General features: G+C 47.0%; 1 protein-coding gene and 1 pseudogene across 3 annotated transcripts; both read right to left on the bottom strand.

Annotated features, from left to right (window-relative positions):
* Positions 1–109,144: 109,144 nt before the first annotated feature.
* nlgn3a (neuroligin 3a) lies at positions 109,145–559,503 on the bottom strand. Of its 3 annotated transcripts, XM_087992013.1 has the most exons (8): positions 559,385–559,503; positions 486,328–487,080; positions 479,636–479,695; positions 424,559–424,618; positions 419,896–420,045; positions 185,085–185,270; positions 134,212–135,001; positions 109,145–115,628 (listed from the first exon to the last, which is right to left on the bottom strand). In XM_087992013.1, the coding sequence occupies exons 2-8, from the start codon at positions 486,818–486,820 to the stop codon at positions 114,773–114,775; spliced, it is 2,595 nt and encodes an 864-aa protein (XP_087848139.1). In that variant the 5' UTR covers positions 486,821–487,080; positions 559,385–559,503; the 3' UTR covers positions 109,145–114,772. The 3 variants fall into 3 exon arrangements, with proteins under 3 accessions (XP_087848139.1, XP_087848140.1, XP_087848141.1); XM_087992014.1 differs by lacking the exon at positions 479,636–479,695; XM_087992015.1 differs by lacking the exons at positions 424,559–424,618; positions 479,636–479,695.
* Positions 559,504–573,408: 13,905 nt separating this feature from the next.
* Positions 573,409–573,618, bottom strand: LOC148148790 (Nuclear RNase P; annotated as a pseudogene).
* Positions 573,619–576,716: the final 3,098 nt, after the last annotated feature.

Genomic DNA, 576,716 nt, shown 5'->3' with positions numbered 1-576,716 from the left:
AGACTGTAGGGAAATAAATGGTGACATCTTGCAAAATGTCCAGATTACAGAGGAGGAAGTGCTGGATGTCTTGAAATGCTAAAAAGTAGATAAATCCCTAGGACCTGATCAGGTGTACACGAGAACTCTGTGGGAAGCTAGAGAAGTGATTGCTGGGCCTATTGCTGAGATACTTGTATCATCGATAGTCACAGGTGAGGTGCTGGAAGAATGGTGGTTGGCAAACGTGGTGCCACTGTTTAAGAAGGGTGGTAAAGACAAGCCAGGGAACTTTAGACTGGTGAGCCTGACCTTGGTGGTAGGCAAGTTGCTGGAGGGAATCCTGAGGGACAGGATGTACATGTATTTGGAAAGGCAAGGACTGATTCAGGATAGTCAACATGGCTTTGTGCGTGGGAAATCATGTCTCACAAACTTGATTGAGTTTTTTGAAGAAGTAACAAAGAAGATTGATGAGGGCAGAGCAGTAGATGTGATCTATATGGACTTCAGTAAGGCGTTCGACAAGATGCCCCATGGGACACTGATTAGCAAGGTTAGATCTCATGGAATACAGGGAGAACTGGCCATTTGGATACAGAACTGGCTCAAAGGTAGAAGTCAGAGGGTTGTTTTTCAGACTGGAGGCCTGTAACCAATAGAGTGCCACAAGGATCGGTGCTGGGTCCTCTACTTTTTGTCAATTACATAAATGATTTGGATGCGAGCATAAGAGGTACAGTTAATAAGTTTGCAGATGACACCAAAATTGGAGGTGGAGTAGACAGTGAAGAGGGTTACCTCAGATTACAACAGAATCTGGACCTGATGGGCCAATGGGCTGAGAAGTGGCAGATGGAGTTTAATTCAGATAAATGCGAGGTGCTGCATTTTGGGAAAGTAAATTTTAGCAGGACTTATACACTTAATGGTAAGGTCCTAGAGAGTGTTGCTGAACAGCGAGACCTTGGAGTGCAGGTTCATAGCTCCTTGAAAGTAGAATTGCAGGTAGATAGGATAGTGAAGAAGGCGTTTGGTATGCTTTCCTTTGTTGGTCAGAGTATTGAGTACACGAGTTGGGAGTTCATATTGCGGCTGTACAGGACATGGGTTAGGCCACTGTTGGAATATTGCGTTCAATTCTGGTCTCCTTCCTATTGGAAAAATGTTGTGAAACTTGAAAGGGTTCAGAAAAGATTTACAAGGATGTTGCCAGGGCTGGAGGATTTGAGCTATGGGGAGAGGCTGGACAAGCTGGGGCTGTTTTCCCTGGAGCGTCAGAGGCTAAGGGGTGACCTTATAGAGGTTTACAAAATTATGAGGGGCATGGATAGGATAATTAGACAAAGTCTTTTCCCTGGGGTCGGGGAGTCCAGAACTAAAGGGCATAGGTTTAGGGTGAGAGGGGAAAGATATAAAAGAGAGCTACAGGGCTACTTTTTCCCACAGAGGGTGGTACATGTATGGAATGAACTGCCAGAGGATGTGGTGGAGGCTGGTACAATTGCAACATTTAAGAGGCATTTGGATGGGTTTATGAATAGGAAGGGTTTGGAGGGATATGGGCTGGTTGCTGGCAGGTGGGACTAGATTGGATTGGGATATCTGGTCGACACGGATAGGTTGGACTGAAGGGTCTGTTTCCATGCTGTACATCTCTATGACTCTCTATGACTCATTAGTGAAGGAATGGCGATATATTTCCAAGTCAGGATGGTGAGTGGCTTGGAGAGGAACTTGCAGGTGGTGATGTTTCCATGTATCTGTTGTCCTTGTCCTTCTAGGCAGAAGTGGCCATGAGTGTGGATCTTTGGATCTGAGTATCTTTCATGAATTTCTGCAATGTATCTTGTAGATAGTGCACACTGCTGTTACTGAATGTCGGAGGTGGAGGGAGATAAGTTACTTGCTGCAGTATTCCTAGATTCTGACCTGTTCTTGTAGTCATTGTGATTATATAGTGAGTCCAGGTGAGTTTCTGGTCAATAGTAACTCCAATGATGTTGACAGTGAGGAATCAGTGGTGGTATCACCAATGAATATCAAAGGGTGGTGGTTAGATTATGTCTTATTAGTAACGTTGCCTGGCATTTGTGTGGCATGAATGTTACTTGACACTTGTCAGCCCAAGCCAAGATACTGTGCAGATCTTGTTGCATTTGAACATGGATTGCTTCAGTGTCTGAGGAGTCGTGAAAGGTGTTGAACATTGTGCCCCCACTTCTGACCTTATGATAGAGGGAAGGTCATTGATGAAACAGCTGAAGACGGCTGGGCCTAGGACACTACGCAGAGGACCTCTTGCAGAGATATCCTGGAGCTGAGACAACTGTACTCCTACAACTGTGACCATCTTCCTATGTGCCATGTCTGACTCCAACCACCAGGGAGTTTGCCCCTGATACCCACTGATTCCAGTTTTGTTAAGACTCATTAGCGCCATACTTGATAGAATGTGGCCATGATGTATAAGGCTGTTACTCTCACCTCACCTCTAGAATTTAGCTCTTTTGTCCATGTTTGAACCAAGGATAATGAGGTCAGGAGCTGACCAGCCCTGGGAGATCACAAACTGGGCATCAGTGAGAAAGTTATTGCTGAGCAGCTGTTGGTTGATAGCACTGTTGATGACAACTTCCATCACTTTGCTGATGATTGAGAATAGACGAGTCAGGTGGTAATTGATTGGGTTGGATTTGTCCTAATGTTTTGTTTATAGGACAAACGTGGGCAATTTCGCCATAGTCGGATAGATGCCAATGTTATAACTGCAATTAAAGAGCCTGGTGAGAGGAGTGACAAGGTTTGGAGCACAAATCTTTCATATTATTTGCAGAATGTTGTCAGGACCCCAATGCCTCCAATTATCTCTTGATATCACGTGGAGTGATTCGAACTGGATGAAGACTGGTATCTGGGATGCCAGGGGCCATATGAAGAGGCCAAGATGTATCATCCACTTGCCCTTCTGGCTGAAGATTGCTGAGAATGCTTCAGCCTTATTTTTTGCACTGTTGTTTTGGGCTCTTCCAAGATTGAGAATGGGGATATTTCTGGAACCTCCTCATCCAGTGAGTTGTATAATTGTCCACCACGATTCATGACTGGGTGTGACAGGACTGCAGAATTTCAATCCGATCTGTGGGCTCGCTCAGCTGTGCTACTTATGTTGTTTGACAAACAAGTAGTCCTGCTTGGTACCTTCATTAGGTTGACACCTCATTTTTAGGTATGTCTGGTGGTGCTGCTGGAAGCATTTCTTGGAACAATGTCTTGACCAATCAGTATAAACCTGCCTGGTTTAAAACCTAAACAAATATTGGCAGTTAACTGTCATCTAATATCTACGGTGGGGGCAGGGGGAGAATCAGGAAGCTCAGTTGTCCAGCCAACTGGTTGGCAACACAGAGTGATACCAACAGCATCAGTTCAACTCTCACACCAGCTTATATTAACATGAAAAATTCTTCTTCCCAACCTTTACTCACCTGAGGCATGGTTACCCTTAGGTTAGATCAGTAGCAGTCATCTCTCTCTCTAATGAGAGAGCAGTATGTTGTCTGGAAAAGCAATGGCAACTTTATATTTTTCTAACTTGTGCATTCTCTGTGGTATGCCGCTGCCAATCAGATTCCATATAGACAAGCAGGAGGCTGGATGAACTCAGCAAGCCAGGCAGCATTAGGAGGTGGAGACATCCACATTTCAGGTGTAACCCTTCTTCAGGATTGGGGGTGGGCGTATTTCGGGATCTGCAACCTAGTTCACTGCATTCGGTGCTCCTTACGTAGTCTTCTCTACATTGGGGAGACCAAGCATAAACTCAGGGTACATTCGCTGAGTATCTCAGCTAGGCCTGCAGTTAACCTGACCTCCCAGTCACCGCCCATTTTAATTTCCCTTCTCACTCCCTTTCCGACATGACCATCCTTGGCTTCCTCCATTGCCACAGCGAATCAGACCGCAAATTGAAGGAACAGCACCTCATCTTCTGCCTGGGATGACAACAGCCCGGAGGAGTCAAAACTGAGTTCTCCAATTGAAATTCACCTCTCTTCTCATCTCCTGAATCCCTTTCCAGCCCCTCGCCCTCCCTTCCATTCCTCTGAGCGATCCTTCCTTCCAGCTACCAACCAGATTCATTCCCCCCATCGACCAACCAGGTCGCATCCTCTACCTGCGTTCACCTTTCACTACCTCACCACCCCAACCCTCTCCCCCAACACATTCTTTATCTACAGCTCCCCACACACCTACCCCCAGTCATAAAGAAGGATTACACCCAAATTATTGACTTCTACGCCTCCTGATGCTGCCTGGCTTGCTGTGTTCTTTCAGCCTCAAGCTTGTCTACCTTGAATTCCAGCATCTGCAGTTTTTTGGCTCTAATCAGATTCCATATGCCAACCCATTAACACTCTCCTCTCATAAAGTATAAATGTTGTTTTTACTTTATATTGTTTTATCCTGCAATTTATCCTTATGCGGCAAAACAAGAGCTTCAACAAATTATGCCTTGTTCTCAAATTCTACACTATCAAGCAAGTAAACTATGTTTGTCAGCTAATTTGTCTTTACAAAAGATATAAAAGATCTTAGAAAAGGCCTCTCAGGAGTCACATAACTATCCTTGCAGATGATGCTGGTACTGGGACCAGACAGTTCCTGTATCAAGAAGAAATTAGAAGACAGCTTTTGTAGCTACTTGTATTTGAATTCCATTCCTGTCAATTGTTCCCTGGAGACATAAAGCTCCTCTTAATTCACAAAGCCTGATCAGGTTGGTAGCATTAAGCAAATGCTAAGACAGTTTAAAAGTTGATTATTTCACCAAACAGACAATGGAAGGATCTTTAGGCTTACAAAATATCTGGTATGGAAGCATCATTCAACAGTTTGTCAACAGTGATTCAATGACTAAGATGGCACCACAGTGTGACAAATTCCTGTCTACAGCAGATCACATTCTAACATATCTTATAATCATTCTGCTCTTTTAAAACTCAATTCTAAATCTGTCAAAGTTACTAACAATGTTTTCTTAGATCTACTTGCAGATCAAAGGATACTCTGATCAATGAGGCCCAGTTACCGATGCTGGATTTGCAAGCCCAAAGAAATACTGGAGTTTTGATTGGATGTCTTCAACATTAATATTCATCCCTTTCTGCATCTTCTCAGCGGTTGTAACACTGTACCCTGTACAGTGTGATTAACTGAAGCATTCCATTCTACCTATTGCTTACTGGGTTTTATTTGCCACCAATCCCCAATCTCGAGCATAAGCCTTTTATATTACAGCCTGCATGGACCTGGAATCTCCTATCAACTTTTTCTGAATGGGAAGAAAGTACAAATATTCTCCTTTGTTTCTCAAGTTGTTCAATTCCAGTTATGCAACATTCTCACATTGGCAGGGATCCTTTTATTTAATTTCTCCTATAAGCTGAGTCAATATTTGATCATCAAAACTGCCAACTGCATTGAGGATCCTCCTTATCTAGATTTGTCTGCTGAGATAAGTCACTTTCTGAACTTCACTAATGAAATCTGCAGAGCAGTACAAGTGCTGATTTTTCTAGGAGACATTAGAATCACCATCTCATCTATGAGGGATAAGTGTTAATGGTTAACCTGTTTGTTTTAAGAGAGTTCATCAAAATTCAGAACCACCCTTTGTTTCAGTGGCTCCAGGCTTTTTGCTTGCAAGACAGAGAGGTATGCTCATTCTCTGAGAAGCAATCTATCATTACCTGAGGCAGAATTTATATTGAAAATATAGTACTCTTTTCATCAAATTAACCCTCAGGTGAACTAGCAAAATATCTCAAATCATAACTAACACTGAAGACAGGATGACATCATGGATCGTTTACACAGGAGAGGTTGAAATTTTCAAAATTAAAATTTAAAGGCAAAATTTAATTCTTCTACAGGTACCCTTCTCAGTCAGTTTAAACAAGGCTGTGGATTTTCAATGCAAGTATGGGAAATGGAAGTTGGGACTATTTTCAGTTTGTGAACCTGGTCTTGGGTGAGGTAAGTGGGAGGCAAAACTGGACAAGCCTTTGAATTTCATAAGGGGTAAGGATAAGTATGGGATGGGAATGAAAATAGCACCATTTAAAAGAAGGTCTGACCTAAACTCACCACTGTTGTTTCTCTGTTGTGATTGGGAAAGTGAAGACTCGGAGAAAATCTGTCCCAGCACAGCCAACGTGTGTGTGTGTGTGTGTTGATGGGGGAGCATTCTGTCAGAGGGACACTGGAAGCTGTGAAGGTGAGACAGAAGTCCCATTCCCAGAGGATAGCTGGAGGAGGCCACCCTCACAAAGTTATTTAGTGCTGGGTGGTTATCACTGTAATGTCAGTGACAGAAGCCATGTAGGAAGGTCCAGAATCCACTGTTAGAAATGGGTTCAATCATCTCATACATTGGCCAGGACCTGCTGGAGGTGTATGTCAGTATGCTTCTGACAGGTACCATGAGTGAATCCATGAGGAAAGGCATCATCACCCTCATGTACAAGTGGAAAGGGGGAAGGGAGGAAATCAGAAATTGGAGACCAATCTCACTATTGAATGCGGATTACAAAATCTTGTCAAAGGTCATCGCCAACCGGGTCAGGTCTGCTCTGGGATTGGTGATCCACCCTGACCAAACCTGTGCTGTATCGGGCAGGAAGATTGCTGAGAGTCTCGCACTCCTCAGGGATATGATCGCCTACGTGCAGGACAGGGGGTTGGACACCTGCCTCATCAGCCTGGACCAGGAGAAAGCCTTTGACACGATATCACATACATATATGAGAGATGTTCTCTCCAAAATGGGCTTTGGGGAGGGAATCTATAATTGGATCAGACTGCTCTACACCAACCAAAAGAGATAATGCTGGAAAATCTCAGCAGATCTGGTAGCATCTGTAAGGAGAGAAAAGAGCTGATGTTTTGAGTCTAACTGACAAAGGGTCAGTTAGACTCAAAACTTCAGCTCTTTTCTCTCATTACAGATGCTGCCAGACCTGCTGAGATTTTCCAGCATTTTCTCTTTTGGTTTCAGATTCCAGCATCCGCAGTAATTTGCCTTTGCTCTACACCAATATTGTCAGTACAGTCTCAATCAATGGGTGGGAATCAGATAGCTTCACAGTCAGATCTGGAGTCAGGCAGGGCTGCCATCTCTCTCTTACCTTGTTTATGTGCTGCATAGAGCCATTTGCCGAGTCCATCAGGAAGGATGAGAGCCTGAGAGGGGTGACTATTCCTGGCAGCGCAGGGCCTACATGTTAAGGCCTCCCTGTACATGGATGATGTCGCCGTTTTCTGCTCGGATCCGCTGTCCATGGACAGATTCATGTGCATATGTGACCAGTTCGAACTTGTCTCGGGGGCCAAGATAAATCGAAGCAAGAGCGAGGCGATGCTGTTCGGGAACTGGGCTGACCAATCCTCCATCCCCTTTACCATCAGGATGACCACCTGAAAGCGCTGGGCATTTGGTTTGGAAGGGCTGGGGCATGCGCCAAGTCTTGGGAGGAGTGTATCAGGAAAGTGAGGCAGAAACTGGGCAGATGGAAGCTACGGTCGCTTTCCATCGCAGGTAAAAACCTGGTCATCAGGTGTGAAGTACTCTCAGTGTTATTATAAGTGGCACAGATCTGGCCTATTCCCAGAACCTGTGCCGACGCAGTCACCCGGGCCATCTTCCATTTTATATGGAGATCAAAGATGGACTGGGTCCGAAGGGACTCGATGTATAAAGATCTGGGCAACGGGGTAAAAACACATCCACACCCTGATGGCCACCTTTGTGTGTAGCTGCATCAAGCTGTGCGTGGATCCCCGGTACGCAAACACCAAGTGTCACTACGTACTGAGGTTCTACCTGTCCCCAGTGTTGCGAAGGATGGGCCTGGCCTCGCTGCCGCAGAACGCTCCAAGTAGTTGGACTGTTCCATATCACCTGTCCTTCGTGGAGAAATTTATGAAGAAAAACACCTTTGACCACAAGTCCATCAGGAAGTGGTCAGCACATAGTGTCCTTGAGACCCTTCGGGAAAAGGAGAGGGCGGATCCTGTCGAGCAGTTCCCTGGGCAGACTGTCAAAGCCATTTGGTAGAATGCTTCATCGCCAGAACTTTCCAACAAGCACCAAGACATGGCTTGGCTGGTGGTGAGAAGGGCTCTGCCTGTGAGATCCTTTATGCAGGCCCGGACTCTCTGCCGCACCACACGCTACCCTCGAAGCGGCTGCGGGGGTGACGAGACTGTCACACACCCCCTTCTGGAATGTGCCTACGCAAAGGAAGTCTGGAGAGGAATGCAGTGGTGCTTGTCGAGGTTCGTTCCAAGCAGCTCCATAACGCGGGACTCCATGCTCTACGGTCTGTTCCCTGGTACGCACACCGAGACAAACATCAACGGTGCCTGGAGGATCATCAACTCAGTGAAGGACGCTTTTTGGTCTGTCCGAAACCTGTTGATCTTCCAGCTGAAGGAGCTGACCCTGACTGAGTGTTGCGGACTGGCACATTCCAAGGTCCAGGACTACGTGTTGAGGGACATGTTGAAGCTTGGGGCAGCTGCCACCAAAGTGCAGTGGGGAAAGACCTCCGTGTAACGTCTGCCTGCCTAAGAAGAACAGGGGTCCCACGCAGTAAGTGGGCTCCACTGACACCTCAGCTAAATATATGGATGGTAAACATGCAGACCTGTATATATGAATGATTAATTCCAATCTCTGTATGTAAAGAAATGGTACGTTTACATATGTATGGCATGACCAATTGTATAGCTCATCAAAATATTTTATGAATAAAGTATATTTTAGAAATAAAAAAAAACATTTCACATATCTGGCAACCTGAATGCTACCATCAGCCCTCACGGAAGGCCTCTGGGTAATTCACCCTCTAGCAGACACACCAGGGAGGAGCCTCAGAGATCATACTGCCCCTAAACATGGATGGCTGTGTGTACAGACTACAAGCTGTCATTTCAGAATAGCTCAGAACCATAGTTGTGCTAGTCCCATTGTTACAGAAATGGGTAGCTTCCAATGAGTCTAAGCAGCTGCTCGCAGAGAGGACAGCGGTCCTCTGGTCCTTGTATGAGGAATAGGTTCATAATGCTCAAGAGATGACAGAGACTGACAGAGAGGTACCTCTGTCTACATATCATCACATCAATGAATGGCACTGGGCACCGCTACCATCTTTGATATACTTGGCTCCTCCGATGGAGGGAGATTCTGTACAGTGGGACTCAATTATAGGGGCTGCTAGTCTCTGGAAATTTTCCCATGGACATTTTTACAATGAGGATTGCTGGGGTCTCATTTCTCTGTAACTGGGATTTGTTTACCTTCATGAACACTATGAAAATGACATTTGAAGCTAGATTTATGAGGCTCCTTTTATTGATAACATGCCAATAAAAATGGTATGAACTGGTGGAGGAGATCAGGGCTTCTTCAACAGTGATGTCAAAACCTCTTAGTACATGCATATCCTTCACTGGTGATATGTGTTGACAAGTTCCGAGTTGCACTCTCAATTGAAGAGTCAGCACAGACACCTCAGAGTGAATTTCATATCATGCTGTTCTTCTGGGTCATTGAAGCTTAGTCGAAACAATCCCCAAAAGACAATCTCTGATATTCACATCAAGTTGAAGAGCTCCTCACTCGCTGTCTCATGTGATTTTCATAAAGTTCTTACCTTGGCCATGTTGTTTAGGAACTAAGAAGATTCCACCCTGTGTTTCTGCCTTCCTTGATATGGTTTACCTCTGAAAACGCAGATATATGTCCTCAAAAAAATCTCATCACCTGCATTAATGAGCTCTTAACGGCTTCCTCAACCTGTTGAATAGGCCTTAATTAGGAAACAGATGGGATTAAAATGTCTGCTCCTTAACCACCTCAGTGAATATGACCACTGCCAAAACAACATTGATAAACCAGCATGATATTTGGCCAGTGTATTTTCAAACGTTGGTTAAGTCCATTCCCATCATCTACAGGCCCTGGAAATCCAGCTATTATCTTCCATTTCCAGCACTGACATAATTTAAAATAGTATTATCCTGAATCACAAATATTTCACCTAGAGAATTATCTGAACACACAAACAAATGAGGAACTCTCTCCACTTGCCACAAATGAAAAAAAAAGGATGCACCACCAACAATCTTTCATCAACTAAATATTTTGGGCAGCACATCACAATTTGTCAGCTTACAGGCTGATGGACATAACACTTCCCCAAATGTGATGCTAGAAAATTACATTCACTTAATTATTTAATTTTGATACAGTCTTACAATGGAGCCTACCGACTACTTCCCATTTCCTAGTTTCTATTAGAGCTTCTCTCGTCAGAGGTTTTCAGTCAACTATGAAAAGCTATCATGCCCATTGAAAAGACCAAACTCTAGCTTTATCCATTCATTCATGGGATCTGGGTGTTACATCCTGGGCCAGCAATTATTGTCCATCTCTAATTGAGGGACATGACTATATCACTTCTGTCATCACACTAGTTGGTATTGTGTCAATGAGTCACATTGAACCAATAAGTAAACATTTTTCTAGTTGTAAAACACAAAAATGTCTTTTCATTCATGTCTTCATTACCTCTAGACATGACCAATCCAATGCAGTCTTGGTTGGTTTTCTAGAATTGTGATGGCTTTGTCTTAATTTATACCCTGTCTCCCTGAATTTTCATCCCTGTATTTGTTAATATATGCAGGCTGCAGGTCAAGCAACTCTTGATTTTAAAATTCTCATCCTTGCTTTTAAATCTTTCCATGGTTCTGTTCCTCCATATATCTGTAAATTTGTTAACCCACAGAGCACTCCGGATCTCTTTGTTCCTCTGATTCTAGGTTCTTGTGCATTGCTGAATTTAATCAATCCATCCATCCACAGTTACAAAGGTCTGGAATTCTCTCTACACTATACATCACATCCATCTTGTTATGCACTCTTTGAAAACTACCTCTTTGCTCAAGCTATATGTCATCTGTCTTAATATCTCTTTATTGCCTTGGTCTCATGTTTTGTTTTATAGTGCTTATGCAAAAAGCCCTACAATATTCTTTCTCATTAATGGGACTATTTAAGTAAAAATTGTTGTGGATAGATTTTGACTACATTTCTGTACAAGACACCAACTGGAATGACGAAAGACAGTATAGATGATGGGGGACGGCTAATTTAATAAGTTGTATGAAAAAATTACTTGTTTCCATTTCAGCTCTTGATTGACTCACCCAAGAGCTCTATTAACTGCCCATTTTTATTTTGCCTAAAGTTCAGATTGAGGTGGTCTTGTGTGTATTAGAGATTGAACTTTGTAGACACTCATCTTTGATCATATATTTGGTCCAGTTGGATGACAAAATATTTCTGTCTCCAAGGTCTATCCATCACAGTATTCCATGAAACCAGGCTAGATCATGAATGAACAGATGAACATGACAACAATACTAAATCATTATCATCAGAGAGGCATCACTCTTTGGTCAGACGCAGCAGTACAGCAAAGCTAATATCAGTAACTATTTTATGAATTATATAAGACACAATGTGTTTGTGGTTCACACCTAAACTATAACTGTCAATGAGCATGAAGATCATTTCCCAGAAAAGTCACATTCATGTCCAATTTCTCACAGGCACTTATATGAAAATATATGACCATCCTCAAAACAGGCACCCCATAAGGCTTGCATAATCAGCTCCTTACTATATACTCATAACTGTGTGGCCAAAGTTTGTCCAAACTCCATCTACAAGTTTGCTGATGGCACCACCATGATAGGCTGGATCTCAAGCAATGACAAGGCAGAATATAGGAAAGAGATAGAGTGTTTGGTGACATGGCGTAAAGATAACAATCTCTCCATCAATGTCAGCAAAATGAAAAAGCTAGTCATTGATTTCAGGAAGCAAGGTGGAGGGCACACCCCTATCTACATCAATGGTGCTGAAGTGAAGATGATTGAGAGTGTCACGTTCCTAGGTTTGATGATCACCAGCAATCTGTCTTGGTCCACCCATGATGTTGCAACAATCAAGAAAGCACAACAACGACTCTACTTCCTCAGTAGGCTAAGGAAACCAATAAAGACTCTTATCAGTTTTTGTAAATGTACCATGGAATGCATTCTATTCAGATGCATCATGGCTTGGAATGGCAACTGCTCTGCCCAGACAGAGAGTTGTGAACACAGCCCAGTCCATTAAGCAAGCCAACATTTCATCCATTGACTCCATCTATACTTCTTGCCACCTCAGAAAAGTAGTCATTATAATCAAAGACCCTTTCCACCCTGATTAGAATCTCTTTCATCGGACAGAAGATACAAAAGCTTAAACATACTAAAAGATTCAAGAACAACATTTCCCCTGCTGTTATTAGACTTCTGAATTAACTTCTCAAATTTTAAATTTACTGTGTATCTTGCCCTTTGTGCATCTTCTCTACAGCTGTAACATTGTATTTTTCATTCTGTTGTATTACCCTAATGTACGTTATATGGCATGACCTGCCTGTACTGCACACAAAACAAAACTTTTCGCTGTACCTAGGAACACGTGACAATAATAAATTAAATCAAATACTTAAAACCATAAGAACAAAAAGTAAACTATTAGATTTTTGAAATAGTTTCATGACATCCATTGGGCAATGTTTTAATAACTAGGTGGAAAAGGTGATCCAGAACAACTGAGTGAGAAAGTAATTTTTTTCCTTAATAGGGGTTACATTTATCAGCTTCAGCATTGCAACAATTAGAAAAAGATACTAAAGAAATTTGTAATGATATATTTTGAGCATTGACTTCAATAAATGTCCTGTTTAGTAAAGAACATTAACTGATGGAATTGGGCACAGCAGCCTTATAAAGAGACATTTTTAATAAAATGTACAGGATAACCTCTGAAATCAGTAACTTCAGATCATAATCCTAAACTGCACATTTAATATCTGCAATGCTATCAATCATGGAAAGGTCTGTGGATACTGCATCGTCACATTTCATGATCATTTTGGCATATTCTGGAGGTTTAAGTATGAAAAAAAACACAATAAATGTCAGTAGGGTTATTATTGCATTTTAGCAAATTTTAAATTCTGATTAGCTGTGAAATGGCACAGAATGAATTAACTAATAGCATGAAATTTACTGTGGCCAATTAAATAGAGAAATAAATAAGAATAATAAACGTAGGAAAAGCTAGAAATCCTCAACATATCAGGGAAGTATCTGCAGTAAGAAGCAGACTTAATGTTTCAGGCCTGTGATCTTTCATCAGACCTGCTGAGCAACAAAGCACTGCAAGAGAGATGAGTCTTTATAAACAAGGCAGGAACCAACGGGAGCAGCAGACCAACAAAGCGCATCAGGTGAGAGGAGGCTTTAAAAAAACCATCTGGAAAACAATTGCAATGGCAATGCAGCAAAGTGCATGAGAGAGAGAGAGAAGAGCCTTTAATAACCTGGAAAAAAGAGCAATAAACCACATCAGGAGCAAGGAGCTTTAAAAATAGAGCAACTAAACTGAGTGAGAGAATGGAGTAGTTAGTGAGAAGCATGGAAATATCACAATTAACACCATAGGGCGAAGAGCCATTTAAGGTGAATATACTGGTAAATCTTGAATTTTCATTTTAATTTAATTTTATATAAATTAACCTAGGTCAGTTAATTAGCATATGACTAAAGACAATTTGATAATTTACATAAATGTATAATTAATTAATCAAGCTGACGGGATAAAGTAAAACTAAATTCAAAGGGATAGTCATACAAAAAGTCTGTTGAACTTAAAGTAAGTAAAATCCAAGGCATTTTGAAAATAAAATTAAGCAAAAACATTTCAGTTCACAAAGCTATGAACTGTGGCTCAGTGATTAGCACTGCTGCCTCACAGCACCAGGGATCCGGGTTTGATTCCCACCTCAGGCAACTGTCTGTGTAGAGTTTGCACATTCTCCCCGTGTCTGCGTGGGTTTCCTTCGGGTGCTCTGCTTTCCTCCCACAGTCCAAAGATGTGCAGGTTAGGTGAATTGGCCATGCTAAATTGCCCATAGTGTTAGGTGGATTAGCCAGGGGAAAATATAGGAGAGTGGGTCTGGAGGGGTTGCTCTTCGGAGGGTCGGTGTGGACTTGTTGGGCCGAAGGGCCTGTTTCCACACTGTAGGGAATCTAATCTAAATTGATGTTGGCACAAGAGATGCAGCTAATTGATGGGTAGCTGTTGAATCTTTATTTATTTACTTTTTAAGTTTAATAAGCTAAAACATGGAGGCATTGCAAGGCATTTCAGAATGATGGAGTGTACATCCTGTCCATGCAGGAACTCCAAGACATTTTTTTGTAGCCTGTACAATAATATTTTCAGGAAGTGTTGTCAACCGCAGCAGACTGAGTTCTGGATTTTGAAGCTTGAGATGTAGCTGGTGTTATTGAACATCCATGAGATGCAAACCCGGAAGTGACTATATTTATCAGTGCAGAGGTAGTGCAGGCATCTTCTGAAGGCATCTCTCTCTCCAATCAGTATTCTATCCTGAAATATTGGTGAGAGTGACTTTTGTTTGGGCTGTGTAGTCAAACCCTAGCCCATGGCACTGTGATACAATTATACCAGGGGATCGGGAGGAAAACTGGAAATCACATTAAGAGATTCTACAATAGGAAAACAAGCACTTATGCAAGGACACCTATGGTTGAAGGTTGTCCAGGACAGGGTCAAGAACGTCTCTAAGTGGCTGCAGAACACTGTGTTATGATCAGTCTCTGGATGAGGTTTCCCAATTTGTTATAGTTACAGATGGGATGCCCCAAATTGTTAAACTCCTGGATGTGAAGGATGAATTGGCTTCTTTGGCTATTCAGCCTTCCCCACAATTGGTTGAAACAAGTGTTCAGGGAAAACGTAGATTCTTAGACTTTAAGGATTAAATGGTACTTCCATATTAGAAGTAGAAGGCAGGCTTTAACTTTATATGGAGTGAACTTTATGCAGCATAATGTCTTGTGTTCATGAGAATCCATATAAATTGGAGACAGTGTGTTTTCATTGTAAGAATGGCAGGGGAGGAGATAGAGTAGGACAGACATTGATAAAGGAACACACAGCAATATTCAGGACAAGATTGATTGTTTATACCCTGGGTGAGTGAAAGAGACCATAACACATTAACCTATAACAGAGGGACATCTGTTGTATTTGTTAGGTATGAAAAGAGATTGGGACATGGATAAAAGAGTGCTATAGTATAAAAACAATCAATTCTTAGTATGTTTTAGAGCCTTGCTTCAGATAGCTGAGGCAGATCCCTGCTTGCATTGCTTGAATAAAAGAGTTGCAAAAATCTATACTCAGTCTCCAGCAGTTGATTGTTAAAAATTAAGACAACACAAGGTTAATTTAATGAAAAGATCTTTGTAGGTGTCGTTCTTGCACACCAAGTGAATATATGTTTTAAAAGGAGCCAATTTATTCAGACATTCTTGAGTAAACAAACGAGTGATTTTATCAGTTATTAAATGTGAGATGTACTTATAATACAACACAGGTTAGAAAAATGAAGTGAGCCCCCAAAAAGTCAGGTTAAAAATGAAACATAGACCAGTCTCTGAGTTGCTTGTGAAAAGTATGTTGGAGGAAGTTAGAGCATTGCATGTTACAAGTAAGATTAACATTGGTAATTGGGCAGTCAAATTTCAGACAATTGGCTTTGCAAATTGACTGAAATTATTTTGTTTTGGTTTCTTTCAGATGTGACTAGCTGACAGCACTCACAGTGTAGTGGTGTATAATGACTGATCTCAAGCTGCGACTGTCACTGCATATTAGTCCATGCACTATCGTCAATAAAAATAGAAATTGTTGGAGAAACTCAGCAGGGCTGGCAGCACCTGTGGAAAGAAAGCAGAGTTAACGCTTTTAGTCCACTGACTCCTCTTCAGAACAATCAGGTTACCAACATACACATCCCAGGAATGGTAGTTAGATTTAATCCTTTTTTTGTATATCTTGGAAAGATAAAACATAAACATGTCTGGTGTACTATCAACTGGATGCTTTGTCCTAAGTGTGTTGAGCTTCCCAAGCATTGTTGGAGCTGCATTCATTAAAGCTAAGAAGGTTATTCCATCAGATATAGTTGGTGGACAGATACTGGAGAGAGTCAAAGAGTTCAGTTACTTGCCTTAGAATTTCTAGGCTCTCACCTGCTGTTGTAGCCACGGTATCTACATTGTTGCTTCAGCTCAGGTTCTAGTCAGTGGGTGGTTGAGTAAATGTAGTGCTGTTGAATGTCAAGGAGTGATGGTTAAATTCTCTATTGTTGGAGATGGTTATTACCTGATGGTTGCATGACACAAATATCATTTGCTGATTATTAGTCCAAGCTAAGATATTGCTACATATGGACAAGGATTTATTCAGTTAACTTCAGATGAACTTCAGTTATGTAGATAGATTGGAGAAGCTGGTTCTCCTTAGAAAGATTACAAGGAGATTTGAAAAATGTGTTGAAAATCATGAGGGGCCTGGACAGAGTAGATCAAGAGAAATGTTCCCATTGCTGGAAGAACCTGAACCAAGATTCATAGATTTCAAGTGATTGCAAAAAGCAACAATGGTGGCAGGAGGAAAAAACATTGTTACACAAGCAGGTAATGAGCATGTGGAACATATTGCTTTCAGGTTTGTTGGAATTCCAATCGCAACTGCTGAAATGAAATTGGGTATTTTTCTAATTTGTAAAATTGATAAAGAACTTGCAGGGTTATAGGAAAAAGGTGGGGACTAGGACTTGGTGAATTGTTCTTTTGAAGAGTCAGCATGGCCATGACAGGCCAAATCGCCTCCTTCTATGCTGTAATGTTTCTAAGGATCCCTGCCTTCAGATTTCCAGTATCTGCAGTATTTTTCTTTTGCAATTATTTCTATTTTCACTATACGTGTTGGTCACATTCAGGAAGGTAGACAGGAACTATATGCCAAAATGAAATATAGGGAGATGTGAATGGATTGGTAATCTTGGCCAAGACTAAGAGGAGAACAGGAAAGCAAAATATGAAAATCAGGTTGAAATGAATGGGAATCCAATATAAAAGCATGAAATTGAGCCTACAGAAGAGCAGCCCAACCTTGAGTGGATATAGCACTGACTCAGGGTTTTGTAAGGTGAGCAGTTCTGCTTGCCATTTCATTGTACCATCTCTGTACAGTAACATCATTGAATTGCATGGAAAATGATGAAGCCATGTCAGAGACAGCAGCTGACAGTTACTGCTACTAACCGTGCCAGGCATCTGCAGCAGGTTAGCTCCATGTGGCCTTGTAGCATGTGGCAGAGCTACATCTTACTCTCTGCTGATCTGCAGTCTGTGAAGACAGTTCCCCATGATCATTGTGTAACAAGGCCTGTAAACACATTTGGTTACATCTTGTTGTGTACAGTTAATTAGGCTAATGATTACAAAAGCAAAATACTGCAGGGGCTGGATATCTGAAATAATAACAAAAAAATGCAGGAAATGCAGGTCAGACAGCACCTGTAGAGGGAAAAATATTTCATAAAAATATTCCAATTCAATGACCTTATAAACGAATTATTATCCTAACTTTATCAATGCTTGATCAGTGTGCTTCTGAAGAAACATTGAACAAGAAGGCTGTGTTTAACTGTTATGTACATTACATATGCTATTATATACGTTATACACAAATTGGAGCATTCAGATTCACTATTAAAATTAGCTATGTCTGTGTGTCATGATCACACCAGTGCATCCTCAGAGTTGCCTACGAATGACAAATTTCTATAGCTTGCTTATTTCCTCCATTTTAGATTTTCACAGCAGCAATGCAGTTTTTTGTTTCAAACATAATAAAGGGTCAGTTTATCACACAGTATTTCCACATGTTATTAAGTAAAGAATTATTCATGGAAATATAAATATAAAGATTGAAAATAAGTAAGGGTAAAAATTATACATGAATATTGAAATTAGATCACCCTCCATCACCACTGCAGGCACAGTTTGCCTGCAGATTTCTCATTCCAAAGTAAAGGGTTTAAAATCATGTAGTTAGATTCAACAACTGTGATGGCTTTTGTCACAAAATAATTGGTATTGTCCTGTGCAAATGGACATAGCAGATCTGCAAGATTTGCAGTTAGAAAGAAAAAAGGTTCTTGTCCCTCATTAGTTCTTACAGATTGTCTGTTCTATTTCAGCAGAATAACAGTTGATTTCTGAATGCCTACCTCTGTGTTTTTTTTTATTGAGAACACTCTCTCCATGTTTGGACAACTGCAATTGTACTTTATATACTGGCTAGTTCTCCAAGGAGGTATTGTCAAGCAATGTCAGTTTGTGATTTGAGACAATTTAAACTAAGTGAATTAACATTTTTGTTTGACAAAAGTAATCCCATTTCTTTGAATGTCAAACATGATGGATGGAATCTTGCGGCCTCCACCATGGTGAGATTGATTGCGAGTGATACATTTAACCAGGTGGGACAGTGGCAGGTTCAGCCACTACCACCGTGCCACCTTCACCCCAATTAAATCAGGTGTAGGAGGTCCTTCTGATCCCACAGCAAACTGCGACAATAGTGACAATTAATGTCCAGTTAAGGCCTCAACTCGCAACTGCTGCTTTGACCCAGCTGCGTGCAGTTTGCGAAGCCAGAAACCTGGCAAACAAACCCTGATATCTTTGCTGCTGGGTCCCCAACCTGACGGCTGCACTTGCTCCATGGCTGAGGGGCCCAAAATCAGGAATGGGGGAGACTGCTGACCTCCTCTATCCCAAAACTTGCTGCTGATCTGTTTGTGGAGATTTTTAAATTCACTAGATTTAAGAGGGATCTGTATGTTTCTTGTTAAGTTAACAGTTACAGGGAGTTTCTTGAACATAAGGTGGCTATGTTATGGTGAAGTTTAGTGCACAAAATTTGAAAATGGCTTCATGGGTTACTAAGAGTTTTCTGCAGAAGGAAGATGTAACAATGCATTATTTTTTTAAGAAGTGACCAACCTGAGGGATTTACTAGATGCTTTGAAGGTAGAAATAAAATCAGGATCTTATAAGAATGAGGTACTTCAAGTGATTATATAATATTTAGAATTGGCAGAAAGGAAACCTGAAATTGTGATGTCACAGCTGGAAGATAGCTAAGGTACAGTTAGAAATGTAAATAATTGGACTTGGACAGAGAAAGAAAACGATTAAAAAAAAACTTGAAATTCAGGAAAGAGAAAAGCATAAAGAAATGGAATTAAGCAAACTTGAACTGCAAAATGATAAGGAAAGTATTGAGTTAATTAGCAAAAGAGAAACAATAAATAAGCAAGAAAGAATTAGCTTGTACAATGGTTCTATTTCCAATTAGGGATTTGATTTAACAAAAAACTTTTGTTTTGTGACTAAATGTAATAAGGATGGAGTTGAAATATTACCTCATTTGAAAAGGTAACTAGACAAATGAAGTGGCAAGACAAGCTTTGAACTTCAATGTCACAGAGTGATTTGACAGGTACCTTTACCTATATATGCCAGCTTATCAGAAGAACAGTGCGCAGGCTACAAAACTGTAAAAGAAGTACTACCAAGTGCATATAAGCTTGTGCCTGAAGCTTATCAACTGAAATTTAGGATTACAAGAAAGAAACCTAATCAGCCATTTGTGGACTTTGCAAGGGAGAAAGAAATGCTGTGGGATTAGTGATCTAGATCACTTAAACCAGAGGAAAAGATTGACAATGTGCGTAAGTGAAATTATGATCCTGGAAGGATTTAGAAATGGCATTCCTGCTAATTTAAAAACTTACTTAGATAAGCATCAAGTAATACAAATCAGAGAAGCGCTAATTTTGGCAGATAATGATGATATTTTGCACTGACAATTACAAGTGGGGAAATAGTCATTTGGAATCCATGAGGAAATTAGAGCAATAGAAAATCAATAGGTGGAAGGGGTATTAGTTTTAGAGACCAGACTAAAAGACATCAAAGTAATAAAGGAGAAAGGTTGGAACCAAATGTGATGTAAAGAAATTCACATCCTTTCACTGTAATAATTTGATGGATGTGGAATTTGAGACCGATTGCAGTCATAGGAAAACCTGAGAAGTCTTTAGATAGGGAGACATCAGGGGGAAAAAAAACAAGTCTAAACTCTATCAGTGGTACAAAAAGTAAATGCTTCCTTGGAATGTCGTCATCATTATTGGTGGTCCTTCACAGATGAGGATGACTCTCTTCCACTCTCAGGGTGAGTCCCTAGGTAGCTGCATAGGTTGATGCAGCTACCACAGGCTGTGTTATAATTTGGGTAGAAGGTGGTCACAGGAAGGGGTGGTGCGGCAGTGTGGACATTTTACTGTTTTCACTTGGCTTCCACGTTTTCCCGATGGCATGTCTCAAGGTGTTTGATGTCTTCCCAGATTCTCGTCCTCCACTTGGACAGTCTTGGGTCCGTGATTCCCAGGTGTCTGTGGGAATGCCATACTTTGCCAGTGACACCTTGAGGGCATCAGTAAAGTGCTCCATCTGTCCACCTGGGGCTCACCAACCATTTCAAAGCTGCAAGTAAATTCTGGGGATGTTGGCCTGATCAAGGACATCTTTCTTCCCAGTGGATTAGTAGGATCTTGCACAGGCAGCTTTGGCAGTACTACTTCAGTGCTTTGAGGTGTTTGCTGTGACGGTCCACGTCTCAGAGCCATAGAGGAGGGCAGGAACCACCACAGCTCTGTAAACCACGACCGTGGTGTTGGATCGGATGTCGTTGTTCTCAAACACTCTTTTCATCAGGCGGCCAAAGGAATGTATTAAGAAGTTGGTTCCCTACTTTCTAATCCCATTTCATTTGATTGCAGAAAATATATTTTATTTCATTTTTGTACACAGCTGCCGTAATTCAAATAATAAGTAGTTCACTGGAAAACGAAGGAGCCAGTTACAAAGGTTTTCTTCAATGAAAGAAAGAGGAACTTTATTGTTGACTAATCCTGAGAAAAGAATGATGTAAAAGCAATGTCAAATACACAAAAAGAAGTTCACACAAACATAGGTAGTAAATTTATAAGTGAAAATGCCTGGAGCAGGTAGAGAAAATAAGGTTTACACAGTTAAACATGCTTTAACTTTCTTGAGATGTTAGATGTTTATTCTATAAACAGTTTCATGGTTGACTTGAGGTGTCAGGAGTAGCAGAATGTGTAGATATCACACAAGTGTGAATCAACACAGGAGATGTCAATTTCCTGATGATGACTTAATTGCTGGGTTTTGCTTTAGATAAAAATGGTAATTCCAGTGGAGACAGCTTTGTTTATTTCACATGGATGTCATGAAACTTGACTCAATCTGTTGTCAGACAGCCCCTGCAGCCTGAAGTCCATATTTCTTCCCTGTAAAAATCACTTTAGTCCATAAAAGGCCTCATCTATAACAGTAAGACAATGAGGTTAAAATGATTTGGAGATGCCGGTGTTGGACTGGGGTGTACAAAGTTAAAAATCACACAACACCAGGTTATAGTCCAACAGGTTTAATTGGAAGCACAATAGCTTTCAGAGCATCGCTCCGAAAGCTAGTGTGCTTCCAATTAAACCTGTTGGACTATAACCTGGTGTTGTGTGATTTTTAAGGTTATAATGAGTTAGTCCGTTATTATCACTATCATAACAATAATCACTGAATGATATTCAACAGTTAAAGCCCAGACACCCTCTTCGCCATTTCTCGATCTGTCATTTGAGTCAATCAACAATGAGGGAACAAACATTTATTGCTGGGTGTGAGGAGTGTGGCTGTACTCAAAATTGGTTCCAGATTCTCCGAAAGTCTCATGTCTTGGTCAATCTTGGATATCATCTGCTGATCAAATGTCCTTGGTCCAGCTGCTTCACTAATGTTCATCACCAGGTGGAGCTGTTCACTGACAATTTGTTCTGTTCACAAGTCCTCTATAATGAGATCAGGACAGAACTTGAATATCAAGTTTTGGGCTGATAAGTGGCATACACCTATGCTATGAAAATGGGCAGTTATATTCCACAAGTCTGTTACCAGTATCAAATTTGATGACTCTCCAACCAAAACTCTCATTCACCAGAGACTTAATGTGAAGTGATCTCAAGGTTTGGTCAAAAGAATAGCAACGAGGTTGGTTGATGTATTAACTGTTTCAAGTCTACCCATCTGTAAGCTTCAAGTTGTGCTTGTGATGAAATATTCACCATCCACTTGGATGGGTATCGCTACCACATTCACAATAAGTCTGATTCTATTTAATCTTCTTGATCAGTAACACTACAATCATTATCTATTTCTCCACTGTTGGCGCAATGTGGCTATTATGTTCAGTGTTATTTAGGTATAAATTTTCTTTGATGAAATAAGATATCATTGCTCATACCCAGCTTGGTGAAGATCATATTATTTGCAAGTGTTTAGACTCCTGTCTATTGATGCCATTAAATGAATCTCTTTCTGGCTACATTTTCAAATATGCTAAGTTAACATAAATTTGAATGTATCTGTTTGGTTTGAGAACTGGCACCATATCAGAGCACCACAGTAATGGAAAGAAATTATCAGCCCAGGTGCATTTCCTATTTCTATTTCCTATTCCACAGCTCAGCACACCCCTGCATCCCCTCCCCCCCCCCCCACCCCCTTCGCTTTACAATTTGTGTCACATACCTTGTGATGCATTTTGCATCCAAATCCAATAAAATAGTATGGCACAGAAGGAGACCATTCAGTCCATTGAGCCTGCACCTGTGCTTCTGAACAGAAATCTAGGCAGTCCTACTACTGTTTGCCTCAAACTTGTTCCTTGCCTATTTTCTTTCTCTGAGTATTTATCTAATGAGAATCTCTATGAACCTCAATTGATACAAATTGAACCTGTTTCCCTTCACCTATATACAATCAGATATTTAAGAGATGGTAAGAGTGGAGATCTCTAAAACCCAACAAATTTGGATCCTAGGTTCATGTGATCTGATGTAACTATGAAAGCTTCTCATTCACTTGTTCAGTATTACTAGTGAAGGTATAGTTAACCCTTCAGAGAATGATCAAACTGTCTTCCTTTGTGTTACATATGACTCCAACCAATAGACAATTTTCCCTCTGATTGTCATTAACTTCAGCTTTGTTAGGGCTCTTTGATGCCACACTCAGTAAAATGTTGTTTGATGTCATGGACAGTCACTCTCACCTCACCATCACATGGATGCACTAGCCCGATTTTTTTTCTGGTGCATTTAAAGTGTAACCATGGTTAAGTATTATAGCCATTTTTGAATTTCAATGTTGAGTCCGTCAGTAAGATAACAGCACAGTAAAGTTTGTAAGGAGAAGCAGACAGGGAATTGTTTCCAGTATGTGTGGAGACTCCAGAAATTGCCATACCATAATGATGAATGCTCTCAGCCGCATTTCAGGATTAACAAGCCCTTGTTATGGAGACAACAACCACAGAGGTCTTAGTCTTAGGGTAAAAGGGTGCCAATTTAAGACTGAGATGAAGAGGAATTTCTTCTGTTAGAGGTGTGTGAGTCTTCAGAACTCCTTGCACCAGAAAGCTGAGGGGACAGACTCCTTGAATATATATAAGGCTATGATAGATAAATTCTTGATCAGTAAGGGAATAAAGGATTATGAGGAAAGGGCAGGAAAATAAAATTGAGGAGTATTAGATCAACTGTGGTCCCACTGAATGGTGCAGCACACTCAAGGGATCAAACGGCTTCCTCCTCTTCTTATTTCTTCTAGTTTAAGAAGCTAAAGCATAGTCTGAAAGTTCCACAGAGGAACTATTGGAGAGATTCATCGATCAGTCAACATCTCAACTAAAGCCTTTATGAAGATTATTTTGGGCAAGGAAACTTGCTATAGCATTGATACATTACTTGAGGATTGATGCAAGTTAAAAAGTCATTGTGGCAGGCCAATAGCAATTCATGTATTAGGTGTAGTCAACACTACAACCATGGTCAGCATGCCCAGCTTTTCTTAATATCTGGTACCAAAGCATATTGGGCATGTGTCTATTGGAAATTTGGTTCCATAGGACTAACAAGATTCCACAACAAAATAAAGATTACTAAGAAGACAGTAAAACATCATAATGCTGGCAGCAAGAAAAGTGCTAAGTGTTAAGTTGCAATTACCAACACATCAAATAGATTTAGAGTCAATCAAGTGAAAAGCAAATTTCCAATGATAACCAAGCTTTTCAATCTGTTAATTTCATACACTGTGTTGATGACATAAGGTGATCAGAAACTACAGCCATTAGTATCATATGTCTTGAAAAGGTGGGATGACGCATACTAAAAACTAAAATTGACACTAGAGCTAGTGCCACATATGACCTCAGGACCTATACCTCAGTAAGTGGCACTCTGTGGCATAATTTATGAGAGACCATTTTACAGTGTATAATGGATCACTAGTTCTATGCATTGGTACTATAATGTAATTGTGCTAATATACAAGCTCATCTTTGCTTCCTGAAATCTTCCACCTGGTAGTCTTCCACTAATGCTCTAATAGCGGCAGGACTAGCAGCACAGATTTCAATATTGTCACAATTCATGGGCTTCAAAACACACACATGTTGTAGAAGAGACCATGCATGACACAATTAGACAATCTCAAACACTCCTAAGACATCTTATAAGACATCTTATAATATAATCACCAATTTTAAAGGTGATGTGATATTGCATCTTGGGTATAATGCAATCCCATTTATTAATCCTCTATAAAATGCAATGTGCACATTCAGGAGAAGCTTCAAATGGAACTGAACCAGATGGAGCAAAATTTTATAATTTGGAAGGTTGACCACCACACAGACTGATATAGTTCCATCATGTGCATTTTAAAGAAAGATGGCATCATAAGAATAAGCCTAAATCCATTACAGTTCACATTTCATGTGTCCACATGAAATAGTGATGCTGGAAGAATTAAATCTTAAAATGGCCAGAGGAAGGTTTTTCTCCAAGCTAGGTGCGAAACATGGATAGTGGCTTACATTTTTTAGCAGAAGACACACAAGACATCTAGGATGCCAATTGATGCTACTGTGAGTGACAGTTACCATTTAAACACTAAATTATCCAGGTTATTCTAGCAGCTCATGGATATTATTATTGAGAATATAGCTGGTTACATTGTATAGCTGGTGATATCACAGTCATAGGTAAGATAAGGGCGGAGCATGACCCAAAATTCACTGAATAATGACAGCGCTAGGTTTCAGGTTAATATAAGTCAAATAAAGTTTTTTTGGTCCTATTTGCTCCATCCATAGAATCTGTCCTAATCTAGGTATGCTCAAGCATGCTAATCAAATGCTGACCCTGCAGGAAAAAGAAGACCTGTGAAGTTGGGTCCTGATATTTTTCAAATTCTCTCTTTCTATTTATTCCTAACTTCCTGAATAAGGTATTTTCATGGGGAGACTTGCTCTCAATGTCCTCTAAATGTATCTTTGATTCCTGTAAACAAGTTGCTCAAGAAAATCTTGCTTACTGCAATAATAAGACTCTAAGAAATTCACGATTATTGTAGTGGATGCATTCATTGCAAAATGCCCCATTGTCTTTTGCAAGGTAAGAAACATATTGTTTTTGCTGTGAAAGCCATGTCATCTGCACAAACCAATTATTACAATATGAAGCATGTGAGCTCTGTATTTGGCATGACATTGTTTCACACATATATGTTTGGCAAGAAATTCAGTTAAAAACGATCTGAAATCATTAGAAATGATAACCTGCAAACCACAAATAAGAGCTTCATCACATTTCTAGCTTTTCAAGGTACAAGGATATGAGTTTGAATGCTAAGAACACAAGCTAACAGCCAGAAGATGCATTCTGTCCAGATGTATGATATGCATGTTTGTCATTATGTGCAAAGCGACCTGACAGAAGTATGCTCGTTATAAGTTTCCCTGAGATCCAAAGTCAGTTGTTGAGGGGATGAAGTGGTGTGAGAGTTATATAGTCATAGAGTCATAGAGATGTACAGCATGGAAACAGACCCTTCAGTCCAACTTGTCCATACTGACCAGATATCCCAACCTAATCTAGTCCCATTCGCCAGCACTTGGCCCGTATCCTTCTAAACACTTCCTATTCATATACCCATCCAGATGCCTTTTAAATGTTGTAATTATTAGCCTCCACCACTTCTTCTGGCAGCTCATTCCATACATGCACCACTCTCTGCACGAAAAAGTCGCCCCTTTTTAAATTTTTCCCCTGTCACCTTAAACCTATGTCCTCCAGTTCTGGACTCTCCCACTCCAGAGAAAAGACCTTGTCTATTTACGCTATCCACGCCCCTCACGATTTTATAAACCTCTATAAGGTCACCCCGCAGACTCCGATGCTCCATGGAAAACACGCCCAGCTGATTCAGCCTCTCCCTATAGCTCAAAATCCTTCAGCCCTGGCAACATCCTTGTAAATCTTTCTGAACCCTTTCAAGTTTCACAATGTCCTTTCTATAGCAGAGAGACCAGAATTGAATGCAGTATTCCAAAAATGGTCTCACCAATGTCCTCTACAGCGCAACATGACCTTTCAGCTCTGACACCCAATGCTCTGTCCAATAAAGGAAAGCATAACAAATACTTCTTCACTATCCTATCTACCTGTGACTCCACTTTTAATGACCTATGAATGTGCATTCCAAGGTTTCTTTGTTCAGCAACATTCCCCAGGACTTTATCATTAAGTGTATAAGTCCTGCTCTGATTTGCCTTTCCAAAATGCAGCACCTCACATGTGTCTAAATGAGACTCAATCTGTCACTCTTCAGCCCATTGACCCATCTGGTCAAGATCCCGATGTACTCTGAGGTAACCTTTTTTGCTGTCCACTACTCCTCTAATTTTAATGTCATCTGCAAACTTACTAACTATAGCTTCTATGTTCACATCTAAATCATTTACATAAATGACAAAAAGCAGTGGACCCAGCATCGATCTTTGTGGCACACCACTGGTCACAGGCTTCCAGTCTGAAAAGCAGCTCTTCACCACCACCTCTGTCTTCTACCGTTGAATCAAATTGCTTGCTCTCCCTGTATTCCATGAGATCTAAGCTTGCCTCCATTCTATCATGAGGAACCTTGTTGAGCACCTTACTGAAGCCCATACAGATCATGTCCATTGCTCTGCTCTCATCAATCCTCTTTGTTATTTCTTTAAAAAACACAGTCAAGTCCGTGTGACATGATTTCCCATGCACAAAGCCATGTTCACTATCCCAAATCTATCCTTGCCTTTCCAAATGCATGTAAATCCTGTCCCTAAGGATTCCCTTCAACAACTTGTCCACCTCCGATGTCAGGCTCACTGGATTATAGTTCCTTGGCTTTTCCTTACCACCTTTCTTAAATAGTGGCAACACATTAGCCAACTTCCAGTCTTCTGGCACCTCACCTGTGACAATTGATGATACAGATATCTCAGCAAGGGGCCAGCAATCACTTCCCTAGCTTCCCACAGAGTTATAGGGTACACCTGATCAGGTCCTGAGGATTTATCCATTTTTATGCATTTTAAGATATCAGGCACCTCCTTCTCTGTTGTATGGACATTTTTCAAGATGTCACCATCTATTTCCCTTCATTCTATATCTTCCATGTCCCTTTCCACAGTAAACACTGATGTAAAATACTCATTTAGTATCTCCCTCATCTTCTGTGGTTCTATACATAGACTGACTTGCTGATCTTTGAGGGTGTTATGGACTAGGCTAGACGACTCAAAACATTCTTAAGCAGGCAGCCCAGACCATAACTTTGCATTTTGTTTTGGTAAGTGTACAGTGAATATTACATGGAGCAAGTTAGGTAGGTTGACTACTAGGTTTTAAAACAGACAGAAATTTATTCAGAAAAGTACACAATGAAACATAAAGAACAGAATAAAGAACCCCTAAAGAACTCTGTCTATCCAAACTAGACTTAATTATGCTGTTCCGATTATGCTCAACAGTCTAAATAAGCAAACTCTCTTAAAAAAAAAGTAAAAAGAAAGGAACAGATGCTTACAGGTTGAAGTTAGAAGGGCTGAAAGAGAGAGAGAGTTTTTACACAGGTCACTGCTGAACTCTTAACTAGTTGTGGACTGAACTGCTCAGCTAGAGAGCTGACCACTCCCTACAGGTCACTTCTAAGTCATGACCACTTTGGCCTGAAGTCTCATCTGTCTAGTTTCTTGTGGAAAGCAGAGAAGAATTAGAAGTGAGATAGAAATAAGGTGAGGTTGGGCGACTAATGAGATGCAAATGCTGATAAATAAAGGATGTCATATTTAATGGGGAGAGTCTGAATTTGACAGTTAAAGCTTAAGGAATATTGCAAAACTTCCTCTTGATGTCAATAAGAGTCTTCTTTATCTATTCTCCCCATATTTTCTCAACTTTCTTCCATTGTCTGTGCAATAGCAGGAGAGGGGAAACTTCCATCTATATTGTTTGTGCATAGTATTGGTGGTAATTGTCATGGTCCAAACAGAAAAGTTCGCTGATACTCAACTTCCACTATCCCTGGATCTGCACAAGAGTTAAAGATTTCATTAAATTACTCAGAGTTCCTCAATTATAAGTTCAGAAGTGAGATAGTTTTAAGCAGTAAGTGGTCAGCTAAGTATGATAGCTCAGGAAACACACTTGTTTGTCTGCTTGTGAACCAAAGCCTCAGGTAGGATCACAGCTGAAAACTGAGTTAAGCATACAGATGTGCAATGTCTACCCACCATATCCAGTATGTTGTATACCCTATATCTCAGGCAAAAGTAAATGATAAAGGAGAATAACCCATATCTTCCTAAACCAGGCACCATTAATCAAAGTCCCGACATCCACTCTCCTTGGAGAAACCTGACTTTCAAACTCCACTAAAGGTCAAACATTTATAAAAATGTTAAGAGTTTACCACAGTGCTGATTATCATTTTTATTCATCTGTATTATTTATGGCGATAAAGGCAATAACAAATCCAGCAATCAGACTCTCTCCTCAGTGCTTGCATTCCCCAAGGACTTATGAGCTTTGTTGCATGGCACTCATTCCATTTACTCTTGTAATAAATCAGACACAGGCCTTTCAACTACAGATTCACAGCCCTGTTGTCTGTCCTGTGCAGAAGCACACTAATCTAGGTCATTAACCCTCTGTGGTCAGCTCATTTCACAGACACTTGACTAGAAATGTAACACAGTAAATTCAGAAATATTTATAAAGGAAGCATTGATTTGGAGTGGGGAACAGAACTCCGGGAGGAATGGCAACACAAACAAAATCAATCATACTTATCTCGCAAATATAAGTTAGAAGATTAATTTATAAAATTTTATGTCTCTTACTTAGCCTTGTAATCATTTTGTTCTGACAATTCATTCCAAGATAAGTAAAATACTGGATATTACGGTAACGCTGGATGCCAGCCCAATAACCTTTGAAGTAGCTGTCAAGTCAAGAGTGGGGTAATACTCTTTACAGGAGGTGACAGGCATTTCAATGTAAATGGAACTGTGCAGAGAATGAGCAAGTGATGTTGGAAGAAATTCAGTGACCTAACAATGAGCAACTTAACAGTGTACACTCTTAGAATAAATTCGTGAACTGTTACAACTATTATAATAATTAAATGTTCTCTCTTACCCTGGCATTCCTTTGCATGTCATATACTGGTTTTGTGAGGTTCCACACCATCCAATGGATGCATTATTTTTCTCTGTAAGAGCAAATGACCCCAACATAAGAGGGAGAGGTTGACTACTGGAGAACCATCAGTATCTTTCATTCTCGGATCCCTTTCAAAGCAATCTTTGATGTATTATAATAAGTCATGGATGAGAAAGAAGAATCTGACGTTCTGACCCCTGTTTAAGAGTTTATCCTGCCTTACTGGCCGTCCTATTCGGTTAGACAGAACAGCAGCAACATGCAAATACATTGGCAAAGACCTTTTGGCAACAACTTATTAGGTTGTACTTCTAATAGTTAAAAATCTGTTAGATAAATGAGCAAAAAGTGAATTCAAATTAAAATATTAGAAAAATACTCCGAACTGAAAGGATGATAAACATTGGATTAAAACCAGAAAGGAAATCATGCCTGAAGATTTTTCTTCTTCCTTCCTTTTTATGTGCTTAGAACATCCTAATTTTACATTTATTTGTTATGGTTAAAACTGAATTGATTTGAAATATTTATTATCATTTTCATTTTACAATGAATAATATAGTAAAATACAATGAAAAGCTTCAACTGTTGGCACAATCTGGCTCAGTTTTGAATGGATTAAGTATAAAAAGATAAACTGAAAGAAGGTAAAGTCTATCTTCATTTCCCCTTCCCCCCTCCCCCCGCTGCCGCCATGAGTACTGAGTCCTTGCCAGCTCACCAACAACACCTGCGCCTCCACCACCACCACCATCTGCAATGTTGAAGTATCCACCCTTCAAATGCCATCTCTTTGCTACTGGGTGCACCTTGCCTATGCCGCTGACAATGCCAGGCTCTTTGCTGAAACCACACTCATCCTGTAACCAGGAATCTCTGACTCTGTTGCAGCTGCTGCCTTGTCAATAACCAGGAGCCCCCAGTTCCAGGGCTACCACAACCAGAAGCCCCCAGCTCCAGGCCTACCACAACCAGGAGCTGCCGCTGCTGCCTCACTGATAACCAGGAGACCCCAGCTCCATGCCTACAACAACAGGAGCTCCCAGCTCCAGGCCTACCACAACCAGGAGCTGCTGCTCCTGCTGCTGCCTCGCCATTAACCAGAAGCTCGCAGCTCCAGGCCTACCACAACCAGGAGCTGCTGCTCCTGCTGCTGCCTCGCCATTAACCAGAAGCTCGCAGCTCCAGGCCTACCACAACCAGGAGCTGCTGCTGCTGCCTCACCGGTAACCAGGAGCCCCCAGCTCCCGGCCTACCACAACCAGGAGCTGCTGCTGCTGCCTCACCGGTAACCAGGAGCCCCCAGCTCCCGGCCTACCACAACCAGGAGCTGCTGCTGCTACCTCACCGGTAACCACGAGCTGCCAGCTCCAGGTCTACCACAACTAGAATCTGCTGCTGCTGCTGCCTCACCGGTAACCACGAGCTGCCAGCTCCAGGTCTACCACAACTAGGATCTGCTGCTGCTGCCTCACCGGTAACCAGGAGTCTCCACTCCAGGTCTGCTGCAACTGCAATCAGGATCCTCTGGTTTCACTGCCACTTTGATGATGCAAGGGGTCGCCACTCTGGGCTTACTGAAACCAGGAGAACCTGGCTCCACTGTCAGGCAAGGCCACCACCTCACCAAGAATCCTGCTCCAGCTCTGAGAAGTCACCTTGGCAGCACTGCCACCTTGAATAGTTCACTGCCGCGCCACTTCTGATTGCTGGAGGAGTTGTACCACCACCACTGCCACTGCCCCCAACTGCTGGGAGGTTGCCACCATTCCATGCAGGGCCTGTTCGTGCTGCTATGCTGATGCTGCCAATTAATCAGCCCCAAAAGACTTTAAAGCAAAGGTAAACAAACAAAAAGAGAAAGAAAGAAAAGGAAAACAGCACAAGTTAAAAGAAAAAAAAGGAGATTGAGGGGGGAACCTGATTGAGGTCTACAAAATCATGAACGGTATAGACACGGTAAAGATAAGCTTTTTCCCAGGGTAAAGCATTCAATAATGAGAGGTCACGTGCTCAAGTTGAGAGGTGAAAGGTTTAAGGGGGATACACTCGGAAAATACTTTACACAGAGGGTGGCTGGTGCCTGGAACGCGTTGCCAGCAGCGGTAGTAGAGGCAGGCACAGAAGATTCATTTAAGGTGCATCTGGACAGATGCATGAGTAGGCGGGGAGCAGAGGGATACAGATGCTTAGGAATTAGGCGATAGGTTTAGGCGTGGATTTCGATTGGCTCAGGCTTGGAGGGCCGAAGGGCCTGTTCCTGGGCTGTAAATTTTCTTTGTTCTCTTTGTTCTTAAAAAAATTAGAAAGAAGGTAGATGAGTCCGAGTTCAAGAGCCCCACACAGCACTGCTACTCTATCTTGAACAACCTATTCAGGTAACCATATTTAATTGAAATATACATCACATTTTCCTCATTAGAATCATTGTATCATGCACATTTACAGCAGGGAAGGAGGCTGTATGACCCAGCATAACTGCCAGTTGAAATAGAGCTGTCCAACCTCACAAAAGACCTATCAGAAAATTTAACAGCTCATGGAATAAAAATGACAGTATGAATACAGCATTGACATGGATAAAAAATTAGACAAGTGTTAGGAAACAGAGAGCAATAGTTATTGGATTCTTTTTGGGCGAGACAAATGTTTGTTAAGTTCCGCAGGAGTTGGCTTTGGACCTTTTGTTTTTTTCCAATATATATTAATGATCTAGAACATGGTGTATAGCACAGAATTTCAAGTTTGTGGATAATACAAACCATGGAAACATCATAAACTTGAGGATGGTATAGAATTTCAAAAGGACATTGACATTTGATGAAGTGGCAGGTGGTAAATGAATTTCAATACAGAAAAGAGTGAGATGATACGTTTTAGTAGAATGAATACAGAAATGTACAATGTAAAGTAAAGAGGGCTGTCTAAAAAAAGTGCAGGAGTAGACTGTGGTGTGTATGTGCATAAGTCATTAAAGATAGCAGGCCGGGTGGAGAAAACAATTCATAAAGCATGCAGTATCTTAGGCTTTAGTACTAGAGCCATTGAACACAAGACCAAAGAGGTTATGTTGAACTTGTATCACATACTAAATTCATCTCAACTGGAGTATTATGTATAGCTCTGATGTCAGATTTCAGGCAAGATGTAACTAAATTGGAGCGAGTTCTGAAATATACAGGAATGATTCCAGGAATGAGAAATGTCAGTTGTGGAGATAAATGGGACAAGTTTGTGCAGTATTTTTTGGAGGGGTGAAGGCTAAGAGGGGATTTGAAAGAATCTTTCAAAATGCCAATAGGCCTGGACAGAGTAGATAGATAGATAGAAATTATTTTGACTCAAAAAAGGATTGAGGACAGGTTCAAAAGAATTTGCAAAAGAAGAAAATGCAATGTAGATTAAACTTTTTCTACGCAGTGAGTAGCTAGGGTATGGATTTCACTGCCTAAATGTGTGGTTGGGCAAGTTGAATCAAACACTCAAGTCAAGTTACCATAGACTTATCAGACCATCAGACCTAATCATCATTGAGGTGATTTAACCTGAGGGCACCACACCTCAGGTGATGGGAGAGGTTGAGAAGGAGAGTCCTTCACAGAAACCTCACTTGGTGTGGGAATTGAATCCATGATATTAGCATCACACAATATTCACAAACCATTCATCCAGCCAACTGAGGTAAAGTGCCCCCCAATCAAGCATTTGAAAGGGCATTCATTACATGATTACCTGAATAGAAGCAACATGTAGGGCCACTGAGGAAATAAAATCAGGAACATAGCCTAGTAGCGCTTCTTTAGAGAGCCAATGCTGACATCACGAACCAAACGACCTCATCTGCACTGTAACAATACAACGATTCTGTGACATCACTTTCCAGCTCTTGCTCCGTAGCTCTATAGATTACAGCCTTTCAAACACAAATCCAAGTCTTTTTATTTCAATATGTTTCTACCTCTACCACTATTTCAAGCTGTGAGTTTCTAATGCTCACCAGCACCTCCTTGAATCCTCCTCAATCTTTCTACCAGTTGCTTTATTCCTCCTCTGATTTCTCCACTGATAGAAATGGATTTTTGTAGGCACTCATAGATTCATAGAGGTCTATAGCACAGAGAAAGTCCCTTTGGCCCACTGAGTCTGTGTAGTAAAGATCAAAACCCTAACTATTCTAATCCTAATCTCGAGTACTTGGTCTTTGCCTTGTATGCCTTGGTATTGTAAGTGTACATCTCAATACTTCTTGAATGTTATGAAACTTTCTGTCTCTACCATCTTTATAAACAATATGTTCCAAATTCCAATCACCCTCTGGGTGAAAATAAAATAATCTCACATCAGCTGTAAATCTCTGCCCCCAGTCATTAATGTCTTCGCCAAGGAGGAACGATCCTTCTTGTATATCCTACCTATGCCCCTCAAAATCTTATACAACTCAATCATGTCCCCTCTCAATCTCCTCTGTTTCTTGGAAAACAACCCCAGTCTAACCAAAATCTCTTAAACTAAACACTTCAGCCCAGACAACATCTTAGTACATCGCCTCTGCACCCACTTCTCCACTGCAATCACATCCCTTCTATAATGTGGATTCCAGAACTGTACAGAATATTCTAGCTGTGGCCTAATCAACATTTTATACAGTTTGATCATAATCTCCCTGTTCTTTAACTCAATATCCTAGCTAATAAGCATCCCATAAACTTCCATAACCACTTCATCTACTTGTCCTGACAATTTAAGGGACTAGTAGATATGCACTGATCCTTCGTGCTTCCCAGGATCCTACCATTCAACATGTATTCTCTTGTCTTGTTTGTCCTGCCCAAAGCATCATCCCACACTTAGCTGGACTGGATTCCATTTGTTACTGATCAGTCCATCTAGCCAGGCCGTCTACATCCTCCTATGATCAAAGGCTCTCCTCACTACTTATCATTTGACCAATTTTTGTTTCATTCTTACTTACTGATCAACCCTTCAACATTAAAGTCTAACTCATTTAGATATACTACAAATAGCAACATTGATCCCTGCAGAGCTCTATTGAATACAGAGTTCCAGTCACAAAAACACAATCCCTCGACCATACTCTGCTATTCAACCGGCTGTGGATCCAATTAACCAAACTTCCTTGGATCCCACGGGCTTGTACCATTGCTATCTGTCTCCCGTGTCTCTCAAAAGCCTCAATCTTGGCTGCCCATAATTTTGTATACTTGATTGAATTTTCCTTCAGTCTCATCTAGTACAAACAATCCCAGCCTGTCTGATCGTTTTCATAGCTAAAATGTTTAATTCCTGGTAATAGCCTCTGCAACCTCCCGAGTGCAAATCTTTTCTTCCAGTAATTTTTGTGACCAGACTGTATGCTGTACTCTAGCTGTGACTTAACAAGCATTTAATCTAGTTTTCAAATAAACATTCCTGTGCCAACATCCTCTCAACCATAGTCAATTGTTTCAGGAAATCTGAGGAAAAGGGAGAAAAGTATTGAGATTTAATAAGACATCAATTTGATCCTTCAATAAAATCACTAAAATGTTGATGATCTACTGGTGGGTCAAAAGTGGGGAATCGTGGCTTTAGATTAGATTTACAGCTAATTCCTATTCATAATGTCTCCCCATTCTGGTCATTACTGACAGTTGAACAAGGGGAAACACATTTCTGAAAAAGAGCCAATTTGGCTGAAAAATATGACTTCTCTAAATGCCGTACTGTGAGGTTTCGGATTCTGTCCATATATCATTGGGCTATACTTCTCCTATTTAGAGACAGACAAGAGAGCCCCTGCATAGGACCTTAGCAACAGTGAGAATAACGTGAGTTAGATTCTGCCTTGGAAAATATATAATGCAAAATCTCACGCCCACAAGACAGAACCATGGCAACAAAAAAAGGCACTGAGGGAAATGAATGTCTCTAGTGTAAGTACAATGATTGAGCAATACACCTCATCAAAGACGGGCCCTGTTCATTTTGTAAATGAGGGCTCTCATGACTTTGCATATTAAATAATCACATTAAACTTCCCAGATATTTGAATGCAATAGCAGATGCCAGCAGCAAAACTAAGAAGGAAAAAGTCAAGTCATAAACTGAAATGCAAACACTGAAGTGTAGGGTATCAGGTCTGTGCATGAAGTTCCAACAATTACTGCAATGTGTAACAAATAAAAAAAAGTCAAAATTCATAGCCACTAGCTAAGGAGCCAGCATCAACATCATTCATCTAAACAGCTACCAACATAAGAATTCAATACAATACACAATACACCCAAACATTTAGTAGCAGAGCCAACAAAACAGAGATAAAACATGAGCTGTTATACATTCAGGATCCTTTCAGAGCCAGCAGCCCAAGGAGTCAATGTCAGAATCAAGAAACTCACATGACCAATTTCAGAATTGATCCAACAGATCAAGTTGCTATGTTATCTATCATCGTTCATTAACATATTAAGAATTCATGGAGCTGAATTTCTTTGTGTTATTCAGCATGTCTCCATACTGTGAAAGAATGATGTAAGGGATCTGCTCCATGTTGAAATTTACATAGAAATATTTCTGGAACATGTACAAATGTAAAAATGTCACCCAAGTTTTTCTGTGTTTCTGGAACTGTTTTTAGAAATGACAATATCATGCAGCAGTTTGATTCTCATCATTTTCTTCACTACCTAAGCATTTTCTCTTTGTGTCTTGTATTCATATTACAGATCTACAAGAAAGGAACTAAGAACATTATACATTTGGGACTGAAGACACAGAGAAAGGATTGGTATATTGAGGCTAAATATCTGGAACTTACGGATTGGCTATACTGTTTCTTATTGAAGAATTATTAACATAAATTATTGCAGCACCTATTTCATTTACTAAATAAATCATATGAGCAAATTGACCATTAGCAGACTGATTGAAAGGTAATTACTCTCAAAATGTGTATCAATGGTTCTTTTATTTAATTTCACATTATACCTCTTCTTCTAGCACATTCTAGTCAAGGATATTGGGTGATATGGAATCAAGTCAGCTGGATAGAGTTAGAATACAGATCAACCAAGATCTCATTGAATGATGGAACAAATTACAAAAGGAAACTTCCAGAAACCACAAGCACTGATACCAAAGGCTTCTATTAGTATACAAAAAAGAAGAGTTCATTTTTGGCCCTTTAGAGGAGGAAAATAGCAAGATAATAATGGGAATCTCTGAAATGGCAGAGATACTAAATCAATATTTTGTCCCCGGGGCCTGATGGCCTGCACCCTATGGTATTGAAGGAGGTGGCAGCAGAGATAATGGATGCAGCAGTTGTGATATTCCAAAATTGCCTGGATTCTGGAAAGGACCAGTGGATTGGAAACATGATAATGAAATGTTCCACAAAAAATGAAATCAGCAACAAGTGGAAAACTATAGACCAGTTAGTTTGACCTCTGAAGTGAGGAAGTTGTTGGAGTCAGTCAAAGAAGAGGAGTTAACTGAACACTTGAAAGAACAATTCACCAGTGTCAGCACAGTTTCATAAAGTCCATATTGTGCTTGACAAACTTGCTGGAGTTCTTTGAGGATGTAACCAGCCAGGTGGATAATGGGGATCCAGTGCATGTGATGTATCTAGACTTCCAGAAGGCATTTGACAAGGTACCACATAAAAGAATAATTGAGAAAGTTAGATCACAGGGGGCTAAGGGTGGAGTATTGGCTTCGATAGAGGATTGGCTGACTGATAGAAAGCAGGAAGTCAGGATAAATAGGTCTTCCTCCAGATAGTGATCCGTAACTAGTGGGATGCCGCAGTTCTCAGACCTCAACTATTTAAAGTCTACATATATGATCTGTAAGTAGGGACAGAATGTAACATAGCAAAATTATGATACTAAAACAGGTAGGAGAGCAGACTATGATGAGGAGATAAAGAGTTTACAGATGGATGTTCTTAGGCTAGGAGAAAGAGCCAGATTCTGACATCTGAAGTTTCATGTGTATAAATACAAGGTTATCCATTTTGGCCAGAAACATAAAAGGGAGAATTATTATTTCAGCGGGAATCAGATTCAAGGTGCATCAATGCAGAGGGATCAAGGTATTATTGAGCATGAATTGCCGAAAGTGAGTATGTAGACATATTAACAAAAGAAGCAAATGGCATCCTGGCATTTATTACAAAAGCACTGGATTATTAAAGTAAAGAAGTGTTGTTATAATTATGTTAAGGCAATGGCGAGACCATACCTGGAATATTATGTCTAGTTTTGGTCTCCTTACATGTGGAAGGACGTGTTGGCACTGGAGGCAGTTCAGAGAATGTTCAGTGGATTGATTCCAGCAGTGGAAGGGTTGTCATATGACAACTTTGAGGAGAAAGTGAGGTCTGCAGATGCTGGAGATCAGAGATGGAAATGTGTTGCTGGAAAAGCGCAGCAGGTCAGGCAGCATCTAGGGAACAGGAGAATCGACGTTTCGGGCATTAGCCCTTCTTCAGGAATGAGGAAAGTTGGTCCAGCAGGCTAAGATAAAAGATAGGGAGGAGGGACTTGGGGGAGGGGCGTCGGAAATGTGATAGGTGGAAAGAGGTCAAGGTGAGGGTGATAGGTCAGACTGGGGTGGGGGCGGAGAGGTCGGAAAGAAGATTGCAGGTTAGGAAGGCGGTGCTGAATTTGATGGATTTGACTGAGACAGGCTGGGGGGAGGGGAAATGAGGAAACTGGTGAAATCCGAGTTCATCCCTTGTGGTTGGAGGGTTCCTAGCCGGAAGATGAGGCATTCTTCCTCCAACCGTCGTTTCGCTGTGGTCTGACGATGGAGGAGTCCAAAGACCTGCATATCCTTGGTGGAGTGGGAGAGGGAATTGAAATGTTGAGCTACAGGGTGGTTGGGTTGGTTGGTCCGGGTGTCCCAGAGGTGTTCTCTGAAACGCTCCGCAAGTAGGCGGCCTGTCTCCCCAATATAGAGGAGGCCACATCGGGTGCAAAGGATGCAATAGATGATATGTGTGGTGGTACAGGTGAATCTGTGGCGGATATGGAAGTTTCCTTTGGGGCCTTGGAGGGAGGTGAGGGGGGAGGTGTGGGCGCAAGTCTTGCACCTCCTGCGGTTGCAGGGGAAGGTGCCGGGAGTGGAGGTTGGGTTGGTGGGGGGTGTGGATCTGACGAGGGAGTCACGGAGGGAGTGGTCTTTACGGAATGCTGATAGGGGAGGGGAGGGAAATATATCCTTGGTGGTGGGGTCCGTTTGGAGGTGGCGGAAATGGCGGCGGATGATGCGCTGTACATGGAGGTTAGTGGGGTGGTAGGTGAGGACCAGTGGGGTTCTGTCCTGGTGGCGGTTGGAGGGGCAGGGTTCAAGGGCGGAGGATCGGGAAGTGGAAGAGATGCGGTGGAGGGCATCGTCGACCACGTCGGGGGGGAAATTGCGGTCCTTGAAGAAGGAGGCCATCTGGGATGTGCGTTTTTGGAACTGGTCCTCCTGGGAGCAGATGCGGCGGAGTCGAAGGAATTGGGAGAATGGGATGGCGTTTTTACAGGGGGCAGGATGGGAGGAGGTGTAGTCCAGGTAGCTGTGGGAGTCGGTTGGTTTGTAGTAGATGTCCGTGTTGATTCGGTCGCCTGAGATAGAAATAGAAAGGTCGAGGAAGGGGAGGGAGGAATCTGAGACTGTCCAGGTGAATTTGAGGTCGGGGTGGAAGGTGTTGGTGAAGTGGATGAACTGTTCAACCTCCTCGTGGGAGCACGAGGCGGCGCCGATACAGTCATCGATGTAGCGGAGGAAAAGGTGGGGGGTGGGGCCAGTGTAGTTGCGGAAGATGGATTGTTCCACATATCCTACGAAGAGGCAGGCATAGCTGGGGCCTATGCGGGTGCCCATGGCTACTCCTTTCGTTTGGAGGAAGTGGGAGGATTGGAAAGAGAAGTTGTTCAGGGTGAGAACCCAAGCTATCGGACAGTGGAGGAGCTGTCGAAGAGTTTGGGGTTGTACTCGCTAAGGTTCAGAAAATTGAGGGGTGATCAGATTGAAGCATGTGAAATGCTAAAGGGGATTGATTCGGTGGACATTGAACAGATGTTCCCCCCTGTGGGACAATCTTGAACAACAGCTCATAGATATAGAGTGAGGGGAGGTAAATTCAAAACTGAGATGAGGAGAAACTGTTTCTCTCAGAGGGTTATGAATCTGTGAAATTCACTGCTCCAGAGTGCAGTGGAGGCAGAATCAATCAATAGATTACAAAATAGATATAGATATGTTTCTGACGAAAAGCCAGATATATGGTTATGAGGAGCAGGTAGGAACGTAGAGATGAGACGAGGATGAGATCAGCCATGATCGTGTTAGATGTTAGACTGGGCTTGAAGGACTGAATTGCTAGTCGTTCTCCTAATTCCTATCTCCTACGTTCCTATGTGACAGGCCTACTCCTTTCCTTATGTTCTTAGCTCATAGTTCAAGACGGATTCTTCAAACCATTTCCTCCACCACAAACCCACTCCCAACAACCCCCTCTCCCCACCGCACGTGCCCCCCCCCCCCCCCCCCCCACACACACACACACACACACATAAACACCAAAAAGGAATGAAACCAGAGGGACCACCTGATGCTGAAAAGTCCTCAATACCAAATTCTGGGGTTTAGTGGCACAATTGCGATGCTGTCTCACACCAATAGTCGAGCTACAGATTGGCATAGTCATACTCACAATAGCTCAGACAACACCATCACCACCACTGGATATGTCTGGTCCTACCATCAAGACAGACCTGGCAGAGGTAGCAGCACAGTGGGAGATAGTAAAGAAGTTGATCTTAGGAGTCCTCAACTTTGACTCTACACCCCACAAAATCTCAGGGCATCATGGACAAAGAAAACTCCTTTGGATTACCATGAACCATGCTCCCTCAGATGATGAATCAGAACTGCTCTATGTTGAACACCACATGGAAAAACACTGGGGACATCAATGTCCATCACCAAGAGTAAGTGAGGTCTGCAGATGCTGGAGATCAAAATTGAAACTTTATTGCTGGAACAGCACAGCAGGTCAGGCAGCATCCAGGGAACAGGAGATTCGACGTTTCGGGCACAGGCCGAAGAAGGGCCTGTGCCCGAAACGTCGAATCTCCTGTTCCCTGGATGCTGCCTGACCTGCTGTGCTGTTCCAGCAATAAAGTTTCAACCATCACCAAGAGTGTCTTGGTAGCACCACTGCTAACTGAGTTGATCAAGTTCTAAACAACATAACTGCTAGACTGAGACTGCAACAAGTGATGAAGGAACCAGTAATAGTGAAAAACATACTTATCTCAATTTCACTGAACTGATTGCCACAGATATATTTGTCTACGGCGGTATCAATAAAAATGATCACCGCACAGTCTAGTAAAGTCCCATTTTCACATTGAGAATACTGGACTCTCTATTGTTTTGTGTGGCATTATCAGAATGGTAAATGGGCTAGACTTGGAACAAATCTAACAAGTCAAGACTGAGCACCTGCGAAGTGCTGTGGGTAGCAGCGGAATTGTATGCCGACCTCTTGACCTGAAGTTTCTTCCACTCCAGCATTATCATCAAGCCAGGGGATCAACCTTGCTGAATGAATAGTGCAGGAGACCATGCCAGGAGCAGCAACATGCATAGCTAAAGGTAAGGGGTCAATCTGGTGAACTAAAAATAATATTTCTTGCTTTACAAAAATACAAGTAATACATAGGGCAAAGTGATCCCACAACAAACAGATCAGGTCTCAACTATGCAGTCTGGCCATATCTAGTTGGGAATGTTGACGATCAATGAATGAATTAACTGGAGGTACAGGCTCCACAAATATCAGTTGGGCAAGTCGAGTGCATCAGTACCAAAGATAATGCTGAAGCATTTGCAACAATCTTCAGCCAGGAGTACTACATGAAGGATCCATCTCAGTCTCCTCCAAAAGCCTCCAGCATCACAGATGCAAGTCCTCAGCAATTTAATTCAATTTACATCATATCCAGACTATGGTTAATGTAGTAAGTTGACAAATGGGTTAGGGAGTGATAGAGTGGGGTGGTAAAAAAGTAAGGACCGATGAATAGGTGAGCAGGTAGGGGAGAGGTTGACGGCAGGTGTGTGTGACATGACAGCCAATTACTGTTTGAGAGTCCAATGTGTGGGCAGATCAGCTGTTTTAGAGGTGGGGTTTCAATGTAAGTAATAGGGAGTGGGGGTCAGGGTCAATGTGAGTGATGTAGGTGTTTGTTTTATAGTCAGCAAAGGGTTAGAGCAGGCTGTAATTCCTCTAATTTATCCTGACTAACTTTAAAAGTCAAGACATAGCAACCCTCGTATGTCACCAATTCTCACTCAGAGTTGAGATTTCTCCCCAGAGCTCCTGAACGTACACCAAATCTCTGATTATTCAGAAGCTGGATTGCATTTCTCACACTCTCTCCTAGACTCTCGTTTCCCTCCTTTGTGTTCTACTTTTAACGTCTTCCTTTTACTTTATTTATTTCCTGATCTGAATGTTCTGCTGTTGATATCTAATGTTCTGCCATATATGACACAGTACCACTCTGCTGACTTCACATACTTTGAAACCCACAATCTCCATGGAGGTCAATTTAACTCCATTTGCTCCATTCTGCCAGAGCAGCGAGGAGAGAAGGAGGAGTGAAGCGAGGGCTGTCGGGAAGGTAAGGGCTTAATATATATTTGGGCAGTGGCTAAACTCGAGATACTACACGTGTAGTATCTCCCTCCAGCCCCCCTCCTCTAACCGGAAGAAAAAGACCCTGTAAGGTAAGGCTTTTATTTCTTGTCTTTCTTTTTCATTTATTTAAGTGCATTTTTTAGTTTCAGTTAGTTCATATAAAGCTAAGCTTACAATGGCAGGGGACCTCAGACCCGTGGCATGTGACCATGTGACTCTTGCTTGATATGGGAGCATAGGAACGTGTCTGACATCCCTGACTCTTACACTTGCAAGAAGTGTGTCCAGCTGTAGCTGTTGTTTGACCGCATGATGGCTCTGGAGCTGTGGATGGACTCACTGTGGAGCATCCGTGATGCTGAGCAGGTCGTGGATAGCATGTTTAGTGAAATGGTCACACCGCAGGTTAGGATTGCTGAGGGAGACAGTGAATGGGTGACCAAAAGATAGAAAAAGAGTAGGAAGGCAGTGCAGGTGTCCCGTGCTGTCATCTCCCTCCAAAACAGGTATACCGTTTTGGATACTGTTGGGGGAGGTGGCTCACCAGGGGAGGGCAGCAGTTGCCAGGATCATGGCACCGTGGCGGGCACTGCTGTTCGGAAGGGTGGGAAAAAGACTTGTAGGGCCATAGTCATAGGGGATTCTATTGTGAGGGGAGTAGATAGGCATTTCTGTGGCCAAAAACAGGACTCCCAGATGGTATGTTGCCTCCCAGGTGCTCAGGTCAGGGATGTCACCGATCGGCTGCAGAGCATTCTAAAGGGGAGGGTGAACAGCCTGTCTGTGAGCACCGGCAATATAGGCATTTGCTTTCACGGATTTGCTGTCTTGGTGCATATAGGCACCAACGATATAAGTAGAAAGCAATATGAGGTCCTGAAAGAAGAATTCAGGGAGTTAGGAGATAAGTTAAAGGGGAGGACCTCAAAGGTAGTGATCTCGGGATTACTACCAGTGCCACGTGCTAGCCAGTGTAGAAATGAAAAAATAGGCAGGATGAACATGTGGCTTGAGAGATGGTGTAGGAGGGAGGGGTTTAGATTTGTTGTACATTGGGACCGGTTCTGGGGAAGGTGGGACTATTACAAAAGGGACGATCTCCATCTGAACCAGACCAGAACCATTGTCCTCGGGGGAGTGTTTTGCTACTGCTGTTGGGGAGGCTTTAAACTAATGTGTCAGGGGGCTGGGAACCAGATGAGAAAATAAGTAGGCAGCGAAGTGGAGACTGGAGACTGTAAGAATTATGAAGATAGCATTAATAAAGGGAAGAATAGGCAGAGAGCAGGTGAGCGCAAAAGAACTGGTGGCCTGAAATGCACCTACTTTAATACAAGGAGTATAGTGTGTAAGGCAGATGAACTTAGGGCTTGGATTGGTGCCTGGGAGTATGACATTATTGCCATCACAGAGACTTGGCTGAAGGAAGGGCATGATGATTGGCAACTGAATGTTTCAGGATATAGACGCTTCAGACAGGACAGGGAGGAAAGTAAAAGAGGGGGTGAAGTTGCGTTGCTGGTCAGGGACGATATCACGGCTGGCTAAAGGAGGACACTATGGCGGTCTTGGGTAGTGAGACATTATGGATGGAGCTGAGAAATAGGAAGGGTGCAGTTACATTGTTAGGGCTGTATTACAGACCTCCCAACAGTGAGCATGAGGTAGAAGAACAAATAGATAACCAGATTATGAATAGATGTAGAGGCAATAGGGTAATGGTGATGGGAGATTTTAATTTTCCCAACACTGACTGGGATACACTTAGCGTCAGAGGTCTGGATGGAGTAGAATTTGTATGAAGTGTCCAGGAGAGTTTTCTAGAGCAGTATGTCAATAGGGGAAGGGGTCATATTGGACCTGGTACTGGGGAACGAGCCAGGACAAATGGTAGACGTTGCGGTGGGGGATTTCTTTGGGAACAGTGACCACAATTCTGTAAGTTTTAGAATACTCGTAGATAAAGAGAGTGGTCCTCAGGGAAGAGTACTAAACTGGGCCAAAGCCAATTATATCAAAATTAGGCAGGAGCTGGGAAATGTGGATTGGACACAACTATTTGAAGGGAAGTTCGCATTTGAGATGTGGGAGGCTTTCAAAGGTAGGTTAACAGCAGTGCAGGATAGGCATGTCCCATTGAAGGCAAAGGATAGGAAGGGCAAGATTCGTGAACCGTAGATGACAGGAGAAATTATACGACCAGCCAAGAGGAAAAGGGAAGCGTACATAAGGTCTCAGCAGCTAAGAACAGAACGGGCTATGGAGGAATATCAGAAAAGTAAGACAAGTCTTAAACAAGGAATCAGGTGGGCGAAAAGAGGTCATGAATTAGCTTTAGCTAGCAGAATTAAGGAAAATCCCAAAGCATTTTATTCTTATATAAGAGGCAAGCAGGTAACTAGAGAAAGGATTGGTCCACTAAAAGATAATGAAGGAAGGCTGTGTGCTGAACCTAAGAGAATAGGTGAGATACTGAATGATTACTTTGCATCAGTGTTCACTGAGAGGAACATGATGAATCTTGAGATTAGAGATAGATGTTTGATTAGTTTGGATCACGTTGGCATAAGTAGGGAAGATGTGTTGGGTATGCTAGAGGTTATTAAGATGGACAAATCCCCAGGACCAGATGGGATCTATCCCAGGTTGCTGAGGGAGGTGAGAGAGGAAATAGCTGGAGTCCTGACAGATATCTTTGTGGCATCCTTATACACAGATGAGGTGCCGGAGGACTGGAGGGTAGCTTATGTTGTCCCCCTGTACAAGAAGGGTTGTAGGGATATTCCAGGTAACTACAGACCAGTGAGCATGACGTGAGTGGTGGGGAAGTTGCTGGAGAGGGTAGGATCTATTTATATTTAGAAAAGAATGAGCTTCTCAGTGATAGGCAACATGGTTTTGTGCGGGGGAGATCGTGCCTCACCAAGTTAATAGAGTTCTTCGAGGAAGTGACCAAGTTGTTAGATGAAGGAAGGGCTGTTGATGTCATGGACTTTAATAAGATGGCGTTTGATAAGATTCCCCATTGTAGACTAATGAAGAAGGTGAAGTCACATGGTGTGTAGAGTGTTCTAGCGAGGTGGATAAAGAACTGGTTGAGCAACAGGAGACAGAGTAGTAGTAGTGGAAGGTGTTTCTCGAAGTGGAGAAAGGTGACCAGTGGTGTTCCACAGGGGTCAGTGTTGGGGCCACTGTTGTTTGTCATATACATAAATGATCTAGAAGGGGGCACCTTTGGTATGATCAGCAAGTTTGCAGATGACACAAAGATTGGTGGAGTAGCAGAAAGCATAAGGGACTGTCAGAGAATACAGGAGGATATAGATAGACTGGAGAGTTGGGCGGAAAAGTGGCAGATGGCTTTCAATCCAGACAAAAAAAAAGGGGTGGCATGGTGGCTCAGTGGTTAGCACTGCTGCCTCACAGCACCAGGATCTCAGGTTCGATTCCAGCCTCAGGCAACTGTCTGTGTGGAGTTTGCACGTTCTCCCCATGCCTGCGTGGGTTTCCTCTGGGTGCTCCGGTTTCCTCCCACAATCCAAAGATGTGCGGGTCAGGTGAATTGGCCATGCTAAATTGCCCATAGTGTTAGGTGCATTAGTCAGAGGGAAATGGGTCTGAGTGGGCTACTCTTCGGAGGTTCAGTGTGGACTGGTTGGGCCGAAGGGCCTGTTTCTACACTGTAAGGAATCTAATCAACTCATGTTGGTTTATCCTATATGTATGTAGCTTAACAACAGAAACCGACTATAAAATATAAGATCTGAGTATATTGGACATTCCAACTCACTATAGTTTATTAGATGTTGGTTAGGAAACTCTTAACCATACCCCCATTCCAGCTACTTCCCTGTTCATAGAATTACTTCCCTGCCCAATATGAAATCATTTTTGCCTGTTTAATTCTTCAACTTATACTTGACAATGCTGCTTCAATTCTAGAGAGATCTCTATGATTAATATCCCAGACAATTTCTGAGAATTTATTTTCTGCAAAACTATTGACCGGTTATACCCAAAGCATGGTCCACAATGTCTGTCTTGATCTGCACCAAAAATAATAGTCAAAAGTCAGAACTGGATCTGGAGCTGGAAATAAGAGGGCATCAGGAAGCAGATTTCAAAGTCATAACCCTTAGGTTAGCAAATCATCTGACACCTGGCATGTTCACATGACAATACCAGTATCATTCTTAATTTTTTAATTTCCTTGTTAGCAGACAAGGTGGAAAGCTTGCATTTGGTGACTTTCAATCCATTCACTAGATGTGATTCTCTCCATTAATGTCTTTATTTGAGATATCAGAGACCAGATACTTCATTGGGTTTTGCTGAATGAGCATCAAGAAAGGTCCTGTCCATTTTAACTGCTAAACCAGTTTTGTGACTTCTTCCCAGCTTTGAAAGTCTAGACTACTACAAACTAAGTTGCACTTTGCAACTTCACAACTGGTTGAGGTCCTGGTCCATTTTTCTACGTCATAACAGTTTAAATTTGTGAACAGTTTATGAATTAACTCCCCAAGTAAATAATATAGTAATTGAACATAATTCATGTGTTTTCTTGGAAATAATGTTTAAATTAACATTCAAAAACTACTTTCTGGCCTTTTAAAACAAACAAGTCACTTTCATCGGATTATAACTAAATATCCCATCTATCTCTGCTTTAAAACCCAGATTCTCAAGTGGTAATAATGCATTATAAAGCTTTATTGTAGTACATACAATGCATCTTATGCTTACACTGCTTCATTGGTCATAATCTGTCACTATTTACATTTCATTCAGAGGGCCACACAAAAAAAGATGCTCTGTGATTGGATATTAAAACCTGTTATCATGATAATTTGACTGTTTTTGTGCAAGGCTCTCTTGATGGATTTTGTGTTGTCATGGTGACCTTGCGTCTTTTCATTATTTTTTACCTGTGTTTCCTATCGTGTGTTGTACATTGTTCCATGTGCTTCTGCAGAAACATTTCAACATTTACTTTTCTTCGAAAGACCTCACATTAGTTTGGAGTGTTAAAAAACATTTTGTTTTTTGCATTCATGGAACAATCAAGGACAAAATGGAAGGTTGGATGTGGCCAGTAATGAACAGGGTAATTATCTGCACAATAAGTCCTTGGTTGAATGACATCGTGTAGTGAAACTGTGAGTTCTTTTCAGTTTCTCAAGAGTGAAGATATTTATTACATCTTGGGGAATTGTGTTTATGGCAAAAAAGATAACAGCCAGATTCATTTCTCTTTCATACAGCTACTGAGCAGCCATCGGATCACCAATCTTTATCCACTCTCTATTGTATAATTGCTTCATACTTAACTAGAGAAGAAATATCATTATTCCCCCCGTAAGGCCAAACAAGATGAAATCACTATTTTACATGTTCTAACCTTAATTCTTTCCCTCTAAAGGAATAAACATACAAGTATTTGGAATTCACTTACACTTGTCACTTATTCCATAACTTTGTTACTCTTTGTGTGAAACAATCCATTCAATTTCCCTTCTTACCACTATCATTCCTTTATGATATGTCTCACAGTCAGTATGTCAGTATACCTTTCAGAGACATAGTTAAAAATCACACAACACCAGGTTATAGTCCAACAGGTTTAATTGGAAGCACACTAGCTTTCGGAGCGATGCTCCTTCATCAGGCACAATCACCTGATGAAGGAGCGTCGCTCCGAAAGCTAGTGTGCTTCCAATTAAACCTGTTGGACTATAACCTGGTGTTGTGTGATTTTTAACTTTGTACACCCCAGTCCAACACCGGCATCTCCGAATCATTTCAGAGACATGATCATGATATCATCACTATATCATAGTGTGCGACCTGAGGGCATAACAATCTTAGTATCCATCCTACCTTGAGACATGGAACTCTTCTGGATGTATGCTGTTGTGTAGTAGCTTAATATTAGCCCAGATACTTATGGATCTATGTAATCTTTGTATATAATAGTTGTAATAAATGTCTATTGGGTTCTTTAATACCATGATATCCATATCCAGTTTGTTTAATGTGTCATAGGGTTTAACACAATCATTGTCACATCAGAGAAAACATGCTGATGGAAGAAAATTTACACCAAGTTTTAGTTTGGGAATTCCCCTAATGTATAAGGCTCTTATCACTGTGAACTTGCCTGAATCAGCTTTGATTTGGGGTTCAGAAGAAGGGTCATCAAACTGAAAATGTTTCTTATATTTCTGTCACCTCTAATGTTGCTTGAATTGTGAGTTCCTAAAACACTTCCCTTTTTATTTCATCCTTGGCTATTTACTTCCTGATTGTAAAGTGATCTCACCTTAAAGTCTCATGTTTTTAAAGAGAACAAGCCCATTTTCTTGAATGAATCCTCATGCTGTAAATTTCTGATAGGTAAAATAATCATTTTTATTATCAATACCTTCTCTAGAATAATAAGGTAATTTACTGCTGAAGACAGTTGGCTCCAATCTATGCAGCTTAGGATGTGGAGGTGGAAGTTTATAGGGTCTGAGCAAAGTGGGCTGTGGCAAGACTTGTGGAAGAATCAGTTGAAAGCTCCAACGGGGTCCATCATGACACCAGGAACAACTAGATCCATTGTTTGTGCATTTTACAAGTAGTTTTTCACTAGACTGCATAAAGTTGCTAATTAAGGGATATTGTTGATTATTAAATGTCTTCTTGATGACATAATTAATTTTCATTTTACTACCTTACCAAACTAACTCAATAAAACAGACTTTGAGTAAGGTCAAACATGGACATCAGAGCAAATACTTGGTGGAATTAGATGGTTGGGTGTTCTGAATGATCTCCATGTTATGCACAAACTTTAGCTCAGCACATCATCCACAGGCACCAGCTGCCACACTCTTCAACCACAAACATTGGCATTCTATATTAACCAAATGCTTAGAACCATCATAGCACCTTTCCAATACACCAGCAGTGCATTATGGACACTCAGATTTGATTGCAGTGTGCATTGGCAACTAGATGTGAAAGGCTGCAGCAAGAACACTTTACATATACAGGCACCCAACTGAAGAACTGGTTCAGGCTGCAGCTCAGGGCTGGTTATTTGTTCTCAAAGCACAATTGTAGCACACTCCTAGATGCTCACAGTATCCAGGCCTTGCGCTGCCAATTAGTGCAGTCATACAACCATACAGCCTGCCTTGTTAGCAGTCCTCAGTCTTTTTGTACCACACAGTGTTACATCAATCTTACACCAGCTTCATGTGCTAGCAACTTGTGCATCAAATAAGCAGCCAATACTTATAGTCTTAGAGGAGTCAGATGCCCACAATGGGTGACCTCAGTTGAGGAGTTCACAGTCCATGTTGTGGCTCTGTAACAGTCAATCTGGGAGCAGTTCACAGTCAGTCCTGTGGCTCTGGAACAGTCAATTTGGGAAGGACATATATGGTTGGGAAATGTACAGGGACCTTCAGAGATCTGAGCATTTCTCATTCGGAGCTGGCTATGTCATTCAACAAAATGAGCCAATGGAGGAAACAATTTGGGAAGAAGACTTGGAAAATTGTGTTAAGGATTAATGGCTGCAGTCTTTGGTAAAGGGAGGATTACAGTTGTGAAGGTCAAGAGGGGATTTTCACAGAGAAATATGGTAAAGCTGGAAAGAAGATAACATGGGAGGGAAAGGGCCATCAATGGTCAGAAGCACCCTGGCTTCACGAGGGCACAATAAATGACATGGTCACAGAATATGCCAGAGGCTGGGAGGGAAATGTGGGCAGGTGTAGATACATGTCGATAGGCTGGGTGTGAACCAGGGAGGTGTGCAGCCTATGGGGTTATGGGATCATTTAGGCAGAGGTTTCAAGGCACTGGCCAAGACATGCTTATTTTTGCCTTCCATCATGTTGGAAATCAATGTTGTATAAAAGGGAAGAGAATGATCTGTGACAGGGCAGATGACTCAACATAGAGTAATCACATCTTGAAAAGGGGATGGGTCCACCTAAGATGACCTATTCTAACCTCGTTGGGCATTGTAATCCTTGCCCTGTTACCTTATTGGCTGAATTCAGAGAACATTCCATAAAGAACCTGGCATCCATTCTCACAATGAAGATTCAACTGGTGAAGACTCTGTGTGAGACCTACCTAGATTATTTTATCCTCGGATTTTTTGAAGAGAAGCTTTAAGAGGTGTCAAAGTGTCTACTGGAACTGGCCTAATAGGTTAAGAACCCTTTTTTGACAGCAGTTGTAAAAATGGAAGGGGAATGACCAGTTCTCTCAGATCAGGCTTTCTACTTTTATTTAACTGAAGCAGTAGAAGCTGTTTGGCTCCCAGAAGAGTTGGAGCTTCAGTAAATGATTGCTAATTGTGACTTTCTCTGAGATTTCTCTTGATGTTGAATGGTATGTAAGAATCTATGTCTGAATTTACCTTTTTGCCAAGAGGTGTGTTTATGGTATGTTACTATATGGGAAAGTTAATTATTAAAGGGTACTGTGTTTATTATTCAGTTAGTTGTCCAATAGTTAAGTTATTCTAAATTCCTCTTTCTTTTGTTTGTATTTTAACTATAGTGTTTAAATAAATTGTGCCGAGTGATTTGACCAGTTGTATCACAACTGGAACATCCACTTCACATCTACCTGTAAAATAAGAAAAAGTTAAGGTCTAGGCTACCTTCTTAAAATATTTTGAGGGGGTCTGGTCTGGTCGATAACACATCTTTGTACTAAGAAGACACTGAGCAGATGCCTAGTTGCTGGCAGTCCTCCAATTGACAAGGCCCAGGGCATTTTCTCCTTAGCTGGTTATGGAACTGTCACAGTGAGCTGCTCACTAGATTGTGGTCCCATATTCTCAAAGCCTAAAGTTCCAACTGTGGTGTCAGTACCTAATCCTCTGTTGCCTTGGTACTTTTGCCTTCAGAGGTCAAGGAAGTGATTTCTGGGGGAGCTGGGTATTTCACCATGGAGATGGTAGAGATCCAGGCTGTAACTGCAAGAGACAAGAAGAAAAGGCATCATGGCAATGGTTAGAAGCAGTGTCAAGTAAACGAAAGGGGAGGTTAATGTCAGAAGTACCATGGAATGGAGAGTGCTACTTACTCGGTTAACAGGACATAGATGCCTCTATATCCCTGTCTTCTCCCGTGAGGACCAGGATTTTCTTCTCGTAGGGAGTGAGGAGCCAAATCTCAAGCACACCTCTGTCACCTATAGGCCTCTCACCAGACTATGAGCCATTTTCTCCTGAAAAGAGAGAAAGATTGAATGACGTGCATGTGGGTGGTATAGCTGTTAGTGCCGTAGCGAGGTATTCCAAGTAAGTGAGTAGGCAGAACAGAAGGCTTGAAGGTTTGATGGCATGTGTAGTGGGGATGTAGGAGTGAGTGACGGAAGATGCTGCAGGCAATAGAGGATGGGGAAGAGCATGAGCCTTGATGTGAAGGGTGTGCAGTAACAGAGATAGGATGACTGTGAGTGGTAAAGAGTAGCACATGGTACTTATCCTGCACATCAGAGAAAGACATTCACTTACTTTCAATATTGCTGACATTCTGAAGACTGCATTAACTCAAGTAGTAATCTTGGACCAGGTTGGCAGGATCTAGTCCTTATAGAAGTAGACTCATTTCCTTTGCACCACCTCATCAATGAAGATCGCTAGGTCTCTGTTGCAGAAGCATGATGCCATGTACCCCTTCCTTGACATGCTCAGACTCCATCTTTGACCAAACATGACAGCTTCGTGATACCAATGCGTGCTGAGTGCACAGCTGTCTTTTAAAGATGGTGCAAACGCTAATGATGGTGTTATTTCAGCAAATCCCCATCAAATGCTGAATTGCTGCAGGAATGGAGTCTGGTACAATAGGGCTGGAATCAGACATGATGAGCCCCATAGGAGCAGGTACTTAATTAATGCAATGGATTTTGTACAGTGTGGTGAAAAAATGCTATGGTTTTTGTTTAAAAGGCCTCCAAAATAATTGATGTAACTCAGACTTAGCCAAAAACATAAGAGTCAGCCCTGTGAGTATTAATTACAACAGCTTACCTATCAAAAATGAATCACTTAATAGCTCTAAAGGGATGAGCTTTAACCAACAAGAAGACCTTTTATTGTCCTTGACTTTTCTTCCGTTTTTATGCTCTTGGGTTTTATTAATACATGTGACTTACTCCATGCTGACTGTAAATGTAGGATAATGCAATAAAATCCATGAGCTGTGCTTCAGGGCGCAAGGTTCGGTACATTTTTGAAATAATTTATTTTTAAAAAGTTAGAGGCTAGAAAAGCCAGATATCTGTGGCTTTTGGGCATCAAATTCTTCAGTCATAACTACATAGGAAATTAACCTGAGAACGTGGGGAGTAATAGAAAATGTTTTTGTAAGTTCAGACAAGAGCAAGGATAACTGCATGCATCTAAAGTTTGCTGGGCACACTTATACAAATCATGACATTTCAGGGTATGTGCTGTAGTATGTGCTGAGTTGGAGGTGCACGTCAGGCAGGCTTTGATCACTTTTGAAGGTGTGCAGCAATGTCATTAGTGCATTGGCAGAGTGACATGGCAGTCCTGAGTCACTGGTGTCAGCACTATGGAAGGCTCTGCACAAGTGCTGACCACTGCATGTGCACAGATCTTTAATGTATTGGCAATATACAAGGTGGATTAACCCATTCACATACGGAATACAGTTTGTGTAAGAGCACATTCACAATCCTCTTCTAAATGCACTTTGGTTAGTTTGTGTGTATCAACTGTTGGCTACTGCATTCCCACATTGTCCTGCCTTACCTTAGCCATATAAGGACTTGCTGTCTGGTTACCTGTGATTACCTGTCTGGTTTCAATCAATTTGCTTTTATTAAGTTTTCCTGAGATTCAACGTAAATTGTCCTAATTGATGTAAATTGTTCTCTTCAGTGTGATTTTTTTTCTCTTCAGTTCAACTGCTGTCACTGTACCACATACAATCCTGCTCTGAGGTTGCAGCCAGTTTATTAACCCTTTTCTTACACAACAGATGATAGATTGTCATGCATTTTCCAAATCTATACAACTACAATGTCTCGGCAATTTTTAAGATCAAATGAACACTATTAAACTATTGATAAATGTGGCCACAGATCTTGATCCAGTGAATGGTGATCGTTGGAGGTCAACAGCATAATGTTGTCTTATTTGAGCAGAAGGCCAGAATTCTGCCCCTTATTCTCAGAACATGATGTTGGAAGAAAGGTGAGAACAGGCTGTCTTGCAAGATCTTTCAAAGATGCAGCCAACAGTGATTCCACATTAGGAACTATTTCCAGTACATTAAGGATTATCTTAACCCCATGAGCCTTCTATGTAGCATGAGAAAATGCCTATGGTTATCAGATACCATTCAGAATAAAAATGAGAATAGGAGATGGAAGACATTCCTAGGCATCTTCTCCAGTCCATTTATATAATTCTATGATGTGGTGACTCAAATGGTACAAAGTACTGCACATATGATTTAACCAAGGTCTGATACAAATTTAACATAATTTCTTCATCTTTCAATTCTATCCTTCTAGAAATCAACCCTAGTGCTTAGTTTCATTTTTTAAAAGTTTTATTAATTTGTGTTGCTAATTTTTATATTTTCTTTATTTGTACTACCAGATCCAATTGCTCCACCCCATTAAATTCTCATTTTCCAAGTAATATGTGACGTCCTTAAGGATCCTTATGCGTTGAAATTTATTTACCTGTCATATTCCCATTCTGCTCCTAAATTGTCAGTTCAAATTTATATTACAATTAAGGTCTTCTTTTAATGTGTTGTCGCAGTCCTTATTTAACCTAATCTCGTGTTATCCATAAATTTAGAAATTGCATTTTTGATTTCAAAGACTAAATGCTGAATATAAATTGTAAAGAAAATACAGTGGGGTCTCAGCGCATTCCCTTGAAGGAAATAATTTTTCACTTTAAAGAGTTAATCTTCACCTCAGTGCATTCCAGCAGCTGGTGGAACAAGTGTTTTAAAAAAAATCTGAAACTGAAAGTTACTCCCACTAACAACAGTCATAAAACTAAAATTGATTGTCATTAAAAATCCCTTTGGTTCACTAATGTCCTTTTGAGAAGGAAAAATTCTTTCCTTATGTGGTCTGGTTTAGGTGTGTCTACAGACCCACAACAATGAGGTTAACTCTTAACTACTCACAATGGCACATAGAGATAGGCAACAAATGCTGGTCTGCACCAAGCAAAGGGCACAGCCTTGCAGAATCCTTCATCATTATTCAAATGACTGTGTCTGTACACATACAATAGTGATCTTCCAATGGTCATGGTCAGGCGATTTTGATATCCAAATAAAAGGTTTCCCTGCCTCACATGCTAACTGCACTTGGTGATTGTCACTGGATCAAAATCCTGTAATTCCTTACCTAACTCCACCATAGGAATAACATCATGTAAGAACTCATGTTTCATGAATGAGAATGACCTCAGAGCATTAAATGCACTCTTGCCAGGATTGCCCACTTCCTAAGAATAAATGTAGGAGAATCAATCATTCCCTCCACTTTGGGACATCCAGCAGTCTAATCAAATTCAGCAGTACAGTTATGGTTTTACTGTTCTGTGGAAAGATGCAAATACTAGCCCTGTTCAATGATACATATGTTGTTATAAAAACACCCAAAGGTGATACAATTGCTACTGCTCTTCTAGGTTGGAAGAAGTTGAATTATAAAATTTGAGGTGTGGCCTCCTGGATGGCCTTTGACAATGATATCCCTGTGCTAAAGATTAGATGTACATCTTTTTGAAGTAAGTGGTTCAGCTCTGTAATTGCCTCATTGTGGATTCTGAGGCTGCAAGGCCATTTTCCTTCATCACTGTCAAGTAGCTGTGCCAGAGCACATAGAATAGTGATCAAATTGTGGCTATAGTTCAGGCCTTCTTGATATCCATAGTGTCTATTATTTGTTCTGTCCTAAATCTGTGGGTGCATTTACGTAGGAAATTAACCAAGTTTATGTCTAATTGAGAAAATCTAGAAGAGCTTATGACACCATGATTTACTTTGAAAAGCATAGACTAATATTCTTTGGGCAAATGCTCAGTTTATTTTTCATGAACATAGATCCCAAAAACAACAGTGACTCATTAATCCATCTTTGTTAACATAGTTTGAGGGAGGAATATTTGTTAGGATAGTGAGAAATCTCTCTGCCTTTCTTTGAATCTTAACATGAATCTTTATACATGAAAACGTAGATAGAAAGACCCAAAGGAAGGAGCCTCTACTCTATTATTAATACACCTTGGTAATGACTCAGGGGTTCATGCAGATGCCAATCTGGATTATGTCAGACAATGCACCATGAATCCACTGTATTATTATGTTGTTTTATATTTTCTAAGCTTAAGGAAGTTTTGTTTTTAAAAAAATCACCAAGCCTTGCAATTTTATTGATTTGAATTATAATTGTCATAAAAAGAAATAAATATGGGTAGGAATATTCTGATATATTCAAGGCCAATTTATGGATCTGACTTTATTGGATATTACCCCCAAACGTATGAACTCTACATATGAAAGAAATGTGCGGAGCCACTAAAAATGATTTCAAGTAATTCAAAACTTGGAGCTTGACAATTCATATCGGGTTGAGAAACAGATGTTGGGATTGGTTCTGAGTTTGGTTTCTGTTTTTGATATGGATAGCCTGTCAATTGACTGAACTGTAATTCGTAGCTCTGGGGGAATGAGACAGAGGTGGGATTTGTTACGGACTAAGCCAGACCACTCAAAACATTCTTAAGCAGGCAGCTCCAGACCATAACTTTGCTATTTGTTTCAGTAAGTGTACAGTGAAAATTACCCAGAGTAAGATAGCTAGGTTGACTACTAGATTTTAAAACAGACAAAAATTTATTCACAAAATTACACAATGAAACATAAAGAACAGAATAAAATAACCCTACAGAACTCAGGCTATCCAACTAAACTTAATTATGCTGTTCCGAATATACACAACAGCTCCAATAAGCAAACTCCTTTTAAAAAACAGTATAAACAGAACGTGTGCTTACAGGTTGAAGTTGAAGGGCAGAAAGAGAGAGAGAGAGAGAGAGAGTTTCCACACAGGTCCCTGTTGAACTTCCAACCAGTTCAAGACTGAACTAAAACTGCTCAGCTAGCTAGAGAGCTGACCACTCCCCTTTCTTTATACAGGTCGCATCTAAAGCATGACCACTTTGGCCTGAAGTCTCATCTGTTTACATATCAACAAAAGGCCTCTCAAAATCCTTTTCATCTCTGTATCAAACCAGACTGATCAGAGCCCGGTTTGGTTTATTGTCTCTCTGAAAAAAATTAAGGACAGAGTAGGAAAAAAGGGACTAGCTTTGTGGCAGATTAAACAAGTGTCATCATAACCATTGCTGTGATGCTGTTTGACTTAAAGGGTGAAAGCACTAGGGAATCCTTGAAGAGAGGTATTTGGTTAGGGCTGCCTGAGGTTCACAGATGCTGATCTGGAAGTCCTTCTTGAGGCAGAGAGGAGATGAACATCTTCCTTCTGGGGAGTGGTAGAAGAGGGCCTCTTCCAAAGCAAGCAGGCCAAGATGGAGATGCCTGAGAACATGAGCAAATGAAGTTTGGCCAGAATAAACTGGATTCAGGATCAGAAAAGGTTCAAATACCTTATTCCCTCAGGCAAGGTCAATGCAATGCCAATTTTAGAAATGTACATCCATTGACGGTCAACCAATAAAACTCTAGAATTGATTGAGAACTGATGATGCTCATTGGACTTTGTATATAAGAGGTGGGTTCTCCCTGACTATGTGCCCCTCTTCTGTGGCTACATTTGCACCTGATCATCCTTCTATGTCTTCCTCTTCTTCTTCTTCTGTTAGAATTTCTCAATCCAGGTCATCGCTATCTTCAAAGTGCACTTCTCTCTGGAAAACTATATTATGGACAGCGTAGCACAATAATGAGCAAGGTCATTGCAGGAGTACACAGTAGAGCATCCCTCAACTGGTCCATGTACGGGAACTGCGTCTTCAAATTCCAAATTCTTCAAATAGTAGTGATCTTTGTGAGTAAATGGCTGTGATTGTATTATCACTGTGCCATTGTCTTGGAGTTTCATAGAGAGCTGGAAAAATATTGTCAAGGAAACTCTGGTTCCCTAGAAACCAGTAAGAAATACTTGGGTGGAGTGAAGAGCTGCAGTGAAGACCTGGAATGATGGAGAAAAACCAGATTAATGCTCAGAGGATATGGGTTCAAATTCCAATCACAGCAACTGATGGAATTTAAACTCAATTAATGAATTTGGAATTGAAAGCTCGACTTATTATTGATGTGCAAATTATTTCCATTCAATTACATATAATTAATCTATTTCACAGGACCACTGAAGTTCTTGAAATAATGATTGGTTTCCTAGTATGTTACCACCTCCATGTTCCTTCCTCTGACCCAGCTTACAGCTCACCCTCCCTTGTCAATTCTCGAGTTGTATCTTAATGAGCATTTTGACTAACTTAATTAGACTTCTTTGTGAATCGGGCAGTTTCATGGATCCAGCCTGACAAAACTCACTGGTGGTGAGAATGGAAGGGGGAAACCTCATTCATTCTGCAGCTGATCTTTAAAATCAGTAGCTGGGGTCATTGTGAACAGTACATAAGCAAGGAAGATGATAGGCAATTTACCCCAAAATACATTATTTTTAAACCTGATACTGTTTGGAAGAAATTGCAAGTTGTAAGATCTGGCAAATCATAAGTTTCAGAGGGAAACTGAATTCAGCTCAACACAACTGACAGAGTGTGGGAAGTGGGTGGAAGGTGGGGGAGTTTATGAAAGCATTGAACAGTGACAGGAGGAGTTGAATATTATAATGCAGTGGTTTTAGTTATTTTTAAACCTAATACAAAACTTAAGCTTTTTGAATGAAATAAATGCCAGTAGAACTGTGTGCAGGTCCGAGGGATAGATTTACTGAAATGTTAGTATTTGCCGCAGAGCACCAATCTATTTCAACTATCTGGGCCACAGAGATTAACATTAGTCTATTTTAGACCATGGTTTCCATGGAGACATTAATGCCTTCAGCCATGCATGCACTTTCCATTGGGCACTATTAGATATTCTTAAGCAGAGAAATCTCGTAACTCACTGGTGTCCAAGCCATAAATGGCTTGATTGCTCTCTCTAAATCCCTTCTTCCTGCTAACAGATTGAGGTGATGAGTTCCTGCCTTCTTTGAGCCTCTATGAGTTGCTAAGTTGCCATGATGTGAAGTTATTCCATGCATTGTTTCTTACAACATGAACTCAAATTAACTCTGAAAACTAAACAAAAACAATTCATCATCACATCCAAAAATGTGCGGGTTAGGTGAATTGGCTGTGCTAAATTGCCCGTAGTGTTAGGTGAAGGGGTAAATGTAGAGGAATGGGTCTGGGTGGGTTGCGCTTCGGCGGGTCGGTGTGGACTTGTTGGGCCAAAGGGCCTGTTTCCACACTGTAAGTAATCTAAAAAAAATCTAGAAATGGAAAATCAGACTGGTTGTGTGACAAGTTTGGTAGGTTTCTCCAGAATGGGGGAAGGAAACAAGTTACGGCAGAAAATTATTTATTCATTCTTTACTGTAGCATAGACTCTGGATCATTTACATTTTACAAAATACATCTACAAATGCTGATTCTATTTCAGAACACTGAGGATCATCTGTTAAGTGAAACTCCATCCCTTCTGTTTAATGGTAAGCTAAATTTTGTTGATTTTTTTTTACATTACATGATATTTATGTCTACTCCATTTCTTACAACAGTTTTAATTGATCTGCAAATTCATTTGAATCAAATTGAGAGAATGGGGTTTCAATACTTCTTCCATATTTTGAAAAAGGAAGCACCCATTCTGAGCAAAGGTCCCCCTCTCTACACAATGCTAAATATTCTGAATAAATTTTGTTGAAAGTGCAGAATTGAAGACAGATCTATATGTTCTTGAACCATTTCTTTCCTTAACAGGAATGGCTGAATTTTCAGATTCAAGGACATTCTACTCACTGATATAATGGACATTGTATCTGTTGGTTCTATTATGTAGAGACCCTGACTGATTTCATATGGGTGTGGATCCTCAGACATATTTGCATCACTGCCATTGTACCTGACCAGGGTTAATAGGAATATAGATATGGCATCTTGCCAGCTGAAGAAAAGAAGAAAAATAAACATGCTTTCATTCTTTTTAATCTCTCTTCCTTTCAACCATGATAAATCATCCTGCAGTCATTATCAATTTATCTTAATAATTTCATTTTTAAGCAACCAGCCATGTTAACGATGTTAGATACCAGGAAACACCAGCATTCTTGGGTCCTCGGGTTATTAGGAAGTTAATGATGGAAAACCAAACTAACAGTCTCACAGAATTAACATCTTTGTTTGCATATGCCAGTGATTTCCAGTGGAAAATTCCATAAATGATAGCTGACTCTTGAAAACTAGGTGAATGGCTTCCTGGTTCATCACTCCACTTTAGTCTTCCTACTACCAGAGGCTTGAAGAGTTGCACGAATGCTTCCAACACAGAAACCAAACATGTTCTATGGAACATTTGATTATGCATGTTACTGGTCATCCTTGTATCCCTTAATTCATTCACAAACCAGATAATCATCCAACCGTTTTTAGAGTTATGAAGCAAAATTTTCAACAGATCTTCCATTTATTTTTAAATTGTCTTGTAACACCCAGGCCTGATGATTCAGAAAATGTGGCAAGATTCAGTATACTCAGATCCCAACCTACCTTTCAATCCCTAATTTTTTGATATCACTTCTGCTTTTGCTGGTGTCCACCCTAAAATGGGCACGGATATTTAAATTAGGTATTAATAAATAAATGATGTCATGCAAAAGCCTGCAGAAGACAGAGTGAAAAACACATTACCTGCTATGAGAAACATTCAGGTGTATCTGGTATAGGAGACTTCTTTTGACTGCCACATCAGTCAAAGCAGATTTTGTTTACAAACATTCTTTACTCTGTAAATAAAATCCTTAGCTAATTTACAATAGTAAATTTAATTTTAAAAGTCATCTAAGATGCAAGGGTAGGCCCAAAAAGTCCTTTTAGGACAATACCAGGCTTTTTTAGTCCTTTTAGGGCTATACCAGGCTTTTTTTCCATAAATTGTGGTGAGATTTTTATTTTATAGTATTTATCAGGCAGATGTTGGCTACAGAAATTGCAAAGCCTCGCCAATGTCACCTGTGAGAACGCTGAAACCATTTGCCTGTCAAGTCTCATTTTCATGGAATAGACAAGTTGCCCTTTCATATCTGATGCTGGTAAGAAGGCTGGCAGCAAGGACAGATGGGAAATCCTAGGGCTCACGGACAAAGCTGAGCTGGCACTAAAAGAGACAAGGAGGTGACAGTAGAAAGTAAAGCTATATTCATTTTTTTGGGAATGAGTAGGAACAATAATCCTGATCTTCAAAAATTTGAAATGTGACCTTTTCTGAGCAATATTTAGGCTGCTTAGATGGCAAGTAATATGATAAACAGATCCTAACTGGAGCATAGTCTAGAAATTAGACTTCCTTTGCAAACACCATTTTGGATATTTTGCCTTCAGGTGCATTGAGGAAGTGAAGGAGAAAGATGAGGCAAGATCCCCTCCAGTCTGAGGGCGATAAATAACTATTTCATATTGCCTTGTTCCTGACTTTGATCATTTATTTTAAAAAGTACATTACCACAAAACACCAGTCAGCATATTGCATAGACAGTTCTCTTTGAAAGTATACCTGAGTCAGCATTCTAACATTTGTTTCTTTTCTGTAATTGCAGATCTGCAAGTCTAGTCTATCAGTACTGCTCAGGGCAAGACACTGTCTTACAATACCTTGTAACTTCAAATCAATTTTTTATATAGCAACAGCCCAGCTGCACATTGAATAGGTAGCAACAGGTGAGGCACAGCATATAAGAGAGAAGCAAGTAGTGAAGCCTGAGTGGGAGCAGAATCTTCTGCCCAAGAACTGTCAATTTTGACAATTGGAATCAATTAATTTCCTGACCAGGCCTACCATTGTGTCAGTTATCCATTTGACATATCTTCAGAAAATTCCCTGTTGCATCTTTCAGAATATTCCTTGACTTATCTGGAAGAAGACAGAAGCAGAAAAGTTCTGAATAATAGTGGCCTGGCTCTTTTTGATAGTGCTGTCATTATGTTACTAGCAGGTGTTCGAAGAACAGCCTTCCTGATTGTAAGAGCCCAATATAGTTCTGCTTGACTAGTGCCACATTCTTCTGTTTGCAAATACACAGCTGATGGCATAAGGACAGATTCTAGTTGTCTGGCTGTTGTATTATACATTTTCTCAGTTTCTTTCTTCAGCTATCATTCGGCTACAAGCTACCTTTATAGCTACCTTTAATATTCTATTTTATGTTCACTTTGAACCAGAATGAGACTTCTACAGCGCTTGTGTTTGATGTTTTCTTACTCTGTGAACTGCAGTCAAAGAATAACTTCTATGGGTAATTTTCACATCCTTTTTTTATGATATTCTAATTTGCTAAATTACTGTAATTGCTTCACTTACAGTTGGTTTTCCAACATTTGGCTTTTGTTTCTACATGCCTAAATATCTAAAAGCTTAGAAAGCCATAGAAAAAAAAAGAAAAAGTCCTGCTATTATAAGAAAATGTTTATCACATACAGCCTTTCCACCACACCTGAGCACACAATATTCTTCTACCTTAAATAGGAAATAGAGCAAATTATTTCCATTCAATTACATATAATTAAGCTATTTCACAAATGTGGGGAAGCATTTTACGTTAGTTCAAAAATTATGCCAATTGATCACATCATTCCAAATTAAGCAGTAATGCATCAAAAATGTATCCCAGCCTGACTTTCCAGTCTCTGCACATCATTTCCACATTGAGGGGAAGCAATCCTGCCAGCTGGAAATCCCACTCTGCTGTGTCATTGAAGAACCGAAAATTTTCACTTTTCTATTTAAAGGCATAGAGAGATAACGATGTTATGATTTAGCCAGTACACCGAAAGAGAACTGGAATGGTGAGGTTTTGTAGTTTGAAAGAAGTTCATGATCGCAGTATCAAAATCATCAAAAGGACAAAAGTTAGGTAACAAGTGAAACTGGTTATTAACATGGAGAAGCCAAGAAAGTAGTTTAAACTTGTACGGAAAAGAGAGAAAAAGGAATTCATAAGGGAAAGAAAGAGAAGATAAAAGCTACTAATGTTATTTGGCCATCTCTTGTGTTCTATTTAAAGTATGTAGTACACTTTAAGCATGTTTATGCTTCAAGGTAAGGTATACATCTCACACCAATGATTCGCCTGGTATTAAGAATTCAGTCATTCATGGGAAATTGCTTGGTTCCCACTCTAAATCAGATGTTGACACTCTTTAAAATTCGCATTAGCTTGAAGATTAGCACATCGCCTGCTGATCTTTTATTGTTTACAACCAATTAGACATGTTAGAAATTCGAATCACAGCCTGTTCATTGTAATTTAACAAGTTTTAGAGCTGAGTTCTTGCATACTCAGGAAGCCAAGGTGTGTGTTAATTCATTAACTGTAGCCGATAATTAACTGATACTGTTATATTTTAGCTTTTGTTGAAGATTCATTGTTGTTATTTGATGCTTCATAAAGTATTGAATGCAATGCTTTTATATAAGATTAATTTGCACACTTAGTGAGGTTGAACTCAATAATTCCAACATTGAATAGCCATTTTGTGCTCTCATGAAACTTGGAGCTTTTTACAAAGATCAGTTTCACAACTTCATTTTTGACCTTGGATTTTAAGAGTAAATCTAATTATATGCAGACAGCTGTTTTATTTGTAGAGTAAGCATCTGCCCACTTGGTTTTCACTTGTTTATTTGAGTTCTCAGCCTCTCTGCCCAGATGATGATATACATGTTGGTCCAACAGCCTCTGCTCTGAACTGCACAACATTAAATGTGGTGCTGCTGTGGTACTGAGGAAAGCTCTCCACCTCCCTATGTAAGTTATCTGTCTTTCTTCAATTAGTATCCCTCTACTGAGATCACAAACTGCACACACAAGCAGAATACTGATCATGGTCCTAAACCTCCTAATTCTGTGGACAGGGTATTATTACTCCAGCATCCTCTACTATGATCTTATTTCCAAACTTCAAGCAATGACTGAAATCCATCCAGTACATTGGTCCATCATTTCATTGCCCTCTCACCTTAATATGAGCATTCATTCTGTGCTGACTCTGTCTCTTTAAGAGCCTTAATATTATTCATTATCATTGAACAGAACTCACATTCTGAGAGTCAAATGCTAAACACGCCCATCTCCACAGTGTAGAAGAATTAACGAAGCATTTGCAGAATGAGGTAGCAGCTGGTCTCAGCTTCATGCTAATGACAGCACTGACTAATTATAATGATGAATGGTTCCCAGATGTAGTGGTGAAACTGCCACCTGGCTGATATTAACCTGGATTCCATTTACATCACTTGTCCCCCTTACTGTGATACTGATAACAGCTACCAGCTGTGTGGTATTGTACTGATGGACTCTTGTACAGACACAGACACATATGTAACCTTATACATAAGCACAAACGTTCTGATGCTGAAATTCATCTTGGGCACCAGCGCAAGGTGGGTTATAATCAGCAGCCTGTTTTACACTGGACCTAATTTTCTTTCTCATGGAATACAAGATTGGGTTGATTGGAAACCAGGCTGCTCATTTGCAATTGATGATAATGGACAGCCACTTGAGAAGAGTTTCATCCCCATTGACTTATTCTCACAAGCAATGTGAGGTGGGGGCAGGTCAATCACATCTTAAAATTTGTAAGTGTTCCATATTTACTATAGTTATGTAAGTGACAAATAGCCCCAAACATCTTAAGTCATGACCTGTGTTTAGTTGTTTCCTGGCTGCACTGAAAATGTAGTTGAATGGCTTCTTTGTTGGAAGGTTTCAACTTGCTGAAAGGTATAAAATTAAATAAATTCCAGTTTAGTACCACAGCACTCATTTTTCAGAACTCTCATTCAACAGTGCAAGTGTGCTCCTCACAACCTCTGCCATTGAAGGTGTGGAGTCAGCTGAACAGCTCAGTGGTAGATTTTGAATATCACAGAATCGCAGCGTGGCCACAGCACAAAAGGAAACCATTCAACCCATTGTATCAGTGCCAGCTCTCTGTGAGAGCAATTCCTCAAGTCCCTTTCCTCTTCATTTCCACTGTATCTCTATAAGTTTTCTCTTCAAATAATGGGAAAGTTATTTCAATTGGGGCAGAAGTCAACATTCAAATCAGAAGCTTCCAAGAAAAATCTTCAGCACTTTAGTTTTCCCCCTCGAGGTGGCAAGTCAAGTATGTCATCAAACAGGTGGAGCGAAGCCCATGTGCACATAATGTATCTTGGTTCTACCACAGTTTACTGGAATTAAATTTGTCTTAACAATTATGGATAGCATGGAGGGTCAATGTGGACTCAATGGGCCAAATGACCTGCTTCCACACTGTGTGGGTTGTATGATTCTAATTAACTTCTATTCAATTGAGAAACTTGCACTTCAAGGAACAGACAGCAAATATACAGTAAATGTCTCCTTGTCAAGGCTCTATGGGGTAGAATGGAAGCCAAACCCTGCTATTCCTGGAGTCATCACAAAAATTCTCAAAGATTCTCCAATATACCTGAATTTCAGACCCAGGTGGATCACAGACCAGATTTCTAGAGTTAACAAAAATACTATTTTTGTTATCAAGTAGTTAGATTCTACCTGCAAGCAAACAATTATAGAGCATTGGCTATAATTTTACTAACTAATCCCCTTATAAGCTCCCCCTATACACACACACATAGAGACAAGCACTGATAGGGGAACAAACGTGGGTGTTCTGGACAAAGAGAAAATCTGGGAAGGTAAGTCAAAGGTTTATAAGATAATTCCTACGATTCTTGTGGTGGTTAGAATGTTACCTCTTGGTCATCCCTCTCTGGTTGCTTCCATTGCTTTGAAAGAGGCAAAGTATGGTTGGTTTACTAATAAAAGATCTCTGACACATTAATTAAAAGTCACAGCTTACAGCAACTGCTAAAATAAAGATAGACTCATTTCCTTCATGCTTTAAATAGCTTTTACTACAGACAGCAGAGACAGGCACTGAGATGTTGAAGACCCAATACCTTCTCTGTATCTTGTTCATAGACAAGTTGTTCAACTAGCTGAGAAACAATCACATCGTTGCTGGCAGGCAGAAGGCTTTTGATAACTCGTCACTAGTCTACAGACCATAAGCTACTTGTACCAACCAAAACTCCATCCGCACACAACTCCTCAGTTCCAGATTACTTGCAACTACATTTTAACCATTACTCAAACAAGCAACTGTGTTAATAGTGTTTACAATCAGTGTCAGGTTATGTGCTTTCAAAATGTTACGCAATCCTCAGTTTTTGATTTCTCATTTCAAGCAACGATCAAAAATACAGAAAAGTAGAAGAGACAATTTTGCAACCTGGTGAATCAAATCTCTTGGTCTACATGGTGTTAAGTAATCGTTTTTTCCTTATAGTAAGTGAGCTTTAAATGACGCTCACTGTCACTTGCACCGTTACTTTTCCAGATCCAGAATGTGTAGTGTTTATGATGGTTGGTCTCTGCCAAGAGGGTGGCTTCTACTTTGCACATCCATTCCCTGCTGCCTTCCTTATGTTTTGTTGCTGATGGGTGAAATGTGACAGAAATCAAGACCACTACTGCAGCGGCTGTACCAGAAGTGTATGTTTTACTTAATCACCAAAGATAGTCAATTTGTTTCTCTTCACTGAACCAAAGGAGACTTATTAAGTTCATTCAATACATTCAGACATAACTTATCTAATAAGAACAAACTTACACCCATGTTTGTTCCCTATCAGTGCCTGTCTCTATGTGTGTGTGTATAGGGAGAATTCATAAGGGGATTTGTTAGTAAAGTTATAGCCAGTGCTCTATAATTGTTTGCCTGCAGAACAAACTTACTGATTAGCTAACTGGTAAAAGAAGTTATTAACAAAGCCATTGTGCAAAATATATGAAGAAGGAACAAATATAGGCCACTCAGTCCTTCAATGGTGTGCTGCAATTCAATAGGATCATGGCTTGAGAGTAAGCTAGAGTAAACATAAAAGAATAAGCTAGCTAGTAGTATAAAAGAAGATTGCAAGAGTTTTTTTAGATATCTAAAAAGTAAGAAAGAGGCAAAAGTGGACACTGGAAAATGAGACTGGGGAAATAGTAATGGGGAACAAAGAAAAAGCGAAGGAAACGAATAGTTTCTTTGCATCAGTTTTCACAGTGGAAGACACTAGCAGCATAGGAGAATGTCAAGATAGTCAGGAGGCAGAGGTGAGTGTAAGTGGTCATCACTAAGGAAAAGTTGCTGGGAAGCTGAAAAGTCTGAAGGTACATAAACACCCAGACTGGATGGACTAAAACCAAAGTTCTGAAAGAGATAGCTGAGGAGATTGTAAAGGTATTGGTGGTGATCTTTCAGGAATCTGTTGAGTCAGGGAGGGGCCCAAAGGACCAAGAAGTGGCAAATTTAACATTTCTGATTAAGAAGAAAGGGAGGCAGAAGTTAAGAAACTGCAGGCTGGTTAATCTGACCTCGGCCTTTGGTAAGATTTTAGAGTCTATCATTATGGTTGAGATTGTGAAGTGCTTGGAAGTGCATGGTAAAATAGGGTGGAGTCTACACTGCTTCATCAAGGGGATGTCATGCCTTACAAATCTGTTAGAATTCTTTGAGGAGGTAATGAGCAATTTGGACAAAGAAGAGCCAGTGGACTTGTTCTATTTGAATTTCCAGAATGCCACATGTGACAAGGTGCCACATAGGAGGCTGCTAAATAAGACAAGAGCTCATTATGCTGAGGGCAAAATACTGGCATGGATAGAACATAGAAAGTAGAGAATAGGGATGATAGGGTCTTTTTTAAGGAAAGATGTGCTGGCATTTGAGGGGTCTATAACAGGCTTACTAGAACAAGCCTGGGGATGTAGGGCTTTTGTATGAGGAGCTGTTGAAGGCTCTGGGTCTGTACTTGAGTTCAGAAGGATGAGGGGACGATCTCATTGAAACTTACAGAATACTGAGAGATCTGGACAGAATGGATGTGGAGAAAATATTTCCACGATTAAGAAAGATTAGGAATCTGAGGGCACAGCCTCAGGGTGAAGGGACAATCCTTTGGAACTGAGATAAGGAGAAATTTCTTCAGTCAGTGTGTGATGATTCTATGGAACTCATTGCTGCAGAGGGTTGTGGAGGCCAAGTCATTGAGTGCATTTAACACAGTGATAGATAAGTTTTTGATTAGCAATGGCATTAAGGATTACAGGGAGAAGGCGGGAGAATGGGATTGAGAAACATATCAGCCATGATCAAATAGCACTGCAGACGCCATGGGCTGAATGGCCTAATTCTGCTCCTGTGCCTTATAATCTGATGTCTGATCTGATTTTAACCTCAATTCTACATTCCTTCATACGCCTGATAATCTTTCACCACTTTGGTAATGAAAAATATATCTACCTCTGCTTTAAAAAAAAAGTTTCTGTATCTATTGCCTTTTAAGGAAGGGAATTAAAAGGCTAACAACTCTCAAAGGGAAAAAAAAATTTCCTCACCTATGTCTTAAATAGGTGACTTAAGCAATCTCCTGCTAATCCTACATGTATGCATACACAGACAAGACAAGACATAGATATTATAGATTTGAAAGAAAAGGCAGAAAAGAAATATCACTCCTGTAGGTTTGAATTTAGAAGATGGGATGGTTGACTTCTCATAATGCCTTTGATTTCCTGTCAATGAGATCTGATTGTGGACAGTCATAGAATGATGGAAGGTCTTCAGACTAGGTTACAGATTCAGTTGGGAAACACTTAGGGCTTCTGATAATCAAAATGTTTTCATTTTTGTGCCAATTTACTTCACTAAGAGAGAAATATCACTTTAGCTGGCTTTTTCTTAAGGATTTTTCTCCTACTGACTGAAAGAGACAGCACTGCTTCTCCTTGCCCACCTTTCCACAACTGTCATATGTGTAGTGATAAAGCAGCTTTAGCTCAGAGACTGATGTTACTTCAGGACAGGTGCATGGGATTTTCCAAGCATGTTTGTTCAACACTTTAGTCATAAATCCACCTCTTGCTTTTTCTTGAAACACTTGCAGGACAGTCTTCAGCAAGTCAGTTGACTTTTGTAAATAGTATGTAAACCACTTTTTTCTTTGATTGCTTAACAACTATGAAGAGAGGTTGAGTAGATTAGGATTATTTTCAGTAGAAAGACGGAGGTTGAGGGGGGAACCTGATTAAGGTCTACCAAATCATGAGAGGTATAGACAGGGTGGATAGCGAGAAGATTTTTCCCCCAGAGTAGGGGACTCAATTACTAGGGGTCACAAGTTCAAGGTGAGAAGGGAAAAGTTTAAGGGAGATATACAAGTAACGTTCTTTACGCAGAGGGTGGTGGGTGCCTGGAACATGTTGCCAGCGGAGGTGGTAGAGGCTGACAGGATAGTGTCATTTAAGATGTATCTAGACAGATACATCAATGGGCAGGGAGCAAAAGGATAGAAACCCTTAGAAAATAGATGACAGGATTGGATAGAGAATCTGGATCAGCACAGGCTTGGAGAGCCGAAGGGCCTGTTCCTGTGCTGTAATTTTCTTAGTTCTTCGTTCTTTGTTCTTGTGTGCTTGAAATCATACTGTATAAACACTCTTCAACACAATAATGGCTATACAGCCCTATATTCTAGTTGCTCATATTCATAAAAATATTGGGTGAAAGTTGGGAAGACCTGGGGGTTAAGCAGGATGGGGAGTGATGCTGAATTTGCTAAGGCCTCATTCAATCTCCCTGAAGACAACTGATTCGTGTGCACAGGAAGGTGCACTGGCCAAGCTTTCACTACAGCAGGCAAGGCACACTGCCACCGTATGAAAGTCACGTAGCTTGCAAGGACCTGTTGTTAGAGTCACACAGGATGCAGTTTTGCATGGAATGCATGATACTTGGAGTGGACGCTGGGTGAAAAACATTGCAAAGTGGCATTTTCTGCTTGATATGACAGGACAGGCTGGAAGAGCAAATGTTTCTGTCTCAGAGAAAGATGGTGAGCTGCATGACATTACTGTCTGCACAGACCTCTTGAAAGGATCATAATGATAGCACAGATTGATCCTATCATTCTTCTGATTGTCTTACTGCTCATGCACTCCAATGACTGCAGTGGCAGGAGCCAGTACTGGCTACAGACCAGGCTGCACAACTGGGTTCACAAGGAACACAAGCATTGGTCCAAAACTGGTCTGCAGAGTTCAATGCAGCTATCTACAGATGACAGATGATATTTCCCCAGAAATGATATTTCCCCGGAACATGAGCTTGTGTTTCTTGATTATTAGATTTGTGATTTTATCAATGTACCATCACCTACTTTGCCTAACACAACACAAAGTTGCAGGCCTGACATACATAGCAGAGAGAGTCTGCTGACTGGCATGCCCTTGTGTCTGTGAAGACTTTGGCGGGTGCCATCTGTGGCCTCAGGATAAAAAGGAGGCCAGACAGGTCTCCTGCGTAGATGAACTCTCCTTGGCCTGACCTGCTATGAGCAAAATGGTCACTGTCAGAGAAACAGCACTGAGGTAAAACTCCCAGATTGCCTGTCTATCCAACCTCCTTCCTGCAGATGTCGACTGATACCAGGCAGAGATGGGTACTGCATATGCTGGAGATTAGAGTCAAGATGAGAGTGGTGCTGGAAAAGCACAACAGGTCAGGCAGCATCCGAGGAGCAGGAAAATCAACATTTCGGACAAAAGTACTTCATCAGGAATGAGGCTGGAATCCACCCTCGAGGCTACCAACATCATTCCCGATGAAGGGCTTTTACCCGAAACGTCGATTTTCCTGCTCCTCGGATGCTGACGGACCTGCTGTGCTTTTCCAGCACCATTCTCATCTTGAATCTACTGACAACACCCTATCATCATGAGAAGAGAAAGCTCATATGCATTGGAATCAGGCACACTCCTGCCAGTATGGAGCCTCTCCATCCTGATTTGCACCAGCTTGTCCTGCAATGAAGGAAAGTGTGTGATGGGCATGTGTGCATTGGCACTTAAAGAGTTTGTGGTGGTGGTGCCAGGTCATGAGCTCTCACCCGTATGTAAGGAAGATGTGTAGTGGTTAGATTGTTTTAGAAGACTAGGTGAAAGTGAGGACTGCAGATGCTGGGGGTTAGAGTTGAGTGTGGTGCTGGAAAAGCACAGCAGGTCAGGCAGCATCGGAGGAGCAAGAAAATTGACGTTTCAGGCAAAAGCCTTTCATCAGGAATGAAGGGCTTTTGTCCGAACTGTCAATTTTCCTGCATCTTGGATGCTGCTTGACATGCTGTGCTTTTCCAGCACCACATTCGCTGTTTTAGAAGACTGACAACATAAGGTGGGAGAGAGCCAATGAATATTATACATTTAGTGGTTAGCTTGCATGCCTATGAGATATAAAAGATAAACGTATAGTCACCATAGTCTATCTAGACTGTAGGGATAAAAGATGTGCAGGTTAGGTGGATTGGCCATGCTAAATGCGGGGTTACAAGGATTGGGTTGTTGGAGGGGTGAGATGTTCTTAGGGGAGTCAGTGCAGATTTGATGAACATGATTTGTGCATAATTTAGAGCCAATCTGGAGATTACTACCTTTAAGATTCCACTTGCTTCTTTGCTTCCTAGTCCTGAACAAGATCGCATCCTGATTTTTAATTATGTTGTTGTTATTGGCATACAGCTCAAATGCTGGCTATTCATTCTTCTAAGAGTGCTCTGCAGCTGTTCAGTCACATTCCTGAGCTTGCCATCAGGGAGACAGCTTGCTATCCTGGACTGAAATTTATGGCTGCAGAAACACTAACTGTTCCCCTAGCCATTGAATCCCCAATCATTGTCATTTCTTAAGTCCTTTTGTCTGCATCCCAGTACAGCTGAGACAACCACTGTGCCATGGACTTGGGTCTGACTGTTCTCCCCCGATGAATCATTCAGATGATTAGAGAATGAAATGCACTCAAAGGACTTGTGCTCCTTGCCTGATCCATTTTGACTGGCTGGCAATCACCTATTCCCTCTTTTCTTCCATACCTGCAATCCATGTAGTGATCACAATTAAACACATTCGATCCACAAGACTCACGGATGGGCTGCAGCCAGATACATCCCAAGTTCTGAAACCCAGAATTCATACCATGGAATGTTTTCTGAGGATTTTGTGGGTCACAGCATGAAAGGACCATGATACTCCATGGGTCCAGGCCCACTTGACTCTATTGACTTGACACTATATTCTTAGACAGCAAAATTTCAGAATACCTAAAGATTCACCAGCTACTCACCAATTATCTACTTATCTTTTGTAGCATCATGAATAATTAATGGAAGCTAACTAAAATGCTTTACTTAAAGTTTATTATATAGAAAGCTTGGTTTTTAATTCACTATAAAGTCCAGGACACTTTCGTATTACTGTTTTTTGTTATTTAACTCTAACTTTACCTTCAAGATCTGATTAATGGATTGAGTACTGATTGTGATTATAGTTCTAATTACATGACCATGTATAATTTGGGCTTTAATTTTTAATATTTGCACTTAGTCAATCAATTAATTTAGGTTTACTACAGATTTGATTAATTTAGATTGAGTGAAAAACTTCGTAAAATAATTGCCCCAGGTGGCTCCCTGTCATGTGACATTGTTTCAGTTCAGAGACAGCCCCAACCCTCTCAGATCTGGTTATTGGCTCCTGCTCTTATTCAACACCACACTGAATCTCTGCCATGCCTCGCTTTAAAATCCTGATTTTAAAAAAATGAATAGAGTCCTAATTTAGAGAGAATAAGGGACTGCCTACAAATCAATCATTTAGTTGCTTTCTTCTGACATCACACTTTCACTTTTTCTCTTTTGAGGATAAGTCAGGGACCAAATCAGACAGTGCACAGGTTGTCGGATGTAATACTGAGGTCATGGACATGGATGTTCTATATCTGCAGGACATTAAGGATTCTATCCTGCCTAGCCCCTCATCCTGTCCCTGCTGTCACTCTCCTGCAGCAGGTTCAAAATTAGTATTAGGTTTATTGTCACATATACTCAAGTACAGGAATAATGAGTGCAGCAAGAAGTGTACAAAGTACCCATTTCTGGTGCCATCTTAAGCTCAGAGATACTTAGATCTAAATCTTAGGTATAAGTTAGAAAAATAAAGAAATAAAGGTAAAAGTTCAGCATTACAGTCCTAAAGTTCTCAAGCAGGTAGCAAAGAATTGGTGTTACTCTGCTTCATGCCTGCAGACCAATAAGGATTCTGAAGAAGAGTCACCTGGACTCAAAATGTTAGCTTGCTCTTTCTCCATGGACGCTGCCTGTCCCACTGTGAGTTCCATCAATTTTTGTTTTCAGTCCAGATGTTTCCTAGCCAAATGCCTAGAACCTCTTAACCAAAGCAAAACAAAACAAAGATCTGTAGATGCTGGAAATTATGAAACAGAAAGAGAAATTGTTGAGATGACTCAGCAGGTCTGGCAGCATCTGTGGAGAGAAAACAAAGTTAATGTTTCGGAACCAGTGACCCTTCTTCTGTTTTTGTCTGCTCTTGTCCAATAAGTTATCAAATAATGTATATTAGCGCAGCACTCACATTTTCTAGATGAATTCCTCAGAAATGTTGAAATACGATCTGATACACTTTTGTTGAAATCTTGACATACTATCTCAGAAAGTATTACAAGAATTCCTTTTAAACTTCAGATAGAAAGTAAACAGTAAAATACCTTTAATCAGCATTCAGACTCCCATACAATGACTTATTTATTACCAGTCAGCCGGTTCCTTTGAGGTAAGGGGGATTAGTTAAAATGCAAGTGACCAAAATACCAAAAAGCTTTGTTAATGAGAGGAAGAAGTTAATTTAATTGTTAATCAGCTGTTAACTATCCTTCCAGCAGACATTCCTAGCAAAGCAGCATGTTTTAATGGATAATTGGAGCTCATTCTGGAGTGGGACCTCTACAAACGGATAGTCTACACCTGAACCAGAGGGGTACCAATATCCTTGGGGAGGAGAATTTGCTAATACTCTTTGGGAGAGTTTAAACTAATTTAGAAGGGGTATGGGAACCTGAATTGTCACTCCAGTGTACAGGACGCTGAGAGTAGTGAGGTCACAAATAAGGTTTCATGGTCGCAAGAGTGTACTGTTAGGCATGATGGTGGTTTGAAGTGTGTCTACTTCAACGCCAGGAGTATCCGGAATAAGGTGGGTGAACTTGCAGCATGGTCAGTACCTGGGTCTTTGATGTGGTGGCTATTTCAGACACATGGATAGAGCAGGAACAGGAATTATTGTTGCAGGTTACGGGGTTTAGATGTCTCAGTAAGAACAGGTAAGGTCACAAAAGAGGGGCAGTGTGGCATGTTGGTCAAGGACAGTATTACGGTGACAGAAAGGACGTTTGATGAGGACTTGTCTACTGAGGTAGTAGGGCTGAGGTTAGAAGCAGGAAAGGAGAGGTCACCCTGTTGGGAGTTTTCTATAGGCCTCTGAAAATTTCCAAAGATGTAGAGGAAAGGATTGCAAAGATGATTTTGGATAGGAGTGAAAGTAACAGGATAGTTGTTATGGGGTACTTTAACTTTCCAAAATTGACTGGAAATGCTATAGTTTGAGTACTTTAGATGGGTCAGTTTTTATCCAATGTGTGCAGGAGGGTTTCCTGACACAGTATGTATATAGACCAATAAGAGTAGAGGCCACATTGGATTTAGTACTGGGTAATGAACTAGGCCAGGTGTTAGATTTGAACGTAGGTGAGCACTTGGGTGATAGTGACCACAATTTGGTTATGTTTACTTTAGTGATGGAAAGGGATAGGTATATACTTCAGGGTAAGAGTTGTAGCTGGGGGAAAGGCAATTATGATGCAATTAAGCAAGATTTAGGATGTCTAGGATGGGGAAGGAAATGCAGGGGATGGGCACGATTGAAATGTGGAGCTTGCTCAAGAGACAGCTATTGCGTGTCCTTGATAAGAATGTACCTGTCAGGCAGGGAAGAAGTGGTTGAGCGAGAAAGCCATGGAGAAATTCCATAGCTAAAGAAGTTGAATCTCTTGTCAAGAGGGAGAAGGAGGCTAACGTAAAGATGAGACATGAAGGCTCAGTTTGGATGCTTGAGAGTTACAAGTTAGCCAGGAAGGACCTATAGAAAAAGCTAAGAAGAGCCAGGAAGGAACATGAGAAGTCTTTGGCTGGTAGAATCAAGGAAAACCCTAAAACTTTCGATAGGTATGTCAGGAATAAAAGAATGACTAGAGTAAGATTAGGGTCAACCAAGGACAGTATTGAGAAGTTGTGCTTGGAGTCTGAGAAGACAGGAGAGGCACTAAATGAATTTTTTCATCAGTATTCACACTGGAAGGAGAATATTGATATACAGGCTGTTAGACTAGACAGGATTGAGATTCATAAGGAGGAGGAAAGTGTGAAAATAGGTAAGTCGCTTGGGCAGGTTGAGATATATCCTGGGATTCTCTGGGAAGCTGAGGAGATGATTGCAGAAACTGGGGTCATTGAGAGTTCACAGAAGACAGTGGAGTGTTTTTTTAAACACAACTTCTGAGGAATCACATCACTGGTGTAGCTGCTCACTTCGCTGAGTCCCTGCTGGGCTGTTTTGAATAGTGAACAAGAGGGGTTCTTGTTTTTATTTCGATGTGCTGGAGGAAAGCATACTAAGAAGCTTGCTGTGAACTCCCGGATCTCTCCCATTTCTGAAACTAAAATCCTCTGTGTCAGTTCAATGTGAAACCTATTTGTTTTTATTTGAAAGAGTGTTTGAGAGAACATCTCAAAATTGTATCTCCGAAGCAAGCTGTGTCTACAAGACTTCAGACTTCAGAGACAATTGTGCACGATTGGTGAATAGGCACAACACTTTATCCTTTTGCCTTCAAGAATAATCCATAAGCCAGTGTTCTTTTTCATAAACCCATCTCTGCAGAGACATTCTTTTCTTTTTTTTTCCTCAAAAGTGTGGTGTTGTGTTTGAGTATGTGTTCTGGGGATATTTATACAAGCAAACATTTATACAAGCATATTACTGACTGCGTATGTTAACCAATCATTGAAATTTTTAATAAATAAGTTTTGCTTTGATAAAAAAACCAATAATTGTGTTTGTTTAAGAATTTAGTTGATAGATCTTCATGTTTAAAATTTGATATCAGTAAGATATTTAAGATAATAAGACATTTAAATAGTCATCTTGGTCACTATATAAAATATTATTTTTAAAGCTGCTAACCATGGAATGAGACTATAGCGATGGTGCACTCCTCCAGATTCAGTGCTAACACCATCTAGAAAGGCTGAGTAAACCACATATAACAAAGACTATGACAATATGATAATCGTGGTGCTGAAGCTCAGTTCTCCAGAACTAGCTCTGCTTCTGCTCATGCTGCCTAGTATTGTATCTGATAGATGATAAACGCTGTAACCAGGGGGTGTACCCATGATGGAAGAAGTTCAAATTTGAGGTAACGGATGAGGTGACAATTGTGCTAAATGGTCTTGAACAGGGATGCTCAACCTTCTCATGCGAGGGGTCACATTTCAACATGTTCTTACTCAAAGACCAATGAGCCAATTTCATAAAGATAAGGTTTGTCACAGTATTAAACATGATTTTTTAAAAAAAAGTTGGTGTGTGAAATAAACAGGAACAACTTGCTTAGGGAGAAAAATACATGTCAAAGCAACAAAAAAAAGCTAAGTAATTAACAAATATGACCATTAAAAAGTGCCAAACTAATTAATATAACCATTTTTAGTTTAAGAAACAAAGCTAGAGATAAACAGAACTAGGCCCCAAGTTCTGATCACTAGGGAAGAGAGAGATGTTTGGGGCTGAGCTAAAGAGCTGGATTAAACTAACACTGACCTTGAAAACATAAGATTTTCCTCCTCTCCATACCCACTATGTGGATAGGTAGCTTTGTGAGGGAGAGTTAATAGAAGGAGTTTATTTATTTGTCTGTTTGTGTGTGTTTGTCTCCCCATCTCTCTCTTATGCCCAGTCAAAGGGTTCTTACTCATTCACTGTCACTCACTCATGAACCCACAGTCACTGTTGAAATGTGAAGGTGAATATCTACTGATGCTAAAACCCCTAGACTGGAAATAAGTTGGTCACTCTCTCTCATTCTCACACACAGACAATCACATGTATACACAGAGACACATAAGCACAAGGTCTTGCATTTTCTCATGCTCTCTGACACAAATACTTACACACATTCTCTCCCATAATGTGCTACACACACTAGTACTCAATTACTTATAAAGCCTGGGAGTGATTGAGATTATTACAATGAGGAGAAGTTGGTGATGGTTGTGAAAGTAACAAGTTGCACCTCCATCCTGCCTATCTAATACTGTAGCTTTATTCCTTAAAGCAACCTTTATGTTTGCTCCTCAGTCCCTCTTCCCCATCCTCCCAGCCCTGGCAGGCAGCTTCCACTCTATCACCACCACTTTAAGCCTAGAGGGTGCTCTCATTTCATCCCAGCCCCCAGGAGGTAGCTGCTCAGTCCGAAGCTTTATTAAGTAACTCTCTTCACCCCTGGCAGGCAGCCTTTACTTCCTAATGCCTCTGGTAAACCCCACCCATCATAAAACCATAAGACATAGGAACAGAAATAGGCCATTTGGCCCATTAAGTCTGCTTTGCCATTCTCTTGTTTTCTCCATATAATTTTTGATCTCCTTACTAAGCATAACCTATCTGTCTCTATCTAAATTACACTCAATGATTTGGCCTCCCACAGCCCTCTGTGATAAGGAGTTCCACAGAGTCACCACCCTATGGCTGAAGAATTTCTTCCTAATCTTAGTTCAAAAGGGTCATCCCTTCACTCTGAGGCTGTGTCATCAGGTCCTAGTCCCTCCCACTAATGGAAACGTCTTCCTCATGTCCACTCCATCTAGGCATCTCAGTATTCTGTAAGTTTCCATTAAATCCCTCCCTCATTCTTCTGAACTCCATCGAGTACAGACCAAGGGTCTTTAACGGCTTCTCATATGACAAGCCCTTCACCCTGGGATTGAGTATAAAAGCAAAGAGGTCCTTCTACAGCTGTACAGGGCCCTGGTGAGACCGCACCTGGAATATTGTGTGCAGTTTTGGTCTCCAAATTTGAGGAAAGACATTCTGGCTATTGAGGGAGTGCAGCGTAGGTTCACGAGGTCAATTCCCGGAACGGCGGGACTATCTTACGCTGAAAAATTGTATACACTTGAGTTTAGAAGGCTGATAGGGGATCTGATTGAGACATATAAGATTATTAAAGGATTGGACACTCTGGAGGCAGGAAGCATGTTTCCACTGATGGGTGAGTCCCGAACCAGAGGACACAGTTTAAAAATAAGAGGTAGGCCACTTAGAACAGAGTTGAGGAGAAACTTCTTCACCCAGAGAGTGGTGGGTGTATGGAATGCTCTGCCCCAGAAGGCTGTGGAGGCCAAGTCTCTGGATACTTTCAAGAAAGAGTTGGATAGAGCTCTTAAGGATAGTGGAATCAAGGGTTATGGGGATAAGGCAGGAACAGAATACTGATCGAGGATGATCAGCCATGATCATAATGAATGGTGGTTCTGGCTCGAATGGCAGAATGGCCTACTCCTGCACCTATTGTCTATTGTCTATTACTCTTGTAAGCCTCTTATGGACCTCTTCCAACACCAGCACATCTTTCCTTAGATATGGGGCCCAAAACTGCTCGCAATATTCCAAATGTTTTCTGGCCAAAGACTCAGCTGTACATCTCTGCTTTTGTATTCTAGCCCTCTTGAGATGAGTGCTAACATTGCATTTGTCTTCCTATTGGCCAAATGAACTTGCATGTTAACCTGAAGAGAATCCTGAACTAGGACTCCCAAGTCCCTTTGCCCTTCAGATTTCCGAAACCTTTCCACATTCAGAAAGTAGTCTATGCCACCAATCTTCCGACCAACGTGCATAACCTCACACTTTCCCACACTGTAATCCATCTGGTATTACTTTGCCCACACTCCTGGTCTGTCCAGGTCCTTCGGCAGTCTCCCCCTTCCGCAACACTACCTGTCCCTCTACTTATCTTTGTGTCATCTTTATGTTAAGTGAGGCAGACAGCTGTCAGTCTTTTCTCACCCACCGTCCTTAAAATTACTGCGACTGAAGGTGTCCGGACCTCAGCCACACCCACTCATTGTTCACTGGTCCTCCAATCATAAACACATTCTCTCCAGCATTTTCTGCTGAGAAGCCCAATAATAAGCCTGTTGACAATAAACAGTAGAGAGAAATGGCTTACGATTGGAGGAATTGCTCCTTGCAGAAGTAGTCACTTGCTGTATTTTGAACATTGGTTCATACACCTGACAGCACAATGGCCAGCCAGTCATATGTTGGACAATGCTGATGTTGAATTCCTTGAATGTTATTGAAGTTCCACTGATTCAGGCAAGTGGAAACTATCTGGTCACATTGCTGACTTATCTCATTTGGATGTTCTCAGGAATCAAGAAGTGAGGCACTTATTCCAAAATACCCATCCAAAACCTACTCTCATAGCCATTGTATTTATGTGATTAATCTAGTTCAATATCTGGTCCACGGTAACCCCATGTTATTGATGGTGAGAATCTGAATGGTAATGTACTGAATGTCAAGGAAAGGCGGCTGCACTCTTTTTTTTGTAGGAGATGGTAATTGTCTGCAACTTCTATCTTGCAAGCATACTTGCCATGTATCAGCCCAAACCACAATATTAGGTCTGTAAGACCGTAAGACCATACGGCCAGAAGACACAGGAGCAGAAATTAGGCCATTCAGCCCATCAAGTCTGCTCTGCCATTCAATCATGGCTGATAAGTTTCTCAACCCCATTCTCTTGCTTTCTCCCTGTAACCCTTGGATCCTTTTACAATCAAGAACTTATCTATCTCTGTCTTAAATGTACTCAATGACCTGGCCTCTACAGCCTTCTGAGGCAATGAATTCCATCGATTCATCACTCTCTAGCTGAAGAAGTTTCTCTTTATCTTCGTTCTAAATGGTCTTCCCTTTCCTCTAAGAACCCTTGGGTTCTAGTCTCTCCTACCAATGGAAACATCTTCTTAACATCTACTCTGTCCAGGCCATTCAGTAATCTCTAAGTTTCAATCAGATTCTCCCTCATCCTTCTAAATTCCATCAAGTATAGACTCAGAATCCTCAAACATTCCTCAAATGTTAAGCCTTTCATTCCTGGGATCATTCTCGTGAACCTCCTCTGGACCTGCTCCAGGGCCAGTACATCCTTCCTGAGGTATGTGTTCCAAAATTACTTACAATACTCTAAATGTGTCTGAATAGAGCCTTTAAAGCCTCAGACTTACATCCCTGCTTTTATATTCTAGTTCTCTCAAAATAAATGCAACATTGTATTTGCCTTCCTAACTACCAACTCAACCTGCAAGTTTACCTTGAGAAAATCCTGGAATGGGACTTCCAAGTCTCTTTGCACTTCAGATTTCTGAATTTTCTTCCCATTTAGAAAATAGTCTATGCCTCTATTCTTCCTAACAAAGTGCATGACCTCACATTTTCCCACGTTGTATTCCATCTGCAACTTCTTTGCCAATTCCTAAACTGTTCAAATCCTTCTGCAGCCTCCCCACCTCCTCAATGCTACCTGTCCCTCTACCTAGCTTTGTATCATATGCAAACTTAGCCAGAATGCCTTCAGTTCCATCATCTTGATCGTTACTGTATAAAGTGAAAAGTTGTTTTTAATAATTCTCCTCTTACCTCCTCTGCACTCTTACCTCTTCCTTTAATTTGGGTTTTCAAATTTCCTCTATTACTGAATTGTCCCTTGCTGTATATGGTCTGCTTCAGTATCAGAAGTGATGTTGAGTGGAATGGACATTGCAGTCATCAGTGAGCATTCCTATTTTTGACTTCATTAATGAGGGAATATCATCAAAGGAAGAACTGACAATGTTTGGATCTAGGACATTCTCTTGAAGGCATCCTACAACAATGCCCAGTTGCATTAATTGGTCTGCAACAACCACGACTGTCTTCCATTTTCTGTAAACAGGATTAAAATAAGTTTCTGTTGATTTTCATTTAACTAGTGTCCCTTATGACACCACATTTAGTTAAATACCACTTCATTGTTAAGGGCATTCACTGTCTCATCACTTCTGGAAAGCAGTTTTTTTCTGGACTAAGGCTGGAATGAGGTCTGAACTTTCATTGTCCTGATGCAGCATTGGTGACTATTTTATTGGTGAGTAAGAACAACTTGATAGCAGTCTTAATTATAGCTACCATTACTTTGCTTGTGATCGAGAGTTGAATAATGGAGCAGTAATTGGCACATTGCATTAGTCCTGCTTTTTCGACAATAGCTCCAAAAAGCCTAAGAGGATAAGGACAGAAGGTACAAGGGAATACTATCAAATTCCCTGTAAGTTGCATCACCTCATGGTCAGAATTCTGGATTGCAACCCTGATGGCAGGTTAAAGTAAATAGCTTGCAGCCATCTTCCTGAGGACAATTAGAAATGGGCAATAAATGCGAGCCTTGCTAACAATAACTGTATCCCTGAATAAATTGAATGAAGTTGAAGTCATGATGAAGTATTCGAATACTAACGGACCAATCCTTTGATAAGAAATAACTCCTGTCAATCATTCTCCTAACAGCTAAAGAAGAAAACACATCACTTGTCTAATGTGCCTCCTGAAACTCTCAAACAACATAAGTCTCTGCAGATTTTTAAACTTGCAGCATGTTTTATTACCCCTACAGCCGAGCAATTTATTTCAGTCGGTCTATTCTGGTCTGCCATTCAATATGGTAATGAACTGATCCCATGAATTATGGCAGGGTCAGTAACGCAATTCATCAGCAAGCAGAAATCCCTTTCTACTGGCATTACCGATGATGGATTTTTGGGCCCATTAGGTCAGGCAGAGAGTAATTGTAATGGCTTGCAAACTTTTGGCTCCAGATTCGAAAAACCCATTAAGAAATAACTAAATTCCTTTTTCTCATTTTTAAATTATTTTGAATCTGTGTTTCAATTTTGAAGTGCATGATGAACTTCTAAGGCCTTTACACATGTAATAGATTTCATAAGAGATGTTTTGAAGAATTCTGACAGTAACTAACATTAAATTCTTGAGTGTGGCTCCATATTCAAGGGACAGACCCTGTTCTGCTGTACATACAGGAAATTTCCTGGCTGTCTTATCCACAAGCCAGAGCAGCCATCATAATACACATGAAGGGGTTATTTCTATATATAAGATGGGCTTCTGGAAGTTGTACATATCTGTTCAGTATTTCTTCCCACATAACCAGAACAGTACTTCCAGTTTTTGTCCACCTAGCTGTAGTTTCACAAATGTCAGTTAGGTTGAAGAAAAGCAATTCAATTTATATGCCTTTGGGTGAAGCTGTACAATGCTAGAATATTGACAGTTAGTTTAACAGCACACTCATTCCTTTTCCTGTTGGACTCAAACAAGCTAGTTAAAATGGCACAACTGAGTACCTAACCATAAGCCAAATAATCCAGCCCTCTTGGGAAGAAATCAGATTTACGCTATAACTCATCTCAGGAAATTTTAAAATAAAGTCCTTTCTCAAACATCACAGAAGCCAATCCAACTCAAAGGAAGAAAGGAAAATTTATGACAGAAAGATATAAATAACAAATGCAGACAGGTTCACCTGATTTAATATTATTATCCTATTGTGAAGAGATGCTGTATCGCTATTTCTTATATGTACATGCATTTCTGTGAATGTTTACTTGTATATATATGCATATGCACATCTATATCTTTGTGTGTGTCTGTATGTGTATACGTAATAGCTGTAACTTGGTTTGCAGCCAGTGGCTGTATTTGTCATTCACATACCCAGCTGTCTGTTAGATGAAACATTTTATTGGCTCCTCATCCCGATCCCCTCACATAGAGACACATCTGCTGTTCCCTGAAGGGTTGATCCTTCATTGAAAAGGAAATCTGCAAATACAACTAACAGGATATAAAGATTTCTCATCTGATGCAATTGATGGCTACTTCCAATGCAGGTTTAGTTGCCTTGTGCTGGGCATAAATATTCAACATAAGCTTGGCACAAAGTCACTATTCGAGTACTGACAGTAAATAAAGACGGGATCCTGATTAGCAAACTCCAAGGACAAGAAGAATGATAAAGCTTTCAATGAAAGCTGGCAAGAGTTTCTGCTTGCAACACAGCAATTGGAAAGAAATCAACAAACCATCCTAACATGACGTCTGTTACACATTTTCCCAATAACATAGACTTGTAGATGCTCCTTCTGAGTCATTTTCTCATTCAGCTGGCTATATGCCATCTCTTATACTACTCAGCATAATATGAAAATACTAATGTGTAGCAGGAAAACACATGTACCAACTTTCAGAAACAATTTAAGATTTTATGTCTTTCAAAGTGATCAGCAGTGTCCTCTGGGCAACACGGGCAACATCCAATTCAAATTATTGCAGTAAAACGTAATTAAAGTTCATTCACATCTCACTTTAATACTTCGTGAGCCATCTCACATTCCTTACTTCAACAACGCCTCATATAAATTACTGCAATTTTCTTGATAAAGCCTGCACTGTTCATTGCTATACTTCATGATATAATTCATCTCTCTCACCATAATTACAATATGTTCCATCAGCTCGAATCATTGATGGAAATTATACTTTTTACTGAAATGAGTTCTGATCCACACCCCTCACTGTGATATTTTTGTCAGATCTTAACCTCATTGTATCATTATTTGATATAATTCTTAATCATCATTGAAATATTCATCAATACACCTTGAACCACATATCCTGCACTGTAACATCTTCCAAAATTAATTGTCAGTACAACAATATATAATTTAGAATTATAGAGGCATTATCTGTCAACAGAAAATTCTATTTGCATATGAATGAACAAAGTTGAGGCAGAAAGACCAACTTACATCAAAGTATTGTGTTATTAGAATCTTGTCATCATGAAAGTCATGGTGATATCAATGAGAGTTAAACTGGGATGATTAACAAAATGTTAGACTAATCTCAAAACTCTGAGACCTAGGTCTCAGATCCGCCCTCTGCAACTGGTTCTTCAGCTTCAATCAGTGAAGATAGACAATAGCACCTCCTCCACAATAATCCTTAACACTGGTGCCCCACAAAGATGCATTTTTAGCCCCCTATTGTACTCCCTGTTCACCCATCACTGCAGTCAAATTCCATACTAACACCATCTACAAGTTTGCTGATGACACCACTGTGAAAGGCTGGATATCATACAACAATGAATCAGAATACAGGAAGGAAATAGAGTGCTTGGTGCCATCAGCTTGCATTTGCTTCTATTATTCTAAGCTCTGCCAAAGATTAAGCTAACAAAAAATGTAATTCAGGCCCTTTGGAAATATTTTATTCTGTTTTATAGAATACTGAAGAATAACATTAGTATTGGTGTGTGGTAATGAAATAGTTTGAAGAAAGCATGGATGGAACAAACCAAATGATCCTCTGTTATCTCTGTCGACTTTAGGATGGTGCTGAAAAAGCACAGCAGGTCATATAGCATCCGAGGAGCAGGAAAATTGATGTTTCAGGCAAAAGCCCTTCATCAGGAATGTGTGGCTCATTCCTGATGAAGGGCTTTTGCCCGAAACATTGATTTTCCTGCTCCTCGGATGCTGCCTGACCTGCTGTGCTTTTCCAGCACCACTCTAATCTTGACTCTGATCTCCAGCATCTGCAGTCCTCACTTTCGCCTATCTCTGTCAACTGCACAGTTTATATTTATTACGTATTCCTTAACTTAAGTAAGAAAATCAGAATTACGTATTAGCAATTAGGTACATCATGTGTTAGATCCAGAGTAAGGTCATTACTGCCTCTCAATACTGAGAAGGACTGTATCAAGTTACTTCAATCCACTAATAACTAATAGAATGGGAAAATAATTGGCAAATGTGAACAGAGATAAATGTGAGGTAGTGCATAGTGGAAGGAAGTTTAGGGAGATCACTTGTTAGGAGGTGTGTGCCAATTTTACGTACAGAAACAAAGGGATCTCAGGGTCCCAGAGCCAGATTTTCAGCTTCAGGATGAGCATCGGAAGTTGGGAAAATTCTATTTTTCCTGCACCTGCCTCAGAAAATAATGGGTATGGGTGTGCAATTTTCATTGTGAGTGGAAGATGCAGGCTGCAGTTAAGCCAATCGATCATGGAAAGAGTTCAGAGCTGGCAAAAGGACCTTACAGCAGCAGAGTCAAATTGCTGTGGAATTTTGTCCCATTTATAATAAAGAGAATGGGCTGTGTAGCTCTCTACCCTCACAACTTCTCACCCATTTATGAAGTCCCCAAACAATGTCCACCCATATCTATGCCACACCTCCCCCACCCCCAACCTTCTTTGTCACCTTTACTTTCCCCACATGGCCCCCATACATTCAATGCTAACCTCTGCCCCTCTACACACACTATGGTCCTTTATAGCTCTTATGCCAGCTTGATGCTAAATCATTCCAAACTATGTTCCCCATCTACCTTCTTTTACCCTTAAATCTTTAATAGTATTTAACTATTATCCTCAAGGAGAAGACTTCAGGAGGCATGCTGAAAAAATTAAAATTCTGGCTACCTGCACTTTATGATAGAAAACATTAACTGATACAACCCTGTTTGATATGTTGCTGATATCACAGAATTGCTACAGTGCAGAAGGCAGCCATTCAACCCATCATGTCTGCACTATAGCACTCTGAATGAGCAATTCATTTACAATCATTCTCTCACATTCTCCTCATATACCTGCACACCCTTCTGTTTTGGATAATGGTCTTATTCTATTTTCAAATCTTCAATTGAAGCTGCCTCTGCTATACAGTAGAGCAGTCCATTCCAGACCTTTCCCAGTTATTGCATGAGGATGTTTTATTCTCATACAGTTTTTGTTACTTTTGCCAATTGATTTTAATCTGAGCCCTCTCATTCTCATTCCTTTCACAAGTAGAAAACAATTTCTTCCTACATACTTGAGACCTCTTGACTTTGATACCTCTATCAAATCTCCTCTCAGTCTTCTTTGCTGATAGGAATAAAAAAGGAACTTCTCCAATCTATCTTCATCATAGAGGTCCCTCAACACTAGAATCACTTTCCGGAATCTTTCCAATGTCTTTATTTGTTTCCGAAAATGCTGTATCCAAAACTATATGCAACACTCCAGTTGAGGCCAAGTTAGTATATTATATAAGTTCAACATAATCTCTATGTTCATTTACTCCATGCCCCTATTAATAAAACCTAGCATTTTCAAATATAGTTCATAGTCCCACCCTTGCACTAAATCAATTCCTAATATGAATACACATTCGATTTTACAAGGTGACATTCAAAACTGCTAAGCCTCTTAGAAATGCCAATGAAACTATTAAATTATCAACCCCAATGTGATATGATAGGTTGTGGAAGCACTTAAATGGCATTAATCCTACAGTGTTATAAGCCTGAAGATTAGCGACACTAAACTAATGAAATTGCAAGCACATTTCTTTTAAGTTGCCAGACACAGAGAAAGTAGATTTTTCTTCAGAGTTTAAAGGGCAAATGATTTAAATAGCTTAACAGTTTGGCAGTTCTACATTGCCTTATGTGGCCTTCACATATATTTATGTTTCAACCATGAAGTTGTTGAACACACATTTCTGATTGAGGTCATTTCCAGAATCAAATCAAATCAATTTGCTTTGTGCATTGAGTTTAAATGGTCCAGCTGAGGTCTCCACTGGAAACCTTACACTTACAGGTGGCAATGAGAACTATCAGAAATGGGCTGGAGCTTGTGTTAGATCCCATCCTATTTTCATAGGTGCCCCACAGTCTTCACAATTCTTGAATTGCTGGAAGTTGTGGCACAGATTAGCTAGGCCATATAAAGTAAACTATACACTAGGTTTAATTTGAGAGAAAAAGAATTGAAATGTTGTGATGTTTTTCTAAAATCATACAGGATATCGTTTAGACCACACTTAACGTACTGCATGATGTTCTTATCACCATGTAGAAGTCTGCAGAGAAGATTTATAAGGATGATATCAGAAATATGTGGTTGTTCATATCAGTAAAGCATTAATAAATTTGTTGTCTCTTGTCTTTGAAATAAAAAGACTGAGTGGAGGATACCCAATAGAGGCATTTGGAATTATGGAATATCTTTACTGGGAAAATGTTCCTCTTCTGGGAAAGAGCATACCCAGGGGCTATCATTATAATCACCAAGATTATAATGATGGGGCGGCACGGTGGCTCAGTGGTTAGCACTGCTTTCTTGCAGCGCCAGGGACTCGGGTTCAAATCCAGCCTCGGCCGATGTCTGTGTGGAGTTTGCACATTCTCCCCGTGTCTACGTGTGTTTCCTCCGGGTGCTCCGGTTTCCTCCCACAATCCAAAGATGTGCAGGTCAGGTGAATTGGCCATGCTAAATTGCCCATAGTGATAGGTGCATTAGTAAGGGAATGGGTCATGGGTGGGTTACTCTTCGGAGGGTCGGTGTGGACTTGTTGGGCCTGTTCCACACTGCAGGGAATCTAACATAATCAAATCAACAAGGGAATTCATAAGAAATTTATTTGGAATGTGGAGCTCACTACAATTGTGATTAATTGATTGAAGTATTGATTTTGGATACATGGGCATATGAAGGAAAAAGGAAATGATGGTAGATTACAGGTTAAGACTAGGAAAGATGGAGAAGACTTGAGCAGCACTGTCATGGACTGGTTCAACTGAATGGTCTGTTTCTGTGCTGTATATTCTATGTTCATGAATTACTCCTAGGTCAGGTGGAGCCTAAATTCGTCAAGGAATGAACCTCTTCTACAATGGACCCACAAAGGAGTCTAGTTTCAGGACAGTCACAGATTAGATGGATGAATTTTCTCTGTCAAACCTCAATTCCAATTTGGGGTTAATTCAAACACCAGATTTAATAGCAAACATATCATCAACTACCGTCAGAAAATGGACTCTCCTGAAGCTTGTGCTTTAACTTCATTGGGCTTTTGGAATACTGTTAACATGTTGGCCTTGCTTTCTGAAATTTTGTATTAATGCCATAGCAATTAGGACATTGCAGAGTAGGAAATTTCCTAGGTTTGTCCTGTCTATTAAACCCATGAAAAATCCTACCCAACTAATTACTATTCCAGCAATTTACTTCCATTTGTCAAGAAAGTGATCAAAGGGATTGTCCAAAGTTAAAAATCACACAACACCAGGTTATAGTCCAACAGATTTAATTGGAAGTACACTAGCTTTCGGAGCACTGCTGCTTCACCTGTTGAACTATAACCTAGTGTTGTGTGATTTTTAACTTTGTACACCCCAGTCCAACATCGGCATCTCCAAAAGGGATTGTCATCAGTGTTATCAAGCAGCACCTACTTGGCAGAAATGGTTAATCTGAAAAGCTTGGTAATTCCATGATATAGTAAGCCCATATTAAATAATGTAATTAGCCTCTTGCAGTACAAGTGGAGTTAGGGTGTAAAGAAACTGATGGGTTCAAATGATGCTTTTCAACCATATCAAACTGGAAAATCCAATCAATGTTGAATATGAAACTCTCCACACATTCTCAAGATCATCTTTTATGATTTGCTCCCAGTCTCTAGCATGCCAATAATTCTCAGTTCTCAAGTACATTGAACTTGTATAGTGAAGTTCAATTGTGTCTGTTCTGTCTATTTGCAAATTTTCCCTAAGTCTCTCTATGGGTCATTTGCTATTTCTTCTGACATTACTACTCTATGTTTCAAAGCATATACTTATAGAGAAAGATGGAAAGAGTTGGGAGGAGGATCATATGGAGCATTATCACTAACACAGTCTATTAAACTCAATGGGCTATTACATATTATAAACTGTATGTACTTTATTATTTGCAAACCTGACAAGTTTATAATACAGGAAAAGTAATTCAGAGAGAAATTGAGGTTGGCTACATTTTTGATCCAATTCCATTAATTCCAATATTTGTTTGAAGGGTTAATCAGTCTCAGTTTTTAGTAGACTCCCTAGAAAGTTCCAGATTTTGACCTTCTTTAATCAGAACTGTCTTGGAACAGCAATCAATCTCATTACTTTTACTAATGGTCATACAATTACAGCTATCATAACACTGGAGCTTTAACATTAATTATCAGTCTCCAGCTTTTTCCTTTTAAAGAAATCAGCCAATTGTCATGATCATAATTTTCTTAATTAACTGTTCTACTTAAATACTCAGTGACATGATAAAGGCAGGGATGAGGGAAATCAGATGTCTCTGTGCAAAATACTCTAAGGAGAGGATGATACAGATGATAGGGAGTTCCAGATTCACTGCTCACCTTGTCACTACAGTCTTCAATGCCGCCATTTCACTGCAAAACTTTCTAATATTTTTATATCCAGACGAACAGATGTTAGGGTCAATTACAAATGTGCTAGTAGTCTCAGATTGATTATGAGTCAGTGACAAAGATAAATGGTTGATCTTCTTTACATTCTATAGTAATTTGTAAGGTCCAATATATGTTATTTTTTAAAAAAGAATATTTGCTTTATTATCTTGGCTCATATTCAATGTTTGTTTTTATGTTAAATGTGCTAGCAAGAATATATGAAGCTCACTGAGGATAATGAGCACTCAAGTGTCACATTGTTAGACACCAGAAATTGATGTTCAAGGTAAAAAAAAATTCTTGCCTGGTTTCTCTTTTCAGAGTCGATCAACACTTCTCCTTTTCAGAAGAAATTTCTGAGATAATATTCTGCAAAATTCTAAACATTTGCCTCTACCAATTAAATTCTAAACATTGATTTTGAAAAGTGAATTTCTTAACCATTCCCTTAAATGAAACTCTAAAATGATAACTGTCTATGTGGACTTTGCACATTCTCCCTGTGTCCACATGGGTTTCCTCCAGGTGCTCCAGTTTCCTCCTACAGTTCAATAATGCAGAGGTTAGAAGTTTGGTCATGCTAAATAGCCCATCGTGTCTGGGGATGTATAGTCTAGGTGGTTTAGCCATGAGAAATGCAGGGTTACAGGTACAGTGTGGGGATGTGGGATGCTTCTCGAATAGTTGGTGTGGACCCGATGGACAAATGGCCTGCTTCCATACTATAAACATTCTAAGATTCTCAGAATCATGAACCTATCTATTTTTGTCTTAAATATACTCAATGATTTGGCCTTGCATTACATAGGCCCTATAATGCTAAGTTTACAAGCTCTAGTATGGTCCCTGCACATTGTTTATCACCTCAGTCTTATCCACATGAAATGTGATGCTTTGGCTGCAGTCAACAATGTGATGGATCAAAGCTCCCTGAGATTTGATGTTATCTTCAGTCAAGAAGTCAGTTCCTTATGAAATACAAGTAATGCTTGACTATTACGTATTCGTTGATCTTTGATTTTCTGAAAAAAAGCCACTCAATCCTCAAGTGGATGTGACTTTACGAGGACTGACATCTGTGATGCAATTAGAATAGGCATTTTAAGACTTCAACTGAACATATATTTACAAACATGAAAGAATACTGACAATGATAGAGTCATGGAGTCATTCAGAATGGAAACAGACCTGTCAGTCCAAACAGTCCATGTTCCCAAACTAAATGAGTCCCACCTGCCTGTGCTTGGCCCATATCCTTCCAAACCTTTCCTATTCATAAACTTATCCAAATGTCCTTTAAATGTTGTAACTGTATATCTGCATCCATCACTTTCTCTGGCAGTTCATTCCAAACACAAACTACTTTCTGTGTTTTCCCCCATGTTCTTTTTAAATTCTTCTCCTCTCACAGTTAAAAATCACAATTTTTGAACTCCTTCACCCGAGGAAGAAGAAAAATAACCCTTGACATTCATCATATCTATGCCACTCATGATTTTATAAACCTCAATAAGATCACCTCGTAACCTTCTCTGCTCCAGTGAAAATGTCATGGTAATACCTGTGTGTTCCCTAACACCATCACTTTACCAGTAATTCGGAATGAAGGCCAGGTTTGATCCCTGGAGAATAATCCATGGAACTGTAGCCACCAGCTACCTGCTCAGACTTTGATATTGGGAATTGTAGTGGTGTGGTTGCTGTCCATTCATGAGGAAATAGTAACCTGTAATTAATGAGGTGAAAACAAATAATAATGAAATGTTAAATAATGCAAATAAACATCACATTGCTCACTAGCAAGATTCTCATCTATAATTAGTCTCCCTTCTCTCAACATCAAGAATTTTAATTTTTTTCCATTCTCACCATATTTTCCAATTACCTTGCCATTGCCCATATTGTTCAGGGGCTGGGAACATATGGCCAATAATTACCACCTATAATGAAAACAAGGTTAAAGTATAGAAAAATGCAACATCGTTCTGCATTATTCTAAGGTGATAGTCTTGAAGATTTTAAGAGTCCTATATATTTTGAAAATAAACATTTATGGAGCTTGTTTGCCAATGTCTCTTCTTTGCTTTACATCAGCATTTTGATTAGACCTCATGTCTTTTCCATAAAAGGAAAAAAAATCACAAAACAAGTCACAAATCAATAAATTCTTACAAAAATATTTTCAGAAAATGTCAAATGCAAATATATGAACATCCTGTTGATTGCATCAGAATTTTTTTATTAGTGCAAGTGAGCTTGAAAATGATTCTAAGCATTAGGGATTTAAGTTTTGAGAAAAGTTTCAGAAATTTCCTTTTGAAAATAGACTTCAAGGTGACCTAATTTAAATTTTCAATATTATAAAAAGAATTGGCAATGTCAATGCAGGAAAATTTATCACTTTGATATCAGGGGATACAAGTTAAAGTGGGGAAGTTAGATGTGGGATTCCAAGATAGCTTTGAATGAAGAAGGTTGTTCAGATTATTTGAGTTCATTTTCCCAGGATACTAACCATAACATATTTCAATCTCAAGTATCTAGCTGCTTCCCAAATGATCACAGGTTTCTGACATTGATTACATTTGTATTGATTTTAGATTTTTGCCCCACTTAATTTAAAGTGCTATCTAATGTTCATAAGAAAGTGAGTCAGCTGGAACATTTCCAGTCAAGGACAATTTGAGTCCTGGAGTAAACTACCAAATTATCAAAGTGGAATTTATAAAAGGATTTGAGAGACAATTATAGTTTGGAAGTTGAAGTTGACATAATTGTTATGGTGCAATGGGATGGGGTTTAATTACATGATTCAGAAAATTGTAAATTCTGCAGCAAATATGCTCCCTGCTTGTTGAACATCATGGTTTAAATTCCAGATGTTGATTTGCATCCTCTTGTAGATGGTGCATTAATTTCATTACCAAGGCAAATTTATGAATGTGCATTTCATAAAGAGAAGCAATAATAATTTTCCTCTAATTAATTACATTCGCAGTGTTGTAATGCATTTTGTCCATTTTGAAATTCTGCATTGTTTAAATATTGTTTCCATGTTAGTTGCAAATTAGTTGGTATTGCTCTTAGTGCTTTTCTTTCACTTAGTTTGATAAAAGGGATGAAGAGGAACATCTGGAAATGACAAAGCATGAGAGCAAGATTGGCAATGCTCATTAATGTCGATATATGCGTATACAGGTTCAGACTACAGGGTGGGAATTGCCTCCAAAATCAGGCTTACCAGGAATCAAGTCCACAGATATGTCCTCTTTTTCAGGAAGACCTCTAGCCAGCCATCCTTTACACTGGTAATCCAGAGTCTCAGACTATTGTTCTGAGGATATGTGTTAGAATCCCACAATGGCAGATTGTGAAGTATAAATTCAATAAAAATCTGGAAATTAAAAGCTGGTATAATATCAACAGTATAACTATTAACAATTGCTAAAAATGTCTGTCTGATTCAACAATGCCATTTAATGAAGAAACATTTCCATCCTTACCTGGTCTGACCTTCTTGTGATTCCAGACTCATAACAATGTGTTTGACTTTTAACTCCCTACTGTTTGGCCTAGCATATCACTCAGTTCAAAGACAAATAGAGGCAGGTAATAAATATTTGCCCAGGCAGTGATACTTGCTTTTAATGTACACATTTCTAAAAAATTATCAATGATTGTCAAAATTAATAAGCAACTTACAGCCCATTTATTCCAGGTTACCTGAGCGGGTATGATCCACCAAATTTCCATTTACTATTATATTAATTACATGACAAATGGTATTGTTCCACATGGTTAACACTTTCACCCTTTTTCCCACTTGTCCCATAAATAGTTATATGATGATGTGTTTGTCATGTTTCTCAAGGGAAGGTATTGGTTATCATTGATCACACCACAGGCCCAATATAATAACACGATGATGTAATGATCAATGAAAGCTTGTATTTCAGCAATGTCCAGTCAGTGAATGACCACCACACTTATCCTAAAGTTTAGCCTTTTCATGCCCAGTCAATGACATGTTTCCAAAGAAGAGTGCACATTCAGGACCCAAAAGGTTACCAGGAGAATATTGTTGACATGTTGTAGCAATCTTTCAATTGTTTGGATACATTGAAGATACTTCACAGCAAAGCTTCTTGTCAAAATTTCAAAAGCTGACTAATAATTAGGAAGATTTCCAAAGGTCAAAGTTAGAATTAAGACATAGAAACTGACCAAAAGGATGTCACTGTAGAAATTTCAGTGCAGACTGGTATACCAGATACAAATACAAGAGATATTCCACCAAGTTTCTGGGCTGCTCTTAAATTAACAAAAACAGAAACTTCTGAGAAAAAACTCAGCAGGTCTGGCAGTATCTGTGGAGAGAGACCAGAGTAAACTTCTATATCCAGTGAAGAAGGGTCACAATTTCTGTGTTTGTTTCTGATTTCCTGCATCTGCAGTTCTTTGGTTTGCTGCTCAGAACGCAGATGCAGATAACATTAAGAACATACTTCCAACAATTGAATGTTATACCCAGGTCCATTTTTTAATGCTCATCCTTCATGAAGCCTTACTGTATTCTACAGTAGAAAGTTCAAATACAATATAGCTGATTGTTATCCCCTTTCTCTCTACCATGTGATTGACCATAAGATTAGATTACTTACAGTGTGGAAACAGGCCCACACTGACTCTCCGAAGAGCAACCCACCCAGACCCATTCCCCTACATCTACCCCTTCACCTAACACTACGGGCAATTTAGCATGGCCAATTCACCTAACCTGCACATTTTTGGACTGTGGGAGGAAACTGGAGCACCCGGAGGAAACCCACGCAGACACGGGGAGAATGTGCAAACTCCACACAGACAGATGCCTGAGGCGGGAATTGAACCTGGGTCTCTGCGCTGTGAGGTAGCAGTGCTAACCACTGTACCACCGTGCTGCCCACACTGTGCCACCCTGCCAGCCACAATTTCACTAATTTCAGAATATGTACATTGATGAAGTTTACAATGTCTAACTTCTGATCTCTTTATTGTGTTTCCTCTGTGATGAATGCAAATGTGTTGGCTATCTGCCAGGTCTTGCCTGGATTAAATGTTCTAACAGAGTTTAGGGGCCTGATAGCAGACCCATGTGGATGTCCAGAGCCTGCACAGCAGTTACTTGTGCAACCTCCAATTGTCCATCTCTGTGCTTGTCATCCTATAAAGAATAGAGCTTAGGCTTCTAATGCTACAAACCCAATCAGAAGTCTGGACTGATGCCAGGATGGCAGCTCCATCAGGCATGTTGTGAGCTGCTAAGGAAGGCAGGTATGTATAAAAGTCTCCTTGACATGAAGGTCCGCTGGCTGCAATGAAGCTATAAAGTAAAAGTCCCAAAGCCAGGACAGCCTTTTGATTGGTTGGAAAATAAGAAAGTCTATATACATATGGACAGCAGTCTTTCACTCTCACAGCTTCATTACTGAAGCCTGAAGCTTCTAGATATGTTGGGCCCTTGCTTGCCATTGGGGTGGCAAATACAGTCATAGAGTAAGAAAAATCTATAGCATAGAAAAAGGTCTTTTGGTCCATCAAGTCTACACCAGTCAAAAACAACATTCTAAAATCCTCATTCCTTTTTCACCACAAGGTTTAAAACTTTGTATGTCTTGGCAGCATAAGTACACACCTAAATATTTGTTAAATGTTATGATCATTTGTGCATATACAGTCCTCACAGGCTGTGAGTTGCAGATTCCTATCATCCTCTAAATAATTGTTTCTTTTCTCTCACATGTCCTCCTGCTCCTACCTTAAATCCAAGTCCTTCAGCGCTTGATCGCTGCACAAGAAGAAATATTCCTCCCTACCTACCCCATTTATTCCCCTTATATTTTATACATCTCAATTATGTCCTGTCTCAATGTCCTTTGCTAAAAGGTAAACTACCCCAGACTATTCAATCTCTCTTCAAAACTAAAACTCTCCAGCAAAGACAACATTCCAGTAAATCTCCACTGCACCCTCTCCAGTGAAATCACATTCCTTCTGTAATGTGGATTCCAAAACTATATATAACACTCTGGCCTAACCAATGTTTTATACTGTTCCAGCATAACCTCCCTGATCTTAAACTCTGTGTCTCTTCTAATGAAGGCAAGTATCCCATATGTCATCTTTACCACTTTATCCACCTGTCCTGCTTGGTGGACTTACACACTGAGGTTTCTCTGATCCCTGGTACCCATCATGTATTCTGTCACCTTGTTTGGCCTACCCAGATGTCTCATCTCAATTTATCTGGATTGAATCCAGTTTGCGACTGATCAACCAATCTGACCAGCCCATCTATATTCCCCCCGTAATCTGGGGATATTCTCCTTACTATTTACCACCCCATCAATTTTCATTCTGCCTGATCAATCTTTCTACATTCAAGTCTAAATCAATAAGTACACCACATAGAACAAAGGCTGCAACACTGATCCTTGTGGAATCTCATTGGACAGCAGCTTTAGGCAGTAGATATCAAATGGCTACCCCAACACCAATATCAGTTACAATGAAAATCAACCTGTTCGGACATATTATCACACACCTCCATGGCATGGTGGGTTTTAAAGGCAAACCTTGCAGCTCTGAAATAGGAACACGACCATTGCATTACAACAGCTCCAATTATTTTTAATTAAGCAGCTTGAATAGGTTACAATGCACCTCCATAGCAGGTGGGACTTGAATCCAAACTTCTGGTCCAGATGTAGGGATATTTCCACACTGCTGCAAAACCGTTAGCTAAATTGGGACCATTGACGTCAGTTAAATACTGGGCATGGTGCAAAATGACCCGTAACAAGGCCGGAATTGGACTAACTGGTTCTCCACTTCTGTGGAGCAAGAAGCTGACCGGGTTACCAGCCTGGTCCTGGAAAATATCCTATAGACAATGCCTTAGAAAGTCATCCTGATGAAGTTACTGTTTATTTCAACCCAATCTGCATGTGATTGGGAAGATTCAGTTGAAATAGAAGCCTGGTAGGATTTTGATGGCTTTGTACGAACTTGTACTGGCTCCTGAGATGACACTGCAATTGTTTTATTCAAGGTGTGCATTTAACAAGTTGTAAGACCATATTTATCTTTAAATAGGACAACAAGAAATCAATAAACATAGCATTTACCGCCTTGTCATAATTTATATGGAAACAGGAAGCTTAGAGGTTTTCTGGACAGAAGGGATTGAGAAGGTATAGTAAGCAGCCGAGCAACAGGGATCTATGGACACTGGACTTCCTAGGATTTTACTTGATTCATGCACTGTTTTGTTTGGCAAAATGATTACTGGATATGATTTTTGGTCATCTTCAGATAGCTCTGTCTCTGGCAGCAGAACCTATGGTCACTGTATATTCTTTGATATCTTCCAAAGCCATATATCTCTCCTTGGTCCTTTTGATGACTGTCTCCATCTTTTCCAAAGAGTTTTTTGGTCCTCAATGCCATCAGATCTGAAATCCTACAGTTGTCCTCTTTTTGTCAGCTGCTGCCTTTCTTGTGCTCAGGCGATTCCTTAATTTTATTTGGAAATCTCCTATCCATGAAGTCAATCCGCTGCACTGCCTGAGCACTCAACCTCCCTGCAACCTGCTCTGAACTGATGGCCCCTGTCTATGGCTGAGCTCTCTCTGTACTATTTCATAGGGCTCACCTGATTTGTTGCAGCAGCCATAACTGGCTCTTAACCATGCAACTATCACAGGTCAAAAGTATGTATATGGCCAAAGTGTGAACATAGTCCCTAGTGAAGTGTTAGTGCTTTCTTTAAAGACTTATTGCTGCATTGGGTGGGGATGCTTCTGAGGCTGTCCTGTCTCTATCCTGGTGAAACTCTTCAGCACTGCTAACTGGCACACTATTTGCCCGTTACTTTCATCCCCATGCACATCACTTCCTGTATCCAGTGAGCCAAACAATAGCGTCCAAGCAGCCAATTAGCCTAAGCTGATTTGTTTCTCCTGGCGGTGCTATAATTACTTTAAATTATATTAAATTCATTTTAAATTAGTTTAAATTCCATCAATTATGGCAGAGTAGTACATAGCAGAGTTGCTTCAAATGATTGCTTTACCAAGGACAGATCAAAGCAGTCAATTGATCCCAATTAAATAGTAAGGCCATGAGCATTAAATCAGTCAGCTAAATAATGTCTAATTTCCTGAGAATCCTATTCTTGTGTGAAGCTAGAGGATGTTCTATTCTAGTCATGTATCCATTATCTCACTTGATTGTGTGATTTCAAGTACTTGCCCTTGAATGGTTCCATTCCTACTTTAATACATTCAACATGGCAACTCCAACGATAGTATAATGGGGGAGGAGGAACTAACATCTCATGGATTCCCCAAGGAACTATTTCCAAATCCATTTCCTTTTATGTGTGTTACTTTCCATTTGCAGCTCAAAGGTAAATTTTAATATGCATATTGACCTGGTTTAATTCTCCACCTCTGCTAATGAGATCTCAATCACTTCAACCATGTTGTCAACCTGCTTATCCAGCATTGCCTTTAACATAACCTTCTTAAGCATAGTATTGAAAACTGAAGTAAGACATCTTCTCACTCACCTTTAGTTCCATTTCCTTTTCAGCCTGAACCAAAACATTTATGATTTTAGTGTGCTCAACGTTCAATCTGCCCTGAATGTTAAAATCCATATTCTCTCTACCCCTTGAGAGTTCATACTTCCATCTCATAACATTTCCAGGTGCTGGTTGCATTTCAAACTTTTTACTGCTGAAATATTTATGCATACTTTCCCTCACTTTCAGATTTTGCTGCTTAATGCTGGTCTAATTCCTGGATGTCCAACCTTTAATTCTGGATGTCCAAGAATCTGTTGTGCATAAGCTGTCTAGTAGTACATTGTATTGCATTGCCCTTGCTTATTTTTAATGGCTCCATATTTTCTAATGAATACATTCCATAACATGTTTTCATCTCCAGGGTCTTGCCATACTCAACTTTTGAGTTCTTCTCCAGCCTTTTAGTATGCCTGCCCATCCAACACCCTTCTCACCAATCCTAACTTTGGCTTTCTGTGTATTCCTCCCTGTAATCTCCCATTATTGCATCTAGAACATTTAGCCATCTTACTTTCACTCTTTGAAATTGATTCTTTACATCTGTCTCTCCACTTTATCCAGTTTTCTATCCACTTTTAAAAGCTGTCTCAATACCCTTTATTTTTTAATTAGGCATGGGATGTGGGTGTCACTGTCTGGTCTGCCATTTATTGCCATCCAAAGTTTCCTTTGAGAAGTTGGGGATTAACTGCCTTCTTGAACCATTGTAGTCCATGTACTGTAGGCACATCCCCAATGCTGTTAGGGAGAGAATTCCACAATTTTGATCTCGTGATAATACAGGAATGGTGATATATTTCCAAGTCAGGATGGAGAGTGGCTTGGAGGGCAATTCTCAGGTGATGGTGTCTTTGTCCTTGTGGATAGAAATGACTGAAAAGTGCTGTCTATGGATCTGTGGTGAAGTTCAACAGCGTATTTTGTAAATAGTACTCAATGCTGCTAACGAGCTTCAGTGACTGAGTGAGTGGATATGGTACCAATCAAGCGGGCTGCTTTGTCCTATATGGTGTCAAACATCTTGAGTGTTGACACCATCCAGATGTCAATACTCTTAACTAGGCTTTCTGTCACTCATAGTAATCTCTCCCTTCAGAGCTGTGCATCTGTTTTCAGTGTACTTATTTTTGAAGTGCATTATAATTTAAAACAAAATTGAAATGTACCATTTAAGTTGTTGTTTCCTTTCTAAGGGAGCTTCCATTGTCTTTGTTTAATGACTGTACATCAGCAGTTTTGTTATGCTTCACTGAAATCTGATGTATTAGATTGGAATTTAGAGTTACAATGAATGCTGTGCTGCTTGTGCATTATAAAGCAATAACATTTGCATGCTATCGGGGTGCCAGATGTTATTTGCTATCAAACTGTTTCTTAAAGATGATGGCTTTATGGCACTGAATTACCTAATAATATTTACTGAATAAATGGTCAATCTTTTTTGTCAAGTACCATTTTTTTAACCATTTCATGAATCTGGAGTTGCACTGGAAATGATAGACTGTTTGATTGTGTTGTCACGTGAGCTGCTATTTTGGTAAACTGCAACCTTAGATATTTTCTATTAAAAGGATAATAAAATGGCTGAGAAGGGCAAAGAAGAAAAAGTTTGCCTGGACGCTAAATTGAACATTATCCTAAGCACAGCTACCTGAGAATTATTGAAAGCTGAAGTTTAGTGGACTAAGCAAGGGGGCTATGAGATAACAATGTTATCTAATTGATCAAGATTTCGAGATATAACAACTATTCAAACTGTATTATTAGTAATCAAAGTTAATGCAGTTTTTTCATCTGGATGCTTCCGGATGTTAGTAATACTGGTCACTTAGTGACCACACAAATATGAAAATGTATTATTTGGTAGGGCCAGCAATTTCTATGTTTTTGTCACGGATCACCACTATCAAAATAATCATAACAATTTTGCAGAACTGCGGGCTTTCCAAAGGTCCAAAGGGACATCTGTTACCCCTGTCTGGCCACTATAACCCCTGTGTACAATATTGTTTATTGTTCTGAAAGTGTTATGTGAACCACAAGTTAAATCTCATCTCAAACAACATTTATTTAGACTTTTTCTCAAGTTAAATATGTAAAATTGGGTTCAACCAATTTACGGTAAATGAAAGCTGGCAGTAACAATTGTTAAATTTAGCTTTATGTCTTTAAAAGTAAAAATAAGTGAGTGCTGAAGTGCTGAACAAATGACACAGATGCAGCCCTGAACTTCCTGATCTTTAAAGACTATAAAAAAAAACTGCTCTCTAGTGCACTGAAACCAATAAGGGAGCATTCATGTCAGATATGTTCCAAATCAATATGTTCAGACATGTTATTACACATCTTTGGAATGTGTCAGACATGCACCTTGACCTCCTGGTCCAGAGATAAAGGGGGGAAATACTATCACCATGCCATAAGAAACCCCAAGATTTAGCTCACATTGAATTTGGTTCTTTTTACCAATCACATTGGCCTAGAGAGATATTTTCTAATCACCATATTTGGAGATGTTATTCGACACCTAGGGAGCAGGTGGGACTTGAAACGAGGCTTGCTAGCTCAGAAGTAAGGACACAGACATTGCACCAGATTTTATAACAAGCTGTCTGCCAGCTGGGAAAATTTAAAGAGTGAACGTTGAGTATTCCTAGTTTCAGTTTTTGGTGCAGAATTTGAATTTATGTGACTGGAATCATTTCAAATTTTCTGTGTTTCAAGGCCCTCATTTATGTGGCCTATTTACATCGTTTGACTGAAGTATTCAGCTTACAGCTGCGTGGATGTCTCTGCCCTATATAAACTGTATCAACATCCAGCTGATAGGCAATCAGTTGTGTTGAATATAACAGATGGATAGCTGCTTCCCATGACTTCCATTAGTTTCTCTCTCTACAGATGCTGTCTGACCTGCTGATCTGTGATTTCTGCTTTTATCTATTAAAGGCATATCATGTCCAATCCAGTTTATTAGACTCATTTTCAGCATAGAGGGCTAGTTAAAGTAATGTAGATTAGATGTAAATATGGACTTTCAAAAGATATTTGATAAAGAACCACAGAATAGACTTATTCAGAAATAGAAACATACGGTATTAAAGGATTGATATTAACTTCAAGGTATAATTGGCTAAGGGATAGTGGCAGTGTAGTAATGAAAGGATGCTTTTCAGGCTGAGAAATATACAGTGGGGATCCCTAGAGTTCAGTATTAAGATCCATTATTTTTCATGTTATGATTCCAAACATACACCATAAAAACATAATTTCAAAGTTTGAACTTGATTGAGAGTAAATAATGAGTAGGACAGCAGCAGATTTCAAGAGAATATAAACTGACTGATGAAATAGACAGTCACACAAAAATGCAGATCAATGTGCAGTGACAGTTACAGCATAAGGAGACAGTAAAACTTAAATACTACTATTATGATGGAATACAAGAGCAGAGAAAGCACAAATCTTTGAAGGTGTCAGCTGCACTTAACAAGGCAGTCAAAACAGCGTATGGAATACTCGGTTTTGTATAGGTGTATGGAAAACAAAACAAAGGAAACCACATAATTACATTAAAATTTAGATTCAATTTGATTGCTTTTGAAGAGCTAGTATATGCATAATGGAACAACTGGCCTCTTTCTCTAGTATAAGGTATGGTTCTGATCAACATAGTTGTGGCTTTCTGGTTCTTGTTGTTTTTGAGCACATAACTGGTCACTTTTATGGAATCTTTGAAAGTCCAAAAGTAAGAGTATTTTTGAAAGCCAGTTTCTACATGTATGTTTGTGGCTCCCATATTATTTGAACTGCTCTCTGACATCAGAATTCAGTAAATATATACTGATTGTGAACTGCTGGCTCAAAATTATCCACATTCCATCTTCAAACATGGATGTGACCCTGCTGAATTTCAGGGCCTTTGACTTTGAGATACTTCTGTATTATTGACCGCTACTGGGAAGTTCATGCATGGATCATGAGTGAACAGTATTGGGTAGAACAATGATGTCCCTCAAGCCTCCTGATTATGCAATATCTGAACACATACTTAATGAGGAATGATTGGAGCCACGTACCAACAAAAACGATTTGATGCATAGCATCATAACCTGGTGTGAAACCAGTATTTCCAGGAGTACAGTGTGAGTAAATAATGTAGCATAAAAAAGGCTTCTATTTACTTCTACTAGTAAAAATGGACCAGCAATCATTCACAAAAAGCCCTTCAAACAACAAATTTTGGAATAAATTTCTTTTTATAAAATATTTTCAGTGTTTTTACAGAGATTAGTTACAGGGCTATTAAGAAAGGGATAAGTGAATAAAAAGAGATATTGATCAGAATGTCCCAAAATATTAAGATCATACAAATTAAACTTTTATTTACAGACATCAATAAATACATATTAATTCAATTCAAAATAAAAATTATGATGTTCTACCACCTAATAAAACGTTTAATAATATGGTTATATTTTTTAGTGTCAGACCCTGTCTGTTTCATTGCTGCAAAATGTATGCTACATTATAGAAATCAGACAAACAACTGATGTAAAAACAGCCATAAACTGCCGAGCTAGAGAATGTGGGTGATAGTGACTGTGTGTGATATTGGATGTGAATGGGATGAATTGTGTATATAGTTGTGTGTGTGAGATTGTGAGCTTGGGTATCAGTGAATGAAAAAAAAAGTTTGTGTGCTTGTTTGTGGACTTGCACAAGTGTGAAAACCAGATTGTAATGTGCTTGGGTGTCACTGATTGATTCAGAGTGGCTTTGGGTCAGTTCAGTGATTCCTGATTGTAATAACTGCAAATATAGTTAATTTAACTGACATCATTTAAGAACAGAGGAAGACTGCATCTGACAGAGCATAGCAAACATTGTAGTTGTGATGAAGCCAAGTCAAATGTCTCTGGATTTTGCTTCCACTTTACCATGCACAAGGCTTGCCCTCCCTCAGCGCTCTCAAGATTTATCTTAAGGATAATTAAGCTTCTATTCACTTTTAATCTAATGCACTGAAATAATATTACAGATAAACTAACAACTGCCTTCAATTCCCAGTGTTCCAGATAGTCCAGATAATTTCTAATAGTCAGGTCTGCAATTGGTTATCTAATTAACTAACCATTCTTTTCTGTTATGGGATCTCACTATCCATTTACTGATCTACCACTGTTACAACCACTTCATTATAGGACCACAATCACAAACAAAAATCAGAATTTGTTTATAAGATTCTGATTAGATTCTTTCTCAATCTTGAATTCAACAATAATTAAGCTTATTCCATATATTCCAATTCAATTTTTCCACATACATTGTGCATCTTGACCCTTCATTTTTTTCTTCCTTAAATGCACCGACATCTTGCTAGAGTACCAGTCCACAGTAATGAACTATCTTTAAAGTTCTTACTCTACATTCTGTTAGGGCCACTCTGCTCCAGACCTTATTACAGCCTTGGTCCAGACACAATCAAAAGAACAGAAACCTAACAGTAAGGTGAGAGTAACTGCCCTTAACATCAATTTGTCTGAGTGTAACACAAAGCAACCCTAGTAAAACTCTCCATGTCATATCGATTACAAACAAAGATTGATGTGTTACAATCATATAGAATTTGTGTTATTGATCTTTGAATTCCATCAGTTCATTTAATACATGGGACCATCATGGATGAAAACGGTTTTTAAAAGGTACCAATAAACAGTGACTTAAAATGGCCACTGACATCACCCGTCACACACAGGTTAGCCAGGTTTCATGAAACTGATGTGGATTAAAATCTATAGACTGTCCAAGCTGATGGCCATCAAAGGCAATGAACAAGTTACCCACCCAACTTCCAACTCCTATTGAATTTGCACAACTATGAAAATCTTTACTTGTTGATGATTTAAAATTCCCTCCAATGATCAAACCTGGACACAATAAACTCATTTATCAGTTTGTGTTTCAAGGAGCTCAGTGGCAGACTGACAGGAGTTTATTTTACTCCAGTTACGAAAACAGGAAAGAAGACTTTTTTCCATCTCTCAGTGTGAAGCACCTGGTAGCAACACTGACTGGAAAGAAACAGGTGGCATAGTGGCTCAGTGGTTAGCACAACTGCCTCACAGTGCCAGGGACCTGGGTTCAATTCCACCCATGGGCAACTGTCTGTGTGGAGTTTGCACATTCTCCCCAAGTTTACATGGGTTTCCTACCATAATCCAAAGATGTGCAGGTTAGGTGGATTGGCTTTGCTAAATTGTCTCATGATGTGTAGACTAGGTGGATTAACCTTGAGTAAATGCAAGGTTCCAGGGATGGGGTAGGTCTGGGTGGGATACTCTGCAGAAAGATTTGTGCAGACATGATAGGCCAAATGGCCTGCTTCAACACTGCAGGGATTCAATGAAACAGGATGTAAAAAATAACTGCAATTTTCACTGCTTTTTGAAAATCCACAAAACTAACTAACACATCACAATCTCAGGTCATTGATGAAGCAGCTGAAGATACTTAGGCCTCAAGGACATTCAGTGGATGCCAAACAATATACTTTTTCAATCTTCCTGTTCTACTGGACACAATGCCTGGATTCTTGGCGCAGTAGTCCTGAAGATTGGAGTCTTGGCAGCAGTGGTGGCCACATCAGTGACTCTTGGCTGTGTAGCAAGGCATTAGTGGCAGCAGACTCTGGATCTCCTGGGGCATTGGTGTTGTCATTGCTATTCCCAGAGTGGGACTCCTTGAGGATTGCAACACCTTGCAAAGACCTCGCAGAAACCCTGGGTGAGATCCCAATTTGAATCAAAGATGAAATCTTAACTCTTTTAACTTTTTTTTCCTATCCTTAGTAGAACTCAAAATTGCGCTGGATTGTGGTGACAAAACACTTTTCACTGAATCTTCAAGATTTTTAATGACAATAAATCATTCATTCATTTATTTACTCCCTTTTAACTTTGTACATTGTGTGTGAGATTTCAAATGACTGAATAAAGCTACAGGATTCATGCCATGTCTTTATTATTTCTTCAGGGTTAGCAGGTATTAGACTTATTCCTTTTTAACACAAGGAAATTGGCTGCTTACTGGTAATGATTTAAAAAAAACTTTAGCTACATTTAAATTGGAGAAAAGTAAAATTTGTGCTGAAAAGAACTTTGTTGGAAGGTTGATAAGAGGGAAGCTGGTTCACCCCTTGTCATCTGGTTATATTAGTTTTAGTTACTGAAGGCCAATCATCTTAGGTTCAGGACATTACTACTGGAGTTCCTCACTGCAGTAACTTAGGCCTAAGTATCTTCAGCTGCTTCATCAATGACCTTCCCCTATCCCTAGGTCAGAGCTGGGAATGTTTGATGATTGATTGTGTAATGTTCAGCACAATTTGCAACTGTTCAGAAACTGAAGCTGTGAAGCAAGACCAGGATTGGGCTGATGAACAGCATTTGTAGGTAACTGCCAGGCAATGACCATCTCCAACAACAGAAAACCTCACAATCTGCTCTTGACATTCAATGGCAATACTATTGCTAAATCCCCAGTATCAAAATCCTGGGGGTTGTTTATTAACTAGAATCTTTTCTGATCCAAGTAATGAATACTGTGACTGCAAGAGCAGGTTAGACGCTGGGAAATATGCAATCAGTAACTCACTTCCTGTCTCCTAAACTGTCCATCATCATAAGGCAATAGTCTAGAGTGACAGAATATTCTTCACTTGGCTTGATGAGTACAGCTCCAACAACACTCAATAAACTCAAAACCATCCAGGACAAAGTAGTCCATTTAACTGGCACCACATTTATCACATTAAATATGCACTCTCTCCACCTCGATGCTGTGTGTACCATATAAAAGATGTATTACAATATCATGTCAAGCTTCCTTTGATGCCAACCCATAAACCTATGGCTTATACCACTTACATGGATATTTGGAATATTGCAAATTCTCCACAAAGTCACACACAATCCTGACATGGAAATGTAATGCCATTCCTTTATTTGTTGCTTGGTCAAAATTCTGAATATCCCTCCCTAAAACCATTACAGCTGTAGTGGCACATGACTGCAGTTGTTCAGGAAGGCAGCTCACCATCTCTTTCTCAATGGTAATTGGGGATGGGCAACATCTGCTAGCCTTGCCAATGATACTCACATCCATGAATAATTTTACTCAAAATAAGTTAATGTGTACACCTAGAAAGTGAGTGTTGATAGGCTAACTAAGTGGAGGGTTATCATAGTTCTGTCGTGACTTCCAAAGTAAGCCAGGAATGCATTTTCCCAAAAGCATTGCTGAATATCAACCAAAAGCAGGAATCTTGGCTGTTTTACTCTTTCATATTCCAGGGGCAGGAAAGCCAATTACATTGCTCCCAAATGCAGCTGGTATTAGTTCACACAAATCTAAGGTTAGAGATCAATCTTCCTGAAGTTTCTGATTTAGAAATACTTCCAATAATTCACAATCTATACTGACACTCATGGTAATATGTTGCAACATCTCTCCAGCTTTTTTAAAAATCAATACTCAGTGCAATTAGATACAAGGGTATTGGCGATGATCAATCCTGATAAAGTGTTTACTGGAGTGGAGCACACAGATAATTGATCTCTGATACAATATTTATTGTGGTCAAATACATGGGAACAGCAAGTGATTGTAAACTGATACAATCCTCTATGTTGTTAGAAATCCAAACTTGTAGATGATCAATCCATGGTACAGTCCTGCAACAGCGCTTGGTGCAGTCAGATATACTGCCATGAAATTCCCAACCTGATGCAATATTTACTGCAGTCAGAAACATGTAAATGGCAGGTGATCAATTCCTGATTAGTATTGATGTAATATATTTTGAAACTGCTGGCAATTGATCACTGATACAGTGCTTACTATGGGGAGATATACCAAATATGCAAGAAACTAACTCCTGATATGGAGTTTATTGCTGATGTAAAGTAGCTGTGGGGTGATCAATCTTGATATTGTTTACTGCAGGCAGTTAAACACACAATTGCTCCAGGAGGATCAACTGTAATACAATATTTATTGTACTCAGCTGAACAGATGATGCAAATAGATGAGTTATTGGGTCTATAGGAAATGGATTTGAGCTGGGAAATGACAGGAATTGATTAGATTTTGAACTCGGACAATCTAGATGAGAAATAAGATGAATGAGATCAGAAATAATGAAATGCTGTTGCGCTGGTGAATATTCTAAAGCTACCTAAAATCTCTAAATTTGGGTGTGAATTAATATGTTCATTGCAATGAAATATTATGTGGGATCTAGCTGGAGTAGAAAGCTATCACTTGTCAATTCAGCAGCAATCAAAGGTAATTAATTGTATGAAGCACCTTGAAGCATTCAAATATATTCAGTAATTAGAAATAAATAATAGTTGAGACTTTTGACTGCAATTAAATGGTTATTATTGGAAAGTGTCAAAGCTGGGTAACAACATGATAATAAAAATAAAATACTGCAGATGCTGAAATCAGAAATTAAAATGGAATATGATGGAGAAACTCAGCAGTTCTGAATTGTAGAGTTTCTCCAGCACTTCCTGTTTTTATTTCAAGTATTAAAATGATTTCTTTGGGTGGTGGACTGCTCCATAGTGTAGGTTCACAAGTGGAAGTGACCACTTGGTTTCCATTATGCAAAGAATAGTATCCTGAAGATGTGCTGTATGGATTTTTCTTCTATTCACTCAAGAGAAAAAGGTTTCAATGGCTTGGCCAATATTTATTGCCTATTCCTAATAGCCTTGAGAAGGTCAAAGTGAAGAGCCTTCTTGAACTCTTGCCATCTATTTTCATGTAAGTACACCCAGAATACTATTAGGGACGGACTTCCAGGATTTTAACCCAGTGACAGTGAAGGAATGGCAATATATTTCTAAATCAGGATGGTGAATGGCCTGCAAAAGAGCTTGAAGGTGGTACCATCTGCTTCTTGATGGTAATGCTCCACAACCTGAAGGGTGCTGCCAAAAGAGGCTTAGTGAATGCCATATCTCATCAACTGGCCTTATATATTAAACGTTTAAACAAGACATTTAATTGGAAAAAGGATAGTGAATTAAAATGGCTTCCAATTTCTGTCTGTGTAGCCAGCCATATGTTATGGATCTACAGAAACCCAACACTGACAATAATCCACCTGGAGGTGTGAAACTTATCATGACTTGAAGATGCCGGTGTTGCACTGGGGTGTACAAAGTTACAAATCACACAACGCCAGGTTATAGTCCAACTAGTTTAATTGGAAGCACTAGCTTTAGGAGTGCTGCTCCTTCATCAGGTGGTTGTGGAGTGCACAATTGTAAGACATGGAATTTATAACAAAAGTTTACAGTGTGATGTAACTGAAGTTATAGACTGAAAAATATCTTGATTGTTTATTAAGTCTGTCATCTGTTAGAATGACCGTGATAGTTTCACTTCTTTCATATGTAAATCACAAAGCTTTTTTAAAAAGTTACATTCTCAGGTTAACTGTAACAATTAGTATCAGTGCAGATAATATGTTGAGATATTGAACGTGTTAGCCCCCGTGTTCCCTGTGCGTGCCATAATATTTAGATTGATTCTAATCTAAAAAGTGAGTTAACGTTCTTACATAGATTCATGCAGTTTTTGAGCAAAGTACAATGTGACTCTGCAAGTACAAATTCGCCCCACAAACATATATGTGTATGTGTGTTTTTGTGTGTATGTGTCTGGGGTGGGGATTGTGAGTGTCTGTGAGACAGTGTATATGTGTGTGTAAGTGTAAAGTGTCTAAGTCTGTGAGAGGGTGCATGTGTGAGTGTGGGAATATGTGTGTCTGGAGGAGTGTGTGTGTCTGTGTCTGTGTATAGGTGTGCGTGTGTGTCTACAGTGCAATGGTGGTCACCTGTAATGTGACATGAACCCAAGGTCCCGGTTGAGGCCCTCCCTATGGGTACCGAACTTAGCCATCAGCCTCTACTCGGCCACTTTTTAGATTAGAATCAGTCTAAACACTATGACACAGACAGGGAACACAGGGGGCTAACATCCTCAATATCTCAACATCTTATTTGCACTGACACCAATTGTTACAGTTAACCTGAGAATGTAACGTTTAAAAAAAGATTTGTGATTTACATATGAAAGAAGTGAAACTATTATGGTAATTTAACAGATGAGAGACTTAACAAACAATCAAGGCATTTTTCAATGTATAATTTCAGTTACATCACACTGTAAACTTTTGCTATAAATTTTGTGTCTTACAATTGTGTCCTCCACAACCACCTGATGAAGGAGCGGCGCTCCGAAAGCTAGTGCTTCCAATTAAACCTGTTGAACTATAACCTGGTGTTGTGTGATTTGAATCTTATCATGGTTGAGGATTGATCATTCAAAGGTTAATAGCTGGAATGTTTAAAGAATATTACCTCAGCTATCACAATAGACAAGTGCAAGCTGGGCCAGACATATTCTGATCAATGGTCAACTACCAACCTGGAGAGAGGTCATATGATGCAAGCGTTTTTGTGAAAGTTTGAACTTGGTTTTGAACAAAAAATACATAAAGACATAACTCAGTCAGTAAGTAAAACAAGGAGCTTAGGTGGTATTTTGTGGAGCGAATAAAAGATGTTCCTGCAGTTTTATAGCAGAAACAACCTCTACTGAATACTATTGGTTTTCTACACCTGCGTTTTGTCGAAGAAAAGGGATATTTCAGTCAAAACTTCAAACCAATTACTTCAGCCAAAGAAAAATTGCCTGTGCAATTGTTTTTTTCTGAATGCTTGAGGAACTATATGTTTGTGTACATGAGCAGGGAGCAGGATGTATTAGTACATTTTGAAATAAGTTTCACCAAACAGTGAGTTTTAGTCATAAAATGAACTCTTAGGCTTTGATAGTATCTGTTTGGCATTATTCTTACAAATTGTCCACACTAAATTGGCAATACAATGTTTTATTTGAAAACTGAGAAACCTGTTGCAGTCAAACCAGGAGTGGAAAAAGAGAGAATAAAGAAAGGTTATTTTTCTTTGCCTGTTAGTAATAGCATGTGCTCTGTAACCCAGCAACAATGGTACCTTCAGGTAAGGAAATTAGAAACTTGAAAAACATGCATGGAAGACTGGTGTGCTTCTCTCATTGATAAAGTAATCACAGTTGCCTTGATAATATGAATCTATGAATTTCCCAATTATTGGAAAGACAAAATTAAACCTATGAAAAAACTGTGAATATTTTCCACAAATAAATGGAGCAACGCAGAGAATAAACAAAAGCTCCAGCATCTTGTTATCATTTTATTTTGATGCAGAAATGCTTCACCATCAATCAGAGTTTAAAAGAAACATTGTGATTAAAAGTCAGGATGCAGAAAAAGATAGTTAAAAGTAGAACACACAGTGGGATCAAAATGAGTTGGAATACTTAGTAGGGCCAGGAAAATCTTGCAAAGTGCAAAAAAAATCCAGTTGATCCTCATTAAGTGATATATAGGGTCCAACTCTGCTTTCCGATGTGACCCTGTTGCATCACAGATAACAATTTTGATACATAGACAATGTAATATCCTTACAGCTGAAATACGTAAACACAATCCTCATTCATGACATTGCAGATAACTGAGGTGCTATGACAACATTATGAAGTGTCCCATAATCTCTGACAGCTGATAGCTGCTGACAGGCTTCCAGCATCTGAAAACTAGTTATCACCATTTAGGATGGACACTTCTGTGGGCAATATTCCCAAAACTCTTTATTTTTGCCTTCAGTATACCATTTAAAAATATAATTTCAAACTCAAATAGAATGAATAAGATATTTCTGAAGAATTTCATATTTGATATGTTTAAATCATAGTTCATATTTATATATCGTTCTATACTTCCTATTATATAGATACTACAGCTTTGTACCTTTAGATTAGCTTTTCTCTTGTTCTGTTTTCCCCTCAGAGTGGCAGTTTACCTTTTAATTTCTTTCGGAGTATTTCAGCATCAAAATAATAACAGAACTTGATTATTTTTAATTGTTCAGTTTATTGAGAATAATGTGAATTAAGAAATATTTAGAGTGTCTGCGCTCTAAATAAAAGATTCAGCCTCAAACTAAAAACATACTTTAGTTGATACAGTTGAACATGATAGAAAAGGATCTAGGCATCTGTATACTTCAATATTCAAAGGGTCGTCTATGACACACAATGGAATATTTTCCCTTTGTCCTATATTGTTCCACATGTGCGCTGGTTGACAAATTTTAACATCAAAAACAAGTAAAGCATTGTCTCTGTTACTCTGAACCCAGATGTTTGAGTGTGATGCTTGTTTAGCAGTAGGGAGCAGTCATCTGTATAAAGTCCTTCAGTAACTAATACAACTCCATATCTCATCTTACAGCCAGCTTCCAATCCTGAAGTACACATAGTGAAACTGAAAGCCATAACAGCGCCAAACAGATTTCCCAAACTCCAATCCGGTAACGAGCAATTGCAGACTCTCAGAACGGCAGTTGCTGTTGACTTAAGTGTTCAGCTCAATACACAATATCACAAGAAAATATGAAACCTCCTTCTTTACAATTCCTGATATCCTATAATTGCTTCCACACATGGCATTGACTTTCTGTCCTCAGCTCTAAAAAAATCACACAGGAAGTCCTAAAAGCCAATGTCAGAATTTGCATAATTGAAATCATCAAGATGCCTAGAGGATATATCAAGTGTAATTAGCTGAATTACCTGTTGATCATTCTTCGTCCAAATGCAATGAGATTGCAATTTACATGAAAGGCAAGCAAGAGTTAAACTTACATCAAGGGTTTTACTGCTGTCCAGCATAGGAAAAGCAGTTCTAAATTTACCAGATTATCCTAGTGGGGCTTCTTTCGAGCTTCCCCAAAAGAATATGCTGATCATAAAAGAAAACATGAACCAAAGGGAATTAATCTACTTGCAACAGAATCCACTCTCAGTACAATCCAGTGGTTGATTAAGAGGATCACAAAGAACAATCCAATGGATCACAGCAGTAGAAAAGGCAAAGAACGAAGATTGCATTTGGGATGATAAACAGAGGGATTGGAGATAAGGATAAAAGCTATGGACAATGGAAGTGTAGCTACTGAATGGCAGAGATGAAAGTTTAACACATTGAGGAACTAGTTATGGAGAGATAGATATAAGTAAAAACTGAATATGGAGGGCTAGAGATACAGGAATACATATGTAGGTGTGGCAGATATGCTGCTTTTGTTTCACATGAAGCAACTTAATTTGTGATTCACTGTCAGATAAAGAACCAGCTCAGGCAGGATTGACCAGAATTGTGGATGTTGACTTTGTGTTCTTTCTAGGACAGTGGTTTGATTATTTGTTATCAAAGCAGGTTGAGTTTTCCAATGAGAACTTGGTACGAGACCTGATAATTTCCTATTTTCAGCTGCTGGCAAATAGATTCAGGAACACGTCAACAGCATCTTCTAAATTCCCAAGCTCTACTACACAGGAGGAGAAGGGCTGTGGATGCTTGGGAATACCATTAACTGCAAATTTCCCTTCAAACCATACACATTGCTAATTTGGAACCATATTGTAAGTCCTTTGCTGTCACTGGGTCAAAATGGTGGGACTCCCTACCTAACATCACAACAGTCCTACCTGCACCATGCAGACTGCAGATGTTCGAGAAAGCAGCTCACCTGCAGCTACTCAAGGGTAGTTATTTATGTGTAACAAATGCCAAACATCCGGGAAATGAACAAACAAAGAAGTCAAGGAATGTATATTCGGAATGGTAAATGCTGCAAATGTTCAGAATTACTGAAGTCTCTTTCAAGGAGACATTCTGAGTATTTCCAGAATTGTGTGTATGAGATTTGTTTTATTTGGATTAGTTTGTTGAGAAAGGCTGGAATTATTTATAATTGAGATGTGGGTTTACATTCTTGAGAAGACTGTTTTCTTTTTCTCCCACAGAGTACTAGCAATGATGACACAGAGATTATACAGAACAAACTGGTTATGGGCCATTCATTGTCTGCAATAAAGCTGCACAACTTTCCAGAAACTGACCGTGGTCTTATCTTATGCTTTGGTTGATAAGCCCGCTGTATCTCTAATGGCAGTTTGTTGATTTAAAGAACATGGATTTTGGACTGCTTGTCTCACTGGTGAGGGCAATGGCAGAGGGTGACCATGACTGGCAGTAATCCTTGAGAATGATTGTTCCTGCTTCTCCTTGCTCCACATCAAAGTATGGAAAAACATATATTTTCTTTGTTGGTGACTGTTACTCAATCATAGAGGCTGCTGAATGTCTTGAGCAAGGTTTTTCTGGTGCATGCTTTACTCAGGACAGCCAATTTTCCAGAGGAGTCCTAAAACAGGTGTTTACATATGTAAGGGGCCTAACATCGGTTTTAAATGGTTAACAGAACTCTCAAGAATTGCTTAACCGAATGTGGGATCAGACATTTGTCAGGTGCCATGGCTCAAGGAACATTGCCCTAGAAATTGACACATTTTGAACCCGCCTTTTTACCTACTGGGCACATAGAGAATTAACTTAAAGTTTTCAAACCAATCTCATTAAACACATACTCTTTACATGAACTTGTAAATAAATCATGGACAGAGAATATTACTCAAAATATGTATGACAAGAATGAACTCTGGAGGGAAGAGCCGATTTAAAAATTTGAATTGAAACTCCCGAGCATTGAAGTGATTTTTTTTACACTTGCCTGGAGCCTGGCTTCTGTGGGAGCTGTCTGATGTAGCTTTGAAGAAAATATTCCTTTGACAGCACAGTTTTGTGAGCCTGGACTAAGTACATGGAATGGAACCTGACTTTGAAATTAAAAGCCTCAAAACATGGGAGCATATTGTGGCACTGTCTCTCTCCACACCTTCTCAGTCACAGACAAGCATGGCACAAAGTAACAGACAGCAACAGATTGCTGATACCAAAATACAAAACAGACAGATACAATTAAAAACAACCCTCCACTCCCCCCACCCCACCAAAAATGCTGGTTCTAATTTGGCACGTGTCACAATTCACCTTGTATAAAAAAATTAAGGGGTGCACACTATCTAAAGCTGCATTATTCGCTGTTTTTGAAGAGTTGCCACCAGCTCCAGAACAAAAAAAATGTGTAAAATGTTTGTTAGGTTTTTGTCAAGTCACAAAAATTCAAAGTGCTTCCCCAGTTAACTGAATGAGGAAGGAAAAGGTAGGTAGCAATGGGTGAGCACAGATGCTTCCAAATGATAACAGAGCCTGGAGGCCAGGGAGGAGCTCTTTTTTCTCAACAACCTTTCCGAGAAACAATGCACTGGGAATCTTCTAGGGGCTCTATCAATCGATTGCCATAGCTTCGGCTCAAATCCCAGTTCTCATTACTTTCTGGTCTTTCCACGATGCTCCCAGGAAATTATGGCAGCTGATCCGTGAACTGTAGAGGACATTCTTGGCTCGACTGGCCATAGTGTTTCAGTTCTTGTGTGCGTGCATTTCCTACTATCTCCTCAGTCCTAATATGCTTACTCTAAACTGTTCTAAAAGTGATTAAAAACTGCATGGAGCACAGCAGGTGCGGGGCTAAGGCATGTGAACAATGAGATAAAGGTGGGCAGTTGACTGTTGCTATCTCCCCACAATGGTAACAAAAGCACTTTCATTTTTTTTTAAACGTTTTTTCATTTTGATTATTTTATAAAACTTCAGGTTATCTCTTTGAACAAGAAGGCCCAATGTGAATATGTTTCTTTTGAAGTTCCCAGGGAGCGAGCCTTCTTGTAAGGATGGTACAGTGCACATGTTAATTAGACTCTTGTTAAAATCCAGCAGTGTGGAGTGGGCTGTATGAGGGAGTCTCTGCCCAGAGTTCATTCACTCCTATTACTGGAGGATTTCTGCCCAGGACTATACCCGGGTAGTGGAGTGTGAATGAGGCAGCCCTGTGCTGTTAAAACCAGCAGCGAAGGTGTTGTAAGGATGCAAGGTCTGCATCCCCATCAAGGAGTTGGGAATCATGGTGATAGTATTGGGGGTCATGAGGGGTATGTCATCGGGAGATCGACGGAGAGTTAGAGTATAGTCTGGCAGTGAAGGAAGCCGCATGGGCTCATGAGCCTGGATGTTTTCGCATTCATGGTGGGTTTGGTTCACCTGTAGCGACATGATCTCTTCCTCCTGTGTGTGCGTCATGTCATTGCTAGTGTTACGTTGTGGGCTTGGCTGTGTATGGGGGTCATTACGGCGTTTGTCCTTCCGGTAGTACAGAGCCGCAAAGGCGAGAACATTGAGAAAAAGCAGGGAGGCCCCTACAGCGATAGTTACACTTAGCTCAGTCGAGTAGTCTCGGGGATTCTCGATCAGGAGGGAACCGCCATCCTGCTCTGAGTTCCAGTTCTCTTTCTGCTGCTCATTGGAGTTGAAAGCTGGAGACATGCCTGAGCCTGGTCGTTTGGTTGTGAATGGCCAAACCTTGCCATTGGGTCGTCTAGTCGCGTAGGAGATTGGAGTGGTATTAGGCTGAGGCACCTTGGTTGTGGTGGAGGTGTATTGGAACATATCATGCAGGTTGTATAGATGTGGGACCAGGTGCTTCCAGAAGGCTACTTTGGTGGCACGGTAGTGCTCCCGGACTCGAGGTTTCAGACCAATGTGAAGATAAAGCTGATCCCGTGGGTTGTACTTAGACCAGGCCACTTCTTCAAACCGGTTTGCCTTTGTATGAATGAATTTGGTGTCCTGAGGCACTGGCTTGTTTGGGTCACTAAAGATAGAAAGAAAACAATTACTATTGGATGTGAAGTTTTGTGCAATATACCTACCAGGATAATAGCCGTGAGCCTGGTCCAGTTCTGCATAAATCAAACACATTTAGTAAAATATGAAATGGAAGTGAAGATTGAAAGACCTGCACAGAATTATATAAATATATAATCTCTGCTCAACATACAGGCATCAACAGACTCTTGGCCCAAGGATACTTGAACTTGAAATATCTTATGCTCACTTATTAAGTTACATTGTAGCTTTATACATATCCTAATAATTCATTTCCATTTTGTTGTGATATTAAGTGACACCAAAATTTCTTGCCATTCTCATTAGAATAAGCCAAAACATGAAAATCAGCATCGACAAGAAACCACACCATATGTTCGTTATAGTATGAAAATGAAATACATATGCTCTAAATTAAGTTAATTATTGCAGCGTAGAGGTTTTTTGGGATCATAACAGCAGTAGGACAGCACAGTTGATCCTAACTGAGACACCAAAACTGGTCCCAATTTTATGCAAATATTTACATTATTTGAAAAATATAGACTGATTGCCTTGCTGTCAGCAGGTTAAAGATTAGTTCAGTTGAAGCAGCAATGGTGAGGTAATCATGAGGACTGTGGAGTTGTGTTTTATTCTTGCTGAGTCCACAGCAACAATTGACTAACTTTTAGAAAACATGTAGATTTGGTGTCCTGCGGCACTGGCTTGTTTGGATCACTAAGGAGTACGGAGAAGATGTACTGGACCGCACCCTCACTAATCTAAATATCGCAATTGCACCTGCCCATGAGAGTACTAGGAGGAGTAGAGTACAGTCCTTGTAGCATAAAAGTTCAGTCTTCACAGTGAGGATCCTGTCCATTGTAGTATGTGGTAATACCTCTGTGATAAAAGGGATAGATTCAGAACAGATTTAGTAGCTCAAATCTGGACATCCATGAGTTGCTGTGGGGCTATTAGCAACAGTAGAACTGTGTTCAACCACAATCTGCAACTACAAGTCCCCACACATCCCTCATTCTAACATTATCATCAAGGTAGGAAATCAAGGCCATTTCAATGAAAAAAGTTGCCAGGAGCAACGTGAAGACCAACTTAAAATGAAGTGTAATCCTGATAAACATATAACTCGGGACTTTATGCATGCAGCAGTAAAAACAGCAGAAGCAGCAGCAATGGAGAGAGTTAAACAATCCTACAACCAATGGATCAGATCAGATCGATGCAGTCTTGCCAATCTAATTGAGGATGGTGCTGAACAATTAAACTGCCATCTAGAAAATAATGCTCTTCAAACTTTCCCATTCTCAATGCTAGACTCTGCCATCATATCAGTGGGAAAGGCTAAACCAAAAATGATGAGTGGACTATGCATACAGGCCTCATCCTGAGGCCCAGTTTCACAAATGCCAGTCCTCAGCCAATTTGGTTCATTTCATTTGATTTTAAAAAATGCTGAAGGCACTGAAGATACAATAATATTGAAGATTTGGTGCTGAAGAACTGGCTATGTCCTCAGCAAGTTATTCTAATACAGTGGAGTTGATGGCCTAGTGATATTATCACTCGACAGCTAAACCAAAGAAGGTGATGCTCTGGGGATCCAGGTTCAAATCCCTCATTGCATTTGGAATCAAGAGTCTTACAACCACTGCTGATTGTGATCTAGTTTAAGGAAGGAAACCTCTGGCCTTACCTGATTTGGCCTATTTATGACTCCAGACTCTCAGCATTGTGGTTACTCTTAACTGTCTTCTGAGTAATTAAAGATGGGCAATAAATGCTGGCTCAGCCAGTGATGTCCACATCCTTTTCTGGATTAGTGGTGCTGGAAGAGCACAGCAGTTCAGACAGCATCCGAGGAGCAGTAAAATCGACATTTCGGGCAAAAGCCCTTCATCAGGAATAAAGGCAGAGAGCCTGAAGCATGGAGAGATAAGCTAGAGGAGGGTGGTGGTGGGGAGAAAATAGCATGGAGTACAATAGGTGAGTGGGGGAGGGGATGAAGGTCAGGGAGGAGGGTGGAGTGGATAGGTGGAAAAGAAGATAGGCAGGTAGGACAAGTCATGGGGACAGTGCTGAGCTGGAAGTTTGGAACTGGGGTGAGGTGGGGGAAGGGGAAATGAGGAAACTGTTGAAGTCCACATTGATGCCCTGGGGTTGAAGTGTTCCGGGCGTCTGGTGGTGAGGGAGCACTGGTGAAGGAAGCCCAGAACCTCCATGTCCTTGGCTGAGTGGGAGGGGGAGTTGAAATGTTGGGCCACAGGGCGATGTGGTTGATTGGTGCGGGTGTCCCAGAGATGTTCCCTAAAGCGCTCTGCTAGGAGGTGCCCAGTCTCCCCAATGTAGAGGAGACCGCATCGGGAGCGGATACAATAAATGATATTGGTGGATGTGCAGGTAAGACTTTGATGGATGTGGATGGCTCCTTTCGGGCCTTGGATGGAGGTGAGGGAGGAGGTGAGGGCACAGGTTTTGCAATTCCTGCGGTGGCAGGGGAAGGTGCCAGGGCGGGAGGGTGGGTTGTAGGGGAGTGTGGACCTGACCAGGTAGTCACGGAGGGAACAGTCTTTGTGGAAGGCGGAAAGGGGTGGGGAGGGAAATATATGTCTGGTGGTGGGGTCCGTTTGGAGGTGGCGGAAATGTCGGCGGATGATTTGGTTTATGCGAAGGTTGGTAGCGTGGAAGGTGAGCACCAGGGGCGTTCTGTCCTTGTTACGGTTGGAGGGGTGGAGTCTGAGGGCAGAGGTGTGGGATGTGGACGAGATGCGTTGGAGGGCATCTTTAACCACGTGGGAATGGAAATTGTGGTCTCTAAAGAAGGAGGCCATCTGGTGTGTTCTGTGGTGGAACTGGTCCTCCTGGGAGCAGATACGGTGGAGGTGAATGAATTGTGAATACGGGATGGCATTTTTGCAGGAGGTAGGGTGGGAAGAGGTGTAATCCAGGTAGCTGTGGAAGTCGGTGGGTTTGTAAAAAATGTTGGTGTCAAGTCGGTTGTCATTAATGGAGATGGAAAGGTCCAGGAAGGGGAGGGAGGTGTCAGAGATGGTCCAGGTAAATTTAAGGTCGGGATGGAATGTGTTGAAGTTGATGAATTGCTCAACCTCCTCGCGGGAGCACGAGGTGGCGCCAATGCAGTCATCAATGTAGCAGAGGAAGAGGTGGGGAATGGTGTCGGTGTAAATACGGAAGATGGACTGTTCTACGTAGCCAACAGAGAGACAGGCATAGCTAGGGCCCCTATGGGTGCCCATGGCTACCCCTTTGGTCTGGAGGAAGTGGGAGGATTCGTAGGAGAAATTGTTAAGGGTGAGGTTTTACCTTGTCCACATCCTGTGAATGAATTAAGAAAAAAGTAGCACCGCTAAAACACTAACCTGACAATTGGAAAATTTCCCAGGCACGACTTGTATGCAAAAGATCAGAATAATTCAGTGTCCTACCAGTCTCCTCTCAGTTATGAGCAGAATAATGGAAGTTATTGGTGACAGTGATTTAAGTGGGTGCTCTCTGAAGCAATGTTATGGTTCTATCAAAAGTCCTCAGGAATCATAAAACTATCTTCAGTACACTCCTGTTCTTAAAAATACAATGCAGATTTCAGAAATATTTGTGTTCATCTGTTGTAAAAATACTAAAGGAGGACTAAAGCAAGGCTGTTTGAGGGACGTGGTCATCTAAATAAACCTCTAGAAAAGTTTTCAACTAATCTTGGCAATGAGGCCACCAAAATCAGGCATTTTGCCCTGACATATTTAATTGAGGGAGCTATACCTATCTCACATGTTCTTGCCAAAATCTTTGGCTGAGCAAAGCTGACATTAGATATGCTCCACTCCTGTAGGCCTTCAATTGGCATCCTTGAAGACTCAGCTAGTTCAGTCAGTAGTGGTACCGCTGAGCTGTATTTGGCAATGGGTATTGAAATCTATGAAGCTAAAGCAATGATTCCGCACCCAGAAATTTTAATAGCATATACCTGTACTCAAAAAATCAAATTGACCTTATGGACAAAAGTAAAGTGAGACTGCTTGCACACGAAACACAGAATTTATGCACCAGAATTATATGTATGTTGAATTTATGAGAAATAGATTACTGATATAAGGAAGCCATTTTCTGAAGTTATGGAATTTAATGCTAATTTGATGCTGTCAAGTGCCTTGGCAAAAAAATTAGGCATTGACTGCATAGTTCTTTGGAGCCAATCTGAAAAATCTCCAGTGTGCGATCACAGCTCTAAGTTCAATCAGTGAACCATCCAATCGTACACAGTATGCTGGAGTACCTGATTCAAGTACTGAATCTGAGTCTTAGACTGAGGGTGACATGTGTCTGGAAGTTTATCATAGAAATGCCATTGTCAAGTCACCTTGACTCCATAGAAATAGGCTAAACCTCTCTTCCACAATGTAGCCAAAGGCTGGTCATTTTGAAAAAAAGACAAGTTCGGGTTTAAGTCTTTGCTAGGTGAATTTCAGGCATCAGGAGATATTCATGGTGACATCAAATACTACTTTATTTTGTCACAACTCTCCTGACCACAGATTAGAAATATTTCGTATCCCATTGAATCTCTGAATCCCCACTATCAACACTCTGGTGGTTACCACTGACCAGAAATTCATGTGGACTCACCATATAAATAATGTGGCTACAAGAGCAGGTTAAAGGTTTCTGTGGAGAGTAACTCATCTCCTGACTCCCAAAGACTTTCCACCATCTCTATGGCACAAGTCAGGAATGTGCTGGAATATTCCACATTTGATTAGATGGGTGCAATTCCAACAACATGCAAGACATTTCACACCAGCCAGGAAAAAGCAGTCTGTTTGATTGGCAGCAGATCCACAATTACTGAGTCACTCCATCACTGACATTCACTCGCATAACTGTGTACCATTTATAAGATACTGCAGGAATTCACCAAAGATCCTTTAACAGCATTCTCCAAATTTGTGACCACTACCACCTAGAAGGATAAGATAGCAGATATATGGGAACACTACCACCTGCAAGTTCTCATCCAAGCCACTCACCTTCCTGATTTGGAAGTATATTGTCAGTCCTTCAGCATCATTGGGTTAAGATCCTGGAATTTTCTATCTAAGGCCATTGTGGATCCACCTAAAGCACATGAACTGCAGCATCTCAACAAAGAAGTTCCCACTACCTTCTTAAGGGCAATTAGAGACAGGCAATAAGATGCCCTGATTTCAGAAGTGAAAAAAAAAATTAAAGGAACCTAAAGAGTTGATAAGCAATAGAGAGAAGAGCAAGCAGCCTCAGGGATGGTATATGTGCCGACAATCACAGACTGAGATATTATTAACCGGTTTCTCAATGTGCAGATGGCAGACTGGCTTAACTCACACAATAGAGTAAGCATGTTTTCTGATGATTCCATAATGTTAAGTGCTATTCAAATTCGTTAGATACTGAAGCTGTCCGTGTTCTCTTGCAAAAAGATCTAGACAGCATATAGACATAGGTTGACATGTTAGAAAACATTTTGCAGCAAGTCCCAAGCAAGGATCATCTCCAACAAGACAGAATCTATCTACCTTTGACATTCAATGGTACTACAATTGCTGAATCACCCACTATCAACATTCATTGGGGTTTCCAGTGAGCAGAAACTGAACTGGAGTAGTCATATAAATTCAGTGGCTACAACAGCATGTTAGAACTCTGCATCAAACATCTCATCTCCTGACTCCTTAAACCCTGTCCACTAACTACAAGGGAACACAACTACTCATGTTATATATTAACAATCTGGACAAAGGAACTGAGGGCATTGTTGCTATGTTTGCAGATTGTACAAACATAAGTGTAAGGACAGGTACTGTTGAGGAAGCAGAGATCTGCAGAAGTACTTGGACGGGTAAGGGAGTGGGCAAAGAAGTGGCAGATTAAATACAATGTGGGAAAATGTGAGGTTCTGTACTTTAGCAGGAAGAAAAGAAGCATAGACTATTTTCTGAATGGGGAAAGGCTTCAGAAGTCTGAAGCAGATAGGAATTTGGGAGTCTAGTTCAAGATTCTCTTAAATTTCAGTTGGCGGTTAGGAAGGCAAATGCAATGTTAGCACTCAAGAGGACTAGAATACAAGAGCAAAGACTGTGTATGGCTTTGGTCAGACCGCATTTGGAATATTCTGAGCAGTTTTGGGCCCTGTATCTAAGGAAGGATGTGCTGGCCTTGGAAGGGTGCCAGAGGAGATTTACAACAATGATCCTGGGGATGAAAGACTTTTCGCCATAACAGGAGTGGTTGAGGACTCTGAGTCTGTGCTTGATGGAGTTTAAAAGGTTAAGGGAGGAGCTGTTTGAAACTTACATAGTATTGAAAGGCTTGGATAGAGTGGATATGGAGAAGATGTTTCAATTAGTACGGGAGGCTAGGACTCAAGGACACAGTCTCAGCATGAAGTGACACCCCTTTTGAACTGAGATGAGGAAGAATTTCTTCAGCCAGAGCACAGTTAATCTGTGGAAGTCATTGGCACAGAGAGCTGTGGAGGCCAAATCATTGAGGGTATTTAAGACAGGATTAAGGGGAGGAGACAGGAGAATGGGGTTGAGAAACATATCAGCTATGACTGAGTGGAACAGACTCAATGGGCCGAATAGCCTAATTCTGCACCTGTATTTTATGGTCTTAGGATCTAAGGCACATGACTGGAATATGATGGGCAACTTTTCACTTGGATGGACGAATATAGCTCTTGAGAAGCTTGATACTGTACGGGACATAGCAATCTGTTTATTCATGACCCCATTCCCATTGGTTCAGCAGTAGCTGTGTTTAGCTACATATACCAGATATTCTGCAGCAACACTATCAAACCAGCAGCCAATACTACCTGGAAGGAGCAATACAACAGATGCATGGCCACACCACCACTTCCAAGTTTCTCTCCAAGCACAAATCATACTCATTAGAAATGCTGTTCCTTCATTGCTGTTAATTGAAAACATGGATTTTTTTAAATTATCTAATATGGTATGAAGGAATCCCTGAAACATAATGGAATGAGGGAATAGGTGCTGGATAAATTAATTGATTATGAAGCACCTGTATAAAAATTGGGAGCTCGTGCTCAGTGAATGGTAAGCTTTGTGGAGAATGACTAACCAAAATAAAGTAATCACTAGAAGTGTGGACTTGGACTTTTATTTCAGAAACATTTATCTTCAAGCGTGTAAGACCTGGAACAGAGGATGGCTAAGTCAAAATATAAAGTTTTGGGCTATGATAACTTATGCCTGTTTTCTGAAAATGAGCCTTGTTACCATTAGAAGGAAGAAGGTATAATGTGGACCTGGGTTACTTCTTTACCAAAGAATAAATAACGTTTGGCCTTAGGATTTTCTATATCCAGTCAATATATTTTTATTGTTACTATACAGAAGCCAATAAAGTGCAAAGATTTTCAGAATGAGAGCATGTTGATTTGAACACAGATAACGATTTGGACAGATTGCTAACTTATGTAATTAAAATTTATCAGAAGATTATTTATGGACTCCAGATGAGGCATTGGCAGTCGTCAATTTCTCTAATAATTCAAGGCTGAGGATAATACTGTGGTAGAGCTCATCATGTTCTTCAGACAATTGTACACAAGACTGTAGACATTTCATTTTGAATTTCCCCAAAATGAGCTAGCATTTAAAATACTGGACAGTGCCAAAACTTCAAGTACGGACAGACTTCTAGTTTTATTGGGAGTGAAATTTGTGGAAAAATGTACACTACTAGAACAAATGTTAGAAAAGAAGGAAAAAAATCACAGAAAATTATCCCTTTCGAGCAGTGTTCATAGCAAAGGGGCAATTGACAACATGACAGAAAATGGAGCACGTGATGTTAACAAATTCATGAAACCATCTAGATGCATGTTATATGAAAGAAAAATTGTCCCTAAGAGAAATGAGCACAGAAATATGAATGATAATTTTGTGATGTGAAGAGAATTTGTGTTTCTGATGAGAGAATAAACCCAAGAAAGAATTAAGGTGTAGTCAATAGATGTTTCAGGTGTGATTTGAAGTACCGTTATGCCATGAATGTTTCCAAATGGTATTATAGAACATTCAAAACAAAACATGAAATGGAAGATTTGGAGGAAGAAGATGGAGATATGGATCAAAGAGAGGGCATTGTATTGATCAGCCCAGTAATGGATATGTTGATGGTAGAGTCTTTCAACTATGCAGTATTACAATGGATGCATGTCTACAAATTGTGGAATAGACCAGCTAAAATGTTATCTAGGTATTGTCAGTAACAAGGATTGGCACAAAATTAAGAAATTTGAAAGTTGTATCAGTTTCAGATCTAACAAACTAGTGAAGAAATGTAGGTGAAACTGGATAAGGAAAATGACAAAGATACAGTATTTAGAAAAACTGTGAAACTGAATTTTTGCAATTGGGACGTTGTTGTATTCCTTCAACAGAACATCACTTCATCACAAAAAAGCAATTAAAGAAGTGCTTTTGGCATCAGGGAGTGGAAATTTTGAAGACAAAAAGTCAATTGCTTTGAAATGCCATTGGCTTATTTTGCCCATACATCCTCGTAACAATACTATTAAAACAATCAGGAATGAGAGGTGTGGAGAAGGATAAACTTAAGAGAAGGGGTAGTTGATCAATGTGAGATTGAACTGCTATGACTTATAGTAAGGAGAAAGTGAGGACTGCAGATGCTGGTGATCAGAGTTAGAATGTGTGGTGCTGGAAAAGCAGAGCCAGTTAGGCAGCATCCAAGGAGCAAGAGAATCAGTGTTTCGAGCATAAACTCTTCACCCGGAATGTGCGCGTGTGTGTGTATGTGTGTGTGAGAGACTGTGTGTGTGTGTGTACTGGGGTCCACTTGATTACCCCTGGCCAGACCTTTGAACCGAAGAAAATCAGAGGAGTTGAAGGAAAAAGTTGTTGAAAAAGAGAATGAGCTCGGCCAAATAGAGGGTGGTGGAGAATGGGGATGGGTTAGGCCTTCTTTCAAGGAAGAAATGGAGGGCCTTGAGATCAACTGATGGGGATGATCACGTAGAGGGGTTGCACATCTATGGTGAAAAGAAGGTGGCTGGTGCCAGCAAACTGGAAATTTTTAAAGTGACATAAAGTGTCTGAAGAATTGCGGGTGTAAGTGGGAAGAGACTGGATAACAGAAGATAAAAATCAAGTCAAGATATGAAGAAATAATTTATATAGGGCAGGAAGACACTTAAACAATAGGTCTGCCCAGGCAGTCTTATTTGTGGATTTTGGGAGGAAGGTAGAAGTGTAGGACTACGTGATTGAAGGCTGGCGGGGGTGGGGGAGGTGGTGTTGAGGTTAAATTCTCAGATGAGATGAGGTTGGTGACAATCGTGAAAACAATAGCTTGCCTTTTGATGTTGGGCTGTTGTCTGGGGGCAATAGGAGATGTGTCCAGGAGTCGGTATTCAGTCTCTGCAAGATATAGGTCAGTATGCTGGACAAGAACAGCAGCTTGTTGGCACCGCTGAAGGCAAAACTGAGAGTAATAGTGAAGACATAGAATTGTGTATTATCAGTACACTTATGGAAATTGATCCTTTATGTCTTTATTTGCATTAAAAAATTTTGTCTCTGCATTTTCATGTTCTTTCATGTATATCCTGCACCCCATCATTCCAGTCCATGCTACAAGCTGGTCATTCTCAGATCTTTAGAACGATGCTTATCAACCACTGCATGTTGCATGCTATACACTTTATACTCAGTGCTAGGGCTATGAGTGTTTCATTTAGAATCAGAGAACCATTTGTACAGAAGATGACCTTCAGCCCATCAAGAATGCACCGACAAAAACTACTCTAAAATTATAGTTCTATTACCTTTCAGCACACAAAGCCTTGAATGTTACGACATTTAAAGCGCTTGTCTAAGTACGTTTTAAAGATTGTGAGATTTCCCACCTTGTCTACCCTCCCAGGCAATGCATTCCAGATTCCTGCCACTCTCTGGGTGAAAAAACCCTTTCCTTGAGTCTACTCTAAACCTCCTTTATTTCACCTCAAAATTATGTCTCCTTGTTATTGAACCTTCAGGTGGGGAAGCAGCTGCTTTCCTATCAGTGTTGTGTGTTTTCTTTACTACCCTATTAATCTGTGCTTCTGTCTTCAGGGATTGTGGATAAGCAACTCAAGATCCTTCTGCTCCTCTGTGTTTCCTAGCATCCTGCCATTTATTGAGTACCCCCTTGTCTTGTTATTTCATCCAAAGTGTGTCATCTCACACTCTTCAGGGTTAGATTCCATCTAATCTGCCCATCTGACAAATCCATTCCAATATGGGAATCAAATGTTGTTATAAGAAACAGCCATTTGATCCCTTGGTTTTCGAGTCATAGCGTCATGGAGTCGTATGGTAGGATACAGGCCCTTTCGCTCTACTTGTCCATGCCCACCAAGTTTCCTAAACCACACTAGTCCCATTTTCCTGCATTTGGCCCCATCTCTCTCTAAATCTTTATGATCCATGTACCCATCCAAGTGTCTTTTAAATGTTGTAATTATACTTGCCTCAGGTACCTACGCACCACCCTTTCACTTTCCCACGATCCTTTCCTAAAGTCTGTTTCATCAATTCACTGTTTTTGTTCCCTTGACTCTAAACTACTCCCCGGAAATGATGGAGCATAAACACCAGCCAAGACCAGTTGTGTTGAATGGTCAGTTGCTCTGCTGTAGATTTGATGTAACTTCATGATACTCCTCAGCTGGTTTGGCAGCATCTGTGGGAAGGAAGCAGAGTTAAGGCTTCGAGTCCAATATCTCTTCATCAGAACCGTTAGCAGTCAGGATAAAGTGATAACAGTTGTGATGAAAAATCACTGGGCTCAAAAAGTTAACTCTGCTTCCTTCTCACAGATGCTGCCAAACCTGCTGAGTTTTTCCAACAATTTGTTTTTGTTTCATTTGATTTTATTTCATTATATTTCTGTTTCAGTTTTCCAACTGAGCTGGCTACTGCCTCAGAGAATGCTCTCCTCAGTAACTCTTAGTTTAATGTCACTCCTGTGTCTGAATTATGAAATAACTTGCATGCCTCTTCTTTATTTTTGGAGGCACTCTCTTAACACATAGATCATCCATTTACTTTAATATTTAGAAAATCAACTTTCTACCTCAAGTGGCAATGAATTGATCACAGTGCACTGGACCCATGGAGTAAAGTATCACCCAGAGTTTCTGCAGCTCATTGATATTCAGTGACTCCTTATCAATATCATTGGATTTGGTTAGATGTCCTCAATGGAGAATGTGTAGCTGGGCTTACATGTGGAAATAGCCATAACAGAGTGCAGCTGGCATCCACTGAACCAGGCACTAACAATAGTTAAGTGCCTTCAGGAAAGAAGTGGAGAAAACAGGAGGATAAATATATTGAAACCCCTCATTAATCCTTTTTATTTGTAATATGATTGCATTCATATTTTTCAGCTGTTGTTCATAGATCAGCGACCAAATGCATGAATCATTTTTGACTTTCTGTGAGCGTATCCATTTCTCTGCATGCACTGAATTTACAGTTCCTGCACGTGTGCGCCTTTCTGACCTTGTCAATTTCATCATCTTTCTGTTAGCTTTCCTACTTCATAATGTCACTTTGATTTCTTTGACAGTTTTTCTCTCTCTAGCCTTCTACTTTTAACATTACAGGTCTGATTTTGGCGACTGAAATTAAACCTGTCTAAGCATAAAGTGCCCCAAATTATTTGATTTTGCTCTGGGGAGGCTTTGGTGGGTGTAGGATGATGTTGGATCGTTCAACTCCAGAAGTAGATGTTCAGCAGAGATAGGAGCAAGCAAGTGCAAGGGTGCGCTGGTTAGAAAACTCACACTGGTTTTCTGGGACTTGTTCCCAAATGCTTTAAAAGATTTTAAGATCTTTAGCTCTCACCTTCATGCAATCCCACCCAGCCTGCATGACCCTTCATATCTCCAAGTTCATGCAATGCCAATTCAGTTTTCAACATAGTCAAACCTCACACAGGTGAAAAAAAATCAAAATCTAATATAGTTCTCATTATAAAGACTTGAACAACATTTCCACTCATTAAATTGGCAAAGCTTTTAAAGCTCTGCTGGTGGATCATCTATTTGAAAAAAAAAACTTATCATACACCCAATCACTTCACAGCCACTTTAAGCTATCAATCAAACTGGGAACTCAGAACCCTCGGCTGAGATAATTGTAGCTTTTGACACTCAACTAAGTATCCATTATGAACATCTCTCAGGCAAAACTGATTAAAGAACTCCGTTCAAACATGTGCTATACCAGCTGTTCTGAAAATAAAGTTGTACAACACATATGTATTTTAAATCACTAATAGTGAGGTTTTCTTTTACAATTTAATAATTTAAAAAGTTAGGTCCATGATAATTCAACAGACTTTAGCAAGCTTTCAGGACTTTCTTGGTTTGCTCCATAAATACAGAGCTGAAAATGTGTTGCTGGAAAAGCGCAGCAGGTCAGGCAGCATCCAAGGAACAGGAGAATCGACATTTCGGGCATAAGCCCTTCCTCCCACATTCCATGAAACAGCCAATTGGGGTCTGTTTGAACTCAGCACTATGTTGGAATAACCCTGTTGAGTGTATGTTTCCTTCCTATGTGGGTCACAGCTGACAAACATGGGATCATGGTAAAATGTCTACAGAGGTTCCACCTGCCATTTTTAAAGGATTGTGGAGTTTTCCTGATTCTGCAAACATTCTTGTCCTATGTGTACATGTGTATGTCTTTTCCTAGTCCTAAGCTGAGCATTAATTTTGTCTCCTCTTTAAACCAGTTACAAACACATTGCATGGATCAAAATTACATGGTTAATTTCCATGCTGCTACACATTTTCAGTTTAGGGTAATTATCCACTCGGTGTATAGTGAAATTAACAATGTTTTGAAACACAGCATGACAGATAGGCACCCATAACATGAAAGAAAACTATGATCAGCTGTCACAGGTTCTGGTTAGAAGTGACAGGTTTTTGAAGTCCTAAAGAGATTAACAAAAACGGACAGTGAGTTCAGAGCTAAGTGATTCTCTATCAGCATTTATATGGAAGACTGTGCAGCCTCAGGTAACAAAAGTCCAAGTTTTCCATTATCCAGAGCATTGAAATTTGGACTTAGCCCTGTTGTGCATAAGAACATTGTGGAATTCCTGGTCCACACACATGCACTGAAATGGCTGGAGAAGTTTAAACTTCCAGTAGGCTGATTCCTTTGCCTCGGATCCTTCACAAAAGTCTCTGACACTGAGCTTGGGGGCAAAGACTGGAGTCAGAAATGCAGACTTACCTGGGCACTTATCCAAAAGACATTAACAGTGGTTAACATTTGGCATAACTCAAAATTCACCAGCATAACTGAATGAGCACCACAGCTGACCCCTCTGCCTTGCAAACATCCTTCAAATCTGATTAGTTTCCTGACCTGACTACTCATAACCAAATCCATGTACTAGCTGATCTGACCAAACCCCAACATGACAACTCACTAACCAGACTACCTCTCCTGACCCAACTATCCCCCCCGCCCCCCCCCCAACTGACAGGCCCCTAACCTGACAAAACCTCTGACTTGATTATCTGCCACCATCACTCAATCACCCAACCCCCAAACCCGACTACAGCCTGACATTTTCCAATTAGCTCCCTAACCCGATCCAATGCAAGAACCCCCTGACTAGACTCAATTACCTTGACCCAACCACATGCTCCATTCCTGGCAGCTATCCACCCACACCCACCCACCCACTTACTTAATCACTCACCAACCCAGTCACTGATTCACTCATCTGCTTGCTAACCTGCCAAAAGACTTGAGTTATTTAAAACCTTAAATAACTGAATATGGCAGCCAATGGCATAAAAAGGGTGGTGACCTATCTTCATCTAAATTCTGCATGTACTAGCCTTCCTTGGGGATGGCTGCATTAATCAGAAGTCCCGGTTGAAATCACAATGTAGTTGCTGTAGTAATTTTCACAGGCAGCAGCAATGTGCAAAGCACCAACGCTGATGGAAAATCTGAGCCTTTATTTATTTTTACAGATTTTGGCTGTAATTCCATTTCTGGTTACACACAGATGGAGACAGAATATAGGAAAACAGTGATTGGACGGCATCTTGAGAAAGTGAATACAACGTATTCTAGTCATTTCTGGGTTAAAATCAGAACAAAATGATCTCAACATTTGTTGACTTTTGCACTATTTCAACTGGTTTATTGATGTTCTTCAGGAAGAGAATTTTGCCATTAAGGCATTGATCCTGTCAGAAACTACTCAGTTGTAAACCTCATTTAAAGAAGGTTAACTAACACTCTCTGGGGTAATGTAGGATGGGTAGTATGTTTGGCTTTACAGACATTCAATGTCTTGGAAAGAAAAAAAAATGAGAATGCTGAAAAAGATTAATGTTGTCAAAGCTTTTTATCTTGCAATCATCAGGACAATTTGTGAGAAAACCAAAGTAAAGGAAACAACTTATACTATATAAGAGAGTGCTAATTGGTTTGCAAATCAATTGTATGAAGGCATTGCCACAGAGAATATGCAAGTTATGATGACTGACAATTAATTACTTTGTTTAAAATAAACCAGGCAGGTTGATTGGCCTGATTGGTAAACACATTGCTCTGGGGAATGAGCCCAAGGATGGCTATGTTTTGTTCAGTTGAAACAGGCATAGTATGTGTAAATGATCTTTCTGTTTGCAATGAACAGGGCTCACATGCACATCTAACTGAAAATCATAAATCGGTTCTCAGTATAATTCTTAGCACACTCAGAATTGTTCAGCATTTGTTATCCAATTTTGCAAAATCACATACAATGTTGGGCACACTGCTTAGAGTTTTGCAACTGCAGGCTGTTTGGGTATAGTCATACCTTGCCTGTTATGAACAGTTGAAGAGATATGGCTGCCTGATTTGCCAATCCTTGGGTAATATGGCCAAAATACCTAGCACCAGAATGCCTTTATGTGTTGCCTAAAGTTTTGAGATGCCTTACTCTCTCAGAGTAAGAGGAGATAGACTTGTATTTAGAAATGATGTTTCTTTCTGAAAATCAAGATCTGTCATGAGAAACCTGACACAAGATCCAATAATAACACAAGTTTTCACTTGACAGGCACATCCTATCACAGTGTTATGTTTATTTTCTGCAGTCCATTCACACTTTGAAATCACATTTAAAAAGTCTAAAAAAAAAGTGAACCTCAGGCCTTTTGTGGATAAACAACATATCTTTACTGCTCACATCTAGTTGAACTATAGCAAAACCTGAAGGCTTTCACCTCTTGTGTGTCTTGGATGTTGTGATCTTGCAAGTATCCTTATATTATTTTATGATTTTAAGAGCAGAAGTAGCTCATTCAGCCCATTCGATCTACTCTGCCAATAAATTAGATCATGGCTGATCTGATAAGCCTCAATTCCACTTTCTTGCCTTATCCCCACAACTTGTGATTATCTTGCTGTTTAAAAATTGGTGTATTTAATGATCTAGACTCATATGCCCCCTGCATTCAAGAATTCCATAGATTGATTCCCATTTGAGAGAAGAAATTCCTCCTCATCTCAGATTTAAATGGTTGACCATCTATGCTGCAATCATGCTGTCTGGTCCTAGACTCTCGCGCAAGGGAAAACAACCAGTCTGCATTTACCATGTCAAATCCCCTAAGAATACTACATGTTTAAATAAGGTTTCCCCTTATTCTTCTAAACTCCAAAGAGCACAGACCTAACCTACTCAAGTCTCCTCATAAGAAAGTACATTCAAACCTGGGGTTAACCTAGTAAACCTTCTCTGGACTGCCTCCAATGCCAGTATAGCTTTCTTTTGATCAGGGGTCCAAAACAGTTCACAGTATTCCAGCTGTGGTCTCACTGGGCCTTAGAATATAGAACAATACCACACAGGAACAGACCCTTTGGCCCAGGATGTTGTACTCAACATGACATCAAATTAAACTAATCTGTTCTGCCTGCCCTTGGTCCATCTTCCTCCATTCCTTGCATATTCATCTGCTTACCTAAAAGTCTCTTAAACTCTCCTATGTATCCGCCTCCACCACCAACCCAGCAGCTTGTTCCAGAATCCTACCACTCTCTGTGTAAAAAAAAACTTGCCCTCACATCTCCTTTGTACATTCCCCCTCTCACCTTAAATGCAGCTTTGTATAGTTTTAGCAAAATCTCCCTATGTTTATACTCAATTCCAGTTGAAATTAAAAACAACTTTCTATTTGCCTTCCATATTACCTGCAAACTTTGATGCTAGCCTTTTGCAATCATGGATGAGTATCCCGAATCTTTCAGTGTGGCACCTTTCTGCAATCTTTCTTCATTTAAATAACATTCAATTCCTCTATTCTTTCTGCAAAAGTACATAACCTCATGTTTTCCCGCGTTATGATCCATTGTCAAGTATCCCTTTGTGAACTCTGTCATCCTCACTGATTGCATTTCAATTTCTATTTTTTCCTTCTATTTAATTCATACTTAAGGCTCATTCCTTGGTTAAGTACTTCAGCTTATTCTAGCTACTAGATTTAAACCATATTACCAGATAGCTTAAATGTTGTGCAAAATTAATCCCCTGTCTGACAAATTTAATTCGATAGCAATATCTTAATTAACTAGAATCTCTCATACATCAAGTAGGAAATAAATCTCAAACATTGACATGTACACTTTAAATAACTTCAAACATTTTTGCAATCTTTATAAAAGGTACGATGGCAATGAGCAATGCCCAGGCAGTAAAGTTACAAATGAAGCCAGCCAGAAGCTACACAAATAGCTGACTAAAATAAAAATTGTGGTGATGATTTGAAGCACTCTCATGAGCAACATTTACAATGAGGCTACTGAAAAAAACTCTCAATAATAACCTTACTCATAAACAAAACTGTCAAGTTCGGTAAATCCAAGAACAAAGCTTTCTCTGCAATTCTTGTATTTGTATTGTCACCATGACATTGAAATAGTTGGCATTTATTGGCAATTATTCAAGTAGGTTTTGTCTTGTTTCCAGCAGTCATAAGTTGCACCTAGACTTAGGTGGTATATTTTACCTGGATACTTGACAAGCTTGTCACAAGTCATAGTCATAAACTGTCTGTTTGCTCAAACATGGACATCAGACACTGCTTCTACTCACCACATACCTATTGTTCTCAGACTCTCTTGATTTTTAGAAGCATAGATTAGAGCTTGGCCTCTAGATCGAACAAGAATTAAACACTTGGAACTGGAGAGGTTAGTTGAAATACAATTTTGTAGCACAGCAGCCCAAGTTGCACCCAGCCCAACACCTCCAATCCCACCCTAATAACCAACCATGTTTAGCTGATCATTAAGAATTACCACCTAGAGTTCTGTACTGATTCACCTCTGAAATGCTGACAATAGAGAGGCTACAAGTAAGATCCTTCCTCAAAAGAAAGCGAGCAACATCAGGTGCAATTTCCATTCTTATCAAGATGTAAATGTTTTGCCAACATGCGTTTCAGTGGATGTCAAGTTAGAGCAGAACATGGCTTTGCCTTGATATTCATTCAAACTTTGACGAATCTACTGACACCATCTGCCTTATACATGAAAACAGCCAGTTAGGTGAAATATCAGACTTCTGCCAGGACCTGGCGACCCAGTTGCAGCTGTTTCTGATATTGACCATGAGTATGGATAAGTTCAGGAAGCAGAATGCAGATGATTGATGTGAGGGAGCCCTGCTCCTGCTGATTCCACATTAAGGCATGTGTACAATCAATTACCACTTGGCTATTGCCCACACCCTTTTATGGCATAATTAGGTGTGACTCTTTGAGCTGTTGTCGAATCTGGAAGAGCAGTCACAAGCTACTTGAAAATTTGATTACTCATGGTTGTGGATATGTTTGCCGAGCTGGGAAGTTGAACAGGGGACGAAACGTCTGCAAATTAACTTCCCAGCTCGGCAAACATACCCACAACCATGACAACCGGCACCCGAGCTATAAATCTTTACACCAACCTCGAATTTAATTACTTATTACCGATTTTAGAAATGGATCAAGAAAACATGCATGTGAAGTAAATTTGGGACTGACTACTGGGCCCAACAATTCAATTTTTATATTGAAATGGGGTCTGTAGTTATTTTAGGCAATTTCATTTGTCACCCAAAAAAGTAATGTTATGTCGACCAATGGTATGGGTATCTGCACAAACCTGGCATATTGTTAGTCGTTCTTAAATGTGTCATTGCATTGCATGTTTTATGGTCACTGGCGTGGTGCAATGTAGTTGAACTTCAACCCCAGTGGGTTCTCTATCTCTATGACTCAGTCCCTGTAATGTATTTTCTTTCAATGAGTGATCAAACGGATCTCTCATAATGCTGTGATGTACTAAGTGCAAAGGATGTATGTTTTCCATACATATTTCCAAATGCATCAGTTGGTTTTCTTATGGTATCCTTACAAACCACTAAATACTAGTTTAAATAAATAAGCTGCTTACCCTGTTTTGGCAAAATTTGTCCAGTATGTCATGACAACTGCACTAAGCATCACATCATTTTTGGAAAAGTTGCATGGGAATAGATCAGTTGGTCCAACCATGGGGATTCCAAAGACATAGGGTACTTCATCACCGTGGGATGCATCAGACCAGGCTGGTTTCATGTCACTTTGACAGTGATGGTAGAAGGCGTAGAAATATGTAGGTGAACCGTAACGTGCATGCAGATCAGCTGTCACTACTGCAGGCTCCACCCATTGATGATCAGTAAAGAGAGCAACCAAGGTTTTCCGCCGTGTCTCAGGATTGTCACGGTCTGCCCAGTCAGTGTACATGAATTTGATTGTTTCCCGAAGTGTATCCTTACCCTCAGGGTAACCATAAAGGTTATCCACAAACTTAGAAACAGTGAAATCAAAGTCACTTCCAGATATCCCGTCGTCATGATCCACTATCCATTCCACAAATTTGAATCCTTCTCCCTGATTGACTCCCAACATGATGTCATAATTTAGAAACTCTCCCTGCTCCATCAGAATTTCAGGATCATCGGGAATAACATCTCCGTCGATGACTGGACCAAATGCAACATGATATTGGGCTGGCTTGATGTCCTGTTCTACTAGCTCCTTGAAAGATTTCTGCCGTAGACAGTCCACCATGTCAAGGGTGTCCAGCATGTTGCAACCCACCTTCTCTGCTAGTAATCTTGTGTACTTTGCTGGTTGGTAGTTCACTGCCCAACTGGATAAGGCTGACCCACTCTGAATGATCGCTCTTTGGAAAAGCCCTGAAGATAAAAACAGAGTGCATAATGTTACAAAACCACATTTTATATCAAAAATAACTTTATTTATTGAGAGGGCTAAAAGCACAGAATATGTTTGAAAAGCCTGACAACGTTTCAAGTGATCTAAACAGATGGATGCACAAATTATAAAGCCATCACAAAGCAGCCTGGTTGTCAGGAAGTCACCAACAGGTCGATCAACTTAAATGAGTGTAAATGCCCTATCCCCTCAAACATTCATCCACAACGGCCCAGAAATTCCGAACAAACAAAATAAAACAAAAACAAAACTGCAGATGTTGAAGATCTGAAACGAAAACAGAAATTGCTGGAGAAACTCAGCTGGTCTGGCAGTATCTACGGGGAGAAAACACAGTTAACATTTCATTGATGAATTTTGAACAAAGTCTGTTTCCAGGTCTTATCAAATAAAAAAAAGTGTACAGACATATTTAGGTGACTGGTACTCTGGAAATTCCTGCTCTGGAGTCTCATGCTAATGATGAGACAGCAGAGATCTGCTTAAGAACCCTCACAGCCAGCAGCAGAAAAAGTAATTGTTGAAACCAAGCGCTTTTAGCAGCAGTGGTATTTGCTGGTTTATATGTCCAGTGACACAGTCAGCCACCTTGACAGCTTCTGAAAAAGTTACGTATGCAAGATAATGTGGAATAGTGTAGCAGGTAAGTGGGAAGATGGGATAGGCTGCCAGATGAGTGGGGGAGGTGAAGGTGCCAGGTGGGTGGGGGGTGCAGGGTTAAGTGTAGGTGGATGATGGGTGTATGGTGACAGATAAATGTATGAATGTTTAATACAGGTTGAGACAGTGTGTTGACACAGAGTGTTGTTTCCAGTGATGGGGGAGCTGGATGTGATGTGTCAGTGGGAGGGGAGTAGTTTGAGAAGAAGACTTGACTGTTAGTGGGTGGGGATACAGAGAGCTCTTGGCGCAAGCTGGGAGGAAGGTATCAGAGCCAGTGTACAGAGGTACAGTCTTCTAGCACATTGGAGGTTAGAACATAGAACATCAAGCTATACAGCACAGGAATGAGCCCTTAAGCCCACTATATAATGCCGAACATGATACCATATTAAACTAATCCCTTCTGCCTGCCCTTGGTCTATATCCCTCCATTCCTTGCATATTCATGTGCTTATCTAAAAGTCACTTAAACACCCCTATTATATCTGTCTCCACCACCACCCCTGGCAATACATTCCATACACCTACCACTCTCTGTGTAAAAGATTTGCCCCTCACGTCTCCATTAAACTTGCCCCCTCACCTTAAATGCATGCCCACTTAGTTTTAGACATTTTAACTCTGGGAAAAAGATTCTGACCGTCAACTCTATCTATGCATCTCATAATTTTATAGATTTCTGTCAAGTCTCCCCTCAGCCTCTGCTGCTCCAGAGAAAACAGCCCAAGTTTTTCTAGCCTCTCCTTATTGCTCATATCCTTTAACCGAGGCAGCATCCTGGTAAACCTTTTCTCCAACATCTCCTCATCTTTCCTGTAATACGGTGACCAGAATTAAATGCAATACTCTAAGTGTAGCCTATATGAAGTCTTATAAAGCTGCAACATGACATCCTGACTCTTGTACTCAATTCCCCTGAGCAATAAAGGCAAACATGCCATACACTTTCTTTACCACCCTATCTACTTGTGTGGCCACTTTCAGCAAGCTATGGACTGGAACCCCAAGATCCCTCTGCATATCAATACTCTTCAGGGTTCTGCCATTAACTGTTTAGAATCCGTAGAATCCTGACACTGTGTAAACAGGCCATTCAGCCCAATGAGTTCAGATAAACTCCCTAAAGAGTATCCTGCCCAGACCCACCACCTCACTCCATCCCAGTAAATGTGCACTTCCCACTGCCAATGCAACCAACCTATACATCCCTGAACACTATGGGTAATTTTGCAAGGCCAATCCAACTAAGTTGCACATCGATGGTATACTTTTCCTTAACATTTGATCTCCCAAAGCCCAGTACCTCACACTTACATAGATTAAACTCCGTCTATCACCTCTCAGCTCATATCTGCAATTGACTGACATCCTGCTGTATCCTTCTACACTATCCACAACCACACTGATCTCTGTATGGTCTGCATATTGTTTGTTGGGTCTAGCAGTGGTAGGGATAGATGTCAGATTCAGTGACATCAGGTCAGGTCAGTGGGGGTGAGGTGGGAACAGTGGATATATGGAGTCAAAGGCTTCTGGGAGGCCTGCGGTTGAGTTGATGTGTTCAGAGGCAAGTCAGGGGTTCAGTTTGAATAGTTACCAAAGGGTTAAAAACAAAAATAGAATTTGCTGAAAAAACACAGCAAGTTTGGCAGCATTTGTGGAGAGAAAGCAGAGTTAACATTTCAGGTCCAGTGACCCTTCCTCAGAACTGAGCTAGGAGTTAATGCAGGTTTTTAATCATTTTGGTTTTCCTGGGTAACTATTAAACTGGGCATTCATGAGGCACTCTAGATTATTAGCAGCATTACAATGTATTCCATCATAATCTGTTACCCCATGACCTGACATATTCTAAAGGAAGGTGGCTGTGATTTCTGGAGGCCAATCATCTCAATCCCAGGACATTGTCACAAGAGTTTCACAACCGAGTTTGCCTGATTCATGCATCTTCAGCTGCTTCATGGTACCTTTCCTTTCATCATAAGGTAAGAAGTGAGGATGCTTGATCACAATACAAGAAGTTAATTTACATTTACAACTCCTCTTGATGAAGCAGTCCATGCTAATATGCAGTAGGACCTGGACAACATACAAGCTTGTGCTGATAAGTGACAGTAACATTTGTGCCACATAAGTGCTGGGCAATGACCATATAAATTAAGAAGGAGTCAAACTACTTTGTCATGATATTCAACTGCATTACCAATGAAACACTGAATTCTCAACCCTTGCTTACCCACCCACCTCCCAAAAAAGAACACGTTATATCACTGTCCTGGAGTTTAATCATAAAAAGTTAACTGCACCAGCCACATAAAAACCAAGTCAGATATTCTAATTCTGAGTGAGTTACTTACCGTGATTCCCAAATCATTTCCACTATTTATAAGCCTCAAGTCAGGAATTTATAGCCGACTGAATAAGTATAGTTCAACAATACTCAAGGAACCTGTTACCATGTGGTATAAAGCAGCCTTTTGGACCAGCACTTCACCCACCATGGCTGAGTGAACCATGGCTGTAGTATGTATGTCTCATATAATAAGATGCATGTTTCTTCGATCATACTTGCTAAATCTGCAGTGCTCAGGAAGGCAAAGACAATAGGCACATGGGAACACCACCACCTCCAAGTGTCAGGAATGGTTTAGTTGTACACTTAGTTCTGAGTTATAAGGTTCTAAATTCAAGACTCACTTAGGACTTGAGCAAAAAACTCACCATACACTCCAAAACATTTCTTAGCCAAATGCATACTTTTGAAGTGCAGTCACTGTTGTGATGTAGAAAATGAGTCAAACTGAAAGTCTGTACTAATTGCATGTTGCATTTTTGAAGGTTCCCTCTTTTAGATAACAAATTAAACTGGGGTAATGTACGTATTTCCTTGGGAATATTTTGAAAACAAATCTAAGAAACTATTATTAGTGGACTGGCTCATAGCTCTCCCTGAATCAATATCATACAAACATTATCTGGTCCTTATCACAGTGTTGCTTGTGGGAACTTACTACCTGTAAATTGGTTATGTGTCCTTCCTGATAACTGTGACTAGATACTAATCGGCAATGGAGTATTTTGGTGCATCCGGTAGTTGTGAAAGATGCTATATAAAGCTTAATACACACCACCCTGACTTGGAAATAAAGTGCTGTTGCTTCAATGTCACTGGGTTGAAATTCTGGAACTCCCTACTCCACATGGACTCATCATCACTTGCTCCAGGACAATCAGGGATGGACGATAAACATTGTGCTTCTGACCATGATTTTCCTGTACATTGGATCATATGGGGTTTTCTATACCTGAGTTTTCTACAGTTATTTTACCTTCCACTAGGATGGCAGAAGAACCACCCTTTAACTCCTGAATGACTGTAGCCAAGTTATGTCCCATGAGTCACATGTACTGATTTCAGCTTCATACTAGCTTCCAATCTACAGAAGTGTCAGAATCGTAGCTGCTGGTTATAAGTACCAAATCAACTGACAGGGCTTCTTCATCAATGGCACAGAGACTTTTTTCTTTACTCTTTTGTGGAATTAGGGCATCACTAGCAAGGCCAGCATTTGTTGCCTATTCCTAATCACATTTGAACTGAGTGACTTTCTAGGTCATTTCAAAGTGCTGTTCAGAGTTATCCACATTGAATTCGCATGTGGGCCAAACCAACTGGGAATGCTCCTTCTTTGAAGGGCATTAGTGGACCAGATCAGCTTTTATACAACACTCGATGACCATTTCACGGTGACCATTTCTGAGACTAGCTTTTAGTTCTGAATTTATCAAATGAATTTAAATTCCACCAGGTATCATGGTGGGATTTGAACCCAAGTCTCCACAGCATTATCCGCAGTCTATGGTTATTAGTTCAATAATACTGTCAGTATGCAACTTTCTCTCTTCACTGTTTTACCATCTCTCCCCAGTATGCTGCTATCTCCCAACTGTTGCTCTCTATCACCACCACCTGTGGTTGCTGTGCTGGTCAGGCTGCAGTTCTGGGTATCTGAAAAGAGAAAATCAGAACAACAAGATGCATTCACTGATCTTGGACCTCGAGTGACACTGCTGCCAGTTTCTTGAATTCATACAGGGAATTGACCTCGTTGGCCATCTGTTTCAACTTCTTTTTGATGGTTTTCTTTGAAGTCCTGGACTCTTTACAGAAATAAGGCTGCTTTCCTCCTGTCTGCTTCCAGCATTAAGGCTGCTTCTGCAATCCTGGAGCTTGGTCTCTCACCTTGCCTTCCATTTGACTATAGCAGTAGTCTTTTGTGATTCATTGCACCTTTCCTTTAAAAGGAGCAAACTGCTTTAAAAACAGAAGACTGGCTGCACATCCACCTCTTCATACCCCTGCAGAGTACTGAGACAGAAGCAAATATAGGGGTCTCTCAATGTTATAATATGATCATGCAATTGAGATGGCTGCACTAAATTTGCATGCTTCACATCTTCACCAGAATATGAGCCCTTTGTCCAATCATTGGCCCTGTGCTTTATCTCTTTATCTTGAGCTTCTAGCTTGCTTCTTGTTTTTTTTCTGTTCCTATTAATTTATAGATCTACGCAAGATAAGTTTTGTAGAAGATGTCTCTATTCATAAGTTTAATTACTCTATTTGTGAGTCTGATATTTGAACCAGGAATTATAGAATTGTAGAAAAAATTGCAAGTTATACTGACACAGATACATAATAATACGTAACAAAGAACTTAAAACAGCTTGTAAATTGGAACTGTTGGTTTAAACCACAAGTTTTAATTGTTGTTCATGAGACACTCTCACTGATGTCAGCAGCATATGCTCTTTATTGTTTTAATGAAATAAAAATGTCTGATCCCAAAATAGTTGATCGCATCAACACTAGAAAGCTAAGAGGCATTTTACATTCACAGTGTTCACCTATAATGTTACCTTCTTTCCTTAAATGACTAAAATTATTAAGGGATTAACAAGCATTACACATTTATGGCACAAATGTCACATTCATAATTAATTGGATTAGAAAAGGTCTGAATTTTCCCAATTCCCAATAGTTTCCAACTGCTAATGATTTATTTAATGAGATTGTCTGCCTCTCCTTTTTGAAACACTGCAATTACACTTTCACTTTAGCGCTGCTAGCTTCAAAAGAAACAGGTTTCTTTGTAGCTGTTACTGATCAATAAAAATAACCTCTCTTCCAAAAACCCAGGACAATCAAAATTCTTGAAAATTTTAGGACAGAGCTTGGGTACTGGAGTTTGCCTATGATCATGCTATATATTTAAATAAGTACAAAATTATTGTCATGTGACTGCTGAGGCCATTTCAAGAATGTTTGATTTTTAAGTATTTTGAATCAATCTATTCAGACATGCTATAACATATTTCTCGCACAGATAGGACTTGAGCCTAACCTTCTGGCCAGGAGAGCAGGATACTGTCACTACACCACAAGAGACCTTGAAAATGTTTGACTTTGAAAGTTCTGGTAAAATGATGTTATTAGTGAGAAAGTTGTTGTCATGACTGGAATGCGTGCCAGGTGACTCTCATTGACTATGAGATCCTTGATTGGGTTTGTTAATTTGTTCCAATCAGGGAAGGCCTGGCTGACATATATAAACAAGAAATCACCACAGTTGGGCGGTAATGTGGGGGCAGATAATGAGAAAAAAAGAACAAAAGGAAAAACAGGATTATTGGACATCCTGTTCTTTCTAAGAGAAAAAAAAGAGAGAAAAGAAATATAATCAGGATATTCAGAGTCTCCTGATTCTTGGGACTGGTTCTGAGGTGGTTGGTAAAAGCCCATGTATTCTGCACATGTAAATTAAGCGTGACTTGATGACGTGATACCGATCTCTGTGCAGTTATTTCAGTTCTTGATGAGAAAGTTGGGGTAAACTGGTGGCACAGTGCAAAAAATCCAGAGGCCCAGGTTAATGCTGGAGGGACAAAATTTAAAACCTGACTTCAACTATTATAAAACTTATATGTGACTTCAGACCCAGGCTGATATGGTACATTCTTAACTGCTCTCTGAAATGACCTACTATGTCACTTAGTTCATGAGCAGTTAGGAATGGACAACAAATGCTGACCTTGCTGACAATGCCCATATCACATGAAATAATACATTAAAAAAAAATCCCCCGTGAGAAATATCCCTTCCACAATAAGTAAGAAACATTTTACTGATATTTGAGAATTATAATGGTGGAGGAACAACTGCACAGTTTCCTTTTTAACCTCACCAATTACAATTCCAAAGCCACTTATTATGTTGATGGGGTGGGGGTGGAGGGGGGTAGTTCAACTGTCTCCACACAATTTGGTTTCCTCTTCTTAACCAATAAAGTATTCTTCCTATAACTCTTCATTGACCATAAAGCTCAAATCTATCCAAAGTTAAATACCTTTCCATTATCTAAGCTCCGGTAACACGTTTCTCGCATTAATCATCATGATGCAAGAGAAAGATTGTCACCAGATAAACATACATCTTATCTCTTGTCTTTGATCCCTCGCCTCTTGTTTCTGTCAACTCCTTTTATATCTATATTTGATCAATATTAATTGATTTTTCAAACATGTTGTGCTTTTTCCCCACCATCTTGCATGATTACTGTAATGTTCACCATGCTAATCTCCCACCTCCATCTTTAACTTAATCTTTCATTAAATGTCAAAACTTTTGAAATCTACAGTTCCTTGATCTATAATCTAAAGGACTTTAAAATCCAAATTAATGGAGTCCAATATTTATTTCCCCGGTGACTAAATTTTTATGGTATTGTTTTTAAAATTTATTGGTGGTACTTGATTTTTTTTTGTGTCTGATGTTAGTTTTTAATCTGAAATGCATATCAGACTGAATAAGGGGGTGGGAAAAGTATGGTGCCAGTTTGAGGCAAAGGTGGGCTTTGAGAAAAGGTCTTTACCAACAGCTTGAATATGCACATTGGGCATTTCATGGGCCTGTAGTATATATCGCAATACCACATTAATGCTGTTCCATATTTTCAGCTACCAGTGCTGCCAACTTGTGGTATTCTGGTTTCAGTAGTCAGCTGCCATCAACCCTTTTGTTTCTATGTTGAATCTACAGCCTCTTTAACTATCAGTGGTACAGGACAGACCTGGGCGGCACGGTGGCACAGTGGTTAGCACTGCTGCCTCACCGCACTAGAGACCCGGGTTCAATTCCCACCTCAGGCGACTGACTGTGTGGAGTTTGCACGTTCTCCCCGTGTCTGCGTGGGTTTCGTCCGGGTGCTCCGGTTTCCTCCCACAGTCCAAAGATGTGCAAGTCAGGTGAATTGGCCATGCTAAATTGCCCGCAGTGTTAGGTAAGGGGTACATGTAGGGGTTGCGCTTCGGCGAGGCTGTGTGGACTTGTTGGGCCGAAGGGCCTGTTTCCACACTGTAAGTAATCTAATCTAAGACCAGTGGTTAGTCTAAACAGAATAGGTACTTGTCATACATGACAAAGTAACTAATCGCATGATAGTAATAGGTACAATTTATATTAACCAGGTAGGCATGATTCCTCAGTGCTCTAGGGAGCTGTTCAGAACAAATCTGCTCTATTTGGGTTCTTGTGCTGAACTTAACTGGGCTCACAAAGGATGTGTGATGCCATCAGATTAAGTGGAGCTTAGTGTAATATTAACATCAAGTCCTTTAAAACAATTACCATTATACAACATAGGTTAAAGTTCAAGACATTAGTATTAGAGCAAGAGATCATAGACCAGTCACCAGGGTGATTAAATCAGCTCACTATCCTAGTTTCTATCAAGTGATAGGGTTAAAATCACATAATCAAATGAACGTAATTGCATGTTCGTATTCTTAGCCTTCAGCTAATCTGAATGGCTTTACCTGGAATAATTCCAATGAGGATTTTGTATTGTATTTTAAATTATCTCTTTTATTGATGGTTTGATAATAAGTAGCTTCCTAAACCATGAATCTTATAACCCTGCTATGTGAACAAGTTAGTTTCCAGTTCTAATGAACAGTACAACATAAATATTTTAAATAGAAAAAATTCAATGTTTAAGCCAATTTTTTCTCTATCTTTAGATTTACTTCTCTCCTACTTGCAAAATGCTATTACATTACCTCACATACAAGGTCTTTGGTCACAACCAAACCCTTGTCCAGAAATTTCTAATATGCGTGGAAAATCTTGTTCTCTCACTCATTTTTGAGGTCTGAGCTTTTTCATAGAAAGTTTACCTTCATTTCTCATCTACTGTTGAAGCGCTCATCAACATATCTGGCACGTTTTGTTGTGTATGAAATTGGATTTGATCCAGCAGCAGGTGAAACAATTTTCCATGCTCTAATACATGCATTATACTCTGATTCAGAAAGATGGAGTTAATTCTTCATCTGAACCTCTGAATAAACGAACAGAGTTTTATCTCGGAGAGAATGTTACAGATATGGGTACTGGTGCGCAAACCTTCACTGGTGCAATCTGAGATAGAGATTTCCAGGTATTGGTAGTGATGCCTGAAACTTTGTTGACACATGACTGCCAACTGTTAGTGAGAAATATTGTTTGAAGTTATATAGCTGGTATAGGCTTTTCTGTCAGTAAAATCATAGGAGAAAGGAATTCAAAAAGGTAACACCACTGTGGTTGCTGGAAAATAAAAAATAAAAATTAGAAGTGCTGAAAATACCAGGCGTGTTGCCAGCAGTTATGGAGAGTGAAATTATGTTGGTGCTTCAATAGATCTTGAAGCTTTCTTCAAAACAAATGAAACAAAAAGGGATATTTCAGAGGTTGGAGGAGAAAAGGGACCAAAATATATTGATGAGAAACTTGCATTGGGACTTGAGACAATGCCTCTTTCAAAATAAAACTACATTATACACTGCATGCTAGACCAGATTGCTGATTACAAGTGATCAAGATCTATCTATGTTTATGATATTATTTACAGTATTGAAATACTCCTATATTCTTTGCAGCAGTGAGAGAAAAAGATCCGCAAGTACTTTTTATTCATTTATGAGATTCTGACTGCACTTACAAAGCCAACATATCTTGCTTATTCACAATGGTACTTGAGAAGATGGTAGTGAACTGACTTCTTGAACATCTGCAATCCATGTGGTATAAGTACACACCCAGTGCTGTTGGAAAGTGAGTGTCAGAATTTTGTCCCAGTAACAGTGATGAAATTTTGTCATTCCAAGTGAAAATGACATGAGATTTGAAGTGCAACTTTCAAATGGATGAACCTGTGCATCTGCTGTCCTTGGATAGCAGACTTCACTGGTTTGGAAGCTGCTGTCAAGGGAGCCTTGATGAGTTGCCACAGTGCTTTTTGCACATGATACATACTGCAACCTCTGCCTGTCGGTAGTAAATGGAATGAATGTTTAAGTAATCGTATGGGGTGCTAGTCAAGAGGGCTGCATTGTTGGCTACAAAGATCCAATTTGGTGTATATGTAGCTAAAATGAGAATTTGACAAAAGGAAAAATGACTTATTTGGTTCACTTTGTTGATCATGGCTATGAAGTGAAAAGTGAGGATGTTTTGCGTCAGTGAATTAAATTGGATGTTTGTGTGGAACTTCAACACTATAATGCCTACATTGACAAATTTGTTAGAGAAGGTAAAAAATTTGAATGGACACAAGAAAGTAAGACTGCCTTTGACAAATTGAAAGCCTTCTTTAATTGCTTTATCAGCACCGAATTATGAAAAACTGGTTATTGATGCCAATCACATTTTGTCTGTGTGCTGTTGTCTCTGACACAACAAAATTTGCACCGAGTTGCCTATCAGTTATTGTTTGACGAAGCTAATTGTATAGCCATGGAAATATCTGATGGGGAGAAAGAGATATTAAGTCATGTGTTGGCTCAACATCAGTTTGAAATCTATATCACAAAGGACTCTGAAGAAACTTTGAGTTATACAGATCACAATCCTTCGATAGTTTTGGAGAACGTTTGGGTCAATAATATGGTTATTGCAGTGGAATTTAATCCTGTAGTTGTGCAAGTTAAATATTATTGTTTTGCCTGGAAAAGACAATGACGTGACTCACCCTTTATCAAGACCCCAATGAAGGAAATCCATTGCTGTGGTTCAAACTGCCTTATGTAAAGAATGGTTGCCATGAAACTCATTGCATATCAATGTCGATATATCCTGTTTACATAACATAGAAATAGTGTTAAAAATAATTTTTGTGATGGGAAATTAAAATGCCTCTTTAAGATATATTTTCATTCTTAAGGGAAAAGTATGATGAGAGGACTATGATATGTATATATATATATTTATATCATTTTTAGAGTTTGGGTTTTAAAAATCATGACAAATGGGTATGTTACTTTTGTGAAGAGTCTATTTTTAAAAAAAGATGACTAGGTCAAGGACTACAAAGCTGTTAATGGAAGATTGGTTTTATTGTGAATGTTTTAATATGTGGGGCAAACACTGAAGGCCATGAGCTTATTTTTGGTTTAAGATAATAAAGGATTGATCTTAGCTTAGTAAATCCAGAGAATGACAGCTGTTAGGCAGTTTTGATGAAGACATGATGAGGGTCAGAATTAAATATAGTTTCTCTCCTGGAAAGGAGTGCAGGTTTATTCAGGGAATGTTAAGTCTAATTTGAAGATTGGAGAAAGAGAGTGAATTTCTCTGGATTTGAGTCTTTGTAATGGATAGCACCGGGAAACAGAACAAGACTTCTGCTGTGTCTTGAGATCTTTCAATTGTGTTCTGTATTTAAAAAGCTTGGTTTGTTTCTTTTTGTTACTTTTGTGTAATAAAACTTATGTTCTATTGTTGAAGAAACTCTTCAGCCACACGCAAATATGCTTTAGTGAATTACCAAGCTAAATGATGTGACCTAAACTTTTAAGAAGCACATGATCTATCAAGTCAGATTAGAGTGTGGAATCCGATTGGTTTAGTAGTACCATCTGCTGGAACTATAACACTTGGCTTGTATATATTGGAATCTAGGAGAATAAGAGGTGACTTGATTTTTAAAAACAATATTCATTTGTGGGATATGGGTGTCACTGGCTGGCCAGCATTTATTGCTTGTCCCTGGTTACCCTTGAGAAGGTGATGGTAAGCTACTTTCTTGAATTGCTGCAGTCCGCCAGCTGTGGATTGACCCACCATGCCACTAGGGAGACCCAATGACAGTGAAGGAATGATGATATATTTCCAATTCGGGATGGTGAGTGGCTTGGAGGGTGTGGTGAAACGGTTAAAAATTATGTCCCAATACATGTGTGAATCTAACCGGAATGGAGGTGTTGCTTAGTCCCGTGTGAATCTTATTACACACCTCCCCGTGTGAATCTTCTTATCTGTATGTAACCAGAATGGAATGTGTTTTTTAGCCTTGCTCTGCTGTTCACATGAATGTTTATATCTGGAAAAGAGTATATCAGCTGGAAAAGTCTCCAGTTCGGTGAGTCTGCTCCGGGGTTACGTTTAACCGCCGAGCGTGGGTTGTTGGCAACCGCTCTACGAGAACTGACGGCTCCCAGTTCCGGTAACATGTAGAGTGAGTATAAGCCAGACCCGTTGTATGAGACCTGGTTGTGGCGACGCTGCGGGGAATAAAATGCCCATATTCTAGCAGACTCGCCTCTTGGTCGTTTGTTCTGTGTCAGACTACTCTCCTACGAACCTGACCTTGAGAATTTTTTAAAACAGAGGGGAAGCTGAAGGTGGTGGTGTTCCCATATATCTGCTTCCCTTGTCCTTCTTAATGAAAGTGGTCATGGGTTTGGAAGCTACTGTCTGATGATCTTGGGTGAATTGCTGTGGTCCATCTTGTAGATAGTACACACTGCTGCTACTGAGTCTTGATGTTGGAGGAAGTGGGATGCTTGTGGATGTAGTGCCAATCAAGTGGCTGCTTAGTTCTGGGTGGTGTTAAATTTCTTGAATGTTAGATTAGATTAGATTAGATTACATTACAGCGTGGAAACAGGCCCTTCGGCCCAACAAGTCCACACCGACCCACCGAAGTGCAACCCACCCATGCCCCTACATTTACCCCTTACCTAACACTACGGGCAATTTAGCATGGCCAATTCACCTGACCTGCACATCTTTGGACTGTGGGAGGAAACCGGAGCACCCGGAGGAAACCCACGCAGACATGGGGAGAACGTGCAAACTCCACACAGTCAGTCGCCTGAGGCGGGAATTGAACCCGGGTCTCAGGTGCTGTGAGGCAGCAGTGCTAACCACTGTGCCACCGTGCCGCCCATGTTGTTGGAGCTGGACTCATTCAGGCAAGAAGGGAGTATTCCATCACACTCCTGACTTGTGCTTTGTAGACAGGCTTTGGGGAGTCAGGAAGTGAGTTACTCGCTGCAGTATTCCTCGCCTCTGACCTACTTCTATATCTGCTGTGTTTATATGGTGAGCCCAGTTGAGTTTCTAGTCAATGATAATTCCCAGAATGTTGACAGTGGGGAATTCAGTGATGGTATACCAATGAATGTTGAGGGGCAATGGTTAGATTGTGTCTTACTGGTGATGGTTAATGCCTGGCATTTGTATGGTGTGAATGTTACTTGCCACTTGTCAGCCAAAGCATGGATATTGCCCAGATCTTGTTGCATTTGAACATGGACTGCTTCAGTGTCTGAGGAGTTTTGAGTGGTGCTGAACATTGTACAATCAGCAGCAAACATTCCCATGTCTGACCTTATGATGGAAGGAAAGTCATTGACGAAGCAGCTGAAGATGGGTGGGCATGCGACATTACCCTGAGGAACTCTGGCAGAGATGTCCTCGAGCTGAGATGACTGACCTCCAGCAACTACAACCATCTTTCTATGTGTCAGGTATGACTCCAACCACCGAAGAGTTTGCCCCTTGATACCCATTGATTCCAGTCTAAGTAAGGATCCTTGATGCCACACACTGTCAAATGATGTCAAGGATGGTCACTCTCGCCTCACTTCTAGAATTCAGCCCTTTTGAGGTGGTAGTGAGGTCAGGAGTTGATTGGCCCTGGTGGAACCCAAAGTGGGCATCACTGTAGGTTACTGCTGAGCAAGTGCTACTTGATAACATTGCTGATTACACCTTCCATCACTTTACTGATGATCAAGATAGACCGATGCATCAGTAACTGGCTAAGTTGGATTTGTTCTGCATTATATGTACAGGACATACCTGGGCAAATGTCCACATTGTCAGATAGATGCCAGTGTTGTGACTGTGCTGGAAGAGCATGGCTAGGGGAGTGGCAAGTTATGGAGCATTAGTCTTCAGTGCTATTACTGGAATGTTGCTAGGGCCTGTAATATTCAGTATTCAGCACCTCCAACTATGTCTTGATATCACATGGAATGAATCTAGACTGGTATCTGCACTTCTAGCTAAAGATTGCAGCAAAAGCTTCAGCTTTATCTTTTGCACTGATGTGCTGGGCTCTTCCATCATTGAGGATGGGAATATTTGTGGAGCCTCCTCCTTCACTGAATTGTTTCACCATCCACCATCATTCACGACTGGATATGGCAGGATCTATTGGTGTGGGATCGTTTAGCTCCATCACTTGCTGCTTATGCTGTTTGGCATGTAAGTAGTCCCGTTTGGTGGCTTCACTAGGTGTGCCTGGTGCTTCTCCTGGCATGCCTTCCTGCACTCTCCATTGAACCAGGGTTGATTCCCCTGGCTTGATCGTAATGGTTGAGTGGGGGTTATGCTAGGCCATGAGGTTTCAGATTGTGCTGGAGTGCAATTCTGCTGCTGTTGATGGCCTACAGAACCTCATGGATGGCCAGTGTTGAGTTACTTGATCTGTTTGAAGTCTGTCCAAGTTAGCACAGTGATAGTGTCACACAACACAGTGCAGGTTATTCTCAACATGAAGACGAGACTTCATCTCCACAAGGATAAGGATAAGGGCAAGTATGATTTTCCCTCTTGCTGGTTCCCTTACCCTTGTATTATTCTTGATGAAGGGCTTTTGCCCGAAACGTCGACTCTCCTGCTCCTCAGATGCCGCCTGACCTGCTGTGCTTTTCTGGCACCACAATCTCAACTCTAATCTCCAGCATTTGCAGTCCTCACTTTTGCCTTGGTTTCCTTACCACTTTCTGCAGACCCGGTCTAGCAGCTATGTCCCTTAGGACCCAACTAGCTCGATCAGTAGTACTGATGCCGAGACACTCGAGGTGGTGGACACTGAAGTTCCCCACCCAGAGTACATTTTGTGCCCTTGATATCCTCATGTATTGTTCAACATGGAGGACAATCGAATCACCAGCTGAGGGAGAACAATATGTGATAATCAGCTGGAGGTTTCCTTGCCCATGTTTAATGTGAAGCCATGAGATGTCATGGGGTCCAGAGTCGATGTTGAGGACTCCCAAGGCAACTCCCTCCTCACTGTATACCATTGTGCTGCCACCTTTGCCAGGTCTGTCCTGCCATTGGGACAGGACATATTCAGGGATGGTGTTGGTGGTGTCTGGGACAAAGTATAATTCCATGAGTATGACGATGTCAGGCTGTTGTATTAGTCGTGTAAGACAGCTCTCCCAGTATTGGCATTAGCCCCCAGATATTAAGAAGGAGGACTTTGCAGGGTCGACAGAGATGTTTCTGCTGTTGTCTTTTCTGGTGCCTAGGTCGATGCCATTTAATCCATCTGGTTTAATTTCTTTGAGACTTTGTAGCGATTGGCAGAACTGAATGGCTAGATAGGCCATTTCAGAGGGCAATTGAGAGTCAACAACATTGTTGTGGGTCTGGAATCATATGTAGGCCCGACCAGGTGAGTATGGCAGATATCCTTCCCGGAAGGACCTTAGTAAACCAGATAGGTTTTTCCAACAATCAACAATGATTTCATGGTCATCGGTAAATTTTTATTTCCAGATTGCTTTATTGAATTCAAATTCCTCCATCTGCTGTAGTGGAATTCAATTCTGGGTTCCCAGATCAATAGCTGAGTTTCTGGATTAATAGTCTCGTGATAATACCAGTAGGCAATCACCTACCCTAAACATATATGATGCTGAGATATCTTGACAGGGTACACATGGTAAGAATGATGGGAGACTCGAGAACTACGGCTCACTGTTTATGATCGACATATTGCCCATTTAAGACGAGTTAGTGAGAATTTATTTTTCTTTTGGAGGGTTAAGAATCTTTGGAGTTATCTTCCTTTAAATGCAGAATATATAGAAATTTGAATATTTTGAAGCATCTGTAAATGGGTTCTTAATAAGAAAAGCGTTGAAAGATTACTGAGGTATACAGGGAATGGGAGTTCATTCCCAGTTCCTCTGCCTATGCGGCACCTGTTCCCAGGATGACCAATTCCACCTCAGAAAGTCCCAGATGGCCTCCTTCTTCCACGACGCAAATTCCCTTCCCACGTGGTTGACAATGCCCTCCAGCACATCTCCTCCACTTCACGCACCATTGCCCTTGAACCCCACCCCTCCCAACATAACAAGGACAGAAATCACCCACCCCCCCCGTCCTTACCTTCCACCTCACCAACCTCCGCATACATCACATCATCCTCTGCCACTTCTGCTACCTCCAAACGGACCCCATCATCAAAGGTATATTTCCCTCCCTACCCCTATCAGCGTTCCGGAAAGACCATTCCCTCCGCGACTCCCTCGTCAGGTCCACACCCCACCCCTGGCATCTTTCCCTGCCATCGCAGGAAGTGCAAAACCAGCACCCAAACCACTCTCCTCACCTCTGTCCAAGGCCCCAAAGGGATCCTTCTACATCCATCAGAAATTTACTTGTACCACTACCAATGTCATTTACTGCATCTGTTACACCCGGTGTGGTCTCCTCTACATTGGGGAGACAGGGCGTCTCCTCGCGGATCACTTCAGAGAACATCTCTCTGGGACGCCTGCACCCACCAACATCACTGCTCCGTGCCTGAACACGTCAACACTGCTCCACCACCTCCCCCCTCGCCCCCCCGCCCGACTCTGTCTAGGACATGCAGGTCCTAGGTCTCCTCAACACCAAACCGTTACCACCCAACGCCTTGAGGAAGAATGCCTCATATTTCACCTTGGGACTCTGCAACCACATGGGATAAGTGTGGATTTCAACAGCTTCCTCATTTCCCCTCCCCCCTCATTATCCCAGTCCCAAGCCTCCAACTTGGCACCGCCCACCGGACCTGTCCATCACTCCCCCATCTGACCTATTACCTTCTCTCTCACCTTCATCCACCTATTGCTTTCTCAGCTACCCACCCCATTCTCCTCCCATTTATCTCTCAGCCCCGGTCCACAAGTGTCATTCCTGATGAAGGGCTTATGCCGAAACATTGATTCTCCTGCTCCTCGGATGCTGCCTGACCTCTTGTGCTTTTCCAGCAACACACTCTCGACTCTGATCTCCAGCATCTGCAGTTCTCACTTCCTCCTCCTTAAAATCAAATTAGTCATGATCATACTGAATGGTAGAGCAATTTCAAAGGTCAAAGTGGCCGATGATTGATTCTAATTTGTATGTTTGTATGAGTTGTGAATGGTATTGTTTAGTATTGACTCACAACTGAAATTAAAGCTCAGTGACAGCATCTGCCAATCTAGAACGCTAAGATTGATACAAACTGTGCTTAATTATCTCCAAGGCCAGTATCAATAACATAACCAGGTCCTGTTTTCTTCGTTACCAACAAATAATTGTGAAAAATTAAAGAAATTAGCATGAGTAAAGCCTTAAACAACAGGTTGATATCAGGTGAATTCACAGAAAGTTCAGAATTCTGGCAGCTTCAAGAATTCTGAGCCTAAAGAGACAGCCTTTCACCAAGGGCTGTTATGCAAATGTCCAAATGTCCTCTGACTATATCAAGTATAACACACAATTAATCCCTCTACCCCCCAATTTCCTGCCAGCTGGTGATGCACTGGTGCCAGAATGTAGCTGTGAGAATGTGAAACTGAATGATCGCACAAAAGAGCAGCCTTCTCAGCCCATTTCCCAACACAGCAAGCACAGTCATCTGCTAGAAAAATGGGAAATAAATCCTAAGTACCTGCACAAATATGGCCATAGTCCAAACAATGCGATAGCTCGACTTCCAATCCAGTCATCTCCTATTCAATCCATCAGCAGCTCATTAAAGATTGCTGAAGTACTTCTGATTAGCATGCTCAAACAGAATGGTATCCACTTACATAGAACATAGAAAAGTACACTACAGAACAGGCCCTTTGGCCCACGATGTTGTGCCGAGGATTAATACTAATGTAAAATAAAATAACTTAACCTATGCACCCCTCAAATCACTGCTATCCCTGTGCATGTCCAGCAGTCAATTAAATGTCCCTAATGTCTCTGCTTCCACCACCACCACTGGCAATGCATTCCATGCATTCACAACTCTCTGCGTAAAGAACCTTCCTCTAATGTCCACTCTGTACCTTTCTCCTAATATCTTAAAACTATGACCCTTCGTGCCAGTCAATCCTGCCCTGGGGAAAAGTCTCTGTCTATTGACTCTCTATATTTCTCTCATTATCTTGTACACCTTGATCAGGTCACCTCTCTTCCTTCTTCTCTCCAGAGAGAAAAATCCAAGCTAAGTCAACCTCTCTTCATAAGACAAGCCCTCCAGTCCAGGCAGCATCCTGGTAAACCTTTTTTGCAACCTATCCAAAGCCTCTGTATCTTTCCTATAGTAGGGCGACCAGAACTGGACATAATATTCCAAGTGTCTCACCAGAGACTTGTACAACTGTAGCAAAACCTCGCTGCTCTTAAACTTGATCTCCCTGTTATTGAAAGCCAAAACACCATATGCTTTCTTAACAACCCTATCCACTTGGGTGGCAACTTTGAGGGATCTACATACTTGAACACCAAGATCCCTCTGTTCCTCCACACTGCCAAGGATCCTGTCTTTAATCCTATATTCAGCATTCGGGTTCGACATTCCAAAATGCATCACTTCGCATTTATCCAGGTTGAACTCCATTTGCCATTTCTCAGCCCAGCTCTGCATCTTGTCAATGGCACGCTGCAGCCTGCAAAATCCCTCAATACTATCCATGGCACATTCAACCTTTGTGTCATCTGCAAATTTACTAACCCACCCCTCAATCTCCTCATCCAGTCATTTATAAAACTACAAAGAGCAGAGGCCCAAGAACAGAGCCCTGCGGGACCTCACTCAACACTGACCTCCAGGCAGAATACTTTCCTTCTACAACCACTCTCTGCCTTCTGTCAGCCATCCAATTCTGAATCCAGATAGCCAAATCTTCCTGTATCCCACTTCCTGACTTTATGAATGAGCCTACCATGGGGAACCTTATCAAATGCCTTTCTGAAGTCCATATACATCACATCCACTGTTCGACCTTTGTCGACCTGTCTTGTCACCTCCTCAATGAACTCAATAAGATTTGTGAGGCATGACCTGCTCCTCACAAAGCCATGTTGACTGCCTTTAATCATGCTGTGCTTTTCCAAATAGTCATAAATCCTATCCTTCCAGAATTCTTTCCAAAATTTTGCTGACCACAGATGTAAGATTGGTCTGTAATTGCCAAGGATTTCCATACTACCCTTCTTGAAAAGAGGAACAACATTCGCCTCCTTCCAATTCTCCAGTACGACTCCTGTGGAGAGTGAGGAGGCAAAGATATTTGCCAGTGGCTTAGCAACCTCCTTTCTTGCTTCCTGGAGCAGCCTAGGATAAATCTGGTCTTGCCCTGGGGACTTATCAATCTTAATGTTTGCCAAAATTTCCAGCATATCAACTTAATCAACCTTGTTCTGGTCAAGCCTATATTCCAGCTCCACAAACTTCTCATTCACAACAAAGTCCCCTTCCTTAGTGAAAACCGAAGCAAAAAACTCATTTAGGGCTTCCCCTATCTGCTCAGACTCCACATGCAAGTTCCCTACTCTATCCCTTTATTGGCCCTACCTTTCCCTGATCATTCTCTTATTCCTCACGCATGAGTAAAGTGCCTTTGGGCATTCCACTTGCACCCTTATTACCGACAAACCTCCCACATTAGGATTTGTGCTACTGTGTGTTGGACCTATTTCTAGCTATTTTGATGTATTTCAAAGCTCAGCCTTCAGCATTTGATATCTTTGTGTTATTGCCATTATAAAAACTATAGATTCAATTCATTTCCTATTACAAATCATACCAGACCACATTTTACTCAGGTTGATATGGCTTTAGAACTAGGTCATTCAGTCTCAAGTATGCAACTATGGATTTTAAATTTCTAAAAATCAAGGAAATGTGCCCTCGATTAGAGACAGCTAAGGTTCTGAGGCTGGTCTAAATTTAAGTGTAAATATATATCATAGTCAGGAATTTGATTCCCTGAAAAGAAATCTTGCAATGTTAATATCCGTAAGCCCCAATCCCCTTCCCACATATTAAACCGGGTTCTTCTTCAAAAGAAAAGTTGATTCTGAAGCAACGACATACTCAATGTCTTTCACTTAAACATTGTCCTGTGGATGGGAATTTCCTCCAATTATAAATCTTGCTTGAATCTTGTCAATTTAAATCTTTCAGTCCTATTAATTTATGTCTTTTTTATTTTAAAGATCGATTTGAGTCTTTCCTCAATCACCTTTTTCTCAGCTTTGGACTTTCTGCGTGATTCAAATCGTCAAACATTCTGAATTACTTGTTACTTCTGATGGATCCATGTTCTTTTTGAAGCCAGGTGTCCATTCTAGTGTTGATCTGATGAGATGTTATCTGTACAACAATAATTTATTTTGACTTTCTGTTCAACTCCCTTCAGATATAGTCAATTACTCAATGTTCCTTAAGAATAGCTTGGTGCTCTTGTGGCACAGTGGTAGTGATTTCAACACTGAACCAGGAAGCTGAGGTCAATTCCCAATTGCTCCAGCAGTCTATAATAACATCTCTGAGCAGGTTGGTTAGAAAATAGAATACTAATTATGAGCTTGGGTTCTTATGATGCAGTGGTAGTGTCTCTACCTCTGAGCCAGAGGCCCAGATTTGAGACCCACCTGCTCCAAAGGTTTGTAGGAATATTTCTAAACAGTCTGATTAGAACAATGTCTATTAATTATGGCGTCATACAGGTCAAACACATATACAGTTAGATCAAGCATTACTCTTAAATTCTTAATAAAAAAAAGTGTGGAAAGATCGACAGGCAAGTCTGCATCTTGGAAAAAGACTGATGCATTGGTGCATACCTCTCATTGGATTGAAGACTGAGTGAAACAGGTATTTTAGCAAGATTTTAGAAGAATATGCAACTGCAATATCAGAATCCATCTTCTTTCCACAATGCTGATGTTTGCCTTTCCGGTACTTTTAGATAGTGTTGTCAGCTTTTGCCATGTTCACTTGTACTTTCCTTTATTCTCCAAAATAAAAATTAAAGGGACTGCAGGGCTTTACAAAATGCTAAGTTTTCTTTACAATTTTGCAATTCCCATTTACAGCTCCTCCAGACCCATCTGTTACTCCTTTACTTGTGCCATTGCACCACAGTTTCCCTTTCCCTTCGGTTATTTCTGACCCACTGACAGTGCAAGAGTCTGGCAGTGCATCAGGAATCCAGATACAGGATTTCTAGTAGCTTTTCAACTCAGCTATGGCACATGCCTTTATCTCCAGCATTCCTGACTATTTACAGCAGACAGCTGTGATGATATATCACAGCTTCCACCTCTGCCCCTTGAATATTTAATAAGTTTGGAATGTTATTTGTATCTTCTACTGTGAAGATTGATGCAAAGTATTTGTTCAACTCATCTGCCATTTCATGGTTCCCCATTACTATTTCCCCAGCTCCACTCTGTAATGGGTCTATGTTTATTTGGGCTTCTCTCTTCCTTTTCATAAACTCAAAGAAGCTCTTGTTGTGTTTCTTGACATTATTTTCAAGGTTACCCTCAAAGTTTATTTTCTCCCTCTTTATTATTTTGTAATCATCTTTTGTTGGTTTTTACAACTTTCTCAGTCCTCTGGCTTGCCACACTGTATGTTATTTCTTTCAGCCTGATGCTGTCCTGAACTTTACTTGTTAACCATGGTTAGCAAGATCCCCTTCTTTGAACCCTTCTTTCTCAGTGGAATATGTTTTTGTTGTGAACCATTAATTATTTTTCTTAAACATCTACCATTTGTCCTCAACTGTTTTTGCTGCCAAACTCCTTTCTCATGTTGCCTCAGCCAGCACTGCCATCATTCCTTTGCAATTATCCTTACTTAAGCTTAGCACAATTATTTACAACTCAAATTGCTCTGTCTCATGCTACATTCTACCTTGTTCTGGTCACTGCTTCGGAGGAGAAATTTTACTCTGAGGTCCTGTGTTCAGCTTGCATCATCATATCACCAGACTTGAAACAGTATGATGCCTGGTTGGATCCACAACTATTGCATTAGGAAACTGTTCTCAATGCACTCTATGAATTCATCCTCATAGCTCCGTCTGCCAATCTGACTGTTCCAATCTACTTGAAGAAAGTCACCCACGATTAATATACTGCCTTTCTTACGTGCCCTCATTATCTCCTGACTTTTTCTCTATCTCACCATCTAGCTATTGTTCAGGGGTCTACAGACTACTCCTATTAAAGTCTTCTTGGCCTCTTATTTCTTATCTTCACTCATATGCATTCTATGTCTTCTGATTCAAGATCATTTCTTACTGTTTTTCTTATTCCAACCCTTACTACTAAAGCTATCCCACTATCCTTGCCTTTCTATCTGTCCAATCAGACATTCACACTTAATCATGAGTGGTGGTGGACAATTAAACAACCAACCTGAGGAAGAGGTTTCACAAATATTCCCATCCTCAATAATGGAGTAACTCATCACATTCATACAAAAGACATGGTTGAAATATCTGCAACAACCTTCAGACAAAACTGCAGAGTGTTGGATCTCAACATTCTTTCTGAGGTCCCAAGCATCAAAAATGCCAATCTTCAACCAAATTGATTCACACCAGATGATATGAAGAACTGACTTAAGGAACTGGATATTGCAATGGTGATGAACATTGATGATATTCCAGCACTAATATGAAGAATTAGCTGTATCCCTAACCAAGCTGCCTCAGCATTACTAGAGCACTGGCATTGTCCTGAAAATATGGAAACTGTCCAAATATGTCCACAAAACACAGGTCAATCCAAACTAGCTAATTGTTGCCTATCATTCTAATCTTCATCATCAGCAAAGTGATTGGAAGTTGTCAAAAACAATGCGATCAAGCACATATACAGAGAAAGAACCCAATCACTGGATTTCACTTTGGTATCCACAAGGGCCATTCCTTTTCTGACCGCATCAGTGTTTAGTCCAAACATGGACAAAAGAACTGAACTCAAGAGGTGAAGTGAGAATGACTGCACAACATCAAGGTAACACCTGACCAAATATGGCATCGAAGAACCCATGAGAAATTAAATCAAAGGAAATCAGAACTTGCACTGGATAGATTTATACCAAACACAAAAAACATAATGATGATGTTGAAGGCTAATCAGCTCAGCCCCTGGTCAGTACTGGAGGAGTTCCTCAAGGTAGTGTTTTATGTCCAGCTATTTTCAGCTGCCTTGTTAATGATGTTTCCTCCATCATAAGAATAGAAGTTGGGCTGTTTGCTGATGATGTGACTCTTCAGATACTAGAGTTGTGCATATCCATAAGCATTCCTGATGAAGGGCTTATGCCTGAAATGTTGACCCTCCTGCTCCTCGGATGCTGCCTGACCTGCTGTGCTTTTCCAGCTCCACACTTTTCGACTCTGACTCTCCAGCATCTGCAGTCCTCACTTTCTCCACATCTATAAGCAGCAAGACCAAGACAACTTTCAAGACTGGGGCTAAAAGCGCGGCCCAGACTCCAGGGCTGACGCAGGTGTCTTCAATCAACTGAGTCTGAAGGAAACAGCATCTGATTACAATACGTTCCCACCTCGTAAGTGTCAGGCAATGGCCAACATGCCCAAGAGAGATGTTAACCATCTAATATTAACATTTAACTACATTACTATAAGGAAAACTCCCAACATCAAGATCCTGGGGGGTATCACTAACCAGAAACTTAACTCAGGCGTATCAATACTTTGGCTACAAGTGGCTTAATTGGGGGTTGACCTGATTAAGGTTTATATCAGAAAATGCATTAATAATCTTAGAGAAGGCACAGAAGCTATGGTAACTCCATCTAGGCATACTTTATGTGTTTCTAGGGAGTGCTAACCATCTACACAGCCTGTATAACATGTTATTCTTGCTGCACAGTGTTGGAAGATCAGAATAGTTGAATGTAGGCAAGTTGCTTGAATAACTAGAGACCAGTTTATCTAAAAGCTAAAACATAGAAGCAGCAGGAAACATCTGCCAAGCATGTATTTCTCTGATCATTAATAGATTATGAATCCAGTGTGTGATATAAATATTGAAAATAATCATTGATTAATGTCTGTAATCAAACCTTGCAGTGAAACTAACTGCAAACTCTTTATCTTTGAGAAATTCTTTGCATAAAAGAATTTCACCCTTGCACTTGCTTGAATAAAATTTTTCCTTGATTAAATCCTTCAGATTCAAGAGTGGTCTTTACAGCTGAGCAAAGAGCAGGTTGGAGGCTGGCAATTCAACCAGGAATAACCCAGCTCTGGAATCCCCAAAGCCTCTCCACTATACACCCCCTACATAGAGAATCCCTACAGTGTGCAAGCAAGCCATTCAGCCCATTGAGTCCACAACGATGAACATCCCACTCAGACACTCCCCTCTCCCATATTCCTGTAACCCTGCATTTCCCATGGCCAATCTACCTAGCCTGCACATCCCTGAACACTATAGGCAATTTAGCATGGTCAATACACTTAACTTGTACACCTTTGAACTGTGGGACGAAACCTGGGCAGATACGGGAAGAATGTGTAAACTCCACAGAGGCAGTCGCTCAAGGGTAGAATCGAACCTGGGTCCCTCATGCTGTGAGGCAGCAGTGCTAACCACTGAGCCACTGTGCTATCCTTACAAAAGACATCCTTGGCAAATATGGCATTTATGACCTGGGAAATGTACTTGCGCACAGCTTGCGTTTTGTCTATGTTTCATGTTACCTCAGCATTTCTACCTTGGGTTAGCAGGTTTCCATAGTGATTAATATTGTGAGACTAGATAAACCTCCAGAAAATTTCAGAAACAGCTGAAGGCAATAATGAAATTAAATGCTATGTTGATCCATTGCATGATGTCTACTTCAAGAAGGTTGCAAATGTCAGCAACCACCTGACAAAAAAATCTGAGCATCCTAAGGTACTGGAACTTCAGAATCCAACATTTGTCCCTTGGTGCAATGGAGTCACGGGGTTGAGCAGAAGGCCCATGCTTCTACTGTTACTATCCTTGCTGTTCCTCTGAGGTCCATAAGACAGCTGCATTACTGATTCTATGCTGCTATGCTGATGACGTAGGCAAGCAGGAGGCTGGAGGAACACAGCAAGGCAAGCAGTATTAGGAGTTGAACAAGCCGACGTTTTGGATATAATCCTTCTTCAGGAGTGCCGGTGGGGTTAGGGGAGCTGCAGATAAAGGTAGGGGGAAGGGGGGGCGGCGGCAAGGAATGGTGATGTTGTGACAGGTGGTGGTTAAGACCTGGGTGGTCAGTGGGAGGAATGAATCCAGTTGGTAGCTGCAAGGATTAGTAGGAGGAATGGAAGGGAGGAAGTGAGGCAGAAAAGGGTGTTGGGGGCTTGGTGGGAAGGTTATTTGAAATTGGAAAACTCAATGTTGAGTCCTCTGGGCTATAGACTGCCCAGGTGGAAGATAGGTGCTGTTCTTCCAATTTGGAGTCTGATTTGCTGTAGCAATGGAGGAGGTCAAAGGTGGACATGTCGGAGAGGGAGTGGGAAGGGGAATTGAAATGGCTGGTGACTGGGAAGTCAGGCCGGCCCTATTGGGCCCGGCTCACATGCTCAGTGAAACATTCCGTTTGGTCTCACCGATGTATAGAATATCACATTGGGAGTGCTAGATGCAGTAAACTGGCTTGGAAGAGATGCAGGCAAATCTCTGATTGACCTGGAAGGACTGTTTGGGACCCTGGATGGAGGTGAGGGAGGTGGTGTGCTGACAGGTTTTGCATCTTTTATGATTGCAGGGAAAGGTACCTGGGGATTCTGGGGGTAGGTGCGGGGGGGCGGTGGGAGGGAGTGTGTTGGTACGCAGAATGGTATGAACCAAGGATTGGCGAAGGGAGTAGTCCTTGTGGAAGGCAGACAGGGGTGGGGACGGGAAGACATTCTTGGTGGTGAGATCCAGTTGGAGTTGGCTGAAGTGTTTGAGGATGATACGTTGGATGCGGAGACTGGTGGGGTGGAAAGTGAGGACAAGGGGTACCCTACATTTATTATGTTCTGGGGGGGTTTTGAACTGTGGAGCAAGGAATGGAGGAGGTGCAGTGGAGGGCTGTCTGGATGACAGGGGGTAAAAGCACGTTGTTCCACTCCTAAGCATCTGGGATGCTTAGGAGTGGAACATCTCATCAGAGCAGATGGAGGAATTGGGAAAACAGGATGGAGTTTTTGCAGGGAACAGGATAGGAGGAGGTGCAGTCCAGATAGTTGTGGGAGTCTGTGGGTTTATAGTAAGCTGTCACCGGAAATGGAAACAGAGAGGTCAAGAAAGGTGTGGGCGGTATTTGAGATAGACCAAGTGAATGACAACAGAGACAAGTGCAGATCAAAGATAAGTTCCAAGGATATTGAAGGAAGTGAGGGTTGAAAATATAGCAGCACCTGGCTATAACCTTTCACTCTTCCCTCAACTTAAAGAACGTACCAGAAAATGGAAACTTGCAAACATGATGACTTTGTTCAAAGTTGGTTGTAAGGATACACTCAGTAATTACAAACCATTCAGTTTAAATTCATCGAAGGGGAAGCTTCAAGAAATTCTTATTCAAGAGAGAATTAATAGTGATGTGAAAAAATGTGGGTTGATTAGAAAGAGCCAGCATATATTTTTAAAGGAGAAATGTGGAGCTTTTTGAAGGAGGCAATGAGGTTAATGCTGTTGATGTGGTATACATGGCTTTTCAAAACACACCTAGTGCAGGGCCATACAACAAAGTTATGGAGAATGATAGTTCATGGAATAAAAGGGACAGTGGTATAAAATTGGCTGAGTTGGTCAAGTTGACTAAGCAATGGTCAAAGGAAAGTTTTCTGGCTCGGGTTAGTTGCAGTGGTATTTCCTGGGGCTTGGTATTGGCACACTTCTTTGTCTTGATATATATTAGTGGTCTATGTCTTGGTGTACGGTGGATATTCTCAAAGACTGTATTTGATACAAAATATGGAAGTGTTGTAAACTATGAAGAGGATGGCATGGTTGCTTAGTGGTTAGCACTGCTGCCTCACAGCACCAGATTTCCAGGTTGGATTCCAGACTTGGGTGACTGTGTGGAGTTTGCACATTCTCCCCGTGTCTGCATGGGCTTTTTTCCCACAGTCCAAAGATGTGCAGGGCAGGTGAATTGGCCATACTGAATTGCCCATAGTGTTATGTGCATTAGCCAGAGGGAAATAGGTCTGGTGGGTTACTCATCAGAGGGTTGGTGTTGGGCCAAAGGGCTGTTTCCACACTGTAGAGAATCTAATCAGGACCGTGTCGAACCTCAAAAGGACAGACAGATTGATAGAGTGGGCAGATAGATGACAAATAAAGTTCAATACAGAAAAATGAGCGGTAGGAATAACATGGGCTCACAACATAAAATGAGATGTACAATTCTAAAAGTTGTGCATAAGTTGAAGGGCTTTGGTATATATGAACACAGATCATTGAAAGTAGCAGGCCAGTTGGAATAAGCAGTTAATAAAGCTTACAATAATCTGGGCTCTATCAATAGTGGCACAGCAGGGAGGTTATGATGAACTTGTACAAGACACTTTTTAGATAAATAAAACAAAAGAACTGCAGATGCTGGGGATTTGAAACAAAAACTGAAAGTGCTGGAGAAACTCAGCTGGTCTGGCAGCATCTGTGGAGACAGAAACAGAGTTAACATTTCAAATCCAGTGACACCTCATCAGAAATGTCTGAAGAAGGGTCACTGGACTTGAAATGTTAACTATGTTTTTCTCTCTACAGACCTGCAAGGTTTCTCCAGCACTTTGTTTTCATGATATTTTTCAGACCTCACCTAAATTACTGTGTACTGTTCTGGACACCACACTGTAGAGAGGATGTAAATACATTGGAGAAAATGAAGAAGGAGGATGTTTCCAGCGATGAGTCACTATAGTTATGAGAATAGACTGGAGAGTTTGTGACTGCTATCCATACGAAGAAGGCAGCTAAGAGGAGATCTGATAGAAATTATCAAAGTTATGTGTAGGCTGAATAGGATAGATAGAGAGAAACTATTGCTACTCATAAAAAGGATCAAAAATGAGAAAGCACAGGTTTAAAGTGATTTTCAACTAAAATAAACGTGATGTGAAATATGTTTTTAGATGATCGATGGGTCCAGAATGAACCATGAGGAAATATAGTGGAAGCAAGTTCAGTTGAGACATTCAAGAGGAGATTAGATGACTATTTAAAAAAAGAAATAACATGCAAGGGCATGGGGGACAGGCAGAAGCAAGGATATACATCATGATGTTCATTGGATTGCTGGTGCAGATCTGATGGGCTGAATGGCACCATCTGTATATTAGCACTTCTGTGATTCTGGGGTGCAGTATGCCCTGGTATATTTCTACAGAGTTCTTTAAATTTCTGAAATAGCCTTACTATATTGTTCCATTGCCTTTCTTCTAAGTATGGGAATTCAGTGTGTAACTGTCCCAATATTTCAGTGTTGGCTGGTCAGGCTGTAGGAAGTTTGCTTTGTGAACTATCTATCTCTTCTACCTCACTGTGTCTCTGTCATCCTCCACTATTCTTATCATCTGACATACATACTCTTTCTTGTTTTCTTTCTCTATGATGGTGTTGCTTTAACATGTTTATGTGATAGAACCAATTCTCTGTCTGGAGATTTTGGATATTTACCAGTTAAGTCGCTCGTATGGATCATTGAATTTTGATTTCAGAGGTTCACCTTGAAAACATAAGAACACTTGGTCTTCTGCTTGGAACATTATAGTTATTGCATGTTTGCCAACTCAGTTTTTCATCTTTGCCTGTGAAGTTTTCAATACTTTGCAATATCCAATGAGTTTCTCTAGCAACTCGGCCATGTAATCCAACAATGAATACATAATTTTGCTTTTAAAAGTCTCCTCATTAAATTTTAATGGTCATTTTATTTAATTACTGTAGATTAATTCAAATGGACAATAGATTTTTCTGGGCATCTCGAGAAGTAAATAACACAAAAAAAAAATCCAGTCTCGTTCCAATCATTGTCTTCGGGTCTGATAGTATCTCTCCAAAGCTCTTGGTGTTTGTGGATGACAAATGGTGGATTTCCATTGCTTTGTACTCAAACTTAATGATTCTATCTTGCAAGTTTTTGGACATACCTTTGGAACCATAGTCTGAATGTATTTCTATCAGTAGCTATCAGTAGCCCATAAGAGTAAAAATTAAATTAATTTTTCATGACTATTTTAGCTGTGATTGTTCTCAAAGGAAGTATCTTCTGGAAATCAAGTTGTCATGTGCATTATTGCATGAGTTGTTGGTGTCCCGCTTTTTTTTTCACTAAAAGTTCACTGCAATTTATTAATAGTCCAGAAACCAGTTCAAAGTTGCACTAATGGCCAAAATTTATATGCTTAAAGTTAGCAAAGCCCCAAGCTTAAGCCAGGATGAGGTTGAGAACTAGCAGTAAATTACAGTAGTGTGAAATAGAAACAAAATTAAACTTTTTGAAACAGATTAAGATTTCTTATACTCACTGAATTCCTAGCTTTGGTCAAATCTACACTAAATGTGAAGTCAGGATTTGTTGATAAACTGGCTGGTTCTGATCTTAAAACACTCTCCACACCAAGAGATAACTGATCTGGCAGGTTAAAATTCAGACCTTTATTTTTCCTGCCTTCCAAATCATCACAGACCTTATCTTCTACTCTTCCTTTTTATTCCACCTTTGCATGATATTCTTTGATGAGTTTGATTAATAAAAAAACTATCAAGTCTCTATTAAATCTATTAAGTCTCAAACTTAAAATTTACAATTGATCATTCATGAATGGCTGCTTATGAAAGAGAGTTCCAAACATTTACCATCCTCTTATTGTAGAAAAATTTCCTAAGTTCATTCCTAAAAAGCCTGTCTACAATTACCATGGTATGTTTCAGTCCTATACTCTCCAACCAGTGGAATTAGTTTATTTCCTGACTGATCATTCTGTTCCTATTGACGTCATAGAGTCATAGAGATGTACAGCATGGAAACAGACCTTCGGTCCAACCCGTCCATGCCGACCAGATATCCCAACCCAATCTAGTCCCACCTGCCAGCACCCGGCCCATATCCCTCCAAACCCTTCCTATTCATATAACCATCCAAATGCCTCTTAAATGTTGAAATTGTACCAGCCTCCACCACTTCCTCTGGCATTCCATACACGTACCACCCTCTGTGTGAAAAAGTTGCCCCGTAGGTCTCTTTTATATCTTTCCCCTCTCACCCTAAACCTATGCCCTCCAGTTCTGGACTCCTCGACCCCAGGGAAAAGACTTTGCCTATTTATCCTATCCATGTCCCTCATAATTTTGTAAACCTTTATAAGGTCCCCCCTCAGCCTCCGACACTCCAGGGAAAACAGCCCCAGCCTGTTCAGCCTCTCCCTATATCTCAAATCCTCTAACCCTGGCAACATCCTTGTAAATCTTTTCTGAACCCTTTCAAGTTTCACAACATCTTTCCGATAGGAAGGAGACCAGAATTGCACGTAATAATCCAACAGTTGCCTAACCAATGTCCTGTACAGCCGCAACATGACCTCCCAACTCCTGTACTCAATACTCTGACCAATAAAGGAAAGCATACTAAATGCCTTCTTCACTATCCTATCTACCTGCGACTCCATTTTCAAGGAGCTATGAACCTGCACTACAAGGTCTCATCTTGAGTACTTCCATCAAATAATCTCTTAACATTCTAAATTTCAAATAATAATACTAGTCTCTGCAAGCCCTCCTCATAATTTATGTTATGGAGTTCAGGTCTCATTCTACTAAGCCTACTCTGCTCTTCTCCCAGTCAATATATCATTGAATATCTCATTCCTGATAAAAGGCTTATGCTCAATATGTTGACTCTCCTGCTCCTCAGTTGCTGCCTGAACTGCTGTGCTTTTCCAGCACTACACTTTTAACTCAATATATCATTGGTCAAGTGTCCATAACTGATCAGTGCATTTTGAGTCTTATGAAACAAGGGCTTTGTAAAGCTGAAGTCTGTCTTCTGTCTGCTTGCATTCTAGCCCTCTAGATATAAAGGTCAAACTTTCTTAACCATTTTTGATTATTTTCTATACTTGTTCACAAGCTTTTAATAATTTCTGCACTTGGAAACTCATCCTTCACTGGACCTGTACTGTTTCAAACTTCACAGTACTTAACAAATACCTACAATCTTTGTATATTGAAATCCATTTCCCATAGTTTGCAAATTTACTTCATGAACCAATATCCCTTAATAATTTTATGTTTCTGTCTATGCTGCTTAAAACGTCATTTATCTTTGTGCTATCAGCTAAGCTAGATGTCAGGCTTTCTATTCCATCATTTAAGTCATTAATGAACACAATGAGTAGTTAAGACCCCAACATAGACCCTTGTGACGCATCACTTGTCAGATCCTGTCAATTCAGTGTCTGCCTGTTCCTTCTATTATCCTCTTCCTGCTGTGCAGATAATTTCCAATCCAAGTCAATAATTTGCCTTCAATATCATAGACTTCAACTTTAGTGAGAAATCTCTTGTGGCGAATTTTCATCTAAAGGTCTACATAATTAACTTTATTGTCATTTCCCTATTCGATGACTTTGTCACCCTTTCTCAAAATTCAATCAGATTTGTCAGGCAGAATCCACTCCTTACAAATCCATGTTGGATGTGAGCTGATGAAACGTTTTAAGTTCTAATGTAATCCTTAATGATAGATTCTAACCACTTCTAAACAACAGATGTGAGGGTAATTTACTTAAAGAGGAAGTGGCAGGGTGGGGCTTGAAGGGTTGCATGGAGGTGTTGTAATAATTAGCATTACTAGACTAGTAAGCCGGAGTCCAGTTTACTGCTCTGAGGACATGGATTCAAATCCCACCATAGTTGATGGTGAAATTCAAAGTTAATCCTGAGTTAAAGTCTAGTTTAATGGTGACAATGTAATGCTGATTGTTGTATAGAAAAAGAAGTCTTTGAAACCCCTTGCCATACAAAGAGCTGTGGTGGAAAGAGTCCTTGTGCGTATTTAAGGCTGAGAGAGATAGATTCTTGATCAGGAGGGGAATCAAGGATTATGAGAAAAAGCAGAAAATTAAATATGAGGAGTGTTGGATCAGCCAAGAGCATTTTGAATGGTGGAGCAGGTTCATGTCTTCAAAAGGCATACTCCTTTTCTTCTTTTGTATGGTCTTTTGGGTGGCCTTAAGACACCTACTATGTTGATATCATATAGATTTGGGTCAGAGACCATATTAGGATCTTGAAGGACTAAAACATAACAACCTGGGTCTTCCTCAGTCTCTGTAATGGTGATCATAATATTAATGTATCTTTCCATAATCATTAACATGCAATAAACTAAATCGTTAGGACAAGAGCCTTTTCTCATTGGACTACCAACTGGTCTTCCTCTACCAAATTTAACTAAGAAAGCCTGTAGATCCAGGAGAAGGATGGTGGCAGCAAATCAAAATTATAGTGCATAGTGGTGACAATTCACTTTACAACATCGTGGCAAGTGGTGTAGACTCCATTTAGGCGCCTCTTACATGTTTGGAGTGATGGAGGTTTGAATGTTTCTGTGGATATAGTTTCAGGAAGGCTGCTCATGCAGACAACTAATGGTTTGAAAAGCTGAACATAAGCAAATCCTCTCAAAGAGAAACTTGTGGCAAGATTCGCGAGGTAGTATTTACATTTAGAGTGCATAGTAAAGAGCACTTTAAATCTTGTAAGAGATATGCATCAGCAGAAATTCCATGGACCTGGAGTATTAGTCACAGCAAAACTGTTAGCGATGCATCAGCTGCTAATGCTCTGCACCAGCACTCCAAAATCAAGGTTCAGCCAGAGAGTGAATAGACGTCAGAGTTCCATGAAATCCGTGGTTAGTAATGGGAGAACTTCATAAATAGTGCAGTTTAAAAGCCATAAAAGCTAGAAATAAATGAAGTACGTAGTTTCAATCAAGCAATACTACCATATTGAATAGGCATCATGGGGCATGGTTATAGGAAGGGAAATAAAAAGCCACAGAAGCAAGTTAAAATGAGATTGTTGACCAGGGAAAACTTCAAAGCCAGAATTAAAGTGATAAAGGGGCCATTTAAGAAGCTAAGCAAAATCTAATGAAAGGAGAATGTTAAGAGAATATGAAGGCTGCAGAAAAGGTGGGAGATTCGTTAGTTAAATCATAGTAAAGCTAGGCATTATTTACTTTAATTGTATGCAGGAGGGATCATCTGGGAAAAATAATGAAAGGAATGGTATTCAACTTATAGATCTGTGAAGAGTGGAAATTTGTTAAGACCATTTGGGAAAATAGGTATTATTGTTAAAGGTGCAGTCAGTAGTACTCATTCAATAAAGCCGTGAAGGAAACAAGAATTGCATATTTCAGAACTGATTAGTAGAATTCATCTGTGAAAAATGCACAATTCTTCCATTTTTCATTTTAGAAGGCAGGAGTCCTGTGTGTTGACCTCAAAAGCAGAGGAAAAGCTTGCAGTACAGCAGTACTCAGTAGTAGCATTGTGATACTGCAGTATTCAAACACATAAAAATAAGAAATATAAATAATCACATTAGGAAGAAATAGGAGCAGAAATAGTATTGCCAGGCATGGGTCAAATTGAACATAGAGCTGGACATCTTGGAGAAAATAACTCTTAAGATAAAGAATTTCTTCCAAGCTAGATATTCGAAGAGAAACTGAACAAGTACTTTGATATGACACAAAGCTGAGTGGGAGGGTGAGCTGCAATGAGAATGTGGAAAAGCTTCAACGTAACTTAGACAAGGTGAGTGAATGGGCAAATGCATAGCAGATGCAGAGTAATGTGGATAAATGTGAGGTTATCCAGTTCACGAGCAAAAACAGGCAGACAGATTATTATCTAAATGGCTACACATTAAGAGAGGTGAATCTGCAACAAGACCTGGGTGTCCTTGTATATCAGTCACTGAAGTTAAGCATGCAAGTGTAGCATGTGATCAAGAAGATAAATGGTGTATTGGACTACATTGCAAGAAGGTTCAATTACAGGAGCAAGGATGTCTTGCTGCAGGTTTGCAGTGCCTTAGTGAGACTACACCTGGAATATTGTGTGCAGTTTTGGTCTCCTTATCTGAAAAAAGATGTTCCTGATATAGAGATAACACAACAGAAGTTCACCACACTGATTCTAGTTTGGCAGGCTGATGTATGAGGAGAGGTTGAATCGGTTAGGATTATATTTCCTGAAGTTCAGAAGAATCATAGATATCTATAAAATTCCAACATATCCAGACAGGGTAGATGCAGGGGTGGTCGGTAGGGTTATGGGGTGGGGGGGAGCAGGGTGGTGGATGGGTTGAGCATCAAATGCCATGGATCACAGCCTAAGGATACAAGGTAGACTATTTAGAATTGAGAAGAGAAATTTCCACACGCAAAAAATGGTGAACCTGTGGAATTTGCGACCACAGAAAGCTGTCAAGGCCAACATATTGTATGATTTCAAGAAGGAGTTGGATATAGCATTTGAGGAAAAAGGGATCAAAGGATATGGGGAGAAAAGGGGACAGTTGGATGATCAGCCATGATCATAATGAATAGTAGAGTGGACTCAAAGGGGCGAACAGTGCACACTTATTTTCTATATTTCTATGCGTACAATTCCAAGTAGAGTTGGTGATGTTATTGTTCGCTAATAAAAGGAGCAATATATGAAGTTCTGAAAGTTTTGACAATTATTTTAACCCCAGAACCAATACAATTCTTGAAGAGCAAGATTTAATAGAAGAGTTCAACATCCAAGGAAATCCATAGATAATTTTATTAATGGTCTGTACAGATTAGTGAGAAAAAGTGACTATGGAGACCTTTATCAGAGACTCTGTCAGATTTAAAATAGTCAAAAGACCACAGAGTTTGAGGAGATGCTTTATAAGGGTATATGGTTCTGAAAGTGTTAATATCAAGGAGTGTCTTAAGCACCACTCACTGTGATGATATCATCTTGATTTGGATTGGTGAACAGATCAGGATCTTGAAGGACTAAGACATACAATCCGGCTCTTCCTCTCATATTCTGTAAAAAATATTTGTCATATTAGTGTGACCTATGAGTGCACATTAGTATGTACTCATAGTTGCTATCCTGCAATCAACTGAATCTTGTTTAAGACAAGCGTCTCATCTCATTAGATTACCAAAAGGTTTTCCTTGAGCACACTAGATTGTGAAAGCCCTGTAGATCACTATCAAAGGAAGAGAGTGGAAGCTGCAAATCAACCAGATAGCTCATACAATGATGAACAGTGTTGACAATTCATCTTTCAACACTAACCATTTAAGGGGCTTGTCTAATTTACAGACAGTCTCTGATTCATCAAAGCCAGACCTCCCTAAATCTAAAATCTTGTTGTTGGCTTGCCTTTCTCCTTTTCAAACACCAAGTTGAACTCAGCAATATAATCATTATGAACTAAATGTTCACTACTGGTAGGCTCACTGCTCATTACTAACACTGACAACACGCATAGGTGACCCATGAGCACCAACACATTATTGGACATGTCTCCGGGTGCCTTTCAGAACTGGTGATCACCTCACAATGTTTAGTGTAGAGTTTGCCACATTTTACAGTTTTGCAAAAACTCCTTTGTGCTGTACGATTCCATGACACTGTGATTTGCTCTTTCAGGTTAAACTCACTGTCTTTCACTCAAATAGTTACTCATAGTTTAACATTTTCAATAAGGATGAGCATAAATTTCCATAATCATTATCTTTGGTCCCTGCCATCGATCTATTCCTCAGCCATTGACCTTACTCTCTCCTAAGCTACAGCCTGAGCCTTAATCAAAAGGTACAGTGAAGATATGGAACAGCAGTAGCTCTGATTTCATTCGGGCATGGACCCCTGCTGGGTCCGTGATCAGTAAATCTTCCACTTATCTATTCCTCCCAAAATATATATGCTTATTTCACTTGAGTTCAATAAAAAAAAATTATTTCAACTGAACAAGCAGTGCCCTATCACAGGCTTATTTCTGATAGCTGATAGTGATACTGTTGATTCCTATAATCACTGTCAGCAATGATCTTCCATACAACTCACTTTTAGGTAAAGGCTGATCATTTCTGTTTCATAATTCTATCCAAGCCGGATGCATTTTAACAGCTTTCAGGGGAACTAAATTAGAATTAAATGACAGAGGGGAGGCAATGAAACTTTCCTGTGATTATAGCTTAGACTCCATACTTCATTATAGGCTTCTATTATTACAAATCAAATTGTAATGATTTTATTCGGAGAGAGAGTGTACAGAAACAATGTTTCCACATCTTTCCAGTAATGTTCACAGCTCGTCAATACATAAAGAAGCAAGCCATTGGAAAAGCATAGATTTCAGGATCAATACTGTGAGGAAATTAAAAGAATAAATAACAAGAAGAAATTGACTACTGAAGGACATTTAACCCTTTCAGAAGTTTTCGCATAAGGGACCATTTGGCAGCCTGACTCTGCAATTTAACTGAGGTATTTCTGCTGTTGCAAGCTTTGTGTTCCAGAAACAGGATCCATTTCTGCCAACCTTGCTGTTCTGACCCTGTCATAATTTTGGGGATCAACTCATTTAAAAATCTTGGCCGTTCAGTCATTACATTCTCTGTGAAAATGGAAGAATTCTACCTGGGGTTTTTCAAAATTTCAGCGCAGATCTTAAAAAGCTAAGTATGGATGTAAGAAATGGCTATAGTTTGAGGAGCAGCAGGTAGATTGGAAATGCTCTTCAGTCATTGGACAGAGTGCAGTATTTGTAATTTTGTGCAATTTTCATCAATAAAAGCGTCAGATTTTCCAAGGAGTAGAGATCTCACACAGATTGTCACTCTGCTCCTTTTTTACATCATCAAAGAGTTCTGTATTTCTGAAAGGTTTTAATTGGATCTCCTTCAGTAATGCAGAGCCGTACCTCCACCCTGAAAGACCCTTCTTAGCATAACATGATCACTGGCAGGCAAACTAAGCCCCTCTTCCACAACAGTCTGTTGCTGCTTTCTGAAATTTAAAGGTCTGGAATTATTGACAGCCACTCTTACAGCTGATGTGAAATGGAAAGTAAATAGCCTTTAAACTGCTCTTGAAGCCACTGCATCTATCTGCTAGTAAAGCATGTAAGACAACACTTTTCACTATACCTTAGTGTACATGACAATAATAAATCAAAACAAATCAAAATATGGCGAGTCCAGTTCAGTTTCTGGTCAACAGTAACCCTCAGGATGTTGATAGTGAAGGATTCAGCATTGGTAGTGCCATTGAATCCAGGGGTGATGGTTAGATTCTCTTGAATTGAGTTGGTTATTATGGCATTGTGTGGCACATGTTATTTCCTTCATCAGCGCAGTTATTTAGATATTATCCTGAATTTTGAGATGGGGTCTTTCAATATCTGAGGATTCACAAATAATGCTGAACATTGTGTAAGCAGGAGCAAACATCCCCACTTTTGATCATTGTTGAAGCAGCTGAAGATGATGGACCTCGGACCCCTGAGGAATTCCTGTAGAGAGGTCCTATAGAGAGCAACCAATGGCATTTATTGCTGATATAATCCTCAGTCACCCATAAACTCTCCCTAAACTCCCACATCCGATAAGAAGAGCATATCAATTTACTATTGGCCATTTTTGCTTCTTCCAATCTACAGACCCAGAAAATAGCATTGTTTTATACCTCTACAAAACACTGCTCCAGGCTAACTTAATACTTATGTCTGATATTTTTATGATTAATTGAGAGACATAACACAATAAAACATAATCAAGGAAGGACCTACTCTGCTCAATACTGCAGACTTACAGCAAGGCCACACTTAGTCAATGGACCTCCAGCAACCAGTGCTCCTTTTTTGAGGTATTTTAGTTGTTGGAGGTGATTTCCTTGAATTCCAGGAGCAGCAACTATTGTTTTATATGTTGCTGCATTGTTTTGGAATTTTGGAGAAAATATGTTAAAACAATGGCACTTTTAAAAGGGAGAGGCACAGACAAAGGCAGCACATGTTCAGTTCAGTGCAGTACAGAGACAGAGAGAAAGAAACCCACATGCTAACTGACACAGCAGTGAACCTGCGCAGTTACTGCTTTTGCTGTTTGAATTCATGTATCGCTGGACATCGGAGTGCATCTGGGAAAATTAACCAACAGTGAAATTTGCAACTGATCTTGGAGGAACCTCATTGGGAGAGGTCACAGTATAGAAACAGATAAGTAAATAGTTTTAAGTGTGGCCTTGCTGTAAGTCTGTAGTAATGAGTAGAGTGGGTCCTTTCTTGATTATATGTTTTATTGAGAAATGTCTCTTGATTAATCTTAAAAACATCAGTCATGGGTATTAAGTTAGCCTGGAGCAGTGTTTTGTAGAGGAATAAGACAGTGCTATTTTCTGGGTCTGTAGATTGAAAGAAGCAAAAATGGCCCTTAGTAGAGTGATATGCTCTACTTATCCGATGTGGGAGTTTAGGGAGAGTTTACAGTTACTGAGGATTATATCTGCAATAAATATCATTTGTTGTGAATCCAATCAGATCAAATGGATTGTTTGGAGTGACATTTAGAGGCAATGAGGGATTTACAAGAGTAAGGGGGTGTGATGGATGGCAGTTATAGGAAGGGAGAAAAGTCACAAATACAGTCACATAGATGGGTTAACTCCAGGAAAGATAGCAGAGGTAGGCAGGTACTACAGGAGTCTTCTGTGGCTATACCCATTTCAAACAAGTATGCTGTTTCGGAAAATATTGGGGGTGATAGCTTCTCAGGAAAACATAGCATGAACAGCCACATTTCTGGTATCGAGATTGGCTCGAATGCAATGAGGGGTACATCAGTTTCTAACAGATCGATTCTGTTAGGGGACTTGCTAGTCCGAGATGTTTCTGTGGCCAGCAGCAAAAAATCAGAATGGTGTGTTGCCTCCCTGGTGCCAGTATCAAGGGTGTCTCAGCAAGGGTGCAGATTGTTCTCAAAGGGGAGAGGGACCATCAGGAGGTCACTGTACACATTGAAACCAACGACATAGGAAGGGAAAAGAATAGCTCTGAACAGAGAATATAGAGAGTTAGGCAAGAATTTAAAAGGAGGTCCTCAAGAGTAGTAATATTTGGATTACTCGGTGCTGTGAGTTAGTGAAGGTGGGGATAGGAGGATAGAGCAGAAGAATGCATGGCTGACGAGCTGGTGTATGGAAGAAGGATTCACATTTTTGGATCATTGGAATCTCTTCTGGGGTAGAAGTGACCTGGACAAGAAGGACGGATTGCATCTGAATTAGAAGAGGACTAACATATTGGCAGGGAGATTTGCTGGAGCTGCTCAGGAGGATTTAAACTAGTAAGGTGGGGGGGGGGGGGGGGGGGGGGGGGGGGTGGGGGTGGACCCAGGGAGATAGTGAGGAAAGAGATCAATCTGAGACTGGTACAGTTGAGAACAGAAGCAACTCAAACAGTCAGGGAAAGCAAGGACAAAGCAGAGATCAAGGTAGGACTAATAAATAAAACTGCATTTATTTCAATGCAAGAGGCCTAACAGGGAAGGCCTAACATGGGACTGGGATATCGTAGCAGAAACATGGCTCGGGGTGGACAGGATTGATAGCTTAATGTTCCAGGATACAAATGCTACAGGAAGGACAGAAAGGGAGGCAAGAGAGGAGGGGGAGTGGCGTTTTTGATAAGGGATAGCATTACAGCTGTGCTGAGGGAGGATATTCCCAGAAATACATCCAAAGATGTTATTTGTGTGGAACTGAGAAATAAGAAAGGGATGATCATCTTATTGGGATTGTATTACAGACCCCCTAATAGGCGAGAAATTGAGAAACAAATTTGTAATTTGATCTCAGTTATTGGTAAGAATAGTAGGGTGGTTAAGGTAGGGGATTTTAACTTTCCAAACATAGACTGGGACTGCCATAGTGTTAAGGGTTTAGATGGAGAGGAATTTGTTAAGTGTGTACAAGAAAATTTTCTGATTCAGTATGAGGATGTACCTACAAGAAAAGGTGCAAAACTTGACCTGCTCTTGGGAAATAAGGCAGGGCAGGTGACTGAGGTGTCAGTAGGGGGGGGCACTTTGGGGCCAGCGACCATAATTCTATTAGTTTTAAAATAGTGATGGAAAAGGATAGACCAGACATAAAAGTTGAAGTTCTAAATTGGACAAAGGCCAATTTTGATAGTATAAGGCAAGAACTTTCAAAAGCATTTTGGGGGCAGATGTTCACAGTTAAAGGGACGGCTGGAAAATGGGAAGCCTTCAGAAATGAGATAACAAGAGACCAGAGAAAATATATTCCTGTCAGGGTGAAAGGGAAGGCTGGTAACTATAGGGAATGCTGGATGACTAAAGAAATTGAGGGTTTGGTTAAGAAAAAGAAGGAAGCATATATAAGGTATAGACAGGATAGATCGAGTGAATCCTGAGAAGCATAAAAGGCAATAAGACTATACTTAAGAGGCATGATTTGGAGATGCCGGTGTTGGACTGGGGTGTACAAAGTTAAAAATCACACAACACCAGGTTATAGTCCAACAGGTTTAATTGGAAGCACACTAGCTTTCGGAGCGATGCTCCTTCATCAGGTGATCACCTGATGAAGGAGCATCGCTCCGAAAGCTAGTGTGCTTCCAATTAAACCTGTTGGACTATAACCTGGTGTTGTGTGATTTTTAACTTTATACTTAAGAGGGAAATCAAGAGGGCAAAAAGGGGACATGAGACAGCTTTGGCAAATAGAATTAAGGAGAATCCAAAGGTTTTTTGCAAATACATTAAGGACAAAAGGGTAAATAGGGAGAGAATAGGGCACCTCAAAGATCAGAGCTGAAAATGTGTTGCTGGAAAAGCGCAGCAGGTCAGGGAGCATCCAAGGAGCAGGAGAATCGACATTTCGGGCATGAGCCCTTCTTCGGGAATGAGGAAAGTGTGCCAAGCAGGCTAAGATAAAAGGTAGGGAGGAGGGACTTGGGGGAGGGGCGTTGGAAAGGTGATAGGTGGAAGGAGGTTAAGGTGAGGGTGATAGGCCGGAGTGGGGGTAGGGGCAGAGAGGTCAGGAAGAAGATTGCAGGTTAGGAAGGTGGTGCTGAGTTTGAGGGTTGGGACTGAGACAAGGTGGGTGGAGGGGAAATGAGGAAACTGGAGAAATCTGAGTTCATCCCTTGTGGTTGGAGGGTTCCTAGGCGGAAGATGAGGCGCTCTTCCTCCAACTGTCGTGTTGCTATGGTCTGGCGATGGAGGAGTCCAAGGACCTGCATGTCCTTGGTGGAGTGGGAGGGGGAGTTGAAGTGTTGAGCCACGGGGTGGTTGGGTTGGTTGGTCCGGGTGTCCCAGAGGTGTTCTCTGAAACGTTCCTACTTGCGGAAATATTGGGGAGACAGGCCGCCTACTTGCGGAAATATTGGTGAGACAGGCCGCCTACTTGCAGAAATATTGGGGAGACAGGCCGCCTACTAGCAGAATGTTTCAGAGAACACCTCTGGGACACCCGGACCAACCAACCCAACCACCCCGTGGCTCAACACTTCAACTCCCCCTCCCACTCCACCAAGGACATGCAGGTCCTTGGACTCCTCCATCGCCAGACCATAGCAACACGACGGCTGGAGGAAGAGCGCCTCATCTTCTGCCTAGGAACCCTCCAACCACAAAGGATGAACTCAGATTTCTCCAGTTTCCTCATTTCCCCTCCCCCCACCTTGTCTCAGTCCCAACCCTCAAACTCAGCACCACCTTCCTAACCTGTAATCTTCTTCCTGACCTCTCCGCCCGCACCCCACTCCGGCCTATCACCCTCACCTTAACCTCCTTCCACCTATCGCATTTCCAATGCCCCTCCCCCAAGTCCCTCCTCCCTACCTTTTATGTTAGCCTGCTTGGCACACTTTCCTCATTCCTGAAGAAGGGCTCATTCCCGAAACGTCGATTCTCCTGTTCCCTGGATGCTGCCTGACCTGCTGCGCTTTTCCAGCAACACATTTTCAGCTCTGATCTCCAGCATCTACAGTCCTCACTTTCCCCTCAAAGATCAGCAAGGCAGCCTTTGTTTGGAGCTACAGGAGATGGGGGAGGTACTAAACGAGTATTTTGCATCAGTATTTACAGTGGAAAAGGTCATGGAAGATACAGAATGTAGGGAAATAGATGGTGACATTTTGAAAAATGTCCATATTACAGAGGAGGATGCGCTGGATGTCTTGAAATGCATAAAAATGGATAAAACCCCAGGACTGATCAGGTGTAGCCTAGAACTCTGTGGGAAGCTATGGAAGTGATTGCTGGGCCTCTTGCTGAGATATTTGTATCATCGATAGTCACAGGCGAGGTGCCGGAAGACTGGAGGTTGGTTAACGTGGTGCCACTGTTTAAGAAGGGTAGTAAAGACAAGTCAGGGAACTATAGACCAGTGAGCCTGACTTCAGTAGTGAGCTAATTGTTGGAGGGAATCCTGAGGGACAGGATGTACGTATTTGGAAAGGTAAGGACTGATTAGAGATAGTCAACATGGCTTTGTGTGTGGGAAACCATGTCTCACAAACTTGATTGAGTTTTTTGAAGAAGAGGATTGATGAGGGCAGAATGGTAGACGTGATCTACATGGACTTCAGTAAGGCATTTGACAAGGTTCCCCATCGGAGACTGGTTAGCAAGGTTAAATCTCATGGAATACAGGGAGAACTAGCCATTTGGATACAAAACTGGCTTGAAGGTAGAAGACAGAGGGTGGTGGTAGAGGGTTGTTTTTCAGACTTGAGGCCTGTGACCAGTGGAGTGCCACAAGGATTAGTGCTGGGTCCACTACTTTTTGTCATTTATCTAAATGATTTGGATGTGAGCATAAGAGGTAGAGTTAGTAGATTTGCAGATGATACCAAAATTGGAGGTGTAGTTAGAGAGCAAAGAAGGTTCCCTCAGATTACAATGGGATCTTGATCAGATGGACCAATGGGCTGAGGAGTGGCAGATGGAGTTTAAAGTTTAAATAAATGCGAGGTGCTGCATTTTGAGAAAGCAAATCTTAGCAGGACTTATACACTTAATGGTAAGGTCCTAGGGAGTGTAGCTGAACAAAGAGACCTTGGAGTGCAGGTTGATAGCTCCTTGAAAATGGAGTTGCAGGTAGATAGGATTGTGAAGAAGGCGTTTGGTATGCTTTCCTTTGTTGTATTATTGAGTAGAGGAGTTGGGAGGTCATGCTGCAGCTGTACAGGTCATTGGTTAGGCCACTTTTGGAATATTGTGAGCAATTCTGGTCTCCTTCCTATCAGAAGGATGTTGTGAAACCTGAAAGGTTTCAGAGAAGATTTACAAGGTTGTTGCCAGGGTTGGAGGTTTGAGCTAATAGGGAGAGGTTGAATAGGCTGGGGCTGTTTTCCCAAGAGCATTGAGGGGAAGAGGGGTGACCTTTTTGAGATATATAAAATCATGAGGGGCATGGTTAGGATGTCTAGAACTCGAAGGGAGTCCAGAACTAGAGGGCATAGGTTTCTTTTGAGAGTGGCAAAATATAAAAGAGACCTAAGGGGCAACCTTTTCACGCAGGTGGTGGTATGTGTATGGAATGAGCTGCCAAAGAAATTGGTGGAGACTGGTACAATTGCAACATTTAAAAGGCATCTGGATGGGTATATGATTCGGAAGTGTTTGGGGGGAAATGGGCCAGGTGCTGGTAGGTGGGGCTAGATTGGGTTGGGATATCTGGTGGGCATGGGCAGGTTGGACTGAAGGGTCTGTTTCCGTGCTGCTCTATGACTCTATGTCAGTTACATCTCCAACCAGCATATCATTTTCCTTCTGATTCCTATTGATGCTAGTTTTTTCTTGATTCCTCAGTCAAATGTCAAGAGTACACTCTTGCCTTATCTCTGAAAATTAGCTCTTTTGACCATGATTGAAGCAAATCTGCCATGAAGTTAGGAGATAAGGTACTGGTGAAATTCACGGAGCATTAGTTAGCAGGTTATTACTGAGCAAATGCTGCTTGATGGCACTTTGATGACACTTTTTATCAGTTTACTGATAATTGGCAATACTGATAGAGGAAGCCAAGATGGATCATCTACTCGGCATTTCTGGTTGTAGATTGATGCAAATGTTTCAGATATATCTTTTGCATGGATGTATTGGTCTCCCTCCAAGACTTGGAGGATATTTGAGGAGCCTTCTTCTCTAGTGAGTTGTAGAACTGTCCATCAATGTGGACTCACTGTGGTAGAATCTGCTGTCCATGATATTATTTAGCTCTGTCACTTCCTGCTAATTCTGTTTGACATCCTGTAAAATTAGGTTAGATTAGATTCCGTGCAGTATGGAAAAAGACCATTTGGCCCAACAAGTCCACACTGACCCTCTGAAGAGTAACCCACCCAGACCCTTATATTTACCCCTGACTAATGCACCTAATACTATGGGTAATTTTAACAAGGCCAATTCACCTGCCCAGCACATCTTTGGATTGTAGGAGGAAACCAGGGCATCGGGAGAAAACCCACGCAGACAGAGGGGGAATAAGCAAACTCCACACTGACAGTCGTCTGAGGTGGGAATCAAACCCGGGTCCCTGGCACTGTGAGGCAGCAGTGCTAACAACTGAGCCACCATGCCACCCTAAGTACAAATTGTACATTATTGTAGCTACAAGAGGTTGACACCTCATTTTAGATGTGCCTGGTGTTGCTCTGGATATGCACTCTTACATTCTTCATTGCAGGAGGGTTAATTCCCTGGCTTGATGGTGATGTTACAGCAGGGTTTATGTCAGACCAGAAGTGTAAAGATTGTGTTGGAGTACAACTCTCCAGCTGATGATGGCTCACAGCATTTGAAGAATGCTCAGTCTTATACTGGTTTGAAATTTTTCTCATTTTGCCTGAAGGTGGTGTCACATAGCACAGTGGAAGGTATCCTCAATGTGAAGATAGAACTTTTTCTCCAAAAAGGTATGGTCGACTCAATATTGTCATGTGTAGATGCATCTTCTATAGGTTACTGAGGATGAAGTCAAGTATTTCTTCCCTCTTATCGGTTTCCTCACCACCGCCCGTGGGCTAAACTGAACAGTTATGTCCTTTAAGACTCAATTAGCTTGGTCAGTAGTGATGGATATTGAAGACTTTACCGTGCAGAGTACATTTCACTCCTCTGCCACCCTCAGTGTTTGGTCCAAGTGGTTAACATTGAGGAGAAATGATTTGTCAGCAAGGGTTTCAAGAAACTCCTAAGAAGCTTCCTAACTCATGTTTCCTCAATTGACAATGACAATCATGTAATTCCAGAATTGTGGTGTTTTCTAATGCAAATTCCACAATTTGCACTGATTGGATTTGAACCAAGTCCCCAGAGCATTACTTGGGTCTATGCATTACTAGTGTAGTTACAATATAATTACACCATTGCCTCCCCATTTATTCCATCGAGAACAAACTAGCATATAGCAGACAGGAAAGATGGGAAACACATGGCATTGTGGCTTGCTCCAGCATTGTAGGTTTAGTAAAGCTTCCACTTACATATTCCAAAATAGTTGTGCTATTTTACTCTGGAATTCAAGAAAAGAAAACATTACCTTCAACTATACAAACAGTGCCCTGTTGTTGGCTTCCTTCTATAAGGTTAGCTGCTTACTGCTAATACTACTAATATCACCAATAGATACTACTAATCTCAATTGTCTGCAATCAGCGACATTGGAGAAGTATTCAACAGAGCTTCACAAAGCTAGTGAAATGGAAGGTGTCAGCATGGTTTTATAATGCTTTTCCTATTTCGTCTTGAATTAATTATTAATGAGCTACATCAAACAATCTTCATAATATTCTTCCTATGTAAGCAAATTGCAAACTTTATTCTAAACTTTCATCCAACTTCATCATGTTCTCAAGATCCCAGAAGTCCTTACCTTACAAAGATTTTGCAGCAAGACCCGCCATTCATTGTGGCCCTCAGTGGACACCAACCTAGACTGTGTGTGACCCAGAAGGAAACAGACTGAATGCTGTATGTGTCCCAGGAGCGTCGAATCAGTGGGTGATGCTATAATGTTACTGATTAAATGACCATTGTATAATGCTCCTCAGCTCAAGTAAATCAACACAAATAATAAAGAGAAAGCTTTATAATCTGTTATACTCCAGACCATTCACCTTGGGAAAATGCTGCAATTGACCGACCCATGGGAAAGCAAGAACCAAACATGACTTATCATATTTTGAGAAACATCTAGCTAGGATGCCCAGAGGAAAGCCAGAGGTGCACCAGCTGCAGAAGTTCCTATAAGCACCAACAACAAGGTGGTCTGTAGACGTCAAGTCAATCGTGTATTGAACTCATCAGAAAAAAGAGAATCCACAGAGTCAACAAAATGGCTTACAGTTTGGACGAACTCGAACAATGAGAAGCCTTTCATTAAGGCTTATCCAAGTTTCCATTCGTCAACTCAAATTAAAGAATAAAGTCTCCAAATGTTGCAAATTGTAGGAATCTCAAACAAAAACAGAAAATGTGATAGGCCAATGAGCATCTACAAATAATAGGAAATGTTAAGTGCTTTAAGTGCTTTGTGAGCTGCTGAATGTTAACATCATTTTCTGTTTTCGCTTGAGACGGTAAAAAATTGTCTATGCTTGATTCTTCAGAGACACTGAAACATCAGAGAATGTGCCTTTCTCGGAGCATTAATGAATTATTTACAAAGGTACTGTTATATTTCCTGATATCCAGCACATCCTTGCTAATGAACAAAATATTTTTACAGTCCTGTAGTAAGCAAAGAAGCTGAACAAAGCAAATCTTTAAAGGATAAATGCAACATATCAAACCTTGGCTGTCACATAATCAAATGACAGGTCATCAACTTTCCAGGAATACATCAAACTGAGAGTTGGCAGCCCTGTCTGGGATGGCTCTAATTTGATTTCCAGGGATAGACATTCAGCATTATATTGTTCTGCTGTACTCCTCAGCTTTTTTGATTCTGGTCTGCTACTTAATCTTTACAAATATCTGACTATCTTCACATTCAAGATAATCAATACAGATTTACAGTCAATCCTCTCTGCTCACCTTGCAGGAGATGCAGTGTAGATTGAACAGAATGTTAGGTATCAATCTGTTCAGACATGTTATAACATATAATAAGGGCAAATGAGATTTATGCCAGATTCAGTGATCCCTTACTTCTCTCTGTATACCCTATCTGTTCACTGATATCTCGATTACTTCAACCAAATCACCTCATAGCCTCCTTAATTTCAGGGTTTAATACCAAAGTTGGTATTTTTTCTTATAATTGAACTTTGAGAGTCCAGGTATCACTCTGGTAAGAACTGAGGATTTTGTGGGGCAATGGTAGTGACACCAGAAGACCTGGGCTCAAGTCCCACCTGCTCCAGAGCTCTGTTACAACATTTTTAATTAACCTATTCAGACATATCTGCTAAATAGAGCAAAACTTATTTCCAAATAGTTGGGAGTCTCTGGAACCAAGAAATACGGCCTAAAAATTAGAGGCAGAGCTTTTCAGAAATAAAATCAACAAATATTCCAACTTGCAAAAGGTACTGGAGGTTTGGACCTTTCTTCTGTAAGCTTTGATGATGGATTACTGTATATACTCATGTAAAAGTCGGTCTCATGTAAAAGTTGACCCCTTATTTTGTTGAATTTTCCATATTTCCCATGTAAAAGTTGACCCTACTATATCGCATTATAAACCTCTGATAATGGATTTTGCATGTTCCCATTAACCCACTTAAACGACATCACATTCATTCGTTCATACTGGTAACTCTACTCATTGCTCTTTGTTTACTATATTGTCTCTGTATTCATTCATTCATAACTCTACTTAGCCGACTTAGTTTACAACAGCACGTTTTAATTTATTCATTCATTCATTCAGATTGGTACGAAGTCTATCTGTACTTATCGCACTTTGTATAGTATACATGCAAAAGTTAATATCTTAGAATCCCTACCATGTGGAAACAGGCCCTTCGGCCCAACAAGTCCATGCTGACCATCTGAAGAGTATCCCACCCAAACCCATTGCTCTACATTTACCCTGACTAATGCACCTGACCTACACATCCCTTAACACAATGGGCAAATTAGCATGACCAATTCACCTAATCTGCACATCTTTGGATTGTGGGAGGAAATCAGAGCACCCAGAGGAAACCCATACAGACACAGGGAGAATGTGCAAACTCCACACAGATAGTTGCCCGAGGTTGGAATCGAACCCAGGTCCCTGGCACTGTGAAGGAGCAGTGCTAACCACTGACCACTGTGATACCATGTTAATATCGTTAAAAAGTTAACCATTTTAATTGTGCCATTATATCTGAATAAAAGTGAGATAATATTAGCGACATATATGGATGTAGGTTTGCTCGCTGAGTTGGAAGGTTCATTTTCAGACATTTCATCACCTCCTTCGTCCGGAGGCGCACTGAAGATGTTACCTAGTATGCTGACGAAACGTCTGAAAATGAACCTTCCAGCTCCACAAGCAAACCTATATCCAGAACCTCAACCTGAACTACAAATCTTCTCAAAACTTACTAACCACATATATATTTAATTGTTTGACAAATTTGTTAATGTTGCTGAGGTTCATTACATAGGAGAGTAAATGGGAGGGAAATGGAAGAATTGACAGGAAAGTTCAAGACACTTACATATTCAGAATTTAGTAAATGTTTCATTTTAAGTGTGCCAAAATACCAGGCCATGACGATGTTGAACACTGTGATTTTGCAGGATTTCAATGAGTTTGACATGTTAAATTTTTGTACCACTATGTATGAATAAAATTTACTGCCATTAATTCATTCTTGTTTCCCTTGTTTTTATTCGGTCAATACCTTTATTGTAATTCACTGTGTTTTTCTTTTTTACCCAGGATTAGTTGAGTGATGAAAACAACTTCAGCTAATAATAAGGCATTTCGGACTGCAGCACGAATTTCAGCCCCTCAGAACTAGTGCCAACCTTATACATTGAACCTTTAAAAATAGTCTAAAAAAATTTGACTTTTGTATGAGTATACAGTAATTGTTTATTGCAAATCTGCAATTAAGTGAATTCTATTTAGCAAAAATAATAAGGAACATGTGACAAAGGCAGCTCCACGGAATTAGGTTGCAGATTCATCCTGAGTCATCATGCCTTTCTCTGTGGCTTCTGGGCTTTTTGTATTATCTGCCTTTACTTTTTCTGTTGAAAATGACTGTGTCTTTTTCTAGACACTCTCTATTCCACTATCACTTCTGCCTCTGTGGGATAGTTTTCATCTCCTCCACCAGGGCTTTATGCTGACCTAGCTCTGACTTATTTCAGCTCTAAAAGTTGTTCTGCTTCTGCTGAAGGATCTACACTCACTTCCCATGACCATGGACTCTATCCTTCTCTACTGCCCTTCAGAAATCTTTGATTACCTTTCATTGGATTCTTTGATCCTGTTGAAATTCCGACTCCTGGTTTTGTGTGGCCCATGTTGTTCCTTCAATCATTTGCATTGAATTTACCTCTTGTTCTCTAATGACTGCAGTGTAATTCATTATTCTTGAGCAAAGCTCCTGACAGACTCATACTATCGTGGGTAATTGCATTGACATTTGGTGGATGGTGATAATATCTTACTCCTTATAAAGCCTCTCAAGTTAAATTTCCCAATCACTACTTTACAAAACCATTGCTTATTAGTCCTACTTCTCTACTAACCCTAACACAATCACCTCCCTCAAGCATCTCATTTTTTTCTAAACCTCTCAACCTTTGTTTAAAAGACTTTTCTGATACCATCAACCACCAACTCCTATCCCCTCCCAAGCTTCACTGAGTTCTCCCCTTACGACAGGAAGTAATCAGGTGTGGAAAAAGATTAACTTGTTCATGATTCTACCTTCTGAATGATGGGACAGTGTGAGAAGACTGACGCATGAGCCCCCAATTCCAGATCCAAAAACTGTAATCCGTAGGGGATCCCCTCCAAAGAATGCAATGTTCTCACTAATCCAGCGTAAGGCCTGGATCTGATCCAATAGGCCATAATTGCCTTTTGCAGCTTGATCCCCAGTGCTTAAGAAACCTGTAACAAACAGAAAGCATTATATTAAGAAAGCATTGGGACAAACATTTCAACATGTGTTTAACTTTTGCAGCTTGATCCCCAGTGCTTAAGAAACCTGTAACAAACAGAAAGCATTATATTAAGAAAGCATTGGGACAAACATTTCAACATGTGTGTAACTTACTCTTCTGTACAAATTGCAATTGAGGTTACTGTACTTTCTAAATATAAGAAAAAGGGGGGCTTTTACAATCAAACCATGTATAATGAGGCTCTTTTCCATTGTTAACAGGTATCAATGCAAACCACTTTGTTTATTTCACCAGTGCTAAACTTGTGAGTGTATATCTAGAATGAAAGTTTCACATGACTCCAAAGCAGAGTGACACTGCCTCCTTCAAAGAATTCCTTCTGCTTCACCCTGATATCATGTCAAACCATGATCCAGATTCAGAGATTAGCTACTGAACTAATCTAAGTTAACTAATCTTAGTTACTGAACTAAGCTTTACTGAAAGAAGGAAATCATTCTGCACTGACATTGTTGGAGAGTCAATTTAGTTTTCAAATGCTTGCCTAATTGAGTGAGGTTAGCTTAATACATGTCTGTTATTCAGCATCATCTGCAAAGATCAATGCAGGATAGGGTCGCCATCAAATAAAAGTAACAGATGCTTAACCATGGCCACTGTTGTTGACCCAAAGAAAAATTACAGATGTTTTGCAAGCAATGTATGTTATTTTAGTTCAGTCCCCTCATCCAACTTGACTCATATCAGCAGGGCAACAAGGGATGGGAAATAAATGGTGGCCCAACAGTGAAGCCTATATACCATGACAGAATAAAAAAAACTACACATTTTTTTCTTTGTATAGTATCAGATCTTCTTAGTTTCAGTAAAAGCTTACATTGACAAAATGATTATATTTTGTTCTTTAAATGTCTCTAATTTGCTTTAAAGATAGTTTTGTCAAAAACGTTACTCTATCTATTCTGCCAGGTTGGATTGATATCTGTGTTACTGTAGAGTTCTGGATTGCAAAAGTCACCGCACATTGTGTCCCATTTGGAAGGCCAAAGCCTTGTGAAAAATATGGTTTCACTAGAATGCAATTGCCATGCCTTTATCCCTTGTCAATGCAAGAGAATACTAAATGGAAGCAAGTCAGCAATGGGTTAGATCTCATGGAATACAAGGAGAACTAGCCATTTGGATACAGAACTGGCTCAAAGGTAGAAGACAGAGGGTAGTGGTGGAGGGTTGTTTTTCAGACTGGAGGCCTGTGACCAGTGGAGTGCCACAAGGATCGGTGTTGGGTCCTCTACTTTTTGTCATTTACATAAATGATTTGGATGCAAGCATATGAGGTAGAGTTAGTAAGTTTGCAAATGGTGTAGTGGACAGTGAAGAGGGTTACCTCAGATTACAACAGGATCTTGACCAGATGGGCCAATGGGCTGAGAAGTGGCAGATAGAGTTTAATTCAGATAAATGCGAAGTGCTGCATTTTGGGAAAGCAAATCTTCGCAGGACTTATACACTTAATGGTGAGATCCTAGGGAGTGTTGCTGAACAAAGAGACCTTGGAGTGCAGGTTCATAGCTCCTTGAAAGTGGAGTTGCAGGTAGATAGGATAGTGAAGGCGGTGTTTGGTATGCTTTGTTTTATTGTTTAAAGTATTGAGTACAGGGGTTGGGAGGTCATGTTGAGGCTGTACAGGACATTGGTTAGGCCACTGTTGGAATATTGCGTGCAATTCTGGTCTCCTTCCTATCAGAAAGTTGTTGTGAAACTTGAAAGGGTTCAGAAATGATTTACAAGGATGTTGCCAGGGTTGGAGGATTTGAGCTATAGGGAGAGGCTGAACAGACTGGGGCTGTTTTCCCTGGAGCGTCGGAGACTGAGGGGTGATCTTATAGAGGGATACAAAATTATGAGGGGCATGGATAGAATAAATAGACAAAGTCTTTTCCTTGGGTTGGGGGAGTCCAGAACTGGACGGCATAGGTTTAGGGTGAGAGGTGAAAGATATCAAAGAGACCTATGGGGCAACATTTTCACACAGAGGGTGGTACGTGTATGGAATGAGCTGCCAGAGGAAGTGGTCGAGGCTGGTACAATTTCAACATTTAAGAGGCATTTGGATGGGTATATGAATAGGAAGGGTTTGGAGGGATATGGCCAGGTGCTGGCAGGTGGGACTAGATTGGGTTGGGATATCTGGTCGCCATGGACGGGTTGGACCGAAGGGTCTGTTTCCATGCTGTACATCTCTATGACTCTATGACAAGGTTCATTGAAATGAGAACCACCTTCATTGTCAAAGGCTCTACAGAAATATTTCTCGTCAGTCACTTTTCAACCTTATATCATTTAAGGAGTACTTCAAGGAGTATTTAAGGAGAGTAGAACTAGTGTAAGGAAAGTACCAGATAGAAGACACATTAGCAATTAGAGTTCATGACAGTCCAGTAAAATTTACAATGACATTGTAGTCTGCCTCATCTTACTTTTTCAAATGTTACTGTGTTTTTTGAACTGGTTTTACTGTCTGGGATTATTGGTAAGTTTGGTTGAATTCTATTCTGAAAAGTGAAAACTATATGACAACTTATATATCAGAGTTCACTTAGTTACTTGGTTTTTCAACTTCTATAAATTGAAAATATTTTGCAATACATTGTTAGCTTCTTCCTTTGGATACAGGATGATGTCTCCCCTATTTCATTGTTGTGGTTCTGTTCGCCGAGCTGGAAGTTTTTGTTGCAAACATTTAGTCCCCTGGCTAGGCGACATCATCAGTGCTTGGGAGCCTCCTGCGAAGCGCTTCTTTGATGTTTCCTCCGGTGTTTATAGTGGTCTGTCCCTGCTGCTTCCAGTTGTCAGTTTCAGCTGTCCGCTGTAGTGGTTGGTATATTGGGTCCAGGTCGATGTGTTTGTATCGGGTCCTTCGTTCTGGTGAGTTGTTGTCTGAGCGTGGCTGTTAGTTTGTGTGCCGTTATGAGTCCTAGGGGTCTCAGTAGTCTGGCAGTCAGTTCCGAGATGCTCCTGATGTATGGTAGTGTGGCTAGTCCTTTTGGTTGTGGTATGTCCTCGTTCCGTGGTCTTTCTCTTAGGCATCTGCTGATGAAGTTGCGCGGGTATCCGTTTTTGGCGAACACCTTGTATAGGTGTTCCTCTTCTTCTTTTTGCAGTCCTGGTGTACTGCAGTGTGTTGTGGCCCTTTTGAGTAGTGTCCTGATGCAGCTTCGTTTGCGTGTGTTGGGGTGGTTACTTTCGTAGTTTAGGACTTGGTCTGTGTGTGTGGCTTTCCTGTATACCCTTGTAGTGAATTCTCCGTCTGGTGTTCTCTGTACCATTACGTCTAGGAATGGGAGTTGGCTATCCTTTTCTTCTTCTCTCGTGAATCGGATTCCTGTGAGTGTAGCATTGATGATCCGGTGTGTTTTTTCTATTTCCGTGTTTTTAATGATACCCAACATGCAAAATACCATGCAAGGACTGCACTAAACACTATATAGGACAAACAGGAAGACAGCTAGCAATCCGCATACATGAACATCAACTAGCCACGAAACGACACGACCAGCTATCCTTAGTATCCACACACGCAGACAACAAGCAACATGAATTCGACTGGGACAACACTACTATCGTGGGGCAAGCCAGACAGAGAACAGCCAGGGAATTCCTAGAGGCATGGCATTCATCCACAAACTCCATCAACAAACACGTCGACCTGGACCCAATATACCAACCACTACAGCGGACAGCTGAAACTGACAACCAGAAGCAGCAGGAACAGACCACTATAAACACCGGAGGAAACATCAAAGAAGCGCTTCGCAGGAGGCTCCCAAGCACTGAGGATGTCGCCTCGCCAGGGGACGAAACGTTTGCAACAAAAACTTCCAGCTCGGCGAACAGAACCACAACAACGAGCACCCGAGCTACAAATCTTCGCACAAACTTTGATCCCCTATTTCATATTCCTCTCTTTTGATGTGCTCTCCTGCTGACGCACTGATTTAGGGCCATTTCTGTTATGATCTAGTCAGCTTTGCAGGGTTATCTGAAACGTAATGGAAGTAGGGAACAGGTGATGGGAACATTAGGGAACATTAAATAAGAAATTATCAGGTGAGATCTAGCTGCATTAATATGGGGAGCAAGTAATCGGTGCTATTAGTGTTTGTGATTTGTGAAATAAGTATAAAACTCTGATGAGAAAAATATATGGCTGGACTCTGCCAAACCAGCATTTTAACCTTTGCTATTTGAGACTGGTAGCAGAAGATGATTAATTACTTGTAAGTTAAGGAATGAGAGCTAAGAATTATTTTAACCAAATAATATTTTGAAGAAAAGTTCAAAAAGATTACTAGATGTAAATGGAAAATCTTGAGGTATGATTATCCACCCTTGTTTTCTGAAAATGAACCTGATGCCCTCTGGAAGAATAATTTGGCATGTGGACTATGACTACTGCTTTACCAATAAAGATACAAAGAATTGCCTTGGTAGTTTCACTACCAAAAAATAACAAGATAAAAAAAAAGTTTTTCTCAGATTGCAACCTGACAATTTGAGCACAAATGTAACTTTCATGGATATAATTCATCAAAAAAGATCATTTATTAATTACTTATGAAGCCTGGTCAGATGTTGACAAATTTAGAAAGAGTGAAGATCATTCCATAGAAGAATACACAATGGAATTCAATAGATTGTATACAAGATTGCAGAAATTTTAGCTGATAATACCTCAGTCTGTGCTGGCATTTAAATTATTAATGGTGCAAAAGTAGTAAATACAAAAAGACTTTTATTTTGACAGGAGTTAAGTTTACAAAAATGATAAACCAAATATTAGAAGCATTAAAAACTTCCTTGCAAAGTATTCCTTTCCAGCAGTGTTCATGGTATTAAAAAGGACAATTGGCCATACAACAAAAAAAGGACAGGATAATAACAGAATGACCAGACAGTCTAGATAGAAGCTACAGGAGACATATGAAAGACAAACTAAGACTAAATCAAATGAGGACCAAAATGTTTTGACAATTTTGAGATGCAAAGAGAATTTGCGACTTCCAATAAAAGATGAAACACACAAATGGCCTGATGTGGTTAATCAATGTTTTCAGTGTGATTTAAAGTACTATTTTGCCATGGACTGTCCTAAATGGCATAACTGAGTTTCTGAAACTAAACACAAAATGGAAGATTTTGAGGAAGAAGATTGAGATTTGCTTCTAAGGGACTGAATTAGTCACACAAATTTTCAGTGCAGTAATAAATACATTTGTGGCACAATCTTTCAATCATGCATGAGTAGACAATAAATGCAATAAATGTGCGGAATAAACTGAGTGAAATGCCACCAGAAGAGAAAATGCTGGAAAATCTCAGCAGGTCTGGCAGCAAATGTAAGGAGAGAAAAGAGCTGACGTCTCAAGTCTAATTGACCCTTTGTCAAAACATCCAGCATCTGCAGTAATTTGCTTTTATCCTGTGTGAAATGCTACCTTAACTTTCTGAATAAGAAGGAGTGGAACAGACTTAAGGAACACAGGAATTCTAGTTTCAGAATTAGGGAACGATAACAATTAAAACTTTAAAAAGTTTGTTTGTTCCTTCTAAAATAGCCATAATCAATCATTTTATTAACATGGATACAGTATCCAGTGAAATACTATCGATTTTAAGTAGGACGATGAAGAAACTATAGATGGAACGGGTTATAGAAAACAACAAAACTACCATATTTGAAAAAAATGAATTTGCAATGTATACAACTGGGACGCTGTTGTATTCATTTAATGGAGCATAACCTCTCCATTAAAGAAATGAAGGAACTGTTACTGACATCTAAATCACTATTATTACCATACAGTAATGAACAACCCAGTTTCCAAAAACCATTCCTTCAAGGAAAGGTGCATCTAAGGTAGTAGGGAAAGAGTTAACTCAGTTTTCTACTCATTATGATCTACCAGTTGAAATACAACTCAGTGCCTACATTTTTGCAGGATGTAATAAGCAATCTAGGTATAAAAAAATGGAAGCCAACTTCCTATCATCTGTAAACAGAGGGAGCGTTAAAGGGATACCATCAGACTCTAAAAACAACAATTAAGGCATATTGTCATGAATATCCACAGATTGGGGAAAAAGTGATTAGATTTCTTATTTGCTACCAGGGATTCCCCAAATGTCTGTTTACTAAAAATCTACTAACAGTTATGTTGCAAGATGATGAATCTAGTGGGGTCAATGCATTAGAATACATCTATGATCATAACAGGTACATTAGAATGAACAAGGAAAACTCTATCAGGTAAAGAAAATAGCTGGATTCAATGAAGAATCTAGAATCTCTACTGTGTGGAAACAGGCCCTTCAACCCATCAAGTCCACACTGACCCTCCGAAGAGTAACCCACCCAGACTCATTTCCCTATATTTGCCCCTGCCCAATGTACCTAACCTACATATCCCCCAATACTATGGGCAATTTAGCACAGCCAATTCACCTCACCTGCACATCTTTGGAGTGTGGGAGGAAACTGGAGCACCCAAAGGAAACCCACGCAGACATGGGGAGAATGTGCAAACTTCACAAGACAGTCACCCAAGGCTGCTATTGAACCCAGGTTCCTGGTGCTATGAGGCAGTAGTGCTAACCACTGAGCCACCGTGCCACCCCAAATTACCCATACATGTTTCCAGAGAGACACTCAAGTCATGCAAAGTGGCACAGCGGCATTGAAAAACTTCAGAGACAAATATGAAAGAATGGGAAAGGCTACAACTAGAATATTTCAAACAGGAGACAAATTATTAGTGTATTACCTCTACAAGGTGAACTTCTGACAGTAAGATTCAGGGGTCCATACAAGATAGGTAGGATGGTTAGGAATGTAACTTATCTGGTAGATACTCTTGATTGCAAAAAGAAGAATCAGTTATGTCACATAAATATGTTGAAGTGATATGATTGTAGAGAGGAAGACAAAAAAAAGCAAGTATATCTGGTGCTAAGAATTTTGGAAGATGACAGAGACAGTGAGAAAGATGACAAAGGAAATGGAGATACTTCACAAAGTGAACCTCCTGCAATTCTACTAGCTAGTTCTGAAATAGTAGGACAACATCTTTTCATACTTAAAGGAAAAAAAACAGGAATACCTAACAGGGTTGCTTAGGTAATTCAAGGAAATCTGTTGTGATATATCAGGATGCATTATGTTAGTCAGGCATGATGATAAGTCAGAGGAATCAATATCAACAAAACAACATTCTCACTGGTCAAACCTAGAAAGAACAAGTTGAAACAAAGATTCAATATGTGGTAGAATATCATGTGATTAACCTAGTCAAAGTGGCTGGAATTCAACAATGATGTTAAGATCGAAAGTGGATGGGTTGACAAGTTTCCATATAGATTACAGAAAAGTAAATGCAGTAGTAAAAATAATTGTATCCAATTCCTCAGTGGAAGACTGTATTCATAGGGTTTGCAGTGCCTCATTCCTCTCTAAGATTGATCTGGCAACTACAATTAACATCAAAATCTGAAGAGATATCAGCCTTTGTTATATTAAACAGGTTACAATGATGTCGAGTCATGACATTTGGGTTTTAAAAAGCCTCAGCTACTTTTCAAAGACTTATGAGTAAAGTTGTAGTTAAAATGCCAGTTGTGTAACTTATTTAGTGATAGTCACAAAATCATCTGGAATGAATATGTAAAACAATCAAAAGACTTTTTAAAGCAATTACAGTTCGCTAGTTTCATAATAAAACTTGTCAAGAGAATTTGCACAAGTGAAGGTAACTTACAGAAGATACATCATAGGGCATCGTAGGGCCTGTGAAAACAAAGGCTCTGATCAAAGTCTCCATTCCTAAAACTAAACAGGAACTTAACAGATTTCTAGGAAAGTGTGGATTTTATCAGGAATTTCTGTCTAAATTCAGCAGAGTAGACATACCTTTAGCAGATATGTTATGAAAATAGGCAAAGTGAAGTAGTCAATAGAGTGCTAAGCAACTCTGGAGGAACTGAAGGCAATCCTCGTAAATGAATGACCAATAGTTGCCCATTACTTTAAGGAACCTTTTGAAATGCAATTTATTCTTGTGTCTTGGGGATAAGTGCAGTTATGTTGCAAGATGAAGATTCAGGATTGGAGATGCCAGTTTTTCTTTTCCCAAAAGAAATTATTTCATTATCAGGTGAAGCACGCTACATCAGAAAAAGAGGTTTTGGGATGATTATTGACATTTTGACATTATGAAATCCATGTCCATCACAGTTGCAAAGAAACAATAATTTATAGTGACAATAATCTGCCACATTTTGGACAGAATTGAAGATTCAAAATTCAAGACTGTCCTGATGGAGCTTATTATTTTATAAATTTAAATTAAAATTGTACACATTGCTGGGAGTGAAAATGTAATAGGTGACGCACTATTAAGGATATAATTGTGCTGGGATAGTTTCGGAATTTAGGAGAAAAAGAACAAGAGATTTTTTAAGTCCTGCATAAAGAATGAGTTAGGATGAATTAGTGTAATTTTCTTGTGTTTTTTTGTATGTGTGTGTTATGCTAACATAGTGATAAAACATATTTGATCAGGAAATGGCGTTTAATTTCTTTAAAAGTGGAGGTGTGTAAGGGACAACATAATTGTTACTTTTTGGACTACAATTTGAAAGTTGGATATTGCTACAATGCTGAAATACTAGGAAAGTCATAATATTTGTAAAATCAAGTTGTACACATTTTTGGCCGTGCATGGCAAGGTTGTTGGAACAGTGGATTGATGCACAATCGTGTCAGAGCAGCATAATGTGTTTTTCGAATTGAAGTGCTTGACGATTAGGTTGATCCAGCTGCAGTTTGTTAAAAAGAGCAGCCAGAGACCTCGAAAGCTGGCAAACTATAAACATCTCTCAACATATGAAAAAGGACAAAAAAAAGTTTAAAAGAATGTAGCAAAGACGTAGGTGCACCAGACCAACTATCACAGTGAAGAAAGACCTTTGCTTTCCAGCCAACATGCCATCAATACTGAAATCAAATGGAATTATGACAGAATTGTGAATTACTGTGTGTTTATTTGGGATTTTTAAAGTGGCTGTGTCTTAAATTACATAGTAATGGATTAGAAATCCTTTCTTTTCTCGATCATTTGTTAAAACTATAAGTGTGCTGCAATAATTCTTTTCCATTAATGATGACAAACCAATCATCTCAGTGGTCTAATTTGGATTTTATATACAGTACTTTCTTATGGCTAGTGGAACAGTGGGGCATGACGATCAACTCATTCTTGCTCATTAAGTTTTGACACAGTTGGCAGTTTGTTAGATGAAGGACAGATAAATTCTGATAAAGGTGAGGCTATCAGTTGCAAATGTCTACAATCAAAAGTGGGTATTAAATATAAAATTATTTTAAGTAGAGAAAGGTAGACCATAAGAAAATATAACAACTGGCTGAATCTACAGGTTGAGGAGCATGAGATTATGCCCATGGATCGGGAACATGAAGAACAAAAATGGAAGGCAAGGAATATACTGGAAATTCAAGTGGCTGAAGGAGTGAGCATGCTCATAGAATACACCTTGAACCATAAACAGGAATTATTTTAATAGAATGGAGAAATCAAACAGCAACAGTTCAGAAAGAGATAGAGAACTATATACAATGTGTAGTTAACGAGGTCTACAAACATATCAGTAACTCATGGAAAGAAGCTCATGTGATCAGGCAGTCTTAATGACTATGAAGAAATTAGATTACAAATTAACAAAAGATATCAAACAGCAGAATTAAAAAGCTGGAGAGAATGAGGTGTACAGAGAGATGCCAAATAAGGGACAACTAGCCCTTTCACAGCATAGAAATAACATCTCCTGATGGATTCCAGTAGCCTAAAGAAAGGCGAGTGGCACAAGCTTTTGAAGAAAACTGGTGCCCAAACTATATGAGATTCACCAACAGCAGGAAAATAAATTTTGAAGATTTTTGTGGGTTTGTTCACAAAAAAATACTTTGGAATGTAGATCAATTGATATCAAAGTTGAATGTCTCTTTAGAGATCAGGACAAGAGGGAAATGTTTAATTGTCTTTCAAAATAGGTACTAAACACATGCCGACACTGTGGAAGTTTAATAAATGAATATATATTGCTTAAATTATGCCTCTATATTTGGATACTTCTCAATAAGGTCCATCTCATTAAAACTGGACTAGTTTGACTATTAAGTTTTACTGGAACCATAGTGAGGGCAGCTTTCAGCCATCTTTATGGTATACATGTAGATTTTTTTTGCGGGGTGGGAGCAATGAATTTCAAAAAAACCTCATAAATGGACTTAAAGCACAATTCAAAATTGTCAGTCAGGCTTCTGGGGATTTTAATTAAACTGAATTAGAAATCAGGTAGAATGCGTTAAGAGTCACTTTGCATTGTCAATCCTATTCAGAAAATATTAGCCCCATTGCTAAGAGTCTAAGTTGGGGCTCACAAGAAAATGCAATAGCTCCCAAAACCGAAATGGAGGAATTGCAAAGTCTAATTCAACAGATGAATTGGCATGCAAATGAGGCCAGTTACTTATTATAATGTCTCAGAGTTTTTTGTAATCAGGAAAAACCAAAAGGAAAAGACTGTTTGGATGAACAAAGTATTGAAAAACATTTAAAAACATTGTCTTTTGAAATTTTCATGATTAGAAGTTGCCAGATATTGTGTTTAGTGGTGTTCCTTATACAAATCTCCGTTCTCAACTGTAAGAGGGTGGATACATTTTATTTGGAAAGGGAGTTAAGTGTGAGGGAGGTAAATGTTTGCTTTTGGCTTGGAAGATTAAAAAGATCAGAAGTGTAGTAAAAACTACCCAATGGCAGAAATGTCTGTTCTTGTTAATCATGTTTTCTTAGTGTCAAAACGTGAGGTGCTGGAAAAGCACAGCAGGTCAAGCAGATCTGAGGAACAGGACAGTCGATGTTTCTGGTATAAGCCCTTCATCAGGAATGAGGGCCTATGCCTGAAACGTTGACTCTCCTGCCTGACCTGCTGCGCTTTTCCAGTGTCACGCCTTTTTGAGTCTGACATCTCCAGCATTTACAGTCCTCACTTTCTTAGTGAAAATATTGGAACAAATCTAAAAAGGGACTCAACAACAATACTCATTAAGTGCTATATCAATAAGTCACTGTGGATAATGAACACTTAACAAAATGCATGAACTAAAAAAGACCGACGATTGATATTTAAATTGCTTTGCAAAGGAAAGAGGATACTTTAAGAAATGATTAGAAACAGTGGAAAAGGGACATTTGGAACTGTAATCTACATTAAAGATGGAAATTTTATATTTCTTAATTTGCTTGTTTTTCACAATCAAACATATATTTTGAATTATTTTAAAGCAAGTTTATTTATTTTGAATTATTTTAAAGGAAGATCTGTTATCCTCTAAAAGGGTTTGCGAAGAGGCCTGAGGCCTAATGAGACTACAGTACAGGAGATGGACATATATTAATTAAGCAATAATTGGGTGAGAACTGTCAGTATACATAAGGGGAACAAATAATCAACATTGTTACAGCTTGTGTGTGAAATAGAAATAAAAGTCTGGTTAGAAAAGTATATGACTGGAGTCTTTGTAATCAGCATTTTAGCCTTTGATATTTAACATGATAGGGTTGAATCATACTTTTTTTTGGCTAAGTGCACGTTGTGTCAAGTTTGGAGGAGTTATTCTTGCCACAGCAGTGAGATTGCTCACTAAGTCTTATCAAATGGCATTAATTATAATTCCCAGCCCGAAGACAAGTACCACATCCAATTTCCACCTCACCTTACCACTTGCTATTCCTGGAATAACTGATCACCTCAATTGACCAGCCATTGCGCATCCAGACAAATACTGACACTCTGGAGCTCGTTGCTGGGAAAGCACAGCAAGTCAGGCAGCATCCGAGGAGCAGGAGAATCAACATTTCGGGCATAAGACCTTCATCAGGAAAGGCTGATGAAGGGCTTATGCCTGAAACATCGATCCTCTTGCTCCTCGGATGCTGCCTGACCTGCTGTGCTTCTCCAGCACCACACGTTCGACTCTGATCTTCAGCATCTGCAGTCCTCACTTTTTCCTCCCTGACACTCTGGAGCTGCCTTGCACATTAGCCCCAGCTGTGGCAGACAGAGGGAAATCTACTTTAGGAAGCAGTAACACTTGCTCCTAGTCATTGAATAGAGGGCCTAGTAAGCAATGATTTGGGGGACGGTCACTGGGATTCAACAGATACAGTCAGATATCCAAAGAATTACAACAGTTTTGTCTGCTAAGCTCTTGTCTCCAAAGTCTTCTTATGTTGTTCTTCCTCTCTGATATTATGTGCCATTATGCAATCAAAAGCAATGTCTGCAGGTAATATTCCTGATACCAAATAAACCTTCCTGATTCATAGTTTTGAATTCTTGGGGGTGATATGATGAACTGCCTTAAGATAGAAGCATCATGAAAGCTTCCAGAGCCATGGGTATTAACATATAGCAAAGAATAAACAGCATTGTAAACAATGTGCATATGGTGAGGAGATAATTATATGATTCTTTTGGTGCAATGAGATTTTCTACAACTATACCTGGAACCCTGTCAGTCCATATATTTAACTGCTCTCTGTTTGATTCCTAGGTTTTTCAGAGATAGTAATAGTGAGGCCACTCTGAATATGGTATGTGATCCTTTTCTTGTAATGGTCAATTGCAGTCTGATTAATATTGCAAGCCAGGGTGAAAAAATAAAATGTGGAATTTTCCCGTTGACATGGTCTCCAAGTCTTCAGACTTCAACTGTCACCCACCTAATAGCATCTGGGGTACATGTGTTAATAAGCAGACAATTCAAAGACCTTTCAGGTTTTAAACTGTATTTGTAAGATTTTTATGGACTGGTGGGCTTGGATGGGACAGCCAGGAAAACAGAGGATGTATCAGCATTGAAACAGCTGCCCACACATTCCCACTTCTTGGAAAGCTATCCATGGACAGACAGGAACCCAATCTGTTACTGACAATAAGGGGGTGGGAAAAAAAAAGCAGATTAAGGAATCAATTTAGTCGAATCTGCAGCTGCTTTGCCATTTTATCACCAGGTGTGCACCCTCTCCCAAGTATAAGCTGCCATATCTCCATGGAGGCAGCTTGTCGACACGCCAGGGGTCAACAAAGCTGGAGTCCGACTGCCTTTATGGGGCAACTCTGTTTGCCACCCGATGGCGGCTACAGTTCCAGAAACTGCTGGGTGTGACGCGAGCAAGTACATCTCAGTTTGGTCCTGTTGTCAGGTGCAAAGCCTATGTAAGAATCTAGTTCATGGGGTGTTTGAAATAAACATCTTTTATGATGCTATACAGGGAATCCAATGCAGGTTATAATTCCACCCAAATTCTCCCTGCGCCCCTGTATCATTCCCATTCTGCTGAGCCCCATTAAACCCAGCCTCATGTTTCCCGCCATATACAAATAATTAGGTTTCAAAAATGACTTAATTAGCAGAAGTACATTTCGACATATCAACAGGTTATAAAAGGTGCCATTTAAATGCAAGTTTTTAACACCTTTTTTCTCCCCAACTGGAATATTCTGAATACAAATTACTGCAGGGTGATGGGTATGAAATGAACAGTAAGTCATCTGTGACCTGATGATTTTATTCATGGTTTACTGCATCCTTCAATCAAAAGGCATAATCCTTGTGCCTGGAGACTGAGCTGCAGCGAGCCTAAGGCCATCCCTGAACTCTGCAACTCATGATTTCATTCCTCACATAAAAAAAAACGATACAGTTAAACTCTATTATTCTGCATAGAGATGACTGTTTACAAATGTTCTGCAAACCATTTTCAGTAAAGTTTGAATCCTGAAGTGCTTTATTACTGCTTAATTTGTTTACTTTTCCCAGAGAAGCATTTTCCTTTCACAGGCAATTATTTTCCTTTTAGTCCCTGGAGCAAATTGTTAACTAATCAGTGAAGCCGACAGAAAAAAATCAGCTGTAGCAGAGATTACTGAAATTTCTGTTAATCGTCTGACACACTGAGGATAATTTTAACTTAGGACAATCATGTAAAACAAGTAATATCAGATCAGCTGCCTGTTATACAACTCTCTCAATAGACTTGAATGGAGATGAAAATTGGGAGATGTGTAACAGCAGTAGTTCCAATATTATTAATTATACACTCAGAGGCAAAATCACCCCCACTAACTCCAAATGATGTCAGCTTGAATAAGACTTCCATCACAGATTAAACCCAGTCAGGGAAGCTTTGGAGCCAGGAGTTTTGCAATTGGTCTGAAAGAATTCAAATTATTTAGATACTTAATATTTGCCTTTTCTCACAAAATTCACTTCACCCTGTACTTTACAGAGAGATGGAGAATACATTGCATTACTTTAACAAGATGTGACATTTAATGACCTCTACCATAAAACAATCTGGTTCTGCCACTAATGCGATGAGGTGACTTCATAGTTATCATTAATATAGATGGGAAAGAATATTGCATGGTTTTGTACAGAATCCAAAAGTACTAATTAAAATAGGTTTGATCTTGAATTTTGGCCCAGTATGGACTTGCGTATTATTCCAATAGGCAACAGAAAATGGGGATGTGCATACGAAGTGCAGCAACCATCTATCTTCTGTCTATTTTGCACTCTGTTATGCACACAATGTGACACAATTATTTTTGTGATGGAAAGCTTTAGTGGATTGTGTTTGATAATTTTCTTTCAACCACAATAGTAATGTTTTAAAGCTGGAATTAGGTGAATCAGAATTGTTTATTGTTTGAAATAAAAAAAACACAGGATTAAAACGGTGATCTGAAAGATAAATGGAAATAAACCTCTCATTAGTGTATTATGCTTGTAAATAGAAAGTAAGAAAGGGACAATGAACTCCATGGTCAAGATCAGACTTCATTAGCTATGTTGACTGATAAAAAGTACATTCAATTGCATCAAGAGCATCCTCTACAGATGTTCAGCTACAAAAATATCTGATGAGAGCTTCAAACCATTCAGGCATCGAGGAGAATTTCAAACAGTATCTTTCTGAAAACCTATCTATGCGAATAAATGTTTGAATAACTTTCTTTATGAGGATCAGGATAAACAGGTCAATTACTGCCACAAAAATAGGGCCTTCTTGTTTGTGTAATATGATTTTGTTTCTCTATCATGTGATCTGAAGTCTTTAAGTCATTCAATGTTTTATATTTACTTGTCAGATGTAGGCATTGCTGGCTTGTCAGCATTTACTGCCTGTCCCTAGTTGCCCTTGATCATTTGGTGCTAAGCTGCAGTCCATATGCTGAAGGTTGACTGACAATGCCCTTAGGGAGGGAATTCCAGGATTTTAACCCAGCGCCAGTGAAGGAATGGTGATATATTTCCAAGTTAGGATGGTGAGTGGTTTGGAGGGGAACCTGCAGATGGCGGGTGTCTCCCCATGTAACTGCTGCCCTTGTCCTTCTACATGGGAGTAGTTGTGGATTTGGAAGGTACTGTCTCAGAAATTTGGTGAATTCTGACAGTGCATCTTGTAGATAGTACACATTGCTGCTGCTGAGCATTGGCAAGGGAGGGAGTAGATATTTGTAGGTGCGATGCCAAACAAGCGGGCTGCCTTGTCCTGGAAGGTACCAAGCTTCTTGTGTTGCCGGTGCCGCACCCATCCATGCAACTGGGGAGTATTCCATCACACTCCTGACTTGGGCCTTGTAGATGCTGGCCAATTTAGGGTGAAACACTTGGATCCAAAGAACTGCTGGATCCAGGAATACAGAAACTGAATATGCTGAGATATAGTCGTATATAGTTTGATACAGCCGAAAATGATGAGTACGCCACTCTTATCAGCCTACACATTGTCCAATGATGATTACACTGCTAACTGGATATACCTTGCATGACATTTGCACAAACCATGATTCAAAGAACCTCTCTCATTCTGCCAATTTGGATCACAAAGATCAATGTGTCCTTAACAATCCCAACTGAATATCTATTCAACTGCAAGATTGCAACCCCTCCCCCCCCACCATATTGATGCTATTTAAAAGGGTAGATGCCCAACTTCCAGGTGATACGTGCTTGATTATTTTACAAAAATATTGAAATACAAAGGTGTATTCTTGGAGGAGTTTAGGTGACTTCTTGGATTCTGAAGGGAATGTTGCTGCATTCTGACAGTAAGGTTAGAGGAGTTTTCTATCCTCTATTTAGGAACTTGCTGGAGTTATAAGGACTATAGATGTAGTCAATCATGGTTTGTGAAAGATGAAGCTGAGGCTGCAGAGGGGGCACTGCTTTTCATAGAGGGGAGAGTACTGTCCACAGAGGAGCCTTATATACCAAGATTCTTCAGGAGCACGTCTATCTTTACCTCAGCCAAGAATAGTGTTTGGTACATCTGTAATTCACCAGAGGCAATCTGAACTGAATGGAGTGTCTTCTTTAAAGGAACTTTCAGCACCACAACAAAGAGAAGATGTGTTGACAGTATCTATAAGGTCACTGTCACTCTCAACCTCTGCACCAAAGTTTCTTCCAGGTGGGATCACGCAACTTTGCTAACATTTCACCATTCACTCCTGCTCTGAGAGATGTTGGAAACTCTGAACCTCAGGAGAGGAGAATTCATGGTTTTGAAAATCCAAGCATACTACATTCACTGGCTTTCCTTTCATCGATCCCATAAGCAACATCTTCAAAAACCTGCAATGCGTTTGTCAAACCCTATGATTTCCCCTTCATAAATCCATGTTAACTGTGCCCACTTTTGCTATTTTTTTTCTAAATATTCAGTTACGTTATCCTTTATATCAATCCTTACATTTTCCCTTCCACAGACATCAAACTAACAAATCTGTTGTTTTCCACACCCTTCTTCCCCACTTAGAGTCATAGAGATGTACAGCATGGAAACAGCCAGGGCAGTGAATCCAGGAACAGTGAGGGCAGTGAGTCCAGGGAACAGTGAGAGCAGTGAGTCCGGGAGCAGCCAGGGCAGTGAGTCCAGGGAACAGTGAGGACAGTGAGTTCTGTAACAGCGAGGTTAGTGACTTCGGGAACAGCGAGGGCAGTGTGTCCAGGGAACCGCGAGGGCAGTGAATCCCAGGAACAGAAAGAGCAGTGTGTCCAGGAAGCAGTGAGGGCAGTGCGTCCGGGAACCTGTGAGGGTAGTGAGTCCGGGAACCAGTGAGGGTAGTGAGTGCGGAAACAGTAAGGGCAGTGAGTCCGGGGAACAGTGAGGGCAGTGAGTCCGGGAACCCGTTAGGGTAGTGAGTCCGGGAGCAGTCAGGGCTGTGAGTCCAGGGAATAGTGAGGGTAGTGAATCCGGGAACAGCGAGGGCAGTGAATCCAGGGAACAGATAGGGCAGTGAGTCCGGGAATAGCGAGGCCAGTGTGTCCTGGGAACAGTGATGGCAATGTGTCCCAGGAACAGTGAGGGCAGTGCGTCCCAGGAACAGTGAGGGCAGTGAGTCCCAGGAACAGCGTGGGCAGCGAGTCCGGAAACAGCGAGGGCAGTGAGTCTGGGAACACCGAGGGCAGTGAGTCTGGGAACACCGAGGGCAGTGAGTCCAGGGAACAGCGAGGGCAGTGAGTCCAGGGAACAGCGAGGGCAGTGTGTCCCGGAAACAGCGAGGGGAGTGAGTCCTGGGATCAGTGAGGGCGGTGAGTCCGGGAACAGCGAGGGCAGTGTGTCCCGGGAAAAGTGAGGGCAGTGAATCCGGGAACAGTGAGGGCAGTGTGTCCCAGGAACAGTGAGGGCAGTGAGTCCTGGGATCAGTGAGGGCAGTGAGTCTGGGAACAGTGAGGTCAGTGTATCCCGGGAACAGTGAGGGCAGTGAATCCGGGAACAGTGAGGGCAGTGTGTCCCAGGAACAGTGAGGGAGTGAGTCCTGGGATCAGTGAGGGCAGTGAGTCCGGGAACAGTGAGGGCAGTGTGCCCCGGGAACAGTGAGGGCAGTGAGTCCGGGAACAGTGAGGGCAGTGTATCCCGGGAACAGTGAGGGCAGTGAATCCGGGAACAGTGAGGGCAGTGTGTCCCAGGAACAGTGAGGGAGTGAGTCCTGGGATCAGTGAGGGCAGTGAGTCCGGGAACAGTGAGGGCAGTGTGCCCCGGGAACAGTGAGGGCAGTGAGTGCGGGAGCAGCCATGGCAGCGAGTCTGGGAACAGTGAGGGCAGTGAGTCCGGGAGCAGCCATGTCAGCGAGTCTGGGAACAGTGAGGGCATTGAGTCCGGGAGCAGCAAGGGCAGTGAGTCCGGGAACAGTGAGGGCACGGAGTCCGGAAGCAGCCAGGGCAGTGAGTCCAGGGAATAGCGAGGACAGTGAGTTCGGGAACAGCGAGGGCAGTGACTTCAGGAACAGCGAAGGCAGTGTGTCCAGGGAACTGCGAGGGCAGTGAGTCCCAGGAACAGAAAGGGCAGTGTGTCCAGGGAACAGTGAGGGCAGTGAGTCCAGGGAACAGTGTGGGCAGTGAGTCCAGGGAACAGTGTGGGCAGTGAGTCCGGGAACCATGAGGGCAGTGAGTCCGGGGAACAGTGAGGGCAGGGAGTCCGGGAGCAGCCAGGACAGTGAGTCCAGGGAACAGCGAGGGCAGTGACTTCAGGAACAGCGAGGGCAGTGTGTCCAGGGAACTGCGAGGTCAGTGAGTCCCAGGAACAGAAAGGGCAGTGTGTCCAGGGAACAGTGAGGGCAGTGAGTCCGGGGAACAGTGAGGGCAGTGAGTCCGGGGAACAGTGAGGGCAGTGAGTCTGGAAACAGTGAGGGCAGTGAGTCCGGGGAACAGCGAGGGCAGTGAGTACGGGAATAGCGAGGGCAGTGAGTCCAGGAACAGCGAGGGCAGTGAGTCCAGGGAACAGTGAGGGCAGGGAGTCCGGGAGCAGCCAGGGCAGTGAGTCCAGGGAACAGCGAGGACAGTGAGTTCGGGAACAGCGAGGGCAGTGAGTTTGGGAACAGTGACGGCAGTGTGTCCAGGGAACTGCGAAGTCAGTGAGTCCGGAAACAGTGAGGGCAGTGAGTCCGGGGAACAGCGAGGGCAGTGAGTCCAGGAAACAGTGAGGGCAGTGAGTCCAGGAAACAGTGAGGGCAGTGAGTCCGGGGAACAGCGTGGGCAGTGAGTCCAGGGAACAGCGAGGCCAGTGAGTCCAGGGAACAGTGAGGGCAGTGAGTCCGGGAGCAGGAAGGGCAGTGAGTCCAGGGAACAGCGAGGACAGTGAATTCGGGAACAGCGAGGGCAGTGACTTCAGGAACAGATAGGGCAGTGTGTCCAGGGAACTGCAAGGGCAGTGAGTCCCAGGAACAGAAAAGGCAGTGTGTCCAGGGAACAATGAGGGCAGTGAGTCCAGGGAACAGCGAGGGCAGTGAGTCCGGGAACTAGTGAGGGTAGTGAGTCCGGAAACAGTGAGGGCAGTGAGTCCATGGAACAGCGAGGGCAGTGTGTCTCGGGAATAGTGTGGGCAGTGAATCCGTGAACAGCGAGGGCAGTGAATCCAGGAAACAGATAGGGCAGTGAGTCCGGGGAAAAGCGAGGGCTGTGACTTCGGTAACAGTGAGGGCAGTGAATCCAGGGAAGAGATAGGGCAGTGCGTCCCAGGAACAGTGAGGGCAGTGCGTCCCGGGAACAGTGAGGGCCATGAGTCTGGGAACTATGAGGGCAGCGAGAACTGGGAACAGTGAGGGCAGTGAGTCCAAGGAACAGCGAGGCCAGTGTGTCCCGGAAACAGTGAGGGCAGTGAATCCGGGAACAGCGAGGGCAGTGAGTCCTGGGAACAACGAGGGCAGTGTGGCCCGGGAACAACGAGGGCAGCGTGTCCGGGAACAGCAAGGGCAGTGAGTCCTGAGAACAACGAATGCGGTGAGTCCGGGAAGAGTGAGTAGGTTTGTCTTCCGGGAACAGTGAACGCAGTGGGTCCGGCAGCAGCCATGGCAGTGAGTCCAGGAACAGTGAGGGCAATGAGTCTGCGAACAGTGACGGCATTGAGTTCGGGAACAGTGAGGGCAGTGAGTCCGGGAACAGTGAGGGCAGTGAGTCCGGGAACAGTGAGGGCAGTGAGTCCGGGAACAGTGAGGTCAGTGAGTCCAGGAACAGTGAGGGCAGTGAGTCCGGGAGCAGCAAGGGCAGTGAGTCCAGGGAACAGTGAGAGCAGTGAGTCCAGGGAGCAGCCATTGCAGTGACTTCGGGAACAGCGAGGGCAGTGTGTCCAGGGAACTGAGGGCAGTGAGTCCCAGGAACAGAAAGGTTAATGTGTCCAGGGAACAGTGAGGGCAGTGAGTCCGGGGAACAGAGAGGGCAGTGAGTCTGGTAGCCAGTGAGGGTAGTGGGTCCGTGAGCAGCCAGGGCAGTGAGTCCAGGGAACCACGAGGGCAGTGTGTCCCGGGAATAGTAAGGGCAGTGAATCCGGGAACAGCGAGGGCAGTGAATCCAGGGAACAGATAGGGCAGTGAGTCCGGGAACAGCGAGGGCAGTGACTTCTAGAACAGTGAGGGCAGTGAGTCCGGGAGCAGACAGAGCAGTGAGTCCAGGGAACAGCGAGGGCAGTGAGTCCAGGGATCAGTGAGGGCAGTGTGTCCGGGAACAGCGTGGGCAGTGAGTCTGGGAACACCGAGGGCAGTGAGTCTGGGAACACCGAGGGCAGTGAGTCCAGGGAACAGCGAGGACAGTGTGTCCCGGAAACAGCGAGGGCAGTGAGTCCTGGGATCAGTGAGGGCGGTAAGTCCGGGAACAGTGAGGGCAGTGAGTCTGGGAACACCGAGGGCAGTGAGTCCAGGGAACAGCGAGGGCAGTGAGTCCAGGGCACAGCGAGGGGAGTGAGTCCGGGAACAGCGAGGGCAGTGACTTCGGGAACAGTGAGGGCAGTGAGTCCCGGGAACAGCGAGGGCAGTGTGTCCCGGGAACAGTGAGGGCAGTGAGTCCGGGAACAGTGAGGGCTGTGTGTTCCAGGAACAGTGAGGGCAGTGAGTCCTGGGATCAGTGAGGGCAGTGAGTCCGGGAACAGCAAGGGCAGTGAGTCCGGGAGCAGCAAGGGCAGTGAGTCCAGGGAACAGCGAGGACAGTGAATTCGGGAACAGTGAGGGCAGTGACTTCAGGAACAGCGAGGGCAGTGTGTCGAGGGAAAAGTGAGGGCAGTGAGACCTGGGAACAACGAGGGCGGTGAGTCCGGGAAGAGTGAGTGCGGTGTCTTCCGGGAACAGTGAGGGCAGTGTGCCCCGGGAACAGTGAGGGCAGTGGGTCCGGGAGCAGCCATGGCAGTGAGTCCGGGAACAGTGAGGGGAGTGAGTCTGGGAACAGTGAGGGCATTGAGTCCGGGAACAGTGAGGGCATTGAGTCCGGGAACAGTGAAGGCAGTGAGTCCGGGAGCAGCAAGGGCAGTGAGTCCGGGAGCAGTGAGAGCAGTGAGTCCGGGAGCAGCCAGGGGAGTGAGTCCAGGGAACAGCGAGGATAGTGAGTTCGGTAACAGCGAGGTTAGTGACTTCGGGAACAGCGAGGGCAGTGTGTCCAGGGAACTGTGAGGGCAGTGAGTCCCAGGAACAGAAAGGTCAGTGTGTCCAGGGAACAGTGAGGGCAGTGAGTCCGGGGAACAGTGAGGGCAGTGAGTCTGGGAACCAGTGAGGGTAGTGAGTCCGAGAGCAGCCAGGGCAGTGAGTCCAGGGAACCGCCGGGGCAGTGAATCCGGGAACAGCGAGGCAGTGAATCCAGGGAACAGATAGGGCAGTGAGTCCGGGAAAAGCGAGCGCAGTGACTTCGGGAACAGTGAGGGCAGTGAGGCCGGGAGCAGACAGAGCAGTGAGTCAAGGGAACAGCGAGGGCAGTGAGTCCAGGGAACAGTGAGGGCGGTGTGTCCGGGAACAGCGTGGGCAGTGAGTCTGGGAACACCGAGGGCAGTGAGTCTGGTAACACCGAGGGCAGTGAGTCCTGGGAACAACGAGGGCGGTGAGTCCGGGAAGAGTGAGTGCGGTGTCTTCCGGGAATAGTGAGGGCAGTCTGCCCCGGGAACAGTGAGGGCAGTGGGTCCGGGAGCAGCCATGGCAGTGAGTCCGGGAACAGTGAGGGCAGTGAGTCTGGGAACAGTGAGGGCATTGAGTCCGGGAACAGTGAGGGCAGTGAGTCCGGGAACAGTGAGGGCAGTGAGTCTGGGAGCCAGTGAGGGTAGTGAGTCCGTGAGCAGCCAGGGCAGTGAGTCCAGGGAACCGCGAGGGCAGTGTGTCCCGGGAATAGTCAGGGCAGTGAATCCGGGAACAGCGAGGGCAGTGAATCCAGGGAACAGCGAGGACAGTGACTTCAGGAACAGCGAGGGCAGTGTGTCCAGGGAACTGCGAGGTCAGTGAGTCCCAGGAACAGAAAAGGCAGTGTGTCCAGGGAACACTGAGGGCAGTGAGTCCAGGGAACAGCGAGGGCAGTGAGTCCGGGAACCAGTGAGGGTAGTGAGTCCGGAAACAGTGAGGGCAGTGAGTCCATGGAACAGCTAGGGCAGTGTGTCCCGGGAATAGTGTGGGCAGTGAATCCGTGAACAGCGAGGGCAGTGAATCCAGGGAACAGATAAGGCAGTGCGTCCCAGGAACAGTGAGGGCAGTGCGTCCCGGGAACAGTGAGGGCAGTGAGTCTGGGAACTATGAGGGCAGCGAGAACTGGGAACAGTGAGGGCAGTGAGTCCAAGGAACAGCGAGGCCAGTGTGTCCCGGAAACAGCTAGGGCAGTGAATCTGAGAACAGCGAGGGCAGTGAGTCCTGGAAACAACGAGGGCTGTGTGTCCCGGGAACAACGAGGGCAGCGTGTCCGGGAACAGCGAGGGCAGTGAGTCCTGGGAACAACGAGGGCGGTGAGTCCGGGAAGAGTGAGTGCGGTGTCTTCCGGGAACAGTGAGGGCAGTGTGCCCCGGGAACAGTGAGGGCAGTGGGTCCGGGAGCAGCCAGGGCAGTGAGTCCGGGAACAGTGAGGGCAGTGAGTCTGGGAACAGTGAGGGCAGTGAGTCCGGGAACAGTGAGGGCAGTGAGTCTAGGGAACAGTGAGGGCAGTGAGTCCTTGGATCAGTGAGGGCAGTGAGTCCGGGAACAGTAAGGGCATTGTGCCCCGGGAACAGTGAGGGCAGTGAGTCCGGGAACAGTGAGGGCAGTGAGTCCAGGGAACAGCGAGGACAGTGAATTCGGGAAAAGCGAGGGCAGTGACTTCAGGAACAGGGAGGGCAGTGTGTCGACGGAACTGCGAGGGCAGTGAATCCCAGGAACAGAAAAGGCAGTGTGTCCAGGGAACACTGAGGGCAGTGAGTCCATGGAACAGCGAGGGCAGTGTATCCCACGAATAGTGTGGGCAGTGAATCCGTGAACAGCGAGGACAGTGAATCCAGGGAACAGTGTGAGCAGTGAGTCCGGGAGCAGCCAGGGCAGTGAGTCCAGGGAACAGCGAGGATAGTGAGTTCGGTAACAGCGAGGTTAGTGACTTCGGGAACAGCGAGGGCAGTGTGTCCAGGGAACTGTGAGGGCAGTGAGTCCCAGGAACAGAAAGGTCAGTGTGTCCAGGGAACAGTGAGGGCAGTGAGTCCGGGGAACAGTGAGGGCAGTGAGTCTGGGAACCAGTGAGGGTAGTGAGTCCGAGAGCAGCCAGGGCAGTGAGTCCAGGGAACCGCGAGGGCAGTGTGTCCCGGGAATAGTAAGGGCAGTGAATCCGGGAACAGCGAGGGCAGTGAATCCAGGGAACAGATAGGGCAGTGAGTCCAGGGAACAGCGAGGATAGTGAGTTCGGTAACAGCGAGGTTAGTGAGTTCAGGAACAGCGAGGGCAGTGTGTCCAGGGAACTGTGAGGACAGTGAGTCCCAGGAACAGAAAGGTCAGTGTGTCCAGGGAACAGTGAGGGCAGTGAGTCCAGGGAACAGATAGGGCAGTGAGTCCGGGAACAGCGAGCGCAGTGACTTCGGGAACAGTGAGGGCAGTGAGGCCGGGAGCAGACAGAGCAGTGAGTCCAGGGAACAGCGAGGGCAGTGAGTCCAGGGATCAGTGAGGGCGGTGTGTCCGGGAACAGCGTGGGCAGTGAGTCTGGGAACACCGAGGGCAGTGAGTCTGGGAACACCGAGGGCAGTGAGTCCTGGGAACAACGAGGGCGGTGAGTCCGGGAAGAATGAGTGCGGTGTCTTCCGGGAATAGTGAGGGTAGTGTGCCCCGGGAACAGTGAGGGCAGTGGGTCCGGGAGCAGCCATGGCAGTGAGTCCGGGAACAGTGAGGGCAGTGAGTCTGGGAACAGTGAGGGGAGTGAGTCCGGGAACAGTGAGGGCAGTGAGTCCGGGAGCAGCAAGGGCAGTGAATCCAGGGAACAGTGTGAGCAGTGAGTCCGGGAGCAGCCAGGGCAGTGAGTCCAGGGAACAGCGAGGATAGTGAGTTCGGTAACAGCGAGGTTAGTTACTTCGGGAACAGCGAGGGCAGTGAGTCCAGGGAACTGTGAGGGCAGTGAGTCCCAGGAACAGAAAGGTCAGTGTGTCCAGGGAACAGTGAGGGCAGTGAGTCCGGGGAACAGTGAGGGCAGTGAGTCTGGGAGCCAGTGAGGGTAGTGAGTCCGTGAGCAGCCAGGGCAGTGAGTCCAGGGAACCGCGAGGGCAGTGTGTCCCGGGAATAGTAAGGGCAGTGAATCCGGGAACAGCGAGGGCAGTGAATCCAGGGAGCAGCGAGGACAGTGACTTCAGGAACAGCGAGGGCAGTGTGTCCAGTGAACTGCGAGGGCAGTGAGTCCCAGGAACAGAAAAGGCAGTGTGTCCAGGGAACACTGAGGGCAGTGAGTCCAGGGAACAGCGAGGGCAGCGAGTCCGGGAACCTGTGAGGGTAGTGAGTCCGGAAACAGTGAGGGATGTGAGTCCATGGAACAGCTAGGGCAGTGTGTCCCGGGAATAGTGTGGGCAGTGAATCCGTGAACAGCGAGGGCAGTGAATCCAGGGAACAGATAGGGCAGTGCGTCCCAGGAACAATGAGGGCAGTGCGTCCCGGGAACAGTGAGGGCAGTGAGTCTGGGAACTATGAGGGCAGCGAGAACTGGGAACAGTGAGGGCAGTGAGTCCAAGGAACAGCGAGGCCAGTGTGTCCCGGAAACAGCGAGGGCAGTGAATCCGGGAACAGCGAGGGCAGTGAGTCCTGGGAACAACGAGGGCAGTGTGTCCCGGGAACAACGAGGGCAGCGTGTCCGGGAACAGCGAGGGCAGTGAGTCCTGGGAACAGTGAGGGCAGTGGGTCCGGGAGCAGCCATGGCAGTGAGGCCGGGAACAGTGAGGGCAGTGAGTCTGGGAACAGTGAGGGCAGTGAGTCCGGGAACAGTGAGGGCAGTGAGTCCGGGAGCAGCAAGGGCAGTGAATCCAGGGAACAGTGTGAGCAGTGAGTCCGGGAGCAGCCAGGGCAGTGAGTCCAGGGAACAGCGAGGATAGTGAGTTCGGTAACAGCGAGGTTAGTGACTTGGGGAACAGCGAGGGCAGTGTGTCCAGTGAACTGTGAGGACAGTGAGTCCCAGGAACAGAAAGGTCAGTGTGTCCAGGGAACAGTGAGGGCAGTGAGTCCGGGGAACAGTGAGGGCAGTGAGTCTGGGAGCCAGTGAGGGTAGTGAGTCCGTGAGCAGCCACGGCAGTGAGTCCAGGGAACCGCGAGGGCAGTGTGTCCCGGGAATAGTAAGGGCAGTGAATCCGGGAACAGCGAGGGCAGTGAATCCAGGGAACAGCGAGGGCAGTGACTTCAGGAACAGCGAGGGCAGTGTGTCCAGGGAACTGCAAGGGCAGTGAGTCCCAGGAACAGAAAAGGCAGTGAGTCCAGGGATCAGTGAGGGCGGTGTGTCCGGGAACAGCGAGGGCAGTGAGTCTGGGAACACCGAGGGCAGTGAGTCCAGGGAACAGCGAGGGCAGTGAGTCCAGGGCACAGCGAGGGGAGTGAGTCCGGGAACAGCGAGGGCAGTGACTTCGGGAACAGTGAGGGCAGTGAATCCGGGAACAGTGAGGGCAGTGTGTCCCAGGAACAGTGAGGGCAGTGACTTCGGGAACAGTGAGGGCAGTGAATCCGGGGAACAGTGAGGGCAGTGAGTCTGGGAGCCAGTGAGGGTAGTGAGTCCGTGAGCAGCCAGGGCAGTGAGTCCAGGGAACCGCGAGGGCAGTGTGTCCCGGGAATAGTAAGGGCAGTGAATCCGGGAACAGCGAGGGCAGTGAATCCAGGGAACAGCGAGGACAGTGACTTCAGGAACAGCGAGGGCAGTGTGTCCAGTGAACTGCGAGGGCAGTGAGTCCCAGGAACAGAAAAGGCAGTGTGTCCAGGGAACACTGAGGGCAGTGAGTCCAGGGAACAGCGAGAGCAGCGAGTCCGGAAACCTGTGAGGGTAGTGAGTCCGGAAACAGTGAGGGATGTGAGTCCATGGAACAGCTAGGGCAGTGTGTCCCGGGAATAGTGTGGGCAGTGAATCCGTGAACAGCGAGGGCAGTGAATCCAGGGAACAGATAGGGCAGTGCGTCCCAGGAACAATGAGGGCAGTGCGTCCCGGGAACAGTGAGGGCAGTGAGTCTGGGAACTATGAGGGCAGCGAGAACTGGGAACAGTGAGGGCAGTGAGTCCAAGGAACAGCGAGGCCAGTGTGTCCCGGAAACAGCGAGGGCAGTGAATCCGGGAACAGCGAGGGCAGTGAGTCCTGGGAACAATGAGGGCAGTGTGTCCCGGGAACAACGAGGGCAGCGTGTCCGGGAACAGCGAGGGCAGTGAGTCCTGGGAACAGTGAGGGCAGTGGGTCCGGGAGCAGCCATGGCAGTGAGTCCGGGAACAGTGAGGGCAGTGAGTCTGGGAACAGTGAGGGCAGTGAGTCCGGGAACAGTGAGGGCAGTGAGTCCGGGAGCAGCAAGGGCAGTGAATCCAGGGAACAGTGTGAGCAGTGAGTCCGGGAGCAGCCAGGGCAGTGAGTCCAGGGAACAGCGAGGATAGTGAGTTCGGTAACAGCGAGGTTAGTGACTTGGGGAACAGCGAGGGCAGTGTGTCCAGGGAACTGTGAGGACAGTGAGTCCCAGGAACAGAAAGGTCAGTGTGTCCAGGGAACAGTGAGGGCAGTGAGTCCGGGGAACAGTGAGGGCAGTGAGTCTGGGAGCCAGTGAGGGTAGTGAGTCCGTGAGCAGCCACGGCAGTGAGTCCAGGGAACCGCGAGGGCAGTGTGTCCCGGGAATAGTAAGGGCAGTGAATCCGGGAACAGCGAGGGCAGTGAATCCAGGGAACAGCGAGGGCAGTGACTTCAGGAACAGCGAGGGCAGTGTGTCCAGGGAACTGCAAGGGCAGTGAGTCCCAGGAACAGAAAAGGCAGTGAGTCCAGGGATCAGTGAGGGCGGTGTGTCCGGGAACAGCGAGGGCAGTGAGTCTGGGAACACCGAGGGCAGTGAGTCCAGGGAACAGCGAGGGCAGTGAGTCCAGGGCACAGCGAGGGGAGTGAGTCCGGGAACAGCGAGGGCAGTGACTTCGGGAACAGTGAGGGCAGTGAGTCCCAGGAACAGCGAGGTCAGTGTGTCCCGGGAACAGTGAGGGCAGTGAATCCGGGAACAGTGAGGGCAGTGTGTCCCAGGAACAGTGAGGGCAGTGACTTCGGGAACAGTGAGGGCAGTGAATCCGGGAGCAGACAGAGCAGTGAGTCCAGGGAACAGTGAGGGCAGTGAGTCCAGAGATCAGTGAGGGCGGTGTGTCCGGGAACAGTGAGGGCAGCGAGTCTGGGAACAGTGATGGCAGTGAGTCCGGGAGCAGCGAGGGCAGTGAGTCCGGGAGCAGCAAGTGCAGTGACTCCAAGGAACAGCAAGGACAGTGAGTTCGGGAACAGCGAGGGCAGTGACTTCAGGAACAGTGAGGGCAGTGTGTCCAGGGAACTGCGAGGTCAGTGAGTCCCAGGAACAGAAACGGCAGTGTGTCCAGGGAACAGTGAGGACAGTGAGTCCAGGGAACAGTGAGGGCAGTGAGTCCTGGGAACAGTGAGGGCAGTGGGTCCGGGGAATAGCAAGGGCAGTGAGTCCAGGGGACAGCGAGGGCAGTGAATGCAGGGAACAGTGAGGCAGTGGGTCCGGGGAACAGCGAGGGCAGTGATTACGGGAATAGCGAGGGCAGTGAGTCCAGGGGACAGCGAGGGCAGTGAGTCCAGGGGACAGTGAGGGCAGTGAGTCCAGGGAACAGTGAGGGCAGTGAGTCCAGGGAACAGCGAGGGCAGTGAGTCCATGGAACAGCGAGGGCAGTGAGTCCAGGGCACAGCGAGGGGAGTGAGTCCGGGGAACAGCGTGGGCAGTGAGTCCAGGGAACAGCGAGGCCAGTGAATCCAGGGAACAGTGAGGGCAGTGAGTCCGGGAGCAGCGAGGGCAGTGAGTCCAGGGAACAGCGAGGACAGTGAATTCGGGAACAGCGAGGGCAGTGACTTCAGGAACAGCGAGGGCAGTGAGTCCAGGGAACAGTGAGGGCAGTGAGTCCCAGGAACAGAAAGGGCAATGTGTCCAGGGAACAGCGAGGACAGTGAGTCCGGGGAACAGTGAGGGCAGTGAGTCCGGGAACCAGTGAGGGTAGTGAGTCCGGAAACAGTGAGGGCAGTAAGTCCGTGGAACAGCGAGGGCAGTGAGTCCAGGGAACAGTGAGGGCAGTGAGTCCAAGGAACAGCGAGGACAGTGACTCGGGAACAGTGAGGGCAGTGAGTCCGGGGAACAGCGAGGGCATTGAGTACGGGAACAGTGCGGGCAGTGAGTCCGGGGAACAGCGTGCGCAGTGAGTCCGGGTGCAGCGAGGGCAGTGAGTCCAGGGAACAGCGAGGACAGTGAGTCCAGGGAACAGCGAGGGCAGTGAGTCCAGGAGCAGCGAGGGCAGTGAGTCCAGGGAACAGCGAGGACAGTGAGTCCAGGGAACAGCGAGGGCAGTGAGTCCAGAGAACAGCAAGGGCAGTGAGTCCAGAGAACAGTGAGGGCAGTGCGTCCCAGGAACAGTGAGGGCAGTGCGACCCGGGAATAGTGAGGGCAGTGAATCTGGGAACTATGAGGGCAGCGAGAACTGGGAACAGTGAGGGCAGTGAGTCCAAGGAACAGCGAGGGCAGTGAGTCCAGGGAACAGTGAGGGCAGTGAGTCCCAGGAACAGAAAGGGCAGTGTGTCCAGGGAACAGCGAGGACAGTTAGTCCGGGGAACAGTGAGGGCAGTGAGTCCGGAAACCAGCGGGGGGAGCGAGTCCGGAAACAGTGAGGGCAGTAAGTCCGTGGAACAGCGAGGGCAGTGAGTCCAGGGAACAGTGAGGGCAGTGAGTCCAAGGAACAGCGAGGACAGTGAATCGGGAACAGTGAGGGCAGTGAGTCCGGGGAACAGCGAGGGCATTGAGTACGGGAATAGCGAGGGCAGTGAGTCCAGGGAACAGCGAGGGCAGTGAGTCCAGGGAACAGTGAGGGCAGTGAGTCCGGGAGCAGCGTGGGCAGTGAGTCCAGGGAACAGCGAGGGCAGTGAGTCCAGAGAACAGTGAGGGCAGTGAGTCCGGGGAACAACGAGGGCAGTGAGTCCGGGGAACAGCGAGGGCAGTGAGTCCAGGGAACAGCGAGGGCAGTGAGTCCAGGGAACAGTGAGGGCAGTGAGTCCGGGAGCAGCGAGGGCAGTGAGTCCAGGGAACAGCGAGGACAGTGAATTCGGGAACAGCGAGGGCAGTGACTTCAGGAACACCGAGGGCAGTGTGTCCAGGGAACAGCGAGGGCAGTGAGTCCGGGAACCAGTGAGGGAAGTGAGTCCGGAAACAGTGAGGGCAGTGAGTCCATGGAACAGCGAGGGCAATGTGTCCCGGGAATAGTGTGGGCAGTGAATCCGTGAACAGCGAGGGAAGTGAATCCAGGGATCAGATAGGGCAGTGAGTCCGGGGAAAAGCGAGGGCTGTGACTTCAGGAACAGTGAGGTCAGTGAATCCAGGGAACAGATAGGGCAGTGCGTCCCAGGAACAGTGAGGGCAGTGCGTCCCGGGAATAGTGAGGGCAGTGAATCTGGGAACTATGAGGGCAGCGAGAACTGGGAACAGTGAGGGCAGTGAGTCCAAGGAACAGCGAGGCCAGTGTGTCCCGGAAGCAGCGAGGGCAGTGAATCCTGGGAACAACGAGAGCAGTGGGTCCCGGGAACAACGAGGGCAGCGTGTCGGGGAACTGCGAGGGCAGTGAGTCCTTGGAACAGTGAGGGCGGTGTCTTCCGGGAACAGTGAGGGCAGTGTGCGCCGGGAACAGTGAGGGCAGTGGGTCCGGGAGCAGCCATGGCAGTGAGTCGAGGAACAGTGAGCGCAGTGAGTCTGGGAACAGTAAGGGCAGTGAGTCCGGGAACAGTGAGGGCAGTGGGTCCGGGAGCAGCCATGGCAGTGAGTCGAGGAACAGTGAGCGCAGTGAGTCCAGGGAACAGATAGGGCAGTGCTTCCCAGGAACAGTGAGGGCAGTGCGTCCCGGGAATAGTGAGGGCAGTGAATCTGGGAACTATGAGGGCAGCGAGAACTGGGAACAGTGAGGGCAGTGAGTCCAAGGAACAGCGAGGGCAGTGAGTCCAGGGAACAGTGCGGGCAGTGAGTCCCAGGAACAGAAAGGGCAGTGTGACCAGCGAACAGCGAGGACAGTTAGTCCGGGGAACAGTGAGGGCAGTGAGTCCGGAAACCAGTGAGGGTAGTGAGTCCGGAAACAGTGAGGGCAGTAAGTCCGTGCAACAGCGAGGGCAGTGAGTCCAGGGAACAGTGAGGGCAGTGAGTCCAAGGAACAGCGAGGACAGTGAGTCGGGAACAGTGAGGGCAGTGAGTCCGGGGAACAGCGAGGGCATTGAGTACGGGAATAGCGAGGGCAGTGAGTCCAGGGAACAGCGAGGACAGTGAGTCCAGGGAACAGTGAGGGCAGTGAGTCCGGGGAACAGCGTGGGCAGTGAGTCCAGGGAACAGCGAGGGCAGTGAGTCCAGAGAACAGTGAGGGCAGTGAGTCCGGGGAACAATGAGGGCAGTGAGTCCGGGGAACAGCGAGGGCAGTGAGTACGGGAATAGCGAGGGCAGTGAGTCCAGGGGACAGCGAGGGCAGTGAGTCCAGGGCACAGTGAGGGCAGTGAGTCCAGGGAACAGCGTGAGCAGTGAGTCCAGGGAACAGCGAGGGCAGTGAGTCCAGAGAACAGTGAGTCCGGGGAAGAGCGTGGGCAGTTAGACCAGGGAACAGCGAGGCCAGTGAGTCCAGGGAACAGTGAGGGCAGTGAGTCCGGGAGCAGCGAGGGCAGTGAGTCCAGGGAACAGCGAGGACAGTGCATTCGGGAACAGCGAGGGCAGTGAGTCCGGGAATAGCGAGGGCAGTGTGTCCAGGGAACTGCGAGGGCAGTGAGTCCCAGGAACAGAAAGGGCAGTGTGTCCAGGGAATAGTGAGGGCAATGAGTCCAGGGAACAGCGAGGGCAGTGAGTCCGGGAACCAGTGAGGGCAGTGAGTCCGGGAACAGTGAGGGCAGTGTGCCCCGGGAACAGTGAGGGCAGTGAGTCTGGGAGCAGCCATGGCAGCGAGTCTGGGAACAGTGAGGGCAGTGAGTCCGGGAGCAGCGAGGGCAGTGAGTCCTAGAGCAGCAAGGGCTGTGAGTCCGGGAACAGTGAGTGCAGTGAGTCCGGGAACAGTGAGGAAAGTGAGTCCGGGAACAGTGAGGGCAGCGAGTCCAGGGGACAGTGAGGGCAGTGAGTCCAGGGAACAGCGAGGACAGTGAGTTCGGGAACAGCGAGGGCAGTGAGTCCAAGGAACAGCGAGGGCAGTGACTTCAGGAACAGCGAGGGCAGTGTGTCCAGGGAACTGCGAGGTCAGTGAGTCCCAGGAACAGAAAGGGCAGTGTCACCAGGGAACAGTGAGGACAGTGAGTCCGGGGAACAGTGAGGGCAGTGAGTCCGGGAACCAGTGAGGGTAGTGAGTCCGGAAACAGTGAGGGCACTAAGTCCGTGGAACAGCGAGGGCAGTGAGTCCAGGGAACAGCGAGGGCAGTGAGTTTGGGAACAGCGAGGACAGTAAGTTCGGGAACAGCGAGGGCAGTGAGTTTGGGAACAGTGAGGGCAGTGTGTCCAGGGAACTGCGAGGGCAGTGAGTCCCAGGAACAGAAAGGGCAGTGTTCCCGGGAACAGTGAGGGTAGTGAGTCCGGAAACAGTGAGGGCAGTGAGTCCATGGAACAGCGAGGGCAGTGTGTCCCGGGAATAGTGTGGGCAGTGAATCCGGGAACAGCGAGGACAGTGAATCCAGGGAACAGATAGGGCAGTGAGTCCGGGGAAAAGCGAGGGCTGTGACTTCGGGAACAGTGAGGGCAGTGAACCCAGGGAACAGATAGGGCAGTGCGTCCCAGGAACAGTGAGGGCAGTGCGTCCCGGGAACAGTGAGGGCAGTGAGTCTGGGAACTATGAGGGCAGCGAGAACTGGGAACAGTGAGGGCAGTGAGTCCAAGGAACAGCGAGGCCAGTGTGTCCCGGAAACAGCGAGGGCAGTGAATCCGGGAACAGTGAGGGCAGTGAGTCCGGGGAACAGTGAGGGCAGTGAGTCTGGGAACCAGTGAGGGTAGTGAGTCCGAGACCATCCAGGGCAGTGAGTACAGTGTGTCCCAGGAACAGAAAGGGCAGTGTGTCCAGGGAACAGCGAGGGTAGTAAGTCCGTGGAACAGCGAGGGCAGTGAGTACGGGAATAGCGAGGGCAGTGAGTCCAGGGAACAGCGAGGGCAGTGAGTCCAGAGAACAGCGAGGGCAGTGAGTCCGGGGAACAGCGTGGGCAGTGAGTCCAGGGAACACTGAGGGCAGTGAGTCCAGAGAACAGTGAGGGCAGTGAGTCCGGGGAACAACGAGGGCAGTGAGTCCGGGAGCAGTGAGGGCAGTGAGTCCAGTGAACAGCGTGGGCAGTGAGTCCAGGGAACACCGAGGGCAGTGAGTCCAGAGAACAGTGAGGGCAGTGAGTCCGGGGAACAGCGAGGGCAGTGAGTCCAGGGAACAGCGAGGGCAGTGAGTCCAGGGAACAGCGAGGGCAGTGAGTCCAGGGAACAGTGAGGGCAGTGAGTCCGGGAGCAGCGAGGGCAGTGAGTCCAGGGAATAGCGAGGACCGTGAATTCGGGAACAGCGAGGGCAGTGACTTCAGGAACAGCGAGGGCAGTGTGACCAGGGAACTGCGAGGGCAGTGAGTCCCAGGAACAGAAAGGGCAGCGTGTCCAGGGAACAGTGAGGACAGTGAGTCCGGGGAACAGTGAGGGCAGTGAGTCCCAGGAACAGAAAAGGCAGTGTGTCCAGGGAACAGCGAGGGCAGTAAGTCCGTGGAACAGCGAGGGCAGTGAGTCCAGGGAACAGTGAGGGCAGTGAGTCCAAGGAACAGCGAGGACAGTGAGTTCGGGAACAGTGAGGGCAGTGGGTCCGGGGAACAGCGAGGGCAGTGAGTACGGGAATAGCGAGGGCAGTGAGTCCAGGGGACAGCGAGGGCAGTGAGTCCAGGGCACAGTGAGGGCAGTGAGTCCAGGGAACAGCGTGGGCAGTGAGTCCAGGGAACAGCGAGGGCAGTGAGTCCAGAGAACAGTGAGTCCGGGGAAGAGCGTGGGCAGTTAGACCAGGGAACAGCGAGGCCAGTGAGTCCAGGGAACAGTGAGGGCAGTGAGTCCGGGAGCAGCGAGGGCAGTGAGTCCAGGGAACAGCGAGGACAGTGCATTCGGGAACAGCGAGGGCAGTGAATTCAGGAACAGCGAGGGCAGTGTGTCCAGGGAACTGCGAGGGCAGTGAGTCCCAGGAACAGAAAGGGCAGTGTGTCCAGCGAATAGTGAGGGCAGTGAGTCCAGGGAACAGCGAGGGCAGTGAGTCCGGGAACCAGTGAGGGTAGTGAGTCCGGAAACAGTAAGGGCAGTGAGTCCATGGAACAGCGAGGGCAGTGTGTTCGGTAACAGAGAGGGCAGTGCGTCCAGGGAACTGTGAGGGCAGTGAGTCCCAGGAACAGAAAGGTCATAGTGTCCAGGGAACAGTGAGGGCAGTAAGTCCGGGGAACAGTGAGGGCAGTGAGTCTGGGAACCAGTGAGGGTAGTGAGTCCGTGAGCAGCCAGGGCAGTGAGTCCAGGGAACCGCGAGGGCAGTGTGTCCCGGGAATAGTAAGGGCAGTGAATCCGGGAACAGCCAGGGCAGTGAATCCAGGAAACAGATAGGGCAGTGAGTCCGGGAACAGCGAGGGCAGTGACTTCGGGAACAGTGAGGGCAGTGAGTCCATGGAACAGTGAGGGCAGTGTGTCCCGGGAATAGTGTGGGCAGTGTGCCCCGGGAACAGTGAGGGCAGTGAGTCTGGGAGCAGCCATGGCAGCGAGTCTGGGAACAGTGAGGGCAGTGAGTCCGGGAGCAGCGAGGGCAGTGAGTCCGGGAACAGTGAGGGCAGTGAGTCCTAGAGCAGCAAGGGCTGTGAGTCTGGGAACAGTGAGGGCAGTGAGTCCGGGAACAGTGAGGGCAGTGAGTCCGGGAACAGTGAGGGAAGTGAGTCCGGGAACAGTGAGGGCAGCGAGTCCAGGAAACAGTGAGGGCAGTGAGTCCGGGAGCAGCCAGGGCAGTGAGTCCAAGGAACAGCGAGGGCAGTGACTTCAGGAACAGCGAGGGCAGTGTGTCCAGGGAACTGCGAGGTCAGTGAGTCCCAGGAACAGAAAGTGCAGTGTATCCAGGGAACAGTGAGGACAGTGATTCCGGGGAACAGTGAGGGCAGTGAGTCCGGGAACCAGTGAGGGTAGTGAGTCCGGAAACAGTGAGGGCACTAAGTCCGTGGAACAGCGAGGGCAGTGAGGCCAGGGAACAGCGAGGGCAGTGAGTCCAGGGAACAGTGAGGTTAGTGAGTCCGGAAACAGTGAGGGCAGTAAGTCCAAGGAAGAGAGAGGACAGTGAGTTCGGGAACAGCGAGGGCAGTGAGTTTGGGAACAGCGAGGGCAGTGAGTCCTGGGAACAACGAGGGCAGTGTGTCCCGGGAACAACGAGGGCAGCGTGTCCGGGAAGAGCGAGGGCAGTGAGTCCTTGGAACAGTGAGGGCGGTGAGTCCGGGAACAGTGAGGGCAGTGTGCCCCGGGAACAGTGAGGGCAGTGGGTCCGGGAGCAGCCAAGGCAGTGAGTCCGGGAACAGTGAGGGCAGTGAGTCTGGGAACAGTGAGGGCAGTGAGTCCGGGAACAGTGAGGGCAGTGAGTCCGGGAACAGTGAGGGCAGTGAGTCCGGGAGCAGACAGGGCAGTGAGTCCACGGAACAGCGAGGATAGTGTGTTCGGTAACAGCGAGGGCAGTGAGTCCAGGGAACCGCGAGGGCAGTGAATCCAGGAAACAGATAGGGCAGTGAGTCCGGGAACAGCGAGGGCAGTGACTTCGGGAACAGTGAGGGCAGTAAGCCCGGGAGCAGACAGAGCAGTGAGTCCAGGGAACAGCGAGGGCAGTGAGTCTGGGAACACCGAGGGCAGTGAGTCCAGGGAACAGCGAGGACAGTGTGTCCCGGAAACAGCGAGGGCAGTGAGTCTGGGAACACCGAGGGCAGTGAGTCCAGGGAACAGCGAGGACAGTGTGTCCGGGAACAGCGAGGGCAGTGAGTCTGGGAACACCGAGGGCAGTGAGTCCAGGGAACAGCGAGGACAGTGTGTCCCGGAAACAGCGAGGGCAGTGAGTCCTGGGATCAGTGAGGGCGGTGAGTCCGGGAACAGTGAGGGTAGTGAATCTGGGAACACCGAGGGCAGTGAGTCCATGGAACAGCGAGGGCAGTGAATCCAGGGCACAGCAAGGGGAGTGAGTCCGAGAACAGCGAGGGCAGTGACTGCGGGAACAGTGAGGCCAGTGAGTCCCAGGAGCAGCGAGGTCAGTGCATCCCGGGAACAGTGAGGGCAGTGAATCCGGGAACAGTGAGGGCAGTGTGTCCCAGGAACAGTGAGGGCAGTGGGTCCGGGAGCAGCCATGGCAGCGAGTCTGGGAACAGTGAGGGCAGTGAGTCCGGGAGCAGCGAGGGCAGTGAGTCTGGGAACACCGAGGGCAGTGAGTCCAGGGAACAGCGAGGACAGTGTGTCTCGGAACCAGCGAGGGCAGTGAGTCCAGGGCACAGTGAGGGTACTGAGTCCGGGAACAGCGAGGGCAGTGAGTCCTGGGTTCAGTGATGGCGGTGAGTTCGGGAACAGCGAGGGCAGTGAGTCAGGGAACACCAAGAGCAGTGAGTCCAGGGAACAGCGAGGGCAGTGACTTGGGGCACAGTGAGGGTACTGAGTCCGGGAACAGCGAGGGCAGTGACTTCGGGAACAGCGAGGTTAGTGACTTCGGGAACAGCGAGGGCACTGTGTCCAGGAAACTGCGAGGGCAGTGAGTCCCAGGAACAGAAAGGTCAGTGTGTCCAGGGAACAGTGAGGGCAGTGAGTCCGGGAACCAGTGAGGGTAGTGTATCCCGGGAACAGTGAGGGCAGTGTGCCCCGGGAACAGTCCCCTGGGAACAGCGAGGGCAGTGAGTCCTAGAGCAGCCAGGGCAGTGAGTCAGAGAACAGTGAGGGCAGTGAGTCCGGGGAACAATGAGGGCAGTGAGTCCGGGGAACAGCGAGGGCAGTGAGTCCGGGAACAGCGAGGGCAGTGAGTCCAGGGAACAGTGAGGGCAGTGAGTCCGGGAGCAGCGAGGGCAGTGAGTCCAGGGAACAGCGAGGACAGTGAATTCGGGAACAGCGAGGGCAGTGACTTCAGGAACAGCGAGGGCAGTGTGTCCAGGGAACAGCGAGGGCAGTGATTCCGGGAACCAGTGAGGGAAGTGAGTCCGGAAACAGTGAGGGCAGTGAGTCCATGGAACAGCGAGGGCAATGTGTCCCGGGAATAGTGTGGGCAGTGAATCCGTGAACAGCGAGGGAAGTGAATCCAGGGATCAGATAGGGCAGTGAGTCCGGGGAAAAGCGAGGGCTGTGACTTCAGGAACAGTGAGGTCAGTGAATCCAGGGAACAGATAGGGCAGTGCGTCCCAGGAACAGTGAGGGCAGTGCGTCCCGGGAATAGTGAGGGCAGTGAATCTGGGAACTATGAGGGCAGCGAGAACTGGGAACAGTGAGGGCAGTGAGTCCAAGGAACAGCGAGGCCAGTGTGTCCCGGAAGCAGCGAGGGCAGTGAATCCTGGGAACAACGAGAGCAGTGGGTCCCGGGAACAACGAGGGCAGCGTGTCGGGGAACTGCGAGGGCAGTGAGTCCTTGGAACAGTGAGGGCGGTGTCTTCCGGGAACAGTGAGGGCAGTGTGCGCCGGGAACAGTGAGGGCAGTGGGTCCGGGAGCAGCCATGGCAGTGAGTCGAGGAACAGTGAGCGCAGTGAGTCTGGGAACAGTAAGGGCAGTGAGTCCGGGAACAGTGAGGGCAGTGAGTCCGGGAACAGTGAGGGCAGTGCGTCTGGGAGCAGCAAGGGCAGTGAGTCCAGGGAACAGTGAGAGCAGTGAGTCCGGGAGCAGCCAGGGCAGTGAGTCCAGGGAACAGCGAGGATAGTGAGTTCTGTAACAGCGAGGTTAGTGACTTCGAACAGCGAGGGCAGTGTGTCCAGGGAACTGTGAGGGCAGTGAGTCCCAGGAACAGAAAGGTCAGTGTGTCCAGGGAACAGTGAGGGCAGTGAGTCCGAGAGTAGCCAGGGCAGTGAGTCCAGGGAACCGCGAGGGCAGTGTATCCCGGGAATAGTAAGGGCAGTGAATCCGGGAACAGCGAGGGCAGTGAATCCAGGGAACAGATAGGGCAGTGAGTCCGGGAACAGCGAGGGCAGTGACTTCGGGAACAGTGAGGGCAGTGAGTCCGGGAGCAGACAGAGCAGTGAGTCCAGGGAACAGCGAGGGCAGTGAGTCCAGGGATCAGTAAGGGCAGTGAGTCCAGGGATCAGTGAGGGCGGTGTGTCCGGGAACAGCGAGGGCAGTGAGTCTGGGAACACCGAGGGCAGTGAGTCTGGGAACACCGAGGGCAGTGAGTCCAGGGAATAGCGAGGGCAGTGAGTCCAGGGCACAGCGAGGGCAGAGACTTGGGGAACAGTGAGGGCAGTGAGTCCCAGGAACAGCGAGGGCAGTGTGTCCCAGGAACAGTGAGGGCAGTGAATCCGGGAACAGTGAGGGCAGTGTGTCCAGGGAACAGTGAGGGCAGTGAGTCCGGGAACAGTGAGGGCAGTGTGCCCCGGGAACAGTGAGGGCAGTGAGTCTGGGAGCAGCCATGGCAGCGAGTCTGGGAACAGTGAGGGCAGTGAGTCCGGGAGCAGCGAGGGCAGTGAGTCCTAGAGCAGCAAGGGCTGTGAGTCCGGGAACAGTGAGTGCAGTGAGTCCGGGAACAGTGAGGAAAGTGAGTCCGGGAACAGTGAGGGCAGCGAGTCCAGGGGACAGTGAGGGCAGTGAGTCCAGGGAACAGCGAGGACAGTGAGTTCGGGAACAGCGAGGGCAGTGAGTCCAAGGAACAGCGAGGGCAGTGACTTCAGGAACAGCGAGGGCAGTGTGTCCAGGGAACTGCGAGGTCAGTGAGTCCCAGGAACAGAAAGGGCAGTGTCACCAGGGAACAGTGAGGACAGTGAGTCCGGGGAACAGTGAGGGCAGTGAGTCCGGGAACCAGTGAGGGTAGTGAGTCCGGAAACAGTGAGGGCACTAAGTCCGTGGAACAGCGAGGGCTGTGAGTCCAGGGAACAGTGACGGCAGTGAGTCCGGGAACAGCGAGGGCAGTGAGTTTGGGAACAGCGAGGACAGTAAGTTCGGGAACAGCGAGGGCAGTGAGTTTGGGAACAGCGAGGGCAGTGTGTCCAGGGAACTGCGAGGGCAGTGAGTCCCAGGAACAGAAAGGGCAGTGTTCCCGGGAACAGTGAGGGTAGTGAGTCCGGAAATAGTGAGGGCAGTGAGTCCATGGAACAGCGAGGGCAGTGTGTCCCGGGAATAGTGTGGGCAGTGAATCCGGGAACAGCGAGGACAGTGAATCCAGGGAACAGATAGGGCAGTGAGTCCGGGGAAAAGCGAGGGCTGTGACTTCGGGAACAGTGAGGGCAGTGAACCCAGGGAACAGATAGGGCAGTGCGTCCCAGGAACAGTGAGGGCAGTGAGTTTGGGAACAGCGAGGACAGTAAGTTCGGGAACAGCGAGGGCAGTGAGTTTGGGAACAGCAAGGGCAGTGTGTCCAGGGAACTGCGAGGGCAGTGAGTCCCAGGAACAGAAAGGGCAGTGTTCCCGGGAACAGTGAGGGTAGTGAGTCCGGAAACAGTGAGGGCAGTGAGTCCATGGAACAGCGAGGGCAGTGTGTCCCGGGAATAGTGTGGGCAGTGAATCCGGGAACAGCGAGGACAGTGAATCCAGGGAACAGATAGGGCAGTGAGTTCGGGGAAAAGCGAGGGCTGTGACTTCGGGAACAGTGAGGGCAGTGAACCCAGGGAACAGATAGGGCAGTGCGTCCCGGGAACAGTGAGGGCAGTGAGTCTGGGAACTATGAGGGCAGCGAGAACTGGGAACAGTGAGGGCAGTGAGTCCAAGGAACAGCGAGGCCAGTGTGTCCCGGAAACAGCGAGGGCAGTGAATCCGGGAACAGTGAGGGCAGTGAGTCCGGGGAACAGTGAGGGCAGTGAGTCTGGGAACCAGTGAGGGTAGTGAGTCCGAGACCATCCAGGGCAGTGAGTACAGTGTGTCCCAGGAACAGAAAGGGCAGTGTGTCCAGGGAACAGCGAGGGTAGTAAGTCCGTGGAACAGCGAGGGCAGTGAGTACGGGAATAGCGAGGGCAGTGAGTCCAGGGAACAGCGAGGGCAGTGAGTCCAGAGAACAGCGAGGGCAGTGAGTCCGGGGAACAGCGTGGGCAGTGAGTCCAGGGAACACTGAGGGCAGTGAGTCCAGAGAACAGTGAGGGCAGTGAGTCCAGAGAACAGTGAGGGCAGTGAGTCCGGGGAACAACGAGGGCAGTGAGTCCAGGGAACAGCGAGGGCAGTGAGTCCAGGGAACACCGAGGGCAGTGAGTCCAGAGAACAGTGAGGGCAGTGAGTCCGGGGAACAGCGAGGGCAGTGAGTCCAGGGAACAGCGAGGGCAGTGAGTCCAGGGAACAGCGAGGGCAGTGAGTCCAGGGAACAGTGAGGGCAGTGAGTCCGGGAGCAGCGAGGGCAGTGAGTCCAGGGAATAGCGAGGACCGTGAATTCGGGAACAGCGAGGGCAGTGACTTCAGGAACAGCGAGGGCAGTGTGACCAGGGAACTGCGAGGGCAGTGAGTCCCAGGAACAGAAAGGGCAGCGTGTTCAGGGAACAGTGAGGACAGTGAGTCCGGGGAACAGTGAGGGCAGTGAGTCCCAGGAACAGAAAAGGCAGTGTGTCCAGGGAACAGCGAGGGCAGTAAGTCCGTGGAACAGCGAGGGCAGTGAGTCCAGGGAACAGTGAGGGCAGTGAGTCCAAGGAACAGCGAGGACAGTGAGTTCGGGAACAGTGAGGGCAGTGGGTCCGGGGAACAGCGAGGGCAGTGAGTACGGGAATAGCGAGGGCAGTGAGTCCAGGGGACAGCGAGGGCAGTGAGTCCAGGGCACAGTGAGGGCAGTGAGTCCAGGGAACAGCGTGAGCAGTGAGTCCAGGGAACAGCGAGGGCAGTGAGTCCAGAGAACAGTGAGTCCGGGGAAGAGCGTGGGCAGTTAGACCAGGGAACAGCGAGGCCAGTGAGTCCAGGGAACAGTGAGGGCAGTGAGTCCGGGAGCAGCGAGGGCAGTGAGTCCAGGGAACAGCGAGGACAGTGCATTCGGGAACAGCGAGGGCAGTGAGTCCGGGAACAGCGAGGGCAGTGTGTCCAGGGAACTGCGAGGGCAGTGAGTCCCAGGAACAGAAAGGGCAGTGTGTCCAGGGAATAGTGAGGGCAGTGAGTCCAGGGAACAGCGAGGGCAGTGAGTCCGGGAACCAGTGAGGGCAGTGAGTCCGGGAACAGTGAGGGCAGTGTGCCCCGGGAACAGTGAGGGCAGTGAGTCTGGGAGCAGCCATGGCAGCGAGTCTGGGAACAGTGAGGGCAGTGAGTCCGGGAGCAGCGAGGGCAGTGAGTCCTAGAGCAGCAAGGGCTGTGAGTCCGGGAACAGTGAGTGCAGTGAGTCCGGGAACAGTGAGGAAAGTGAGTCCGGGAACAGTGAGGGCAGCGAGTCCAGGGGACAGTGAGGGCAGTGAGTCCAGGGAACAGCGAGGACAGTGAGTTCGGGAACAGCGAGGGCAGTGAGTCCAAGGAACAGCGAGGGCAGTGACTTCAGGAACAGCGAGGGCAGTGTGTCCAGGGAACTGCGAGGTCAGTGAGTCCCAGGAACAGAAAGGGCAGTGTCACCAGGGAACAGTGAGGACAGTGAGTCCGGGGAACAGTGAGGGCAGTGAGTCCGGGAACCAGTGAGGGTAGTGAGTCCGGAAACAGTGAGGGCACTAAGTCCGTGGAACAGCGAGGGCTGTGAGTCCAGGGAACAGTGACGGCAGTGAGTCCGGGAACAGCGAGGGCAGTGAGTTTGGGAACAGCGAGGACAGTAAGTTCGGGAACAGCGAGGGCAGTGAGTTTGGGAACAGCGAGGGCAGTGTGTCCAGGGAACTGCGAGGGCAGTGAGTCCCAGGAACAGAAAGGGCAGTGTTCCCGGGAACAGTGAGGGTAGTGAGTCCGGAAACAGTGAGGGCAGTGAGTCCATGGAACAGCGAGGGCAGTGTGTCCCGGGAATAGTGTGGGCAGTGAATCCGGGAACAGCGAGGACAGTGAATCCAGGGAACAGATAGGGCAGTGAGTCCGGGGAAAAGCGAGGGCTGTGACTTCGGGAACAGTGAGGGCAGTGAACCCAGGGAACAGATAGGGCAGTGCGTCCCAGGAACAGTGAGGGCAGTGCGTCCCGGGAACAGTGAGGGCAGTGAGTCTGGGAACTATGAGGGCAGCGAGAACTGGGAACAGTGAGGGCAGTGAGTCCAAGGAACAGCGAGGCCAGTGTGTCCCGGAAACAGCGAGGGCAGTGAATCCGGGAACAGTGAGGGCAGTGAGTCCGGGGAACAGTGAGGGCAGTGAGTCTGGGAACCAGTGAGGGTAGTGAGTCCGAGACCATCCAGGGCAGTGAGTACAGTGTGTCCCAGGAACAGAAAGGGCAGTGTGTCCAGGGAACAGCGAGGGTAGTAAGTCCGTGGAACAGCGAGGGCAGTGAGTACGGGAATAGCGAGGGCAGTGAGTCCAGGGAACAGCGAGGGCAGTGAGTCCAGAGAACAGCGAGGGCAGTGAGTCCGGGGAACAGCGTGGGCAGTGAGTCCAGGGAACACTGAGGGCAGTGAGTCCAGAGAACAGTGAGGGCAGTGAGTCCGGGGAACAACGAGGGCAGTGAGTCCGGGAGCAGTGAGGGCAGTGAGTCCAGTGAACAGCGTGGGCAGTGAGTCCAGGGAACACCGAGGGCAGTGAGTCCAGAGAACAGTGAGGGCAGTGAGTCCGGGGAACAGCGAGGGCAGTGAGTCCAGGGAACAGCGAGGGCAGTGAGTCCAGGGAACAGCGAGGGCAGTGAGTCCAGGGAACAGTGAGGGCAGTGAGTCCGGGAGCAGCGAGGGCAGTGAGTCCAGGGAATAGCGAGGACCGTGAATTCGGGAACAGCGAGGGCAGTGACTTCAGGAACAGCGAGGGCAGTGTGACCAGGGAACTGCGAGGGCAGTGAGTCCCAGGAACAGAAAGGGCAGCGTGTCCAGGGAACAGTGAGGACAGTGAGTCCGGGGAACAGTGAGGGCAGTGAGTCCCAGGAACAGAAAAGGCAGTGTGTCCAGGGAACAGCGAGGGCAGTAAGTCCGTGGAACAGCGAGGGCAGTGAGTCCAGGGAACAGTGAGGGCAGTGAGTCCAAGGAACAGCGAGGACAGTGAGTTCGGGAACAGTGAGGGCAGTGGGTCCGGGGAACAGCGAGGGCAGTGAGTACGGGAATAGCGAGGGCAGTGAGTCCAGGGGACAGCGAGGGCAGTGAGTCCAGGGCACAGTGAGGGCAGTGAGTCCAGGGAACAGCGTGGGCAGTGAGTCCAGGGAACAGCGAGGGCAGTGAGTCCAGAGAACAGTGAGTCCGGGGAAGAGCGTGGGCAGTTAGACCAGGGAACAGCGAGGCCAGTGAGTCCAGGGAACAGTGAGGGCAGTGAGTCCTGGAGCAGCGAGGGCAGTGAGTCCAGGGAACAGCGAGGACAGTGCATTCGGGAACAGTGAGGGCAGTGAATTCAGGAACAGCGAGGGCAGTGTGTCCAGGGAACTGCGAGGGCAGTGAGTCCCAGGAACAGAAAGGGCAGTGTGTCCAGGGAATAGTGAGGGTAGTGAGTCCGGAAACAGTAAGGGCAGTGAGTCCATGGAACAGTGAGGGCAGTGTGTCCCGGGAATAGTGTGGGCAGTGTGCCCCGGGAACAGTGAGGGCAGTGAGTCTGGGAGCAGCCATGGCAGCGAGTCTGGGAACAGTGAGGGTAGTGAGTCCGGGAGCAGCGAGGGCAGTGAGTCCGGGAACAGTGAGGGCAGTGAGTCCTAGAGCAGCAAGGGCTGTGAGTCTGGGAACAGTGAGGGCAGTGAGTCCGGGAACAGTGAGGGCAGTGAGTCCGGGAACAGTGAGGGAAGTGAGTCCGGGAACAGTGAGGGCAGCGAGTCCAGGAAACAGTGAGGGCAGTGAGTCCGGGAGCAGCCAGGGCAGTGAGTCCAAGGAACAGCGAGGGCAGTGACTTCAGGAACAGCGAGGGCAGTGTGTCCAGGGAACTGCGAGGTCAGTGAGTCCCAGGAACAGAAAGTGCAGTGTATCCAGGGAACAGTGAGGACAGTGAGTCCGGGGAACAGTGAGGGCAGTGAGTCCGGGAACCAGTGAGGGTAGTGAGTCCGGAAACAGTGAGGGCACTAAGTCCGTGGAACAGCGAGGGCAGTGAGTCCAGGGAACAGCGAGGGCAGTGAGTCCAGGGAACAGTGATGTTAGTGAGTCCGGAAACAGTGAGGGCAGTAAGTCCAAGGAAGAGAGAGGACAGTGAGTTCGGGAACAGCGAGGGCAGTGAGTTTGGGAACAGCGAGGGCAGTGAGTCCTGGGAACAACGAGGGCAGTGTGTCCCGGGAACAACGAGGGCTGCGTGTCCGGGAAGAGCGAGGGCAGTGAGTCCTTGGAACAGTGAGGGCGGTGAGTCCGGGAACAGTGAGGGCAGTGTGCCCCGGGAACAGTGAGGGCAGTGGGTCCGGGAGCAGCCAAGGCAGTGAGTCCGGGAACAGTGAGGGCAGTGAGTCTGGGAACAGTGAGGGCAGTGAGTCCGGGAACAGTGAGGGCAGTGAGTCCAGGGAACCGCGAGGGCAGTGAATCCAGGAAACAGATAGGGCAGTGAGTCCGGGAACAGCGAGGGCAGTGACTTCGGGAACAGTAAGGGCAGTAAGCCCGGGAGCAGACAGAGCAGTGAGTCCAGGGAACAGCGAGGGCAGTGAGTCTGGGAACACCGAGGGCAGTGAGTCCAGGAAACAGCGAGGACAGTGTGTCCCGGAAACAGCGAGGGCAGTGAGTCTGGGAACACCGAGGGCAGTGAGTCCAGGGAACAGCGAGGACAGTGTGTCCGGGAACAGCGAGGGCAGTGAGTCTGGGAACACCGAGGGCAGTGAGTCCAGGGAACAGCAAGGACAGTGTGTCCCGGAAACAGCGAGGGCAGTGAGTCCTGGGATCAGTGAGGGCGGTGAGTCCGGGAACAGTGAGGGTAGTGAATCTGGGAACACCGAGGGCAGTGAGTCCATGGAACAGCGAGGGCAGTGAATCCAGGGCACAGCAAGGGGAGTGAGTCCGAGAACAGCGAGGGCAGTGACTTCGGGAACAGTGAGGCCAGTGAGTCCCAGGAACAGCGAGGTCAGTGCATCCCGGGAACAGTGAGGGCAGTGAATCCGGGAACAGTGAGGGCAGTGTGTCCCAGGAACAGTGAGGGCAGTGGGTCCGGGAGCAGCCATGGCAGCGAGTCTGGGAACAGTGAGGGCAGTGAGTCCGGGAGCAGCGAGGGCAGTGAGTCTGGGAACACCGAGGGCAGTGAGTCCAGGGAACAGTGAGGACAGTGTGTCTCGGAACCAGCGAGGGCAGTGAGTCCAGGGCACAGTGAGGGTACTGAGTCCGGGAACAGCGAGGGCAGTGAGTCCTGGGTTCAGTGATGGCGGTGAGTTCGGGAACAGCGAGGGCAGTGAGTCAGGGAACACCAAGAGCAGTGAGTCCAGGGAACAGCGAGGGCAGTGACTTGGGGCACAGTGAGGGTACTGAGTCCGGGAACAGCGAGGGCAGTGACTTCGGGAACAGCGAGGTTAGTGACTTCGGGAACAGCGAGGGCACTGTGTCCAGGAAACTGCGAGGGCAGTGAGTCCCAGGAACAGAAAGGTCAGTGTGTCCAGGGAACAGTGAGGGCAGTGAGTCCGGGAACCAGTGAGGGTAGTGTATCCCGGGAACAGTGAGGGCAGTGTGTCCCGGGAACAGTCCCCTGGGAACAGCGAGGGCAGTGAGTCCTAGAGCAGCCAGGGCAGTGAGTCAGAGAACAGTGAGGACAGTGAGTCCGGGGACAGCGAGGGCAGTGAATCCGGGAACAGCGAGGACAGTGAATCCAGGGAACAAATAGGGCAGTGAGTCCGGGGAAAAGCGAGGGCTGTGACTTCGGAAACAGCGAGGGCAGTGAATCCAGGGAACAGATAGGGCAGTGCGTCCCAGGATCAGTGAGGGCAGTGCGTCCCGGGAACAGTGAGGGCAGTGAGTCTGGGAACTATGAGGGCAGCGAGAACTGGGAACAGTGAGGGCAGGGAGTCCAAGGAACAGCGAGGCCAGTGTGTCCCGGAAACAGTGAGGGCAGTGAATCCGGGAACAGCGAGGGCAGTGAGTCCTGGGAACAATGAGGGCAGTATGTCCCGGAAACAACGAGGGCAGAGTGCCTGGGAACAGCAAGGGCAGTGAGTCCTGGGAACAGTGAGGGCGGTGAGTCCGGGAACAGTGAGTGCAGTGTCTTCCGGGAACAGTGAGGGCAGTGTGCCCCGGGAACTGTGAGGGCAGTGGGTCCGGGAGCAGCCATGGCAGTGAGTCCGGGAACAGTGAGGGCAGTGAGTCCGGGAGCAGCGAGGGCTGTGTGTCCAGGGAACAGTGAGGGCAGTGAATCCAGGGAACAGATAGGGCAGTGAGTCCGGGAACAGCGACGGCAGTGACTTCGGGAACAGTGAGGGCAGTGAGTCCAGGGAACAGTGAGGACAGTTAGTTCGGGAAGAGCGAGGGCAGTGACTTCAGGAACAGCGAGGGCAGCGAGTCTGGGAACACCGAGGGCAGTGAGTCTGGGAACACCGAGGGCAGTGAGTCCAGGGAACAGCGAGGACAGTGTGTCCCGGAAACAGCGAGGGCAGTGAGTCCTGGGATCAGTGAGGGCGGTGAGTCCGGGAACAGTGAGGGCAGTGAGTCTGGGAACACCGAGGGCAGTGAGTCCAGGGAACAGCGAGGGCAGTGAGTCCAGGGCACAGCGAGGGGTGTGAGTCCGGGAACAGCGAGGGCAGTGACTTCGGGAAAGAGAGGGCAGTAAGTCCCAGGAACAGCGAGGGCAATGTGTCCCGGGAACAGTGAGGGCAGTGAATCCGGGAACAGTGAGGGCAGTGTGTCCCAGGAACAGTGAGGGCAGTGAGTCCTGGGACCAGTGAGGGCAGTGAGTCCGGGAACAGTGAGGGCAGTGTGCCCCGGGAACAGTGAGGGCAGTGAGTCCGGGAGCAGCCATGGCAGCGAGTCTGGGAACAGTGAGGGCAGTGAGTCCGGGAGCAGCGAGGGCAGTGAGTCCTAGAGCAGCAAGGGCAGTGAGTCTGGGAACAGTGAGGGCAGTGAGTCTGGGAGCAGCAAGGGCAGTGACTCCAGGGAACAGTGAGGGCACGGAGTCCGGGAGCAGCCAGGGCAGTGAGTCCAGGGAACAGCGAGGACAGTGAGTTCGGGAATAGCGAGGGCAGTAACTTCAGGAACAGCGAGGGCAGTGTGTCCAGGGAACTGCGAGGTCAGTGAGTCCCAGGAACAGAAAGGGCAGTGTGTCCAGGGAACAGCGAGGGCAGTGAGTCCGGGAACCAGTGAGGGTACTGAGTCCGGAAACAGTGAGGGCAGTAAGTCCGTGGAACAGCGAGGGCAGTAAGTCTGGGAACACCGAGGGCAGTGAGTCCAGGGAACAGCGAGGACAGTGTGTCCCGGAACCAGCGAGGGCAGTGAGTCCAGGGCACAGTGAGGGTACTGAGTCCGGGAACAGCGAGGGCAGTGAGTCCTGGGTTCAGTGATGGCGGTGAGTTCGGGAACAGTGAGGGCAGTGAGTCAGGGAACACCAAGAGCAGTGAGTCCAGGGAACAGCGAGGGCAGTGAGTCCAGGGCACAGTGAGGGTACTGAGTCCGGGAACAGCGAGGGCAGTGACTTCGGGAACAGCGAGGTTAGTGACTTCGGGAACAGCGAGGGCACTGTGTCCAGGAAACTGCGAGGGCAGTGAGTCCCAGGAACAGAAAGGTCAGTGTGTCCAGGGAACAGTGAGGGCAGTGAGTCCGGGAACCAGTGAGGGTAGTGTATCCCGGGAACAGTGAGGGCAGTGTGCCCCGGGAACAGTGAGGGCAGTGAGTCCGGGAGCAGCCATGGCAGCGAGTCTGGAAACAGTGAGGGCAGTGAGTCCGGGAACAGCGAGGGCAGTGAGTCCTAGAGCAGCCAGGGCAGTGAGTCAGAGAACAGTGAGGACAGTGAGTCCGGGGACAGCGAGGGCAGTGAGTCCGGGGACAGCGAGGGCAGTGAGTCCGGGAACAGTGAGGGCAGTGAGTCCGGGAACAGTGAGGGCAGTGAGTCCGGGAAAAGTGAGAGCAGTGAGTCCGGGAGCAGCCAGGGCAGTGAGTCCAGGGAATAGCAAGGACAGTGAATTCGGGAGCAGCCAGGGCAGTGACTTCAGGGACAGCGATGGCAGTGAGTCCGGGAACAGTGAGGGCAGTGACTTCGGTAACAGTGAGGGCAGTGAATCCGGGAACAGCGAGGGCAGTGAATCCATGGAACAGATTGGGCAGTGAGCCCGGGAACAGCGAGGGCAGTGACTTCGGTAACAGTGAGGGCAGTGAGTCCGAGAGCAGCCAGGGCAGTGAGTCCAGGGAACAGCGAGGGCAGTGTCCCCCGGGAATAGTGAGGGCAGTGAATCCAGGGAACAGATGGGGCAGTGAGTCCGGGAACAGTGAGGGCCGTGTGCCCCGGGAACAGCGAGGGCAGTGTGTCCCGGGGACAGTGAGGGCAGTGCGTCCCAGGAACAGTGAGGGCAGTGCGTCCCGGGAACAGTGAGGGCACTGAGTCTGGGAACTGTGAGGGCAGCGAGAACTGGGAACAGTGAGGGCAGTGAGTCCGGGAACAGTGAGGGCAGTGAGTCCGGGAACAGTGAGGGCAGGGAGTCCGTGAACAGCCAGGGCAGTGAGTCCAGGGAACAGCGAGGACAGTGAATTCGGGAACAGCGAGGGCAGTGACTTCAGGAACAGCGAGGGCAGTGTGTCCAGGGAACAGTGAGGGCAATGAGTCCGGGGAACAGTGATGGCAGTATGTCCCGGGAACAGTGAGGGCAGTGCGTCCTGGGATCAGTGAGGTCAGTGAGTCCTGGGAACAACGAGGGCAGTGTGTCGCGGGAACAACGAGGGCAGCACGTCCGGGAACAGCGAGGGCAGTGAGTCCTTGGAACAGTGAGGGCAGTGTGCCCCGGGAACAGTGAGGGCAGTGGGTCCGGGAGCAGCCAAGGCAGTGAGTCCGGGAACAGTGAGGACAGTGAGTCCGGGGACAGCGAGGGCAGTGAGTCCGGGGACAGCGAGGGCAGTGAGTCCGGGAACAGTGAGGGCAGTGAGTCCGGGAACAGTGAGGGCAGTGAGTCCGGGAAAAGTGAGAGCAGTGAGTCCGGGAGCAGCCAGGGCAGTGAGTCCAGGGAATAGCAAGGACAGTGAATTCGGGAGCAGCCAGGGCAGTGACTTCAGGGACAGCGATGGCAGTGAGTCCGGGAACAGTGAGGGCAGTGACTTCGGTAACAGTGAGGGCAGTGAATCCGGGAACAGCGAGGGCAGTGAATCCATGGAACAGATTGGGCAGTGAGCCCGGGAACAGCGAGGGCAGTGACTTCGGTAACAGTGAGGGCAGTGAGTCCGTGAGCAGCCAGGGCAGTGAGTCCAGGGAACAGCGAGGGCAGTGTCCCCCGGGAATAGTGAGGGCAGTGAATCCAGGGAACAGATGGGGCAGTGAGTCCGGGAACAGTGAGGGCCGTGTGCCCCGGGAACAGCGAGGGCAGTGTGTCCCGGGGACAGTGAGGGCAGTGCGTCCCAGGAACAGTGAGGGCAGTGCGTCCCGGGAACAGTGAGGGCACTGAGTCTGGGAACTGTGAGGGCAGCGAGAACTGGGAACAGTGAGGGCAGTGAGTCCGGGAACAGTGAGGGCAGTGAGTCCGGGAACAGTGAGGGCAGGGAGTCCGTGAACAGCCAGGGCAGTGAGTCCAGGGAACAGCGAGGACAGTGAATTCGGGAACAGCGAGGGCAGTGACTTCAGGAACAGCGAGGGCAGTGTGTCCAGGGAACAGTGAGGGCAATGAGTCCGGGGAACAGTGATGGCAGTATGTCCCGGGAACAGTGAGGGCAGTGCGTCCTGGGATCAGTGAGGTCAGTGAGTCCTGGGAACAACGAGGGCAGTGTGTCGCGGGAACAACGAGGGCAGCACGTCCGGGAACAGCGAGGGCAGTGAGTCCTTGGAACAGTGAGGGCAGTGTGCCCCGGGAACAGTGAGGGCAGTGGGTCCGGGAGCAGCCAAGGCAGTGAGTCCGGGAACAGTGAGGGCAGTGAGTCTGGGAACAGTGAGGGCAGTGAGTCCGGGAACAGTGAGGGCAGTGAGTCCGGGAACAGTGAGGGCAGTGAGTCCGGGAGCAGCCAGGGCAGTGAGTCCACGGAACAGCGAGGATAGTGTGTTCGGTAACAGCGAGGGCAGTGAGTCCAGGGAACCGCGAGGGCAGTGTGTCCCGGGAATAGTAAGGGCAGTGAATCCGGGAACAGCGAGGGCAGTGAATCCAGGAAACAGATAGGGCAGTGAGTCCGGGAACAGCGAGGGCAGTGACTTCGGGAACAGTGAGGGCAGTGAGCCCGGGAGCAGACAGAGCAGTGAGTCCAGGGAACAGCGAGGGCAGTGAGTCCAGGGATCAGTGAGGGCGGTGTGTCCGGGAACAGCGAGGGCAGTGAGTCTGGGAACACCGAGGGCAGTGAGTCCAGGGAACAGCGAGGACAGTGTTTCCCGGAAACAGCGAGGGCAGTGAGTCCTGGGATCAGTGAGGGCGGTGAAGCCAGGAACAGTGAGGGTAGTGAATCTGGGAACACTGAGGGCAGTGAGTCCAGGGAACAGCGAGGGCAGTGAGTCCAGGGATCAGTGAGGGCGGTGTGTCCGGGAACAGCGAGGGCAGTGCGTCTGGGAACACCGAGGGCAGTGAGTCCAGGGAACAGCGAGGACAGTGTGTCCCGGAAACAGCGAGGGCAGTGAGTCCTGGGATCAGTGAGGGCGGTGAGTCTGGGAACAGTGAGGGTAGTGAATCTGGGAACACCGAGGGCAGTGAGTCCATGGAACAGCGAGGGCAGTGAATCCAGGGCACAGCAAGGGGAGTGAGTCCGAGAACAGCGAGGGCAGTGACTTCGGGAACAGTGAGGCCAGTGAGTCCCAGGAACAGCGAGGTCAGTGCGTCCCGGGAACAGTGAGGGCAGTGAATCCGGGAACAGTGAGGGCAGTGTGTCCCAGGAACAGTGAGGGCAGTGGGTCCGGGAGCAGCCATGGCAGTGAGTCTGGGAGCAGCCATGGCAGTGAGTCCGGGAGCAGCGAGGGCAGTGAGTCTGGGAACACCGAGGGCAGTGAGTCCAGGGAACAGCGAGGACAGTGTGTCCCGGAACCAGCGAGGGCAGTGAGTCCTGGGATCAGTGAGGGCGGTGAGTCCGGGAACAGTGAGGGCAGTGAGTCTGGGAACACCGAGGGCAGTGAGTCTGGGAACAGCGAGGGCAGTGAGTCCAGGGCACAGCGAGGGGAGTGAGTCCGGGAACAGCGAGGGCAGTGACTTGGGGAACAGTGAGGGCAGTGAGTCCCAGGAACAGCGAGGGCAGTGTGTCCCGGGAACAGTGAGGGCAGTGAATCCGGGAACAGTGAGGGCAGTGTGTCCAGGGAACAGTGAGGGCAGTGAATCCTGGGAACAGTGAGGGCAGTGAGTCCGGGAACAGTGAGGGCAGTGTGCCCCGGGAACAGTGAGGGCAGTGAGTCTGGGAGCAGCCATGGCAGCGAGTCTGGGAACAGCGAGGGCAGCGAGTCCTAGAGCAGCAAGGGCTGTGAGTCCGGGAACAGTGAGGAAAGTGAGTCCGGGAACAGTGAGGGAAGTGAGTCCGGGAACAGTGAGGGCAGCGAGTCCAGGGAACAGTGAGGGCAGTGAGTCCGGGAGCAGCGAGGACAGTGAGTCCAAGGAACAGCGAGGGCAGTGACTTCAGGAACAGCGAGGGCAGTGTGTCCAGGGAACTGCGAGGTCAGTGAGTCCCAGGAACAGTGAGGGCAGTGTCTCCAGGGAACAGTGAGGACAGTGAGTCCGGGGAACAGTGAGGGCAGTGAGTCCGGGAACCAGTGAGGGTAGTGAGTCCGGAAACAGTGAGGGCACTAAGTCCGTGGAACAGCGAGGGCAGTGAGTCCAGGGAACAGCGAGGGCAGTGAGTCCAGGGAACAGTGAGGGTAGTGAGACCGGAAACAGTGAGGGCAGTATGTCCAAGGAACAGCGAGGACAGTGAGTTCGGGAACAGCGAGTGCAGTGAGTTTGGGAACAGCGAGGGCAGTGAGTCCCAGGAACAGAAAGGGCAGTGTGTCCAGGGAACAGTGAGGGCAGTGAGTCCAGGGAACAGTGTGGGCAGTGAATCCGGGAACAGCGAGGACAGTGAATCCAGGGAACAAATAGGGCAGTGAGTCCGGGGAAAAGCGAGGGCTGTGACTTCGGAAACAGCGAGGGCAGTGAATCCAGGGAACAGATAGGGCAGTGCGTCCCAGGATCAGTGAGGGCAGTGCGTCCCGGGAACAGTGAGGGCAGTGAGTCTGGGAACTATGAGGGCAGCGAGAACTGGGAACAGTGAGGGCAGGGAGTCCAAGGAACAGCGAGGCCAGTGTGTCCCGGAAACAGTGAGGGCAGTGAATCCGGGAACAGCGAGGGCAGTGAGTCCTGGGAACAATGAGGGCAGTATGTCCCGGAAACAACGAGGGCAGAGTGCCTGGGAACAGCAAGGGCAGTGAGTCCTGGGAACAGTGAGGGCGGTGAGTCCGGGAACAGTGAGTGCAGTGTCTTCCGGGAACAGTGAGGGCAGTGTGCCCCGGGAACTGTGAGGGCAGTGGGTCCGGGAGCAGCCATGGCAGTGAGTCCGGGAACAGTGAGGGCAGTGAGTCCGGGAGCAGCGAGGGCTGTGTGTCCAGGGAACAGTGAGGGCAGTGAATCCAGGGAACAGATAGGGCAGTGAGTCCGGGAACAGCGACGGCAGTGACTTCGGGAACAGTGAGGGCAGTGAGTCCAGGGAACAGTGAGGACAGTTAGTTCGGGAAGAGCGAGGGCAGTGACTTCAGGAACAGCGAGGGCAGCGAGTCTGGGAACACCGAGGGCAGTGAGTCTGGGAACACCGAGGGCAGTGAGTCCTGGGATCAGTGAGGGCGGTGAGTCCGGGAACAGTGAGGGCAGTGAGTCTGGGAACACCGAGGCAGTGAGTCCAGGGAACAGCGAGGGCAGTGAGTCCAGGGCACAGCGAGGGGTGTGAGTCCGGGAACAGCGAGGGCAGTGACTTCGGGAAAGAGAGGGCAGTAAGTCCCAGGAACAGCGAGGGCAATGTGTCCCGGGAACAGTGAGGGCAGTGAATCCGGGAACAGTGAGGGCAGTGTGTCCCAGGAACAGTGAGGGCAGTGAGTCCTGGGACCAGTGAGGGCAGTGAGTCCGGGAACAGTGAGGGCAGTGTGCCCCGGGAACAGTGAGGGCAGTGAGTCCGGGAGCAGCCATGGCAGCGAGTCTGGGAACAGTGAGGGCAGTGAGTCCGGGAGCAGCGAGGGCAGTGAGTCCTAGAGCAGCAAGGGCAGTGAGTCTGGGAACAGTGAGGGCAGTGAGTCTGGGAACAGCCAGGGCTGTGAGTCCGGGAACAGTGAGGGCAGTGAGTCTGGGAACAACCAGGGCTGTGAGTCCGGGAACAGTGAGGGCAGTGAGTCTGGGAGCAGCCAGGGCAGTGAGTCCAGGGAACAGCGAGGACAGTGAGTTCGGGAACAGCGAGGGCAGTAACTTCAGGAACAGCGAGGGCAGTGTGTCCAGGGAACTGCGAGGTCAGTGAGTCCCAGGAACAGAAAGGGCAGTGTGTCCAGGGAACAGCGAGGGCAGTAAGACCGTGGAACAGCGAGGGCAGTGAGTCCAGGGAACAGTGAGGGCAGTGAGTCCGGGAACCAGTGAGGGTAGTGAGTCCGGAAACAGTGAGGGCAGTAAGTCCGTGGAACAGCGAGGGCAGTGAGTCCAGGGAACAGCGAGGGCAGTGAGTCCAGGGAACAGTGAGGGCAGTGAGTCCCAGGAACAGAAAGGGCAGTGTGTCCAAGGAACAGCGAGGGCAGTAAGTCCGTGAGACAGCGAGGGCAGTGAGTCCAGGGAACAGTGAGGGCAGTGAGTCCAAGGAACAGCGAGGACAGTGAGTTCGGGGACAGCGAGGGCAGTGTGTTTGAGAACAGCGAGGGCAGTGTGTCCAGGGGACAGTGAGGGCAGTGAGTCCAGGGAACAGCGAGGGCAGTGAGTCCAGGAACCAGTGAGGGTAGTGAGTCCGGAAACAGTGAGAGCAGTGAGTCCATGGAACAGTGAGGGCAGTGAATCCGGGAACAGCGAGGGCAGTGAATCCAGGGAACAGTTAGGGCAGTGAGTCCGGGGAAAAGCGAGGGCTGTGACTTCGGGAACAGTGAGGGCAGTGAATCCAGGGAACAGATAGGGCAGTGCGTCCCAGGAACAGTGAGGGCAGTGCGTCCTGGAAACAGCGAGGGCAGTGAGTCTGGGAACAGCGAGGGCAGTGAGTTCGGGAACAGCGAGGGCAGTAACTTCAGGAACAGCGAGGGCAGTGTGTCCAGGGAACTGCGAGGTCAGTGAGTCCCAGGAACAGAAAGGGCAGTGTGTCCAGGGAACAGCGAGGGCAGTAAGACCGTGGAACAGCGAGGGCAGTGAGTCCAGGGAACAGTGAGGGCAGTGAGTCCGGGAACCAGTGAGGGTAGTGAGTCCGGAAACAGTGAGGGCAGTAAGTCCGTGGAACAGCGAGGGCAGTGAGTCTGGGAACACCGAGGGCAGTGAGTCCAGGGAACAGCGAGGACAGTGTGTCCCGGAACCAGCGAGGGCAGTGAGTCCAGGGCACAGTGAGGGTACTGAGTCCGGGAACAGCGAGGGCAGTGAGTCCTGGGTTCAGTGATGGCGGTGAGTTCGGGAACAGTGAGGGCAGTGAGTCAGGGAACACCAAGAGCAGTGAGTCCAGGGAACAGCGAGGGCAGTGAGTCCAGGGCACAGTGAGGGTACTGAGTCCGGGAACAGCGAGGGCAGTGACTTCGGGAACAGCGAGGTTAGTGACTTCGGGAACAGCGAGGGCACTGTGTCCAGGAAACTGCGAGGGCAGTGAGTCCCAGAAACAGAAAGGTCAGTGTGTCCAGGGAACAGTGAGGGCAGTGAGTCCGGGAACCAGTGAGGGTAGTGTATCCCGGGAACAGTGAGGGCAGTGTGCCCCGGGAACAGTGAGGGCAGTGAGTCCGGGAGCAGCCATGGCAGCGAGTCTGGAAACAGTGAGGGCAGTGAGTCCGGGAACAGCGAGGGCAGTGAGTCCTAGAGCAGCCAGGGCAGTGAGTCAGAGAACAGTGAGGACAGTGAGTCCGGGGACAGCGAGGGCAGTGAGTCCGGGGACAGCGAGGGCAGTGAGTCCGGGAACAGTGAGGGCAGTGAGTCCGGGAAAAGTGAGAGCAGTGAGTCCGGGAGCAGCCAGGGCAGTGAGTCCAGGGAATAGCAAGGACAGTGAATTCGGTAGCAGCCAGGGCAGTGACTTCAGGGACAGCGATGGCAGTGAGTCCGGGAACAGTGAGGGCAGTGACTTCGGTAACAGTGAGGGCAGTGAATTCGGGAACAGCGAGGGCAGTGAATCCATGGAACAGATAGGGCAGTGAGCCCGGGAACAGCGAGGGCAGTGACTTCGGTAACAGTGAGGGCAGTGAGTCCGAGAGCAGCCAGGGCAGTGAGTCCAGGGAACAGCGAGGGCAGTGTCCCCCGGGAATAGTGAGGGCAGTGAATCCAGGGAACAGATGGGGCAGTGAGTCCGGGAACAGTGAGGGCCGTGTGCCCCGGGAACAGCGAGGGCAGTGTGTCCCGGGGACAGTGAGGGCAGTGCGTCCCGGGAACAGTGAGGGCACTGAGTCTGGGAACTGTGAGGGCAGCGAGAACTGGGAACAGTGAGGGCAGTGAGTCCGGGAACAGTGAGGGCAGTGAGTCCGGGAACAGTGAGGGCAGGGAGTCCGTGAACAGCCAGGGCAGTGAGTCCAGGGAACAGCGAGGACAGTGAATTCGGGAACAGCGAGGGCAGTGACTTCAGGAACAGCGAGGGCAGTGTGTCCAGGGAACAGTGAGGGCAATGAGTCCGGGGAACAGTGATGGCAGTATGTCCCGGGAACAGTGAGGGCAGTGCGTCCTGGGATCAGTGAGGTCAGTGAGTCCTGGGAACAACGAGGGCAGTGTGTCCCGGGAACAACGAGGGCAGCACGTCCGGGAACAGCGAGGGCAGTGAGTCCTTGGAACAGTGAGGGCGGTGAGTCCGGGAACAGTGAGGGCAGTGTGCCCCGGGAACAGTGAGGGCACTGAGTCTGGGAACTGTGAGGGCAGCGAGAACTGGGAACAGTGAGGGCAGTGAGTCCGGGAACAGTGAGGGCAGTGAGTCCGGGAACAGTGAGGGCAGGGAGTCCGTGAACAGCCAGGGCAGTGAGTCCAGGGAACAGCGAGGGCAGTGACTTCAGGAACAGCGAGGGCAGTGTGTCCAGGGAACAGTGAGGGCAATGAGTCCGGGGAACAGTGATGGCAGTATGTCCCGGGAACAGTGAGGGCAGTGCGTCCTGGGATCAGTGAGGTCAGTGAGTCCTGGGAACAACGAGGGCAGTGTGTCGCGGGAACAACGAGGGCAGCACGTCCGGGAAGAGCGAGGGCAGTGAGTCCTTGGAACAGTGAGGGCGGTGAGTCCGGGAACAGTGAGGGCAGTGTGCCCCGGGAACAGTGAGGGCAGTGGGTCCGGGAGCAGCCAAGGCAGTGAGTCCGGGAACAGTGAGGGCAGTGAGTCTGGGAACAGTGAGGGCAGTGAGTCCGGGAACAGTGAGGGCAGTGAGTCCGGGAACAGTGAGGGCAGTGAGTCCGGGAGCAGCCAGGGCAGTGAGTCCACGGAACAGCGAGGATAGTGTGTTCGGTAACAGCGAGGGCAGTGAGTCCAGGGAACCGCGAGGGCAGTGTGTCCCGGGAATAGTAAGGGCAGTGAATCCGGGAACAGCGAGGGCAGTGACTTCGGGAACAGTGAGGGCAGTGAGCCCGGGAGCAGACAGAGCAGTGAGTCCAGGGAACAGCGAGGGCAGTGAGTCCAGGGATCAGTGAGGGCGGTGTGTCCGGGAACAGCGAGGGCAGTGACTTCGGGAACAGTGAGGGCAGTGAATCCGGGAACAGTGAGGGTAGTGAATCTGGGAACACTGAGGGCAGTGAGTCCAGGGAACAGCGAGGGCAGTGAGTCCAGGGATCAGTGAGGGCGGTGTGTCCGGGAACAGCGAGGGCAGTGCGTCTGGGAACACCGAGGGCAGTGAGTCCAGGGAACAGCGAGGACAGTGTGTCCCGGAAACAGCGAGGGCAGTGAGTCCTGGGATCAGTGAGGGCGGTGAGTCCGGGAACAGTGAGGGTAGTGAATCTGGGAACACCGAGGGCAGTGAGTCCATGGAACAGCGAGGGCAGTGAATCCAGGGCACAGCAAGGGGAGTGAGTCCGAGAACAGCGAGGGCAGTGACTTCGGGAACAGTGAGGCCAGTGAGTCCCAGGAACAGCGAGGTCAGTGCGTCCCGGGAACAGTGAGGGCAGTGAATCCGGGAACAGTGAGGGCAGTGTGTCCCAGGAACAGTGAGGGCAGTGGGTCCGGGAGCAGCCATGGCAGTGAGTCTGGGAGCAGCCATGGCAGTGAGTCCGGGAGCAGCGAGGGCAGTGAGTCTGGGAACACCGAGGGCAGTGAGTCCAGGGAACAGCGAGGACAGTGTGTCCCGGAACCAGCGAGGGCAGTGAGTCCTGGGATCAGTGAGGGCGGTGAGTCCGGGAACAGTGAGGGCAGTGAGTCTGGGAACACCGAGGGCAGTGAGTCTGGGAACAGCGAGGGCAGTGAGTCCAGGGCACAGCGAGGGGAGTGAGTCCGGGAACAGCGAGGGCAGTGACTTGGGGAACAGTGAGGGCAGTGAGTCCCAGGAACAGCGAGGGCAGTGTGTCCCGGGAACAGTGAGGGCAGTGAATATGGGAACAGTGAGGGCAGTGTGTCCAGGGAACAGTGAGGGCAGTGAGTCCTGGGAACAGTGAGGGCAGTGAGTCCGGGAACAGTGAGGGCAGTGTGCCCCGGGAACAGTGAGGGCAGTGAGTCTGGGAGCAGCCATGGCAGCGAGTCTGGGAACAGCGAGGGCAGCGAGTCCTAGAGCAGCAAGGGCTGTGAGTCCGGGAACAGTGAGGAAAGTGAGTCCGGGAACAGTGAGGGAAGTGAGTCCGGGAACAGTGAGGGCAGCGGGTCCAGGGAACAGTGAGGGCAGTGAGTCCGGGAGCAGCGAGGACAGTGAGTCCAAGGAACAGCGAGGGCAGTGACTTCAGGAACAGCGAGGGCAGTGTGTCCAGGGAACTGCGAGGTCAGTGAGTCCCAGGAACAGTGAGGGCAGTGTATCCAGGGAACAGTGAGGACAGTGAGTCCGGGGAACAGTGAGGGCAGTGAGTCCGGGAACCAGTGAGGGTAGTGAGTCCGGAAACAGTGAGGGCACTAAGTCCGTGGAACAGCGAGGGCAGTGAGTCCAGGGAACAGCGAGGGCAGTGAGTCCAGGGAACAGTGAGGGTAGTGAGACCGGAAACAGTGAGGGCAGTATGTCCAAGGAACAGCGAGGACAGTGAGTTCGGGAACAGCGAGTGCAGTGAGTTTGGGAACAGCGAGGGCAGTGAGTCCCAGGAACAGAAAGGGCAGTGTGTCCAGGGAACAGTGAGGGCAGTGAGTCCAGGGAACAGTGTGGGCAGTGAGTCCGGGATCCAGTGAGGGTAGTGAGTCCAGAAACATTGAGGGCAGTGAGTCCATGGAACAGTGAGGGCAGTGTGTCCCGGGAATAGTGTGGGCAGTGAATCCGGGAACAGCGAGGACAGTGAATCCAGGGAACAAATAGGGCAGTGAGTCCGGGGAAAAGCGAGGGCTGTGACTTCGGAAACAGCGAGGGCAGTGAATCCAGGGAACAGATAGGGCAGTGCGTCCCAGGATCAGTGAGGGCAGTGCGTCCCGGGAACAGTGAGGGCAGTGAGTCTGGGAACTATGAGGGCAGCGAGAACTGGGAACAGTGAGGGCAGGAAGTCCAAGGAACAGCGAGGCCAGTGTGTCCCGGAAACAGTGAGGGCAGTGAATCCGGGAACAGCGAGGGCAGTGAGTCCTGGGAACAATGAGGGCAGTATGTCCCGGAAACAACGAGGGCAGAGTGCCTGGGAACAGCAAGGGCAGTGAGTCCTGGGAACAGTGAGGGCGGTGAGTCCGGGAACAGTGAGTGCAGTGTCTTCCGGGAACAGTGAGGGCAGTGTGCCCCGGGAACTGTGAGGGCAGTGGGTCCGGGAGCAGCCATGGCAGTGAGTCCGGGAACAGTGAGGGCAGTGAGTCCGGGAGCAGCGAGGGCTGTGTGTCCAGGGAACAGTGAGGGCAGTGAATCCAGGGAACAGATAGGGCAGTGAGTCCGGGAACAGCGACGGCAGTGACTTCGGGAACAGTGAGGGCAGTGAGTCCAGGGAACAGTGAGGACAGCTAGTTCGGGAAGAGCGAGGGCAGTGACTTCAGGAACAGCGAGGGCAGCGAGTCTGGGAACACCGAGGGCAGTGAGTCTGGGAACACCGAGGGCAGTGAGTCCAGGGAACAGCGAGGACAGTGTGTCCCGGAAACAGCGAGGGCAGTGAGTCCTGGGATCAGTGAGGGCGGTGAGTCCTGGAACAGTGAGGGCAGTGAGTCTGGGAACACCGAGGCAGTGAGTCCAGGGAACAGCGAGGGCAGTGAGTCCAGGGCACAGCGAGGGGTGTGAGTCCGGGAACAGCGAGGGCAGTGACTTCGGGAAAGAGAGGGCAGTAAGTCCCAGGAACAGCGAGGGCAATGTGTCCCGGGAACAGTGAGGGCAGTGAATCCGGGAACAGTGAGGGCAGTGTGTCCCAGGAACAGTGAGGGCAGTGAGTCCTGGGACCAGTGAGGGCAGTGAGTCCGGGAACAGTGAGGGCAGTGTGCCCCGGGAACAGTGAGGGCAGTGAGTCCGGGAGCAGCCATGGCAGCGAGTCTGGGAACAGTGAGGGCAGTGAGTCCGGGAGCAGCGAGGGCAGTGAGTCCTAGAGCAGCAAGGGCAGTGAGTCTGGGAACAGTGAGGGCAGTGAGTCTGGGAACAGCCAGGGCTGTGAGTCCGGGAACAGTGAGGGCAGTGAGTCTGGGAACAGCCAGGGCTGTGAGTCCGGGAACAGTGAGGGCAGTGAGTCTGGGAGCAGCCAGGGCAGTGAGTCCAGGGAACAGCGAGGACAGTGAGTTCGGGAACAGCGAGGGCAGTAACTTCAGGAACAGCGAGGGCAGTGTATCCAGGGAACTGCGAGGTCAGTGAGTCCCAGGAACAGAAAGGGCAGTGTGTCCAGGGAACAGCGAGGGCAGTAAGACCGTGGAACAGCGAGGGCAGTGAGTCCAGGGAACAGTGAGGGCAGTGAGTCCGGGAACCAGTGAGGGTAGTGAGTCCGGAAACAGTGAGGGCAGTAAGTCCGTGGAACAGCGAGGGCAGTGAGTCCAGGGAACAGCGAGGGCAGTGAGTCCAGGGAACAGTGAGGGCAGTGAGTCCCAGGAACAGAAAGGGCAGTGTGTCCAAGGAACAGCGAGGGCAGTAAGTCCGTGAGACAGCGAGGGCAGTGAGTCCAGGGAACAGTGAGGGCAGTGAGTCCAAGGAACAGCGAGGACAGTGAGTTCGGGGACAGCGAGGGCAGTGTGTTTGAGAACAGCGAGGGCAGTGTGTCCAGGGGACAGTGAGGGCAGTGAGTCCAGGGAACAGCGAGGGCAGTGAGTCCAGGAACCAGTGAGGGTAGTGAGTCCGGAAACAGTGAGAGCAGTGAGTCCATGGAACAGTGAGGGCAGTGAATCCGGGAACAGCGAGTGCAGTGAATCCAGGGAACAGTTAGGGCAGTGAGTCCGGGGAAAAGCGAGGGCTGTGACTTCGGGAACAGTGAGGGCAGTGAATCCAGGGAACAGATACGGCAGTGCGTCCCAGGAACAGTGAGGGCAGTGCGTCCTGGAAACAGCGAGGGCAGTGAGTCTGGGAACAGCGAGGGCAGTGAGTCCGGGAACAGTGAGGGCAGTGTGCCCCGGGAACAGTGAGGGCAGTGAGTCTGGGAGCAGCCATGGCAGCGAGTCTGGGAACAGCGAGGGCAGCGAGTCCTAGAGCAGCAAGGGCTGTGAGTCCGGGAACAGTGAGGAAAGTGAGTCCGGGAACAGTGAGGGAAGTGAGTCCGGGAACAGTGAGGGCAGCGAGTCCAGGGAACAGTGAGGGCAGTGAGTCCGGGAGCAGCGAGGACAGTGAGTCCAAGGAACAGCGAGGGCAGTGACTTCAGGAACAGCGAGGGCAGTGTGTCCAGGGAACTGCGAGGTCAGTGAGTCCCAGGAACAGTGAGGGCAGTGTATCCAGGGAACAGTGAGGACAGTGAGTCCGGGGAACAGTGAGGGTAGTGAGTCCGGAAACAGTGAGGGCACTAAGTCCGTGGAACAGCGAGGGCAGTGAGTCCAGGGAACAGCGAGGGCAGTGAGTCCAGGGAACAGTGAGGGTAGTGAGACCGGAAACAGTGAGGGCAGTATGTCCAAGGAACAGCGAGGACAGTGAGTTCGGGAACAGCGAGTGCAGTGAGTTTGGGAACAGCGAGGGCAGTGAGTCCCAGGAACAGAAAGGGCAGTGTGTCCAGGGAACAGTGAGGGCAGTGAGTCCAGGGAACAGTGTGGGCAGTGAGTCCGGGATCCAGTGAGGGTAGTGAGTCCAGAAACAGTGAGGGCAGTGAGTCCATGGAACAGTGAGGGCAGTGTGTCCCGGGAATAGTGTGGGCAGTGAATCCGGGAACAGCGAGGACAGTGAATCCAGGGAACAAATAGGGCAGTGAGTCCGGGGAAAAGCGAGGGCTGTGATTTCGGAAACAGCGAGGGCAGTGAATCCAGGGAACAGATAGGGCAGTGCGTCCCAGGATCAGTGAGGGCAGTGCGTCCCGGGAACAGTGAGGGCAGTGAGTCTGGGAACTATGAGGGCAGCGAGAACTGGGAACAGTGAGGGCAGGAAGTCCAAGGAACAGCGAGGCCAGTGTGTCCCGGAAACAGTGAGGGCAGTGAATCCGGGAACAGCGAGGGCAGTGAGTCCTGGGAACAATGAGGGCAGTATGTCCCGGAAACAACGAGGGCAGAGTGCCTGGGAACAGCAAGGGCAGTGAGTCCTGGGAACAGTGAGGGCGGTGAGTCCGGGAACAGTGAGTGCAGTGTCTTCCGGGAACAGTGAGGGCAGTGTGCCCCGGGAACTGTGAGGGCAGTGGGTCCGGGAGCAGCCATGGCAGTGAGTCCGGGAACAGTGAGGGCAGTGAGTCCGGGAGCAGCGAGGGCTGTGTGTCCAGGGAACAGTGAGGGCAGTGAATCCAGGGAACAGATAGGGCAGTGAGTCCGGGAACAGCGACGGCAGTGACTTCGGGAACAGTGAGGGCAGTGAGTCCAGGGAACAGTGAGGACAGCTAGTTCGGGAAGAGCGAGGGCAGTGACTTCAGGAACAGCGAGGGCAGCGAGTCTGGGAACACCGAGGGCAGTGAGTCTGGGAACACCGAGGGCAGTGAGTCCAGGGAACAGTGAGGACAGTGTGTCCCGGAAACAGCGAGGGCAGTGAGTCCTGGGATCAGTGAGGGCGGTGAGTCCTGGAACAGTGAGGGCAGTGAGTCTGGGAACACCGAGGCAGTGAGTCCAGGGAACAGCGAGGGCAGTGAGTCCAGGGCACAGCGAGGGGTGTGAGTCCGGGAACAGCGAGGGCAGTGACTTCGGGAAAGAGAGGGCAGTAAGTCCCAGGAACAGCGAGGGCAATGTGTCCCGGGAACAGTGAGGGCAGTGAATCCGGGAACAGTGAGGGCAGTGTGTCCCAGGAACAGTGAGGGCAGTGAGTCCTGGGACCAGTGAGGGCAGTGAGTCCGGGAACAGTGAGGGCAGTGTGCCCCGGGAACAGTGAGGGCAGTGAGTCCGGGAGCAGCCATGGCAGCGAGTCTGGGAACAGTGAGGGCAGTGAGTCCGGGAGCAGCGAGGGCAGTGAGTCCTAGAGCAGCAAGGGCAGTGAGTCTGGGAACAGTGAGGGCAGTGAGTCTGGGAACAGCCAGGGCTGTGAGTCCGGGAACAGTGAGGGCAGTGAGTCTGGGAACAGCCAGGGCTGTGAGTCCGGGAACAGTGAGGGCAGTGAGTCTGGGAGCAGCCAGGGCAGTGAGTCCAGGGAACAGCGAGGACAGTGAGTTCGGGAACAGCGAGGGCAGTAACTTCAGGAACAGCGAGGGCAGTGTGTCCAGGGAACTGCGAGGTCAGTGAGTCCCAGGAACAGAAAGGGCAGTGTGTCCAGGGAACAGCGAGGGCAGTAAGACCGTGGAACAGCGAGGGCAGTGAGTCCAGGGAACAGTGAGGGCAGTGAGTCCGGGAACCAGTGAGGGTAGTGAGTCCGGAAACAGTGAGGGCAGTAAGTCCGTGGAACAGCGAGGGCAGTGAGTCCAGGGAACAGCGAGGGCAGTGAGTCCAGGGAACAGTGAGGGCAGTGAGTCCCAGGAACAGAAAGGGCAGTGTGTCCAAGGAACAGCGAGGGCAGTAAGTCCGTGAGACAGCGAGGGCAGTGAGTCCAGGGAACAGTGAGGGCAGTGAGTCCAAGGAACAGCGAGGACAGTGAGTTCGGGGACAGCGAGGGCAGTGTGTTTGAGAACAGCGAGGGCAGTGTGTCCAGGGGACAGTGAGGGCAGTGAGTCCAGGGAACAGCGAGGGCAGTGAGTCCAGGAACCAGTGAGGGTAGTGAGTCCGGAAACAGTGAGAGCAGTGAGTCCATGGAACAGTGAGGGCAGTGAATCCGGGAACAGCGAGGGCAGTGAATCCAGGGAACAGTTAGGGCAGTGAGTCCGGGGAAAAGCGAGGGCTGTGACTTCGGGAACAGTGAGGGCAGTGAATCCAGGGAACAGATACGGCAGTGCGTCCCAGGAACAGTGAGGGCAGTGCGTCCTGGAAACAGCGAGGGCAGTGAGTCTGGGAACAGCGAGGGCAGTGAGTCCAGGGCACAGTGAGGGTACTGAGTCCGGGAACAGCGAGGGCAGTGAGTCCCAGGAACAGAAAGGTCAGTGTGTCCAGGGAACAGCGAGGGCAGTGAGTCAGGGAACACCGAGAGCAGTGAGTCCAGGGAACAGCGAGGGCAGTGAGTCCAGGGCACAGTGAGGGTACTGAGTCCGGGAACAGCGAGGGCAGTGACTTCGGGAACAGCGAGGTTAGTGACTTCGGGAACAGCGAGGGCACTGTGTCCAGGAAACTGCGAGGGCAGTGAGTCCCAGGAACAGAAAGGTCAGTGTGTCCAGGGAACAGTGAGGGCAGTGAGTCTGGGAACCAGTGAGGGTAGTGTATCCCGGGAACAGTGAGGGCAGTGTGCCCCGGGAATAGTGAGGGTAGTGAGTCCGGGAGCAGCCATGGCAGCGAGTCTGGAAACAGTGAGGGCAGTGAGTCCGGGAACAGCGAGGGCAGTGAGTCCGGGAACAGTGAGGGCAGTGAGTCCGGGAAAAGTGAGAGCAGTGAGTCCAGGAGCAGCCAGGGCAGTGAGTCAGAGAACAGTGAGGACAGTGAGTCCGGGGGCAGCGAGGGCAGTGAGTCCGGGAACAGTGAGGGCAGTGAGTCCGGGAAAAGTGAGAGCAGTGAGTCCAGGAGCAGCCAGGGAATAGCAAGGACAGTGAATTCGGGAACAGCGAGGGCAGTGTGTCCAGGGAACAGTGAGGGCAATGAGTCCAGGGAACAGTGTGGGCAGTGAGTCCGGGAACCAGTGAGGGCAGTCAGTCAGGAAACAGTGAGGGCAGTGAGTCCAGGGAACAGTGAGGGCAGTGAGTACAGGAACAGCGAGGGCAGTGAGTCCAGGGAACAGTGAGGGCAGTGAGTACGGGAACAGCGAGGGCAGTGACTTCGGGAACAGTGAGGGCAGTGAGTCCGGGAGCAGCCAGGGCAGTGAGTCCAGGGAACAGCGAGGGCAGTGTGTCCCGGGAATAGTGAGGGCAGTGAATCCGGGAACAGCGAGGGCAGTGAATCCAGGGAACAGATAGGGCAGTGAGCCCGGAAACAGCGAGGGCAGTGACTTTGATAACAGTGAGGGCAGTGAATCCGGGAACAGCGAGGGCAGTGAATCCAGGGAACAGATAGGGCAGTGAGCCCGGAAACAGCGAGGGCAGTGACTTCGGTAACAGTGAGGGCAGTGAATCCGGGAACAGCGAGGGCAGTGAATCCAGGGAACAGATAGGGCAGTGAGCCCGGAGACAGCGAGGGCAGTGACTTCGGTAACAGTGAGGGTAGTGAGTCCGGGAACAGCGAGGGCAGTTTGTCCCGGAAACAGCGAGGGCAGTGAGTCCGGAAACAGCAAGGGCAGCGAGTCTGGGAACAGCGAGGGCAGTGAGTCCAGGGAACAGCGAGGGCAGTGAGTCCACGGCACAGCGAGGGTAGTGAGTCCGGGAACAGCGATGGCAGTGACTTCGGGAACAGTGAGGGCAGTGAATCCCAGGAACAGTGAGGGCAGTGTGTCCCGGGAACAGTGAGGGCAGTGTGTCCCGGGAACAGTGAGGGCAATGAGTCCGGGAACAGCGAGGGCAGTGAGTCCTGGGATCAGTGAGGGCAGTGAGTCCGGGAACAGTGAGGGCAGTGTATCCCGGGAACAGTGAGGGCAGTGTGCCCCAGGAACAGTGAGGGCAGTGAATCCAGGGAACAGATAGGGCAGTGTGTCCTGGGAAAAGTGATGGTAGTGTGTCCCAGGAACAGTGAGGGCAGTACGTCCCAGGAACAGTGAGGGCAGAGCGTCCCGGGAACAGAGAGGGCACTGAGTCTGGGAACTGTGAGGGCAGCGAGAACTGGGAACAGTGAGGGCAGTAAGTCCGGGAACAGAGAGGGCAGTTTGTCCTGGGAACAGCAAGGGCAGTGAGTCCGGGAACAGCGAGGGCAGTGAGTCCGGGAATAGCGAGGGCCGTGAGCCCAGGGTTCAGCGAGGGCAGTGAGTCTGGAAACATTGACGGCAGTGAGTTCGGGAACAGCGTGGGCCGTGATTCCTGGGAACAGCTAGGACAGTGAGTCAGGAGCAGTGAGTGCAGCAAGTCCGGGAACAGCGAGGGCAGCGAGTCCAGGAAACAGATAGGGCAGTGAGTCCAGGGAATATCCAGGGCTGTGGGTCCTGGGAACAGCGAGGGCAGTGAGTCCGGGAACAGCGAGGGCAATGAGTCCAGGAACAGTGAGGGCAATGAGTCCGGGAACAGCGAGGGCAGTGAGTCCTGGGATCAGCGAGGGCAGTGAGTCCTGGGATCAGTGAGGGCAGTGAGTCCGGGAACAGTGAGGGCAGTGTATCCCGGGTGCAGTGAGGGCAGTGTGCCCCGGAAACAGTGAGGGCAGTGAATCCAGGGAACAGCGAGGGCAGTGTGTCCCAGGAACAGTGAGGGCAGTGAGTCAGGAGCAGTGAGGGCAGCGAGTCCAGGGAACAGCGAGGGCAGTGAGTCCGGGGAACATCGAGGGCCGGGAGTCCAGGGCACAGCGAGGTCAGTGAGTCCAGGGCACAGCGAGGTCAGTGAGTCCAGGAAACAGTGAGGGCAGTGAATCCGGGAACAGTGAGGGTAGTGAGTCTGGGAACATTGACGGCAATGAGTTCAGGAACAGCGTGGGCTGTGATTCCTGGGAACAGCGAGGGCAGTGAGTCCAGGGATCAGCGAGGGCAGTGAGTCTGGGAACATTGACGGCAGTGAGTTCGGGAATAGCGAGGCCAGTGAGTCTGGAAACAGCGAGGGCAGTGAGTCCAGGGATCAGCGAGGGCAGGGAGTCCAGGGAACAGCGAGGGCAGTAAGTCCGAGGAACAGCGAGGGCAGGGAGTCCAGGGATCAGCGAGGGCAGGGAGTCCGAGGAACAGCGAGGGCAGGGAGTCCAGGGATCAGCGAGGGCAGGGAGTCCAGGGCACAGCGAGGTCAGTGAGTCCAGGGAACAGCGAGGTCAGTGAGTCCAGGGAACAGCGAGAGCAGTGTGTCCAGGGAACAGTGATGGCAGTGTGTCCCAGGAACAGCGAGGGCAGCAAGTCCGGGAACAGCGAGGGCAGCGAATCTGGAAACAGCGAGGGCAGTGAGTCCAGGAAACAGATAGGGCAGTGAGTCCAGGGAATATCGAAGGCTGTGAGTCCTGGGAACAGCGAGGGCAGTGAGTCCGGGAACAGCGAGGGCAGCAATTCGGGAACAGCGAGGGCAGTGAATCTGGAAACAGTGAGGGCAGTGAGTCCAGGGAACACATAGGGCAGTGAGTCCAGGGAACAGTGAGGGCTGTGGGTCCTGGGAACAGCGAGGGCAGTGAGTCCGGGAACAGCGAGGGCAGAGAGTCCAGGAACAGCGAGGGCAGAGAGTCCAGGAACAGTGAGGGCAGTGTGTCCGGGAACAGTGAGGGCAGTGAGTCCGGGAACAGTGAGTGCCGTGAGTCAGGGAGCAGCGTGGGCTGTGAGGCCTGGGAACAGTGAGGGCAGTGAGTCCATGGAACAGCGAGGGCAGTGTGTCCCGGGAATAGTGTGGGCAGTGAATCCGGGAACAGCAAGGACAGTGAATCCAGGGAACAGATAGGGCAGTAAGTCCGGGGAAAAGCGAGGGCTGTGACTTCGGGAACAGTGAGGGCAGTGACTCCAGGGAACAGTGAGGGCAGGGAGTCTGGGAACTATGAGGGCAGCGAGAACTGGGAAAAGAGAGGGCAGTGAGTCCAAGGAACAGCGAGGCCAGTGTGTCCCGGAAACAGCGAGGGCAGTGAATCCGGGAACAGCGAGGGCAGTGAGTCCAGGGAACAGTGAGGGCGGTGTGTCCGGGAACAGTGAGTGCAGTGTCTTCCGGGAACAGTGAGGGCAGTGAGTCCAGGGAACAGTGTGAGCAGTGAGTCCGGGAGCAGCCAGGGCAGTGAGTCCAGGGAACAGCGAGGTTAGTGAGTTCTGTAACAGCGAGGTTAGTGACTTCGGGAACAGCGAGGGCAGTGTGTCCAGGGAACTGTGAGGGCAGTGAGTCCCAGGAACAGAAAGGTCAGTGTGTCCAGGGAACAGTGAGGGCAGTGAGTCCTGGGATCAGTGAGGGCTGTGAGTCCGGGAACAGTGAGGGCAGTGTGCCCCGGGAACAGTGAGGGCAGTGAGTCTGGGAGCAGCCATGGCAGCGAGTCTGGGAACAGTGCGCGCAGTGAGTCCGGGAGCAGCGAGGGCAGTGAGTCTGGGAACAGCCAGGGCTGTGAGTCCAGGGAACAGTGAGGGCATGGAGTCCGGGAGCAGCCAGGGCAGTTTGTCCCGGAAACAGCGAGGGCAGTGAGTCTGGGAACAGCGAGGGCAGTTTGTCCCGGAAACAGCGAGGGCAGTGAGTCCTGGGATCAGTGAGGGTGGTGAGTCCGGAAACAGCGAGGGCAGTGAGTCTGGGAACACGGAGGGCAGTGTGCCCAGGGAACAGCGAGGGCAGTGAGTCCAGGGCACAGCGAGGGTAGTGAGTCCGGGAACAGCGAGGGCAGTGACTTCATGAACAGTGAGGGAAGTGAATCCCAGGAACAGTGAGGGCAGTGTCTCCCGGGAACAGTGAGGGCAGTGTGTCCCGGGAACAGTGAGGGCAATGAGTCCGGGAACAGCGAGGGCAGTGAGTCCTGGGATCAGTGAGGGCAGTGAGTCTGGGAACAGTGAGGGCAGTGTATCCCGGGAGCAGTGAGTGCAGTGGGCCCCAGGAACAGTGAGGGCAGTGAATCCAGGGAACAGATAGGGCAGTGTGTCCTGGGAAAAGTGATGGTAGTGTGTCCCAGGAACAGTGAGGGCAGTACGTCCCAGGAACAGTGAGGGCAGTGCGTCCCGGGAACAGAGAGGGCACTGAGTCTGGGAACTGTGAGGGCAGCGAGAACTGGGAACAGTGAGGGCAGTGAGTCCGGGAACAGCGAGGGTCGAGAGTCCAGAAACAGTGAGGGCAGTGAGTCCGGGAACAGCGAGGGCAGTTTGTCCTGGGAACAGCAAGGGCAGTGAGTCCCGGGATTAGCGAGAGCAGTTGGTCCGGGAACAGCGAGGGCAGTGAGCCCAGGGATCAGCGAGGGCAGTGAGACTGGGAACATTGACGTCAGTGAGTCCGGGAACAGCGTGGGCTGTGATTCCTGGGAACAGCGAGGGCAGTGAGTCAGGAGCAGTGAGGGCAGCGAGTCCAGGGAACAGCGAGGGCAGTGAGTCCAGGGAACAGCAAGGGCAGTGAGTCCTGGGAACAGTGAGGGCTGTAAGTCCGGGAACAGTGAGTGCAGTGTCTTCCGGGAACAGTGAGGGCAGTGTGCCCCGGGAACAGTGAGGGCAGTGGGTCCGGGAGCAGCCATGGCAGTGAGTCCGGGAACAGTGAGGGCAGTGAGTCCGGGAGCAGCAAGGGCAGTGAGTCCAGGGAACAGTGAGAGCAGTGAGTCCGGGAGCAGCCAGGGCAGTGAGTCCAGGGAACAGCGAGGATAGTGAGTTCTGTAACAGCGAGGTTAGTGACTTCGGGAACAGCGAGGGCAGTGTGTCCAGGGAACATTCAGGGCAGTGAGTCCCAGGAACAGAAAGGTCAGTGTGTCCAGGGAACAGTGAGGGCAGTGAGTCCTGGGATCAGTGAGGGCAGTGAGTCCGGGAACAGTGAGGGCAATGTGCCCCGGGAACAGTGAGGGCAGTGAGTCTGGGAGCAGCCATGGCAGCGAGTCTGGTAACAGTGCGCGCAGTGAGTCCGGGAGCAGTGAGGGCAGTGAGGGCAGTGAGGGCAGTGAGTCTGGGAACAGCCAGGGCTGTGAGTCCGGGAACAGTGAGGGCAGTGAGTCTGGGAGCAGCCAGGGCTGTGAGTCCAGGGAACAGGGAGGGCACGGAGTCCGGGAGCAGCCAGGGCAGTTTGTCCCGGAAACAGCGAGGGCAGTGAGTCTGGGAACAGCGAGGGCAGTTTGTCCCGGAAACAGCGAGGGCAGTGAGTCCTGGGATCAGTGAGGATGGTGAATCCGGAAACAGCGAGGACAGTTAGTCTGGGAACACGGAGGGCAGTGTGCCCAGGGAACAGCAAGGGCAGTGAGTCCAGGGAACAGTGAGGGCAGTGAGTACGGGAACAGCGAGGGCAGTGACTTCGGGAACAGTGAGGGCAGTGAGTCCGGGAGCAGCCAGGGCAGTGAGTCCAGGGAACAGCGAGGGCAGTGTGTCCCGGGAATAGTGAGGGCAGTGAATCCGGGAACAGCGAGGGCAGTGAATCCAGGGAACAGATAGGGCAGTGAGCCCGGAAACAGCGAGGGCAGTGACTTTGATAACAGTGAGGGCAGTGAATCCGGGAACAGCGAGGGCAGTGAATCCAGGGAACAGATAGGGCAGTGAGCCCGGAAACAGCGAGGGCAGTGACTTCGGTAACAGTGAGGGCAGTGAATCCGGGAACAGCGAGGGCAGTGAATCCAGGGAACAGATAGGGCAGTGAGCCCGGAAACAGCGAGGGCAGTGACTTCGGTAACAGTGAGGGTAGTGAGTCCGGGAACAGCGAGGGCAGTTTGTCCCGGAAACAGCGAGGGCAGTGAGTCCGGAAACAGCAAGGGCAGCGAGTCTGGGAACAGCGAGGGCAGTGAGTCCAGGGAACAGCGAGGGCAGTGAGTCCACGGCACAGCGAGGGTAGTGAGTCCGGGAACAGCGATGGCAGTGACTTCGGGAACAGTGAGGGCAGTGAATCCCAGGAACAGTGAGGGCAGTGTGTCCCGGGAACAGTGAGGGCAGTGTGTCCCGGGAACAGTGAGGGCAATGAGTCCGGGAACAGCGAGGGCAGTGAGTCCTGGGATCAGTGAGGGCAGTGAGTCCGGGAACAGTGAGGGCAGTGTATCCCGGGAACAGTGAGGGCAGTGTGCCCCAGGAACAGTGAGGGCAGTGAATCCAGGGAACAGATAGGGCAGTGTGTCCTGGGAAAAGTGATGGTAGTGTGTCCCAGGAACAGTGAGGGCAGTACGTCCCAGGAACAGTGAGGGCAGAGCGTCCCGGGAACAGAGAGGGCACTGAGTCTGGGAACTGTGAGGGCAGCGAGAACTGGGAACAGTGAGGGCAGTAAGTCCGGGAACAGAGAGGGCAGTTTGTCCTGGGAACAGCAAGGGCAGTGAGTCCGGGAACAGCGAGGGCAGTGAGTCCGGGAATAGCGAGGGCCGTGAGCCCAGGGTTCAGCGAGGGCAGTGAGTCTGGAAACATTGACGGCAGTGAGTTCGGGAACAGCGTGGGCCGTGATTCCTGGGAACAGCTAGGACAGTGAGTCAGGAGCAGTGAGTGCAGCAAGTCCGGGAACAGCGAGGGCAGCGAGTCCAGGAAACAGATAGGGCAGTGAGTCCAGGGAATATCCAGGGCTGTGGGTCCTGGGAACAGCGAGGGCAGTGAGTCCGGGAACAGCGAGGGCAATGAGTCCAGGAACAGTGAGGGCAATGAGTCCGGGAACAGCGAGGGCAGTGAGTCCTGGGATCAGCGAGGGCAGTGAGTCCTGGGATCAGTGAGGGCAGTGAGTCCGGGAACAGTGAGGGCAGTGTATCCCGGGTGCAGTGAGGGCAGTGTGCCCCGGAAACAGTGAGGGCAGTGAATCCAGGGAACAGCGAGGGCAGTGTGTCCCAGGAACAGTGAGGGCAGTGAGTCAGGAGCAGTGAGGGCAGCGAGTCCAGGGAACAGCGAGGGCAGTGAGTCCGGGGAACATCGAGGGCCGGGAGTCCAGGGCACAGCGAGGTCAGTGAGTCCAGGGCACAGCGAGGTCAGTGAGTCCAGGAAACAGTGAGGGCAGTGAATCCGGGAACAGTGAGGGTAGTGAGTCTGGGAACATTGACGGCAATGAGTTCAGGAACAGCGTGGGCTGTGATTCCTGGGAACAGCGAGGGCAGTGAGTCCAGGGATCAGCGAGGGCAGTGAGTCTGGGAACATTGACGGCAGTGAGTTCGGGAATAGCGAGGCCAGTGAGTCTGGAAACAGCGAGGGCAGTGAGTCCAGGGATCAGCGAGGGCAGGGAGTCCAGGGAACAGCGAGGGCAGTAAGTCCGAGGAACAGCGAGGGCAGGGAGTCCAGGGATCAGCGAGGGCAGGGAGTCCGAGGAACAGCGAGGGCAGGGAGTCCAGGGATCAGCGAGGGCAGGGAGTCCAGGGCACAGCGAGGTCAGTGAGTCCAGGGAACAGCGAGGTCAGTGAGTCCAGGGAACAGCGAGAGCAGTGTGTCCAGGGAACAGTGATGGCAGTGTGTCCCAGGAACAGCGAGGGCAGCAAGTCCGGGAACAGCGAGGGCAGCGAATCTGGAAACAGCGAGGGCAGTGAGTCCAGGAAACAGATAGGGCAGTGAGTCCAGGGAATATCGAAGGCTGTGAGTCCTGGGAACAGCGAGGGCAGTGAGTCCGGGAACAGCGAGGGCAGCAATTCGGGAACAGCGAGGGCAGTGAATCTGGAAACAGTGAGGGCAGTGAGTCCAGGGAACACATAGGGCAGTGAGTCCAGGGAACAGTGAGGGCTGTGGGTCCTGGGAACAGCGAGGGCAGTGAGTCCGGGAACAGCGAGGGCAGAGAGTCCAGGAACAGCGAGGGCAGAGAGTCCAGGAACAGTGAGGGCAGTGTGTCCGGGAACAGTGAGGGCAGTGAGTCCGGGAACAGTGAGTGCCGTGAGTCAGGGAGCAGCGTGGGCTGTGAGGCCTGGGAACAGTGAGGGCAGTGAGTCCATGGAACAGCGAGGGCAGTGTGTCCCGGGAATAGTGTGGGCAGTGAATCCGGGAACAGCAAGGACAGTGAATCCAGGGAACAGATAGGGCAGTAAGTCCGGGGAAAAGCGAGGGCTGTGACTTCGGGAACAGTGAGGGCAGTGACTCCAGGGAACAGTGAGGGCAGGGAGTCTGGGAACTATGAGGGCAGCGAGAACTGGGAAAAGAGAGGGCAGTGAGTCCAAGGAACAGCGAGGCCAGTGTGTCCCGGAAACAGCGAGGGCAGTGAATCCGGGAACAGCGAGGGCAGTGAGTCCAGGGAACAGTGAGGGCGGTGTGTCCGGGAACAGTGAGTGCAGTGTCTTCCGGGAACAGTGAGGGCAGTGTGCCCCGGGAACAGTGAGGGCAGTGAGTCCGGGAGCAGCGAGGGCGGTGAGTCCAGGGAACAGTGTGAGCAGTGAGTCCGGGAGCAGCCAGGGCAGTGAGTCCAGGGAACAGCGAGGTTAGTGAGTTCTGTAACAGCGAGGTTAGTGACTTCGGGAACAGCGAGGGCAGTGTGTCCAGGGAACTGTGAGGGCAGTGAGTCCCAGGAACAGAAAGGTCAGTGTGTCCAGGGAACAGTGAGGGCAGTGAGTCCTGGGATCAGTGAGGGCTGTGAGTCCGGGAACAGTGAGGGCAGTGTGCCCCGGGAACAGTGAGGGCAGTGAGTCTGGGAGCAGCCATGGCAGCGAGTCTGGGAACAGTGCGCGCAGTGAGTCCGGGAGCAGCGAGGGCAGTGAGTCTGGGAACAGCCAGGGCTGTGAGTCCAGGGAACAGTGAGGGCATGGAGTCCGGGAGCAGCCAGGGCAGTTTGTCCCGGAAACAGCGAGGGCAGTGAGTCTGGGAACAGCGAGGGCAGTTTGTCCCGGAAACAGCGAGGGCAGTGAGTCCTGGGATCAGTGAGGGTGGTGAGTCCGGAAACAGCGAGGGCAGTGAGTCTGGGAACACGGAGGGCAGTGAGTCCAGGGAACAGCGAGGGCAGTGAGTCCAGGGCACAGCGAGGGTAGTGAGTCCGGGAACAGCGAGGGCAGTGACTTCATGAACAGTGAGGGAAGTGAATCCCAGGAACAGTGAGGGCAGTGTCTCCCGGGAACAGTGAGGGCAGTGTGTCCCGGGAACAGTGAGGGCAATGAGTCCGGGAACAGCGAGGGCAGTGAGTCCTGGGATCAGTGAGGGCAGTGAGTCTGGGAACAGTGAGGGCAGTGTATCCCGGGAGCAGTGAGTGCAGTGGGCCCCAGGAACAGTGAGGGCAGTGAATCCAGGGAACAGATAGGGCAGTGTGTCCTGGGAAAAGTGATGGTAGTGTGTCCCAGGAACAGTGAGGGCAGTACGTCCCAGGAACAGTGAGGGCAGTGCGTCCCGGGAACAGAGAGGGCACTGAGTCTGGGAACTGTGAGGGCAGCGAGAACTGGGAACAGTGAGGGCAGTGAGTCCGGGAACAGCGAGGGTCGAGAGTCCAGAAACAGTGAGGGCAGTGAGTCCGGGAACAGCGAGGGCAGTTTGTCCTGGGAACAGCAAGGGCAGTGAGTCCCGGGATTAGCGAGAGCAGTTGGTCCGGGAACAGCGAGGGCAGTGAGCCCAGGGATCAGCGAGGGCAGTGAGACTGGGAACATTGACGTCAGTGAGTCCGGGAACAGCGTGGGCTGTGATTCCTGGGAACAGCGAGGGCAGTGAGTCAGGAGCAGTGAGGGCAGCGAGTCCAGGGAACAGCGAGGGCAGTGAGTCCAGGGAACAGCAAGGGCAGTGAGTCCTGGGAACAGTGAGGGCGGTGAGTCCGGGAACAGTGAGTGCAGTGTCTTCCGGGAACAGTGAGGGCAGTGTGCCCCGGGAACAGTGAGGGCAGTGGGTCCGGGAGCAGCCATGGCAGTGAGTCCGGGAACAGTGAGGGCAGTGAGTCCGGGAGCAGCAAGGGCAGTGAGTCCAGGGAACAGTGAGAGCAGTGAGTCCGGGAGCAGCCAGGGCAGTGAGTCCAGGGAACAGCGAGGATAGTGAGTTCTGTAACAGCGAGGTTAGTGACTTCGGGAACAGCGAGGGCAGTGTGTCCAGGGAACATTCAGGGCAGTGAGTCCCAGGAACAGAAAGGTCAGTGTGTCCAGGGAACAGTGAGGGCAGTGAGTCCTGGGATCAGTGAGGGCAGTGAGTCCGGGAACAGTGAGGGCAATGTGCCCCGGGAACAGTGAGGGCAGTGAGTCTGGGAGCAGCCATGGCAGCGAGTCTGGTAACAGTGCGCGCAGTGAGTCCGGGAGCAGCGAGGGCAGTGAGTCCTAGAACAGCAAGGGCAGTGAGTCCGGGAACAGTGAGGGCAGTGAGTCTGGGAACAGCCAGGGCTGTGAGTCCGGGAACAGTGAGGGCAGTGAGTCTGGGAACAGCCAGGGCTGTGAGTCCAGGGAACAGGGAGGGCACGGAGTCCGGGAGCAGCCAGGGCAGTTTGTCCCGGAAACAGCGAGGGCAGTGAGTCTGGGAACAGCGAGGGCAGTTTGTCCCGGAAACAGCGAGGGCAGTGAGTCCTGGGATCAGTGAGGATGGTGAATCCGGAAACAGCGAGGGCAGTGAGTCTGGGAACACGGAGGGCAGTGTGCCCAGGGAACAGCAAGGGCAGTGAGTCCAGGGCACAGCGAGGGTAGTGAGTCCGGGAACAGCGAGGGCAGTGACTTCGGGAACAGTGAGGGAAGTGAATCCCAGGAACAGTGAGGGCAGTGTGTCCCGGGAACAGTGAGGGCAGTGTGTCCCGGGAACAGTGAGGGCAATGAGTCCGGGAACAGCGAGGGCAGTGAGTCCTGGGATCAGTGAGGGCAGTGAGTCCGGGAACAGTGAGGGCAGTGTATCCCGGGAGCAGTGAGGGCAGTGGGCCCCAGGAACAGTGAGGGCAGTGAATCCAGGGAACAGATAGGGCAGTGTGTCCTGGGAAAAGTGATGGTAGTGTGTCCCAGGAACAGTGAGGGCAGTACGTCCCAGGAACAGTGAGGGCAGTGCTTCCCGGGAACAGAGAGGGAACTGAGTCTGGGAACTGTGAGGGCAGCGAGTCCGGGAACAGCGAGGGTCGAGAGTCCAGAAACAGTGAGGGCAGTGAGTCCGGGAACAGCGAGGGCAGTTTGTCCTGGGAACAGCAAGGGCAGTGAGTCCCGGGAATAGCGAGGGCAGTGAGTCCAGGGAACAGCAAGGGCAGTGAGTCCTGGGAACAGTGAGGGCGGTGAGTCCAGGGAACAGCGAGGGCAGTGAGTCCTGGGAACAGTGAGGGCGGTGAGTCCGGGAACAGTGAGTGCAGTGTCTTCCGGGAACAGTGAGGGCAGTGTGCCCCGGGAACAGTGAGGGCAGTGGGTCCGGGAGCAGCCATGGCAGTGAGTCCGGGAACAGTGAGGGCAGTGAGTCCTGGGAACAGCAAGGGCAGTGAGTCCAGGGAACAGGGAGGGCAGTGAGTCTGGGAACAGCCAGGGCTGTGAGTCCGGGAACAGTGAGGGCAGTGAGTCTGGGAGCAGCCAGGGCTGTGAGCCCAGGGAACAGGGAGGGCACGGAGTCCGGGAGCAGCCAGGGCAGTTTGTCCCGGAAACAGCGAGGGCAGTGAGTCTGGGAACAGCGAGGGCAGTTTGTCCCGGAAACAGCGAGGGCAGTGAGTCCTGGGATCAGTGAGGGTGGTGAATCCGGAAACAGCGAGGGCAGTGAGTCTGGGAACACGGAGGCCAGTGAGTCCAGGTAACATCGAAGGCAGTGAGTCCAGGGCACAGCGAGGGTAGTGAGTCCGGGAACAGCGAGGGCAGTGACTTCGGGAACAGTGAGGGAAGTGAATCCCAGGAACAGTGAGGGCAGTGAGTCTGGGAACAGTGAAGGCAGTGAGTCCGGGAACAGTGACTGCCGTGCGTCAGGGAGCAGCGTGGGCTGTGAGCCCCGGGAACAGCGAGGGCAGTGAGTCCAAGGAGCAGCGAGGCCAGTGTGTCCCGGAAACAGCGAGGGCAGTGAATCCGGGAACAGCGAGGGCAGTGAGTCCTGGGAACAACTAGGGCAGTGTGTCCCAGGAACAACGAGGGCAGCGTGTCGGGGAACAGCGAGGGCAGTGAGTCCTGGGAACAGTGAGGGCGGTGAGTCCGGGAACAGTGAGTGCAGTGTCTTCCGGGAACAGTGAGGGCAGTGTGCCCCGGGAACAGTGAGGGCAGTGGGTCCGGGAGCAGCCATGGCAGTGAGTCCGGGAACAGTGAGGGCAGTGAGTCCGGGAGCAGCGAGGGCTGTGAATCCAGGGAACAGTGAGAGCAGTGAGTCCGGGAGCAGCAAGGGCAGTGAATCCAGGGAACAGTGAGAGCAGTGAGTCCGGGAGCAGCCAGAGCAGTGAGTCCAGGGAACAGCGAGGATAGTGAGTTCTGTAACAGCGAGGTTAGTGACTTCGGGAACAGCGAGGGCAGTGTGTCCAGGGAACTGTGAGGGCAGTGAGTCCCAGAAACAGAAAGGTCAGTGTGTCCAGGGAACAGTGAGGGCAGTGAGTCCTGGGATCAGTGAGGGCAGTGAGTCCGGGAACAGTGAGGGCAGTGTGCCCCGGGAACAGTGAGGGCAGTGAGTCTGGGAGCAGCCATGGCAGCGAGTCTGGGAACAGTGCGCGCAGTGAGTCCGGGAGCAGCGAGGGCAGTGAGTCCTAGAGCAGCAAGGGCAGTGAGTCCGGGAACAGTGAGGGCAGTGAGTCTGGGAACAGCCAGGGCTGTGAGTCCGGGAACAGTGAGGGCAGTGTGTCTGGGAGCAGCCAGGGCTGTGAGTCCAGGGAACAGGGAGGGCACGAGTGTCCGGGAGCAGCCAGGGCAGTTTGTCCCGGAAACAGCGAGGGCAGTGAGTCTGGGAACAGCGAGGGCAGTTTGTCCCGGAAACAGCGAGGGCAGTGAGTCCTGGGATCAGTGAGGGTGGTAAATCCGGAAACAGCGAGGGCAGTGAGTCTGGGAACACGGAGGGCAGTGAGTCCAGGTAACAGCGAGGGCAGTGAGTCCAGGGCACAGCGAGGGTAGTGAGTCCGGGAACAGCGAGGGCAGTGACTTCGGGAACAGTGAGGGAAGTGAATCCCAGGAACAGTGAGGGCAGTGTGTCCTGGGAACAGTGAGGGCAGTGTGTCCCGGGAACAGTGAGGGCAATGAGTCCGGGAACAGCGAGGGCAGTGAGTCCTGGGATCAGTGAGGGCAGTGAGTCCGGGAACAGTGAGGGCAGTGTATCCCGGGAGCAGTGAGGGCAGTGTGCCCAGGGAACAGTGAGGGCAGTGAGTCCGGGAACAGCGAGGGCAGTGAGTCCTGGGATCAGTGAGGGCAGTGTGTCCCAGGAACAGTGAGGGCAGTACATCCCAGGAACAGTGAGGGCAGTGCGTCCCGGGAACAGAGAGGGCACTGAATCTGGGAACTGTGAGGGCAGCGAGAACTGGGAACAGTGAGGGCAGTGAGTCCGGGAACAGCGAGGGTCGAGAGTCCAGAAACAGTGAGGGCAGTGAGTCCGGGAACAGCGAGGGCAGTTTGTCCTGGGAACAGCAAGGGCAGTGAGTCCCGGGAATAGCGAGAGCAGTTGGTCCGGGAACAGCGAGGGCAGTGTGTCCCAGGAACAGCGAGGGCAACCCGTTCCAGGAACAGCGAGGGCAGCAAGTTCGGGAACAGCGAGGGCAGTTAATCTGGAAACAGCGAGGGCAGTGAGTCCAGGAAACAGATAGGGCAGTGAGTCCAGGGAATATCCAGGGCTGTGAGTCCTGGGAACAGCGAGGGCAGCAATTCCGGGAACAGCGAGGGCAGTGAGTCCATGAACAGCAAGGGCAGCAATTCCGGGAACAGCGAGGGCAGTGAATCTGGAAACAGCGAGGGCAGTGAGTCCAGGAAACAGTGAGGGCAATGAGTCCGGGAACAGCGAGGGCAATGAGTCCGGGAACAGCGAGGGCAGTGAGTCCAGCAAACAGTGAGGGCAATGAGTCCGGGAACAGCGAGGGCAATGAGTCCGGGAACAGCGAGGGCAGTGAGTCCGGGAACAGTGAGGGCAGTGTATCCCGGGAGCAGTGAGGGGAGTGTGCCCCGGGAACAGTGAGGGCAGTGAATCCAGGGAACAGATAGGGCAGTGTGTCCTGGGAAAAGTGATGGTAGTGTGTCCCAGGAACAGTGAGGGCAGTACGTCCCAGGAACAGTGAGGGTACTGCGTCCCGGGAACAGAGAGGGCACTGAGTCTGGGAACTGTGAGGGCAGCGAGAACTGGGAACAGTGAGGGCAGTGAGACCGGGAACAGCGAGGGTCGAGTGTCCAGAAACAGTGAGGGCAGTGAGTCCGGGAACAGAGAGGGCAGTTTGTCCTGGGAACAGCAAGGGCAGTGAGTCCCAGGAATAGCGAGGGCAGTGTGTCCGGGAACAGCGAGGGCAGTGAGTCCGGGAACAGCGAGGGCAGTGAGTCCGGGAACAGCGAGGGCAGTGAGCCCAGGGATGGCGAGGGCAGGGAGTCTGGGAACATTGACGGCAGTGAGTTCGGGAACAGCGTGGGCTGTGATTCCTGGGAACAGCGAGGGCAGTGAGTCAGGAGCAGTGAGGGCAGCGAGTCCAGGGAACAGCGAGGGCAGTGAGTCCAGGGAACAGCGAGGGCAGTGAGTCCAGGGAACAGCGAGGGCAGGGAGTCCAGGGCACAGCGAGGTCAGTGAGTCCAGGGAACAGTGAGGGCAGTGGGTCCGGGAGCAGCCATGGCAGTGAGTCCGGGAACAGTGAGGGCAGTGAGTCCGGGAGCAGCAAGGGCAGTGAGTCCCGGGAACAGTGAGAGCAGTGAGTCCGGGAGCAGCCAGGGCAGTGAGTCCAGGGAACAGCGAGGATAGTGAGTTCTGTAACAGCGAGGTTAGTGACTTCGGGCACAGCGAGGGCAGTGTGTCCAGGGAACTGTGAGGGCAGTGAGTCCTAGAGCAGCCAGGGCAGTGAGTCCGAGAACAGTGAGGGCAGTGAGTCTGGGAACAGTGAGGGCAGTGTGCCCCGGGAACAGTGAGGGCAGTGGGTCCGGGAGCAGCCATGGCAGTGAGTCCGGGAACAGTGAGGGCAGTGAGTCCGGGAGCAGCAAGGGCAGTGAGTCCAGGGAACAGTGAGAGCAGTGAGTCCGGGAGCAGCCAGGGCAGTGAGTCCAGGGAACAGCGAGGATAGTGAGTTCTGTAACAGCGAGGTTAGTGACTTCGGGAACAGCGAGGGCAGTGTGTCCAGGGAACTTTCAGGGCAGTGAGTCCTAGAGCAGCCAGGGCTGTGAGTCCGAGAACAGTGAGGGCAGTGAGTCCAGGGAACAGCAAGGGCAGTGAGTCCTGGGAACAGTGAGGGCGGTGAGTCCGGGAACAGTGAGTGCAGTGTCTTCCGGGAACAGTGAGGGCAGTGTGCCCCGGGAACAGTGAGGGCAGTGGGTCCGGGAGCAGCCATGGCAGTGAGTCCGGGAACAGTGAGGGCAGTGAGTCCGGGAGCAGCAAGGACAGTGAGTCCAGGGAACAGTGAGAGCAGTGAGTCCGGGAGCAGCCAGGGCAGTGAGTCCAGGGAACAGCGAGGATAGTGAGTTCTGTAACAGCGAGGTTAGTGACTTCGGGAATAGCGAGGGCAGTGTGTCCAGGGAACTTTCAGGGCAGTGAGTCCTAGAGCAGCCAGGGCTGTGAGTCCGAGAACAGTGAGGGCAGTGAGTCCTGGGATCAGTGAGGGCAATGAGTCTGGGAACAGTGAGGGCAGTGTGCCCCGGGAACAGTGAGGGCAGTGAGTCCGGGAGCAGCCATGGCAGCGAATCTGGGAACAGTGAGGGCAGTGAGTCCAGGAGCAGCGAGGGCAGTGAGTCCGGGAACAGTGAGGGCAGTGAGTCTGGGAACAGCCAGGGCTGTGAGTCCGGGAACAGTGAGGGCAGTGAGTCTGGGAGCAGCAAGGGCAGTGAGTCCAGGGAACAGTGAGGGCACGGAGGCCGGGAGCAGCGAGGACAGTGAGTTCGGGAACAGCGAGGGCAGTGACTTCAGGAACAGTGAGGGCAGTGTGTCCAGGGAACTGTGAGGTCAGTGAGTCCCAGGAACAGAAAGGGCAGTGTGTCCAGGGAACAGTGAGGACAGTGAGTCCGGGGAACAATGAGGGCAGTGAGTCCGGGAACCAGTGAGGGTAGTGAGTCCGGAAACAGTGAGGGCAGTAAGTCCGTGGAACAGTGAGGGCAGTGAATCCCAAGAACAGAAAGGGCAGTCTATCCAGGGAACAGTGAGGGCAGTAAGTCCGTGGAACAGCGAGGGCAGTAAGTCCGTGGAACAGCGAGGGCAGTGAGTCCAGGGAACAGTGAGGGCAGTGAGTCAAAGGAACAGCGAGGACAGTGAATTGGGGAACAGCGAGGGCAGTGAGTTTGGGAACAGCGAGGGCAGTGTGTCCCGGGAACAGCGAGTGCAGTGTGTCCTGGGAACAGTGATGGCAGTATGTCCCGGGAACAGTGAGGGCAGTGCGTCCCAGGAACAGTGAGGGCAGTGCGTCCCGGGATCAGTGAGGGCACTGAGTCTGGGAACTGTGAGGGCAGCGAGAACTGGGAACAGTGAGGGCACTGAGTCCGGGAACAGCGAGGGTCGAGAGTCCAGAAACAGTGAGGGCAGTGAGTCCGGGAACAGCGAGGGCAGTTTGTCCTGGGAACAGCGAGGGCAGTGAGTCCTGGGATCAGTGAGGGTGGTGAGTCCGGGAACAGCGAGGACAGTGAGTCTGGGAACAGCAAGGGCAGTGATTCCGGGAACAGCGAGGGCAGTTTGTCCCGGAAATAGCGAGGGCAGTGAGTCCTGGGATCAGTGAGGGTGGTGAGTCTGGAAACAGCGAGGGCAGTGAGTCTGGGAACACCGAGGGCAGTGAGTCCAGGGAACAGCGAGGGCAGTGAGTCCAGTGCACAGCGAGGGTAGTGAGTCTGGGAACAGCGAGGGCAGTGACTTCGGGAAGAGCGAGGGCAGTGAATCCCAGGAACAGTGAGGGCAGTGTGTCCCGGAAACAGTGAGGGCAATGAGTCCGGGAACAGCGAGGGCAGTGAGTCCGGGAACAGTGAGGGCAGTATATCCCGGGAGCAGTGAGGGCAGTGTGCCCCAGGAACAGTGAGGGCAGTGAATCCAGGGAACAGATAGGGCGGTGTGTCCTGGGAAAAGTGATGGTAGTGTGTCCCAGGAACAGTGACGGCAGTACGTCCCAGGAACAGTGAGGGCAGTGCGTCCCGGGAACAGAGAGGGCACTGAGTCTGGGAACTGTGAGGGCAGCGAGAACTGGGAACAGTGAGGGCAGTGAGTCCGGGAACAGCGAGGGCCGAGAGTCCAGAAACAGTGAGGGCAGTGAGTCCGGGTACAGCGAGGGCAGTTTTTCCTGGGAACAGCAAGGGCAGTGAGTCCCGGGAATAGCGAGGGCAGTGAGTCCAGGAACAGCGAGGGCAGTGAGCCCAGGGTTCAGCGAGGGCAGTGAGTCTGGGAACATTGACGGCAGTGAGTTCGGGAACAGCGTGGGCTGTGATTCCTGGGAACAGCGAGGGCAGTGAGTCAGGAGCAGTGAGGGCAGCGAGTCCAGGGAACAGCGAGGGCGGTGAGTCCAGGGAACAGCGAGGGCAGTGAGCCCAGGGATCAGCGAGGGCAGGGAGTCCAGGGCACAGCGAGGTCAGTGAGTCCAGGGAACAGTGAGGGCAGTGAATCCGGGAACAGCGAGGCCTGTGAGTCTGGGAACAGCGAGGGCAGTGTGTCCTGGGAACAGCGAGGGCAGTGAGTCCGGGAACAGCGAGGGCAGTGAGTCCAGGAACAGTGAGGGCAGTGAGTCCAGGGAACAGTGAGGGCAGTGAGTCCGGGAACCAGTGAGGGTCGTGTATCCCGGGAACAGTGAGGGCAGTGAGTCCGGGAGCAGCCATGGCAGCGAGTCTGGAAACATTGAGGGCAGTGAGTCCGGGGGCAGCGAGGGCAGTGAATCCAGGGAACAGCGAGGACAGTGACTTCAGGAACAGCGAGGGCAGTGTGTCCAGGGAACTGCGAGGTCAGTGAGTCCCAGGAACAGAAAAGGCAGTGTGTCCAGGGAACACTGAGGGCAGTGAGTCCAGGGAACAGCGAGGGCAGTGAGTCCGGGAACCAGTGAGGGTAGTGAGTCCGGAAACAGTGAGGGCAGTGAGTCCATGGAACAGCTAGGGCAGTGTGTCCCGGGAATAGTGTGGGCAGTGAATCCGTGAACAGCGAGGGCAGTGAATCCAGGGAACAGATAAGGCAGTGCGTCCCAGGAACAGTGAGGGCAGTGCGTCCCGGGAACAGTGAGGGCAGTGAGTCTGGGAACTATGAGGGCAGCGAGAACTGGGAACAGTGAGGGCAGTGAGTCCAAGGAACAGCGAGGCCAGTGTGTCCCGGAAACAGCTAGAGCAGTGAATCTGAGAACAGCGAGGGCAGTGAGTCCTGGAAACAACGAGGGCTGTGTGTCCCGGGAACAACGAGGGCAGTGTGTCCGGGAACAGCGAGGGCAGTGAGTCCTGGGAACAACGAGGGCGGTGAGTCCGGGAAGAGTGAGTGCGGTGTCTTCCGGGAACAGTGAGGGCAGTGTGCCCCGGGAACAGCGAGGGCAGTGGGTCCGGGAGCAGCCATGGCAGTGAGTCCGGGAACAGTGAGGGGAGTGAGTCTGGGAACAGTGAGGGCAGTGAGTCCAGGGAACAGCGAGGTTAGTGACTTCGGGAACAGCGAGGGCAGTAACTTCAGGAACAGCGAGGGCAGTGTGTCCAGGGAACTGCGAGGGCAGTGTGTCCCGGGAACAGTGATGGCAGTGTGTCCCAGGAACAGTGAGGGCAGTGCGTCCCAGGAACAGTGAGGGCAGTGCGTCCCGGGAACAGTGAGGGCAGTGAGTCCAGGGAACAGCGAGGGCAGTGAGTCCAGGGAACAGCGAGGGCAGTGAGTCCTGGGGTCAGCGAGGGCAGTGAGTCCCGGGGACAGCGAGGGCAGTGAATCCCGGGGACAGCGAGGGCAGTGCGTCCAGGGAACAGCGAGGGCAGTGCGTCCCGGGAACAGTGAGGGCACTGAGTCTGGGAACTGTGAGGGCAGCGAGAACTGGGAACAGTGAGTGCAGTGAATCCGGGAACAGCGAGTGTCGAGAGTCCAGAAACAGTGAGGGCAGTGAGTCCGCGAACAGCGAGGGCAGTTTGTCCCGGAAACAGCGACGGCAGTGAGTCCTGGGATCAGTGAGGGTGGTGAGTCCGGGAACAGCGAGGATAGTGAGTCTGGGAACACCGAGGGCAGTGAGTCGAGGGAACAGCGAGGACGGTGAGTCCAGGGAACAGCGAGGGCCATGTGTCCCGGAAACAGCGTGGGCAGTGAGTCCTGGGATCAGTGAGGGCGGTGAGTCCGGGAACAGCGAGGGCAGTGAGTCTGGGAACAGCGAGGGCAGTGAGTCCAGGGAACAGCGAGGGCAGTGAGTCCAGGGCATAGCGAGGATAGTGAGTCCGGGAACAGCGAGGGCAGTGACTTCGGGAACAGCGAGGTTAGTGACTTCGGGAACAGCGAGGGCAGTGTGTCCAGGGAACTGCGAGGGCAGTGAGTCCCAGGAACAGAAAGGTCAGTGTGTCCAGGGAACAGTGAGGTTAGTGACTTCGGGAACAGCGAGGGCAGTAACTTCAGGAACAGCGAGGGCAGTGTGTCCAGGGAACTGCGAGGGCAGTGTGTCCCGGGAACAGTGATGGCAGTGTGTCCCAGGAACAGTGAGGGCAGTGCGTCCCAGGAACAGTGAGGGCAGTGCATCCCGGGAACAGTGAGAGCACTGATTCTGGGAACTGTGAGGGAAGCGAGAACTGGGAACAGTGAGGGCCGTGGGTCCGGGAACAGCGAGGGCAGTGAGTCCAGGGAACAGCGAGGGCAGTGAGTCCAGGGCATAGCGAGGATAGTGAGTCCGGGAACAGCGAGGGCAGTGACTTCGGGAACAGCGAGGTTAGTGACTTCGGGAACAGCGAGGGCAGCGGGTCCAGGTAACAGTGAGGGCAGTGAGTCCGGGAACAGTGAGGGCAGTGACTTCGGGAACAGCGAGGTTAGTGACTTCGGGAACAGCGAGGGCAGCGGGTCCAGGTAACAGTGAGGGCAGTGAGTCCGGGAACAGTGAGGGCAGTGAGTCCGGGAGCAGCGAGGGCCGTGAGTCCGGGAGCAGCCAGGGCAGTGAGTTCGGGAACAGCGTGAGCTGTGAGTCCTGGGAACAGCGAGGGCAGTGAGACGGGAGCAGTGAGGGCAGTGTGTCCAGGAAACAGTGAGGGCAATGAGTCCAGGGAACAGCGAGGCCAGTGTGTCCCGGAAACAGCGAGGGCAGTGCGTCCCAGGAACAGTGAGGGCAGTGAGTCTGGGAACAGTGAGGACAGTGAATCGGGGAATAGCGAGGGCAGTGAGTCCAGGGATCAGCGAGAACAGTGAGTCGGGGAACACCGCGGGCAGTCAGTCCAGGGAACAGCGAGGGCAGTGAGTTTGGGAACAGCGTGGGCAGTGAGTCCGGGAACAGCGAGGGCAGTGAGTCCGGGAACAGCGAGGGCAGTGAGTCCAGGGAACAGCGAGGGCAGTGAGTCCAGGGAACAGCGATGGCAGTGAGTCCCGGGGACAGCGAGGGCAGTGGGTCCCGGGGACACGAGGGCAGTGAGTCCAGGAACAGCGAGGGTAGTGACTTCGGGGACAGCGAGGGTAGTGAGTCCAGGGAACAGTGAGGGCAGTGAGTCCGGGAACAGTGAGGGCAGTGAGTTCGGGAACAGCGAGGGTAGTGAGTCCAGGGAACAGTGAGGGCAGTGAGTTCGGGAACAGTGAGGGCAGTGAGTTCGGGAACAGTGAGGGCAGTGAGTCCGGGAACAGTGAGGGCAGTGAGTCTGGGAACAGTGAGGGCAGTGAGAACTGGGAACAGTGAGGGCAGTGAGTCCAGGAACAGTGAGGGCAGTGAGTCTGGGAACAGTGAGGGCAGTGAGAACTGGGAACAGTGAGGGCAGTGAGTCCAGGAAAAGTGTGGGCAGTGAGTCCGGGAACAGCGAGGGCAGTGTGTCCAGGAACAGCGAGGGCAATGAGTCCGGGAGCAGCCAGGGCAGTGAGTCCGGGAACAGTGAGGGCAGTGAGTCCGGGTACAGTGAGGGCAGTGAGTCCGGGAACAGTCAGGGCAGTGAGTCCAGGAAAAAGCGAGGGCTGTGATTCCTGGGAACAGCGAGGGCAGTGAGTCAGGAGCAGTGAGGGCAGCGAGTCCAGGGAACAGCGAGGGCGGTGAGTCCAGGGAACAGCGAGGGCAGTGAGCCCAGGGAACAGTGATGGTAGTGTGTCCCAGGAACAGTGAGGGCAGTGCGTCCCAGGAACAGTGAGGGCAGTGCGTCCCGGGAACAGTTAGGGCACTGAGTCTGGGAACTGTGAGGGCAGCGAGAACTGGGAACAGTGAGTGCAGTGAGTCCGGGAACAGCGAGTGTCGAGAGTCCAGAAAGAGTGAGGGCAGTGAGTCCGGGAACAGCGAGGGCAGATTGTCCCGGAAACAGCAAGGGCAGTGAGTCCTGGGATCAGTGAGGGTGGTGAGTCCGGGAACAGCGAGGATAGTGAGTCTGGGAACACCGAGGGCAGTGAGTCCAGGGAACAGCGAGGACGGTGAGTCCAGGGAACAGCGAGGGCAGTGTGTCCCGGAAACAGCGTGGGCATTGAGTCCTGGGATCAATGAGGGCGGTGAGTCCGGGAACAGCGAGGGCAGTGAGTCTGGGAACACCGAGGGCAGTGAGTCCAGGGAACAGCGAGGGCAGTGAGTCCAGGGCATAGCGAGGAGAGTGAGTCCGGGAACAGCGAGGGCAGTGACTTCGGGAACAGCGAGGTTAGTGACTTCGGGAACAGCGAGGGCAGTGTGTCCAGGGAACTGCGAGGGCAGTGAGTCCCAGGAACAGAAAGGTCAGTGTGTCCAGGGAACAGTGAGGGCAGTGAATCCGGGAACCAGTGAGGGTAGTGTATCCCGGGAACAGTGAGGGCAGTGTGTCCCGGGAACAGTGAGGGCAGTGAGTCCGGGAGCAGCCATGGCAGCGAGTCTGGAACAGTGAGGGCAGTGAGTCCGGGAGCAACGAGGGCAGTGAGTACGGGAACAGTGAGGGAAGCAAGAACTGGGAACAGTGAGGGCAGTGAGTCCTGGAGCAGCCAGGGCAGTGAGTCCGAGAACAGTGAGGGCAGTGAGTCCGGGAACAGTGAGGGCAGTGAGTCCGTGAACAGTGAGGGCAGTGAGTCCAGGGAACAGCGAGGTTAGTGACTTCGGGAACAGCGAGGGCAGTAACTTCAGGAACAGCGAGGGCAGTGTGTCCAGGGAACTGCGAGGGCAGTGTGTCCCGGGAACAGTGATGGCAGTGTGTCCCAGGAACAGTGAGGGCAGTGCGTCCCAGGAACAGTGAGGGCAGTGCGTCCCGGGAACAGTGAGGGCACTGATTCTGGGAACTGTGAGGGAAGCGAGAACTGGGAACAGTGAGGGCCGTGAGTCCGGGAACAGCGAGGGCAGTGAGTCCAGGGAACAGCGAGGGCAGTGAGTCCAGGGAACAGCGAGGGCAGTGAGTCCTGGGGTCAGCGAGGGCAGTGAGTCCCGGCGACAGCGAGGGCAGTGAATCCCGGGGACAGCGAGGGCAGTGAGTCCAGGGAACAGCGAGGGCAGTGCGTCCCGGGAACAGTGAGGGCACTGAGTCTGGGAACTGTGAGGGCAGCGAGAACTGGGAACAGTGAGTGCAGTGAATCCGGGAACAGCGAGTGTCGAGAGTCCAGAAACAGTGAGGGCAGTGAGTCCGCGAACAGCGAGGGCAGTTTGTCTCGGAAACAGCGACGGCAGTGAGTCCTGGGATCAGTGAGGGTGGTGAGTCCGGGAACAGCGAGGATAGTGAGTCTGGGAACACCGAGGGCAGTGAGTCGAGGGAACAGCGAGGACGGTGAGTCCAGGGAACAGCGAGGGCCATGTGTCCCGGAAACAGCGAGGGCAGTGAGTCCTGGGATCAGTGAGGGCGGTGAGTCCGGGAACAGCGAGGGCAGTGAGTCTGGGAACAGCGAGGGCAGTGAGTCCAGGGAACAGCGAGGGCAGTGAGTCCAGGGAACAGCGAGGGCAGTGAGTCCAGGGCATAGCGAGGATAGTGAGTCCGGGAACAGCGAGGGCAGTGACTTCGGGAACAGCGAGGTTAGTGACTTCGGGAACAGCGAGGGCAGTGTGTCCAGGGAACTGCGAGGGCAGTGAGTCCCAGGAACAGAAAGGTCAGTGTGTCCAGGGAACAGTGAGGTTAGTGACTTCGGGAACAGCGAGGGCAGTAACTTCAGGAACAGCGAGGGCAGTGTGTCCAGGGAATTGCGAGGGCAGTGTGTCCCGGGAACAGTGATGGCAGTGTGTCCCAGGAACAGTGAGGGCAGTGCGTCCCAGGAACAGTGAGGGCAGTGCATCCCGGGAACAGTGAGGGCACTGATTCTGGGAACTGTGAGGCAAGCGAGAACTGGGAACAGTGAGGGCCGTGGGTCCGGGAACAGCGAGGGCAGTGAGTCCAGGGAACAGCGAGGGCAGTGAGTCCAGGGAACAGCGAGGGCAGTGAGTCCAGGGAACATCGAGGGCAGTGAATCCCGGGGACAGCGAGGGCAGTGACTTCGGGAACAGCGAGGGCAGTGAGTCCAGGGAACAGTGAGGGCAGTGAGTTCGGGAACAGTGAGGGCAGTGAGTTCGGGAACAGTGAGGGCAGTGAGTCCGGGAACAGTGAGGGCAGTGAGTCTGGGAACAGTGAGGGCAGTGAGAACTGGGAACAGTGAGGGCAGTGAGTCCAGGAACAGTGAGGGCAGTGAGTCTGGGAACAGTGAGGGCAGTGAGAACTGGGAACAGTGAGGGCAGTGAGTCCAGGAAAAGTGTGGGCAGTGAGTCCGGGAACAGCGAGGGCAGTGTGTCCAGGAACAGCGAGGGCAATGAGTCCGGGAGCAGTGAGGGCAGTGAGTCCGGGTACAGTGAGGGCAGTGAGTCCGGGAACAGTCAGGGCAGTGAGTCCAGGAAAAAGCGAGGGCAGTGAGTCCGGGAACAGCCAGGGTAGTGAGTCCAGGGAACAGATAGGGCAGTGAGTCCGGGAACAGCGAGGGCAGTGTGTCCCGCGAACAGTGAGGGCAGTGTGTCCCGGGAACAGTGATGGTAGTGTGTCCCAGGAACAGTGAGGGCAGTGCGTCCCAGGAACAGTGAGGGCAGTGCGTCCCGGGAACAGTTAGGGCACTGAGTCTGGGAACTGTGAGGGCAGCGAGAACTGGGAACAGTGAGTGCAGTGAGTCCGGGAACAGCGAGTGTCGAGAGTCCAGAAAGAGTGAGGGCAGTGAGTCCGCGAACAGCGAGGGCAGATTGTCCCGGAAACAGCAAGGGCAGTGAGTCCTGGGATCAGTGAGGGTGGTGAGTCCGGGAACAGCGAGGATAGTGAGTCTGGGAACACCGAGGGCAGTGAGTCCAGGGAACAGCGAGGACGGTAAGTCCAGGGAACAGCGAGGGCAGTGTGTCCCGGAAACAGCGAGGGCAGTGAGTCCTGGGATCAATGAGGGCGGTGAGTCCGGGAACAGCGAGGGCAGTGAGTCTGGGAACACCGAGGGCAGTGAGTCCAGGGAACAGCGAGGGCAGTGAGTCCAGGGCATAGCGAGGAGAGTGAGTCCGGGAACAGCGAGGGCAGTGACTTCGGGAACAGCGAGGGCAGTGTATCCAGGGAACTGCGAGGGCAGTGAGTCCCAGGAACAGAAAGGTCAGTGTGTCCAGGGAACAGTGAGGGCAGTGAATCCGGGAACCAGTGAGGGTAGTGTATCCCGGGAACAGTGAGGGCAGTGTGTCCCGGGAACAGTGAGGGCAGTGAGTCCGGGAGCAGCCATGGCAGCGAGTCTGGAACAGTGAGGGAAGCAAGAACTGGGAACAGTGAGGGCAGTGAGTCCTGGAGCAGCCAGGGCAGTGAGTCCGAGAACAGTGAGGGCAGTGAGTCCAGGGAACAGCGAGGTTAGTGACTTCGGGAACAGCGAGGGCAGTAACTTCAGGAACAGCGAGGGCAGTGTGTCCCGGGAACAGTGAGGGCAGTGCGTCCCAGGAACAGTGAGGGCAGTGATTCTGGGAACTGTGAGGGAAGCGAGAACTGGGAACAGTGAGGGCCGTGAGTCCGGGAACAGCGAGGGCAGTGAGTCCAGGGAACAGCGAGGGCAGTGAGTCCAGGGGACAGCGAGGACAGTGAATCCCGGGGATAGCGAGGGCAGTGAGTCCAGGGAACAGTGATGGCACCGAGTCTGGGAACTGTGAGGGCAGCGAGAAATGGGAACAGTGAGGGCAGTGAGTCCGGGAACAGCGAGTGTCGAGAGTCCAGAAACAGTGAGGGCAGTGAGTCCGCGAACAGCGAGGGCAGTTTGTCCCGGAAACAGCGACGGCAGTGAGTCCTGGGATCAGTGAGGGTGGTGAGTCCGGGAACAGCGAGGATAGTGAGTCTGGGAACACCGAGGGCAGTGAGTCGAGGGAACAGCGAGGACGGTGAGTCCAGGGAACAGCGAGGGCAGTGAGTCTGGGAACAGCGAGGGCAGTGAGTCCAGGGAACAGCGAGGGCAGTGAGTCCAGGGCATAGCGAGGATAGTGAGTCCGGGAACAGCGAGGGCAGTGACTTCGGGAACAGCGAGGTTAGTGACTTCGGGAACAGCGAGGGCAGTGTGTCCAGGGAACTGCGAGGGCAGTGAGTCCCAGGAACAGAAAGGTCAGTGTGTCCAGGGAACAGTGAGGGCAGTGAGTCCGGGAACCAGTGAGGGTAGTGTATCCCGGGAACAGTGAGGGCAGTGTGTCCCGGGAACAGTGAGGGCAGTGAGTCCGGGAGCAGCGAGTGCAGTGAGTCCTAGAGCAGCGAGGGCAGTGAGTCCGAGAACAGTGAGGGCAGTGAGTCCAGGGAACAGTGAGGGCAGTGAGTCCAGGGCACAATGAGGGTACTGAGTCTGGGAACAGCGAGGGCAGTGAGTCCAGGGAACAGTGAGGGCAGGGAGTCCGGGAGCAGCCAGGGCAGTGAGTCCAGGGAACAGCGAGGACAGTGACTTCAGGAACAGCGAGGGCAGTGTGTCCTGGGAACTGCGAGGGCAGTGAGTCCCAGGAACAGAAAGGGCAGTGTATCCAGGGAACAGTGAGGGCAGTGTGTCCAGGGAACAGTGATGGCAGTATGTCCCAGGAACAGTGATGGCAGTGTGTCCCAGGAACAGTGAGGGCAGTGCGTCCCGGGAACAGTGAGGGCACTGAGTCTGGGAACTGTGAGGGCAGCGAGAACTGGGAACAGTGAGGGCAGTGAGTCCCGGAACAGCGAGTGTCGAGAGTCCAGAAACAGTGAGGGCAGTGAGTCTGGGAACAGCGAGGGCAGTTTGTCCCAGAAACAGCGAGGGCAGTGAGTCCTGGGATCAGTGAGGGTGGTGAGTCCGGGAACAGCGAGGACAGTGAGTCCGGGAACACCGAGGGCAGTGGGTCCAGGGAACAGCGAGGGCAGTGAGTCCAGGGAACAGCGAGGGCAGTGTGTCCCGGAAACAGCGAGGGCAGTCAGTCTTGGGATCAGTGAGGGTGGTGAGTCCGTGAACAGCGAGGGCAGTGAGTCCAGGGCACAGCGAGGGCAGTGAGTCGGGTGCAGTGAGGGAAGCGAGTCCAGGTAACAGCGAGGGCAGCGAGTCCCAGGAACAGTGAGGGCAGTGTGTCCCGGGAACAGTGAGGGCAGTGAGTCCGGGCACAGTGAGGGCAGTGAGTCCGGGAACTATGAGGGCAGTATTAGATTAGATTACTTACAGTGTAGAAACAGGCCCTTCGGCCCAACAAGTCTACACCGACCCGCCAAAGCACAAACCACCCATACCCCTTTACGTACCCCTTACCTAACACTATGGACAATTTAGCATGGCCAATTCACCTGACCTGCACATCTTTTGGACTGTGGGAGCAAACCGGAGCACACGGAGGAAACCCACGCAGGCACGGGGAGAACGTGCAAACTCCACACAGTCATTCGCCTGAGGCGGGAATTGAACCCGGGTCTCTGGCGCTGTGAGGCAGCAGTGCTAACCACTGTGCCAGGAACAGCCAGGGCAGTGAGTCCGGAAGCAGCCAGGGCTGTGAGTCCGGGAACAGCGAGGGCAGTGAGTCCAGGGAACAGCGAGGGCAGTGAGTCTGGGAACAGCGAGGGCAGTGACTTCGGGAACAGCGAGGGTAGTGACTTCGGGAACAGCGAGGGCAGTGAGTCCCGGGGACAGTGAGGGCAGTGAGTCCAGGGAACAACGAGGGTAGTGAGTCCATGGAACAGTGAGGGCAGTGAGTCCGGGAACAGTGAGGGCAGTGAGTTCAGGAACAGCGAGGGCAGTGACTTCGGGAACAGCGAGGGCAGTGAGTCCAGGGAACAACGAGGGTAGTGAGTCCAGGGAACAGTGAGGGCAGTGAGTCCGGGTACAGTGAGGGCAGTGAGTCTGGGAACAGTGTGGGCAGTGAGAACTGGGAACAGTGAGGTCAGTGAGTCCAGGAGCAGCGAGGGCAGTGAGTCCGAGAGCAGCTAGGGCAGTGAGTCCGGGAACAGTGAGGGCAGTGAGTCCAGGGAACAGTGAGGGCAGTGAGTCCAGGGAACAGTGAGGGCAGTGTGTCCCAGGAACAGTGAGGGCAGTGCGTCCAGGGAACAGTGAGGGCAGTGCGTCCAGGGAACAGTGAGGGCAGTGTGTCCCAGGAACAGTGAGGGCAGTGCGTCCAGGGAACAGTGAAGGCAGTGCGTCCCAGGAACTGTGAGGGCACTGAGTCTGGGAACTATGAGGGCAGCGAGAACTGAGGGCAGTGAGTGCGGGAACAGCGAGGGTCGAGAGTCCAGAAACAGTGAGGGCAGTGAGTCCGGGAAAAGCGAGGGCAGTTTGTCCCGGAAACAGCGACGGCAGTGAGTCCTGGGATCAGTGAGGGTGGTGAGTCCGGGAACAGCGAGGACAGTGAGTCTGGGAACACCGAGGGCAGCGAGTCCCGGAAACAGCGAGGGCAGTGAGTCCTGGGATCAGTGAGGGCGGTGAGTCCGGGAACAGCGAGGGCGGTGAGTCTGGGAACAGCGAGGGCTGTGAGTCCAGGGCACAGCGAGGTTAGTGACTTCGGGAACAGCGAGGGCAGTGTGTCCAGGGAACTGCGAGGACAGTGAGTCCCAGGAACAGAAAGGTCAGTGTGTCCAGGGAACAGTGAGGGCAGTGAGTCCGGGAACCAGTGAGGGTAGTGTATCCCGGGAACAGTGAGGGCAGTGAGTTCGGGAGCAGCTATGGCAGCGAGTCTGGGAGCAGTGAGGGCAGTGAGTCCTAGAGCAGCCAGGGCAGTGAGTCCGAGAAGTAAGGGCAGTTTGTCCTGGGAACAGCGTGGGCAGTGAGTCCGGGAATAGCGAGGGCAGTGAGTCCGGGAACAGCGAGGGCAGTGAGTCCGGGAACAGCGAGGGCTGTGAGTCCGGGAGCAGCCATGGCAGCGAGTCTGGGAACAGTGAGGGCAGTGAGTCCGGGGGCAGCCAGGGCAGTGAGTCCGGGGGCAGCCAGGGCAGTGAGTCCGGGAACCAGTGAGGGTAGTGTATCCCGGGAACAGTGAGGGCAGTGTGCCCCGGGAACAGTGAGGGCAGTGAGTCCGGGAGCAGCCATGGCAGCGAGTCTGGGAGCAGTGAGGGCAGTGAGTCCTAGAGCAGCCAGGGCAGTGAGTCCGAGAACAGTGAGGGGGCAGTTTGTCCTGGGAACAGCGTGGGCAGTGAGTCCGGGAACAGCGAGAGCAGTGAGTCCGGGAACAGCGAGGGCTGTGAGTCCAGGGAACAGCGAGGGCAGTGAGCCCAGGGATCAGCGAGGGAAGTGAGTTCGGGAACAGCGTGGGCTGTGATTCCTGGGAACAGCGAGGGCAGTGAGTCAGGAGCAGTGAGGGCAGTGAGTCCAGGGAACAGTGAGGGCAGTGAATCCGTGAACAGCGAGGCCAGTGAGTCTGGGAACAGCGAGGGCAGTGAGTCTGGGAGCACCGAGGGCAGTGAGTCCAGGGAACAGCGAGGGAAGTGAGTTCGGGAACAGCGTGGGCAGTGAGTCCTGGGAACAGCGAGGGCAGTGAGTCTGGGAACAGCGAGGGCAATGAGTCTGGGAACAGCGAGGGCAGTGAGTCCCGGAAACAGTGAGGGCAGTGAGTCCTGGGATCAGTGAGGGCGGTGAGTCCGGGAACAGCAAGCACAGTGAGTCTGGGAACACCGAGGGCAGTGAGTCCAGGGAACAGCGAGTGTAGTGAGTCCAGGGAACAGCGAGGGCAGTGTGTCCCGGAAACAGCGAGGGCAGTGAGTCCTGGGATCAGTGAGGGCGGTGAGTCCGGGAACAGCGAGGGCAGTGAGTCTGGGAACACCGAGGGCAGTGAGTCCAGGGAACAGCGAGGGCAGTGAGTCCAGGGCACAATGAGGGTACTGAGTCTGGGAACAGCGAGGGCAGTGACTTCGGGAACAGCAAGACTAGTGACTTCGGGAACAGTGAGGGCAGTGTGTCCAGGAAACTGCGAGGGCAGTGAGTCCAAGGAACAGAAAGGTCAGTGTGTCCAGGGAACAGTGAGGGCACATAGTCTGGGAACTGTGAGGGCAGCGAGAACTGGGAACAGTGAGTGCAGTGAATCCGGGAACAGCGAGTGTCGAGAGTCCAGAAACAGTGAGGGCAGTGAGTCCGCGAACAGCGAGGTCAGTTTGTCCCGGAAACAGCGACGGCAGTGAGTCCTGGGATCAGTGAGGGTGGTGAGTCCGGGAACAGCGAGGATAGTGAGTCTGGGAACACCGAGGGCAGTGAGTCGAGGGAACAGCGAGGACGGTGAGTCCAGGGAACAGCGAGGGCAGTGTGTCCCGGAAACAGCGTGGGCAGTGAGTCCTGGGATCAGTGAGGGCGGTGAGTCCGGGAACAGCGAGGGCAGTGAGTCTGGGAACACCGAGGGCAGTGAGTCCAGGGAGCAGCGAGGGCAGTGAGTCCAGGGCATAGCGAGGATAGTGAGTCCGGGAACAGCGAGGGCAGTGACTTCGGGAACAGCGAGGTTAGTGACTTCGGGAACAGCGAGGGCAGTGTATCCAGGGAACTGCGAGGGCAGTGAGTCCCAGGAACAGAAAGGTCAGTGTGTCCAGGGAACAGTGAGGGCAGTGAGTCCGGGAACCAGTGAGGGTAGTGTATCCCGGGAACAGTGAGGGCAGTATGTCCCGGGAACAGTGAGGGCAGTGAGTCCGGGAGCAGCCATGGCAGCGAGTCTGGGAACAGTGAGGGCAGTGAGTCCGGGAGCAGCGAGGGCAGTGAGTCCTAGAGCAGCCAGGGCAGTGAGTCCGAGAACAGTGAGGGCAGTGAGTCTGGGAACAGCCAGGACAGTGAGTCCGGGAACAGTGAGGGCAGTGAGTCCGGGAACAGTGAGGGCAGTGAGTCCGGGAACAGTGAGGGCAGTGAGTCCAGGGAACAGTGAGGGCAGGGAGTCCGGGTGCAGCCAGGGCAGTGAGTCCAGGGAACAGCGAGGACAGTGACTTCAGGAACAGCGAGGGCAGTGTGTCCTGGGAACTGCGAGGGCAGTGAGTCCCAGGAACAGAAAGGGCAGTGTATCCAGGGAACAGTGAGGGCAGTGTGTCCAGGGAACAGCGATGGCAGTATGTCCCAGGAACAGTGATGGCAGTGTGTCCCAGGAACAGTGAGGGCAGTGCGTCCCGGGAACAGTGAGGGCACTGAGTCTGGGAACTGTGAGGGCAGCGAGAACTGGGAACAGTGAGGGCAGTGAGTCCGGGAACAGCGAGTGTCGAGAGTCCAGAAACAGTGAGGGCAGTGAGTCTGGGAACAGCGAGGGCAGTTTGTCCCAGAAACAGCGAGGGCAGTGAGTCCTGGGATCAGTGAGGGTGGTGAGTCCGGGAACAGCGAGGACAGTGAGTCTGGGAACACCGAGGGCAGTGAGTCCAGGGAACAGCGAGGGCAGTGAGTCCAGGGAACAGCGAGGGCAGTGTGTCCCGGAAACAGCGAGGGCAGTCAGTCCTGGGATCAGTGAGGGTGGTGAGTCCGGGAACAGCGAGGGCAGTAAGTCCAGGGCATAGCGAGGGCAGTGAGTCCGGGAACAGCGTGGGCTGTGAGTCCTGGGAACAGCGAGGGCAGTGAGTCGGGTGCAGTGAGGGAAGCGAGTCCAGGTAACAGCGAGGGCAGCGAGTCCCAGGAACAGTGAGGGCAGTGTGTCCCGGGAACAGTGAGGGCAGTGAGTCCGGGCACAGTGAGGGCAGTGAGTCCGGGAACTATGAGGGCAGTATTAGATTAGATTACTTACAGTGTAGAAACAGGCCCTTCGGCCCAACAAGTCCACACCGACCCGCCAAAGCACAAACCACCCATACCCCTTTACGTACCCCTTACCTAACACTATGGACAATTTAGCATGGCCAATTCACCTGACCTGCACATCTTTTGGACTGTGGGAGCAAACCGGAGCACACGGAGGAAACCCACGCAGGCACGGGGAGAACGTGCAAACTCCACACAGTCAGTCGCCTGAGGCGGGAATTGAACCCGGGTCTCTGGCGCTGTGAGGCAACAGTGCTAACCACTGTGCCAGGAACAGCCAGGGCAGTGAGTCCGGAAGCAGCCAGGGCTGTGAGTCCGGGAACAGCGAGGGCAGTGAGTCCAGGGAACAGCGAGGGCAGTGAGTCTGGGAACAGCGAGGGCAGTGACTTCGGGAACAGCGAGGGTAGTGACTTCGGGAACAGCGAGGGCAGTGAGTCCCGGGGACAGTGAGGGCAGTGAGTCCAGGGAACAACGAGGGCAGTGAGTCCAGGGAACAGCGAGGACAGTGACTTCAGGAACAGCGAGGGCAGTGTGTCCTGGGAACTGCGAGGGCAGTGAGTCCCAGGAACAGAAAGGGCAGTGTATCCAGGGAACAGTGAGGGCAGTGTGTCCAGGGAACAGCGATGGCAGTATGTCCCAGGAACAGTGATGGCAGTGTGTCCCAGGAACAGTGAGGGCAGTGCGTCCCGGGAACAGTGAGGGCACTGAGTCTGGGAACTGTGAGGGCAGCGAGAACTGGGATCAGTGAGGGCGGTGAGTCCGGGAACAGCGAGGGCAGTGAGTCTGGGAACACCGAGGGCAGTGAGTCCAGGGAACAGCGAGGGCAGTGAGTCCAGGGCACAATGAGGGTACTGAGTCTGGGAACAGCGAGGGCAGTGACTTCGGGAACAGCAAGACTAGTGACTTCGGGAACAGTGAGGGCAGTGTGTCCAGGAAACTGCGAGGGCAGTGAGTCCAAGGAACAGAAAGGTCAGTGTGTCCAGGGAACAGTGAGGGCACATAGTCTGGGAACTGTGAGGGCAGCGAGAACTGGGAACAGTGAGTGCAGTGAATCCGGGAACAGCGAGTGTCGAGAGTCCAGAAACAGTGAGGGCAGTGAGTCCGCGAACAGCGAGGTCAGTTTGTCCCGGAAACAGCGACGGCAGTGAGTCCTGGGATCAGTGAGGGTGGTGAGTCCGGGAACAGCGAGGATAGTGAGTCTGGGAACACCGAGGGCAGTGAGTCGAGGGAACAGCGAGGACGGTGAGTCCAGGGAACAGCGAGGGCAGTGTGTCCCGGAAACAGCGTGGGCAGTGAGTCCTGGGATCAGTGAGGGCGGTGAGTCCGGGAACAGCGAGGGCAGTGAGTCTGGGAACACCGAGGGCAGTGAGTCCAGGGAGCAGCGAGGGCAGTGAGTCCAGGGCATAGCGAGGATAGTGAGTCCGGGAACAGCGAGGGCAGTGACTTCGGGAACAGCGAGGTTAGTGACTTCGGGAACAGCGAGGGCAGTGTATCCAGGGAACTGCGAGGGCAGTGAGTCCCAGGAACAGAAAGGTCAGTGTGTCCAGGGAACAGTGAGGGCAGTGAGTCCGGGAACCAGTGAGGGTAGTGTATCCCGGGAACAGTGAGGGCAGTATGTCCCGGGAACAGTGAGGGCAGTGAGTCCGGGAGCAGCCATGGCAGCGAGTCTGGGAACAGTGAGGGCAGTGAGTCCGGGAGCAGCGAGGGCAGTGAGTCCTAGAGCAGCCAGGGCAGTGAGTCCGAGAACAGTGAGGGCAGTGAGTCTGGGAACAGCCAGGACAGTGAGTCCGGGAACAGTGAGGGCAGTGAGTCCGGGAACAGTGAGGGCAGTGAGTCCGGGAACAGTGAGGGCAGTGAGTCCAGGGAACAGTGAGGGCAGGGAGTCCGGGAGCAGCCAGGGCAGTGAGTCCAGGGAACAGCGAGGACAGTGACTTCAGGAACAGCGAGGGCAGTGTGTCCTGGGAACTGCGAGGGCAGTGAGTCCCAGGAACAGAAAGGGCAGTGTATCCAGGGAACAGTGAGGGCAGTGTGTCCAGGGAACAGTGATGGCAGTATGTCCCAGGAACAGTGATGGCAGTGTGTCCCAGGAACAGTGAGGGCAGTGCGTCCCGGGAACAGTGAGGGCACTGAGTCTGGGAACTGTGAGGGCAGCGAGAACTGGGAACAGTGAGGGCAGTGAGTCCGGGAACAGCGAGTGTCGAGAGTCCAGAAACAGTGAGGGCAGTGAGTCTGGGAACAGCGAGGGCAGTTTGTCCCAGAAACAGCGAGGGCAGTGAGTCCTGGGATCAGTGAGGGTGGTGAGTCCGGGAACAGCGAGGACAGTGAGTCTGGGAACACCGAGGGCAGTGAGTCCAGGGAACAGCGAGGGCAGTGAGTCCAGGGAACAGCGAGGGCAGTGTGTCACGGAAACAGCGAGGGCAGTCAGTCCTGGGATCAGTGAGGGTGGTGAGTCCGGGAACAGCGAGGGCAGTAAGTCCAGGGCATAGCGAGGGCAGTGAGTCCGGGAACAGCGTGGGCTGTGAGTCCTGGGAACAGCGAGGGCAGTGAGTCGGGTGCAGTGAGGGAAGCGAGTCCAGGTAACAGCGAGGGCAGCGAGTCCCAGGAACAGTGAGGGCAGTGTGTCCCGGGAACAGTGAGGGCAGTGAGTCCGGGCACAGTGAGGGCAGTGAGTCCGGGAACTATGAGGGCAGTATTAGATTAGATTACTTACAGTGTAGAAACAGGCCCTTCGGCCCAACAAGTCCACACCGACCCGCCAAAGCACAAACCACCCATACCCCTTTACGTACCCCTTACCTAACACTATGGACAATTTAGCATGGCCAATTCACCTGACCTGCACATCTTTTGGACTGTGGGAGCAAACCGGAGCACACGGAGGAAACCCACGCAGGCACGGGGAGAACGTGCAAACTCCACACAGTCAGTCGCCTGAGGCGGGAATTGAACCCGGGTCTCTGGCGCTGTGAGGCAACAGTGCTAACCACTGTGCCAGGAACAGCCAGGGCAGTGAGTCCGGAAGCAGCCAGGGCTGTGAGTCCGGGAACAGCGAGGGCAGTGAGTCCAGGGAACAGCGAGGGCAGTGAGTCTGGGAACAGCGAGGGCAGTGACTTCGGGAACAGCGAGGGTAGTGACTTCGGGAACAGCGAGGGCAGTGAGTCCCGGGGACAGTGAGGGCAGTGAGTCCAGGGAACAACGAGGGCAGTGAGTCCAGGGAACAGCGAGGACAGTGACTTCAGGAACAGCGAGGGCAGTGTGTCCTGGGAACTGCGAGGGCAGTGAGTCCCAGGAACAGAAAGGGCAGTGTATCCAGGGAACAGTGAGGGCAGTGTGTCCAGGGAACAGCGATGGCAGTATGTCCCAGGAACAGTGATGGCAGTGTGTCCCAGGAACAGTGAGGGCAGTGCGTCCCGGGAACAGTGAGGGCACTGAGTCTGGGAACTGTGAGGGCAGCGAGAACTGGGAACAGTGAGGGCAGTGAGTCCGGGAACAGCGAGTGTCGAGAGTCCAGAAACAGTGAGGGCAGTGAGTCTGGGAACAGCGAGGGCAGTTTGTCCCAGAAACAGCGAGGGCAGTGAGTCCTGGGATCAGTGAGGGTGGTGAGTCCGGGAACAGCGAGGACAGTGAGTCTGGGAACACCGAGGGCAGTGAGTCCAGGGAACAGCGAGGGCAGTGAGTCCAGGGAACAGCGAGGGCAGTGTGTCCCGGAAACAGCGAGGGCAGTCAGTCCTGGGATCAGTGAGGGTGGTGAGTCCGGGTACAGCGAGGGCAGTGAGTCCGGGAACAGCGTGGGCTGTGAGTCCTGGGAACAGCGAGGGCAGTGAGTCGGGTGCAGTGAGGGAAGCGAGTCCAGGTAACAGCGAGGGCAGCGAGTCCCAGGAACAGTGAGGGCAGTGTGTCCCAGGAACAGTGAGGGCAGTGAGTCCGGAAGCAGCCAGGGCTGTGAGTCCGGGAACAGCGAGGGCAGTGAGTCTGGGAACAGCGAGGGCAGTGACTTCGGGAACAGCGAGGGTAGTGACTTCGGGAACAGCGAGGGCAGTGAGTCCCGGGGACAGTGAGGGCAGTGAGTCCAGGGAACAACGAGGGTAGTGAGTCCATGGAACAGTGAGGGCAGTGAGTCCGGGAACAGTGAGGGCAGTGAGTTCGGGAACAGCGAGGGCAGTGACTTCGGGAACAGCGAGGGCAGTGAGTCCAGAGAACAACGAGGGTAGTGAGTCCAGGGAACAGTGAGGGCAGTGAGTCCGGGTACAGTGAGGGCAGTGAGTCTGGGAACAGTGTGGGCACTGAGAACTGGGAACAGTGAGGTCAGTGAGTCCGAGAGCAGCTAGGGCAGTGAGTCCGGGAACAGTGAGGGCAGTGAGTCCGGGAACAGCGAGGGCTGTGAGTCCAGGGAACAGTGAGGGCAGTGTGTCCCAGGAACAGTGAGGGCAGTGTGTCCAGGGAACAGTGAGGGCAGTGCGTCCCAGGAACAGAAAGGTCAGTGTGTCCAGGGAACAGTGAGGGCAGTGAGTCCGGGAACCAGTGAGGGTAGTGTATCCCGGGAACAGTGAGGGCAGTGAGTTCGGGAGCAGCCATGGCAGCGAGTCTGGGAGCAGTGAGGGCAGTGAGTCCTAGAGCAGCCAGGGCAGTGAGTCCGAGAAGTGAGGGAAGTTTGTCCTGGGAACAGCGTGGGCAGTGAGTCCGGGAATAGCGAGGGCAGTGAGTCCGGGAACAGCGAGGGCAGTGAGTCCGGGAACAGCGAGGGCTGTGAGTCCGGGAGCAGCCACGGCAGCGAGTCTGGGAGTAGCAAGGGCAGTGAGTCCTAGAGCAGCCAGGGCAGTGAGTCCGAGAACCAGTGAGGGTAGTGTATCCCAGGAACATTGAGGGCAGTGTGCCCCGGGAACAGTGAGGGCAGTGAGTCCGGGAGCAGCCATGGCAGCGAGTCTGGGAGCAGTGAGGGCAGTGAGTCCGGGAGCAGCCAGGGCAGTGAGTCCGAGAACAGTGAGGGCAGTGAGTCCGGGAACAGCGAGGGCTGTGAGCCCAGGGATCAGCGAGGGCAGTGAGTCTGGGAACATTTAGGGCAGTGAGTTCGGGAACAGCATGGGCTGTGATTCCTGGGAACAGTGAGGGCAGTGAGTCCAGGGAACAGTGAGGGCAGTGAATCCGTGAACAGCGAGGCCAGTCAGTCTGGGAACAGCGAGGGCAGTGAGTCTGGGAGCACCGAGGGCTGTGAGTCCTGGGAACAGCGAGGGCAGTGAGTCTGGGAACAGCGAGGGCAATGAGTCTGGGAACAGCGAGGGCAGTGAGTCCCGGAAACAGTGAGGGCAGTGAGTCCTGGGACCAGTGAGGGCGGTGAGTCCGGGAACAGCGAGGGCGGTGAGTCCAGGGAACAGTGAGGGCAGTGAATCCGTGAACAGCGAGGCCAGTGAGTCTGGGAACAGCGAGGGCAGTTTGTCCCGGAAACAGCGAGGACAGTGAGTCTGGGAACACCGAGGGCAGTGTGTCCCGGAGACAGCGAGGGCAGTGAGTCCTGGGATCAGTGAGGGCGGTGAGTCCGGGAACAGCGAGGGCGGTGAGTCTGGGAACAGCGAGGGCAGTGAGTCCAGGGCACAGCGAGGTTAGTGACTTCGGGAACAGCGGGGGCAGTGTGTCCAGGGAACTGCGAGGGCAGTGAGTACCAGGAACAGAAAGGTCAGTGTGTCCAGGGAACAGTGAGCGCAGTGAGTCCGGGAACCAGTGAGGGTAGTGTATCCCAGGAACAGTGAGGGCAGTGTGCCCCGGGAACAGTGAGGGCAGCGAGTCTGGGAGCAGCCATGGCAGCGAGTCCGGGAACAGTGAGGGCAGTGAGTCCGGGAACAGTGAGGGCAGTGAGTCCAGGGAACAGTGAGGGCAGTGAGTCCTAGAGCAGCCAGGGCAGTGAGTCCGAGAACAGTGAGGGCAGGGAGTCCGGGAGCAGTGAGGGCAGGGAGTCCGGGGAACAGCGAGGACAGTGAGTTCGGGAACAGCGAGGGCTCTGACTTCAGGAACAGCGAGGGCAGTGTGTCCAGGGAACTGCGAGGACAGTGAGTTCGGGAACAGCGAGGGCTCTGACTTCAGGAACAGCGAGGGCAGTGTGTCCAGGGAACTGTGAGGGCAGTGAGTCCCAGGAACAGAAAGAGCAGTGTGTCCAGGGAACCAGTGTGGGCAGTGAGTCCGGGAACCAGTGACGGCAGTGAGTCCGGGAAACAGTGAGGGCAGTGAGTCAAGGGAACAGTGAGGGCAGTGAGTACGGGAACAGCGAGGGCAGTGAGTCCAGGAAACAGCGAGGGCAGTGAGTACGGGAACAGCAAGGGCAGTGACTTCGGGAACAGTGAGGGCAGTGAGTCCAGGGATCAGCGAGGGCAGTGAGTCCAGGGAACAGCGAGGGCAGTGTGTCCTGGAAACAGCGAGGGCAATCAATCCTGGGATCAGTGAGGGCGGTGAGTCCGGAACAGCGAGGGCAGTGAGTCTGGGAACACCGAGGGCAGTGAGTCCAGGTAACAGCGAGGTCAGTGAGTCCAGGGCACAGCGAGGGTAGTGAGTCCGGGAACAGCGAGGGCAGTGAATCCCAGGAACAGCGAGGGAAGTGTGTGCCGGGAACAGTGAGGGCAGTGAATCCGGGTACAGTGATGGCAGTGTGTCCCAGGAACAGTGAGGGCAGTGTGTCCCGAGAACAGTGAGGGCAGTGAGTCCGGGAACAGTGATGGCAGTGAGTCCTGGGATCAGTGAGGGCAGTTTGTCCTGGGAACAGCAAGGGCAGAGAGTCCCGGGAATAGCGAGGGCAGTGACTCCGGGAACAGTGAGGGCAGAGAGTCCAGGGAACAGCGAGGGCAGTGAGCCCAGGGATCAGCGAGGGCAGTGAGTCTGGGAACATTGAGGGCAGTGAGTCCTATGAACAGCGAGGGCAGTGAGTCAGGAGCAGTGAGGGCAGTGAGTCCAGGGAACAGCGAGGGCAGTGAGTCAGGAGCAGTGAGGGCAGTGAGTCCAGGGAACAGCGAGGGCAGTGAGTCCAGGGAACAGCGAGGGCAGTGAGCCCAGGGATCAGCGAGGGCAGTGTGTCTGGGAACCTAGGGGGCAGTGAGTTCGGGAACAGCGTGGGCTGTGATTCCTGGGCACAGCGAGGTCAGTGAGTCCAGGAGCAGTGAGGACAGTGAGTCCTGGAACAGTGAGGACAGTGAGTCCAGGAGCAGCGAGGGCAGTGAGTCCGGGAATAGCGAGGACAGTGAGTCCAGGAGCAGCGAGGACAGTGAGTCCAGGAGCAGCAAGGGCAGTGAGTCCAGGGAACAGTGAGGGCAGTGAATCCGTGAACAGCGAGGCCAGTGAGTCTGGGAACAGCGAGGCCAGTGAGTCTGGGAGCACCGAGGGCAGTGAGTCCAGGGAACAGCGAGGGCAGTGAGTCCAGGGAACAGCAACGGCAGTGAGTCCGGGAACAGCCAGGGTAGTGAGTCCGGGAACAGCGAGGGCAGTGAGTCCAGGGAATAGCGTGTGCAATGAGTCCAGGGAACAGCGAGGGCAGTGAGTCCAGGGAACAGCAACGGCAATGAGTCCGGGAACAGCCAGGGTAGTGAGTCCGGGAACAGCGAGGGCAGTAAATCCGGGAGCAGCAAGGTCAGTGTGTCCCGGGAATAGTGAGGGCAGTGAATCCGGGAACAGCGAGGGCAGTGTGTCCCGTGACAAGTGAGGGCAGTGCGTCCCAGGAACAGTGAGGGCAGTGCGTCTCAGGAACAGTGAGGGCAGTGAGTCCGTGTACAGCGAGGGCAGTGCGTCCCAGGAACAGTGAGGACAGTGTGTCCAGGGAACAGATAGGGCAGTGAGTCCAGGGAACAGATAGGGCAGTGAGTCTGGGAACAGCGAGGGCTGTGAGTTGGGCGCAGTGACGGCAGTGAGTCCAGGGATCAGCGAGGGCAGCAGGTCCAGGTAACAGTGAGGGCAGTGAATCTGGGAACACCGACGGCAGTGAGTCCAGGGAACAGCGAGGGCAGTGAGTCCAGGGAACAGCGAGGGCAGTGTGTCCTGGGAACAGCGAGGGCAGTGAGTCGGGTGCAGTGAGGGCAGTGAGTCCAGGTAACGGCGAGGGCAGCGAGTCCAGGGAACAGCGAGGGCAGTGAAGACAGTGTGTCCCAGGAACAGTGAGGGCAGTGTGTCCCGGGAACAGTGAGGGCAGTGAGTCCGGGGAACAGCGAGGGCAGTGAGTCCTGGGAACAGTGAGGGCAGTGACTCGGATGCAGTGAGGGCAGCGAGTCCAGGTAACGACGAGGGCATCGTTTCCAAGGAACAACGAGGGCAGTGTGTCCCGGAAACAGCGAGGGCAGTGAGACCGGGGATCAGCGAGGGCAGTGTATCCCAGGAACATTGAGCACAGTGAGTCCGGGGACAGCGAGGGCAGTGAGTCCAGGAGTAGCGAGGGCAGCGCGTCCAGGAGCAGCGAGGGCAGTGAGTCTGGGAACAGGGCGGGCAGTGAGTCCGGGAACAGCAAGGCAAGTGAGTCCACGAGCAGCGAGGGCAGTGAGTCGAGGGAACAGTGAGGGCAGTGAGTCCTGATAGCAGCGAGGGCAGTGAGTCCAGGAGCAGTGAGGGCAGTGAGTCCAGGGAACAGATAGGGTAGTGAGTCCGGGAACAGCGAGGACAGCAAGTCCTGGGAGCAGTGAGTCCGGGAACAGCGAGTGCAGTGTGTACCGGGAACAGTGAGGGCAGTATGTCCCAGGAACAGCGAGGGCAGTGAGTCCAGGGAACAGTGATGGCAGTGAGTCCAGGAACAGCGAGGGCAGTGAGTCCGGGAACAGCGAGGGCACGGAGTCTGGGAACAGTGAGGGCAGTGAGTCCCGGAACAGCGAGGGCAGTGAGTCGGGAGCAGTGAGGGCAGTGAGTCCAGGGAACAGCGAGGGCAGTGAGTCCAAGGAACAGCGAGGGCAGTGTGTCCCGGAAACAGCGAGGGCAGTGAGACCGGGAACAGTGAGGGCAGTATGTCCCGGGAACAGCGAGGGCAGTGTGTCCCGGGAACAGCGAGGGCAGAGTGTCCCGTGAAGAGTGAGGGCAGTGAGACTGGGAACAGCGAGGGCAGCAAGTCCAGAAGCAGCGAGGGCAGTGAGTCTGGGAACAGCGAGGGCATTGAATCCGGGAACAGCGAGGGCAGTGAGTCCAGAAGCAGCAAGGGCAGTGAGTCTGGAAACAGTGAGGGCAGTGAATCCGGGAACAGCGAGTGCAGTGAGTCCACGAGCAGCGAGGGCAGTGAGTCCTGGGAGCAGTGAGGGCAGTGAGTCCGGAATCACGAGGGCATTGAGTCCAGGAGCAGCGAGGGCAGTGAGTCCATGAACAACAAGGGCAGTGAGTCCAGGAGCAGCGAGGGCAGTGAATCTGAAAACAGTGAGGGCAGTGAATCCGGGAACAGCGAGTGCAGTGAGTCCACGAGCAGCGAGCGCACAGTGTCCTGGGAGCAATGAGGGCAGTGAGTCTGGAATCAGCCAGGGCAGTGAGTCCAGGAACAACGAGGGCAGTGTGTCCGGAATCAGCGTGGGCAATGAATCTGGGAACAGCGATTGCAGTGAGTCCGGGAGCAGCGAGGGCAGTGAGTCCAGGAACAGCGAGGGCAGTGAGTCCAGGAACAGCGAGGGCAGTGAGTCCGGGAACAGTGAGGGCAGTGCTTTCGGGAACAGCAAGGGCACTGAGTCCACGAGTAGCGAGGGCAGTGAGTCCAGGAACAGCGAGGGCAGTGAGTCCGGGAACAGTGAGGGCAGTGAGTCCAGGAACAGCGAGGGCAGTGAGTCCGGGAACAGTGAGGGCAGTGAGTCCGGGAACAGTGAGGGCAGTGACTTCGGGAACAGCGAGGGCAGTGAGTCCTGGGAACAGCGAGGGCACTGAGTCCACGAGTAGCGAGGGCAGTGAGTCTAGGAACAGCGAGGGCAGTGAGTCCAGGAACAGCGAGGGCAGTGAGTCTAGGAACAGCGAGGGCAGTGAGTCCAGGAACAGTGAGGGCAATGAGTGCACGAGTATTGAGGGCAGTAAGTCCAGGGAACAGCGAGGGCAGTGTGTCCCGGAAACAGCGAGGGCAGAGAGTCCAGGGAACAGCGAGGACAGTAAGTCCAGGGAACAGCGAGGGCAGTGAGACCAGGAACAGCGAGGGCAGAGAGTCCAGGGAACCGCGAGGACAGTGAGTCCAGGGATCAGCGAGGGCAGTGAGTCTGGGAACCCCGAGGGCAGTGAGTCCAGCGAACAGCGAGGGCAGTGAGTTCGGGAACACCGAGGGCAGTGAGTCTGGGAACACCGAGGGCAGTGAGTCTGGGAACACCGAGGGGAGTGAGTCCAGGGAACAGCGAGGGCAGTGTGTCCCGGGAACAGTGAGGGCAGAATGCCCCGGGAACAGTGAGGGCAGTGAGTCCGGGAATAACGAGAGCAGTGAGTCCAAAAGCAGCGAGGGCAGTGAGTCTTGGAACAGTACGGGCAGTGAGTCCAGGAGCAGCAAGGCCAGTGTGTCCCAGGAGCATCGAGCACAGTGAGTCCGGGGACAGCGAGGGCAGTGTGTCCAGGAGCAGCGAGGACAGCGCGTCCAGGAGCAGCGAGGGCAGTGAGTCTGGGAACAGTGCGGGCAGTGAGTCCGGGAGCAGCGAGGGCAGTGAGTCCGGGAACAGTGAGTGCAGTGTGTCCCGGGAACAATGAGGGCAGTATGTCCCAGGAACAGCGAGGGCAGTGAGGTCGGGAACAGCGAAGGCAGTGACTTCAGGAACAGCGAGGGCAGTGTGTCCAGGGAACAGTGAGGGCAGTGAGTCCGAGGACAGTGTGGGCAGTGGTCCGGGAACCAGTGAGGGCAGTGAGTCTGGAAACAGTGAGGGCAGTGAGTCCAGGGAACAGCGAGGGCAGTGACTTCAGGAACAGTGAGGGCAGTGAGTCCGGGAGCAGCCAGGGCAGTGAGTCCAGGGAACAGCGATGGCAGTGTGTCCCAGGAACAGTGAGGGCAGTGTGTCCGAGGAACAGTGAGGGCAGTGCGTCCCGGGAACAGTGAGGGCAGTGAGTCTGGTAACGGTAGGGGCAGCTAGAACTGGGAACAGTGAGGGCAGTGAGTCCGGGAACAGCGAGGGCATGTGTCCCGGAAACAGCGAGGGCAGTGAGTCCCGGGAAAAGCGAGGGCAGTGATTCTGGAAACAGTGAGGGCAGTGAGTCTGGAAACAGTGAGGGCAGTGAGTCCAGCAACTGTGAGGTCAGTGAGTCCGGGAACAGCGAGGGCAGTGAATCCAGAAGCAGTGAGGGCAGTGAGTCCAGGGAAAAGCGAGGGCAGTGAGTCCTGGGAGCACTGTGGGCAGTGAGTCTGGGAACAGTGAGGGCAGTGAGTCCTGGGAGCACTGTGGGCAGTGAGTCCAGGAGCAGTGAGGGCAGTGAGCCTGGAAACAGTGAGGGCAGTGAGTCCAGGAACAGCGAGGGCAGTGAGTCCAGGAACAGCGAGGGCAGTGAGTCCAGGGAACAGCGAGGGAAGTGAGTCCAGAAGCAGCGAGGACAGTGAGTCCAGGAGCAGCGAGGACAGTGAGTCCTGGAACAGTGAGGGCAGTGAGTCCAGGGAACAGCGAGGGCAGAGGGTCCAGAAGCAGCTAGGGCAGTGCGTCCAGGGCACAGCGAGTGGAGTAAGTCTGGGAGTAGCGAGGGCCATAAGTACGGGAACAGCGAGGGCAGAGTGTCCCGTGAAGAGTGAGGGCAGTGAGTCCAGAAGCAGCGAGGGCAGTGAGTCCTGGGAACAGTGAGGGCAGTGAATCCGGGAACAGCGAGGGCAGTAAGTCCAGAAGCAGCGAGGGCAGTGAGTCTGGGAACAGCGAGGGCAGTGTGTCCAGGGAACTGTGAGGGCAGTGAGTCCCAGGAACAGAAAGAGCAGTGTGTCCAGGGAACCAGTGTGGGCAGTGAGTCCGGGAACCAGTGACGGCAGTGAGTCCGGGAACCAGTGAGGGCAGTGAGTCCAGGGAACAGTGAGGGCAGTGAGTACGGGAACAGCGAGGGCAGTGAGTCCAGGAAACAGCGAGGGCAGTGAGTACGGGAACAGCAAGGGCAGTGACTTCGGGAACAGTGAGGGCAGTGAGTCCAGGGATCAGCGAGGGCAGTGAGTCCAGGGAACAGCGAGGGCAGTGTGTCCCGGAAACAGCGAGGGCAATCAATCCTGGGATCAGTGAGGGCGGTGAGTCCGGAACAGCGAGGGCAGTGAGTCTGGGAACACCGAGGGCAGTGAGTCCAGGTAACAGCGAGGTCAGTGAGTCCAGGGCACAGCGAGGGTAGTGAGTCCGGGAACAGCGAGGGCAGTGAATCCCAGGAACAGCGAGGGAAGTGTGTGCCGGGAACAGTGAGGGCAGTGAATCCGGGTACAGTGATGGCAGTGTGTCCCAGGAACAGTGAGGGCAGTGTGTCCCGAGAACAGTGAGGGCAGTGAGTTCGGGAACAGTGATGGCAGTGAGTCCTGGGATCAGTGAGGGCAGTTTGTCCTGGGAACAGCAAGGGCAGAGAGTCCCGGGAATAGCGAGGGCAGTGACTCCGGGAACAGCGAGGGCAGGGAGTCCAGGGAACAGCGAGGGCAGTGAGCCCAGGGATCAGCGAGGGCAGTGAGTCTGGGAACATTGAGGGCAGTGAGTCCTGGGAACAGCGAGGGCAGTGAGTCAGGAGCAGTGAGGGCAGTGAGTCCAGGGAACAGCGAGGGCAGTGAGTCAGGAGCAGTGAGGGCAGTGAGTCCAGGGAACAGCGAGGGCAGTGAGTCCAGGGAACAGCGAGGGCAGTGTGTCCGGAATCAGCGTGGGCAATGAATCTGGGAACAGCGATTGCAGTGAGTCCGGGAGCAGCGAGGGCAGTGAGTCCAGGAACAGCGAGGGCAGTGTGTCTGGGAACCTTGGGGGCAGTGAGTTCGGGAACAGCGTGGGCTGTGATTCCTGGGCACAGCCAGGTCAGTGAGTCCAGGAGCAGTGAGGACAGTGAGTCCTGGAACAGTGAGGACAGTGAGTCCAGGAGCAGCGAGGGCAGTGAGTCCGGGAATAGCGAGGACAGTGAGTCCAGGAGCAGCGAGGACAGTGTGTCCAGGAGCAGCAAGGGCAGTGAGTCCAGGGAACAGTGAGGGCAATGAATCCGTGAACAGCGAGGCCAGTGAGTCTGGGAACAGCGAGGCCAGTGAGTCTGGGAGCACCGAGGGCAGTGAGTCCAGGGAACAGCGAGGGCAGTGAGTCCAGGGAACAGCAACGGCAGTGAGTCCGGGAACAGCCAGGGTAGTGAGTCCGGGAACAGCGAGGGCAGTGAGTCCGGGAGCAGCAAGGTCAGTGTGTCCCGGGAATAGTGAGGGCAGTGAATCCGGGAACAGCGAGGGCAGTGTGTCCCGTGACAAGTGAGGGCAGTGCGTCCCAGGAATAGTGAGGGCAGTGCGTCTCAGGAACAGTGAGGGCAGTGAGTCCGTGTACAGCGAGGGCAGTGCGTCCCAGGAACAGTGAGGGCAGTGCGTCCCAGGAACAGTGAGGACAGTGTGTCCAGGGAACAGATAGGGCAGTGAGTCCAGGGAACAGATAGGGCAGTGAGTCTGGGAACAGCGAGGGCTGTGAGTTGGGCGCAGTGACGGCAGTGAGTCCAGGGATCAGCGAGGGCAGCAGGTCCAGGTAACAGTGAGGGCAGTGAATCTGGGAACACCGACGGCAGTGAGTCCAGGGAACAGCGAGGGCAGTGAGTCCAGGGAACAGAGAGGGCAGTGTGTCCTGGGAACAGCGAGGGCAGTGAGTCGGGTGCAGTGAGGGCAGTGAGTCCAGGTAACGGCGAGGGCAGCGAGTCCAGGGAACAGCGAGGGCAGTGAAGACAGTGTGTCCCAGGAACAGTGAGGGCAGTGTGTCCCGGGAACAGTGAGGGCAGTGAGTCCGAGGAACAGCAAGGGCAGTGAGTCCTGGGAACAGTGAAGACAGTGTGTCCCAGGAACAGTGAGGGCAGTGTGTCCCGGGAACAGTGAGGGCAGTGAGTCCGGGGAACAGCGAGGGCAGTGAGTCCTGGGAACAGTGAGGGCAGTGACTCGGATGCAGTGAGGGCAGCGAGTCCAGGTAACGACGAGGGCATCGTTTCCAAGGAACAGCGAGGGCAGTGTGTCCCGGAAACAGCGAGGGCAGTGAGACCGGGGATCAGCGAGGGCAGTGTATCCCAGGAACATTGAGCACAGTGAGTCCGGGGACAGCGAGGGCAGTGAGTCCAGGAGCAGCGAGGGCAGCGCGTCCAGGAGTAGCGAGGGCAGCGCGTCCAGGAGCAGCGAGGGCAGTGAGTCTGGGAACAGGGCGGGCAGTGAGTCCGGGAACAGCAAGGCAAGTGAGTCCACGAGCAGCGAGGGCAGTGAGTCGAGGGAACAGCGAGGGCAGTGAGTCCTGATAGCAGCGAGGGCAGTGAGTTCAGGAGCAGTGAGGGCAGTGAGTCCAGGGAACAGATAGGGTAGTGAGTCCGGGAACAGCGAGGACAGCAAGTCCTGGGAGCAGTGAGTCCGGGAACAGCGAGTGCAGTGTGTACCGGGAACAGTGAGGGCAGTATGTCCCAGGAACAGCGAGGGCAGTGAGTCCAGGGAACAGTGATGGCAGTGAGTCCAGGAACAGCGAGGGCAGTGAGTCCGGGAACAGCGAGGGCACGGAGTCTGGGAACAGTGAGGGCAGTGAGTCCCGGAACAGCGAGGGCAGTGAGTCGGGAGCAGTGAGGGCAGTGAGTCCAGGGAACAGCGAGGGCAGTGAGTCCAAGGAACAGCGAGGGCAGTGTGTCCCGGAAACAGCGAGGGCAGTGAGACCGGGAACAGTGAGGGCAGTATGTCCCGGGAACAGTGAGGGCAGTGTGTCCCGGGAACAGCGAGGGCAGAGTGTCCCGTGAAGAGTGAGGGCAGTGAGACTGGGAACAGCGAGGGCAGCAAGTCCAGAAGCAGCGAGGGCAGTGAGTCTGGGAACAGCGAGGGCATTGAATCCGGGAACAGCGATGGCAGTGAGTCCAGAAGCAGCAAGGGCAGTGAGTCTGGAAACAGTGAGGGCAGTGAATCCGGGAACAGCGAGGGCAGTGAGTCCACGAGCAGCGAGGGCAGTGATTCCAGGAGCAGCGAGGGCAGTGAGTCCGGGAACAGCGAGGGCAGTGAGTCCGGGAGCAGCGAGGGCAGTGAGTCTGGAAACAGTGAGGGCAGTGAATCCGGGAACAGCGAGTGCAGTGAGTCCACGAGCAGCGAGGGCAGTGAGTCCTGGGAGCAGTGAGGGCAGTGAGTCTGGAATCACGAGGGCATTGAGTCCAGGAGCAGCGAGGGCAGTGAGTCCATGAACAACAAGGGCAGTGAGTCCAGGAGCAGCGAGGGCAGTGAATCTGGAAACAGTGAGGGCAGTGAATCCGGGAACAGCGAGTGCAGTGAGTCCACGAGCAGCGAGCGCACAGTGTCCTGGGAGCAATGAGGGCAGTGAGTCTGGAATCAGCCAGGGCAGTGAGTCCAGGAACAACGAGGGCAGTGTGTCCGGAATCAGCGTGGGCAATGAATCTGGGAACAGCGATTGCAGTGAGTCCGGGAGCAGCGAGGGCAGTGAGTCCAGGAACAGCGAGGGCAGTGAGTCCAGGAACAGCGAGGGCAGTGAGTCCAGGAACAGTGAGGGCAGTGAGTCCGGGAACAGTGAGGGCAGTGACTTCGGGAACAGCAAGGGCACTGAGTCCACGAGTAGCGAGGGCAGTGAGTCCAGGAACAGCGAGGGCAGTGAGTCCGGGAGCAGCGAGGGCAGTGAGTCTAGGAACAGCGAGGGCAGTGAGTCCAGGAACAGTGAGGGAAGTGAGTCCAGGAACAGCGAGGGCAGTGAGTCCAGGAACAGTGAGGGCAATGAGTGCACGAGTATTGAGGGCAGTAAGTCCAGGGAACAGCGAGGGCAGTGTGTCCCGGAAACAGCGAGGGCAGAGAGTCCAGGGAACAGCGAGGACAGTAAGTCCAGGGAACAGCGAGGGCAGTGAGACCGGGAACAGCGAGGGCAGAGAGTCCAGGGAACCGCGAGGACAGTGAGTCCAGGGATCAGCGAGGGCAGTGAGTCTGGGAACCCCGAGGGCAGTGAGTCCAGCGAACAGCGAGGGCAGTGAGTTCGGGAACACCGAGGGCAGTGAGTCTGGGAACACCGAGGGCAGTGAGTCTGGGAACACCGAGGGGAGTGAGTCCAGGGAACAGCGAGGGCAGTGTGTCCCGGGAACAGTGAGGGCAGAATGCCCCGGGAACAGCGAGGGCAGTGAGTCCAAGGAACAGTGAAGGCAGTGCGTCCTGGGAACAGTGAGGGCAGTGCGTCCCGGGAACAGTGAGGGCAGTGAGTCCGGGAATAACGAGAGCAGTGAGTCCAAATGCAGCGAGGGCAGTGCGCCCAGGAGCAGCGAAGGCAGTGAGTCTTGGAACAGTACGGGCAGTGAGTCCGGGAGCAGCAAGGCCAGTGTATCCCAGGAGCATCGAGCACAGTGAGTTCAGGGACAGCGAGGGCAGTGTGTCCAGGAGCAGCGAGGGCAGTGAGTCTTGGAACAGTACGGGCAGTGAGTCCGGGAGCAGCAAGGCCAGTGTATCCCAGGAGCATCGAGCACAGTGAGTTCAGGGACAGCGAGGGCAGTGTGTCCAGGAGCAGCGAGGGCAGCGCGTCCAGGAGCAGCGAGGGCAGTGAGTCCAGGGAACAGTGAGGGCAGTGCGTCCCAGGAACAGTGAGGGCAGTGCGTCCCAGGAACAGTGAGGGCACTGAGTCCACGAGCAGCAGGGGTAGTGATTCCAGGAGCAGTGAGGGCAGTGACTCCAGGAGCAGTGAGTCCAGGGAGCAGCGAGGGCAGTGAGTACTGGGAGCAGTGTCGGCAGTGAGTCCGGGAACAGCGAGGGCAGTGAGTCCAGGGAACAGCGAGTCTGGGAACAGTGAGGGCAGTGAGTCGGGAGCAGTGAGGGTAGTGAGTCCGGGAACAGAGAGGGCAGTGAGTCCAGGGAACACCGAGGGCAGTGAGTCTGGGAACACCGAGGGGAGTGAGTCCAGGGAACAGCGAGGGCAATGTGTCCCGGGAACATTGAGGGCAGAATGCCCCGGGAACAGCGAGGGCAGTGAGTCCAAGGAACAGTGAGGGCAGTGCGTCCCGGGAACAGCGAGGGCAGTTACTCCGGGAACAACGAGAGCAGTGAGTCCAGGAGCAGCGAGGGCACTGCGCCCAGGAGCAGCGAGGGCAGTGAGTCTTGAAACAGTACGGGCAGTGAGTCCGGGACAAGCAAGGCCAGTGTGTCCCAGGAGCATCGAGCACAGTGAGTCCGGGGACAGCGAGGGCAGTGAGTCCAGGAGCAGCGAGGGCAGCGCGTCCAGGAGCAGCGAGGGCAGTGAGTCTGGGAACAGTGCGGGCAGTGAGTCCGGGAGCAGCGAGGGCAGTGAGTCCAGGGAACAGTGAGTGCAGTGTGTCCCGGGAACAATGAGGGCAGTATGTCCCAGGAACAGCGGGAGCAGTGAGGTCGGGAACAGCGAAGGCAGTGACTTCAGGAACAGCGAGGGCAGTGTGTCCAGGGAACAGTGAGGGCAGTGAGTCCGGGGACAGTGTGGGCAGTGGTCCAGGAACCAGTGAGGGCAGTGAGTCTGGAAACAGTGAGGGCAGTGAGTCCAGGGAACAGCGAGGGCAGTGACTTCAGGAACAGTGAGTGCAGTGAGTCCGGGAGCAGCCAGGGCAGTGAGTCCAGGGAACAGCGATGGCAGTGTGTCCCAGGAACAGTGAGGGCAGTGTGTCCGAGGAACAGTGAGGGCAGTGCGTCCCGGGAACAGTGAGGGCAGTGAGTCTGGTAACGGTAGGGGCAGCTAGAACTGGGAACAGTGAGGGCAGTGAGTCCGGGAACATCGAGGGCATGTGTCCCGGAAACAGCGAGGGCAGTGAGTCCCGGGAAAAGCGAGGGCAGTGATTCTGGAAACAGTGAGGGCAGTGAGTCTGGAAACAGTGAGGGCAGTGAGTCCAGCAACAGTGAGGTCAGTGAGTCCGGGAACAGCGAGGGCAGTGAATCCAGAAGCAGTGAGGGCAGTGAGTCCAGGGAAAAGCGAGGGCAGTGAGTCCTGGGAGCACTGTGGGCAGTGAGTCCGGGAACAGTGAGGGCAGTGAGTCCTGGGAGCACTGTGGGCAGTGAGGGCAGTGAGTCCAGGGAACAGCGAGGGCAGTGAGTCCAGAAGCAGCGAGGACAGTGAGTCCAGGAGCAGCGAGGACAGTGAGTCCTGGAACAGTGAGGGCAGTGAGTCCAGGGAACAGCGAGGGCAGAGGGTCCAGAAGCAGCTAGGGCAGTGCGTCCAGGGCACAGCGAGTGGAGTAAGTCTGGGAGTAGCGAGGGCCATAAGTACGGGAACAGCGAGGGCAGAGTGTCCCGTGAAGAGTGAGGGCAGTGAGTCCAGAAGCAGCGAGTGCAGTGAGTCCTGGGAACAGTGAGGGCAGTGAATCCGGGAACAGCGAGGGCAGTAAGTCCAGAAGCAGCGAGGGCAGTGAGTCTGGGAACAGCGAGGGCAGTAAGTCCAGAAGCAGCGAGGGCAGTGAGACTGGGAACAGTGAGGGCAGTGAATCCGGGAACAGCGAGGGCAGTAGGTCCAGAAGCAGCGAGGGCAGTAAGTCTGGGAACAGTGAGGGCAGTGAATCCGGGAACAGCGAGGGCAGTGAGTCCACGAGCAGCGAGGGTAGTGATTCCAGGAGCAGCGAGGGCAGTGAGTCCTGGGAACAGTGAGGGCAGTGAATCCGGGAACAGCGAGGGCAGTGTGTCCCGGGAACAGTGAGGGCAGTGAGTCCAGGGAACAGTGAGGGCAGTGCGTCCCAGGAACAGTGAGGGCACTGAGTCCACAGCTAGGGCAGTGAGTCCACGAGCAGCAAGGGTAGTGATTCCAGGAGCAGTGAGGGCAGCGACTCCAGGAGCAGTGAGTCCAGGGAGCAGCGAGGGCAGTGAGTCCTGGGAGCAGTGTCGGCAGTGAGTCCGGGAACAGCAAGGGCAGTGAGTCCAGGGAACAGCGAGTCTGGGAACAGTGAGGACAGTGAGTCGGGAGCAGTGAGGGTAGTGAGTCCGGGAACAGCGAGGGGAGTGAGTCCAGGGAACAGCGAGGGCAATGTGTCCCGGGAACAGTGAGGGCAGAATGCCCCGGGAACAGCGAGGGCAGTGAGTCCAAGGAACAGTGAGGGCAGTGCGAACCGGGAACAGTGAGGGCAGTGAGTCCGGGAACAACGAGAGCAGTGAGTCCAGGAGGAGCGAAGGCAATGAGTCCGGGGACAGCGAGGGCAGTGCGCCGAGGAGCAGCGAGGGCAGCGCGTCCAGGAGCAGCGAGGGCAGTGAGTCTTGGAACAGTACGGGCAGTGAGTCCGGGAGCAGCAAGGCCAGTGTGTCCCAGGAGCATCGAGCACAGTGAGTCCGGGGACAGCGAGGGCAGTGAGTCCAGGAGCAGCGAGGGCAGCGCGTCCAGGAGCAGCGAGGGCAGTGAGTCAGGGAACAGTGCGGGCAGTGAGTCCGGGAACAGCGAGGGCAGTGAGTCCAGGGAACAGCGAGGGCAGTGAGTCCGGGAACAGCGAGGGCAGTGAGTCCAGGGAACAGCGAGGGCAGTGAGTCCAGGGAACAGCGAGGGCAGCAAGTCCTGGGAGCAGTGAGTCCGGGAACAGCGAGTGCAGTGTGTCCCGGGAACAGTGAGGGCAGTATGTCCCAGGAACAGCAAGGGCAGTGAGTTCGGGAACAGCGAGGGCAGTGACTTCAGGAACAGCGAGGGCAGTGTGTCCAGGGAACAGTGAGGGCAGTGAGTCCCAGGAACAGAAAGGGCAGTGTGTCCAGGGAACAGTGAGGGCAGTGAGTCCGGGGAACAGTGTGGGCAGTGAGTCCGGGAACCAGTGAGGGCAGTGAGTCTGGAAACAGTGAGGGCAGTGAGTCCAGGGAACAGTGAGGGCAGTGCGTCCCGGGAACAGTGAGGGCAGTGCGTCCCGGGAACAGTGAGGGCAGTGAGTCTGGGAACAGTGAGGGCAGTGAGTCCGGGAACAGCGAGGGCAGTTTGTCCCGGAAACAGCGAGGGCAGTGAGTCCCGGGAATAGCGAGGGCAGTGAGTCTGGAAACAGTGAGGACAGTGAGTCCAGGAGCAGCGAGGGCAGTGAGTCCAGCAACAGTGAGGGCAGTGAATCCGGGAACTGCGAGGGCAGTGAGTCCTGGGAGCAGTGAGGGCAGTTAGTCCGGAATCAGCGAGGGCAGTGAGTCCAGGAACGGTGAGGGCAGTGAGTCCGGAAACAGCGTTGGCAATGAATCTGGGAACAGCGAGTGCAGTGAGTCCGGGAGCAGCGAGGGCAGTGAATTCGGGAAAAGCAAGGGCACTGAGTCCACGAGTAAAGAGGGCAGTGAGTCCAGGAACAGCAAGGGGAGAGAGTCCAGGAGCAGCGAGTGCAGTGAGTCCACGAGCAGCGAGGGCAGTGAATCCAGGAACAGAAAGGGCAGTGAGTCCGGGGAACAGTGTGGGCAGTTGTCCGGGAACCAGTGAGGACAGTGAGTCTGGAAACAGTGAGGGCAGTGAGTCCAGGGAACAGCGAGGGCAGTGACTTCAGGAACAGTGAGGGCAGTGAGTCCGGGAGCAGCCAGTTCAGTGAGTTCAGGGAACAGTGATGGCAGTGAGTCTGGAAACTGTGAGGGCAGTTTGTCCCGGAAACAGCGAGGGCAGTGAGTCCCAGGAATAGCAAGGGCAGTGAGTCTGGAAACAGTGAGGGCAGTGAGTCCAGCAACAGTGAGGTCAGTGAGTCCAGGGAACAGCGAGGGCAGTGAGTCCTGGGAGCACTGTGGGCAGTGAGTCCGGGAACAGTGAGGGCAGTGAGTCCAGGAACAGCGAGTGCAGTGAGTCCAGGGAACAATGAGGGCAGTGAGTCCAGGGAACAGCGAGGGCTGTGAGTGCTGGGAGCAGTGAGGGCAGTGAGTCCAGGAACAGAGAGGGCAGTGGGTCCGGGAACAGTGAGGGCAGTGGGTCCGGGAACAGTGAGGGAAGTGAGTCCAGGAACAGCGAGGGCAGTGAGACCACGAATAGCGAGGGAAGTGAGTCCAGGGAGCAGCGAGGGCTGTGAGTCCAGGAACATCGAGGACAGTGAGTCCAGGAGCAGCGAGGGCAGTGAGTCCAGGGAACAGCGAGGGCAGAGAGTCCAGAAGCAGGGAGGGCAGTGCGTCCAGGGCACAGCAAGTGGAGTAAGTCTGGGAGTAGCGAGGGCCATGAGTATGGGAACAGCGAGGGCACTGAATCCGGGAACAGCGAGGGCAGTGAGTCCAGGGAACAGCGAGGGCAGTGAGTCCGGGAACAGCGAGGGCAGTGAGTCCAGGGAACAGCGAGGGCAGTGAGTCCAGGGAACAGCGAGGGCAGCAAGTCCTGGGAGCAGTGAGTCCGGGAACAGCGAGTGCAGTGTGTCCCGGGAACAGTGAGGGCAGTATGTCCCAGGAACAGCAAGGGCAGTGAGTTCGGGAACAGCGAGGGCAGTGACTTCAGGAACAGCGAGGGCAGTGTGTCCAGGGAACAGTGAGGGCAGTGAGTCCGGGGAACAGTGTGGGCAGTGAGTCCGGGAACCAGTGAGGGCAGTGAGTCTGGAAACAGTGAGGGCAGTGAGTCCAGGGAACAGTGAGGGCAGTGCGTCCCGGGAACAGTGAGGGCAGTGAGTCTGGAAACTGTGAGGGCAGCGAGAACTGGGAACAGTGAGGGCAGTGAGTCCGGGAACAGCGAGGGCAGTTTGTCCCGGAAACAGCGAGGGCAGTGAGTCCCGGGAATAGCGAGGGCAGTGAGTCTGGAAACAGTGAGGACAGTGAGTCCAGGAGCAGCGAGGGCAGTGAGTCCAGCAACAGTGAGGGCAGTGAATCCGGGAACTGCGAGGGCAGTGAGTCCTGGGAGCAGTGAGGGCAGTTAGTCCGGAATCAGCGAGGGCAGTGAGTCCAGGAACGGTGAGGGCAGTGAGTCCGGAAACAGCGTTGGCAATGAATCTGGGAACAGCGAGTGCAGTGAGTCCGGGAGCAGCGAGGGCAGTGAATTCGGGAAAAGCAAGGGCACTGAGTCCACGAGTAAAGAGGGCAGTGAGTCCAGGAACAGCAAGGGGAGAGAGTCCAGGAGCAGCGAGTGCAGTGAGTCCACGAGCAGCGAGGGCAGTGAATCCAGGAACAGAAAGGGCAGTGAGTCCGGGGAACAGTGTGGGCAGTTGTCCGGGAACCAGTGAGGACAGTGAGTCTGGAAACAGTGAGGGCAGTGAGTCCAGGGAACAGCGAGGGCAGTGACTTCAGGAACAGTGAGGGCAGTGAGTCCGGGAGCAGCCAGTTCAGTGAGTTCAGGGAACAGTGATGGCAGTGTGTCCCAGGAACAGTGAGGGCAGTGCGTCCGGGGAACAGTGAGGGCAGTGCGTCCCGGGAACAGTGAGGGCAGTGAGTCTGGAAACTGTGAGGGCAGTTTGTCCCGGAAACAGCGAGGGCAGTGAGTCCCAGGAATAGCAAGGGCAGTGAGTCTGGAAACAGTGAGGGCAGTGAGTCCAGCAACAGTGAGGTCAGTGAGTCCAGGGAACAGCGAGGGCAGTGAGTCCTGGGAGCACTGTGGGCAGTGAGTCCGGGAACAGTGAGGGCAGTGAGTCCAGGAACAGCGAGTGCAGTGAGTCCAGGGAACAATGAGGGCAGTGAGTCCAGGGAACAGCGAGGGCTGTGAGTGCTGGGAGCAGTGAGGGCAGTGAGTCCAGGAACAGAGAGGGCAGTGGGTCCGGGAACAGTGAGGGCAGTGGGTCCGGGAACAGTGAGGGAAGTGAGTCCAGGAACAGCGAGGGCAGTGAGACCACGAATAGCGAGGGAAGTGAGTCCAGGGAGCAGCGAGGGCTGTGAGTCCAGGAACATCGAGGACAGTGAGTCCAGGAGCAGCGAGGGCAGTGAGTCCAGGGAACAGCGAGGGCAGAGAGTCCAGAAGCAGGGAGGGCAGTGCGTCCAGGGCACAGCAAGTGGAGTAAGTCTGGGAGTAGCGAGGGCCATGAGTACGGGAACAGCGAGGGCAGTGAGTCCACGAGCAGCGAGGGCAGTGATTCCAGAAGCAGCGAGGGCAGTGAGTCCGGGAACAGCGAGGGCAGTGAGTCTAGAAGCAGCGAGGGCAGTGATTCCAGAAGCAGCGAGGGCAGTGAGTCCGGAATCAGCGAGGGCAGTGAGTCTGGAAACAGTGAGGGCAGTGAATCCGGGAACAGCGAGTGCAGTGAGTCCACAAGCAGCGAGGGCAGTGAGTCCTGGGAGCAGTGAGGGCAGTGAGTCCGGAATCAGCGAGGGCAGTGAGTCCGGAATCAGCGAGGGCAGTGAGTCCAGGAACAGTGAGGGCAGTGAGTCCGGAAACAGCGTTGGCAATGAATCCGGGAACAGCGAGTGCAGTGAGTCCGGGAGCAGCGAGGGTAGTGTGTCCCAGGAACAGCGAGAGCAGTCAGTCCGGAAACAGCTAGGGCAGTGCGTTCGGGAACATCGAGTGCAGTGAATTCGGGAAAAGCAAGGGCACTGAGTCCACGAGTAAAGAGGGCAGTGAGTCCAGGAACAGCGAGGGCAGTGAGTCCGGGAACAGTGAGGGCAGTGCGTTCTGGAACAGCGAGGGCAGTGACTTCGGGAACAGCGAGGGCAGTGCGTTCTGGAACAGCGAGGGCAGTGACTTCGGGAACAGCAAGGGCAGAGAGTCCAGGAACAGTGAGGGCAATGAGTGCCCGAGTAGTGAGGGCAGTGAGTCCAGGGAACAGCGAGGGCAGTGAGTCCGGAATCAGCTAGGGCAGTGAGTCCGGAATCAGCGAGGGCAGTGAGTCCAGGAACAGTGAGGGCAGTGAGTCCGGAAACAGCGTTGGCAATGAATCCGGGAACAGCGAGTGCAGTGAGTCCGGGAGCAGCGAGGGTAGTGTGTCCCAGGAACAGCGAGAGCAGTCAGTCCGGAAACAGCTAGGGCAGTGCGTTCGGGAACATCGAGTGCAGTGAATTCGGGAAAAGCAAGGGCACTGAGTCCACGAGTAAAGAGGGCAGTGAGTCCAGGAACAGCGAGGGCAGTGAGTCCGGGAACAGTGAGGGCAGTGCGTTCTGGAACAGCGAGGGCAGTGACTTCGGGAACAGTGAGGGCAGTGCGTTCTGGAACAGCGAGGGCAGTGACTTCGGGAACAGCAAGGGCAGAGAGTCCAGGAACAGTGAGGGCAATGAGTGCCCGAGTAGTGAGGGCAGTGAGTCCAGGGAACAGCGAGGGCAGTGAGTCCAGGAACAGCGAGTGCAGTGAGTCCGGGAGCAGCGAGGGCAGTGAGTCCAGGAGCAGCGAGGGCAGTGAGTCCAGGAGCAGCGAGGGCAGTGAGTCCAGGAGCAGCGGGGGAATGAGTCTGGAAACAGTGATGGCAGTGAGTCCAGGAAAAGTGAGGGCAGTGAATCCGAGAACAGCGAGGGCAGTGAGTCCACAAGCAGCGAAGGCAGTGAGTCTGGAAACAGTGAGGACAGTGAGTCCAGGAACAGCGATGGCAGTGAGTCTGGAAACAGTGAGGGCAGTGAGTCCAGGAACAGCGATGGCAGTGAGTCCAGGAACAGCGAGGGCAGTGAATCCGAGAACAGCGAGGGCAGTGAGTCCACAAGCAGCGAAGGCAGTGAGTCTGGAAACAGTGAGGACAGTGAGTCCAGGAACAGCGATGGCAGTGAGTCTGGAAACAGTGAGGGCAGTGAGTCCACAAGCAGCGAAGGCAGTGAGTCCGGGAACAGCGAGGGCAGATAGTCCAGGAGCAGTGAGGGCAATGAGTCCAGGAGCAGTGAGTCCAGGGAGCAGCGAGGGCAGTGAGTTCTGGGAGCAGTGTCGGCAGTGAGTCCGGGAACAGCGAGGGCAGTGAGTCCAGGGAACAGCGAGTCTGGGAACAGTGAGGGCAGTGAGTCCAGGAGCAGTGAGGACAGTGAGTCCTGGAACAGTGAGGACAGTGAGTCTGGGAACCCCGAGGGCAGTGAATCCAGGGAACAGCGAGGGCAGTGAGTTCAGGAACAGCTTGGGCTGTGAGTCCAGGGAACACCGAGGGCAGTGAGACCGGGAACAGCGAAGGCAGTGAGTCCAGGGAAGAGCGAAGACAGTCAGTCCAGGGAACAGCGAGTGGAGTAGGCCCTGGAGTAGCGAGGGCCATAAGTACGGGAACAGTGAGGGCAGAGTGTCCCGTGAAGAGTGAGGGCAGTGAGACTGGGAACAGCGAGGGCAGTAAGTCCAGAAGCAGCGAGGGCAGTGAGTCTGGGAACAACGAGGGCATTGAATCGGGAACAGCGAGGCCAGTGAGTCCAGAAGCAGCGAGGGCAGTGAATCCGGGAACAGCGAGGGCAATGAGTCCACGAGCAGCGAGGGCAGTGATTCCAGAAGCAGCGAGGGCAGTGAGTCCAGGAACAGCGAGGGCAGTGAGTCTGGAATCAGCGAGGGCAGTGAGTCTGGAATCAGCGAGGGCAGTGAGTCTGGAAACAGTGAGGGCAGTGAATCCAGGAACAGCGAGGGCAGTGAGTCCTGGGAGCAGTGAGGGCAGTGAGTCCGGAATCAGCGAGGGCAGTGAGTCCGGAATCAGCGAGGGCAGTGAGTCCAGGAACAGTGAGGGCAGTGAGTCCGGAAACAGCGTTGGCAATGAATCTGGGAACAGCGAGTGCAGTGAGTCCGGGAGCAGCGAGGGTAGTGTGTCCCAGGAACAGCGAGAGCAGTGAGTCCGGAAACAGCTAGGGCAGTGCGTTCGGGAACATCGAGCGCAGTGAATTCGGGAAAAGCAAGGGCACTGAGTCCACGAGTAAAGAGGGCAGTGAGTCCAGGAACAGCGAGGGCAGTGAGTCCGGGAACAGCGAGGGCAGTGACTTCGGGAACAGTGAGGGCAGTGCGTTCTGGAACAGCGAGGGCAGTGTCTTCGGGAACAGCAAGGGCACTGAGTCCACGAGTAGCGAGGGCAGTGAGTCCAGGAACAGCAAGGGCAGAGAGTCCGGGAGCAGTGAGGGCAATGAGTGCACGAGTATTGAGGGCAGTGCATCCAGGAGCAGCGAGTGCAGTGAGTCCACGAGCAGCGAGGGCAGTGAATCCAGGAACAGAAAGGGCAGTGTGTCCAAGGAACAGTGAGGGCAGTGAGTCCGGGGAACAGTGTGGGCAGTGGTCCGGGAACCAGTGAGGGCAGTGAGTCTGGAAACAGTGAGGGCAGTGAGTCCAGGGAACAGCGAGGGCAGTGACTTCAGGAACAGTGAGGGCAGTGAGTCCGGGAGCAGCCAGTTCAGTGAGTTCAGGGAACAGTGATGGCAGTGTGTCCCAGGAACAGTGAGGGCAGTGCATCCGGGGAACAGTGAGGGCAGTGCGTCCCGGGAACAGTGAGGGCAGTGAGTCTGGAAACTGTGAGGGCAGTGAGAACTGGGAACAGTGAGGGCAGTGAGTCCGGGAACAGCGAGGGCAGTTTGTCCCGGAAACAGCGAGGGCAGTGAGTCCCGGGAATAGCGAGGGCAGTGAGTCTGGAAACAGTGAGGGCAGTGAGTCCAGCAACAGTGAGGTCAGTGAGTCCAGGGAACAGCGAGGGCAGTGAGTGCTGGGAGCACTGTGGGCAGTGAGTCCGGGAACAGTGAGGGCAGTGAGTCCGGAATCAGCGAGGGCAGTGAGTCCGGAATCAGCGAGGGCAGTGAGTCCAGGAACAGTGAGGGCAGTGAGTCCGGAAACAGCGTTGGCAATGAATCCGGGAACAGCGAGTGCAGTGAGTCCGGGAGCAGCGAGGGTAGTGTGTCCCAGGAACAGCGAGAGCAGTCAGTCCGGAAACAGCTAGGGCAGTGCGTTCGGGAACATCGAGTGCAGTGAATTCGGGAAAAGCAAGGGCACTGAGTCCACGAGTAAAGAGGGCAGTGAGTCCAGGAACAGCGAGGGCAGTGAGTCCGGGAACAGTGAGGGCAGTGCGTTCTGGAACAGCGAGGGCAGTGACTTCGGGAACAGCGAGGGCAGTGCGTTCTGGAACAGCGAGGGCAGTGACTTCGGGAACAGCAAGGGCAGAGAGTCCAGGAACAGTGAGGGCAATGAGTGCCCGAGTAGTGAGGGCAGTGAGTCCAGGGAACAGCGAGGGCAGTGAGTCCGGAATCAGCTAGGGCAGTGAGTCCGGAATCAGCGAGGGCAGTGAGTCCAGGAACAGTGAGGGCAGTGAGTCCGGAAACAGCGTTGGCAATGAATCCGGGAACAGCGAGTGCAGTGAGTCCGGGAGCAGCGAGGGTAGTGTGTCCCAGGAACAGCGAGAGCAGTCAGTCCGGAAACAGCTAGGGCAGTGCGTTCGGGAACATCGAGTGCAGTGAATTCGGGAAAAGCAAGGGCACTGAGTCCACGAGTAAAGAGGGCAGTGAGTCCAGGAACAGCGAGGGCAGTGAGTCCGGGAACAGTGAGGGCAGTGCGTTCTGGAACAGCGAGGGCAGTGACTTCGGGAACAGTGAGGGCAGTGCGTTCTGGAACAGCGAGGGCAGTGACTTCGGGAACAGCAAGGGCAGAGAGTCCAGGAACAGTGAGGGCAATGAGTGCCCGAGTAGTGAGGGCAGTGAGTCCAGGGAACAGCGAGGGCAGTGAGTCCAGGAACAGCGAGTGCAGTGAGTCCGGGAGCAGCGAGGGCAGTGAGTCCAGGAGCAGCGAGGGCAGTGAGTCCAGGAGCAGCGAGGGCAGTGAGTCCAGGAGCAGCGGGGGAATGAGTCTGGAAACAGTGATGGCAGTGAGTCCAGGAAAAGTGAGGGCAGTGAATCCGAGAACAGCGAGGGCAGTGAGTCCACAAGCAGCGAAGGCAGTGAGTCTGGAAACAGTGAGGACAGTGAGTCCAGGAACAGCGATGGCAGTGAGTCTGGAAACAGTGAGGGCAGTGAGTCCAGGAACAGCGATGGCAGTGAGTCCAGGAACAGCGAGGGCAGTGAATCCGAGAACAGCGAGGGCAGTGAGTCCACAAGCAGCGAAGGCAGTGAGTCTGGAAACAGTGAGGACAGTGAGTCCAGGAACAGCGATGGCAGTGAGTCTGGAAACAGTGAGGGCAGTGAGTCCACAAGCAGCGAAGGCAGTGAGTCCGGGAACAGCGAGGGCAGATAGTCCAGGAGCAGTGAGGGCAATGAGTCCAGGAGCAGTGAGTCCAGGGAGCAGCGAGGGCAGTGAGTTCTGGGAGCAGTGTCGGCAGTGAGTCCGGGAACAGCGAGGGCAGTGAGTCCAGGGAACAGCGAGTCTGGGAACAGTGAGGGCAGTGAGTCCAGGAGCAGTGAGGACAGTGAGTCCTGGAACAGTGAGGACAGTGAGTCTGGGAACCCCGAGGGCAGTGAATCCAGGGAACAGCGAGGGCAGTGAGTTCAGGAACAGCTTGGGCTGTGAGTCCAGGGAACACCGAGGGCAGTGAGACCGGGAACAGCGAAGGCAGTGAGTCCAGGGAAGATCGAAGACAGTCAGTCCAGGGAACAGCGAGTGGAGTAGGCCCTGGAGTAGCGAGGGCCATAAGTACGGGAACAGTGAGGGCAGAGTGTCCCGTGAAGAGTGAGGGCAGTGAGACTGGGAACAGCGAGGGCAGTAAGTCCAGAAGCAGCGAGGGCAGTGAGTCTGGGAACAACGAGGGCATTGAATCGGGAACAGCGAGGCCAGTGAGTCCAGAAGCAGCGAGGGCAGTGAATCCGGGAACAGCGAGGGCAATGAGTCCACGAGCAGCGAGGGCAGTGATTCCAGAAGCAGCGAGGGCAGTGAGTCCAGGAACAGCGAGGGCAGTGAGTCCAGAAGCAGCAAGGGCAGTGTGTCCGGAATCAGCGAGGGCAGTGAGTCTGGAATCAGCGAGGGCAGTGAGTCTGGAAACAGTGAGGGCAGTGAATCCAGGAACAGCGAGGGCAGTGAGTCCTGGGAGCAGTGAGGGCAGTGAGTCCGGAATCAGCGAGGGCAGTGAGTCCGGAATCAGCGAGGGCAGTGAGTCCAGGAACAGTGAGGGCAGTGAGTCCGGAAACAGCGTTGGCAATGAATCTGGGAACAGCGAGTGCAGTGAGTCCGGGAGCAGCGAGGGTAGTGTGTCCCAGGAACAGCGAGAGCAGTGAGTCCGGAAACAGCTAGGGCAGTGCGTTCGGGAACATCGAGCGCAGTGAATTCGGGAAAAGCAAGGGCACTGAGTCCACGAGTAAAGAGGGCAGTGAGTCCAGGAACAGCGAGGGCAGTGAGTCCGGGAACAGCGAGGGCAGTGACTTCGGGAACAGTGAGGGCAGTGCGTTCTGGAACAGCGAGGGCAGTGTCTTCGGGAACAGCAAGGGCACTGAGTCCACGAGTAGCGAGGGCAGTGAGTCCAGGAACAGCAAGGGCAGAGAGTCCGGGAGCAGTGAGGGCAATGAGTGCACGAGTATTGAGGGCAGTGCATCCAGGAGCAGCGAGTGCAGTGAGTCCACGAGCAGCGAGGGCAGTGAATCCAGGAACAGAAAGGGCAGTGTGTCCAAGGAACAGTGAGGGCAGTGAGTCCGGGGAACAGTGTGGGCAGTGGTCCGGGAACCAGTGAGGGCAGTGAGTCTGGAAACAGTGAGGGCAGTGAGTCCAGGGAACAGCGAGGGCAGTGACTTCAGGAACAGTGAGGGCAGTGAGTCCGGGAGCAGCCAGTTCAGTGAGTTCAGGGAACAGTGATGGCAGTGTGTCCCAGGAACAGTGAGGGCAGTGCGTCCGGGGAACAGTGAGGGCAGTGCGTCCCGGGAACAGTGAGGGCAGTGAGTCTGGAAACTGTGAGGGCAGTGAGAACTGGGAACAGTGAGGGCAGTGAGTCCGGGAACAGCGAGGGCAGTTTGTCCCGGAAACAGCGAGGGCAGTGAGTCCCGGGAATAGCGAGGGCAGTGAGTCTGGAAACAGTGAGGGCAGTGAGTCCAGCAACAGTGAGGTCAGTGAGTCCAGGGAACAGCGAGGGCAGTGAGTGCTGGGAGCACTGTGGGCAGTGAGTCCGGGAACAGTGAGGGCAGTGAGTCCAGGAACAGCGAGTGCAGTGAGTCCAGGGAACAATGAGGGCAGTGAGTCCAGGGAACAGCGAGGGCTGTGAGTCCTGGGAGCAGTGAGAGCAGTGAGTCCAGGAACAGAGAGGGCAGTGGGTCCGGGAACAGTGAGGGAAGTGGGTCCGGGAACAGTGAGGGAAGTGAGTCCAGGAACAGCGAGGGCAGTGAGTCCACGAATAGCGAGGGAAGTGAGTCCTGGAGCAGCGAGGGCAGTGAGTCCAGGGAACAGCGAGGGCAGAGAGTCCAGAAGCAGGGAGGGCAGTGCTTCCAGGGCACAGCAAGTGGAGTAAGTCTGGGAGTAGCGAGGGCCATGAGTACGGGAACAGCGAGGGCAGCAAGTCCAGAAGCAGCGAGGGCAGTGAATCCGGGAACAGCGAGGGCATTGAATCCGGGAACAGCGAGGGCAGTGAGTCCAGAAGCAGCGAGGGCAGTGAATCCGGGAACAGCGAGGGCAGTGAGTCCACGAGCAGCGAGGGCAGTGATTCCAGAAGCAGCGAGGGCAGTGAGTCCGGGAACAGCGAGGGCTGTGAGTCCAGAAGCAGCAAGGGCAGTGTGTCCGGAATCAGCGAGGGCAGTGAGTCCGGAATCAGCGAGGGCAGTGAGTCTGGAAACAGTGAGGGCAGTGAATCCGGGAACAGCGAGTGCAGTGAGTCCACAAGCAGCGAGGGCAGTGAGTCCTGGGAGCAGTGAGGGCAGTGAGGCCGGAATCAGCGAGGGCAGTGAGTCCAGGAACGGTGAGGGCAGTGAGTCTGGAAACAGCGTTGGCAATGAATCTGGGAACAGCGAGTGCAGTGAGTCCGGGAGCAGCGAGTGTACTGTGTCCCAGGAACAGCGAGAGCAGTCAGTCCGGAAACAGCTAGGGCAGTGCGTTCGGGAACATCGAGGGCAGTGAATTCGGGAAAAGCAAGGGCACTGAGTCCACGAGTAAAGAGGGCAGTGAGTCCAGGAACAGCGAGGGCAGTGAGTCCGGGAACAGTGAGGGCAGTGCGTTCGGGAACAGCGAGGGCAGTGACTTCGGGAACAGTGAGGGCAGTGCGTTCTGGAACAGCGAGGGCAGTGACTTGGGGAACAGCAAGGGCACTGAGTCCACGGGTAGCGAGGGCAGTGAGTCCAGGAACAGCAAGGGCAGAGAGTCCAGGAACAGTGAGGGCAATGAGTGCACGAGTATTGAGGGCAGTGAGTCCAGGGAACAGCGAGGGCAGTGAGTCCGGGAACAGCGAGTGCAGTGAGTCCGGGAGCAGCGAGGGCAGTGAGTCCAGGAGCAGCGAGGGCAGTGAGTCCAGGAGCAGCGGGGGAATGAGTCTGGAAACAGTGAGGGCAGTGAGTCCAGGAACAGTGAGGGCAGTGAATCCGAGAACAGCGAGGGCAGTGAGTCCACAAGCAGCGAAGGCAGTGAGTCTGGAAACAGTGAGGACAGTGAGTCCAGGAACAGCGATGGCAGTGAGTCTGGAAACAGTGAGGGCAGTGAGTCCAGGAACAGCGATGGCAGTGAGTCCAGGAACAGCGAGGGCAGTGAATCCGAGAACAGCGAGGGCAGTGAGTCCACAAGCAGCGAAGGCAGTGAGTCCGGGAACAGCGAGGGCAGTTAGTCCAGGAGCAGTGAGTCCAGGGAGCAGCGAGGGCAGTGAGTCCAGGGAACAGCGAGTCTGGGAACAGTGAGGGCAGTGAGTCCAGGAGCAGTGAGGACAGTGAGTCCTGGAACAGTGAGGACAGTGAGTCTGGGAACCCCGAGGGCAGTGAATCCAGGGAACAGCGAGGGCAGTGAGTTCGGGAACAGCTTGGGCTGTGAGTCCAGGGAACACCGAGGGCAGTGAGTCCGGGAACAGCGAGGGCAGTGAGTCCAGGGAACAGCGAGGGCAGTGAGTCCAGGGAACAGCGAGTGGAGTAGGTCTGGGAGTAGCGAGGGCCATAGGTACGGGAACAGTGAGGGCAGACTGTCCCGTGAAGAGTGAGGGCAGTGAGACAGGGAACAGCGAGGGCAGTAAGTCCAGAAGCAGCGAGGGCAGTGAGTCTGGGAACAACGAGGGCATTGAATCCGGGAACAGCGAGGGCAGTGAGTCCTGGGAACAGTGAGGGCAGTGAATCCGGGAACAGCGAGGGCAGTGAGTCCACGAGCAGCGAGGGCAGTGATTCCAGGAGCAGCGAGGGCAGTGAGTCCTGGGAACAGTGAGGGCAGTGAGTCTGGGAACAGCGAGGGCAGTGATTCCAGGAGCAGCGAGGGCAGGGAGTCCAGGAGCAGCGAGGGCAGTGAATCTGGAAAAAGCGAGGGCAGTGAATTCTGGAACAGTGAGGGCACTGAGTCCACGAGTAGCGAGGGCAGTGAGTCCAGGAACAGCGAGGGCAGTGAGTCCGGGAACAGTGAGGGCAGTGCTTTCGGAAACAGCGAGGGCAGTGACTTCAGGAACAGCAAGGGCACTGAGTCCACGAGTAGCGAGGGCAGTGAGTCCAGGAACAGCGAGGGCAGTGAGTCCAGGAACAGTGAGGGCAATGAGTGCACGAGTATTGAGGGCAGTGAGTCCAGGGAACAGCGAGGGCAGTGAGTCCAAGGAACAGCGAGGGCAGTGAGTCCAAGGAACAGCGAGGGCAGTGAGTCCTGGGAGCAGTGTCGGCAGTGAGTCCGGGAACAGCGAGGGCAGTGAGTCCAGGGAACAGCGAGTCTGGGAACAGTGAGGGCAGTGAGTCCAGGAGCAGTGAGGACAGTGAGTCCTGGAACAGTGAGGACAGTGAGTCCAGGAACAGCGAGGGCAGTGAGTCCGGGAACAGCGAGGGCAGTGAGTCCGGGAACAGCGAGGACAGTGAGTCCAGGAACAGCGAGGGCAGTGAGTCCGGGAACAGTGAGGACAGTGAGTCCAGGAACAGCGAGGACAGTGAGTCCGGGAACAGCGAGGACAGTGAGTCCAGGATCAGCGAGGACAGTGAGTCCAGGAGCAGCAAGGGCAGTGAGTCCAGGGAACAGCGAGGGCAGTGAGTCCAGGAGCAGCAAGGACAGTGAGTCCAGGAGCAGCGAGGACAGTGAGTCCTGGAACAGTGAGGGCAGTGAATCCAGGGAACAGCGAGGGCAGAGGGTCCAGAAGCAGCTAGGGCAGTGCGTCCAGGGCACAGCGAGTGGAGTAAGTCTGGGAGTAGCGAGGGCCATAAGTACGGGAACAGCGAGGGCAGAGTGTCCCGTGAAGAGTGAGGGCAGTGAGACTGGGAACAGCGACGGCAGTAAGTCCAGAAGCAGCGAGGGCAGTGAGTCTGGGAACAGCGAGGGCAGTAAGTCCAGAAGCAGCGAGGGCAGTGAGTCTGGGAACAGCGAGGGCAGTAAGTCCAGAAGCAGCGAGGGCAGTAAGTCTGGGAACAGTGAGGGCAGTGAATCCGGGAACAGCGAGGGCAGTGAGTCCACGAGCAGCGAGGGTAGTGATTCCAGGAGCAGCGAGGGCAGTGAGTCCTGGGAACAGTGAGGGCAGTGAATCCGGGAACAGCGAGGGCAGTGTGTCCCGGGAACAGTGAGGGCAGTGAGTCCAGGGAACAGTGAGGGCAGTGAATCCCAGGAACAGTGAGGGCACTGAGTCCACGAGCAGCAAGGGTAGTGATTCCAGGAGCAGTGAGGGCAGTGACTCCAGGAGCAGTGACTCCAGGAGCAGTGAGTCCAGGGAGCAGCGAGGGCAGTGAGTCCTGGGAGCAGTGTCGGCAGTGAGTCCGGGAACAGCGAGGGCAGTGAGTCCAGGGAACAGCGAGTCTGGGAACAGTGAGGGCAGTGAGTCGGGAGCAGTGAGGGTAGTGAGTCCGGGAACATTAGAGGGCAGTGAGTCCAGGGAACACCGAGGGCAGTGAGTCTGGGAACACCGAGGGGAGTGAGTCCAGGGAACAGCGAGGGCAATGTGTCCCGGGAACATTGAGGGCAGAATGCCCCGGGAACAGCGAGGGCAGTGAGTCCAAGGAACAGTGAGGGCAGTGCGTCCCGGGAACAGCGAGGGCAGTTACTCCGGGAACAACGAGAGCAGTGAGTCCAGGAGCAGCGAGGGCACTGCGCCCAGGAGCAGCGAGGGCAGTGAGTCTTGAAACAGTACGGGCAGTGAGTCCGGGACAAGCAAGGTCAGTGTGTCCCAGGAGCATCGAGCACAGTGAGTCCGGGGACAGCGAGGGCAGTGAGTCCAGGAGCAGCGAGGGCAGCGCGTCCAGGAGCAGCGAGGGCAGTGAGTCAGGGAACAGTGCGGGCAGTGAGTCCGGGAACAGCGAGGGCAGTGAGTCCAGGGAACAGCGAGGGCAGTGAGTCCGGGAACTGCGAGGGCAGTGAGTCCAGGGAACAGCGAGGGCAGTGAGTCCAGGGAACAGCGAGGGCAGTGAGTCCAGGGAACAGCGAGGGCAGCAAGTCCTGGGAGCAGTGAGTCCGGGAACAACGAGTGCAGTGTGTCCCGGGGACAGTGAGGGCAGTATGTCCCAGGAACAGTGAGGGCAGTGAGTTCGGGAACAGCGAGGGCAGTGACTTCAGGAACAGCGAGGGCAGTGTGTCCAAGGAACAGTGAGGGCAGTGAGTCCGGGGAACAGTGTGGGCAGTGGTCCGGGAACCAGTGAGGGCAGTGAGTCTGGAAACAGTGAGGGCAGTGAGTCCAGGGAACAGCGAGGGCAGTGACTTCAGGAACAGTGAGGGCAGTGAGTCCGGGAGCAGCCAGTTCAGTGAGTTCAGGGAACAGTGATGGCAGTGTGTCCCAGGAACAGTGAGGGCAGTGCGTCCCGGGAACAGTGAGGGCAGTGAGTCTGGAAACTGTGAGGGCAGTGAGAACTGGGAACAGTGAGGGCAGTGAGTCCGGGAACAGCGAGGGCAGTTTGTCCCGGAAACAGCGAGGGCAGTGAGTCCCGGGAATAGCGAGGGCAGTGAGTCTGGAAACAGTGAGGGCAGTGAGTCCAGCAACAGTGAGGTCAGTGAGTCCAGGGAACAGCGAGGGCAGTGAGTCCTGGGAGCACTGTGGGCAGTGAGTCTGGGAACAGTGAGGGCAGTGAGTCCAGGAACAGCGAGTGCAGTGAGTCCAGGGAACAATGAGGGCAGTGAGTCCAGGAAACAGCGAGGGCTGTGAGTCCTGGGAGCAGTGAGGGCAGTGAGTCCAGGAACAGAGAGGGCAGTGGGTCCGGGAACAGTGAGGGCAGTGGGTCCGGGAACAGTGAGGGAAGTGAGTCCAGGAACAGCGAGGGCAGTGAGTCCATGAATAGCGAGGGAAGTGAGTCCAGGGAGCAGCGAGGGCAGTGAGTCCAGGGAACAGCGAGGGCAGAGAGTCCAGAAGCAGGGAGGGCAGTGCGTCCAGGGCACAGCAAGTGGACTAAGTCTGGGAGTAGCGAGGGCCATGAGTACGGGAACAGCGAGGGCAGAGTGTCCCGTGAAGAGTGAGGGCAGTGAGACTGGGAACAGCGAGGGCAGAGAGTCCAGAAGCAGGGAGGGCAGTGCGTCCAGGGCACAGCAAGTGGACTAAGTCTGGGAGTAGCGAGGGCCATGAGTACGGGAACAGCGAGGGCAGAGTGTCCCGTGAAGAGTGAGGGCAGTGAGTCTGGGAACAGCGAGGACATTGAATCCGGGAACAGCGAGGGCAGTGAGTCCACGAGCAGCGAGGGCAGTGATTCCAGAAGCAGCGAGGGCAGTGAATCCGGGAACAGCGAGTGCAGTGAGTCCAGGAACAGCGAGTGCAGTGAGTCCGGGAGCAGCGAGGGCAGTGAGTCCAGGAGCAGCGAGGGCAGTGAGTCCAGGAGCAGCGGGGGAATGAGTCTGGAAACAGTGAGGGCAGTGAGTCCAGGGAACAGCGAGGGCAGTGACTTCAGGAACAGTGAGGGCAGTGAGTCCGGGAGCAGCCAGTTCAGTGAGTTCAGGGAACAGTGATGGCAGTGTGTCCCAGGAACAGTGAGGGCAGTGCGTCCGGGGAACAGTGAGGGCAGTGCGTCCCGGGAACAGTGAGGGCAGTGAGTCTGGAAACTGTGAGGGCAGTGAGAACTGGGAACAGTGAGGGCAGTGAGTCCGGGAACAGCGAGGGCAGTTTGTCCCGGAAACAGCGAGGGCAGTGAGTCCCGGGAATAGCGAGGGCAGTGAGTCTGGAAACAGTGAGGGCAGTGAGTCCAGCAACAGTGAGGTCAGTGAGTCCAGGGAACAGCGAGGGCAGTGAGTGCTGGGAGCACTGTGGGCAGTGAGTCCGGGAACAGTGAGGGCAGTGAGTCCAGGAACAGCGAGTGCAGTGAGTCCAGGGAACAATGAGGGCAGTGAGTCCAGGGAACAGCGAGGGCTGTGAGTCCTGGGAGCAGTGAGGGCAGTGAGTCCAGGAACAGAGAGGGCAGTGGGTCCGGGAACAGTGAGGGAAGTGGGTCCGGGAACAGTGAGGGAAGTGAGTCCAGGAACAGCGAGGGCAGTGAGTCCACGAATAGCGAGGGAAGTGAGTCCTGGAGCAGCGAGGGCAGTGAGTCCAGGGAACAGCGAGGGCAGAGAGTCCAGAAGCAGGGAGGGCAGTGCTTCCAGGGCACAGCAAGTGGAGTAAGTCTGGGAGTAGCGAGGGCCATGAGTACGGGAACAGCGAGGGCAGCAAGTCCAGAAGCAGCGAGGGCAGTGAATCCGGGAACAGCGAGGGCATTGAATCCGGGAACAGCGAGGGCAGTGAGTCCAGAAGCAGCGAGGGCAGTGAATCCGGGAACAGCGAGGGCAGTGAGTCCACGAGCAGCGAGGGCAGTGATTCCAGAAGCAGCGAGGGCAGTGAGTCCGGGAACAGCGAGGGCAGTGAGTCCAGAAGCAGCAAGGGCAGTGTGTCCGGAATCAGCGAGGGCAGTGAGTCCGGAATCAGCGAGGGCAGTGAGTCCGGAATCAGCGAGGGCAGTGAGTCTGGAAACAGTGAGGGCAGTGAATCCGGGAACAGCGAGTGCAGTGAGTCCACAAGCAGCGAGGGCAGTGAGTCCTGGGAGCAGTGAGGGCAGTGAGGCCGGAATCAGCGAGGGCAGTGAGTCCAGGAACGGTGAGGGCAGTGAGTCTGGAAACAGCGTTGGCAATGAATCTGGGAACAGCGAGTGCAGTGAGTCCGGGAGCAGCGAGTGTACTGTGTCCCAGGAACAGCGAGAGCAGTCAGTCCGGAAACAGCTAGGGCAGTGCGTTCGGGAACATCGAGGGCAGTGAATTCGGGAAAAGCAAGGGCACTGAGTCCACGAGTAAAGAGGGCAGTGAGTCCAGGAACAGCGAGGGCAGTGAGTCCGGGAACAGTGAGGGCAGTGCGTTCGGGAACAGCGAGGGCAGTGACTTCGGGAACAGTGAGGGCAGTGCGTTCTGGAACAGCGAGGGCAGTGACTTGGGGAACAGCAAGGGCACTGAGTCCACGGGTAGCGAGGGCAGTGAGTCCAGGAACAGCAAGGGCAGAGAGTCCAGGAACAGTGAGGGCAATGAGTGCACGAGTATTGAGGGCAGTGAGTCCAGGGAACAGCGAGGGCAGTGAGTCCGGGAACAGCGAGTGCAGTGAGTCCGGGAGCAGCGAGGGCAGTGAGTCCAGGAGCAGCGAGGGCAGTGAGTCCAGGAGCAGCGGGGGAATGAGTCTGGAAACAGTGAGGGCAGTGAGTCCAGGAACAGTGAGGGCAGTGAATCCGAGAACAGCGAGGGCAGTGAGTCCACAAGCAGCGAAGGCAGTGAGTCTGGAAACAGTGAGGACAGTGAGTCCAGGAACAGCGATGGCAGTGAGTCTGGAAACAGTGAGGGCAGTGAGTCCAGGAACAGCGATGGCAGTGAGTCCAGGAACAGCGAGGGCAGTGAATCCGAGAACAGCGAGGGCAGTGAGTCCACAAGCAGCGAAGGCAGTGAGTCCGGGAACAGCGAGGGCAGTTAGTCCAGGAGCAGTGAGTCCAGGGAGCAGCGAGGGCAGTGAATCCTGGGAGCAGTGTCGGCAGTGAGTCCGGGAACAGCGAGGGCAGTGAGTCCAGGGAACAGCGAGTCTGGGAACAGTGAGGGCAGTGAGTCCAGGAGCAGTGAGGACAGTGAGTCTGGGAACCCCGAGGGCAGTGAATCCAGGGAACAGCGAGGGCAGTGAGTTCGGGAACAGCTTGGGCTGTGAGTCCAGGGAACACCGAGGGCAGTGAGTCCGGGAACAGCGAGGGCAGTGAGTCCAGGGAACAGCGAGGGCAGTGAGTCCAGGGAACAGCGAGTGGAGTAGGTCTGGGAGTAGCGAGGGCCATAGGTACGGGAACAGTGAGGGCAGACTGTCCCGTGAAGAGTGAGGGCAGTGAGACTGGGAACAGCGAGGGCAGTAAGTCCAGAAGCAGCGAGGGCAGTGAGTCTGGGAACAACGAGGGCATTGAATCCGGGAACAGCGAGGGCAGTGAGTCCAGAAGCAGCGAGGGCAGTGAGTCCTGGGAACAGTGAGGGCAGTGAATCCGGGAACAGCGAGGGCAGTGAGTCCACGAGCAGCGAGGGCAGTGATTCCAGGAGCAGCGAGGGCAGTGAGTCATGGGAACAGTGAGGGCAGTGATTCCAGGAGCAGCGAGGGCAGTGAGTCCGGGAGCAGCGAGGGCAGTGAGTCCAGGAGCAGCGAGGGCAGTGAATCTGGAAAAAGCGAGGGCAGTGAATTCTGGAACAGTGAGGGCACTGAGTCCACGAGTAGCGAGGGCAGTGAGTCCAGGAACAGCGAGGGCAGTGAGTCCAGGAACAGTGAGGGCAATGAGTGCACGAGTATTGAGGGCAGTGAGTCCAGGGAACAGCGAGGGCAGTGAGTCCAAGGAACAGCGAGGGCAGTGAGTCCAAGGAACAGCGAGGGCAGTGAGTCCTGGGAGCAGTGTCGGCAGTGAGTCCGGGAACAGCGAGGGCAGTGAGTCCAGGGAACAGCGAGTCTGGGAACAGTGAGGGCAGTGAGGACAGTGAGTCCTGGAACAGTGAGGACAGTGAGTCCAGGAACAGCGAGGGCAGTGAGTCCGGGAACAGCGAGGGCAGTGAGTCCGGGAACAGGGAGGACAGTGAGTCCAGGAACAGCGAGGGCAGTGAGTCCGGGAACAGTGAGGACAGTGAGTCCAGGAACAGCGAGGGAATGAGTCTGGAAACAGTGAGGGCAGTGAGTCCAGGGAACAGCGAGGGCAGTGACTTCAGGAACAGTGAGGGCAGTGAGTCCGGGAGCAGCCAGTTCAGTGAGTTCAGGGAACAGTGATGGCAGTGTGTCCCAGGAACAGTGAGGGCAGTGCGTCCGGGGAACAGTGAGGGCAGTGCGTCCCGGGAACAGTGAGGGCAGTGAGTCTGGAAACTGTGAGGGCAGTGAGAACTGGGAACAGTGAGGGCAGTGAGTCCGGGAACAGCGAGGGCAGTTTGTCCCGGAAACAGCGAGGGCAGTGAGTCCCGGGAATAGCGAGGGCAGTGAGTCTGGAAACAGTGAGGGCAGTGAGTCCAGCAACAGTGAGGTCAGTGAGTCCAGGGAACAGCGAGGGCAGTGAGTGCTGGGAGCACTGTGGGCAGTGAGTCCGGGAACAGTGAGGGCAGTGAGTCCAGGAACAGCGAGTGCAGTGAGTCCAGGGAACAATGAGGGCAGTGAGTCCAGGGAACAGCGAGGGCTGTGAGTCCTGGGAGCAGTGAGAGCAGTGAGTCCAGGAACAGAGAGGGCAGTGGGTCCGGGAACAGTGAGGGAAGTGGGTCCGGGAACAGTGAGGGAAGTGAGTCCAGGAACAGCGAGGGCAGTGAGTCCACGAATAGCGAGGGAAGTGAGTCCTGGAGCAGCGAGGGCAGTGAGTCCAGGGAACAGCGAGGGCAGAGAGTCCAGAAGCAGGGAGGGCAGTGCTTCCAGGGCACAGCAAGTGGAGTAAGTCTGGGAGTAGCGAGGGCCATGAGTACGGGAACAGCGAGGGCAGCAAGTCCAGAAGCAGCGAGGGCAGTGAATCCGGGAACAGCGAGGGCATTGAATCCGGGAACAGCGAGGGCAGTGAGTCCAGAAGCAGCGAGGGCAGTGAATCCGGGAACAGCGAGGGCAGTGAGTCCACGAGCAGCGAGGGCAGTGATTCCAGAAGCAGCGAGGGCAGTGAGTCCGGGAACAGCGAGGGCAGTGAGTCCAGAAGCAGCAAGGGCAGTGTGTCCGGAATCAGCGAGGGCAGTGAGTCCGGAATCAGCGAGGGCAGTGAGTCTGGAAACAGTGAGGGCAGTGAATCCGGGAACAGCGAGTGCAGTGAGTCCACAAGCAGCGAGGGCAGTGAGTCCTGGGAGCAGTGAGGGCAGTGAGGCCGGAATCAGCGAGGGCAGTGAGTCCAGGAACGGTGAGGGCAGTGAGTCTGGAAACAGCGTTGGCAATGAATCTGGGAACAGCGAGTGCAGTGAGTCCGGGAGCAGCGAGTGTACTGTGTCCCAGGAACAGCGAGAGCAGTCAGTCCGGAAACAGCTAGGGCAGTGCGTTCGGGAACATCGAGGGCAGTGAATTCGGGAAAAGCAAGGGCACTGAGTCCACGAGTAAAGAGGGCAGTGAGTCCAGGAACAGCGAGGGCAGTGAGTCCGGGAACAGTGAGGGCAGTGCGTTCGGGAACAGTGAGGGCAGTGCGTTCTGGAACAGCGAGGGCAGTGACTTGGGGAACAGCAAGGGCACTGAGTCCACGGGTAGCGAGGGCAGTGAGTCCAGGAACAGCAAGGGCAGAGAGTCCAGGAACAGTGAGGGCAATGAGTGCACGAGTATTGAGGGCAGTGAGTCCAGGGAACAGCGAGGGCAGTGAGTCCGGGAACAGCGAGTGCAGTGAGTCCAGGAGCAGCGAGGGCAGTGAGTCCAGGAGCAGCGGGGGAATGAGTCTGGAAACAGTGAGGGCAGTGAGTCCGGGAACAGCGAGTGCAGTGAGTCCGGGAGCAGCGAGGGCAGTGAGTCCAGGAGCAGCGAGGGCAGTGAGTCCAGGAGCAGCGGGGGAATGAGTCTGGAAACAGTGAGGGCAGTGAGTCCAGGAACAGTGAGGGCAGTGAATCCGAGAACAGCGAGGGCAGTGAGTCCACAAGCAGCGAAGGCAGTGAGTCTGGAAACAGTGAGGACAGTGAGTCCAGGAACAGCGATGGCAGTGAGTCTGGAAACAGTGAGGGCAGTGAGTCCAGGAACAGCGATGGCAGTGAGTCCAGGAACAGCGAGGGCAGTGAATCCGAGAACAGCGAGGGCAGTGAGTCCACAAGCAGCGAAGGCAGTGAGTCCGGGAACAGCGAGGGCAGTTAGTCCAGGAGCAGTGAGTCCAGGGAGCAGCGAGGGCAGTGAATCCTGGGAGCAGTGTCGGCAGTGAGTCCGGGAACAGCGAGGGCAGTGAGTCCAGGGAACAGCGAGTCTGGGAACAGTGAGGGCAGTGAGTCCAGGAGCAGTGAGGACAGTGAGTCTGGGAACCCCGAGGGCAGTGAATCCAGGGAACAGCGAGGGCAGTGAGTTCGGGAACAGCTTGGGCTGTGAGTCCAGGGAACACCGAGGGCAGTGAGTCCGGGAACAGCGAGGGCAGTGAGTCCAGGGAACAGCGAGGGCAGTGAGTCCAGGGAACAGCGAGTGGAGTAGGTCTGGGAGTAGCGAGGGCCATAGGTACGGGAACAGTGAGGGCAGACTGTCCCGTGAAGAGTGAGGGCAGTGAGACTGGGAACAGCGAGGGCAGTAAGTCCAGAAGCAGCGAGGGCAGTGAGTCTGGGAACAACGAGGGCATTGAATCCGGGAACAGCGAGGGCAGTGAGTCCAGAAGCAGCGAGGGCAGTGAGTCCTGGGAACAGTGAGGGCAGTGAATCCGGGAACAGCGAGGGCAGTGAGTCCACGAGCAGCGAGGGCAGTGATTCCAGGAGCAGCGAGGGCAGTGAGTCCTGGGAACAGTGAGGGCAGTGATTCCAGGAGCAGCGAGGGCAGTGAGTCCGGGAGCAGCGAGGGCAGTGAGTCCAGGAGCAGCGAGGGCAGTGAATCTGGAAAAAGCGAGGGCAGTGAATTCTGGAACAGTGAGGGCACTGAGTCCACGAGTAGCGAGGGCAGTGAGTCCAGGAACAGCGAGGGCAGTGAGTCCAGGAACAGTGAGGGCAATGAGTGCACGAGTATTGAGGGCAGTGAGTCCAGGGAACAGCGAGGGCAGTGAGTCCAAGGAACAGCGAGGGCAGTGAGTCCAAGGAACAGCGAGGGCAGTGAGTCCTGGGAGCAGTGTCGGCAGTGAGTCCGGGAACAGCGAGGGCAGTGAGTCCAGGGAACAGCGAGTCTGGGAACAGTGAGGGCAGTGAGGACAGTGAGTCCTGGAACAGTGAGGACAGTGAGTCCAGGAACAGCGAGGGCAGTGAGTCCGGGAACAGCGAGGGCAGTGAGTCCGGGAACAGCGAGGACAGTGAGTCCAGGAACAGCGAGGGCAGTGAGTCCGGGAACAGTGAGGACAGTGAGTCCAGGAACAGCGAGGACAGTGAGTCCGGGAACAGCGAGGACAGTGAGTCCAGGATCAGCGAGGACAGTGAGTCCAGGAGCAGCAAGGGCAGTGAGTCCAGGGAACAGCGAGGGCAGTGAGTCCAGGAGCAGCAAGGACAGTGAGTCCAGGAGCAGCGAGGACAGTGAGTCCTGGAACAGTGAGGGCAGTGAATCCAGGGAACAGCGAGGGCAGAGGGTCCAGAAGCAGCTAGGGCAGTGCGTCCAGGGCACAGCGAGTGGAGTAAGTCTGGGAGTAGCGAGGGCCATAAGTACGGGAACAGCGAGGGCAGAGTGTCCCGTGAAGAGTGAGGGCAGTGAGACTGGGAACAGCGACGGCAGTAAGTCCAGAAGCAGCGAGGGCAGTGAGTCTGGGAACAGCGAGGGCAGTAAGTCCAGAAGCAGCGAGGGCAGTGAGTCTGGGAACAGCGAGGGCAGTGAATCCGGGAACAGCGAGGGCAGTGAGTCCACGAGCAGCGAGGGTAGTGATTCCAGGAGCAGCGAGGGCAGTGAGTCCTGGGAACAGTGAGGGCAGTGAATCCGGGAACAGCGAGGGCAGTGTCTCCCGGGAACAGTGAGGGCAGTGAGTCCAGGGAACAGTGAGGGCAGTGCGTCCCAGGAACAGTGAGGGCACTGAGTCCACGAGCAGCAAGGGTAGTGATTCCAGGAGCAGTGAGGGCAGTGACTCCAGGAGCAGTGAGTCCAGGGAGCAGCGAGGGCAGTGAGTACTGGGAGCAGTGTCGGCAGTGAGTCCGGGAACAGCGAGGGCAGTGAGTCCAGGGAACAGCGAGTCTGGGAACAGTGAGGGCAGTGAGTCGGGAGCAGTGAGGGTAGTGAGTCCGGGAACAGAGAGGGCAGTGAGTCCAGGGAACACCGAGGGCAGTGAGTCTGGGAACACCGAGGGGAGTGAGTCCGGGGAACAGCGAGGGCAATGTGTCCCGGGAACATTGAGGGCAGAATGCCCCGGGAACAGCGAGGGCAGTGAGTCCAGGAACAGTGAGGGCAGTGAATCCGAGAACAGCGAGGGCAGTGAGTCCACAAGCAGCGAAGGCAGTGAGTCTGGAAACAGTGAGGACAGTGAGTCCAGGAACAGCGATGGCAGTGAGTCTGGAAACAGTGAGGGCAGTGAGTCCAGGAACAGCGATGGCAGTGAGTCCAGGAACAGCGAGGGCAGTGAATCCGAGAACAGCGAGGGCAGTGAGTCCACAAGCAGCGAAGGCAGTGAGTCCGGGAACAGCGAGGGCAGTTAGTCCAGGAGCAGTGAGTCCAGGGAGCAGCGAGGGCAGTGAATCCTGGGAGCAGTGTCGGCAGTGAGTCCGGGAACAGCGAGGGCAGTGAGTCCAGGGAACAGCGAGTCTGGGAACAGTGAGGGCAGTGAGTCCAGGAGCAGTGAGGACAGTGAGTCCTGGAACAGTGAGGACAGTGAGTCTGGGAACCCCGAGGGCAGTGAATCCAGGGAACAGCGAGGGCAGTGAGTTCGGGAACAGCTTGGGCTGTGAGTCCAGGGAACACCGAGGGCAGTGAGTCCGGGAACAGCGAGGGCAGTGAGTCCAGGGAACAGCGAGGGCAGTGAGTCCAGGGAACAGCGAGTGGAGTAGGTCTGGGAGTAGCGAGGGCCATAGGTACGGGAACAGTGAGGGCAGACTGTCCCGTGAAGAGTGAGGGCAGTGAGACTGGGAACAGCGAGGGCAGTAAGTCCAGAAGCAGCGAGGGCAGTGAGTCTGGGAACAACGAGGGCATTGAATCCGGGAACAGCGAGGGCAGTGAGTCCAGAAGCAGCGAGGGCAGTGAGTCCTGGGAACAGTGAGGGCAGTGAATCCGGGAACAGCGAGGGCAGTGAGTCCACGAGCAGCGAGGGCAGTGATTCCAGGAGCAGCGAGGGCAGTGAGTCCTGGGAACAGTGAGGGCAGTGATTCCAGGAGCAGCGAGGGCAGTGAGTCCGGGAGCAGCGAGGGCAGTGAGTCCAGGAGCAGCGAGGGCAGTGAATCTGGAAAAAGCGAGGGCAGTGAATTCTGGAACAGTGAGGGCACTGAGTCCACGAGTAGCGAGGGCAGTGAGTCCAGGAACAGCGAGGGCAGTGAGTCCAGGAACAGTGAGGGCAATGAGTGCACGAGTATTGAGGGCAGTGAGTCCAGGGAACAGCGAGGGCAGTGAGTCCAAGGAACAGCGAGGGCAGTGAGTCCAAGGAACAGCGAGGGCAGTGAGTCCTGGGAGCAGTGTCGGCAGTGAGTCCGGGAACAGCGAGGGCAGTGAGTCCAGGGAACAGCGAGTCTGGGAACAGTGAGGGCAGTGAGTCCAGGAGCAGTGAGGACAGTGAGTCCTGGAACAGTGAGGACAGTGAGTCCAGGAACAGCGAGGGCAGTGAGTCCGGGAACAGCGAGGGCAGTGAGTCCGGGAACAGCGAGGACAGTGAGTCCAGGAACAGCGAGGGCAGTGAGTCCGGGAACAGTGAGGACAGTGAGTCCAGGAACAGCGAGGACAGTGAGTCCGGGAACAGCGAGGACAGTGAGTCCAGGATCAGCGAGGACAGTGAGTCCAGGAGCAGCAAGGGCAGTGAGTCCAGGGAACAGCGAGGGCAGTGAGTCCAGGAGCAGCAAGGACAGTGAGTCCAGGAGCAGCGAGGACAGTGAGTCCTGGAACAGTGAGGGCAGTGAATCCAGGGAACAGCGAGGGCAGAGGGTCCAGAAGCAGCTAGGGCAGTGCGTCCAGGGCACAGCGAGTGGAGTAAGTCTGGGAGTAGCGAGGGCCATAAGTACGGGAACAGCGAGGGCAGAGTGTCCCGTGAAGAGTGAGGGCAGTGAGACTGGGAACAGCGACGGCAGTAAGTCCAGAAGCAGCGAGGGCAGTGAGTCTGGGAACAGCGAGGGCAGTAAGTCCAGAAGCAGCGAGGGCAGTGAGTCTGGGGACAGCGAGGGCAGTGAATCCGGGAACAGCGAGGGCAGTGAGTCCACGAGCAGCGAGGGTAGTGATTCCAGGAGCAGCGAGGGCAGTGAGTCCTGGGAACAGTGAGGGCAGTGAATCCGGGAACAGCGAGGGCAGTGTCTCCCGGGAACAGTGAGGGCAGTGAGTCCAGGGAACAGTGAGGGCAGTGCGTCCCAGGAACAGTGAGGGCACTGAGTCCACGAGCAGCAAGGGTAGTGATTCCAGGAGCAGTGAGGGCAGTGACTCCAGGAGCAGTGAGTCCAGGGAGCAGCGAGGGCAGTGAGTACTGGGAGCAGTGTCGGCAGTGAGTCCGGGAACAGCGAGGGCAGTGAGTCCAGGGAACAGCGAGTCTGGGAACAGTGAGGGCAGTGAGTCGGGAGCAGTGAGGGTAGTGAGTCCGGGAACAGAGAGGGCAGTGAGTCCAGGGAACACCGAGGGCAGTGAGTCTGGGAACACCGAGGGGAGTGAGTCCAGGGAACAGCGAGGGCAATGTGTCCCGGGAACATTGAGGGCAGAATGCCCCGGGAACAGCGAGGGCAGTGAGTCCAAGGAACAGTGAGGGCAGTGCGTCCCGGGAACAGCGAGGGCAGTTACTCCGGGAACAACGAGAGCAGTGAGTCCAGGAGCAGCGAGGGCACTGCGCCCAGGAGCAGCGAGGGCAGTGAGTCTTGAAACAGTACGGGCAGTGAGTCCGGGACAAGCAAGGCCAGTGTGTCCCAGGAGCATCGAGCACAGTGAGTCCGGGGACAGCGAGGGCAGTGAGTCCAGGAACAGCGAGGGCAGTGAGTCCGGGAACAGTGAGGGCAGTGCGTTCGGGAACAGCGAGGGCAGTGACTTCGGGAACAGTGAGGGCAGTGCGTTCTGGAACAGCGAGGGCAGTGACTTGGGGAACAGCAAGGGCACTGAGTCCACGGGTAGCGAGGGCAGTGACTCCAGGAACAGCAAGGGCAGAGAGTCCAGGAACAGTGAGGGCAATGAGTGCACGAGTATTGAGGGCAGTGAGTCCAGGGAACAGCGAGTCTGGGAACAGTGAGGGCAGTGAGTCGGGAGCAGTGAGGGTAGTGAGTCCGGGAACAGAGAGGGCAGTGAGTCCAGGGAACACCGAGGGCAGTGAGTCTGGGAACACCGAGGGGAGTGAGTCCAGGGAACAGCGAGGGCAATGTGTCCCGGGAACATTGAGGGCAGAATGCCCCGGGAACAGCGAGGGCAGTGAGTCCAGGAACAGTGAGGGCAGTGAATCCGAGAACAGCGAGGGCAGTGAGTCCACAAGCAGCGAAGGCAGTGAGTCTGGAAACAGTGAGGACAGTGAGTCCAGGAACAGCGATGGCAGTGAGTCTGGAAACAGTGAGGGCAGTGAGTCCAGGAACAGCGATGGCAGTGAGTCCAGGAACAGCGAGGGCAGTGAATCCGAGAACAGCGAGGGCAGTGAGTCCACAAGCAGCGAAGGCAGTGAGTCCGGGAACAGCGAGGGCAGTTAGTCCAGGAGCAGTGAGTCCAGGGAGCAGCGAGGGCAGTGAATCCTGGGAGCAGTGTCGGCAGTGAGTCCGGGAACAGCGAGGGCAGTGAGTCCAGGGAACAGCGAGTCTGGGAACAGTGAGGGCAGTGAGTCCAGGAGCAGTGAGGACAGTGAGTCCTGGAACAGTGAGGACAGTGAGTCTGGGAACCCCGAGGGCAGTGAATCCAGGGAACAGCGAGGGCAGTGAGTTCGGGAACAGCTTGGGCTGTGAGTCCAGGGAACACCGAGGGCAGTGAGTCCGGGAACAGCGAGGGCAGTGAGTCCAGGGAACAGCGAGGGCAGTGAGTCCAGGGAACAGCGAGTGGAGTAGGTCTGGGAGTAGCGAGGGCCATAGGTACGGGAACAGTGAGGGCAGACTGTCCCGTGAAGAGTGAGGGCAGTGAGACTGGGAACAGCGAGGGCAGTAAGTCCAGAAGCAGCGAGAGCAGTGAGTCTGGGAACAACGAGGGCATTGAATCCGGGAACAGCGAGGGCAGTGAGTCCAGAAGCAGCGAGGGCAGTGAGTCCTGGGAACAGTGAGGGCAGTGAATCCGGGAACAGCGAGGGCAGTGAGTCCACGAGCAGCGAGGGCAGTGATTCCAGGAGCAGCGAGGGCAGTGAGTCCTGGGAACAGTGAGGGCAGTGATTCCAGGAGCAGCGAGGGCAGTGAGTCCGGGAGCAGCGAGGGCAGTGAGTCCAGGAGCAGCGAGGGCAGTGAATCTGGAAAAAGCGAGGGCAGTGAATTCTGGAACAGTGAGGGCACTGAGTCCACGAGTAGCGAGGGCAGTGAGTCCAGGAACAGCGAGGGCAGTGAGTCCAGGAACAGTGAGGGCAATGAGTGCACGAGTATTGAGGGCAGTGAGTCCAGGGAACAGCGAGGGCAGTGAGTCCAAGGAACAGCGAGGGCAGTGAGTCCAAGGAACAGCGAGGGCAGTGAGTCCTGGGAGCAGTGTCGGCAGTGAGTCCGGGAACAGCGAGGGCAGTGAGTCCAGGGAACAGCGAGTCTGGGAACAGTGAGGGCAGTGAGTCCAGGAGCAGTGAGGACAGTGAGTCCTGGAACAGTGAGGACAGTGAGTCCAGGAACAGCGAGGGCAGTGAGTCCGGGAACAGCGAGGGCAGTGAGTCCGGGAACAGCGAGGACAGTGAGTCCGGGAACAGCGAGGGCAGTGAGTCCGGGAACAGCGAGGGCAGAGGGTCCAGAAGCAGCTAGGGCAGTGCGTCCAGGGCACAGCGAGTGGAGTAAGTCTGGGAGTAGCGAGGGCCATAAGTACGGGAACAGCGAGGGCAGAGTGTCCCGTGAAGAGTGAGGGCAGTGAGACTGGGAACAGCGACGGCAGTAAGTCCAGAAGCAGCGAGGGCAGTGAGTCTGGGAACAGCGAGGGCAGTAAGTCCAGAAGCAGCGAGGGCAGTGAGTCTGGGAACAGCGAGGGCAGTGAATCCGGGAACAGCGAGGGCAGTGAGTCCACGAGCAGCGAGGGTAGTGATTCCAGGAGCAGCGAGGGCAGTGAGTCCTGGGAACAGTGAGGGCAGTGAATCCGGGAACAGCGAGGGCAGTGTCTCCCGGGAACAGTGAGGGCAGTGAGTCCAGGGAACAGTGAGGGCAGTGCGTCCCAGGAACAGTGAGGGCACTGAGTCCACGAGCAGCAAGGGTAGTGATTCCAGGAGCAGTGAGGGCAGTGACTCCAGGAGCAGTGAGTCCAGGGAGCAGCGAGGGCAGTGAGTACTGGGAGCAGTGTCGGCAGTGAGTCCGGGAACAGCGAGGGCAGTGAGTCCAGGGAACAGCGAGTCTGGGAACAGTGAGGGCAGTGAGTCGGGAGCAGTGAGGGTAGTGAGTCCGGGAACAGAGAGGGCAGTGAGTCCAGGGAACACCGAGGGCAGTGAGTCTGGGAACACCGAGGGGAGTGAGTCCGGGGAACAGCGAGGGCAATGTGTCCCGGGAACATTGAGGGCAGAATGCCCCGGGAACAGCGAGGGCAGTGAGTCCAGGAACAGTGAGGGCAGTGAATCCGAGAACAGCGAGGGCAGTGAGTCCACAAGCAGCGAAGGCAGTGAGTCTGGAAACAGTGAGGACAGTGAGTCCAGGAACAGCGATGGCAGTGAGTCTGGAAACAGTGAGGGCAGTGAGTCCAGGAACAGCGATGGCAGTGAGTCCAGGAACAGCGAGGGCAGTGAATCCGAGAACAGCGAGGGCAGTGAGTCCACAAGCAGCGAAGGCAGTGAGTCCGGGAACAGCGAGGGCAGTTAGTCCAGGAGCAGTGAGTCCAGGGAGCAGCGAGGGCAGTGAATCCTGGGAGCAGTGTCGGCAGTGAGTCCGGGAACAGCGAGGGCAGTGAGTCCAGGGAACAGCGAGTCTGGGAACAGTGAGGGCAGTGAGTCCAGGAGCAGTGAGGACAGTGAGTCCTGGAACAGTGAGGACAGTGAGTCTGGGAACCCCGAGGGCAGTGAATCCAGGGAACAGCGAGGGCAGTGAGTTCGGGAACAGCTTGGGCTGTGAGTCCAGGGAACACCGAGGGCAGTGAGTCCGGGAACAGCGAGGGCAGTGAGTCCAGGGAACAGCGAGGGCAGTGAGTCCAGGGAACAGCGAGTGGAGTAGGTCTGGGAGTAGCGAGGGCCATAGGTACGGGAACAGTGAGGGCAGACTGTCCCGTGAAGAGTGAGGGCAGTGAGACTGGGAACAGCGAGGGCAGTAAGTCCAGAAGCAGCGAGGGCAGTGAGTCTGGGAACAACGAGGGCATTGAATCCGGGAACAGCGAGGGCAGTGAGTCCAGAAGCAGCGAGGGCAGTGAGTCCTGGGAACAGTGAGGGCAGTGAATCCGGGAACAGCGAGGGCAGTGAGTCCACGAGCAGCGAGGGCAGTGATTCCAGGAGCAGCGAGGGCAGTGAGTCCTGGGAACAGTGAGGGCAGTGATTCCAGGAGCAGCGAGGGCAGTGAGTCCGGGAGCAGCGAGGGCAGTGAGTCCAGGAGCAGCGAGGGCAGTGAATCTGGAAAAAGCGAGGGCAGTGAATTCTGGAACAGTGAGGGCACTGAGTCCACGAGTAGCGAGGGCAGTGAGTCCAGGAACAGCGAGGGCAGTGAGTCCAGGAACAGTGAGGGCAATGAGTGCACGAGTATTGAGGGCAGTGAGTCCAGGGAACAGCGAGGGCAGTGAGTCCAAGGAACAGCGAGGGCAGTGAGTCCAAGGAACAGCGAGGGCAGTGAGTCCTGGGAGCAGTGTCGGCAGTGAGTCCGGGAACAGCGAGGGCAGTGAGTCCAGGGAACAGCGAGTCTGGGAACAGTGAGGGCAGTGAGTCCAGGAGCAGTGAGGACAGTGAGTCCTGGAACAGTGAGGACAGTGAGTCCAGGAACAGCGAGGGCAGTGAGTCCGGGAACAGCGAGGGCAGTGAGTCCGGGAACAGCGAGGACAGTGAGTCCAGGAACAGCGAGGGCAGTGAGTCCGGGAACAGTGAGGACAGTGAGTCCAGGAACAGCGAGGACAGTGAGTCCGGGAACAGCGAGGACAGTGAGTCCAGGATCAGCGAGGACAGTGAGTCCAGGAGCAGCAAGGGCAGTGAGTCCAGGGAACAGCGAGGGCAGTGAGTCCAGGAGCAGCAAGGACAGTGAGTCCAGGAGCAGCGAGGACAGTGAGTCCTGGAACAGTGAGGGCAGTGAATCCAGGGAACAGCGAGGGCAGAGGGTCCAGAAGCAGCTAGGGCAGTGCGTCCAGGGCACAGCGAGTGGAGTAAGTCTGGGAGTAGCGAGGGCCATAAGTACGGGAACAGCGAGGGCAGAGTGTCCCGTGAAGAGTGAGGGCAGTGAGACTGGGAACAGCGACGGCAGTAAGTCCAGAAGCAGCGAGGGCAGTGAGTCTGGGAACAGCGAGGGCAGTAAGTCCAGAAGCAGCGAGGGCAGTGAGTCTGGGGACAGCGAGGGCAGTGAATCCGGGAACAGCGAGGGCAGTGAGTCCACGAGCAGCGAGGGTAGTGATTCCAGGAGCAGCGAGGGCAGTGAGTCCTGGGAACAGTGAGGGCAGTGAATCCGGGAACAGCGAGGGCAGTGTCTCCCGGGAACAGTGAGGGCAGTGAGTCCAGGGAACAGTGAGGGCAGTGCGTCCCAGGAACAGTGAGGGCACTGAGTCCACGAGCAGCAAGGGTAGTGATTCCAGGAGCAGTGAGGGCAGTGACTCCAGGAGCAGTGAGTCCAGGGAGCAGCGAGGGCAGTGAGTACTGGGAGCAGTGTCGGCAGTGAGTCCGGGAACAGCGAGGGCAGTGAGTCCAGGGAACAGCGAGTCTGGGAACAGTGAGGGCAGTGAGTCGGGAGCAGTGAGGGTAGTGAGTCCGGGAACAGAGAGGGCAGTGAGTCCAGGGAACACCGAGGGCAGTGAGTCTGGGAACACCGAGGGGAGTGAGTCCAGGGAACAGCGAGGGCAATGTGTCCCGGGAACATTGAGGGCAGAATGCCCCGGGAACAGCGAGGGCAGTGAGTCCAAGGAACAGTGAGGGCAGTGCGTCCCGGGAACAGCGAGGGCAGTTACTCCGGGAACAACGAGAGCAGTGAGTCCAGGAGCAGCGAGGGCACTGCGCCCAGGAGCAGCGAGGGCAGTGAGTCTTGAAACAGTACGGGCAGTGAGTCCGGGACAAGCAAGGCCAGTGTGTCCCAGGAGCATCGAGAACAGTGAGTCCGGGGACAGCGAGGGCAGTGAGTCCAGGAACAGCGAGGGCAGTGAGTCCGGGAACAGTGAGGGCAGTGCGTTCGGGAACAGCGAGGGCAGTGACTTCGGGAACAGTGAGGGCAGTGCGTTCTGGAACAGCGAGGGCAGTGACTTGGGGAACAGCAAGGGCACTGAGTCCACGGGTAGCGAGGGCAGTGAGTCCAGGAACAGCAAGGGCAGAGAGTCCAGGAACAGTGAGGGCAATGAGTGCACGAGTATTGAGGGCAGTGAGTCCAGGGAACAGCGAGTCTGGGAACAGTGAGGGCAGTGAGTCGGGAGCAGTGAGGGTAGTGAGTCCGGGAACAGAGAGGGCAGTGAGTCCAGGGAACACCGAGGGCAGTGAGTCTGGGAACACCGAGGGGAGTGAGTCCAGGGAACAGCGAGGGCAATGTGTCCCGGGAACATTGAGGGCAGAATGCCCCGGGAACAGCGAGGGCAGTGAGTCCAGGAACAGTGAGGGCAGTGAATCCGAGAACAGCGAGGGCAGTGAGTCCACAAGCAGCGAAGGCAGTGAGTCTGGAAACAGTGAGGACAGTGAGTCCAGGAACAGCGATGGCAGTGAGTCTGGAAACAGTGAGGGCAGTGAGTCCAGGAACAGCGATGGCAGTGAGTCCAGGAACAGCGAGGGCAGTGAATCCGAGAACAGCGAGGGCAGTGAGTCCACAAGCAGCGAAGGCAGTGAGTCCGGGAACAGCGAGGGCAGTTAGTCCAGGAGCAGTGAGTCCAGGGAGCAGCGAGGGCAGTGAATCCTGGGAGCAGTGTCGGCAGTGAGTCCGGGAACAGCGAGGGCAGTGAGTCCAGGGAACAGCGAGTCTGGGAACAGTGAGGGCAGTGAGTCCAGGAGCAGTGAGGACAGTGAGTCCTGGAACAGTGAGGACAGTGAGTCTGGGAACCCCGAGGGCAGTGAATCCAGGGAACAGCGAGGGCAGTGAGTTCGGGAACAGCTTGGGCTGTGAGTCCAGGGAACACCGAGGGCAGTGAGTCCGGGAACAGCGAGGGCAGTGAGTCCAGGGAACAGCGAGGGCAGTGAGTCCAGGGAACAGCGAGTGGAGTAGGTCTGGGAGTAGCGAGGGCCATAGGTACGGGAACAGTGAGGGCAGACTGTCCCGTGAAGAGTGAGGGCAGTGAGACTGGGAACAGCGAGGGCAGTAAGTCCAGAAGCAGCGAGGGCAGTGAGTCTGGGAACAACGAGGGCATTGAATCCGGGAACAGCGAGGGCAGTGAGTCCAGAAGCAGCGAGGGCAGTGAGTCCTGGGAACAGTGAGGGCAGTGAATCCGGGAACAGCGAGGGCAGTGAGTCCACGAGCAGCGAGGGCAGTGATTCCAGGAGCAGCGAGGGCAGTGAGTCCTGGGAACAGTGAGGGCAGTGATTCCAGGAGCAGCGAGGGCAGTGAGTCCGGGAGCAGCGAGGGCAGTGAGTCCAGGAGCAGCGAGGGCAGTGAATCTGGAAAATGCGAGGGCAGTGAATTCTGGAACAGTGAGGGCACTGAGTCCACGAGTAGCGAGGGCAGTGAGTCCAGGAACAGCGAGGGCAGTGAGTCCAGGAACAGTGAGGGCAATGAGTGCAAGAGTATTGAGGGCAGTGAGTCCACGAGTAGCGAGGGCAGTGAGTCCAGGGAACAGCAAGGGCAGTGAGTCCAAGGAACAGCGAGGGCAGTGAGTCCAAGGAACAGCGAGGGCAGTGAGTCCTGGGAGCAGTGTCGGCAGTGAGTCCGGGAACAGCGAGGGCAGTGAGTCCAGGGAACAGCGAGTCTGGGAACAGTGAGGGCAGTGAGTCCAGGAGCAGTGAGGACAGTGAGTCCTGGAACAGTGAGGACAGTGAGTCCAGGAACAGCGAGGGCAGTGAGTCCGGGAACAGCGAGGGCAGTGAGTCCGGGAACAGCGAGGACAGTGAGTCCAAGAACAGCGAGGGCAGTGAGTCCGGGAACAGTGAGGACAGTGAGTCCAGGAACAGCGAGGACAGTGAGTCCGGGAACAGCGAGGACAGTGAGTCCAGGATCAGCGAGGACAGTGAGTCCAGGAGCAGCAAGGGCAGTGAGTCCAGGGAACAGCGAGGGCAGTCAGTCCAGGAGCAGCAAGGACAGTGAGTCCAGGAGCAGCGAGGACAGTGAGTCCTGGAACAGTGAGGGCAGTGAATCCAGGGAACAGCGAGGGCAGAGGGTCCAGAAGCAGCTAGGGCAGTGCGTCCAGGGCACAGCGAGTGGAGTAAGTCTGGGAGTAGCGAGGGCCATAAGTACGGGAACAGCGAGGGCAGAGTGTCCCGTGAAGAGTGAGGGCAGTGAGACTGGGAACAGCGACGGCAGTAAGTCCAGAAGCAGCGAGGGCAGTGAGTCTGGGAACAGCGAGGGCAGTAAGTCCAGAAGCAGCGAGGGCAGTGAGTCTGGGGACAGCGAGGGCAGTGAATCCGGGAACAGCGAGGGCAGTGAGTCCACGAGCAGCGAGGGTAGTGATTCCAGGAGCAGCGAGGGCAGTGAGTCCTGGGAACAGTGAGGGCAGTGAATCCGGGAACAGCGAGGGCAGTGTCTCCCGGGAACAGTGAGGGCAGTGAGTCCAGGGAACAGTGAGGGCAGTGCGTCCCAGGAACAGTGAGGGCACTGAGTCCACGAGCAGCAGGGGTAGTGATTCCAGGAGCAGTGAGGGCAGTGACTCCAGGAGCAGTGAGTCCAGGGAGCAGCGAGGGCAGTGAGTACTGGGAGCAGTGTCGGCAGTGAGTCCGGGAACAGCGAGGGCAGTGAGTCCAGGGAACAGCGAGTCTGGGAACAGTGAGGGCAGTGAGTCGGGAGCAGTGAGGGTAGTGAGTCCGGGAACAGAGAGGGCAGTGAGTCCAGGGAACACCGAGGGCAGTGAGTCTGGGAACACCGAGGGGAGTGAGTCCAGGGAACAGCGAGGGCAATGTGTCCCGGGAACATTGAGGGCAGAATGCCCCGGGAACAGCGAGGGCAGTGAGTCCAAGGAACAGTGAGGGCAGTGCGTCCCGGGAACAGCGAGGGCAGTTACTCCGGGAACAACGAGAGCAGTGAGTCCAGGAGCAGCGAGGGCACTGCGCCCAGGAGCAGCGAGGGCAGTGAGTCTTGAAACAGTACGGGCAGTGAGTCCGGGACAAGCAAGGCCAGTGTGTCCCAGGAGCATCGAGCACAGTGAGTCCGGGGACAGCGAGGGCAGTGAGTCCAGGAGCAGCGAGGGCAGCGCGTCCAGGAGCAGCGAGGGCAGTGAGTCAGGGAACAGTGCGGGCAGTGAGTCCGGGAACAGCGAGGGCAGTGAGTCCAGGGAACAGCGAGGGCAGTGAGTCCGGGAACAGCGAGGGCAGTGAGTCCAGGGAACAGCGAGGGCAGTGAGTCCAGGGAACAGCGAGGGCAGTGAGTCCAGGGAACAGCGAGGGCAGCAAGTCCTGGGAGCAGTGAGTCCGGGAACAACGAGTGCAGTGTGTCCCGGGAACAGTGAGGGCAGTATGTCCCAGGAACAGTGAGGGCAGTGAGTTCGGGAACAGCGAGGGCAGTGACTTCAGGAACAGCGAGGGCAGTGTGTCCAAGGAACAGTGAGGGCAGTGAGTCCGGGGAACAGTGTGGGCAGTGGTCCGGGAACCAGTGAGGGCAGTGAGTCTGGAAACAGTGAGGGCAGTGAGTCCAGGGAACAGCGAGGGCAGTGACGTCAGGAACAGTGAGGGCAGTGAGTCCGGGAGCAGCCAGTTCAGTGAGTTCAGGGAACAGTGATGGCAGTGTGTCCCAGGAACAGTGAGGGCAGTGCGTCCCGGGAACAGTGAGGGCAGTGAGTCTGGAAACTGTGAGGGCAGTGAGAACTGGGAACAGTGAGGGCAGTGAGTCCGGGAACAGCGAGGGCAGTTTGTCCCGGAAACAGCGAGGGCAGTGAGTCCCGGGAATAGCGAGGGCAGTGAGTCTGGAAACAGTGAGGGCAGTGAGTCCAGCAACAGTGAGGTCAGTGAGTCCAGGGAACAGCGAGGGCAGTGAGTCCTGGGAGCACTGTGGGCAGTGAGTCCGGGAACAGTGAGGGCAGTGAGTCCAGGAACAGCGAGTGCAGTGAGTCCAGGGAACAATGAGGGCAGTGAGTCCAGGGAACAGCGAGGGCTGTGAGTCCTGGGAGCAGTGAGGGCAGTGAGTCCAGGAACAGAGAGGGCAGTGGGTCCGGGAACAGTGAGGGCAGTGGGTCCGGGAACAGTGAGGGAAGTGAGTCCAGGAACAGCGAGGGCAGTGAGTCCATGAATAGCGAGGGAAGTGAGTCCAGGGAGCAGCGAGGGTTGTGAGTACTGGGAACAGCGAGGACAGTGAGTCCAGGAGCAGCGAGGACAGTGAGTCCAGGAGCAGCGAGGGCAGTGAGTCCAGGGAACAGCAAGTGGAGTAAGTCTGGGAGTAGCGAGGGCCATGAGTACGGGAACAGCGAGGGCAGAGTGTCCCGTGAAGAGTGAGGGCAGTGAGACTGGGAACAGCGAGGGCAGCAAGTCCAGAAGCAGCGAGGGCAGTGAGTCTGGGAACAGCGAGGGCATTGAATCCGGGAACAGCGAGGGCAGTGAGTCCACGAGCAGCGAGGGCAGTGATTCCAGAAGCAGCGAGGGCAGTGAATCCGGGAACAGCGAGTGCAGTGAGTCCAGGAACAGCGAGTGCAGTGAGTCCGGGAGCAGCGAGGGCAGTGAGTCCAGGAGCAGCGAGGGCAGTGAGTCCAGGAGCAGCGGGGGAATGAGTCTGGAAACAGTGAGGGCAGTGAGTCCAGGAACAGCGAGGGCAGTGAGTCCACAAGCAGCGAAGGCAGTGAGTCTGGAAACAGTGAGGACAGTGAGTCCAGGAACAGCGATGGCAGTGAGTCTGGAAACAGTGAGGGCAGTGAGTCCAGGAACAGCGATGGCAGTGAGTCCAGGAACAGCGAGGGCAGTGAATCCGAGAACAGCGAGGGCAGTGAGTCCACAAGCAGCGAAGGCAGTGAGTCCGGGAACAGCGAGGGCAGATAGTCCAGGAGCAGTGAGGGCAATGAGTCCAGGAGCAGTGAGTCCAGGGAGCAGCGAGGGCAGTGAGTCCTGGGAGCAGTGTCGGCAGTGAGTCCGGGAACAGCGAGGGCAGTGAGTCCAGGGAACAGCGAGTCTGGGAACAGTGAGGGCAGTGAGTCCAGGAGCAGTGAGGACAGTGAGTCCTGGAACAGTGAGGAAAGTGAGTCTGGGAACCCCGAGGGCAGTGAATCCAGAGAACAGCGAGGGCAGTGAGTTCGGGAACAGCTTGGGCTGTGAGTCCAGGGAACACCGAGGGCAGTGAGTCCGGGAACAGCGAGGGCAGTGAGTCCAGGGAACAGCGAGGGCAGTGAGTCCAGGGAACAGCGAGTGGAGTAAGTCTGGGAGTAGCGAGGGCCATAAGTACGGGAACAGTGAGGGCAGAGTGTCCCGTGAAGAGTGAGGGCAGTGAGACTGGGAACAGCGAGGGCAGTAAGTCCAGAAGCAGCGAGGGCAGTGAGTCTGGGAACAACAAGGGCATTGAATCCGGGAACAGCGAGGGCAGTGAGTCCTGGGAACAGTGAGGGCAGTGAATCCGGGAACAGCGAGGGCAGTGAGTCCACGAGCAGCGAGGGCAGTGATTCCAGGAGCAGCGAGGGCAGTGAGTCCTGGGAACAGTAAGGGCAGTGAATCCGGGAACAGCGAGGGCAGTGAGTCCACGAGCAGCGAGGGCAGTGATTCCAGGAGCAGCGAGGGCAGTGATTCCAGGAGCAGCGAGGGCAGTGAGTCCGGGAGCAGTGAGGGCAGTGAGTCCAGGAGCAGCGAGGGCAGTGAGTCCAGGAGCAGCGAGGGCAGTGAGTCCAAGAGCAGTGAGGGCAGTGAGTCCGGGAGCAGCGAGGGCAGTAAGTCCAGAAGCAGCGAGGGCAGTGAGTCCACGAGCAGCGAGGGCAGTGATTCCAGGAGCAGCGAGGGCAGTGAGACTGGGAACAGTGAGGGCAGTGAATCCGGGAACAGCGAGGGCAGTAAGTCCAGAAGCAGCGAGGGCAGTAAGTCTGGGAACAGTGAGGGCAGTGAATCCCGGAACAGCGAGGGCAGTGTGTCCCGGGAACAGTGAGGGCAGTGAGTCCAGGGAACAGTGAGGGCAGTGCGTCCCAGGAACAGTGAGGGCACTGAGTCCACAGCTAGGGCAGTGAGTCTACGAGCAGCGAGGGCAGTGACTCCGGGAACAGTGAGGGCTGTGCTTTCGGGAAAATCGAGGGCAGTGACTTCGGGAACAGCAAGGGCACTGAGTCCACGAGTAGCGAGGGCAGTGAGTCCAGGAACAGCGAGGGCAGTGAGTCCAGGAACAAGGGCAGTGAGTCCAGGAACAGCGAGGGCAGTGTGTCCGGAATCAGCGAGGGCAGTGAGTCCAGGAACGGTGAGGGCAGTGAGTCCGGAAACAGCGTGGGCAATGAATCTGGGAACAGCGATTGCAGTGAGTCCGGGAGCAGCGAGGGTAGTGTGTCCCAGGAATAGCGAGAGCAGTCAGTCCGGAAACGGCTAGGGCAGTGCGTTCGGGAATAGCGAGGGCAGTGAATTCGGGAACAGTGAGGGCACTGAGTCCACAGCTAGGGCAGTGAGTCCAGGAGCAGTGAGGGCAGTGAGTCCGGGAGCAGCGAGGGCAGTGAGTCCAGGAACAGTGAGGGCAGTGAGTCCGGGAACAGTGAGGGCAGTGCTTTTGGGAACAGCGAGGGCAGTGACTTCGGTAACAGCAAGGGCACTGAGTCCACGAGTAGCGAGGGCACTGAGTCCACGAGTAGCGAGGGCAGTGAGTCCAGGAACAGCGAGGGCAATGAGTGCACGAGTATTGAGGGCAGTGAGTCCAAGGAACAGCGAGGGCAGTCAGTCCAGGGAGCAGCGAGGGCAGTGAGTGCTGGGAGCAGTGTCGGCAGTGAGTCCGGGAACAGCGAGGGCAGTGAGTCCAGGGAACAGCGAGTCTGGGAACAGTGAGGGCAGTGAGTCCAGGAGCAGTGAGGACAGTGAGTCCTGGAACAGTGAGGACAGTGAGTCCAGGAGCAGCGAGGGCAGTGAGTCCAGGAACAGCGAGGACAGTGAGTCCAGGAGCAGCAAGGGCAGTGAGTCCATGGAACAGTGAGGGCAGTGAATCCGTGAACAGCGAGGCCAGTGAGTCTGGGAGCACCGAGGGCAGTGAGTCCAGGGAACAGCGAGGGCAGTGAGTCCAGGGAACAGCGAGGGCAGTGAGTCCAGGGAACAGCCAGGGTAGTGAGTCCGGGAACAGCGAGGGCAGTGAGTCCAGGGAATAGCGTGTGCAATGAGTCCAGGGAACAGCGAGGGCAGTGAGTCCAGGGAACAGCAACGGCAATGAGTCCGGGAACAGCCAGGGTAGTGAGTCCGGGAACAGCGAGGGCAGTAAGTCTGGGAGCAGCAAGGTCAGTGTGTCCCGGGAATAGTGAGGCAGTGAATCCGGGAACAGCGAGGGCAGTGTGTCCCGGGACAAGTGAGGGCAGTGCGTCCCAGGAACAGTGAGGGCAGTGCGTCTCAGGAACAGTGAGGGCAGTGAGTCCGTGTACAGCGAGGGCAGCGAATCTGGGAACAGTGAGGGCAGTGAGTCCAGGGAACAGTGAGGGCAGTGCGTCCCAGGAACAGTGAGGGCAGTGCGTCCCAGGAACAGTGAGGACAGTGTGTCCAGGGAACAGATAGGGCAGTGAGTCTGGGAACAGCGAGGGCTGTGAGTTGGGCGCAGTGACGGCAGTGAGTCCAGGGACCAGCGAGGGCAGCAGGTCCAGGTAACAGTGAGGGCAGTGAATCTGGGAACACCGACGGCAGTGAGTCCAGGGAACAGCGAGGGCAGTGAGACTGGGAACAGCGAGGGCAGTGAGTCCACGAGCAGCGAGGGCAGTGAGTCCAGGGAACAGCGAGGGCAGAGAGTCCAGAAGCTGCTAGGGCAGTGCGTCCTGGGCACAGCGAGTGGAGTAAGTCTGGGAGTAGCGAGGGCCATAAGTACGGGAACAGCGAGGGCAGAGTGTCCCGTGAAGAGTGAGGGCAGTGAGACTGGGAACAGCGAAGGCAGTAAGTCCAGAAGCAGCGAGGGCAGTAAGTCTGGGAACAGTGAGGGCAGTGAATCCGGGAACAGCGAGGGCAGTGAGTCCACGAGCAGCGAGGGAAGTGATTCCAGGAGCAGCGAGGGCAGTGAGTCCTGGGAACAGTGAGGGCAGTGAATCCGGGAATAGCGAGGGCATTGTGTCCCGGGAACAGTGAGGGCAGTGAGTCCAGGGAACAGTGAGGGCAGTGCGTCCCAGGAACAGTGAGGGCACTGAGTCCACAGCTAGGGCAGTGAGTCTACGAGCAGCGAGGGCAGTGACTCCGGGAACATTGAGGGCTGTGTTTTCGGGAAAAGCGAGGGCAGTGACTTCGGGAACAGCAAGGGCACTGAGTCCACGAGTAGCGAGGGCAGTGAGTCCAGGAACAGCGAGGGCAGTGAGTCCAGGAACAAGGGCAGTGAGTCCAGGAACAGCGAGGGCAGTGTGTCCGGAATCAGCGAGGGCAGTGATTCCTGGGAGCAGTGAGGGCAGTGAGTCCAGGAACGGTGAGGGCAGTGAGTCCGGAAACAGCGTGGGCAATGAATCTGGGAACAGCGATTGCAGTGAGTCCGGGAGCAGCGAGGGTAGTGTGTCCCAGGAACAGCGAGAGCAGTCAGTCCGGAAACAGCTAGGGCAGTGCGTTCGGGAATAGCGAGGGCAGTGAATTCGGGAACAGTGAGGGCACTGAGTCCACAGCTAGGGCAGTGAGTCCAGGAACAGCGAGGGCAGTGAGTCCGGGAACAGTGAGGGCAGTGCTTTCGGGAACAGCGAGGGCAGTGACTTCGGGAACAGCAAGGGCACTGAGTCCACGAGTAGCAAGGGCAGTGAGTCCAGGAACAGCGAGGGCAGTGAGTCCGGGAGCAGTGAGGGCAATGAGTGCACGAGTATTGAGGGCAGTGAGTCCAGGGAACAGCGAGGGCAGTGAGTCCAAGGAACAGCGAGGGCAGTGAGTCCAAGGAACAGCGAGGGCAGTGAGTCCAGGGAGCAGCGAGGGCAGTGAGTGCTGGGAGCAGTGTCGGCAGTGAGTCCGGGAACAGCGAGGGCAGTGAGTCCAGGGAACAGCGAGTCTGGGAACAGTGAGGGCAGTGAGTCCAGGAGCAGTGAGGACAGTGAGTCCTGGAACAGTGAGGACAGTGAGTCTGGGAACCCCGAGGGCAGTGAATCCAGAGAACAGCGAGGGCAGTGAGTTCGGGAACAGCTTGGGCTGTGAGTCCAGGGAACACCGAGGGCAGTGAGTCCGGGAACAGCGAGGGCAGTGAGTCCAGGGAACAGCGAGGGCAGTGAGTCCAGGGAACAGCGAGTGGAGTAAGTCTGGGAGTAGCGAGGGCCATAAGTACGGGAACAGTGAGGGCAGAGTTTCCCGTGAAGAGTGAGGGCAGTGAGACTGGGAACAGCGAGGGCAGTAAGTCCAGAAGCAGCGAGGGCAGTGAGTCTGGGAACAACAAGGGCATTGAATCCGGGAACAGCGAGGGCAGTGAGTCCTGGGAACAGTGAGGGCAGTGAATCCGGAAACAGCGAGGGCAGTGAGTCCACGAGCAGCGAGGGCAGTGATTCCAGGAGCAGCGAGGGCAGTGAGTCCTGGGAACAGTGAGGGCAGTGAATCCGGGAACAGCGAGGGCAGTGAGTCCACGAGCAGCGAGGGCAGTGATTCCAGGAGCAGCGAGGGCAGTGATTCCAGGAGCAGCGAGGGCAGTGAGTCCGGGAGCAGTGAGGGCAGTGAGTCCAGGAGCAGCGAGGGCAGTGAGTCCAGGAGCAGCGAGGGCAGTGAGTCCGGGAGCAGCGAGGGCAGTGAGTCCAGGAGCAGCGAGGGCTGTGAATCTGGAAACAGCGAGGGCATTGAATCCGGGAACAGCGAGGGCAGTGAGTCCAGAAGCAGCGAGGGCAGTAAGTCCTGGGAACAGTGAGGGCAGTGAATCCGGGAACAGCGAGGGCAGTAAGTCCAGAAGCAGCGAGGGCAGTGAGACTGGGAACAGTGAGGGCAGTGAATCCGGGAACAGCGAGGGCAGTAAGTCCAGAAGCAGCGAGGGCAGTAAGTCTGGGAACAGTGAGGGCAGTGAATCCGGGAACAGCGAGGGCAGTGAGTCCACGAGCAGCGAGGGTAGTGATTCCAGGAGCAGCGAGGGCAGTGAGTCCTGGGAACAGTGAGGGCAGTGAATCCGGGAACAGCGAGGGCAGTGTGTCCCGGGAACAGTGAGGGCAGTGAGTCCAGGGAACAGTGAGGGCAGTGCGTCCCAGGAACAGTGAGGGCACTGAGTCCACAGCTAGGGCAGTGAGTCCACGAGCAACGAGGGCAGTGACTCCGGGAACAGTGAGGGCTGTGCTTTCGGGAAAATCGAGGGCAGTGACTTCGGGAACAGCAAGGGCACTGAGTCCACGAGTAGCGAGGGCAGTGAGTCCAGGAACAGCGAGGGCAGTGAGTCCAGGAACAAGGGCAGTGAGTCCAGGAACAGCGAGGGCAGTGTGTCCGGAATCAGCGAGGGCAGTGAGTCCAGGAACGGTGAGGGCAGTGAGTCCGGAAACAGCGTGGGCAATGAATCTGGGAACAGCGATTGCAGTGAGTCCGGGAGCAGCGAGGGTAGTGTGTCCCAGGAATAGCGAGAGCAGTCAGTCCGGAAACGGCTAGGGCAGTGCGTTCGGGAATAGCGAGGGCAGTGAATTCGGGAACAGTGAGGGCACTGAGTCCACAGCTAGGGCAGTGAGTCCAGGAGCAGTGAGGGCAGTGAGTCCGGGAGCAGCGAGGGCAGTGAGTCCAGGAACTGCGAGGGCAGTGAATCCGAGAACAGCGAGGGCAGAGAGTCCTGGGAGCAGTGAGGGCAGTGAGTCCAGAAGCAGCGAGGGCAGTGAGTCCAGGAACAGCGAGGGCAGTGTGTCCGGAATCAGCGAGGGCAGTGAGTCCAGGAACAGTGAGGGCAGTGAGTCCGGGAACAGTGAGGGCAGTGCTTTTGGGAACAGCGAGGGCAGTGACTTCGGTAACAGCAAGGGCACTGAGTCCACGAGTAGCGAGGGCAGTGAGTCCAGGAACAGCGAGGGCAATGAGTGCACGAGTATTGAGGGCAGTGAGTCCAGGGAACAGCGAGGGCAGTCAGTCCAAGGAACAGCGAGGGCAGTGAGTCCAGGGAGCAGCGAGGGCAGTGAGTCCTGGGAGCAGTGTCGGCAGTGAGTCCGGGAACAGCGAGGGCAGTGAGTCCAGGGAACAGCGAGTCTGGGAACAGTGAGGGCAGTGAGTCCAGGAGCAGTGAGGACAGTGAGTCCTGGAACAGTGAGGACAGTGAGTCCAGGAGCAGCGAGGGCAGTGAGTCCGGGAACAGCGAGGACAGTGAGTCCAGGAGCAGCAAGGGCAGTGAGTCCATGGAACAGTGAGGGCAGTGAATCCGTGAACAGCGAGGCCAGTGAGTCTGGGAGCACCGAGGGCAGTGAGTCCAGGGAACAGCGAGGGCAGTGAGTCCAGGGAACAGCGAGGGCAGTGAGTCCAGGGAACAGCCAGGGTAGTGAGTCCGGGAACAGCGAGGGCAGTGAGTCCAGGGAATAGCGTGTGCAATGAGTCCAGGGAACAGCGAGGGCAGTGAGTCCAGGGAACAGCAACGGCAATGAGTCCGGGAACAGCCAGGGTAGTGAGTCCGGGAACAGCGAGGGCAGTAAGTCTGGGAGCAGCAAGGTCAGTGTGTCCCGGGAATAGTGAGGCAGTGAATCCGGGAACAGCGAGGGCAGTGTGTCCCGGGACAAGTGAGGGCAGTGCGTCCCAGGATCAGTGAGGGCAGTGCGTCTCAGGAACAGTGAGGGCAGTGAGTCCGTGTACAGCGAGGGCAGCGAATCTGGGAACAGTGAGGGCAGTGAGTCCAGGAAACAGTGAGGGCAGTGCGTCCCAGGAACAGTGAGGGCAGTGCGTCCCAGGAGCAGTGAGGACAGTGTGTCCAGGGAACAGATAGGGCAGTGAGTCTGGGAACAGCGAGGGCTGTGAGTTGGGCGCAGTGACGGCAGTGAGTCCAGGGACCAGCGAGGGCAGCAGGTCCAGGTAACAGTGAGGGCAGTGAATCTGGGAACACCGACGGCAGTGAGTCCAGGGAACAGCGAGGGCAGTGAGACTGGGAACAGCGAGGGCAGTGAGTCCACGAGCAGCGAGGGCAGTGAGTCCAGGGAACAGTGAGGGCAGAGAGTCCAGAAGCTGCTAGGGCAGTGCGTCCTGGGCACAGCGAGTGGAGTAAGTCTGGGAGTAGCGAGGGCCATAAGTACGGGAACAGCGAGGGCAGAGTGTCCCGTGAAGAGTGAGGGCAGTGAGACTGGGAACAGCGAGGGCAGTAAGTCCAGAAGCAGCGAGGGCAGTAAGTCTGGGAACAGTGAGGGCAGTGAATCCAGGAACAGCGAGGGCAGTGAGTCCAGGGAGCAGCGAGGGCAGTGAGTCCTGGGAGCAGTGTCGGCAGTGAGTCCGGGAACAGCGAGGGCAGTGAGTCCAGGGAACAGCGAGTCTGGGAACAGTGAGGGCAGTGAGTCCAGGAGCAGTGAGGACAGTGAGTCCTGGAACAGTGAGGACAGTGAGTCCAGGAGCAGCGAGGGCAGTGAGTCCGGGAACAGCGAGGACAGTGAGTCCAGGAGCAGCAAGGGCAGTGAGTCCATGGAACAGTGAGGGCAGTGAATCCGTGAACAGCGAGGCCAGTGAGTCTGGGAGCACCGAGGGCAGTGAGTCCAGGGAACAGCGAGGGCAGTGAGTCCAGGGAACAGCGAGGGCAGTGAGTCCAGGGAACAGCCAGGGTAGTGAGTCCGGGAACAGCGAGGGCAGTGAGTCCAGGGAATAGCGTGTGCAATGAGTCCAGGGAACAGCGAGGGCAGTGAGTCCAGGGAACAGCAACGGCAATGAGTCCGGGAACAGCCAGGGTAGTGAGTCCGGGAACAGCGAGGGCAGTAAGTCTGGGAGCAGCAAGGTCAGTGTGTCCCGGGAATAGTGAGGCAGTGAATCCGGGAACAGCGAGGGCAGTGTGTCCCGGGACAAGTGAGGGCAGTGCGTCCCAGGATCAGTGAGGGCAGTGCGTCTCAGGAACAGTGAGGGCAGTGAGTCCGTGTACAGCGAGGGCAGCGAATCTGGGAACAGTGAGGGCAGTGAGTCCAGGAAACAGTGAGGGCAGTGCGTCCCAGGAACAGTGAGGGCAGTGCGTCCCAGGAGCAGTGAGGACAGTGTGTCCAGGGAACAGATAGGGCAGTGAGTCTGGGAACAGCGAGGGCTGTGAGTTGGGCGCAGTGACGGCAGTGAGTCCAGGGACCAGCGAGGGCAGCAGGTCCAGGTAACAGTGAGGGCAGTGAATCTGGGAACACCGACGGCAGTGAGTCCAGGGAACAGCGAGGGCAGTGAGACTGGGAACAGCGAGGGCAGTGAGTCCACGAGCAGCGAGGGCAGTGAGTCCAGGGAACAGTGAGGGCAGAGAGTCCAGAAGCTGCTAGGGCAGTGCGTCCTGGGCACAGCGAGTGGAGTAAGTCTGGGAGTAGCGAGGGCCATAAGTACGGGAACAGCGAGGGCAGAGTGTCCCGTGAAGAGTGAGGGCAGTGAGACTGGGAACAGCGAGGGCAGTAAGTCCAGAAGCAGCGAGGGCAGTAAGTCTGGGAACAGTGAGGGCAGTGAATCCGGGAACAGCGAGGGCAGTGAGTCCACGAGCAGCGAGAGAAGTGATTCCAGGAGCAGCGAGGGCAGTGAGTCCTGGGAACAGTGAGGGCAGTGAATCCGGGAACAGCGAGGGCAGTGAGTCCACGAGCAGCGAGGGCAGTGATTCCAGGAGCAGCGAGGGCAGTGATTCCAGGAGCAGCGAGGGCAGTGAGTCCGGGAGCAGTGAGGGCAGTGAGTCCAGGAGCAGCGAGGGCAGTGAGTCCAGGAGCAGCGAGGGCTGTGAATCTGGAAACAGCGAGGGCATTGAATCCGGGAACAGCGAGGGCAGTGAGTCCAGAAGCAGCGAGGGCAGTAAGTCCTGGGAACAGTGAGGGCAGTGAGTCCAGGAGCAGCGAGGGCAGTGAGTCCAGGAGCAGCGAGGGCTGTGAATCTGGAAACAGCGAGGGCATTGAATCCGGGAACAGCGAGGGCAGTGAGTCCAGAAGCAGCGAGGGCAGTAAGTCCTGGGAACAGTGAGGGCAGTGAATCCGGGAACAGCGAGGGCAGTAAGTCCAGAAGCAGCGAGGGCAGTGAGACTGGGAACAGTGAGGGCAGTGAATCCGGGAACAGCGAGGGCAGTAAGTCCAGAAGCAGCGAGGGCAGTAAGTCTGGGAACAGTGAGGGCAGTGAATCCGGGAACAGCGAGGGCAGTGAGTCCACGAGCAGCGAGGGTAGTGATTCCAGGAGCAGCGAGGGCAGTGAGTCCTGGGAACAGTGAGGGCAGTGAATCCGGGAACAGCGAGGGCAGTGTGTCCCGGGAACAGTGAGGGCAGTGAGTCCAGGGAACAGTGAGGGGCAGTGCGTCCCAGGAACAGTGAGGGCACTGAGTCCACAGCTAGGGCAGTGAGTCCACGAGCAACGAGGGCAGTGACTCCGGGAACAGTGAGGGCTGTGCTTTCGGGAAAATCGAGGGCAGTGACTTCGGGAACAGCAAGGGCACTGAGTCCACGAGTAGCGAGGGCAGTGAGTCCAGGAACAGCGAGGGCAGTGAGTCCAGGAACAAGGGCAGTGAGTCCAGGAACAGCGAGGGCAGTGTGTCCGGAATCAGCGAGGGCAGTGAGTCCAGGAACGGTGAGGGCAGTGAGTCCGGAAACAGCGTGGGCAATGAATCTGGGAACAGCGATTGCAGTGAGTCCGGGAGCAGCGAGGGTAGTGTGTCCCAGGAATAGCGAGAGCAGTCAGTCCGGAAACGGCTAGGGCAGTGCGTTCGGGAATAGCGAGGGCAGTGAATTCGGGAACAGTGAGGGCACTGAGTCCACAGCTAGGGCAGTGAGTCCAGGAGCAGTGAGGGCAGTGAGTCCGGGAGCAGCGAGGGCAGTGAGTCCAGGAACTGCGAGGGCAGTGAATCCGAGAACAGCGAGGGCAGAGAGTCCTGGGAGCAGTGAGGGCAGTGAGTCCAGAAGCAGCGAGGGCAGTGAGTCCAGGAACAGCGAGGGCAGTGTGTCCGGAATCAGCGAGGGCAGTGAGTCCAGGAACAGTGAGGGCAGTGAGTCCGGGAACAGTGAGGGCAGTGATTTTGGGAACAGCGAGGGCAGTGACTTCGGTAACAGCAAGGGCACTGAGTCCACGAGTAGCGAGGGCAGTGAGTCCAGGAACAGCGAGGGCAATGAGTGCACGAGTATTGAGGGCAGTGAGTCCAGGGAACAGCGAGGGCAGTCAGTCCAAGGAACAGCGAGGGCAGTGAGTCCAGGGAGCAGCGAGGGCAGTGAGTCCTGGGAGCAGTGTCGGCAGTGTGTCCGGGAACAGCGAGGGCAGTGAGTCCAGGGAACAGCGAGTCTGGGAACAGTGAGGGCAGTGAGTCCAGGAGCAGTGAGGACAGTGAGTCCTGGAACAGTGAGGACAGTGAGTCCAGGAGCAGCGAGGGCAGTGAGTCCGGGAACAGCGAGGACAGTGAGTCCAGGAGCAGCAAGGGCAGTGAGTCCGGGAACAGCGAGGACAGTGAGTCCAGGAACAGCGAGGGCAGTGAGTCCGGGAACAGTGAGGGCAGTGAATCCGTGAACAGCGAGGCCAGTGAGTCTGGGAGCACCGAGGGCAGTGAGTCCAGGGAACAGCGAGGGCAGTGAGTCCAGGGAACAGCGAGGGCAGTGAGTCCAGGGAACAGCCAGGGTAGTGAGTCCGGGAACAGCGAGGGCAGTGAGTCCAGGGAATAGCGTGTGCAATGAGTCCAGGGAACAGCGAGGGCAGTGAGTCCAGGAACTGCGAGGGCAGTGAATCCGAGAACAGCGAGGGCAGAGAGTCCTGGGAGCAGTGAGGGCAGTGAGTCCAGAATCAGCGAGGGCAGTGAGTCCAGGAACAGTGAGGGCAGTGAGTCCGGGAACAGTGAGGGCAGTGCTTTTGGGAACAGCGAGGGCAGTGACTTCGGTAACAGCAAGGGCACTGAGTCCACGAGTAGCGAGGGCAGTGAGTCCAGCAACAGCGAGGGCAGTGAGTCCGGGAACAGTGAGGGCAATGAGTGCACGAGTATTGAGGGCAGTCAGTCCAAGGAACAGCGAGGGCAGTGAGTCCAGGGAGCAGCGAGGGCAGTGAGTCCTGGGAGCAGTGTCGGCAGTGAGTCCGGGAACAGCGAGGGCAGTGAGTCCAGGGAACAGCGAGTCTGGGAACAGTGAGGGCAGTGAGTCCAGGAGCAGTGAGGACAGTGAGTCCTGGAACAGTGAGGACAGTGAGTCCAGGAGCAGCGAGGGCAGTGAGTCCGGGAACAGCGAGGACAGTGAGTCCAGGAGCAGCAAGGGCAGTGAGTCCTTGGAACAGTGAGGGCAGTGAATCCGTGAACAGCGAGGCCAGTGAGTCTGGGAGCACCGAGGGCAGTGAGTCCAGGGAACAGCGAGGGCAGTGAGTCCAGGGAACAGCCAGGGTAGTGAGTCCGGGAACAGCGAGGGCAGTGAGTCCAGGGAATAGCGTGTGCAATGAGTCCAGGGAACAGCGAGGGCAGTGAGTCCAGGGAACAGCGAGGGCAGTGAGTCCGGGAACAGCCAGGGTAGTGAGTCCGGGAACAGCGAGGGCAGTGAGTCCGGGAGCAGCAAGGTCAGTGTGTCCCGGGAATAGTGAGGCAGTGAATCCGGGAACAGCGAGGGCAGTGTGTCCCGGGACAAGTGAGGGCAGTGCGTCCCAGGAACAGTGAGGGCAGTGCGTCTCAGGAACAGTGAGGGCAGTGAGTCCGTGTACAGCGAGGGCAGCGAATCTGGGAACAGTGAGGGCAGTGAGTCCAGGGAACAGTGAGGGCAGTGCGTCCCAGGAACAGTGAGGGCAGTGCGTCCCAGGAACAGTGAGGACAGTGTGTCCAGGGAACAGATAGGGCAGTGAGTCTGGGAACAGCGAGGGCTGTGAGTTGGGCGCAGTGACGGCAGTGAGTCCAGGGACCAGCGAGGGCAGCAGGTCCAGGTAACAGTGAGGGCAGTGAATCTGGGAACACCGACGGCAGTGAGTCCAGGGAACAGCGAGGGCAGTGAGACTGGGAACAGCGAGGGCAGTGAGTCCACGAGCAGCGAGGGCAGTGAGTCCAGGGAACAGCGAGGGCAGAGAGTCCAGAAGCTGCTAGGGCAGTGCGTCCTGGGCACAGCGAGTGGAGTAAGTCTGGGAGTAGCGAGGGCCATAAGTACGGGAACAGCGAGGGCAGAGTGTCCCGTGAAGAGTGAGGGCAGTGAGACTGGGAACAGCGAAGGCAGTAAGTCCAGAAGCAGCGAGGGCAGTAAGTCTGGGAACAGTGAGGGCAGTGAATCCGGGAACAGCGAGGGCAGTGAGTCCACGAGCAGCGAGGGAAGTGATTCCAGGAGCAGCGAGGGCAGTGAGTCCTGGGAACAGTGAGGGCAGTGAATCCGGGAATAGCGAGGGCATTGTGTCCCGGGAACAGTGAGGGCAGTGAGTCCAGGGAACAGTGAGGGCAGTGCGTCCCAGGAACAGTGAGGGCACTGAGTCCACAGCTAGGGCATTGAGTCTACAAGCAGCGAGGGCAGTGACTCCGGGAACATTGAGGGCTGTGTTTTCGGGAAAAGCGAGGGCAGTGACTTCGGGAACAGCAAGGGCACTGAGTCCACGAGTAGCGAGGGCAGTGAGTCCAGGAACAGCGAGGGCAGTGAGTCCAGGAACAAGGGCAGTGAGTCCAGGAACAGCGAGGGCAGTGTGTCCGGAATCAGCGAGGGCAGTGATTCCTGGGAGCAGTGAGGGCAGTGAGTCCAGGAACGGTGAGGGCAGTGAGTCCGGAAACAGCGTGGGCAATGAATCTGGGAACAGCGATTGCAGTGAGTCCGGGAGCAGCGAGGGTAGTGTGTCCCAGGAACAGCGAGAGCAGTCAGTCCGGAAACAGCTAGGGCAGTGCGTTCGGGAATAGCGAGGGCAGTGAATTCGGGAACAGTGAGGGCACTGAGTCCACAGCTAGGGCAGTGAGTCCAGGAACAGCGAGGGCAGTGAGTCCGGGAACAGTGAGGGCAGTGCTTTCGGGAACAGCGAGGGCAGTGACTTCGGGAACAGCAAGGGCACTGAGTCCACGAGTAGCAAGGGCAGTGAGTCCAGGAACAGCGAGGGCAGTGAGTCCGGGAGCAGTGAGGGCAATGAGTGCACGAGTATTGAGGGCAGTGAGTCCAGGGAACAGCGAGGGCAGTGAGTCCAAGGAACAGCGAGGGCAGTGAGTCCAGGGAGCAGCGAGGGCAGTGAGTGCTGGGAGCAGTGTCGGCAGTGAGTCCGGGAACAGCGAGGGCAGTGAGTCCAGGGAACAGCGAGTCTGGGAACAGTGAGGGCAGTGAGTCCAGGAGCAGTGAGGACAGTGAGTCCTGGAACAGTGAGGACAGTGACTCTGGGAACCCCGAGGGCAGTGAATCCAGAGAACAGCGAGGGCAGTGAGTTCGGGAACAGCTTGGGCTGTGAGTCCAGGGAACACCGAGGGCAGTGAGTCCGGGAACAGCGAGGGCAGTGAGTCCAGGGAACAGCGAGGGCAGTGAGTCCAGGGAACAGCGAGTGGAGTAAGTCTGGGAGTAGCGAGGGCCATAAGTACGGGAACAGTGAGGGCAGAGTGTCCCGTGAAGAGTGAGGGCAGTGAGACTGGGAACAGCGAGGGCAGTAAGTCCAGAAGCAGCGAGGGCAGTGAGTCTGGGAACAACAAGGGCATTGAATCCGGGAACAGCGAGGGCAGTGAGTCCTGGGAACAGTGAGGGCAGTGAATCCGGGAACAGCGAGGGCAGTGAGTCCACGAGCAGCGAGGGCAGTCATTCCAGGAGCAGCGAGGGCAGTGAGTCCTGGGAACAGTGAGGGCAGTGAATCCGGGAACAGCGAGGGCAGTGAGTCCAGGGAACACCGAGGGCAGTGAGTCCGGGAACAGCGAGGGCAGTGTGTCCCGGGAACAGTGAGGGCAGTGAGTCCAGGGAACAGTGAGGGCAGTGCGTCCCAGGAACAGTGAGGGCACTGAGTCCACAGCTAGGGCAGTGAGTCTACGAGCAGCGAGGGCAGTGACTCCGGGAACAGTGAGGGCTGTGCTTTCGGGAAAATCGAGGGCAGTGACTTCGGGAACAGCAAGGGCACTGAGTCCACGAGTAGCGAGGGCAGTGAGTCCAGGAACAGCGAGGGCAGTGAGTCCAGGAACAAGGGCAGTGAGTCCAGGAACAGCGAGGGCAGTGTGTCCGGAATCAGCGAGGGCAGTGAGTCCAGGAACGGTGAGGGCAGTGAGTCCGGAAACAGCGTGGGCAATGAATCTGGGAACAGCGATTGCAGTGAGTCCGGGAGCAGCGAGGGTAGTGTGTCCCAGGAATAGCGAGAGCAGTCAGTCCGGAAACGGCTAGGGCAGTGCGTTCGGGAATAGCGAGGGCAGTGAATTCGGGAACAGTGAGGGCACTGAGTCCACAGCTAGGGCAGTGAGTCCAGGAGCAGTGAGGGCAGTGAGTCCGGGAGCAGCGAGGGCAGTGAGTCCAGGAACAGTGAGGGCAGTGAGTCCGGGAACAGTGAGGGCAGTGCTTTTGGGAACAGCGAGGGCAGTGACTTCGGTAACAGCAAGGGCACTGAGTCCACGAGTAGCGAGGGCACTGAGTCCACGAGTAGCGAGGGCAGTGAGTCCAGGAACAGCGAGGGCAATGAGTGCACGAGTATTGAGGGCAGTGAGTCCAAGGAATAGCGAGGGCAGTCAGTCCAGGGAGCAGCGAGGGCAGTGAGTCCTGGGAGCAGTGTCGGCAGTGAGTCCGGGAACAGCGAGGGCAGTGAGTCCAGGGAACAGCGAGTCTGGGAACAGTGAGGGCAGTGAGTCCAGGAGCAGTGAGGACAGTGAGTCCTGGAACAGTGAGGACAGTGAGTCCAGGAGCAGCGAGGGCAGTGAGTCCGGGAACAGCGAGGACAGTGAGTCCAGGAGCAGCAAGGGCAGTGAGTCCATGGAACAGTGAGGGCAGTGAATCCGTGAACAGCGAGGCCAGTGAGTCTGGGAGCACCGAGGGCAGTGAGTCCAGGGAACAGCGAGGGCAGTGAGTCCAGGGAACAGCGAGGGCAGTGAGTCCAGGGAACAGCCAGGGTAGTGAGTCCGGGAACAGCGAGGGCAGTGAGTCCAGGGAATAGCGTGTGCAATGAGTCCAGGGAACAGCGAGGGCAGTGAGTCCAGGGAACAGCAACGGCAATGAGTCCGGGAACAGCCAGGGTAGTGAGTCCGGGAACAGCGAGGGCAGTAAGTCTGGGAGCAGCAAGGTCAGTGTGTCCCGGGAATAGTGAGGCAGTGAATCCGGGAACAGCGAGGGCAGTGTGTCCCGGGACAAGTGAGGGCAGTGCGTCCCAGGAACAGTGAGGGCAGTGCGTCTCAGGAACAGTGAGGGCAGTGAGTCCGTGTACAGCGAGGGCAGCGAATCTGGGAACAGTGAGGGCAGTGAGTCCAGGGAACAGTGAGGGCAGTGCGTCCCAGGAACAGTGAGGGCAGTGCGTCCCAGGAACAGTGAGGACAGTGTGTCCAGGGAACAGATAGGGCAGTGAGTCTGGGAACAGCGAGGGCTGTGAGTTGGGCGCAGTGACGGCAGTGAGTCCAGGGACCAGCGAGGGCAGCAGGTCCAGGTAACAGTGAGGGCAGTGAATCTGGGAACACCGACGGCAGTGAGTCCAGGGAACAGCGAGGGCAGTGAGACTGGGAACAGCGAGGGCAGTGAGTCCACGAGCAGCGAGGGCAGTGAGTCCAGGGAACAGCGAGGGCAGAGAGTCCAGAAGCTGCTAGGGCAGTGCGTCCTGGGGACAGCGAGTGGAGTAAGTCTGGGAGTAGCGAGGGCCATAAGTACGGGAACAGCGAGGGCAGAGTGTCCCGTGAAGAGTGAGGGCAGTGAGACTGGGAACAGCGAAGGCAGTAAGTCCAGAAGCAGCGAGGGCAGTAAGTCTGGGAACAGTGAGGGCAGTGAATCCGGGAACAGCGAGGGCAGTGAGTCCACGAGCAGCGAGGGAAGTGATTCCAGGAGCAGCGAGGGCAGTGAGTCCTGGGAACAGTGAGGGCAGTGAATCCGGGAACAGCGAGGGCAGTGTGTCCCGGGAACAGTGAGGGCAGTGAGTCCAGGGAACAGTGAGGGCAGTGCGTCCCAGGAACAGTGAGGGCACTGAGTCCACAGCTAGGGCAGTGAGTCTACGAGCAGCGAGGGCAGTGACTCCGGGAACATTGAGGGCTGTGTTTTCGGGAAAAGCGAGGGCAGTGACTTCGGGAACAGCAAGGGCACTGAGTCCACGAGTAGCGAGGGCAGTGAATCCAGGAACAGCGAGGGCAGTGAGTCCAGGAACAAGGGCAGTGAGTCCAGGAACAGCGAGGGCAGTGTGTCCGGAATCAGCGAGGGCAGTGATTCCTGGGAGCAGTGAGGGCAGTGAGTCCAGGAACGGTGAGGGCAGTGAGTCCGGAAACAGCGTGGGCAATGAATCTGGGAACAGCGATTGCAGTGAGTCCGGGAGCAGCGAGGGTAGTGTGTCCCAGGAACAGCGAGAGCAGTCAGTCCGGAAACAGCTAGGGCAGTGCGTTCGGGAATAGCGAGGGCAGTGAATTCGGGAACAGTGAGGGCAGTGCTTTCGGGAACAGCGAGGGCAGTGACTTCGGGAACAGCGAGGGCAGTGAGTCCACGAGTAGCAAGGGCAGTGAGTCCAGGAACAGCAAGGGCAGTGAGTCCGGGAGCAGTGAGGGCAATGAGTGCACGAGTATTGAGGGCAGTGAGTCCAGGGAACAGCGAGGGCAGTGAGTCCAAGGAACAGTGAGGGCAGTGCGTCCCAGGAACAGTGAGGGCACTGAGTCCACAGCTAGGGCAGTGAGTCTACGAGCAGCGAGGGCAGTGACTCCGGGAACAGTGAGGGCTGTGCTTTCGGGAAAATCGAGGGCAGTGACTTCGGGAACAGCAAGGGCACTGAGTCCACGAGTAGCGAGGGCAGTGAGTCCAGGAACAGCGAGGGCAGTGAGTCCAGGAACAAGGGCAGTGAGTCCAGGAACAGCGAGGGCAGTGTGTCCGGAATCAGCGAGGGCAGTGAGTCCAGGAACGGTGAGGGCAGTGAGTCCGGAAACAGCGTGGGCAATGAATCTGGGAACAGCGATTGCAGTGAGTCCGGGAGCAGCGAGGGTAGTGTGTCCCAGGAATAGCGAGAGCAGTCAGTCCGGAAACGGCTAGGGCAGTGCGTTCGGGAATAGCGAGGGCAGTGAATTCGGGAACAGTGAGGGCACTGAGTCCACAGCTAGGGCAGTGAGTCCAGGAGCAGTGAGGGCAGTGAGTCCGGGAGCAGCGAGGGCAGTGAGTCCAGGAACAGTGAGGGCAGTGAGTCCGGGAACAGTGAGGGCAGTGCTTTTGGGAACAGCGAGGGCAGTGACTTCGGTAACAGCAAGGGCACTGAGTCCACGAGTAGCGAGGGCACTGAGTCCACGAGTAGCGAGGGCAGTGAGTCCAGGAACAGCGAGGGCAATGAGTGCACGAGTATTGAGGGCAGTGAGTCCAAGGAATAGCGAGGGCAGTCAGTCCAGGGAGCAGCGAGGGCAGTGAGTCCTGGGAGCAGTGTCGGCAGTGAGTCCGGGAACAGCGAGGGCAGTGAGTCCAGGGAACAGCGAGTCTGGGAACAGTGAGGGCAGTGAGTCCAGGAGCAGTGAGGACAGTGAGTCCTGGAACAGTGAGGACAGTGAGTCCAGGAGCAGCGAGGGCAGTGAGTCCGGGAACAGCGAGGACAGTGAGTCCAGGAGCAGCAAGGGCAGTGAGTCCATGGAACAGTGAGGGCAGTGAATCCGTGAACAGCGAGGCCAGTGAGTCTGGGAGCACCGAGGGCAGTGAGTCCAGGGAACAGCGAGGGCAGTGAGTCCAGGGAACAGCGAGGGCAGTGAGTCCAGGGAACAGCCAGGGTAGTGAGTCCGGGAACAGCGAGGGCAGTGAGTCCAGGGAATAGCGTGTGCAATGAGTCCAGGGAACAGCGAGGGCAGTGAGTCCAGGGAACAGCAACGGCAATGAGTCCGGGAACAGCCAGGGTAGTGAGTCCGGGAACAGCGAGGGCAGTAAGTCTGGGAGCAGCAAGGTCAGTGTGTCCCGGGAATAGTGAGGCAGTGAATCCGGGAACAGCGAGGGCAGTGTGTCCCGGGACAAGTGAGGGCAGTGCGTCCCAGGAACAGTGAGGGCAGTGCGTCTCAGGAACAGTGAGGGCAGTGAGTCCGTGTACAGCGAGGGCAGCGAATCTGGGAACAGTGAGGGCAGTGAGTCCAGGGAACAGTGAGGGCAGTGCGTCCCAGGAACAGTGAGGGCAGTGCGTCCCAGGAACAGTGAGGACAGTGTGTCCAGGGAACAGATAGGGCAGTGAGTCTGGGAACAGCGAGGGCTGTGAGTTGGGCGCAGTGACGGCAGTGAGTCCAGGGACCAGCGAGGGCAGCAGGTCCAGGTAACAGTGAGGGCAGTGAATCTGGGAACACCGACGGCAGTGAGTCCAGGGAACAGCGAGGGCAGTGAGACTGGGAACAGCGAGGGCAGTGAGTCCACGAGCAGCGAGGGCAGTGAGTCCAGGGAACAGCGAGGGCAGAGAGTCCAGAAGCTGCTAGGGCAGTGCGTCCTGGGGACAGCGAGTGGAGTAAGTCTGGGAGTAGCGAGGGCCATAAGTACGGGAACAGCGAGGGCAGAGTGTCCCGTGAAGAGTGAGGGCAGTGAGACTGGGAACAGCGAAGGCAGTAAGTCCAGAAGCAGCGAGGGCAGTAAGTCTGGGAACAGTGAGGGCAGTGAATCCGGGAACAGCGAGGGCAGTGAGTCCACGAGCAGCGAGGGAAGTGATTCCAGGAGCAGCGAGGGCAGTGAGTCCTGGGAACAGTGAGGGCAGTGAATCCGGGAACAGCGAGGGCAGTGTGTCCCGGGAACAGTGAGGGCAGTGAGTCCAGGGAACAGTGAGGGCAGTGCGTCCCAGGAACAGTGAGGGCACTGAGTCCACAGCTAGGGCAGTGAGTCTACGAGCAGCGAGGGCAGTGACTCCGGGAACATTGAGGGCTGTGTTTTCGGGAAAAGCGAGGGCAGTGACTTCGGGAACAGCAAGGGCACTGAGTCCACGAGTAGCGAGGGCAGTGAATCCAGGAACAGCGAGGGCAGTGAGTCCAGGAACAAGGGCAGTGAGTCCAGGAACAGCGAGGGCAGTGTGTCCGGAATCAGCGAGGGCAGTGATTCCTGGGAGCAGTGAGGGCAGTGAGTCCAGGAACGGTGAGGGCAGTGAGTCCGGAAACAGCGTGGGCAATGAATCTGGGAACAGCGATTGCAGTGAGTCCGGGAGCAGCGAGGGTAGTGTGTCCCAGGAACAGCGAGAGCAGTCAGTCCGGAAACAGCTAGGGCAGTGCGTTCGGGAATAGCGAGGGCAGTGAATTCGGGAACAGTGAGGGCAGTGCTTTCGGGAACAGCGAGGGCAGTGACTTCGGGAACAGCGAGGGCAGTGAGTCCACGAGTAGCAAGGGCAGTGAGTCCAGGAACAGCAAGGGCAGTGAGTCCGGGAGCAGTGAGGGCAATGAGTGCACGAGTATTGAGGGCAGTGAGTCCAGGGAACAGCGAGGGCAGTGAGTCCAAGGAACAGCGAGGGCAGTGAGTCCAGGAACAGTGAGGGCAATGAGTGCACGAGTATTGAGGGCAGTGAGTCCAGGGAACAGCGAGGGCAGTGAGTCCAAGGAACAGCGAGGGCAGTGAGTCCAAGGAACAGCGAGGGCAGTGAGTCCAGGGAGCAGCGAGGGCAGTGAGTGCTGGGAGCAGTGTCGGCAGTGAGTCCGGGAACAGCGAGGGCAGTGAGTCCAGGGAACAGCGAGTCTGGGAACATTGAGGGCAGTGAGTCCAGGAGCAGTGAGGACAGTGAGTCCTGGAACAGTGAGGACAGTGAGTCTGGGAACCCCGAGGGCAGTGAATCCAGAGAACAGCGAGGGCAGTGAGTTCGGGAACAGCTTGGGCTGTGAGTCCAGGGAACACCGAGGGCAGTGAGTCCGGGAACAGCGAGGGCAGTGAGTCCAGGGAACAGCGAGGGCAGTGAGTCCAGGGAACAGCGAGTGGAGTAAGTCTGGGAGTAGCGAGGGCCATAAGTACGGGAACAGTGAGGGCAGAGTGTCCCGTGAAGAGTGAGGGCAGTGAGACTGGGAACAGCGAGGGCAGTAAGTCCAGAAGCAGCGAGGGCAGTGAGTCTGGGAACAACAAGGGCATTGAATCCGGGAACAGCGAGGGCAGTGAGTCCTGGGAACAGTGAGGGCAGTGAATCCGGGAACAGCGAGGGCAGTGAGTCCACGAGCAGCGAGGGCAGTCATTCCAGGAGCAGCGAGGGCAGTGAGTCCTGGGAACAGTGAGGGCAGTGAATCCGGGAACAGCGAGGGCAGTGAGTCCACGAGCAGCGAGGGCAGTGATTCCAGGAGCAGCGAGGGCAGTGATTCCAGGAGCAGCGAGGGCAGTGAGTCCGGGAGCAGTGAGGGCAGTGAGTCCAGGAGCAGCGAGGGCAGTGAGTCCAGGAGCAGCGAGGGCAGTGAGTCCGGGAGCAGTGAGGGCAGTGAGTCCGGGAGCAGCGAGGGCAGTGACTCCAGGAGCAGCGAGGGCTGTGAATCTGGAAACAGCGAGGGCATTGAATCCGGGAACAGCGAGGGCAGTGAGTCCAGAAGCAGCGAGGGCAGTAAGTCCTGGGAACAGTGAGGGCAGTGAATCCGGGAACAGCGAGGGCAGTAAGTCCAGAAGCAGCGAGGGCAGTGAGACTGGGAACAGTGAGGGCAGTGAATCCGGGAACAGCGAGGGCAGTAAGTCCAGAAGCAGCGAGGGCAGTAAGTCTGGGAACAGTGAGGGCAGTGAATCCGGGAACAGCGAGGGCAGTGAGTCCACGAGCAGCGAGGGTAGTGATTCCAGGAGCAGCGAGGGCAGTGAGTCCTGGGAACAGTGAGGGCAGTGAATCCGGGAACAGCGAGGGCAGTGAGTCCACGAGCAGCGAGGGTAGTGATTCCAGGAGCAGCGAGGGCAGTGAGTCCTGGGAACAGTGAGGGCAGTGAATCCGGGAACAGCGAGGGCAGTGTGTCCCGGGAACAGTGAGGGCAGTGAGTCCAGGGAACAGTGAGGGCAGTGCGTCCCAGGAACAGTGAGGGCACTGAGTCCACAGCTAGGGCAGTGAGTCCACGAGCAACGAGGGCAGTGACTCCGGGAACAGTGAGGGCTGTGCTTTCGGGAAAATCGAGGGCAGTGACTTCGGGAACAGCAAGGGCACTGAGTCCACGAGTAGCGAGGGCAGTGAGTCCAGGAACAGCGAGGGCAGTGAGTCCAGGAACAAGGGCAGTGAGTCCAGGAACAGCGAGGGCAGTGTGTCCGGAATCAGCGAGGGCAGTGAGTCCAGGAACGGTGAGGGCAGTGAGTCCGGAAACAGCGTGGGCAATGAATCTGGGAACAGCGATTGCAGTAAGTCCGGGAGCAGCGAGGGTAGTGTGTCCCAGGAATAGCGAGAGCAGTCAGTCCGGAAACGGCTAGGGCAGTGCGTTCGGGAATAGCGAGGGCAGTGAATTCGGGAAGAGTGAGGGCACTGAGTCCACAGCTAGGGCAGTGAGTCCAGGAGCAGTGAGGGCAGTGAGTCCGGGAGCAGTGAGGGCAGTGAGTCCGGGAGCAGCGAGGGCAGTGAGTCCAGGAACTGCGAGGGCAGTGAATCCGAGACCAGCGAGGGCAGAGAGTCCTGGGAGCAGTGAGGGCAGTGAGTCCAGAAGCAGCGAGGGCAGTGAGTCCAGGAACAGTGAGGGCAGTGAGTCCGGGAACAGTGAGGGCAGTGCTTTTGGGAACAGCGAGGGCAGTGACTTCGGTAACAGCAAGGGCACTGAGTCCACGAGTAGCGAGGGCAGTGAGTCCAGGAACAGCGAGGGCAATGAGTGCACGAGTATTGAGGGCAGTGAGTCCAGGGAACAGCGAGGGCAGTCAGTCCAAGGAACAGCGAGGGCAGTGAGTCCAGGGAGCAGCGAGGGCAGTGAGTCCGGGAACAGCGAGGGCAGTGAGTCCAGGGAACAGCGAGTCTGGGAACAGTGAGGGCAGTGAGTCCAGGAGCAGTGAGGACAGTGAGTCCTGGAACAGTGAGGACAGTGAGTCCAGGAGCAGCGAGGGCAGTGAGTCCGGGAACAGCGAGGACAGTGAGTCCAGGAGCAGCAAGGGCAGTGAGTCCATGGAACAGTGAGGGCAGTGAATCCGTGAACAGCGAGGCCAGTGAGTCTGGGAGCACCGAGGGCAGTGAGTCCAGGGAACAGCGAGGGCAGTGAGTCCAGGGAACAGCGAGGGCAGTGAGTCCAGGGAACAGCCAGGGTAGTGAGTCCGGGAACAGCGAGGGCAGTGAGTCCAGGGAATAGCGTGTGCAGAGTCCAGGGAACAGCGAGGGCAGTGAGTCCAGGGAACAGCAACGGCAATGAGTCCGGGAACAGCCAGGGTAGTGAGTCCGGGAACAGCGAGGGCAGTAAGTCTGGGAGCAGCAAGGTCAGTGTGTCCCGGGAATAGTGAGGCAGTGAATCCGGGAACAGCGAGGGCAGTGTGTCCCGGGACAAGTGAGGGCAGTGCGTCCCAGGAACAGTGAGGGCAGTGCGTCTCAGGAACAGTGAGGGCAGTGAGTCCATGTACAGCGAGGGCAGCGAATCTGGGAACAGTGAGGGCAGTGAGTCCAGGGACCAGCGAGGGCAGCAGGTCCAGGGAACAGCGAGGGCAGTGAGTCCACGAGCAGCGAGGGCAGTGAGTCCAGGGAACAGCGAGGGCAGAGAGTCCAGAAGCTGCTAGGGCAGTGCGTCCTGGGCACAGCGAGTGGAGTAAGTCTGGGAGTAGCGAAGGCCATAAGTACGGGAACAGCGAGGGCAGAGTGTCCCGTGAAGAGTGAGGGCAGTGAGACTGGGAACAGCGAGGGCAGTAAGTCCAGAAGCAACGAGGGCAGTAAGTCTGGGAACAGTGAGGGCAGTGAATCCGGGAACAGCGAGGGCAGTGAGTTCACGAGCAGCGAGGGAAGTGATTCCAGGAGCAGCGAGGGCAGTGAGTCCTGGGAACAGTGAGGGCAGTGAATCCGGGAACAGCGAGGGCAGTGTGTCCCGGGAACAGTGAGGGCAGTGAGTCCAGGGAACAGTGAGGGCAGTGCGTCCCAGGAACAGTGAGGGCACTGAGTCCACAGCTAGGGCAGTGAGTCTACGAGCAGCGAGGGCAGTGACTCCGGGAACAGTGAGGGCTGTGCTTTCGGGAAAAGCGAGGGTAGTGACTTCGGGAACAGCAAGGGCACTGAGTCCACGAGTAGCGAGGGCAGTGAGTCCAGGAACAAGGGCAGTGAGTCCGGGAATAAGGGCAGTGAGTCCAGGAACAGCGAGGGCAGTGTGTCCGGAATCAGCGAGGGCAGTGATTCCTGGGAGCAGTGAGGGCAGTGAGTCCAGGGAACAGCGAGGGCAGTGAGTCCAAGGAACAGCGAGGGCAGTGTGTCCCGGAAACAGCGAGGGCAGTGAGTCCATGAACAGTGAGGGCAATGAGTGCACAAGTATTGAGGGCAGTGAGTCCAGGGAACAGCGAGGGCAGTGAGTCCAAGGAACAGCGAGGGCAGTGTGTCCCGGAAACAGCGTGGGCAGTGAGAACGGGAACAGCGAGGGCAGAGAGTCCAGGGAACAGCGAAGGCAGTGAATCCAGGGAACAGCGAGGGCAGTGAATCCAGGGAACAGCGAGGGCAGTGAGTTCGGGAACAGCGTGGGCTGTGAGTCCAGGGAACACCGAGGGCAGTGAGTCTGGGAACAGCGAGGGCAGTGTGTCCCGGGTACAGTGAGAGCAGAATGCCCCGGGAACAGCGAGGGCAGTGAGTCCAAGGAACAGTGAAGGCAGTGCGTCCTGGGAACAGTGAGGGCAGTGCGTCCCGGGAACAGTGAGGGCAGTGAGTCCGGGAATAACGAGAGCAGTGAGTCCAGGAGCAGCGAGGGCACTGCGCCCAGGAGCAGCGAAGGCAGTGTGTCTTGGAACAGTACGGGCAGTGAGTCCGGGAGCAGCAAGGCCAGTGTATCCCAGGAGCATCGAGCACAGTGAGTTCAGGGACAGCGAGGGCAGTGTGTCCCAGGAGCATCGAGCACAGTGAGTTCAGGGACAGCGAGGGCAGTGAGTCCGGGAGCAGCGAGGGCACCGCGTCCAGGACCAGCGAGGGCAGTGAGTCTGGGAACAGTGAGGGCAGTGCTTTCGGGAACAGCGAGGGCAGTGACTTCGGGAACAGCAAGGGCACTGAGTCCACGAGTAGCGAGGGCAGTGAGTCCAGGAACAGCGAGGGCAGTGAGTCCATGAACAGTGAGGGCAATGAGTGCACGAGTATTGAGGGCAGTGAGTCCAGGGAACAGCGAGGGCAGTGAGTCCAAGGAACAGCGAGGGCAGTGTGTCCCGGAAACAGCAAGGGCTGTGAGACCGGGAACAGCAAGGGCAGAGAGTCCAGGGAACAGCGAGGGCAGTGTGTCCCGGAAACAGCAAGGGCTGTGAGACCGGGAACAGCAAGGGCAGAGAGTCCAGGGAACAGCGAGGACAGTGAGTCCAGGGATCAGCGAGGGCAGTGAGTCTGGGAACCCCGAGGGCAGTGAATCCAGGGAACAGCGTGGGCTGTGAGTCCAGGGAACAACGAGGGCAGTGAGTCTGGGAACACCGAGTGCAGTGTGTCCCGGGAACAGTGAGAGCAGAATGCGCCGGGAACAACGAGAGCAGTGAGTCCAAAAGCAGCGAGGGCAGTGCGCCGAGGAGCAGCGAGGGCAGTGAGTCTTGGAACAGTACGGGCAGTGAGTCCGGGAGCAGCAAGGCCAGTGTATCCCAGGAGCATCGAGCACAGTGAGTCCAGGGACAGCGAGGGCAGTGAGTCCAGGAGCAGCGAGGGCAGTGTATCCCAGGAGCATCGAGCACAGTGAGTCCAGGGACAGCGAGGGCAGTGAGTCCAGGAGCAGCGAGGGCAGCGCGTCCAGGAGCAGCGAGGGCAGTGAGTCTGGGAACAGTGCGGGCAGTGAGTCCGGGAACAGCGAGGGCAGTGAGTCCGTGAACAGCGAGGGCAGTGAGTCCAGGGAACAGCGAGGGCAGTGAATCCGGGAACAGCGAGGGCAGTGAGTCCAGGGAACAGCGAGGGGAGCAAGTCCTGGGAGCAGTGAGTCCGGGAACAGCGAGTGCAGTGTGTCCCGGGAACAGTGAGGGCAGTATGTCCCAGGAACAGCGAGGGCAGTGAGTTCGGGAACAGCGAGGGCAGTGACTTCAGGAACAGCGAGGGCAGTGTGTCCAGGGAATAGCGAGGGCAGTGAGACCCAGGAACAGAAAGGGCAGTGTGTCCAGGGAACAGTGAGGGCAGTGACTTCAGGAACAGTGAGGGCAGTGAGTCCGGGAACAGTGCGGGCAGTGAGTCCGGGAACAGCGAGGGCAGTGAGTCCAGGGAACAGCGAGGGCAGTGAGTCCAGGGAACAGCGAGGGCAGTGAGTCCAGGGAACAGCGAGGGTCGTGAGTCCAGGGAACAGCGAGGGCAGCGAGTCCAGGGAAAAGCGAGGGCAGCAAGTCCTGGGAGCAATGAGTCCGGGAACAGCGAGTGCAGTGTGTCCCGGGAACAGTGAGGGCAGTATGTCCCAGGAACAGCGAGGGCAGTGAGTTCGGGAACAGCGAGGGCAGTGAGTCCAGGGAACAACGAGGGCAGTGAGTCCAGGGAACAGCGAGGGCAGTGAGTCCGGGAACAGCGAGGGCAGTGAGTCCAGGGAACAGCGAGGGCAGTGAGTCCTGGGAGCAGTGAGTCCGGGAACAGCGAGTGCAGTGTGTCCCGGGAACAGTGAGGGCAGTATGTCCCAGGAACAGCGAGGGCAGTGAGTTTGGGAACAGCGAGGGCAGTGACTTGAGGAACAGCGAGGGCAGTGTGTCCAGGGAATAGCAAGGGCAGTGAGTCCCAGGAACAGAAAGGGCAGTGTGTCCCAGGAACAGTGAGAGCAGTGCGTCTGAGGAACAGTGAGGGCAGAGCGTCCCGGAACAGTGAGGGCAGTGAGTCTGGTAACTGTGAGGGCAGCGAGAACTGGGAACAGTGAGGGCAGTGAGTCCGGGAACAGCGAGGGTCGAGAGTCCAGAAACAGTGAGAGCAGTTTGTCCTGGGAACCACAAGGGCAGTGAGTCCCAGGAACAGAAAGGGCAGTGAGTCCGGGAGTCCAGGAGCAGCGAGGGCTGTGAGTCCTGGGAGCAGTGAGGGCAGTGAGTACAGGAACAGCGAGGGCAGTGGGTCCGGGAACAGTGAGGGCAGTGGGTCCGGGAACAGTGAGGGAAGTGAGTCCAGGAACAGCGAGGGCAGTGAGTCCACGAATAGCGAGGGAAGTGAGTCCTGGGAGCACTGTGGGCAGTGAGTCCGGGAACAGCGAGGGCAGTGAGTCCGGGAACAGCGAGGGCAGTGAGTCCGGGAACTGTGAGGGCAGTGAGTCCTGGGAGCAGTGAGGGCAGTGAGTCCAGGAACAACGAGTGCAGTGGGTCCGGGAACAGTGAGGGCAGTGGGTCTGGGAACAGTGAGGGAAGTGAGTCCAGGAACAGCGAGGGCAGTGTGTCCGGGAACAGCGAGGGCAGTGAGTCCTGGGAGCACTGTGGGCAGTGAGTCCAGGAGCAGCGAGGGCAGTGAGACTGGGAACAGTGAGGGCAGTGAATCCGGGAACAGCGAGGGCAGTGAGTCCAGAAGCAGCGAGGGCAGTAAGTCTGGGAACAGTGAGGGCAGTGAATCCGGGAACAGCGAGGGCAGTGAGTCCACGAGCAGCGAGGGTAGTGATTCCAGGAGCAGCGAGGGCAGTGAGTCCTGGGAACAGTGAGGGCAGTGAATCCGGGAACAGCGAGGGCAGTGTGTCCCGGGAACAGTGAGGGCAGTGAGTCCAGGGAACAGTGAGGGCAGTGCGTCCCAGGAACAGTGAGGGCACTGAGTCCACAGCTAGGGCAGTGAGTCCACGAGCAGCGAGGGCAGTGACTCCGGGAACAGTGAGGGCTGTGTTTTCGGGAAAAGCGAGGGCAGTGACTTCGGGAACAGCAAGGGCACTGAGTCCACGAGTAGCGAGGGCAGTGAGTCCAGGAACAGCGAGGGCAGTGAGTCCATGAACAGTGAGGGCAGTGAGTCCAGGAACAGCGAGGGCAGTGTGTCCCGGAAACAGCAAGGGCTGTGAGACCGGGAACAGCAAGGGCAGAGAGTCCAGGGAACAGCGAGGACAGTGAGTCCAGGGATCAGCGAGGGCAGTGAGTCTGGGAACCCCGAGGGCAGTGAATCCAGGGAACAGCGTGGGCTGTGAGTCCAGGGAACACCGAGGGCAGTGAGTCTGGGAACACCGAGTGCAGTGTGTCCCGGGAACAGTGAGAGCAGAATGCGCCGGGAACAACGAGAGCAGTGAGTCCAAAAGCAGCGAGGGCAGTGCGCCCAGGAGCAGCGAGGGCAGTGAGTCAGGGAACAGTGCGGGCAGTGCTTTCGGGAACAGCGAGGGCAGTGAGTCCGGGAACAGCGAGGGCAGTGAGTCCGGGAACAGCGAGGGCAGTGAGTCCAGGGAACAGCGAGGGCAGTGGGTCCAGGGAACAGCGAGGGCAGTGAGTCCGGGAACAGCGAGGGCAGTGAGTCCTGGGAACAGCGAGGGCAGCGAGTCCAGGGAACAGCGAGGGCAGCAAGTCCTGGGAGCAATGAGTCTGGGAACCGCGAGTGCAGTGTGTCCCGGGAACAGTGAGGGCAGTATGTCCCAGGAACAGCGAGGGCAGTGAGTTCGGGAACAGCGAGGGCAGTGAGTCCAGGGAACAGCGAGGGCAGTGAGTCCAGGGAACAGCGAGGGCAGTGAATCCGGGAACAGCGAGGGCAGTGAGTCCAGGGAACAGCGAGGGCAGTGAGTCCTGGGAGCAGTGAGTCCGGGAACAGCGAGTGCAGTGTGTCCCGGGAACAGTGAGGGCAGTATGTCCCAGGAACAGCGAGGGCAGTGAGTTCGGGAACAGCGAGGGCAGTGACTTGAGGAACAGCGAGGGCAGTGTGTCCAGGGAATAGCGAGGGCAGTGAGTCCCAGGAACAGAAAGGGCAGCGTGTCCAGGGAACAGTGAGGGCAGTGACTTCAGGAACAGTGAGGGCAGTGAGTCCGGGAACAGTGCGGGCAGTGAGTCCGGGAACAGCGAGGGCAGTGAGTCCGGGAACAGCGAGGGCAGTGAGTCCAGGGAACAGCGAGGGCAGTGAGTCCAGGGAACAGCGAGGGTCGTGAGTCCAGGGAACAGCGAGGGCAGCGAGTCCAGGGAAAAGCGAGGGCAGCAAGTCCTGGGAGCAATGAGTCCGGGAACAGCGAGTGCAGTGTGTCCCGGGAACAGTGAGGGCAGTATGTCCCAGGAACAGCGAGGGCAGTGAGTTCGGGAACAGCGAGGGCAGTGAGTCCAGGGAACAACGAGGGCAGTGAGTCCAGGGAACAGCGAGGGCAGTGAGTCCGGGAACAGCGAGGGCAGTGAGTCCAGGGAACAGCGAGGGCAGTGAGTCCTGGGAGCAGTGAGTCCGGGAACAGCGAGTGCAGTGTGTCCCGGGAACAGTGAGGGCAGTATGTCCCAGGAACAGCGAGGGCAGTGAGTTTGGGAACAGCGAGGGCAGTGACTTGAGGAACAGCGAGGGCAGTGTGTCCAGGGAATAGCAAGGGCAGTGAGTCCCAGGAACAGAAAGGGCAGTGTGTCCCAGGAACAGTGAGAGCAGTGCGTCTGAGGAACAGTGAGGGCAGAGCGTCCCGGAACAGTGAGGGCAGTGAGTCTGGTAACTGTGAGGGCAGCGAGAACTGGGAACAGTGAGGGCAGTGAGTCCGGGAACAGCGAGGGTCGAGAGTCCAGAAACAGTGAGGGCAGTTTGTCCTGGGAACCACAAGGGCAGTGAGTCCCAGGAACAGAAAGGGCAGTGAGTCCGGGAGTCCAGGAGCAGCGAGGGCTGTGAGTCCTGGGAGCAGTGAGGGCAGTGAGTACAGGAACAGCGAGGGCAGTGTGTCCACGAATAGCGAGGGAAGTGAGTCCAGGGAGCAGCGAGGGCAGTGAGTCCTGGAAGCAATGGGGGCAGTGAGTCCGGGAACAGCGAGGGCAGTGAGTCCGGGAACAGCGAGGGCAGTGAGTCCGGGAACTGTGAGGGCAGTGAGTCCTGGGAGCAGTGAGGGCAGTGAGTCCAGGAACAACGAGTGCAGTGAGTCCAGGGAACAATGAGGGCAGTGAGTCCAGGAGCAGCGAGGGCAGTGAGTCCGGGAACAGTGAGGGCAGTGAGTCCAGGGAACAGCGAGGGCTGTGAGTCCTGGGAGCAGTGAGGGCAGTGAGTTCAGGAACAGCGAGGGCAGTGGGTACGGGAACAGTGAGGGCAGTGGGTCCGGGAACAGTGAGGGAAGTGAGTCCAGGAACAGCGAGGGCAGTGAGTCCACGAGTAGCGAGGGAAGTGAGTCCAGGGAACAGCGAGGGCAGTGAGTCCTGGGAGCAGTGTCGGCAGTGAGTCCGGGAACAGCGAGGGCAGTGAGTCCAGGGAACAGCGAGTCTGGGAACAGTGAGGGCAGTGAGTCCAGGAGCAGCGAGGGCAGTGAGTCCAGGAGCAGTGAGGACAGTGAGTCCTGGAACAGGGAGGACAGTGAGTCCAGGAGCAGCGAAGGCAGTGAGTCCTGGAGCAGCGAGGGCAGTGCGTCCTGGAGCAGCGAGGGCAGTGAGTCCTGGGAGCACTGTGGGCAGTGAGTCCGGGAACAGCGAGGGCAGTGAGTCCTGGGAGCACTGTGGGCAGTGAGTCCAGGAGCAGCGAGGGCAGTGAGTCTGGGAACAGTGAGGGCAGTGAGTCCTGGGAGCAGCGAGGGCAGTGAGTCCAGGAACAGCGAGTGCAGTGAGTCCAGGGAACAATGAGGGCAGTGAGTCCAGGGAACAGCGAGGGCTGTGAGTCCTGGGAGCAGTGAGGGCAGTGAGTCCAGGAACAGCGAGGGCTGTGAGTCCTGGGAGCAGTGAGGGCAGTGAGTCCAGGAACAGCGAGGGCAGTGGGTTCAGGAACAGTGAGGGCATTGGGTCCGGGAACAGCGAGGGCTGTGCGTCCTGGGAGCAGTGAGGGCAGTGAGTCCAGGGAACAGCGAGGGCTGTGAGTCCTGGGAGCAGTGAGGGCAGTGAGTCCAGGAACAGCGAGGGCAGTGGGTTCAGGAACAGTGAGGGCATTGGGTCCGGGAACAGTGAGGGAAGTGAGTCCAGGAACAGCGAGGACAGTGAGTCCACGAATAGCGAGGGAAGTGAGTCCAGGGAGCAGCGAGGGCAGTGAGTCCTGGGAACAGCGAGTCTGGGAACAGTGAGGGCAGTGAGTCCAGGAGCAGCGAAGGCAGTGAGTCCGGGAACAGCAAGGGCAGATAGTCCAGGAGCATTGAGGGCAGTGAGTCCAGGAGCAGTGAGGACAGTGAGTCCAGGAGCAGCGAGGGCAGTGAGTCCTGGAGCAGCGAGGGCAGTGAGTCTGGGAACAGCGAGGGCATTGAATCCGGGAACAGCGAGGGCAGTGAGTCCACGAGCAGCGAGGGCAGTGATTCCAGGAGCAGCGAGGGCAGTGATTCCAGGAGCAGCGAGGGCAGTGAGTCCTGGAGCAGCGAGGGCAGTGAGTCTGGGAACAGCGAGGGCAGTGAATCCGGGAACGGCGAGTGCAGTGAGTCCGGAATCAGCGAGGGCTGTGAGTCCAGGAGCAGCGAGGGCAGTGAGTCCAGGAGCAGCGAGGGCAGTGAGTCCGGAATCAGCGAGGGCAGTGAGTCCTGTGAGCAGTGAGGGCAGTGATTCCAGGAACGGTGAGGGCAGTGAGTCCGGAAACAGCGTGGGCAATGAATCTGGGAACAGCGATTGCAGTGAGTCTGGGAGCAGCGAGGGTAGTGTGTCCCAGGAACAGCGAGGGCAGTGACTTCGGGAACATCAAGGGCAATGAGTCCACGAGTAGCGAAGGCAGTGAGTCGGGGAACAGCGAGGGCAGATAGTCCAGGAACAGCGAGGGCAGTGAGTCCAAAAGCAGCGAGGGCAGTGCATCCAGGAGCAGCGAGTGCAGTGAGTCCACGAGCAGCGAGGGCAGTGAATCCAGGAGCAGTGAGGGCAGTGAGTCCAGGGAACAGCGAGGGCAGTGAGTCCTGGGAGCACTGTGGGCAATGAGTCTGGGAACAGCGAGGGCAGTGAGTCCTGGGAGCACTGTGGGCAGTGAGCCCAGGTGCAGCGAGGGCAGTGAGTCCGGGAACAGTGAGGGCAGTGAGTCCTGGGAGCAGTGAGGGCAGTGAGTCCAGGAACAGCGAATGCAGTGAGTCCAGGGAACAGCGAGGGCTGAGAGTCCTGGGAGCAGTGAGGGCAGTGAGTCCTGGGAGCAGTGAGGGCAGTGAGTTCAGGAACAGCGAGGGCAGTGGGTCCAAGAACAGTGAGGGCAGTGGGTCCGGGAACAGTGAGGGAAGTGAGTCCAGGAACAGCGAGGGCAGTGAGTCCACGAATAGCGAGGGAAGTGAGTCCAGGGAACAGCGAGGGCAGTGAGTCCTGGGAGCAGTGTCGGCAGTGAGTCCGGGAACAGCGAGGGCAGTGAGTCCAGGGAACAGCGAGTCTGGGAACAGTGAGGGCAGTGAGTCCAGGAGCAGCGAGGGCAGTGAGTCCAGGAGCAATGAGGACAGTGAGTCCTGGAACAGGGAGGACAGTGAGTCCAGGAGCAGCGAAGGCAGTGAGTCCTGGAGCAGCGAGGGCAGTACGTCCTGGAGCAGCGAGGGCAGTGAGTCCAGGGAGCACTGTGGGCAGTGAGTCCGGGAACAGCGAGGGCAGTGAGTCCTGGGAGCACTGTGGGCAGTGAGTCCAGGAGCAGCGAGGGCTGTGAGTCTGGGAACAGTGAGGGCAGTGAGTCCTGGGAGCAGTGAGGGCAGTGAGTCCAGGAACAGCGAGTGCAGTGAGTCCAGGGAACAATGAGGGCAGTGAGTCCAGGGAACAGCGAGGGCTGTGAGTCCTGGGAGCAGTGAGGGCAGTGAGTCCAGGAACAGCGAGGGCAGTGGGTTCAGGAACAGTGAGGGCATTGGGTCCGGGAACAGTGAGGGAAGTGAGTCCAGGAACAGCGAGGGCAGTGAGTCCACGAATAGCGAGGGAAGTGAGTCCAGGGAGCAGCGAGGGCAGTGAGTCCTGGGAGCAGTGTCGGCAGTGAATCCGGGAACAGCGACGGCAGTGAGTCCAGGGAACAGCGAGTCTGGGAACAGTGAGGGCAGTGAGTCCAGGAGCAGCGAAGGCAGTGAGTCCGGGAACAGCAAGGGCAGATAGTCCAGGATCAGTGAGGGCAGTGAGTCCAGGAGCAGTGAGGACAGTGAGTCCAGGAGCAGCGAGGGCAGTGAGTCCTGGAGCAGCGAGGGCAGTGAGTCTGGGAACAGCGAGGGCATTGAATCCGGGAACAGCGAGGGCAGTGAGTCCACGAGCAGCGAGGGCAGTGATTCCAGGAGCAGCGAGGGCAGTGATTCCAGGAGCAGCGAGGGCAGTGATTCCAGGAGCAGCGAGGGCAGTGCGTCCTGGAGCAGCGAGGGCAGTGAGTCTGGAAACAGTGAGGGCAGTGAATCCGGGAACAGCGAGTGCAGTGAGTCCGGAATCAGCGAGGGCAGTGAGTCCATGAGCAGCGAGGGCAGTGAGTCCAGGATCAGCGAGGGCAGTGAATCCTGTGAGCAGTGAGGGCAGTGATTCCAGTAACGGTGAGGGCAGTGAGTCCGGAAACAGCGTGGGCAATGAATCTGGGAACAGCGATTGCAGTGAGTCTGGGAGCAATGAGGGTAGTGTGTCCCAGGAACAGCGAGGGCAGTGACTTCGGGAACATCAAGGGCAATGAGTCCACGAGTAGCGAAGGCAGTGAGTCGGGGAACAGCGAGGGCAGATAGTCCAGGAACAGTGAGGGCAGTGAGTCCACGAGCAGCGAAGGCAGTGAGTCCGGGAACAGCGAGGGCAGTGAGTCCAGGAACAGCGAGGGCAGTGAGTCCAGGAACAGCGAGGGCAATGAGTCCACGAGTAGTGAGGGCAGTGGGTCCACGAGCAGCGAAGGCAGAGTCCGGGAACAGCGAGGGCAGATAGTCCAGGCGCAGTGAGGGCACTGAGTCCAGGAGCAGTGAGGGCAGTGAGTCCAGGAGCGGTGAGGGCAGTGAGTCCGGGAGCAGCGAGGGCAGTGAGTCCAGGAACTGCGAGGGCAGTGAATCCTAGAACAGCAAGGGCAGAGAGTCCAGGGAACAGCGAGTACAGTGAGTCTGGGAGTAGCGAGGGCAATGAGTACGGGAACAGCGAGGGCAGTGAGTACTGGGACCAGCAAGGGCAGAGTGTCCCGTGAAGAGTGAGGGCAGTGAGACTGTGAACAGCGAGGGCAGTGAGTCCAAAAGCAGCGAGGGCAGTGCATCCAGGAGCAGCGAGTGCAGTGAGTCCACGAGCAGCGAGGGCAGTGAATCCAGGAGCAGTGAGGGCAGTGAGTCCAGGGAACAGCGAGGGCAGTGAGTCCTGGGAGCACTGTGGGCAGTGAGTCCGGGAACAGCGAGGGCAGTGAGTCCTGGGAGCACTGTGGGCAGTGAGTCCAGGTGCAGCGAGGGCAGTGAGTCCGGGAACAGTGAGGGCAGTGAGTCCTGGGAGCAGTGAGGGCAGTGAGTCCAGGAACAGCGAGTGCAGTGAGTCCAGGGAACAGCGAGGGCTGAGAGTCCTGGGAGCAGTGAGGTCAGTGAGTCCGGGAACAGCGAGGGCAGTGAGTCCTGGGAGCACTGTGGGCAGTGAGTCCAGGTGCAGCGAGGGCAGTGAGTCCGGGAACAGTGAGAGCAGTGAGTCCTGGGAGCAGTGAGGGCAGTGAGTCCAGGAACAGCGAGTGCAGTGAGTCCAGGGAACAGCGAGGGCTGTGAGTCCTGGGAGCAGTGAGGGCAGTGAATCCAGAAACAGCGAGCGCAGTGGGTCCGGGAACAGTGAGGGCAGTGGGTCCGGGAACAGTGAGGGAAGTGAGTCCAGGAACAGCGAGGGCAGTGAGTCCACGAATAGCAAAGGGAAGTGAGTCCAGGGAGCAGCGAGGGCAGTGAGTCCTGGGAGCAGTGTCGGCAGTGAGTCCGGGAACAGCGAGGGCAGTGAGTCCAAGGAACAGTGAGTCCTGGGATCAGTGAGGGCGGTGAGTCCAGGAGCAGCGAGGGCAGTGAGTCCGGGAACAGCGAGGGCAGATAGTCCAGGAGCAGTGAGGGCACTGAGTCCAGGAGCAGTGAGGGCAGTGAGTCCTGGAACAGGGAGGACAGTGAATCCAGGAGCAGCGAGGGCAGTGACTCCAGGGAACAGCGAGTACAGTGAGTCTGGGAGTAGCGAGGGCAATGAGTACGGGAACAGCGAGGGCAGTGAGTACTGGGACCAGCAAGGGCAGAGTGTCCCGTGAAGAGTGAGGGCAGTGAGACTGGGAACAGCGAGGGCAGTGAGTCCAGAAGCAGCGAGGGCAGTGAATCCAGGAGCAGTGAGGGCAGTGAGTCCAGGGAACAGCGAGGGCAGTGAGTCCTGAGAGCACTGTGGGCAGTGAGTCCAGGAGCAGCGAGGGCAGTGAGTCCAGGAACAGCGAGGGCAGTGAGTCCAGGAGCGGTGAGGGCAGTGAGTCCGGGAGCAGCGAGGGCAGTGAGTCCAGGAACTGCGAGGGCAGTGAATCCTAGAACAGCAAGGGCAGAGAGTCCAGGGAACAGCGAGTACAGTGAGTCTGGGAGTAGCGAGGGCAATGAGTACGGGAACAGCGAGGGCAGTGAGTACTGGGACCAGCAAGGGCAGAGTGTCCCGTGAAGAGTGAGGGCAGTGAGACTGTGAACAGCGAGGGCAGTGAGTCCAAAAGCAGCGAGGGCAGTGCATCCAGGAGCAGCGAGTGCAGTGAGTCCACGAGCAGCGAGGGCAGTGAATCCAGGAGCAGTGAGGGCAGTGAGTCCAGGGAACAGCGAGGGCAGTGAGTCCTGGGAGCACTGTGGGCAGTGAGTCCGGGAACAGCGAGGGCAGTGAGTCCTGGGAGCACTGTGGGCAGTGAGTCCAGGTGCAGCGAGGGCAGTGAGTCCGGGAACAGTGAGGGCAGTGAGTCCTGGGAGCAGTGAGGGCAGTGAGTCCAGGAACAGCGAGTGCAGTGAGTCCAGGGAACAGCGAGGGCTGAGAGTCCTGGGAGCAGTGAGGGCAGTGAGTCCGGGAACAGCGAGGGCAGTGAGTCCTGGGAGCACTGTGGGCAGTGAGTCCAGGTGCAGCGAGGGCAGTGAGTCCGGGAACAGTGAGAGCAGTGAGTCCTGGGAGCAGTGAGGGCAGTGAGTCCAGGAACAGCGAGTGCAGTGAGTCCAGGGAACAGCGAGGGCTGTGAGTCCTGGGAGCAGTGAGGGCAGTGAATCCAGAAACAGCGAGCGCAGTGGGTCCGGGAACAGTGAGGGCAGTGGGTCCGGGAACAGTGAGGGAAGTGAGTCCAGGAACAGCGAGGGCAGTGAGTCCACGAATAGCAAAGGGAAGTGAGTCCAGGGAGCAGCGAGGGCAGTGAGTCCTGGGAGCAGTGTCGGCAGTGAGTCCGGGAACAGCGAGGGCAGTGAGTCCAAGGAACAGTGAGTCCTGGGATCAGTGAGGGCGGTGAGTCCAGGAGCAGCGAGGGCAGTGAGTCCGGGAACAGCGAGGGCAGATAGTCCAGGAGCAGTGAGGGCACTGAGTCCAGGAGCAGTGAGGGCAGTGAGTCCTGGAACAGGGAGGACAGTGAATCCAGGAGCAGCGAGGGCAGTGACTCCAGGGAACAGCGAGTACAGTGAGTCTGGGAGTAGGGAGGGCAATGAGTACGGGAACAGCGAGGGCAGTGAGTACTGGGACCAGCAAGGGCAGAGTGTCCCGTGAAGAGTGAGGGCAGTGAGACTGGGAACAGCGAGGGCAGTGAGTCCAGAAGCAGCGAGGGCAGTGAATCCAGGAGCAGTGAGGGCAGTGAGTCCAGGGAACAGCGAGGGCAGTGAGTCCTGAGAGCACTGTGGGCAGTGAGTCCAGGAGCAGCGAGGGCAGTGAGTCCAGGAACAGCGAGGGCAGTGGGTCCGGGAACAGTGAGGGCAGTGGGTCCGGGAACAGTGAGGGAAGTGAGTCCAGGAACAGCGAGGGCAGTGAGTCCACGAATAGCGAGGGATGTGAGTCCAGGGAGCAGCGAGGGCAGTGAGTCCTGGGAGCAGTGTCGGCAGTGAGTCCGGGAACAGCGAGGGCAGTGAGTCCAAGCAACAGTGAGTCCTGGGATCAGTGAGGGCAGTGAGTCCTGGAACAGGGAGGACAGTGAGTCCAGGAGCAGCGAGGGCAGTGAGTCCAGGAGCAGCGAGGGCAGTGAGTCCAGGAGCAGCGAGGGCAGTGAGTCCAGGAGCAGCGAGGGCAGTGAGTCCAGGGAACAGCGAGGACAGTGAGTCCAGGAGCAGCGAGGGCAGTGAGTCCAGGGAACAGCGAGGGCAGTGAGTCCAGGAGCAGTGAGGGCAATGAGTCCAGGAGCAGTGAGGGCAGTGAGTCCAGGAGCAGTGAGGGCAGTGAGTCCTGGAACAGGGAGGACAGTGAGTCCAGGAGCAGCGAGGGCAGTGAGTCCAGGAGCAGCGAGGGCAGTGAGTCCTGGAGCACTGTGGGCAGTGAGTCCGGGGAACAGCGAGGGCAGTGAGTCTGGAAACAGTGAGGGCAGTGAATCCGGGAACAGCGAGTGCAGTGAGTCTGGAATCAGCGAGGGCAGTGAGTCCAGGAGCAGCGAGGGCAGTGAGTCCGGAATCAGCGAGGGCAGTGAGTCCTGTGAGCAGTGAGGGCAGTGATTCCAGGAACGGTGAGGGCAGTGAGTCCGGAAACAGCGTGGGCAATGAATCTGGGAACAGCGATTGCAGTGAGTCCGGGAGCAGCGAGGGTAGTGTGTCCCAGGAACAGCGAGGGCAGTGACTTCGGGAACATCAAGGGCAATGAGTCCACGAGTAGCGAAGGCAGTGAGTCGGGGAACAGCGAGGGCAGATAGTCCAGGAACAGTGAGGGCAGTGAGTCCACGAGCAGCGAAGGCAGTGAGTCCGGGAACAGCGAGGGCAGATAGTCCAGGAACAGCGAGGGCAGTGAGTCCAGGAACAGCGAGGGCAATGAGTCCACGAGTAGTGAGGGCAGTGGGCCCACGAGCAGCGAAGGCAGAGTCCGGGAACAGCGAGGGCAGATAGTCCAGGCGCAGTGAGGGCACTGAGTCCAGGAGCAGTGAGGGCAGTGAGTCCAGGAGCGGTGAGGGCAGTGAGTCCGGGAGCAGCGAGGGCAGTGAGTCCAGGAACTGCGAGGGCAGTGAATCCTAGAACAGCGAGGGCAGAGAGTCCAGGGAACAGCGAGTACAGTGAGTCTGGGAGTAGCGAGGGCAATGAGTACGGGAACAGCGAGGGCAGTGAGTACTGGGACCAGCAAGGGCAGAGTGTCCCGTGAAGAGTGAGGGCAGTGAGACTGTGAACAGCGAGGGCAGTGAGTCTAAAAGCAGCGAGGGCAGTGCATCCAGGAGCAGCGAGTGCAGTGAGTCCACGAGCAGCGAGGGCAGTGAATCCAGGAGCAGTGAGGGCAGTGAGTCCAGGGAACAGCGAGGGCAGTGAGTCCTGGGAGCACTGTGGGCAGTGAGTCCGGGAACAGCGAGGGCAGTGAGCCCTGGGTGCACTGTGGGCAGTGAGTCCAGGTGCAGCGAGGGCAGTGAGTCCGGGAACAGTGAGGGCAGTGAGTCCTGGGAGCAGTGAGGGCAGTGAGTCCAGGAACAGCGAGTGCAGTGAGTCCAGGGAACAGCGAGGGCTGAGAGTCCTGGGAGCAGTGAGGTCAGTGAGTCCGGGAACAGCGAGGGCAGTGAGTCCTGGGAGCACTGTGGGCAGTGAGTCCAGGTGCAGCGAGGGCAGTGAGTCCGGGAACAGTGAGAGCAGTGAGTCCTGGGAGCAGTGAGGGCAGTGAGTCCAGGAACAGCGAGTGCAGTGAGTCCAGGGAACAGCGAGGGCTGTGAGTCCTGGGAGCAGTGAGGGCAGTGAGTCCAGAAACAGCGAGGGCAGTGGGTCCGGGAACAGTGAGGGCAGTAGGTCCGGGAACAGTGAGGGAAGTGAGTCCAGGAACAGTGAGGGCAGTGAGTCCACGAATAGCAAAGGGAAGTGAGTCCAGGGAGCAGCGAGGGCAGTGAGTCCTGGGAGCAGTGTCGGCAGTGAGTCCGGGAACAGCGAGGGCAGTGAGTCCAAGGAACAGTGAGTCCTGGGATCAGTGAGGGCGGTGAGTCCAGGAGCAGCGAGGGCAGTGAGTCCGGGAACAGCGAGGGCAGATAGTCCAGGAGCAGTGAGGGCACTGAGTCCAGGAGCAGTGAGGGCAGTGAGTCCTGGAACAGGGAGGACAGTGAATCCAGGAGCAGCGAGGGCAGTGAGTCCAGGGAACAGCGAGTGCAGTGAGTCTGGGAGTAGCGAGGGCAATGAGTACGGGAACAGCGAGGGCAGTGAGTACTGGGACCAGCAAGGGCAGAGTGTCCCGTGAAGAGTGAGGGCAGTGAGACTGGGAACAGCGAGGGCAGTGAGTCCAGAAGCAGCGAGGGCAGTGAATCCAGGAGCAGTGAGGGCAGTGAGTCCAGGGAACAGCGAGGGCAGTGAGTCCTGGGAGAACTGTGGGCAGTGAGTCCGGGAACAGATAGGGCAGTGAGTCCTGAGAGCACTGTGGGCAGTGAGTCCAGGAGCAGCGAGGGCAGTGAGTCCAGGAACAGCGAGGGCAGTGGGTCCGGGAACAGTGAGGGCAGTGGGTCCGGGAACAGTGAGGGAAGTGAGTCCAGGAACAGCGAGGGCAGTGAGTCCACGAATAGCGAGGGATGTGAGTCCAGGGAGCAGCGAGGGCAGTGAGTCCTGGGAGCAGTGTCGGCAGTGAGTCCGGGAACAGCGAGGGCAGTGAGTCCAGGGAACAGCGAGTCTGGGAACAGTGAGGGCAGTGAGTCCTGGAACAGGGAGGACAGTGAGTCCAGGAGCAGCGAGGGCAGTGAGTCCAGGAGCAGCGAGGGCAGTGAGTCCAGGAGCAGCGAGGGCAGTGAGTCCAGGAGCAGCGAGGGCAGTGAGTCCAGGGAACAGCGAGGACAGTGAGTCCAGGAGCAGCGAGGGCAGTGAGTCCAGGGAACAGCGAGGGCAGTGAGTCCAGGAGCAGTGAGGGCAATGAGTCCAGGAGCAGTGAGGGCAGTGAGTCCAGGAGCAGTGAGGGCAGTGAGTCCTGGAACAGGGAGGACAGTGAGTCCAGGAGCAGCGAGGGCAGTGAGTCCAGGAGCAGCGAGGGCAGTGAGTCCTGGAGCAGCGAGGGCAGTGAGTCCAGGGAACAGCGAGGGCAGTGAGTCTGGAAACAGTGAGGGCAGTGAATCCGGGAACAGCGAGTGCAGTGAGTCCGGAATCAGCGAGGGCAGTGAGTCCAGGAGCAGCAAGGGCAGTGAGTCCGGAATCAGCGAGGGCAGTGAGTCCTGTGAGCAGTGAGGGCAGTGATTCCAGGAACGGTGAGGGCAGTGAGTCCGGAAACAGCGTGGGCAATGAATCTGGGAACAGCGATTGCAGTGAGTCCGGGAGCAGCGAGGGTAGTGTGTCCCAGGAACAGCGAGGGCAGTGACTTCGGGAACATCAAGGGCAATGAGTCCACGAGTAGCGAAGGCAGTGAGTCGGGGAACAGCGAGGGCAGATAGTCCAGGAACAGTGAGGGCAGTGAGTCCACGAGCAGCGAAGGCAGTGAGTCCGGGAACAGCGAGGGCAGATAGTCCAGGAACAGCGAGGGCAGTGAGTCCAGGAACAGCGAGGGCAATGAGTCCACGAGTAGTGAGGGCAGTGGGTCCACGAGCAGCGAAGGCAGAATCCGGGAACAGCGAGGGCAGATAGTCCAGGCGCAGTGAGGGCACTGAGTCCAGGAGCGGTGAGGGCAGTGAGTCCGGGAGCAGCGAGGGCAGTGAGTCCAGGAGCAGCGAGGGCAGTGAATCCTAGAACAGCGAGGGCAGAGAGTCCAGGGAACAGCGAGTACAGTGAGTCTGGGAGTAGCGAGGGCAATGAGTACGGGAACAGCGAGGGCAGTGAGTACTGGGACCAGCAAGGGCAGAGTGTCCCGTGAAGAGTGAGGGCAGTGAGACTGTGAACAGCGAGGGCAGTGAGTCTAAAAGCAGCGAGGGCAGTGCATCCAGGAGCAGCGAGTGCAGTGAGTCCACGAGCAGCGAGGGCAGTGAATCCAGGAACAGCGAGGGCAGTGAGTCCTGGGAGCACTGTGGGCAGTGAGTCCGGGAACAGCGAGGGCAGTGAGTCCTGGGAGCACTGTGGGCAGTGAGTCCAGCTGCAGCGAGGGCAGTGAGTCCGGGAACAGTGAGGGCAGTGAGTCCTGGGAGCAGTGAGGGCAGTGAGTCCAGGAACAGCGAGTGCAGTGAGTCCAGGGAACAGCGAGGGCTGAGAGTCCTGGGAGCAGTGAGGGCAGTGAGTCCGGGAACAGCGAGGGCAGTGAGTCCGTGGGAGCACTGTGGGCAGTGAGTCCAGGTGCAGCGAGGGCAGTGAGTCCGGGAACAGTGAGGGCAGTGAGTCCTGGGAGCAGTGAGGGCAGTGAGTCCAGGAACAGTGAGTGCAGTGAGTCCAGGGAACAGCGAGGGCTGTGAGTCCTGGGAGCAGTGAGGGCAGTGAGTCCAGAAACAGCGAGGGCAGTGGGTCCGGGAACAGTGAGGGCAGTGGGTCCGGGAACAGTGAGGGAAGTGATTCCAGGAACGGTGAGGGCAGTGAGTCCGGAAACAGCGTGGGCAATGAATCTGGGAACAGCGATTGCAGTGAGTCCGGGAGCAGCGAGGGTAGTGTGTCCCAGGAACAGCGAGGGCAGTGACTTCGGGAACATGAAGGGCAATGAGTCCACGAGTAGCGAAGGCAGTGAGTCCGGGAACAGCGAGGGCAGTGAGTCCTGGGAGCAGTGAGGGCAGTGAGTCCTGGGAGCAGTGAGGGCAGTGAGTCCGGGAACAGCGAGGGCAGTGAGTCCGGGAACAGTGAGGGCAGTGAGTCCTGGGAGCAGTGAGGGCAGTGAGTCCAGGAACAGCGAGTGCAGTGAGTCCAGGGAACAGCGAGGGCTGAGAGTCCTGGGAGCAGTGAGGGCAGTGAGTCCGGGAACAGCGAGGGCAGTGAGTCCTGGGAGCACTGTGGGCAGTGAGTCCAGGTGCAGCGAGGGCAGTGAGTCCGGGAACAGTGAGGGCAGTGAGTCCTGGGAGCAGTGAGGGCAGTGAGTCCAGGAACAGCGAGTGCAGTGAGTCCAGGGAACAGTGAGGGCAGTGAGTCCAGGAACAGTGAGTGCAGTGAGTCCAGGGAACAGCGAGGGCTGTGAGTCCTGGGAGCAGTGAGGGCAGTGAGTCCAGAAACTGCGAGGGTAGTGGGTCCGGGAACAGTGAGGGCAGTGGGTCCGGGAACAGTGAGGGAAGTGATTCCAGGAACGGTGAGGGCAGTGAGTCCGGAAACAGCGTGGGCAATGAATCTGGGAACAGCGATTGCAGTGAGTCCGGGAGCAGCGAGGGTAGTGTGTCCCAGGAACAGCGAGGGCAGTGACTTCGGGAACATGAAGGGCAATGAGTCCGCGAGTAGCGAAGGCAGTGAGTCCGGGAACAGCGAGGGCAGTGAGTCCTGGGAGCAGTGAGGGCAGTGAGTCCTGGGAGCAGTGAGGGCAGTGAGTCCGGGAACAGCGAGGGCAGTGAGTCCGGGAACAGTGAGGGCAGTGAGTCCTGGGAGCAGTGAGGGCAGTGAGTCCAGGAACAGCGAGTGCAGTGAGTCCAGGGAACAGCGAGGGCTGAGAGTCCTGGGAGCAGTGAGGGCAGTGAGTCCGGGAACAGCGAGGGCAGTGAGTCCTGGGAGCACTGTGGGCAGTGAGTCCAGGTGCAGCGAGGGCAGTGAGTCCGGGAACAGTGAGGGCAGTGAGTCCTGGGAGCAGTGAGGGCAGTGAGTCCAGGAACAGCGAGTGCAGTGAGTCCAGGGAACAGCGAGGGCTGTGAGTCCTGGGAGCAGTGAGGGCAGTGAGTCCAGAAACAGCGAGGGCAGTGGGTCCGGGAACAGTGAGGGCAGTGGGTCCGGGAACAGTGAGGGAAGTGAGTCCGGGAACAGTGAGGGAAGTGAGTCCAGGAACAGCGAGGGCAGTGAGTCCACGAATAGCAAAGGGAAGTGAGTCCAGGGAGCAGCGAGGGCAGTGAGTCCTGGGAGCAGTGTCGGCAGTGAGTCCGGGAACAGCGAGGGCAGTGAGTCCAAGGAACAGTGAGTCCTGGGATCAGTGAGGGCGGTGAGTCCAGGAACAGCGAGGGCAGTGAGTCCAGGAACAGCGAGGGCAGTGAGTCCAGGAACAGTGAGGGCAGTGAGTCCGGGAACAGCGAGGGCAGTGAGTCCAAGAACAGCGAGGGCAGTGAGTCCAGGAGCAGTGAAGGCAGTGAGTCTAGGAACGGCGAGGGCAGTGAGTCCAGGGAACGCGAGGGCAGTGAGTCCGGGAGCAGCGAGGGCAGTGAGTCCAGGGAGCAGCGAGGGAAGTGTGTCCGGGAGCAGCGAGGGCAGTGAGTCCCGGGAACAGCGAGGGCAGTGAGTCCCGGGAACAGCGAGGGCAGTGTGTCCCTGGAACAGTGAGCGCAGTGAGTCCAGGAACAGCGAGGGCAGCGAGTCCCGGGAACAGCAAGTGCAGTGTGTCTGGGAACAGTGAGGGCAGTCTGTCCAGGGAACAGATCGGGCAGAGAGTCCGGGAACAGTGAAGGCAGTGAGTCCAGGAATAGTGAGGGCAGTGAGTCCAGGGAACAGATAGGGCAGTGAGTCCATGAGCAGCGAGGGCAGTGAGTCTGCTGACAGTGAGGGCCGTGAGTCCAGGGAACAGATAGGGCAGTGAGTCGAGGGAACTTCGAGGGCAGTGAGTCCTGGGAGCAGTGAGGGCAGTGTGTCCAGCAACAGCGAGGGCAGTGAGTCCAGGAACCGTGAGGGCAGTGAGTCCAGGAACCGCGAGGGCAGTGAGTCCAGGAACAGCGAGGGCAGTGAGTCGAGGGAACAGTGAGGGCAGAGCGTCCGGGAACAGAGAGGGCAGTGAGTCGAGGGAACAGTGAGGACAGTGAGTCCAGGAGCAGCGAGGGCAGTGAGTCCAGGAGCAGCGAGGGCAGTGAGTCCCGGAGCAGCGAGGGCAGTGAGTCCAGGGAACAGCGAGGACAGTGAGTCCAGGAGCAGCGAGGGCAGTGAGTCCAGGGAACAGCGAGGGCAGTGAGTCCAGGAGCAGTGAGGGCAATGAGTCCAGGAGCAGTGAGGGCAGTGAGTCCAGGAGCAGTGAGGGCAGTGAGTCCTGGAACAGGGAGGACAGTGAGTCCAGGAGCAGCGAGGGCAGTGAGTCCAGGAGCAGCGAGGGCAGTGAGTCCTGGAGCAGCGAGGGCAGTGAGTCCAGGGAACAGCGAGGGCAGTGAGTCTGGCAACAGTGAGGGCAGTGAATCCGGGAACAGCGAGTGCAGTGAGTCCGGAATCAGCGAGGGCAGTGAGTCCAGGAGCAGCAAGGGCAGTGAGTCCGGAATCAGCGAGGGCAGTGAGTCCTGTGAGCAGTGAGGGCAGTGATTCCAGGAACGGTGAGGGCAGTGAGTCCGGAAACAGCGTGGGCAATGAATCTGGGAACAGCGATTGCAGTGAGTCCGGGAGCAGCGAGGGTAGTGTGTCCCAGGAACAGCGAGGGCAGTGACTTCGGGAACATCAAGGGCAATGAGTCCACGAGTAGCGAAGGCAGTGAGTCGGGGAACAGCGAGGGCAGATAGTCCAGGAACAGTGAGGGCAGTGAGTCCACGAGCAGCGAAGGCAGTGAGTCCGGGAACAGCGAGGGCAGATAGTCCAGGAACAGCGAGGGCAGTGAGTCCAGGAACAGCGAGGGCAATGAGTCCACGAGTAGTGAGGGCAGTGGGTCCACGAGCAGCGAAGGCAGAGTCCGGGAACAGCGAGGGCAGATAGTCCAGGCGCAGTGAGGGCACTGAGTCCAGGAGCGGTGAGGGCAGTGAGTCCGGGAGCAGCGAGGGCAGTGAGTCCAGGAGCAGCGAGGGCAGTGAATCCTAGAACAGCGAGGGCAGAGAGTCCAGGGAACAGCGAGTACAGTGAGTCTGGGAGTAGCGAGGGCAATGAGTACGGGAACAGCGAGGGCAGTGAGTACTGGGACCAGCAAGGGCAGAGTGTCCCATGAAGAGTGAGGGCAGTGAGACTGTGAACAGCGAGGGCAGTGAGTCTAAAAGCAGCGAGGGCAGTGCATCCAGGAGCAGCGAGGGCAGTGAGTCCACGAGCAGCGAGGGCAGTGAATCCAGGAACAGCGAGGGCAGTGAGTCCTGGGAGCACTGTGGGCAGTGAGTCCGGGAACAGCGAGGGCAGTGAGTCCTGGGAGCACTGTGGGCAGTGGGTCCAGGTGCAGCAAGGGCAGTGAGTCCGGGAACAGTGAGGGCAGTGAGTCCTGGGAGCAGTGAGGGCAGTGAGTCCAGGAACAGCGAGTGCAGTGAGTCCAGGGAACAGCGAGGGCTGAGAGTCCTGGGAGCAGTGAGGGCAGTGAGTCCGGGAACAGCGAGGGCAGTGAGTCCGTGGGAGCACTGTGGGCAGTGAGTCCAGGTGCAGCGAGGGCAGTGAGTCCGGGAACAGTGAGGGCAGTGAGTCCTGGGAGCAGTGAGGGCAGTGAGTCCAGGAGCAGTGAGTGCAGTGAGTCCAGGGAACAGCGAGGGCTGTGAGTCCTGGGAGCAGTGAGGGCAGTGAGTCCAGAAACAGCGAGGGCAGTGGGTCCGGGAACAGTGAGGGCAGTCTGTCCAGGGAACAGATCGGGCAGAGAGTCCGGGAACAGTGAAGGCAGTGAGTCCAGGAATAGTGAGGGCAGTGAGTCCAGGGAACAGATAGGGCAGTGAGTCCATGAGCAGCGAGGGCAGTGAGTCTGCTGACAGTGAGGGCCGTGAGTCCAGGGAACAGATAGGGCAGTGAGTCGAGGGAACTTCGAGGGCAGTGAGTCCTGGGAGCAGTGAGGGCAGTGTGTCCAGCAACAGCGAGGGCAGTGAGTCCAGGAACCGTGAGGGCAGTGAGTCCAGGAACCGCGAGGGCAGTGAGTCCAGGAACAGCGAGGGCAGTGAGTCGAGGGAACAGTGAGGGCAGTGCGTCCGGGAACAGAGAGGGCAGTGAGTCGAGGGAACAGTGAGGACAGTGAGTCCAGGAGCAGCGAGGGCAGTGAGTCCAGGAGCAGCGAGGGCAGTGAGTCCCGGAGCAGCGAGGGCAGTGAGTCCAGGGAACAGCGAGGACAGTGAGTCCAGGAGCAGCGAGGGCAGTGAGTCCAGGGAACAGCGAGGGCAGTGAGTCCAGGAGCAGTGAGGGCAATGAGTCCAGGAGCAGTGAGGGCAGTGAGTCCAGGAGCAGTGAGGGCAGTGAGTCCTGGAACAGGGAGGACAGTGAGTCCAGGAGCAGCGAGGGCAGTGAGTCCAGGAGCAGCGAGGGCAGTGAGTCCTGGAGCAGCGAGGGCAGTGAGTCCAGGGAACAGCGAGGGCAGTGAGTCTGGAAACAGTGAGGGCAGTGAATCCGGGAACAGCGAGTGCAGTGAGTCCGGAATCAGCGAGGGCAGTGAGTCCAGGAGCAGCAAGGGCAGTGAGTCCGGAATCAGCGAGGGCAGTGAGTCCTGTGAGCAGTGAGGGCAGTGATTCCAGGAACGGTGAGGGCAGTGAGTCCGGAAACAGCGTGGGCAATGAATCTGGGAACAGCGATTGCAGTGAGTCCGGGAGCAGCGAGGGTAGTGTGTTTTAGGAACAGCAAGGGCAGTGACTTCGGGAACATCAAGGGCAATGAGTCCACGAGTAGCGAAGGCAGTGAGTCGGGGAACAGCGAGGGCAGATAGTCCAGGAACAGTGAGGGCAGTGAGTCCACGAGCAGCGAAGGCAGTGAGTCCGGGAACAGCGAGGGCAGATAGTCCAGGAACAGCGAGGGCAGTGAGTCCAGGAACAGCGAGGGCAATGAGTCCACGAGTAGTGAGGGCAGTGGGTCCACGAGCAGCGAAGGCAGAGTCCGGGAACAGCGAGGGCAGATAGTCCAGGCGCAGTGAGGGCACTGAGTCCAGGAGCGGTGAGGGCAGTGAGTCCGGGAGCAGCGAGGGCAGTGAGTCCAGGAGCAGCGAGGGCAGTGAATCCTAGAACAGCGAGGGCAGAGAGTCCAGGGAACAGCGAGTACAGTGAGTCTGGGAGTAGCGAGGGCAATGAGTACGGGAACAGCGAGGGCAGTGAGTACTGGGACCAGCAAGGGCAGAGTGTCCCATGAAGAGTGAGGGCAGTGAGACTGTGAACAGCGAGGGCAGTGAGTCTAAAAGCAGCGAGGGCAGTGCATCCAGGAGCAGCGAGTGCAGTGAGTCCACGAGCAGCGAGGGCAGTGAATCCAGGAACAGCGAGGGCAGTGAGTCCTGGGAGCACTGTGGGCAGTGAGTCCGGGAACAGCGAGGGCAGTGAGTCCTGGGAGCACTGTGGGCAGTGGGTCCAGGTGCAGCAAGGGCAGTGAGTCCGGGAACAGTGAGGGCAGTGAGTCCTGGGAGCAGTGAGGGCAGTGAGTCCAGGAACAGCGAGTGCAGTGAGTCCAGGGAACAGCGAGGGCTGAGAGTCCTGGGAGCAGTGAGGGCAGTGAGTCCGGGAACAGCGAGGGCAGTGAGTCCGTGGGAGCACTGTGGGCAGTGAGTCCAGGTGCAGCGAGGGCAGTGAGTCCGGGAACAGTGAGGGCAGTGAGTCCTGGGAGCAGTGAGGGCAGTGAGTCCAGGAACAGTGAGTGCAGTGAGTCCAGGGAACAGCGAGGGCTGTGAGTCCTGGGAGCAGTGAGGGCAGTGAGTCCAGAAACAGCGAGGGCAGTGGGTCCGGGAACAGTGAGGGCAGTGGGTCCGGGAACAGTGAGGGAAGTGATTCCAGGAACGGTGAGGGCAGTGAGTCCGGAAACAGCGTGGGCAATGAATCTGGGAACAGCGATTGCAGTGAGTCCGGGAGCAGCGAGGGTAGTGTGTCCCAGGAACAGCGAGGGCAGTGACTTCGGGAACATGAAGGGCAATGAGTCCACGAGTAGCGAAGGCAGTGAGTCCGGGAACAGCGAGGGCAGTGAGTCCTGGGAGCAGTGAGGGCAGTGAGTCCTGGGAGCAGTGAGGGCAGTGAGTCCGGGAACAGCGAGGGCAGTGAGTCCGGGAACAGTGAGGGCAGTGAGTCCTGGGAGCAGTGAGGGCAGTGAGTCCAGGAACAGCGAGTGCAGTGATTCCAGGGAACAGCGAGGGCTGAGAGTCCTGGGAGCAGTGAGGGCAGTGAGTCCGGGAACAGCGAGGGCAGTGAGTCCTGGGAGCACTGTGGGCAGTGAGTCCAGGTGCAGCGAGGGCAGTGAGTCCGGGAACAGTGAGGGCAGTGAGTCCTGGGAGCAGTGAGGGCAGTGAGTCCAGGAACAGCGAGTGCAGTGAGTCCAGGGAACAGCGAGGGCTGTGAGTCCTGGGAGCAGTGAGGGCAGTGAGTCCAGAAACAGCGAGGGCAGTGGGTCCGGGAACAGTGAGGGCAGTGGGTCCGGGAACAGTGAGGGAAGTGAGTCCGGGAACAGTGAGGGAAGTGAGTCCAGGAACAGCGAGGGCAGTGAGTCCACGAATAACAAAGGGAAGTGAGTCCAGGGAGCAGCGAGGGCAGTGAGTCCTGGGAGCAGTGTCGGCAGTGAGTCCGGGAACAGCGAGGGCAGTGAGTCCAAGGAACAGTGAGTCCTGGGATCAGTGAGGGCGGTGAGTCCAGGAACAGCGAGGGCAGTGAGTCCAGGAACAGCGAGGGCAGTGAGTCCAGGAACAGTGAGGGCACTGAGTCCGGGAACAGCGAGGGCAGTGAGTCCAAGAACAGCGAGGGCAGTGAGTCCAGGAGCAGTGAAGGCAGTGAGTCTAGGAACGGCGAGGGCAGTGAGTCCAGGGAACGCGAGGGCAGTGAGTCCGGGAGCAGCGAGGGCAGTGAGTCCAGGGAGCAGCGAGGGAAGTGTGTCCGGGAGCAGCGAGGGCAGTGAGTCCAGGGAACAGCGAGGGCAGTGAGTCCCGGGAACAGCGAGGGCAGTGTGTCCCTGGAACAGTGAGCGCAGTGAGTCCAGGAACAGCGAGGGCAGCGAGTCCCGGGAACAGCAAGTGCAGTGTGTCTGGGAACAGTGAGGGCAGTCTGTCCAGGGAACAGATCGGGCAGAGAGTCCGGGAACAGTGAAGGCAGTGAGTCCAGGAATAGTGAGGGCAGTGAGTCCAGGGAACAGATAGGGCAGTGAGTCCATGAGCAGCGAGGGCAGTGAGTCTGCTGACAGTGAGGGCCGTGAGTCCAGGGAACAGATAGGGCAGTGAGTCCAGGAACAGCGAGGGCAGTGAGTCCTGGGAGCAGTGAGGGCAGTGTGTCCAGCAACAGCGAGGGCAGTGAGTCCAGGAACCGTGAGGGCAGTGAGTCCAGGAACCGCGAGGGCAGTGAGTCCAGGAACCGCGAGGGCAGTGAGTCGAGGGAACAGTGAGGGCAGGGCGTCCGGGAACAGAGAGGGCAGTGAGTCGAGGGAACAGTGAGGGCAGTGAGTCCAAGAACAGTGAGGGCAGTGAGTCCAGGGCAATGAGGGCAGTGAGTCCGTGAACAGTGTGGGCAGTGAGTCCAGGAACACCGAGGGCAGTGAGTCCGGGTACAGCGAGGGCAGTGAGTGTCGGGAGCAGCCAGGGCATTGAGTCCGGAAAAAGTGAGGGCAATGAGTCCGGGAACAATGAGGTCAGTGTCTCCTGGGAACAGTGAGGGCAGAGAGTCCGGGAACAGTGAGGGCAGTGTCTCCCGGGAATAGTGAGGGCAGTGAGTCTGGGAACAGTGAGGGCAGTGAGTCCGGGAACAGTGAGGGCAGTGTCTTCCGGGAATAGTGAGGACAGTGTGTCCCGGGAACAGTGAGGGCAGTGAGTCCGGGAACAGCGAGGGCACTGAGTCCGGGAGCAGTGAGGGCAGTGAGTGTGGGAACAGTGAGGGCAGTGTCTCCCGGGAATAGTGAGGGCAGTGAGTCTGGGAATAGATAGGGCACTGATTCCGGGAACAGCGTGGGCAGTGAATCTGGGGAACATTGAGGGAAGGATGTACCGGGAGCAGCGAGGACAGTGCGTCCAGGGAACAAAAAGGGCAGTGAGTCCGGGAACAGCGAGGACAGTGAATCCGGGGAACAGTGAGGACAGTGAATCCGGGGAACAGTGTGGACAGTGAGTCCGGGGAACAGTGAGGGCAGTGTGTCTCGGGAACAGCAAGGGCAGTGAGTCCTGGAGCAATGAGGGTAGTGAGTCTGGGAACAGTGAGGGCAGTGAGTCCGGGAGCAGTGAGGGCAGTGAGTCCGGGAGCAGTGAGGGCAGTGAGTCTGGGAACAGATAGGGCAATGAGTCCAGGAACAGTAAGGGCAGTGTCTCCCGGGAACAGCGAGGGCAGTGAGTCCTGGGAACAGTGAGCGCAGTGAGTCCAGGAACCGCGAGGGCAGGGAGTCCCGGGAACAGCAAGTGCAGTGTGTCTTGGAACAGTGAGGGCAGGCTGTCCAGGGAACTGATCGGGCAGAGAGTCCGGGAACAGTGAAGGCAGTGAGTCCAGGAATAGTGAGGGCAGTGAGTCCATGGAACAGATAGGGCAGTGAGTCCCGGAGCAGCGAGGGCAGTGAGTCCACGAGCAGCGAGGGCAGTGAGTCGAGGGAACAGCGAGGGCAGTGAGTCCTGTGAGCAGTGAGGGCAGTGAGTCCTGGGAGCAGTGAGGGCAGTGAGTCCAGGAACAGCGAGGGCAGTGAGTCCAGGAGCAATGAGGGCAGTGAGTCCGGGAACAATGAGGTCAGTGTCTCCTGGGAACAGTGAGGGCAGAGAGTCCGGGAACAGTGAGGGCAGTGTCTCCCGTGAACAGTGAGGGCAGTGAGTCGGGGAACAGCGAGGTCAGTGCCTCCCAGGAATAGTGAGGGCAGTGTCTTCCGGGAATAGTGAGGACAGTGTGTCCCGGGAACAGTGAGGGCAGTGAGTCCGGGAACAGTGAGGGCACTGAGTCCGGGAGCAGTGAGGGCAGTGAGTGTGGGAACAGTGAGGGCAGTGTCTCACGGGAATAGTGAGGGCAGTGAGTCTGGGAATAGATAGGGCACTGATTCCGGGAACAGCGTGGGCAGTGAATCTGGGGAACATTGAGGGAAGGATGTATCGGGAGCAGCGAGGACAGTGCGTCCAGGGAACAAAACTGGCAGTGAGTCCGGGAAAAGCGAGGGCAGTGAGTCCGGGGAACAGTGAGGGCAGTGAGTCCAGGGAACAGTGAGGGCAGTGTGTCTCGGGAACAACAAGGGCAGTGAGTCCTGGAGCAATGAGGGTAGTGAGTCTGGGAACAGTGAGGGCAGGGCGTCCGGGAACAGAGAGGGCAGTGAGTCCGGGAGCAGTGAGGGCAGTGAGTCCGGGAACAGCGAGGGCAGTGAGTCCGAGAACCGCGAGGGCAGTGAGTCCGGGAACAGTGAGGGCAGTGAGTCTGGGAACAATGAGGGCAGTGAGTCCGGGGAACAGTGAGGGCAGTGTGTCCCGGGAACAGCGAGGGCAGTGAGTCCTGGAGCAGCGAGGGCAGTGAGTCCGGGAACAGTGAGGGCAGTGTCTCCCGGGAACAGTGAGGGCAGTGAGTCCGGGGAACAGTGAGGGCAGTGTGTCCCGGGAACAGCAAGGGCAGTGAGTCCTGGAGCAGCGAGGGCAGTGAGTCCGGGAACAGAGAGGGCAGTGAGTCCGGGAGCAGCGAGGGCAGTGAGTTCAGGGAACAGTGAGGGCAGTGAGTCCTGGAGCAGCGAGGGCAGTGAGTCCGGGAACAGTGAGGGCAGTGAGTCTGGGAACAGTGAGGGCAGTGAGTCCAGAGAACAGTGAGGGCTGTGAGTCCGGGAGCAGCGAGGGCAGTGAGTCTGGGAACAGTGAGGGCAGTGAGTCCAGGGAGAGTGAGGGCAGTGAGTCCGGGGAACAATGAGGGCAGTGTGTCCCGGGAACAGCGAGGGCAGTGAGTCCGGGAACAGGGAGGGCAGTGTCTCCTGGGAACAATGAGTGCAGTGAGTCCAAGGAACAGCGAAGTCAGTGAGTCCGGGAACAGTGAGGGCAGTGTCTCCCGGGAACAGTGAGGGCAGTGAGTCTGTGGAACTGTGAGGGCAGTGTGTCCCAGGAACAGTGAGGGCAGTGCGTCCCAGAAACAGTGAAGGCAGTGAGTCCGGGAACAGTGAGGGCAGTGAGTCCCAGGAACAGTGAGGGCAGTGCGTCCGGGAACAGTGAAGGCAGTGTGTCCCAGGAACAGTGAGGGCAGTGAGTCCCAGGAACAGTGAGGGCAGTGAGTCCCAGGAACAGTGAGGGCAGTGAGTCCGGGAACAGTGAGGGCTGTGTGTCCCAGGAACAGTGAGGGCAGTGAGTCCCAGGAACAGTGAGGGCAGTGAGTCCCAGGAACAGTGAGGGCAGTGAGTCCGGGAACAGTGAGGGCTGTGAGTCCCAGGAACAGTGAGGGCAGTGAGTCCAGGGAACAGTGAGGGCTGTGAGTCCCAGGAACAGTGAGGGCAGTGAGTCCGGGAACAGTGAGGGCAGTGAGTCTAGGGAACAGATAGGGCAGTGAATCCCAGGAATAGTGAGGGCAGTGAGTCCGGGAACAGTGAGGGCAGTGAGTCTCGCGAACAGCAAACGCAGTGAGTCCCAGGAACAGCGAGGGCAGTGAGTCCGGGAACAGCGAGGGCAGCGAGTTCGGGAGCAGCCAGGGCAGTGAGTCCGAGAACAGTGAGGGGAGTGAGTCCAGGGAACAGCGAGATAACGAGTCCATGGAACAGTTAATCCAGAACAGTGAGGGGAGTGAGTCCAGGGAACAGCGAGATAACGAGTCCATGGAACAGTTAATCCAGAAACAGTGAGGGGAGTGATTCCTGGGAACAGCGAGGGCAGTGAGTCTGGGAACAGTGAGGGCAGTGAGTCCAGGGAACAGTGAGGGCAGTGAGTCTGGGAACAGTGAGGGCAGTGAGTCCTGGGAACAGCGAGGGCAACGAGTCCAGAGAACAGTTAATCCAGGAACAGTGAGGGGAGTGAGTCCTGGGAACAGCGAGGGCAGTGAGTCCAGGGAACAGTTAATCTTGGAACAGTGAGGGAAGTGAGTCCTGGGAACAGCGAGGCAACGAGTCCAGGGAACAGTTAATCTTGGAACAGTGAGGGAAGTGAGTCCTGGGAACAGCGAGGCAACGAGTCCAGGGAACAGTTAATCCTGGAACAGTGAGGGGAGTGAGTCCTGGGAACAGCGAGGCAACGAGTCCAGGGTACAGTTAATCCTGGAACAGTGAGGGGAGTGAGTCCTGGGAACAGCGAGGCAACGAGTCCAGGGAACAGTTAATCCTGGAACAGTGAGGGAAGTGAGTCCTGGGAACAGCGAGGCAACGGGTCCAGGGAACAGTTAATCCTGGAACAGTGAGGGGAGTGAGTCCTGGGAACAGCGAGGCAACGAGTCCAGGGTACAGTTAATCCTGGAACAGTGAGGGAAGTGAGTCCTGGGAACAGCGAGGCAACGAGTCCAGGGAACAGTTAATCCTGGAACAGTGAGGGGAGTGAGTCCTGGGAATAGCGAGGCAACGAGTCCAGGGTACAGTTAATCCTGGAACAGTGAGGGGAGTGAGTCCTGGGAACAGCGAGGGCAATGAGTCCAGGGAACAGTTAATCCAGGAACAGTGAGGGGAGTGAGTCCTGGGAACAGCGAGGGCATCGAGTCCAGGGTACAGTTAATCCTGGAACAGTGAGGGGAGTGAGTCCTGGGAACAGCGAGGGCATCGAGTCCAGGGAACAGTTAATCCAGGAACAGTGAGGGAAGTGAGTCCTGGGAACAGCGAGGGCAGCGAGTCAATGGACAATAGGTGCAGGAGTAGGCCATTCAGTCCTTCGAGCTAGCACCACCATTGATTATGATAATGACTGCTCATCCACAATCAGTATCCTGTTCCTGCCTTATCCCCATAACCCTTGACTCCACTATCTTTAAGAGCTCTATCTATCTCTATCTTGAAAGTATCCAGAGACTTGGCCTCCACAGCCTTCTGGGGCAGAGCATTCCATACACCCACCACTCTCTGGGTGAAGAAGTTTCTCCTCAACTCTGTTCTAAATGGCCTACCCCTTATTTTTAAGCGGTGTCCTCTGGTGCGGGACTCATCCATCAGCAGAAACATGCTTCATGCCTCCAGAGTGTCTAATCCTTTAATAATCTTATATGTCTCAATCAGATCCCCTCTCATCCTTCTAAACTCAAGTGTATATAAGCCCAGTCGCTCCAATCTTTCAACATATGATAGTTCCGTCATTCTGGGAAATGACCTCGTGAACCTACACTGCACTCCCTCAATAGCCAGAATATCCTTCCTCAAATTTGGAGACCAAAATATTGCACACAATATTCCAGGTGCTGTCTCACCAGGGCCCTGTCCACCTGCAGAAGGACCTCTTTGCTCCTATACTCAATTCCTCTTGTTATGAAGGCCAGCATGCCATTCGCTTTCTTCACTGTACCTGCATGCTTGCTTTCATTGACTGATGGACAAGAACAGCTAGTTCTCATTGTACTTCCCTTTTACCTAACGACTCCATTTAGGTAGTAATCTGTCTTCCTGTTCTTGCCACCAAAGTGGGTAACCACACATTTATCCACATTAAACTGCATCTACCATGCATCCTTCCACTCAACTAGCCTGTCCAGGTCACCCTGTAATCTCCTAACATCCTCCTCACATTTCACCCTGCCACCCAGCTTTGTGTCATCAGCAAATTTGCTAATATTACTTTTCATACCTTCATCTATATCATTAATGTATATTGTAAACAGCTGTGGTCCCAGCACTGATCCCTGCGGTACCCCACTGGTCACCGCCTGCCATTCCAAATGGGACTCTTTGCTTCCTGTCAGCCAGCCAATTTTCAATCCAAGTCAGTATTTTGCCCACAATACCATGTGACCTAATTTTACTCACTCATCTCCTATGTGGGACTTTATCAAAGGCTTTCTGGAAGTCTGGGTACACTACATCCACTGGCTCTTCCTTGTCCACTTTACATCCTCAAACATTTCCAGAAGATTAGTCAAGCACGATTTCCCCTTTGCAAATCCACGCTGACTCTGACCTATCCTATTACTGCTATCCAAATGAGTCATAATTTCATTTTTTATAATTGATTCCAGCATCTTTCCCATCACTGACGTCAGGCTAACAGGTCTATAATTCCCTGTTTTCTCTCTCCCTCCCTTCTTGAAAAGTGGGACAACATTAGCCCCCTCTAATCTGCAGGAACTGATCCTGAATCTATAGAACATTGGGAAATGATCACCAATGCATCCACAATTTCTAGAGCCACCTCCTTTAGTACCCTGGGATGTAGACCATCAGGTCCCGGGGACTTATCAGCCTTCAGACCTAACAGTGTCTCCAACATCATTTCCTGCCTAATATAAATTCAGAATAGCAGCGTTCACATTTGGGACTGGCACTGGATCATCATCACCTTCATCATCCATACCTAGATCTACCAACATGGTTTTGATTGTGATAGACTGCTTTGCTATTTCCACATCAACCTCGAAGATCTCACCATCTGAGCTTTGTAGCTTAATGGCAGGCATTTTCTGCTGCGCGTGACCAGTCGTCCCTCACTGACTGTGGCTTCACCCTCTGCCCGCTCGGACTCCGAAAAGGAAAAATGAAAAAACCCCTGAAGAAATTTGCAAAACATTCAACATTAAAAACGATTTTACTGAAGAGGAGGCACAGGTACGAAAGGAAAATCAGTGGTGTGAAGAGAAGTGATCCAATGAGGAAACGTGTGCAGCTCAATGGAAAATCTTAAGCCTGCACAATTGTCAATCACTAGCCTGCGACACTTTTGAAATATAGTGTCAGGATAACAATGCATAAACATTTTGTAATAGTGTTAATTTTGAGCTTAATGCTTGCTTCATGAAACCAGTTTTCTTTAGTATTTTGAGCAGGGTCTCCAGCATATTTATTACTTCATCATGTGAGTTTTCCCTTGTTGCTGTTTAGAATTAAAACTATGTAAAGAATTCCACTGGCAGTATGACAGCAATTAGAAGTCAAAACTGTTTCCTTTTTTGTTTAACCTGTAATTAAACTTTACTTTTTATTGCGAATGGTCTGTTTGGGTTTTTGAAAGACCCTATTATTGTCTAAGTTGGGCCCCATTCCTTTATTAGTTTTGAAGGAATCCGTTGTATCATAGCTACTAGCTAAATCATGCTTTTTTTAACTACCGGCTAAATGTCATCGTTCTCAAATTTAATACAGTGCAAAAAATACCAAGTGGATTGTCTAGTGATGTTTCAGAATACATTCCTGCTCTATCAACAACAAATTTTTGCTCTTATTGAAAACTTTAGTATTTACTGTGCACGGCTGACGCTGGTATTGAAATGCCCTACGAGTGGATAAGACAGTGTGAGGGATAAAAGACCATGCTGAAAGCATTATTGGGTGCTGTGTTCTGTAGAGAGGGTGAATTATGAATATTAAGTCACTGAAAGTGCCAAAGAACCTGAATGAATACTGGCTTTTGTTATAATCTGAACATAAAACTCAATGAACAGCTCCTTTATATTTCTTTGTATAGTAATGACTAATTACCTTAAATAAAAAAAAAGGGGTGGCATGGTGGCACAGTGGTTAGCACTGCTGCCTCACAGCACCAGAGACCTGGGTTCAATTCCCGCCTCAGGCGACTCTCTGTGTGGAGTTTGCACATTCTCCCCTTGTCTGCGTGGGCTTTCTCTGGGTGCTCTGGTTTCCTCCCACAATCCAAAAAAAAATGTGCAGGTTAGGTGAATTGGCCATGCTAAATTGCCTATAGTATTAGGTGAAGGGGTAAATGAAGGGGAGTGGGTCTGGGTGGGTTGTGCTTTGGCGGGTCAGTGTGGACTTGTTGAGCCGAAGGGCCTGTTTCCACATTGTAAGTAATCTAATCTAATCTAAAATAAATTCCCTTCAGTTCATCCATAACCCTAGGTCCTTCAGCCACTATTACATCTGGGAGATTGCTTTTGTCTTTCCCAATGAAGACAGATTCAAAGTACCTATTCAACTCTTCTGCCATCTCCTTGTTCCCATAATAAATTCACCCATTTCTGTCTTCAAGTGCCCAATTTTAGTCTTCACCATTTTTTTTCTTTTCACACAAAAAAAGTTTTTACTATCCTCTTTTATATTTTCGGCCAGTTTGCCTTTGTACCTCATTTTTTTCTCCGAGTATTGCCTTTTTAGTTATCCTCTGTTGCTCTTTAAAAGTTTCCCAGTCCTCCAGCTTCCCGCTCATCTTTGCTATGTTATACTTCTTCACTTTTATCTTTAAACTGTCCTTAACTTCCCTCGTCAGCCACGGCTGCCCCTGCCTCCCCTTAGGATCTTTCTTCCTCTTTGGAATGAACTGATCCTGCACCTTCTGCATTATATCCAGAAATACCTGCCATTGTTGTTCCTCTGCCATCCCTGCTAAGGTATTGAACCATTGAATTTTAGCCAGCTCCTCCGTCATAGCTCCATAGGTCCCTTTGTTCAACTGCAATACTGACACGCCCGATTCTCCCTTCTCCTTCTCAAATTGCAGATTAAAACTTATCATATTATGGTCACTGCCTCCTAATGGCTCCTTTACTTTGAGGTCCCTGATCAAATCTGGTTCGTTGTACAACACCAGATCCAGAATTGCCTTCTCCCTGGTAGGCTCCAGTACAAACCATTCTAAGAATCCATTTCAGAGACACTCCACAAACTCCCTTTCTTGTGATTCAGTACCATCCTGGGAACAGTGAGTCGTGGGAACAGCGAGCGAGGGTAGCGAATCCCGGGAACAATGAATCATGGGAACAGGGAAGCCAGTGAGTCCAGGAATAGTGAGGGCGGCCAGTCCTGGAAACAGCGAATCCAAGAACACCGAGGGCAGTGGGTCCCAGGAACACAGAGGGTACTGAGCCTTGGGAACAGCAGGTCTGGGAACAGTGAGGGTAGCAGGTCTCGGAAACAGCGAGGGTAGCGAGTCCTGGGAACAGTGAGGGCAGCGAGTCCTGGGAACAATGAGGGCAGCGAGTCCTGGGAACAGTGAGGGCAGCGAGTCCTGGGAACAGTGAGGGCAGCGAGTCCTGGGAACAGTGAGGGCAGCGAGTCCTGGGAATAGCGAGGGCAGCGAGTCCAGGGAACAATGAGGGCAGCGAGTCCTGGGAACAGTGAGGGCAGCGAGTCCAGGAAACAGTGAGGGCAGCGAGTCCAGGAGACAGTGAGGGCAGCGAGTCCTGGGAACAATGAGGGCAGCGGGTCCAGGGAACAGCGAGGGCAGCGAGTCCTGGGAACAATGAGGGCAGCGAGTCCAGGGAACAGCGAGGGCAGCGAGTCCTGGGAACAATGAGGGCAGCGAGTCCAGGGAACAGCGAGGGCAGTGAGTCCTGGGAACAATGAGGGCAGCGAGTCCAGGGAACAGCGAGGGCAGTGAGTCCTGGGAACAGTGAGGGCAGTGAGTCCAGGGAACAGCGAGGGCAGCGAATCCAGGAAACAGTGAGGGCAGCTAGTCCTGGGAACAATGAGGGCAGCGAGTCCAGGAAACAGTGAGGGCAGCGGGTCTTGGGAACAGTGAGGGCAGTGAGTCCTGGGAACAGTGAGGGCAGCAAGTCCAGGAAACAGCGAGGGCAGCAAGTCCAGGAAACAGCGGGGGCAGCAAGTCCAGGAAACAGCGAGGGCAGCGAGTCCTGGGAACAGCGAGGGCAGTGGGTCTGGGAACAGTGAGGGCAGCGGGTCCTGGGAACAGAGAGAGCAGCAAGTCCAGGGAACAGTGAGGGCAGCGGGTCCTGGGAACAGTGAGGGCAGCGAGTCCAGGGAACAGCGAGGGCAGCGGGTCCTGGGAACAGCGAGGGCAGCGAGTCCTGGGAACAGTGAGGGCAGTGAGTCCTGGGAACAGTGAGGGCAGTGAGTCCAGAGAACAGTGAGGGCAGCGAGTCCAGGAAACAGTGAGGGCACTGAGTCCTGGGAACAGTGAGGGCAGCGAGTTCAGGGAACAGTGAGGGCAGCAGGTCCTGGGAACAGTGAGGGTAGCGAGTCCAGGGAACAGCGAGGGCAGCGGGTCCTGGGAACAGCGAGGGCAGCAGGTCCTGGGAACAGTGAGGGCAGTGAGTCCTGGGAACAGTGAGGGCAGTGAGTCCAGGGAACAGTGAGGGCAGCGAGTCCAGGAAACAATGAGGGCAGCGAGTCCTGGGAACAGTGAGGGCAGCGAGTCCAGGGAACAGTGAGGGCAGCGAGTCCAGGGAACAGCGAGGGCAGCGGATCCAGGGAACAGCGAGGGCAGCAAGTCCAGGGAACAGTGAGGGCAGCGAGTCCTGGGAACAGTGAGGGCAGTGAGTCCTGGGAACAGTGAGGACAGCGAATCCTGGGTGGGGACCGCCACAGGGAAGGCAGTCCTGGAACTTCCCTGGGAGCAGCTGAGTGCTGGTACGGAGTGGACTGGGGTTTGGAGCTGAGCGTGGATGGCTGTTGGACTGGGCTCTGGCACGGGCACTCAGACCACGTGCAGAGGTCCTGCATGGAGCTGCTGCACTGTATGTTTATCTGATAAATTTTTCCTGATTGTAATGTCAATCCTTTAACAATGTCTCATTTCTAATTTATTTTTTAAACTCTGTAAAATAACGCAATTACTTTTTATTCATCTTTTGCATCCAAGGTTTGGACCCAGGTCCTTGTAACCCAGGTGCCATAAGAGGCAGACATTTAGTGTACTTTATCAATGGAGTACCTGTGACAATAAAGGATATTCTATTTTATTCTCTACCGGAAAGCCTTCAAATGGTAGACCATATTTATTCTACTTTGGAAAAGCAAAAGTAAAGAAAAAACAAACAAAAGCTGTATTTGCTTTTGGGAACACATAGGGATGGCATGCTATTCAATTAATGACAAATGTACAGTCAATAAATGGCCACTGTAACCAGATCTCATGTCCAGGAAAAGGGTGTCAACTAAGTCCTGTCTGGCTTGTTGCCCTTGATGCTACAGTACACTTTCATACAGATGGTAATGTTCCTCCTATTCACTACAGTCATCTTTCTCCTCAGCAAACTGCTACCATTATCTCAACTCTTCAACGTTATTGTGTCCTCTTTACTCACTCTATTTGTGCTGAGCACCGCATGCTATGATTATACAACGCACAATGTCTAGATTGTACTGCAAGGACCCCCTTGATTTATCCAAGCATCAGAATCTCACCTTCAGCAGGTCTATCGTTTTCTCTATGGTGGTCTTTTCTGAAGACTGGCCTGCACTACATTTACGCTCAGCTTTAGTCAGCGAGTTTTGTAACAGAGACATCAGCCATTGTTGTATAGGGTAGCTCTCATCTCCCAATTACAGTTCTTGTAAGGCACCTGGCCCTGAAAATGAAGCAGAGCCAAGGGAGTTCCCAAGGATGATATGAAAGTTCCAAGATACTTGTCACAGATTTCTACAACACGGCACTAATGATCACAGATGATGTACATTGATGGCACAGATTTATTTTCTGTTCATGAAATCTGGTGATATGGCTATCTCTGTACAAAGTGCACCCAGTTTATTGTGCCCTGCACTTGGGGGAAATCAGTGACATGGGCAAAGCCCACTGCCTGGAGTGCAGCACTGACCTCATCATGGGGAACTGAAACAAAATGGTGTGATCTGACACAAATGGCACCTGAAACATCCATGATGCAGTTATGGGTTTCGGAGTTATGGGTTTAGGACTGAGATAGAGTCATAGAGTCATAGAGATGTCCATGCCGACCAGATATCCCAACCCAATCTAATCCCACCTGCCAGCACTCGGCCCACATCCCTCCAAACCCTTCCTATTCATATACCCATCCAAATGCCTCTTAAATGTTGAAGTTGTACCAGCGTCCACCACTTCCTCTGGCAACTTATTCCATACCCGTACCACCCTCTGTGTGAAAAAGTTGCCCCTTAGGTCTCTTTTATATGTTTCCCCTTTCACCCTAAACCTATGCCCTCTAGTTCTGGACTCTCTGACCCCAGGGAAAAGACTGTGTCTATTTACCCTATCCATGCCCCTCATGATTTTGTAGACCTCTATAAGGTCACCCCTCAGCCCCTGACGCTCCAGAGAAAACAGCCCCAGTCTGTTCAGCCTCTCCCTATTGCTCAAATCCTCCAACCCTGGCAACATCCTTGTAAATCTTTTCTGAACCCTTTCAAGTTTCACAACATCTTTCCGATAGGAAGGAGACCAGAATTGCATGCAATATTCCAACAGTGGCCTAACCAGTGTCTTGTACAGCCGCAACATGACCTCCCAACTCCTGTACTTAATACTCTGACCATTAAAAGAAAGCATACTAAATGCCTTCTTCACTATCCTGTCTACTTGTGACTCCACTGTCAAGGAGCAATGAACCTGCACTCCAAAATCTCTTTGTTCAGCAACACTCTCTTGGACCTGACCATTAAGTGTATAAGTCCTGCTAAGTTTTGCTTTCCCAAAATGCAGCACCTCGTATTTATTTGAATTAAACTCCATCTGCCACTTCTCAGCCCATTGGCCCATCTGGTCAAGATCCTGTTGTAATCTGAAGTAACCCTCTTCGCTGTCCACTACACCTCCAATTTTGTTGTCATCTGCAAACTTACTAACTGTACCTCTTATGCTCACATCCAAATCATATCCCACAGAATTCTCTAGTGGCTGCTGGGAAGCAGTCAGTTGCATAAAAATTTTTCACAATTGTAATTTTGACAGCCACTGGGATAGCATGGCTATAAACCTCTCAGGTCACAGTACCTGCTCTAGTATTTGGCATTGTTGTGTGATACTACTGTGCATAGTGCTCATTTGGAGAAAATGGCATCAAGGACGTTAGATTCTGGGCCTCTTCTATCTCCTGTGTGTCCTGAGGGGACTTTTGGAGTGACTTCCTCAAATTGAGGCTATCTGGCAGCTGCTGGAGGTTGCTGCTGGTCCTGGGCTTGCTGATGTATGTGTTCCTCCTCGATTACTCTACGTCTTTGTCGCACTGCAGGCACAGTGACTGCTGTGGCTAGATCTAATGGTCACATATCCAATGAACATTTGTGGAGAATGTCAAAAACAGAACAGGTCCATAGTAATTTAGGAAGTCAGCATTAACATCACATACAAAAGACAGATTAACATAGTTATCCATGCAGTGAATCATGGAGGACATCAACAAGTAACCACTGTGTGCATCAACATAGACCTTTTACATGGTTGACCTTATTTTGATGAGTGCAAAGTCATATCACTCAAATCCTGGAGGAGAATATAAGTGCTGTATGATTACTGATGCTTTGTTCCTGATGTCACCTAGGCAAGGCAGCATTACAGATGAAGAGCCTGATGCAAATACTTACAGGCCAAGGTGAGGAGGTCAGTTCTGTGCCATCATGCAGTCTGTCAGATGAGGACACCTGTTATTACCTCTGCTTCACAGAAATGACTATGATCAAGCTATAATGACCAACGATATGGTCTGAAGTGTCACTTGATCAGAAAAATTAACTCTGCTTTCTCTCCACATGTGCTGCCAGAGTTGCTGAATTTCTCCAGAAATGTCTGTTAACCTATTTCAGATTTCCAGTATCTACAGTTCTTTATATTACTTCAGTCAAGATTACAACTGATCAGGACTTGTATTCACATAGTTGGAAACTGCATGTATTTCACACCCAAATTTCCATCATTACAGATAATTTCAACCCGTAATGTGTAAGAACCTGATGAACACAACTGCCCCAGATGGGCTTAACATCACTCACAAGTAAAGCCCATAAACTCAGACAGAAAAAAGAAAGCAATTGGCTAACTATGCTTGCAGCCAATCTTCCATTTCCTTTTCCAATTTATGAGTCGTATGAGTACAGAAGACAACACAGGCTTGGCAGAGTAAATCACAGTTTCAGCCTAATAATCAAGGGACTCCCCTGAAATTCTATGTTCCTTTACTTCTGCTGTCACTTCCTGTTGACCTCATCAGTCCTGAGCTTCTACAAATGCTCATGCATTTTTCGTTTATGACGCCCATCTCCCAAAAGTATACCCAGAGCCACCGCTCCACAGTCCAGTAATGCTAATCATCATTGTTCCTGCACTGTTTCTCCGATCAAAGCCAGGGAGATTATGATCAACCAGGACTCCTCCCTCCTGCAATAACTCATGTCCTCTAGTGCACTATTGTCTCCCTATCTCATATGTTGTATTTTCCCCTTTGCATCCCAACATACTGCCTCCAAACCCGAAAATTGACATGAACAAATATCCCTAACACAGCAGTGAGCCAATAACCAGGTTCCTAACTGAACTTTCAATGAGCTGACCTCCAGGACTGTGGCTATTGCAGCCAACAGTCAAACTCCTGAGCTATTGCTAACTGTGCAATTTCTTTGTTATCGTGGTTATAATTGAATCCAGCAGAAACGCTACATTATTATTGCCTCATTCTTATCTAAACTCTGATAGGAATTTTATTTCAGCACATGAAATTGTAAATAAATTCACTTTTTTTAAATCAATGGATCCTGCTCAGCTAGTCACTAGGTGGTGGATCTATCCCATTTAGTAATTTGGTTGCTACCATTTTTGTTTGCATGTTCCTTGGTGCAGACAGAAAACCTTAACTTGTGTCAGCCAGAATTTTCCAAAATATTGTTTGGCATCTCCAATCAAATTGCTTTGTAGCTCGACCAAAAGAATATTCTAGACCACTGGTGCAAAGCAGTAGATCAGAAGAGAGAGTCCTCTTCAATGACTTTTGTCATTTCTTTTTCATCTCACCCTCACCCATCTCTCATAGTCACATAGATGTGTAACAGCATGGCACAAACCTGTAAGTATGGAGACAAAAATAAATGGGAAGGCAAGAGGTGAGGATGACATAAATATTCTGAGGAGGAATCTAGACGGAGTGGGCAAAAACCTGGCAGATGGAATACCATGTGGGAAAATGTGAGGTTATGCACTTTGCCAGGAAGAATAGAGGACCTAAACCTTATTTAAATGGAGAAAGACTCAGAAAGCTATGGAACAGAGGAATTTTGGAGTTCTTGTCCTTGAATCACAAAAAAGCTAACATCCATGTTCAGCATGTAATGGTGAAAGGTAAATGGAATGGAGTATAAACGTAGGGAAGTTTTGCAAAAACTATACAAGGCTAAAATCAGATCACAGCTGGGATACTGCGAACAGTTTTGAACCTCTTAATCTAAGGAAACATATGCTGACATTGGAGGCAATCCAAAGAAGATTCACTAGGCTGATATTAGGTAGGAAGGGACGTTTTTTTGAGAAGTTGAGGAGGCTAGGCCTGTACACATTGGAATTTACAAGAATGAGAGGCAGTCTTACTGAAATATACAAAATTCTTAGGGGACACGAAAAGGTAGATGTTGAAACATTGGTTCTCCTACTGGGAGGGTCTAGGATCAGAGGAATTAATATCAAAATAAGAGGTTGCACATTTAAGACAGAGATGAGGAGGAATTTCTTTTCTCAGAATTTAGTAAATTTGTGGAATTCTTTATCACAGAAGGTTGTTGAGGTTGGGTCATTAAGTATATTCAAGGCTGAGATGATAAAGGAATTCAAAGGTTACAGGGAAAAGCCAGGAAAGTGGATTTGAAGATTATCAGATCAGCCATGAGCTCACTGAATGATAGAGCAAACTCAAAGGGCTACATGGTTTACCTCTCCAGTATTCCATCATATATTTCTTTCCTTTCCTTAAAAAAAATTCCCAAGACCTGTCTCAAATATTAAAGACCAAGAACATGTTTGCACGTTATCAAACCTTGCATTGCCCACTCCAGAGATATACAGGCATTGTACATAGGCAATTTAAGTGGATAGGTTGAGGAAGGAACATAGCATGGTTGATGAATGAAAAGGAGAAACTGGTGAGACTGGGGAGGAGCACAAACTTGGTGGCAACCACACAAAATATTCTCCTTTCTTTAAACATTTTGGAGGCCATGTTAAACTGAAGGAGTGGAATTGTACGGTTTTCATTTCTTACTTGCTCCTAAGTTCTGCTTCCCTCTAGGCACAGATGGTATTTCAAAAAAATAAAAAAACTTTGTTATGACATGTAAAGTAATTTAAGAGAGAAATAAAAGATCCATCTTTATCTTCTTCTCCTCACAAATCTGCTGTAGGCTGAACAACACATTTAAAAGGCCACACAAAGCTTCCTGCTGTTCTGTTACAAGTACCAATAAATATGCAATTACCTCTGCCTAAGAAATCTCTCTGCACAGGTTACTGGCAGATGTAGCACTTTGCATTTTTAAAAACACGATGGTATTGTAAATCATGCAGTTGTAATTTTAGGCTCAAAAATGTAAGATTTTGCCAATATAACATTATGCCAATGTAATACGAAGCAAAAGTGCAATGACATTGAAAACAAAACACAAATAATGCAGAAACACAATTATTGTATCCAATATAGCAGTGCACTAAAAGTGCTTTTAGAATGTAATTGGATATTAACACACTGCAACTCCTCAGATACTGAAGCAGCCACTACCTGGATGTAGCAAGACCTGAACATTCAGATAATTAGCAAGTAATGTTCAGTGCCAGGCAATGTCCATCTCCAACAAAGAGAGTCTAACCACCTCTGTTTGGCATTCAATGATCTTGCTGTTGCTGACTGCCACATAATCAATATCATGGTGATCCTCTTTGGAAACAAAATGCTGGACAACAAGAGGCATATAAATACTGTGGCTCCATAAGGTCATAATTTTGTTCTTCTGCAGGAATTATTCACTTCCGGATTCATCAAAATTTATCCACATATCCAGACATTAACCAGGAATATGATGGAACATTCTCCATTTGCTTGGATAAGTGCAACCCGAACAAAACTCAAGAAGCTTCCCACTATCCAGGACAAAGCAGTCCAATTGACCGGCACCCATCTATGGCCATCAACATTCACTTCCTCCACTTATGACTGAGAGTGACAGCAATATGTACAATCAACACTACACATTGTAACACGTTGCTGCAGCTTCTTCAATAGCAGCCTCAAACAGGTGACCACTACTGCTCAGAAGGACAAGGTAGGAGGCACATTGGAACATCACCATCACTAAGTTTCGCTCCAATTCATGCACCATCCTGACTTAAACACATCCAGAGGAACCTCGATTATCTAGCATTCGATCAATCAAATTGTATTGATTTATTCAATTACTTCTGGGTCAAAACATTCAAACTCCCTGTTAACTGCATGAAGAAGCAGATTCTTCACATGACTGTGATAATTCAAGAAGATGGCACTACATCTCCTTCTCAAGGGCAATTAGGGATAGATAAGAAGTAATGGCCCTGTCAGTAACACCATGTCCCATCAACAATTTTAAAAACTATATTAACAATGATACTGTATAGTGTCATAGAGTAATAGAGAATCGTGAGTTTTGAGAAGATTTATAGCTCAGGTTGAGGTTTTGGGTGTAGGTTTGCTTGCTGAGCTGAAAGGTTTATTTCCAGACGTTTTGTTACCTTACTAGGTAACATCTTCAGTGGACCTCATGCGAAGCAATGCTGAAAATTCCTGCTTTCTATTTATATGTTTGGGTTTCTTTGGGTTGGTGATGTCATTTCCTGTGGTGATGTTATTTTCTGTGGTGAAGTCACTTCCCGTTCCTTTTCTCAGGGGATGGTAGATGGGGTCTAACTCGATGTGTTTGTTGATAGAGTTCCGGTTGGAATGCCATGCCTCTAGGGATTCTTGTGCGTGTCTTTGTTTGGCTTGTCCTAGGATGGATGTATTGTCCCACTAGGATACTAGTGAGAGAGGGTCATGTCTTTTTGTGGCTAGTTGGTGTTCATGTATCCTGGTGGCTAGTTTTCTGCCTGTTTGTCCAATGCAGTGTTTATTACAGCCAATGGGGAACTTCAAACCAGTGTCTACAGAAAAACAACACATACAGACCAAATATTGAACTATAGAAGTAGTCATCCCAACACCCACAAACGAAGCTGCATCAGAACATTATTTCAATGAGCCAACACACACTGCAGCACAGAGGAACTACGCAGAACAGAGGAAAATTACCTATATCGTGTATTCAAAAAGAATGGGTACTCATTGAACACGGTCCGCTGATTTCTCAGCAACAAACCCAAACAAGCAGACAAAACACGTCCAGAAACCCTAGCCACTCTCCCCTAATCAAAGACTTCTCGGAAATGACTGCCAGACAACTCAGACCCCTTGGCATCATGGTAGCCCACAAACCCATTAACACACTAAAACAGTAACTAATGAACTTGAAAGACCCTATACAGACAACAAGCAAAATTAATGTCATTTACAAAATACCATGCAAGGACTGTAACAAACACTACATTGAACAAACAGGCAGAAAACTAGCCACTAGGATATATGAACACCAACTAGCCATAAAAAGACATGACCCTCTCTCACTAGTATCCTCACATACAGATGAGGAAGGACACTACTTCGACTGGGAAAATACATCCATCCTAGGACAAGCCAAAGAAAGACACACACGAGAATTCCTAGAAGCATGGCATTCCAACTGGAACTCTATCAACAAACACATTGAGTTAGACCCCATTTACCACCCCCTGAGAAAAGGAACAGGAAGTGACTTCACCACAGGAAATGACATCACCAACTCAAAGAAACCCAAAAATATAAATAGAAAGCTGGAATTTTCAGCATTGCTTTGCCTGAGGTCCACTGAAGATGTTGCCTAGTAAGGTAACAAAATGCCTGGAAATGAACCTTTTAGCTCAGCAAGCAAACCTACATCCAGTAATAGAGATGTATAGCATAGAAACAGATCACTTCGCTCCAACTCATCCATACTGACCAAGATATCCTAAAATGATTTTATTCCACTTGCCAGTATTTGGCCCATATTCCTCTAAGCCCTTCCTACTCATGTGTCCATCAAATGCTTTTTAAATGTTGTAATTGTACCAGCCTTCACTACCTTCTCTGGCAGCTTATTCCATACATGCACCACCTGCTGCATGAAAACATTGCCCCTTAGGTCCCTTTTAAATCTTGCCTCTTTCACTTTAAACCCATCCCAATGGGTTTTAGACTTCCCCACCCCAGGGAAAAGACTCATAATTTGTAAACCTCTATAAGGTCACCCCTCAGCCTCCGACACTCCAGGGAAAATAGCCCTAGCCTATTCAACCACTCCCTACAGCTCAAACCCTCCAACTCTGGCAACATCCTTGTAAATCTTTCTGAACCATTTTAAGTTTCACAACATCTTTCCACTTGCAGGGAAAACTGGCCTAACCAATGTCCTGAACAGCTGCAAGACGACCTCCCAGCTCCTGCACTCAATGCTCTGACCAATAATTGAAAGCATACCAAATGTCTTCTTCACTATCCTACCTGCGTGCAACTCCACTTTCACGGAACTCTGAAGGTCTCCTTGTTCAGCACCACTCCCCAGGACCTTACTATTATGTGTATGAGTCCAGTCCTGATTTGCCTTTCCAAAATACAACACCTCACATTTGTCTAAATTAGGGTCCACCTGCCACTCCTTGGTCCATTGACCCATCTGATCAAGGTCCTGTTGTACTTTAAGTTAACCTTCTTCACTGTCCACCACATCACCAATTTTGGTATCATCTGCAAACTTACTAACTGTACCTCTTATTGTCACATCCAAATTGTTTATATAAATGATAAAAAGCAGTGAACCCAACACCGATGCTTGCAGCACACCATTGGTCACAGGCATCCAGTCCAAAAAGCAATCCTCCACCACCTTCTGTCTCCTGCCTTTGATTCAATTTTGTATCCAAATGGCTAGCTCTCCCTGTATTGCATGTGATCTAACCTTGTTAATCAGTTTTACCATGCAGATCCTTATTGAACACCTTGCTGAAGTCCATATAGAAAGCATTCACCGTTCTGCCTTCATCAATCTTCTTCATTACTTCTTCAAATAAACTCAATTAAATTAGTGAGACACAATTTCCCACAAAGCCTTGGGAAGGTCGTCTTCCCACTATCCCTAATCAATCCTGCCTTTCTAAATACATGCAAATCCTGTCCATTGAAACCCCTCCAACAACTTACCCATCACTGACATCAGGCTTACGGGTCTCTCGTTCCCTGGCTTTTCCCTACCACCTTTCCAAAATAATTGCACCACGTTAGCCAACCTCTAGTTTTCCGGCACCTCACCCACGACTATCGATGATATAGATACCTCAGCAAAGGGCCCAGCAGTCACTTCCCGAGCTTCCCACAAAGTTCTGAGGTGCACCTGAGCAGTTTTCAGGGATTTTTCACCTTTACATGCTTTAAGACTTCCAGCATCTCCTCCTTTGTAATATGGATACTTTTCAAGATATTACTATTTATTTCCCCAAGTTCTCCAGTTTCCATATCATTCTCCACAGTAAATACTGATGTAAAATACTCATCTAGTATCTCATTCAACTCCTGTGATTCCACACAGACAGCCTTGTTGATCTTTAAGGAGGCCTTTTCTCTCCCTAGTTACTCTTTCGTCCTTAACGTACTGTAGAATCGCTTTGGATTCTCCTTAACACGAATTGTCAAAGCTATCTCATGTCCCCTTTTTGCCCTCCTGATTTCCCTCTTGAGTAAACTCCTACTGCTCTTGTGCTCCTTGAGGGATTCACTCGATCCTTGCTGTCTATACCTGACATATGCCTCCTTTTTCTTGACCAGAGCCTCAGTTTCTCTAGTCATCCATTATTCCCTGCACCTACCAATCTTACCCTTCAGCCGAACAGGAGCATACGGTCTCTGGACTCTCGGTATCTCACTTTTGGAGGCCTCTCTCTTCTCAGCTACCCTTTTACCTGTGAATAGTTGGTCCCAATCAACTTTTGAAAGTTAGGAGCAAATTACTGCAGGTGCCGCAATCTGTAATGAAAACAAAAGTGCTGGAAATCATAGGGGGCAGACAGCATCTATGGAGAGTCAGCAAGCTAATGTTTCAAGTGTAGATGACTCTTCATCAGAACTGCCGTGAAGTGTGGGGGGGCAAACATTTATGCTATATCGGGGTGGTTGAGTGGTGGGGAAGAAAGGGTATTGATAATGCAGATTAAGTGATTGGAATATGAGAATGACAGAACAACGGCGTGTCTAACTGCCAAACTGGAAAGAACAGATAGTCCCACTTAAGGTGGGGTGGGGGGACATGCCTGACCCCCTACAGTGTACAATTTTTTAAAGTTCTTGGCTAATACCATTAAAATTGGCCTTCCTCCAATTGAGAATTTAACGTTTGATCTGGACTATCTTTTTCGATAACTATTTTAAAACTAATAAAATTATGATCACTGGCACCAAAGTGCTTCCCACTGACACCTCAGTCACTTGCCCTGCCTTATTTCCTAAGAGAAGGTCAAGTGTTGCTCCTTCTCTAGTAGTACGTCCATACACTGAAGAAGAAAAATTTCTTGCATACACTTAAATATTATGGCAGTCCCAAACAATGTTTGGAAAGTTAAAATCCCCTACCATTATAACCCTGTTATTCTTACAGATAACTGAGATCTCCTCACAAATTTGCTTCTCAATTTCCTGCTGACTAATGGGGGCCTGTAGTACAATCCCAATAAAATGATCATCCCTGTTTTATTTCTCAGTTCCACTCAAATAGCTTCACTGAACATACTCCCTGGAATATCCTCCCTAAAGTACGGCCATAATGTAATCCCTAACCAAAAATGCCATCCCCCTCATCTCTTGCACCCCCTTTCTATCCTTTTTGTAACATCTATACCCTGGAACATTAAGCTGTCAGTCCAGTCCTTCTCTAAGCCACATTTCTCTAATAGCTATGATATCCCAGTCCCATGTTCCTAACCATGCCCTGAGTTCATCTGCCTTACCTGTCAGACATCTTGCATTGAAATAAGTGCAATTTAATTTGTCAGCCCTCCCCCATTCTCTGCCTTGTCTCTGCCTGCCTTGACTGTTTGACTTTCTCTTATTAAAACTGACCTAGCTACTTATGCAATGCAACCTACAAAAATATTCTGGTACTGCAAATGTACATTTAGACAAATAGTATGTATATCACACATGAACATTGCACAAGTGTGGTGACATAGTAATACAGAAACAGTATAATAAATCTGACAATCAAATTTCCATCCTTACCTGGATAGAGAAACAACTCCAATCAAACTCACAAAGCTCTCTGAGTATCTCAAGGGTAAACCATATCTCATCCAGCTCGTAAAATTATCTTACTCGGTTTGAGTTCAATCTGTACAATCATAACAAAGAATCAAGATTTCTAATCCTGCTTCATTCCTTCGACTGGTGATATTTCCTAAGGACCTATTTTTGGCACTTATCTCCGTGGTTAGCACTGCTGCCCAACAGCACCAGGGACCTCTAGCCTTGGGTACTGTATGGAGTTTGCATATTCTCCTCGTATCTGCGTGGGTTTCCTCCAATATCCTCCCACAGTCCAAAGATGCGCAGGGTAGGTGGACTGGCCATGCTAAATTGCCCATAGTGTCCAGGGATGTGCAGGCTATGTGAATTAGCCATGGGAATCGCAGGGTTACAGGGACAGGATGGGGGGGTGGTGGGTCTGGGTGGAATACTCTTGGGAGGGTCGGTGTGGACCTGATTGGCCGACTGTCCTGCTTCCACACTGTACAGATTCTATGATTCTAATCGAATCTACGTGGTGCCTCTAAGTAAAATCATAGAAAAGTTACAATGTTAGTTTTCATATAAATGCTAATGACACCCAGCTATATCTCACTATCACTTCTTTTGGGTCCTCCACTGTTGCCAAATTTTCAAAGTGTTAATTCTACATCTAGACCAGCAGAAGAAATTTATCTTCAATTTAACATTAGGGAAATGGAGGCTATGGTTTTTGTTTCCAACTCTAACCAACATCTCTTAAACATCAAGTTTATCTCTCTCTCTCTGGCAACAGTTTGAGACTGGCCATTCTGTTCACAATTTGGTGTAGTGCTTGATTCTAAGGTGAGCTTATTTCACATTCATACCATTACTAAGGCTGCCAACTTTCACCGCAGCAGTATCATCTACCTCAGCTATTCTGCTGCTGAAATACTCATTCATGTTTTTTTTATCTCCAGACTCGACTATTCCAACCATTCTTGGCTGGTCTGCCATATTCTTGGATTCATAAATTTGAAGTCATCCAAACCTCTGAAGCCCATGTTTTAATTTGCATCAAGATCCATTCACCTAAAATCCCATGCTTGTTTACAGACACTGAATTGTAGGCAAGCAATATTTTGATTTAAAAGTTCTCACTTTGTGTTCAAATTTCTCCATGGTCTTTCTCCTTTGTAAATCCAAAACCCTCGATACATGTAAAGTAAAATAAAGAACTGCAGATGCTGGAAATGTGAAATAAAGAAACAGAAATTGCTGGAGAAACTCAGTAGGTCTGGCAGCATCTGTGGGGAGAGAAACAGAGGTAATGTTTCAGGTCTAGTGACCTTTTTTCACAACTTAGTTGCATGCACTCTTATAATTCCACTCTCTTGAGTATCTCCAGTTTTAGTTGCTTCATCACTGATGATCATGCACCAAGCCCTGGGCTCTAAATTCTGTAATACATTCCCTAAATTGTCTGCTTCTTTAACTTGCTTTCCTTCTGTAAGATAATTCTCAAAACCTAATCTTATTTGATCAAGCTTCTGATCATCTGACCTAATATCTCCTTATGGGATTCAAAATGTCATATTTTTGTTTTATAATCCTCTACTGAAGAACCCAGGGACATTATTATGTTAAAAGTTCACTGTATAACAGTATTTGTGTATGAATATGCTAATATTGTTTACCATTTAATAATCTAAGATCAATAGCAAGTATCTGCAACAGTACATTAACAGTCACATCAGTAAATATCACAAGACTTAAGTCACAAACAGCAGAGCCAGACTCCATTGTGCTACTCTGCTGGATGCTAATGGGACTGGATTTAACCTACATTCAAGCAGACAAATCTGAGTTTATGGAAGGTGCTGAATTGTGACTGTGGGGACAGGTTACATATCATTTGAAAGGGTGCCTCCCCTCTCCTCCATTCACATATCACTATCAGTTACAAAACCAAACATTTCAGCATTATGTAGTAACACAGTTCTTAGGAATTTCAAGATGGAATCACAATTACTGTATTTTGGCAGTCTATTCAGAATGTGTTCTTTAGCCAGAAATTAGTGTGAAGGCTTTGATTTACAAAACATTGTAGTATCTGTGCAATCCATTTTCTGTGTGAGCACCAAAAGCCTGAAATCAGAATCAAGCTTGCCATCCAATTAGTTATCCAGGGCCTCAGTTAAACTTTAAGCAGCAAAGTATTTTAATCTCCTTTTCCACATACAGGTGAAAATGAAGTGAAAGAATTAAAAAGAAATCTTTATCTTTTAGGTTTGCAGTGTTTGCACTTTTTTTATGTTGCTAACCCATGTATCAGAGTTGCCTCTCTGTGATGACAGGATTAATTCAGGGCTCTCCAGGTCAGCAGAGCAAGCTATGACTGTTCAAATCTCCGTGTGGGTAAACAAACAAGCCATTACTTCCTCCCCGGGGAAATGAAAAGAGAACAACATATATTGTGTCCTTAAACATTCACTCCAATTGCCAGAAGCGCTGAATTGATACTGACTTGTCCAAGAAGATTTGTGCTAAGTTTCTGTTCATTAGTGCTTAAGACACAAACTCCAAAGAAAAGCTATTAATCCTATTTATTTACAAAAATAACCCTCCTTACCTAAATCCACCCACACATGGTTTCATTCTTAGTTCAAATAAATATTGTGTTCAGTATCTTAAAAAGAGAGCTATTCTATGATTTCATAACATGTCTGTGTTCTATTTATTTAATGTTTATTTGCTGTAAACTTTGACTATTCATCCATTTAATTTTAATTTGTATTAGATATGTGACTCAAAGTTAAAAAATCAAAGCATCATTCCAGATGGCTTTGTATTAGGCACGAACAAAGCTGGGTGACTGTTCGAAGGGGGGAAAAACAGTCAGTGGAGGGATCCCCTGTGGTCGTTCCTCTGAAAATCATGTATACCATTTTAGATACTGTTGAGGAGGACGACTTACCAGGTGTATGCAGTGGGGCCCAGAGGCTGTCCCTGTTGCACAGAAGGGAAGGAGGGAAAGGAGGAGAGTGTTAATCATTGGGGACTCAATAGTTAGAGGCTCAGATAGAAAGTTTGTTGGGAGTGAACAAGACTCGCAGTTGGTGTGTTGCCTCCCAGGTGCCAGGGTCCGTGATGTCTCGGATCGTATCTTTGGGGCCCTGAAGGGAGAGGGTGACCAGCCTCAAGTCATTATCCATGTAGATACCAACAACTTAGGTAGAAAGAGGGATAGGGATGTAAGGCAGGATTTCAGGCAGCTAGGGTGGAAGCTGAGAGCGAGAACAAACAGAGTTGTTATCTCTGGTTTGTGACCCGTGCCACGTGATAGCGAGGCAAGGAATAGGGAGAGGTATCAGCTGAACACGTGGCTGCAAGGATGGTGCAGGAGAGAGGGTTTCAGGTTCTTGGATAATTGGGGTTCATTCTGGGGAAAGTGGGACTTGTACAAACAGGACAGTCTTCACTTGAACCAGAGGGGTACTAATATCCTGTTTGGGAAGTTAGCTGGTGCTATTAGGGTGGGATTAAACTAGCTCAGCAGGGTGATGGGAACCGGAGGTATAGTTGCAGTGCACAGGAGGAAGAGAGTAGGAAGGACAGGGATAGGATTTCAGGGTCATAGGAATGTGCTGGCAGACAGAAAACTGGTTTGAAGTGTGTCTACTTCAACGCCAGAAGTATCCGAAATAAGGTAGGTGAGCTTGCAGCATGGATAGGTACCTGGGACTTCAATGTTGTGGCCATTTCGGAGACATGGATAGAGCAGGGTGAGGAATGGGTGTTGCAGGTTCCAGGGTTTAGATCTTTCATTAAGAACAGGCAAGATGGTAAAAGAGGGGGAGGCGTGGCCTTGTTAGTCAAGGATAGTATAATGGTGGCTGAAAGAACTTTTGATGAGGACTTGTCTACTGAGGTAGTGTGGGCTGAGGTTAGAAACAGGAGAGGAGAGGTCACACTGCTTGGAGATTTTTATAGGCCTCTGCAGAGTTCCAGGGAGGTGGAAGAGAGGATTAGCAAAATTATTCTGGGTAGGAGTGAAAGGAGCAGGGTGGCCATTATGGGGTCTTTAACTTCCCCAACATTGAAATGCTATAACTCCAGTACATCAGATGGATCAGTTTTGTCTAATGTGTACAGGAGGGTTTCCTAACACAGTATGTCAAAGTGCTGACAAGAGGGGAGGCCACACTCGATCTGGTGCTTGGTAATGAACCAGGCCAGGTGTTTGATTTAGTTGTATGTGAGCACTTTAGAGAGAGTGCCCATAATCCAGTTACGTTTAGTTGAGCGGTGGAAAGGGATAGGTACATGCCACAGGTCAAGAGTTATTGATGGGGCAAGGACAATTATAATGCGATTAGGCAAGACTTAGGATGCATAGAATGAGGTAGCAAAGTGCAGGGGATGCAGACAATGGAAATGTGGAGTTGGTTTAAGGAACAGATATTGCATGTCCTTGATAGGTATGTCCCTGTCAGGCAGGGAGGAAGTGATAAGGTAAGAGAACCGTGGTTTACTACAGCAATTGCATCTCTTGTTAAGAAGAAGAAGGAGGCTAATGTGTTGATGAGGCAAGATGGTTCAGATGAGGAAATGGAGAGTTACAGATCAGCTAAGAAGGATTTAAAGAGAGAGTTAAGAAGAGCAAAGAGAGGACACAAGCAGTCTTTAGCAAATAGAATAAAGGAGAACCTTAAAGCTTTCTATAGATATGTGAGGAATAAAAGGATGATTAGGGTAGGAATAGGGCCAGTCAAAGACAGAAGTGGGAAGTTGAGTGTGGACCCTGCTTAGATCGGAGAGATGCTAAACGAACATTTCTCATTGGTTTTCACTCAGGAAAAGGAGAACGTTGTAGAGGAGAAGAATGAGGTACGAGATATTAGACTAGAAAGGATCGAGGTTAGTTACGAACAGGTGTTATCAATTCTAGAAGGAGTGAAAGTAGACAAGTCCCTTGGGCCGGATGGAATTTATCAGAGGATTCTCTGGGAAACTAGAGAGGAGATAGCAGAGCCTTTGGCTTTGATATTTGAGTCGTCATTGTCTACAGGCTTGGTACCAGAGGACTGGACGATTGCAAATGTTGTGCCCTTGTTCAACATTCAGTACTCTGCAATCTCTACTGAGTAGAGATGACCCAAGTAATTATAGACCAGTGAGCCTTACTTCTGTTGTAGGAAAGGTTTTGGAAAGGATTATAAGAGATAAGATTTATAATCATCTTGCAAGCAACAATTTGATTTCAGATAGTCAACATGGTTTCGTTAAGGGCAGGTCGTGTCTCACAAACCTCATTGAGTTTTTTGAGAAGGTGACCAAGCATGTAGATGAGGGTAGTGCAGTTGAAGTGATATACATGGACTTCAGTAAAGCCTTTGATAAGGTTCCACATGATAGACTGTTGGAGAAAATGCAGAGGCATGGAATTGAGGGTGATTTAGCAGTTTGGATTAGAAACTGGCTTTCTGAAAGAAGGCAGCAAGTGGTGGTTGATGGAAAATATTCAGCCTGGAGTCCGATTACTAGTGGTGTGCCACAAGGATCTGGTTTGGGACCACTGGTGCTTGTCATTTTTATAAATGACTTAGACGCAGGCATAGGTGGATGGATTAGTAAATTTGAAGACAACACTAAAGTCGGTGGAGTAGTGGACAGTTTGGAAGAATGTTACAGGTTGCAGGGGGACTTGGATAAACTGCAGAATTGGGGTGAGAGGTGGCAAATGGGGTTCAATGCAGCTAAATGTGAGGTGATGCACTTTGGGAAGAATAACAGGAAGGCAGAGTACTGGGTTGATGGAAAGATTCTTGGTAGTGTGAATGTGCAGAGGGATCTTGGAGTCCATGTACACAGATCTCTGAAAGTTGCCACCCAGGTGGATAGTGCTGTTAAGAAGGCATACGGTGTGTTAGGTTTTACTGGTGAAGGGATTGAGTTCCGGAGCCGCAATATCATGCTGCAACTATACAAAACGCTGGTGCAGCCACACTTGGAATATTGTGTACAGTTCTGGTCCCCATATTTTGGGAAGGATGTGGAAGCATTGGAAAAGGTGCAGAGGAGATTTACCAGGATGTTGCCTGGTCTGGAGGGAAGGTCTTATGAGGAAAGGCTGAGAGACTTGGCTCTTTTCTCATTGTCAAGAAGAAGGCTAAGAGAGGATTTGATAGAGACATGCAAGATGATCAGAGGATTAGATAGGGTAGACAGTGAAAGTCTTTTTCCTAGGATGATGGCGTCAGCGTATACGAGGGGGCATAACTACAAATTGAGGGGTGATAGATTTAAGACAATGTCAGAGGCAAGTTCTTTACGCAGAGTGGTAAGGGCATGGAATGCCCTACCTGCTAATGTAGTCAACTCAGCCACATTACGGAGATTGATACAATCCTTAGATAAGCACATGGATGATTTTGGGATGGTGTAGGGGGACGAGCTGAGAACAGTTCACAAGTCGGCGCAACATCGAGGACCGAAGGGCCTGTTCTGCGCTGTATTGTTCTGTGCTCTATGTTCTATTCCAGACTATATATTTTTGTTGTCTTCTCCACCCAATGTGACCATAAACTTTTAGAAAGAACAAGACAAACTAAATCCCAAAACTCGCTCCATTTCCTGTCCATCAACAGATCCCACTGATCATCACACCAAATCTAACCTTCAATTTATTTCTCAGGTGCCACAGATTCGGGCATGAATTTTTGCCATGACAGAGATCAGGCATATGCATAGCTCATGGAGGCAGTTAGTCATTTAAATGATCAACTACCTCCATGCCAATCCGACTTTTACATGCCTGCAGTGTGGAACCTGATGAGTCCAAAGCAGGAGAGACCAAGGTCGATATGTATTTTGGGTAGCCAAGTTACACCTTTGAAGAAATCAGGGACTCTTTTGGATCTAATCTCGAACACCTTTGAGGGAAGATAAGGCAGCTTTCTGAAGAAGTAAAGATCCCTTTAGGAGAGATAGTGTGCCCCTTTGAGTAAAGTGCCCATTGGTAAAGTTAGACATGACTGTGCTTAAGCCTGTTGAGATAATCAGGGTGTTATGGTGATAAAGATGCAAGAGGATAAAGTTATGTTCAGCCAGATCAATGTGCCTGGTGACATTTGCCTGAGAGCCATCACTGTAGACTTTGTGCAACATGACTGCTTTGTCAACCTATCTTTTTCATAATGGGATGTCTATTAATTGAGCAATTTGTTTGACAGTTCCAAGTGTTTATAGAATAGAAATGTTGTTTTCTTAAGGGATCAAGTACTCAAGTGTTTTCAAAAGAGATTAATGAAAGGAATTTCAATTTTTTGAATTTACTTTTTTTGATTACTAGCATCATCAATAGACAAATCACTTTATGTTAATATTGTTACTGAAGTCTGCCATGAATACTCGATGGATTGGAATGGGAAAGGAAGGACAAAATGCTTTGGGTGGTGGGCAAAGATTGCCCTCTTTGCCATGGAAATATGAAGGTTTACATGGAATGGGTAAGGGGGGAAGACAAGCATGGCAAGTATGAGACCTATGTTGACATTGGTGGTGACAGGGATAATATGAGGTATGGGTATTGGACACATGCTGGCATGGAGATTAGGAGGGGTGTTAGGTGTGGGTATGGAGCACAGGCTATCTTGGAAAGCATGGGAGACCACGAAGGAGTTGAGTGGGGGCTTACGATGGTATGTATTAGCATGAATGGAAATATGTATTGTGGAGGGGGGTGCAAGGAGAGGTGACTGCAGAATGATTCATTTTTGATCAATTTTAAACAGTACCAGCACAGCAAGGCAAGCCTTCTGGGCAGTCTGCACTCATGTTTGGGTTACTCTGCCTGACTTCCAGGAAGCTCAGTCATCCTGGAAGGAAAATCCAAAGTTCTAGGACACTTTTCTTGAGTTGTAGTTGCACAGCTGCAAAATGTCCTATCTCCACGCTCACAATCTGGGACTCAAAATCAACATCTAGTTCTGACCCCTGTTCAGCCCTTATCTTCACATTCAGCCAAATCTACATGTTCAAACCCTGTCAGTAGTGTGAGTACACTCCATGAAGCACACAGATACAGGCTACATCATTGATAGAGCAAGGCTGTTCTGATTGTAAAATATATAAAGCTGGCTTCACTGTAGTTTCTTATCACCTTCCCTTTTCCACAAGTACTATTCCCAGTGGGAACACATGAATCGGGCAACAGTTATGGAAATGGAAATCGGCAGTCTTGCTGACATGAAACTTTGAAATTCAGCTCAGGGTCAACTGTGACATCAAGACTTGGAATGACCAATTCTCACAATCTTCCAACTCATTGTAAACCGATAAAGAATCAAATTGCTTGACATCCCCGGGGAGAGGGGAAATTTTTTTCCTTTCAGTCAAACATTCTGTACACCACCATCTTCCTTTACTCCTCCTGTGTCAGAGACAGGGATTATCAGCTGACAAAAGGAGAAGTTAACTGCAACTCAACACTCATTTCCATCTTCACACACAGTTGCAAATTTACTTTCTTACAGCACTTCTAGCAGAGCACTGCTGCTTATTTTTGGAAAGCTTTACTGTTGAGTAGAAACATATCCCAAATTCTGTGTTGTGCAAATGACTCCCACACTCCCTCACTGAAGCTATTTGCCTGTTCTAATCTAATGAATGACTGAAGTGTGTGTGCACCTGTTTGAAGTGTTACATTTTCCAATGTGTCTTTATGCAGTCTGTCTGCTGACAAGCTGCTACACAGAACTCATTATTCTCACTAGTGTAATTTAACACAGATGTATAAATCTCACTGTCAAGAATGCCTGAATTTGTCATGTAGCAACCGTAGTCCTGTCAACTCTGATATTATCTAATATTCAGCACTCTCTACTTTATTCAAGTCCCTGCAGCTTCCCAGCAGTACCCTGAAATATTATTTTCAAATAGATTTCAAGCAGATTTCAGTTGACTGGGGCAGTGGAGCACCCATTTCAAAGACAACGGTATTGAAGAGGCAATACCACAACGTTGTTCACATGTTCTTCATTTCTCTGGGAAAATAGATGATTTGCTTTTGAAATAGCCCGGTAAAGAACAAATTATGCTGATAGTTATATCTCTGATCATTTTCCATAGTGTTCAAGGATGTGTAGGTTTGGTGCATTAGTCAGGGGAAATATAGAGTATAGTGCATAGGGTGGGGGAATGGGTCTGGGTGAGTTACTCTTTGGAGGGTTGGTGTGGACTTATTGGGCCAAATTGCCTGTTTCCACACTGTAGGGATTCTACGATTCTATGACAACATACAGAAATGGCTTAAAATCATTATGAGGTTCTCTTTTAAAAGCAATTGCGTGTGTCCCAACCTACAGATCTAAAATGGTCCAATGCATTCAGTATCTATCTCTAACACAGGTGCCAAGCTCTGTCAAGCCTAAATAATTTTGTGTGTCACTCCCATCTTCAAGCCCACTTCTGGGAGAGTGTCGCAGCCAGGCACAGAGATCTTTGCAGACTAATCAGAAACTCAAAATGGAACACTTCCTGACTCTTCCATTACCTTAACTCATGGTTGGCACGGCACTTCAGCTATGCGCACACTAGAATTTTGGATTATTGACTATGTCTTAACTCTCCACTAAGTAAATGGAAAATGATTTGCACATTGGAAGTGCATTTTTGAGGCCTTGTTAGAAGACAGTTAGAAAATATGCACATGATTGGTTAATTGCGCATGAAAACAATCTGAAAGTAAACCAATGTCAAAAAAAGCTCAGTTAGACAATGGCAGTTCTTTTATGCTTAGGAAGAGAGATTGAGCCAAGTGTTATTTGCTTTGACTGTTATTCTATTATGTTCACTTGTTATGTAAGAAATAATGCAATTTAATATTTTGTATCATCTCATCAAGCATTTGTCAGTATGTTTTTGAAAAGGCTGGAGAAGTGCACAAGGCTGTCAGAAGTCATTATATCTAGTTCAGATCACAAGGAGACCCTAATTTTGCAACAGCAGATTCTATCATTAATTAGTGGTAAATGAGCCATTCTGAACATTTTGGGATATAAGAGAGAGGAGGATTTTAGCCCCAGAAAGTGGCGTTGGTTTGGGACTCAGATTTGATACTCTCCAGCTGCAAATTTACCTGGAATTGTTGAGTGAGAAATCTCCGTGATGCTGTTGGGTAAGTGAGGCTAATACAGTCAATTAACAATGAAGCAAATCCAGTATTTCCGCTTTTACCAATCAGCAAATGGGTTTCCTGAGTTGTTTGGAATGCTCCTGGATCATACAAAATAAGAACACTGCAGGGAGCCATTGTTAATTGAAACTGACAGGTTTGGAGGTCTGTAAGAGTGAAAAACTGCATAGTTACTGTGTTGAGATACTGCAAAGATCTTGTGCTTACAACATTTGATCAGAGTCAGATTTCATAGCTTAACAGGTGATTTCTGGAATTCTATTCAGCCAACTGGAACATGATATACGTTATCTACTTCCTAGTTGTTAACTTTCACTGCCACATGGGGGCAAACACGGAGCTCTACCTTGGCCCTCTAATCAGAAACAAGAGAAGCAGCAAAAAAAACCAGCACCAGGAACAACACCAGTAACAGCACGAAATTCTTTCTCCTCAGCCACATGCTGGTCCCCTGGAGAAGCTTGGAGAAGGAAACAACTCAAATACAGTCAGCTTTGTTATCATGTCTGAGCACCAGTGTGTCTGGAAGTTCAAAGTTTCATTGCAGGTTATTGTTTAATGTTACAGCCTCTTAGTTGAAATTATTTAATGTTGAGATAGACAGACTTTTAGTCCCTCAGGTAATTCTCAGAGTTGAAACTAAAGATTAACAGGATTGGAATGAATGGTGGAGCAGGCCTAACAAACCAAATAATCGCCTTCTACTTCTGTTTCCTATATCCTCAAGACCTCATTCATTGTGGACTCTGTGGTAAAACGAGACTCATGTAAATCATGATAAAGCAACATTTAGGATGCATTAGGATGGCACAGTGGCTCAGTCGGGCATAAGCCCTTCTTCAGGAAGAAGGGTTTATGCCCAAAACGTCGATTCTCCTGCTCCTTGGATTCTGCCTGACCTGCTGCGCTTTTCCAGCAACACATTTTTCAGCTCTGATCTCGAGTACCTGCAGTCCTCACTTTCTCACAGTGGCTCAGTGGTTAGCACTGTGCCAGGGACCCTCAGGGTCACTGCATGCAGTTTACAGATTCTCCCCGTGTCTGTGTAGGTTTCTTCTGGATGCTCGGGTTTCCTCCTACCATCCAAAGATATGCAAGTTAGGTGGATTGGCCAAGGTAATTGTCTATTATGTTCAGGGATTTGTAGATTAAATGGGTTAGCCATGGGAAATGCAGGGTTACAGAATTAAATGTACAATTTGCAGAATATAATCCTTATACTAAATGTGAAAAGGCAATTATTGAGAATGATGATTACATTTTTAGGATACAATATCCAAGAACAAGGCACCATGGTGGACTAAAGGAAGACAAGGGCCATGAATGCATTTCTAGCAGTGTAGTGTGTACATGACACTTCTCAGGTATAGTGATTCAAGTAAGAGAAAAATATTTTTAACAAGTTAGCCAGTATTGCACAACGCATACGAGAGCTTTCGAAGAAAGGTTAGCAACAGTATTGTGGTCTGGAAAAGACTGCAAATTTTGAGATGATTAGAAAAAAAACTATTTTCTACTGATTTTTCAGCATATAGCAATCTAAGCTTATTCACTGTTTTGGTCATTACTGGTAGGCCACACCTACTACAAATGTCCCTCACATCCCCTTGTGTGAATTCTCTTTAAGAGAGAGAAAGTAGAATTTTGAGTGTAAAGTATTGATTGTGTTGAGAGGGGGCAAATCGCATTGATTGGGGTAGGTAACTGTCACGCATAGCAGTGAGATGTCAATGTCATTAAATGTTGATGTTGGCTGTTCTGATGGGAATTTGAGGAGTATCTCAAAAAAGATAAATGATTGGAGACACAAGTGTGTTGCTATGAAGACTGCTGTGCAAGGAAATGTAGGTATGTCAGATTGTAGCGATTGGCACCTTAAAGTCACACATCTCTTCCCTTAGAGGAGCTTGGGCCTTCTGAAATTTTCTTGCCATTTGTATGGTTGGTGAAACTTCAGCCATGTCAGGATCTCTTTGTTTAGAGATGGTTCTTTTGATAATGTATGGACTGTTATCATTCTTACACTCTGTGATTGATTGGGACCTGGAAGTAATATGTTAACATTATGGCTGAGTTAAAGAGCCATTGCAAATCTATCACAATGATGAAAAGATTCACAACACATTGCAGTATGATTCCACACGCCCCCATTGTTGCATTAAAATTGTACCAAATATCTAGATTCTCAATTATTTTTAATAAGCTGACACTCAGCAGCTTGTCACACTCTCTTACTACCCATCCAAAAATATCTTTCCATTTGCTTTGACAAAATCCAATAGGAATTATCCAAAACCATTTAACATCTTAATCACATTGCTGGGCTACACTTGAACCCAGATCCCAAAAATGAAGTGAAAGTATTCCAAGATATGTCACCCAGTTACCCAGATTAAAGATTAAAGAAATGTAAACATTAATACTTCAGATTCGCAACAATTCACTAACCAGTTTGGCAGAAGTATAATTCATTAAGGAACGAACAGTTTATTACCTCATGCCAGACATTACATTAGAGGTTTGGAGACTTCAGATAATGTATCAGTCATGTCACCACACAATCTAATTAAACATCAGAGAACAAAACTCACAAAGTTTGCTGTTTCTTACCCAGAACACCAACACGGTAGTTGAGTGTGATTACAATAACATTGCCATAGCTTGCCAATATGCTGCCATCAATCATATTTCCCGTCCCCTCCATGTAAGAGCCTCCATGAATGTACACCATGACTGGCTTAGGCCCACTATCACGGATATCTGCAACAGAAGAAACAGGAGGACAACCAAGTGACACCTCGCTCAAGTAGCGATAATGAAGGCAATATTGGCCAGAACCACAATGACTTATCTAACACATACAGACTTCAAATAAAAGGCACCATTTACCAGTCACACACTCCAATCACCAAGCATCAACAAACAAATTAAAATACTGCATGAACCAGGTATCAATACACCACAGTTGGTGGACACATATATCAGGGCATTGACACCTGGTAATCAATGGGCATGCACATATTGCCAACACTAGGCATTAAAATGCCAAAGGGGGCATCAACACATGATGTACATTGAGAAACAATATGTCACATTCATCAGGCACAAGAAAATCTGCCAACAGACACACTGCAGATACCAGGAATTAAGTGCAATAGGAAAATCCAGAGTGGTGCCATGAATTTATTTGCTTCAAACACTTTTTTTTTAAAAATGAAGACAAAATCACCACCATAGTTTGAAAAGAGGTGAAATGTACATGTTGGGTTTCTATCACTAACAGTCCCCAATTAGTTTGGTAATTTAGTATCAAATGAAGGCAATGATGGCTGTTAGTCATCACGGGATGTTTCTTCGTTCATAAATTTCATAAACCAGGTTATGACCACCCCAGTCCACCCGAAAACATTGATCGAGAAACATTATATCATCTTGATTTCAGTTGTGAAAAGTGTGCACCATATTTACCAACACAACATGCCAGACACCTCAACCCTTTTTGAAAATGATGACACAGCCAACATTTATTATTCAAAATGTAATGGGGAACGCAAACTGATACTACTTTCTTTAGCAAATACATGACTAAACTGTACTCAATAATTTGCTGACTCCTGACAATAATCCACATTGTTTCTAGTTTTGTAGGGAAGGCATTTTAAAGCACAGGCAGCAAATACAAAAAAAAATTATTAACAAGTTAGGTGTAACTCCAACATAGTGTCGAGGAAAAAGACAAATTCAACTGGAAAAGGTCAAGATCCCCTGCCAGGTGTTATACTGGAATCTAATTCAGGATTTTGAAGACTTTAAAAATAGAATAATCAATCTCCAAGAATGAGTTCCAGACATTAATAATCAGTTTTGCTAATCTTCAGTGTCAAGAAATCAGAATTTCCTGATTCTATTCTGAATTTCTGAGCAGATGTGTCTCAGCACTCCAAAATCCCCTTTCCTGAACAGTATGCAAGGTTCAAAGTTCATAGATGTTCCTGACATGAAATAGTCTCCCAATGTACTCTGTCTGGACGCAGCATGCAGAAACAACATTTCAACAAAGTTTCAATGTGGTGCTGGGGCAATGGACTGCAGCCTGCAAACTTAAGATGGGCATACATTGTGGAAAAGAAAAAGAGGGTGGACACAGGTTTCCGATGATGAAATCATGTTTTAGCTGCTGACACGTTTTGTACAGGATGTGAACAATGGATTTGAGAGTTAAGGGATTGGGTAAAGGAACTGGGAAGAAATATTGCTTTTGGTGGGGCAGTAAACTGATGTAAGTATGTATTTTCAACTCACATATGGGCAACATGGATGTCATTAATCATGGGAGGGACAAAAGCAAATTATCCTTGACTTAAGTTCTGTAAAGCATACACTGGAAATGCTGTGCACCATCAGCCCACTACTACTGATACCTGGCACTGGCATATATCTGCAGCACACTTTCATGTTTTTTTTCACACATAACAGACATTTAACACCAATGTGCAAATACACAAAACACAAAAAGGGTGTGTACAAGGAGGAGTTAGGGGCCCAGTAACTGTCATAGATATAAAGTAACAGACAGCAGCTACTATTGAACACAATGGATGAGGGAGAAGAAATGGAATTCCATTATTGGCTGCCTCTTTTGTCATTCACAGGCTGTTACCTACCTGGGAAACATGTTGTTTCACATACTGTCCTCTCAAAACCCACCTCCTTATCTTTCTGACAAGACTACAGAAGAGCTGGGCTCTTTAGATTGTGAATTGAAGCTTAATCAAACCCGGAATCATCTTGAGTTGGACTTTATAATCATCAATGAAGATGCCACTGAATTTTTGAAAATTTCTTAACTTTCCCTATGATGATGAAGGAAACTTTTAATATCAGTGGCATCCAACATACCCTGACGCATCTTGCTATGATATTCTACATGCAGAAATATTTTCCAGGATTGTAAATATTTTTCAATTGAGACATTATACATAATTTAAATAAAGAAGCATAAAATTGACATAACCAACTCTTGTAAATTATGTATTCTATCATGACTGACCAGTCAAATTGGCAAGTAGAGATCAGTTCAGATAAATTCATGTTAAAGCAGTATGAAGTCAAATAGAAATTGGGAGTAATTCACCAAATAGATATCAGTAGTTTATTATGGAGTGATAAAATGATGATTCTAAACTGAACAAATTACCTCTATTTGACAAATAACTGCTGAGATTTCTACTTAGCTAAGCACAACCTACGTCTGTTACACATACATGCCTACATTTTGTGCATCTTAATGATAGCATTAAGCAACCTGTCTGTGAATTTTCACACACCAGCTCGAAAATAAAGGCTGGCTGTTATTGCGCGGATTCCAGATTTACAGTCATATGATATATTGTGTAATCCCTTTGCAGAATTCAAGTATTCTGCAGTGTTTTCTCCAACACCCAATTCGCAATGCATTAGCTCATTCTAAGATTGGGCACAAGGGGGTAATTTCCACTTTTAATGCTTTGATGGTAAATCAGATAGGTGATCTACGCTCCCAATTTACCATCAGAATGGTAAGATGAAAATTACTGCCAGGGTCCAGTTTAGCATTGTGCCTTAACAGTTCTCTTCCCCCTTCATCTGCTGGACACTGAGGAAGACTGATGTCACATCACCATAAATACAAAGCACACCTGGAATACATGAAAACAAGTGCGACATGATTCATGCCATCATTATTCAAGCATGGATTACGAGTGAGATATAGTTCAAATATTTACATTTACACATGCAATCTCATTGGGGACCTTCCTACCATAGACAATATGGAATGATAACTGTCTGTCTCTTTCTTTGCCCCATCATGTTCTTTGCTTCAACTGTCCACAGAGCATTGAGTTGTACTGCCTGCAACAACTGCCTTTCTTGTTTCATATTTGATTATTCTTTTCAGCCAGTAAATCCTGCTCGAGATTTTTCACTCAACCAGAATATGAAACATTTAAAACATGCTTGACATATTTTGCTCTGTACCTGTATTTCATTACTAATCTCTCATGGGTAGGCGATGCAGAAACCCACAAAGCTCACACAAAGTTCCCAACGTTCAATGCAAGAAACCATCAGTATTTGTCTCGTTGTTGCACTCATTCTAAAGTACAGCACACAGCGTTGGGCAACATGCACCTATTAATCCCACCAATCAAATGAGAGCAAGCAGCATACCATTACTTTTGTAACTCACATCGGGGCAGGAGGAATGGGAGTTGGAATCACATTGTAATTAGCCTCCAAGTCATGAAATAAATAAATTCAGCATTGTGGTGTTGTTTATTAGGCCTTTGTACTATTCCACGGACACAAACTCCCCCACTGGTAAAAACTGGATGATCTTAGATCTCAACCAACACTTCAATGTGTAAAGTTAAACTGAACATTTAGCCATTACTTTAAGTTGTAGAAAAAGTCTTCTGATGTCCTTGTATAAGATTTATTGGCAATGAATCTTTTAATTGCACTCTGTCCAAGCAGACGTGGCATGATAATGTAATTAATTCACTTAGAATTTCACTATTTTCAGTACCACAAATTTTGCAGGCACTTTGAGTTTGATGAGATTATAAATTTCGACAAACAGATAAAAACCCCAAAATAGAGCAACATTTGATACTTGTCTGAATTAGAGCTAAAGTTTATTTTCAATTAGGTTCCAATCTCAGCTATACAGGCAACACAAGAGGAACCTATGGTTCAGGACTAGGGTGCTGTTTTACCATGCCTCCTGCTTCACAGAATTGCAAAGACCATTTATCGACTCAATTCTAAGTGGGTATTGGTCTTGAGATTAGACAGTTCTATAAGGCCTGAGGGAGATGTTTTTAAAGAGAATCAAAATGCATTTAAAGCCAAGTTGGGGTAAACAGTTTGACAGGTCAAAACCAGTTTTACAGATAATGAAAGATCGAGATAGGTGTAGGTGAGAGGAATGTGCCCACAAATCTCTGAGCAGTCAAACTATGGGGCAACTATGAGATTGAATCTTGTTCAAAGCTGCTTTATATTTCCAAATGATGAAGATTTCATTCCAGTCACATAAAATAAATTGTAATTGTTCCATTTTGTAAAGAGATCTGTGCATTAAAAATGTCCTGAAGAATCAAGAAAAAACTTTCAGGAAACATAAACATATTGTTTGGTCAAAAATTCCCCCCAGAAAGGAAACTTAAAAAATAAATAATCGTAAATTCTGTTCTGCATTCATGCACCAATTTCGAGCACCGTAAAATACCTTCATCTTCATCGCCATCATTATCGGCTAGATCATCGCCCTGTTTCTTTGCATTGGCCCCTAGAATCGAAATGAGGAAAGACAAGGTGAAAGGAAACAAGATAATTTAAAAATATGACGACTGAGAATAGTATCCCCTCAAAGACAATTCTAGAAGCACTGAATCTGAAATATTTACTTAGTCAACCCACAATCCCAACAAAATGTGAAATATCAAAACACAGTCTGATATAATTCATTTTTTTCGAAGAATACTTCATTGTGAGACAAGCCTGACTATTGACCAGTGAGAACGAGGGGGTCAATCCTTGACCGTTATTTATCAGACTTTTACACAACTGCTTTTCAACAGACTATCCAGCAAAGTATGACAATAACCTGCTAACTTCGACTTAACAACAAAGACACTACATTTTCTGCTCCGATCATGAAAATCTCATCAAGTTGAAAATATGTGTAAAGCACAGGTCTCAGCATTGACAGCACCAGTTTATGTTATTAACATAGTTTGGCTCACATCAGGTGAAACTTAAAATTACTCTCCATTCCCCCATAGTTGATTTCCAAACTCTGATAACACAGTCCATTTAGATAATCACATATGTCAGAATACCATTACTGAAATTGCACTAAAAGAAGTTCATATGGATGAGTTCTGCAATTGAATGGAAGTTACAAATCCTTTCTCTGCTTGCAAAAGTAACTAAATTACATGTTAACATCTGGCTGCATCTATCAACTGACCATTTCCACTGGTTAAACAATTTGCTGAGACAGTGCCTCCAGTTGATATGGATTTGGACAGTACTTATTCTGTTTTTAATTCTCACAACATGATGCTTTGCCAAGAGCTTGAAACATGTTCTGGCTGATGTGGAACATCTAGCTTGGAAACTACAGACTGCAGAATGATATTACTACGGCTGTGTTGTGCTCCAAGGTATATCAATGTATGTTTGGCAATACGTCTAAGCTTGCCTTCTGCTTCTGGACATGCACCATTTCTTTAGGTGCCTAATTTAGTGAAAAACTCAGCAATGGTGGCATGCACTAAGGCAATTCCAGCATGAATCCTCTGCAAGTTGTAATAACACCTTTCCTCGAACCACATCCACCATGGTGAAAATACAGTGTCACCTGTAATTCTTTCTCTACCATGGCACACCTCTTCAGATCTATGGCAGCAAATATTGTTGGAGATATTTGCTTGCATGTTGCTGCACAGCTTTCTTCATTTACATAATTGAAGAATGCAGTGTGAGAATTGATGCCAATCTAATGGATGTGACATGACATAAACAAATTTCCCTACTTTTTTCTCTGAGCAAAATGACAGAAGTCAAAACGTATGCTAATGTTGAACAAAGCATGGAAAATTCAGATAGCGTTTTCCTGAAGAAAGACTTTTAATACAAATGTATCATGACAACTAGTGCCCCTAGTAAGTTATATAATAACAAGGAGATACCAATCTAAATATCTGTTTAAACACTTATAATAAAACATATATTAACATACAATTGCTTTCAAACTTCTAAATGCATTACATTTGTATGTAGCCCTGTCAATGTAATATAGACTTAAAAAAATTCAAAACAACAGTACAAAAATTAATGATGAAAACAATCATGTTTTTCCTGGCCTTGAAGAAGAAATGTTCTTGAAGTTGCATAACTCCAGTAAGCAATTTCCGAGAAAACTCAAATTGTCCTCCAATTCCTCAAATACAGAACAATCTCTTGCCACCAAACTTCAATGCTGTGGCCCGATGATGTATTCTTTGTCTAATCAGGAGTAGTGGACATGCCTAGGAGGTGGGATTTGGATCTTAGAGGCAAAATTTAAATTGAAAACTAAGTTATTATTGTTGTGAGAAATTTATTTGCAAATGGAAGTGGGAATTAAACAATAGCACAACTGCAGAGCAGTCTCCACTGCTAGGGTGACTCTACAATTTCCTCCTTGTGGTACTTCTTTGAGGTTGTGAAGCATTCTCTGTCTCCATACAGTGACAGGAGAAGTCCATGTGGCTCCAACAAATATGGCTGGACATTTTCCATAAAGTAATCAGCTGCAGTGAGATCCGCAGGACAATGAAAGGTGCAGAAGCACTTTAATGATCTACTGAGTGCTGGCAAGGTGAGTGCAATGCAGCAGCTAGCTCAAAAACTTTTCATTCTGTAGCACCAGCAGATTATGAGCTGAGCATCATGGGGTCATGTTTTCCATGATCCCAGACCACCATGAGTACTTGAATACGAACTAACCATTGGGAAAGCTCTCACTATACCACAAGCACTTGAGGAGGCAATAATGCAGACAGTGAAATCACTTGTGTTTGATCCACTGGAAATGGCAAACTAATTCATTATCACCTAAACTTTCCCATTCTTGAACACACAGGGACAATGGGGATATATTTCCAACATCCACAGAGGAGGAAACCCTTGATATTGCTGGGATGGCAACCCTTCAGGAAGTTGGCAATGAGTCAGCAAGAATCCATCCAAAACAGATAATGAAATGAACTTACCATCTCCAGATGTCAGTGATGTATTTTCCACTTCTTTGGTTTCCTCATGGACTATATTAACTCCAATACCCTGCTACAACTCTGCAGAAGCTAATGGGGGGATGTTTTCTGAACCAGTTTATTATGTCTAGAATGAGCTGGTTGTGGAGAGGTAGCCAAGTGAAATATAATAAGCTTTGTAAGCAAAGGAAGAAACAAGAAAGTAAGCACCATTAGGTCATTCAAGCACACCTTTCACCATTGTAAATACCCTCTACCTAATGGGGCCTCATGCAAGTTTATATTCAGTGACTGACCAACACTTCACTTGACAGCAGGATGAAGTGACAGAGGTAGATTTGTTAGAAAAGTTATGCGCAGAGAATGAAAGAAGTCAATTTTGACATATGCTCCAACAGTTTGCAGACACAAATGCATAAATTCATTTATTGAGAATAGTCAAGCTCTTGACAAACCATATGCAGTATGACTGTTGGTTGATGCAGGAACAGCAGAATGATATGCATGAATATATGCCGCATTCTGTAGCCTTTACTAATGACTAGCACTGATGGTCCAAAAATGTGTAGAGTAAAGGTCAAGTGCAACCCAGCGCATGCATTGCCATGGCTGAGGCAGTACGTAAAGCTGTACAGCAGATGACTCAAATTGGGCATTATTATCATTAGCCCTTGGCTATTCTGACTGAAGCACCATCAAAACATCTGTGTGCCTGAGTATGTTCCTAAAGATAAACAAAGACGACAAAAGGATAGCTAATGACTTCAGCAGGTATGGAGATGGTTCATGTTATTGAGGTGTAAGCAGAAAATGTTGATGATAGAGCAGCTATGGGATTGGATGCTCATCACAGGGAAATGAGGTTCAACCACAAACAGTGAACAGGGTGAGGCATGAAGCTGGGCGGATTAAGGTTCCATATCAAGTTATACAATAAACCAAAGACAGTGAAAGTGTCCATGGCCTTGGTGGTGAAGTTGAACAAGTAGTCGTCACCATCACATTTTTTTATTATTCATTCAAATGATGTGTTCAAAATTGGTTAGGCCAGCAATAATCACACATCCCTAATAATAAAGAGTCAATCACATTGCTATCAGTCTGAAATCCAATGCATGGTCGAAAAGTGTGGCACTGGAAAAGCACAGCAGGTCAGGCAGCATTCGAGAAGCAGGACAGTCGACGTTTCGGGCATAAGTCCTTCATCAGGAATCCCAAAATGCCAACTCTCCTCTCCTCAGATGCAGCCTAACCGGCTGTACTTTTCCAGCATCACAATTTTCGACTCTGACTCTCCAGCATCTGTAGTCCTCACTTTCTCCTGGAATCAAATATAGGCAAACTCCACAAGATCAGTACAGGGACAGATGAGTATTTTGGGAAGTAGATCAACAAGATTAGTTCCCACTGAATGTGCTAAGTGTAATGATTGGCAAAAAAGGTAGGACTGCGTAGTCTGCGACGATATTTGTAAAAAGGCAGCAACAAATACTTTTATAGATACAAATGCCTTATTAGTCGCTTCTTATGATTCATGGAAAAATGCAACAGGAAATTGTAAGCTTATCGAACAGTGTCAAACTTGGGATACTGGCAAGAGAGTAGAAAAGACAAGGTTTACATATGTGCTGCTCAAGGGATACATTTGAGGGAGGAAATACAGAGAAAGCAGTAATTAAATGAGTGAAAAGAGAGGGCACTACGAAAATTAAACACAAAAATAGATTTATAAAGGAAATAAGATTGATAAACTCTTGTTTGGAGTAGCAGCCAAAATGTGTATACAAAAGACATGGAAACTCATATGGAACGGATATGGATTGACGGCATAATTAGGATATTAGTCATCATTCTGCAATAAACCATCTTCTCACTTGCTTTATATTCCACTATCACCCAGGCGGTACAGCCAATCACTGCCTTTTAGTTCCTACTAGCTGGGAGGAATCATGGGGCAGAGTTTTTAACCCTGAAAGGAGATGTAACTGAAGCAGGAGGATGGGGTCAGTGCTCTACATATCCTTCTAAACTCTCTATGAGCTGTTTCTGTGAGATGGTCTAGCTACACTCGGTCTTGTGGAGGGCTTCCCTACTAAAAGTGGTTCATTGGCAGCTATAGCCAGTATAATCTCATTTCATTAAAATACCTTCAGAGGGCATCCCTATCTGGGATAGAGTCTCTTTCTTCACTACTGAAGCTTCTGACAGCAAGGTAATGGATTTCTTAGGGCTGGTACAGCCTCCTGCTGGCCTGCTGTCCTCCAAAGCCTGTATAGCACCCTTAAATGGATAATGAGCATAACAAGACCCTGACAAACACATTTGAAGCAATTGTTGAAATGCTGGCCATCCTTAGGAAGAGATTCAGACTCATTACAACACGGGTGACAAGGTGAGGTGAGAGTGACAGCCATTGACATCAAGACCATATTCGATTGAGTGTGGCATTAAGAAGACGGAGAACAACTGGAATCAATAGGAATCAAGAGCAGACTCTGTACTGATTGGAGTCATACCAGCATAAAGGGTTTATGATTGTTGGAGGTCAGTCATCTCAACTCCAGGACATGTCTGCAGGAGCACCTCAGGGCACTGTCCTAGGTCCAACCCATCTTCAGCTCTATCATTAGGGTCAGAAATGAGGATGTTTGCCAATGTCTGCACAATGTTCAACACCATTTGAAACTCCTCAGATAATGAAGCTGTTTGTGTTCGAATGCACAAAATCTGGATAACATCCAGGTATGGGCTGAAAAGGGCAGGTAACATTCACACCACACAAATGCCAGGCAATGACCATCTCCAATAAGACACAATCTAACTACTGTCCCTTAACATTCAATGGAATTACCATCACTGAATACTCCACTCTCAACATCCCAATGGCTTTCCATTGAACAGAAGCTCAACTGGACTCACCATATGAATATTAATGGCAGCAAGAGCAGATCAGAGGCTAGTGAATACTGCAGCATGTAACTCATCTTCTGACTCCCGAAAGCCTGTCAATAATTTACAATGTACAAGTCAGGAATGCTCCCCAACTGCCTGGATGGGAGTATCTCCAACAACACTCTAGAAGCTTTACATCATCCAGGACAAAGCAGCCCATTGATTGGTATCATATCCACAACCTTCATCACTCATGTTCAGTAGCAGCACTGTGTAATATCTATAAGATGTTTTGCAGAAATTTGCCATAACCGCTTCCATCGAGTGCATTCATGGGAACATCACCACTCGCAGGTTCTCCTTCAAGTCACTCATCATCCTGACTTGGAAACATATCACTGGGTCAAAATCCTGAAATTCCCTCTCTAATGGCATTGTGGGTCAGCCTACAGCACACAGAGTAGAGGTTCAAGAAGGCAGCTCGCCAAAACTTTCTGAAGACAAACTAGGGCTGGGCAATAAATGCTGATGAGCCAGCAATGCCCACCTCCCAACAGTCAAACAAAAATGCCCATCAGATCTGGCCAGTTCTCCAAGGCAATGTAGTCAGTTCTATTACCCCGCTTTATCCTTGTAGACTTAAAAATGTATTTCCCTCAAGTGTCTATCCAATATCTGTTATATTTGATTGCATCTGCTGTCACCAGGCTCCTACAGAATGCCAAAACAACAATTTTCCTTTGTAGGCCTTGATTTCTACAATGGAAGAACTCAGAGTACATTCCAACCTGGGTCTCATCTGATTTCCCCTTTAACAGTCAAGGATAGCTCTGTCTTCTCTGTCCAGCCTCCCTTTTCTCTCCAGCTTGTCTCCAAGGTACTTACTACACTTTTATTCCTCTTTGGTCTGTGAAAGCTTCAGACCCCAGCTTCACTGAGTTTATGGTCCTAAGTATTAACTAAGTGATCACCAGATTTGCTGCCTGAATGAACGCTTCCATTCTTTGTTTTGATTTGGAAAGGGTATGAAGTATTTCAACTCATTACAGTTTTCATAGCTGTCTGGTCAATTGTGAGCTGCTTTAAATTGGGAACCTATTGGGAAGAGAGGAAAGGGTTCTGAAGGATGATGGGCCAAGAAATGTGCAAGGTTTAAAGAAACTCAAATAGTTTATAAAGAGGATAAATCCTAGTTAGCCTAGCAAATCCAATCATATCTTCCTCTCTCAAAGGGAGAACAAATGATAAAACTGATATCAATACATTTGCAAAATATCCAGGAGAGATGGCAGACAATTAATGCACATCACAGAAGAGGAAGAAGGTAATATAATCAGAGATAGATCCCAAGTGTGCACCAGGCCCAGATGGAATGAAATTAGATGCGACATCTAGATGCCACACACCTGGCCCAAATTTCACTCCCTTTGTTTGGGACCTTATGCAATTCCAGATTCCCTCAAAAGGAAATGAAATCAAAATAACTGAGAAGTGGCAGATGGAGTTTAATTCAGATAAATGCGAGGTGCTGCACTTTGGGAAAGCAGGACTTATACACTTAATGGTAAAATCCTAGGGAGTGTTGCTGAACAAAGAGACCTTTGAGTGCAGGTTCATAGTTCCTTAAAAGTAGAGTCACAGGTAGATAGGATAGTGAAGAAGGCGTTTGGTATGCTTTCCTTTATCGGTCAGAGTATTGAGTACAGGAGTTGGGAAGTCATGTTACGGCTGTACAGGACATTGGTTAGGCCACTGTTGGAATATTGTGTGCAATTCTGGTCTCCTTCCTATTGGAAAGATGTGAAACTTGAAAGGGTTCAGAAAAGATTTACAAGGATGTTGCCAGGGTTGGAGGATCTGAGCTACAGGGAGAGGCTGAACAGGCTGGGGCTATTTTCCCTGGAGCGTCGGAGGCTGAGGGGTGACCTTATAGAGGTTTACAAAATTATGAAGGGCATGGATAGGGTAAATAGACAAAGTCTTTTCCCTGGGGTTAGGGAGTCCAGAACTAGAGGGCATAGGTTTACGGTGAGAGGGGAAAGATATAAAAGAGACCTAAGGGGCAACTTTTTCACACAGAGGGTAGTACGTGTATGGAATGAGCTGCCAGAGCAAGTGGTGGAGGCTGGTACAATTGCAACATTTAAGAGGCATTTGGATGGGTATATGAATAGGAAGGGTTTGGAGGTATATGGGCCAGGTGCTGGCAAGTGGGGGACTAGATTGTGTTGGGATATCTGGTCGGCATGGACGGGTTGGACCGAAGGATCTGTTTCCATGCTGTACATCTCTATGACTATGACTCTATAACTGCATATGCTGGAAATCAGAAACAAAATTAGAAACTGCTGGAAAATCTCAGCAGGTCTGGCAACATCTGTGGAGAGAAATCAGAGTTAATATTTCAGGTCCAGTGACCCATTATGTTGACCACTGTAATCAGTTACCTTTTCTTAAAAATCAGGTCTAGCTTCCAAAGATGACCCTCTTTGTCTTTGAGTTATGCTTCAATGTTCATAGTCCTTCCATACTGCCCTATATATTGCTCCAACTTGGCAGCTGTTTGCTACATCTTGTAATATATGCATTTTTGATGAATGGGTGTAGACATAAAACATGTGGTAATGTTTCAAAGGGAGCTTCATATCACGTGTACCCCTTCCGGGTATGTGACTGAACTCTGGATAATGTAGTCCTGGTAGCATACAAGTAATAGCATAATAATAGTCTGTTTATTCATCTACATGATTTAATGTCATATGATGATTGCATCCCAGTGCTTGAGATTAAATTATTCTTAAAATAATTGATCCTGGTTCTTTCATTTTTCAAATCAATCCTTTTGGCCACCTCCCAGTCTCTCCACCTTCAGTAATTAATAATAGGAGCTACTGTAGATGTTATATGTCCTGGTCCAGAGACTTCAGGAACTCAGTCTCTTCTCAGGATTGACTTTGTCTTTACAGGTTAAAATTGTAATCTCCATCAGAATCTTCAGTTCTCTTAGTTTTTTTTACAGTATCTAAATTGTTCTTACCTGAGAACTAATCACAAGATCGTTAGAAGACTTTGTGCTTCCCTTTAAGTTTGGTGATCCTGGTCCTCCATGTTTATTTCTGATATACAAATTGCCATAAGTTATATGAGGTGGAGAAATTGCTTCACGGCCTTCTTACTAACTAAATCAAGATGATGTAGGGGTTGTGACCCAGTTCTCAATCTTTTCTACCTCCATGATACCCATTCAGTGAACAATCCAAGCACCAAGTACATCTCCAATTCATCTTCTGGGAAAATAAATTCAATCGTCTCCCAATGGTAAGATTTGAAGATGATAACAGGTATATCTGGAAACAACAGGGATGGAGAAGGTAATGAAATACAGAGGTTATGCCACAAGATCAAGGAGCTTACAGGAGTGTCTGAACTCAACCACTTCGGATTCATTATGGGAGCAAAGGGGGAAGTGGCTCGAGCAAATAACAGCCCCATGAAATTTCTCAGGATCCAATGGTTTAAGTCATTTGCCCAAGGCATCATTTGTCTGACCATTGCCTTGAAATTGGAAATTCTCCAAATCTTTAATGACAGGTGAGAAAGATTAAATTTATATGCAGTATTCATTTATGGTTTCAGGGGTCCTTGGTACTGGAACTTAATGGAAAGTGATAGACATTTGTTATAGGTACTGTTAATAAGCTGTAAGAGATGGGAAATATTAGATGGAATAATCTTTGTATATTGTAATTATAATTTAATATATTAATGTACTCTAGTTTTGGAATATAGATAATAGTTAGATTAGTAGAATGGTGGTGGGACTTTGTAACGATAATGCATCAAATGATGCTTTTGATAAGTTGACCAGAACAATATCTCGTCTAGTTCTAGACTGGTGATGTGTCCATTGCTTGGTCAGGTAGATCCTTTAGCCCTCTGGTGTGACCTGTAATCCAGTTCCCTGTAACATTAGTAATTTCTACTAAAGTTACTTAAATGTCGACGAGTGACATAAAACCTTGGGCAAGACATACATGAGAGTGTCCTCCAAATTTTGCTGCCTCATTGTCAAAGGCACACTCCTCAAGTAAGAGAGTAAACTTCATAAGCTTTTGTCAGTCTTCTCTGCAACAACAGCATCCAACAATGGACAGTCCACTTTAGCAGCTGTGTTAATCTTTCAAATGAGGAAAAGATGGTTTCCACATCAAATTCAGGGATTACATAAATAAACTTGAATACTTCAGTTCTCAAGTCTGAAATATGGTTATTCCCACAAAAGAGCTCCTTTCTGTCTCCATTCCCAGCTTGAGCTGTCTCTACTTAAATTCCCTTTCACTTTCAAACCCCATTGCTTAGAAATGCTTTCTCTTCTCTCTGTACCTCTTCTTATCTCTCTCTCTCTCCCAATCTCATCCTTTCATTCATGGAATTCCAGTTCCAATTTTAATGTAAATGTTTCATACCCTCATGACTTCTAGCTTCAGATATTTTACCAACTATTCTACACTTTTTGTCTTCTGAATTTGGGGCAAATCTTCATCTCAAAATGGCAGGTTATGTCTTTTAATTCTTCAAAAGGATAAAACCATCCTGCTGTACTATAACATTAACTTTGAATATGAGTAGATCAGCACTTTTAAAACTTAAAGACTCAAGAATAGCTTTTAGAAGTTTAAAACAAATCCTTTGGAGCAAGAATTTATTACAATCATTCCAATTCGTCATTCCCCTCTGGGAGCAAGTGCCGAAATTTGTTAGGATGAGATAAGGAGAAATGATAGGCTCCCCTTTTCCTTACCTCTATCACTCAGTTGCACCAAATATTCTTATTTATTTTCTGGCATGCAATCATCACATTTCAATTATAGATAGTTAACCAGATCAAAGAGAGAGCCAATTCCAAGTTGCCAATGAAAGAAAAAGGAATTTTCTTTTGACCTATCCCAAAAATAAAATGAAGATGCATCATCAAGCTGCCATATAAACAAGTCAATAAACTTATAAAGGAAGTGGAGAGGAGTGTCCAAAATGGACAAGAACGTAAAGACTTTCAAACTTCTTGAGCTACAAGAAACCCAAAATCCAATGATTTATCTGTTGTTGTGGTTCTGTTCACCGAGCTGGGAATTTGGCTTGCAGACGTTTTGTCCCCTGTCTCGGTGACATCCTCAGTGCTTGGAAGCCTCCTGTGAAGTGCTTCTGTGATCTTTCCTCTGCCATTTGTAGTGGTTTGAATCTGCCGCTTCCGGTTGTCAGTTCCAGCTGTCCGCTGCAGTGGCCGGTATATTGGGTCCAGATCGATGTGCTTATTGATTGAATCTGTGGATGAGTGCCATGCCTCTAGGAATTCCCTGGCTGTTCTCTGTTTGCCTTGTCCTATAATAGTAGTGTTGTCCCAGTCGAATTCATGTTGCTTGTCATCTGCGTGTGTGGATACTAAGGATGGCTGGTCGTGTCGTTTCGTGGCTAGTTGGTGTTCATGGATGCGGATCGTTAGCTGTCTTCCTATTTGTCCTATGCAGTGTTTTGTGCAGGCCTTGCATGGGATTTTGTACACTACATTGGTTTTGCTCATGCTGGGTATCGGGTCCTTCGTTCTGGTGAGTTGTTGTCTGAGAGTGGCTGTTGGTTTGTGTGCTATTATGAGTCCTAGTGGTCGCAGTAGTCTGGCTGTCAGTTCGGAAATACTCTTGATGTATGGTCGTGTGGCTAGTCCTTTGGGTTGTGGCATGTCCTCGTTCCATTGTCTTTCCCTTAAGCAGCTGTTGATGAAATTGCGCGGGTATCTGTTTTTGGCGAATACATTGTATAGGTGTTCTTCTTCCTCTTTTTGCAGTTCTGGTGTACTGCAGTGTGTTGTGGCCCTTTTGAACAGTGTCTTGATGCAACTTCTTTTGTGTGTGTTGGGGTGGTTGCTTTCGTAGTTCAGGACTTGGTCTGTGTGAGTGGCTTTCCTGTATACCTTTGTGGTGAATTCTCCGTTCGGTGTTCTCTGTACCATCACATCTAGGAATGGGAGTTGGTTGTCCTTTTCTTCCTCTCTAGTGAATCGGATTCCTGTGAGTGTGGCGTTGATGATCCGGAGTGTGTTCTCTATTTCTGTGTTTTTAATGATTACAAAGGTATCATTTACATATCTGACCCAGAGTTTGGGTTGAATATGCGGTAAGACTGTTTGTTCTAATCTTTGCATTACCGCTTCTGCTATGAGTCCAGAGATGGGCGAGCCCATGGGTGTGCCATTGGCTGTCTGGACAGCCAGACTACTACGACCACTAGGACTCATAACAGCACACAAACCAACAGCCACTCTCAGACAACAACTCACCAGGACAAAGGACCCGATACCCAGCATGAGCAAAACCAATGTAGTGTACAAAATCCCATGCAAGGACTGCACAAAACACTACCTAGGACAAACAGGAAGACAGCTAATGATCCGTATCCATGAACACCAACTAGCCACGAAACGACACGACCAGCTATCCTTAGTATCCACACACGCAGATGACAAACAACATGAATTCGACTGGGACAACACTACTATTATAGGACAAGGCAAACAGAGAACAGCCAGGGAATTCCTAGAGGCATGGCACTCATCCACAGATTCAATCAATAAGCACATCGATCTGGACCCAATATACTGGCCACTGCAGTGGACAGCTGGAACTGACAACTGGAAGCGGCAGGTACAAATCACTATAAATGCCGGAGGAAAGATCACAGAAGCGCTTCACAGGAGGCTCCCAAGCACTGAGGATGTCACCTAGACAGGGGACGAAACGTCTGCAACACAACTTCCCAGCTCGGTGAACAGAACCACAAGCACCTGAGCTACAAATCCTCTCACAAACTTTGATTTATCTGTTGTCATGTTCCCTAAGGGTGGCAAAGCTTGTAGACAATCTTGAATTCCCAATGAATGGTGTCTTTTCAGTGTTGCTTTTTCACTAGGAACTGGCCTTTGATATTGAGTGAAAGATATCCAAAGGGAGTCTTCATGATCTTGCTTACAAATCTATTTTTCCTTATCTTTACTTTGCTGTCAGAAGCAGTTGCTAATAATGGAATATTTATGTATTCTTGAGTCTGCTCATTGTTTTTCCAAGTTGAATCTCCAGAGAAAATCTTTCATCTCAATGTGCAACTTCCAGAAAGGTGTGAATCAATCAGATGATACTGATCTAATTTTTCAGTGTTTTTTCCAACAATGTTAATTTTGACTCAAACTGATCATTGTTCACTGATAATTTCATCAGTTTAGGTCAATCTAATCAGATGATCACAGTAGCCATTTTAGGTCAGCATTGTTCTTATTAAAATCATTTTTAGTCCTGAAATGTCTTGGATATTAGAATCAGATAATTGGAGTTTAAGGCTGATAATCCATTTTTATTACAATCATAAAATCCTTATAGGCAATATCCAAGATATTCCAAAAGGAATGCAGATGCCGTAAATCAGAGACAAATATAGAAAGTGCTGGACATAACAGTTCTGAGGAATGGTCACTTGATCCAAAATGTTAACTCTGATGTCTCTCCACAGATGCTGCCAGACCTGCTGAGCTTTTCCAGCAACTTCTATTTTTACATCCACTCTTTTGCTTTCATTTACTTTTGAGCCCACTTCATCAAAAAAGTCAAACATGGTAGCCTGCTTTTTCTGTTCAGCACTAGTTCTGAGCCCAATGCTGTTGTCCACAGAATTTTAATTGTTTAGATGAGATTGGGTAACTCAGAACTAAGTAGCAGTGTGTCTCAGATAATTTCACTCAGAGTAGGGAGTTAGGAGAAGAACAGAACAGTTCCCCTTTTTATGGCATTAATTGACAAGTTCAGCAAGATCCAATAACATCCCATAACATGAATACGTGTTAGTGAATGGCTGAATGGGTGTGTGATGAGTGAGTGGACAGATAGTTCAGTAAGATGGGCAGATGGATCAGCAGCTGAAATGGGTAGGCAGGTGAATTGGGTAGATAGCTGAGTAGTATAAGTGAATTAATGTGTAGATGGGTAGTGACTGGGGTGAATAGTGAGGTGGAAAGATTGATGAATGGGTAAATTTAGTGAGATGCTTGGATGCCTACAAGTGGAGAGTAGATGACTGAATTGGGCAAGTAGATAGACGGTTAAGGTGGCTGAGAGGGGGAGGACAATCGGGGTATTTGGGTGAAGTTGTTAGTTGGGATAAATTGGAAATGAAAGAGGTGGAAGATGGGTGAGTGGAAGACTATGCGGAGCCAGTTATCAGTAGATATCAAGGGACACCTGAGTCAGGCAGGTTAGCGGGGTCAGATCAGGGATATAGTTAGATGTTAAGCAGAAATCAGTTGTTCAAGAGGAATAGTCAGGTGATGTCAAGATGGTTAGTTAGTGGTAATAGAGAAACAGTGGTTAATCCAGATTGATGGGAGTCAAGTGGACTCAAGGAAATTGGATGGTTGAGTGTAGTTGGACCAAAAGTTGAAGACAGTTGTGTGGTTTGGGAATAGTTGGGCAGGGTCAGTTCATGGGCATGTTCAGTGGGTGGTGTTTGGGGGAGGCTAGGAACCAGCCTATCAGAAGGCAAGTTTTGGGAAATCTGAACAAATATTTGTTTGTCAGGACTTCTGCAGAGTGCTGACACACATCTCCTGACTTATATCTCATCTCCAATGGTTCAGAGACAGGAAGATTTGTGCTGATTTGTCTACAAGTCCATGCATGCCCTCCTTAATAAATGAAACTTCACCAACAGCCTGTTACATTTCTATCCCATTATTATTGTTTCTAAAATTTTACCAATGACTGATACTGCACTTACTGGCCTGGAGTTATTAGGAATTACCTTGTACCCTTTATTGAGCAAGAGTATCACTTTTGCCACTTTTCAATCTTCTAACACCTTTGCTGTCGCTAGGAAAAATTGGAAGTTTGTGACAAATTCTTCTGGTATCTCCTTTTGGGGCTGGTTAGCTCAATTGGCTGGATAGCTGGCTTCTGATGCAAATTAGTGCCAACATCATGGGTCCAATGCCTGTACCAGATGATATCCCTATGAGGTCATGCTTCTCAACTACACCCTCAGAGAAAAACATCTTGTGATGGGTTTAATCTAATAAGAACAACGTTTTTGATATTCATTCAAAGGATATAGGCATCACTGACCAGGCTAGCATTTATCAACTATCCTCTTTGCGCAGAGGGCAGTTGAGTGTAATTGGATTTTTTTTTTGTAATTAGATTATCTGCAGTGTGGAAACAGGCCATTCAGCCCAATGAGTTCACACTGACCCTCTGAAGAGTAACCCACCCAGACCCATTTCCTCTGATTAATGCACCTAACACTATGGACAATTTAGCATGGCCAATTCACCTAACCTGTACACCTTTGGATTGTGGGAGGAAACCGGAGCACCAGGAGGAAACCCAAGCAGACACGGGGAGAATGTGCAAACTCCATACAGACAGTCACCTGAAGTGGGAATTGAGCCGAGGTCCCTGGTGCTGTGAGGCAGCAGTGCTAACCACTGAGGCATCATGTGTTGGTCAGACCAGGTAAGGATGACAGTTTCCTTCGCTCAAGGACATTAAGGATCAACAAGTTGGGTTTTTCACAACAACTGACAATGGTCACCATTAGACGGGGCTAATTCCAGATATTTGTCAAATTCAAATTTGACCATCTGCCATGAAAGGATTTGAACATGAGTCTCCAGAACATTACCGTGGCCTTTGGATTAATAGTTTAACATTAATACAACTAGGCCATCACCTCCCCTCAGGACATTGGTGACATACATTTCATTTTCATACCACACCAAAGTTTGCCTAACAGCAATTAAACTTTGTCACCGAATGGGATTCTTCAGCTTCTTTAGCAGTGCAATCCATGTGTTGAGTAATATGCTTGCCCTTAAAATAAAGTATGCAATTGACTTCACACATACAGTGCCAGGGGAGCTCCATTGATAAATGACACATGAGTACAAAAGCTTTTTCTGCTAAGCATTATACATTCTACATGCAATTTTTTTTCTGCATTTGCACATTGCTTGCTTAAATCACAGAGTCATAAAATAGTGACAAATGAGGGTTTTATATTCGGTCGGTAAAACCTATTATTGGAATTGCAGAAACTGAACCAATTAATTTTTCTAGATTACTTTCAGCTGTAACAAATCAGAATTTGGAAATTATGAGGTAATGAAAATTTGCTAATGAACAATCCAGAACGTGAATGAATCAAATCACTAAAAGTAAGTGAAAAAGCCTCATCTACCATTTATCTCTCAAGCATATTTTCAGTTCATGTGTTTTGAATCTTATGGGTTTCAATATTGTTGTTGTAAGCACTGCATAAATATCCTTCTCAATATTCAATCAGTTGCATTGGTCTCATTCAGTATATTGTTGTAGGCCCATCAAGAATGACCACACTGCCAGACTTCCATCCTTCTAATAGTTGATTATAAAGACTGCAATTACTGTTGACAGTTCAACAAGGCAATATTGGCAATCATCACCATCCTGTTGGCAATGTTTGACCATAAAAATTGATTAGATCTCCCATTGACTGCACTGGGCAACAGAACAGTATCCATTTTAGTCACTCACCTGATACATGCCTGAACCAAAATGCACTCTTAAGATCTGAAAAACTGAAGGTTTTAGTAATGGGTCAGTGATAATAACCTAGTGTTATATTTTACAGATTTCTGGAGACAAGTTGGCAAAGATGGGGGCCATAAAATTCAATGGACACTTTGCCCACTAGCTACTCATCCGCCCAAGCCCGTCTATACCAGCACAGGGAGAAGCAACAGGTTCATGGGTCAAATAAGTATCTTCAATGGCAATGGACAACTAATGGTTATTTAAATGCCTGGTCCCGCCAATAATTGGATTCAGCTAGTGTTAGGTAAGACTCACACCAGGTGCCCAGCAGCTTTCAATGAACATGCCAGAGACTGTAAATAAGTATTGACTCCTTAACAAGTCCCTTTGGCACACCAAGCAGCTTTACCCAAGGTCTCCCAACAAGCCCCCATTCTCCCCATGCCCCAGCTCACCAACTATCCAATCATTCGTCACCTTGGCTCCAGTCAGATCCAAGACCTACTGTGGATTGCTGCTCCAACATGGCATGTTATCGTGCAGGTCTCACTGTTGATTCACTCCTGGTTGTCACTGTCAGTATTGGAGAAGAGCCAGTTTCCAACCAGCTGGCTGCCATCTCAGGCAGAACTTCACGTTGTTGAGTGGCTGAAGTGCTGCCTCAAGCCATTTAATAGCCAGGAAGTATCACCATCCCAAAGTAAAATCCAGCTCCTCAGTTCTCACAAGATTGTGAGTTCACAGCTATTGTAAGGGTTTAGGGATCTGCAGCAATGTTGTGATGATGCGATGGAGCTGCTCCCCTCTGGGCATATATAGCACAGTACAGAAAGAGTGAAGGAGAAAAAAACAAATGGAGAGCTAGGCAGAAAGCCTGAAGTCTAGATATGTGAAGTACGGAGAGAGGTATGCAAAGTAGACCAACCGACAGCGAAGCCATTTTTTTTAGATAAGATCTGGGTAGAAAATTATGTTTAAATGTTTATTTGGTGCATATGAGAAAATCTGTCTGATGAAGACAGAAAGAAAAATTGATAATAGTGCCTGCTGTATTTTAATGCTGGGAATTGAAAATCAAAATCTATAAATTAAAGAACCTCAAACACCAAAAAGAATTGTTGAGAGAGATTTGACTTGAATCCAAAACATGGGCATAGCTCCAAACATTTGTGCTTGATGATATTGGTGAAAACATGGGTCAAAATGGTGTTTGTGCCTTATTTGATTATGATTGATAAGTTGCCAGCATTATTCATGCTGTACTTGGCAGTCCACCAATTGGTATTTAGATTTCTGCGACACTAAATGAATTTAACTTGCATCTCTACTAAGGTTATTGTATTTGCCTGTTATCAATCACAGCTCTCAGTCACTACTGTAAACTCTAGATGATGGCTAAAAGTTGTGGAAAAATTCAAAATCATTAGACATTGCGCTGGAAGTCTTCATGAAAGAAGTGACAAGGAGGAGGGAGCTTCTCTTTTTAGAGAATTTAGCCAATGCAAATAATCTGGGAGCAATGCTCAAATGAAAAGCAAATTAGTACAAGGAAAATTGCACCCAGAACCTGGCTGTAATCCTAATGATTCAATCATTTGACCAGTATTACTAAAGTAAGTCTCCTACTTATTGTGCTCTTACTTTCCTATTAACATCACAGAACAGACATAGCATTTTCTTTCCTGACATTTCACCTTCTACTAGAGTCAGCAGCAGTGTCTCTCCTTCACTTTTTCAAGTGTTTTGTACTTGCTCATTTTCCACTTCTTCACTTCAGCTGAAATCCTATAAAATTCTGGGACTTCAATTTTCCTGTAGTCAAATTCAATGACTGTTTATTCAGCAGACTCTAAAGATCTTTTGCTGCATTACATTTCAAAATGTATACCACCACCCCTCCACATCCATTAGACAATGGTAGGACAATGCTAGGACAAATGGGCAATAGATGTGGAACATTCTAGAGTGAGTATTCTGCTACTTTTCCAAACTTCACATGTCAATGAACTCTCTCCCTCTTGCTATTCATAACAAAATGGTATTGTTTTGAGTTCCCATTCATATGTGCCTTCAAGCTTACAATTAATTATCAAGAGAAAGTAAGGACTGCAGATGCTAGAGATCAGAGTTGAAAAGTGTGGCGCTGGAAAAGCACAGCAGGTCAGGCAACATCCGAGAATCAGGAGAATCAGTGTCTCAGGCATAAGCCCTTCATCAGGAATGTGTGTGTGTGTGTGTGTGTGTGTGAAGGGGGAGGGGGGTGAGCGAAGGGGGCTGAGAGATAAATAGGAGAGTAGGGGTGGAGGGGAAGATAGCTGAGAAGGTGATAGGTGGATGCTGGTTGGGGGTGATTGTGATAAGTCAGTGAGGAGTGTGGAGTGGATAGGCGGGAAGGAAGATGACAGGTAGAACAGGTCAAGACAGCAGTATTTAGTTGGAGGGTTGGATCTGGGATGAGGTGGGGGGAGGGGACATTTGAAAACTAGTGAATTTGATGTTAATGTGGTGTGGTTGATGGGTCCCAAGGCAGAAGATGATGCGTTCTTTCTCCAGTCGGCAGGTGGCTTGGTTATGGAGGTGGAGGAGGCCCAGGACTCACATGTCCTTGATGGAGTGGGAGGGGGAATTCAATGGGTTGGCCACAGGGCGATGGGGTTGGTTGGTGCATGTGTCCTAGAGATGTTTCGTCTCTTGCCTCTCTGGGTCCAGTTACACAAAACACGAACAGCCCTCTAGATGACATGCCAGCACTGGCTTTGCACTTGCAGACACTAATTTATAAACTGGCATTCCATTGCCAATTGTAGCTTATTGGTAGACCTCTTGTTTTTAAGTCTTCATGGTTACAAGTTCAATCCCCACTCCAAGATCTGATCCTATAATCTAGAGTGATGCTTCAATGTTGAGGGAGTGCAGCATAATCAAGGTTTCTTTCTTTCATATAAGATGTCAAACTTGGGCTCCATCTTTCCCCTCAGGAATATGTAGGAGCTTGTGGAAGCATGTGAAGGTAAATAGAAGATTTTCCAGTATGCTGGCTAACATATATCACCATCATTCTCACTTATTTAAAACGTCTTTGCTTATTAATGGCTGCTACATTTGCCAAAGCAACGACTGTGACTTGTCGTAAAAGTCATTTCATGGCTTTGAAGTAAGTGTACTTTAGAATGTCCTGAGAATGTGAAAGTTATTGTACTGACTGCAAGTTTTTTCTTTTATGTTTCCTTGTCCATTTCCTGAGTTACACTCTATACCTACGCTAATTCAAAATCAAAAAGGGAGAGAAACCTATTGTGATTAACCATAGAGAATTCACCTGCTATCTGCTTCAAGGAAGATCATTGTAACAATTCTCATCAATCATCAATCAGGCCAAAGAACTCCTTCCAAAGAAACAATGAGGTTTTTCCTATAAAGAGGCACATTAGGCATAATCTTCACTGTACCACAAATGCTAGAAAAAAAAATGCCAGGTTTCACTTCTTGATCTCATGAAAACCTTAAGACTCTATCAACTGGGAAGGGTTATGGAGTATCGTCCTAAAACATTGCAGCCATCGGAAATTTGTCACCATGCTTCACCTGCTCCACAATGGCACGCAAGCCATGATTGTTACCAACAAACCAGAGGCACTATCTCAGTGAAGACAGGGGTCAAACAACTCTGCGTCATTTGACCAATCCATTTCACCATTTTCTCCTGGTCACATTACCATACCTTACCCTCACCAAATTACTCATAGATATGGATTTAACTTACATAACAAATTAGATCGTAACTGTTCAAGTTATGTTGTCTTGTCTTGTGCACATAATCACTGAGAAACTGAGCTCCAAGTTATTATTGAGTCCTTCTCCAAAGGTCATAAGGAAATAGGCTTATACTAAACACTCAGAAAATTAGGGTCCTCTTCCAACAAATTCAGACAACACATCTTGCCAAAAAGATAAACAGCACGATTCAGAAAACGAAAGGACCTATTTTCATATCTTTGCAGTCTCTCTTCAATGAAGACACATAACATGAACAAAATATGTATTACTGTCTCCAAGATGCCAGCTCAATCTGATAACTAAAAAGAAGAGTATTCAAAGATCAGGACCTCAGATCTGAAACTAAGGCCATGGTTATCACCATACTCCACCCTCAAAGATGTAGACAATCTACAGTAGGCATTTCAAGACATAGAAGAAGTACACCAATGGTGTTTTTGTAAGATGCTCCAAATGAAGTGGTCAGAAATTTAATTCAACAGAAGCATCTTCTCCCAAGGCCAACATGGCTAGCACTGAGACCCTAATTACTCAAAACAACTGTGCTGGGCAGATCATATCATTCATAAGGCTGATACCCAACTCCCAGAACAACTGCTCTACTTTGTTCAGTCACAGCAGTAGACTCCCGATAAGGCAAAGGAAATACTTGAGGGATATCCTCAAAGTATCCCTGAAGTGGTCAATGTCCCTGCTAATGTATGGGAGTCCCCTGTGGAAGGTTTATTTGGAAAGGCAGCAAACATATTGAAAATCTTCATCAGGAACACACAAAAACAAAACTGCAATGTCAGAAAGAATGCACAGAACTCAAAAAAAACTTGTCTACCTGACCCCTGAGCACAAACTGCTATGTCAGAGTTTCAGATTAAATATTTGATTAGTCAAATATCTTCGAACTCATGAACCTGGAGTGGAAGAAAATCACTCTTAATTCTTAGAAACTGCTTAAGAATTGAAATCATTCCAAACTCTATCACCAATAGCCTGCACTATACACACTGTCAATACCACTGTCCATATCAACCTCCAAATGTCCCAGTCACCCAATGTAATAATTTCAAAGTGCTCACCATAATTTAGAAATGCTTTAATTACCTCACCTAATTTTATTTCAGCAAGCTCCTCTACCCTATAACTCTGCTGAACTGGACTTTTGGATTCTGGCCTTACGTTTACCCTCTGGCATTGGTGACCAAGTCATCAGCCATACTCTTTCCCTCTGAAGGTGACTTGCTACATTTGTCTCAGCTCTGAAACCCTCAACAGTCCATCTTTAGAAGTGCTTTGTGGTCAGGTCCTGTAAGCATTTCTTTTACATGAAGCTCCCAAAGGAGACTACCAATTACACCACATACAAAAGCAAGTTATTTTTATTGGCAGCTTGATATGATGGGTATGCTACTGTTTCCCCGTGAGTTACATGATTGTTTGTTCCCAAACATTGAAGACATTGGATGGGTCTAATGAAAGTAAGTAAAGTAGCTATTCAGGAAAACTTGCCTGAGAAACTATTAACTTGATCTTAAATTTACCCCACTCACAATACACAGACCTAACCTGATGCCCTGTAAATGGGATCCAATCTGTACACCCCACACACAACCTCTCCAGTCCTGGCATCCAGCCCCAGAACTGATGCCCTCACCCAATCCATACCCTCACCTCTTCACTTTATCCTATGCCACCAGATTCGACTCTCCATAATGCCTGCCAGAACTAAATCAAACACTGGCTATCGCCCCCTCCTAACCTCACCCTCGACTGCTGCCACCAGACTTGATTCTCTCTGTCCCACTGTTGTTGGATTTGTATCTCTGCCAGAACTTACATGAACCCAAACTCCTCTCACTCAGACCCCTGCTGCCAGACCTGGCCATCCATTCCTCTCTGTTTGCCAGATCAGTTCCAACCCGAATCCCATCCTGTCCATTGACCCAATTTCTTTCAGCTTCTGAAGGACTCTGCAGCTAACATTATTGCCAAAGATGCTTAGTAAAATAATGTTTTGGTACCTGCTATTTAAGATGTAATTTGTGGATTATACTGACCACAATTTGTCTGTTAATGCATTATTAATTTAGACGATCAAACGTGTACAACTCATGTATATAGATATATAATTTATATATCATTATTTGAGTTTGGATTTCAGAAACCAAAACTTTTTGTAGGGAAATTTTTCTGAAACAAAGAAGGTCAGAAAATCCTCTTATAAAAGTGACCTAATCCAGTATGTGTCAGAGAGGTGACTGCAAATACTTGTGGTGTTAAAAGATGTTTATAATGTTGGGTTTACCTCAGGTAAACATGTGGGCTGTCATGCTTCAATGAAGCGTCATGCTGCAAATCGAGGACCACTAACCTTTGAGTCATCGCAAAAGATAAAGACTTTATTAAAGTATACAAATTCCCAATTTACCTATTGAATAGATCCAGGTTAAGAGAAAACATTGACCATGTTTCTGTACATAACCAGAATATTATTTACCGCAAATTGATAGTTTCTAACCACAGGTAAACAACCATGAAATGCTGACATATAACTCTAATATTTAAAAATCTTACCCTGTTTCAAACTTACCCTTACATACACACATACGAACAGACAAAGAAACATTGGCATTATAGGTTAGAAGGAAAATGTACTGGGGAAACAGTTCAATAGCATTAGTCTTCACAGTTCAGTGGAGTGTTCCTTTTGTTTTCCAAGTTCTTCATTTCTCTGACCTTTTCTTTCAAGTTCTCTCATTTCTTCAAAAGAGGCACAGAGTGACTGGTTCACAAATTTTAAAGTCTCTGACTGATCAATGGGTGAGAGAAAATAAACTGGCTTTCCTCAGAGTTTAAGTATTTTATTGACATACTTTCAATCCTTTCAGTAGTCTCAGGGCTTTTGTCAGTATCATTCATATCTACAAGCTGGTCAGTTACCCAGAAGCCACTCAGATACTTTCTGTTAGGCTTATGGCCTTAGGCATTCACAACTCCTCAAATCAATCAGCAACCTTTTGCTGACTGAATTTTACTTCCTATACACACCCTGGAGATAGAAACATCGAAAACAGGGACAGGAGTAGGCCATTCAGTTCTTCGAGTCTGCATCACCATTCAATATGATCATGGTCGATCATGTAATCTTGGTATCCCACTCCCATCCTCTCCTCACACCCTTTGATTGCCTTAGCTGCAATGGCCACGTCCAACTCTCTCTTGAATATATCTAATGAACTGGCCCCAATAGCTTCTTGTGGGAGAGAATTCCACAGGTTCACAACTCTGAATGAAAAAATTCTCCCTCATCTCAGTCCTGAATGGTTTACCCCTTATTCTTAGACTGAAACTCTTTGTTCTGAACTTCCCCAACATTGGGAACATTCTTCTCATATTTCCCTGTACAGTACCATCAGAACTTTATATACTTCTATGAGATCCCCCCTCAGTTTTCTGAATTCTGGTGAATACAAGTCCAGTTGATCCAATCTTTCCTCATATGTCATTCCTGCCGTCCCGGGTATCAGTCTGACGGACCTCAGTGGATTGCCTCAATAGCAAGAATGTCCATCCTTAGACAAGGCGACCAAAACTGCACACAAGACTCAAGGTGTAGCCTCACCAAGGCCCTGTATAACTGCAGTAAGACATCCATACTCCTATAGGAGAAAGTGAGGACTGCAGATGCTGGAAATCAGAGTCGAGAGTGTGTGGTGCTAGAAAAGCACAGCAGGTCATGCAGCATCCGAGAAGCAGGAGAACTGACGCTTCAGGAGGATCCCTACTCCTATAGTCAAATCCTCTCGCTATGAAAGTCAGCATGCCATTAGCTTTCCTCACTGCCTGCTGCACCAGCATGCCAACCTTCAGTGACCATTACACAATGACACCCAGGTCTCGCTACACCTCACCTTTTCCTAAACTGCCACCACTCAGATAACAATCTGCCTTCCTGTTTTTGTGACCAAAGTGGATAACCTCACATTTATCCACATTATATTGCATTTGCCAAGTATTTGTCCACTCAGCCAGTCTTTCCACTCACCCTGTAACCTCTTAGCATCTTCCTCACAGCACATACTGCCACATAATGTAGTGTGGTCTGCAAATTTGGAGATATTGCATTCAATTCCTTCATCCAAATTGTTAACGCATATTGTGAACAGCTGAGGTCCCAACACTGAACCCTGAGGCACCCCACTCATCACTGCCTGAAAAGGACCAATTTATTCCAACTCGCTGCTTTCTGTCTGCCAACCACTTCTTTATCCATGTTAATACATTACCTTCAATACCATGAGCTTTAATTTTCCTTACTAATCCCGTGTGTGAAAATTTGTCAAAAGCCATCTCATTGTACAACTTCCCTGAGTGCTTGCAAAACAAGGGTAAACACTACACAAAATAAGTTTCATTAACTTGCTTATTAAAAGTACAGCAATTGCTTCCTTATTCCTTTGCTTTAAATCAGCTATTTTTCCCAATTCAGATCACAATCAAAAATGGAATAAAATAAAAACACGCAACATGTCCAACAGCTTTTAGTGTTGTTTTCAGTTCAGAACACTTTTTGAAACAAAGAATTGCTTCAGAAGCAGGTTTTTCAGTTCATTTTGGAACACACCAATGTGAGTTTAGAAGCAAGTTGTATCTCGCTAGAAAAAGGGTTTAATGCAGTTCAGGGAATAAGTATCCTCAACATCCATGGTTTAATTTGTGAAACTTCCAAACCAAAAGCATTTGGTTAGAACTCTGCAAGTTATCAATCGTGAGAAGGTTTAGACTTTCAGGTGTGTGTAAAGGTTCATGATCGCAGACTTGAAAAGGACTCAGCAAATTGCCTCCACAGTCTAAGGCCAAGAAACTATCAGCAGTCAATTCAACACTTAAGAGTTGATAGGGGTGCAATTTATTTGGACTTAAGTCTCTGTAATTGATATTTTCAGAAACTATGATTTGAAATTGTGTTTTACAGTGTATTTTAAGCCTTGCAAGCTGCTTTCTAGATTTAGATAGATCGGATTGTTTTTGTTTTATAAAATGTAACAAACCTCCATTCTGTTATTAAAGAAAATCTGCTGCTGCAGTTGAATGTGTCTGTGACTAGCTACCATGTTAAATAACACAATTTTAAACAAATATGGTCTTGACAGATAGATTTAATTTTGAGATCTGACTACTTCAGCAATACCATAATACTCACATTGATATTGGTTTGATATTTAAAGTAAAAGCTAAAGTAAAAGCTGAGAGCTTGATTCTGCTATTGGGGTTGTTCAGGGTCTAGATTAGAGTGGTGCTGGAAAAGCAGAGCAGGTCAGGCAGCATCCGAGGAGCAGAAAAATGGACGTTTCGGGCAAAAGCCCTTCATCAGGAATGAGGAATGTTGGGGTTGTTCAGTCAATTTGATTTGTTGGTTGCCATGAGAATCTTAATACAAGTCAAATTACATTGACTGGAACTTACTTGGTGGTTGGTCTTTTGGATTTAGATGTCTAACATTTAGATTTTATTGTCACGTGTACTTAAGTACAGGAGTTCAGTAAAACATGTCTAATGTCACCACACACGGCACCATCTTAAGGATAGGAGGATGGGTTGTAGTGGGGCGTGAACCTGACCAGGTTGTCCCATCCTGGCACCTTCCCCTGCCACCGCAGGAATTGCGAAATCTGCATCCACACCTCCTCCCTCACCTCCATCCAAGGCCCTAAAGGAGCCGTCCACATCCATCAAAGTTTTACCTGCACATCCACCAATATCATTTATTGTATCTGTTGCTCCCGATGCGGTCTCCTCTACACTGGGGAGACCGGACGCCTCCTAGCAGAGCGCTTTAGGGAACATCTCCGGGACACCCGCACCAATCAACCACACCGCTCTGTGGCCCAACATTTCAACTCCCCCTCCCACTCTGCCGAGGACATGAAGGTCCTGGATCTCCTTCACCGCCGCTCCCTCACCACCAGACGCCTGGAGGAAGAACGCCTCATCTTCCGCCTCGGAACACTTCAACCCCAGGGCATCAATGTGGACTTCAACAGTTTCCTCATTTCCCCTTCCCCCACCTCACCCTAGTTCCAAACTTCCAGCTCAGCACTGTCCCCATGACTTGTCCTACCAGCCTATCTTCGTTTCCACCTATCCACTCCACCCTCCTCCCTGACCTATTACCTTCATCCCCCTTCCCCACTCACCTATTGTACTCTATGCTACTTTCTCCCCACCCCCACCCTCCTCTAGTTTATCTCTCCACCCTTCAGGCTCTCTGCCTTTATTCCTGATGAAGGGCTTTTGCCCGAAATGTGGATTTTACTGCTCCTTGGATGCTGCCTGTACTGTTGTGCTCTTCCAGCACCACTAATCCAGAATTATTCCTACCCTGTTAGCTCAAAATTGCTTTGATTTATCTGCATGTGTCTTCCATTATTTCTGAATGGGAGTTGAGCTCACAGCTAACGTTTAACGATCACATATTGAACAGGTGAATAGCTCTCGGATAATATGCCGACAAATTAGCATAAACTATTCACTGATCTTGTGTTTATTTGTAAAGTCACTTCTGTCTTAATGTATTGTGAGGTAGACTTTCACAGAGGTTATAAGACAGGCTGAACTTTTAAGTCAGCCCATGCTGATTTTCAAACATAATCAGTTCACTCTGATTTATTTGGCTCATACTGACCCATACCTTAAATGAGCACTTACTAACTTATTTCTTTAATCAGCATACAAAGACTCACTATCTTAATTAGGCCACATTTCTCTTCAAATCAACTCTCTTGATTAGTCAACATTGTCAATGATACTTTAATCAACCCACACTGACCTTTCTCCTTTAGACTATGTTGCAACAATTTTCACCAGGCATCATCCAATAGTCAAACATTCAGGTAAGATGATATGCTTTTTATACACAATATGGAAAAAAAGGATGTTGTGAATTCAAATGGAAATATCTATGTTATGTGCCAATCAATAATTCTTGAATAACTGCATTTTCACACAGGATAAGTATTGATGTATAGGTGCTTTTTCACAGACATTATGGTCTGAATTTCCTGTATCCAACATACTCTTATTTCTACTCTAATCTCATCGACAGAAATGCAAGCAATTTGTTGAGAAACTCAAACATAAAAAGTCCAAATATAAAAACTATTATAAAGCAAATGGAAACAATTAAAGCCATTGAGACCAGAAGAGAGCACAGATACCAGACAATACATAATGGTGACTGTTAGGTTTTAAACTTCAGCCCTAAATCCATGACCAAGTTGAAAATGGATTTTTCTGCTCTGTGCATGAGGGAGGAGCAATGTTAATAAGGAAACAGTGTATTGGTAATGTCACTGGTCTACGTGACTTGGAGGTGCTGGTGTTGGACTGGGGTGGACAAAGTTAAAAATGACACAACATCAGGCAAGAAAATAGTCTACTAATTATCACCTACCACCCAGCCATACCAGGGCCACTCAGCTTCTGACCTCATTACAGCCAGGTTCAAACATGGACAAAAAACTGAACTCCAGAGGTGAAGTGGGAGCAACTACATTTGACAGGATGAGGTATAAAGGAGTCCTAGGAAAACTAGCGACAATAGGAATTAGGGGAATATTCTCTGATTTCTAAAATCATGCCCAGCACAAAGGAAGATATTTGACCTTACTGGAAATTTATCACCTCAGTCACAAGATGTCATCGCAGGAGATCTTCAGGGTAGGTATTTTCTAATCAACCTATTCAGAGATGTTATTGCACATCTCGGGAGCAGGTGAGATGTGAACCCAAGCCTCTTGGTTCAGAGGTAGGGACAACAGTCCTTTTCCTCAAGGTAGTGCCTTGCACCCTATTATTATCCTGTGCATTAGCATTGACAAGAAGTGAAAGTAAAACAGCCATATAAATACTGTGGATAGAACAGCAGGTCAGAATCAATGAATTGCATACTTAGTAACTCGCATCATGTCTCTCCAATGTCTCCTCTGGGTGAATATGTGAATAGGAAGGGAATAAAGGGATACAGATCCTGTAAGTGAAGACAGTTTTAGTATAGAAGGGCAAAACGTGTCAGCGCAGGCTTGGAAGACTGAAGGGCCCATTCCTGTGCTGCACTGTTCTTTGTTTGTCCACCATCTATAATTTATAATTCAGGAATGTCAATGAATACAGTGCACTTGCTTCAATGCTTGCAACTTCAACAACTTTCAAGAAGCCTGAAACCATCCAGTCAACAAGGTGCTTGAATGACACCTCATCCATCACTTTCAACATTCGATCCCTTTAACAATGATGCAAAGTGGTTGCAGTATGGACCATCAAATCCAAGATGGCAGCAGCACAGTAGGCAGCATCTGGGCTCCTGAGACCAGGGCTCCTCCATTCCATCCATCTTTTACATTTTATTTTCTTCTTTTCTTGTTTTTGTTTCTATTTTTCTCTTTTTTTTTCAAGGTTTTTTTTGTTTTTTTTCCCCTTACCTTCTGCAGAGAGCTCAGTCATGGGGATGGTGACAGAATCTGAATTCACAGCATGGCAGTGACTGGGGCCAGCAGGACTTTGATGTTCAGGGACGAAGCAGATCACGAGCTGGATGGGTTGGTCAGTGGTAAAGTGACTGGAGAACCCAGATGGCAGTTGGCGGTGAGGGACTAAGCCTAGTGTGGCAGAGAGCAAGCTCTCATGGGGAAAACATAGCGTGGAGTGACTGTGAGCACATGGCTACAGAAGGACTGTAATGTTGAACCTCTAACTTCTTCCTAGATTTTGTATCTAGGTATCATTGTATCTAAGATGGTGCTGGGAATTTTGACTTTGTACACCTTTCACTGTGTTCCTGTACTTCTGTACACATTCAATAAACCTAATTCTATTCTATGCACAAGATGCACTATAATAACTCATCAAGGCTCCTATGACAGCATCTTCCAAATCCACCACCGTGACCATCTAGAGGATTAAAGACAACAGATGCATTGGTAGACCATTACGTTCATGTTCCCCTCCAAACCATGCAGCATCCTGACTTGTAACTATGTCATTGCTTCTTCAGTGTCACAGGGTCAGAATCCTGAAACTCTCTCCCTCGCAGCACACCCCATGGGTTGCAGTGCTCCAGGAAAGTAGCTCACCAACACCTACTCATGAAGAGTTAGAGATGATCAATTAATGATGGTCCAGCCATCACTCTCAAAGAATCTTTTAAAAATCACATTGATGAGAAATATGAGGTAGTTGCAACTTAAGAATGACACAAACAAATGAATGAATGCATAATGATAATTTAGTGAGTACATCAGACATTTTAACATTAACATTTATCTCTACAATAATATTTTCCACACATTAAATGCCCGTTACAAGTTTTATTTTTTAAATAATGGCTTTGTGTGAGGAACCAAAGCTCTGACTCTGTGCAGTTCCAGATCGATCTGATTAAGTATTTAGCTTCCAGCTTCCAACATATACTTTATAATTTCCACAAATGTTTTTAATATATACACATTTAAAGCTATACATTGCTTTCTATGTTCCACTCATTCATTCATTCATTCTGATACATCATAGAAAACTACTGAGGCTGAAAATCTCAGGACATTTCGAAGTGCAATATTTATGTATCATGATCCACATGAAAAAAAGAAAAATAAGCTTTTATTTTTATTTACTTTTAATACACAAAATAATTGATAAAAAGTCTTACAAGAATAATACTGTTATTCATGTTTGGAGGAAGCTTCTGAATAAAAGTCCTGAATTTAAAGCAAATTATCAAAAGATTTGTTTAAACACTTGGTGCAATATTTGCTAAACAAGGAAAAGAATAGCTAAGATGGAAATAAAAGAACGTGCTAGAAAAAATCAGCAGCTGTGCCAGAATGAGACATAGTTAATGTCAAAGACCATCTTCACAACTGAAAGAAGAAAGAAATGTAATCGGGTTTTCTGCAACTGGAAAGTGGGAGGTGAAGAATTACAAGGAAGGTCTTTGATAGGGAGGAGAAGAGTTTAAATGATAAATAGTCATGATACAAATGGGAACAGTAATGTTGTAGGAAAGAAAGAAATAATTTGTCCAAATGCAGTCCAAAATGCAGAATAATGATTTGCTACTTCTGAAAGCAAAACTCTGTAAAACAAAATTAAAACTTGGTACATGAATAACAAAATAAATACAATTAGAGATAAAGTTAACATGTTTGAAATGGTTGAATTTGATGTTGAGACCAGAAGGCTGTGAAGGGTCTAACTGAGAGATGAGGTCCTGTTCCTCGACCTTCATTGAGTTTCATTTAATTATTGTGGCTGGCTGAGAGCAAAGATGTCAGCATGAGAACTTGGCAGAGAGTTAGAACAGCGGGAAATCACATGCTCTGGGTCCTGCTTGTGGACTGAGTTGAGCTGTTGACCTCTTTTACTAAAATGAAGCTCTGAGCTCTCCTGGAATCCAGCTTCTCCAAAATGATTTGTAGCTTGTTACCCATTTTCACTTTTGTTGGACTATCAGGCTACTTATCTGACATCCTGTACAGGATGAGCAAAAACTCCCTTCAATTAAATACCAGGAAGGTGGATGCCATTATGTTCTATCTCTGCTTCACTCTACTCCCAGGGCACCAACCCCACCCCTCTCCCAGTATGTTAAGAAGCTTGGTATTACATTTGACCTCAAGGTGGGCTTACAATCTCATACTCATGGCATCACTAAGACTACCAGCTCACACCCCCATCTGGCAGCTTAATATAAAATAAAGGGTACACAGCACAAACATCTGGTGCTGTCATGTTGAAGATGGTAAAAATGGTGGTGAATGATTCATTGACTGCAGCAGCTAGTGGGGTAATGATTAAGGATGAGGAGAAGCCTATTGTGGTTCTGGGAGGCAGGGGAAGGAGTGACAGCAGGATGGTGGATGCAGATCCTTCGTTGAAGTAAAAGGAATCACTATTGGGAAGGGCTGTATCATTACAACATATGCAACAGAAACAGTGAAACTGAGAATGGAATTTTATGCTAAGCAGTGGGCTATGAGTGCATCAATAGGAAAATATAGTAAAAATAAGAATAGGCACAATTAGGGATCAAAAAGAGAGTTTACACAGAGACAAAAGGCATTGTGAAGAATTAAACGAATACTTGCCATCTGTTTTTCCCTGAAAGCAGACTTTACCTTGGCCAATCCTGACACAGAAGAAGATGCAGTCACTAGAATGGTGTAAAATGGATAAGGAGGATGTACTGGAAAGGGTATCTGTACTTTTAAGTTGCTAAGGAATTGGGATCAGATGAGATGCACCCAAGGATATTGAAGGAAATAAGCGTAGAAATTGCAGAGGCATTGACAATCTTGTAATCATTCCTGGATTTGGGGATTGTGTCAGAGGACTGGAGTATTGCAAACATTATGCCCTTATTCAAAAAGGGTTGTAAACATCAGTCCAGCAATTACAAAAACTAGTCAGTTTAATTTTACTCTTGTGGTAGTGGTTGTGGAGGTGCATGACAATTATTTGGAATGAAATTAATAGTCACATGACTAAATGTGAATTAATTCAGAAGAATTAGCATGGATTTTCTAAGGGAAAATCATTACACCTCTTCCTACCCTACCTCCTGCAAAAATGCCAGCCCGTATTCCCAATTCGTCCACCTCTGCCGTATCTGCTCCCAGGAGGACCAGTTCCACCACAGAACACGCCAGATGGCCTCCTTCTTTAGAGATCGCAATTTCCCTTCCCACCTGGTTAAAGATGCCCTCCAACGCATCTCGTCCACTTCCCGCACCTCCGCCCTCAGACCCCACCTCTCCAACCATAACAAGGACAGAACGCCCCTCATGCTCACCTTCCACCCTACCAACTTTCACATAAACCAAATCATCCGCCAACATTTCTGCCACCTCCACACGGACCTCACCACCAGGGATATATTTCCTTCCCCATCCCTTTCTGTCTTCCGCAAAGACCGTTCCCTCCGTGACTACCTGGTCAGGTCCACGCCCCCCTACAACCCATCCTCCCACCTGGCACCTTCCCCTGCCACCGCAGGAATTGCAAAACCTGCGCCCACACCTCCTCCCTCACCTCCATCCAAGGCCCTAAAGGAGCCTTCCACATCCATCAAAGTTTTGCCTGCACATCCACCAATATCATTTATTGTATCCGTTGCTCCCGATGCGGTCTCCTCTACACTGGGGAGACCGGATGCCTCCTAGCAGAGACCTTTAGGGAACATCTCTGGAACACCCGCACCAATCAACCACACCGCCCTGTGGCCCAACATTTCAACTCCCCTCCCACTCTGCCGAGAACATGGAGGTCCTGGACCTCCTTCACCGCTGCTCCCTCACCACCAGACACCTGGACGAAGAACGCCTCATCTTCCGCCTCAGAACACTTCAACCCCAGGACATCAATGTGGACTTCAACAGTTTCCTCATTTCCCCTTCCCCCACCTCACCTCAGTTCCAAACTTCCAGCTCAGCACTGTCCCCATGACTTGTCCTACCTGCCTATCTTTTTTTCCACCTATCCACTCCTCCCCCCCCGACCTATCACCTTCATCGCCTCCCCCACTCATCTATTGTACTCTATGCTACTTTCTCCCCACCCCCACCCTCCTCTCACTTATCTCTCCACCCTTCAGGCTCTCTGCCTTTCTTCCTGATGAGGGGCTTTTGCCCGAAGCGTCGATTTTACTGCTCCTCGGATGCTGCCTGAATTGCTGTGCTCTTCCTGCACCACTAATCCAGAATAAGGGAAAATCATGTCTAACTAACTTATTGGAATTTTTTGGAAAGGTAACAGAGCGGGTTGCTGAGGGAAGGCTATTGATGTGGTATACATGGACCTTTAAGACATTTACATTTCTGAGGAAAGGTATAGGTCATTAAAAAAAATAGAGGAGTTGGACTGTTTTCCCTAGAGAGGAGAAGGCTACGAGGAGACTTGATAGAAGTTTTCAAAACCAGGAGAGATCTGAACAGAGTAAATAGAATGAAATTGTTCCCACTTGTAAAAGGATCAAGAACCAGAGGGCACAATTTTAAAGTGTTTTGCAAAATCAACAAATGAGAAGGCAGAACAAATACTTTTTCATACAGGATGGAGGAATGCACTAACTGCAACTCTGGTGGAGGTAGGTTCAACTGAAGCATCCAAGAGGTGTTATTTAAACAGAAACAGTGTTATGGAGAAAAGGCAGGCGATTTGTACCAGGTTAAAATGCAGATAGAGCTAATGCAGGTATGATGGACTGAATGGCCTCCTTCGGCACCATAAGTATTCTGTGATTGCCCAATTCTATCCTTCCCAGCTCATCTGCTGCTGGTACCCTCATTCGTGCCTTCATTACCTCTACACTTGACTACTCCATGCGTTCCTTGCTGATGTCCCACATTCTACCCAAACCCAAGGACAACAAACACTTGATCATGTCATACATAATGTCATATACCACAGATGTGGCACAGTGGCTCAGTGGTTAGCACTATTGCTCATAGTGCCAGGGACCCAGTTTCGATTCCAGCCTCAAGAGTGACTGTCTTTGTGAGTTTGTACGTTCTCCCTGTGTCTGCACGTGTTTGCTCTGAGTGCTCTACTTTTCTCCCACAGTCCAAACATGTACACGTTTGGTGGGTTAGCCATAGTAAAAACACCATGCAGGGTTATGGAGATGGAGTGAGTCTGAGTGTGACGCTCTTCAGAGGAATGTTGCAGACATGTTGGGCTGAATGGCAACTTTCATAGGTGACTCAGTGGTTAGCATTGCTGTCTCGCGGCACCAAGGTCCCAGGTTCAATACCACTCTCAGGTGACTGTTTGTGTGGAGTTTGCACATGCTCCCTGTGTCTGCATGAGTTTCTTTCGGATGCTCTAGTTTCCTCCCCAGTCCAAAGATTAGGAGGAATGGCTAAGCTAAATGGGCAGCACGGTAGCACAGTGGTTAGCACTGCTGCCTTACAGCGCCAGAGACCCGGGTTCAATTCCCGCCTCAGGCGACTGACTGTCTGGAGATTGCACATTCTCCCCGTGTCTGCGTGGGTTTCCTCCGGGTGCTCCGGTTTCCTCCCACAGTCCAAAAATGTGCAGGTCAGGTGAATTGGCCATGCTAAATTGCCCGTAGTGTTAGGTGCATTAGCCATGGGAAATGCAGGGTTACAGGGATAAGGTAGGGGTCTAGGTCTGGGTGGGGTGCTCTTCGAAGAGTTGGTGTGGACCAGATAGATCAAATGGCCTGCTTCCTTACTGTAGGGATTCTATGATCTATGATTATTGTGTTTCATTCACCCATCACCCACTGTTTAGTACAAAATAAAGGAAACTATTCTAAAGGGTGTGAAGCAGAGACCATGTATATATACAGAAGTCATTAAAGGTGGCAGGATAGGTTGAGAGAGCTGTTAATAAAGCATACAGCATTTTAGGCTTCACTAATAGAGATGAAGAGCAGCAATGCTATAATGAACTTATATGAGACTCTGGTTAGACTTCAGTTGGAGCATAATGCACAGTTCTAGGCATTGCTGGTTCACACTGAATTTTGATTAAGTAAAATCTTGATTTAAAATTTTCATCCTTATTTTCAAATTCCTCTATAATCTCACTCTTCCCTATATCTGGAATCTTGTCCATCCTCACAATCTTCTGAAATATGTGTCCCGCTAAATCTAGCCTCTCGGAATCTCTGATTTTAATTGCTCTACCACAGGTGGTTATGCCTCCAGTTGTCCAGGCTCTAATCTCTGGAATATCTGCCATACACCTCTCTGCCACTCTATTTCACTTACTTCAAATTAAACACTCCTTATAACTTACCTCCTTGATCGCTGAATCCAATATCTCATATAAGATTTAATGTTTTGTTTCGCACTGCAAAATTCTCCAGAGAAACATCTTTGGCATTATATGACATCTGAAGATGTCATGTAAGTAAGGTGTTGCTTTATTATTTCAGGCCCAGAAATATGTTAGAACCAAATTATTTTCTGCATATCAGGTTCATAACAATTTTAGTTTCAGGAGTATTACTTAGAGCCATGGAGTCAGAGATGTACAGCATGGAAACAGATCCTTGGGTCCAACCTGTTCATGCCAACCAGATATCCCAACCCAATGTAGTCCCTCCTGCCAGCACCCAGCCCATATCCCTCCAAACCCTTCCTATTCATATACCCATCCAAATGCCTCTTAAATGTTGCAATTGTACCAGCCTCCACCACGTCCTCTGGCAGCTCATTCCATACTCGTACCACCCTCTGCGTGAAAAAGTTGCCCCTTAAATCTCTTTTATATCTTTCCCCTCTCACCCTAAACCTATGCCCTCTAGTTCTGGACTCCCTGACCTCAGGGAAAAGACTTTGTCTATTTACCCTATCCATGCCCCTCATAATCTTGCAAACCTCCATAAGGTCAACCCTCAGTCTCCGACGCTCCAGGGAAAACAGCCCCAGCCTGTTCAGCCTCTCCCTATAGCTCAAATTATAGCAAATAATTTCAAGGATGGAGGGAAAATCTACTACAGGTCTATCTAAAAACAAGAACTGTACAAGCTTTAATACTGACTAAAGTGTATTAACTGTAAGGGTGAAAGCAGATCAGCAAATTTCATACTGGATATGAAATAATATTGCCTTGAATTACTAAACCCTGAAACGGAGTGACATGTATCAAGAAATCAAAAATAAACACTACTAAGCTATGAATCAGTCACGAACAAGGCATGCCGACCAACCTGAAGGAAGCAACCAATACAGTGTGCATGTGAAGATCATCAAGTGCAGACACACAGGATATATTGAATAAACAACTACAAGTTCTGGTCTGCTGGCACTTAATGTCCTGGTCCAATAGAAAGAAGATGTCTGAACATTTGCCAGATCTTACGTGATCATTACTATCATCAACTAACCAAGACTTGAAGACTCTAGGCTGTAGTTGTGTTACTTCTTCAGTCATTACATTAGTTTCTAAATAAAGATAATCTGTGTGCAAAATACCATGTCCATGCATTTCTGGTGAGAGAGCTCCCGATCTACAAAGCCCACTCTAGCATCCTAAATGGAAAGTGTCTAAAGTACATGGTAACTATAAACATAACACTGAACAGACTAGCACAACAACAGTTGTTATTACATTATGCATCAACCTATTGCTTATAATTAATTGTTAGTTCCTTGGATAATTGCAATTTTAGAATATAATTAGCATTAATTAAAAATGATCACTGCAATTTTGTCATTACACATATATTCAATAAAAAAAATGTTTTGACCTCCACACAGTACATCCAGATTGATAGACCTGGTAGGGCATATAGTTTAAGGTATTAATAATGGAAAGATAAATGTTACAAGACAAATAGCATTGCGCTGTAATGAACTCTCCTTCATATAAATTACATGACACCTTTAGAACCAAAAGCTTCCAGCTGAGACCCTACTTGTGGTTTTTCTTCCACCGGACCCAAACTACAATATAGCGATGTAATGGAGCCAACATGTTGTGGCTCTTTGTTCATCTACTGTTATTTTTGTTGGTTCATGAGCATTGGAAGTATTGGCAATAACAGGCATTTAGGATACCATTGCAATTTCTGTGCAGCAGCTACCACGAACAGCAGTGCAATAACATTCATCTTTGCATTATGGGCATATCCAGCTAGGACAAAGTCACAAATATGGCAGCGCTCTCAGAGGCATAGCCCCCAACTAAGTGTGCTGGCAGTTTCAGAGGACGGTGCACATTTGCAAGATAGAAACCTGAAGGATGTACTACATAATGAGGTAGTCAGAACTAGATGACCACTGGTATGGCGCCTAAGGACTGCTTCAAGGATGCTTGCAAGAGAGACATGAATGCATTGATTGTCACATCTTAGCTGGTCAAAAGAGAGAAATAATGACACCACCCAGGGGCACACGTGCATTCCTTGGATGATCAATTATACTGCAGCTTGCTAAAAGGCACCACTGCTGAAAGCAAAAGGCCCCCAACATCATTGGGCAACTTCATGTGGGGAATCCGCAGTTGTGGCGGATTCTGCATCTCAAGGACAGCATTCAGCTAAAATGCACCAAGTGGAGCTACCTCACCTAAATGGTTTCTTTGCTGCACATCCATCATCTCTTGCAGATAAAGGAATGCAAGCACACAATGGAGCAGCAAAGTCGGTCATTACTCAGTCAAGAGGAACTTTCAGTGCAGGAGGGAGGAATGAGAGGAAGAAAACTCATTGATACTAAAGTTAGTAGACTTCAAATAATCTTAAATAAGTTGGCACCATTTGCAAAGCCAACAGTAAGAACAGCATGAATAGATGATATGTGTTCTGTTAAGGTGAATAAAGACTTGTAATTTTACCAGGAACATTTCTTGCAGTTTTTTTTAAACAAAGACAGCTTTTGCTTACTTATTAAAACATAAATAAGAAAATTCTGTCAGCATAATGCACCTTTGATGAAAATCATGATTCAAATCTCAGTTCACCACAATAATAGAGATTAGAAAATCTTCACCACCACTTTACATGTTTTTACCTTCACTGTTGTTATCTTCAACCCCCCTCTGTAATTTCCTCCTTGATTGAGTCATGAGGTATATGATTTGGAAAGGAATGTGAAGATGATGGCATTTTATTTCTCCTGCTGCACCCCTCTTTCTAGATGTTTGAGGTTGTAGTTTTAGGAGGTATATCCAGAGAATCCTTGGGGACTTGCTGCAGTGCATCCTGAAAATATGATATGTTGCAACACAGCACATAGTGGTGGAGTGGTTAGATTTTATGTTCATGTAGATGCCAAAACTAATATACTGTTTTATTCTGGATGCTATCAAAGCAGTCAAGTCTTATTGCAGGTATTTCCATCCAGGAAAGTGGAAGATATTCCAGTGCACTCCTGATTTACACAATATAGATGTTAGGGAGATTTTGGGAAGACAGGAGATGAGCCACTTGTGCAGAATGTCCACCTTCTGACATGCTCTGGTAACTACTATATTTATGTGCCTGGCTCAGTTCAGTTTCTGGTCAATGATAAGCCTAGCATGTTGATGGTGAGAGATTCAATGATGGCTTAAGCTGGAAGGAAGAAGCTATAAAAAAAAACTGAACTTCATTCAGGACAAAGCACTTCACTAAGCTGAATATCCAGTCTCTCCACTATTGAACATTATGGCTGCAATGTGTGATAGCTAGAAGATCCACACTTACTTAAACAGGTAGAAGATCCACACTTACTTAAACAACATTATTCTGACCTATGGCCTCTACCACCTATATCAAAAGCAATACAACAACAACAGCAGCACCTCTACATTCCCCTTCGTTTCACCCCTTATTTGCACATATTTTACTTTCCCTTCACTATTATTAAAACTCGTCAAATTCTACATTTAGCATCATCATGTGAGTACTGTAGCCATTCAGTTGTGAAATCTTTCACCAATATCTTGCCAAAAATTCATAAGGGTGCTGCACAAATTCATTATGTTTCACCTCAGCTGTTGCTAAAAAAAACTGCATTATATCTCAGATGGTACATAAATTGATCCACCAAATTGACTTATATCAACTAGTTCTAAATATATCAGCATAATTGAGGTCTACACAAGATATAGAATGAACTAAAGAAACTTTTCCTGCTAACTATTGAAGTAATTAAGAAATAACAATTGCCTATTAACCTTCAAGTCATCAGGGTTAGCTTTCATGCACTGTTAGAGATGGTCTCTGTCTTACACCTGCGTGTTGTGAATGTTAATTGCCACTTTTCAGGCCTAGACTGGAAATTGTTCTAGACATGCTATTTGTTGGAAATGCAAATTGAGCTGACAAGATATAGTTATCAGCAAAAAGCCACATTAATAACCGAATAGAAGGTCATTGATGAAGCATTTGAAATTTGTTAGGCCTAGGGCACTACAGGGGAAGAGCTCCTGCTCCTACAGCTGGGGCAGAAATGATCAACCATTAACTATCTTTCTTAGTGCCTGGTATGATTTCAAGTACTACAGTAGTCCCCCAGGCCCTATTTACTTCATTTTTAATATGGTACGACGATATCACGTTTGGTCATATAATGCATTGATATCCAGGGCTATCCACACACATCTCAGCTGTAGGATTCAATTTTTCCATTGATGTTTGCATCACAGTTGTAATGAGGGTTTAGTGGAACATGACTAGAACACGAAGGGCCTGTTTCCACACTGTAGGTAATATAATCTAATCTAATCTAATCACTGGTGAACAAGATTCTGATGAATAAGTGCTCCTTAGTAAAGTTGTGTCTTTGAATGTCGTTGCTGTGAATTGGTAATAAGTCGATGGAGTTACCCCTTATAGCACTGATTTGTATTGCTTTTTATGAGCAGAACATTGACATTTTCCGCATTTTGGAGCTGCAATCGCTACAATATAATAAATGCATTGGAACAGTGTAGCTATGTGTGTTACATTGGATCTCAGGTTTTCAGTATTATGAGTAAAATGTTGGGACTTGTTAATTCTTTTTTGCCATGGACTTAGTATTCATTGAAATAGCTGAAGATCAGAATCCATCCCAGTGAGAATCTAAGAAATAAAAACACGGGAGCAAGAGTCAGCCATTTGGCCCCTTGAACCATTTCCATCTTTTCCAGGAGGCAGCTAAGAAATATCCACTTGAGCACTTTGGGGCAGGTTTATTCTAGGATCACATTGGTAAATGACTAGATATAGGCCAGATCAGACATCGGTTCAATCACGTAACCATTCTACTATCCATAGAGTCATGAACTGGTCAGAATTTGATAAAAATTCAATTTTTAACAAAATGTCCTTCGTCGGTACATTATTACCTTTCTTATATTGATTGAGTACTTTAAGTTAATAGGCAAGCTGCCAACCTTGGCTCATTTGTAACACTCTAGCCTTCAGTCAGAACATCATGGGTTCAAACCTCTCTAGAGACTGAAGTTAATAACCTGAGATTGACACATAGTGGTACAATTGAAGAAGTGCTGTTGTCAGCATGTACTGCCTTTCAGATGACATGTTGAACCAAGGTCTTGCTTCTGCAGGTGGAGAAAATCCTGTGGCATTATTTGAAGAAGAGTAGGGAAATTCTTCATCTGTTTCGCTTAGTATTATATTATAAACAACATCAGCAAAGTAGATTATCTGCTTACAAATTTAATTAATGCTTGTATGACATAGCTGTGTGCAGATTAGTTGCAATGTTTCCCTATACCACAAAAGCAATGGCTGTAAACTGTTTTGTGATGTTCAAAAGCTGTGAAACATGCTATTAATTATGCAATCTATATTATCCAAACTTTCTACTTTTCCAGCTTTGAAAGAAGGGCATTTCCTCAATAAATTGAAATTGGCTGAAAGAGGGACTGGACTGGCAGCTGAATGTCCCAGGATCTAGAAGTTTCAGGTGAGAGAGAGAAAGAGGTGAAAGGGTTGGGGAAGTTGCTGCACTGGTAAAGGAGTATCTCACAGTTGTACTCAGGGAGGATACATCAGAGGACTCGTGCAGTAAGGCAATATGGGTAGATCTCAGGAAGAGGAAAGATGAAATCACAATGTTGCAGTATACTAAATGCTTCCCAACAGCCAGCAGGAGATAGAGGAAAGAATATGTTGACAGATTTTGGAAAGATGTAAAACAGCAAGGTTGTTGTGGTGGGTGATTTTAACTTCCCCTATATTGACTGGGACTCACTACGTGCTAGGGGTTTGGATGGGACAGAATTTGTAAGGACCATTCAAGAGGGGTTCTTGACACAGTATGTAAACTGTCCAACCAGGGAAAGGGTTATACTGGACCTGGTTTTGAGAATTGAGCCTGGCCAGGTGAGTGAAGTTTTGGTGGGAGTATATTTTGGGAGTAGTGACCATAATACTGTGAATTTTAAGGTACTCATGGATAGGGTTAACAGCATCCTTGGGTGACGATGTTAAACTGGGGGAAAGGCAAACTACAAAAATATTAGGCAGGAAATGGACAATTTTGATTGGAGGTGGCTGTTTGAGGGTAAATTTACATCGCACATCTGGGAGTATTTCAAATGGCAGTTGAGAAGAGTTCAGGAGTGGCACCTTCCTGCCAGAAAGAAGAATAAGTACAGCAAGTTACATGAATCTTGGATGACCAGAGATGTTATGATCTTGGTCAAAAAGAATAAAGGAAGCATACGTAAGTGGGAACTGATGAAGCCTTTTAAGTATATAAGGAAAGTAGGAAAAAACTTAAACAAGGAATTAGAAGGGCTAAAAAGGGTCATGAAAAGCCATTAGCAAACAGGATGAAGGAGAATACCAAGGCTTTGTATACATATATAAAAAGCAAGAGGGAAGCCAAGGAAAGGGTTGGCCCACTCAAGAACAAAACAAGGAGCCTCTGTGTGGAGCCAGAAAAGGTAGGTGAGCTCCTAAACAAATACCTTGTGTCCGTATTCACTAAAGAGAAGCAATTGGTGGTGGATGATCTTCGAGAAGGGAGTGTCGAGTTTCTAAGACAAGTTGCTATTAAAAAAGAAGAGGTGTTGTCCATCTTAAAAAAAAAATTATGGTCGAGAAGTCCCCAGATCCTGATGGGGATGTATCCCAAAATATTACGGGAGGCAAAAGAACAAATTACTGGAGTTTTGACAGACATCGTTGTATGCTCTTTGGCCACAGGTGAGGTCCAGAGGACTGCAGAATAGCCAATGTTGTCCCACTGTCTAAGAAGGGTAGCAGGAATAATCCTGGAAGTTACTGACCTATGAGTCTTACATCGGTGATAGGGAAATTATTGGAAAAGATCTATACCCATTGAGGGACAAGATCTATACCCATTTAGGGACAAGATCTATACCCATTTAGAATCAAATAGGCTTATTAGCCATAGACAGCATGGTTTTGTGTGGGGGAGGGGGTGCCTCACTAACTTGATTGAGTTTTTTGAGGTGACAAAGATGATTAATGTGGGAAAAGCAGTTGATGTTACCTCTATGGACTTCAGTAAAGCCTTTAAAAAGATCCCTCATGAAAGACTGGTACAAAAGTTGAAGTCACATGGTATCAGGGGTGAGCTGGCAAGATGGATACGGAACCAACTTAGTCATAGGATACAGAGGATAGAGGTGGAAGGCTGCTTTTCAGAATGCAGGGTTGTGACTAGTCGTGTTCCATAGGGATCAGTGCTGGGACCTCTGCAGTTTATGACCTGCGTTAATGATTTGGAGGACAACGTAGCTGGGCTAATTAGTAAGTTTGCAGACGATACAAAGATTGGAGAAATTACGGATAGTGAGGAGGATTGTCAGATGATACAGCAGGGTATAGATCATTTGGAAGCATGGGTAGAAAAATGACAGAGTTTAATCCAGACAAATGTGAGGTGATGCATTTTGGAAGGTTAAATACAGGTGGAAATTATACAGTGAATGGCAGAACCCTTAGGAGTATTGATATGCAGAGTGATCTTGGTATGCAGGTCCACAGATCACTGAAGGTGGTAGTGCAGTAAAAAAAGGCCTATGGCATGCTTGCCTTCATTAGAAGGGGCATTGAGTATAAGGAATAACAAGTTATGCTGCAGCTGTATAGAACTTTATTTAGGCCACACTTGGAATATTGCATACAGTTCTGGTCACCACACTACCGGAAGGATGTGGAGGCTTTGGAGAGGGTATGAAAAAGGTTTACCAAGATGTTGCTTGGTATGGGGGATTTTAGCAATGAAGAAAGTTTGTACAGACCGGATTTGTTTTCACTGGAACGCAGGAGATTGAGGGGTGACATGATAAACATTTATAAGATTGTGAATGGCATGGATAGAGTGGAAAGTACTGGCTTTTCCCAGGATGGAGGGGTCAATTACTAGGGAACACAGATTCAAGGTATTGGGGGAAGGAGTTTAAAAGAGATGCGTGAGGCAAGTTTCTCACACAAAGGGTGAAGAGAACATGTTGCTAGATAAACTGGTGGAAGCAAATACAATAGCAGCATTCAAGAAGCACCTGGACGAATACGTGAATAAACAAGGAATAGAGAGATAGGTTTAGTATGGAAGAGCAAAATGTGGCGGTGCAGGCTTGGAAGGCTGAAGGGCCTGTTGTTGTGCTGCATTGTTCTTTATTTGAAACATATGCTTCCTGCTTTCTATAATTGAGTAGCTCTTAACCTGATTAATTTAGAAGAAAGTAGTTGGGGATTATATTTGCCTATGCTATATAAGATTGGCTAGGTAGGACTATAAAGATCATGGCATTTGATTAATCAGTTCTGCTCCGTTCACTGGCATTATGACCCAGGCCTGAAATGGTGTGGCGAACACTGCACATCTCAGGTTCCACTTGGGAGATCTGCACCAGTTGGCTTGCTGGCACAAAAGCTGATGTTAGTTAATTGGATGGAAAGAACATAAGAACATATAAAATAAGAACAGGAGTAGACCATCTGGCCGTTCGAGCCCACTCTGTCTTTCAATATGTTTATGGCTGATCTTTTCATGGCCTCAGCTCCATTTACCCACCCTTTCTCCCTAACACCTAATTCCTTTACTGTTCAAAACTGTATCTATCTGAGCTTTGAAAACATTTACTGAGGAAGCTTCAACTATTTCACTGGGCAAGGAAATCCATAGATTCACAACCCTTTGGGTGAAGACGTTCCTTCTCAATCAGTCTTAAATCTGCTCCCCCTAATTTTGAGGCTATGCCCTCTTGTCCTAGTTTCACCCACCAATGGAAACATCCTCTCTACCTCTATCTTATCTATTCCCTTCATAATTTTATATGTTTCTATAAGATCCCCTTTATTCTTCTCAATTCTAATGAATATAATCCCAGTCTACTCAGTCTCTCTTCATAAGCCAAACCCTCAACTCCGCAATGAATCTGGTGAACCTCCTCTGCACCCCCTCTAGTGCCAGTACATCCTTCCTCAAGTAAGAAGACCAAAACTGCACACAGTACTCCAAGTATTGTCTCATCAGCACCTTACATAGCTGCAATATAACCTCCCTGGTTTTAAACTCAATCCCTTTATCAATGAAGGACAAAATTCCATTTGCCTTTTTAATGACCTGTTGCACCTGCAGACCAACCTTCTGTGATTCATGCACAAGGGCACCCAGGTCCCTCTGCACAGCAGTGTGCTGTAATTTTTTACCATGCAAATAACTGTTGATCCTATCAAAATGGATGTCTTCACATTTATTAATATTGTACCCCACCTGCCAGATCTTTGTTCACTCATTTAAAGTACCTATGTCCCACTGCAAAGTTTCACAGTCCTCTGCACACTTAGTCCTACCATTCATCTCAATGTCATCTGCAAACTTTGACACACTGCACAAGGTCCCCAAATCCAAATCGTCTATGTAAATTGTGAATAATTGCAGTCCCAACACTGATCCCTGAGGCACACATCACTGATCGCCAACCAGAAAAACACTCGTTTATTCCCATGTTTTGCTTTCTGTTAGTTAACCAATCCATGCTAATCCATTACCTGTAACACCACGCATCTTTAGCTTATGCAGCAGCCTTTTGTGTGGCACTTTGTCGAATGCCTTTTGGAAATCTAGATACACCACATCTACTGGGTCCCCATTGTCCACCATGCTCGTAATGGTTTCATAGAATTCCAGTAGATTAGTTAAGCATGACCTGCCCTCAATGAACCAATGCTGCTTCTGTCCAACAGGACATGATTCATTTTTGGGGGTGCTTGTTGAACTAAGAATTTCGAGGAGAAATAAGGCCTTTTTATTTCATAATGCCATTGATATCTTGATAACAGGATAGGATTATTCAGCAATAGTAGCAGATCAAGATATTTTTATGGAACCAGTAGGAACAGAATTTTTTCAGTTGATGAATTCTTCAGTAAGCTGCTACTGAAGAGTTTTAACGGGAGGTTGGCTTGGAGTTCTCCATTTCTTCATCATTCCTAGTACCAGCAGTGTCATCTCCTTCAATTTACACTATGGCTTCAAAAAAGTGTTACCCTGTGCAACAAACCAATATCACATATGACTTGCCTTCTCAGAAAATTCAAAGGATTCAATGAGATGTACCCAGACAGAAGAGAACTCCAACAGCCTACCCAATAAGGACTTATGAATTCAAATGTAGTGTTGTTAAGCCTCTGAGCACATTTTAACAGAACAAAATAGTACACAGACCTTTACAGTAATACAATAAAGTAAAATTTGACATTATGTTAATTAATTCAATGTTCCAACAGATGACCAAGGCATGTTCAAAGTGATAAGTTTTAAAATGTGAGTATTAAAGGAGGAAACAGTTGTAGAGAGGTTTGAGAAGTGAATTCAACAGCTCAGGGCCTTGGTTACTGAAGACGTACTGATTAAAATTGGAGATTCTCAAGAGCCCAGAATTAGATGAGCTCAGATATCCTGAAAATGTAGAGGTTGCAGTTAACATAGGTCAAGGGTGATGAGTGAAATAGTGTATCAAACAAATGAAGACATGGACAGCAGAGTTCTGGATATCCTCAAATTTATAGAAAGCATAATATTGGAGACTTTATTGACAGACAGAGTTGGAACAGTCAAGTCTAAAATAGAGTTGCTCATCTAGAAGCAGCCACCCATTCACTTGTCTTGCAGTTACAAAGAGGGATGGAGTGGTTGGAGCAACAGAAAGTGGAGGGTCAGAGACTGAAATGTAGCAGAGGACCACTGCAATAAAAAAAAATCATGTTTTCCTTCCAAACCCGCATGCAAACGATTCTTATGTCACTCCCGTGATTCTTTCACCTTTGCTCTAAACATGATTTATATGTGATCACTTGTACATGTAAATTTCTGATTTTAGATCTAAATTTTCTTTTTGCTGATTTGTTCTGAGGCCCTGTGCCAAGCTGTTAATTCATAAAAGATCTTTTATTGTATTTCACAGCCTTCATGTCTCCAACACTGACTTTATATGCAGTACTCACTCTCAATTATGCAAATTATCACACATGAGGCAACATCAACCCAAATGGCAAAAATGCTAAACATTCCTTCATTGAAGCAACATCGCTTGTGAAAGCATGAAAGGAGCAATATAACCTTAGGATCAAGATGGGCTTCATCACACTTGTAACCGAATCTCATCACACATCTCACCATGGCCCATGCCATTCAGGCCCTTATAATACCTCATCTTTAAAAAGCAATACAAATGCTGGATAATTGGGTTATTCTAAAGTAGGATATGAGAGAATAATTGAAATACCCAAATATCCCGGGCCAGCTGTGCACATCCTTTTAGTTTTCTAGTGATAAAAACATTAGTGAGGGAGATTTCTAACAAAAAATATTATTAACACAAGGTCATAGAGCATGGTAACAGACCCTTTGGTCCAACTAATCCATGCTGACCATGTTCCCAAACTAAACTAGTCCCATTTGTCTGCTTTTGGTCCATATGCCTCGAACCTTTCCTATTCATGTACGTATCCAAATATCTTTGAAATGTTGTAAGTGTACCTGCATCCACTACTTCCTATGGCAGTTCATTCCACACACAAACCACTCTGTGTAAAAAGGTCACCCCTCATGTCCTCTTTAAAAACTCCATCCTTCTTACCTTACAAATATGTCCCCTAGTTTAGAACTGCCACCCCAGAGAAAAGATCCTGGTCATTCACCTCCTCTATGCCCCTCATAATTTTATAAATCTCTATAATGTTATCCCTCAACCTCCGCCGCTCCACTGAAAAAAGTCCCAGCCTATTTTTCTCTCAAATCCTCCATCCATAGCAACATCCTGGTAGTCAATTTTGAAGTGGCACTGTTCATATCACTTTGGAAGATGGAACAATCACTCAACAGCTATTGATAATTCACATACTGCATAATCAAATTTTATTTTTATAAAATGGGCAATTAGGATTTGCATTGGGTGAGTCAATAGTAATCATAGAATGACAATTGGTTAATTATTTGACAGAAACAAATAATTGGTTAATTATTTGACAGAGATCTGGGAAAGAATGGATGTTGAGTCTAATTATGTGTTCTTCAGAAGACCCAATGCACTGTACTCTTGTACAATTCTCCAAAATGAGTGTATGCAAGGTAGTCTGGTATTGATATCTTTGGTATCCATAATAATCAGTTATGTAAACCATCTGCACAGAAGCAGCATATAATGAATGTTTCCACTGGGATTAAGAATGCTTTGAGCTCAAAACAAGAGGTAATAGAATCAGTTTGCCTTTGGGAAATTTGGCAAAAAATGTTTGGAACAGTGCTGAGAATATTCAGATCTCAGGATTCTCTACTTTCTCAAATCAGTGTGCATTTCACTTGCATCATCAGTAATCTTGTGTTGTCACAGTATCTGCACAAGTGACTGCCTCTCAAAGAGTACACCACAGGTCATTGTTGGCACATACATGAAGCAAGTCCATCAGGTCAGTCACTAAAGTATCCTGTACAGCTTTTCAAATATACTTGCCGTTGTAGTATTCATTTGTCCAGATGAGTAACTAGTACATTAGATCAGATTCAGCAGAAAACAAGGCATGAATTATTTCATTGTTCACTGCAAACAGTAAACAACTAAAACAAACAGCAGTTCTACCAATATATGCACTTAACTGCTGCATTAAAAGGAAAAAACAAACAATAATCTCTATATATAGTTACTACTCTGTTTAAACTGAAGGGTTTAGCTGTTGTGTTCTACCGTCTTACATCTGTTCATCTTGCAGTTCCTTCACAACCACACTCTCACTAATGCTTACTTGAAATGGCCAAAGAGGGCATCATTGTTTTCTTAAATCAGAGAGTGGCAGTTTAGTGGGTGTTGGTGAGCTGTCTTCTTGAATTACTACTGTCCGACTGGTGTAGATAAATCACCTAATGCTCTTCAGGAGAGTACCAGGATTTGCTGTGCTGATTCTTCTCTACCTTGTCATTCCTCCAATACATTGATTCCAGCTCTATGTATGAGCATGAGCTTAGACTGAGTCAGTACAACAGAGCTGAAGGGTTATCTATACATAAGCCAACATGCAAAATCTGAGGTCAAGACAAACAGGAATTTGCATCTGCAACATGCATTTCTGTATGTCAGTCTTGAGACAGCAGCACAATTCATGTACTCTTACTTCCATTCTCCTTATTTACAGTTGCACCTGCTAGTATTCTGTAAGCCTTCAGGCTAAAGTGAAACTAGGGAAACCAATGAAAGTTAATAAGACATGTGGGACTCATTATTATCAAAACAAAGTTAGTCAAGCAATTTATATTTCTAAGTACAGTGAGAAAGCTATTTACATGTCAATGGCCAGGGATTTACAATATGCAGAAGCTTTCAAGCACTGCAGTCCCTCAGCAGATTCATCCTTAAGGTATAAATGAGCTTGAAACTCAGATAAACTATTCAAGCTGCAGTTACTCTCAAGTTTCCAGGAGATTCTGTAATTATATATACAGATAACATATACTGACTGATTTTAGAAGATTATCAGTACATCAATGGAAGTGTAATAGCAGCAAGGCTACTATGGAACACTGCTCAGGATCTCCCAAGTCCAAATCTCAACCTTACGGAAGAGTTATAGAACTGTTGGGTAGAATTCTGTGGAGGCCTTTCATCAGGGTAGAAAACCTCAGGGGATGGAGTCCAGCCTGCCGAGAGCTGAAGAGTTCTATACTCAGCTGTAGATGTTGCCTGTAACACACCACTCAAGGCCTCAGATTGTGGAGACTCCCAGGTGCTGATAGGAAAAGGAATGCAAGATAGACATTGTGGGGAAGGAGGGTCAACAGTAAGAGAAGATTGGTAGCTCTCATTGCTTTTTCCATGCTGCATCCATCAATTGGGCATGGAGTTTCATACTCTCTGCATGTCCAGTGCCCCAATAGCTGCTGGGTTAATGTCAGGGATTGGGTTAAGGCACTTGAATGCGCATTAACTAATTAATTGGCAGTGATGTGGTATGGCCATCCACCAGCCTTCCTATGATATGTTTAATTGTAGTGAAGATAGGAAGGCAACGTGATCCACATACATGAACTACTATTCATCCTTCAATCAAGTCACCCCTCGGCCTTCCAAATTTCCTTTGAAATAAGACTAGTTTGTTCAACTCACTCATTCCAAGTATCAGTCTTAAAAAAAAATCCTCTGTACCACCTCCAACATATTTATATTTCCTTAAATAAGGTGACCAAAACTGTAAACAGCATTTGAAATGTGTTCTCAGCAATGCCCTGTGTAACTGAAGCATAACATACTTTCACGTTTAATTCATCTCATAATAAAAGATAGCATCCCATTAGACTTACGATAATGATTATACTCCATTTCACAATGAATGATGGTTTATTACAGCATTTATCTTCACTGCAGAACATGAGGAAAATATCTGGTGTGTTCTGAAAATCATAGTATGACAACCTCACTAAATATGCCTGCCTTTCAGGAGAGTGTAATTCTCAGGGAATAATAACAATCTTGAGTGGTCCAAAACTAATCTAACACAACAGGGTCAACAGTGTCATGTCCTCCACTTTTCGGGCCAGCCACACAGTATTTGTCCAATGTTACATTTTCCAAAACCTCTTCTCATCTCAATCTTGTCTCAGCCAGTAAAAGGTGCTTTTTCATACAACCCTGGAGGTTACATATTCACTTTTTTCCCTACAGCAAGGCCACCTGCTGTTGCTTACTACTTCACTTTCGCAACACAAGGTGAAAATCCCATTATTCAAGCAAACTGCTCACACAAATGGCAGCCCAGCACTTACACTGGAATACTGAAAAGATGCTCCACTCTGATTCATTCAATAGCCCAGTACTCAGCAATAGAAGATTATAACCACAGGTACAACAAATCTATTGGGCAAATTGAAAACCTCTCCAAAATGTAGTCAGATTAGTAGTTACCAAAATCTTCACATCCTTTAAAGTGACAATCTTCTAATAAAGGATCATCTCAAATTAGTTTGGAACAATCCACCAGATGTGAAACCATTCAGGAGGAATTCATTTTTATAATTATCAACCCAATCACACAAATTAGATATCATCTGTATGCCATTAATGGCAGAATACATCTTTCAACTGCATTGCGTTTTCAAGCAGCTCTGTGATTAAAATCAAAGACCTGAGTCTTTGAATATAGAACCAGAAAACCATAGATATAATACAGTACAGAAGTGGGCCATGGGACCTATTTTGTCCATGTCAACCCCAAGACCCAGATGCTCTTTCTAATCCTATCATCCTACACACGGTCCATGGCTCTGCAGATTACTGTACTTAAGATCCAGGTACTTTTTAAAAATGAGTTTAGGGTCTCTACCAACTCAGGCAGTGAATTCCAGACACTCACCACCCTCTATGTCAAAAAGCGTTTCCTCGCATCCCTTCTAATCCTTCTGCCACTTAGCTTGAATCTCTGACCCCTGGTTTTTCAATCTCTGCCAAGGGAACAAGTTCCTCCTGTCTACTTTCTCGAGTCATAGAGTCATAGAAATATACAGAATGGAAACAGACCCTTCGGTCCAACCTATCCATGCCGACCAGATATCCCAACCCAATCTAGTCCCACCTGCTAGCACCTAGCCTATATCCCTCCAAACCCTTCCTATTCATACACCCATCCAAATGCCTCTTAAATGTTGCAATTGTACCAGCCTCCACCACTTCCTTTGGCAGCTCATTCCATACACGTACCACCCTCTGCGTGAAAAAGTTGCCCCTTAGGTCTCTTTTATATCTTTCCCCTCTCACCCTAAACCTATACCCTCTCGTTCTGGACTCCCCTTTCTCAATCATGTCTCCTCATAGTCTTTTCTGTTCCAAGGAACATAACTCCAACTTCTCCAATCTTTCCTCATAGCTACAATTCTCCAGCCCTGGCAACACTCTAGTAAATCTTCCCTGCACTCTCTCTAGAACAATTACCTCCTTCCTGTAATGTGGTGACCAAAACTGCACACAATACTCCAATTGTGGCCTCACTAGTGTCTTATAGCCTTGCCAGTTTCATTATCATATCCCTATTTTTGCATTCATTACCTTTGCCAATGAAGGAAATCATTCCATATGCTTTCTTTATAACTTTATCTTCCTGCACTATTATCCTTAGGGGCCTCTGCACTATTATCTTTAGGGGCCTGCACATCAAGATCTCTCACTTCATCTACCCTCTCAGTACATTCCCATTTATTGTGTATTCCCTTTTATTGTTTGACTTTCCTAAATAGATTACCTCACACTTATCAGAGTTGAACTCCATCTACCACTTCCCTGCCCACTCCACCAACCCATTTATATCATTGTTGAACATCCAGCCATTTTTAACGTATACAGCCAATCTTTGGGTTGCCTGCAAATTTCCTAATTGTGCACCCCCATATTCAAGTCCAAATCATTCATGCATAGAAGGAACAGCAGGGATCCCAACCCTGAGCCCGGCGGAGCACGACTTTAGACAGCTTTCCATTCATGAGGGCAGTCATTGACCATTACCCTTTGCTTGCTGTTACTGAGCCAATCTTTGACAGATTACCATGTATCCCACAGGCTTTTACTTTTTTGACCAGTTTGCCTTGTGGGACCTTGTCAAGTGCCAGACTAAAATCCATATACTGTTGATAATATCCAATGAACTACCTTCATTGATCCTCCTTGTCACTTCCTCAAAGAATTCAATCAAATTTGTAAGGCATGACCTTCACTTAGCGAAGCCATGCTGACTAACCAAGACTCTTCTACGCTTTTCTAAGTGACAGATTTTCTGATGTCTCAGGATTGATTCTAATAATTACACATATGTCCTAACCATTCTCCTGGTGGAAGTATAGAGCATTTTTCATGTAAATGGGATGGGGCAGCTACGCATGAGTTCAGGGAGAAAGTTTCAGAGAAGGCACTAACGCCTCAAGTATCAGTCACCAATGAAGGAAAATTCCATGGGGAGAAGGGATGGAGTCAGGGATGTGGCCCATGGAAGAGCAGAGACTAAGGAGCAATGGGTGGACAGTAAGGTTTGGGTGTAGAAGCAGGAAAGAAGGAAGCTGTGAAGTAATCTGGAAAAAGAGGACTGTTAAAGACAGGACAGGTAAGTGGGGGGGTTTCAGGTAGAATCGGGTATAGGTGGCAGATATTGGTTAGCGCTGCTGCCTCACAGCACCAAAGACTCGGGTTCAATTCCCGCCTTGGGCAACTGTCTGTGTAGAGTTTGCACATTCTCCCATGTCTGTGTGGGTTTCCTCTGGGTGCTCCGGTTTCCTCCCACAGTCCAAAGATGTGCAGGTTAGGTGAATCGGCCGTGCTAAATTGCCCGTAGTGTTAGGTGAAGGGGTAAATGTAGGGGGATGGGTCTGGGTGGGTTGCTCTTCGGAGGGTCGGTGTGGACTTGTTGGGCTGAAGGGCCTGTTTCCACGCTGTAAGTAATCTAATCTAATCTAAATTGGATTTAAGTAATTTTGATGTGAACATAGGAGGTATGGTTAGTAAGTTTGTAGATGACCCCAAAATTGGAGGTGTAGTGGACAGCCAAGAAGGTTACCTCAGAGTACAACGGGACCTTGATCAGATGGGCCAGTGGGCTGAGGAGTGGCAAGTGGGTGTAAGTTTACATAAATGTGAAGTGCTGCGTTTTGGAAAGGCAAATCAGGACAGGACTTATACACTTAATACTAAGGTCCTGGGGAGTATTGCTGAACAAAGAGACCTTCCAGTGCAGGTTCATGGTTCCTTGAAAGTAAAATTACAGTTTGACAGAATAGTGATGGTGGCATTTGGTATACTTTTCTTTATTGATGAATGCATTGATTTTGAGAGTTGGGAGGTCATGTTGCAATTGTAAAGGACATTGGTTAAGCCAATTCTGGAATTTTTTTGTGAGCAGTTCTGGTCTCCCTCCTATCAGAGGAATGTTGTAAACTTGAAAGAGTTCAGAAAAGATTTACAAAGACGTTGGAGAGTTTGAACTATGGTAGAGGCTGAATAGAATGGGGCTATTTTCTCTACAGCGTTGGAGGCTAAGGGGTGACCTTCTAGAAGTTTGTAAAATCATGAGGGGCATATATAGGGTAAATAGAAAAGGACTTTTCCCCAGGGTAGCAGAGTCCAAAACTAGAGGGCACAGGTTTAAGACGAGACAGGAAAGAGGAAACAGGAAAGAGCATCGGAGTCTGAGGGGTGACCTCATAGAGGTTTACAAGATCATGAGGGGCATGGATAGGATAAGTAGACAAAGTATTTACCCTGGGACTGGGGAGTCCACAACTACAGGACATAGGTTTAGGGTGAAAGGTGAAAGATATAAAAGAGCCCTAAGGGGCAACTTTTTCACGCAGAGGGTGGTACGTGTATGGAATGAGCTGCCTGAGGAAGTGGTGGAGGCTGGTACAATTGCAGTATTTAAGAGGCATTTGGATGGGTATATAAATAGGAAGGTTTGGAGGAATATGGGCTGGATGCTGGCAGGTGGGACTAGATTGGGTTGAGATATCTAGTCAGCATGGATGGGCTGGACCGAAGGGTCTGTTTCCATGCTGTACACCTCTATGACTCTATGACCTAAGGGGTGACTTTTTCATGCAGAGGTGCATGTATGGAATGATCTACCAGAGGAAGCGGTGGAAACTGGTACAATACAAGATTTATAAAGCATCTGGATGGGTATATGAATAGGAAGGGTTTAGAGGGATATGGGTCAAGGGCTGGCAAATGGGACTAGAGTAATTTATGATATCTGGTCGGTGTGGACGAGTTGGACGAAGGGGTCTGTTTCAATGCTGTACACCTCTATGACTCTAAGTCGGACAATTCCTGGGATGTTCTACATTGGCAGGAACAACCTGCATGGGTGATTGAGGAAGGAATTGGTATGAGCAGCAATACAGAGTTGTGTTAGGCACTGAAAAGATTGGGTTCCATCTTTTTAATGGTGAAAAAAATTCTGGGTTATCCATAATGATGTTGAACAAATTGTCATATGTTTATGGAGTCAAAGGTGGTGGAGTACAGGCTGAAATATTTGTCACTAATATGTATCCTAGCCAAACATCCATAAAAAGCATTGCCAGTTGTAACACATTAAAAATAAAACCAGTGAATCCAGAATGGAGTCATTGATGTCATAGAAAACTCTATTCAACATGGTTTTGAGGCATAAGCTAAAGGGGTTTGTGGAGGGAATCAATGAAGAGTTGGGCATCTAGCAGCATGCAAAGAAAGGTTTAATGTCTGTACCACTGGTTGGGGGAATGGTCAAGATGATCTTTGAGCAAGAGGTAATGACGGCAATTTTAAAGTTCAAGGAAAGTGTGCATATTACTACTGAAAACGTATCAGGTGTAGGCTTGAGTGCTTCTGAGATTATTTCTTCATCTCTCCTTCTTGGTGTAGTACACACCTTTTTACTAGACAGAGAAGTTGGTTATTGCCTGAAGCACATTTGGAATTCAAGCCCAAATTACTTGCTCCCAAACTATTTTCGTAACGACAGATGGAGTAGTCCTGTACATCCTCATTAAGATAAATGGAAAACTGTTAACTTGTCTTCTGTCACAACTATGCGTTACTTTAAGAACCACCAATTGGACAACTGAGGAATGTGAGCAACTACTGAACTTGAGAAACTTGTGCAAATTTGTGATGTGTCTGTCTCGCTTTCATACCAAGATCCCAACAAGCAGACTGTTTGAGTCAATGGGCCCAATTTTAACTCTGTATAAGAGAGTGTGTTTTGAATGAGTTAAGCACTGTGTCTCAGATCCCTTTGAGGGAATCATAAATCCTTCAAAATGAATTTACGTTCTCCTCATTTCATCACTGAGAGAAAGTTGAGATAAAATCAAACTTCATTCCAAATGTTTGAATGAGTCTGCAATAGAACTTGTACCAGGAAAGTTAGAGATTGAATATTTATCTCCATTGAGAAATAAAATATTCGTCAACACACTGGCAAACATAAAAACTTTTAGTGTCTTTTTCTCTTTCTAGAGATATTGACTGTTTCCCTGTATGTATTCCTTTCTGTGTCTGGTGAGCTATTCTCTGGTGCACAGTAGATAATTTCTGTTAGAATACTACAGTGAACAAAATGCATGGTATCAAGTGCATGTCATCACTATAAAATATATCAAACTCTATTCAAAAGGCACACATACACACACACAAACATACACACACATTTTGGCTTTAACTCGCAGTTTCCATGTGGTTAATTGCAGCTTAATGATGAAGCTTGTTGCTTGTGTTGAGAATGCATGCTCGCTCCTCCCCATGTGATACCAGGTTTCTACCTACCTCCTTTTCTACATATTTTCTTGTTGGGTTTTCTTGTGCATTCCTTCGATATTCTTTTTACTGTAAAATGAATAAAATACTGCAAAATAACATGAGGCTCCATCAGACAAAATAGGAGCATGCAATCACAACCATTTCACTTCCCCTACATACACACATACACAGGCAGACAAACAGACACACATACTTTCACACACACAGACAGACACACGCACACACAGACTCTCACACAAAACCTGTTTGCAGAAATATTCAGTTGTCCCAGGGCACAGCTGGTCCATGCTGTTCAAGCTGTCAATGCAGTACCACTCCAATATGAGAAGAATATTTAAACTGGTCAACATGAACTCTCTCCCCTGTCATTTCCCTATCTCTTAAAGAGAGGGGTCATGTAGTAACATTTTAGGCTTCAGCTAGAACAAGCCTCATTTTAAAAAAAGCCCCATTTTTCAAATGCTTCAAGTGAAGAATAAACTATGAATGTCCATTCAGGAATTCTGAAAAAGAGTCTTATTTGAAATGTGAGCCCATTTTGCCTGTTGGTCAGATACATATTGATGGCTCTGTGCCAACCTTTCCTTTTTTATTCCAGAATAATTGTTTACAGGTTTCATTTCTGGTTCCTTGGGGTGGGTGAGTTTTCAAAACAAAACTTAAAGTTGTTGTACCTGAACAGGTGCATTTGTGATGGCTTGCTCAAATCTGAAAAAAGACATTTACAACTTTACAACTGATATCAAATACAGAAAATCATCATTAATGCGTCCAAAATTTTGCAATATGAAAAGGCACTACTTCTTCCAGCCTTTGCAATATTCATAAATGCTGTGTTTCACTAGTTTGTCAATCACTAGCAATGCATAGGATCAGTCTGTGTGGAATCCCAACAATGGTACCATCACAGTGTCATTTGCTGTTTATTGTTCTCAGTCAGGAAATTTCCAGGAATTCTACTCCTTAAGCGAGTCAACATTACTCAGATTATATCAACAATCCCTATAATCTATTCCGGTAATTCAAAGTGTTAATATTCTGCATGTCAAACAAAATACATTTGGGTAACTATATTTCCCATAGGTTTCATCCATATCCTTCCATGCTCTATAATAGTTAATACATCTTCTGACTCAGTAAACATTTTTTTTAACCATTTGGTCAAATACTCTAATATCTGCTGTATGGCTTAGTGTCACATTTTGATTAATAATACACTGTAAAACAACTTGGGATATTTTATTACAATAAATGCACTCTATAATTATATATATTGTTTTTTGAAGACAGAAAGTTGGATTTTCGCCCAATTAATTCATCTTTTTCTGCATCATGAGCTACTCAGGCATCAGCACAAATTGCATGGTAATGATAAAATATCTTCTTTTTTCCCTTCTTCTAAAGTTGCTGATGACTTGCTGAGATATAGTTCCATAGTTGCTCGTCATTATTCAAAACTTATCCATCAGGCTATTCTCTGTGTATGAACCGAAAGGAGTCCACCGGATCCACTTTGTCACTAATCGTATTCCCACTCACTGCTGACAACTAAGATTCCCTTTCTTGACTCCATGTTCGTTAGCATTATGAAAAGGTTCTCAATTATCTGATTCTGCTCATCTCTCCTTAACATCTGCTTATTATATTTGTCCTTAAAGAAACAACACATGACCTCCTCCAACCTTGCGAACAGTTGTCCCATCTCCAACCTGCCATTCCTTCCCAAAGTCCTTGAATATGTTCTTTCCTCTGAAATTTATGCTAACCTTTCTTGAGACTCCATAGTCTAATCTATCTAATCTCCTTGTCAAAGCATCAACTCTGCTCTAATCAATTCCTCAAATGACAGACTATGTGATTGTGACAAAGGCAAATTATCCCTCCATGAAGTCCTTCACTTGTCTGCAGAGTTAGCCACAGTTGACACGCCATCCTCCTCCAAAGCTGTTCGAACATCCTCAGCTTGGCAGCACTGCATTCATCTGGCTCATTTCTATCTACTTAATCATAGTCAGAACATCGCCATCATTGGTTTCTTTTCACAATCCCACAAATGTAACCCTCGTGTCCACCATGGAATATATCCTTGGCCCCCTCCAATTTCTCATCCAGACATTGCCCCTTAGCTACAGAGTATCAATTTCCATGCGTATTCTAACAATATCTATATCCACCTTACCATCATATCGCTTGACACCTCCACTATTTCCACTATCTCCAAGCTGTTTGTTTTCTTGCAGTGATTAATTCTGATATCGGTACTGGAGGAGACAAAACTTCCTCCAATTAAATTCTGAGGAGGCCAAGGTTTCCACTTTCTAGCCTCTGGTTCAACTCTTCTCCCTGCAACAATCTGAGGCTGAACTGGACTGCACATATCTGTCATATCTGACCCCAAGGTGAGCAATCAAACACTTAGCTGTCTCATCATTAACGATCTATTTCTACCTCCAAGGCACTGTCCCACTCATTTCCTGAGGCAAATCGTCTTCTGCTGCTGCGATTCTCCTGCATTTGGTTATTTTCAGACTTGACACTTATAACACATTCATGATTAATGTCCTACACAATTTACCTTTCGTAAACTTGAGATCATCCAAAATTGTGCAGCCTGTGTTCAAACTCGCAGGAAGTTCCATTGACCCCCAAGCCTGTGTTAACAGAGCTACAATGGCTCCTAGTTAAGCAACGTTTCCATTTTGAACTCCTCTTACTTTTTGTTGAACCCATTCTCAACTGTCCCCTTCCAATCACTAATTATCTCAGCCCTAAAATCTTGTTGAGTTTGATGTTGAGTATCCTCCATTTTTATTATTCCAACTTGGCTGCCAATTCTCTAAGTTCCGGAATTTCCACCCTAAACCTCTCCACATTAGTTTTCTCCTTTTAAGGCATTCCTTGAAACCCATCCCATTTGGCCAAGCTTTTGATCATCTACCAGTATCTATTTCCTCGTGGCTCTATGTTTTGAATCACTTTAACATGTTCTATAATTTTAAAGATGCTTTATAAGTTAAGGCATGGACTTTGTGAGGAAGTTCATGCACATTTCCCATATTTACCTAAATCCCATCTTCTTATAGAATTCCCTGCTAAAATCTATGTTAGTTGCTTCTAGATATTTAGTAATTTTATTTTTAAACATTTAAATTTTTCTGTACAACAGATAAATTACAATTACTTGAATTACCATGTTCTTTCTTGCAAATGTATATTACATTGTACTCTTTACGTTCTCTGACACCCTCAATTGCTCCAGCTTCCCTTCATGATTCTTTGGTCGCATCACATCCTGTTCTCCTTTAGCTCTACCAACTCCTACATCCTACATTACATTTGTAATCTACTCCAAATTAAAATTAAAAATCACACAACACCAGGTTATAGTCCAACAGGTTTATTTGGAAGCACAAGCTTTCTAAGCGCTGCTCCTTCATCAGGTGGTTGTGGAGTATAATATCGTAAGACACTGAATTTATAGCAAACGTTTACAGCGTGATGCAACTGAAATTATTTATTGAAGAAGACCTGGATTGTTTGTTAAGTCTCTCATCTTTTAGAATGACCACGTTGGTTTCAGTTCTTTCTTATGTCAATCCCAGAGCTTTTTTTTAAAAGTTACATTCTCAAGTGAACTTTAACAATAGGTGGTTGTCAGCTCAGAAAATGCATTGAAGGTGTGAGAGGCCCTGTGTGAGGCTGTCTGTGCCCCAATGTTCACACTGATTCTATTTCTAAAAAAGAGACTTACAGAATCGTACATGGCTTTATGCAGTTTGTGAGCAAAATAAAATATAACTCTGCAAGTATAAATTCACCCCACAAACGTGTGTGTGTGAGAATGTGGGTGTGGGGTGGGGGGGGTATGAGTGTGAGAGTGTGTGTATGTGTATGTGTGTGATTGTAAGTGTAATCAGGTATAAGTCTGTGAGAGGGTGTGTGTGTGGGTGTTGAGTGTGGATGTGTATGTGTGAGCATACGAGAGAGAGCTTGTATACAAGTCAGGGTCTGCTTGAGTGTATGGGTCTGAAGGAGTGAAAAAAACATGGTCATTCTAAAAGAGACACTTAACAAACAATCCAGGTCTTTTCTCAATATATGATTTCAGTTGCATCACACTGTAAACTTTTGCTATAAATTCTGTGTTTTATGATCTTATACTCCACAACCACCTGATGAAGGAGCAGCGCTCTGAAAGCTAGTGCTTCCAAATAAACCTGTTGGACTCTAACCTGGTGTTGGGTGATTTTTAACTTTCTACACCCCAGTCCAACACCAGCACCTTCAAATCATGACTCCAAATCAAATTCTCTTCATCATTCCTAATTAAATTTAAACTGATCTCCCTAACAATCCATAATACCTAAATATCATTTTCAGTAAGACTCATGCTGTGTTAATACAACTCTTCTTAACTCTTCACTCCATCTAATTCAAATCTACTATTCTTCAATTATTTTTACCATTATCTATTTATTCTACTTACTCATGATAACAAAATCTATCACTGCTTACCCAACACTTTACCAAAATCCACTTCTCATTAGTCCCACTCATAATTCCAGCCCCATTTATATGTAAATCAAGTTTAATCCCCTCAACTAAAAAGAATGATGTGCAGAAATGGTTAAAGTCAAGCTGAGTGCACTCACCTTACTGATTATACTGACCGATTATCATCTACTGAATCCAATTTATCAAAATCATATCCAGTGATTTTGAAACTTAGCAAGATTTTGGTTCACAACCCCATAAATTAACATTAAGCCCCTTGAAAGTAACGTCTACAAATTTACAGCCTGTTTTCAATTCCAGTGCTAAAGTTGGCAAAAAATGGTGAGGCTTGCATCAAAAACCAACGTATTTTCTTTTAAGTTACTTGAAATGAGTGTTCGTCCCAGGTCTATGACCAGACTACATTCACTCTTCTCAGGTTCATCACCCTTCCCTCGGGTTCATCTAGCCCGATTCTCCTGATGAAAGGCTTACGTCCGAAATATCGATTCTCCTGCTCCTTGGAATGTGCCTGTCTTGCTGTGCTTTTCCAGTACCACACTTTTTGACTTCATCTACCCCTGGTCTAGCCTATTTAAAGCAACCATGACGAGCAATCTGCATGAGAATCAATTTTCTTGCAAATGTGGACTTCATTCTTTGACACTTTGCTAAACTCTGCCCTTAGCAACAGCTTTCAACGTGAAACAAACTTCCCAGCTTGTGTTTATTAAGTAAATAATGCTTCGAATAATTGCCTCATCTCATTAACTTGAATATGAGTCTAGCCCAGTTTCTGCACTGGATATAAAATTATTTCTATTTGTGACATTTTGAATTTCAGTGGAAAAAATGTCTACAGTACAAATTTAGGCATTTTAACGTGTAAACCAACTCAGAGACGATAAGGATGAATTATATGAGAAATTGAAATGTTACACAGGCCACTCGAAGTGGTCTGAACCTAACGACACATAATAGTAACTCTGAAATGTTCTTAAAACTTCACAAAATTATTATGGCGCAGAAGGCAACCATTCAGCTACTGTGTCTGCATTGGCTCTCTAAGCATTTTAATTTAATGTCAATCTCTTGCCTTTTCTCATAAGCCTGCACATTTTTTCTATTTAAATAATCGTCCAATATTCTCCTGAATGTCTTAATTGAACTTCCAGAGAGTGCATTTCAGATTCTAACTGCTCACTGTGTGAACTTAGTCCACCTTTTCTTACATTTTCCCCAGTGCTGATATTATTCACATTGATGAATCAAATTATTAATGAAATAAAGCAAGCATAGTCCACTGTGAAACCCCTGTATCATTGACTAGCACAATTATTTACATAGCAATCAATGTTCACAACCATTTTTGAGGAACTAGCCCCTGCCCTGACAAGTATCATGAGAGTCGCTCTCTGACATGAGGTCTCAGTAAAAGATGAGGTTAAACTCAGCAGTTTTAATCATTTTTGATGCAAATATAGACAAGTTCATGCCTAATATTAACAAATGTATTACACTGTATGAATGACTGGCACGAGCATGAGGATAACTTGCACTGATATGTAGGCTTTTTCTTTTACCAATTCATGGATAGTTGATAGTGACCCATGGACAATCTACAGTGATTGATGATAATCTGTATGAGTCTTGCAAAGTTGGTTCAGGGTCTTTGCGGATGAACAATATGCTCTCTTCATATTCTGAGTTCTAAGAAGTGAACTAAATCATAAATAAACACCAAACTGCAAACTAATCCTCTGGATTTGAGAGTGATTTTGCAGCAGACATTCAGTCACAACCCATGTATGTCCTGGGAGAATATTTCTGCAATCACCCTTCACAAACTTTCCAAACCACTTGTCCCCTCACACATTACTGTGTGAATCCCAAACCCTGCGAATTAATCGTGTGGTCAATGCACCTGTCTTGAGACTTTTTGCAGTGATGATTCGCTTTTGGTTGTCAAACTGTGCCAAAGAAACAAAAGAGGAACCATAACAGTGCCATAGACAGTAAGAGATATAAAGGTCAAAGTAAGGAGAAGCCACAACATGAGCTACATAACAATTGCATGCAGGAGGGGGATGGGATGGGGTCAGGTGCGAAATAGGAAACCATCTCATGCTTAAAAAGCAACATACAGACAAAACAGGAACAAAGAACCAGACAAAGAAGCATTGGCTCATCCGCTACTGACTCACCATCCTCTGTAGGAACATAGATGTTTAGATACAAACAGTCTTCATTTTGATCCTGGATGTAGGTTGCAACTATATCCAAATTGGCCGTGAACCAGATTGGTAACATGATTTCTGGTACTATACCATGAATGTTTTGCGGACAGACAGGAGCAAAATGAGTTACGTTACGTATTCTAGACCAAGAGGGTGGAGGTTCTGGTGGTTGGAACCTTTTCTCTCCAGTAGGAGCACTTGCATATGGAACTCCCAGGTACTGATCCACTGGCCCAAGTATGTCACTTGGCAAGGGAATTCGGATTCCCCGTAGTTTTCCATAATGTGTATTCACAGTTGGGTAATTGATCTGACCCTCCAGCACTATGACCCTGACAGCAAAGCTGAATATCCAGAGAGCAGCACTACAGTCTACATTGAAGAAAATGGTGACTATGCGATATAAAAAGGATACAGGACAACTCCATCTTGTATGAAGAAACATCGTACACGATGCCATTATTGGATTCTCAGCAATATAAATTCCAAAAGTCCTTGGTGCCAATGAATAACTGTAGTAACTCCAAAAGTCATCGAGAGAGTGCTTCTTATCTTGTAACTCTGATTCTTATTCAGCTGTCAATCCATAGTTGAGCTGTAAAGCCAAATAGCCATCCTGCAGTAGAATCTTTCTCTGGAAGTTTCAGATCTGGAAGATGCACATCATGTCACCCAAGATAAGTGTAATTCTTCTCTTGCATTTCAATTTCAAAACAAATCCTGTGATAAGTAAAGAGAAATAAATTTAACTTGTGCACCCATACATGAAACTCTGTATGTCGGGAAGAGATAAAAATGGATTTTAAAAAATGCAGCAAATGAGTAAACACAGATGAACAGTCATTAAAGCCTGAACCACTCAAATGTGCTATTTTATTCATTAAGAGGAACACAGTGTTTAACCTTGATCAGATGACACCTTTCATTTAAAACACACCTTCATATTTCAGTTAGAAGCCAGACCTAAATCTTCTGCCCACATTTCTCTACTCCAAGGGGCTATTAAAGGAGATTGTAAGCCATAACAAGGATTCTTCCTTTTACTCTCATGAGATACCTCAGCAGAACTCTCAGGGAGTTAAACGATGGCATGAGTTCTAAATCTTTACTAGAACAAGGTGATCAATCCAGATGAATTACCCTCGCGTGATGAGCAGTAACCAAAATTTTAAAACTTAATATTTATGTATTTAAGACTTAATGGCATGGCACTTTTACATTTCAAATGTGCAAGCTGGGCCAGGTTGAGGTGATCATCCTCATAAATCCAGATACAGAAATAACAAACTGATCCTGATGTCTCAAATTTGGGATGAGCTATCTAGCCTGTGGCACAGTGGATGAGGAAACACAACTTAGCAACTTTTGTACTGATGTAGCAGAGTTCTTGGAACTTCAGAGACACTGTATATAGACAATTAATTTACAATTAGAACTTAATGACTGATGAAGGCATTTCTAAAATTTGAAGTGACCCAATGGAACTAAAATCACAATATAATTATTTTCAGGTCAGCTGTTAAAATGGTGCTAGAAATTACAATAGAAAAATCAATGTAGATTTTCTAATATGATTGCAGTATGCATCCAAATGATTAGAGACATATTTGCCCTGACATGGACAGAAACAAGACTTTTTTGACTCAAGTTTCCAAGGTCAGCATATTATCAATTATATATAGCAAAAGATGCAGATTTAGACATGTGGTGGAAGTAGAAAATTATATATCATTGAAATTTAAAGGATGGAGATAATTAATGGTTGCAAGGAGTTCCTGCTGCATCACTGCATACTTTATTGCATGCCTGCTGAGAGAAAGAGTCAAGCTTCAAGCTGTAAATGAGTATACTGTCACTGAACGCACCAGCTCAATGCTGCATGGCAGTTCTGTTATACTTGGAGCAGATGGCACTTATCTACAAGTGGATTTGTCAGGGCTCAGAATATGTAAAGATAGTTCCCCAAAATAGATATACCAGAACTTTTAGTATCAATGATGGTGCAGTCAATCAGGGTACACTGGCAGTTGATAAGTCCATGTATAAATTATTTTTTGCAGTGCCATTGAAAACCTGGCAATTAGTTGCACCTTGTTTTTCAGAGCATCCAACACATCAGTTAGTTAACATACTCCTACCTTGATAGTGCTATTGTTCCTGTTGTACCAGCTTGCTTTGGGTATCAGAGCCTGCATCCCTCAAACTGTCAAAATGGGACATGTTCATCTCTTTCTTGTTATTTTCCTTCTCCGTGCCACTCCTACTCTGACCTCTCTATTCTCAGCCATCACCATTGTTCCAACAAAACTCAACAGAAACTCAAGGAACAGCACATCATCATAATTATGTTGCAGACTCAACATTAAAGTTCAACAACTTCATAACAACCGTTACTCCCAGTTTTTTGAAGACCGTGTTCTGGTAATGATTCTGTTGTTCACTTTATCACTCTTGCTTTTCAACCTACCAGAACTTCCATTTTGTCCTTTCTATTCCCTCAGCCCTTTCTATGTCTCTGCTGGTTTAAAGCCTGTTACACTGGAAGCATTGTCTAGTTCTGATGAAACAGCATTGCTCCTAACACTCAGCTGGATTTTGGATGCCTTTTCTGCTGTGTTTGTGGCGGGGAATTGAAATACAGGGTAGGTGCTCACTCTGAACTCATCCCAAAAAAAGGTTGTCAGTTACTGCAATTGACAGGACACCAACCATATATAGATAAATAGGTGTTAATTGAATCTGTTAAAAATTCAATTGACCTGATAATACACTGCCACACAATCATACAGTTGGCATGACCAGTTACGTGGCAGTCAGCTGCCCATTTTTAAAAATTTTTTTAAAAAGGAGGAACCAAGGCTGATCATCATCATCATCAGGGGATGCCCTTCATGGATTGGGACATTCCTACTCTCTCCAGGGTTGGCAATGCTCTCTAAAATCCATTACCAAACCCCTCACCATATCCCACTCTGAAAGCCAGTGATACTTTCACTGTTCAATACCCCTTACCTGGTTTAGGATTTAAGCTTAAATGATTAATTGGCATTATGAAATAGGCTTTGCCCATCAGGAGAAATAAAAGCTCCTCGGGAGGAGATAACTAGTTCTCCAAGAGTTTCTAAAGATTTGTTGGTGCTTTGTGCTTGTTACCAATGCTGTTCTAACAATTATAATGTGAACTTACTCTTGTCTCATAAGAGAAATGAGAAATATGTAATAAATTTATTTCATATTCATCAAGATTGAGCCTTTCTTCTGCTTAAGGCATCATGTGGACATTCTTTTCCACATGGTATCAGTTGCCTTGACTGATACCAAAAGGCTGGGAGAAAGTGAGATCTGCAGATGATGGTGATTAGAATCAAAAAGGGTGTGGTGCTGGAAAAGCACAGCCAGTCAGGCAGCATCCGAGCAGTAGCAGAATCAACGTTTCAAGCTTAAGCTCTTCATCAGGAATGAGGGGGTGGGGCTGGGAGGAAGGTAGCAATAGGGAGACAAAGTAGGAGGTGAAGGTAATAAGTCGGAGTGGAGGGTGGAGCGGATAGGTGGGAAGGAAGATGGACAGGTAGCACAGGTCAAGAGGGCAGTACCGATTTGGAAGGTTGGATCTGGGATAAGGTGGAGGAAGAGGAAATGCGGAAACTGGTTCACCACTTCATTTCCCCACTTCATCTGACATTATAAGAGCTAACAGCTTGTGAGGGCAGGACCCCCTCTGTAGTGAGTGGGGCAAGTTCCAGGCTGCCCTTGTGAACACCATTTAAAGCGAGTATCACTGCAGAGTAGACATTTATTTCACTGACCTACTTTTAGTCGGGGGTTGGACAGTCTGCACACTTCCTGCTAATGCAGATTGCTCTACTCCTCTGCCTCCATAGATGCTCCCTAAACAACTGAGTATTTCTAGACTTTTCAGTTTGTATTGTTCTCTCTAACTGAAGATGCATATGTATGGCTACTGACTATTATGTGAAAAGTACTCTTAGAGAAATGGGACTTGTTTCCATTCCCTACATTACACTCCTTCTTTCAGACATAACAGTTAGAAGGATTCCCAGTGGAGGCAGAAGTAAAATTTCAAATAAATCTGAACAGAGCCTTGTTAGAACCCAAATATGCAAAGAAGAAGAAAAAAATCAAAATCTCTAAAAGATATTTACCTTATTATCATTTTCAGGATCATTCTTGTATTTGAAAACAATTTTGGGTAAACATTTCACAAAGGCATAATAATAATTAGATATGCTGCTCGGAACACATTTGCAGGATGTCCATTTCCACAAATAAAATGTAAATAATTCTCTCACATATTTCATCTAAGTGTTTCTCACAAAGTCATCTCTAACCAATGGAAATATTGCCTTTGAGGGAAACTAAGCATTACAGTAAAATAACCTTTCAATTCCACAACATTAAGTAGTCAGAGAACAAATAAAAGAAGTGACTGGGCTTAAAATAGAGAATTCCAGTAAAATGGTAAAGATTCTATATGACTATTTCTCACAAGTATCTGCAAAGAAAGTCTTAAGCTGTGTGCCCTCTTAAAGAAAACTAGTCCACAAAAAGATCAATGACTTTATCCTAGAGTAGTTTTGAACATGACCAAACAAAAAAAACGCTTAGGGTGGATGGCATTTATGTCTGAATACTGAGGCAGAGAAGGAAACTTTGAGTCACTGATGACTATTATTGAGAAGTCAATAGACACTGGAGACATGCCAGTCGATTGAGAACAGGCGAATATTGTTCCCACTATTGAAAAGAAAGGATGATGGACCAGACACAGGAAACGACAGAGCCATTAATCTTACATTCATTCCATGCAAAATAGTGGAATTGGTTGTCAGAATAAACTAAGTATCATTTACACAATGGTAAACTAATTTACAGCAGTAAATGTGGACTCAAATGAACCTTGCTGAGCAACCTTCTCATCTTCTCTGGGGAAATGACAGCTACAGTGGATGTGGGAAACCTTATGACATTGTGTATCTCAACTGTCAAAAGGCTTTTGGCAAATGTCCATATGAAATGTTAGCAAAAGGCGAGGTGGTGGTGTAATGGTAATATAATTGGACTAGAAATCGAGGCTCATGATCTTGGAACATGGGTTTAGAATCCCACCATGGCAAACAGTGGGATTTGACTTCAATAAAATCTGTGGTAATCTATTAGTGATCAATTGTCAATTCTTGTGAAAACACATTTGGTTCACTTACGTGCTTTAGAGAAGAAAATCTTCAATGTTTACCTTGTTTGACCTACATGTGACTCCAGACCCACAGCAATGCAGTTGGTTCAGAACTACCTTTTGAAATGGCCAGGAGGTCACTCAATTGCATTACTACAATATCTGAAGAAAGAAATGAAACTGTATAGATCACCTGAAATTGAACAAGATACTGGAAATGCGGCAATAGCAAACCTATCCAAACTGACCTCACAAAGTCCTCCCAATGAAATCTGGTAGCTTTTGCCAAAATTGGGAGAGCTGTCCCGTAGACTAGTCAAGAAACAGCCTGACACAGTCAAACCAAAAAATGATTCTGAACATCACAATCCTTGAGTATGTCCTATGACAGGACAGACCAATGAGAGGTGATGGTGGCACAGTGATTTACAGCTGGAAGGGAGTCACCCTGGAAATTCTCAACCTTCACTCCAGACCGAGCATCAGGTCAAACAATGGACAAGGAAACCAAGGCAATCACAAGTAACCTTTACTGACTAAGCTTATCTGTCCTGAAAGACATAGCTACTAACAGGGTCTGTGACAGGTGTAAGGGAACCCAGAATGAAATACTTACATAATCTCATTCTCACTAATGTACCTATCACATGTACATCCATCGATGACAGTTGGAGTGGTTGGAGTGAATACCTTACATTCCTTGTGGAGGTGAAACCCAGCATTTATCTTAAGGATATGCTGTCTCTTGATCGCCATGATAAATGGAACAGACTTCAACCAGATCTCACAACTCTAAACTGGGCATCCATGAGACATTGTGGACCATCAGAAGCAGCAGAATTGTATTCATCTAAAATCTTCAAAGTCCTGGTGCCACACTCCACTATTCCCATCAAGCCAGGGAAATAACCTTGGTTAAAAAAAAAAGTGCAGGAGGGCATGCCAGGAATAGCATTAAGCATGTCTAAAACTGAGGTGTGAACCTACAACACAAGACTACTTGCATGCCAAACAGCAGAAGCAGATGCAATATACAGGATTAACCAATCTCCCAACCAACAGATTATATCTAAGATTTGCAGTGCTACCACATACCGCCATGAATGGTGGCAGACAATTACACAACTAACCTGAGAATGAAGTTCCGCATATTTTCCCACCCTCAATAATAGGGGAGACCAGCACATTAGTGCAAAAGATAAGGCCAAAGTATTTTCATCCAACTTCAGCCAGAAGTGCCAAATAGGTGATCCTCCTCCTCTGAGGTCCTCAGCATCACAGATGCCAACTTTATCCAAATTAATTCATGCCATATCATATCAAAAAATGGCTGAAGACACTGGATACCACAAAGACTGTGGTGTCTGATGATATTTCAACAATAAGGGAAAACACTCCAGTGGTTACAGTCATACTTAGTACAAAGGAAACTAGAAAAGCACAGCAGGTCAGGCAGCATCCAAGCAGCATGAGAATCAAGGTTTCGGGCATAAGCCCTTCAGCAGGAATGAAATGTCAACTCTCCTGCTCCCTGGATGCTGCCTGACTTGCTGTGCTTTTCCGGCACCAGGGTGATCTCCAGCATCTGCAGTCCTCACTTTCTCTTAGCACAAAGGAAGCAAATTGTTGGTTGTTTGGAGCACAATTATCGTGGCTCAAGCATATGTCTTGTGATGATGCTGTGGCTTTAAAGTTATTTTGTCCTGTTTTGAAGAGAGATAGTAAGGCAGAGATAAAGATAAATCTACCAAAACTACTGGAGTCAACAGTTTGTGAGGCCTGGGTTTTTTTTCTTAAAAATTTGAACAATACAGGCACCCTGGGCGGGTGTGGCCCGCTTGCAAAGATGAGGATTTCTAGTTTTTGTTTAGATTTTTGATTCAGCTTTAAGCGCCTGTTGTTGTTGACTTGAAGAAGTAGAAGCTATCTTTTCTCTCTCTCGGTTACAGCTAGATCCTGGGGTTTCTCTCTGCTGCTGGGTAACCTGTGAGACAAGCCTATTTGTTTGAATTTTTCTTTTTGTCAAGGGCTGCGTTTATGGGATGTTACTATATTGGAACAGTTATTTAGTAACAAGTACTGAATCTATTATTATGTTAAATTTTCCAATAAACTTAATTTATTCTACGTTATTCTTTCTTTTGCTTGTATTTTAACTATAATGTTTCAGTAACTTGTGTTTTTACTTAAGGTCGAGTTGTTTGACCAATCGCATTTAGTCATAGAATCATAGAGATGAACAGCATGGAAACAGATCTGGAACGAGGCACTTCACATTTGCCTTTAAAGCAAGATCAATTTAGGGTCTAGACTATGTTCTTAAAATATTTTGCAGAGTCTGTTCTGGTCCAGAACACTTTGTAGGAGGTCCTCAGTGTAGTATCCCAGGCACAACCTTTTTCAGCTAATTTCAAATGACATTCTCTCCATCACAAAGGTCAGAAGTGGGGATGTTCACTTATGATTGCACAATGTTCAGCCCCATTAGTGACTCCTCAAATGCTGTGTCAGTATGCAGCAAGACGTGGACAATATTCCTGTTTGTACTGCTAAGTTGCAAGTAAGATTTGTGCCACACAAGTATCAGACAATGACTCTCTCCAACAATGCCAATACCCCTTCACCTTCATTGGCACAATCATCACTGAATCCCTCATTATCAACCTCCTGGGAGTTACCAATGACTAGAAACTGGACAAGCTATATCCATACTAGCATTATGAGAATAGGACGCAGTCTAAGAGTTCTGCAGAGAGTAATTCCTGTCTCCCAATGCCTGTCCACCATCAACAATCACAAGTATGACGCAATATTCTCCACTTGCTGGGATGAATGCAGCTTTCAAGAAATTCAACACTATTCAAAGCAAAACAGCCCACTGGACTGGCATCCCATCAATAACCTTCAGCATTCACACACTTCCATACTCTTACAGTGTGACAGCATTGTATACCATCTTAAAGATGCATTGCGGTTTCTCACCAAGGTTCCTCTGACGGCACCTTCCAAACTGTGACCTTTATTACTTAAAAGCCAAGGAGAGCTGTTATATTGAAATAAATTCCCCTCCAAGCCCCTCACCATCTTGACTTGGAACTGTATTGCTTGTTCCTTCACTGTGGCCAGATCATATCCTTGCAAAATGCAACTTTATAGCACTATGTGTGTACCTACCCCTAAAGACAACAGCAGTTCAAGACAGCAGCTCACCACATTCTCCAGGGCAGTTATGGATGAGCAATAAATGTTGGCCTGATTACACATTCCATAGGCAATTTAAATTTACAATAAATTTCAAAAATAGGGTTAAAAATCTGACTGAACAATAGGAGAAACATAAGCTCACTAATATGATATCAGGTTAGGAAAATGCAGTGAATCAAGTATCCCAAGGCTCTTAGCTCAAATCAGATTCAGAATAAAATTCACAAAATGGTCAAATGTGGATAACAAATAGAATCAAAAGAGACAATTTGGAAATTACAGAATATGATAAGTATGTTAAGCAAGAAGTTTGAATACTCGTGAATGGAATGGAATGCAACTGTGAAGTACTCTACATAAAAAAAAATAGGCAACTCACACATTTCATAAATAATGTTGAAACAGTTTGGAATGAAGCTGAGAGATACTTTGGAATAGGAGCCTTAAGAGTAGATAGGACAGTGAGTTTTAAGAAGATTTGAGGTTCTGGATGTAGATTTGCTCACTGAACTTGAAGGTTCATTTTCAGGCGTTTCATCATCATCCTACTAGGGAACATCTTCAGTGAGCCTCCAGATGAAGCCTAAACACAAATAGAAAGCGGGCTACACCACCAGTGTTTCATCTGGAGGCTCACGGATAACGTTACCTAGTATGGTGACAAAACGTCTGAAAACGAACCTTCCAACTCAGTGAGCAAACCTAAATCCATAGGTAGGATAGAGTTTGATCATGTGTTATAGTATAAAAGTGGGTGATAGCAAAGCAGCAGCCCATTTTAAATCCCAGTCAATGTTTATTTTGCTTGAAGTCACTGGAAATGAAAACTGGGAGAGATGTAAAATGGGATGCTAGTTTACCAGCACCTACTTGACACCATCACAGAGACCAGATCAGTTTCAATATGTTTAACTCATGTATAGCAGTAATCACAAAAATAAAAAGATATTGAAATACAAAGCAAAAATAGTAGAATACAACTTATAGGAGGTAATGATTAAACTGTAGCATTCTGAATAGATCAAATAGAACATCATTTTTGCACTTTGAAGAAATAACAGGTTCATTCAAACCCTGGAGGCAGTGCAGCCATAAAGAAAGCCTGAGTAGACGAGGGATGAAAATTTCCTCAGAACAGCTTCTGCTTCACTGCCACAACTTCATCAGAAACCCGGTGGAAGCTTCATCAACATTTTCAGAGAAGTGGGACAGCAGAAGCTCTGATGAAATACCCAGTAAAGATTTTGCAAATGAAGTGTGTACGGGAGCAATCCGATGGCAATAAATGATCTTTTTAAGAGTTGGAGAGTCATATACCATGGAAGCAAACCCTTTGGTCTAATTTGTCTGCACCGGCCAGACATCCAAATCTGACCTATCCCTATTTGCCAGCATTTGGCCATATCCCTCTAAACGCTGCCTTTTAAATGTTGTAACTGTACCCGTCTCCTTCTCCACTACCTCCTCTGGCAGTTCATTCCATTCACACACCACCCTCTGCATGAAAGCATTATCTCTCAGGTCCTTCTTAAACCGCCATTTGTACAAATGATTTGGATGTGAACATAGGAGGTATAGTTAGTATGTTTGCAGATGACACCAAAATTGGAGGTATAGTCGACAGTGAAGAAGGTTACCTCAGAGTACAACGGAGTCTTGTTCAGATGAGCCAATGGGCTGAGGAGTGGCAGATGGAGTTTAATTGAGATAAATGTAAGGTGCTACATTTTGGAAAAGCAAGTCTTAGCAGGACTTGTACACTTAATGATAAGGTCTTGGGGAGTGTTGCTGAACAAAGAGCCCTTGGAGTGCAGGTTCATAGCTCTTTGAAAGTGGAGTCACACAGGTAGATAGGTCAGTGAAGAGACATTTGGTATGCTTTTCTTTATTAGTCAGAGCATCGAGTATAGGATTTGGGAGAGTATTGGTTTAACAGACATTGGTTAGGCCACTTATGGAATATTGTGTGCAATTCTAGTCTCCTTCCTATCTGATGAATGTTGTAAAACTTGAAAGGGTTCAAAAAAGATGATATTAACAGGTTGAAGGGTTGAGCCATAGGGAGAGAATGAATAGGCTGGGGCTCATTTCCCTGGAGCGTTGGAAGCTGAGTGGTGAACTTATTGGGATTTATATAGGTAGGGTAAATAGACAAGGTCTTTTCCCTAGGGTGGGAAGTCCAGAACTAGAGGACATAGGTTAAGGTGAGAGGGGAAAATTTTACAAGGACCTATGGGACAACGTTTTCATGCAGAGGGTGGTACTTGTATGGAATGAACTTCCAAAGGAAGTGGTGGAGACTGGTACAATTGCAACATTTAAAAGGTATCTGAATGGAGGGATATGGGCCAAGTCCTGAAAAATGGGACTAGATTAGTTTACGATATCTGGTCGGGCAATGATGAGTTGGACCAAAGGGTCTGTTTCCATGCTTTACACCTTCATGACTCGAAATCATTGCCCTTTCACCTTTTACCTATGTCCTCTAGTTTTGGACTCCCCCACATCCTATTCATGTCCCTCATGATTTTATAAACCTCTATAATATCATCCCTCAGCCTTCAATTCTCCAGGAACAATAACTTGAGCCTATTCAGCCGCTCCCTATAACTTAAACCCTCTAGTCCCAGCAACATTCTTGAAAAGCTTTTCTGTCCCCTCTCAAATTTAACAAAATCCTTCCTCTCGTAGGGCGACCAGAATTGAAAGCTGTATTTTAAAAGTAGCCTCATCAATGTCCTGTACAGTTGCAAAATGACCTCCCAACTCCTTTACTCTGACCAATGTAGCCAAGCTTCTTCACCATCCTGTTGACCTGCAACTTTGCTTTCAAAGAACTGTGCACCTGCACCCCTATATTCACCAACACTCGCCAGGGCCCTACATTAAGTCTTTACGTCCTGTTCTGGTTTGCCTTATCAAAATGCAGCACCACACACATACCTAAATTATTCTACCACTCTTCAGCTCATTGCCTCATCTGATCAAAGTCCCATTGTACTCTAAGATAATCATCTTCATTGTCCACTACACCACCTATTTTGGTATCTTCTGCATACTAACTATATTCACACTCAAATCATTTATATAAATGACAAAAAGCAGTGGATCCAGCACCAATCCTTGTGGTGCACCAATGGTCACAGCCCTCCAGTCTGAAAAGCAACATTCTACCACCACCCTCTGACTCCTATCTTCAAGTCAATTTTGTATCCAATTGGCTAGCTCTCCCTGGATTCCATGTGATCTAACCTTATGAACCATTCTACATTGTTGCACCTTGTTGAACACTTTGCTAAAGTCCGTATAGACAATGTCTATTGCTATGCCTTCATTAATCTTCTTTGTCGCCTCTTCAAAAAACTCAGTCAAGCTCACGAAATATGATTTCACATATAACAAAGATTATAGAAAAGTTTCACCTGTAATATCACTTTAAAAGGGGACATAAATTTAAGGTGAAGGGTGGAAGGTATAGGGGGGATGTCAGGAGTAGGTTCTTTACCCAGAGAGTGCTGGGGGCATGGAATGCGCTGCCTGTGGGAGTGGCAGAGTCAGAATCATTGGTGACCTTTAAGCGGCAATTGGATAGATACATGGATAGGTGCTTAAGCTAGGACAAATGTTCAGCACAACATCGTGGGCCGAAGGGCCTGTTCTGTGCTGAACTGTTCTATGTTCTATGTTCTATATTCTAAAAGAAGTGGAACTCATAAAATAATCAAAAAACTGCACTTGCAGGAAATCTGAAACAAAAACAGAGGATTGGAGAAACTCAGTAGGTCTAGCAGCATCTGTAGAGAATAAACCAGAGTTAATGTTTCAAGGCCTGTGATCCTTCATCAGACATCATTCATCATTCATTTTTTGCACGTGCTGCTAGACCTGCTGTGTTTTTCCAGCAATCTCTGGGTTTTGTTTCAAAGAAACATGTAAAAGTCAACTTGAAGACTGATGTCAGGAGGCCTTCTTAACAAGTAATGATCAAGATGGGTGGCAAAGTGGCTCAGTGGTTAGCACTGCTGCCTCACAGCGCCAGGAACCTGGGTTCAATTCCAGACTCAGGTGACTGTGGAGTTTGCACATTCTCCCTCAGTCCAAAGATGTGCAGGTTAGGTGAACTGGCCATGCTAAATTGCCCATAGTTTTCAGGGATGTGTAGTTTAGGTGCGTTTGTCAGGGGAACTGTAGGGGAAAAGCTCTAAATGGGATACTCTTTGGAAGATTGGTGTGGACTTATTGGGCCAAATGGCCCTTTTCCACACTGTAGGGATTCTATGTAGAATAAACCTCCAGCTACTGCACTGGAGGAAATTATTTCAGGAATGTGCTGAAACATTCTTGAAAATATTTCAAAAATATTCCTGCACTTTAGAATATTCCTGCATCATATACTTAGGTGCAATCTTCTAAATACCACCAGAAAAATCAAGCACTGGTCATCTTAAAGACAAGAGGTGGAATCTTGTGCCAGCAACAGGGATTCTCACCTATCACCTGTAGAGTTAGAGAAAGCCCTTTGTAATCTCATTTTAGGAAGGCCCACCATGTCAATGGTGTAGGTTTCTCTTGGATCAAGGACCACAGGGCAGGTATCCAGCCTAGCATGGAAACAAAGATTACTGCCAGTATGAAGTTCACCCAATGCCTGAGGATCATCACTGGGTAACAAGGTAAAAATGTCTGAAGGTGGCATGGAAGGGTTAGATAGATCAGGCTGGTGAGAAAATGGGGTCAGCACTAAGGTGTAAGTATTGTCCTCCTCACTGCTAGCTCCCTTGAATGAGTGAGGATCACATCACCAAATCCCCACCTTGCCCAAGGAGGCCATAAGCAACTCTATATGACTGTGCACCTTTCATTATGAGCACTCCCCAACTCATCATTACCTTGCAGTCATTAGTCTATACTTGCTGTTTCTCCTATTCACTTATACTCAGCACAGCATCTGAAACCTTGTTACCATCTGTCTCCATAAGGTCTACAGGTAGAATCTGAATGTTACTACCTAGTTGGGCAAGTGTGTAAAATGGCACATATGAGGTGATTGGTTAGATAATTAATGATACATAGCTCATTTTCAACTCTTCAGGTTAAAAAGGGCATTAACAGTCAAAAATCCAGCTTGATTTGGCTCCACTCAACTCCACGACATGTTTCTGGAAATTGCATATTTTTCTGAGACATGGGAGAAAGAATCTGTGGAGCATAGAACACAAATTTGAAATGGGAGTCTTTCTTTTTCATTTGTAAAAGATAGAGAAAGTTGTCATACAGTTTTCTGTCCTTCAAAACCCATTTAAACCCCTCAATAAATCTTAAATACCATAAAACTATATTTAAACACCTTCAAGCTCCAGGCCCCTCAACCCCTTTATCCTGCCTTCATCGCTGCACTCCTTTCAATTGTTTTAAGCTCCTCTTTCCCCTTTCTATCCGCTTACCCCTTTAATCATCTCCATTCAACTCACCCCACCCCCCTGCTAACTCGGTCACTAACTACCTGCTATAAACACAACTCACAAATCTATAAAAACATCTGAAAATCTTTGACAAGCTCATGCAATCTGTGAAAATGAACAAACAGCACTTTATAGCTACTAAAAAATCCTCTTCAGACATTCATAGATCTGCCAAAGTAAACGAGCTGTCATTCTGCTAAATACCTGTGCAATAAAACTCTGTTGAGCAGAATCAGTTAGAGATTCTGAAGACAAACAAAAACATTAAAATGGTCAAACAGATAGCTGTGTTAAACTTTAGGGAACCTATATTTTTCTAATCAACCTGTTCAGAGATGTATTACACACCTCTGGAGCAGATGGGACTCGAACCAGTGTCTCCTGGTCCAGGGGACACTACCACTGCATCACAAGAGGGACTCGAGGAAACAATGAAAGAATTCAGAACATTTTGCACAATCAGACCTGATTTCAGATTGTACAAATTTGAAAGGTTCATACAATGCAGAATAGCACTTTATCCAGGAGACAATCTGCTCTAAAGTATCTGAAAACCTTTCTACTTTTACAATGGTTTTCTTTCCCTTGACAGTTTGCCAGTTGTCAGCTATAAAAGTCCAACCCTCACATTCCTTAATAGTCATATACTTTGTTAAAATTATCATTGACTGTATAAAGGTTATATTATGACATTTCATAACAACCAGTGGACAAGCCTTTTATACTGGACTAGTGGTGCTGGAAGACCACAGCAGTTCAGGCAGCATCCAAGGAGCTTCGAAATCGACGTTTCGGGCAAAAGCCCTTCATCAGGAATAAAGGCAATGAGCCTGGAGCATGGAGAGATAAGCTAGAGGAGGGTGGGGGTGGGGAGAAAGTAGCATGGAGTATAATGGGTGAGTGGGGGAGGGGATGAAGGTGATAGGTCAGGGAGGAGAGGGTGGAGTGGATAGGTGGAAAAGAACATAGGCAGGTAGGACAAGTCTGGACAAGTCATGGGGACAGTGCTGAGCTGGAAGTTTAGAACTAGGGTGATGTGGGGGAAGGGGAAATGAGGAAACTGTTGAAGTCCACATTGATGCCCTGGGGTTGAAGTGTTCCGAGGTGGAAGATGAGGCGTTCTTCCTCCAGGCATCTGGTGGTGAGAGAGCGGTGGTGAAGGAGGCCCAAGACCTCCATGTCCTCAGCAGAGTGGGAGGGGGAGTTGAAATGTTGGGCCACAGGGCGGTGTGGTTGATTTGTGCGGGTGTCCTGGAGATGTTCCCTAAAGCGCTCTGCGAGGAGGCGTCCAGTCTCCCCAATGTAGAGGAGACCACATCGGGAGCAATGGATACAATAAATGATATTAGTGGATGTGCAGGTAAAATTTTGATGGACGTGGAAGGCTCCTTTAGGGCTTTGGATAGAGGTGAGAGAGGAGGTGTGGGCACAGGTTTTACAGTTCCTGCGGTGGCAGGGGAAAGTGCCAGAATGGGAAGGTGGGTTGTAAGGGCGGGGGGACCTGACCAGGTAGTCACGGAGGGAACAGTCTTTGCGGAAGGCGAAAAGGGGTGGGGAGGGAAATATATTCCTGGTGGTGGGGTCTGTTTGGAGGTGGTGGAAATGTCGGCGGATGATTTGATTATGCGAAGGTTGGTAGGGTGGAAGGTGAGCACCAGGGGCGTTCTGTCCTTGTTATGGTTGGAGGGGTGGGGTCTGAGGGCGGAGGTGCGGGATGTAGACGAGATGTGTTGGAGGGCATCTTTAACCACGTGGGAAGGGAAATTGCGGTCTCTAAAGAAGGAGGCCATCTGGTGTGTTCTGTGGTGGAACTGGTCCTCCTGGGAGCAGATCCGGCGGAGGCGGAGGAATTGGGAATATGGGATGGCATTTTTGCAAGAGGTAGGGTGGGAAGAGGTGTAATCCAGGTAGCTGTGGGAGTCGGTGGGTTTGTAAAAAATGTCAGTGTCAAGTCGGTCGTCATTAATGGAGATGGAGAGGTCCAGGAAGTGCAGGGAGGTGTCAGAGATGGTCCAGGTAAATTTAAGGTCGGGATGGAATGTGTTGGTGAAGTTGATGAATTGCTCAACCTCCTCGCGGGAGCACGAGGTGGCGCCAATGCAGTCATCAATGTAGCGGAGGAAGAGGTGGGGAGTGGTGCCTTTTATACTTTCAGAGGATCACTTTCTCCAAACCAATATTTATCAAGTGCTTCAACCACCAAATCCCACCTTTTTCCATTAAAATTGTAGAAGCTTGGAAGTGTCAATGTAAAAAGAATAAAAATAGCTGGCATAAGAAAATGGAAAACTCCGATCCAGATCTCGCTGCTATTTTAAAATCTAACACAGAACATTTTGGACCTGCATCGGAATAGGGGATCCCAGCTCCAAATTTTCATTCAAATCTAAATTGCCAGAATAAAAAGCCATAGCACTTTCAAATTCAAAGCCGTAATTTTGACTGATTCTGTTGCCTTGAGCTGATTAGGCTAACCTGGGCCATGATCACAACTTGGACCACAACAAAATAGAATACAGAAGTACAGAGTACTAAATTATGTAATCCATTACAGTTCCTGTCAAATTGCTGTCTACAGAAATGCAACACGAAGGGAGATGAATAATTGATGTCAAACATTCTTCCCAAGTTCCATCTAATTTTTAAAGAAGAACTTAAGCAGAAATCTGCATAGTCCCTACGAGAGCATAAGACTTTCAAACATGAATTATACTTTGAAATGTTGGGACCTGGGGATTGAACACTGTAACAAGTAGTGAAAATTGCAAGTCAGCATAATCCCAGAGGACCGTAGGGTTATTCTCTCATTAGAAGATGATGACTAGTGCTGACTTTAACCTGAGGGTCACCATACCTCAGGTGAGGGGTGAGATTTAGAAGCAGGGTCTTTGCAGTGATCTCAGCTGGCATAGGAATTGGACCTCTGTTTGTTTCAACACTCTATGTCACTAACCAGCCATCCAACCAACAGAGCAATGCTAGTTGCTAGGTGCATTACCATATTGACACATTGTGATTATGTGGGGGGTGATATTCATATTTTTGATATCATAATTTAATAATATTAACCAGAGATCTCACTTGAGCAGTGGGCACATGACAAGAAACTTGCAATGTATGTGACCAGAGTAATTAACTAACAGCACGTGCAGCTGATTTCCTCTTGCATGTAGGTTATGGACAGACTAGTACTAACTGCTGACAATAGTCTTTCCCACTCACCAAAAAGGACTATGTTAATTACCTGAAATGACTGGGTGTCAGAAAGTGATATTTTTGGAAAATCTGTAAATCAATACCATGAGAGATCCACACAAATACTTTCTGCTGTTAAGTTGTTGCTGCTGTTGCTTGGCAAACTGAACTCTATCAAGCAGTAGCTGAATGGCAAGTATCTGACCCTAACTGATACTTCCTCTTGGTACAATATCCTTACAAAATAAATATGAAGCCACTGATTCCAAGATTGTCACTGACATCGTCTTCTTTGGAGATCTTCCCGCCGTGGCCTTTAAATTTGTAGCCCCCATCTTCAAAAAGCCTATTTCTACCTCCCTCCCAGGGAGCACAATGAGATTGCCCTGGCAGATGCAATATTTCAGCTGTTCTTGCACATGTGAACTGATATATTTCTGTTTAATTCTATTTATATCCCTTCTATACCCTATTCCGTCCTGTATTTAGGACTCATTGATATTTTAACAGTTTAACAGTTTGACTTGACAAAGCAAGTATACAAATCAGTAAAGATTAATGGTAGGTCAGAGAATTTGGCAGATTTTAAGAACCAGCAAATAATGACTAAGAATATAATGAAGATACAAAAAGAAAGGTATGAGAGAAAGCCTACTAATAATACAAAAACACAGAGTAAGAGATTATACAAATATTTGAATAGGAGATGAGCAACTAAAGCTCGTGTTGTTTTTCTAAAGATCTAATCTAAGGCATTGATAATGGAAAATAAAGAAATGGTGGAAGTGTTAACAAGTATTTTGACAAAAGGCAGTGAAAATTTCCCAAAGGTAATTGAAAATCAAGAGGTGATAGTGCAGGATGAGCTTAAGACAATCACCATTGCCAGGGAAAAGGCATTAGGGAAACCTGTGGACTTAAAGGCTGACAAGTCATAGAGTCATAGAGATGTACAGCATGGAAACAGACCCATCAGTCCAAACCGTCCATGCCACCAGATATCCCAACCCAATCTAGTCCCATCTGCCAGCAGCTGGCCCATAACATTCTAAACCCTTACTATTCATAGACAAATACCTTTTAAATGTTGCTATTGTACCAGCCTCCACTACTTCCTCTGGCAGCTCATTCCATACACGTACCACCATCTGTGTGAAACAGTTGCCCCTTAGGACTCTTTTATATCTTTTCCCTCTCACCCAAAACCTATGTCCTCTAGTTCTGGACTCCCCCACCTTAGGGAAAAGATTTTGTCTACTTATCCTACCCATGCCCCTCATAATTTTATAAACCTCCATAAGGTCACCCCTCAGCCGCCTCTGCTCCAGGGAAAACAGCCCCAGCCTGTTCAGCTTCTCCCTATAGCTCAAATCCTCCAACCCTGGCAACATCCTTATAAATCTTTTCTGAACCCTTTCAAGTTTCACAACATCTTTCTGATAAGAAGGAGACCAGAATTGCATGCAATATTCCAACAGTGGACAAACCAATGTCCTGTACAGCCACAACATGACCTCCCAACCCCTATACTCAATACTCTGATCAATAAAGGAAAGCATACCAAACTATCCTATCTACCTGTGACTCCACTCTCAAGGAGCTATGAACCTGCACTCCAAGGTCACTTTGTTCAGCAACACTCCCTACAAACTTACCATTAAGTGTATAACTCTTGCTAAGATTTGCTTGCCCAAAATCTGAATTAAACTCCATCTGCCACTTCTCAGCCCATTGCCCATCTGATCAAGATCCTGTTGTAATCTGAGGTAACCTTCTTCGCTGTCCATCACACCTCCAATTTTGGTGTCATCTGCAAACTTACTAACTATACCTCTTATGTTCACATCCAAATCATTTATATAAATGACGAAAAGTCGTGAACCCTGCACTAATCCTTGTGGCACACCACTGGTCACAGGCTTCCAGTCTGAAAAACAACCTTCCACCACCACCCTTTGTCTTCTACCTTTGAGCCAGTTCTGTATCCAAATGGTTAGTTCTCCTGTATTTCATGAGATCTAACCTTGCCCACCAGTCTCCCATGGGGAACCTTGTCAAACGCCTTACTGAAGTCCATATAGACCACTGCTCTGCCCTCATCAATCCTCTTTATTACTTCTTCAAAAGACTCAATCAAGTTTGTGAGACATGATTTCCCATGCACAAAGCCATGTTGACTATCCCTAATCATTCCTTGCCTTTCCAAATCCATGTATATCCTGTCCCTCAGGATTCCCTCCAACAACTTGCCCACCACCAACGTCAGGCTCACTGCTCTGTAGTTCCCTGGCTTGTCCTTACCACCCTTCTTGAACAGTGGCACTACACTGACCAACCTCCAGTCTTCTGGCACCTCACCTTTGACTATTGATGATACAAATATCTCAGCAAGAGGCCCATCAATCACTTCTCTAGCTTCCCACAGAGTTCTAGGGTACACCTGATCAGGTCCTGGGGATGTATCCATCTTTATGCGTTTCAAGACATCCAGCACTTTCCCCTCTGTAATATGGACATTTTAAAAATGTCGCCATCTATTTCCCTACATTCTATATCTTCCATGTCCTTTTCCACAGTAAATACTGATGCAAAATACTCGTTTAGTATCTCCTCCATTTTCTGCGGCTCCACATAAAGGCCGCCTTGCTGATCTTTGAGGAACCCTATTCTCTCCTTAGTTACCCTTTTGTCCATAATGTATTTGTAAAAACCCTTTGGATTCTCCTTAATTCTATTTGCCAAAGCTAAGTCATGTCCCCTTTTCGCCCTCATGATTTTCCTCTTAAGTATACTCCTACTTCCTTTGTACTCTTTGAAGGATTCACTCGATCTATCCTGTCTATACCTTACATATTCTTCCTTCTTTTTCTTAACCAAACCCTCAATTTCTTTAGTCATTCCCTATACCTACCAGCCTTTTCTTTCACCGTAACAGGAATATACTTTCTCTGGATTCTCGTTATCTCATTTCTGAAGGCTTCCCATTTTCCAGCCGTCCCTTTACCTGCAAACATCTGCCCCAATCAGCTTTTGAAAGTTCTTGCCTAATACCATCAAAATTGGCCTTTCTCCAATTTAGAAGTTCAACTTTTAGATCTGGTCTATCCTTTTCCATCACTATTTTAAATCTAATAGAATTATGGTCACTAGCTCCAAAGTGCTCCCCCACTGACACCTCAGTCTATTTTTGGAAAGTTAAAATCCCCGACCATAACCACCCTATTATTCTTACAGATAGCGGAAATCTCCTTACAAATTTGTTTCTCAATTTCCCTCTGACTATTAGGGGGCCTATAATACAATCCCAATAAGGTGATCATTCCTTTCTTATTTCTCAGTTCCACCCAAATAACTTTCCTGGATGTATTTCTGGGAATACCCTCCCTCAGCACAGCTGTAATGCTATCCCTTATCAAAAATGCCACGCCCCCTCCTCTCTTGCCTCCCTTTCTATCCTTCCTGTAGCATTTGTATCCTGGAATATTAAGCTGCCAGTCCTGCCCATCCCTGAGCCATGTTTCTGTAATAGCTATGATATCCCAGTCCCAAGTTTCTAACCATGCCCTGAGTTCATCTGCCTTCCCTGTTAGGCCCCTTGCATTGAAATAAATGCAGTTTATTTATTAGTCCTACCTTGTCCCTGCCTGCCCTGACTGTTTGATTTTCTTTTATTCTCAACTGTACCAGTCTCAGATTGATCTCTTTCCTCACTATCTCCCTGGGTCTCACCCCCGCCCCCCACCTTACTAGTTTAAATCCTCCCAAGCAGCTCTAGCAAATTTCCCTGCCCGCATATTTGTCCCCTTTCTAATTGAGGTGCAATCCGTGCTTCTTGAACAGGTCACCTCTACCCCAAAAAAGATTCCAGTGATCCAAAAATGTGAATCCTTCTCCTATACACCAGCTCCTCAGCCATGCATTCATCTGCTCTATCATCCTATTCCTGCCCTCACTAGCTCGTAGCACCGGGAGTAATTCAGATAATACTACTCTCAAGGTCCTCCTTTTTAAATTTCTGCCTAACTCTCTGTAATCTCCCTTCAGAATCTCAACCTTTTCCCTTCCTATGTCATTGATTCCAATGTGGACAGTGACCTCTTGCTGGCCCCTCTCCCCCTTGAGAAAATTCTGCACCCTCTCTGGGACATCCTTGATCTTTGCACCATTCTGATTTTTCGCTGCTGGCCACAGAAACATCTGTCTGTACCTCGGACTAGAGAATCCCCTAACACAATTAATCTCTTGGAGCCCGATGTACCCCTCATTGCATTTGAACCAGTCTCAGTACCAGAAACTTGGCTGTTCGTGCTACGTTCCCCTGTGAATCGAACACCCCCTACATTTTCCAGAACAGCATACCTCTTTGAAATGGGGATAGCCACAGAAGACTCCTGTACTAACCGCCTATCTCTCTTACCTTTCCTGGAGTTAACCCATCTATGTGACTGTATCTGTGACTTTTCCCCCTTCCTATAACTGCCATCCGTCACATACTGTTGCTGTTGCAAATTCCTCATCGCCTCTAACTGTCTCTCCAACTGATCCATTTGATCTGATAGGATTTGCAATCAACAGCATTTATTGCAGATATAATCCACAGTAACCCGTAAACTCTCCTTAAACTCTCACATCTGACAAGAAACGCATAAGCCTCCACTAAAGACCATTTTTCTCCTTCACAATCTATAGATCCAGAAAATAACACCACCTTATTCCTCTACAAAACACTGCTCAGGTTAAATTAATAGTTATGGCTTATATTTTAAGTTTAATCAAGAGACATATCTCAAGAAACATATAATCAAGAAAGAACCCATCTACTTATTACTGCAGACTTTCTGTAGGCCAGAAAACTATTCACTTATCTGTTTCTGTGCTGTGACAACACCCAAACAGTTCCTCCAAGATCAGTTGTGAATTTTGCTGTTTGTTAATTTTCCCAGATACACTCCAATGTCCAGCGATACATGAATTCAAACAGCAATGGTAGTAAGTGTGCAGGTTCACTGTGGTGTCAGTTTCTTTCTTTCTCTCTCTCTGTCTCTCTCTTTCCTGCACTGACCTCACCAGGTGCTTCCTTTCTCTGTACCTCTCCCTTTTTAAAACTGCTGTTGTTTTGACTATTTTCCCCAGAACTGAATGGCCAGTATTTTTAGGTTTTAAAAGAAGTTACACGCCAAATAAAAGATGTGAACGGTACAATCTTCCTGTTGTATTGTCGCATAGCATGTGCAAAATACTTATTATGTACATGTATATGATGTCATCACTGTACAATGACATGTGACCTAATGGTATGAAACTCTCAGGCTCCAGTTTACAGAGCTTCATGTTCTGGCAACATTTCAAACTGAAGGACGGGTGCAACTCTATATTGCTCAGATTTTAGCCCAGACATGAAAGTGCCTGAGACTGTAATCTGCATATTTAGATACCAGTTACTATAATAAAAGCTCATTGAATTTCTCAGCATTACATGATTCCTGTCTTGTGCATAAAATTGTCATACCATGCCATCTGTATAGGCTTTCAGCTGTTAAACAACAGGTCTTCACTACCCTGAATACAGGTCCAGTCAGATTCATTACTTTCCTCCAACTTGTAGAAATCATTCTCACATTGAGCAACTTCTTCTGCCACGCCACTTATTTCCTGCAAATAAAATTTGTTGCTATATTTACCCACATTATTTTGTTTAATTTCAATCCTTCTGAAGCTCCCTTTTCTCACTTCTTTTTGCAAGACATTGCTGACTCTATTCATGATATTACCTACTCCTGATCTGAACTGGAAATTTCATTGAAATTTTGAAACAAAGCCTTTGCATTTGAATGATTTATCTACAACTCTTCCTTTTCCTTCCTTGAATTGTCAGTCTCTACGCTATTTTTTAACTGCTATTCACTGCAAGCGAAGTTAATCCAATAAAAATCATGATTACACTTCTTCACACTCTACTTCTTGTTAAGACACTACTCAATTCTCCCACTTCTCCACCTCTATTGGGAGAAGTAGGTGCATCTGTAGAAAGTACCTGAACTTTGAGTAAATTTCACGCAGTGTTTTTGTTGATGGATGAACTACAGACACCAAAATGTGTTAATGAAGGGCAAGTTACCTGAATTCTTTGCACCAGAGAGCAGTCACGTCACTTAGGACAGGTCTTCTGATTTGTGGTCAACAATCAGAAATGGAAGGACGTATCTGCAAGTGAGACGGTTAAGGTAATCCAGCGGGTGTGAATGCTAGTCTCCGTAATTGCCCAATAGCTCAGAGGTTCGCTCAGCCTGTTTGGATGTGAGCAGGGGCTGCAGGGTGGATGATCAAACTGACCATGCACTATGGACAGAACGCAATTCAAATGGAAAGAACCACAGGAACATAATAGTAGTAGGGAATAGCAAAGTGAGGGAAATGGATACCATTCTCTGCAATGAGTGAGAGTCCAGACAACCATGTTGTTTGGTTCAAGACATCGGCCCAGGTTTGGAAAGGAATTGGCAGTGAGAGGGAGAAGATCCAGTTATTGTGGCCCATGTAGTGATACAGGTAGAATTAAAAAACAAAGCATATGAGGAGCTAAGCATTAAACTAAAAAGCAATTCCTCACAAAGTTATGTTCTCCAGATTGACATAGGATGCATACGATTAGAGAGCGATGAATACATGGCACAAAGACTAGGGTTGAAGTGATTTCTAGTTTGTGAACCACTGTTACTATACCAGGTAAATTGGGCTTATACCATTGGAACGGTCTACATCAGTGTTCTTGCAAACCACACAACTATGGAAATAGAGAAGTTTCAAACTAAACTTAGCAGGCAATCGATCAAATCTGAAAAGACATAATATATCAAAGAGTGAAGCTAAGGTAAGAGAGAAAACAATATTATTATGGGAAATGAAGGTCATAAAATGGCAGAAAGGGTCAAAGAGAAAAAAAAGAAGACACCGACAATAAAAACATGTTATAAAAATAACAAAGTGATAAAACTAAAAGCTCTATATCTGAATGCACAGAGCTATAATGAAGTAATTGTACTAGTACTTAGGTAAATGAGTTGATAGCACACGTTGGCCAAATAAATACAATCTGATACCAAAAGATGCCAAAGAGTAGGTTTCTGAACATTGAGAGGTATATGATATTCAAGAAGATTTGAAAACTTGGTAACAATATGGGGGTGGGTAAGGACCATTAATCATGGATGGTATTTGTGCAATAGTTAGAAATGACATTGGTTCAGAAGTTCAGGATGTAGTGGTGATAAAGGAAAATAGGGAAATAGGTCACTACAGGGGGCTACAGCTCTACCAGCAGCAACCTCAATGTGGGACAGAGTATAAAAGAAAACAATATTTGATGCCTGTGACAAAGGGATAACAATAATCATGGGTAACTTTAATTACATACAAAATGGAAAAATCAGATTACCCACAATCCGGATAAGGAATTCATAGAATACCTTTGAAAGAGTTTATTAGAATAGTACAAACTGGAACCAACCAGAGAACAGGTTATATTGTAAGGTGACACAATTAATTAATGATCTCACAGTAAATGCATCCTTAGATAGCAGTGTAAACAACATGATTGAACTTTAAATCCCGTTGAAAGGGAGAAGAGTGAGTCTAAGACTAGCATTTAAACTTAAATAAATGCAACATTTGGGAGGGTGAAAGCTGAAGTAGATGAAGTGAACTGACATACGAGACAACAGGAGAGATCAATGGAGACATTTAAGAGAATATTTCACTATGTATGCCTACACAAACTAAAAATTTGAAAGAAAGAACAAACCAATCATGGTTAACTAAGTATCAAACAGAAGAAAAAAGCAAATAACTAAACAAAGATGACTGGCAGGTCAGATAATGGTCAAAGTATTAGGGAGCAGCAAATAACTACAAAGTATAACAGAAAAAAAAAATTAAATATGAGAGGATACCAATCAGACAGGGAAGAACAGATGGTCAGAGGTTCTGAAAATACATAAAGGAAAAGACAAATTAAAGTGAAGGCTGGTCCTCTGGATAGTGAGAATAGGGAGTTAGTCATAGATAGTTGGGAAATGGTGGATGAAATGGACAAATATTTTGCTTGTCTTCACTGTAGAGGATACTAACACATTCTCGTCACAACTGTGAAGCAGGAGTTGGAAGGGGAGGAACTTGATGTAATTAGAATCTCTAAGGAAATGCTACTAAATAAACTTTGGAGCTATGAGCAAAGAACTCTCTGGATCCAGATAGACTTCTTCCAGAGTCTTTAAAGTGATGGCTAAAGAGCTAGTAGAAGTGTTAATGTTAATTTTCTGAAATTCCCTAGATTCGGAATAGTTCCATCAAATTGGGAAGTAGCAAATACCTTTATTCAAGAACGGAGGAAAGCAGAAAACAGGAAACGCTGTTATTCATTTGTGGGACATGAGCATCGCTGACTGACCAGCATTTGTTGCATATCCCTATTTGCCCTTGAAACGATGCTGGTGAGCTTCCATCTTAACCCCTGCAATCCACATGGTGGAGGTAAATCCACAATGCCGTTAGGCCAGGAATTCTAGGATTTTGCAACTTTGACAGTGAAGGAACAGCAATACATTTCCAAATCAAGATGGTGAAGTCTTTGAGGGGAATTTACAGGTTTTTGTGTTCCCATGCATCTGCTGCCCTTGTCATTCCAGTTGGGAGTGGTCATGGCTTTATAAGGTGCTGTTTAAGTATGTTAGGCTAACTGTATTATCGGCTAGTTAACTGACATCTGTGATGCAGAAGTGCTAAAATCAATTATTAAAAAGATTACAGCTGCGCACTTAGAAAAATTCAAGATAATCAGAAAGTGTCAGCATAGTTTTATTAAAGGAATATTATGTTGAAGCAATTTATTGGAATTTGCTGAAGCATTAACATGTGCTGTGCATAAAGGGGAGCTGGTAGACTTTGAGCTTGCATTTCCAGAAGGCATTTGATGAGGTGCCATAGCAAGGTTTATTGCAGAAAATAAAAGCACATTATATAGAAGGTAACTTATTATCATGGATAGATGATTGGCGGTCTGGCAGAATCAGAGTATGCATAAATTGGTCTTTGTCTGACTTGTCAGGATGAGACAAATGCAATCCCAAAGGGGCCTGAGCTAGGGCCTCAACTTCCTACAAATTAACACAATAACTTAAATGAGAAGAATAAAGACATGATAGCTAAATTCCCAGTTGATATCAAGACTTACAGGAAAATGTGTTGTGGGGGAGACTTTAGGAAGATGCAAATGTGTATAAATAGGTTCAGTGAATGGCAAAAATTGGACAGATGGTATATTATGTGGGAAAATGTGAAATTGTTGACAGCAAGAATGAAAAAGCAGAGTATTACTTAAAGCGAAAATGACTGAGGAAATTCAAGTTGCAGAAGGATTTAAAAACCAAAAGAACTGTGGATGCTATAAATCAGGAACAAAAACAGAAGTTATTGGAAAAGCTCAGCAGGTGAGGAAGAGTCACTGGACCTGAAACGCTAACTCTGATTTCTCTTCACAAATGCTATCATACCTGCTCAGCTTTTCCAGCAACTTCTGTTTTTATTGAAGAAGGAATTCGGTTTCTAGTCTCAAAAAGTTAACAAAGATGCAAGACCTAATCGAAAAGGTTGATGGGATGTTACTCCTTATTATAAGAGGAATTGAATATAAAATTAAGAATGTTGTGGTTCAGTTACTCAGGATATGGTTGAGACCACATTTTGAATAAAGTATACCGTTTTGGTCACCTTATTTAAAGCAATAAGCAAAAGAATTAGAAGCAGTTCAGAGGAGGATTACTTCAATGAGTTCTGGAATCAGTGAGTTGTCTTATGAGGATAGGTTGGACATCTGGACTTGTTTCCAATGGAGTCTATAAGAGTGACAAGTAATTGATTGAAGTGGACAAGATTCTGAAAGGTCTTTACGAGTTGAATGGAGAAAGAATGATTCCTCTTGTGGATCAGACCAGAAATAGGCTTTGCAATTTTAAAATTAATTGTTCTCCTTTTAGGACAGAAATGAGGAGATTTTTTTTTCCCTGAGGATTGTGCAGCTTTCAGAACTTTCAGCCTCATAAGGCAGTTGAGGTTTGATTTTTCAATATTTTTAAGCCAGTTGTAGCTCGATTTTTGTTAGACAGTGGAATCAAAGTGTATTAAGAGTCAGTGGGAATGTGAAGTTTGAAACAAAGAGATCATCTATGACCTTATCTAATGCCTGAGCAGGCTCAAAGGGCTGAATGGTCTGCTTCTCCTGGATGTTTGGATGTTTGCATGTATGTTAGTACAATCCAGCTGGTCAAATGATACAATCTTCCTCTCAAGTATTTTCCATAGATCATATCTTTTCCACAGCCAAGAGATAACCATCTCAATAGTTGATCATGTTCATCCTATTTCAAACAAGTCTATTGGAGCCCTCTTTATCTTCTTTCTTGAAACAGGATACAGTTCGCCTTGTTCCCCAGAAACTAGAATACTGTTCCATGTATTCTAATCTTCTACCTACCATCCTCAATTTGAAGATCATCAAGTGCCATTTCCAGTATCTCCAGCAATATATCACCATCAAGGACATCTTCTCCTTCTCTTTCAGTATCCCAAAGGTACAGTTCCTTCCTCAATACTCTGATCTTATCGCAAATCATGGCCAATACTTCATTCTCTTCCCATCCCATGCCCCCTTTCTATGACAGTGCTGGATTTACAACAACTTTTTTTATATCCTTAATTCTCACCTTTAAGTCCTCAAACATTTTTTCCAACTGTAACAGTAATTAGCTTGCATTGCTTCAATTTTGCAAGCTGCATTTGCTACTCATGACATGATTTCAACCATGACAGTAAAGTAGATATCACTTTACAAAAGACCTATGTTAAGTTTACAAGCATAATCCTGAGTGTGTGCTCTCTTGTCAGTTTAATTTAAATCTTATTCTAACTGTGATATTTGTGTCCCTAGACCCCAGTAGCATTTCAATGAAGATCAGCATAAAAATCAAGTGATGGCATCAAGTTTTTCACCTCAGCTTCTGGTGTGGGAGCAGGGAAGAAGGATTTAAGTTTTAAAAATCCCAAGAACTGCCATAGCACTATTGTACGCCAACAATGCACCAGCACTTCTAGCATTCGAAATAGGTATGGTAATACTGGATATCCATCATACTTAACAACAATTAGCGTGTGTCACTTAAATAAAGCCAAACATATTAAGTTAAATGTATTCAACTTCCACAGTTTAATTTGGCAGCAAACACCAGAAGTTACTTCAGGCTGCAAAATGGCTACAAAACAGCATACAACAAAATCCATAATAATTCCAGCTGGGAAAATGAATTTATATTATAACAAAACATTGCCTTTTTGTTTAGACAGGTTGAGAATTAGAGTGAAGTCTTTGCACAGGTCACCGAAACAAGCAAAAATCAGCCTGCTCAGCCCTGCTCACCCCAATACACCATTGATAATAATGATGTGGGTAAATGAAAGTTGGTGATTGGACCTATTGGGCTAGTCATAAAACACAGGTGAGAACCAGTAAGTACTGCTGGCTTCCCAAGATGAGGGATTCACTGTGCAAGGGACCTGGCACTGTATCAGCACCTGGAGATGCAAATCTGACAGTGACTCCTTATCAACAACAAACACTATCTGAGAAGAGTCACACTTACAAATTCTATTGACTCAAAAGCAACACAAAATCTGGCTTAGATATAATGTCATGATTTGGAGATGCCGGTGTTGGACTGGGGTGTACAAAGTTCAAAATCACACAACATAGGTTATAATCCAACGGGTTTAATTGGAAGCACTAGCTTTCGGAGTACCGCTCCTTCATCAGGTGATTGTTTCAGAGCAGCGCTCCGAAAGCTAGTGCTTCCAATTAAACCTGTTGGACTATAACCAGGTGTTGTGTGATTTTTAACTAGATACAATGTGGCATTGTCCATTACAATGATCTACGTACCTATTAGGAAAGATTGTATTTGTTACATTTCCTCAGAGCATGTCGTTTCTGGCATGAAGGTCTATGACAACATTGCTCATTAATACTCAGATTGCTGCTGAAAAGGTTTTGGGAGACAATTTGCAAACTTTCTTAGTTTCTACTTGCTTGGCAAACACCTTCAGACTGTCATGAGACAAAGATCTGAGAACCTCATAGATGCTCACTTTTCAATTTCTCAGTTTATTAGGCTGAAGTTAGCATGGTCGTTTTCAGCAGAGGTAGAAGGATTGATGGTCCAGTTGAATGCCCATCTTGGAGAATCAGGCTTTCACATTCAAAAGACAGTCAAGGTATCAAAGATCATTCAGAACATGTTAGCTATAGTAATTGCCAGCACAAATGCCTCGAACAAGGTCTTCTTTGTCTACAGTTATATGCTAGTCCCACTATTTGAAAATATTCCATACTAAAACACTGTGAGAGCATTTCTCAAATTCCCACAACATTTACTCTCTATCTAGCTCTATCCATCTGAGGAAATATATTGTCCGTAAGTATTCACGTGTTTGAACTGAGCTGTGGAATCTCCCCCCTCTCAATGTAAGGCTGGTTCTCTTCCATAAAAGGTAGTTCTTGCAGGCGTCAGAAGATTCTTCTCTCTCCCTCTCTCTCTCTCTCTCTCTCTTCCCCCTTATGGTTGGAGCTCCACTGCTGGGGCTAGGTTCAGTCCTCACTGTGGGTCTTCACTGAGTCTTCACTGAGGGGTGGCATCAAGTTGTGTGTTCTTAACCCCCCTCAGGTCAGATCTTCCAGAATGTTTTGTGGTCTCTAGCCAATGAGATCATAAGCTGAGTTCAAATCATCCAATGGGGCTGCACCAACACCCTTCACTGGTGCCATGCCAGAAGACATAAATGCAAATATGTCTAGCTGTCTAGATGCAAGAAAGACTGACCAAAACCTCTCCAGTATGCAACCCTCAGGCTAGTTTTTGACAGTTCACCTTGAAACTTTGTAACCTCTGATCATGGTTTTCCACTGTTCTCTGCATCTGATAGCTGTTTAATTTAGTTTGGCCAATTTTCTGTCAAGCCTGATTTCTCTGGCTGTGGGCCAATTTAGCATGTCCAATTTTGGGCTCATGGTGGATTGATCACATTTTTCTATTTAAAAGCCTATGTTTCATCCCAATCATTATTTTTCCTTGTTTACAGCTAGATAAGAGGAAACCAACCATGCTGAGCACCTGGAACTGCAGTCTTCCCAACACAATATGAGATATATATTATCTGGACAAGTTTAAGTATTGCTTATACTTTTTTGTTCACTGTGAGAACAATTGCAATGCCTATCTTATTAACATTTTAACTACCTTTGGTTCATGGCTTTTTAAAACATGTGAATATATTTTGCCTTAAAACATAACCCTTAAATAAATTTCAATCTTAACATTTTTTTCCATGAAGAAGCAAATATCACCTGCTGAAATGCAGACCTGAGATGTTAAGACCAAAATGGGAGGAGTGCACTGTCTTTTTCCAGACCCACTATACCACGGGTCACCACATAATTATAATTCTTTTACCAAGTTATCAATATGGTCAATCATACATTTTCTCTATATTCTCTAGACTTCAAATAAAAATGTCAACAATCTGTTTATGAGTCAAAACCCTATTCAACGAAGATACAAACCTGGTTAACCTAGTTAGTTTGGAATATGAAAATCTAAATGTGTACCCTTCTAAATATCCCAAAATACACATACACACACACTAAAGAAATACGTTTGGTTCATAAGCACTAACGCTTGAAAGGAACAGGATATGGTTTAAAATGTTGAGATAACTGTCAGTCAAATGTTCTGGCATGTGTGGTTGCCAGATATCTCTGAGTACTTTGCTACCACAGCTTGCTCAGGTGAGACAGTATCATGGATTCTTCAAGATGCTCTTCAGGTGGACAAATAGTATCCAGACAGGATTAGGATTCTAGGTACCACATTGGACCTGCACAAGACATTTTCAGAAACAGGAGAGCTGGGCAGGAAAGCTCTTTCCATTCTGGAGGTCAGCCATCCTACAATGTCCACAACAGTAACTGCAACCTGACACAAGCATAGTCTGCAGTAAATAAGTGGTTATCTCAATATATGTGACTTTCAAGAATACTCTGCCACAAAGCTATTTCAATGTCCGTTAACTGAACTCTTTGGGGAAAAAAAAACTCGCAAGTATTTCATTTCGCAAACAAGAACTAAAACACAAAACAACGGACCCAACCACGGACTCATAACTGAATAAAATTACATTCTGTGAACATGTTTCCACCGAAAACAGGTTTTTGAATTTTTCCAAAAAGGCTATGCAGTTATGATCAGTGTATACCTTCATTTTCCTGTGGCCATGTCAGACATATATTTCAAAATATTTAAAAGTCAACATCAATCCCAGTTCCTTTCTCCATAATGTCTTTTGGAATTGATTTTTTTTTTAGAAAAAGTATCCACTAGCTATATATCTGACTCACCTTCCTTAAACAAAACTGCACCTATCCCCAGTTCACTTACATCAATTGCAACTGTGAAGGGTTTGGGAAAATTAGGAACAGTCAATACTGGGTCATGGATTACAATGGCTTTTGTCCTCTTAAAAGCTATTTGGCAATCCCCAAAGACTTAGCATAAAAGGAAAATCAAGTTATCAGTGGAGCAGCTGTAGTGCTGAAGGTTGGTACAAACTTACATTAGAAAGCACACATCCTCATAAAATTCAATTTTTCGTTTAGTCTTAGAGGCAGGAAATTCCACTAAAGTTTGTAGATTTTTATATTTGAACAGCGCTTGTCCTTGCCTAAGTATATACTTTAGGTAGATTATATGTGGTTTTTGCAACTTATTTTCAGCAAGATGTATCACTAAATCAGCTAACTGCAATTTTTCTAAGTAGAAAATTATAGACAGGTAAGCCTAACATCAGTGGTGCGGAAAATTCTAGAATTCACTATCAAAGACGTTATAGCGGAGCATTTAGAAAGCAGTGGGAGCATCAGACAGAGTCAACATGAATTTATGAAGGGGAATCATGCTTGATTGTTGGAACTCAACTCGTAGAGTTGACAAGGGGAGCCAGTCGATGTGGTATGTTTGGACTTTCAGAAAGTGTCTGATAAAGTCCCACAAGAGGGATTATTGTGCAAGGTTAAAGTGCATGGAATTGGGGGAAGTGCATTGAGATGGATAGATAACTGATTGGCAGAGAGGAAACAAAGAGTAGGAATGACTGGGTCCTTTTCAAATTGGCATGCAGTAACTAGTGAGTTGCCACAGGGATCAGTGCTGGGGCCCAAGCTATTCACAATATGTATTAATGATTTGGATGAGGGAACAAAATGTAACATCTCAAAGTTTACAGATGATACCAACTTGGGTGAGAGGGTGAACAGTGACGAGGATGCAGAAATCCTTCAGCATGATCTGGACAGGTTGGGTGAGTGGGCATATCAATGGCAGATGCAGTATAATTTGGATAAATGTGAGGTCATTCACTTTGGAAGCAAAATCAAAAAGGCAGATTACTACCTGAATAGCTGTAAATTGGAAGAGAGGATGTCTGCAGAAGGACCTGGGTGTAACTAAAGGTGAGCACGCAGGTGTAGCAGGTGGTAAAGAAGTCAAATGCTATGTTGGCCTTCATTGCAAGAGGTTTTGAGTACAGGAGCAGGGATGTATTGTTGCAGTTGTACATGGCCTTGGTGAGGCCACACCCAGAACATTGTGTAGAGTTTTGGTCTCCTTTTCTGAGGAAGGATGCTCTTGCCATCGAGGGAGTGCAGCAAAGGTTTACCAGGCTGATTCCGGGCATAGCAGGACTGATGTATGAGGAGAGACTAGGTTAGGATTGTTTTTGCTGGAGTTCAGATGAATGAGGGGGGATCTCAGAGAGACTTATTGAATTCCAACAGGACTAGACAGGGTGGATGCAGGGAGGTTATTCCTGATGGTGGGTGCATCCAGAACCTGGGGTCACAGTCTGATGATTTGGTGTGGACCATTTAGGACGGAGATGAGGTGACATTTCTTTACCCACAAAGAGTGGTGGACCTGTGGAATTCATTACCACAGGAAGTACTTGATGCCAAATCACTGAATGTATTCAAGAGGTGACTAGATATAGCACTTGGGGTGAATGAGATCAAAGGTTTTAGACAGAAAGAAGGATTAGGCTGTCGAGTAGAATGATTAGCCACGATCATGATGAATGGCGGAGTAGACTCGAAGAGCCAAATGGCCTCCTCTGGCTCCTATCTTCTATATTTCCATGTTTCTATGTCTGTACTGCTCATAAACAAAGCTTTTCACTGTACTTAGGTACATGTGACTACAATATATCAGATCAAATCAAATCAGTGGTTGGTAGTGAGTCTTAATAGAAAGAAGCACTTGCCTTAACAATACGGTGGAGTTCATTGCATAACTGCAATAGGTACAAACATGCATTGGCTTGTTGGATTATATCAGAAGCCAGGGATTTAACACACCTGACCCTGCAAACATATTTCATGAGATTCTGGTACACACCAGAGGATACCATAGTAAGTTACAAAAGCCCATCACTGCCACCAGGAAAGCTCTGGCTGAATGCTTTCACTTGTGTTCATATCCACTGAAGCAATCTGCAAGACATTAGGTGAATTCACTCCTACCAATCCTTCTTATTAATATTAGTACAAGTTACTGACCTCTAATGGAGAAGAGTGTCCAGCCAAGGTTTTTGGCAGAGGAAATACTCTGTTTTAGTAAATAAAACATGTAATTAGCTAATTACATTATGTTGGCTACATGATAGACCTTTGTAAACCTTTAGGCTGTACTTCGTGGTACACTGAGTGAGCAAAACCTTGGTAGATAGAGTTTAATTTAGGAAAGTGTGAGGTCATCCACTTTGGTGGGAAGAATCAATGTTATTATTTAAATAGGGGAAGACACCAAACATACATGTTCAAAAGTTCATAAGATACAGGAGCAGAATGAGGCTATTTGGCCCATCGAGTCTGCTCCACTATTTGGTCATGGCTGATATGCTCCTCAGCACCCTTTTCTTCCTTCTCTCCACATCCCTTGAACTTATTACCAATTAAAAATCTGTCTAACTCCTCCATAAATTTACTCACTGTCCCAGCATCCACCGCACTTTGGGTTAGTGAATTCCACAAATTCACAATCCTTTGGGAGAAGTAGTTTCTCCTCAAAACTGTTTTAAATTTGCCACCCCTTATCCTAAGACTATGACCTCTCATCCTAAAATTCCCCACAAGAGTAAGCATCCAGTCTGCATCAATTTTATCCACACCTTTTATTATCTTGAATACCTCAATTTGATCGCTCCTCATTTTTCCAAATTCCAGTGAATGTAGGCCCAAACCATTCAATCTTTCTTCATACGACAAACCCCTCATCTCTGGGATCAATCTAGTAAATCTCCTCCAAACTACCACCTATACCACTACACCTTTCCTCAAATAAGGGGACCAAAACATCTGCAGCAGAGAAGGAACTCAGTGTTCTTGTGCATGAATCTCAAAATAATTAGTGGGTGAATGCAGCACCTAACTAAGAAGGTATATGGTATTTTGGCCAAAGTTGCTAGGCAGTAAGGGATTGCAGATTAAAAGATAGGGAAATCTTGTTACAACTGCACAGTGTCTTGGTGAGTCTGCACTTGGTGTACTGTCTACTGTTTTATCACTATATTTTAGAAAGGATATACTGGCATTGAAGATTGTTCAAAAGCTGATCCCTGGGATGAAAAGGTTGATTTATCAAGAATGGCTACACATGTTTATCCATCAGGGTTTGGAAGAGTAAAAAGTGGGTTTATTGAAGCACTCAATTCTGAGGGGTTCAACAGGGAAGATGTTAAGAAGATGTTTCCACGAGTAAGGAGATATAGTTACAGAATAAAGGGATACTTATTTAAAACTGAGATGTGAGGGAATTTGTTCTCCCAAAGTTCTAGTGGCAGATACTGATGGAAGTTAGATGGCAAAGTACTAAAAGGAGGTAGACAGATTTTTATAATGATTGGGAGATGGGGCCCAAGAGGATCTGGCATTAAAAAGGCCTTGAGTTTCTTGAATGGTAGGGTAAGCTTCAGGGACCAAATGACCTACTTTTGCTCCTATTTCTTACATTCATTTACTGAAGAATAAGTGCACATTACTGTTAATTATATGTATTAGCATCGAAGACTGCACTTGCAAAACCTCTGCTTAGCTCAGAACAGTCCTTTATATCTTGATGGGCAGAGTTTATCTTGTAATGTCAGTTTACCCTTTCAGGTACTAAATTATTTGTATAACAATTAGGATATCAAGTTGGTCTGCATTGTCCACCTAAGTTTGCATGACCTCATGAGACTAGATGGAACTTAATGAAGTCACCAATATTAACCCTTTCAGAACTATTACCATAAACAACAGCACTCATCCCATTGGTTTGCTATTAGAACTATAGCAATAGCATTACTATGGAATTACCTAATTGACCATGAAGCATTTTGGGGACATCCTGAACTCATGAAAATAAATGCAAGTTCTTCCTTTAATTACAACAGCCTGAATGCAGTTTGTCACAGTGGTAAACACTATCAAAATTTATCCAGATAACATACTAATTTTAAAATATAAACATCATTTAGTAATTGTATATTGCACCAAGGAGAAAGTGAGGACTGCAGATGCTGGAGACAAGAGTTGAAAAGTGAGGGCTTTTCAGGAAGAAGGGTTTTATGCCCAAAACGTCGATTCTCCTGCTCCTCGGATGCTGCATGGCCTGCTGCACTTTTCCAGCACCACACTTTTCAATTATATTGCACCAAGACTAGGTATATGCAACATTTAGGTAGCAGTCATTTCTAAATTATATTAAACTGATACCATAAAACAGTGAAGCATGAAAGGAAGCAACTTTGGAATTGAGCCTTAATGGCCTATTCAGAGAAAAATAGAGTTAGGTCCATTCCTCCGCTCTTTCACCATAACTCTGTAATTTTCTTCAAGTATTTATAAAGTAAACCTGAACAAAATGCACATTTCGTAAAAGCTTTTCTTCTTGTACTCATCAACATAATTCACAAATATACCAACCAAAGGGGAAAACCAATATTTATAGTGCATGAGAAGAGAGTTCTAATTCATTAGTAAGTCAACTCTGATTGGTAGAGGCATTGTCATGCAGAATGCTCCATCATGCTAACAAAAATACAAATTGCTGGGAAACCTCAGAAGGTCAGGCAGCATCTATGGAGAGACAGCAGTGTTAATGTTTCAGGTCCAGTGACCCTTCTAAAGAACTGATTATATTTGGGAAAATACCGGTACGTGTACTAAAGATGGGATGGGGGATGGAGCGTGGGGGGAAGAGGGGAGCAAGTGATAAATGGACATGAAGTCCAGAAAGAGAGACAGAATAACATTCAGACAAAGGAATGGGTAAAGGTCAACCTGTGGAAATCAATACCTGCTAATGGGGATCTTTGGTAGCAGCAATGGAATGGATGTGGTAGTAGCCCATGTGAAGACAGGGCCTAGTGTGTGGAGTTGGGGTAAGGACATGTGAGTAGGTGCTCAAGCCCGAAAATAATTGAACTCGATATTGAGTCCAGAAGACCATACGGTCCCCAAGCAGAAAACAATTTGCTGTTCTTCAGCTTCCACTGAGCTTTGCTGGAGCACTGCAGCAAGCCTGAGAGAGATGCTCACCAGCAAACTTGGCGGTGTGTTGAGATGGCAGGCAACGGAAAGTTTAGAGTCACTTTTGCAGACAGAACATAGGTATTCTGCAAAGCGATTGTCCAATCTGTGTTGTCAGTCATGTTTCCTGTTCCTTTGTGCTATACAATGACTCTAGGTGGAAAGTGCAAGTGAAGACAAAATCAAGTACATGTGCAGCCTAGCCCCATTAAATAATCTGCTGATATTCAATACCAAGTTGCACCTTTGAAAAGTGCTCACAGAAGTGAAACACTGGACAGTTGCTAATACATCTGCACCTCAGCAAGGCAGCACCAGTAAAAAAAAATGCACAGATTGAGGAAAAAGTCCTTAAAATTAAAAGCATATACAAAATGTAGACAATAAATTCAAATCACTTGACATTTTCTGGATAGCTCTGAACAGTACAAAGCCCAGTGATGAAAAAACTAAATGTACAAGTATAGTACATAAAGATAAATGAGCTATCTTTGCTACACTGTTCCATGAGGAATTGTTGAAATTCTATTAGTTCCCAGACAGCATTTAGCATACCTTCCTGTCTCAGCTCTCACAGTCATTCCAGCACACAACCTCACTGCAGTGAGAATTGGTAGAATTGAACTCCCATTAAGGACATGTTTGTCTACACTGAAAGAGGCATTTCAAAAACTAAACACTGATTTCTATATTTTCATTTTGTTCCCATCAACTTTTTCCTAAACTCTCCTGTAAAGGATCGCTAATTTTATATGATCACAAATAGACTGATTTTCTTCTCAAAGGACATCCAGATATCTCTTTCCAGCAAATGCTCAATTTATCCTACCCTAGCCCAGGGGTTTGAAGGCTATCTGAATATTACTTAGCTAGGTGTATTTCAAAGATGGTAGATTCTGAATTGAACTGAGTCCTTCTAGGCTAGGAACAGAAATAGGTCACTCAGCCCCTTGAGCCTACACTGCCATTCAGTAAGATCATCACTGAGCACACTTCCACCTGCCCCTGGAAATTTCTGAACCTGTAGTTTATCAAGAATAAACCTCTGTCTTGAAAGCATTCAAGGATTTTCAGCAAAATAGCTCCAAAGGTTCATGAACCTCTGAGAAAAAAAATCTCCTTTTCTGACTACTTATTTTTAGATTGGGACCCCTATTTCTACATTCTCCCACAAGCTGAAACAACATTTTCATGCTCATGTTGTCAACACCCTTCAAAATCTTCAAATCAGGTTGTCATATATTCTTCTTAACTCTAGCTGATACCATCCTAAGCTGTCCAACCTTTCCACATAAACCAACAAACACATTCAGGTTTTCATCAGCTAAATCTTCTCTCAACTGCTTCCACTGCATCCATATAGTTCCTTAATAAAATGAGTCTAATACTGTACACAATACTCTAGATATAGTCTCACCAATGCCCAGTATATCTGCAGCATAATCTCTACAATCCTGTGTTATTTTTGTTGTGCTACCGGAGAGGTTTACAAGTCATTGATATTGGGCTGTCTGATGATTTCCCTGCATGAGCTGCATGGTGAAACAACAGTTTTATCCCTTTCAACCCATTTTCAGACCAGGTTTCTTTGTTCTAACTTGTATACGTGTGTGCATGGAAGGTGTATTCATCAAACAATGCATACAACTCAACCTTTATGATAAAAATCAATGACATTATGTTATTTCTACAGGTGAGTTTTCAGTCAAAAGTTTATTTACTCACTCATCTATTTGGTGATCACATAGTCTACATTCCAGGTTAGTACACATGATTATGTTATCTCATCATATTTAAACTGGTATACATGATTATATTATCCATTTACATTGTAATATGTTCACATCTTCTAACTGTAAGTACATAGTTATGATTATCAAAAACCCAATACTGTCCTTTACCCCTCATTCAAAGGATGTATGTAGCTTGTTACGTAAGGATTCCCAATGAAGAACCATGCTTTACTCCGCATGGAATACACATTAGTGAACAAACAATACAAGCATATTCACAACTTAAATTTTTTTTGCTAAATCATAGCAGAAAAAGCTAAAAATGCAAAATTAAACAAGAAATGCTTAAAGTCAGGGATATAAGTAATCAAGGTTCATTTGTATTCTTGATGAGAGATTAACCTGTCTTGGTTCTTTTGCAAACCAATATATCTGTGTATTTCCAGCTTAATTTTTCAATGGAATAATATACCAGCTATATTTGCTGATGAGTGAATATAGGTACTGCTTTGTAAAACAGACATATGGGATAAACAGCTTGTTACAAAGCCATTGTCAAAGTATCCTTGTGGAATCTGTAAGGTAGAAATCTGGCAGAATTGCTGAGATGCTCAGTTCTGTAATTGGAATTCAGCCAGCCTCTGAACAGATGTGCAAACATCTGCTTCCAAGACAGCATCCTAGTCACAGCACAAACAAACAGTATTCAGTAACTACTGTCAAACAAGCAGTGATCAGTCCCACCCTTATGCCATGTATACTCTCAGACAGGGTAGATACAATTTGTAACTGAAAACAGAGGTCATAGATCTCATCTGAACAAACAAAACAGGGAGAGGTGAGATTCAAATCAGAAATACTTAGAATCAGAGAATGTTGACCCAAGATCTTGACCCAAGAAACAGGTAGAGAACACGTGTGAAGTATGATCAGAGATTAATCTGTGTAGTGAACCTTGATGACAATGCTGCAACAGTCCCAAACATTTAAATTCACTTTATCTTTTCATGTGTCTTTAAAGGGGTTTGTTCCAAACTTTAATTTCCTACAGCGATACTGGGAAAAGATTATAGGAGCACATTACTGCAGTTTGAAATATTGAGAATTTGTAAATTCTGAAGTGTTGAATTAGTAACAGGCATAAACATTATGAGAGAGTTAGTGCACATCAGGGAGGAGCTAATAGTTTATCATAGGGTGACCAAACAGCCACATTCTCTATAGACTGAACAGCCTTTGTTCATTTCAGTGTAAAATGATGGAATAGATCAATTATTAGGAATACATTTACAGATTTTCTGTATCTCCAAAGGTTTTAAAAGAGGTAGCTGCAGAAATAGTGAACACATTGAGTATGATTTTCTAGAGCTCCCAAGATTCTACAATGATTCCAGGTAATTGAAAATTAGCAAATATTACACCTTTCTAGAAAGAAGAGAAAGTTACAAGAGGGAACTTCAGGTCAGTTAGCTTGACTTCAGCCAACAAGAAAGTAATGAATTTATTATTAAGGCAGTCTTAACAATGCATTTAGAAAATCATAGTGCAATCAGGCAAAATCAATCTGGTTCGACAAAAAGCAAATAGCTTTTGACAAATTTATTAGAGGTATTCTTCATGATGTAATTAATGTTTAAATAAGGGAGAACCAGTAATTGTCTTCTGTGGGTCCTCTCCCGCCTGAAGATTCTGATGTAAATCAGTATGGCTATCCAAAGAACTAGCAATTCATATTGTTGTTGTTGGTCTCTGGGAAATTTCTACAGCAACACAATCAGCAACCTCTTTCTGGGCTTGCTGGATGTTGGATTAATGATGTGGATGGTCTTCAAAATATGCTGAACCAAGTTTCAGTGCTTATGTCCAACTGGTCAGCTTCAGGAAATTCCTGACAGAGATGGCTGTGGAACCTACTTTTACACAAATTGGCTAGCACACTTCCTGGTAATTACAACAATAATTACAAATCAGAAAATAATTTTAATATCTGTAAAAAATATTGTAGCATTGTGAAACATATTATATTCCTAAGAGAGAATATCTGTGATGCTAAAGTTTTAAGGTTCTTTATTGGGGTTCCTTCTATCATTTTTCCTGATAACCTGGATGGCAATTTCCTTGAGGTAGTTCCTTGCCAGCTTGTGCCTGTGTAGAATTTACAATAAAAAAGACATTAGAATGATGCCATTTTTCACAAAGCAAGATGGCAGAATCAGCCAAGATTGGGAAAGAAATAAAACCTAAGGCCATACAGAGAATCATTCACCTCTACAACTCTGTCTGTGCATTGCAAACAGAGATGGATAGAAGCTGTCCTGCACTCTCAACAGAGTCCACTGGCCCAGTGAAAAATCCAGAATGGATCTGCCAACAGCACCAACCAATGTAGGACTGGGTCACTACAGAGCTGAAAATGTGTTGCTGGAAAAGCGCAGCAGGTCAGACAGCATCCAGGGAACAGGAGAATCGACGTTTCGGGCATAAGCCCTTCTTCAGGAATTATGCCCGAAACGTCGATTCTCCTGTTCCCTGGATGCTGCCTGACCTGCTGCGCTTCTCCAGCAACACATTTTCAGCTCTGATCTCCAGCATCTGCAGACCTCACTTTCTCCTGGGTCACTAAAGAAGCTAGGAATGCCTATGTACATAGGGTAGTAATATACCTATTGTCATTGAAAACAAGGTTGCTGCACTTCTGAGCAGAACTAATTACTTTTGTTCTCAATAGTTGCTGGCAGATTTCAACTCTAAACACGCATGGATGATTACAGGCAGTTATGAAAAGCCTTCATAATTACCACTAGCTGCCATCATAATGAGTTTTCCAAGTAAAATATGATCCCAGTATTCCCTAAATATTATCCTTTATAACATATACTATGATGTCTGAATTCTTGTTGCAAAACCTGTCTTGAAGTTTGCTAGCAACGTAAACATTCACACTGCTGTAAGACATCTGATTTGCACATTTCAGGTTCTGCTGTTGCTAGCATTGATATGATTGAAACTGCTGCTACAATAATAAGGTCAAGAGATTGATTACCTTTATATTGCAATTTCACATGTCATAACATTATTTAACTCTCTTAAAGGTACACAACTTGCCTGAACTGGAAGCTATATAATAAGTAATGCACCACTACCAAAGCAACCTCCCCATCCCCCCATTCTGCCTTCTTTGTAAAATAGAGATGGCAGAGATACGCAAGGAGATAGAAAACATACCTTACATTGCATGCAAGTGACTACCAGTCTTGTCAATTCGAAGTGTTTTTCCTTTATCGACTGAAAATCCTTCAACTTTTCTTGGGATGTCACATTGAGCAATGGTTAATTCCTTACATGAGAATGAGTGTGCAAGATCAAAACTGTGGCTAGGTTCTGAATCATGCAAGGTCAAAAAGTGCGGTGCAGTGCTGGAAAAGCGCAGCCAGTCAGGCAGCGTCGATTCTCCTGTTCCTTGGATGCTGCCTGACCTGCTGCGCTTTTCCAGCAACACATTTTCAGCTCTGATCTCCAGCATCTGCAGCCCTCACTTTCTCTCAAAGCATCCAGGACAGTCAACATCTCGAGGTTATGCTTGGAATGTAGACTCTCCTGCTCTTCGGATGCAGCTTGACCGGCTGGGCTTTTCCAGCACCACACTTTTCAACTCTGATCTCCACTTTCTCCTTGTGAATCATACAAAAATATGGCACAGAGGAGACCTTTCAATCCACTCAGCCTATGCCAGTTCTTTCATATAGCAATCCAATAAATCATACTTCCCCTCTCCCACCTCATTCCTGAAATTGCTTTTCCTCATGTATGTACAGGTCGTTCTGCCATAACACGCATTTTGTACACATGAATTCGCTATAACGCAGTTGGCAAATTGGGGACACTGTTTCTAAAGTGCTAACTTTTATAACATGTTGGCTTAAAGCACTGTTGCTAAAGCGCGATTTTTCTATAATACGGGTTTGCACAAGAATGCAACCATCACGTTATAGAAGAACTACCTGTATCCAATTCCTTTCTCATGGCAACTAATCAAACTAATATCAAACTTGGGTAGTGCATTCCAAATATTTATCCCTTGGTTCAGAAGATTTTTCTTCCCCTCATATTGCCTTTCGCTATTTCACCAATTACTTTAAATTGGTGTCTTCCATCAGTTCTTCAGCCGCTGGAAACATTTTTGTTTTGGCTAATCTAAACCCTTTGTAACTTAAATATCCTTATGAAATCTCCTCTGATCTTGTCTAAACTCAGGGGAGCAATTCAGTTCACCCAGGTTATCCACATTACCATAATTACTCAGCCAACTTGAATAAATCAAGTAAAACTTTCCTGTGCCTGTTTTAAAGTTTTCATGGCCTTCCTAATGAGTGATACTCAGAATCGGATGCAGTACTCCAGATTTAGATATATTTTCAAGTTTCATAAGACTTCCTTCCTTTTGTACTCTTTATCTCTATTTATATACTCCCAGGAATCCATGAACCGCTTTGTTAACCCATCCTGCCACCTTTAAAGATTTGGAAGAAGATTCTTAGAGAAAATAAGAAATAATGCAAAAAACATAATAAGGGAAATCAAGAAAGCTGAAAAAAAAACTTTACATAACTAACCAAATTTTATAAATAAAAGAAAGGCTTGCATTTATACAGCACTTCTCATAAGCACCAGGAGTCTCAAAGCACTTTAAAACCAATTATGTAATTTAGAATGTAGTCACTGTAGGAATATAGATCAGATTACTTACAGTGTGGAAACAGGCCCTTCGGCCCAACAAGTCCACACCTACCCACAACCCACCCAGACCCATTCCCCAACACCAAACACTATGGGCAATTTACCATGGCCAACTCACCTGACTTGCACATTTTTGGATTGTGGGAGGAAACCCACGCAGACACGGGGAGAATGTGCAAACTCCACACAGTCAGTCGCCTGAGGTGGGTATTGAACCCAGGTCTCTGGCGCTGTGAGGCAGCTGTGCTACCGTGCCACCCTATAGAAAATATGTACTTTGCAAACACCCACAAAACAGTAATGTCCGTTTTAGTGATGTTGATTGAGGGATATTAGCCAGGACACCAAGGAGAAATGATGAGCTCTTCTTTGAAATACTACTATTGATTTGTTCACATCATACAGAGGGTGTCTCAGTTTAAGATAACATCTTTTGGATTGTATCTCTGGCAGTGCAGCACACCCCAAGACTGCATAAACATGTCAATATTGATTTTTGTACTTGGGCCCAATTAGGACTTGAACACAGACTTAGAGGGAAAAGTGCTATTAACAAAGCTGCAGCAGACACAACCTTTTCTATGAATATATATTCTTTAGTGAACTGTATGGAACCCATTAAATATTTGCATTAAACGGTATGCCACTGAAAAACTGTAATATTTAATAGTACTTGGACAAAACTCAAAACCAGAGGAGAATTTGTCAGAATACAATAATTACTTTGATTTATTTGTATTACTTTTGTACAATAGTAGCATGACGCTACAAAAGCTGATGACCTCTTACCTGATTCAATGATGGGCCTTTGCTATGTGTAAACAATTGTTCTCTATTTGGGGAAATTGCTCCTTAAATATCACAAACTTTTTTTAATAGTTTGGTCTTTGAAGCATGTTACTAGCATTTAAAAAGTGCAAATTCCTTTAAGTAGGCCATAGTAAATTGTCTTGCTGTTGAGCTCTATTCATTAAAACAGCTATGTAGCACATCCATTCCAGAAGTTGGAATAACTAGTTTATAGAAAAATTGCTCTATACTGTTTATTTGAATTCTGTAATGTTCATCCTGTATTAGCATTTGTGCTTTAAAAAGTAACAAATCAAATGTCATCAAAATTGTTACATATTGGGAGAGGTTTCCCAAAGATAACCAAATCCTGATAGAAAAGGTTGATTGCATAGAAAGCATGATGTTTGACAACTGGCAATTTAAGAACAGACAGTAGATAAGAATTCCCAATTCTAATCATTTTTCAATAACTATTGCAGAACATGCATGTTGACATCAGGTGCAGATAGGTTCAGTTTCAGATGTGTCTTCCTGCCCATTCAATATTCCATGTCTAGACTTTCAGATGAGCAAAGATCAATACTCTGACATATTTAAAAGCCTGTCATCATGTGAAGAGCTATACACCAAGAAGATTTGAGTATTCCAAAAGTGGCTTCACCAACATCCATTGCTTAGACCATTGAGTACAGAAGGCAAGCATGCTAAATGTCTTCTTCACAAGCCTTATGAACTATGAAGCAACCTTCAAAGAACTACATACCTGAACCCCTACTTCTCTCTGTTCAACAACACTACCCAATCTCCTACCATGAACTGTATAAGTCCTACCCTTGTTCACTTTACCAAAATGCAATAGTTCATGTTTACCCAAATTGAATTCCATCTGCCACTCCTCAGCCGATTGGTCCAATTGATCAAGGTCCCTTTGTAACCTTAGATAACTTCCTTTACTCAACTATACCACCAATTTTGGTGTCATCTGCAGACTTACTAATGATGTCTCCTAAATTCTCATCCAAATCATTTATATAAAGTGGACCCAGTCAACAGTGAACCCAGCATCGATCCCTGCAGAACACTGCTGATCACAGGCCTCCAGTCTGAAAGAAAACTCTTGACAACTACCCTCTGTCTCCTACCATCAAGCCAATTTTGTATCCAAAACCTGCACCCACACCTCCCCCCTTACCTCCATCCAAGGCCCCAAAGAAGTCTTCTATATCCATCCAAGTTTCACCTGCACTTCTACACATGTCATTTATTGTTTCCATTGCTTCTGATGCGGTCTCCTCTACATTGGGGAGACTGGGCACCTTCTCGCAGAGCGCTTCAGAGAACATCTCCAGGATCCCGCACCAATCAACCCCATCACCTCGTGGCCGAATCTTTCAACTCCCCCTCCCACTCTGCCGAGGACACACAGGTCCTGGGCCTCCTCCGTCACCCACTCCCTCACCACCCAACGCCTGGAGGAAGAATGCCTTATCTTCTGCCTTAGGACCCTTCAACCCCACGGCATCAATGTGGTCTTCACCAGTTTCCTCATTTCCCCACCACCACCTTACCCCAGTTTCAAACTTCCAGCTCAGCACCATCCTCATGACCTGTCCCACTTGTCAATCTTCCCTCCCACTTATCCGCTCCACCCTCCCCTCTGACCTATCACCTTTACTCCCACTTCCATCCACCTACTGCACTTTCAGCTACCTTCTCCCCAGCCCCACCCTCCTCCGATTTAATTCTCCATCCCCGAGGCTCCCTGCCTCATGCCTGATTAAAGGCTCCGATCTGAAACGTCAATTTTCCTGCTCCTCGGATGCTGCCTGACCTGCTGTGCTTTTCCAGCAACACACTCTCGACTCCATGTGGACAACATCTACTGCTCTGTCCTCATCAATACTTTTGGTTATGTCTTCAAAAAATCTCAATCAAGTTTGTGATAGGAAACCTTCTCCATCAATCTGCATTGAGACATTACAATGTTTCGTAAGGACAGTTCTTTCACCTGTGTTCAAATGTACATAATACGAGAGATAGTCTGGAAGTTATACGGATAGGTGATGTCGGAGCTGAGTTGTTTTAAAAAAATGAAAATATTGTGAAAATCAGTGACAATTCACAGTGGGTTTGATAGAGTTCAATTTTAGAAGAATGAGAGGAGACCACATTGAAATATATAAAGTTCTTAGAAGGCTTGACAGGGCAGATGTGGAGAGGCTGATTCACCTTGTGGAAGAATCTAGGACCAGATGGCATAAGGAGTCACTAACTGAAGTCAGAGAAGAGAATGATTTTTTTCTCTCCTGGCGGGTGATTCTGTGCAATTTTTTTACCATAGAGGGCTACTGAGGCTGAACCATTAAGTATATTTAAGGCTGAGATAGACAGACAGATTTTTAATCAGCAAGGAAATTAAGGAAAATGCAGGAAAGTGTAGTTGTAGATTATCAGATTAGCCATGATCTAATTGGATAGCATAGCAGACTGGATGGGCTGGCTAACGTACTTCTGCTCCTACATCTTATGGTCTTATACTATCTGCAATATTACTTATGTTCCCACCTGCCAGACTACTTCCAACCAGAAGTAGCAACCATATTGGGATGGCTGCTTTTTCTCTCTCTCTGAGCAATGTGACCCAATGCCATTAGACACACTCAACACAGTCAGGGATGAAATGGCATGGTATCTTGTTGACTACTTCTGTCCAAGGCAAGAATAGTAACAAGGGAATGAGAGTTCTGTCTTTGCCTCCTTTCCCCCTCTTTCTCTCTCGAATGAAACAATTGAAAGCTGCAGCATGGACATAGAAGAGGTATTCAAAACATACAGACATTCTTCCAATCTGGGTTGCAAATATTGTACCTGTCTCCGAATATGAATTTACTACTCTAATAAAAGGTTATTGATCTGAAACCTCAACTCTTTCTCTCTATAGATGATGCCTAACCTGAGTTCTTCCAGAATCTTTCTTTTTACTTCAGATATTCAGCACCTGTAGTATTTTGATTATGAATTTATTGTTGTCATAGGCCTTGCAATGTATAAAATATGTTAATGAGGCAGTGACTGAAATTGATGTTAACGTCAGCAGTGTGTTCTAAGTAGTGAACGGAGGATTTTCTTGTTCAATTATTGATATTGCACGATGCTGTTAAGATAAAATTTGTACCCTCTGGTTCATTTAATAATTACAATGAAAACTTTATAGGGCACACATAAACTAACACTTCATTATATTATTACTGCTCTTAATATGAATAGCCCCCGCTGCATTTGTCAAACAATGTTTGTAACTATATACGAACAATGGGCAATATAACTTTTTATTAGGGCCTCTCTGTGATTGTCTGGTGAATTGATTAGTGAATCTTGAAAGACGGAGAATACAGCCTGCATGATTGTGCAGAAGGTTTGAGAGTGAAGTAAGAATTGTAACAGATCTGTGAACAAGGGTAGCATTTAGTCAATAATTTCCCTCTCTGGCCCTGACACTGACATTTCAGTTCATCAAATATAACCAGAAAACAATTAAGAATAAGAAAATTGGTGGCAGGAATAGAATTTCTATGTCACAAAAATAATGCAAGTTGTGAAAGAAAACCAGGGTTACGTCACTGAAGCAGTGAGCCCTGGAGTGAAGAGATGAGGAATATTGACACAGCTAATGAATTGAAACAGGACAGGCACTTCAAACAGTTACTGGCCTGCTTGTATTATTATACATTCTTTGGTTCTTATGCTGCAAGTAGCATCTCAGGATGAGGTGACCCAGTGATCCTACAGGGGCACCTTCAGATTCCTTTTCATTGTTGAGAACTTTTTGTTGTTTTCAATTCACTCTCAAAAAATGAGGTCTGACTCCTCAGCACCGTGGGGGCAGCTGAACAATGAGAGCTGCCAGTGTGGTAAGAAATCAGGTTCACATCAGGTGGAGAGGGCGCTGATAGAACAAAACAAATAATGATGGGCAGCACATCGCAAATGTGAAAATCAAGAGTCAAACAAGGACACCAGCAAAGGCCAGTCAAGAGCAGATGTGCAAACAATCACCATGTGCAGGGACTGCATTTTCTTCAGAATATACCATCCTCCCAAATTATCTTAGTTTCTGCAGAAAAAGAGCAAGGACATGAATTAGAACAGTAAATGTAAAGGTCTCAATTGATCATGACACAGGTGAAAATTGTCATTTATTTTGTTCACTGAGCAGAAAATTAGTTTGAAAAGTTCTGCCTTTATTTTGTACGGGGTATCAGTCTAGATTAAACCTCAGAATGCACCACCAATGTGGAAGGATAGATAATTGGAAAGGATGGAACAGATGCACGTCAATGAGATGATAAAAATGAAACCCTAAAATGAAAGATGAATGAAGTGGGGTAGTGCAAGTAGAGAGCAGATTGTTAAGGAAGGCTGTTTATGTGAGCTTGCAATGGTGGATCTGTGCTTGTGGGGTCAGTATCAACGTTAAAAATGTTTATCGATAAAGAAGAACACAATGGGAAAGATGAGCAAGAAGGGAGCAGAGTTTCAATTAGTTGGACAGAGTGTGAAAGAGAAACATTTGTTTGTGGGAGACTGATACAAGGCTAGGTATATGTAGGAGGGGTCAAATATGAATGATGATTGCTGTTAAGAGGTCAAGTGAATGAGGATAAGAATGTAAAAAAAAACACAGTGCTGATGGTGTGGTTTGTGTAGGCTGCATATGAGGGGGGTAGAATGATGTGTCGGGTGGGGTAAAATGTGAAGGCAACATATTCAGAAGAGTTAAAAATCACACAACACCAGGTTATAGTCCAACAGGTTTATTTAGAAGTGCTAGCTTTTGGAGTGCTGCTCCTTCATCAGGTGATCATTCGGAAGATGTTGGTGTCTGAGGAATGTCCAGAAGCAATCTAAGAGAGGGGAGGCCTTTTATGACATATGGCTTAATTTCATGAACAGAATGTGTTATGCTCGTGTATATTTTCTTCACCCTAAATGCAAAAGGCACCCATTGGAGGATGATGACCTCATGGTATTATCACTCCACTGTTAATCCAGAGACCCAACTAATGATCTAGATACCCTGATTTGAATCGCACAATGGCAGTTGACAGAGTTTGAGTTCAATAAAAATCTGGAGTTAAACATTTAATGATGACCATGTCAAACCACTGCCAACTGTTTTGAAAAACCCATCTGGTTCTCTCAGAATGTTGTATATTTCTAGGGTTAGAAAACAACATTTTTCTTATTTCACAAAAGAATAGGGATGTTGTTCTAATCCTACTACACTAAATTCTTATAGAAAATTGTACATTTCATCAGTGGCTTGAGAAATTAATATTATCTGCATTATCTCAATAGCTGATGGCTAAGGGCACTGTTCTATCCAGTAAGGACCATCCAGATCAGAAAATGCCTCACACAAGTTATAGTCTTTGCAATTATTTTAACTAGCAATAACAAATGAACATAAAACCATGACAATAGGAAATCTGCCAATGTTACTAATCATTACCTAGCCACCCATGGTGGACGAAATAGTATGTAGCCATGAGGTGAGAAAAGAACTGAGCTTAAGTGTGACACACATGATAGCTGAATACACTGGAGACCGAGTCTGCGATAGCTGATACATAAATTACAGTTGTTTGGGCAAGGAATCAGAGTACAGCCAGGACCCAAATAACCATATTTCACCAAGAGTTGACAAGGACATAATATATTAGAACTCTTTTTGAGCATGGAAATCACTTTGTATGATTAGTTTATCCCAAATCTCAATAAAGCAAGTAGCATGAAAACATACGAGGAGAAATCCGTACAACCCAGATGGCCTCCTTCCTCAAAGACCGCAATTTTCCCCCCAGACGTGGTCGACGATGCCCTCCACCGCATCTCTTCCACTTCCCGCTCCTCCACCCTTGAGCCCCGCCCCTCCAACCGCCACCAGGACAGAACCCCACTGGTCCTCACCTACCACCCCACCAACCTCCATGTACAGAGGATCATCCGCCGTCATTTCCGCCACCTCCAAACGGACCCCACCACCAGGGATATATTTCGCTCCCCTCCCCTATCAGCGTTCCGAAAAGACCACTCCCTCCGTGACTCCCTCGTCAGGTCCACACCCACCAACCCAACCTCCACTCCCGGCACCTTCCCCTGCAACTGCAAGAAATGCAAAACTTGCGCCCACACCCCCCCCCCCCCTCCCCCCCCCACCCCCTTACTTCCCTCCAAGGCCCCAAGGGATACTTCCATATCCGCCACAAATTCATCTGCACCTCCACACACATCATCTATTGCATCCGCTGCACCTGATGTGGCCTCCTCTATATTGGGGAGACAGGCCGCCTACTTGCGGAATGGTTCAGAGAACACCTCTGGGACACCCGGACCAACCAACCCAACCACCCCGTGGCTCAACACTTCAACTCCCCCTCCCACTCCACCAAGGACATGCAGGTTCTTGGACTCCTCCATCGCCAGACCATAGCAACACGACGGTTGGAGGAAGAGCGCCTCATCTTCCGCCTAGGAACTCTCCAACCACAAGGGATGAACTCAGATTTCTCCAGTTTCCTCATTTCCCCTCCCCCCACCTTGTCTCAGTCAAATCCCTCGAACTCAGCACCGCCTTCCTAACCTGCAATCTTCTTCCTGACCTCTCTGTCCCCACCCCACTCTGGCCTATCACCCTCACCTTGACCTCCTTCCACCTATCGCATTTCCAACGCCCCTCCCCCAAGTCCCTCCTCCCTACCTTTTATCTTAGCCTGCTGGGCACACCTTCCTCATTCCTGAAGAAGGGCTTATGCCCGAAACATCGATTCTCCTGTTCCTTGGATGCTGTCTGACCTGCTGCGCTTTTCCAGCAACACATTTTCAGCATGAAAACATAGCCTGGACCTCTTAAAGGTAGCCTGCCTCTCTTAAATGGGAGTTGCCAATTGAAGGCTTGCGAGAATGTTAAAGTACATCAAATACAATAATGCAACAAGAAAGACTGATGATTCCCATCTTTACTGAAATATTTCTGGAGACTTTCGTCATGGAGATGGGAAAGAGGAAAAATGCTATGTTTCTCCAAGAAACAAGGAGATTCTCAAAACATCCTATAGAAAGGATATAAATATAGTTAGCACTGAGAACCAAGCTAAATGATCAAAAAATGTTTGACGATCTCACACACAGGTAGTCAAGATATGTGAATGCTTCTTCCCACGATATATTCTGCTTATGACGCCATCAACATCTCACACTGTCCACCACTCATTCATTGAAATCAGAGCTCATGCACAACATAGAATACTCCACCAGACATACACATATTGAAATATTGTCCACCTTATATCCACCCCTGCAGCTGCCAGATTCCTTTAGTTATTTAGCAATGGAAGTTATGTCATCCAAATAAATTCCGATCAATCACAGATGATTTTTTTTCTCTTGCAGGACAAGGTTGCCCATAAACAGTTGATTCAGGAAAGAATCGGTGAAGAACAGCTCCCTTGCATCAACAGCATTGCACTCAGCATCATGGGCCAGTTGTTATGAAATTGTTTTCCAGATGTACAGGATTATACATTCTTGCCCTTGCTCCTTCTCAAACCTCACCTCACCCTGCTTTTTGACATTAAGTATATACTCTCGATGGTATTTCCATGGATCTCTTCTTTCCCACCCAATTCCCTTAGGCTCAACAGAGTCCTTCACTTACACATTTTTGCCACTAAATACCTAAAGATTTTCCATCTGTCCAGCTGATGCATCCTCATCATAAGGGTGAAAGTTGGTCCTGACCTCCAATGAACAGACACCATCATTTGACCTCATGCACACAACTGCAGTTTAGAGTCTGGCACTGCTTCAACTTTATAGAATGGTATAAGAGTCATGTTATGAGGACTGATGGATACTAAGATTTGTGCTGTATTGTCAAATTTGCGATAGAAACTCTCAAAGGAGTCTGTCTTCAACTTGCCACAGGGATGTACAGCTTGGAACCCATTCTTTCCAACATGGAAGTTGTCACTGGCTTCATGCCATTCAGGCTTAAACTGCTGTTAATATGTACAGATACAGCACCCAAAAATGTATGCAGGTCATCATAGCAGGTCAGCAATATATCCTCCAACAGATTGCAATTTTTTCTGAGACATATCACCAGTAAATGCCAGTAGCTCTGTGAAGCTACCGTTCTCACCCCTATCACCCCATCACTCACTTTGTGTCATGGAATCCAAGGCTTTTGGAACCAATAGGAAATGTGTGTAGACTGTTGTCAAAACAGATGATTTGTCAAAAGTTCTACTTTGCACTGAACCTGGTCATAAAGCCATAGAGTCATAGAGATGTACAGCATGGAAACAGACCCTTCGGTCCAACCCATCCATGCCGACCAGAAATCCCAACCCAATCTAGTCACACTTGCCTGTACCCGGCCCATATCCCTCCAAACCCTTCCTATTCATATACCCATCCAAATGCCTCTAAAATGTTGCAATTGTACCAGCCTCCACCACTTCCTCTGGCAGCTCATTGCATACATGTACCACCCTCTGCGTGAAAAAGTTGCCCCTTAGGTCTCTTTTATATCTTTCCCCTCTCACCCTAAACCTACGCCCTTTAGTTCTGGACTCCCCGACCCCAGGGCAAAGACTTTGCCTATTTACCCTAACCATACCCTTCATAATTTTGTAAACCTCTATAAGGTCACCACTCAGCCTCCGATGCTCCAGGGAAAACAGTCCCAGCCTGTTCAGTCTCTCCCTATAACTCAAATCCTCCAACCCCGGCAACATCCTTGTAAATCTTTTCTGAATCCTTTCAAGTTTCACAACATCTTTCCGATAGGAAGGAGACTGGAATTGCATGCAATATTCCAACAGTGGCCTAACCAATGTCCTGTACAGCCGCAACATGACCTCCCGACTCCTGTACTCAATACTCTGACTGATAAAGGAAAGCATACCAAACACCTTCTTCGCTATCCTATCTACCTGCGACTCCTCTTTCAAGGAGCTACGAACCTGCACTTTGTTCAGCAACACTCCCTAGAACCTTACCATTAAGTGTATAAGTCCTGCTAAGATTTGCTTTCCCAAAATGCAGCACTTCGCATTTATCTGAATTAAACTCCATCTGCCACTTCTCAGCCCATTGGCCCATCTGGTCCAGATCCTGTTGTAATCTGAGGTAACCCTCTTCGCTGTCCACTACACCTTCAATTTTGGTGTCATCTGCAAACTTACTACTGTACCTCTTATGCTCGCATCCAAATCATTTATGTTAATGACAAAAAGTAGAGGACCCAGCGCCGATCCTTGTGGCACTTCACTGGTCACAGGCCTCCAGTCTGAAAAACAACCCTCCATCACCACCCTCTGTCTTCTACCTTTGAGCCAGTTCTGTATCCAAATGGCTAGTTCTCCCTGTATTCCATGAGATCTAACCTTGCTAAGCAGTCTCCCATGGGGAACCTTGTTGAATGTCTTACTGAAGTCCATATAGATCACATCTACTGCTCTGCCCTCATCAATCCTCTTTGTTACTTTTTCAAGATTTGTTTTTTTAAACAATGAAAAGAGGAACTAAGCTGTCAGTTTACTAGAAATGGGATGTGACATTAGGTTGCTAGTCAAATGGAAGCCTAGTGAAGCCAAAGAAAAGGCAGGGCAATAAAATGATCTCAGTGGCACAATTTGCAAATGGACCAGGTTTGATTATGCAACATTCAGCATTTTCCCGACACCTCAGATACTGAAGCAGTCTATGTTGAAATGCAACAAGACAATATTCAGGCTTGGGCTGACAAGTGGTAAGTAACATTCATGCCAGACAAATACAAGAGAATGACCATCTCCAATAAGAGACAATCTAATCACCGTCCTTTAATATTCAATGGTGTTACCATCACTGAATCCCCCACTAACAACACTTTTGGGAGTTACCATTGACCAGAAGCTCAACCGAACTCGCCTCATAAACACATTAGCTACAAGAGCAGGTCAGAGGCTAAGGGTACTGCAGTGAGTAACTCAGCTACTGACTCCACAAAGCCTGTCTACAAGACACATGTCAGGAGTGTGATAGAATACTTCCCACTTTCCCAAATGGGGCAGCTCCAACAACACTCAATAAGCTTGACACCATCCAGGACAAAGCAGCCCACTTGATTGGCACCACATTCACAAGCATCCACTCCCCCCACCACTGATGCTCAATTGCAGCACTATGAACTATCTACAAGATGCACTGCAGAAATTCACCAAAGATCCTCAGAAAGCACCTTCCAAACCCACGACCACTTCCACCTAGACTGACAAGGGCAGCAGGTGCATGGGCACACCACCACCTGTAAGTTCCCTTCCAATACACTTACCACCCTGACTTGGGAATATATCACTGTACCTTCACTGTCGTCGGGTCAAAATCTTGGAATTCCCTCGGTAAGGGCATGGTGGGTCAACCCACAGCATGTAAACCACAGCATTTCAAGAAGGCAGCTCATCATCACCTTCTCAAGGGCAACTAGGTGTAGCAATGAATGCTGGCCAGTCAGTGATGCCCATGTCCCACGACTAAATTTATTTTAAAAATTGCCTGAATTTAGAGCCATTTACTCCAGTGGACTGCTTTGTATATTTTTGTTATTTCTGCTCATGTGTAACATGCAACTCATATTAACTAATTTCCTGTGAACTCAGGTTTAATTTATATTGATATTGTATTTGATCATGAAAGTTTTAAAATGTGAAAGTATTAATATCCATGCGGATTATAGAACCTTACTGTTGCTTCTCTGTTAGACTCTGTTAGTCTGCTGCTGCCCATGTCAATACAGTCCAGTCTGAAACTATAACCACAGCACTCAGATCTGCTCAAGGTCATTCTGTACGCATACCTCCACTGAACATCTGCAGCCTGCCACCTGTTATGCCACTGTGACTATGTTGGCACTGCTCAGGAATACTCCGGCAGGCAAAGCTCTCCATAAGGCAAAAATTTGCTAAAGTACAAGCATAAATAGTTAATCTTGTGAGGATTATAGCAAGTGTAATTGAATAAAACTGAAATGGAGCAGGTTTATTTTTGGTGGTTTTTATTTTAGGATTTTGCTCAGGAGTAGCTTGTGATGGTGCAGGGCAGATGAATTTAAAGGTGGGAACTGTGGAGCACTGTGATGTGGAGATTACATCTCAAAAGAACCAAAAGCTATTCATCCATTTATAGACATCAAGAGCCAAGGGTTTCCTCCTCACTCTGGCCTACAAATGTCTAGTGACTTCCAGGAGTTTGGAAACATGCTCAGGTGAATACTGAAGCACCCAAGCATCTGAACCATTGCTGCGGCACACATCCTGGTTGCTGCGTGGCTCTCATTGCAGCTGTTCGGTCCTTACAAAGCCAGGTATGGATGTGAGCCATTAGCCAGGGGTACAGTGGGTATCCCTGGTTACTCAGCCAGAGTCCAGATCCTCATGTTGCACCAAAAATGGCAGATATGGCTGACTGCCACAGAACAAAGGTGTAACAGTTGCTGTCAGGCCAGCAGATATTCACCAAGACAATCTGCTAGCCATAGCTGCCCAACGGACAAATCAGGGCTCTTGCAGTTACAGAACGTCACCACATTATGACGTGGGGTTCAGAGAATTGTGCGTATTGTAAATTTCACTACACATCACTTAGAATCCCTTCAGCATCGTAAATCCATTTGTTCTCTCCCATCAGTGAAGATACAAAGATACTATGCCCTCGCATTTAATACAGGCAATGTGTCATTTCTCTGTAACAAAGGTCAGCAAACTAAAACATGTTGTTAATGTCACCTTTTCCCATTTGGAAGGATCTGCTGCTGTAAACATTTATGATGACAGACATAAACAGCAAAGAGAGGAGCTGTTCACACCCCGCTGAGAGGCTACGGTTCAGGTCAGAGGAGACAGCAGTTTATTAATGGTGCAAAAGCCCATTGCACACTGTGTCTGTTCAGGATGCAAGTCAGAAAAGTGTTCCTATCAGTCACATGTTGGGCAGGGTCTTCTGTTGATAGGCTTCCTCCTCCTCTGCTGCTAGTATTTCATTTCCAATTCATGCTGCAGCCCAAGAGGAATTATAACCAGGGGCCAGGATAGGGGTTACATCACAGCCCAATAACCTGCACCCTAGGCTCTAGGTGCACTACTGGGTTCAGGTCAAGCTCTGGGCCATTCTGCCTGCATTGGGGACAAGTGTGTGGGAGTAGGGCCAGGAACATCATCGCCACCTGTGATGTATGGCTTTGTCTTATCTACAATACAACCCCATTACTGAAGGCAACCAACTCCAGTGTTGCTTCTATGGAAATGCAAAGCTCTTCCTTTAACACAGAACACAGTACTTCTACTAACTCTAAGCAAAAGTCAGAAGCACCTGATTTACAAGTTGGATTTTCGGTAATTATAGAACCATAGCGAGGGTTCATGAAGCAGTGCCACAAGTTCAGCTGGAGGTGAATAACAGTGGGTGTTAACAGGATTGGTACAATCCAAAATAGTAGACGTTGTGACAACTCAACGTTCAACTGTTCGAAGATAATCAGCCTGCGTGATTCGAACATGCACATTTTCCTGCCACACATCCCCCATCAGTCAGGATACATCCCAAAGCTGATACAGATGCAATTTTTTTTAATTCTAGGATTGTGTAATGATGGCCACAGTAGCATAAGGGACAGTATTCCACTGCTAGCAACCTGGGGAGAGAGTGAAAACCATGGAACCTGCACATTTGTCATCAAGATTGCTATGAATCTTGAGCTTTCCTGCTTATTCCTCAAAGTGAAAGAGTGGGTTCCTGTTTTAAAAAAGGTATAAATTTATCTTTCTGCAAATTCACTGTTCATCAGGCATCTTATGATGACACATCTATTCATAGATAGCTTTTAAGGTTAGCTTTGAGAATTGATATTAAATTATTCTAAAATTCTAAAACTATTAAAATTGTGAAGTGTAACAAATTTAACTCCCAAACAGCAGGGCATGCTTTTTTTTGCTCTTGGTTAAGTAAATGTTAAATACATTTGAATTCTGTATTAAATGAACTGTATTCAGGGAAAAAGATTGTATTGAATTCAATGAAAAAGTTTACAGATCACTCCTATACCTTGTGTCTGCCAGAAATAATTTTTGAATCATAAAACTCAGCAGCAAAACTGGGGTGTAACATACAAGTGACCATAAAAGTTAAACAGAAGAAGGGAATAAAAGATTTATCATGAAAGTAGCTAGATAAGATCAAGCTTTCTTTGTGCAATCTCAGTGATGAACTGAGATCTTCTTATACATTGAAGTAGTATTCACATCTTGGCCTGATTTGGTTTACGTACATATCAAAATCAATTACAAACATACTGTTTGCACAACAGTTGAAAACAAGGCATTTATAAGGCATCTTTACCACAACAAATATCTTCTGGTCTCTTCACAGGAATATTTTGATACAAAATCTGACTCTGTAGATAGCAATCTAAAATTTACTCCTTTAGCCAAAATTAAGTGAAATTAAGGAGAAATAACATATGAAGTCTAGTGATGATTTATAGATGAGAAAAGACACTAGTTTTAATGACTGTGTTTTGCTGAGAGTGTGTATTTATGTATTTGTGTTTGTTCAGACTGAATGCAGTCACTCAACAGTAATGAACTGAGCTATCACAGTAATTCTGAAAAAGCTGAGGTTCTGTTTAAAACAGACACAGTGAATCAGATGTGATAACGTGAACTATGTATTAGTTAATATTTGGTTGATTGAATGATATATAAAAAAAACTACTGAGCAGGCTAAAAGCTGAGGTCAAGGCTCATTAAGTCCAAAGACACAAACCTCTTTCAGGGAGACACAAGCAAGTGTTGGTAAGCAATTCATCAAACTAGCCATGGTAGATGACATGCTTGTGATGTTTGCCAATCAGTTGTTGCAGGCTAGACAATTTAAAAGTTTGAATGTACAGCCTGCAAAACAATAAAAAGGTTGCCTCAGAACATAGTTAGCTAGCTCTGGAGGGGTTATCTAATCAGCACTCGGTTGTTCGTGATCTGATATTTGATGTAAGCATCATATGGGTAAGAATTTTGCTGTTTTATTGAGTGTATTTTGCTTTACTAAAGAACATTGGGTATATTCCATTGTTAGACCTGCTTTGGCTTATTGATATCCAGAGTAAGCCTGACAGAACAGAGAAAGTGACTATAAAAGCCTATGACACTAATGTTAGGACAAATGGCCACACCAAGTAGATAAAAGGACGCTCTTATATTAGGAAAGAGAAGTAGAGAGATTTAATGAGGGAATTCCAGAGGTAAGAACCCAGGAAGTTGAAAGCATGGCGATCAAAATGGTGAATTGATTGAAGTCAGAGATCATCAAGGGACCAAAATTAGATGGATACAAATCTCTCAGCGTGTTGGCGGCCTACAGGTAATCACAGAGACTAGAGGAATTTGGAAATGAGGGCAAGTATTTTAAAATCAAGACATTGCCTGCATTATCTGCCAGTTAAACAATGAGCACAAGGTCAATAGGACCTGGACTGAATTAAAACATAGTCTTAGCTAACCTTAAGTTTTTTCGCAAGATGAATTGGGAGATGCTGGCCAGTTTGCAACTGTAGAGATAATAGGATTAATGATAATTCCAGCAGATGAAATGAACTAATGCAGGGACAGAGTTTGCTGCTGTGACAAATATGAAACAGGCAATCTTAAGGATGATGTAGATGTCTGGATGGAAGTTTATCTCAGGTTCAATTATGGCATCAAGATTGTAAACAATCTGGTTCAACCATAGACAGTTGTCATTGTGAGGTATAAAGTCTGTATTCGAGGAACAGAATTTAACATGGAGACAAAAGACAATGTTTCAGCTTCCCAATAATTAAATGGAAGAGATTTCGACTTATCCACTACTGGATGTCAGCATGTAGTCTTATAGTTCAGAGGGTGGAGTGCTGAAAGTTTATCTTCAATAGGGTGTTTTACCTAATGCCACAATAATATGTTACCTCTCGTGACATAATAACCTGGGCATTGACATCATGGTATTGATTAATCCAATGAACGTTTATTCAAACTATTATACAAAACATTACATTCTTTAGACACATAAGTTTCAAGGCTAGTATTAAACGGTTGGTTGACAGCAGAGGAGTGAACTTCTAATAAAATGTCATGTTTCAAGTGATTGAGGCAAGATGGAATAACAGGCCTTTATAATGTCACATGATGTGATGATATCATGATCATGTGACTTCACCATTGGCAGTGGCAGTGATAGGAGTTCTTCAATGAGGTTGATACTTGTCATGTTTGAGGAGTCCTCAGATCCCTGAGGAGTCCAACCTTGGATTTACAAGTTTTTCTGAAGTGAGGGTTTCAGTATTTCATGAGCAAATGGTACACATAGCCCAATTGGTTTCCTTCCCCTTCCTTTTTCATTGACATTCCACCTCACAAAAAAGTCACTGAGCCTTGAAACAGCTTGTGACTTCAGGATCAGGTGGTGCTATCCTGCGTGATCAACAGCTTTCTTCTCTCCTTAAGTGGTGACAAGTCCTCAGTGCTTTACAGCAACCACAAGCATATTTTTATACCTTTTCCTTTGACCACCCTTTGTGGATTAATCAATGGAGAGCTGAGAGAAAAGAATCTGTCAGGGGATGGGGTTTTAAGACATCTGGATTCAATGGGTGATCCATTGGAGGGGTTTCTTCAGGGCAGATTTGATGTACACACCACTGTTAGAGGTTTTCAAGGATCTTAGTGTGACATCAATAGATGATCTATGTTTTGTTGCAGTAGAGGAGGCTGGTTAATGTAACAGCCTTACAGACTGGGATGTTTATTGATAACAGAGACATCATAAAGTCAAAGACATATTGTCGCAGTTTGAAGGTAGTGCTGATACATTTGACTTGGTGCTGGACTTCTTCATTAATAGTAGTCTCTCAGGGGAAGTAGCTGCTGAAATATCGGAAGGTCTGCACACTACGCCATCTACATAGATGGTGTGAGGATACTCAACTGGCCTGAGGAAAAGTGGTGGAAGACCTTTGTCTTGATTATGTTTAAGGACAGGCGAAGCATTGTATACCAGGTCTTGGAAGCTTTCGAGCATCGTTTGCATGTCCTGTGCAGTACAAACCATCACAAAGTGATCATCCACAAACTGAAGGTTTGTCCTTTAAAGAAAGATTGACTGAGAGACACAAAACAGTAGAGGTGTCAAGAGAGGTTGGAGTGAGGTGGAGCTTAGTGTCATGTAACCATTCAATGATTCTCACATTTGGCCTGTAACGTTCAGACCAATTCTCTAAGAACAATTTAACTTATCCCACCCCTTCCAACTCTTTCACTATGGCTCTGTATTTTGTTTCCCTTGAGATGATAATCCAATTTATTTCTGAAAGCCCTATTTAAATCTCCTTCTAACACCCATTTAAGGGAGTGCAATCTAAATCGTAAACATTTGTTGTGTTTAAAAAAGGTTGCCTTAAGTTACTTTTGGTTCTGTTCCCCAAGAGTTACAACTGTGTCTTTAAAAATAAAATGGAGACAGCTATGTTATCCATTCTAGAATTTGTGATGTTTACATCACTTTCTGAATTCATGCTACATAGGCTATAAGTCTACTAAGGTACCAGGAATACTTGGAAAGAATTGGATTATAAACAATTGTAAACAGTGCTGTAAACTATGAATTTGCTGATAAAATAGAAGAGAGATTCAAAAAAATGATACCCAATCAACATTTCTAGTTAGATATGGTATGAATGTGCTTCATGTTGCTATGAGGAAAAGTGTGCCAAGGAAGCCATTTTTGAGATCAGGTTACCTGCTTCCCTATAAATCAATGATTGGTTTTGCAAACTACCACAGCCTGATGTGAAGATAAGGTAATTGCTAATTAAAGAAATGTACCTCATTCATCTAAGCATTACAGATTTGGCCTGGCATAGCCAGAAGGGAGGAAGGATTGGGCCTTGTTGCTGGTAAATTGAGAGATTGCTCCAACAGCTAAAGGATGTACCTGAATATTTGAAGCTGAAGTTACTATGTGGCAAAGTAAGATAATGTGATGTGGTTGAAAGATGGAAGTAATTGTTGATTCCATGGAGAGAGTGATATATGATAAGCATAAAAGGGGAACATTTTCTACAAGCTGCCAAGAAAAAGAAAATTGGCATTAGTCAATGCTATTTGTTCATGAATAATGTTATACTTTAGAAATAATATTTTGCTTAGTCAGTTGCTCCCTTAAAACTTTAAATCTTGTCATGTCATTCTTTCAGTTATTAATGGTAAGGTTCTTTTTAAATTATTGGTCTCTGTAGGGATAATAGCACCATCATCTCTCCTGTGTCTCCATATTCTCAAACCTTCTGCCAATTGGAACAGTTTCTGTCTCGATCTCACATGGTTTTGAAAACCACTAATAAATCTCATCTCAATCTTGTGTTCTTTGAGAACAACTACAGCTCCAATTTGTTCATGTAACCGAAGTCTTCCTTCTTTGAAACCTTTTTTTTCCTGTACCCTTTGTAAAGACTTGATATCTTTGCTTATGTTTGGTACCCAGAATTTCTCATGTTGAAACTGAAACAAAGATTTGTCATGATTCCATTATTTTTATACTCTATACCTCAATTAAGATAGCCCAGGACCTGGTATATCTTCTCGCCACTTTCTCAAACTTTCAATGATTTGAGCATATATACCCCCAGGTTTCTCTGTTTCTGTAATCCATTTGCATTGTGATCTTTAGATTATGTTATGCCTCTCCTCATCCTTCTAATCAAAATGCATCACTTTCTACTTTTCTGCATTAAGTTACATTTGCTATACAAAACCAGTCTATGTGTCCTTGAAGTTTATTACTAGCCTTGAATCATTTATTCATTCAGTACAGAGGCTCTTTGGTGCACCACAAGAAATTATTTTAAATCGACACCAGCCCCACTTTTTAGTATTTGGCCCATAATCTTGAATGGTATGATTTTTTAAAAGATGCGAGGTTACCCGCCTCAAACTACCCTCCCAGGCAGTGTATTCTCATTAATCTCTGGTGAAAAAACTTAACTTTCCCCTCAACTCAAGTTTTCCTCAAACTCCCTAATCCTATCTATATCCTATTCCTGGTTCACAAATTCTTCCAAATGGGAAATACGGGGATAAGTTAAGGGAGGTGGAGGTGCGTTCTCTTTAGAGCGTCGGTATGGTTTGTGGGTGGCACGGTGGCTCAGTGGTTAGCACTGCTGCCTCACAGCAACAGGGACCCAGATTTGATTCCGACCTCGGGCAACTGTCTGTGTGGAGTTTGCGCATTCTCCCCGTGTATGCATGGGTTTCCTCCAGGTGCTCTGGTTTCCTCCCATAGTCCAAAGGTGTGCAAGTTAGGTGAATTGGCCATTCTAAATTGTCCATAGTGTTAGGTGCATTAGTCAGAGGGAAATGGGTCTGGGTGGGTTACTCTTCGGAGGGTCGGTGTGGACTTGTTGGGCCGAAGGGCCTGTTTCCACACTGTAGGGAATCTAATCTAATCTAATCTAAAATGCAACCAGTCAAACACAGTTCCACTCAGATGTGCGACAGAGGCATTGGAAAAAGATGTTGTGGCCAAAAGTCTGAAGGTTTCAAATAAACAGATCAATGGATAAGGAGGTATGTTTTATTTTATTACTACATCTAATTTGTAACTTCAATATGAGCCATTTCATTACAGTGGAAGGGGAAAGTCCTGATTAGAAGAGTTCTCGGGAAGACAGGGTCAGTTAGCTGGTTTGTGACGCAAAGTGATATTAATGGCATGGGTTCAATTCTTGCACAGGCTGATGAGGTTATCATGAAGAACTTCCTTTCTCAACATCTCCTTTTGCCTGGGGCATGGTGACACTCAGGTTATACGACCTGGAGGGAGGGTGGACAAAACAGAACAGAATAGTTTTCTTTAAAGGAACCAGGGGTTCCTGTTCTGACGAGAAGTCACAGACCTGAAACAGACCTCTGTTTTTACTCATTTTACAAATACTGTCAGACCTACTTAGTATTTATAGCATTTTATTATCATTTCAGATTATCAGCATCTGCAGTATTTTTCTCTTATTATCAGACACAGATAATGAATATTTTGTTTCTGATGCACTTATGAGCTATCACATGAACAGAAAACAAATAACGGTTTGAATTTCCTGCACATTTGGAGGGTCAATTTTCACTGTCTTTTCCAAACTTGTGTTCTTAGTGCTCGAATACAATAATTGTAATGTTATGAACACATTTAAACAGTGAAGATTAGTTTGGGGAATCCTTTGTTGTAAAAGATCTTCGTTACATTGTGATAAGTGATTCATTTTTGAAATCTCCAACTTTCAGGGTTGGATTAATTTTCCTGTTCCAAGTTCAATAAGAGTCTGGTCACTTCAATGATGCTACATTTACAGTCCAGCTTCAGTCTTACTGCAAAGTTAAAACTGGTGTGTAAATTTACCCCATAATTTATGATTATTAACTACCTATTAACTTTTAAAAAATGAACAAAAACACCAGGTTCAATTTGCATTCTCTGCTGAATTAACATCACAATTAAGGTAGTAGCTATCCCAGGAATAGAGACTGCAAACTACTACCAAATGTCTGTTCTAATCAAAACCAAACGACTTCTACTGAAAAATGCATCACTATGTTGATTAGCAACTACATCTAGTTCAGCATCAGAACTGTCAACACTTACCATTTAGTCAACACTAAGGAGCATATAAGAAGTGACTAGGTGGGCAAAGTACTGTGGTTTGCAGTTACAAATGAACCATACGTTATAAATATTAAAACTGTAAATAGTAGCTTGTGACTGATAAAGACATGCTGCAGTCTTATCCAGGCTGATGCATATTAAATATAAGTGAGAATATCTCTTCACAAATAATAGCTACCACTCAAAGAGCACATAAATAGAGAAACCTTTGATCTCAAACTCTGCCTTCAAGTAAAAAGAATTCATTCCTCTAGTTATATATCACACTAACAAAATAAGAGGAAAATATTTTGAAATATGCAATCTCTTAAAATGCTGATTTGTTCCTGGGAATTAGAGAAAAATGTTGGCATATCCTCACTTTCCATTGCAAGAAAACCTTTGAATCCTATGAATAAAAAGAATCCACCATCTTGAGCAGAAGCCAAGTTCAGCTTTGTGCCTAGGCCCTAGAGATTAATGAAAGAGCAAATTTTCAACTGGTCGAGTCACGTATTCACTCAGCAACTGAGATAATCCTCCCAAGTATCCAGCCTAACATTGTTAACCTACAACTCTGCTCTCACATTTAGTGGAGATAATTGACAGCTCCCCTCAAGAGCAAAACAGTAAATAAAGCAAACACTTTAATGTAACTATCGAAGGAAATCTGGTAGTAATGTATTAAGACAGTTAAGACACTTTTGATGGATACTGTGGATTACAAAACCATCCCAATCAAACTACAATCTTAGGTAAACCAAGTTCTTAATTCTAGACAGTTCATTCAGAAGAACAAGAAAAAGAAGCTATATTCTGTGAAGGGCAGCAGGTGAACAATCTTAAACTGACATTATGTTCCACATGCAGATTTCAAGCACAACTTTACATCAAATAAGCATAGAAGTCTGACAAGCAACATATTATATAAAGTTTATAAAAAGTGACATTTGCTATCTTCTGACAGTCATCATGCCTGAATGTATTTCAGATGCTCTCTATTCATACCTGTACACACTTCTTGCTGGGAATATTCTTAAAGTATAACTATCACAATGTACAAGTCTGGAGAATTTAAGTATAGGTATATAACATATCGGTTAACTTTTCAAAACCACTGCATTTACACAGGATATTTTCTCATTTTATATAAAAGAGCAATACTGCTCCTTTGAAAAGAAAAAGTTGTGAACAGCTCAAACTAATGATTCCTTAAATTGAGAAAAAAAATACGATAGGGAGAAAAAGTCTAATGTTCATCTCTACCACAACTCTAGAGCTACTTATGTCTCTTCAGCTTTAACAGGTGTTAAATTCACAAGCATGTTTAGAATATTTTTAATCAATCTGCATTTCACTTTCACATACAAGCTCACTGGCATCCCCATGGCTGACATAGGTAGGAGAGAAATACTGTACCTTAATAAGTTGTCTAATGGAGCAGTATCAAATACTTTCAAAGAAAAATAAATTGCATGTTAGATAGAAATACAGAGAGGGAGACTCTGTTTGTAAAAGTACTGTTGAATAGAGAATACTCTATATAAAATGTCTCGATATTGTATGGGGATTACACCAGCAATATGATGCAACATCACAACTCCAGTAGGACCAAGCAAAACAATTTAACCAAACCATTAAATTGGCCCCACACTGCTCCCTAACAATTCTCAGATTTCCCTTCAGATGGGAGCTACAGAATAAGCCTGTTGAAATTATGAATATTTGAAAACTAATAAATGGTAAAAATATCATCTTATTTATTTTCTGCCCACCAGAATTATGTTGAATGCAATCAATCAATCACAAGGACGTAGCCACAGTTCAGCACAACAATGCCTTAATTTTACATCACATCTGAGTCATTGGAAAATGTCCATGATGTTTCTCAAAAGACTAATAAGACAAAAAAAGCAGACTGCAACAAGAAACAAATATTCAAAAATATATTTAAATAACTTATGACCACCAGACACTTCAAAGTGCTTTAGTCAATGAAGTACTTCTAAAGTGTAGTCACTGTTCTAAAGTAAGAAATGCAGTTATCAATATGCACTCAACACACTCCCACAATCAATATAATGGCCAGATAATTTGATTTTGCAATGTTGATTGAAGATTAATTATGGTGGGAATTTGGAACACACTGTCTGGAAGGCGGGGGAGGGGGCTAACCTCACAACCTTTAAAAACTACTTGCATGAACACTTGAAATGTCATAACATTCAAGTTCTGGACCAAGTGATGGAAAGTGGAACTAGTGCAGATTTAGGGTAGTTTTGTGTCAGCATACACTTGAAGGGCTAATGGGCCTCTTTAATACTAGTACGTATGATTCTATGTTATTGGGCAATAGGGGACAGATGTTTGGAAAAAGTGAAAGAAAAATAGGAAGTTGCTGGAAAAACTCAGCAGGTCTGGCAGCATCTATATGAAGAAAGCAGAGTTAAGAAGAGTCCAGTGATTTTTCATCAAAACAGTTCTGATGAAGAGTCACCGAACTCGAAACGTTAACTTTCTTCTCTGCCAGATGCTGTTAGATCTGCTGAGTTTCTCCAGCAATTTGTTTTCTTTTCAGATTTCCAGCATGCACAGTTCTTTTTGTTGATGTCAGGAATAACTAACCTGTTCTTCAAAATAATGGATCTTCTACATCCATCCAAGCAAGCTGGTGTGTTTTGGTATATTTTACTTGAAATACAGCTCCTCAAATCAGTATAGCACTCACTTGGTACTGTCCTAGAGTGCCAGCTATAATCTTTACACTCAAACCCTGGAACAGGATTTGAACCTAAAATCTTATAATTCAATGTTGAAAGTGCTACAAACTGAGCCACAGCTAAACACAAACACAGCTGTCAGAAGGTTATTTGCAGCGATGTGTTTTAAAGAGGATTTTAAGAGTAAAGGTGCAAAGTGGAGAGAGGAAGGAAATTCTAAAGTGTGGGGTGTCGAGGATTGTTGGCAGGGCTGATCGTTTCAGTCTAAAGGAGATTTAAATGCACAAAAGGTTAAAGTGAAAGAGATGGAGAATACAGTGGTGAGGCACTGTATGATGGGGACAGCATTTCCAGAAAGAGAAATAGAGATACTTTTTAAAATAAATAATCACAAGGGATAACCATTTTTAGTTTAAGGACTTGGAAAACTATGAACCAACTTATAATATAAGCATCCAAGTTTTGAATGGCTGATTGTATGAGAATACAAGACCAGTTAAGAGAGAATTTTAACAATCAAGTATGACAATGCAAGTGGCACATATTATATACCAGAATCAAAGTTTTGCATTTAATCACAATAAACGTCATATAATCAGATAAAAGTCAACACTGAGATAAAGACAACAATACAAGGAAGAGTGACCAAACACTTGGTCGGAGAAGTGGTTTTCAAAGACAATATTATAAAATGACAGAGGGAGATAGGATAATGGAAAACTTTAGGAAAATCAATCCTAAAACATGGAGTCTATATGGCCCAAGGATAGCCATCAATGGCTGGGGAAAAAATAGGGTGAATTAGTAAACAGAGTTGGAGGAATACAAAATTCTTTCATAGTTGTAGAGAGGAAAGAAAACGTCGTATTAACAAACGTGGACACAAGATTGAGGATTTTCGATTTGAGATATTGAGCAAAGAATCCGTTGCAACACTATATTAAGGGAGGCCTCCATGGACTGTCACAGTCATATTCTGCCACCATCAGGCTGTAAAATTATCCAAGGTCAGAGTATCTTTTTGTAACAGATTACAACGACAATGCTACTAGTCTAATGACCAACTAGAGGTTTTGGCTTTGTAATTATAATAAACTACTGTTTTACTAATTTTCAGTTACTACAAACCTCTCATTATTATGATCTATTTCAAATCATTATGATAGGCAGAGCCATTATTTCTAACTTCTTTATTAGCCATTTTCAACATTCTAAAAGGCATTACTTATCTCTCATTACTGTAAACCCATTATTTATTGTTGCAAATGTTTGCTATTTAAAGTGTTTGGCTTTTTGAAGTTCCTAGTTGTTACAAGAGCCACATTATATGATCTCTATTTCTAAGTTTCTCCTTACAAAAGCCTTCTGCTGGTCATGCCTTTTGAACAACCACAATAGTGAAGCTCAGAATCTGAAATACATCAGAATAATATGACATATGGAAAATTTAAAAGAATATTGTTTAATGGCAGAATTGATAGAGCAAATAACATCAGATTGTTTTAACATATCAAAAATAGCTAACAAGTCAATTAAACAAGGCTCATAGGGGACAATGAATACCAGAGAGCACAGGATAACTGTAAAAACAGAATCACAGGAAGAAACGACATATATTAGAGAGACATACTGAAGCAGCAGAAATGTTAGAGAGTAATGAAATATAATGGAATAGTGAACGTACTGTGTGGTGGGAAAATTTTTAAGCATTATGATTCTTCAGAAAATTAACAGTCACTTTGGACAAATCAGGATCAATTAAAGAGAACACACAGGTTCTGAAGAAGGGTCACTGGACATGAATGTTAAATGTTTTATCTCCAGAGATACTGCCAGAGCCACCGCATTTCTCTAGCAATTTCTGTTTTTGTTTATCATTTAAATCATCTGCAGTTCTTTGTTTTAGTTGAAAAAAAACAGCTTTGTCTAAGGCAGATTGGCAATCACAGACATGAACCAAAGTGTTACTACGGTTTCTCTTCCATGAACACTGCTTGATGTCCTGAGTCTTTTCAGCAGTTTCTGAGTTTCCTGGACCCCCTTTGGTCTTGTACCAGTAGGATCACCAATTGGACCCTTCACCCTTCGTGATCCAGGTCAGGAATTGTGCTATACAACCCAAGTGGCATCCCTACCCTTAATAATATGGTTTCAAATCTCTTAATCTATCCCCAATTCCAGTACTGAAGAGCAGGGATACAGATTTGAACTCAACACAGCCTGTGTAGCAATATTGAAACAAAAATACTGTGATGTTGGAACTCTGAAATAAGAACAGAAAATTTTGATGGAAGGTCACAGAGCTGACATTCATTTTCCTTCCACAGATGCTGGTGACCTACTGAGTATTTCCAACGTTTTCTGTTGTCACTGCATGTAGTACATGCATTAGTGGTTGGATATTCTGTAGACAGAGGTTAAAAAGAGTCATTTATTTGGATTTTGTTCAAAAGTGGCTTCAATTTTGTCCAAATACTAACAAAATCTGGCTCAAAATTCAAAACCGTGTTTGGCATCTGCCAACACATGAGATTGATGTTCCTGAGTGTAACAAATGTGTCAAAATAAACCCATTGATTTTATAAACAACTCTAATGAGTCATTATAGCTAATTAATTAGACTGAATCACTGCACACAACCAAAATAATAGACATATGATCTACTTCTCAAAGAAAACTTCAAAGAAGTATTTCTGTTATGTTTCTCCATGGAGTCAAGTCAACATCTGCTAACCAAGTATCGTAGTGCTACTGACATGAAACATGAAGTTATCATGCTTAAATTAAATATAATAGCTCATTAGACAGTTTTAGAAATAAACCAGTTTTGAGTTTTGAGCCAGATTTTGTTTTTATAGGGATCATGAAATTAATGAAATATCAGAAAAGCTAAATCTGGTTCATTCATGTTCTCCAGGGATAACCTGCTGTCTCTACAACCTACAAGTGACCTCAGACCTACAGAAATGCGGCGACTTTTAACAGCCCTCTGAACTAGGCCAATGAACATCTCTGTTGCAAATGGTTTATTACCACCTACCCAAGGGCAATTAGTAATAGGCAATAAATGCTTGATTCGTCATCAAGCCTCTAAGAAAATAAAATAGACAAAACAGAAATTGCAAAATCTTGATGCTCTCCATAGCTCACTCTTTGCCCCAATTCTTCTTTTAACTATTCAGGTTACCCTTATTCAGGTATGGACCTGTGTACAATTTCAAAATTAGTATATTACCTATGTGTTTTGCATGTATCAACCTAGGTAAATTTCAGTCGATAATTTAGATGCAAAGGTTACATTGATGAATGGATTCTGATCTCACCTGAATACCTAATACAAGCCCTTTCTGGCAAAGGTCACTGGCTGAATGCTGGCTGATCTTTCCTCTCGAGCCCAGAAGTACTGGCCAAATTTAACATCCTTACCATGTCCTTGTCTATCAACTAGAATTGCATAGATTATGGGACTGAACATAGCACTTCATAGATCATACTGACTCAATGAAATACAATGAACCATTTTGTAAAAGTTAAACATAGTAGCAATGACAAAATCTACAGCTATTTTATGCAAAAAAATCACAGAATCTCTACAATGTGGAAGCAGGGCATTTAGTCCTTCCACATTGACCTTCTGAAGAATATCTCACTTCCCCTTACCCCATCCCTGTAACCCCACAATTCCCATGGCCAATCCACCTAACATGCACATCTTTGGACGACAGCCACCAGTTTTGAGCCTACCACTTTCAGCTACGTTTCAGACATACTCGTACCTGTCTCTCGGTTCCTACATGATGTATGTGAGACTTCTCCTTTTCGATCAAACTCCAGTAGATTAAAATTCAAATAATACTGGCTGCCACTCACACAGCTGCCTCTTTCAATGGATATTCTATGCAGTGGTTGTATTAATATTTCAGGAAGGTAGCTGAAGACTGCATCTTCTGACAACTAAATGACATTTGTTGTCTAAAGGCTTATTCAATTAGCTACAGAAATTGCATTTTTGGACATCTCTAGCCCTATCCCCAAAAATGAACAGTGCCCACAACATCCTTGGTGTAAACATCAACACACATGTATATGGGTAGGGAATTCAGTCCTTGAACTTATTCTGCCATTCAAATAGACCATGGCTAATTTGTAATTCAATTCCATTTACCTGGTTTTGACTCCTATCCCATGATAACCTCACCTAACAAAAATTTATTGATTTATGTTTTGAAAAATTTATTAAACCTAGTATCTTAAACCTACATAATCTTTTGGGGAGTGAGTTCAATATTTCTATGATTAGTGTGGAAAAGTGCATCATGATTTCAATCTTGAATGGTCCAGCTCTAATTTTAAGACTGTGCCCTCTTCTGGATTTCCAATCAAAAGGAAACACTGTTTCTGTGTTTACCTCATTGAATCCCTCTATTATCTTGAACAGCTGAACTAGAAAATCTCTCACACCACGATATTTAAGGTAAGAATGTTCAGAAAACAAAGAAAATAGCATTCAAAAACAAAAACATTTGTCTTCTAGTAAAGCTATGTGGGCAGGCAATCCAGCACTTTCACATTCTGTTTAAAACTGCAAAGCACATATATAGAACACATAAACACCAGAAATACATACAAAATCTACACACACACACCTACACAATACACAAATTATCTTGATTTATATATACAAACAAAGACCCATATAAACTCTGGTACTGAGACACATTAATTTCCATAATGCTGTTTATTCAGACTTCTGACAACTGAACACCACATTGGAACCAAAAATTACTTCGGGATTTGAAGTTGAAATGACATGAAATAAAGCCTTTACACATGACATGACTGGAATTGGGAATTAACTATTAGGAATTCATACTACTTATTACTTTCAAGTTGAAAGCAAATGTTGTTCCTGTCAATGTGAGCATTGGCCAAGTAATCTGTAAACAACAAAATTTAGAATCAGACAGGGAAAAGTCACTGATTGTCCAGTACGTAGAATGCCTCATTTGAAATAAAACTTGAAGAAGTCAGATAAAGGCTGATATAAGGATACATTTCAGAAAAAAAGTGACCCTTTTCAAAATCTAACAATGAATGAAAATATATAACCGCCTGCATGAGGGGCATGTTGATGTATTACATGAAGGAAAGCAATTTTTTTCACTGGTCAGTTAAGAGAACATTTCCGAGGAATACAATACCATCTTTTTTTAAAATGTTTTCTCCTCACCACCGCCCCCCCACCCCCCCCACCTCCCCAACCACCACTCTCCAATATGTGGAGAGAGGCACTTCAGTTCTGAAAGGGTTAGTTATTTAGCTGCTCAGATGCAGTGCCTGGATGTTTGGTGGTTTCTATTGAATGGGATCTGTTTAAAGCAGCAGGGAATCCAGTTACAGCCAGTCTACGAGACCCGAATATGAATAAGAAAAACAGCTCACAAATACCACTCTAAACACTTTAGAGAAGAGGGAAAAAAAATCCTGCATCGATGCATGACGGTGAGGGAGGGGGTGGGAGAAAGTGGGGGTTGAGGCAAACCACGACTGAAGGCAATTGATAGATAGCTGCACAATAATCAGCAAATTGCCAAGATTGTATGTCATTCAGATTATATGCCTAGACAGGATAAAACCAGAAGAGCTGGAGGAGCCCACCAAATGAAACCCAACTCAACTGGAAATTGCATACAAACAAGGTGATGGAGAGATGTTCTTGTGCAACTTGCAGCTACGATCATGAAGCAGAAAGACTGTATGCTTACTCCATTCCAACAATATCATCTCTATTGATTTCCACATTTCAGCAAACAAAAAGCATTTATTATTTTTATATGGTGAAATGTCATTTTGTCAACTTGCACACACACTCACTTGGCTAGACTCAATCTCCATGACAACAGCTAGCCTGGAGGTTGTTTTTTTCCCCTTCTATCAGTCCAGAAAGATCAGTTTTTTTATATATGCATAATTGGAAGAAAAATCTTGTTAAACAATATTAAAGACAATCTATATACAGAGCACAATACAAGAAGCAGGAAACTCGGAGCTGCAAAAATATCCCAATTAAGCAGCAGGAAATTTCAAATCTATTTGCATTCAACACCAATTTCAGACTTCGTACCAAATCCATCAAAAACACAGCTTCACAAGGATAGAAAGATCATCAACCACCAGTGCTTGAGGGTTTTTTTTCTCTCTCGCCCGTATCCTGGAGCAGATTTCCTTCAGATAGACACTTGTTTTTTTTTGGTTTGAATAATATGGAATATTGTTGGTTAACAGCTGGAAAGATGGAGAAATATTCAAAGAGGCGGTAGACGTCTGCAGACGGGAAAAAGGTTCAGTGGGGCAGGCAAGCAAGACGGAAGGCTAAGCTAAATAACAGAACAGAGAGAATAACTAATGTGATAAAACCCCTCTAGTGGGTGCTGGGTCCCCGCTTACCGCTCGCATTACTACCTCCTCCTCTCCTCCCGATCCATCGAGGGGACTCTTACCTGGGACTGGCAGGGTATCAGGAGCAGTCTGATGCTGTGCAACTCGCCGCTAGTTCCATGCCTATGTCCCGGAGGTTGATGGTGCGCTCTCTCTGCACTGATTCGACTATCAAAGCGTTCCCACCGCTGCCTCTCCCTCCGCCGCTTCCCCTTTCACTGCAAAAGCTTGTTTGGGGTGGTTGGGGAAACCGTAGGGGGCCGCGGGCACGAGCAATGCGCGGGCACACCAAAGCGCCGACGTGACCTGAATACTGATCAGCTTGTGAAGGAGTGAGGCAGACTGAGTTGTGGGCATTTACTGCGTCCATCTATTGCCACTCCACCAGCCTTAACCAAATCTGAATAGTACAGCATCTTGCCAGTTCCCCAACTGGTGTCAAAGGGCGTGCTTTAGATTTTTTTTCAAAGAGATAGCTAGAGAAAAGGTCAGCTCAGGAGAAGGAAGCTCTCCCTGTGAAAGATTATTGGCCCAAAGTTTGCTCGGATGGGATATCTTGCATCAAGCACCATTAGGTCGACTTCATCCCTAAACCCTTCTGCTCGAAATAAATATCCGACAAATTGCTGGAGATAGAAACATAGAAAATAGGTGCAGGGTAGGCCATTCAGCCCTTCGAGCCAGCACTATCATTCAATATGATGATGTGATTTCAGTAACCCATTCCCACTTTTTCTCCATACCCTTTGATCCCTTTAGCCTACATCCAGCTCCCTCTTGAATATATCAAAGGAACTGGCCCCAACAGCTTCCTGTGAGAGAGAATTCCACTGGTTCACAATTCTCGGAGTGAAGAAATTCTTCCTCCTCTCAATCTTGAATGGTTTACTCCTTATTCTTAGACTGTAGCCCTGATTCTGGAACATCTGAAACATTCTTCCTCCATCTAGCCTGTCCAGTCCCATTAGGATTTTATAAGTTTCTGTGAGATCCCCCTATTTCTTTGAAATTCCAGTGAGGGCAAGTCCAGTCAATCAAGTCTTTGGAGATATGACTGATAAAGAACACAATAATAAGTGCGTAGGTCTATCAAGAACCTTAGTGAACAATAGAATCGTTAGGCAATAAGATAGAAGAATCTCCATAGAATGGTGACACATTCACATATAGCCTTAAAAGGTTAGAATGGTGACAGATGTGAAAGAGACTATTCAGCCCATCATGACCATGCCAACTTTCTGGAAGATTAATTCACTGGCCTATAGCCCAGTAGATGATCTACTTCAGATAATTCTCTTGTACTTCCACAACATACTCATTCCAAATCCAAATCATTCTTTTAAAAAAATTCTGGTCACTGTTGCTTCTTTTGCCATTTACTTTACACAAGTGTCCTCTGGTTCTCAACTCTTCTGCCCATGGGAATAGTTTATTTTTTTCTTTTTAAACCAGTCCACTCTTCATCTTAAAAAAACTCAATCAGATCTCCTCTTTCCCAAGAAGAGCAGCAAATGAGAAAGAAAAAGACAAACACTTAACAAAATAGGATGGAGTATATTCTAATTAAGTGCAGAAAAAGAAACAGAAAGGAAAGAAAGATTGCATTAAGGAAAAAACAGACAGGAAGGCAAAATAAAAAAAACAAAGTATTTTTTTAAAGCTTCAAATTTTGAAAAGCTCTGACAACAATTTACTACCCATAGGATTAAGATAATATAATTTAAATTGCAACATTTCTGGTTGATTAAAATTTCAGGGTCATAAATCTTCTTATTTTGAGCTTAATTGGCAATTAATGCACAAATGCAACATCATGAAACTTGCAGTGAGTAGTTGATTCCCTGAGGCTAAGGGAAAATTGCCCAGCAACTTGTGGAAATTCAAAAATCACAAAGTTTCACTTGCTCACTACAAGTTGCTTAAATTTTACACATTAATGACAGCAAACACCATTTAAGACATTGATACGTTGACAGTAAATTTTGGATAGTTGTTGTTCAAGATTAGCTCCTAACAATGATTTGTTTCACCTATGATTTGGAGACGCCAGTGTTGGGCTGGGGTGTACAAAGTTAAAAATCACACCACACCAGGTTATAGTCCAACAGGTTTAATTGGAAGCACTAGCATCTAACCGATGAGAGACTTAACAAACAATCAAGGTATTTTTTAATGTATAATTTCAGTTATATCACACTACAAACTTTTGCTATAAATTCTGTGCCTTGCAATCATGTACTCCACAACCACCTAATGAAGGAGCAGCATTCTACAAGCTAGTGCTTCCAAATAAACCTGGTGTTGTGTGATTTTTAACTTTGTTTCACCTAATCACACCACACTTCCAAATGTTTCTTGTATTTTGTAACGGGTTTTCCCTTTTGAGTATATCTTGAATATCATCCTTTATGTTACTTTTAACAGCAATATAAAATATTACTTCTTCCAACAATCTTATAAAAAATGTTAAGGAAGACATGAACAAGCACAAGCTGTGCAAATGTCCAGCTTGATCGGATCATGTACAAAAAATAATTTACAAAGGCTTAATCTTGCACGGAATAGTCCATACTACATAAAGCTGACCATACTGCCTATCCAAGTCTATGTGCTCAGGTCAGATCCACTTCCTCCTCCTAAAGTCTGCTTTGTTCCACCCTCTGTCCAAACAAGAACCAGTTTCACTGGTTCACTGAATTGTAGCACTCATTCCTCTCAGCAAAGTAAGTTAAAGCTCTGTTTCAACACCTGTGTTCATAATCCAGGCTGACATGTAGAACAAAGTGAGTGCTACACTTTTGCCTGTGCCATCTTTTAGATGAGTTCTCAATCCAAGGTCCCTGACTTGTGGATTTCAAAGTTCATGTGGGTCAAGTTGAAGAACGGAAGACTTTTCATGGTGCCCCAACCAATATGTATTTGGCCAACTGTGTGATTTTAAGGAGTGTTTTGAAAGAGGAGAAGTAGAAAGGTTTAACAAAGGATTTACAGAGCGTAAGGTCAATGTGGAGAGATGAAATTGTTTGGAATAAGATTAGTTAATTGTGTTAAGATACAGGTCAGAATCCCAAAATGCTTTGGGCAGTTTTGGTCCTTAATTCTAAAATGTGTTTTTTGAAGTGACTATTACAGAGACAAAATAATTGCAGCTGTAATTTAAGTGTTCAATGTTCACATTAACGAATTCAATGTGGATTGTTAGTCCCAAAGGAATCAAAGAAATTTGAAACTTAGAGAACAACTTGAGATAAAGAGGGGGTTTGACAACAACTCCCATGCCACCCCCCCACCCATGCAACTGCTCAGAAGAGAGCTACCTCTTGCAGAAATTTTTATGGTTGCCCGTTCCAGGAATATACAAAGGAGGGGTTAAAAGAAAGTCACATCACCAGTCTGTGTGTTATTATTAGTCTAGTGTGGTTGTGTTATTATTAGATCATTATGGATGAAATAATATCTAGTGTGCTATTGAAGTCATAATTTGTGAATTGCCAGTAAACACTCCTATACTGCAGGTACAAACAGATGCATCATCCGTCACTCTCAGCGCTGCAAACCAGTCAAAAAAGGAATCAGAACAGAGGAACATCAATCACCCTACAAAAGCAATAATCTCAAAAATTGTTTGTTCAAGCGACAAACTCAACACATGCAAGCCAATAATTGCCAAAATGTCGTCTTACTTGCTCTTCACGAATGATTCAGAGACTAATCATATAACTTCTGTTTTATTTTTATCTTTTACACATACTCCTTATTTCTAATCTGTATATATATATATGTCTTTGTTTAATATTTATTTTCATGTGTAATGACACTGTTCGTGTTAATTGAAAAAAAAGGCTGGCTAAATTGGCTCCTCTTAAAACACAACTTAATTTGGCTCTGAGAGAAAGATATCCACAAGGGAGGAAATTGCTTTTAAATTGATTTTGTTGCATTCAACTGGGGGCGTGGGTGAATAAAAAAAGGAAGCAAGGTCATCCCTTCTCACCTGGAAACTTAACAGTTTGGGGTAATGGAATAAGCACTATAGTGAATTGGGCACTGGAGTTTGGTCATAACACTTGCAGAATTTTCAGAGGAATTGTCAGAATAGAGAGGGGCAAAGTCCATGGAGTAAGTTGAACAATAGAACAAAAATTTTAAATTTAAGCCTCCAAATTTGGTACTTCACCTTGAGCTGCAGGGTTACAGAGCAAAATTTTCAGCAGTTTACCACATCCTGCAATAACAACAACAACATGCTTAAATCGAGCCTCTAACATAGTAAAATGTTCAAAAGCACTTTGCTGAAGCATCATCAAATAAAATATCAGGCTTCTAAGTGATATCAGAACAAATGATCAAATATTTGGTTGAAAACAGACTCTTTTAAGGAGGATGTCAAGAGAAATTTAGGGACAAAATCCCAAAACCTATACTTAAAAACTACAGGCAAAACTGCAAGTAACCAAACAATTAAGATTGGAAATACAGTCAGTTCTGCTATAACGTGATAGTTCCAATCTCATGCAATCTCTCATTATAAGAAAATTGTGCAATAACCACACCTTTTAAACTAATGGGGTCAGAATCGCATTATAACTAATACACACTTTGAAAGTTTGCACTTTAGATACACTGTTCCCAATTCATCAATCACATTACAGCGAATGCACATTAATGAAATTAATGAAATGTGCATTATAGCCATCTAGTATAAATCCAGTGTCCTCAAATGTTAAGTTTTTCATTTCTGGGACCAATCTGAACATTGTCCAGGGCCAGTACATCCTTTCTGAGATATGGGGCCCAAACCTGCACACAATACTGCAAATGTGGTCTGACCAGAGCCTTGCAGACCCTCAGAAACACATCCCTGCTTTTATGTTCAATTTCTCTCAAAATAAATGCCATAATTGGATTTGCTCTCCTAACTACTGACTCAACCTGCAAATTTACCTTGAGAGAATCCTGGACTAGAACTCCCAAGTCTCTTTGCACTTCAGACTTGTGAATTTTCTCCCCATTTAGAAAATAGTTCATGCCTGTATTTTTCGTAAGAAAGTGCATGAACTCACATTTTTCCATGTCGTGTTCCATCTGCCACTTCTTTATCCACTCTCCTAACCTGTCCAAATCCTTATGCAGTCTCCCCACCTCCTCAATGCTATCTATCCATCTACCTATCTTTGTATCATCTGCAAACTTAAAATTGATCCTGCTGTGACTTATCAATTGGAAACATTAAAAACAGTGGACAATTTGATTGTTCAGTTTTCTAATGCTTCTCTCATTCCCTGTTGGAATTTAAAGCAATTGGAGATTCAATTGAATATTTGTTAGTGATGTTACAAATCTGGTCCTTATTTTAGCCAGTCTCTAATCTTATCTGCTTGTGCAAATGATGCCGTGAGGTTTGGCATGAATGCAATGCTTTTAATGTAATTTTCTTCTCGGACAATCTCTTAGGATTGAGGGGTACCCACTTCCACTCAGGATGGATGGGTTCTCACTGGTTGATAAGCCCAAAGCTCGATTTGCAGATTCTGCATTATTTGGGGCAAGGAGTACATTGAGCATTGGTTAGATGAAGTCAATTTTTAAAAAACTGGCCTGTGTGCACTTTCTGATGCCTTGGAATTGCCTCTACCTGTTCCTGTCAAGATCTCTCAAAATGATCAGTGCCTTCCCAAATGAAACTTTGCAATTTTGGTCATGGCCTGATCTCACAAGTCAGTGGGAATATTTCACTTCCTCAGGAATACTTCAAGGATATCTCTAAACATTTCCATTGCCTTCAGGGAGCCCCATGCCATCACTGAGTTTCAAATAGAGCAATTGCTTTCAAAGTCTGTTGCTAGTCAGATAAACCATATGTCCTGCCCAGTGGAGCTTGTTCTAAAAGTTTAACATCTAAATGCCAGACATGTTAACTAGGGAAAGGATGTTGTCATTCGATTGCCTTTCTTGCCACCGGATATAGCAGATTATGCAAATCCACCAACGGTCAAACCACTCCTGTGCTTTGGAGTACCTGCTTGAGGTATCCAAATCTCTGATGAAAGAGGAGGATAGGGATCTCTGTTCCTTGGTGAACTACAATCTTGATCTTGGGGTTGAGATCCTGGTCCTCAAATATTCCTTTCTCACATCAGACAAAGGCTGATGATGAATCATGCTGTCTGTCTTCATCAAAAGGAAGATTCCAAGGAAAATGGTTTACATATTTTAGAATCTTGTTGATGGTCTTAATCAATGGGTGATGGTGTGAACTGGTTGGAAGAAGGCCACAGATTTCCATGAGCAGTTCTTATGTGCTTCAGAGAAGGAGTCAACAATGACCTAGAAGCTCAGTTTCAGGTGTAAAGTGACAGATACAAGGTAGGAAAGAACTTCAATATTTTGGGGAATGGATATTCTCATTACAAATGATTATGCAAGACAACAGAATTCAAATGGGTTTCATATGGACTAAGTATATAATGGCAAAATGATTTGTTTCTTTGCTGTTTATTATGTGTCAAAGGCAGGAACACTTCCAACACCCTATACCCCACCTCATTGCCTAGAAATGCTTGGTTTGCAAGCTCATGTTTAATTATTAGGAAAAGCCTCAGAAATCCTGGAGAAATGTAATGAAGGCAAAAGCAGGTGTAAGAAAAGGCATCTGAGTATTAAACAATTCCCAGACTCTGTAAAGAAAAAAAATCAATAATATCCATTTTACTCTCACTAAACATCAATGCTAATTTCTCAAAGAATTGGAAAAGTTACAGTGGACAAATGCAACCATTCAAAAACCTTTCAGAATGGATTTCAATTTGCTTGAGTTAACTGAACTCAGTTGTTAAGATGTTGACTTTGTGAGAAACTTGTAAATTTAGAAAACATTTGAGAATGTGAGTACATAATCTACCGGTTAACTCCAATAGCACCTATTTGTTCAAAAGGATATATTATCCATATTCAAAATGTAGCCTGACCAACATTTCTTTCAGTCAATAATTCTGGAAGAATGTGAAAATTGCCATTGATCTTATTTCTATTTGTGAGACTATTCTGACCTGAAAAGGTTGTTTTAAAAGGTGTGTTTACATAGCAAGAACAGTTGTTGCATTTGCAATTATTTTATTTTATGTGAAGCACTTTGTAATATTTCAGAGACATAATTGAATGTTATACCATTGCAACTTTTTTTTATTCTTGGTGTAAATTTTTGACCTGTATCCTTAAATCCGAAAACAATATTTTACCTCTTAGTAATGCCACAGATTTTCAGTGCATCGACAGTTCCTAAAATTATATTTTTATTCCTTTTTAAAACATTAAAATGGCTATCATTGAATTTGAGCCCTCAGATCATATCAACTACATCCATACCTCTCCCCTATTTTTTCCTAAATTACAAAAATTATTCCTTGAAAGTGAAGTCACAGGTAGACAGGGTAGTGAAGAAGGCATTTGACACAATTGCATTTATTGGTCAATACATTCAGTAAAGGAGTTGGAAAGTCATGTTGCAGGTATACAGGACATTGGTTAGGCCATTTTTGGAATACTGGGTACAATTCTAGTCTCCATGCTCTAGGAAATATGTTGTTAAACTTGAGACAGTGCAGAAATGATTTAAAAGGATGTTGCCAAGGTTGGAGGGTTTGTGTTGTAGGGAAAGACTGAATAGGCTGGGGCTATTTTCCCTTGAGCGTCAGAGATTGGGCCTGACCTTATAGAAGTTTACAAAATCATGAGGGGCATGGATAGGATGAATAACCAATGTCTTTTTCCCAGGGCAGGGAAGACCAAAACTAGAGGGCATAAGTTTAAGGTGAGAAGTGCAAGATAAAAAAGGGACCTAAGGGTCACTTTTTCATGCAGACAATGGTGTGTCTGTGGAATGAGCTGCCAGAGGAGGTGGTGGAAGCTGGTACAATTACAACACTTAAAAGTTATCTGGATGGATACAAACAAAAGAAGGCAAATCCTGGTAACTGAGACAAGATGAATTTAGGATATCTGGATGAGTAGGACCAAAGGGTCTGTTTCCATGCTGTATGTTGTAGACTCTATGAGTCTATACTGACTCTATAAATATTCCATCTGGTCCTTATGCTGCATGAGTTTTCAGTTCACTTAATTCAAGTATCTCATGTGGCCATCATTTTCTGAGTAAATTCCAAACTGCCATTTCACTGAAAAACTATGAGAAGTGCAATATTTAATTAGTTATTCCTAAATGGAAAGCATGTGAACAGTGAATAGTGAATCACTTTGCATGCTATAGTATTAATGCTTTAAATAGAAATAGTTAGATTACAGAGGCACTAAAAGCAACCCTGACTTTATTGGACAACAAAGCACATTGCTTCTAACCTGTTTTAATCCGGAGAATACAGGAGTATGGGATAAATTAGCAGTGAGGAACATTATATAAATATTGTGACTGGGTTCAAGTAACAAATGGATAAATGTTTGGAGGGAGGTGGGAGACATAGAAGAGATCCATGCTGCTGAATTTGACCTTTTAAAGGAGATTCTGAAGAAGTTAGAAAGTCAAACAGAAATTGCTGGTAAAACACTCAATAGATCTGGCAGCAACTGTGGAGAGAAAGCAGAATTAATATTTAAAGTTCAGATCTGGAACATTGATTCTGCTTTCTCTGCACAAATGCTGCCAGACCTGCTGAATTTTTCCAACAATTGCTGTTTGTGTTCCTCATTTCCAACATCTGCAGTTCTTTGGGCTTTTTCTTAACAAAGAAGTCATATTGGATTTGAATTGTGAACTCTGCTTCTCTCTGATAGATGTTGCCTAATTTGCTGAATTTCTCCAGCACTTTCTGTTTTTATTTCATATCTTTAGAATTAACAGTATTTAGCTTTTATGTGAAAACATTTTTGAGGTCTTGTCAAGCCTAGTAGTTTTTATTCTGTTTGGAACTTCTTATCTTCCAGAGAAAATAGGCTGACCATTACATAATCTGAAAGCTTATTAAAGGAAGAGTAAGTGAGCCTGATGGAGTACAAATTTAGTCCAGACTCCTGTCTGCTGCACCCTGATTAAACAACAAATGGGCAACTTCAAAGGCAACACCTGCTACCACACCTGCTATTCACCGTTTTGTTGTGTAACTAAACAAAACTACCAAATTAGTGTCAATCAACTGTCATTCTGAAGACTTGTTTTTTGTGAAATAGACATATTTCCACTTTAGTACAACTGGAAAAATTGACAAATTCATCCAAGGCATACTTAGACACTCCAGCATGTCTGACAGTTGGAGAAATCTACTGAAAAATGTGGTGTGAAAGCTTTGTGAACGGGCAGCTGGCCAGTCAGCTTGATTAGTTAGTGAGGATCTGGTAGGCTTTGGGACAGAGGTTATCTGTTAAGGACATAACCTCGAGAAGGAGACTGATAATCCATTCAGTGTTAAAAGATCTGCCTACATTGTTTCACTCCACAGCAGCATTAAGAGGGCTTGATTAATCTGTGCTGATTGATACAGTAGAGGGCGCTCAATATCAAAAAGTGTGGTGCTGGAAAAACACAGCCAGTCAGGCAGCATCTGAGGAGCAGGAAAGTCAATGTTTCAAGCATAAGCTCTTCATCAGGAGTTAACTGATAGTGCATCTCATGCAGTTTCTTCCCTTTTGAAAAATAAAATCTGTTTTCCTGGAATTAAGAAATTATTTTGTCTATTTGTATTTGAAATTTAGTCAGTGTATCATGTGACATACAACAACTATATACATAGCTTAGCTCTGCGTGGAAAAAGCCTAAAACATTGAAAATATTAGGATTTAAATATTGAAAATATTAAGCTTTCAGCCTTAAAATTCATTGAGGCTGATTTTTAAGCACACAAACATTTTACTCAAAGATGGATGCACAAAATTGGTGCTCCTAAATTATCATGGCAGGCATGCCAGCATCTACCATGCCACCACAAATAGTCCACTTGGCAAGATTCACATTTGGCCCTAGTCTCCAGAGAGCCTAAGGTAAGTCTCTGGGGAAATATGGGCTGACAACAGCAGTCAAAGCTGATTTAGAGCCAGGAGGAGCATTTCAGTTTCTTCCACATCAATTTAAAAAGCCTTTTGGGTGATAGCTGCTGCCGAGGGCACATCCATATCCAGGAAAACAGAGAAGGTTTAAGAATAGCCCAGTTATCCAGTTTGGATCTAGAACAGAGTTTTCAGGATTAAGTGTTAAGTCATTCACCACAGAATACCTAGAGCCTGATTAACTTATATTGGCATGAGTGTTGATATAACTGATCTTGTTAAGCTTTTGCTCAATAGTTTTTGTTATACATTCTTTCAAGAGCTATGAACATCATTGGCATGATCAGCAATTATCATTCATTCAGTCATGACCACTGTGAACTTAAGCTGTTGACACTAGAAATAGTGGTTGATGATTGTGTCATTGAAGGTTATTAGGTTTTTTTTATCATTGTAATGGTTGATCCTTGAATTTTTTTCTTAATGCATATGTTCATTACTTGACACTTGTCGTTTAAATATTATATATCACAATTCAGCCCAAGTCAACATAATGTACAAATCCTGCTGAAGCTTGGTAGGCATTATTTCATTATCACAATTGAGCAAAACATTGCAGAATCATTGAAGCCAGGTTCACTTTTGACCTTTTGATCGAGAAAAATTCTTTACTGAGCAGAAGATGTACATGCCAAGGAACCTTGTCCTAAGGAACTCTTGTTGTGATCTGTCGTGCAATGTTTAGCTTATGTAAAACATGAACATTTACATTTGTGTCAGATCAAACAGCCAATCTAACTACAAATTGTCATGGGTTCTTTGGTGCTATACTTCATTGAAATCTACTTTAACATTGAGGGTAGATGCCCTGAATTTTCCTGCAGGAAATTATAGCTATGGCAGGGTCTGATAGTATTTCTGACAGAAACTGAAGTGACTGTCAGTAAGCATTTTATGATTGCTATGGCCTTACCAATAATTGATATGAGGTAGCGTCTGGACCAATAATGATTTTGGTTAAAATGGTACTGATTTTTGAGAATTGGACATTCCTTGACAATCTTCCACATTTTCAGCTGCCTGAGTCACAGCTGTAATTAAGCAGCTTTACTTGGGATTGGAGGGTAGTGAGTTGAAGTTGGATTGGGGACAAGTGATGATGCAGGTAGTTCTTAATGTTACATTATAGGAACAGATTTAGCTGGATACTAACATATAGAATAGCTGTTATACAGGACCAGCACTGTCTTAGGAAGGCACCATACAAATGTTTGATTAGGACCCTATTATGTATGAGAGAGTACAGGTGTCCCCCCATCCCTATCCGTGGGTGATACGTTCCGAGAGCTACCGCAGATGCCCGAAACCACGGATAATGGCAAACCCTATCATTTAAATGGGAAATTTACCACCCAGCAGCCCCCTAGAATTATTTCTGGAATGTTCCATGTAATATTTTCATTCTGCGGTAAACTGGGGATAACTGAAACCATGAAAACTGAATCCGCAGATACAGCGTTACGACTGTATTATCAATTTAATCTAGTTTTAATCACAGACTATAATTGTTAAAAGGCATGTTCGGAACAGATAATACACAAATAGTTGACAAAATGATAAGCATGTGACAAGTAAATGATAATCAAGTAATAAAAAATATCGTTGATATTGAACTAGAAAGGTCTTGAAATACCAATGTTATTTCAGTAGATGTGCCACATGATAATTCAGAAATTATCTTTTAATACTTCAACTATAATTAAGTATTACATAATATCTGTGTTGTTAAATGGTAGTTACAGTTTGTAAAAATTAAATTTTGCCTTTTTCTTTTCACCTCATCCAAAACAGTGGGAGGTGAGGTGAACACTGAGGTCAGAGCACAATGCAAATCTGTATATGTCCTCTGGAAACTGACACCCGCTAAAGGACGACTGCATGTCCTCAGGCATCCTTGTGCCTCTCTCCTCTGAGTAAATAAAATAATGCACCCTGTGACTCTGATCAGCTTGTCATTTGCATAAATAACAGAAAATTACCTTTCTTCACCCTTCAGGCTTAACTAAGTGTGATAGGAGAAAGACGTTGAATGTTCAGGGATCATTGCAGCTTTGACTCTGAACTAATAAATACATTACACAAATTAATCTTGGGAATGAAAGCCTTACAATGTAAACTTACCACTGTTCTATTATTTAGCTTTATTTTACATTCATTAGTTATAAAGAGACCGCAAGATGTAGAGCAAAAGTAGGCCATTGAACCCATTGAATCTGCTCTACCATTCAATGATGTCACATCCTCAACTCCACTTCTCAGCTTTTTCCCCCAAACCCCTAGATTCTCTTACTGATTACTGTTCTCAGTTTTGAATAAAGTCAATGACCCAACCTCAGCTGGCCTCTGCAGTTAAGAGTTTCATAGATTCACTAACATCTGAGGGAAGAAATTCCTCCTCATCTCTGTCTTAAATGGGCAATCCTTTACTCTGAGACCAAGCCTTTTGGTCTGAGACTGTCCCGCAAAGGGACACATCCTTTTCACATCTCCCCTGTCAAGTCTGCTGAGAATCTTGTATGTTTCAATAAGTTTATCTCTCATTCTTCTAAACTCCAATGAGTACAGGCCCAACCTACTTAACCACTTGTCATAAGACCATTCCTCCATTTTTGGGATCAGCCACTGAACTTTCTTTGGACTGCCTCCAATGCCAATATTTCTTTCCTCAGATAAGAAGCCCAAAACTGTTCACAGTATTCCAGCTGTGATCTTCTAGTACCATGCATAGATTTTTCAAAACCTCCCCTTTCTATACTCCATTCCCTTTGAAATAAAATCCATTTATTTTCCCAATTATCCACTTAACATGGTAGCTCTATTTTGAATGCAATTATTGATTCCAAATTGTATCCCTTTTAGGTATTGTTGCATTATTTGTTTTCCCCTTTTCTCCCTATTATCTCTTTCTCCTTCCAACACTATGTTAGGAAGGTCAGTCAATGGGATGGATTAATACCAGAGAGAAACTTATCCCCTTCCCACCACCTCAGCAATAAACTTCTGAAAGGGAAGCACAGGATCAGTCTTCCAAATCCACTGACAATTAAAACCTTCAAATGGCCAATTATTGACAGCTTAAGCATCTCAACCCAACTGGAATGCAATTACTTCGGCTCTGGGCAGGACTGAAAGAGTCAGCCTACCTCATTAGTAAATCAATGTGAGCAGGTTGTCAGTTTGAGGAGTACCGTGATCTGCACCAAGTAATGCAAGATCAGCGGACCAGATCTGGAACAAAGCCAGTGGTGTCTGAGAAATATCTCATTCTTTCACTTTTGACCTCCCCACCCTGATTTCCACAAGACTCCCAACATCAAAAAGCTCCCCTCACAATAGAAACTTCATTTCTTGTTGCAAATCCTCTACTTTTGCCATCAATTTACATTGATATCATTGACAATGGCAGAGAGAGATTGAGGAGGACCCATTGTTAGGTCTCTCTCAAGCTCCAGAGCTACTCTGCCCCTTAGTCCATATGACATTATATTGGGTGCTGTTGATGGTACTCCTCAGTATTAAACCTTTCAGACTCTAAATAACCAGATCTACCTCTGACTGGCCAACAGCTATAAGTGGATGGAATTTTCTTCTCTGGCTTTGTAATTTCTGATTGATGGTTGATCTAGTGGGCTTTCTGAACAAGATTGGCCAAAGGCTTCTTTCCACTAAACTTGAATACTTTTGTATTTAGTCAGAGAAATAAATAAATCCACACTCATGAATTCATTTTGATGTAGAACTTTTTGTTTTTTTTTCCTTCAACCTATTGATTTTTGCTCATTAGATGTTTCTGGTCAGTTAGCTCAGTTGGCTGGACAGCTGCTTTGTAATGCAGAGAAATGCCAACATATGGGTTCAATTGCTTCAGTGACTGATGTTATCTTGAAGATCTCTTTTTCTCAAGTTCTCCCTAGATCTAAGGTGTGGTGATCTACAGGTCAAACCGCCAGTTAAATGAAAGAGCAACCCTATGGTTAGCTGGCACTGTGGCAACTTTACCTTTGATTCTCCTGAATCAACAGACGTACATAATGTGGAGAAAGATCCACATCATTAAATTTGTCTTGGAACTGCTTCTCCTGATTTCTACTACTGCCCAGACCAGATACCTGGTGAGTTCCTTACCTGAATCAGGTGATACCCTGCAAGGATATTGATTGGCTCTAATGTCAGACCTTCCCCGAGGATGTGAGGAGTTTATAATACACTCAGCATGAGACCTCTAAAGTGAGCTTCACCCCACATTGTGTTGATTAAAATATATATTTCCCCAACTAAGAATTCACATGTTCTCTGACAAAGAGTATTGAAATATATTTAAGAAAATTGAACAGGGAACATTATTATTTCTAATTGTGTATGAGCAAGTGGTATATGCCTGCTAACCTCTGGTGACTTGTGCTGACGGGTTTGATAGACTGTTGTAACTTATTTTCTTAAAATGGATCTAATGTATGCACTTATGTACCTGTATTTTCTTCATGTATCAGATGAACTGAATGGATTGAAACAGATTTTCTGTCAAATTATACCTTGCTGTAATCAAGCAAATTAATTATATGCAATTGTTTTGGAATTTATCCACTAAACCTATCTTAAGTCATCTTCAACTTTAATTAAGACTTTGTTGATCTTATGTGAAGAAGTACTTGGATTGTTAAATCTTGTTATCTGCAGCATTAATCAATAAAAATTGATGTTGCATATTTGTTTTTTCCATAGATGTTCTTTCACGGAATTCGTTCAGGGCCTCTGGCTAGTTCTGGGTCTAGTCCAATTTCACAGCTGTAACCTTGCCACAGTGTGGGACTGGATGGAGAAATTGAGTATTCTACTCAGTACATTTGCTGAAGAATGCTTTCAAACATTTGAACCTTGCTTCTTACTCTCAATTTGCTGGCCTTGGATCAAGATGGGTATGCTCATGAAGCTTCCTCCTCTTCTTAATTGAGTTATTTTCCACAACTGCACATTGTTCTTCTCCATTGGTAATTGTTAATGCAGCTATTTAGCTGTGTCTACAACATACTGCTTTGTTCATGCCTCATTCAAACCCATGGAATGAAGGATGTGCTGTCAGTTTGATGGTTATCAAGCCTTTTTTAATTCACTAATGATGAGGTTTGAACTGTTAGATTTAATGTTGTTCTTTAATCTTAATCTTGTTCCACTCAGCTCAGTACTAATGTCATATTATTCAATCATGAATGTCCTCACTACGGCAATGGGTTTCCTCTTTAATAATAGTACGCAGTGTTCAGTCTTGCCAGTGTTAGCATGGACAAATATGATTATGGCAGGTAGGTTGGTGATAACTAACTCAAGTGTTGCTTCAACCATTACTAGACACAGACTCTACTTGCTTACCTCACGGTTTCCTCTAATTAACCATCAGGTAGGTTGTGATGATGATTTTGCATGGCCAAATGTGCTGAGATTGCTGAAGTCCTAACCTGATACAATTGATGGCCTTCTGATAGTTCTCTTTATATACTGTACCTTTCACATGGACTACACACGGTGTTTGTAGGAATCGTTCATGCGTGGCTGGGGTTATATGTAGATCAGGTGGCTAGCAGGATTTCTTAACAGAAGTAGGTTAGTTAGCAAGTTGTGTTTTCCGCAGTGTTAGCCAGTTTTAATGTATTTTTTTCTGGAAATTGCTCAAAAGATTTATTAAATTTAATTTCACATATTAACGTGATGTAAACCTACAGCATTTGCATTGTTTATCTAATATCACAATCACTACACAGGCTTGCAAACAGAATCACAATCTCCTTCAAATGAATTAAATGGTCTTAATATATAATCAGAAACAACATCTATGTTATGAAAGCTTCTGTGGAGGGAGAAATTTAATTAACATTTCAAGTCCATGATCATCCATTCTAATTCTATTTTCTTCTCCACAAATGCAGCCAAAGCTGCTGAGCATTTCCAGTATTTTCTGGATTTATTTCAGGTATCCAGGATCTGCAGAATTTTTTTTGCTAACATTATTATGCAGTTTTCTTATGGAAACAAGCAGGACTTTTTTTGTAAGGTACCTGGTTTTTTTAACTCCATGTATTGTGAAGAAAGGTAAAAATAAGTATGGTAAATTATCAACATTTTTCTTTAGTCTGTCACAGCATCTCTGATATTTCTTGTTCAGCTGCTTGCTTCCATAACTAATTTGCATAATGCCAACAACTACTCCTCACTTGTATAAGTAAATGAAAACTAATTAGCCATTACCCTCATTAATCGTTCCTCCCTTCAAAAGATTGAGCACAGCTTCCAAGTTTCATATTCTATTTCTTTTCCAATGCTGGGGGAAGATCTAAATTGGAGCTAGCATAATTTGACTAGAATTAATTAAATGAAATTTGCATATACAAATTAAACAAAATTTGTTTTCTGTTCCTTATTCAAGTATAAATCTCACTTGAACCCATCAAGATGCTCATGCCTGTAATTATGGAAAGCACCTCATCTAAGAGTTTCCAAACATGTACTATATCTTATCCTCTGAAAGAGCTGAAATCCCAGCAATACTGTGTTGAAGTGGCAGCTTTTTTTGTTAAATTTCACATTCCAAATTTTACTAATAGGTCTGGGTTGACAGGAATACTCAGATGATGCATAGAATTGTGCTTGCTTTTCTTGTATCTCTAGTGCGCTACTGAGACTAAAGCTTTTCATTTGTATATGGAGAATGGACATAGTATGTGTAATAGTTTATCTTAATTTCACTGTCTGCCAGCGAGGTGGCTACAAACAACATGTGTTCCTTTAAAGTTAGTTTCCCATTCATCTTCAGTACTTTGCTAATTTTTTTAGCAATGATGTTCTGCTGAGAGATTTTGAGCAGTTCGAGTCCAAATTAAATGCAGAACCTCAGAGATAATCAAATCTGGAGTGTTACCTTAGCCAATGAGCATAGTATCAAGCAGATTAGAGAATTAAACATGTAGCTCAAAGAATGACAGGGAAAAAAGGGTTTTGAAAGAAGAGGCACTTTTATGAGTACTTACACTAGAGGAAAATAGGATTGTAAAGAGCGTGGCATAGTGGTAATGTCCTCAGCTCTGGGCCAAGAGACTCAGGTTCAAGTCTCACCTGCTCCAAAAGTATATCATACCTTTTTTATGGAAAGCACCTAGATATTTTCTAATCAACCTGTGTCGAGTTGTTAGGACTTGAACTTAGACCCCGTGGTTCAGAGGTAGGGATGTTACCATTGCACCACAAGAGCCCTTGGAAAAATTACTGTAAGGAGTGAAATAATTAGTAACAGCTTAGAAAAAAATGCTCGATAAACTTGTGGGATTAAAATCTACTAAATCCCCAGCACTT

This window comes from Chiloscyllium plagiosum, unplaced genomic scaffold, assembly GCF_037043375.1.
Source record: "Chiloscyllium plagiosum isolate Xiang-an unplaced genomic scaffold, Cpla_swu_hap1 HiC_scaffold_11, whole genome shotgun sequence".
NCBI lineage: Eukaryota > Metazoa > Chordata > Chondrichthyes > Orectolobiformes > Hemiscylliidae > Chiloscyllium > Chiloscyllium plagiosum.
Note: the sequence above shows the minus strand (reverse complement) of the source record. Positions and strands in the feature narration are given on the sequence as shown.

Coding starts and splice junctions, on each gene's coding strand:
- nlgn3a (XM_087992013.1), bottom strand. CDS start 486,820: ATGGCATCGTGTACGATGTTTCTTCATACAAGATGGAGTTGTCCTGTA. Junction 479,696..486,327: donor CTATGTTCCTACAGAGGATG/GTGAGTCAGTAG, acceptor TTCATTTTACAG/TAAAAAGAATATCGAAGGAA. Junction 420,046..424,558: donor TGATGGCGATGAAGATGAAG/GTATTTTACGGT, acceptor CTTCTGTTGCAG/ATATCCGTGATAGTGGGCCT.